This window comes from Tetrahymena thermophila, assembly GCF_000189635.1.
Source record: "Tetrahymena thermophila SB210 genomic scaffold scf_8254555, whole genome shotgun sequence".
Lineage (NCBI taxonomy): Eukaryota > Ciliophora > Oligohymenophorea > Hymenostomatida > Tetrahymenidae > Tetrahymena > Tetrahymena thermophila.
Genome location: NW_002476326.1, coordinates 167 through 576882, shown reverse-complemented (window position 1 = coordinate 576882; position 576716 = coordinate 167). Strand labels below are relative to the sequence as shown.

General features: G+C 22.5%; 146 protein-coding genes across 146 annotated transcripts in view; 70 read left to right on the top strand and 76 right to left on the bottom strand. All coding sequences in view use genetic code 6, as the record gives it.

Moving 5' to 3' along the window:
• Positions 1-680, top strand: part of TTHERM_00412090 (transmembrane protein, putative) — a gene marked incomplete at both ends in the record, with an annotated part of 1923 nt that extends 1243 nt beyond the window's left edge. The window contains one exon of the mRNA XM_001020903.1: positions 1-680. This exon is cut by the window's left edge and continues 1243 nt beyond it. Within this exon, the coding sequence (XP_001020903.1) occupies positions 1-680 (680 nt within the window).
• A 1343-nt stretch (positions 681-2023) lies between these two features.
• On the top strand, positions 2024-6219 carry TTHERM_00412080 (Serine/Threonine kinase domain protein; the record flags this gene model as incomplete). The annotated part of the gene is made up of 7 exons (XM_001020902.2): positions 2024-2419; positions 2712-2876; positions 3115-3234; positions 3290-3332; positions 3386-5713; positions 5777-5857; positions 5915-6219. The coding sequence occupies 7 exons, from the start codon at positions 2024-2026 to the stop codon at positions 6217-6219; spliced, it is 3438 nt and encodes a 1145-aa protein (XP_001020902.2).
• Positions 6220-7767: 1548 nt separating this feature from the next.
• Positions 7768-11295, bottom strand: TTHERM_00412070 (Serine/Threonine kinase domain protein; the record flags this gene model as incomplete). Its single annotated transcript, XM_001020901.3, has 10 exons — positions 7768-8022; positions 8076-8411; positions 8467-8934; positions 9086-9238; positions 9315-9497; positions 9566-9732; positions 9789-9933; positions 10302-10721; positions 10977-11050; positions 11229-11295. 10 exons carry the CDS (start codon positions 11293-11295, stop codon positions 7768-7770), a joined length of 2268 nt encoding a protein of 755 aa, XP_001020901.2.
• Positions 11296-12019: 724 nt separating this feature from the next.
• On the bottom strand, positions 12020-13778 carry TTHERM_00412060 (transmembrane protein, putative; the record flags this gene model as incomplete). Its single annotated transcript, XM_001020900.1, has 2 exons — positions 12020-13055; positions 13378-13778. 2 exons carry the CDS (start codon positions 13776-13778, stop codon positions 12020-12022), a joined length of 1437 nt encoding a protein of 478 aa, XP_001020900.1.
• A 2654-nt stretch (positions 13779-16432) lies between these two features.
• TTHERM_00412050 (MFS transporter) lies at positions 16433-19036 on the bottom strand (the record flags this gene model as incomplete). Its single annotated transcript, XM_001020899.3, has 4 exons — positions 16433-17028; positions 17634-17893; positions 18026-18347; positions 18730-19036. The coding sequence occupies 4 exons, from the start codon at positions 19034-19036 to the stop codon at positions 16433-16435; spliced, it is 1485 nt and encodes a 494-aa protein (XP_001020899.2).
• A 1189-nt stretch (positions 19037-20225) lies between these two features.
• TTHERM_00412040 (AAA family ATPase) lies at positions 20226-21935 on the bottom strand (the record flags this gene model as incomplete). The annotated part of the gene is made up of 6 exons (XM_001020898.2): positions 20226-20366; positions 20422-20560; positions 20614-20994; positions 21160-21278; positions 21333-21501; positions 21556-21935. 6 exons carry the CDS (start codon positions 21933-21935, stop codon positions 20226-20228), a joined length of 1329 nt encoding a protein of 442 aa, XP_001020898.2.
• Positions 21936-22838: 903 nt separating this feature from the next.
• Positions 22839-25715, top strand: TTHERM_00412030 (Serine/Threonine kinase domain protein; the record flags this gene model as incomplete). The annotated part of the gene is made up of 1 exon (XM_001020897.2): positions 22839-25715. One exon carries the CDS (start codon positions 22839-22841, stop codon positions 25713-25715), a length of 2877 nt encoding a protein of 958 aa, XP_001020897.2.
• A 949-nt stretch (positions 25716-26664) lies between these two features.
• On the top strand, positions 26665-27534 carry TTHERM_00412020 (glycosyl hydrolase family 16 laminarinase; the record flags this gene model as incomplete). Its single annotated transcript, XM_001020896.2, has 1 exon — positions 26665-27534. One exon carries the CDS (start codon positions 26665-26667, stop codon positions 27532-27534), a length of 870 nt encoding a protein of 289 aa, XP_001020896.2.
• A 698-nt stretch (positions 27535-28232) lies between these two features.
• Positions 28233-28742, top strand: TTHERM_000412019 (hypothetical protein; the record flags this gene model as incomplete). Its single annotated transcript, XM_012798829.1, has 1 exon — positions 28233-28742. The coding sequence occupies one exon, from the start codon at positions 28233-28235 to the stop codon at positions 28740-28742; it is 510 nt and encodes a 169-aa protein (XP_012654283.1).
• Positions 28743-29362: 620 nt separating this feature from the next.
• Positions 29363-30412, top strand: TTHERM_00412010 (hypothetical protein; the record flags this gene model as incomplete). Its single annotated transcript, XM_001020895.2, has 1 exon — positions 29363-30412. One exon carries the CDS (start codon positions 29363-29365, stop codon positions 30410-30412), a length of 1050 nt encoding a protein of 349 aa, XP_001020895.2.
• A 1343-nt stretch (positions 30413-31755) lies between these two features.
• Positions 31756-32514, top strand: TTHERM_00412000 (hypothetical protein; the record flags this gene model as incomplete). Its single annotated transcript, XM_001020894.2, has 2 exons — positions 31756-31924; positions 31985-32514. 2 exons carry the CDS (start codon positions 31756-31758, stop codon positions 32512-32514), a joined length of 699 nt encoding a protein of 232 aa, XP_001020894.2.
• Positions 32515-34168: 1654 nt separating this feature from the next.
• On the bottom strand, positions 34169-39818 carry TTHERM_00411970 (REJ domain protein; the record flags this gene model as incomplete). Its single annotated transcript, XM_001020891.2, has 5 exons — positions 34169-37318; positions 37377-37584; positions 37749-38250; positions 38303-39434; positions 39600-39818. The coding sequence occupies 5 exons, from the start codon at positions 39816-39818 to the stop codon at positions 34169-34171; spliced, it is 5211 nt and encodes a 1736-aa protein (XP_001020891.2).
• A 4289-nt stretch (positions 39819-44107) lies between these two features.
• Positions 44108-46075, top strand: TTHERM_00411960 (hypothetical protein; the record flags this gene model as incomplete). Its single annotated transcript, XM_001020890.3, has 14 exons — positions 44108-44351; positions 44398-44481; positions 44539-44573; positions 44634-44683; positions 44734-44823; positions 44865-44954; positions 45003-45092; positions 45155-45241; positions 45287-45376; positions 45425-45514; positions 45568-45654; positions 45704-45793; positions 45841-45933; positions 45988-46075. The coding sequence occupies 14 exons, from the start codon at positions 44108-44110 to the stop codon at positions 46073-46075; spliced, it is 1308 nt and encodes a 435-aa protein (XP_001020890.3).
• Positions 46076-46952: 877 nt separating this feature from the next.
• On the top strand, positions 46953-51020 carry TTHERM_00411950 (dual specificity phosphatase domain protein; the record flags this gene model as incomplete). The annotated part of the gene is made up of 8 exons (XM_001020889.2): positions 46953-47027; positions 47142-47270; positions 47535-48227; positions 48566-49214; positions 49546-50315; positions 50368-50507; positions 50589-50782; positions 50857-51020. 8 exons carry the CDS (start codon positions 46953-46955, stop codon positions 51018-51020), a joined length of 2814 nt encoding a protein of 937 aa, XP_001020889.2.
• A 972-nt stretch (positions 51021-51992) lies between these two features.
• On the top strand, positions 51993-55182 carry TTHERM_00411940 (hypothetical protein; the record flags this gene model as incomplete). The annotated part of the gene is made up of 5 exons (XM_001020888.3): positions 51993-52163; positions 52250-52273; positions 52327-52353; positions 52437-52564; positions 53925-55182. The coding sequence occupies 5 exons, from the start codon at positions 51993-51995 to the stop codon at positions 55180-55182; spliced, it is 1608 nt and encodes a 535-aa protein (XP_001020888.2).
• Positions 55183-56862: 1680 nt separating this feature from the next.
• TTHERM_00411920 (SET domain protein) lies at positions 56863-63135 on the bottom strand (the record flags this gene model as incomplete). The annotated part of the gene is made up of 4 exons (XM_001020886.3): positions 56863-58055; positions 59016-59475; positions 61937-62212; positions 62731-63135. The coding sequence occupies 4 exons, from the start codon at positions 63133-63135 to the stop codon at positions 56863-56865; spliced, it is 2334 nt and encodes a 777-aa protein (XP_001020886.3).
• A 3310-nt stretch (positions 63136-66445) lies between these two features.
• Positions 66446-66940, bottom strand: TTHERM_00411910 (hypothetical protein; the record flags this gene model as incomplete). The annotated part of the gene is made up of 1 exon (XM_001020885.1): positions 66446-66940. One exon carries the CDS (start codon positions 66938-66940, stop codon positions 66446-66448), a length of 495 nt encoding a protein of 164 aa, XP_001020885.1.
• Positions 66941-75240: 8300 nt separating this feature from the next.
• On the bottom strand, positions 75241-76477 carry TTHERM_00411890 (transmembrane protein, putative; the record flags this gene model as incomplete). Its single annotated transcript, XM_001020883.1, has 3 exons — positions 75241-75335; positions 75490-75775; positions 76010-76477. 3 exons carry the CDS (start codon positions 76475-76477, stop codon positions 75241-75243), a joined length of 849 nt encoding a protein of 282 aa, XP_001020883.1.
• A 2044-nt stretch (positions 76478-78521) lies between these two features.
• Positions 78522-79193, top strand: TTHERM_00411880 (transmembrane protein, putative; the record flags this gene model as incomplete). The annotated part of the gene is made up of 3 exons (XM_001020882.3): positions 78522-78591; positions 78710-79027; positions 79087-79193. The coding sequence occupies 3 exons, from the start codon at positions 78522-78524 to the stop codon at positions 79191-79193; spliced, it is 495 nt and encodes a 164-aa protein (XP_001020882.1).
• A 1032-nt stretch (positions 79194-80225) lies between these two features.
• On the bottom strand, positions 80226-80699 carry TTHERM_00411870 (ribose 5-phosphate isomerase B; the record flags this gene model as incomplete). Its single annotated transcript, XM_001020881.3, has 1 exon — positions 80226-80699. The coding sequence occupies one exon, from the start codon at positions 80697-80699 to the stop codon at positions 80226-80228; it is 474 nt and encodes a 157-aa protein (XP_001020881.1).
• A 901-nt stretch (positions 80700-81600) lies between these two features.
• Positions 81601-82310, bottom strand: TTHERM_00411860 (hypothetical protein; the record flags this gene model as incomplete). The annotated part of the gene is made up of 2 exons (XM_001020880.2): positions 82047-82310; positions 81601-81987 (listed from the first exon to the last, which is right to left on the bottom strand). Exons 1-2 carry the CDS (start codon positions 82206-82208, stop codon positions 81601-81603), a joined length of 549 nt encoding a protein of 182 aa, XP_001020880.1. The 5' UTR covers positions 82209-82310.
• Positions 82311-82750: 440 nt separating this feature from the next.
• On the bottom strand, positions 82751-83464 carry TTHERM_00411850 (hypothetical protein; the record flags this gene model as incomplete). Its single annotated transcript, XM_001020879.3, has 1 exon — positions 82751-83464. One exon carries the CDS (start codon positions 83462-83464, stop codon positions 82751-82753), a length of 714 nt encoding a protein of 237 aa, XP_001020879.1.
• A 912-nt stretch (positions 83465-84376) lies between these two features.
• On the bottom strand, positions 84377-89203 carry TTHERM_00411840 (transmembrane protein, putative; the record flags this gene model as incomplete). Its single annotated transcript, XM_001020878.3, has 11 exons — positions 84377-84493; positions 84548-84832; positions 84898-85184; positions 85245-85729; positions 85790-86126; positions 86197-86232; positions 86300-86442; positions 86505-86986; positions 87051-87218; positions 87284-87632; positions 87765-89203. 11 exons carry the CDS (start codon positions 89201-89203, stop codon positions 84377-84379), a joined length of 4128 nt encoding a protein of 1375 aa, XP_001020878.3.
• A 1587-nt stretch (positions 89204-90790) lies between these two features.
• Positions 90791-94052, bottom strand: TTHERM_00411830 (hypothetical protein; the record flags this gene model as incomplete). Its single annotated transcript, XM_001020877.2, has 10 exons — positions 90791-90858; positions 90917-91270; positions 91323-91361; positions 91432-91575; positions 91636-92083; positions 92138-92538; positions 92594-92887; positions 92950-93462; positions 93520-93876; positions 93929-94052. 10 exons carry the CDS (start codon positions 94050-94052, stop codon positions 90791-90793), a joined length of 2742 nt encoding a protein of 913 aa, XP_001020877.2.
• A 1387-nt stretch (positions 94053-95439) lies between these two features.
• TTHERM_00411810 (cyclin-dependent kinase-like Serine/Threonine kinase family protein) lies at positions 95440-97206 on the top strand (the record flags this gene model as incomplete). The annotated part of the gene is made up of 3 exons (XM_001020875.3): positions 95440-95657; positions 95922-96057; positions 96604-97206. 3 exons carry the CDS (start codon positions 95440-95442, stop codon positions 97204-97206), a joined length of 957 nt encoding a protein of 318 aa, XP_001020875.2.
• Positions 97207-98433: 1227 nt separating this feature from the next.
• TTHERM_00411800 (histidine phosphatase family (branch protein 1)) lies at positions 98434-99324 on the bottom strand (the record flags this gene model as incomplete). Its single annotated transcript, XM_001020874.1, has 1 exon — positions 98434-99324. The coding sequence occupies one exon, from the start codon at positions 99322-99324 to the stop codon at positions 98434-98436; it is 891 nt and encodes a 296-aa protein (XP_001020874.1).
• A 914-nt stretch (positions 99325-100238) lies between these two features.
• TTHERM_000411799 (hypothetical protein) lies at positions 100239-102886 on the top strand (the record flags this gene model as incomplete). The annotated part of the gene is made up of 3 exons (XM_012798828.1): positions 100239-100271; positions 100566-100807; positions 100921-102886. 3 exons carry the CDS (start codon positions 100239-100241, stop codon positions 102884-102886), a joined length of 2241 nt encoding a protein of 746 aa, XP_012654282.1.
• Positions 102887-103883: 997 nt separating this feature from the next.
• TTHERM_00411790 (hypothetical protein) lies at positions 103884-108691 on the top strand (the record flags this gene model as incomplete). Its single annotated transcript, XM_001020873.2, has 7 exons — positions 103884-104756; positions 104813-105812; positions 106161-106255; positions 106313-106434; positions 106501-106587; positions 106631-106894; positions 106981-108691. The coding sequence occupies 7 exons, from the start codon at positions 103884-103886 to the stop codon at positions 108689-108691; spliced, it is 4152 nt and encodes a 1383-aa protein (XP_001020873.2).
• Positions 108692-109734: 1043 nt separating this feature from the next.
• On the top strand, positions 109735-112742 carry TTHERM_00411780 (ubiquitin interaction motif protein; the record flags this gene model as incomplete). The annotated part of the gene is made up of 6 exons (XM_001020872.3): positions 109735-109900; positions 109971-110119; positions 110172-110389; positions 110660-112184; positions 112418-112493; positions 112549-112742. 6 exons carry the CDS (start codon positions 109735-109737, stop codon positions 112740-112742), a joined length of 2328 nt encoding a protein of 775 aa, XP_001020872.3.
• A 3344-nt stretch (positions 112743-116086) lies between these two features.
• On the top strand, positions 116087-117899 carry TTHERM_00411760 (zinc finger, C3HC4 type (ring finger) protein; the record flags this gene model as incomplete). The annotated part of the gene is made up of 3 exons (XM_001020870.3): positions 116087-116594; positions 116980-117158; positions 117612-117899. 3 exons carry the CDS (start codon positions 116087-116089, stop codon positions 117897-117899), a joined length of 975 nt encoding a protein of 324 aa, XP_001020870.2.
• Positions 117900-121588: 3689 nt separating this feature from the next.
• On the top strand, positions 121589-123620 carry TTHERM_00411750 (hypothetical protein; the record flags this gene model as incomplete). The annotated part of the gene is made up of 2 exons (XM_001020869.2): positions 121589-122944; positions 123012-123620. The coding sequence occupies 2 exons, from the start codon at positions 121589-121591 to the stop codon at positions 123618-123620; spliced, it is 1965 nt and encodes a 654-aa protein (XP_001020869.2).
• Positions 123621-124552: 932 nt separating this feature from the next.
• TTHERM_00411740 (oxidoreductase NAD-binding domain protein) lies at positions 124553-126397 on the bottom strand (the record flags this gene model as incomplete). The annotated part of the gene is made up of 7 exons (XM_001020868.3): positions 124553-124735; positions 124798-124875; positions 124936-125172; positions 125226-125321; positions 125548-125611; positions 125670-125838; positions 126319-126397. The coding sequence occupies 7 exons, from the start codon at positions 126395-126397 to the stop codon at positions 124553-124555; spliced, it is 906 nt and encodes a 301-aa protein (XP_001020868.1).
• Positions 126398-127702: 1305 nt separating this feature from the next.
• On the bottom strand, positions 127703-130114 carry TTHERM_00411730 (transmembrane protein, putative; the record flags this gene model as incomplete). The annotated part of the gene is made up of 1 exon (XM_001020867.2): positions 127703-130114. The coding sequence occupies exon 1, from the start codon at positions 130013-130015 to the stop codon at positions 127703-127705; it is 2313 nt and encodes a 770-aa protein (XP_001020867.2). The 5' UTR covers positions 130016-130114.
• An 823-nt stretch (positions 130115-130937) lies between these two features.
• TTHERM_000411729 (hypothetical protein) lies at positions 130938-131835 on the bottom strand (the record flags this gene model as incomplete). Its single annotated transcript, XM_012798827.1, has 3 exons — positions 131380-131835; positions 131232-131294; positions 130938-131180 (listed from the first exon to the last, which is right to left on the bottom strand). The coding sequence occupies exons 1-3, from the start codon at positions 131533-131535 to the stop codon at positions 130938-130940; spliced, it is 462 nt and encodes a 153-aa protein (XP_012654281.1). The 5' UTR covers positions 131536-131835.
• A 1093-nt stretch (positions 131836-132928) lies between these two features.
• TTHERM_00411720 (hypothetical protein) lies at positions 132929-133721 on the bottom strand (the record flags this gene model as incomplete). The annotated part of the gene is made up of 2 exons (XM_001020866.4): positions 133662-133721; positions 132929-133612 (listed from the first exon to the last, which is right to left on the bottom strand). The coding sequence occupies exon 2, from the start codon at positions 133601-133603 to the stop codon at positions 132929-132931; it is 675 nt and encodes a 224-aa protein (XP_001020866.3). The 5' UTR covers positions 133604-133612; positions 133662-133721.
• Positions 133722-134172: 451 nt separating this feature from the next.
• TTHERM_00411710 (dual specificity protein phosphatase, putative) lies at positions 134173-134490 on the top strand (the record flags this gene model as incomplete). Its single annotated transcript, XM_001020865.3, has 1 exon — positions 134173-134490. One exon carries the CDS (start codon positions 134173-134175, stop codon positions 134488-134490), a length of 318 nt encoding a protein of 105 aa, XP_001020865.1.
• A 6202-nt stretch (positions 134491-140692) lies between these two features.
• On the bottom strand, positions 140693-142372 carry TTHERM_00411680 (hypothetical protein; the record flags this gene model as incomplete). The annotated part of the gene is made up of 1 exon (XM_001020862.3): positions 140693-142372. The coding sequence occupies one exon, from the start codon at positions 142370-142372 to the stop codon at positions 140693-140695; it is 1680 nt and encodes a 559-aa protein (XP_001020862.2).
• A 2540-nt stretch (positions 142373-144912) lies between these two features.
• On the bottom strand, positions 144913-145557 carry TTHERM_000411679 (hypothetical protein; the record flags this gene model as incomplete). The annotated part of the gene is made up of 1 exon (XM_012798826.1): positions 144913-145557. The coding sequence occupies one exon, from the start codon at positions 145555-145557 to the stop codon at positions 144913-144915; it is 645 nt and encodes a 214-aa protein (XP_012654280.1).
• Positions 145558-145980: 423 nt separating this feature from the next.
• On the bottom strand, positions 145981-146360 carry TTHERM_000411678 (transmembrane protein, putative; the record flags this gene model as incomplete). Its single annotated transcript, XM_012798825.1, has 2 exons — positions 145981-146027; positions 146144-146360. The coding sequence occupies 2 exons, from the start codon at positions 146358-146360 to the stop codon at positions 145981-145983; spliced, it is 264 nt and encodes an 87-aa protein (XP_012654279.1).
• A 3233-nt stretch (positions 146361-149593) lies between these two features.
• TTHERM_000411677 (transmembrane protein, putative) lies at positions 149594-150289 on the top strand (the record flags this gene model as incomplete). The annotated part of the gene is made up of 3 exons (XM_012798824.1): positions 149594-149605; positions 149822-150192; positions 150259-150289. The coding sequence occupies 3 exons, from the start codon at positions 149594-149596 to the stop codon at positions 150287-150289; spliced, it is 414 nt and encodes a 137-aa protein (XP_012654278.1).
• Positions 150290-154440: 4151 nt separating this feature from the next.
• On the top strand, positions 154441-156154 carry TTHERM_00411650 (Tim17/tim22/tim23/pmp24 family protein; the record flags this gene model as incomplete). The annotated part of the gene is made up of 3 exons (XM_001020859.3): positions 154441-154558; positions 154767-154973; positions 155847-156154. The coding sequence occupies 3 exons, from the start codon at positions 154441-154443 to the stop codon at positions 156152-156154; spliced, it is 633 nt and encodes a 210-aa protein (XP_001020859.3).
• A 2847-nt stretch (positions 156155-159001) lies between these two features.
• TTHERM_000411649 (transmembrane protein, putative) lies at positions 159002-159910 on the top strand (the record flags this gene model as incomplete). The annotated part of the gene is made up of 1 exon (XM_012798823.1): positions 159002-159910. The coding sequence occupies one exon, from the start codon at positions 159002-159004 to the stop codon at positions 159908-159910; it is 909 nt and encodes a 302-aa protein (XP_012654277.1).
• A 1873-nt stretch (positions 159911-161783) lies between these two features.
• Positions 161784-166619, top strand: TTHERM_00411630 (phospholipid-translocating P-type ATPase, flippase family protein; the record flags this gene model as incomplete). Its single annotated transcript, XM_001020857.2, has 7 exons — positions 161784-162605; positions 163389-164600; positions 164737-165284; positions 165346-165506; positions 165568-165732; positions 165794-166271; positions 166328-166619. The coding sequence occupies 7 exons, from the start codon at positions 161784-161786 to the stop codon at positions 166617-166619; spliced, it is 3678 nt and encodes a 1225-aa protein (XP_001020857.2).
• Positions 166620-167335: 716 nt separating this feature from the next.
• TTHERM_00411620 (WD domain, G-beta repeat protein) lies at positions 167336-173069 on the top strand (the record flags this gene model as incomplete). The annotated part of the gene is made up of 4 exons (XM_001020856.2): positions 167336-168404; positions 168675-169209; positions 169661-172544; positions 172602-173069. The coding sequence occupies exons 1-4, from the start codon at positions 167387-167389 to the stop codon at positions 173067-173069; spliced, it is 4905 nt and encodes a 1634-aa protein (XP_001020856.2). The 5' UTR covers positions 167336-167386.
• A 1419-nt stretch (positions 173070-174488) lies between these two features.
• On the bottom strand, positions 174489-177737 carry TTHERM_00411610 (alpha amylase domain protein; the record flags this gene model as incomplete). The annotated part of the gene is made up of 6 exons (XM_001020855.3): positions 177541-177737; positions 177226-177332; positions 176836-176988; positions 175974-176246; positions 174888-175365; positions 174489-174828 (listed from the first exon to the last, which is right to left on the bottom strand). Exons 1-6 carry the CDS (start codon positions 177648-177650, stop codon positions 174489-174491), a joined length of 1461 nt encoding a protein of 486 aa, XP_001020855.1. The 5' UTR covers positions 177651-177737.
• A 1150-nt stretch (positions 177738-178887) lies between these two features.
• Positions 178888-184733, bottom strand: TTHERM_00411600 (DEAD/DEAH-box helicase; the record flags this gene model as incomplete). Its single annotated transcript, XM_001020854.2, has 9 exons — positions 178888-178969; positions 179029-179258; positions 180107-180296; positions 180626-181491; positions 181581-182954; positions 183009-183428; positions 183907-184262; positions 184379-184601; positions 184689-184733. The coding sequence occupies 9 exons, from the start codon at positions 184731-184733 to the stop codon at positions 178888-178890; spliced, it is 3786 nt and encodes a 1261-aa protein (XP_001020854.2).
• A 3988-nt stretch (positions 184734-188721) lies between these two features.
• TTHERM_00411590 (hypothetical protein) lies at positions 188722-192504 on the bottom strand (the record flags this gene model as incomplete). The annotated part of the gene is made up of 1 exon (XM_001020853.3): positions 188722-192504. One exon carries the CDS (start codon positions 192502-192504, stop codon positions 188722-188724), a length of 3783 nt encoding a protein of 1260 aa, XP_001020853.1.
• A 488-nt stretch (positions 192505-192992) lies between these two features.
• On the bottom strand, positions 192993-193607 carry TTHERM_000411589 (hypothetical protein; the record flags this gene model as incomplete). Its single annotated transcript, XM_012798822.1, has 1 exon — positions 192993-193607. The coding sequence occupies one exon, from the start codon at positions 193605-193607 to the stop codon at positions 192993-192995; it is 615 nt and encodes a 204-aa protein (XP_012654276.1).
• A 4329-nt stretch (positions 193608-197936) lies between these two features.
• Positions 197937-204440, top strand: TTHERM_000411588 (myxococcus cysteine-rich repeat protein; the record flags this gene model as incomplete). Its single annotated transcript, XM_012798821.1, has 13 exons — positions 197937-198201; positions 198257-198373; positions 198423-198702; positions 198751-198809; positions 198883-199089; positions 199153-199473; positions 199585-200043; positions 200136-200387; positions 200442-200625; positions 200690-201357; positions 201577-201915; positions 202001-202589; positions 202643-204440. The coding sequence occupies exons 1-13, from the start codon at positions 198174-198176 to the stop codon at positions 204438-204440; spliced, it is 5301 nt and encodes a 1766-aa protein (XP_012654275.1). The 5' UTR covers positions 197937-198173.
• A 477-nt stretch (positions 204441-204917) lies between these two features.
• TTHERM_00411580 (hypothetical protein) lies at positions 204918-212327 on the top strand (the record flags this gene model as incomplete). The annotated part of the gene is made up of 19 exons (XM_001020852.2): positions 204918-205204; positions 205278-205554; positions 205818-206346; positions 206391-206925; positions 206981-207074; positions 207131-207280; positions 207340-207990; positions 208045-208449; positions 208511-208705; positions 208763-209128; positions 209533-209655; positions 209713-210178; positions 210237-210383; positions 210519-211192; positions 211250-211438; positions 211490-211699; positions 211755-211928; positions 211987-212102; positions 212156-212327. Exons 1-19 carry the CDS (start codon positions 205005-205007, stop codon positions 212325-212327), a joined length of 5673 nt encoding a protein of 1890 aa, XP_001020852.2. The 5' UTR covers positions 204918-205004.
• Positions 212328-213473: 1146 nt separating this feature from the next.
• TTHERM_00411570 (hypothetical protein) lies at positions 213474-217341 on the top strand (the record flags this gene model as incomplete). The annotated part of the gene is made up of 2 exons (XM_001020851.2): positions 213474-214722; positions 214871-217341. 2 exons carry the CDS (start codon positions 213474-213476, stop codon positions 217339-217341), a joined length of 3720 nt encoding a protein of 1239 aa, XP_001020851.2.
• A 406-nt stretch (positions 217342-217747) lies between these two features.
• TTHERM_00411560 (hypothetical protein) lies at positions 217748-225308 on the top strand (the record flags this gene model as incomplete). Its single annotated transcript, XM_001020850.2, has 15 exons — positions 217748-218086; positions 218176-218550; positions 218667-218836; positions 218896-219478; positions 219757-219899; positions 219961-220444; positions 220540-220760; positions 220814-221713; positions 221820-222051; positions 222106-222619; positions 222688-223227; positions 223285-223445; positions 223509-223591; positions 223742-224172; positions 224245-225308. Exons 1-15 carry the CDS (start codon positions 217814-217816, stop codon positions 225306-225308), a joined length of 6174 nt encoding a protein of 2057 aa, XP_001020850.2. The 5' UTR covers positions 217748-217813.
• Positions 225309-225811: 503 nt separating this feature from the next.
• Positions 225812-230002, bottom strand: TTHERM_00411550 (cyclic nucleotide-binding domain protein; the record flags this gene model as incomplete). Its single annotated transcript, XM_001020849.2, has 7 exons — positions 225812-225979; positions 226035-226109; positions 226159-226493; positions 226653-226863; positions 226924-227382; positions 227439-227761; positions 227824-230002. The coding sequence occupies 7 exons, from the start codon at positions 230000-230002 to the stop codon at positions 225812-225814; spliced, it is 3750 nt and encodes a 1249-aa protein (XP_001020849.2).
• Positions 230003-230467: 465 nt separating this feature from the next.
• On the bottom strand, positions 230468-231169 carry TTHERM_00411549 (hypothetical protein; the record flags this gene model as incomplete). Its single annotated transcript, XM_001470871.2, has 2 exons — positions 230468-230937; positions 230995-231169. The coding sequence occupies 2 exons, from the start codon at positions 231167-231169 to the stop codon at positions 230468-230470; spliced, it is 645 nt and encodes a 214-aa protein (XP_001470921.2).
• Positions 231170-232072: 903 nt separating this feature from the next.
• On the bottom strand, positions 232073-232954 carry TTHERM_00411540 (SURF1 family protein; the record flags this gene model as incomplete). The annotated part of the gene is made up of 1 exon (XM_001020848.1): positions 232073-232954. The coding sequence occupies one exon, from the start codon at positions 232952-232954 to the stop codon at positions 232073-232075; it is 882 nt and encodes a 293-aa protein (XP_001020848.1).
• A 443-nt stretch (positions 232955-233397) lies between these two features.
• On the bottom strand, positions 233398-233909 carry TTHERM_00411530 (dolichyl-diphosphooligosaccharide-protein glycosyltransferase subunit DAD1, putative; the record flags this gene model as incomplete). Its single annotated transcript, XM_001020847.1, has 2 exons — positions 233398-233522; positions 233606-233909. The coding sequence occupies 2 exons, from the start codon at positions 233907-233909 to the stop codon at positions 233398-233400; spliced, it is 429 nt and encodes a 142-aa protein (XP_001020847.1).
• A 1891-nt stretch (positions 233910-235800) lies between these two features.
• On the bottom strand, positions 235801-237229 carry TTHERM_00411520 (zinc finger C-x8-C-x5-C-x3-H type protein; the record flags this gene model as incomplete). Its single annotated transcript, XM_001020846.4, has 5 exons — positions 237040-237229; positions 236868-236938; positions 236630-236785; positions 236151-236498; positions 235801-235971 (listed from the first exon to the last, which is right to left on the bottom strand). The coding sequence occupies exons 1-5, from the start codon at positions 237110-237112 to the stop codon at positions 235801-235803; spliced, it is 819 nt and encodes a 272-aa protein (XP_001020846.3). The 5' UTR covers positions 237113-237229.
• Positions 237230-238236: 1007 nt separating this feature from the next.
• On the bottom strand, positions 238237-241211 carry TTHERM_00411510 (NLI interacting factor-like phosphatase; the record flags this gene model as incomplete). Its single annotated transcript, XM_001020845.2, has 9 exons — positions 238237-239343; positions 239587-239706; positions 239765-239911; positions 239962-240081; positions 240203-240289; positions 240488-240572; positions 240631-240738; positions 240886-241116; positions 241201-241211. 9 exons carry the CDS (start codon positions 241209-241211, stop codon positions 238237-238239), a joined length of 2016 nt encoding a protein of 671 aa, XP_001020845.2.
• Positions 241212-242675: 1464 nt separating this feature from the next.
• Positions 242676-245468, bottom strand: TTHERM_00411500 (hypothetical protein; the record flags this gene model as incomplete). The annotated part of the gene is made up of 10 exons (XM_001020844.2): positions 242676-243209; positions 243274-243481; positions 243546-243675; positions 243734-244004; positions 244073-244523; positions 244584-244816; positions 244877-245059; positions 245106-245160; positions 245235-245261; positions 245353-245468. The coding sequence occupies 10 exons, from the start codon at positions 245466-245468 to the stop codon at positions 242676-242678; spliced, it is 2208 nt and encodes a 735-aa protein (XP_001020844.2).
• Positions 245469-248987: 3519 nt separating this feature from the next.
• On the top strand, positions 248988-251278 carry TTHERM_00411490 (hypothetical protein; the record flags this gene model as incomplete). The annotated part of the gene is made up of 16 exons (XM_001020843.2): positions 248988-249038; positions 249095-249144; positions 249274-249363; positions 249426-249509; positions 249566-249655; positions 249715-249804; positions 249862-249951; positions 250013-250102; positions 250157-250252; positions 250311-250418; positions 250474-250563; positions 250622-250711; positions 250764-250853; positions 250904-250993; positions 251056-251145; positions 251197-251278. 16 exons carry the CDS (start codon positions 248988-248990, stop codon positions 251276-251278), a joined length of 1371 nt encoding a protein of 456 aa, XP_001020843.2.
• Positions 251279-251491: 213 nt separating this feature from the next.
• TTHERM_00411480 (histidine phosphatase family (branch 2) protein) lies at positions 251492-252911 on the bottom strand (the record flags this gene model as incomplete). The annotated part of the gene is made up of 2 exons (XM_001020842.2): positions 251492-252109; positions 252258-252911. 2 exons carry the CDS (start codon positions 252909-252911, stop codon positions 251492-251494), a joined length of 1272 nt encoding a protein of 423 aa, XP_001020842.2.
• Positions 252912-254385: 1474 nt separating this feature from the next.
• On the top strand, positions 254386-261088 carry TTHERM_00411470 (hypothetical protein; the record flags this gene model as incomplete). The annotated part of the gene is made up of 2 exons (XM_001020841.2): positions 254386-255145; positions 255456-261088. 2 exons carry the CDS (start codon positions 254386-254388, stop codon positions 261086-261088), a joined length of 6393 nt encoding a protein of 2130 aa, XP_001020841.2.
• A 1067-nt stretch (positions 261089-262155) lies between these two features.
• On the bottom strand, positions 262156-266974 carry TTHERM_000411469 (cyclic nucleotide-binding domain protein, putative; the record flags this gene model as incomplete). Its single annotated transcript, XM_012798820.1, has 16 exons — positions 262156-262240; positions 262458-262547; positions 262750-262839; positions 263114-263203; positions 263513-263602; positions 263767-263856; positions 264150-264239; positions 264292-264381; positions 264653-264742; positions 265055-265144; positions 265433-265522; positions 265809-265898; positions 266198-266287; positions 266491-266580; positions 266820-266875; positions 266936-266974. 16 exons carry the CDS (start codon positions 266972-266974, stop codon positions 262156-262158), a joined length of 1350 nt encoding a protein of 449 aa, XP_012654274.1.
• Positions 266975-267880: 906 nt separating this feature from the next.
• TTHERM_00411450 (transmembrane protein, putative) lies at positions 267881-268806 on the bottom strand. The gene has a single exon (XM_001020839.2). The coding sequence runs from the start codon at positions 268767-268769 to the stop codon at positions 268023-268025; it is 747 nt and encodes a 248-aa protein (XP_001020839.2). The 5' UTR covers positions 268770-268806; the 3' UTR covers positions 267881-268022.
• A 1720-nt stretch (positions 268807-270526) lies between these two features.
• Positions 270527-271105, top strand: TTHERM_00411440 (transmembrane protein, putative; the record flags this gene model as incomplete). The annotated part of the gene is made up of 1 exon (XM_001020838.1): positions 270527-271105. One exon carries the CDS (start codon positions 270527-270529, stop codon positions 271103-271105), a length of 579 nt encoding a protein of 192 aa, XP_001020838.1.
• A 1082-nt stretch (positions 271106-272187) lies between these two features.
• TTHERM_00411430 (BibA) lies at positions 272188-272772 on the bottom strand (the record flags this gene model as incomplete). Its single annotated transcript, XM_001020837.1, has 1 exon — positions 272188-272772. The coding sequence occupies one exon, from the start codon at positions 272770-272772 to the stop codon at positions 272188-272190; it is 585 nt and encodes a 194-aa protein (XP_001020837.1).
• A 1292-nt stretch (positions 272773-274064) lies between these two features.
• TTHERM_00411420 (BibA) lies at positions 274065-274667 on the top strand (the record flags this gene model as incomplete). The annotated part of the gene is made up of 1 exon (XM_001020836.1): positions 274065-274667. The coding sequence occupies one exon, from the start codon at positions 274065-274067 to the stop codon at positions 274665-274667; it is 603 nt and encodes a 200-aa protein (XP_001020836.1).
• Positions 274668-275276: 609 nt separating this feature from the next.
• TTHERM_000411419 (kinase domain protein, putative) lies at positions 275277-276288 on the bottom strand (the record flags this gene model as incomplete). The annotated part of the gene is made up of 8 exons (XM_012798819.1): positions 275277-275373; positions 275427-275516; positions 275570-275659; positions 275708-275797; positions 275850-275942; positions 276002-276091; positions 276141-276181; positions 276238-276288. 8 exons carry the CDS (start codon positions 276286-276288, stop codon positions 275277-275279), a joined length of 642 nt encoding a protein of 213 aa, XP_012654273.1.
• Positions 276289-276858: 570 nt separating this feature from the next.
• Positions 276859-282674, bottom strand: TTHERM_00411410 (transmembrane protein, putative; the record flags this gene model as incomplete). The annotated part of the gene is made up of 5 exons (XM_001020835.2): positions 276859-279905; positions 280117-280861; positions 281276-281946; positions 282007-282258; positions 282314-282674. The coding sequence occupies 5 exons, from the start codon at positions 282672-282674 to the stop codon at positions 276859-276861; spliced, it is 5076 nt and encodes a 1691-aa protein (XP_001020835.2).
• Positions 282675-284914: 2240 nt separating this feature from the next.
• On the bottom strand, positions 284915-285705 carry TTHERM_000411409 (hypothetical protein; the record flags this gene model as incomplete). The annotated part of the gene is made up of 2 exons (XM_012798818.1): positions 284915-285492; positions 285591-285705. 2 exons carry the CDS (start codon positions 285703-285705, stop codon positions 284915-284917), a joined length of 693 nt encoding a protein of 230 aa, XP_012654272.1.
• A 1481-nt stretch (positions 285706-287186) lies between these two features.
• TTHERM_00411390 (transmembrane protein, putative) lies at positions 287187-288392 on the bottom strand (the record flags this gene model as incomplete). The annotated part of the gene is made up of 1 exon (XM_001020833.2): positions 287187-288392. One exon carries the CDS (start codon positions 288390-288392, stop codon positions 287187-287189), a length of 1206 nt encoding a protein of 401 aa, XP_001020833.2.
• A 1367-nt stretch (positions 288393-289759) lies between these two features.
• TTHERM_00411380 (hypothetical protein) lies at positions 289760-290733 on the bottom strand (the record flags this gene model as incomplete). The annotated part of the gene is made up of 2 exons (XM_001020832.2): positions 289760-290053; positions 290194-290733. 2 exons carry the CDS (start codon positions 290731-290733, stop codon positions 289760-289762), a joined length of 834 nt encoding a protein of 277 aa, XP_001020832.2.
• A 4562-nt stretch (positions 290734-295295) lies between these two features.
• TTHERM_00411360 (hypothetical protein) lies at positions 295296-296993 on the bottom strand (the record flags this gene model as incomplete). The annotated part of the gene is made up of 1 exon (XM_001020830.1): positions 295296-296993. One exon carries the CDS (start codon positions 296991-296993, stop codon positions 295296-295298), a length of 1698 nt encoding a protein of 565 aa, XP_001020830.1.
• An 847-nt stretch (positions 296994-297840) lies between these two features.
• TTHERM_00411350 (hypothetical protein) lies at positions 297841-298314 on the bottom strand (the record flags this gene model as incomplete). Its single annotated transcript, XM_001020829.2, has 1 exon — positions 297841-298314. Exon 1 carries the CDS (start codon positions 298237-298239, stop codon positions 297841-297843), a length of 399 nt encoding a protein of 132 aa, XP_001020829.1. The 5' UTR covers positions 298240-298314.
• A 2332-nt stretch (positions 298315-300646) lies between these two features.
• TTHERM_00411330 (transmembrane protein, putative) lies at positions 300647-302211 on the top strand. The gene has a single exon (XM_001020827.2). It carries the CDS (start codon positions 300818-300820, stop codon positions 301508-301510), a length of 693 nt encoding a protein of 230 aa, XP_001020827.2. The 5' UTR covers positions 300647-300817; the 3' UTR covers positions 301511-302211.
• A 916-nt stretch (positions 302212-303127) lies between these two features.
• Positions 303128-304504, top strand: TTHERM_00411320 (hypothetical protein; the record flags this gene model as incomplete). The annotated part of the gene is made up of 1 exon (XM_001020826.1): positions 303128-304504. The coding sequence occupies one exon, from the start codon at positions 303128-303130 to the stop codon at positions 304502-304504; it is 1377 nt and encodes a 458-aa protein (XP_001020826.1).
• An 816-nt stretch (positions 304505-305320) lies between these two features.
• TTHERM_00411310 (hypothetical protein) lies at positions 305321-308372 on the top strand (the record flags this gene model as incomplete). The annotated part of the gene is made up of 7 exons (XM_001020825.2): positions 305321-305567; positions 305641-305802; positions 305879-306153; positions 306354-306751; positions 306915-307483; positions 307541-307893; positions 307947-308372. The coding sequence occupies 7 exons, from the start codon at positions 305321-305323 to the stop codon at positions 308370-308372; spliced, it is 2430 nt and encodes an 809-aa protein (XP_001020825.2).
• A 929-nt stretch (positions 308373-309301) lies between these two features.
• TTHERM_00411300 (transmembrane protein, putative) lies at positions 309302-311104 on the top strand (the record flags this gene model as incomplete). Its single annotated transcript, XM_001020824.1, has 1 exon — positions 309302-311104. One exon carries the CDS (start codon positions 309302-309304, stop codon positions 311102-311104), a length of 1803 nt encoding a protein of 600 aa, XP_001020824.1.
• Positions 311105-313249: 2145 nt separating this feature from the next.
• Positions 313250-315569, top strand: TTHERM_000410301 (hypothetical protein; the record flags this gene model as incomplete). Its single annotated transcript, XM_012798817.1, has 10 exons — positions 313250-313341; positions 313483-313572; positions 313745-313834; positions 313996-314085; positions 314233-314322; positions 314501-314536; positions 314615-314713; positions 314815-314904; positions 315102-315191; positions 315311-315569. 10 exons carry the CDS (start codon positions 313250-313252, stop codon positions 315567-315569), a joined length of 1026 nt encoding a protein of 341 aa, XP_012654271.1.
• A 609-nt stretch (positions 315570-316178) lies between these two features.
• Positions 316179-317882, bottom strand: TTHERM_00410291 (hypothetical protein; the record flags this gene model as incomplete). Its single annotated transcript, XM_001470870.2, has 11 exons — positions 316179-316329; positions 316387-316485; positions 316536-316613; positions 316709-316798; positions 316850-316933; positions 317009-317092; positions 317146-317232; positions 317288-317377; positions 317447-317536; positions 317598-317687; positions 317758-317882. The coding sequence occupies 11 exons, from the start codon at positions 317880-317882 to the stop codon at positions 316179-316181; spliced, it is 1068 nt and encodes a 355-aa protein (XP_001470920.2).
• Positions 317883-318952: 1070 nt separating this feature from the next.
• Positions 318953-320566, bottom strand: TTHERM_00410280 (transmembrane protein, putative; the record flags this gene model as incomplete). The annotated part of the gene is made up of 7 exons (XM_001020821.2): positions 318953-319213; positions 319277-319486; positions 319539-319679; positions 319738-319989; positions 320058-320249; positions 320310-320423; positions 320489-320566. The coding sequence occupies 7 exons, from the start codon at positions 320564-320566 to the stop codon at positions 318953-318955; spliced, it is 1248 nt and encodes a 415-aa protein (XP_001020821.2).
• An 812-nt stretch (positions 320567-321378) lies between these two features.
• TTHERM_00410270 (MaoC-like domain protein) lies at positions 321379-322502 on the top strand (the record flags this gene model as incomplete). Its single annotated transcript, XM_001020820.3, has 3 exons — positions 321379-321487; positions 321569-321894; positions 322026-322502. The coding sequence occupies 3 exons, from the start codon at positions 321379-321381 to the stop codon at positions 322500-322502; spliced, it is 912 nt and encodes a 303-aa protein (XP_001020820.1).
• Positions 322503-323894: 1392 nt separating this feature from the next.
• TTHERM_00410260 (transmembrane protein, putative) lies at positions 323895-324573 on the top strand. Its single transcript, XM_001020819.3, has one exon. It carries the CDS (start codon positions 323969-323971, stop codon positions 324464-324466), a length of 498 nt encoding a protein of 165 aa, XP_001020819.1. The 5' UTR covers positions 323895-323968; the 3' UTR covers positions 324467-324573.
• A 759-nt stretch (positions 324574-325332) lies between these two features.
• TTHERM_00410250 (vacuolar sorting protein, putative) lies at positions 325333-329277 on the bottom strand (the record flags this gene model as incomplete). The annotated part of the gene is made up of 5 exons (XM_001020818.1): positions 325333-327482; positions 327544-327691; positions 327759-328072; positions 328166-328500; positions 328664-329277. 5 exons carry the CDS (start codon positions 329275-329277, stop codon positions 325333-325335), a joined length of 3561 nt encoding a protein of 1186 aa, XP_001020818.1.
• Positions 329278-329896: 619 nt separating this feature from the next.
• On the top strand, positions 329897-331798 carry TTHERM_00410240 (hypothetical protein; the record flags this gene model as incomplete). The annotated part of the gene is made up of 4 exons (XM_001020817.2): positions 329897-330058; positions 330145-330282; positions 330344-331234; positions 331703-331798. The coding sequence occupies exons 1-4, from the start codon at positions 330020-330022 to the stop codon at positions 331796-331798; spliced, it is 1164 nt and encodes a 387-aa protein (XP_001020817.2). The 5' UTR covers positions 329897-330019.
• A 553-nt stretch (positions 331799-332351) lies between these two features.
• On the top strand, positions 332352-335504 carry TTHERM_00410230 (hypothetical protein; the record flags this gene model as incomplete). The annotated part of the gene is made up of 8 exons (XM_001020816.2): positions 332352-332559; positions 332684-333130; positions 333201-333545; positions 333796-334193; positions 334248-334393; positions 334448-334549; positions 334610-335194; positions 335252-335504. The coding sequence occupies exons 1-8, from the start codon at positions 332517-332519 to the stop codon at positions 335502-335504; spliced, it is 2319 nt and encodes a 772-aa protein (XP_001020816.1). The 5' UTR covers positions 332352-332516.
• Positions 335505-336189: 685 nt separating this feature from the next.
• Positions 336190-341125, bottom strand: TTHERM_00410220 (cyclic nucleotide-binding domain protein; the record flags this gene model as incomplete). Its single annotated transcript, XM_001020815.2, has 14 exons — positions 336190-336360; positions 336643-337092; positions 337146-337541; positions 337585-338092; positions 338180-338376; positions 338435-338724; positions 338780-339010; positions 339070-339646; positions 339700-340087; positions 340171-340296; positions 340363-340447; positions 340505-340553; positions 340609-340770; positions 340871-341125. 14 exons carry the CDS (start codon positions 341123-341125, stop codon positions 336190-336192), a joined length of 3885 nt encoding a protein of 1294 aa, XP_001020815.2.
• Positions 341126-342498: 1373 nt separating this feature from the next.
• TTHERM_00410210 (BNR/Asp-box protein) lies at positions 342499-345939 on the bottom strand (the record flags this gene model as incomplete). The annotated part of the gene is made up of 10 exons (XM_001020814.3): positions 342499-343053; positions 343110-343277; positions 343329-343696; positions 343825-344095; positions 344145-344363; positions 344547-344941; positions 345003-345067; positions 345130-345269; positions 345369-345539; positions 345610-345939. The coding sequence occupies 10 exons, from the start codon at positions 345937-345939 to the stop codon at positions 342499-342501; spliced, it is 2682 nt and encodes an 893-aa protein (XP_001020814.3).
• A 785-nt stretch (positions 345940-346724) lies between these two features.
• On the bottom strand, positions 346725-347821 carry TTHERM_00410200 (LITAF-like zinc ribbon domain protein). The gene has a single exon (XM_001020813.2). The coding sequence runs from the start codon at positions 347781-347783 to the stop codon at positions 347205-347207; it is 579 nt and encodes a 192-aa protein (XP_001020813.2). The 5' UTR covers positions 347784-347821; the 3' UTR covers positions 346725-347204.
• Positions 347822-348651: 830 nt separating this feature from the next.
• Positions 348652-349977, bottom strand: TTHERM_00410190 (hypothetical protein; the record flags this gene model as incomplete). Its single annotated transcript, XM_001020812.2, has 1 exon — positions 348652-349977. The coding sequence occupies one exon, from the start codon at positions 349975-349977 to the stop codon at positions 348652-348654; it is 1326 nt and encodes a 441-aa protein (XP_001020812.2).
• Positions 349978-351000: 1023 nt separating this feature from the next.
• Positions 351001-352582, top strand: TTHERM_00410180 (zinc carboxypeptidase family protein; the record flags this gene model as incomplete). The annotated part of the gene is made up of 7 exons (XM_001020811.3): positions 351001-351108; positions 351234-351287; positions 351344-351673; positions 351729-351894; positions 351997-352306; positions 352353-352485; positions 352535-352582. The coding sequence occupies 7 exons, from the start codon at positions 351001-351003 to the stop codon at positions 352580-352582; spliced, it is 1149 nt and encodes a 382-aa protein (XP_001020811.2).
• Positions 352583-353161: 579 nt separating this feature from the next.
• Positions 353162-361165, top strand: TTHERM_00410160 (chromosome condensation regulator RCC1 repeat protein; the record flags this gene model as incomplete). Its single annotated transcript, XM_001020809.2, has 21 exons — positions 353162-353324; positions 353450-353571; positions 353642-354172; positions 354233-354545; positions 354601-354753; positions 354953-356169; positions 356220-356833; positions 356893-357045; positions 357104-357390; positions 357511-357925; positions 357981-358648; positions 358695-358746; positions 358813-358877; positions 359100-359257; positions 359319-359432; positions 359486-359938; positions 359998-360234; positions 360291-360435; positions 360491-360647; positions 360698-360943; positions 361048-361165. The coding sequence occupies 21 exons, from the start codon at positions 353162-353164 to the stop codon at positions 361163-361165; spliced, it is 6381 nt and encodes a 2126-aa protein (XP_001020809.2).
• An 810-nt stretch (positions 361166-361975) lies between these two features.
• TTHERM_000410159 (chromosome condensation regulator RCC1 repeat protein) lies at positions 361976-370224 on the top strand (the record flags this gene model as incomplete). The annotated part of the gene is made up of 21 exons (XM_012798816.1): positions 361976-362135; positions 362244-362341; positions 362494-363117; positions 363237-363552; positions 363633-363785; positions 363835-365087; positions 365230-365819; positions 365897-366061; positions 366111-366598; positions 366659-367088; positions 367139-367806; positions 367860-367917; positions 367992-368059; positions 368113-368270; positions 368319-368432; positions 368487-368921; positions 369112-369348; positions 369399-369543; positions 369616-369763; positions 369821-370048; positions 370113-370224. The coding sequence occupies 21 exons, from the start codon at positions 361976-361978 to the stop codon at positions 370222-370224; spliced, it is 6648 nt and encodes a 2215-aa protein (XP_012654270.1).
• Positions 370225-371036: 812 nt separating this feature from the next.
• On the bottom strand, positions 371037-371552 carry TTHERM_000410158 (RING finger protein; the record flags this gene model as incomplete). Its single annotated transcript, XM_012798815.1, has 1 exon — positions 371037-371552. The coding sequence occupies one exon, from the start codon at positions 371550-371552 to the stop codon at positions 371037-371039; it is 516 nt and encodes a 171-aa protein (XP_012654269.1).
• A 1702-nt stretch (positions 371553-373254) lies between these two features.
• TTHERM_00410150 (transmembrane protein, putative) lies at positions 373255-380246 on the bottom strand (the record flags this gene model as incomplete). The annotated part of the gene is made up of 9 exons (XM_001020808.2): positions 373255-374076; positions 374143-374342; positions 374404-374930; positions 375385-376517; positions 376580-377320; positions 377401-378030; positions 378226-378939; positions 379002-379660; positions 379763-380246. The coding sequence occupies 9 exons, from the start codon at positions 380244-380246 to the stop codon at positions 373255-373257; spliced, it is 5910 nt and encodes a 1969-aa protein (XP_001020808.2).
• Positions 380247-381859: 1613 nt separating this feature from the next.
• On the top strand, positions 381860-385753 carry TTHERM_00410140 (kinesin motor catalytic domain protein; the record flags this gene model as incomplete). The annotated part of the gene is made up of 9 exons (XM_001020807.2): positions 381860-382040; positions 382336-383207; positions 383266-383388; positions 383456-383605; positions 383686-383748; positions 383801-384463; positions 384514-384753; positions 384809-385622; positions 385722-385753. 9 exons carry the CDS (start codon positions 381860-381862, stop codon positions 385751-385753), a joined length of 3138 nt encoding a protein of 1045 aa, XP_001020807.2.
• Positions 385754-386913: 1160 nt separating this feature from the next.
• Positions 386914-387847, bottom strand: TTHERM_00410130 (small ubiquitin-related modifier; the record flags this gene model as incomplete). The annotated part of the gene is made up of 4 exons (XM_001020806.3): positions 386914-386976; positions 387180-387248; positions 387364-387444; positions 387788-387847. The coding sequence occupies 4 exons, from the start codon at positions 387845-387847 to the stop codon at positions 386914-386916; spliced, it is 273 nt and encodes a 90-aa protein (XP_001020806.3).
• Positions 387848-389225: 1378 nt separating this feature from the next.
• On the bottom strand, positions 389226-391714 carry TTHERM_00410120 (cyclic nucleotide-binding domain protein; the record flags this gene model as incomplete). Its single annotated transcript, XM_001020805.3, has 9 exons — positions 389226-389339; positions 389459-389722; positions 389778-390256; positions 390319-390724; positions 390781-390952; positions 391043-391207; positions 391280-391429; positions 391510-391646; positions 391703-391714. The coding sequence occupies 9 exons, from the start codon at positions 391712-391714 to the stop codon at positions 389226-389228; spliced, it is 1899 nt and encodes a 632-aa protein (XP_001020805.3).
• A 1102-nt stretch (positions 391715-392816) lies between these two features.
• On the top strand, positions 392817-393872 carry TTHERM_00409121 (aldo/keto reductase family oxidoreductase; the record flags this gene model as incomplete). Its single annotated transcript, XM_001470869.1, has 1 exon — positions 392817-393872. One exon carries the CDS (start codon positions 392817-392819, stop codon positions 393870-393872), a length of 1056 nt encoding a protein of 351 aa, XP_001470919.1.
• Positions 393873-394835: 963 nt separating this feature from the next.
• On the bottom strand, positions 394836-395126 carry TTHERM_00409110 (hypothetical protein; the record flags this gene model as incomplete). The annotated part of the gene is made up of 1 exon (XM_001020803.1): positions 394836-395126. The coding sequence occupies one exon, from the start codon at positions 395124-395126 to the stop codon at positions 394836-394838; it is 291 nt and encodes a 96-aa protein (XP_001020803.1).
• A 212-nt stretch (positions 395127-395338) lies between these two features.
• TTHERM_00409100 (hypothetical protein) lies at positions 395339-398096 on the top strand (the record flags this gene model as incomplete). The annotated part of the gene is made up of 8 exons (XM_001020802.3): positions 395339-395758; positions 395899-396721; positions 396772-396814; positions 396877-396990; positions 397056-397411; positions 397495-397576; positions 397773-397847; positions 397928-398096. The coding sequence occupies exons 1-8, from the start codon at positions 395492-395494 to the stop codon at positions 398094-398096; spliced, it is 1929 nt and encodes a 642-aa protein (XP_001020802.3). The 5' UTR covers positions 395339-395491.
• A 394-nt stretch (positions 398097-398490) lies between these two features.
• On the top strand, positions 398491-399954 carry TTHERM_00409098 (hypothetical protein; the record flags this gene model as incomplete). Its single annotated transcript, XM_001470868.2, has 1 exon — positions 398491-399954. The coding sequence occupies one exon, from the start codon at positions 398491-398493 to the stop codon at positions 399952-399954; it is 1464 nt and encodes a 487-aa protein (XP_001470918.2).
• Positions 399955-401228: 1274 nt separating this feature from the next.
• Positions 401229-403025, bottom strand: TTHERM_00409090 (ABC transporter family protein; the record flags this gene model as incomplete). Its single annotated transcript, XM_001020801.3, has 1 exon — positions 401229-403025. One exon carries the CDS (start codon positions 403023-403025, stop codon positions 401229-401231), a length of 1797 nt encoding a protein of 598 aa, XP_001020801.3.
• Positions 403026-404588: 1563 nt separating this feature from the next.
• On the bottom strand, positions 404589-409563 carry TTHERM_00409080 (transmembrane protein, putative; the record flags this gene model as incomplete). The annotated part of the gene is made up of 4 exons (XM_001020800.2): positions 404589-405631; positions 405696-408182; positions 408427-409175; positions 409427-409563. The coding sequence occupies 4 exons, from the start codon at positions 409561-409563 to the stop codon at positions 404589-404591; spliced, it is 4416 nt and encodes a 1471-aa protein (XP_001020800.2).
• Positions 409564-410590: 1027 nt separating this feature from the next.
• Positions 410591-413996, bottom strand: TTHERM_00409060 (transmembrane protein, putative; the record flags this gene model as incomplete). The annotated part of the gene is made up of 2 exons (XM_001020798.2): positions 410591-413193; positions 413945-413996. 2 exons carry the CDS (start codon positions 413994-413996, stop codon positions 410591-410593), a joined length of 2655 nt encoding a protein of 884 aa, XP_001020798.2.
• A 1775-nt stretch (positions 413997-415771) lies between these two features.
• Positions 415772-416225, bottom strand: TTHERM_000409059 (transmembrane protein, putative; the record flags this gene model as incomplete). The annotated part of the gene is made up of 2 exons (XM_012798814.1): positions 415772-416111; positions 416173-416225. 2 exons carry the CDS (start codon positions 416223-416225, stop codon positions 415772-415774), a joined length of 393 nt encoding a protein of 130 aa, XP_012654268.1.
• Positions 416226-416917: 692 nt separating this feature from the next.
• On the bottom strand, positions 416918-422357 carry TTHERM_00409040 (tetratricopeptide repeat protein). Its single transcript, XM_001020796.2, has 6 exons — positions 421699-422357; positions 421057-421462; positions 420485-421000; positions 418892-420102; positions 417503-418824; positions 416918-417450 (listed from the first exon to the last, which is right to left on the bottom strand). The coding sequence occupies exons 1-6, from the start codon at positions 422085-422087 to the stop codon at positions 417029-417031; spliced, it is 4266 nt and encodes a 1421-aa protein (XP_001020796.2). The 5' UTR covers positions 422088-422357; the 3' UTR covers positions 416918-417028.
• A 1485-nt stretch (positions 422358-423842) lies between these two features.
• TTHERM_00409030 (LITAF-like zinc ribbon domain protein) lies at positions 423843-424666 on the bottom strand (the record flags this gene model as incomplete). Its single annotated transcript, XM_001020795.4, has 2 exons — positions 424186-424666; positions 423843-424108 (listed from the first exon to the last, which is right to left on the bottom strand). Exons 1-2 carry the CDS (start codon positions 424511-424513, stop codon positions 423843-423845), a joined length of 594 nt encoding a protein of 197 aa, XP_001020795.3. The 5' UTR covers positions 424514-424666.
• A 3517-nt stretch (positions 424667-428183) lies between these two features.
• TTHERM_00409020 (hypothetical protein) lies at positions 428184-429965 on the top strand (the record flags this gene model as incomplete). Its single annotated transcript, XM_001020794.3, has 3 exons — positions 428184-428546; positions 428633-428812; positions 428922-429965. Exons 1-3 carry the CDS (start codon positions 428289-428291, stop codon positions 429963-429965), a joined length of 1482 nt encoding a protein of 493 aa, XP_001020794.2. The 5' UTR covers positions 428184-428288.
• Positions 429966-431632: 1667 nt separating this feature from the next.
• TTHERM_000408989 (transmembrane protein, putative) lies at positions 431633-432184 on the top strand (the record flags this gene model as incomplete). The annotated part of the gene is made up of 1 exon (XM_012798813.1): positions 431633-432184. The coding sequence occupies one exon, from the start codon at positions 431633-431635 to the stop codon at positions 432182-432184; it is 552 nt and encodes a 183-aa protein (XP_012654267.1).
• A 935-nt stretch (positions 432185-433119) lies between these two features.
• Positions 433120-433512, top strand: TTHERM_000408987 (transmembrane protein, putative; the record flags this gene model as incomplete). The annotated part of the gene is made up of 2 exons (XM_012798812.1): positions 433120-433228; positions 433286-433512. The coding sequence occupies 2 exons, from the start codon at positions 433120-433122 to the stop codon at positions 433510-433512; spliced, it is 336 nt and encodes a 111-aa protein (XP_012654266.1).
• A 136-nt stretch (positions 433513-433648) lies between these two features.
• On the top strand, positions 433649-433889 carry TTHERM_000408985 (transmembrane protein, putative; the record flags this gene model as incomplete). The annotated part of the gene is made up of 2 exons (XM_012798811.1): positions 433649-433654; positions 433737-433889. 2 exons carry the CDS (start codon positions 433649-433651, stop codon positions 433887-433889), a joined length of 159 nt encoding a protein of 52 aa, XP_012654265.1.
• Positions 433890-433927: 38 nt separating this feature from the next.
• TTHERM_000408983 (hypothetical protein) lies at positions 433928-434467 on the bottom strand (the record flags this gene model as incomplete). Its single annotated transcript, XM_012798810.1, has 2 exons — positions 433928-434203; positions 434378-434467. The coding sequence occupies 2 exons, from the start codon at positions 434465-434467 to the stop codon at positions 433928-433930; spliced, it is 366 nt and encodes a 121-aa protein (XP_012654264.1).
• Positions 434468-436575: 2108 nt separating this feature from the next.
• On the top strand, positions 436576-436893 carry TTHERM_000408981 (hypothetical protein; the record flags this gene model as incomplete). The annotated part of the gene is made up of 1 exon (XM_012798809.1): positions 436576-436893. One exon carries the CDS (start codon positions 436576-436578, stop codon positions 436891-436893), a length of 318 nt encoding a protein of 105 aa, XP_012654263.1.
• A 3726-nt stretch (positions 436894-440619) lies between these two features.
• TTHERM_00408980 (MSP (major sperm protein) domain protein) lies at positions 440620-442514 on the top strand (the record flags this gene model as incomplete). The annotated part of the gene is made up of 6 exons (XM_001020790.2): positions 440620-440708; positions 440826-440943; positions 441047-441148; positions 441420-441494; positions 441558-441973; positions 442175-442514. 6 exons carry the CDS (start codon positions 440620-440622, stop codon positions 442512-442514), a joined length of 1140 nt encoding a protein of 379 aa, XP_001020790.2.
• Positions 442515-443619: 1105 nt separating this feature from the next.
• On the bottom strand, positions 443620-444329 carry TTHERM_00408970 (YCII-like protein, putative; the record flags this gene model as incomplete). Its single annotated transcript, XM_001020789.1, has 3 exons — positions 443620-443727; positions 443924-444072; positions 444185-444329. The coding sequence occupies 3 exons, from the start codon at positions 444327-444329 to the stop codon at positions 443620-443622; spliced, it is 402 nt and encodes a 133-aa protein (XP_001020789.1).
• A 958-nt stretch (positions 444330-445287) lies between these two features.
• TTHERM_00408960 (Pre-mRNA splicing factor) lies at positions 445288-446601 on the bottom strand (the record flags this gene model as incomplete). Its single annotated transcript, XM_001020788.1, has 1 exon — positions 445288-446601. The coding sequence occupies one exon, from the start codon at positions 446599-446601 to the stop codon at positions 445288-445290; it is 1314 nt and encodes a 437-aa protein (XP_001020788.1).
• Positions 446602-447947: 1346 nt separating this feature from the next.
• TTHERM_00408950 (hypothetical protein) lies at positions 447948-448676 on the top strand (the record flags this gene model as incomplete). Its single annotated transcript, XM_001020787.3, has 1 exon — positions 447948-448676. One exon carries the CDS (start codon positions 447948-447950, stop codon positions 448674-448676), a length of 729 nt encoding a protein of 242 aa, XP_001020787.1.
• Positions 448677-449293: 617 nt separating this feature from the next.
• TTHERM_000408949 (nitrogen permease regulator-like protein) lies at positions 449294-450928 on the top strand (the record flags this gene model as incomplete). Its single annotated transcript, XM_012798808.1, has 5 exons — positions 449294-449403; positions 449483-449563; positions 449624-449684; positions 449742-449873; positions 449942-450928. The coding sequence occupies 5 exons, from the start codon at positions 449294-449296 to the stop codon at positions 450926-450928; spliced, it is 1371 nt and encodes a 456-aa protein (XP_012654262.1).
• Positions 450929-452295: 1367 nt separating this feature from the next.
• TTHERM_00408940 (hypothetical protein) lies at positions 452296-457383 on the top strand (the record flags this gene model as incomplete). The annotated part of the gene is made up of 7 exons (XM_001020786.2): positions 452296-453910; positions 453969-454009; positions 454096-454485; positions 454545-455028; positions 455155-455818; positions 455876-456580; positions 456639-457383. 7 exons carry the CDS (start codon positions 452296-452298, stop codon positions 457381-457383), a joined length of 4644 nt encoding a protein of 1547 aa, XP_001020786.2.
• Positions 457384-457634: 251 nt separating this feature from the next.
• Positions 457635-458756, bottom strand: TTHERM_000408939 (tetratricopeptide repeat protein; the record flags this gene model as incomplete). Its single annotated transcript, XM_012798807.1, has 1 exon — positions 457635-458756. The coding sequence occupies one exon, from the start codon at positions 458754-458756 to the stop codon at positions 457635-457637; it is 1122 nt and encodes a 373-aa protein (XP_012654261.1).
• Positions 458757-459212: 456 nt separating this feature from the next.
• Positions 459213-460544, bottom strand: TTHERM_00408930 (tetratricopeptide repeat protein; the record flags this gene model as incomplete). The annotated part of the gene is made up of 1 exon (XM_001020785.2): positions 459213-460544. One exon carries the CDS (start codon positions 460542-460544, stop codon positions 459213-459215), a length of 1332 nt encoding a protein of 443 aa, XP_001020785.2.
• A 789-nt stretch (positions 460545-461333) lies between these two features.
• Positions 461334-462528, bottom strand: TTHERM_00408920 (tetratricopeptide repeat protein; the record flags this gene model as incomplete). Its single annotated transcript, XM_001020784.2, has 1 exon — positions 461334-462528. The coding sequence occupies exon 1, from the start codon at positions 462456-462458 to the stop codon at positions 461334-461336; it is 1125 nt and encodes a 374-aa protein (XP_001020784.2). The 5' UTR covers positions 462459-462528.
• Positions 462529-463482: 954 nt separating this feature from the next.
• TTHERM_00408910 (tetratricopeptide repeat protein) lies at positions 463483-465341 on the bottom strand. The gene has a single exon (XM_001020783.3). The coding sequence runs from the start codon at positions 465292-465294 to the stop codon at positions 463561-463563; it is 1734 nt and encodes a 577-aa protein (XP_001020783.2). The 5' UTR covers positions 465295-465341; the 3' UTR covers positions 463483-463560.
• Positions 465342-466438: 1097 nt separating this feature from the next.
• Positions 466439-467779, bottom strand: TTHERM_00408900 (tetratricopeptide repeat protein; the record flags this gene model as incomplete). Its single annotated transcript, XM_001020782.1, has 1 exon — positions 466439-467779. One exon carries the CDS (start codon positions 467777-467779, stop codon positions 466439-466441), a length of 1341 nt encoding a protein of 446 aa, XP_001020782.1.
• Positions 467780-469622: 1843 nt separating this feature from the next.
• Positions 469623-470756, bottom strand: TTHERM_00408890 (tetratricopeptide repeat protein; the record flags this gene model as incomplete). The annotated part of the gene is made up of 1 exon (XM_001020781.3): positions 469623-470756. One exon carries the CDS (start codon positions 470754-470756, stop codon positions 469623-469625), a length of 1134 nt encoding a protein of 377 aa, XP_001020781.3.
• Positions 470757-471018: 262 nt separating this feature from the next.
• On the bottom strand, positions 471019-472729 carry TTHERM_00408880 (cytochrome P450 family monooxygenase; the record flags this gene model as incomplete). Its single annotated transcript, XM_001020780.2, has 2 exons — positions 471019-471709; positions 471822-472729. The coding sequence occupies 2 exons, from the start codon at positions 472727-472729 to the stop codon at positions 471019-471021; spliced, it is 1599 nt and encodes a 532-aa protein (XP_001020780.2).
• Positions 472730-473566: 837 nt separating this feature from the next.
• TTHERM_00408870 (selenocysteine-specific elongation factor) lies at positions 473567-475573 on the bottom strand (the record flags this gene model as incomplete). Its single annotated transcript, XM_001020779.3, has 4 exons — positions 473567-474343; positions 474400-474944; positions 475092-475421; positions 475480-475573. 4 exons carry the CDS (start codon positions 475571-475573, stop codon positions 473567-473569), a joined length of 1746 nt encoding a protein of 581 aa, XP_001020779.1.
• Positions 475574-476582: 1009 nt separating this feature from the next.
• TTHERM_00408860 (hypothetical protein) lies at positions 476583-478942 on the bottom strand (the record flags this gene model as incomplete). The annotated part of the gene is made up of 3 exons (XM_001020778.2): positions 476583-476849; positions 476911-477261; positions 477314-478942. The coding sequence occupies 3 exons, from the start codon at positions 478940-478942 to the stop codon at positions 476583-476585; spliced, it is 2247 nt and encodes a 748-aa protein (XP_001020778.2).
• A 1437-nt stretch (positions 478943-480379) lies between these two features.
• Positions 480380-485708, top strand: TTHERM_00408850 (rab-GTPase-TBC domain protein; the record flags this gene model as incomplete). Its single annotated transcript, XM_001020777.1, has 2 exons — positions 480380-483574; positions 483642-485708. 2 exons carry the CDS (start codon positions 480380-480382, stop codon positions 485706-485708), a joined length of 5262 nt encoding a protein of 1753 aa, XP_001020777.1.
• Positions 485709-487396: 1688 nt separating this feature from the next.
• Positions 487397-487879, top strand: TTHERM_00408840 (OsmC family protein; the record flags this gene model as incomplete). The annotated part of the gene is made up of 1 exon (XM_001020776.1): positions 487397-487879. The coding sequence occupies one exon, from the start codon at positions 487397-487399 to the stop codon at positions 487877-487879; it is 483 nt and encodes a 160-aa protein (XP_001020776.1).
• A 1418-nt stretch (positions 487880-489297) lies between these two features.
• TTHERM_00408830 (cation efflux family protein) lies at positions 489298-491965 on the top strand. Its single transcript, XM_001020775.2, has 8 exons — positions 489298-489670; positions 489808-489971; positions 490084-490199; positions 490371-490519; positions 490573-490795; positions 490867-490936; positions 490986-491178; positions 491247-491965. Exons 1-8 carry the CDS (start codon positions 489335-489337, stop codon positions 491829-491831), a joined length of 1836 nt encoding a protein of 611 aa, XP_001020775.2. The 5' UTR covers positions 489298-489334; the 3' UTR covers positions 491832-491965.
• A 1083-nt stretch (positions 491966-493048) lies between these two features.
• Positions 493049-493411, bottom strand: TTHERM_000408795 (transmembrane protein, putative; the record flags this gene model as incomplete). Its single annotated transcript, XM_012798806.1, has 1 exon — positions 493049-493411. The coding sequence occupies one exon, from the start codon at positions 493409-493411 to the stop codon at positions 493049-493051; it is 363 nt and encodes a 120-aa protein (XP_012654260.1).
• A 1329-nt stretch (positions 493412-494740) lies between these two features.
• Positions 494741-495448, top strand: TTHERM_000408792 (hypothetical protein; the record flags this gene model as incomplete). The annotated part of the gene is made up of 1 exon (XM_012798805.1): positions 494741-495448. The coding sequence occupies one exon, from the start codon at positions 494741-494743 to the stop codon at positions 495446-495448; it is 708 nt and encodes a 235-aa protein (XP_012654259.1).
• Positions 495449-501520: 6072 nt separating this feature from the next.
• On the top strand, positions 501521-503926 carry TTHERM_00408790 (transmembrane protein, putative; the record flags this gene model as incomplete). The annotated part of the gene is made up of 2 exons (XM_001020771.2): positions 501521-502212; positions 502330-503926. The coding sequence occupies exons 1-2, from the start codon at positions 501533-501535 to the stop codon at positions 503924-503926; spliced, it is 2277 nt and encodes a 758-aa protein (XP_001020771.2). The 5' UTR covers positions 501521-501532.
• A 749-nt stretch (positions 503927-504675) lies between these two features.
• Positions 504676-509398, top strand: TTHERM_00408780 (tubulin-tyrosine ligase family protein; the record flags this gene model as incomplete). The annotated part of the gene is made up of 13 exons (XM_001020770.2): positions 504676-504859; positions 504956-505216; positions 505442-505576; positions 505869-506276; positions 506338-507361; positions 507412-507709; positions 507764-507919; positions 507978-508254; positions 508319-508495; positions 508555-508793; positions 508848-508919; positions 508977-509265; positions 509331-509398. 13 exons carry the CDS (start codon positions 504676-504678, stop codon positions 509396-509398), a joined length of 3588 nt encoding a protein of 1195 aa, XP_001020770.2.
• A 1132-nt stretch (positions 509399-510530) lies between these two features.
• On the top strand, positions 510531-519447 carry TTHERM_00408770 (transmembrane protein, putative; the record flags this gene model as incomplete). Its single annotated transcript, XM_001020769.2, has 14 exons — positions 510531-510565; positions 510611-510970; positions 511253-512070; positions 512129-512249; positions 512309-514107; positions 514202-514479; positions 514568-515405; positions 515668-517164; positions 517219-517601; positions 517662-517994; positions 518157-518493; positions 518689-518819; positions 518878-519062; positions 519129-519447. The coding sequence occupies 14 exons, from the start codon at positions 510531-510533 to the stop codon at positions 519445-519447; spliced, it is 7434 nt and encodes a 2477-aa protein (XP_001020769.2).
• A 699-nt stretch (positions 519448-520146) lies between these two features.
• Positions 520147-523658, top strand: TTHERM_00408760 (ubiquitin carboxyl-terminal hydrolase; the record flags this gene model as incomplete). Its single annotated transcript, XM_001020768.3, has 10 exons — positions 520147-520248; positions 520363-520638; positions 520700-520835; positions 520886-521065; positions 521264-521391; positions 521451-521659; positions 521825-522795; positions 523012-523145; positions 523210-523342; positions 523501-523658. 10 exons carry the CDS (start codon positions 520147-520149, stop codon positions 523656-523658), a joined length of 2427 nt encoding a protein of 808 aa, XP_001020768.1.
• TTHERM_000408751 (hypothetical protein) lies at positions 523320-523978 on the bottom strand. Its single transcript, XM_012798804.1, has 2 exons — positions 523803-523978; positions 523320-523753 (listed from the first exon to the last, which is right to left on the bottom strand). The coding sequence occupies exons 1-2, from the start codon at positions 523932-523934 to the stop codon at positions 523706-523708; spliced, it is 180 nt and encodes a 59-aa protein (XP_012654258.1). The 5' UTR covers positions 523935-523978; the 3' UTR covers positions 523320-523705.
• Positions 523979-526129: 2151 nt separating this feature from the next.
• TTHERM_00408750 (hypothetical protein) lies at positions 526130-528178 on the top strand (the record flags this gene model as incomplete). Its single annotated transcript, XM_001020767.2, has 1 exon — positions 526130-528178. The coding sequence occupies exon 1, from the start codon at positions 526712-526714 to the stop codon at positions 528176-528178; it is 1467 nt and encodes a 488-aa protein (XP_001020767.2). The 5' UTR covers positions 526130-526711.
• A 1628-nt stretch (positions 528179-529806) lies between these two features.
• On the top strand, positions 529807-532555 carry TTHERM_00408740 (RNA-binding protein; the record flags this gene model as incomplete). Its single annotated transcript, XM_001020766.1, has 8 exons — positions 529807-529948; positions 530011-530144; positions 530383-531180; positions 531245-531349; positions 531414-531674; positions 531728-531805; positions 531858-532378; positions 532438-532555. The coding sequence occupies 8 exons, from the start codon at positions 529807-529809 to the stop codon at positions 532553-532555; spliced, it is 2157 nt and encodes a 718-aa protein (XP_001020766.1).
• Positions 532556-533755: 1200 nt separating this feature from the next.
• On the top strand, positions 533756-535124 carry TTHERM_00408720 (SMP-30/gluconolaconase/LRE-like region protein; the record flags this gene model as incomplete). Its single annotated transcript, XM_001020764.1, has 6 exons — positions 533756-533884; positions 534013-534217; positions 534282-534340; positions 534427-534533; positions 534622-534693; positions 534794-535124. 6 exons carry the CDS (start codon positions 533756-533758, stop codon positions 535122-535124), a joined length of 903 nt encoding a protein of 300 aa, XP_001020764.1.
• Positions 535125-535506: 382 nt separating this feature from the next.
• TTHERM_00408710 (transmembrane protein, putative) lies at positions 535507-536445 on the bottom strand (the record flags this gene model as incomplete). Its single annotated transcript, XM_001020763.1, has 2 exons — positions 535507-535799; positions 535938-536445. 2 exons carry the CDS (start codon positions 536443-536445, stop codon positions 535507-535509), a joined length of 801 nt encoding a protein of 266 aa, XP_001020763.1.
• Positions 536446-537614: 1169 nt separating this feature from the next.
• On the top strand, positions 537615-544091 carry TTHERM_00408700 (two component regulator propeller family protein; the record flags this gene model as incomplete). Its single annotated transcript, XM_001020762.2, has 4 exons — positions 537615-538425; positions 538947-540242; positions 540424-543030; positions 543355-544091. 4 exons carry the CDS (start codon positions 537615-537617, stop codon positions 544089-544091), a joined length of 5451 nt encoding a protein of 1816 aa, XP_001020762.2.
• Positions 544092-544791: 700 nt separating this feature from the next.
• Positions 544792-550866, top strand: TTHERM_00408699 (cation channel family transporter; the record flags this gene model as incomplete). The annotated part of the gene is made up of 6 exons (XM_001470866.2): positions 544792-545515; positions 545572-547231; positions 547496-547663; positions 547718-548117; positions 548171-548311; positions 548362-550866. The coding sequence occupies 6 exons, from the start codon at positions 544792-544794 to the stop codon at positions 550864-550866; spliced, it is 5598 nt and encodes a 1865-aa protein (XP_001470916.2).
• A 1182-nt stretch (positions 550867-552048) lies between these two features.
• TTHERM_000408698 (dynein heavy chain family protein) lies at positions 552049-576045 on the top strand (the record flags this gene model as incomplete). Its single annotated transcript, XM_012798803.1, has 51 exons — positions 552049-552228; positions 552290-552688; positions 552847-553212; positions 553265-553468; positions 553759-553964; positions 554021-554173; positions 554224-554876; positions 554930-555101; positions 555157-555352; positions 555412-555462; positions 555518-555649; positions 555705-555927; positions 555990-556101; positions 556161-556359; positions 556425-556584; positions 556644-556891; positions 556945-557293; positions 557361-557800; positions 557858-558106; positions 558159-558293; positions 558350-558526; positions 558585-559136; positions 559207-559916; positions 559968-560502; positions 560556-561459; positions 561520-561597; positions 561652-561938; positions 561994-562326; positions 562386-562511; positions 562988-564069; positions 564123-564497; positions 564554-565035; positions 565095-565513; positions 565572-567270; positions 567326-567468; positions 567525-567749; positions 567809-568228; positions 568292-568650; positions 568711-569095; positions 569165-569758; positions 569821-570219; positions 570272-570587; positions 570644-571064; positions 571118-571319; positions 571375-571696; positions 572255-573786; positions 573911-574211; positions 574261-574635; positions 574691-574932; positions 574979-575257; positions 575317-576045. The coding sequence occupies 51 exons, from the start codon at positions 552049-552051 to the stop codon at positions 576043-576045; spliced, it is 19830 nt and encodes a 6609-aa protein (XP_012654257.1).
• Positions 576046-576716: the final 671 nt, after the last annotated feature.

Below are 576716 nucleotides of genomic sequence, written 5' to 3'. Positions count from 1 at the left end.
ACCTTAGAAAAATAAAATAATTCTTTGGGTTTGTTTCTTAAAATGTAAAGTAGTAAATGCAAGAAATAGAAAATATGAAAAGCATCAAAACAATTATGAATACTTAAATTTAGTTTATTTTACTCAAAAACCTATTTTATCAAATAGATTTTTCTAATATTAAATAAAATAAAGATTTATCTTAGACTTTTGATAGTAAATCTAAAATATAAGGTGATGGTCGTTAGAGAGAAAATAGTATCTTTAACTCTTTTAATTTTAATAAATTGCAAAAAGACTAATCAATTATAAATTTAAAAGCATTTAACTCAAGTAAATTTAATTTAAATGATTTCACCCCTCAATCTCCTCAATCCCCTTCAAGATTTTAAGATGAAAGCAAATATTTTAGTTAAATAGATTCTCCAAAATTACAAGAAAGCTGTAGCTAGAAAAATGAAGACTAAATTATAAATACATCAAATGACAAAAATATATTATCTCAAAATGAGGAATAAAAATAAGAAAACAGCAAATCAGATATTGAAATTGATAATTAGATTGATTGTGTTAAAAAAATAGATAATTATATACAAAATTTTAATTTAATTTAATCTAAAAATTGTAATTCAGTTGCTTTAAAAAAAAATAGCAGTAATTGTTAAGATGAAAGTTATTAAGATTAAAAATAAGATAATTGAATTAAAATTATTATAATTATTTTAGTAAAAATATATAATTAATTATTTATTGTGACAAGCTAATTTAATACTTTCAAAATTTTTATTATTTGGATTTTATAAATACTTTTTTGAAAAAATTTAATCTATTATATTTAATTTGAAAAAGCAAAATTAAAATTTAGCAGAATTTAAAGTTTATAAATTTAAGATTAAAAAAATACATTTTATAAAAACGATTTTAAACAAAAAATACACTTTAAAAAATTTTAAATGTTGTTATTATTTATTTAACTGTACAAAATCAGAAAATTAAATTTACTAAAATGAAAAATGAATTCATAAAAAAATTCAAGTTATTAGAAACACATTTTATCAAGTTATAATTAATTTGCAAAGTTACCTAAGATGGTAACTAAAAATAATATTTCTAATTTTTGTATGTATTTGAATCAAATAGAACCTATTTAACTAGGTTCAGCATAATGGTTATGAATAGATAAATGAATACATAAAGCTTTTCTTTTTGTTAATTTTTTTTTCTAAAAAATATTAGATATTGCTAATTAAAAACAAACTTTTTAAAAAAGCTTACCAAAAAAAGACAACAACTCTATCTTTATTTTTTAAAGCGCTGTAAGAGGTGATTAGATAAGAATAAAAAGAAACTAATAAAATCAATAGTAGATTTGCCAAAATAAGATCATTTTTGAAGGAAATAAAGCAAATTTAATTATATTAAGGACATTAAGCTAGTTGTCTATAGTGGAAATAAAATAAATAATCATTGTATTTAATACTTAAAGGTAATACAATATTCTTAAAGCACATTTTTGTTGAATATTTTTAGATAATTCAGATTGTATTTATTTTCCAGTATCATTAGCAATTAACAAGAAATAACATATTTCGTAAGCAAATACAGATATCATTCAGCATAATTAAAATAATATAATAGTATTCTAATAAAAAATAAAAATAAATTGTTTGAGATTGTAATACAATTTTTAAAATATTTTACAATTTTAGATAAGGAGTTAAGAGCTATAGTTATTTATGTTTAGGTCTATTATAATCATTAAATTTATCTTTTATTTAATCGTTAGGGAATAAATAGTAAACAAAAAGGGAAGTCTTTAAGAGCAAAAAGTAAAAAGAAGAAAATAAATAGCAGTTTAGTTTTTAAATATATAAAGAAGAAAGTAGATTCTGTTGATTTTTTCATAAAATATCACTGAAAGCATCTTGCATTTTTTATAGTTGTTGTGAATCAGTAAAGTTAAACTGATTAAATCAATTAAGATATATTAGCAAGCCTTAAAATAGCAGTAAAATATAGAAAAATACATATATATTTAGATTAAATGAATACAAACAATCGATAGTAAAGATCTGAATCTGATAAAGAAAAAGCACGTTTGATGAATGGTGTAGATATCAATTCAGAAAAATAGGAGCACGAAGACAATAAGCGATAAATAGGATCATGTGTTTCTGATTTTACTATAGTGAAGGAATTAGGTAGAGGTTCGTATGGTGTAGTGTATAGAGCAATATCTAATATCAACAAAAAAGAGTATGTAGTGAAGAAAATAAATATCAAACACATGAGTAATAAGCATTAAAAAGAAGCTCTTAAGGAGGCGCAAATTCTACGTAAAGTCAGACATGAAAATATTATCAGATACTACACTTCTTTTGTAGAGCATGATTGTCTTTATATAGTGATGGAATACGCAGATGGAGGTGATCTTTAATAAGTTAATACATAAATATTATTTCTATTATTCTATGGTTCAAATACATTTTTAAATATCAATTCAGTAATTCTTAAATCATGCAAGCCATTATATTTATTATCCATTGTTATTAGGATGATACTTTGATCTGAAAATCACCAAAAAAATAATATTTCTAAAAAAAAGTTACAGCATCATCAATTAAATTTATTGTATTTTGGATTACCTATCGCTTGCTAATTAATTTAAATGAATAATTAAAAAATTTTTCACTGAAACTGATTAATAAATGTAAATAATTTTAAAAAAATAGCTTCTTAGATATCGTAGAGAGAGAAAAAAATAGTTTACCGAAACAGAAATATGGGAATTTGCTTATGATTTGATTAAAGCAGTTGATTATTTGCATAAAAATAATATAATACATAGAGATATCAAGACATTAAATATATTTCTCACTAAAGATAGAAAAGTCAAGGTAAAAATTCTATCAATTTGACTGATTTAAATTAAACTAATTGATCGTTTTCAATTATAATACATTGCTAATTTTTATATTTTAATAGGATTTATTTATTTATTTTTCATTTTTGTCAAAAGAAATGAAAAGGAATTTTTTGTAGATTATTTTATCTATATTTAGATTTATAATTTAATTTCACTTTATTCAAAACTCAAACAATTAAATAAGCTATTAAAACTTCTTCTTTTAATAGTTAGGTGACTTAGGTGTCTCTAAAATAGTATCAAGCCAAGCTGCATTGTAAGGAACTAGAGTAGGTACTCCTCTGTATCTTGCTCCTGAGCTTGTTAAATAGTAACCATACGATTTTAAAGTAAATTAATTAATAATTTATAATTAGTTAAAATCAATAATTTTAAAATAATTAGGTAGATATTTGGGCAATTGGAATAGTGCTATATCACATTAGCGGTAATTTATTTATTTTTTTAATAAGTACTTATTTTAAAATGTTAATAAAATAGCTCTTGAGCCACCATTTTAAGGAGAGAATTTAATTGCTTTAGGGTTTAATATAGTCCATAAATTTCCGAAGCCATTGCCAAGTGTTTATTCTCCAAAACTTGTTAGCTTTATTAATAAGCTGCTAGAAAAGAATCCACTTTAGCGTCCAAAGACATCGGAATTAATTGAAACATTTCCTAAAAAGAGTGAAAGACCCATGACGGGATAACCATAAAATTCTAATTCTTGGTAAAATAATGCTCTAAAAAACTCTTCAAGCTAGGTTATCAATGATAAGATTGAAGTATATGATAAGGGGAATTATAATATGCTAAATAGAATTATAGAAGAAGATTAAGAAATGGCTGCAGCATTTCAACACAAGATAGATAATAATAAAAGATCTTTAGAATTAAATGACTTTGATAATAAAATACAGGGTCAACCATCAGTATTACCTTATCATATGAGAAGACCTTAAACAAGTGTTGGTAGAGATAAGGAAAAGCTGTTATATTAGCAAAGAATGTAAGAAAATATTAACAACGAATATAATAATCTAAATGTTAAATCATACAAAAATAATGCAAATTAAATAGATAATTAACAAGACTTAAAAAACCAATTTAATGAGGATTTAACTGATCCTAGAAACAACAAATAAGCGAAGCAAATTGATAGGAGTGATTCTTCTTCTTCTTCCTCATCAAATTATCATAATATCAATAATAATGCTAATCGAGAGGTATTAGTTATGGGTAATAATAATGCTGCTTCAACTTCAAACAATAATAATATAGGGAGATATTTAAGTAAAAACAAAGAGATAATGACTTATAATAAAAAAAAGATGTCGTTGATTACTGACAGCAGTATACTTAATGATGATAAAAAGAAGAGTGGTAGTACACGTTAGTCAACTACTTAACAAGGAATTAATTACTAATCTAACAGCAACAGTCAAGCAACCAACGATGAAAAGAAATAAAATTAAAATGAAGATAAAAAACTGAAATTAGATTTATAAACATAACAGTAACAGTCTTATTTGCCTACCCACAAAGTAAACTCTTAAAGCCAATAAATTTAAAAATCAAATCAAATTTTAAGCTCATAACACTCTCCATTGGAGAATCCTTTAAATTCACATAGAGTTTTAACTTAAGCTACAGAAAAATAAGCAGAAAAAAACTATAGTAGTAATAACAATAATGTTTCAGGCGGAGAGTTTAATCAAAAAGCTAATTAATACCATGTTTAAGGTAAATCTTAAAATAAAAATAAAAATGATGAGTAGGAATTGGAACAAAAAAAGAGGATTTAGAGCTCTCTAGATGAAGGTTTAATGGTATAAGAAAAAATAAAATAGAGCAAAGAAAACACTCCTGGAAATAGTTAAAATAATAAAGATATAAAAGCTTCTCTTGAATAAAAGTAAAAAGATACAATAAACCATCCTCAATAGTAGTAGTAGTAGTAGTAGTAGTAGTAGCAGAAATTGATCTCTTAGCCTAGTAATTTAAAGGACACAAAAGAAACAAAAGAAATTAAAGAATATCTTAAAGATATTAACAGTAATAATAATATAAACAATAATGCTTCTAATAAAAATAATGAGATTAAAGGTCAAAATCCTTTAGTTGCTTATTTCAATATCAGCAAATCAATGAGTGATAATTTACAAAGTAATTTTAAAATTCGTCCTTTTTCAGCATAAACGAAACCTAGATAAAATGAATTAGCTAAAAAACCAGAAGTTAATAATTTTATTAAGAATGAAATGATTTCAAGCTAAACTAAAGATGCTATGAAATTGGAGTAAATAATCAAAGAATTTAAATAGGAAGCTCAAAAAATTAGAGAGGCACCACTAATTATTTACTCAAATGGTTAAAATCAGCCATAAACTACTCCTAAGGATCATAAAAATTCAATCGAAACTAAAAAGAACGATAAAAATACTAATAATGGGCCACATTAGAGTTCTTCAACTCAGTCTAACAAAAAAGAGCCTTCCAACCAGTAGTCACAATAAAATAAAAATGTGAACTAAAATGATATTAAAACAGAAAACAAAAGGAAAGAAGACAATAATTTAGGAAATGAAAATGTAATCAGACCATAGTCAGCTCATCCTTTAGTAGGAAATAGATAGAATAAAGTCTTTAATTAGTTTAATAACAGATATGTATCACCAAATTAATATATAGCAGGATTCAGTAGTCCGTTCTAGAGCAACCCAAATACAAATACATCTCATAAATCTATTGTAAATAATTTTATTAAAAACAGCATAGGCAAAATGAACAATAATGTTATTATAGATCCTGTAACTAAACCATAAAAAGGTAAATTATATTGGAATAATCTAAGCAATTTATTGATTTATTTTTTACTTTTATAATAAACAGATTAAAACTAAAATTAAGAAAATGATAAAAATTACTTCTTTTATAGAATTGACAACGTATAAAGAGATTTTAATGAAGAAAGTAAGTTTTTATTCAAAAATAAATAAAATATTAATTTTTAAAACCAAATAATAAAAGTAAATCCTTAATCTACCAAATCTAGTTCATAAAAAATGGATTTAACTTCAAAGATTAAATCAGCAACTTCTACCAATTTTTATAAGGAATAATCTTAAATGACCGTAAGTGTTAAGGGAGGAAATTCTTAAAATCTTGATAATCCACAATAACAGTAAAATAAAGAAAAGTAAAGTTAAGGAAAAGTTTTAGTATTAAACAATGCTCGCCCATAAACTTCAACAGGTGTAAGAAAAAAGTATACAATTAAAGATTTAGTATCTGATTAACATGTATTTCGCACTAACTAAGTAGTGAGTCAATGATTTTATTTGATATAAATCACTAAAAGATATTATGTTAAGTTTATTTAATGGAAAACTTTACTAAGTTTAACATCAAAAAAACATAATAGATAAATTAAAAAACTAATAAATTATCTAAAATAGTAATGATATTTTATAGTTAAAATAAAGAACAAAATAGATCATACATAGATAGATACATACTTACATACATAATCAAAAAGCTAATATATAAATAAACACATAAATTTTATAAAAATTATATAATAATAAATCAATACTAAATTCTAAAGTAATTTTCTTAATTTAAAAAATAAACTCTTAAAATAATTAATAAAATATGAATAAATCTATCAACTCTTAATTCAATTTTATTATTCTTAAAGCAAAGAAAATAAAAATATGATTGATTTTAGCTCTAAAATTTTAGAACTAAATCGCTTTAAATAAATAAATAAATGAATTTGTTTTACCTGTTTTATATTAAGTAAGATCTACTTTTCTACTTTTCTTTCACCTTTCAAACCCTAATTAATAATTTTATTTTCATTATATTTTACTATCAATTTTCTCTTGATATAAGAAAATCCCTAATTATTTAAAACATTTAGAACATTTGATTTAAAAAATTTTTTTATTTTAATGATTCCTAAAATTTAATTTAAAATTACATAATTAAAAAAATCTTCTTAAAATAATTAATAAAATATGAATAAATCTATCAACTCTTAATTCAATTTTATTATTCTTAAAGCAAAGAAAATAAAAATATGATTGATTTAAGCTCTAAAATTTTAGAACTAAATCGCTTTAAATAAATAAATAAATGAATTTGTTTTACCTGTTTTATATTAAGTAAGATCTACTTTTCTACTTTTCTTTCACCTTTCAAACCCTAATTAATAATTTTATTTTCATTATATTTTACTATCAATTTTCTCTTGATATAAGAAAATCCCTAATTTTTCAAAACATTTAGAAAATTTGATTTAAAAAATTTTTTTATTTTAATGATTCCTAAAATTTAATTTAAAATTACATAATTAAAAAAAATCTTTTTTATGATACTCAAGTAGAATGCATTTAATTTTATTTTAAGATATTTAACTAATATAATTTAATTTATGTTTGAGTTTAGTATTAAGAAAAAAATAAAATAAAATGGTGTGTTATCTCCTAAAAAATTTATTGGAATTAATATTTTTGTTTTATAAAGTAAAAAATTGTACAATATAAAAGACAATAAATATTTCCAATAATTTATTAATTTATTTATGCCTTTCTTATTTTAGAATATTTATTTATAAATAAATATATTAGGAAAGTAAGTTTATTATGAAGTACAAAACAAAAATTTTTAAGGGAATTAAATATTTATTGAGATGATTTATAAACACTAAATTATATATGAAATATATTAATTACTATTTATTATTTATTTAATTAATTTATTTACTTATTTAATTAATTGGTAATAAATTATTAAACTATTTTTATATAAATATATACATATTAAATTATTTATTTATTTATTATTATTTACTTTAATTTTGGAAAAAAATTAAAATTTCAAAAATTATCATCAGATATATCCATTAAATTTTCTTCATTTTGATCATCACTAAATCCTTAATTTATTTCACCATTTGTGTTACTATTTTTGTTGTTGTTTTTAGATTACTATAAATCGTTTAAATAATTATCATCTATACCATCTTCATCATCAGATCCATTTTTAAATTTATTTAATTCTATGTTTAATTGTTTTGAAAGGAGGTTACTTTGTAAAACACCTATTTTAATTGTCATCGATTTAATTTCGGTCTTTTTAAAACAAATAATTTATTAATATAAAACATTTGAAATTTGTAATTTACTTTTATTTTTTATATTGCATCTTTTATTTTATTAGTTTAATCATTTCCTGTAATCAATTTCTCTCTCTCTACTATTTCTTTTTTAACTTTTTCATATTGTTCATTCATGCTATCGAAATTCTAAATTTAGCTTTTTACTTACTCAGACTTTTACTCTAAATCCAAAAGAAATTTCTTTTTACTTTGCACTTTTTCTTTAAGCACATTTATGCTATCAATATTTCCTTAGTTAATCCTTTATTCTCCTTTTTCAATTTAATCTAGCTAGTTTTACCAGTTTGTGATTATCTTATTAACAAAAGGTTCTTACAAAATTTATGCCTGCATATTCATTCCCTTTGATACAATTTTATTTTATTATTCTTTTATAAAAGTAAAAATTAATAAATACTCTCTAAAATTTTTAAAGACGATTCAAGTTGTTGATATAGTCGTTTTCGTTAATCTATGCAGTTATTTCATTTTTCTTAATTTTTAAATCAAAGTTTTATAGCTCTGTAGTGACTCTAAGACATTCTTTTTACCACTCTAGTGGATCAACATTCGAGATAATCATTTCTCTATCTTCATCTATTATTTTTTTATAATCATAAGCCTCTTCTCCATTTTACCGTTTATTATATTACCCATTTAATAAATCTCCTTATTCTTCTTCTCCGACAATAGAATCTTCATCTTATATATCCTCCTCTTCAATCATATACTCATTTAAATCAGGATCTTATAAAACTCCATTTTCTGTTTCTTGCTGTCCATTCTAAACATCAGTGTGCTTAGGATCTTCAAATTTAAAATTTAATCTAATTAATTCTCTATTTAATATATCGTTTAATATGAAACAGACTGTATCACCATATCCCTGTTTTTTTTAAAAATAAATTGTAAAATGAATTAATTTATTGTTTATTTTTAAATAAGCATTTATCATATTTCAAAACTTTTTCGTTTATTTATATTTTTTGATGTAATAATTATTGTTAAAATCTGTTTGAATCCTTTAAAAAAATTACATTTCTAATGTGTTAGACATTTAAAGAGTCTGGAAGTCTGAGCCCCCATTTTTTAAGATCGAATAATAACTATTATGCACACTCATCAACAGATTCCCAGTTTCCAAGAGATTTTAATTTTAATGCTGCTTATATTTTATTTTTTTTATCATACTAAAAAAAAATGAATGAGCATTAACATAATTAATTACAAAATAAAGTAAGTAAATTTTTTTAAATAAGAAGTTACTTTTTATATTGACATTATCCAATAGCATAGCTCTGCAAAATAGAAGAATTTCTTATTATTTTGAGCAGGAGTTTAATCAGATATTGAAAAAAACACTTTTGAAACAGGATCTCTGTGCATAGGTTTGCAAAAAAAATTATGATACTCCAAAAGAGTAAGTTTTTCATATATATCCTCATTAACCTGTTAAATTATTTAAAAGTAATAAATAAATATTTAATTATTATAAAAATATTCAATCATTTATTTACTAAAATACAATCAATCTTTGGGTTTTTCTTTAACTAATTAATTTTTTTTTCGCATCTTTGCAAAACAACTTCTGTATCAATTCTTTTAGTAGGGTCTACCACTATCATATCATCTATAATTTATTATAAATCTTCACTATATCTCTTACTTATTTGCTTATATTCTCCTATTTTTTTTATTTATTGTTTAAATCTTTCATCATTTTTATTATTATTTTTTTACCTTTCGTGATATTCTAAAATAAATCCATTAAACTCATTTTATCATTTTCATTTCTGAAAGGACTTTTAAATTCACTCAACTCATAAACAATACAGCCTAAACTCCAAACATCACTTTTCATGTCATAACCCTCGCCATGTAAAAGCTTTTAATTAAAAATAAGTTAATTACCTTTTACTAAAAATTAAAAAAGACAACTACAAAAATTAAATATTTTTCTTGAAATAGATAATTTATTTTAAAAATATTATAAGCAATTTTAAGTTTAATTATTTTTTATCTTATTCAAGCTAAATTTTTTGTATCATTAAAAGCTAAATAGGTCTGTAGCATTATTTTATCATTTGGTATTATTTTTTATGAACATTTTTAAATTTAAAAACGCTTCAAAAATAAATTTATTTGATATATTTTTATTTAATGAGCTATTTTTTAGCACTATTTCTAATCCTATTCATATTCATTGTCACTATGTTATATGAAATATATTATAATTATTAAATAAATACATACCTCTGGACTCATATACAAAGGTGTACCTACTTTAGAATAAACTTCAATAGTTCCTGAAGAAAATTCTCTACCTAAACCTAAATCTCCTACTTTTAAAGTGTCATCTTGAGCTATAAATATATTGGCAGGCTTTAAATCCCTATGCATGATTCTTTTTTCGTGCATATGATTTAACGCAGAAGCAATCTATTACATATATTCCCATATTTTTAACTCCTCAAAAGGAGTTTCTTCTTGCTATTACATTTTAATTAATCGCTTTAAATCGCCCTTTTCTGCCCATTCTGTAACAATAATCAATTCGTTATTATGTATAAAGGAATCTATATATTTAATTATATTAGGGTGATCTAGTGGCTTCATCAATCCAACTTCTTTTAAACATTTCTCACGCTATTTAGGATCCATCATGTCAAATATCTAATAATTTAATTGTTAAAATCGTTTACTAAATACTTTTTTTAATCTTTGAAAGTTATAATAATTCATATACTAAAATTAAATACAAACAGAATGATGCATAAATTATCTAAAAAAACTAATTTAAAATAAAAAATTATTTCAGCTTTTAAAAAAAAACATTTTTCTAATCTCATTTTAGAATAATAACTAAATATGTTATTTGTTTTTGCTAATAAAAGAGTCACATAAATCATAATGCCAAATTTTGTTTACCTTTATCTTTTTCAATGCAAAAACTTATTTATTTGCAGTTTCAGCTTTATAAACGGTTGAAAATTTGCCTTAACCTATTTTATTATAAAGAAAACGCTAGTATTTAAGTTAATTATCTATTTTTATTCTATGAAATAATGATGAATTTTAACTAAATGCTTATTCCGTAAACAAATTATTTAATATTAATGACAGTAAGTGTAATATTAAATCATTGTTTGAATTATAAATGTATATCATATATTGTTTTACCTATAGGCTTCGATACAGTATATCCTTAAATCTCCTTTCCAGTAAACTCCTGAATGTCTTTACTCATTTTTTAAAGTTTTTAATATTTTACTGGTTATGCTATGACTACTTTTAACTATATTTATACTACTCGATCTGCTTAAAATATTTGTTTGTTTACACAAAATTCTAAAATTTAGATAAAAGCTATTTAAAGATAGTTAATCAATTTGATTTTTATTGTTTTGAATTTTTTAAATTATTAATACTATCCAGCCAAATACTATACAAACTTATTAACTAATTAAGAAAAAGATTTTTCTAAGTTATAAATCTAAATATATAAATTAAAATCTTTATCTAGCACTATTATATGTAATTATAATAATTCAAAATAAAGCCCTTCTAATTTTATATGTAAAATATCAATAAATTTTTTATAAAAAAAAAAAATAAATATTTTATGAATATTATTGGGTATAAATTTCTGAAAAAACAGATTAATTAATAGAAATAAAAATCTAGATTAAATCACATTAAAATAATATTTTATAAATTAAAAATAAATTATTTATTTGTTAAATTTATAATTAAATTAAATTTTATATAAATAATTATATTAAAAACAACGATTATGCACATACTAAAATTTACATAGATCATCTATATTTTTTTTCTAAAAAACATAAAATATTGTTGATATTTTTATAGATCAAATTCAAATTTTTTAAATTTTATGATTACTTATTTATTTTTATATATTTATAATATTTAATTTTTATTAAGTTTGAAAATTAAAATAATAATTTAGATCACTTGTAGTTACTTCTTGATGTAGGAGTGTTAAGATTAGATTAAATTGGTAAAGTTGAATTCATTTCTGCATCAACATCAATATCACCTAAAATATCTTCTTTATAATCAATCTCACCTAGTACAGGTACTGTATTACCAAACTCATCATAAGCGGTAGGACGTGCTCTACTTAATAAACTACTAATTAAAGGAATAGAAAATAATAAGAAAGGAAAGCTGAGGATTGCATACAACCATTTACAAAAGTAAATAGTACCTTTAGCTTCTTAAAAATTTGTTCTGTCTTCCTTTTAGAAGTTATAATAGAAGAATGAAAAAGATAAAGAAAACATAACAATATCCCAAATAATTAAGAATTTCATATGACCACCACGGTCCAACACACAAAATTTCTTCTCTTCTTCTTAACCTTCAAGATCATCATATTATTTCAAATTATATTCTTCAACAAAATCACTGAATTATGCATTTTCACCTTTCTTCTTCTTCTTTTATACTTTTTCTTCAATCTTTTTAACTAGTTTTTCTCTTTCCTTTTTACGCTTTTCCTTTTCCTTACCAATCTTTTCCTTTTCTTTTTGATATTCTTTATCAGCTATACGGAATCTGAGCTAGCCTTTTTACTCAGAGAAGGGGAGGAAAAATAATACAATCCATGTTAGAATCAAATGAATACCAAAAGAGATTAAATCTATTCTCACGTGTATGAGACTACCTGGTCCATTTTCATGGCAATTTTATTATACTGACAAGTTGAAATGCTTAGTTTAATCTACACAGTAGAAATAAAGATAAAACCCAACAAATCCTCCAATTAACCCAAAAGCAAAGAATTAGAATCTCTTAAATGAAAGAATAAAATTAATCAGCTGATATTCATCACTCTTATCAATTATTAAGAATAAAAAAATAAAGTAGAAGCTATTAACTCCATAGAATGGGCAGAGACTTGCTATAGTTTAAATTAACCACAATGGATTTTTGATATTTTAACCTAAAGTTTTATTGTGAGGCATTACTGAGTATTGGATACTATTTTTTTAAATAATATGTATAATTAAAAATATTAACTAATTTAATCATTTAAAATGATTGATTTTAATTTTTAATTACTAGAACAAAAATTTTTATTATAAAAAATAAGATAATTCTTGAATTAGATGAAGAAATATTATTCATTGATAAGTGAAGCAAACAGTAAAAATCATTTAGTTTCCTTAAATTTCTTTAAAACTAAATTATGTAAATTTTTATAAGTACCATTTTTTACTTGTAAACTAGTTTAAAATAATTTTTGCTTTTCACTTTAAGTTGGAAAAATATGAATTTATTAATAATTTAAATTGAAATTTACGTTGATCTTATTTTCCAAGGTATCCATTTATACCAAGGTAAATTTGGTATAACTTAATTGGAATATGGGTAATCTGTTCTAATACGAAGCTAGTACTAAACTTCTTCTTCAAGAACAGGCCAATTTTCCTCAACTACTTCTTCAACAAAATTTTAAACGCATACTGGCATATCCTTATCTCTGAGCTACTCTTTTACTTTTGGTTTCTATTTTGCCAGGAACTCCATAATCTTACTTTCTATTTTTTTTCTAACATAATCATTTAATGATTTTTTAATGCCTCCCATGATTCCTCCTCCCATTGAAGATTTCTTCCTTTTTTCCTAAATCTATTTATTTCTATCTGATTTCTCATCCTCAATTGTATCCATATCTTTTTCCTTTTTGAATAAAGACGACATTTTCTCCTAATAATGAAACAATCTAAACTAATTATTTGTATGTTCTTATTTATTATTTATGATTTTTTGCTATAGCTAAATTACAGCTTTTTTAATCACCTATTTTAATTAAAAAAATTTTGTCAAAAATATAGTTGTTATGTATGATAAATAAATATAAATCAAATAAAAATATATGCAAATCAAATTGAATTACATTTTATATTTCGAGCTTTCCTCATGACAAAATATGATTGATTTGAAATAAAAAGTGCTTTAATTATTTTAAATTTACAAAAAATTGGCTAAATTATGATACTTACATTTAAAAAAATAAAGTGTTTATACTAAACCTCTCATCAAAAATTAAAATTTTATTCAATAAATTTTAAACATAATACCTATTTTATTTACTGTAAGAGAAAGATTTATTAACCTTACACTAAAATAACTATGAAAGAATGAATTTCAATCTTTCTCCATAAAATTTTCAATTAGCTCTACATTACCATAAGTTAAGCTTAAGAAAAAAGAATTTAAAATCAATTAAATCGTTACTTAATCAGGTTATTGGTTATAAATAATTATTTTTTTATTTTCTACTATTAACAAAAACATAAAATCATCCTCATAATTATAATTTTTTTATAATAAAATGATTGAATATTAAAATCAAATTTATAACCTATCTTAAAAATAACTTCCTATAAAAACCTTTTTAAGAAGAATTTTAGATTCGATTGCATTTTTTATCTTATTCTATTGAGAAAAAAAATGAGTGTAAGCTAATTAAAAAAAAATATAATAGCCACTAATTTTTCAATTAAGAACGTATCAATTAAATTTAATAAATTTAAATCAAATACAATTAATTTAAAAAGTATTTTTCTCAAACAGAATATTTATTATTTGATTTTTATTACATATTATTCCTTTAACTTACTTAATTTATCAATATAATTTTTTTAATTGTTAACATTTTTAAAAATTTTTTGAAAAAATCTTCTTAAATCAAAAACTCTAAAAACTTCAATAAAATTATTAATTATAACAAGAAACTGGCTGGACATTTAACCTAAAATAAAATATCATTTTGATAACTCATTCGATTAAAAACTAATTAACTTCATTAATTCTTAAATTTTTAAGAGGTATTTTTTATTTTAGTCTTATATAAAGTAAAAAAACAAACGAAAATATGATTATTTCTAAAATATAAATAAATAATCAGTATTTGTTAATAAATTAATATGTTTTGTTTTTTAGCTAATTTTCTTAGCAAATCATATAATTTGGTATCATGATGATATGGAGAAATAGTTAAAGCATCAAAAATATCTACATAATATTATCAAAAATATATATAAATAAATAATTGATTAAACAACAAATAATATTTTTATCAAAAACTATTTATTATAAATTAATTTTGGAAACAGATTACCTTTGAAATATCTTTAAGAATCTTCATATTTTACTTAATTTAATTAAAATAATTATATTTTAACATAATTTTTTAATATTTAGTAATTAAGCTATGTCAGTAATATAATTACAAAAGCTATATTCAAATTTAATTACCAATATATTACATTTTTGTTTTTGAAAAATGATAAAAATTTTTAGTTATTATAATAGTGTAGTAGAAATATTTTTAATATCTTATTTATTTAAATATTCCAATTTAAACTTTTGGTAAATATAAATCTCTAATATTTCAATTCAAATATATATTAGTAATGTTAGATATGAATTTTTTTATTTAATAAATTTAAGATTAAAAATACCCAAAATAGTTGTTTAAAATTAGTTACATGTAATTGTAAAAAATAAAATAAAAATTTTTTTTACTATTTTTTTTAGGTAAGTTTTAAATTTCATTTTCAAATTAAAAGCTAAAATTTTCTAATTCCCAATAATGAAATAAATATTTCATATAAATATTATTTCATTTATAAATATAATTTGTTGAAAAATGTTCTCTAAAAGCTCTATATTTGTAATCGTATTTAATACGTATTGGAATGTGGGAATAATCTAAATTTGTATGATGTAATTAATAATTTTATTAAAGATATTTCTTTTACTAAATTTAAATTAAATTGTTTGATTACATGAATAAAAGAAATTTGTTACTTTTTTTGGGGAATATTTTTAAATAAAATTTTAATTCAAACGAGGAATAAGGTGAGAAATAAATAAAAATTTTGGCTTCTATATTAAAAATTCACAACAGACTTTACATCTGCAGGAAAATAAAAATTAGATTAATCAACTTTTGCGTTGTATAATCAATTTGAATAATTTAAATTATATAAAAAAAATATTTATAGAAAATTAAAAATATTGCAGAAGAAACTTAATAAAAAAAGACAAATTGATGTGAATTAAAATACATTTTACACAGAAAATGGATAAGTGAAAGTGCTACAATTCTAGTAATTAATTTATATATAATTTATATAGTAGTAAATATATTTCTTTATAGTTCTTTTAATATATAATTTGTATCATATTAGTTTTTAGAAGAATTTGGTCATGAATAACTAATTATAATCGTTATTGTGCTTGGATAAATCATGGTGAGTGATTTATTAAAAATTACGATAATAGTAACTTTAAATTGATTTGAATTAAATGATTAAGTTAGAGCTAAGAGGTATTTATCTTTTTGTTCAAACCATTTCAAATAATTTGGTGTGTAGAGATTCATCAATCAATGATTGTTATTCATCAAAGAGACACTCGACTTGCTTTCTGGTCAAACCTTTTGTTTCTTTGATATAATGGTGAACAAAATAAAAACCTGCAGCGCAATTCATTGCAAAGAAAAAGAATGCAAAACTAAGTCCTAAGCTGTCAATTAAGATAGGGAAGATAAAGCCGACTATTGCTTCAAATCCCCAGTAAAATAAGTATATTAGACTTAAACTCTTTGGACACAAAATATCAGCACTATATGCAAAAGAGTTAGGACCATAAGCTGAAGCTGTATAAGACCTTGAAAAGAAGGTAAAAATGATGATCCAAATGGAGAGGCTATTACTGGCTTATGCCTTATTTTCTTAGACATAAGCAAAGAAACTTAAAATAAAATTTATGCAAACAAGCCCAGCCATGCCATTTTTCAAGAGAGGTTTTCTACCATGCTTTTAAGAAAGTTATCCTGCTATATATGAGCAAATAACTGGAGTAAGACCAATACCAACAGTTAAATATAATGCAATGTTAGTGTTTCCATTAGTTGCTTAAGAGAATATCTTTGTTGCGACTAATAAATAAAGAAAATAATTTAGAAATTCTTACTAAATAGAAAATTATTTATATTTGATAAAAAAATGGGAATGAAAGATAGAAAAATATGGATTTCAAAGTTTGAACTAAATTCTTTGAATGTGCTTTTAATTATTAATGAGAGTTTGACATAATTTGAGTTGAAAACAAATAATTTTGAAAAATTGATTTGAATAGTTTTTTTTTGCTCTGATAATGTACATATACTTCAAAGATTATTTTCCCCAATTGATTTAGATTATTAAAAAATAAAATACCAATTGATGATTTTCAAATTAGCTTTGCAATAATTTAAGGTTGAAAGAATTTATCATTGATTGATAGATTAATCTCAAATTTGTAAAAAATTAAGGTTGAAAGATAAAAGAATTTGTAATTGATTGATTAATCAATTAGTAATTAAAAATCATGGGAAAAAAGTAAGAAAAATTTTTATTTTAGTTTGAGTCATTTAGATTCAATTCATAGATTGCTTATTTAAAAAAATATTTAAAGAAGAACCAAAAAATTATATATCTATCTATCTGATGTGATTGATGTTGATATTATAAAAATTGTTAATCAAAGAAAAAGCAAGCTTACAGAAAATAATTGCATATGTTCCACTCATTTACATAAAGTACATTAGAGTTATGCCTATTTAGAGTTTTTTCATGTTTTTGGTAGAAAAAATATCGTTCGCTGAGTTGCTGTTGCGTTATTTTTCTTCGTAAGAGCCATAATAATCTTGAGAGACTTAGTGCACATATTTTTCTTTGTAAAGGATTTCCAAAACATATTGGAGTTCATCACCCATTCCATTTTCAATATAAAAGAAAGGTGTTTCCATTGTGTATTTATACCTAATGTAAAACAAATAATAAATAAATTTTAATTGGTAAGAGAAATCAGGATATTTAAAATATTGTATTTTCTCCCATCTATTCAGAGAGAATTAGCTAAATATTTAAAAAATTTAAAAATCTGTAAATTACTTCAATAAGATGATTCTGATGATTGGGAATATTACTGGGAAGAGGTATACAAAAAATAAGTAGAAATTGCTATTTTATTGTTATTCAGCTACAGGCTCACTTGAAGAAGAGGCAAATCCTATTCCAAGTAAGTAAGCAACGAAAACACCCATGTTATTTATAAAAATTGGAAGAGTTCCTCCTTGTTGTAACATTTCTACTGGAGTAATTTCTTTCACAATTGTGCAGACTAAAGAAGAGTTAAAGCCTGCATTTAGACCAAGTAAAAAACGACCTATCGAAAAGAGTGTAGTAGAATAGATAAAGATATTGAAGAAACAACCTAATTTTAATGGAAATTAAAAGCTTAACTTTTTAAATATTTATTAAAAAATGTAATAAAGACTTTTTAAAATATTCCTTTTAAAAAACAAATTTTAATAAAAGGCAAAAAAATAATAAATTAATCCTTTTTAAAATATGACACCATGCTTAAGATTTAATTCATTTTGAAGCTAATATGTTTAAATGTTAGAATTTTTTGTAATAATCCTATTAAAATTTTTAGCAGACTAGAATGTTTAAAAAAGTGTAATTACATTTTTAAATTTACCATATAATTTAAGATTAAGCTTTGGTAAAAATAATGTAAAAATGATTTTGGATTATCGTTTTAGAAGTATTTATTTTTGCTATACAAATAAAAGAGTATTTAAGTTAATTACCTATGATACCGAGCAAGTCAATTACTATCATAGAATACCTTCTAGAAAAATACTTAAATATGTACATTGACATTAAAGAGCCGATTAGACCACCAATTGGTAGAAGTGAAGTGATAAAACCATCGAAAGCAGCTTAAATTTCTTCTTATATTTCCAAGGTTTTGTGTATAGGCTCTTATGAAGATGTATAGACACCCAATTAAAATCCCCAAAAAAATTATCCAAGGCAATAAGTGAGAATTATTTTGAGTATGAGTGACCTATCTTTGTACTATGTTTCGTGCTGTTAATCCTTATTTTCAATCATTGCAGTTAATTTTAGTTGTTTGTTATGATTAGCTAATTCCAAGTTTTTGTCAATATTTTACTTTTTTTATTATTATTTAATTATTTTTAAGAAATAAGTCAGTATTCTTTGATTGAATTTAGTAAATAAAAAGCAGATGCATAAAATCCAAATTAATTTCTTCTGGAATCATAAGCAGAAAGAAGACTGTTAATATTTTCTTAAAATTTGTATTGATTTGAGTAATACACGTTAAAATGAGTAGAAGTATTTCATGTTAGCAATTTAATTTAAACTAATACTTACAGTGTATTTTACATTTCTAAAATAAAGAAATCATTTTATCCTTTATTCTGGGGATTATTTTTTTTATTTTGCTTACAAATCATGTTGATTGATAGATCTATATAATAATTTATAAATTATTTATATGATGATATTTAAGGATATTTTTTAAAATATGATGATTTTTTATTTACTATAATTGATGTTAGATTCTATTGTATTCTTAAAAAAGAACAACAAATCAAATAAACTTAAGATGATTTTTCGCTTTTGAAATTTTATGTTTATTATTGGAAGTCGTTAGTTATAAAGTATAATAAAATGGAAAAGTGAATAAATAAAATGCTACATATAATTAATTTTAACGATTAAAAGTTGGTCATTCAATATTTAAATACAACAGTAATTAATTTTTATTTATTGAGCAAATATATATAACATGAATAGAGTTTCTAGAACAACAAAAATGACAAATTTAAAAATTCGATGTTAATATTAAGAATGATTAAAGAAGAAAAGTAATGTATTTATTTATTTATTTATTTATTTATTATTTTTAGAAAGCAACTCATAACTCGCTTTAACTTTATAGATAAAAATTAATCAAAAAATTTAAATATTACAAAACAAACGTCATTTTTGATAAAATATGATTTAATAAATACGTCTAAATCAAAAAATTAACAATTTTTAATTTAAAAAGCAAGAAAGGACTACATTTTTTTAAATAATTTACAAAAATCCCATGAATTTCCTTTTTATTCTTATAGGAGCAAACAAATATTTAACTTTAAATTTTTCTCTTTATTTCTTGAAGTAACTTTAAAAGTTAATTCAATTAAATAGGTAAATTTATTTACAAAAAAAATATTTAAATAAAATAAGTTCTAAAATTAGAATTTAAGATTTTTATTCAAGTGATATTTCAAATTCTTAACATTTCCTCTCTTTTTTGAAATTCTGTTTTATACTTTTCTTTAACAGTTTCTTCATAGCTATCAAAGCTCTATTTATCATATTCTACAAGCTCGCTTTTATTTTTTTAAATATATTCTAGAAAATCATCCTATTTTTTAAGATAAAATTAATAAATGTAAAAATAAATTTGTAATATTTTGAACCTCCTAAGGTTATTCTGAGTTAAAAAGCGAATATCCTTTTTCTTTGTTGTCTTAAATTATTTTTATATTATATTTTGCTCTCTCAGTAGCTTATTGATGCAGATATTCTACCATTCTAATAATTTCTAAGCAAGAGTATCTATATGTATAAACAATCTCGTTTTAAAATTGCTTAAAATAAATAAAAATAACCTTTTAGCTCTAGATGAAATATTTTTGATTTGGCTATCTTACAAAGAAGTAATATTCAAAAGTTTTAATTATTTCTTAATTAAATAAAACTTTTATTCTTTATTTGGCCATTTAATTTTTATGAATTTTTAAAAAAACATTTATAACTTTTAGCTTAATTTCCATGGGCATCTAGAAGAAGCAAATATAAACACTCCCTTTTACTTTTGAATTTCTTGTAACGAAGATAAAATATATTATGAACACTGTTATGATTATATAATCTGATCCTATTCTTAATCAGGAACTTAATGTTTAAATCCAAAAATATCATCAATGTCTTCTATATAAATAAGCACTTTCTTGTATTTTTTTACTTCTCTAAATACTTTTTTAGGATCTCTATTTTAAAATATTAAAAGAAAACAAAATATGTTAAAGAATATTAAAAGTAACAAATTTTATGTATTTAAATGTCATTTTTTAATTTTGTTGGTTAAACTTTATTTATTAAAAAAATTATTTATTTTTAGTTGGCAAATAAATAAATATATTAATTATGTTTACATAAATTCCTCGCCATTTCTTTTGTTAAGCATTAAACTTGCTTTTACATATGTCACTTTGATTTCTTTGAATTAGTTAGCTAAGCATTTCACTATTGAAGCCTTGCCACAATTTTAAGGCTAGTATATATATAAACATTATTTAGCAATAAAAATAAACATAAATTAATTTACTCCATAAATCAACAAAGTATTTGTGGGAGATATTTTTTTAAAAAAATTAGGAAGTCTAAGTGGCATCATAATCATTTAGTATATAACTTTCTTTTATTCGTCAACTCCTATTAAATCATCCCATTTTAATTTGAAACCCTCTAAGAACATCTCATCTTTTTACTCATCGCTAAAAATATATTTGGCATAATTAAATATCTAAAATTAGAATTATATAACTCACTTTAGACTAGATATTGTTGTTTGAGTATTTAATGAAATGACTTCATCAGCTTCATAAATTGTCTGCTAATAGTTTTTTTAATTTTATTGAAGAGGTATCTTTGGCACTATTTGTTTTATTTATCTGTTTGGATTGCTTAATTTGCTTATAAATGACGATTGGACTGAATCCTAGTAAGAACTGTTTTGATTTGTGAGGAAGCCAGAAGCAAAGTCAGCTTCTTCACTCACCTCAGATTGATCCTTAGCTCTGAAATATGGTTAATCAGAAATAAATATCATGGATTTATTATCAATGACTGTAAATGTTGAATTCAATTCATAATCTTAAATGCTTGAAATATCTTCATTATCAAATTATTTATTTCTTTTTACATCCATTTGTTAGATAAAATTTAAATTAGTTTATTAAGTATCAAATATTCAATTTTATACTGGCTTTTTTAACATGTATTACTCTACAGCTAATGAAATTCACTTAAAGTAATTTCTTGAACAGTCAGTACAAATTCATTTTTATTTAATTTCTTGTATAATAATTATATAAAAATCTTTATCTACATTTTAAGTGAATAATATAATAAATAACATGCCGTATTTATAAAACAACAAATTCTATATAATTTATTTATTGTTTGTTTGTTTGTTTGAATAATGTTTTTAAATTTTTAGTCCAACTTTATGAATTTTTTACAAAGAAATTAAGTAAAATAATTTTTATTAAATTTAAAGAAAATAAAGTGAGATTAATAATTATAAATAATTACTTTGAAATTCAAACAATATTTTTGAAAGCTATTTTTTAAACAATCTTTTTTTAAGATAAATTTTTAACACTTACTTTAGCATAAAATTGAGAAGATAGATAAAGATGATAGATTTTTTATAAATAACATAATGAAAAGGAATGAATAATTGTGACTTAATATCCTTTAAATTAAATTTAAAAGAATGAATTTTTGAAAAAATATTTATTAAATCAAGTAAAGATTGATCGCTAACTATTCTCTTCAATGAGTTGTTATAATTATATAATTAAATGAGTGTATTTTTCTTTATATTTATTGTTATGATCTTCTTTAAATAATATAAATTCTAAAAATCAATCAAAAAACTTATCAAAAAATTAATAATTTACAATAACAAAAGATAGTAATTTTTTAAGGTCAAAAGCTTCTAGATAGATAGATAAACAAACATATAAATAAATAAATATATTTATAAAAATATACATTAGTTTTAAAGGTTTAACAAAGATTAACGAATCTTATGCATTTAAATGAAATGAGTGCAGAATCTTCATAATATGGCACTTCAAATGTTAAGAAAAAAAAGATTTTAAATGATGTTATTAATGAGCCAGCGAATTCGAATTCTGAAGAGTCAGAAGAATCTTTTGATTAAAATAATGATTATGTCGTTGAGTATGATGATAAATAATTTTAAGGTCAAGGTTTTGGCAACAAGAATATAAGAAATTTATAAGGGTTAGGAAATTAAAAGATTATTTTTAATAGCTTGTAAGATGAGCATCATTCAAACATAAAACCTGGTATTTAGCAAATAAATTATGGTTAAATAGAATAAAGTAATAAAATTAGAAATTATAGTATTGGTGTTACTAATAGCTCTTAAAATAAACATTATACATCATTTCAAAACAATAAAATAAGCCCATAATTAGTCAGCTAGTAGAATTAATTGAGAGCGCCTGTAGCAGACTTGTTAGGAGGCAGTGCAGATAGAAAGCAAAGAAAATTTTCAGAAAATATTTTACCATTATAAGATAATATGTATGACCAGTAATATAATTAAATGGATAGCTAGTTTATAGAGTGCATATATAACTAGCAAAGATAAAGATTTTAAGTTAAGGAAACGAGTGAGATAAAAGAAGGACGAGACACTATTGGTAAAAAAACAATAAATGAATACAGATTTATCAAAAAGTTGGGACAAGGCACTTTTGCAAAAGTTAAATTAGCTATTTCTTCAACGACTCAAAAGCAGTACGCCATTAAAATATTTTATAGATCATAATTGTTGAAAAAGACTTACACAGTAATTAACAGCGAGGGTAAACAAGTAATAAAGAATGCATTCTAGAATTTAATGAGAGAAATTTCGATTATGAAGTTAATCTGGCATCCTAATGCAATTAAACTTTATGAAATTATTCAAAACAGATAGAATGATAAGATATATTTAGTGATGGAATATGCATCCTAAGGATAACTCATGGACTGGGATTCTAAAATGAATATATTTACACGTAATAATTACCTGTTTGCTACTAATTTAACATCTCCTAGGTCTGAGTTTTCATTACTAAATTCTTAATAATCAAACCATCAAACATATTTACAAAGCCCCTCGCTCATTAGTATTCCTTAGCAACAAAGCATTTCTTAATATCAAAAGGCATGCTTAGATATTAAGAGTAATATTGATGAAGAAGATTCTGTAGATGAAGAATAAATTAGAATGATATTTAGGTAATGCGTAAAAGGTTTGTCTTATCTTCACTCAAATAATATAATTCATAGGGATATTAAACCTTAAAACATACTGATATCTAAGTGTGGAATGGTGAAACTCAGTGATTTTGGTATTTCTACTATTGTAGGAGATGAAGAAGAGAATTTATAAAATTAAGATGGTACATATCATTTCTAACCTCCTGAGTTTTTTGCAAAAGAGGTTAAGACTCAAAATAACTCTAATTATTCTTTTCTCCCTGGAACATTTAATCCTCTGAGAAAAAGTAAAAATGGAAAGGAGCAAGCATAAAAAATAGCTTATCGGATAGAAAGAATTTGTAGGCTTAAATAAGCTGATGTTTGGGCATTAGGTGTAACCCTATACGCTTTAGTTTATAAGAGGTTGCCTTTTTATCACAATAACTTATAACAACTATTTCACCTTATAGAAAAGGGGAATCTTGTTTTTCCAAGTAAACCAAAAATATCACCAGGACTTTAAAACCTAATTCAAGGAATGCTTGAAAAGGATTTTGAGAAGCGACTAACACTTGAGGATATCTAAAAGAATTTTTGGGTAAATTAGAATGAAACGGACTTACAAACAGAAATAAAATAAAGTTAGCGTAGGTAATAAGCTAGCTAATTTTAGCTTTCAAATTCATAAAAATAGTCACCACAATTGATGTCTAGTTTAGCTTCCCTTAGTACATAGAATTCAAACAATTTATAGCTCTCAAACAAAATTAAATTTACATTAAAAAAAATCAAAGCTATCTGCACTTGTAAAGCTTTGTTTGTGCGTTTTAGACATTTACATAGTATTAGCTCTCCGATAATAAAGTCTGATTTAAAAAATATATCTCCAAATAAAATAAAAAAATTTAAGTAAGCATTACTAACAGACGAGAAAGGAGAAAATCAGTCAGCTCTCTCAACTAATTGCTATCCTCCTTCTATTTCTCTTCTAGATTAAGCTAATTTGTAATAAAATTAGAAAAATAGTTAGCTTATGAGATAAGATGAGCAAAAATAACAAAATGGAACAAGGAACAAAGAATACACAAACAACAAAAGTCAAAATTCAATAATTTCTTAATCAAATAATAGTAATTAGCATAATAATAATGGATAAAACTCACAAAATGTATACAATTTTAGAAAAAAAGAATTAGCTTAAAACATGCAAATTTAGACAAATCAACAAATATCATTTAAATAAAAGAATGAATAGAATTAAGAATATTTTTTAAACGATGATGAAAATAAATCTAATAATGAAAATGGTAATACATATCCTTCAAAAATATTACAGTTTTAATCGAAGGCTAGTTTAAATGATGATTCTTTACTTGAAGAAAGTGATGTTATCAACACCCTACCTTCATTCAATCAAAAATAAGTTAAACTTATCACTCAAATAGACTTTGAAAACTCTTTAGAAAAGAATTGTTAATCCCCATTAATCCTTGAAGAACTTCGTTTTAAACACTATCCTAAATCTGAAATAGTTAGTTATTAAAAAAAAATGTTAATCAATTAAGATGTTCATCCCTTTTCAGAAGAAAATCTACAATCAATTGATAATGACACTCAAGTAAATAATTCTCTGTACGAAGCTTCAGAAAAAATTAAAGTCCCACACTTCAACACATCTACACTTATCGAAAAATCTGATTGAATTTTATATTTCTTCAATCAAGATTTTTTTAAAAAAAGAGAAATTCATATTTACCTATTAATAATAGAATGTTGCAAAGTTTAAATTACTATTTTTCTAAAATAAATAAAATAATAAAAAATACTATAATCTTATTTATCACTTTCTCATCGCTTGCTTAAACTTTACTTTTTGTACTATTTAATTGCAAAAATAATATTTTAAAAACATTTAATACTATATAAGCAATAAATAATATTTATCTTATCTTTGATTTCTGTAGTATAAAAGATTTAATATTTCTCAAATTCATATTTCATTCTTTCATAAATCAATTTCAATTAAAAATTTAAAATAGCTAAGTGTAATAAACAAACACAAGTAGATTAGTAGCAACACAATTTGTTTCTTAACCCTTTTGATCCCTCTCTTTAATTCCTACAAATGGTCATTAAAACCTTTCAAATTTAAAAATTTCTTACAGTGGGGCTGAAGGGTTTATTTATTAAAAATATTTGATATTTGTAAAAATTAGAAACAATTAAATGAGAAATTAAAAAAGCCTAAATATAAAAATAAGAAGATTTGCATTTATAAAGTTTGTTGCATTTTTCAATTCTTTAGTTTGATAAATATTTATCATTTCTAATATTAATAAATTAGAGTTATTTAAATTACAAAATAAAAAAGTGCTTAGTGTAAACAAAAGTAGATAGATTCAAAGAGATATATTAAGATCAGCTTTTATAATATTACTTAAATAGTGTGTAAGCAAGGTATATAATTTATGTAGTAAATGTAATCAATTATAAAGGTGAAGATACTATGAAAATCTTACACTCAACATATTTTTCAGAGAAAAATTTGTAAAAGTTTTGAAAAAATACTTAAAGTAAAAAAATATTCTAAGCAAATAATATTTATTTATAAAATAAATAATCTAAAGAAGTAAGAAAACTATATATATAAAATGATAAAAGCTTTAATAATGTCAGTTATTTTGGCTGGAACTATTCTAGCATCTTAATTTTAACACCATAAAATCAAAAATTTGAAAAATGTTACAGACGAGTAATGGGAGCTAATATTTTAAGATGAGTTTGATGGAGACCAAATAGATCAATCTAAATGGAACATTGCTAATAATTTTACTCATACTCAAAAAGAGTAATAAATTTATTTTCCCGAAAACGCATATACAGAAAATGGTAATCTGGTTATCAAAACTGTATTTTAGCCCACATTTTATGCCCCATTTAATCGTACTTATAACTACACTTCAGCCTGGCTTGATAGCTCTAAAAAATTCAACTTTACTTCTGGATCTAAAATAGAGGCAAGAATTTTATTGCCTAAAACATCTAAAGGAGATTAAATATGGCCTGCTTTTTGGACAAAAGGGGAATTAGCTCCTTGGCCATCTGGAGGAGAGATAGATATCATGGAGATGAGCACAAACTGGTATGGAGATAATCTACCTCATTTATATGGAACTTACCATTGGGGATAACCTGGAGAAGATTATTGTGGAGGTTGCGGCACTATATTCCCTGATTTTTAATTGAATTTAGATGAATATATTAACTTTTCAATTATTTGGGATGATAACCAAATTACATGGTATGTTAATGACATTCAATATAGGATCAATTAACAAGGAGTTTTTTACAACAATACAAGTGTTCATGAGCCAATTGATCTTCCTTAATTCCCTTAATATCTAATTATAAATGACGCTATAGATGGCTTCGCAACTCCTAACCAAGCAGAATATCCTAAATATATGAAAATAGATTACGTTAGAGCCTATAAAAAAATAATAACCTCATCAGATCATTGAAAAAATTTATATTTAGTTGTATCTTATTTATTGTCTAGATACAGGTATATTTTGAGTATAAAAATATTTTCTAAGTAATTCTTTTAATATTTTCCTCTTTGTTAATTGAAGTTCATCATTTTAATAAATAATGTAATAAAATAAAAGTATATTCCAAAAATATTTTTTCGAACCTTTTTTCTCATAATTAAGTTAAAAAAGAATTTATTAGAAAATAAGAACAAATAATTATTATATATTCTCTTATTTTTGATAGAAAACAGAATTTTTATTATTTTAATTATTCAAAAAATTAAAAATAACTATAAGAGAAAGTAAATATGTATGTATATAATATGATTAATCAAGAATATGAGATAATATTTAGAAGTTACGATAATATACAATCAAAAATAAGCATTTTAATAATTTGAAAATTTTTAGAGCCAAAATCAGTTAAACAACCTATTTATAAATTTACTTCTTAAATTTATTTTCAAAGAAGTAAATTTTTAGGAGAAAATAAAATTTTATTTAATTTTATATCAAAATTAAAAGTCTTTGAAAAATGTTTTCTTTTTTAAACCATTGTTCAAATTTTAATTAATTAATTAATTAATTACAGGCTGATATTGAAAAATAATATAATAATTTAATTAATTTCTAAATTGTTAATTGATAAAAAACTAAAGTAAGATCTAATTAATAACCCAATCAAAATGACTTTGGAAACCTTTGAGGATAAAGCAAAAGATCTCTTGTAAAAGAGTTCAAGTTAAAGACCTAATAATATGTTTTAGATATAAATTCATTAAAAAAAGCATGATTATGGTGGGGATAATATTAAGCCGTCAAAATAATAAATAATTTAAATCCCTTCTTAGCATTTATATATAAACGATCTTATGACAGATCTAACACCATATAACATTTCATATTTGATATAATAAAAAGCTGACATAGATAAAAACTTTTGCCCAGAGTAGCTAGATGACTATAAATATAAAATCACATAAAGTAAAACTGTAGTAGATTTTGATTATGATGAGGAAACAGACGAATTAATAGAAGTTGAAGTATAATAAAAATCTGAATATTATTTATATATTTTAAAAATATCTAATCTAGAAAATATGTACACAGTTAAATTCTAAAATATAACGAAATAATATGACATAGAATTCCAAAATAATAAAAATGATTTTTAGGAATATTTAAAGAAATTTTGATTCACAACCATTTAATTTAATAGATATTTATAATAACCACCAAATAGTATACTAACTATTATAAAAATTATTACAAAATCTAAAAAGAAGAGCTTTTATCTGATTTAGATTGTATTTAATATTATAATGTTAACAATATTCTATAATAAATAAGCGTAAGCACAATAAATAAAACTTTAGCTGGAATTTATTATATTTAAGATGTTATTGGATTTGCTATAAAAGTTGTATGCTTTTATTCCAACTAACATAAATAGAAACAAATATTTATGTATAAAATCTGTATTAAAAAAAAATAATTTTTTTATTGAAAATTTTTTATGTATTTCCTACAAAAAATTAGTAGTATTTATTTATATTTTTCATGTTTTTACTAAATAATTTTTTCTTATTTATTTTTTGATGACAATTACTCTTTTATTTAATTCTGTTGAAAAATTGAGGCATATCTCACTCTAAATTTATATTAATAGAGGATAAATACACTAAATTTATTCTGAATTTAAAATATTTTTGAGCGAAATATTTTGGCCTATATTCTTATTTGAAAGACTGCAAATATAAACAAAATTTATTCTATCGTTGCCTCAAGCAACAAAAGACTTTTATTCTTAATTTAAATGGATCAGTAGAATTTAAATAACTTAGAGTTTCCTGAAGAAATATTAGAATTTGTAAATAAAATAATTGAGTAAAATAAACTCAATGAAAAAACAACTGAAGTAGATGGTAATTATGACCCTTAATATGATTAAGATGAAGACTCTTTGACTATTAATGATCCAAATTTTTTGAAAAAATTATAAGAATATGATGAAAAATATGAAGAATAAAATCAAGAAGATAATAAAATTGATATTGAAATAGAATAAGTAAGAGAAGAAGCTGGACAAATTAATTCAGTAAATTAATCGTATAAATAAGAGTTAACTTACGAAGAAAAATTGAAATGGATTGACGATGTATTTAATGCTGATTATTTTAAACATGAAGATCATAATCAAGATAGAATTCAAGACGAATAAAGTTAAGATTCTAATGATGAAGACGATATTTATTAAATGGAAAAATAGTTTTTTGAAAAAATAAAATAATAACAAAGAGAAGAAGAGGAAAAGAGATAGGCCTAAGCTGAAAAAAATAGAAAATTGTATGAAGAAATAGTAGGAGAAAAGCATCGTAAAGTTTAAATTATTGTCCTATCTAGCACTTCATCTAGCCAATAGTCGTCTCCTAAAAATAATTCTAGGCTAGATAATGACAAAGAAGAGAATAATACAGAGTATTAAGAGGGCAGTAATATGACAGGAATAGAATAAAATAATAATAAAATAGACTAAAATGCAGCTTTTGACTAATTCTGTGTAAAGGAAGAATACTTTTCTGATGAAGAAAGGGAGTCATTATAGAATGAAAAAATAGACACAATAATGGACTAAGAAAATAAAGAAATAGAAAATAAGGAAAAAGACTATATAGACGAAATTTAAAATTTGTATCAGTAAGATAAAAATGAATTTATGAATGCATATTCAAAAGATGCTAACAGTGATCAATATTCAAATCAAAGATAAGAAAATTTAGAAGCCTTTTCTTACTAAGATTCAAACAATATTAATGACTATGAAAAAGAGCTTGAAGATTTATTTGATAGATTAAACATAAAATGAGAGAGAAAGAAATAAATAAATAAGTATTAATGAATATAAAATTGTTTTTATTTCTAAATAGAAAAGAGAAATATCCATAAAAATACTTTTATGTATTTTGAAATATGTTCATGTGTACAAAATGATGAAATTAATCTCTGTTTTACACAAAATTTTCTCATCTGAAACAAAAAAAAATAAAACACTTTTATTTTTTAATTATGTTTTTTCTACTAAAAGAAAGAAAATTTAATTTAGATATGTAGTTTGTTAAACGGATGAATTAATTAAACAAAAAAAAAATAATACTGAAATAAATTAAAAGCTTAAATCTTTTTGCTTTTTTTATTTAACCTTGTTCTTTATGAATTAAGAATAAAAAATAAATAAAAGAATTATTATTTAAATATATTAATTTTTTTTATTATTTTATTATTTTAAACTTAATAAATTAATTATTAATATAGATATTAATTTCAATTCAATTTTGAATTAAACATTTATTTTATTTTAAAATTAATAATCAAATATTTCTTAATTTTGAAAAGAATTATTCAAATATATTTTAGATTTTATGAGTAATTAATTTATATTTTTTTATTTATTTTTCTCTTTTTATACTTTTAAATCCAAATTAAAAAAAATATTTTTCTGAATATTCAACAAGCTAAGGTAAATTTTAACAAAATCTTTTCAATTAACTTAATGGCAACAGTAACATTTACTAAATCTTTTCCATTAAAAGCTTCTCATATAAATATCTAACAAAAGCATTAAAAATTTAATAAATTCAACAGATTTTTCATTTAATAATAACTTTAAATAATTTATTAAAATAATTTAAAGATAATTTTTAAACAAAAATTTGACTTCGAAAAAATATTATTATGCAATTAAAATATTAATTTTCATTTAAACAAATAAAATAAATGTTGTGTTAGAATAAAAAGTAGTTTTTTATACTTTATCAATAATTAATCAAATTTACTAATTAATATGTAAAATCTTTTAATTTATTTTCAAAACAAAAAATAATTAACTATTTTTCTTCAATTTTAAAAAGAGTTTGAATGAAAAAAGATTTAAAAATTATATTTTGTTTTATAATATTCTTTCAATTATTAAAATTAGTTTCTCACAAATTATTTCTAGCTTTAAACATAAATTATTTGTATTAATTTTAAAAAATTATTTTTTGTAATTGCTAAAAATTTCCTTTCAAAATAGTTTTATTTTTATTTGATCTTTATATTTTATGCAACTAAATATTATAAAAATAAATAAAAAGAATCAAAAAAATTAAAATATGATAAAAGATAATAAAAATGTTATTTACTAAAAAATATGCTTGATTTAAAGTTATTATGGTTTCCCAATATCATTAATTTTAAACGGGTAATTAATTAATCATTTAAAGACATTCAAAATCATTTAAACTTTTATCAAAAATATTCTTTTTATCAGATTTGAAAGTAAAGATATTATAATTTTAAAAATAAATAATGGGAAACGAATGTTGCAGATGTGATTGTGGTAATTTAAATGTTGAATGAATAATATTTTAATTACTCAACTTTTCAATCAATAAATTAGAGTAAGATAAACATCTTCCTTTGGAATATGAGGTTTCAGTAATAACTTAATCTGAAGTAGGAGATGATTATTATTGGAGAGGATATTAACCAGGTTATGAAAAGGCTGGTTAACATCTTTCACAGGAATATGTTAAGAGAGCATGCTATTTGATAGATGCATTTGACAAAATATAAGAATAGCATTAAGCTTAAAAATTCGATATTTTTAATCAAATTCTAGAAACAGGAATGTTAACCACTAAAGGTTCTTAGAAAAAATGCTCTTTCTAAGCAAGTAGAATAAATAAATATGAATCTGACTAAAGTCTAAACAGAAATAATTTTAATAGCAACGAAAATTTAAAAAAAACAAATTTTGATGAAAGTAAAGTAAGCAGTTCTAAAAGGCTTTCAGACTGTAGGTATTGCCCTCCCCAAGATAGCAACAAAAAATAAATGCATAGCTCTTCTCACTCTCATTTATCTTCCTCAAATAAATATTCAAATCTTAGTGATTATTCTAACTCTGTAATAAAATATGGAATATGAATCAACCAATAAATAATAAATATAGATTGAAAATTAATAAATACTCTATTTAATAATCAAAATACTTTAATGAAGCTAGCTTATAAACTTTTAATTTAAAATGTCATTTAAAAATCATATTAACTAATTATATCCAATTCAAATGGTAAAAAATTAAATAACTTAATAAATAAATAAACAAACAAACAAACAAATCTACTTATTATTATGATGTTAGTTAATTACTAATATTTAAAATTAATAATTTAAATGTATTCATTCACTTTATTTGCATATAAAAAATAAATAATTTGGTTTCAAATAATGTTTCTAATTCATTTTCATCATTTAATAAACTCATTATAAATATTTTTGAAATAGAATTTTATCTCACCTTTTACATTTTTTCATTATTAAATCAATGTAAAATGCAAAAAATTGTGTATTATCATATTTTTTTTTAACAAAGCAATAATGATAAAAAATTTGAGAAACTCATTTTATTTTTATAGAAGTTAAAAAAAATAATTTTTTGACAAGCATAATTTTCTTTTCTAATTCAAATTTACTTTTGTCAATCTATTTTTTTTAATTTATATTTTGATATTTTAGTACCTATGAAAATTCAAAGTATTTTTTTAATTATTTCAAAATTTTAGCTTCCTATTTGAAAAGGCTTTTAAAAAATTCATAGTATTTATGGTTTCTACCTAAATTTATCCATTCAAGCTTTGAGATGCTATGTTGGATGAGTAGTTTAATGATATACCCATATTTTAAATAATACAATTGCATTTTTCATTATCAAATTTATAATTTTATTGTTTTTTAATTTCTTTCTTATATTTATTACACAAACACAAGAAAATAAATATTAAAGATCTGATCATTCAAAATGGCTTCTAATAAGGTATGCCATCTTAAAAATATACAACTTTTATTGTTTTATACCAAATAGCCTTAAAAAATAAAATTAAGAAGATAGATACTCAAAAAATTATAAAAAATTTAAATTTTATGTAAATATTACAAATTATGGTATGGAGAGGAATAAGGTATAAAATAAAAAAGAAAATTCTTTATCCTATATTTAAAGTATTTTTTTAAATTAATATTTTGCATATTATAAGTTCATTCTTTCTGAAATTCTTTAACAATATTTATAAAATTCTTCTAGTAAATAAGATCTAATTATGAAAATTATTTAAATTAAAAGTTATTGTCTAGAAAATAAACTTTTAAGAATTTAAAGATAATGCAAATATAAAATATATAGCTTCAAAAAGTGCAAATATGATATAACTTCATTTTTTATCTTTCTAAGTAAATAAGATCAAATTATGAATATTATTTCAATTAAAGATTTTTGTAAAGAAAATGAAATTTTAAGAAATAAACGATGCAAAAAAAATATAAAATGTATAAAAAATTCAAAATAAACAATACCTGATCAAAAAACAATACAAATAAAATTTAATACTATTTTCAAATAGTTAAGCTGGACACAACTTTGCTTAAGCCGAAAATAGCATACAATTTATAGAATATAAAATTCTTTTATATATTTTTTAATATAATGATCTTAAAAAGTGCCAAGATTGACTAAACAAAGATAAAGTCAACTCCTATAACTAGAAAGAATTAAACGTATTTTGAATTAGCATAGCCTGGCTCTTCATTGCTTATAACAGCTAAAATGACATAATAATAAACATACCATAAAAAAGGTAGATAATTTTTGACCTACTCTAGTTATTTTATGAACTATTGTTATTAAGAAAACTCCAACTTCTACGATTATTGAGCTAACTATTGAAATTATTATTTTTTAAATGGCATTATAGCTTTCATCAAATACTGTTGACAGACAAAGAGAGTGGATTACCCTCAAGTAAATAATATTGAATCTAATTGGTCTTGAAAGAGAAGGCTCATATGTATAAATTGTATTAAAATAGGCGTGAAATACTTTAAATTATACTAAAAGAGATAATTTTTTAAGTTATTCTATTGTTTAAATTTCATCTTCCTTTAATTTAACAACTTAATTTACTAAATTACTTTTGCTGCTCTAATCTTAAAATGTGCTTACAGTTATCTTATTTGAATTTATTAATTTGTCTTATTACACTTCTTAAAAAGTTTTTAATTAACCTTAATTTAGCTTTTCATCTTAAATGTTTGGCTACTCTAACTCTTAAAGCTATTCTGATTAGACTTATTCCTAGAGTTAAAGTGGTTAATTATCAAGATTTTTCAACTAGTTTGGCTACTCAGTAGATATTTAATTTTCTAATTTGAAAAATTCGATTTAGTTTGATTCAATTTGTTCATTTTTTAAAATTGTTAAGGTATTTAAAAATTTTTGTCTTTTTGTTTGATTCTTAGAAATTAATAGGTCTTGCTAATCTTAATTATTAGTTTACTATATAACACCATTTAATTCTTAAATACTTTATAATTGCAAGCTTGGTATCTAATTCTTTCCACTAATAGGAGGATTTTCTAATTCCGATGCCATAGGCATAATCTATGAGATAGTAGTTTTGCTAAATTTTTTGTCTAGATTTCTACCATAATAATATAAACCTAATTATAACAAAGTTATAGTACAAAGAGTCCAAACAATAGCATATTAATAAAAATTCTTAAAATTGCTTATGTTATTAAATCCATCTGAGCTAAAAGCTTCTTTTACATTTTTATTTATAAGCAATGATTCTAGATCATCAATCACAGTTGTAGGATTTGTACTTTTACAATAGCAATAGTATTTATTATTCTTTGTTATGTTGGTACATCCATGAGAAGACCAAGCCTATGATTATTGCATTTAGAGGCAAGTTTAATTATTAGGAGAGGGTTAAAGGTCTTAAAATTTAAAAATATAAAAATTTTATTAATTATCCTTTTAATTTTCCTTGATGTTTATTAATTTTCTATTGCTAAGCATATTGTTCCTTTGTTCAAAGTTAGAACCTTATTGATGCAATAATCTATTTGAGCTTGCATTTACTAAGTCTAAATAATATTTAATGACTGGATTCTAAGTAATTGTTATGCTTGAGTTTATTTATTTTAATTTTTAAATATAAATCTAGAATTCTGATGTTAATTCGAAAGGATTTTGAGAGTAAGTAGTCTAACCTAAATAATAGGTATTTGTTGTTTGTGAATCCTAATAGTCTATTATAACTTACTTTAAATTTTTTGAAGTAATTTATTAGCAATCTAGTGATATTAAATTACCTTACAGCTATACTCCTCCCTAATTAGGTAGAGTTGCTTTGCTTAGGTAACTGCATATTTAGTCTGATATATTCATTTATTGAGATATCAAATTACTGGAAAGAATTTTAGTAGTCGAATTTAATACTTTAAATGAGTCTACAATATTTTGAAGAAAAACATTGTTGTTATTCATAAACATATTATCCTAACTAATTAAAGATTATTAATTTTATAAAATTGTATTTAGCTAGCTTAGGACAGCGATGGTCTAGGATTCTTATTAATTAGTTATAGATTATTATAGTTGGGCAATTACTTTATTTGCGTATGTTGATAATAAAGATGAATTAGGTAGAGAATTAACTTAGCTTATTATTAATGATATGAGCTACGATTTTTTCGGATTCATTGATTCAAGGTTATATACTGGATAGTTCTTAGATATTTCTTCTCCTATGACACACAGGTTTAAAATATTTTAGGAAATTGTCTTTCTACTATCAATTTGTAAAGCTTAGTCAATAATTTTGTTGATTTAATTTTCGGTTTGAGCAAATGGTTAAATGTTTACCTATAAGGTTGTATTGTAAACAGCTAAAAAGTTATCAATAGCCTAAGCCATTAATGTTAAATTTCCTGAAGGAAGGATAGTACTTAATTCGTTTTATAAGCTTTAATCCATTATTTACCTTCTTAGGATATAATTTGGAGATATCTATTCTTATTAATAATCAGTATCATTTAGGTAGTAAAAGAATTAATAAGATATTGGTGCATTGGCTGAGGTGCAACCAGACATTTTGATTTAAAAAATTGTTTATAGAGCTTATCCACTAAGACTGTTTACAGATAATACACAATTATTGGGTGGTAAATTTATATTAAAGTTAGTTATACTTAAACTAGGCATTATGAAATAAGGATTGTATGCGCTGAATCTTACTTACACAATAGCATTTTATGGAAGGATATTTACAAAATAATCCCATATTCTAAACCTCACTTTATAATAATCAAATTTTATAGCTCCTACTACTGTATTATTATAAAGTACTGCACCAGCATAGCTTAGCAAGTCAGAAGAAACATTACTTCCATATATGAGAGTTGCATCAATATCTTAATTAATGTTGACTTATATCAATTAAGATATATCTTTAAATTTAACAATTAAAATAGGTATATCAGTTTCAGATAAGATGATCATAGTTGATTATAATTTTTAACGGGAATCTTTGGTTCCTGTAAAAGTAAATAAAAGAGATTAATAAGGACTAAAAGTTGAACCTGGTATCGAAATGCTAGAAACATTTTGTTGCAAAACTACTGGATGGTTATTGTAGTCGTAGCACTGATTATCATTTTGATTAGAGGTAAGGGATACACAATCCCATTTTAAATTAATTTGTTAATCTTAGTTTGGGTCTTCAAGCTCAAAATCTCTTGCTTATCCAGTTAAATTTAAGGGTTGTTTGAAGCCAAATACTCCTTTTTATCCACCTATAATCTAAATAAATAAATTAGATATATTAGGCATAATAGTTTAAGTTTTTAGATTAGCGATTGATGAATTACTGACTAGAGAGGCATTTACCTTTATTAATAATTATAAAAAAGTTAATAAATTTATTAATTTTAAAAATTTAGTCTACGTTTAAATCAAAAATGGTTTAATGAGGAATAGAATATTTTTCGACTAAAACTAATGTTTAATTATATTTAAATTGCGTTAGGTTTTAATTCAGCTTAGGCACACTTTTAGAGTTTATCTGTATGTTAAGAGGTTCATTAGTAATTATTGGTCCACTCTAATCACATATTTACACATAGAAAGAGACATAAATTCGTAAATCCATGAATCTATTTTAAAAATTATTTTTTTATTTAATTATGATTAAATTTATTTTATTTAAAAACTAAATTCTGAATTCATTTTTTTCTAAATTAGTAATTTTTTTGTTTTTTAAACGAAATTAAGTCTTTTAAATGTAAATAGTCTAAGAGTAAAATTAAGTGTTTATTACCTATAAATTGGATAACTTTAGGTTTCTAATTTAATAACTAAGTCTTTTTATCTGGTAAAGAGAGTTGTGTAATACTACTTTTATGAAGAATTAACTTTAAGTAAATATTAGAAAACAGCAGTAATTTTAGTGTTTGCAGGAATTAGTTGCTTTAAAATGACTAAAGAGATACTCTTTTAACTGTTAGCATTCGTGATAATGCTATTAACTGCTTAAAGACTGTTTTAATCTAAGCTTGGCGAAGATTATATACTCCAAGTGAAGCTTTTGAACCCTCTTGAAGCATCGTTTATAATATCTGCTACTGAAAAAACGATGTCATAGCAAGTATTTTGAGTTTTACTGAATTAAATAGTAACTTAAGGCTGTTAAGTATCACTCCTTAACTGCTGAACTTTGGTTAAATAAAATGTGTCTATTAAGAAAGTGTTACTAATTTAATAACTCAGAACATTTGGTATGAATGAGAGATTATCATTTTCCATTATTTAAGCATCTTCATCTATTAATAAGAATATATTTACTTTTTCAAAAGATAATTTTATTAAATTTACTTAATTAAACTTTGATTTAAGTATCTTGTATTGAGCAGTTTGGAAGAGTGCCAAGAAGCTGAAGAGTACTATCTTGAAATATATTATTACACTAAAAGTTTTAAATTTATGTCAAAGCAACACCAAAATCAATAATCAAAGTAGGAGAATCAATAGCCAAAGTAGCATTTAAAACAGCAATTTTATTATAACTACATTAATAGAAAATACCTCTATTATCAATACGATTTTTGCAGATACATGTATTATCTGAGATTTCCATAGAATCATAGCAGTCTAAACACATGCTACTTTACTTGTATTAACAAGATCTACATGTGTTAGCACATGCTTAGCAATCCGATTTTATGTACTCTTAGCATTAAACACATTACCACAAGGTTGAATCTTCTTTGTAATTATTGGGGCACCACTGATAGCAAAATGATCCAAGTTAATACCATCCTTAATAACAGCTCCTGCATTAACTCTAAGCAGGTCCAGTGCATGATTAGCATGATTAATGACAATTTTAACATAAATAATTTTAAGTAGAATCTCTAAATTAATTTTATAAACAAACATGCAAGCATTTATTGACTTACGAAACATACTCATGATCCTATGTACAAGTAGTACAGCTTTATCCATTAGTACAAGATATGCAATTATCAATGCAATCAGCACATAAATAGTTATTTTGGGGGTTTCTATATTAATTATTATTGCAAATAACTAAGCAAGAATTTACTTCGCTAACATACTCGTAATTACTTTAGCACTAACTGCAACTTTAACCATCCACACATTTTTGGCAATTACTTACACAGTTAGTGCAATTATAAAAAGTAGTATCTCTATATTAATTTTGTTAGCATACAATTTTGCATTAAAATACTTATTGAATGTATTCATAATTTGCTGTACAAGTGTCACACTATTTATCTTATGAACATTATGTGCAATTGCTTATACAAGGGTTGCACTACTAGGCCATGGTTTACCAATTAATAAAGGTGAACTATCCTGCTGAGCAAATCATTTTGCAATATTGTTATGAATTATTTTTTGGGTTTGTAGTTTAAATATATCCACTAAAGCATTCAGTACAACTTAAATTTTAATCACAATTAGAGCACCCTTGATAGCATTGCTAATTTAGGGAAAAATAAAATATTTTGTTAAGTAGTAAAATAAATAGAAAATCAAAAATTGTTTAAGATAAAAAAATAATTAATATTTATGATTTTAATCTGAAATACTAAAATATTTCTGAAGTAGTTTGGAAGAGTTATATTGATAAAATATAGGAAATTACTGCGCATTATTGTTTTTGATAATTATATCCATATCCAATCTAGCAGTTACTACAGTCATCAGATTTAGTGCATGTTTGGCAATTATTAATACAAGATCTGCATTCTTATGACATTGTAATATTATTAGTCACAAAATTGTATGATCCCACTGAGCAATTTTTTTAGCAGTACTGTAGGGTGTTATCATTTGGTTTCGCCATCAGAGAGTATCCACTCATGCATTAAGTACAGCTTTATATATTTTAGCTACAATTAGAGCATCCTTCAGTACATTCTCGCTTCTAAGTTAAAGAGTATAATCAATTAAGAAATCAAAATAGGTTTGAAGTTTTTAAATTAGGAAAATAATTTAATTAAAAGCAATAAAAGTTATTTAAAATAAAATTCAATTTCATGATAAAACTAATTCAAGTTGATGTCTTTAATCTAATTTCCAAAAATATTTTCTTCAAACTAATAAAGAATTAAATTCAATAAAAAAAAAAATATTACAACACACAAATTTTATTGAGAATCAAATTAATATCCAGCAATACATTAGCTACATTGATTGTCAGCAGAACAGATTACGCAATTGGCAATACAATTCTAACAACTTTATATCAGATAATTTTATCGGTCAAAACGAACAAATTATCCTTATGGGCAATTTCTATTGCAAATTTATTAACCTTTCATGTAATTGTCAGAAATCATATAAGTGAATCCACTCAAGCAAGAGTTTGGGTCACAGTTATTTTTGTCAATACATTATAACACCCTTCTTGACACTTTTGTTTTAAGTAAAAGTAATTAATTAAAAAAGATTTGAATTTTTAAAATTGCAGAAAATAATTTTATTAAACTAAATTAGAAAGGTGGAAGGGCAGTATGTCTATTTCACTATAAACTTAAAGTAATAATGATTTATATAGATATTCATTTGAAAAAGCAAAAATAAATATCTTTGTATTTTGCCTTCCTCTAAAAACAAGTTAAAAAAGAAAAAAATTTTTAAAGGAGTTTGCAGTAAATGCCAAAACTTACTTTATTATCAATTTTTGATAATTTAAGTAAATAATTATTTAATTAATTTATATATTTAAGTTTTATTTATAAAAAAATATGTTTTGAATATAATTAAGTGTCTATAATACCTCAATCAAGTAAAAGAATATTTTAAACAAATAAATAAAAGAGCTAGCAAGGTTAGTGTCTTAAATAATAATAGTAAATTGATTTTATGGTTTAGCAAAAGAGTAAAAAGTATTTATTTATTTAAATTGATCATATTATGTTCTATCGTTTTGTCTTGCATCGCAATCTTCAGGATTTCCTAAAGCAGGTCCAAAGTAGTCACTAATAACTTGTCCATCGCCACCAGTAACTTAAAGATATGAATTTATTGCAATGTTTGATCTCATATTTGTTTTGATAGCTAATCGTGAAAAACTAGGACTTTTTAATATAATAAATAAAATAGATTTTTTTCAAATAAAAAAAAGAGATACATTTGCTAAAATAGGACTTTAACTTATAATGAATTAGAACTTGGTTTTATATAGTTTTAAGATGAGCAAAATGGGGTTTAGTTTACCAAGAAATCCCTTGTAAATATTATAGGTTGATCATTAAGTACGTCTATCTAGAGCTCTGCTGCAACTAAATTTATCAGCAAAAACAGATCTTATAAATTAAAAAGAAATTTATTAAAAATAAAAATGATATTTCATTTACAAAAAAACTTGTAAAGCAGATTGTATTTTTTGAGTTCTTTCTTTTTATACATCTAGTATTTTTTTATGATTGCCTTTTTTATTTTTTTTAATTAATAAATAATTTATATTTAAAGTTGAATATGTTTCAGATTTATAACTACATCGTTAAGTCACAAAATAAATAAAAAAGTAAATATCTATAAAAAGTAATTAATTATTAAATTCACACTGCTCTAAATATCCTAAATCCTAAAACATACTAACTTTATAATGTCAAAGACTAATTGATTTTTATATATCTTAATTTTATAACCATGTGTCGTTTGCTAAAGACTTTAGTCCTTAGCTGAGGCTTACTAACTATTAAACCATATTTATTTATTCAAATAAATATGAATAAATTAAAAAAGAACTAACTTATTATTCTTAAGATAGAGATAAATTAAACCATAGAAATGATAGCCCTTGATAGTAATTGCTTGATTCTTTAGTAACAATACAAAAAAAAAAAATCATGCATTCATTTTTAAATATTTTTTTTTATTTTTGTTAGAAAGAATCGCAGCTCATTATTGTATTACTCAGTTATTTACTAATGACTTAATTTACTTAATATGTCACAAAATTAAAAGTCTTTATAAATAATTAAAGTTATGAATAGATCTTCTTTTGTTCTTAATTATTTGGTAAGTAACATTGGATGGTTAATAGTAGTTAATTACTTAATTAATTAGGAGAAAATAAAAAATTCTTCTTTTATTTATGTTAATAATAAAGTAAAAAAATTCTTAATAAATATACATTTCCCGTCTCAATAAAAAGTTTTTAATTTTAATCCTCGCTTTTTTTACCTTAAAATTACTTTTCTGAATCAATCAAAAATAAGGTAATTGAGAAAAGAAAATGTTCATTGTTATTTTTGAAAATTATAAAGCTTTCTTTTTATATTTATTTTAAAAATGAGTATGAAATTTATACATCATATTCTACCTTTACTTGGTTTCATTGTATCTATAGTCTCAAATTGATAACCAAGATAACTTTAGAAATATTTTTTGTTAAAATGAATGTATTACCCTTAACCTTTATCAATCCAAATTTTTAAGGGTTAATGTGCTGACTATTTAAAAGACTCTTTTGCAACTAAACATAAATGATGATGTCTGCTAACAATAAAAGACTTTTTTCTTTTTGATTAAAATCTTTAGTATAAATAAAACAAAAATTTTAAAAGTAAAAACAGTTTGGCAACATAAATGGATTATAAGATATATGCAAAAATAGTTTATTTTGTTATTTATCAGCAATGATTAAGAATATGTAAATTAAATTTAATAAATAAATAATTTAATACAAACATACATGGTTTAAAAAAAATAGGAAATACCTAAATTTATCTGCATACCCTTAGTAATAATCTATATACCTAAAAATATAAAATAAGGTAGATTAATAAAATAATTTACTATATATTATGCTACATTAAAAAATTGTTATATACTCAAATAAATTCTTAGAAACTAATATTAGTAAACATTTTAAAAGTTATAATTAAATATCTGATTTATAGATATATATAATAAGTAGAGTTGTGGCGATTAAATAAAATATAAGTGATTATTTAATGCTTATTATATTATATATTTTTCTTGGAGCTCAATAAAGTGATTTAAGAAAAGGTTTTTTTTTTAAGTTTAAAGCCTATTTCTTTTCAAAGTATATACATATATTACCTGATAACCTAAATAATCTTTTTTCTGAAGGAGAAGCAGGTTGTAGGTTTGAGAGTAATTTGGAATTTAGTAATAGTATTCAATAAATTTAGAAATGTTTCTTTTAAAATCTTTTTCTTATTCTATTTAACCATCTTTTTTCATCTCACCATAGTTATTATCATCTTTTTACTATCCATGAACAATATAAAAAGATTCTAAAATATAATTTAAATCAAGAATTATGTCATTACCCTATTTATATTTCTTCTTTCATATAGTTGAAATTTCAATTTTACTAAAATCTTCATTTTCATAGGAATTTGAAATTTATTTTTTCTTTAAAAATCTAAAATATTCTTCTTCTAAAATACTTATACAATCCTTTATTTCGCTTTTACTTCCAGCAAATTTTTATCTAGAGTCAAGGCAAGTAGAAATAATATGAGTCTTACTCTAGTTTAGTAATCGTGTAGAGTATTTTTATTTATTGTAATATCTCAGGAAAAAATTTAATGAAGATAACAAAGAGATCATAAAACAATAATTATAATAAAAAGGATTTATTAAAAAAATGTAAAAAAAAGATATTGGTTTTGTGCATAAATTATGATTAATTCATATAATTTTTTTATTATTTTATAAATATAATCCATTTAGTTTTTAGATATTTTCATTATTTGTTTTCGATACAATTTACAACGACTGACATAATTTATTTATTATTTAATAAAATTATAATTTCAAAAATAAAATAAGACAGCTATTATCCACAGTGTATGAAATCATCAAGCTTTTTGGATAATGAATTATTTTTTCATTTATATTGTTATAATAATGAATCATAAATACAATTCTAGGTACACTATAGCATTATTTAACTACTAAAATATTTTTCATGGCTGCAGATAATTTATTTACATAAATAGACACTTTAAGCTTAATAAATTTTTTAGTGTTTATTCAGATTGTCTGATAATTAATTCTGATTATAGAGATCAGATACAATACTTTGAATTAATTAATATAAATAAAATTTCTGTTATTTTCTTTCTTATAAAAAAATTTAAGATACATAAACAACTTTAACATAAATAAATGGAAAGCTCGATAAATAAAATACTCTTAAACATAACAGAAGATTGCTATATCCAAAGATGTTATTTAGCAAAGCTATTTGAATTTTTGGAGTTAAAAAAATTCTAATTTTAAAATTATGAATATTATGAAAATGGATAATATAGTTTGAGCTTAAAAGCTGAAGATATTTATAATAAAAAAATAATTGCAATAGTTGTAAAATTAACTGGTACTACTTTTACTTAGGATAAAACGTAGTTAGGTAAATAACAATTAGATAGCTACAGTTTTATATTTTTTAAAATTAGATAAAATTTATAGCATAAAATATTATTGTGAGATAGAAGAGTAATACGATAATTTAATCATTTAAATATTTGATTTCGAAAGATGTAAGTAAATTTATTACTTTTAAATTACAATATTTAACTTATTTTAATTGTAAATAGACCTAAATTTAACAAAAGTTTTTCAGTGGTATGAAGTAAATAAGCACTTTACTTTACAATTAGTTAAAAAAATTTAATCAAAATTATTTTAACAGATAAATTCGGATAATTATTAACTTGTTAATAATTTCTAAGTTAAAAAAAGGTACAAATATTAATTATGTAAATTAAAAAATTAACTTTGTTATTAAATAGTAACTTTTAAATTGAATACTAAGATGCTGTTAAATTAGGTTAAAGCATCTCTAATTGTGCAAATTTATCCGCCCTTTAGCTAGATTTGGAGTAAATTAACAATTTTTTTAATTTTGCTAAATATTTTATAGCTAAACTTAGATAAACTGCATTTCAATTCAAACGATCCTAAGTAAAACTAGTTAATGCAAATAGTTAGAATAACTATCTCTCAATCTATTGTAAAATAAATTCAAATATATTTCCTATCTAAAATATAAATAAATTAGTAAAAATCAAATCAGCTTGCATTCGTGCAAGGTAATTGGATCAGAATTGATTAAATTCTAAAATTTAAAAAATCTACACCTTGATTTATAGTAAAATTTATTTTCTAATTAGCATTGAATAAATAGAAAATATTTTAAATTTCAATCAAAAGGAATAATATGATTTCAGAAAATGACTTTTAATGGATTGCAAAAGGTTTATAATCCTTGTAGTTAGAGAGTCTTTCAATATTTATATTGTAAATAAATAAACACTAAAAAATATATTTAAATTGTTTTAATAGTCAAAATAAAGCATATGGTCAGGGAGTATCGCATCTTGGCACTGCCCTTAGTTCCATGAATAAACTTTAAAATCTACTTTTAGTTCTAAGGTAAACTAAATAAAATAATATTAATTTAAAATTAATTAATTAAACAAGAAAATGTGGTATATCTTCTGAAGGATTGAAGGAGTTCTCACAAGGATTAAAAAATTGCGTTAATTTAATTAACTTTCAACTTCATTTGTCGTAACTTAATTTTTAGCTTACCAAATACTAAATATTATTATTTAATTTTTTAGATAAAATGTCCTAAGAAATGGACTCCAATATTTAGGATAGGCTCTTTCAAAGTTAAAAAAATTGCAATATCTTTAATTAACTTTAAGGTAAATTTAATTTTTTTTTAAATTTCTAATTTAAAAAAATAATAAATAGACAAACTTTAAATAATGATGAAGGTTTGAATGTCTTATTTTAAGGGTTATCTAATTGCTCCAACCTTCTTAACTTAGATATAGATTATGGGTAAATTTATTTATGTAAATAAATTTTAATTTTAAAACTGTTTTCAGTAAAAATTTAGTAAGTTAAGGATAAATCGCAATTAAAATAGGAAAATATTTAAGCAAATGCTAAAACCTTCGAACATTTAAATTAAATATAGAGTAAAATTAAATTATTTTATTTTTATTTAACTTAATTTTATATTTTAAATAAAGTTAAAACCAAATAGATGCATAAATAATAAGAAACATATTCAAGCATACAACTAAAGGAAAAAAGTTAACAGAATATTACATTTCTTGAATATAAAATATTAATTTTTATTTATTCAATCATTTATTTGTACTTTTTATATTCATTATTAAGTGAGAGACTTTATAAAATTTTTTTGCTTGGGTTTATTTGTTCTATTTATGGAATTCTAATTAGTTGATACCATTAAAAAATATATGGATTAATCCTATTTTTTTAAATTGTAATTTGATCTTCAAGCAAATTTATATAAATTGTAATAGTCTAAATTCTTTGTCTGTCTATCTGTATGTCTGTTTGTGTGTGTGTGCGATGCTTGATCTAATTTACTTCAAACCAATTAATATATAGTAAATATAGATTTTTTTGATAAGTTAAGAGAACTAAATGTATAAACTGCATAAATAAATAAATCAAGAATGCATGACCATATATTTTTTAAGATAAAAGTTATTATAATTTTATAGCATGAGATAATAAAAAATATAATTAGATTATCAATAAATAACGAGCAAAAATTTATTAATAAAGGTTGAAATATTCTTTGAAAAAAGAAAAAAAATGCATAGAAATATATTATATGATTATTGTTTATTGCAATTTATATTATAATTATTGATATATAACTAAGAAATAATATTTGTAATGATAGTTAGTGATTGAAGTTGATTCATTTGCTATCAATTAATTAATTCATCTCTTAATTAATTTTTGTTCATAACAAAAATAATAATAATAATAAAATAAACAAACAAACAAACAAGCAATCATTAAATATTGAATATTACTTTTTGGTGACAAGTTTTAAGCATAAAGGACACCTTTCATAAATAAAAACAACTAGGTTTTAACCAACACACTTAAAATATAAAAAGTAGATCAGACTAGTTGATAAAAAACTGTACTAAAAATAGCATAGAAAAGTAAAATGATATACGAAGAATTTATAGGTGCTATCAAGATAAAGGATGGTCTTTTTATAGGAGACTAGCAAGCTGTTAAAGTAATAATTAATGAAAATTTTAGATATTCTACTTCGTTTTAATTCTTAAATGACTAAAATAAAAATTATATAAAGCGTATTTTAAATTAGCTCCATTTAATTTTATTAATAAAGGACTTAGAATTCATTTTAACCAATAAAGTAACTCACATTATAAATGCAGCTGGTAAACAGATTGATAATATGTTAGAAAACTTAGGGGTTTAGTATTTAACTTTTTATTGGTAGGAATCAGATAAATAGGTAATAATAAAATTATGTCAAACTAATTATTTTGGTTTTTATTCAATGAAGGGAGATAAAAATTTTAACTAAGCATAAACAATAAAAATATGCAAAAAAACATTTACTATCATTAGATACATCGTTTTTTAGAGCAGACACAATATTGTTAAATGAATAATAATTGTCTCTTTAGATTTTTATATTAAGGCAAATGGAATAAATATTAATTTTAACAAGATTTATATTGCGGAGTAATGAAATATAATTTTATCAAAAAAATAGATTTTGTTTGATAAAAACATAGAAACTGTGAACTAAATTGTAGATTTTATTGAAGAAGCTAATTAAAATGGTGAATCATGTCTAGTCCATAGTGTGAGAGGATAAAGCAGGGCGTGTTGTATTTTAACAGCTTATTTTATGAGAAAGTATTAATGGACCCTTCTTAAGACTCTTGATTATTTAAATTCACGTAGACCAGATCTTGAAATACGTGCTACTTTTTTCGAATAATTGAAAAATCTTGAGTTATATTTATAGTAGACTGGATAAGGCGCTATAAGTTAAGATTGGAATCAATCAGGTGCAGGGCCAGATGCAAAAATATAAGTTGAAAATTCACCTGATGAAATTCTTATAAGAAACACTTATGTGAATTCTAAGTAAGGATAAATTCCAGATTATTACTTAAATATAGGAAAACCTTAAAGATTTGGAGGGTATTCTCCATATAAGAAGCCTGCTCCAACCAAAATTATATGGCTTGATGAAGTATCTAACAATAAGAAAAAACTAGTCCAGGTATTAAATTAATCCTAATCTACAGGAAAGAAAGGGGCTTCTGTACAACACAGAAAACCATCTCCTGCTCCTTTTAAAAGAGCTTAATAACAAGCTCTCAAGTAAATAGAACAGTAATAAACTCAAATACTACCTTAAAACCAAAACCAGGATTACATAGATTCTATTTTAAAGGTAATCAATCATAAAAAAAATAATAAATTTATCAAAAAGGGAAAAAATATTAATTCTATTTTAATGAAAAATATTTGTTAGCTTTTTTATCAATAGAATTTATAAAGAAGATTAATTTTCGTTAGTCAAATTTATTAAATTAGGATTTATTTATATTAAGTAATAAAGAAAGATGTTTCGTTTCAACCACATATTTTTTTTCTAAATTATTTGAAATTTATCTTTTAAAAAAATTAAAACCTAAAAATAAACTGATGTATTCATTCATTTATTTATTTATTATAAATATTTGTTTAATTTAATTTATTTCTAATATCTTTTTAATTTAAAATAAATAGGGGTCAAATAAGATTTTCAAAAAAATTACTGGCGAAGAGCTAAGTGAAGTAGAAATAAATTAGATAAAGTAATAAGCTAATCAACCTTAAATATACAATAATTCTTTTTAATAAAGTGCATAAAAATCAAATGAAAACAGTGCTAATAAACCTCCACAAAATCCTATGAGCAGCAGCTTAAATAAACTAAATAGCAATAGGGTTACTTAACAAGAATCAGATGCAGAAAACGGTGATTCAAGCAATCCTTCAAATAAAAGCATTACAAATAAAGAAAATTCAAGTCGACCTGGTTCAACAAGAGATGAATCTCTTCTGCAAGATAAAAATGCTAACGAAGTTCAGTACTAATAATATTCTAAATTACCATAGAGTGCTAAATAAGAAATTTAGCAAGTAAAAATAGGTAATACTCGTGGTAAGGAAGTTGGTAATTCTCAAAGTTTAAATAATTAAATTTACAACAATACAAATGTCAACATCAATAATTCTTAAATAAGATAAGATAACTCTCAAAATACTCTCAATAGCTAAAATATAAATATCAAAAATAAGTATGGAAATGATGGTAATGCTAAAGTGAATAATATAAATGGAAATATCATAAATCTCACAGTTAATAACTTTGTAAATGCAAATGTTGCTACAGGTAAATAAACTAATGAATTATAATTGGTTTTTTTGCAGCTATTTGATTTAATTTCTTAGATCACTTTATTATCATAATTTTAATTTGTTTTTAATAAAATTTATTTCAAAATGATTCAATAAAAATATTACTTTTTTATTATTTGAGAGCAAGAAAAATTCTCGAGATGAGTTAAAATTTGATTTATTTATTAAATTCAAGAATTATTCTTTCCTTTTTTTGTTCTCTTCTTTATAAATTCCAAAATTATTTTAAGAAGTGATATTTGAAAGAAAATTACCTTCGTTTTATGATTGAGTAAAAATTGTTTTTTAAATTTAAATAAAAATAGGTAATGTAGTTTAACAAGGCTTCCAAATTGCAAACGTAGCCACTAATAGTGTAATTGGAAACTCTCAATAAATACCAGGTAACTATGATATGAATGTTGAAAACTTAGCTTAACAACCTTTTATTGTTTAATACCCTTAAAATGGTATAGACTTTACAAATATGAATAGTAATAGCTATGTTAAAAGTAACAACTCTGGATTAATTAATAACAGCAACAATTCAAGTAATAGTAACTAAAATTCTGCTGGAAAGTAGTATAAGCAATATAGTAGCGATCCTAGTAAATTATAAAATTATTACAAATTTGTTGTCGAGGATAAAGCAAAGAATTAAGGGAGTGATTTTAAGAACAATGGTCAAGGTGCCTAGCTTCCTATGGCTCAATAAATTATATTTTAAAATTAGTAGATGCTCTTGATGTAAAAATAACAGTAATAACAATAGCAGCATTAAGCATTAAACCAAAACATTTAGTTAACTTAACAATAGTAATAAGCTCAATAATTTAATATCTAGCAAATTCCTATTTCGATTTTACAAAATCAGCAGACATCATAAAATTCTGGAGGATAAAATTCAAATTCCTAAATTCTTTCAAAAATGCTCAGTAAGAATAACACTTACCACCATTCTGATATGGTATATTAAAAAGTCATTTCTAAAAGCTTTAACCAAAGCAAAATAAAATAAGAAATGGTATTTGGTTAAAATTAGTATTAATTCCCTAAAGAAATCAACAATTACTCATTGATAAAGAACGATTTATCAGTAAAATATGAATTTTTAAAAGCACGTTAACTAAACCATATAATATTAATAGGATTCAAAAATAACAAAGAACATGATGAAGTAGAAACAAAATATCCAAAATTCTTAGCTGCAATAATAGCCTATAAGTCACAAGTTTCCTATTAAAGCAAATCCTGATTTGTTTGAAAAAAGACCTAATTCAGCAAATACGTAATTTTATTAAATTTTAATATTTCAATTATTTATTTTTGGTAAAAAAAATACTAAATTTTTATGTAATAATTATTTTAGAAGCTTACCTCAAGGAAGACAAGCTTATAATGGATTCGTAGTTATGACAAACAATTTTATGATGGGAACCAATCACATGAACAACAATAATAATTATAATGAGAATGAAAATAATAATTTTGATTCTAGTAACATAAATAAAAGACCTTCTTCTACAGGAGGTGGTATTCGTTCTTTTTCTCCAGGGTCTAAAAGTAACTTAGAAATATATAAATATATATATACTTATTAATACGATAAATAACAAATTTTATTTCATAAATAAAAGATATTAAGCCATAAAACCTTCCTAATTCTATCAAACCTTAACTGATTGTAACTAATCAAAATGGATCTAAAAAAACAGGAATGAGATATCCCTCACCAGCAATAAATTCTTCAAGCCAAAATACATATTAAATGTCAGTATCCTAGAAAAATAAATGGAAATGAGCAAAAAAAATATAAAATTGAACATATTTTATAAAATGAGTTTATAGTGCTAACAAACTAGCTTAGCTATTATAAAATAAATTTCTTTCTTCATAAATAATAAAATTTTTCCTCCCTTTTTCTTTAATTAAATAAAACTAATTAAAGAAAAACCGAAAGAGTAAAACTATCTAAATAGCACACTAAAAAGATTTAAATTAAACTTATACGAAATAACAGAAAACTATTTATAGACAACAATAATTTTACTCTTTCCTACTAATAAACAAACTATTTACCAAATTGTTAATTTATCAATCAATCAATTAATAATTTTTATAATTTATAAAATAATTTATATATAAAATAATAATATGCTACTTATTTATATTTATGAAAATATTTGTATGTATATAGACATTTTATTAATTTACAATCTCTATTAAGAGTATCTAAAAATCATTTGCAAATAATAAGCTTACTTTTTCTAAGCCTTTTAAATTTTAATTGTAAATTAAACATTGTAATTTTAGGTTGCTCATCAGATTTTATCTTTGCTTGAATAAATTTAAACAAAAAGATAAACTTTGGTTTCTAAAAAAAAACATTAATTAAATTAAAATAACTCAGTAATTTTTAATAAAAAGTCTTTTGTTTGATAAATCATTTTAAAGAATAATAAAAAACATATTAAATTTTTGAAATAATATCATAAAGATAAATAAATGTAGAAAATTTATAATCTTGCTTGAATATAAAATCTAATAATAAAAAAAAGTAAAGCTGAAATTTGCGGTGTTTTTTATTTTTATTATTAATTCTTAATAACAAATATCCAAATAATACATTTAGATATTTTTTTACTTACTTTTTCTATTAGTTAAAATAATAAGAAAGCAGAATTCATATAAAAAATTTTATATTACTAAAAAAGTTTAATATCATTAAAATTAACAACTAAAAATCAATCAGAATATTAAAAAGGAACAAGAAATGGATAAGAAGCAAAAGGCTAATTCAGGCAGGAAACCCAATATATTCGGAAGTCTTTCTGGGTTTTTCTGCTAATGCTCTGGCGAAGAAAGAATTACAATAGTAGACGAAAGCGAATATTAGATGAAGGCAAGAGCTTTATCAAGTGATATTTCAACTTCGACTGCTTCAGTAAATAATTAATTATATTAATTGATTGATTGATAATAATAACGAAATTATCATTCTAAAATAATTTTAATTTATTTATATTATAGCAATTATTTAGAGAAATGGAAGAGGTAAAATCACATTTTAATAAGAGTCTTAGAATTAAATATTGTTCTAAATAAAGGAACTTTTGGTGAAGAGGGACCCTTATGTAATTATTAATTTATTATTAAGTGAAAGATGGCTATTAAAAATTTTTTGAACCCAAAAATTACTTAATAATATATAAAACAGGACTATACTCCATGTCTGATAGCTAAACCAAACCATTGGCATCCAGTGAGCGAATACGAAATTTCTCAAGACAAAAAAAACATGAACATTTATAGCTGGGGTAGATACCATGCTTTCCTGGGATAAGGGTAATTAATTAACAATCATAAACTTATATATATGAATATATAAATAAATATTATTACTTTAATAATGAATGAAAACCCACTGATTTGAGTAATATTATTATTTCAATAATTATTTTCAAAAAAGAAAAAGTAATTTTTATCTAGTTTATAAAAAAAATTATTATCACAAATTTTTGTGGTATTTCTTCTGCAAATAGCTTAGTTTTATAACCTAAACATCTACTTTCTTTACTAAAAATACCTTTTGCCTTAAATTTTAGAATAATAATTGATTGAAATCTTCTCTAAAAAGTTAAGTCAATTTTATCCATTCTTTTAAAAAAAGGAAGCATAATTCAAGCACATTGTTTATAAAAAGATAATAAAAAATTAACCTTATATTTTTGATATCATAAAATTTGTAATTAAATGCATCAAAAATAAATAAATTTGAAAACTAAATAAGAGGGTTTTTATTAAAATATTCCAAATTATTTAAGAAATATTTATCTAACAACTGAGTAAGATCAGAAAGAAACTGAGATAGATATTTGCTTTTATTTTAAAATCAATAAATTGAATAAATATTTTTCTAAAAGTTTACATTAAAAAAGTCAAATAATATCTTGAAAACCCCCAAAATAATCAAAAAATTGAGAAAAAAAAAATAATAATAATGAACCAAAATTTAATGTAAATAAATAAATAAAATATCATTCTCAAAGTTTATAAAAATAGAAAATTTATAAATAAAATAAAAGTCAATAGATGTGATAAAAATAGAAAAAAATATATGTATAAATAAAATGTACACATATTTAATTTCATCTAAACATTTTAGAGTTAATCTGTACAGCAAGTTATAAAAATAAAATAATAATAGTTAAAACATATTTTATATTTTATTTTGAAATTTATTAGCTGATTATAATAAATAATTATAAAATTAATGATTTGAAAGTTCATTAAATAGGTTATAATATTTATTAATTAGGTAATCAATTTAATTAAAGTTAAGTAAATTGCAAAATTTGGTTAAAATTGATTTTCTCAATCTATTTATTTTATACTTATTGAATTTTAAGGAAAATCTTTAAATATAAAAAATTCATAACTTATGTCACTTTTTCAAACTAAAAATTTGCTGTTCTTAAATTTATTATTTTAAAAACACACACATTTAAAATTTATAAATATTATCTAAAAATACATAAATGTTTTTAAATTATACTAAATAAATAAAGTGGCATATTTAATTAGAATTTAGTAATTATAATTTAATAAATTAGTTAAATTATAATAATGATTTTAAATATTAAAATTGATAAAAGTATGAAGGATCCATCCTAATATATTCTAAATTTTTTTTTTATACTTAAAGAAAAAACATTGGATAAAAAGCAATAGGCTTTTTTGAACCTTCAATAAATTTAGAATCTGAAAAGCCTATCACTCTTAGCTTTAGATTTAACCAATTCTCTAAAGTTAGTGGAGTAGGAATAAGCTATGAAAGCTTAACTGAAGGTATTAGCTATAATATTGGTACAGTAAATAAAAGAAGGAATTAATGGATTTAAGCTAATATGCTTAACCCAGAAAATGAACATCCTAATTAATAGAAAATCAACAATTTGAACTTAAGACATGGAGGTTTCTATATAATAAATGAAATAGGCTAAGATAAAAGTACTTTCATCTGTAATGATCGTATTGAGTTTGTTCCTATAACATGGAAGGAAAAAGATCATATTATTATGGCATTTAATCCTAAAAAAAATAGCTTAAATATTTAGGTGATAAATCATTAAAATTTTGAATGCAAATCTTTCGATTTATAGGTGGACATCTAATCGATGCTTTAGCAAGAAGAAAAATAAAAAGACCAACCAGTTCATTTTTCTTTTATCTTGGACTAACTGGGAGATGCTTTAGAGCTTCTTGGAGACCCAGAGGCTAATCATGTTAAATAAAAAACCCCTCCATAAACTAAGCCAATAAACTACTACGATTTAAGTCAAAAATACTATCTAGATTAGGGCTGCTGTTCAACAAGGATTAAATTTGAAAATAAGTCAATGGATTGTGTACTACTTTATTCAGATAATTACTACTTATTTAATCACTGCTATGAGGAAGAAAAAAATTGTTATATGTTTGCATATTTTAAGCCTTGTATACCATTTCCTAGTGAAAAATTATATATTAAAAGAGTTGCATTCTTGATTGAAAACCTTGGAGTAGGAGAACTTTTCTTAGGAATAACTCGTGAAGCTTATGCTATACACAACGCTGATATTGACACTCCAAAGCCTGAAGAAGATTGGCTTGGACGTAGAGTGCTATTCAGAAGTTCTGGCAAAGAGCTAGGACCTCCTTAGAATCCTATTATAAAATATAGTAACTCATTTTCAAATGGATAATTAGTTATAATTGAATATAATCCCTTTACTGATTGCTTGACAATGATCAATTAATAAAATGTAAAGAGTGTGATAAATAATCTTTATGCAGATTTTACAGAAAAAGAATTTTAAGATAAGCAAAACAGATACTGCTTTTGTGTTGGAGGAGCTAGCAATTTCAGAGTTTGCCTTTACAATGATTACTTTGATGATATCGAAGAAAGTTTAAAATAATGAAATTAAACTTACTTTTTTCATGCATTTCTTCGCTCATAATAACTGCAAAAATTATTACCAAACAGTATTTTGAATTAATTATTCATCAACTGATAACTATATAAGATTTCTGAGATATTTTAAAAATATTCTGAAACAAAAAAGAATAACATTTAACTTACTTTTACTATTCAAAATTTATAACTTATTTGTTTAATTAACTGTATTAATATATTAATTATTTTATGCTTTAATTTCATTTTAATTTCTTAATATTTTTATATTTTAAAGAAAAAAGCTTAAAATTGAATGAAAACAAATAAAATAATTTGACATTAAAAAAGAGTTAAATTTGGTATTAAATTTATTATGAAAAAAATAAGAATAACATTTAACTTACTTTTACTATTCAAAATTTGTAACTTATTTGTTTAATTACTTTTACTATTCAAAATTTGTAACTTATTTGTTTAATTAATTAATTGTATCAATATATTAATTATTTTATGCTTTAATTTCTTAATATTTTAAAAGTAAAAAGCTTAAAATTGAATGAAAACAAATAAAATAATTTGACATTAAAAAAGAGTTAAATTTGGTATTAAATTTATTATGAAAAAAATAATAATAACATTTAACTTACTTTTACTATTCAAAATTTGTAACTTACTTGTTAATTAATTGTATAAATATATTAATTATTTTATGCTTTAATTTCTTAATATTTTCAAAGTAAAAAGCTTAAAATTGTATTAAGCCAAATAAAATAATTTGACATTAAAAAGAGTTAAATTTAGTTTTAATTTTAAATTTATCTAAATCCAACCTCTAACTTGTTCAAGAAGAAAAAAATTAACTTAACTATTTTTTATGGTATCAAAAAAAAAAAGAAAAAATATTATATTTTTATTGTTTAATGAAAATAAAAAGTATAAATTAATTTATCATTAATTCATTTTATATTGTTTTTCTTAAGAATTCCTTTGTTTACATAAATATAACTGCCAAATAAGTAGATGTGAAAACTTATAACAAAGATACTTTTAATTTGCTATTATTTAAAGTTACACTATATTTTAATATTCTTACTCTTGATTAATTTTTTGTGATCAGATTTAATTAATTTAAAAAATATCATTTAATTTGGTTATATCCACAGAATATTCAATATCTGAAATAGATTGCTTTAGTTGGATATATTAATATGAGATCGAAAAATAGACAGAAACTAAAGTGTATATTTTTTATTATAATAAATTGTAAAATATCACAGATAAAATTATTAATTTGTTAGGCTTATAGGCTAGGTCACTCAATAAACTAAGTAACATTTGTAACTACTACCATGTTTATTTCAAATTGAACATTTTCTAATAATAATTTAAAAATACTAACAACAAATAAACAATTTAAGAATGAATACAATTAATTAAATTAGCTTCTTGAATTAATTAGAAAGAAGTTGAAGAACCAATTTAGTAATTTAAATATTTATTGAAGTTTTTACTTTTCATATTGGTAATAAATATTAAAATTTTTTAATTAATTTCAATTCATTAAAGCATTAACATACATACGTAGTTTTTTATATAAATTACCCATATACCTTACGAATATTTTCAATAGATAAACTACAAATTTACCCTAAAATTTCTTTAAAAAAGATTATTAAAATCAAATCTAACCAAAGACTATGTTCAATCATTTTTATTTTATTTTAGTCACTATACCTTCATTAATTGCCTTTAAATATTTTCTCAAATATTCACGATTGGCTGGGTAATCTTATTCTGTTTCAAATTAGGGGTAGAGTCTCAAATAGATTTATTTAAAGTTTTCTGTTCCTTTAGCAACTTCTTACAGAATTTATTTAGATATATTAAGCAATGCTATTTGCTTCTCTAAAGCTCTAATATGTCCATCGTACAGAATTTTAGAAAACTATTGATGAGCTACCTAAATAGGTATTGAGTTGTTTTTGCCACCTTAAAGAGATCCAGACATATCTTTAACTTAAGATGAGAATTTCAAGTAGCGATTCTTTAATTCTTTTATAACAATTAAAGCAGCTTCAATGCATCTCAATTCGAAATTAATACTTCTTGGTTATGTAAGCATTATAAGATCGCGATCTAACCCATTGTAATGCTACATTTTATTGATTCTCATATAATTAATTAACTCATCACATAGTAAGCCATCCTTCAAACGAAACTCTTTAGAAAGGACATCTGTTGGAACAATTTTTTCACCAATCTTAACTCCATTTTCCCATTCTTCAAACGATATATAGTCGCTATATAAAATTTCTTTAATATTATTTTCATTAATTTCCTCACTCTTTTTATGAAGGAAAAGACGGAAAGAAAGTGAATCGTATTCATTAGGCTAGAAAGTGAATCCGTACCAACAAATTAGGTACCTATTAGTTCTTCTACCATAAAAATTATATATTTACTCACCCTTAACAATAGGTTTATTTGAAGCAAAGATAAAATAAATTTAATTATCTTAGCAGTTGTACCAATCATAATCATCTTCATTTAAGTAATAAATATTTTTTAGTTCTAACTCTTCATCTTATTAAATTTTTCCTTCTTTAGCTTCTAATTCAAGCTTTTTCTTTTACTTTTCCAGTAATTATTGTTAGTAAGATTCATCTGCTTTTCTCCTTTCTTACTTTGCTTTTTCTTCGTCTTCTTGAGTCATTTTCGGTTAATTTCTTAGCTTCTCTTCATATCTCCTTACTCTTTCTAAGGCTTCTCTCATAGAACTGCTTTCTTTTAATTTTAGAGTACTAATTTCCCTCGCCTTTTTCTTTTCCTCTTCATCTTCAGAATCTGTATCATTATCTTCTTCATCTGATGTAGTGAAAAACTATGATGTCCATATTTCTTTAAAATTAAATTATATATTAATTTTAATTCCAATTTGTTTTTATTCTAAATATAGTTTTTAATTTTTGTTACTTCTAAAAAACTTTCACAAAACTAAAGGTATTTAGAGTAATTAAAAGACTTAGTCTCAATCTAAAAAAAAATGAATTTAACTGTAAATAATTTGCTTTTATTAGATGTGTAATCCTTTAAATATTATTAATAATTTGAACAAATAATAAAAAAACGGTAAGCTTTTTATCTAAAAATGTTAAAAACTTTGAATTATTCAAAACTCTTCTTATTTATTTCATTCATCTAAATATAAAATCAAATCTAGCTTTTAGTTCTTAATATGATGTATTTTATTGTAAAATAGGTAAGAGCTTAATTTAACAAACAAACAAACTCTTTTATTTATTAAATTAGTAATGATCTTTTACAAAAATTTTGGATAAATTTTATCTTACTAATGTATAATATATGGTGAATTTATATTTATGAAAAATGTATTCTCGAAATAAATTTTGTAATTATTTATTAATTTATTTTCAACACTCGTGGTTTCTACTTAAATTAACACTTCAGTTGAGTCAATAATAAATAATTGATAACCAGGAATTCTGTTTCTCTTTTGAATTCAATTAGATGAATTTAAAATATTCATAATGGTAATATCTAATTTAAAAAAATGAAATAAAAAGCTGAAAAATTACATTCGAAGTGGTTTTGTAATGCTAATTTAATTTTTATTTTTAGATATATTTGCTATAAAATTTCAATCTAAACAAATTTTTTTATTTTATTTATGGATTAAGCTTGTAGAATATCAACAAACGTTAAAATTTTTAAATCTCAAGCTAAATTTCCTGAAATTATTAAGAAAGATCAAAAAGTTTCTTATTCATATAAAATAATAAAATTCAAAAGAGTTTTCTTTCGAAAATGGTAAATGCAAAAAATCCTCCATAATTTTACCTTGATCTTAGTTTTTTTGAAGCTATTCCATGTTAATTTATCTAACGATTGGAATCATTTGAGAGCGTACCGAAGAATTGTTAAACAAAGCATCCTCTTTATAATTCTTGATAAAGTTAAAGACTTCATTTTTAAATAATGTTGGTGTAACTTTATTTGCAAGCAGAGGATCGATTATACTTAGATCTAATGTCCTTTTTTTAATGATGTACTAAGGATGTTTATTAGCCTAGTTTAACTCAAATTCTTTGTGAATGTAGAAGTATGTTGCATGATATTTATTATGATTAAGACAATCTGCAAAAGGTACTATAGATGTACCTTTTTGAGTGTATCCAAAACATCTTGACATAACAATATTATAGGCCCATAAAAAGAGTTCTTTTGTGGCAGTTGCTTTTTAGAAAAAATTAGGCTAGCTATGAAGCAATTCTTTCAATTCGTCCCATAATTCATCGACCTAAATAAATTACCAATCACATTAAAATATAATATAATACGCTAATTAAAAAAAGTTAATATATGCTTTTAAATAAAAAGTTTGTAAAGAAAAATCTTTTAAATAGCCGAAAATTATAAATATTTAAATCGCAAAAAGAGTTGAATTCATCATGACTAAGTTAAAAATCTATCATAAATTTTATTTTTTAAATTATTTTTGAGCTATGTGTTTGTTTTTTAAGTATTTATTTTTAAGAAAGGTTATTTTGACACTTAAAAGATAGACTTTGATTTTTTTGATAAAATCTTAAGTCTTTACAATACTTTATATGCTTTTTTCTTGTCTTACAATTGATTCTTTAATGATTAACTTATTACATTTTTTGATTAAATTATGACAAAACTAAAAACTAAAGTGTGATCTTACTTACCCCTTAATTGACTAACCAAAAAACTTAATTAATCAAAATAAAAATTTTTAAATATTTGAATAGTAATAATTTTTTATCAGTTATGTTACTTTTTAGGTTTTATAAGACTATAATTCATGAGAAAATTAATTAAACTTAAATTTTTAACTACTTAAACAGTAAAAATAATTTTTTGAAATAACTTAGTTGGAGTAGCTTAGATTATCTAAATGGTCGGTCTATCATAACTATTAAATCTAAGATTATTTATTATCTTTAAATAGACAAAAGTGTGTTAAATTCTATTGTTTGTTAACTTTAATTAACTATTTCAACAAAGATAGTTAATTTTTTCTATTATTCTTTTTGTTTTTGCTACTCTCAGTTATAATTGTGTTTTAACCAGAATTTTTTAACAGGAAGTTATTTTTTATTTTTATTAGGATATTATTATTCTTTATTTCAATTTAATATAAACTCTTATTTTGATCATAATAACAATTTTTTGGATTGTAGATATTGTTTGTTGATGAACTACTAGTATTTTTAATTTTTTTATCTAATGCAGTATGTTTTTAAAGCTAAAGTAGAAGAATACTTTGATGAGAGAAAAATGATAAAAATAGTTTTTGTTTAAATTTGAGCATTAGTAATATGTTGCTTTTCAGATAAAAAATAATCTCTTTATTTACACCTTTTTGAAAAAATTTATATAAGGTAGTAAGTAATCCTTTATTTTTGCATTGTTTTATGCAAATAATCTGAAGATTCAGATATTATAATCTTTCAAAAACAAGAGTAAAATGGTTAATATGTTTTATCTTTTTAAGATTTTATTCATCAAAATTAACATTTAAGCTTTAAGGCGTGATAGCAACTTATTAGCTTCATAGTTTGGGTTTATGCATTATATGTTTCAAAAATTTAATTGCTAAAGGCCTTATTTCTATTTATTATTCTAAATAGCTCTTTGTTATAAAATTAATTATTTTTTGGACATTTAGTAGCTGAGAATCAAATTAAAGGAGTTTTTTTGAGCGTATTTTATACTTTTATTGGATGCAATAAAAGGATTTGCTTAGTAGCTTTAAAAATCTTTCATTTTTAAAATGGCATTCAAATTTTAATTAATGAGTTTTTGATGAAATTTGACAATTAAGTAGCTAAAATCTTAAAAAGTGTATTTAATTAATACGTTCTTATAGCTTTTATTGTATTTAATCCTGAAATCAACAATCGTCATTAGAAAAATTTTAGCTTTCTAAGTGAGTTTTTTTAAGAGAACCAAAGAATAAAAATTTATAAAAATTAGCAGGTAAAATTTTATTAAATGTTTAAATACTTTGAAAAATACTAAAAATAAATTAATGGAGGAAATAAATAGCTAAAATATAATAGTGTTTTATTCATAAAACCTCATAATTTTAAAGCTATTTTTAGCTAAAAATTAATATTTTTAAAATAAAAATTAAACAGTAAAAATAATTTATTTATATTAAAATAAAATAAAAATAATTGGCAGTTAAAATACTAAAAAAATGCATGTTGAACATCAAAGAATAATGATCACGTTTTGATGATTTAAACTAAAAATATCTAATTGAAAACAAAATCTAAATTTTGCAAATAAATTTTTCATAAAATAATTTGCTTTAGCTTATTTGTTAATAAAATAGAATTTATTACTTTAGCAAAAATATTAAAATAAATTTTTTTAATTCCTATTAGGAATTTGGATTTAGATATTCATGTGCAGCTTAATGGACACATAAATGTATTGCATATTACGTGGTAATGAATATTAAAAATATTAAACTTCTATTTGGTCTATAACAATATTCTGATTAAAGGGAAGAGAAATGAAATTATCTTAGGAAAATAAGTGTAATCGTATTTGATATTTTCTTTACTCAGCTAGAAGGATTAATAAGAAAAAAAATCTATAGAATGAAATTATAATAGCTCTACACTTAGTCTGCATTTTTAAGTAAATATTTTTTATATTTGAATTGGTATCTTGCTTACTTAGCAAATTAAAAATTTTAGAAAAATTATAAGCATTTATTTTACCTGTTCCTTGTATTCTCTAGCTTGCTTTTAGATGTAAGGATCAGGAATTCTATTGATTTCCTCTGCAGTCCAAGTTAAAATTGTTTCATTATTTTCTAGAATTTCAAAATATTCATGCCATAAGCTCTTTTTACCTTTAAGTCTTTCGTACATGAAAAAAACTGTTAGGACATTCACACCTGCTTCATCATTTTCTTTTTCACTAAATAAATCTTCACTTTATTTAAAAAAGCTTTTTAATTCACTGAACCTTGCTCTGTCATAAGAAATGATGATCTATTTTTTAATAAATTTAATGCTTTTATGAATAGTAATGATTGAACATAGAATAAAAAATTTTTGGATAGATATAGAAGTAATCTATCTATTAATTATAAAAAATTTAAATTTATAAAACCCTCTCATCAAATTATATTTTTAGGGGCTTGACTGAATTGAAATAATGTGTCTAACTCTCTAACACTATTTATCAGGCAGCAAACATAAAGAAATTCTTATTTAAATTACTCATATTCTAATTGATTTGGAAATAAAATCTTATGTCAAACAAAATTCGAACATTCAATCAATCGTATCATCAAAGATATAATAACCGCAGTATTAAACTGCTCCATTTTTTGTTACTGTTGGATTTGATTTTTAAGATTTACTATTTCATAGAAATTCTATTCAAATACTGTCTTAAAATATTTATTAGTTATTCACTCAAACAAACTAATAGCTGATGGTAAAAAATAAACAAGCAGACAAAAATTCATCCTCAAAATTGTTTTAATATTTTATGGTTTGATTACTTTATTTGGGATTGAAATGAAAGCAGTTAAAGGTGCTATGTCCTTAGTGGCAGCAGCACCTATTAATCCGTATTAACCAAAAGCTACAGGGTATTCAACACCATCATAAACGACTCCATTTGCTTTAAGCCAGTTGTTAAAATTTACATATTTTTCTAACTTTTACAATTTTGCAGTCAACTCTTTGTTGATACTGTTGTTGTCAGTTTGAAGTAAAATATTTTGTTAAAACTAAGTTGAAACGCCCTCCATTTTATTGAAACAATTTTTTGTTTTTTGCTGAAACTTCTTTCCTTTTTTAAAATGCGTGTTTGATCTAGTATTAAGAGAATGGGTGAGAAATTAAGATTGAGTATATATGCTTTATGAATTTATTTTCAAAAGATAATTAATTTGTTCATTCATTCATACATACATAGATAGATACATGCAATTACTTTAAATAGAAGAAAAATCTAAAAAATTGAAATTTTAATTAATTAGTCAGTTTAAAAATCAAATGAAAATGAATGAATGAATTAATTAATTAATTTGTTAATTAATCAATCCTTTAAACAAGTTTAAACAAGGAAATCTTACAAAAGTATCTTTTTGAATTTGTTCATTATGATATTTATAATGATCGATTATAACACTTTTTTTCTTAATTTAATAAATAAATAAGTGGTAATCTCTGCTAAATTAAAAAATAAATTCCAAAAAATTTAAAAGATTAACAATTTTTGAATATTTTGATAGACTATTTGATGATATAGAGAAAAAATAAAATTCGATCCTTTAATATTTATCGTTCAACATATATAAGCATATCCACATCATTTCAAATAAATCTTACGAAATTTACCACACTTTAGCTAATTAATCTACATACAGTAAAAATAAAATGAGAAAATTAATTAATCTATTAATTAAAAAATTATAATCCGAAATAAATTTTGCAAAAAATTTTTCTATTAATTTCATATTTCTTAAAAATTAATTTTAACCACTGAGTGAATGAATGTTTATGTCTTTAGTATGGTTTATGTTACAGCAAGCTAGCCAGGATTTCTTTTAAATCCGCAAATAAAAAGCATCAATTTAAAAAAATTAATATCTCTTAAATATACGTAAATAGTATAACTCTTGTACGAAGCTATTTTAGCAGATACTTTCTCATGAAATTTTCTTAAAAAAGCATAGATTTTAATGATGAAAAGTTATAAATTATGTTATATAAAATATCTTCTTAGCCTCTATTTATACTATTTCTCTTGCATATTTGATGAAAGACCACATTCATTCATCATTTTATATTTTCTATAGACAGTTTTATTAATTAATCTACAAACAAAGTTATTTTCTACTCCTATAAATAAGTGTATAAATCTTTATTGATATTTTATTTCTTTCTATCTCAATCTAACATATTCTTACAAATTTTTACTTTTATTATCTATTATCAACAAAGAGTGAGTGAGTGGGTGGAATGGATGAGTGACTTTTTTGGTGTTAATTCTAAACGCATATTTTATTTAGCTTTATGCTTAATTCAATAAAAATTGAATTTAATTTACTGACAAAGATAATTATTAGCTATTACTAATAGATTGATTAATTTCTTATCTATATAAGCTCGAAGGTAATTTAAAATTAGACAAAAGGGAATTAGCAATAGAGTCATTGCGAAAAATCCTTTGATTTTTCGCCAATAAATCTTTGATTTCTGCTACTTTTAAATTTATTAGCAAGTATAAAAATCATAAATTAAATTCAGTTGTAAAGGATATAGAAAAAAAATAATATAACACAATAAAATACTTTGAAATTAGTGTGCTGTTAAACTTAAAAAATAAATATCTATTATTCTAAATTCTTTCTCTTGTAAGCTGGTATATACCAAATATTTATCATTCTTTTTTTAGCAATTTAGCTTGTTGTTTATAATTCTTATCTTAGTAAAACCCTTTAAAAAATTCTTGCGATTTAAAAAGAAATATCATTTAGGTTGTTTTACTTTTCATAATAACAAATTTATATTTTAAAACTAAAAAACTTTTTAATTAATTTATATGAAATACTTACTTTATTAGCTAGCTTTAAAATTTTGTTTCTATTAACCAAATTTTGTTTAAAATAGAAAATTCAAAGTAATTAATTAATTATTATAAGCAATTTTAAAAGCTTACTTATTTTTTATCAAGATTAGAATTATATTCAATTTCACATAATTCATTTCCTTAGAAGCACAAAGCTTGTTCAGTGAATTGCCACTTTAATTGTTTTATTTTTACTAACTCATTTTTCTATTTCTTTTATTTCACCCTAACTCCAATGTAATTTTAAGTTAGATAAAAACTGATCTATTGCTTAAGAAAAACAAGGAGGAAAAAGGTAACATTGTTCAAGCTTTAACTTTTTAACAAAATAATTTTTTTACAAGAATTTTAAGCATTTCTAATTTATTTTGATGCTTCTAATGAAAAAATAGAAAAAATAGAAAAAATAAATCATAAATAAGAAATATTTATTATAAATATCAAATATGTTCAAATAAAAAAAATATTAAATGAGTTCTTTTAGTATACTGAAGAAAATTATAATTCTAGAACAATTTTAAAAAACCTCATAGAACGCAAAAAGTACAAAATAGTATAGAGTTTAATTCAAATAGTATTAAACAAATTAATAATTAGATAAAAAAATAAAAAGATAGATAGATATACTTATAGATAGATAAATAGTTAAACAAATTGTTTGAGTGATAAATTAATATATTTAGGAATAAATAAGAAATTTGTAATTGATAGAATTTTATTTAACAACTGAAAATATTTATTTGGATTTTTTAAATATATGGATGGAATCTGTTAATTTATGATTATTGAGTAACTTTTAAAATAAGTATGCAATTTTGAAAAGAGAGTATTTACAAAATGCTTAAAATATATAGTTTTACTTCAAAAATATGTATTCATTTATTAAATAATATGTTAAATTATAAGTTAAGAAATAACAGAAGTATAGGTAGGGAAGTAGTATAAGATGCATGCCTTAGTTAGGTAATATTTTATATGATAGAAGTTGCTTATTTATTTATTCGTTCACCATCATATCTGATTAATTAGTTTTCGTGAGATTTGCTTATTTATTTATTTATTTAATTGGTTGGTTGGTTAATTATTTAGAAAGTAGCTAGCTAGCTATTCTAACACCTTACATGCAAGAAAAGTAGTGAAATGAGACAATGAATTGGAGTTGTTGGAAAGAAAGCAGCAATTGAGTGATTAAGTTGTTTTGTTATTTTAAATTATTTAATAGAATTTATATAATAATATATATTGCTTTAAATTTTTTAACATGTTATTCCTTATTTTATATAAATAGTAGATTTATTATTATTTAATATATATTAAAGAAGGTTTCTTTGAAAGTAGAGATGCTTATTTTGCAGTAATTTATTTATTTATTTAATTAATTAATTGATTAATCACTTATTTTCATCTGTACAATCAATATTATTGAAATTGAAATGGGATTTTTTGTAAATTTTATATTATTAATTGTATAATAAAGTTATTTGTTGATTTGTTTAAAAAGAAGTGGTTTCTGGTTGAATGAATAGATGTGTGAACCCTTACTCATAATTTATTAAATCAGAAAATGTGTCATATTAATAAAGTATCAGCAGGTACTTTAAAATAAAGGTCTATCTATCTATGTATCTACAAAATTTTCAATTAGAATTAATCCAGTTTATGTGTTCTATTTCAGAAAAATCATAGGCTAATCCGCAGTTTTATTATGGGTAGCAGTTTAGGCTATCGTCGTATTAGCAAATGTACCTTCCTTCTTCAATTTCTAGTTGAAGTTAGCCTGTACGACAGGTGGGGCACTTTTTTACAATTTTACCGAAAGTACGCCCATGAGCTACTCTGCATACAAGGTCAGATTTTTTAGTACATTCGTTAATTTCGACACGATTTTATTCTAGCTCATTTTCAAGCTATTCTTTAGATTTTTAAGCTGCTAAGAAAAGATTTAATTTCATAGATTCAATTTAGCAAGGCTAGAAAGAGCTAGAGCGAATATAACTTTATAAGGAGCGGCAAAGCTTTTATTGTAATTTAGGAGAAATTTTTTTTATTTTACGATTTCTTCTTTCAATTTTTGCTTAAGCAGCAGCAGCGTTTTATTCTTAGAGTTGTTGTCTAATTTGTTCTTTCTTCATTTTATTTGTATTGATTGATTGATTTTTAATTAGAGAGTGATGATTTTATTTGTTTTTGGGATTTATGTAGGACTTATGAAAATTAGGTAATTATCAAGAAATATCTTGTTGTAGAGATAAGTAAAGACTTTGAGGTAAGAAATATATACCCTTTGGTATTATTTAGCTAGTTTTTTCTTTTTTTTTTTTTGATTTATTAATTTTTTTTTCTTGAAAAATTGAAATAATTAATTTTTTGTAAATTAATAATTATAATGCTGGGAAACTCCAATCTATTGAGTGCTATTTAATATTAGGGCGAAGCATACATAGGTCTAAGGTTACTTAGATTAAGAGAGTTAATTATTTAATTAAAAAAAGAAAGACTGGGTTAATATCACAATTAGCCCTTTTTTAATTTTTGATTTCCCACCCACCCGTTCAGTCCCAACCAAGGAAATTTGGCATAATTTTTGAACATATTCATAAATAATTTAACATATCTTTTTTTGAGAAAAGTATACTAAAATTGTGGATTTTACTCAAATTCCTTTGCAATTACAATTATTCTAAAGACATCTAATGTAATAGAAGGATTAGTCAAAAGTTATATATATAATCTTATCGTAGGCTTTCCTACTTCTAATTAATATTTCTATCCACAATATATTCTAAATACTTTTCTAGCCATTTTTCGTGCAGTAAAATAGTTGTGCTCGAATAAATTAGTTATAAGAACTAACTTTTTATATTTAATCATTAAGTCGAATACTATTTATTCTATAACTACTTACCTATAATTCTGATCAATTCAAGTTACTAAAACTAGAATGCGCAAGTTGATTTAAGTAAATTAAAAAGTAAGATTAAAAGGCCAGCATGTTTCTTATGATTTCAAGTCAGTAATTTTAGTTATTTTATCAACAAATTATATGTTTAAAATATCCGCTTCATTCGAGCAGCCTATACTGATTAATAATTTTTTCGGTAGCTCAGCAGGAGCAAAATAACCTTACTAGAAATGCTTCTTAATAACAGTAATCAATGTATTTTTTTATTTTTGTGCATAATTAGCATTTTGTTATCATATTGCAAATCTAAATTTCTAAATTTAATACTAATCACAAAAAAGTTCTATTGTTATAAAAACTAATTGCTTCTATTACATCTTATTTTTTCAACAAATCTATTATTTTGTCTAGATTTGTACTTATCTCTACAAAATTACACTCGAGAAAAAGAATACATACGGTAACACAGCTATAGTTAGTTCGGTGAGAAGTTTCCTATTTCATAATTTTAGCAGGATTATATTTTACCTGAAAATATTTATTAACTTAAGGTTATTTGAGAGACTTTAATTCTTTACCTCAATAGAGTTTATGTAATATTAAAGGCATTATTTAATTAGAAACAAATTAATAATATTTAAAAGCTCCTCAATTATTTAAAAATAGATTTTATTAAAAAATTTATCTATTTTTATTTTAATTATGGATATAATATAGTTACTTTAATTGGAAATCATATTGCATTTTATTTTTTGATAGATCGAACTAGAAAAAAAAATATACTTCTAGTATTTCATTAACTCTTGTTAGTTAGAGTCTTTTGAAGACTATTTCTTCTTCTAAAAGTTTTAATAAAATTTGTAGAACTAAGTTTATAAACTAGCTACGAAATATTTTAGGAGTTTCAGTTTTTTTAGATTTAGTTTACTTTTGTTTAAATTTTAAGAATCAAGAGAAATAACGCAGGAATAAAATCTAACCATTTTCTATGAAATAATTAAATGGTTTTGTAACTGAAAAATGAAAAACATTTACCAGCTATAAATAAATAAATTTAATATTTTAATAAGTTTTTTATTTTTCATAAATTTTAATGTATGTTATTTTAATTTTTAAAAGATAAATTGATGATATTTCACAATTAAATTTAGTGTGAAAAGCACTGCAGGATACATACATAGACACAAATATATATATTACTTCAGCAAGCGACTAATTTAAACATATTTTATTAATGCCAAAATTATTTTTACCCAAGATTTTAATAATTTTGATTAATCTAATTTTCACTTCCCTTAACAATTTGAAACATCAAATCTATATTTTTTTTTCTTCACAAAAATAATCAGTATCCTTTCACCCTTTATTCTTTAATGATGGCCAGCCTTTATTTTAAGGTATATTAATTATATAACAAGCAAGCAAATAAACAAAAAAATTATTAAGTTCTTTAAATTCAAAGATTAAGATTTAATTCATATTCATGCTAAAATATTAACCAGTTGAAAATATTAAGCTGAGACTACTTGACCAATTTTCAGGTCTTTTCTCGAACTTAGTTAGCGTAAATCCTCAAGTAATATTCACTATTAAGAACGAAATCAAAATGAAATATAATTCGTAATCAATCTTATCCAACAAGTATTCTTAATCAAAAGCCTCTCCATATATAACAAAATACAATACATAAACGCCCTCTGAGTTATTTATGCTAAAACGTACCAATCCCTCAAAATACTTGATAGGGTTGTAAAAAAATCTTCAAAAATGAATGAAATAGAAAGAATTTTATTGTAATTTTTCAGAGAAACATCTTCGAAAATTCTATCTTAATCATATAAAATAAGATAGAAAAAATAAGAAGAGTACTCTCAAATTTACAATTAAGGGGTGTAATATATATATAATTCAAACTAAAAACAAAGAAATAATAAATAATAGTAAATTATATTAATTTAAGATTGAAATAATTATTTAAATTGTGATTAATTTCAAACTAAAATTTAAAATTAACAATATCGTAATTTCTAGCTTCTTTGTTACTCCATTTGACTTTATTTTTTTTCAATTCAAATACTTTTTGTAACTATCATATGGATGGTTTTAAAATATATTACGCTTTTATTGATATTAAAACTATGCGTCCAGAACCCTTAATTAATAATAGAAGCGAAGTGTAAATCGCCAATTTTTTTCCGAGGCAATATTAAATTTAAAAGCCAACTTTTAAATTCTTTTTATGAAGCTTATTTTTATTTGAATATAATTTTTAATGCCCTAAGAATATATTTGACAATACCGCAATGAGCTGTATCTGTTTTTAATATCTCATTAACTATCTTACTTTTGGAATTGTAAATATTTGTGGAAGGCATAGAACAAAAATATTTGCTTAAATTTAGTATAGTATAAAATATATTTAAGTATTAACGCAGTTATTAAGAGTTCTTATCTATTACAAAGAAATAGAAAAAAGCAATAAAGAGGATTTCATTTGATTTGTCAAATTTCGTTTAACTTAAAATATAAAAGCTGAGGCAATTTGTTCTTTTTTACATACTGTTTACAACTTAATTCACTCATTTTGGTATATCTTAGATTCAATAAAAAATACATTTATTTAATAAGATGTAGTAGAAATTCTTGATTAAGATTTGCTATTTTCAAGTATTTTTTTATGGTTTTTTCATTTTTCAGCATGAGGCTGAAAATTATGAAATAACTATTAATTTCAATTTTAGGTTATCTGAGAGTCAACAGAATTTAAATAAATTAAGTAGCAACAGTAAATACAAAGAGTATCATAAAAACTGACAAAAAAGTTTTCAGCTTTAAATTTAATTTATTCTTTTAAATTTATTGATTACTTCATTTAAAATTAAAAGTCAAATAAATCCATATATTCTGCACTTAACTGGAATAAAACAAATTAACAGCTCAAATGTGATGATTCTCTAACTCATTTTATTTTTAAATTCCTCTTAGAAAATATTCTGTAACCATAATCTAAAATTAAATTATGATTTTCATCAGCTGCCAAACTGATCAATAAATCTAAGATAATTGGACATATTTTCTTTATTTTGCAATATTTTTTATAAATCATCTTATAAAATTTAAAAGAAAGCAATTCGTATTTTTTTTAACTCTAAGTCATATAATATAACTTTTTAATCTTACCTAAATAGAAGGCAAAATAAATAAAAAATTTAATTTCTTGATTATTTTAGCATTCTTATTTTTTATATTACATACTCCTCTTACTGAAAACAAATTATACATTTTAGATTCTTTGCAAAAATACAGCGTCAGATAGGTATAAAATAAAAAATATGTATTTATACCTTTATTTTTGATATAAAAACTGTCAGAAAATTTAATTCAATAGGTATTTTATTGTGAGCATATCTCAATTATTTCTTGTAAAAGTTAGTTTGTGGTTTTTGTTAATCAAAAGAAAGTTGACTCTGGAAAATAATTAAAGAATAAGGTATATTATACTAATACATTTTTTCTTTAAATAGTGGTAATAATAACTGTTAAAATGTTTAAAGCTATAAAATATAGTATTTCTCTTTTCTATAACGATTTTAGTAACTAGTTAAAAAAAATCAAATAAATTTAGTTAAATAAACATCCTCCGCAATTCAACTAAGCATGAATTCATTGTTTATCTTCTCTATGTTGCTTATATTTTATTCATTTTATTTCCATTTTTTAGATTAAGTAAAAAGTACACATAAATTAATATATGAAAAATAAATATAACACTTTAATATTTGATTTACTGATTTAAATTTATATCTCAAATATTTGTTAAATTTATTCAAACTAACACACAAATTATTTCTCAAAAATATTTTCATAATTCTAAAAAATAAGGTATATTTTTTGAAAAAGGATATTTATAGTTTTCAGAGAAGCTTTCTTCATTAAAACTTGCATTAAAATTCAACAATTGTTACTATTTTAAGTCTGTATACTTAATAAAATTTAGAGTAATTGACATATTTGGCTGTACTTTTCAAATAAAGTATAGTATTTTTAATGATTTTATAATAAAAAATCATAATATAAATATTTCAAAACTATTTAAGTAGCTTAATAGAAGAAACATTAAACAATTCTGTATATAATAATAAATTAGCAATATAAATTCTATATTATAAAAATATAAAAGACAATAAAAAATTGTAAAAAATTAATAATTATTTATAAAGTAAATTATTGAATGAATCAAAATGAAATAGTTAATTAATTGATGCGTATTTTTATAAATTTAAATAAATGCCATCAGATATTTTAATTATCTAAATATTACATATTTTTACTGTTTTTTTCATATAATTTCATCAAAAGTACATTTCTATAAAAAAACATTCTTAGCCATTTAAATATAATAAAAAAAATATGGATTTATTTAACTTTCTTTTATACATTTATTATTTAGTTAAGAATAAATGAATTATTTTAAATGAGATAATAAACCAAAAGCTATTTTAATCTTTAAAATATTTAAATTTTCATCAAAACTATATATCAAATAACCATCTCATTTATCAATTATCAAATTTATTTCTCTCTCTCTCTTAAAGTAAATCACATCAAAAATTTAAAAGAAAATTAATCTTAATTTCATCTTTTTATGAATTTTATTGAATAAATTTTTCAAATTAAAAAATTAAAATTAAATTACCCTCAAATTAAAATAATAAAATAACTTAAAATAAACCTTAAATTTAAAATAAGAAGCTAAAAAGTAATTTAACTACATAAAATAATATAGTCTTTTTAAAATTAAACTATTATGAATGATTTAATATAAATTAATAAATTCAAATAAATAATAAAAATTAAATAATTTAAAAAATCAAAAATCTTTTTTTATATTTATTATTTTAAAACTAATTTAAGAATCATAAAATACATGATGATTATGATCTTCCCACTGGAAATTTTTAAAAGTATTTTGGTGTCAAATTATATATTAAAATTCCACTCACATATGTTATTATAGTTATTTTCCATTTTAATCTATACATGCTATGAGTCTTTTAAAAAGGTTTCCATATGAATTGAGAATCATTCCTGTAATATTATATCTAAAGTATTATTAATTTTTTTATTAATTAATTTAAATTTATATTTTGGATTTTCATAAAGCAACTATAGAAAATATCCCCATAACCAACAATATTTATTGATAATTCTGGGTTTATAGGAGGCTACTTAGTATGTCATCCCCTCCCAATACATCTATATTTTAATTTAGAATTTAGGATATTTTTTGGGTAGTTTAAATAATGAGGTGATTATATTATTTAGAAAAAACAATTTTTAATACCCTTTTTTGTTAAGTAAGGAATAAATAACACAAAAATTATTTAATATATCACAATATTATATCTCTGAATCTACTGTATTTTGGCTATAAACTTACCTTACTCAACAGTCTTTATAAGGTAACATTGCCCAAAAATTTGAACACGTGATTTCATTAATTAAAATATGGTTTTATAAAGATTTTCTTTAGAATAATAAATAATAGTAATGATGAAGGTTTACATTTCTTTATAAGCCTAATAAAGTTTCTTCACTAAATACTATATTTTGAATAATATTTTGTAACATTTACAATATATCTAATAATATTTAGCAAATCCCTAATTTATTTTCTTCTAAATCCGTAATTACCTTTACTAATTTTAGTTTTTTTGGAAATATAATTTCCATCTTTAATATATAATGAATGGATTCTTATGACACTACGAGTTGCAGCTACTTTTCTTTAAGATTTCATTTAATTAATTCATTAATGCTTCTTCTCTTATGGGATCATTTAATTAGAGTGTTTTCTTATTCTTGAACATGGAATTAATATGATAGTATCTAAAAAAAATAACACCAATTTAGGATGAACTTCTTTTATAAATTGTTCAGTATAGAGCTTTATTGCACCATCAAAATTATCATATGCAATTGCATATAATACTACAGTAATAATTTATCATTTTAAAAGTCTTCATAATTCATTACTCCTCAAATTATATAAAAATATTCATTTTATTTTTTTTTATGTATTTAATCAATTTTCTTTTAAGTATTAACTAGGGATATATATAATATTAATACAAGGTTAAAGAACAATAGAAATAATAGAGTTTCTCAGACAGGCTGTGGTAGATTTAGATCAAATAAGATTAAAAAATTACCAGTGTGAATATGGTAATCACCTTGAATAATACTACCTTTAATTAAAAATTATTATATTATTTAATAAATAAAAACTGAAAAAATTTAAATTAATTTAACTTTATTAAATTAACAAATTAATTTAAACAAAATCAATTAAAATTATTTTTTGCTAATAAAATATGTAGATGCAATTCAAATATTTTACTAGATAAAAATAAATTGTATTTTTCAGTAAAATATTTTTGTTAGACTCAAATTTAACTTTATTACATTTTCTAAATAGGTTTTTGCATATAAATAATTTAAAATATGTTCAACAATATTATTTCTATTAATCAATCAATATTTTTTATTAAAATATTTATCATTTATTTATCTTTATCAATAAGTTAATAGATTAAATATTAATAAAATAAGATTTAAGTTTCACAATTTTATTATCTAGGAGATTTTAGAAATTTTAATTTAAATAAATTTAAGAGATAAAAATTTTAGTAAAGATTAAACTAAAAAAATAATGAAAATTTTCAAATAAATTATATATATATTTGTTTATTAAAAAACAATTTTACTAATTTATAACTTTGCTATTTTATAAAAAACCAGAAACATTCAATTCTTAAAAAGTTAAAACATTTTTAAAGGTTTTATTTAAACCAAAAGATTTAAGGAAGATTATTTTTTTGACAGTAATTCAGAATACTCAGTTATTTTGAATCTATCTTACTCCTTTTTTAGGGTACAATTTAAAATATTGAATATTTTGTGTATTTTTAATACATTATTTATCTTAAGCATTAATGAAGGTTTTTACTTATTTGAATAGTAGTACTTTAATATATTTAGCTTTTAAAAATAATACAATAAACAAATTTTATTAAATCCATTTTATTATCTAAGTTAGTAAATATAGTTTGGTATTTAATTGTTATAAAACAAATAATATTTTTATGTCATTCACAAGTAATTAAAGTAGTTGTTAATAGAGAATAGTTTTAAGAATGAATTTTAATATAATAATATAAATTAATATATGACAAAATAACAAAATTTATAGCTTGTATTATATTTATTATAATATATTTTAATTGATTGATTGATTGTTTTATTGATGTCTATAGTTTTATTGTTCTATAATTTTAAAGAGTAAATTTATTTTTGTTAAACCTCACTCTTTCTTTTTATTCTTTCTATTAATTATTGCAGTTTTTAGTTTATAAAAGTATTTTGTTACATTTTTGCTTTAGCTAGCAAACTACTAAATTAAATGCATTTTATTATAGTGCAAATCAAAAATAAATTGTTTGTATTTTAGATAATATATCTTCAGTAAGTTCAGTAAGAGATGCCTTTGAATAATTTCAAAGCAAGTATGGTCATTAAAGTAATTAGTAAAACATATTCAAAACCTTATTCCAAATAGTAAAATCCTAATTAAAAAAAAGAAATTTAATTTTAAGATTGGATATTTGATTAAAAGGAAAGACTGTAACTTATACATCTATAAAAAATCATCAATCAAAAATCAAACTGAGTAATTAATTTTGATATTAAATTAATTAATTATAATAAATTCATATTTACCTTATTCGAGCTTGCGCTTCTTTTGAATCTAAGGCTCTAAAGCAGAATCTTAATTTTCTGATTCATCTAATTACTTCTCTTCTTTCTTATCTTCAACCTATATGTTCTCATTCTCAAGAGATAAAGACAGTTCTTCTTCTTTTCCTTATTCCTCATCAGAGTTTTATTAGACATTGTATTGCTAGATAACTTCATCGTGAACGTTTTCAATGAGTAAATGACCTCTTCTCTTGCCATTTATTGGTTGATCAACTTTTAATGGAGAGCACTCAATAGAACTTCTGCTCTATTTAATTAAATAAGAGTTAATAAAAGAATAGCATACAATTAATAAAAATATGCTAATATAAATTTATCAAAGGCTTTTTGTAAATAAAATTTAAATTATTGTATTAAAATAATTTTCTTTGTAAAGGGTTTTCAATTTGTAGCTTAATAAATAGGTATATATCAGTAAATTGAGGTGTAATAAGAATTTATGGATAAAAAGATAATATTATTGTGTATAAATAAAGTTTACAGAAAAGCTTGAATTATCAGTAGACAAGTCATTTTATATATGAGTAGTTAATGAATCTAAAATCACTAATTTCTTTAATTTTCTATCAGCAAATATTTTTTTCAAAGCTTCCTACTTATCTTCAATTGTCTCAAAAGTAATATGAGCTTAACCATTAGCTAGCTCTAAAGAATCAATAGGCACCTTGAGCTTTCTTTAGAGGTAGTTTTAAGTGATTTTACTTGTGGAGAGGGAGATAGTCTTGTGAGGGATAGAGACAGTAATTCCATTGACAGCTTTGAGGGATTCGATAGCAGCTTCAGGAGACTTACACTCGAATTCAATAGAATACAAATTATCAGAGATGGAATTCAAGCCATATCCTTCCTTTTAAGATAACTCTTTGAGCTATTCTATCAAATTTCCTTTGTCATTAATATGATTATTGAATTATGCAAACAAAGCACTTTTTTGTTGTTAGAGTTCCATCTTTTGAAATTTAAGTTATCTAAATCTATAAGAGAGCAATAATATATATTTATCTGTCTGTCTATGTATCTACTATGAGCAGAATTGTTTTGTAAATCTTTATTGTTTTTTTTTGTCAAGTGTGTTTGTTTTATAAATCTTTTGTATACTATTTATTTATATCGCTGTAATTTGCTCGTTATTTTTGTTAATAAGTTAAAATCACCCACTAAAACAAATAACCAAGCAAAACACTGACTCTAATTATCGCATTATAATTCGCGCTAAAATAAATAAAGATATTACTAAAATTTATTTTTAATCTAATCCTTGAATTATATTTTCAAATTTTAACAAATTTTATCATATATCTATCTATTTAATTCCTTTTATTAAGAAACAATTTATAAATTAAGATAATACCTCACTTATAGCCAGCCACTCATATCATTAGTTTTTCCCTTAACACGAATTGATTTTTAAATCAATCTTAAATATTCTTTTAGAAAAGCCAATTCTTCTATTAGCAAATTTCTGACATTAAGTACACATTAATTTTTAAATATTTTCAAATCCCTAGCCAAATTAAATAAATTAAGCAAAATATAAAATTATTTTTAATAAATATAAATTATTATGAGTTTTATTTAGAATTCATCTTTATAAATATAAATTAACAATAATGATTGTGAAATGAATGCAACTACAATAGTTGCTTTAAAAGGCATTTCAAAACAAACAAAGAATACAGTTTATAAGGTGGTTATAGAAATTTCATGTGTTTGGTAATTAATTTCTCTCATTATATTATTAAGCGCATTAATATTTAATTTTATTTTTCTATTTTTTTTGAGATTTAAAGAAATTAAATTTCATAAAACTTATGAAATTTCAAAAATAAAGAAGATTAAGAGACTAATTTTTCTAAAATTTAAAAACATATTTTTATTATAAATATATAAAAATGCTATCAAAGCTATTAGAACTATATTCATGCATAGCCTATACTGCCAAAATGATTAATTAGTTTTATAGAACCTATATTTTATTTCTTCTAATAATTTCATCAATACTAAAATTTTATATTAAAAACGTTTTTAAATTTTGTAGCTAATATTAAATTATAGATCAATTTTATTTTAAAAAAGAAGAAAAGAACTTAAAAATAACTTTTTGTTTCATATTACAAAAAATGAATATTATTTTTCTAATAAAATTTATTTTAAAAATAAACTAAAAAATTTCAATTATTTCATTTCTTATTTTTTTAAATTAAAAAAATACACAAAACTAACTCTTAAATTCAAACAAGGATAATACGTTATCGATTTATTGAATGTTTAATCTTAAAAATCAATCAATAATTTAAATAAATATTTATTTATTTGATTAAAATAAGTTTTTTTAACGACTACCAATAAATAAAATAGATACCGTATTTATGCCAATTTTGTCAAATTTTAAATTTTTTATACATATAATTAGGAATTAATAATGTATTTTGATTAATTTTTGTAAACATTTTTAAAATCAAATATTAAGAAAATAACTAAGGTTTAGAAAGAAAAAAAATTCATTAGTAATATAAAAATTATTTGAAATATCACAAATCATGATATCATTAATGATTCGTGATATTTCAAATGCAGGAACAGCTCTATTTAAAAATAAATAATTTTTTTTAAAAATTGATTTACAATAAATTTTCAGAAAATTGTATGTCTTGCTCATGAAATTAAATTTTTATTTTAGTTTCTAAGTTTGAATTTGAAATAAATTTAAAATAAAATGAAATCTCTAGTAGAATTAATTAGCATTTCATCTTAGAAATAACTTAAAACAAATAGACAAGTGTTTATTGAACACGTTTTAAATTAATGTTAATTAATGTGATATGGTATGATGACGATAAATCAACCGAAATAAAAAAAGTTAATAATAATTCAAATGTTCTATTGATAGAAGATTTAGAGGTTTATAAATTCTTTTTAAATTCTGCCAAAACTTTTAAATCTTTATTTTTAAAAATTAAGAAGTTTTAAGCTATAAATCAGTGTTTAAAAAAATGAACGCAAAAACTAAATTACTCTTTATTGGAGTAGTATTTATTATAGGAATCTCTTCTTTAAGGGCAGGTAAGATTTAATAGATCTAAATATAGATTTATTTTTAACGAAATACTTTAACATTTCATAAATAAGCTATTGTTTTTAATTTTTTCATGTCTAATCTATTTTCTTATTTAAATATTAGAAACCTAAATTAGTATGGCTAAAGCATTTGGCTGTTCTATGGATCATAAGATAGAAATAAAAGACATCATTTCTTAATGTAAGTGTCATGATGATTCAAGCTGTGTTTGGACTACAGGTAGAAGACCTGTTATGGGCTGTCCTTGCCCTGTTAGACCTCCTGAGGATACAGATTATGATTCAATTATTACAGCTGAAATCGTAAAATGCAGCGAAAAGAAAATTGAAATTGATAAGAGTTTCGGTTAATGTGAATGTGAAGGAGGTGGCTAATGTATCTTTGCAAAGAGAAAGACTATTGCTGGTTGCCCTTGTCCAGGTAAAAAGATTTAATCAAGAAAAAACAAGTAATTGATATTGGTTAAAAATATAATTTAGGTGGAAGATTGCCAACAGAAAGCGATTTTGTTTAAATAAAGCCAGTTAGTCACTCAAAAAATAAAAAAAATAAAAACAAAAAGAAGAAAGAATAGGAAGAACTTTGAGAAGTTTAATGGAAAGCTGGATTTCTTAATAAAAAGTTTAAATAAATTTATTGGTTTGTTTATAATTAATTAATATAGTTTAAGTTAGTTATATTTTATTTTGCTTAAATAAAGATATTTACTTAATTTCTATTCATTCTTCAAATTTAAATAAACAAATAAATAAATAAAAAACAACAATTTTATTGAATCATTTTTAAAAATTTCAAATTACTAGTTTAAAAATATATTTATAAAACAAATAAATACTCGTTTTAATTTAAATTTAAACGTATTTTACATCGATATTCCCCTTTAAAATTAATACATTTTCCTTTATCAGAATGATTTTTGTTTTAATTTTTTTAACTCAATTTTAAGTTAAAAAATACCTAAATAAAAATGCAATAGATGAGAATTAATTGGGTTTAAAATATACAGATTTTTAATTACTCTTTTAAGAGAACCATAAATCAATAACATATAAAAACTTATTATGTTAATTTTATACTTTTTCCAAATTTTTGCAGTTTTGTTAAAAAAATTTTATAAATACTTTTGATAAATATGAGTAAAATGTAAGTTGATTTTTCGTATTAATATTTTTTTTTAATTTCTTAAATTATTAACTTAGAATAAATGATTGTAATTTGTTAACGAATGATTTATCTTTTCATAAATAAGAGAATATGAGAAAGAAAATTATTTGAAATGTTTGTAATTTATCACTAATAAAGGTATTTAATAGTATTTTTTCAATATTTAAATAATGCTAAAATGATATTTTTAAGCAAAAAATAACATTTCTAATTCACTTTCAAAGAATTTTGTGTAGTAGATTTTTAGAAATTAATCTATGATATTAATTAATTAATAAACCTGAAAATAAAATAAACAATAAGCTAATCTTATAGATAGATTACCAAAGATATAAATTTTTGATAGGTATAACATTTATCAATATTTTGTTCTTAAACAATTTTATCAAAAACTATAAATTAGATTAGATTAAAGATATAAATTATTGTTATATTTCTATTTAAAATTTCTAATTCAATGTAAGTTGAGATTAGCTTCTTCTATTTTTTTCAATTCTTATATGAAGGTATTAGATTCTTCAGTGGGCTTGTATTATGTTTTAATAAAAACGTCAACCATCTATTTTGCTACGTCTAATCCTATGATGCGCTCTCCCATTGACATAATATTACAATTTAATACTTCCTTAGAATATTTAGCAGTGTAGTAATCATGAGATAGACCGCATCTAATACCCTTGACTTTATTACATCCTAATGAAATACCAACACCACTTCCACATACTACGATACCTAAATTTTCTTAAGTATTTTCTAAAACTTTTTAGCAGACCTTGACAGAAAAATCAGGATAATCGCATCTATTAGCGTTTTCAGAGCCACAATCTTCAATTTCCAACTTTAGGTCATTCTTAATGTATTTGATCAATTCTGATTTTAGACCAAAACCGGCATGATCTGATCCGATACAAATTCTTTTTATTTCCATTTAAATAGATTGATTTACTTTTATTACTTAATTATTAGTTAAAAATTGATTTACTTATTAATTCGCTATAACTTTTTATATAGTTTTGTAGAATAAAGTATTGAGCAAAATTTCGAATTAATTACATGATATAATTTTATGACTATAAATAAAACATGATCATAATATAAACTTCACTTTTTAAAAAGGGAACGAAAACATCACAAAAACAATTATTTATATGTATATATTCATAAAAATCTATTAATCAATTTAAAATATTTGGAAATAATACAAATTAAAATCATGAATTTAGACACTATTTGAGATATCTTACCATAAATAAAAACATTTAAAAGTTTAAAGTAAAAATGACTGGTTATTTATAAATAATTAAAATATCATATTTTTATTTGCTGTTATCTATCTATTTATTCTTTATCTAAAAAGCTCTTAAATTACCCATAAAATTGTTTTAGAAAATATATTTTAAAGCATTTAAGAATATTTACCAAAATATATTAATATAAAATCGATCTAATTATAATCTCAAATATTATTAGTAGAAATGTAGATCATAGATAAATTGATATATAAATAGACTAATAGATTTATAAATAGATTGATTGATGGATGACAAATAGATAGATAAATAGGTTAGATAGATATGTCATTTTTGATAAGTAATCTATGTATTTAAAAGTTTACTAGAAAATAAATGATTAATATTTAATAAGATATGTTAAAAACTCAATAAAATATTAAAATTATAATTTTCGAACTAAAACATTTTAGTGAGAAAAAAATTTTCTACTTTATAAATAAAGAATGAAAATTAAACAATATTAATTTTTTGCTATTTTAAAATTTGTAAATATTTGTTTTTTCCTATTTAATTTATTTTATTTAATCAATCACTCAATCAATCATCTGTTTCTTTTTATTTAGTATCTTTGTTTTATTCTTTTTCTGCTTCATTATCATTTGGTTTAACTTTTTTTTATAAATTTGGCTCCTATTCATTTTATTTAATTTATTTTCCTTCATTTTCACTTTGGTCAGAACTGCTATCTTCATCTTGATCGCTTTCATTATCATTTGAGCCCTATTAATCCTTCGTTTTCATAAATTATTCAAGAAATGAACCATCATTAGAAAATTTATTTAATTGTTATGCTTGCTTTTTCAATTTTAGATTTTGCTTGGTTTATTTTTTTTTGAGACGCTTTTATCTTTTCTTATCAGTTATCTATTCTGCTTTATTATCAAGCTCTTATTGCTTTGATTCAAATTTTATCTTTTTCTGTTCCTATTTTATTTATATTCGAGTACATTATTACTTTTTTAATTATTTTTAAGTCAATATACTTATCTATGCTCATATTCCATTGCAGCAAGACGAGCTCTTTCACGCTACTTATGAAGACTATAATTATGAAACTCTCCACTACCTGCACCTGCAGTAGAGCCTGTCATATTATGCACTTTTTCAACTAAAATCTTAGGCCTGTTAGGTTTATCTTCACTCATTTATTTATGAATTTCTACTCCTTTAATATTTGCTTTTTTAATATCTATCTTATAACAAACAATTTATTTTAAGAAAATAATAAACAATAGTCTCTTCTTTGATTTAAAAGTAGGCATAAACTTTACTTTTATAATAAAATTTCTAAGTAGACGTATCTAGAATTAAATCACAAATATTAAAATTCGCAAATATTTTAATAAAATAGCATATAATTTTAATTTAATATTATTTTTTTTGTTAGAAATCATAAAATTTAATCATTATTAAATAAGTCAAAAAACATAAAGCCTGATTTTGATAAATTAGAATTAATTAGAATAAAATTTTTGGCTTTATTTATTTATTTATTTATTTATTTGAATAAATTACATTATTCGTTTTAGAAGTTAGAGAGTAAAGTAATTAGAATAATGTATAAATTTTTGTACTTATAAAATAAATTAATTTAATAACTAAACTAGTAAACAATATTTTTAGGTGGTCATTATAGTATTGATAATTTTGAAAATAATTATTCATCCACTCATCAATCATATTTGATTCAAGCAGATTACTCGTCTTCGTTTTCAGCTAATGAAGCTAACACTTAGAAGAACAAGCCATCATTAGGGTTTTAATCTTTTGCAATTTTAAGTATTTAATTTCTTTTATATGAATTAGTGGGTTCATCTATGTCTGTTATATATTTTCTTTATTTTTTAAGAGTTATTTAGTTTCTGATTTGAAGATTTTATCTTTATTCAATATCAGACTATGCATAAGATTGAGGATAACCTTATTCTTAGTCAAATTATCTGCTATTATATCTGCTTTTTGAACTTTTTAAAAGTGAACTAGTCAAGCTATTTGGGTTGCTTTTTTTAGTTTTTTTATCAAGTTCTTGCATCTGCTTTTTCAAATTCTATTGAATCTATTACATTTTTTAATCTTTCATATTATTTACACCATTATTTTTGTTTTAATTCGTTTATGATGAAGATAAATATCTTTGTTATTATAGATTTTTTTCAATTTCTTCCTAGCTTTCCTCATTATGTTAGTTTTTGTTTTGCTACTTCTATTGTTGATTCTCTTATTTATTTTATCCTTATTAATTATTCTGAGAATTTTTTTTACTTTTCAAATCATCATGATCATCTTTGCCCCTCTAAAATATTATAAGGGCAATAACAGAAGCTGTAGTAATCACCCACCCATACTTTTGGAAGTTAAACTTTTCAATTGCTTTAATTGAAGTTTTGAGTAGCTTTTCCATTTTATAGTTTAAAATTTTTAATGCGAACTGAATTTGATGAGAATTATATGCGTTTGTGCTATTCTATACTCAGTTTTTATTGGATATACCTATTTATTAATTAATTTTGTATTTATTAAAGTATTAATTATTATTTTTTTTACGAAATTTTGTTGGTTTAATATTATGGATTACAATATTCAAAATGTTTAGTTTTTTGTTTTTGATCTTTGTTTATTATTATTAATTTAATTCATTATGAAGTCATTAACATCATTATATATTTATAGTTTTTTTTCAAAAATTTTAAATATAGATAATAGTTAGATTTGATCAAATAAAATCAATCATCTATAACTTGCAGAGAAATAAAACGAAATTTCTATACTATTTCATGTTTGCTTTTAATTCAAATTATAATTAGTTCTTCTAAAATAGAGTAATTAATATTTTTTCAAATTCATTTTATAGAAAATATTATTATTCATTTTGGAGGATATTTAATTATATTAATTTTTTGTTTTAAGATGTACCTATATCAGTTATTACTCGCTATAACATTTTTATAAAGATTATGGCAGATATGCTTTTAACAATGTATCCAGAAGTGTAAAAAAATAAAGAGTTGCTTTATCCAAATGGAATATTCTTGAAAAAAAATTTCTATTAAAGAGCAAAAAAGGATATAAGAATTAATTTTTAAAATAGAAAAACATATTTGTAGATTGAATAATTTTTTGATTTATAAATTAGGTACTAAAGTAAAAAATAACATTGAATTATTAATTGAATATTTAGGTAAAACGCTGCTTTTGGAATACTTAAAGCTAATCAATTGTTTATAAAAAAAAAAAAAAATCAACTTTAAGTAAATTTTTAATTTGAAATTATTTCTTTATTATGAATTAAATATTTTTGAGAATAATAAATAAATCATCTTTTTTCTTTTAATGCCTTTATAAATGGGAGAAGCTTAAGCACTTCCAAAGATCCAACAATTATGTAATCTAAAAGTTAATTGTACTGCTGCTAGTTTTGCTCGCTCTCATACTTTAAAAAAATAGAAATGTTTTAATAAAAGATATTAAATTTAAGTAATTTTACTCCAACAAAAGAAGTTTTTGGAATAGATTAGCTGATACTTTCTTAATCTTTTATTTGTTGTATAAATATTTCTACTTAACTAGGGTCTATTCTTAAATCTACGAGTATATATTTATACACCTAGTCGTCCTTTAACATTTAAATGTATTTACTGAAAGCTTAGTTAACTTTAGTGAATTATAACTCTTTTCCTAGGTCTTTCTTTTGTAGGAAAACTTGTTAAATAAGAGATGAATCGCTTAACTCCGCTGATACTACTAATACAGTATCAGTCTTTTTATAAGCCTATTTGATTAATAACATTGACATATTTAGCACTTAATTGTGAAAAGAAAATCAAAAAATTCTACCTTTTTCCATAAATCTTACAAGATCCATTTCCTGACATGTTTTTTTAATCTTGATTAATGTACTTCAAAAGGTATTATCTCATTCCATGGTAATTATTTCGTCTCTTACTTCTTGTAATTTATATTCAATTAATCTTTACATTCAGAACCTCTTGAATCTCCTCTAAATCTGAAATTGTTTACAACAAGAGGGCTGTTGATTATCATACTAGGAAAATTGGATTTAGATGGTCGAGTGGACATTACAACACTTTTAGGTGTTTCTTCAGTGTTGCTATAGGCCATCCCTATTTTAATTTATTCATATTTTAGTATTGATATTAATACATAAGTTATTAATTAATTACTGCTATTAGATGATTATCCAGTCTTGTTTTGATTCTTGAGATCAGGATTTACGTACCCTGCAAAAGCTGAGTGAACTTATGGAGATGCTTTAAAGCGATTATCATTTCTAAGTCTATTTGAATGGAGCTGAGGAGAACAAAATTAAGCAATATTGCGAGAGGTAACAGGTAAGCTGTCTGTCGAAGATTTATTGATGAATCTTACATCGAATTCTTCTTGCATTTTTGAAGCAGTTAGAATATTTTTTATGATTTTTGAGATATCTCTAACAATGTTAGAATTATATAATTTTAAGTTTGTTTTAATCTCTTTTTTTAAATTTAAATTAAACAAAATAGAACTGTTATCTTCGCTTAAAAAATCATTTATTTCAGGAGGTGAATCTTCATCGGGTTTTTATTTTGCTTATTCAGGTTTTTGGCTGATTAACATTCTATCAATATTTTCTACACTTTCTGATATGTTTTCAAGGTTTTTTTTATAGCTTTTAATTTAAAATGTATTGAAAGCATCAACAAATATTAAAATAAATAACTAATTTTACTTTATGTTTCCTGAGGAGTTAGTTTTAGGAACTAAAATTTAAGGTGCTTAACTCAAATTTTATGATTAATTTACTTCTTTATTATTGGTAGGAGGAGGAGTAGGAACAAATTAAGACTATTGCTAATGAGTTTAGGGTATTTGAATGTTTTATTAAGATGATGGATGATTCACCTATATATTATTCTATGAATTAGAAATCTATTGATTCTTTTATTCTTCTGCTCCACTGCTAACCATCCTTTCTACTTATTACAAAGAAGGTTAAACTCCAATGTTCAAAGTATTAGTAGATGCCTTTCTTGGATTAGGTTTTACTGATATAGGACTTATATCATCTAATTAAATATTTTAGTGAAATAAAAATAAATTTTGAAAATGATTAATTTAAAGTAAATAAAAATTTACTTCTATTTATTGGATTTGGAATATTTTCATCACTGTCTAATTAATATTTTATAACAAAGAACATTAAAAATAATTAATTATTTTTTTTATAAATTAAACTTACCAATACCAAAGTTTTAGATTTTACGAAACTAATTTTTGAGGTCATTAGGTCTTCTTGATGGCAAACCAATTTAAGCAACTTACTTTTTCTCTTCTTCGTTGCATTACTTCCACTGATATTTATCTTTTTATTTTTCTTTGAATCTTACATTTCATTAATTAAAATTAATTTAATTTACTATTTAATTTTTGTACAATTTTTTTACCTTGTGTAGGATAAATTAATTTATGGAGGTTTAGCAAGAGCATGGTGCTTTCTAGCTGTATTTTTTTTATCAACAAGCGGAGACACAGCAGGAGAATCCATAATAGAATTATCTTGCTACCTTTTGACAACTGTGTGCATTTCGGCTTAGTTAAATACTTGTTCTAATACTACTTTTAACTTTTTCACTTAGTTATCTATATTTTCTTTACTATCTTAAGCATTTTGATTATCTTTGTTTCCTTAAACCTCTTATTTTATTAGCTATTGTGATTATGGAGCTGCAATATTCTATTGTGAGGCAGGCTAATTCTAATTATTATTATCATTTTTTTTTGATGGATCAACTATATCAATATGAATGTTTCCCTCATTCTGCTTTATACTATTTAAAGTCATCAGATAAAGAGTTTCTAGAATATCATGTCCCTTTAAGTCGCTCTAAACCAAATATCTCTTGAACTCATCAAACTTTTTAGTGAGCTTATTTTTATAAGTCAAAATAATAAAAATTTATTAAATTGTTCAGTGAGTTTTAACATTTTACCTTTTAGAAGAACTCAATTTGCTCTTAAGTAGCTGAGAATTCGAAGTCAAAACTTAAGATCAAAGAATTATTCTTATCGACAAATGATAAGAATTTACAGCTAAGAGAAAGATCTACTTCGTTATACTCACAATTATAAGTTATCAAATAAATAAGATTGTGAATAATCTAAATTTTAAAAAATTTAATAACATTTAAAAAAAATTGTTTTGTTATTAATGCTTAATATTTACGAAATAAAATGCAGAGGGATCTCCATTTACTTGGGGAGGAAAACTTTCAAAAGTGAGATCTATTCTCTTTAAATAGTTTTAAACCCTTACAGAATGAACTTCTATGGTTTAAATAATCAAATTAGTAATTTAAAAATCCTGAAGCTTCCCCTTCTCATGACCAATATACATTTAATTAAAATACTTGACTAGAGAAGTTAAACTAAAAATATTATGCTACTCAGATATAATAGCTGATAATTCTCTCAAATCGGTTTACTTAATTTAGCTAAGCTAAGCCAAATTTCCCCATTTTTAGTAATCTTCTTCTGTATGACTTAAAACTGAAACTATTCTATCATTTACATTCCTTTTAAAATAGAAAGAATTAAAATTAATTTAATAATCAAATTAATCTCATTTATTTATTTATTTGTCTTTTAAACTTAAAAATTAATTTTTTTTTTGTCAGAATTTATTTTAATCTATGTTAATTAATTACTTCATAAAGAAATTCGTCATTTTTATGAAATCTTATGTGTCTGAAATGTCAACAAAACTTATAAGGAATGAAGTGGTTTCCTTCCAAATATATGGTGAAATACTTAAGTTGAAATATTTGATTGTTTGTGAATCCTGAGTTAAATGCAAATATTCATTTTTAAGCAAATCATCGAATTATTCTTGAAGGAAAGGATAGGGTATCTTTTGCTAAACTATATTTTTTGGTTAAGGGGGAGCCATAGCCATTTATACATTGTGCCTTATTGGAGGCGAAGCAATACTCTACTTTTTATTGCCTAAGCTTGGTAATTGCGGACTTGGCTATACTGAACTTTCATTTGATTTTTTACTAATTCCATTCCTTGTGTTTGAATTGCTGATTGAGCTTTCTCCATTAGGTGCATTACCTCCTAAACTATTTTTTTAATTTTAAACAGTATTATTGGATTTATTATCTTTCTATTGATCTTCATTTCCCCCAAATGAATTAAAATTATCGTTTCCAGATTGAGAAAAGCATTTAATATTTGCTCTAATATTTATTGTTTCTTTTGTAAGTGATGCTTATTCAAATGCTAGCTTAACATTTTCTAACTCCTATTTATTCTAAAATAGCTTAAAAAAGCTACAATTAGCATATGATATTAATCTTTCCCCAAAAATATTTCTGCCAGTTTCGTTTAATTCGAGTATGTTACCTTAGTGGTTAACAACAAATGTTGGTGTTTTTATTTGTTAAAATAAATTAACATAAGCCCTCTCCGAGCGTTTAACTTAGTCAAGAGCTTTCCAATTTAATCTTGTCTTACGTAAAATGTAATAGTAAATGACTGAACTAATAAAAAAGTACTCAACTTCAAGTTCACTTATACTAAATTTATAGCTCTCATAAATTTAATGTTAGAAAGAGAATATATCTCTTTAATTGTTTAGAGAAAAAAGGAAAGGCCATAGAAGCGTTTTAGTTTTTTTTAGGCCTTAGGAAAGGAGTGTAAACATTAATAAAAAAAGTAGTACCATGCTTTTGTAAGATATCACATTATTGATTCCCCAAATACAGAGTAATAAAATATAGAGTTCATAGGGAAGATCAAGCTAAGCAAATCTAAAAAAGAAATAAAACTAAAGGATGAAAGAAAATATCTGAGCCTAATAAACAGACTGCGCCTTTTTAATCCATATTAGATAAATAACTGATAAAACTATATTTAGATAAGTGAAATATGCGTACTGCTTGTTTATGATTAAGTCTAACAATGTTAAAATGAATTAAATTAAGTGCATTTTAATCTAGCTTTAAATATTCGAAATAAAGCAGCCCTTTATAAAACGCTGCTCAATCTTATTATTTAAAAATTTCAACCATTCTCCAAACAAATACCCCTTATTTGCACTATACAAGTTTGAGTATGTTTTTTTACTTAATTAGTACAGCATGCTAACTTTACAAGGAACAACTAATACCTAAACTTGATTCTAGATGATAAAGCTTTCTTTAAAATTATTTGCTTTAAATTAATTTTATTTTATAGAGCTTTTTGTTGCTTTTTGTATTTGTAAATTTCAAAAATGTCTTTTCTATTTTCCTATTTTTTAAATGGAGTGTTATTTGTCTTGCTCTAAACTCCTAAATAAATAGCTTGAATGTGTATTTTATTTGTTTTATTTATAATTTTAATTTATAACTAAAATTTAATAAATACTAAGTTTTAAATGTATATGTACGTACATACATACATATATCAATAAATCAACCAGTCTTTCATTCCAAAAAATACTCAAATCTTAATTTATTAATAATGCATACTCTGCTACTCATTTTATTTTTAACTAATAATAGAAATTAATCAATTTAAACTGTTTTTTAACTATAACAAAACGATTAGTCATTTTTATCTTAAATAAAACGTTTAAACTTAAAGTTTCAAGATTTCAATCTATAAAACAATAAATTATTGAAGATATTTTATTTATACTTTAGATACTTTTTCCTGCTAAAAAAAAATAATTTATCTTTAATTTTGTTAAAATAAATCAAAAATCAATTATTTAAGTTCATAAAAAATATTATATAGTTCAGTATTTCGAATGTAATCATTTAGTTTCATGTGAAACACGGAAATATTATCATCAGGAATTTATTTCATATTTATTTAAAATCACAATACATAGATTTTTAATAAAATTGATTTTGATATAATATATGCACTTATTTATTTTTTACTTTATTTTTATGGGTTTTAAAATTTATCTGTATCTATAATTTAGATAGTAAATAAATAAATAGAAAGACAACTTATTTTTTACATAAATTTATTTATCTATCAAAGTAATTCTTTAAAAAACAAATAAACTATCAATTTTAAATAAAAAAAGTTATAATTGTAAAAAATTTTCTCTATTAAAATATTATTTTATTGTAAAATTAAAAAATACTTTGTTTCACTTATCTGAAATTCAAAAAGAAAAATTTGAATATTTCAAAAGTAAAATAAGATAAAAATAATTTATTAATTTTCTATTCAATAATTTTTTATATTTATTTCAAAAATTCTTTTGCATTTTTATTTTTAATTAAATATTTTTTAAAGTAATTTTAAATATAAATATTTCTAAATGAATTAATCTTCATCTGATATTAAAAGCAAAATGATAATTTGTATCATAAATGGTAAATTTTATATCTGATAAATTAGTTTATTATTGAATTTTAGGGAAAGTAAATGAAGACTTGTTTATCATTTTATTATGAGAAATTTTCAATTTTCAAAATGAATGATTAGATAATATGAATGAAAATTTTTTTAGTTAATACTATTTAAGATTCTCGCTCTGCAAGAAGTTATGAATTATTTATTTTATTTGCTAATGATGTTAAAGTAAAATTATATACAATGCCTTAATTAATATGCTTTGTTTGCTATTTTATGAGAAATGATTAGCAAACTTTACTAACAAAAAAATATTTATATTTATATATCAATAAATTAATTTAATTATAATTATGAAACAATAATGAATGTTTCACATTTTATCTAAATCATCTATGTTAGAGCTTATATCATCAAAATCTTGCTCTTTTCCATTATTATCTATTAATTATTTTAATAAAAATTTTATTTTTATTCATGAAATTAATCTAAAAATTACCTATTTGTGAGTTATTATTTTTTAATATGCCACTTATACTTGAATTGACACTCTATTAACTATCTTTTCTAATTCTGAAATTTATTTGCTCTTTAAGATTTGCTTATTTACTTATTCCACTGATATCAGAACTGATAATACTAAGTTTATCATCTTAATTAGATTTTCCAATAATTGATCCAATATCACTGTTCATCTTTGAGAATTAGATTTGCAGATTTTTGTTACTCTAAATATTTTAAAGAGATTCTTTAGGTAAATTATTGTTGCTTTTAGAATCTTTAGACATATTTTTAGTGCTTTATATTTTTGGTTGAGATACATTTTTAAGACTAAGCTAAGGTTGTTGATAATCTTTTGATAATTAAAAATATTATATTTAAAATTTAAACTAAAATAAATTTACCATTTTTCTTTTAAAATATGTTGTCATTGTTCTTTTATTCTAATTTTTATATAAATAAATAAATAAATAAATAAATAATTTTAGTTAAAGTTATTAAACAATTGATTACTTTTTTGTTTACTAATATTGGAAATTCCAGAACTCATACTATCAAATTCTTCATTCATGTCTCTCTTAGAAATTAATTAGCTTACATCACTATCTAAATCGTTTATGTTCATCTTATTTTGAGGTTTTCCTTTTAAATTGACATCTGAAAAAATATTTAATAAATTAAAATATATATTCTAAATAAGAAGTAAAGATTAATTACAATCTATATCAGAAAGTGATAGCTGTACGTTTGAAGACATATTATCCAATACAGATTTATTAACTTTTTCTTGTGTGCGATTAAGGTCGCTAACATTAGAACTAACTTAACTTAGATTGATTTCCTTAAGCTCGAGCTACATAATTCTTTACTTCAGGGCTTTTATTTCTTTTTAGTAAGATGTTTGCATTTCTTTTAACTTCTTATCATATTAATCATTCTATGCTGAAGATGGTCTCTTGCCTTCTTACTTCTCTTTATTGAAATAATCTATCTATTTTTGCAAATCTTGCTATCTTCTGATCATTTCTTACAATTTTTTCTTTAGTTCTCTATTCTCGCCCTATGTTATTTTTTCTTCAATAACTTTAACGTCTGAAATATTAGAGTTTTCTGACAAATTTTCTTTGTGTCTCTCCAAACTTTTCAAACTTGAAATATCAACTAACTATTTTAAAAAAATTAATTTAGTTTTAGTAAATCGTAATATAAAAATAAATACTTAATCTTCAGCAACTTTGTCTTTTTCTGATTATACTATTAGTGTTCTTATATCAGAAAGCTAATTATTTCTATCTTGTAGCTCTTTGATCCTAAGTCTCAATTATGTTAAGCGAGTCTCGTACTCTTCTCTAACAGTGTTAATTTATTCTTTCTTTATTTTTTCAATTTCAATATTTCCTAATTTTTTGTTAGAGTCCTTTTTATTAAGGATGCTTTGAGCTAACTCTCTTTATTCTCTGAAGCGTTTATCTGCCTTAAGTGTTTCTAATTATTCTTAAAGATCTATTTCTCTAATAGTAAGTTCCCTAATTCTATCTCTTAGCTCTTTAGTTTCAGCAGGAAGATCTTCTCCTCCCCTTCCAAAAGCCCAGTTTTATCCTTAGAAATTAACTCCTTAACCTAATTTTTTTATAATGAAAAAATAGAATACAGTACTAAAAAGACATCTAAATACCACTGATAACTTTTTCTTTATATTCATCAACTTAAATAGTGAGTTAGTTAACTTATTCTTATAGATTTTCATTTTATGTTTATAAAGAGTAAATTTCATCGTTAGCTTTTTTAAGCTTATTCTCAAGTGATTCAATATTCTTGTTAAGCGATTTTGTTTCTGATTAGTACTTAAGCTGCAATTTTTCAAACTCCATAGTGAGAGTAGTGAATTTGCTATTGAGTTCTCTGTTTTTTTGCTCTTCTTTCTTGTGTAATACAGTAAGTGTATCATATTTCTACTTTACATCTTCGTCTATTAAAATGTAAGAATACAATTAAAATTGTAGAAATTTTAATTTCTATAAATTAATATACATTCTCTTTTTGTCTGATCGTGTCTCTGCATTACATCTTCAAGCTTAGCTGACATTGAATCGATCTCTAATTGTAAATTTTACTCTTGCATTTTTAATTTGTCTTGCTAGGTCTTGGCAACTATTTCCATCTCTTCTAATTTTAATTCTTTATCATATGTGTTAATAAACTTTCTATTATTTTCCTCTTTTAACTTCTCAAGTTCTACTTAAAGGGTTTCGTATTTCTTTGAAAGAATTATAAAATCAGTTTTAGCACTTCTCATTTCGTTTAGTTCTTCACTTTTTTATACCAGTTAATCTTCATATCTTTCAACAATTTATTATTCTGCTTTTAAATTTAATCTTAATTCATCGCACTCATGTTTTAATTCCTCCAATCTTCTAATTAAATTATCATTAGAATCAGCAGGTTCGTTTAGTTGGGATACCATAGATTAATTATTCTTTATATCATTCATGCTCATGCTCTCATTAGTAGTTTTATTTAGTTTATCTTAAGGTTCAACAACATCTAACGTATATATTTATTAATACTAAATTTTAATTTCAAAAAAAATAAAAAAATTACTTCCAGCATCTTTCTTTTTTTTTAATCCATCGATAGTTGCTTTATGCTTTTTAATTTCCATCTTTAACTCTTCTCTAGTAGGAGCTCTAATTCTTGGAGGTCCTTTGTTTAGTGCATCTACTATGGCATTATCCAAAACTTCATCTGAAATATTTCTATTTTTGCAAACTTCTCTGATTGTTTCTATGATCACATCCTAATCAGAAACATCTTTTTACAGTTAAGTTATTAACTCACTACGTTTATGTTCTTTTGTAAGTTTTTCTAATTAAGCATTTTCTTTTTTAAGCAACTAAATAGAATTCATTAAAGATCTAATTTTATCTTGGTGTATGCTATTCAAGGCCTTTATTTTTTCTATACATAAAAGAAAATTCAAATAAAATAATGACTCAAATCTAGTAAATACAATCCGCAGCAGATTCATTTGCTTTGTACTAAGTGATAACCTCCTCTATACTCTCTAATTTTAATTCTAAATCCTTATTCCTTTATTTTAAAGCCAAAAATTTCTCTCTATCAAATGCGCTCATAATTGTTATTGTGTGTATTAAATTTTTTTTAAAGTCTTATAATTTATAGTTGGTGCTTATTGACTATAAGCCTAATATGTTAATATATATATTAAATTTTTACAAAAAATATATAATAACTTTAAAACTAGCAAAAAAAAAATTTAGAGTTGCAAAAATATTAATGCAAAATTCTGATAGTATTTGCATGCTAAGAAATTTTTAAATTGTATTCATTAGAATAGTAATTGTAAATTATGCACTTTTGATTTTTCTACTTTAAAAAGAAAATTGTATAGCTGATATAGATAAATTTCTAATATAAACATTTCTATTTAAAATATAAAACTTATTTCGTAAAACATAAAATTATTTTGACTAAATTTAAAAAAAAAATAAATTTTATATCTTTTTAAACCCATAATATTAATTAAAATATCTATTATTTAATATTTTATTTTTTAAAATTTATAAATTTTTAATTATTGCTGCTGTTTTTTTAGGTTAAAATATTGATTAAGCACATGCATGCTTTGAATGTTACTTTTAAGAAATTATAAACGAAAGCATTTTTAAAAGATAAATGCTCTAATAAAAATATTATAAAAACAGTATAATTATTTATGATAATTTGATTAAATGTTTTATTTTTTACATATTTTTATAAATTATTTAAATACTACAAATACTAGTCAGTGTTATTATATAAAATAATACATTTTCAAATTTAGTTTGCCACAATAATAAAATGAATGAATGACTCATATTTACAAAAAATTCAAAATCAATTCAAAATATGTGGTGAATGTTAAAATAAATTCAATACAAAATACGATACACAGCCTAATAAGAGATCAAACAATTAATTACTCCTTTTAACTTATTGAAGATTTGAATGAAACAAATAAGCAAAAATCAGATAACTTCAAACTAAATAAATTTTTCGTGTTTTCAATAATTAACGTTTGATAAAAATCAAAGACAATATTTGAATATAAATTTTGGTATCTTAAAAAGAATGCAATTTCAAATTAATTAATTATGTTGCATTAATAACTACATATTTTTTGACATGAAAATATATCTATCGTATATATTCATTCTTTAAAAGTAGGTATTTGTTAAATTTTTTCTTTGCTATTAATTTTATAGATTTTACCTTGACCTCCTTTTTTATGTTTAATAATATATATTCATATTTAAATTGGTAGAGTGTTAACAACCATGCCAATTTCACAATAAAAAACACACAAAAAAACAAAAAACAAATAATTAATTATAAAGCAAAACAAAAATTTAAATTTAAAGATAAAAGAGTATCAACTCTCATAAGAAAAATTATTGCTATCAAATATTCGAATTTAAGCAAATAAATCAATCAATCAGTCAGTCATACATACATAATAGGATGAACAATAATACATTTGGCTCAGACAGATATGAAAAGCTACTTAAAGTAGGTGAAGGAACATATGGTGAAGTTTACAAGGCTAAAGACATTCAAAGCTCTGAAATTGTTGCTTTGAAGAAGATTAAATTAGAAAATGAAGATGAAGGTGTCCCTTCAACTGCTCTAAGAGAAATTTCAATACTTAAAGAGTTACAACCACATCCCAACATCGTTTGGTAAAATTTTATTTCTCATAACTAAAGCGATTATTTATATTTTGTTCCTGCAATTCTCTTCAATCTTCAATTAGTACCACACTTTGTTTGCTACCAAATTAGTTAGTTAAAAATAATTCAAAATTTTAATGAATCCATTTTGAAAAGATAAACTTTTGAGTTTAACAAAATTGACTGTATTTTTTATAAGATAATAGCAATTTAGAAAAAGAGAAGAATTTATTTATTTGCCATGTTTTAATTATTTTATTTATATAATAATAGCATGCATGAAGTTATTTATCAACCCTAAGAGAAGAAGTTATACCTTGTATTTGAATTTGTTGACTAAGACCTTAAAAAATTCTTAGACTAATACCGCAAAGATAAAAAACTTTAACTTCGTCCTTACCAAATCAAAGTAAACAAATAAACTACATTCAAAAATAGTTTTTTTTTTTAATTTCAAAAATACCTTCTATATAATCTACCATAGAACACATGCATTCAAGCACGCAAATTAATTAGAAATTAGATGATCTTAATTCAATTAGCTTAAAAAAATATTATTTAAATAATTCGAATTCAAATAAACAGATTATCTTATTGTTTGATATTTTTATTCAATTTGAAAAAAAAGCAACAAAAGATTTTCAAATTAATTATCAATATATTTTGAAACATAACAATCCTTCACTCACTCACTCACTTTCTAACATACGCGTTAAATAAATGAATCATAGATCAATCAACTATTAAACTTTCAATACTAAATTGGTGCAATTCTCCATTTTATTTAGTATTAAATTTAAAGTAAATGCCAAAAATAAATAATGAGAATTTATTCTTTGATACTAAAATGAATTTATTACAAAAAAATTAGATAGAAATGATTTTGAAATACTTTGAAATGTTAATAAAATAAAAACTAATTTCGGTTAAAAAATAATATATTTTATAATAATAGCTCATGATGTATCAAATTTTGAATGGATTGAATTTCTGCCACAGCCGTAGAATTATTCATAGAGATTTAAAACCCTAAAACATTTTAATTGATGCTAAGGGAAATATTAAGATTGCTGATTTTGGTTTGGCTAGAGCATTTGGTGTTCCTATCAAGACTCTTACTCATGAAGTTGAAACTCTTTGGTACAGAGCTCCCGAAATTCTTTTAGGCTAAAAGGCTTATAGTCTCGGAGTTGATATTTGGAGTTTGGGTTGCATCTTCCACGAAATGGTTGAAAAGAGAGCTCTCTTCATGGGTGACTCTGAAATTGATTAAATATTTAAAATATTCTAATACCATGGTACTCCTACTGAGTAGACATGGCCTGCTTTGAAGGAATGTCCTTACTTTAAACCTATATATCCTCGTTTCAAAACTGCTGATCCTAAGACTTACTTTAAGAATTTCTGCGATAAAGGATTTGACCTTATTTAATAGATGATTGCTCTTGACCCTGCTAAAAGAATATCAGTAAAGGATGCTCTCAGACATCCCTACTTTGAAGATCTTAGCAGAGAAGATATAGCTAAATTTGAGCCTAATTAAGTTCATATGTACTGAATATGAAAACAAACAACAACTAATTAATTAATTAACAAACAAATTAATTGCAAATAAATTTTTATTTAAGAATTGATAATGAATGAATGAAACAACCATATTATTAATTCAAAAATATAATAATTAATATCCGAATCAAAAATAAATAAATAAAAAAATAAATACCTACATATACAGAATCTCATAAAAATAATTTACTCATCTATTCTTATATTTACTCCCATCATAACCAATATATTTTTTAGCTTAAATTGTTAATGAATTCTTTTTGGGTCTATATATATATATTATAAAATATTGCAAATATTGTAATATATTTTATATTTTAACTTGTAATTATAGATTTTAATTCAAAATCTTCAATTCTACATTCAATCTTCAAAGAATTTTTTTAATTCAAAATTTTCTAATTATTCAAAAAATATAAATCAAAATTGTTAGAATAATCAAAGTTTTTGTTGTTGATTAATAAGAATAGTAAATACCAAATAAAATAATAAATTTAATATTTTCCAAAGTAAACTATTATTCTTAGACTTATCTTGGACGTAAGCAAATTCAATCACAAAAAATAAATGGTTGTTTTTTATATTTATTTTTTTAAATCTACTTTATTTTTTGAATATCCCAATTAAATTTATCAGTTAAAAAAATATTCAAACAGACAGAATATTTTATTATTTATTTATTTGATTTAAAGCTTCTTTAAAAGATAAAGAATTTTTTACTATACTTTTTGGTAATTCAATATTAAAATATTGATAAATTAAATATTTTAATATTATTAAAACTATTTTATCATTTTGTGATCATACAATAAAATAAATCTGAGCCAAACTAATAAATAAATAAATAAATAAATAAATAAATAAATAAATAAATAGTTAATTAAAAAACAAATTTATGTTCTAAAATTTAGATTTATTTTTTTGTAAATTTATAATTTCTCAAACGAATAAAGAAAATATTTTATTTAAATAGTCTAGTTAAAATTTACAAATAGAAATAATTTATGTTCTTAAAACTCTTAATTAATTTTTAGTTATTGAGTAAACTCACAAAAACATTTCACAACATAAATATTATTAATTGTTTTTATAGTTATTTACTTAAATTATATAATTCAAGTTTGTTCAAATATAATTTTAGAGAAATTTAAAATAGAATTCAATATTTTACAATGATACAAAAAATATTTTATTTTGTTTTTTAAATTTTATACTGATTTCATTCAATAAAAACAGGTGCTATTTAGCAATTTTTCAAGACTATACCATCTGCTATTCCATCATGATTAAAGCCTTTTGCTGTCATGCATGTAATAAAATGACTGTGAGTCACTATTCCTAACTTTTTAGTATTATTTACAATGTTAGGGTATTTCTAAATAAATTATGAAATTTCCTTGTTTGCCACTTATGCTCTTTTAAACATTAGCTCCCAATTTTCAAAGAAATGAGGGAAGCTATCAGTCATTTCTTATATTATAAATTGTCTGTATTCTTTTTCATCTTTTATTTTTTATAAACAATCCTTATATTTACCTTGTATTTTTTCATCTTAAATTTGCTCTAATTGCCACATAAAATCGACTTATTTTTAGTCTAGCAAAGAGAAATCAAGGTTTATGTTATACGATTAAGCTAGTTTAGTCATTCTTTCCCTTAATGAAGTGTTTGTTTCGTATGCTAAACAAGATGTTGCACAGACTCCTTCTGACACTAAAGGATAAATGAGAAAATGAATCTTTTAGCGATTAGGATGGTTTTAGAATAAATAAAGACAAGTTTAAAGTGTTCTCTAAAGAGGAGATACTAAGACAACTTCAAAATCTATTTCATTTACTTTTTCTTAGTTGGCTAAACATTAGTGAATACCAACATTATGTAAGGGTGTATCAAAATAAACTTCATCAAGCATAAGCTATCTCCACTCAGGGTCTTACTTAAAAATGCCTCCTCTTTTTATTTCATAAATATGTTAATCTTTATTCTATTAGGTGAAGGCATGTCTTATAACAATAACATTGCTTTTCGAAGGATCATCATACAAATTTGCCTCTAAATGTAAGTGAAAGTCTTTAATTAATTGATTTTCTTCGTTAGTGAGTTTTTCCATTTGTTTATTTATCTTTTGAGCTTATTAATAGGAGTTAACTTTAATAAAAAATTAATTTTGCAAAAAAAAATCAAAATTTATCAGGTTTTAAATCCCTTAAACTAAGTCTAAAAATATAAAAAAATAAATAAATAAATAAATCTTTAATTTTTTACATGACTTGAATAATTGATCAGATATTATCTTAAATAAAAGTGAATCTAAAGTATAAAATTTTCAATTTATTTTTAGTTTGAATATAAAGTCATACATACATTGGTTAATATTCCAAGAAGATTCTCTTCTTTTTCAGTTCAAAAAAGTATTTATTTATTTATCTTTTTTTATTAATTTCTAAAGGAATTAAAAAATATATTTCTTTAATGCAAAATATTTAGTTTATGAATTAATTTTTAGATTATTAAAACTAACTTATATTTTTTGATACGCTTTGGCCTAGATTAATGCAACACCATTCAATATTTAACTAATACCTCATAAATAAATACAAATATTTAATTTCATTTAGAATATCAATGAAAAAAATAGATTTTGAAATAGACTGTATATTGAATCTATTTATATTTATAGAGTATTTTATATAGTTAATTTAAAAATGATCATATTTATAGTCTGTAGAATTATTAATGTATGTATAGTAATAAATAAATAAATAATTTAATGAATATCCTTCAGAAGTGCTTTAATAAAATTATTAATTTAATAATTGGCGATTTTCTAAATAATATACTTATCAAATTAACAAAAAAAGTATTTAGTTAGTTAGAGCTTGAATAACACCAAAACCAAACATATATTTGGAAACAAAAAATTGATACTTTAAGTATTTCTAATTGACTTTAATATCCAAAAGTAACTACATCTAACTAAGAAAATCTGTTGAAATAGACTTACAATAATAACTAAGTATAGATATGAGTATAATTTAAAATCCTGATTAGAATACGGTAAATATCATTATATTTAATACTATTAAAATTCAAAAACATCTATCAAATGGTTTTTTCGACTGCAAAAAGAAGAAGTTTTGGTTAATAGATAAGTTTAAATAAAGCTCAATTCAAAGCAATTTAAAACCTTTTATTACTAAAAAAGATTAATCTTAAAATGTATATTGAAAGATAGATTTATTCACATACATTTATAAACACAACTAAATTTATTTATATACTTGTTAATTATAGAATTGTTATTATTAGTGTAATATTTAATTTATGACCATAAAATATTCTTTTAAACAGGCAATCAAAGTAGAAAAAATACAAATTAGTGCCATATAAAATGACATAGAAAACACTTGTCACCTACCTAAAAGAAGAATAAAAGCAGAAAATAAATCTTATACTAACATATCTTAAGGGTGTTTAACTCCTACTAGTCCATTCTACTAAAAAACGCCTAAAACTAATTAGAACTAAAACTACTCTCATACTATAAAAAGGATATTCAAAACTATTAATTAGAATAAACAAGAAGATTTGAAGTAAAAAATAATTGATTAAAAATTTCTTTCAAACTCATTAATAAATTCCATCCAACACTAACTATTCTTACTTTCATTTCATTTATTTAAAAATTAATAAATAAATAAAATAGATTAGATTCACAATTTACTAGAACATGCACAAATATAAAATCGTTAAGGCGCTTTAATAACTTTTTTTAGAATAAAATAGAAGGATAGATCAGAAGCTCTTCATATAGCAATTTGAATAATTTGTAATAACCAAGCACTCCTTAAACTTTTAAATTTAAAAAAAACAATTAAGACTACTAAGGTTACTATTCTTAAACTATCATAAATAATATGCCTTCATAGTCCTAATCTAATGTAGGTATAAATTCAAAAGATAGCAATACATCTCTAGAATAAAATAAAGAGAAGTAGATTCCCAAAGAAGTAAATAAGGTTTAACTTTTTAAGACATACTAGTAGTAGCTTTATTCAAAAAGAAACTCTGTTGGTGGAGGTAAGATAAATTGGATGAATTTCAAGTACTAAAACTAGCGTAGATCAGTAAACATAAGTATTGAAAATGGAGAATAAATTTAAAGTAAAAATATTGACACTAATAATAGTACTTCAGTCGAAAATTAAACCAATTAAGAATGTATGTCTATTTAAGAATAGAAGCCAAATTAAGTATTATAATCAATAAAAGAACACTAAACTAATTAATAAAACAAAATATATCAATAATAATCAAAATCTAATCAGGAATCTACTTCTAATATCACAACTAACAATAGTTTATCTAAACAAATTATGGTGGATGATATTATCAAAACTCCTAATTCAAAAGATATTCACAGCACTTCTTTGATATTTTCATCAAAAAATAAAGGAAACAATAGAAGTAATAATAAAATATATCATAGTAATAATAATACTTTTTTGGGTAAATATAAATAAATGAATTCAAACAATATTCAAAATAATAAAAAAATTTCTACTTTTAGTGATTTTTCCAAGTTAGTAAACAATTCGAATAAATAATTGGCTGCAGAAAATGCAGAGCAAGAACATTCATAAACCCCTTAAAGTTCAAAAAACTTTAATCTATCAAATAAAATTTAATCTGATAAGACTAATTAATATTTTTATTCTCCCTTAAAGCCTAGCTTGAATAATTTTACTTCTTCACTAATAAATATGTATTCAAATTATGATAATTAAAATAAGAAAAGATAAACTTTAGAATATATTTCTCCTGTTAATTATAACAGAATTTAAGAAGATTCAAAAAGGGTATCTTTAGTAAATGCTATAGAGGCATAGGATTTAACAGCTAAAAATAAAGCTTAATCAATTAAAGAAGAAGGATATGAAAATTAATAATAATATGCAAATATAAACTAACTGACATAGGCTGATGATGATAAATAAAATACTAATCAAGAATAAAACTAAACTATTTCTACTGTCAATAAAACTATTGAGAAATTAAATTTTAAAAAGGCTTAAATATTTCAAATTAAATAGGAAGTTAAGACTAAAGAAATTAAAGTTTATGATGACACTTTTAAATTGTAAAGAAGGTCTTCAAAAGGATCTGATGATTTTGAATTTATATAATTACCTTTTTATAGAAAAAAAATTGTAGTTGTTCCAAATTCTAATCAACAATTCTATAGTATTAAAGCAAATAAAAATGAATTTAATCATAATCAATAGCAACAAGATTATACAAAAAGTAAAAATTTACAACTACAGCACACTCAGATACCTATGGATTAGTTTTATAAATTTGGAGAATATATCTCTTCTCAGTAAATGAATAATTAATAAAATAATGTTTAGTTTAGCTCTCCTATTAATAATAATAAAAATCTTCATAATTTAATCAATTTTTAAAGTAATCTTAATGATACATAAATCGAATAACTTGTTTAAAAATAAAGATAATTCTAATTGCAAAAAGGTGCAAATATACTTAAATTAAAGGAAGCATTAAAATAAAGTTAAAATGAAACAATTATGGGATTGATAAGCCCTGAAAATAGATACTAGACTAACTTGTATTCAAAAAAATACGAATAATATATACAAAAGAAGAGATGAATTAAATGTATCCTTCTTATAATTCTACATATTTTGTATAATAATTAGGCAATCAAGACTTAAAAATTTAATTATTTCAAAAAAGAAAAAAGAAGAAAAAATTATTTATTTCATATTTAAAAGGTATTTCTTATTAAAATTACTTTTGAATGTATATATTTTATATTTTAATCACTATAAATTAAATTTTTGAATTAAATTAATTTATTGTTTATTTATAGATTTTAATTAAATAATTAATTGTATTTAATAAGTAAGTATAATTTAATATAAAAGCACAAATCGACTGAGAAATACCATTTTATTAAAAAATTTATTGGAATATTTTTAAGCTTAAATTATTTTAAAATTTAACTCTTATTTAGAAATATTGTAAAAATTATAATTTCAGTAAACATTACCTAAATAAAATATTACTAAATTTTTGAAAAATACCTACTGTATGTACTTTTAAATAAAATATCTAAACTTTTGATACTTATTTTAGGAAGTTTTTGAACTAAAAAAATTTCAATATTTATTTTTTTCAAAAAAAATGACATGTTATCAGAATGAATACACAGTATATATTATTTCAAATTTTTTATTGGTCAAATTAATGATTTCAGTGAAGTTAATTACCTTAATAATGAGAAAATATTTTTATGATATTTTATTTTATTTTTAAATCTAAATAAAAAATGTTCAACTAAAAATTATTATATAAGTTTTTTTATATTTTTAATTTAGATTTTTTTTAGAAGTTGTTTTATAATTTTCAACCATAATTTGTTTAAAGCTTTATTTAAATATTCTGAATCAAAGATGTTTATTAGATAGTTTAATTATATTAGTAGGATTTATTATTATTAATTTCTTATTTTATAGGTTATTTGTTTTGCAAGTAAATTGCTATTTTATCAATTCAAAAGAATTTAATTTTTTGCATTTTAATAAATTAATTGATAGTAGAAAGTATCAAACTCGCTTTTCATTGAATTAAAATATATTTTAAAATATGCATAAGCTGTACAATCAGGATGCTATCGATTTTGGACCTTGGGAAACATCTAATTAAAACAACCTAAACACCTTCTATTTATAAAATATTTTATAATAAGAAGATTAATATGGAATTAATTAAGAAGCAGATTCTGGCAATAATGAAATTAAATATAAAATTGAACTTAGTAAAAATGACAATCCTCCTGAAGATAATTATAGAGTTTTAAGCAAAACTCTAGTGAAAAATTATTCTGAGCCCAATATTCACAATAAGAACACTATAGTAAGCAGTCTTCAATCAAGTCCTAAGCATTTTCATTAAAATATGCTCTTAAAAAACTAAAATGACTCAACTAAATTCACAACTTATAATAATATTAATAATGAAAAAAAGAGATCCAATTCTTTGAAAAGGGTTGAAAATATCTCAGATTTAAATTACAACCAGCTTAAAGTAATTAAAAATAATTTTCATGAAGAAAATAAATTTGATGTCGATAATCACTAATAAACAACTTAAAGTAATAAAAGTAAAATTAAAATAAAACTTGATACTGATAACTTTGAGCGTGTACCAATTATGGATCTAAAATATCAAGATTTTGAAAAGCTTTGTAAATAAAATATTTCAGGGTTACCAAAAAAAAATGGACACTATAACAGTCAAACAGAGTATAACCAAATTGAAGATTTAAATAACTCTTAAAAATAAAGATAAAAAAATTTAAGCTTTAAGTAGAAGTAGGAGTTTAATAGATAGTTAATTTAATATGGACACTAGGCACTCTAAACAAGCAATTTCTTAGATAGTAACATAAAAGAATTTTAAAAGAATTTAAAAAACAAAATTTAATCTGTGCATTCTCCTGTTCGAGAATCTAATTAAGTAAGTGTTTAAGATATAGATTCTTAATTATATTTGAATTTTTATATAAACAAAAGGTAAAATAGTCCATATCTGACAGTATCAACAATGCATTAAATTAACTTAAGAGTTAGAGCTCAAAGACAAGCTATTAAGATAAAACTTTTAAAAAGTCAGATGAATTATTTCAATAATAAGATTGGAAATAAAAAATTTAGCAAAAAAAAATAGTAGAATAAAATGCATCATTTTTTTCAGCAAATAAAGAAAGCTAAAAATAATCCCAATAATTATTAAACGAAGAAAAAAATAATTTAATACTTTAAAACTTAGATGATAAAGATTCATAAAATGAAACTAAAAAATCATCAGTTTCATTGATGTAGAAGTAAAATTCACCAAGCAATAATTAAAAAAACTGCCTTTTAAGTCTTAAAAAAAGGCCTTCTATAAATACAAACTCTCAATTAAAAAAGCTGTCATTTAATATACCAGCATGCTAAGACTTTAAATACCAACATGTAGAACAATAAATAGAAGGTGTGAATTTTAATACACCAAAGCATAATAGTAATTAAATAGAAAATTCTATCTACTACTAATACATTCAGTAAAAAATCATAAATAAAGGGATAAAAGGATAAAAAGTAAGAAATTACTTTGCAAGCCAAAGAAATTTGTTAAGAAGCTGTCCTAACCATGTTGAATTAAATTCAAATTAAAATGAATAGACTCAAAATTTCAAAACCAATGTTAAATTATATCATGAAAGCAAAAAAAATAAATAAATTTCGAGCTATCTAAACGATAGCATGGTATTTCAAAAGTCTGAAATAAACAGCCCAACTTAATAAATATACAGTTCATCAAACTCTGAAAATATGTAAAAATTAAATGAAAAGTAAAATTATTTAACTTTAAGAAGAAACGAATTAGCACAAAACAGATCTGAATACAGCCAAATAAATCAATAGATTCATTTACTAGAAACTTCAAATAAACTTTGTATAGACTAGAATTTAAACTAATCTTTAATTAAAGTATCACTTCTAAAATATAATTTAAATTCAATTGGAGGTAGAAAATTTTAATTTAAAGATTTGAAAACTCTACCTTCATGAAATAATGTTTTGAAATAAGTGAAAAGAATTAAATAAAAATTATATTAAAAGCTATAAAAAATATTCAACATTTTATAATTAATTTATAATGCTTGCTAAAATATTTTATTTATTTAATAAATTAGTTGTTTGTTGTATAATATATAAAAAAATAAACTGATCAGCAATCAATTAATTTTTTAATCGTTGATTCAAATCAAATCAATATTAATTAATTAAAAAATATCAAATGAAAATTTGAATTTATTATTTATTATTCCTATTAAAAAATTTAACACATTTTCTGAATTTATCAATTTTTTAGAAACAAAATAAATGGAATTTAATAGCTACGAATATTATCAATATGAAGTTGCTTTAGCTAAATTGATTCAGTTAATTATTGATAGAGCTAAAGATGTATTGATTCGATTTTATTTTTATGCTTGACTTATAAATTTTAAACTTTCTTAAAAGATAGAAGCATTTAAATTGACATATATAAATCATGTAAAATTTGATAGTTACTAATTGTTTTGCACAATTGATGAAGATAAGTAAAAATATATATCGTGTCCTGATATTATGAAGCTTTTAAGGTAATAATAAAATCTTAAATTGATCGTTAACTCTTTTTTAAATCAGCTTTTTTAAAAATTTAACAGGAGAAATAGTTTTAGTATTAAGCAAAAAGATATAGAATTTCTAGTAGATAGATATTCTTCGCTAAAGTCACTCTTGTTCTTTAAGGAGTATATAAATTTGTTTATTCAAAAATTTTATCTTTTCTCTCAGTTTTCTAAAATTAGTGCTGCCCTAAGGAGATGAAGATATGATTGACTCAGTTGTAAAATAGAGCTTAGGAGTTGTATTTGATTAAGGGAAAAAAATATCACCTTTGATTGAATAAAAATTATCAGAATTAATTGAGAAGGAGGTTAAATTATTTTCAGATTTGTAGGATTTAAAGATTTCTATTGCTGAAAAATATTCATGGAGCTTCAAGCTAGCAATTTAAGTTTTTATGAAGGGCAATACAGGCCACATCACACCTAAAATGTAAATAATTAATGTGTCGTATTATTTATCTTTATGTTAAAATTAAGAAAGTTGTTTAGATTTGAATGTATTTTTTTAAATGTTAGGATTGATGATTTTATGTAAGTTAATGGAAATGGGAAATATTAATACTAGGATTTCAAGTTCTTAAAGAATAGATTTAGCTAGTCTGAAGGAATACTAGGCTTAACTTAGTAAGAATTTGGGGATATGGTTTATCCGTATGAATTCTTCTATGATCCTAATGATGAGAAATATGATAATTATAAGTCTTAGTAATAAGAAATAGAAGAGGAAAAGTAGGTGTTAAGAAAAATTCAGGAGAAAGAAGAGTTTGATAAGAAGTTTAAAATAATTGGAGATTTCATCAAAGATCCAGAATATTATGAGTAGCATGAAAATATCATTAAATTTTTTGAGGAAAATTAATATCGAAAACTGTACTAAAACTTAAAGAATTTTGACTACTATATAGATTTTGCTAAAGAAAAAATTATTTATAAGCCACCAAAGAAAGAGGAAGAAAAGGAAATTTTAGATTTCTATGAAACAATCAAACAACATCAAAAGGAGCTTAAAAGATAGGCTCTTTAAGAGAAGAAGGCAAAAAAAAAATATAAAAATCCCTATTTAAATGAATATAAAGGGCTAGACGACTAAGAAGATTAAGAGGATTTATTTGATACAAGTAATATGCCCAGATTCAGAGATTATTAAAGGCAATTAAAATATGAAACTCCTAGCAGGCCAATGACTATTAAGCAATTTGTTAAACTAATTAGAGCTGATAGAAATATATTTTTGTACCAAAAACCAGAAATAAAAATATTGAAAAGAATGGAGTTATTCAAAACAATAAAATAAGATTTGAAAAAATAAGAACTAAGAAAGCAAGTTATAGATAATTAGATAGAAGAGATAACTGTTTAGGATAAAAAAGTAGCAGAGATAGAGAGAAAGAAGCTTTTCTCCGCTTTTTCAGAGTATAATATGTTGGAAGATGTTAATACTTAATCTCCTAAATAGAATAGCACATACAATACTTATTTATATAAAAATTCTCTTTAAAAAAGTATGTCGTTTGGAGAGTCTCTTAAAATATAAACTAGCGATAAAAAAAGTGATGCAAAACTGATTAAACCACAGTCAATTTCGCCAGAAAAGAAAGATAAAAGCAACATCTTTTTCTAAAGTCCAATATTAAGTAGTCAAAGCAGCTAGTAAGAAAGTAGTAAATTTATAAAAAAGCCATCTATAATAAAAGATAAATCATAAAAGAGTGTATTATAACTTGAATAAATAGATGAAAATTCATTTTTACAAACAAAGAAAAATGAGCCATAAATTCCATCTTAAAACAATGATTTTTAAACAAAATAATTCACACCAAAAGAAAAAAATGTAAACAAGCAAGGTTCGGCTACTGTTAAAAAGTTATAATTCTATGATTAAGGGGAATTGAAGTCTTCACTTAATAATTCTCAATTATCTTTAGAGTATTTAGATAAAATAAAAGGAGTATATCCTTCTTAGGAAGAAATTTCTCTAACTAAAATATTAGATAGACTTCCCACAAACCCACAAATTGAAGAAATTAAGAATCAAGATAACATGGAGACAAAAAAACTAACAAAGAAACAAACCGAATAAGATATTATAAAACAAGCTTAAAAAGATATAATACAATTTAACCTAATAAATGCAATAAAGAGATAGAAATTTATGTCAAAAATCTTAGATAAAAGTACTTTTGGAGATTATCCAAACAAATAAATATATAAAAAATATTACCAATGAATTAATTCAGGAATTAACCAAATTATTCTTTTTTTATGTTTTATAATGATAATTTTGTATACAATAGTATCCTAGCTTCTTTTAAAAATAAATAAATAAAAATATATTCAAAAAGCTAAAAATAAATAATTATTTTGTACATTTAATTCATAATATTTTGAGGTATTGAGAATTAAAATATTTATTTAAAAAAATTTAATAGATATTTTGAGAATTTTTTGTTTTTAATTATTTAATGGAGTAATTAAAAAATAATTTTTTAATAAGTCTTTGAAAATAGTTAAAATAACTTGGCTAATTTGGTACCTCTTTCTAGGTTATTTTAACACTACTGAGCGAATTTAATGTTTTTTTTAATGATATTTATAAAGGCAATATTTGTAAATATATAAAGATAATATAAAAATATATTTCAGCAAGGTTTTAATAATAATAAATTACCCCAAAAATCATGAATAAACAAACATTTTGAGCAGGAAATCTACCTTATTTAGTGTAATTTAGTATTAATTTATTTAAAGAAATTTATTAAATAATATCACATTTTTTTATTTTTATTTATTATTACAATATTATCAAATAAATTGATTAATTTTAATTTTAGATTTTTCTTTTGTAAGTGTTAGTAAAAAATATCTAAGAATAATAAATTAAGAAATAAATAAATGTTGGCGCCTTTATCTAAAATATTTATTTAATTTCGAAATATACTTTATCAGATCAAAAATTTACTTACTATTCGATATTCAGTTAACTAGCTTCTATAAATTTGTTTGAAAAAACTTTCAAGTGAATTATGAATAAAATATTTTAACTATGCTTACTTTAAAAGAAAAAATAATTCAGAAATAATTCTAGAAAATGAATATTCTAAAAAGATTTAATGATTAAAACAAATTAAATCCGACATAATTTATAGTGTATTTTGCTAACTTTGAAACTTTAAAAAATAATCAATTTTTGAAAATTTCAATAAATAATAATTAGCTAATAGTTATTAAGTTGAATAAAATAATTGACTAAACCAGATAAATAGGGATAAAATGTAAAACATTAAATATAAAATAGTTAATCTAGCCAAAATAGATTGGGTTATAAAAGATCGTATAATGAGTGAACATAACTGTGATTTAGCAAGCTCGGATAGCTAAGAATTTACTATAAAATTAAATTTAGTTTAGTAGGATACAATTCAAAGAATAAGAATAGGTTTTGCATAATTAATAAAATTAAACTCTTAATCTCAAATCATAATTAAACTCTAAAATATTCAAAATAGGAAATTTGAATGTACCGAAAGTAAAAATTTAGCTGTAAGCAGGGACCCCACAGGTAAAAAATGTTTATGAGCGAGTTTTTGATTTGCTTTAAAAAGATGAATTCCTGAAAGAAGATTTAGACCAATTAAGAGAGAAGATATTTGAGATAGTAAGTATTTTATCAATTAAAAAAGATATAATTATTATGATTATTTTATTAGGATTGCGATTAAAAAGTTAATTTTGTAATTTTTACCTTTTCAAACCCTTATTACAAAGAAAAAAGTGACATTCTAAAGTTCTTCTACATACTATTAGAAAAAAAGGGTCATGGTTAATATAACATAAAGTTGCCCGAAAAGACAAAACCTCCTAATAATATATAAAATCAGATTTCATTAAACAACTTCTAACCATAACCGACAACCAAAAAGCAATTGTAATTTATTGTTTAAGTTTTAAATTTTATAATAAGGTCTAGACAAATTCATTTAATTTTATATATTAAATCAAAAAATAAATAGACAATATAAACTTATTTATTCATTTATTGCTATTTTTGATGAATAAGAATTTTTATTATTTTAATGATAATGAATATCAAGTAAAAGATTTTATAACAAAGATATAATCTTGAAATGCAAAATTAAATTAATATTTGTATTATTTTAATGATCAAAATATTTTAATTATTCATATATTTTAATAGATAGCTACTGTAAATTGATAAACCAAGTGAAGCAAATAGAAAAACTCTAAAAGCTCCAGAAGGAGGCGGTGGCTATAATAGTATTATGAATATAAAAAATTCTCCTACATCAAATAAGAAGGAAGGAACATCGTATTATTAATACTCAAATAGCAAATAATAAAGAAATCATATAATATAAGAGAAATCATTTGATAAACTTTTTAAAGAAAATAAATAATAAAAATCTATTTTGGATTATTAACTTACAAATAATAATAATGAAGATGATGATATTCAAAAAGCTATAGAAATGAGCAAGAAAGAATTAGATGAATAAAATAGGAAAAAAGAAGAAGAAAAGAAGCTAATTTAATAGTTAGAAAAGAAAGATGATTCTTATGACTCGATAGAAACTTAAACTATAGAAAATGAAAGTGATAACGATCATACATATTTAAATAAAAAAGATGATTAAGTGGAAATTTAAAATAAGAATAATGTAAATAAAATGAATGTTGAGTTCAAATAATCAGAAAATAAAAATATTGAAAATGAGTCGTTTGAGGCTCAATTATAAAAAGCTATTGAATTAAGTAAACAGGAAGAAGAAAAGAAGAAGAAGCTAGAAGACCAGCAAATGGAAGAGGAAATTAAAAAAATAAAAGAAACAAGTAATTCAACATAATTAATGGAAGAAGAAGAAATTAAAGAAGTCAAATAGAAATAAAAAGATTTAACAGATGAAGAAATTTAATCTTAAAAATAATAAAATTATTAGAAGAGCGAAAAAAAATAAAATTATTTGATGAAATTAAGTGAAAACAAAAAAGTTAATATAAATATATAATATAACGATGACTCCTTAAATGGAAATTAAAGTTTTATCAATTCCAAAGAAGACAAGGAGTCTAATCAAAATAAAGCCTAAAACTAAAAAAACTAAAATCATACTAACTAAAACAACCATAAAAATGTGATGGAAGAAGAGATTGTTAAAGACGATATTGAAAACGATTAAATTGATGATAAATATAAAAAATATCTATAGAATCGAGATTTTGAAGACCCTGAAAATATAGATAGAAAATAAAACAAGCATAATATTGTTGATTCTGTCAAAAAAAACAATTAAAATTAAAATATTTGGAATGAAAACGATACAATGGAAATAGAAAGCTCAAATATTAATCATAAATCAGAAAATATTTAGGAAACTGAAAAATCTAACTATAATAAATACAAACCAAACCCAGAAAAAGGCTTAATATAATCAAAATTGTTTGATAAGAATAAGCTAAATAGATAAGATAATTAAGAATAAGAAAATGGTATTCAAAATAAGTAGAGAGTATCTATAAATATAAATAATAAAAATAATAGCAATCAGTAATAAAGTAACAATAATTCCTAGCTCCATTCTCATTTTTAATTGTAGCCTCATCATCTTTCTGACAGAATTCTAAAATTTTAAAGGCAATAAGAATTATAAAGAAAAATACCAGAAAAATATTTCCTCTTTTAGACAACTTTAAAAGATATTTTGGTAAAATTTATTTTCTGGAATTAAATAAAAATATCTATTTGATAATTTAAATACTTTTCATAAATTAAATTGAATGTTTATCAATTTTATTCAAATTATTTTAAATAATTAAATTATTAATTCAAATATTTTAATTTAAATTGAACAAATTTTAAATTAATATTTTACTTGTTTAACTATTTAATTACTTTTATTTGAATTGTTAAAATAATTTATCATTTATTATCAAAAAGAGAGATAAAATAATAACTATTAGTGGTTTTGAAGGTGAAATCAGAGAAAAAATGAAATAAACAATTAGTGAATTAGGTAAATTATTATTAAAGAGTATATTTATCCTAGTAATTTTTATTAATTTAAATAGGAGGCATATATTAACAACAATTAGATGAATTATGTAGTTACATGATTACAAAAGATACAAAAACAGATAAATACAATCTTTATTTGAAGAACAAAAGCATATTAAAGCATTTAAAAATAGTAGACAAAAATTTTCTAAATATGTGTAAATTCTAAAAAAAGCTATTAAACTACCAAGATTATTAAATTCAATGATTGATAATATTACAATTTATAAATTTCTCAAATTTTAATAAAATTATTATGGTATTATTAATATATTACTTACTGTATATATTTATTTCTATTTTATAAGTGTAGATAGCTACCTAGCTAGCAATCATATAATATTTACAACTTTTAAACTTTTAATTATCTTATTATTTTTATTGATAGACATAATTCAAAAATATTAATATTTTTTTACAATAAAATATTCAAAAAAAATAAAATAAATATGTGTTTTTATTTTTTGTGTTTTAAAAAGTTTTATACTGAATAAAATTATATTTGAAAATTAATGAAAGTATCTTATTGAAAGTAAAAATAATTAAAAGGGAAAATTAAAGTGAATCTTTAATGATTCTCTTATGTCAAAATCAACAAATTTTGAAAAATTTAAAGCCTAAATATATAATTTGATGAATTTTATTAAAAAATGGTACCTTTTTTCATTAATTAATGTAATTAGTTGGCTTTTGTATTTATTTTATTAAGTAAATATTTTAAATATTTATCCTTTTTCTTTTTATTGATGAAAGTTATTGTTTAATGTTAAGTGTTTACACTAATATTTATAAATATGTATTTACTTATTATTTTTTTATAGTCAAAATAAAAATTAATTTTAGTATTATTTTAGCACACAATATTAGTTTGATATTTATGAAATCATATTAGCGTTTTTGATTTTTCTATTATCAAAGCATATTTGAAATTTAATAGATAATTTACTCAAAAATTTAGGTAAATATTAACCTTGAAAGTCTCTTTAAAATAAATAGCATCATATAGAGATTAGAAAAAAATTAAAATTTTAATTAGTGTAAACAAAATATTTCAATATTTTATTTTAGGAATAAAAAAAATACAATTAAATGAATGAAATTGTATTTGTGGGTTTTATGTATGTTGTTAATGATTAGATAAAAGCATAATATTCTTTAATTATAAAATTAGATTTTAATAAATATATGACTAATATTTGATATTATTAAGTCAACATTAATTAGGTTTTTTTCCAAATACCTAATTATTTTATTCTTACTAACTTATTTACAGTCATATTTTATTATTTCTTTTGTGGTTTTTAGTATTATAACAGGTATCTTAAATAAATAAAATGTAAATTTATTTCTATTCAGCTTTTACTGAGTTAATTATTTTTAATATATGAGTCATCTATCAAAGCTTTAAAATATAACTTGATGTATTTATTTATAAAACAAATGTATGGCTTGGATTCCATATTTATTAAAAAAGAAAATATAAAAATAGAATTGGATGAATTTTGGTATTAAATGTAAATTAAAATTTATAATTACAAATTCTGGTGTCTTTCAAATTCTTTGATTATAAATATTTTCTTTCCATAAATAGTAAATTATTGTGAGAAATCATTTATGCATTGGAAAATAATAAAAAAGAAACAGTCTAAATAAATTTTTACATCAAATAACTTTAAATAATTTAAAGCCTAAATTTTAATTAATTAATATAATTATTATTTTAGAAGTAAAATCTTTTCAAATTTTCATTTTTTATTGGATTTGCTGAAAAATTTTTATGATTTTTGTTGCTTTTAATATTTAAAAATTAGGGAATTTATGTGCTATCTTTTTTCATCTTAGTTTCTTAAAATTGCTTCTGATTAATTAAAGATTGGTTTAATAAAATTCGTACATGCTGCTTTAATAGTCTGAAAGAATTCCCTTTTTTAGAGTTAAAATGATGAAACAAATTCAAGATCAAAAAAAAATAATTAAATTCAATCATGATTTTTCTTTTTTTACTTTCTCCTTTATTTCCCCACCAGTTTATTTATAAAATAGAAGTCGATAACAAATGAAAACAGTTCTTAGTCTAAGCATAAACTTGCTTCCTCATTTTTCCTCATATGTAAGCCATCCATAATATAATTATTTTAGTTTTGTATAATTATCTCTCGAATGTAATTTAAATTAACTGAATTAGATAACACTTTTTAATATTTCTTTTGTTTATCTAAAAAAACAGAAAATTTATGCAATTATATTATATTTATAATTTGAAATGCCTTAAATCAAATGATAGAGTAAGATGAGCCAATTCTGATCTTCCTACTTAAGGCTAGTGCTATTCGCTTAGCGAAAATATTTTATTGTTATAAATCATTTACTCTTATGATATATTTGCCTAAAATTCTTTAAAATAGAATATATTTTTACATAAATTCTTATTGAAATTTAGATTGTTTATTTTTAAATAAGTATTACATGAAAATATTTGATAAATTAAAGAGATTACTAAAAAAAATAGTGAATGTTATTTTTAAAAATTAAATATTTTTGATGAAATCAAATACAAATAACAGTTTTTTTCTTAGTTATATTACTTTTTAGCCATTTTTTTTTTCATGATTTTAAAAAGGATAATGAATAGCATTCTATTTCATTCTATCTTACTTATTTAAAATAAAAATTAATTGTAAAAGTTGAATAGTCCCTTTTAATATTCAAAAAAAGTGAGGAAAATTAATATTAAACACTATTTTCATATAAAGAAGAGTGAATGAATATGTGTGTGTGTGTGTGTTTGTTTGTATGTTTATTTTTTGGGAATTATTTATTATCATTTTGATTACTAATTTTCTTTTTAATTTTTGATAGAAAAAGAAGAATTTGTATTTTAATTAAAAGTAAAAATGATGAGAATTGTCAGATTTTATCTTAAAATCACCCAGTTTTATTACAATTAAAAAATCAGTCAAAAAAAAATGTTAACTTGAAACATCAATAAAATCAATCAATCAAAATTTAAAGTTTTAAATGACAATAATTAATTAGTTGTCAAAGGATTTAATTGCTTGTAGATTTTAAAAATAAATATTTATCTTAGCTATTCTATAGATTGATATAAATCTGATTGATTCAAATGATAATATATTTCTTTACTCCCAAGCTAATTTCCTGAGTCTTTAATTTGCTTATTAATTTTTAGTTATTTAATTAAGAGGGAAATTCAATAGGGAGGCTTAGAAAGTATATATATTTGGCAGTCAAAGAAACAAAAAATACGCAATAACAAATAATTAATTAAGAATTTATAAAAGCAGACATAATATTTTCTAAAAAAGAAACAAAAGAAGAAACTAACTAACTAACTAACTAACAAACAAACAAAAACTAAAAAAGCCTTATTAGATAGAAATTAATATAAGTAATTCAAAAAACTCTATTGAAAAAATCCAAGACCATTACCAAGCAAACGCAAAAAAAATACCTAAACCAACCTGACTCATAAAATATTTTACAATAGATATTTAAGAAGAAAAAAATTCTTCAAATTTAGCAAAATTTTATATGAGTATTAACATAGAACCTATTGGAACTCAGCTTATAGATCTGTCTTAATAAGTTTAAGAAATAGCCTAGTAAACAGTAGTAGTTGCACCTAGTCAACTAGAGGGACAAAACATATAAATAAATTAAGCTTTACCTGTTTAATAGAGTACAAATACACGCGTTTCACCATAAAATTAAAACCAGCAAAGAGCTGTTAACCAAGATTGCAATTCTACAACTCCACCCACTATGCGTTTTTTTGTTATAATTGCTACAATCTTCATGGGATTGTATTCACTCATTACATATTTGATCAATGAAACAAAGAAATTTATTCTTTCGCCAATAACAAAGCTATTCGATGGCTAATGTCCAAACCATCAGCCTGATGATTTGTGCTTAGATTGCGTTTACTGTCAGCAAGCAAGACCATTACCTGGACGCAAATATAGCGAAAAAGAGTGTTGTATTTGCTACAACCAAATAAAAAATAAAGTTATTTTTCCATGCTAACACAGTTGTTGTGGTAAATATTATTCTTATTTATTAGCTAAATCCTAAAAATAATAAGCAATCAAAAAACTTTTGTTTGTTGTTTTAAAAAAGTTAATTAATTGTTAATAGTAAAAACAGCAAATTTTTATCAACAAACATGATAAAAAAATCATCAAAAAAAACACTTATTTAATTTAATCATCTTATTTTTTATTTTTTTCAAGCTCTATTTTAAATCTTAAATTCCATCACAACCTTTTGTAAATAGAATTTAATATTCAATATCTAAAAAAGGAATTAAAATATTTATTAAGCTAGCAAAAATAGTTCTATCTAAATCAAATTTTTTTATCATAATTACATTACAATAGCTGGGTATTAATAGTTTATTAATTATTTTTATTGTATTTTTAAAGCTGAATGCGCTATCTAATGTTGGGAAAATGGAAACAACAAAAAAATAAAATGTATGTACTGCAGAAAAAATATAGATATGATATACAGAGATTTTTAAGCTGAAGGAGACAGATATTTAATAGAAATTCGTCAAAAAATAAGATAATATAATTCAACCTTTGCTCCTAAAAACCGTTCTGTAAGATTCATATTCTTTCTTATCTTTCTCTATTCATAATAATATGATAAAATCCATATTCAAGTTACAAAATAAATGTAAATCAAATAAATAAACAAACAAAATTATTTGGTGAATTTTTGAGAGATTTTTTAATTTTTTTGATGAGTTAAGAAATTTGATTTACTCTATCAATCCCCTAATTCCTTCCTTATAAAAAAGTCTATTTTTATAACTTAATATAAACAAGCACATTAACAGCAATAAAACAAGATACCTTTAAGAAGGATCTTTTGATTACATTAGAAAACATTATTTCCTACTCAAATTAAAATTTTTTTAAAAAGTTACTCTTTTAAGTATTTAAACAATATATAAGAATTTATAGACTTAGATATTTTAAGATTAATATGTCTAACTAACTAACAAATAATATCATAATATTTACTTATCATTACTTATCTAAATAAAAAGCTCTACTCTAAAATAAGAGAATCACCCTTCCTTTTCTAAAGAACTATAAATTTTATTTTTACTCGTGAAGGTATAATGTATATGCTAGGACATATGTGCTCATCTCACTTTTTTATTGTTGGCTTACTTTATATATTAAGTCCTTTAGATTTTCTTCCTGAATGCATTTTTGGTATTTTTGGAATCCTTGACGATGTGGTTGTATTAGGCATTCTTTTCGTCCTTCTTACTAATTTTTATTATCGCTATTTACTTCGTTAAGACTAAGAAAACTCTCCTCATGACTGAAAACAATTAAATGAGGACTTAATACTTTTTTGATATCTTATAAATATGAAAAATCATACATAAATCATATCTAATGTAAAAATAATCTTTTTTAAATTTCAAAAAAAATGAATGAATTAAAACTAATATAATTCGACCTAAAACTTTAAAAATATACTATAAACAAACTTGTTTTAAAACAATAAACAACAATCCATTTTATACTAAGAAGGTACTGAAATTTTATCGAATTTTAATTGCTAAATGAATCTAAGACTCTCCATAAAATTGATAAGTGATGTCATTAAATAAGCTTAATAGTGATAATAGATTGAAATAAATCAACTTAAAAAGCACTTCGCTTTTACTATACTTAGAATCGTTTTATTTAGTTAAACTATTCAGTTTATAATAGGAAGTTAAATAAGAGTTCTAAGCTTAAAATATAGCTTAAGATTTCTATTTATATATTAACTTCTGAAAAATTCATTATACATTAAATATACTTTTGAAAATTTATTGTATTGCTACGAAACAAATTGAAAGTAAGAACACTCTAAGCCTTAATTTGAATTAATTAGACTCAGCACTAAGCAAATGATATCAATTATGAACCACTATTTATATAATCGGTATTTTATGGAACTAAAAAAAATTTACAAGTTGACTAATCAAAATAGAAAAAAAAAATAAAGTGAGTTATCCAGAATTAAATTATTTAAAATCAATAACTTATTAAAGTAAATAACTCTTTGAACTTTATTGAAATCTATTGCTTATGGGTAAAAAGTATCTGCCACTGAAAATTGATAAATTAAATTAAATAAAGATACTTTGCAAGCAACAAATTTACATTAATTAAAAATACTTAAACAGTCAATCAGTCAATTGATCAATCTATCTATCTATTCATCTAGCTATCATTTTAGAATAAGATAGAATAATGACACACACAAAAAATAGATTTTTAATTATCGAATACTTTACAGTAGAGCATTTGACTTAAAGAAAAAATCAATTAATTAATTTTTTCACGTTTAGATGACGAAATAATTTTGCAGTAATGATGCCTAAATGTGATTCCAAAGAATAGTAAGATAAATTTACGATTTCATATCACTTCATAATTCAAATTAATTCATCTCTTACCATAAATATCTTAAACCTAATATTCTGACTTAAATAAGAGGTGATAAAATGCTGGCATACGTCATTAAAAATAAAATTAGCTATAGATGTATTTATTTTCAATTTATTGAAAACGAGCCAATTTACTTAAATAAGAATAAGCTGAAATGAACTAAAATTGGAGCAAATTCACTCTTATTTAATTCTGATTAAAATTACAACCTTATTTGTTTGGTGTTCTTTTGGTTACATTAAATATTAAATTTAATAACATTTAGATTCAGAAAGCTTAATCATATTGCTTTTCTATCAATGTAAATTAGTTAGCGATAAACAAGCAATTAAAAACAAATAATATAATAAATTATTTGCATTGACTTATTAAAACTAATTTAAAGTCAATTGTAGTTATCACATATTATAAATTATATAAATAATTAGCAATTAAAATTAATTATTGAGGTCATTCTTTTAATATCTTTCTTAAAATAAATTATATTCTCTTCATATAAACTCATGTCGTATTCTTTCAAAATTAAATTTAGGACATTCCATTAGAGGAGCGTCAACCAGTTTTAAAAAAGCATTTTTTTAGATTTTTCTTTAATTTTTCTATATTTGGATGTAGATTCATTTTCTAAATTAATTAACTAACTAACAGTTATTAATTTACTCATTTTTTCTTTTTATACAAATATATTATTGTATTTAGATAAGATTTTTGGTCATTAAATATAAATGGAAATTATTAATTTTTTTTCATTTATTATTTGAATTCTTATTGTTGATTTGAATGGAAAAAAATTAAAAATTATCATAAAAAATTCACAATTTTTGAGAATTCTTTCACTTTATTAATTGTTGAATTATTTAAAAATTTAAAGATCTGTTTATTTTTTTTTTACAAAAAATTAGTGAAGATAAGATAATAGATTGTAAATTTATCTATAACATACCCTTAATTATTTACTTTTTTATAATAAATATTTAAATTTTACGCAAAAGTCTTCTAGCTTAAAAATAGAATAATACAAATTTATATTTTAAATTAATTATATAGATACATACATGTTGCCTTAATACTCTCTGGTCTTTAGATTGCCTAATAAATTAAAAACTCATTTTATTCTTAAAAATAAATAAACTTAATTTTTCTTTTCAGATGTAGCATTCATTATAAATAAAAAAAATGCTAAAAAATAAATAAAACATTTCCCTAAAGCAAATCTTTGAAAATATTTTTATGTTTGCTAATTGTATTTAAAACTGTATGAAGCTAAATATTTCTTCAACTTTAGACTCTTTTACCCTTACAATTAATTTCATAAATACGTTATACATACTAAAATTATAATTTAAGAGATTAATAAAGCAATAGTAACATAAAATATCATAATATGTATTTGCAATAGTTATAAATAATATAAAAATTTAATAGCAGAGAGATATAGTTCTATTAATAAATTTGCTAATTTTAATATTTTCTGAAAGCTTATTTAAATAAGCTTTAATCTATGTAAGTAAGTTTCTTATTTGGAAATTACAAAAATTTTTTAAATTAAAGGTAGTATTTGCATAAAATATAAGCATTATTTATCATCTCTTAACTTATTTTAAAGCAAAAATTTAAATTAAAAACAAATAATAAATATTTTCTAAAATATTTTTTGACAAAAATTATAAAAAATATTTTTATAAATAAAAATTACAAAATATTATGATTATAATTTCATAATATATCAAGATATGCAAGAAAAAATAATTGTTTATGCTACTTAATCAACTTAAATCTTCGTTTATTGTTTTTGATTATACTTTTTTTATATAATATTCATATAATAATTATTTTATTATTTAATTAAATTGTTTGTTTATTTATGATTTCAGATTTTCAAAATCTATTCACTTTATTTAAGTAATGTTAATATAATAAATATGATTTAAAAAATCTACTGGTTTTATTTAAATGATGTTAATATAATCAACATGATTTAAAAAACCCATACATTTTAGTTAAATGATATTAATACAATGAATATGAGAAATAAAAATAATGTTCATTCATTGATATAATTATTTTTGAAATACAAAAGAAAATTAAAATTTTAAATATTTAATTAATATTTTAACTCTAATTTGTTTATTTTCTAAAATATTTATTCGACTAATGAAATTCTAAATAAATTTTTGTTCAATTTTTATTTTTGAACATATTTCACTCTCTCTTTTATAAAATAAAATAAAATAAAATTAAAATAAATTTTGAGTTTTAATTTTATAAAAAAACGTTTTTTTTGATTATTTGTAATTTGATTAATAAATATACTTATAAATTCATGAAAGAATGCTCCTATCAATATTTATTTATCTATTTATAAATATTTATTATAGATAGTTCTACTATTATTTTAAAAGGAGAAATTTAAATAAATACTGATTTAGTTAATAATTTTCATTTATTGGCTTTTATAAAATCTAAACAAATTATTTTGTTATTTTTCTTTATAACTATTAATCTAGATTTTTCTTCGTTAAATTTCAAAAATTATTGATCAAAAAAAGATATATAAAACTAAAAAAGTATGTTTAGGTAAATAAGTTAATAGTTACTTAAGTTAGGATTAAATGGGGCTAAATCCTAGCAATTTTAGTAGTTAACATTTTTAAATAGATTTAGATGCTCCATAGAAAACTAAAAAAGTTAGTATTATAAATTGCATGAAGTTTAATTTATCAAACTAGGTGATACAAGAGATGAGTGTGATCAATTAGTGCAAAGTCAATATTTTAACGATGCTATTGAAGATAGAATGAAGTTTATGGAAAACAAGCTTGGTCTAAATAAATGTGTTGAATTTAAGTACAAGTTGAATTATATTATGTAACTCAGAGATAAAGAAATGTATCAATAAAAAAAGATTATTGAGTTAATCCAAATAGCAGTCAAATACATGCAGAAGCAAAAAATTAGATTTGAAAAACTAGATGATAAAAATCAATAGCAGTTCATATACTTTTTGAGAAATTTAAATGAATTAATGCTTTATATGAATATTATTAACCCAAATATTTGGAGAGAGTATTTTGAGTGCATAGTAGTTGTTTCCAAAATTAAAGGATATAACTACCATTTCGTTCAATTATTGAATTCAGTAGATGTATTTTGCAAGAAGTTTTACAATGAAAGCAGCGACTTATTCAGGTCAATGGTCGTTTTCAAAGAAGAGGATCTTGTAAATATAATTTCTCCTAAGTTAATTCTATAATTGCTAAGCAATTTAGAAAAATGTCCAATTAAAGATCCCAACCCTAAGTCTTATGTGTTAACTCTCTACCACTTGGCATCAATTATTTGGAAAATCTAAAAATCTCATCAAACATTTTTTTCTGGATACCACCGCAATTAATTCTTTGCTTCTCAATAGCAAAAGACTATAGAAGTTCTTTCTAATATCTAAGAAATAGATTTAGCTATGAGTTTATATTATTCAATAGGAATCACAGGAGCTATAAACGATGTATTGTAATAAAGTTTCAATAATTTCTTCATCTCAAAGAAAGAATAGCTTCAAAAATAAGAAAATGTTGCAGAAAAAATTATTGATTTATGGGTAAAAACAGGAAAGGGGTCTTAAGAGCTTTACGATATTATTGAATCTTTCAGAATTTAAAAGATTCTAAAAAGCAAAGATATTGCTCAAATACTCAGATGGCTATTAATATCTCCCTCTACCAATGTGAAAATAAAACCTTAAATTGTCAAAGAAATATTTATACATTTAACAAAAGAAAGTGATTCCTTTAACAATATTTCTTACTTTTAAATAGATATTTTATTTAATGTTCTATGCTACTACTATTCTTGTATGCCAGAAGCTATTAATTAAGATTTCTTTAACTCTTCCATATTTTAATAAATTCTTGACCACATGAGAGCTGTAATATTTATTTATTATTATTATTATAAATAATTCACATTGAACTGAATAATTAAATATTTTATAGGGTTATTTGATTGAGTAAAAGTAAGGTGAAAGTAGAGAGAGTATTATCAACTTAAAAGGAGTTATTGAAAATATCAAATCTGAGATAAAAAATCAAACAGGCATAAAATTCAATTAAGAATATAATTTAGAATCTAATCAAAAACACTTAAAGCAAGAATTAATTAGTCTGAATAGTTTGATGTATTGGTTAAAATAATAAAATTTAGAAGACGAATTCATAATATTAACAAACTAAAAGATTTATCTATATGAAATTGATATCCTTTTATACTCAAAAAGACTAGATAAGCTTATTGGTATAGAAATCACAGGAAAAAATTATCAAAATGTTGATGGATCCCTAATAGGAAAAAGGAATCTAAAAAACAAAATATTTTAACTCAACGGACTGCCACTTGCTTATTTCGATGTTTCTGAAGAGGAAATCTTTAATAATCACATATCTTTATCAGTATCTAGAAAAAAATCTAAAATTAAAATAGCAGAAGAACTCTTTTAAATTATAGAAAACTTACTCGAGTATTAATATCCTAAGAAGGAGTTATCAGATTAAAAAAAGTTTATTCTAAAATAGGATGTTCAATAAATTAATGTTTAGTAAATATGATTAAAATAAAAGATTATTTAGTTTAATAACAATTTATCATCTTTATAGTCTATTAATCTTAATTAACTCAAATAGTATGATTGCTTTATAATTTATTTTTCCACTTTTTAAATAAAAATCATTCTATTTCCTTTAAATTTATAATTTTTGTTTAAAAATTTATTCTAATTTAAAATTTGGCAACAACTATAATAATGATAATTTTTTTTTTTACAATTAGCTTGCTTCTTTATTGTTTTTAATCTTAATCTTAATCAAATAAAATAATTTTTGTTTTTTATATATTTTTATATTTTAATCATTTTTTTTTACTCAAAATTTTTATTTTTTTGTATAAACTTTATTTGTGTTGAGAAATTTATTCTAACAAATGATTTTAATAAATTTAAGTTAGTGGATATATGATTAATTATATAATATAATTTTTTATTTAACTAAATGATTAAAATATTTTTTATTTTTTTCTAATTACTTAATTCAATATTTAAATCTTTGTTCTTCTTTATTTTCTGTTTCTTAATGCTATGTTTTTTTTTTTTCCCTAAAATTTATTCAAATTTTATCAATAAATACAAAATAATTTAAGAAATTTGATTTACTTTTTTAAAATTGCTGTGCTTAAGAATATTCTATTTTGAAATGATGATAAATTTTTTTGTAGTGGATGAAGAATTATAATGTTGTTAAAAAATATTTAAGAGCTACTCATTCATTCACTTTTTAAATCTGTAAAAATTATTAATTTTTCAATTAAGTAGATTAAGAATTAAAATAATGAATTAGAATATTATAATGAGCCTTTATTTTATCTTTTCTTTAAATGAAATTATAGACTTCCAATATACTATTTATGAGATGTTTTTCTAATAAATTAATGATTTAAAGCATAACATTTATAAGCCAATGCAATACAAATAAATTAATAATTATTTTCAAAATTTATAATAATTTTCTTCCTTAAATCCTAATTCTAAGAAAAGTTTTCTTGCAAGATTAGTCATAGGAACTGGACCACATGAACAGCAAAGTATATTATCATCTCTTTCTGGGAAGCATTGCTTGAGCATATCAGCAGTTACAAAACCACCAAAGTGTTTCCATCCTTCCTAAGGAGGCTATATTTGATATTAAAAAGTTTTTAATATTATGATTCAATTAAATTTATTTATTTATTTACTGTATCGAGAGTGTAGAAAAGCTTGAATCTTTTGTCCTTAGCATATTCTTCAAGTTCTTTTCTAAGCAAAATATCTTCCTGTTTAATTAAAATTGAATTTAAAAATATAAATTAAATTTATATTAATTAATTAATTACTTCAGATTTGTTAGCATAGAGTAAGTAAAGTTCTGTGTTATCGCTAGGGTCGTTGCAGACTTGCTAAATAATCTAATACATAGGAGTAAGTCCAGTACCACCAGCTACCATGTACATTTTTTTAAAAGTTTTCTTTTGGATTTTTCCATTTTCCAACTTTCTATTTATAACACATTTACCATTTCCAAAATATTCTAAATGACCATGAGGGCCAGTAATTTCAACTTCAGATCCAATCTAAATGAAAAAAAGAAAATAAAATTATAAGTTATTTTGAAATAGATATGTACGGGAAGCTTTTCTAAATATGGAGTCAATTAACCACCTTCAGGGAATCTAGGATGAACATTTGGACGATAGATTTTAATGACTTATTCAAAAGTGCCCTTTTAAATAGATAAAGAAATTCATAAATAAAAAAATAAATAATTTAGCTATTTGAAAATATGTTTTAAGCAAATTATAATCAATTTATTTATTTTTAAGCAATTTTTGCTATTCTAATATAATCATTTTCTGCTATAAAAGTATGAAGTAAATTAAAATTATTTTGTTTATTTTATATTTCAATTATTATATTTTTCTTTAATTAAATAAAAACTGCTTATTTACCTTTTGGTTTACTACAGAAGTAGGAGTATACTTTCTGCTAACATCTTCACCATTCACTTTAGCACTATTTTAGAATATTTAATTTTTTACTAAATCTGCTAATATCAAATAATCTATCTTACTGAATAATGTAGTGATTTCCAACGGGAACACCAAAAATCTATTCTTCATTAGGTAACTTAAAGACAAAGTTGAAGGTATCATGAGAAAGAGTTTATCTTTCTTTAAGGATAACTTTCAATTTTCCATTGGGTCCAACTACGCCTAAAGCTGAATTGGAAGGAGCAGTTCCTAAAATAAATAAAAATAAATATGAAATAAAATAATTATTAAAATGAAATTAAAAGGAATTAATTATAAGGATTTCGTTTGCTTTTATTACCAAATAAGTAAATAGGTTTTTATTGCTTGAGGATAAATTAAGCATGAGGTCTAATTTAAAATTTATAAATTATGTTCGTTTCCAAAATTAAAATATATTCACTTCTTAAAAATAAATGAAAGCATTTTAGTTAGATATATGTGCTTTGTTTTCTAGTTGGTGGCTGCTATTTTATTTTAGATGTTTGTATTGCTAATTCAGTACTGCTGAGTCAAGTGGAATAAATTTATGTTTATAGTTTAGTAAACTTTAAAAAATTTTTAGCAGAGTTTCTATGAAACAAAATGGCTAATGAACAAGAAATTCAAAAATAAAATTTTATTTCTTTAATTTTATAATATTCTTTAGATAGCATCGAATTCCTTTTCTTATGAATCAAACTAAGATACCTTTTTTTTTCTTGAGGAATAAAAAGATAGTTGCTAAAACTATTGTTAAAGCAATTAATATACCAGGATTAATAGCCATAATATTTTTTCCCTTTTTTAAACTTTTCAATATTTATCAATTATTATTTTTAATAATTTAATTTTTAACTATCAGAAAGATATTTCCATTTAAATTTCTTTTTCTACATAGTTTCTAAAAGAAGAAAATATAAGATATTAAAATATGTTATGCGTCATTTATATGTGATATTTTATATATTATTATTATTATTTGATTATATCTACATACAATTTTATCTGTTTCATCTCAATCAAATGTAATCATATATTGTGTCATTTATAGTTTGCTTATTTGGTCATAAATAAATATATTCTAAAATTTTATGCATGCTTTAAATTTTTTATATCCATTATCATACTTTAATTGTTGACTTATCTTTTTTATTTCTATTCAACAAGCAATCTTTAAGAATTTAAATAAAGTATATACCCAAAAATAAAAAAAAATATTTTCATTTTAGTCCATTTCCATTTTTGTTTGAAATTTAAAGTGTATGTAACCAAATTTAAAATTTTTAAGGTACTGTAAGCAAATTAATAGTAATTAATAATATAATTATTGATTAATATAATCATATTTAAATCATTAATTGGTTACTTCTAACTTAAAATATAATATATAATTAATTTATAGATTTCAATTTTAGTTTAAATTCATTAAACTTCAATTTAAAAATACAACATCAATAAAACTTTTAAAACTTTTTTAAATTTTGTTAATTTAAAGCAACATTTGAGAGTTAATTAAAAAATTAATATCTCATATTAATTCATCATTTATTCTATTAATTTTCTAATTTTTAAATACATCATCTTTCTATTATTCGATCTCCTGCTTCATTCAATTTGTTCTTTAGAATTTCATAGAAAAATATTGATTTAATTTACTGTTATTTAAAAAAAATTATCATTCACTGTAATTATAAAAATAATTGTTTCTTAAAAAAAAATATATTTAATAACCTTAATTATTCAATTAAAAATGAAAAATTTTTTTATAACTTAATTAGATTAAATGAATTTTATGTTTTAAAGTATATTTTGTATGTGTCGTTAAATTTACAAACATATTGATTTAATTTATGTATTAATTAAATACTTAATTGATTAAGCAGTAATATATATAATATTTTATAGTAAAGTTGATATTTGAATATAAATAATTGTTATTCGGAGAGTTAGTTAAGATAGATAGGTAGTTAGATAGCTAACTAGCTAGTTTATTGATAGGAAAATGTATCACAAAATTTGTTTATATGGTCCAATTATTATTTTTTATATTTTTTTGTTGTAAAATTAATAAATTTTTATATTTTTAATAAAATCAAATGTTTTCGTCATTAGTTTTTAAAATAATATGATTAGGGATTGAAGGGATTTTTTTGAATTCTTACTTTTAAGGAGAAGACTCCAACTCTATTTTTACATCATTTTAATCTGAAAGTCTTTATTTTGTAAATAATATATCTTAATTAGACTTAATACCATTACTTAATATATTTTCTTTTTAAGCATTATTATTTGTGTTAAACATTGTATCTACAAGTTGAGTAGTTTATTAATTGCTTTGAATATTTGAATTGGATGATTTAATTGGTTGGCTCATTTCTAAGTCTACAAAGAACTCCATATCAAGAAGTCTTATCAATCTTTTATCAATCACTGACTAAGATTTCTCTATTTTATAAATTTAATTAAATGCCTCTTCTGCTTCTCTTGCTTTTTACTCTTCATTTTAGGTTGTCGATTTAAGCAAAGAAAATCGTTCAAATTAAGCTCTTTTGTTATTTAGTTTTTCTGTTGCTGTATTTTAAGGCATATTTGGTTATGAATCTTTATCGGTTTTCACTTGGCGTTTCTAATTTTCATTTTCAAAATCTTAGAGATAGAGAGTAGGCTTTGATATAAACTCAAAGAGCTTGATTTAATTTTCATTTAGAAGGAGGTATTTGAGCTTTTCAATTTCAATTAATTTAGCTAATATAAATGAGATATCAAGCTGGTCATACAGTTTTTCAACTCCATAGTTTATCATTTTGGAAAAAGGCTTATTGAAGTTTAAAGAATTTTATAGCTTAGACTTAACTAATCCATAAAACGAAAATTTTATTGAATTGAATGCTTTATAAGCATTAGTAAAAACTTCTTTTACTCTTTAAATTCCAATAACATATTCTGTTTATTAGTAGCTCTTTTCTTGCAGCTGCTGCTGTTAAATTTATGATTGATTTTGATTAAAATTTATATTTGTGTACTGCAACCCACTAATATTAGTATTATTCATGAGAAACTTTTCATGCTAAGAGCTAAAATAAAAATTATTCTGAGTTTGGTTTATGCTTTCAGCAGCGCTATCAAGTTAGTTTTTTCTTTTTACCTCATTTCTGTTGATATATGGCAAATTAGGTTTTTTTTTCCTCTTTGAAATCTCCAAAGCAGGTGTTTGCATAGTATACTCAATGTCTAAATTATTCCAATCTTAGTTAGCCAATTTTGGTTGCATAGTCCCTGAAAATAACTATTGATTTAATGTTTATCTTGAGCTCGGATTTTATTCACTACGAATTTACAGCTAGCATTTACTTTCCTCTCTTTTTTTCTAAAATTGAAAAAAATAACTGACCATCTTATACTCTAAAGATACTTTCTAGATTGGAATGCATAATATAAATCCTAAAAGGAAAAGTACATTAAAAATACCACCAATCAAAGAAAAGCCGCTTTGTAGTTTTAAGTAAGTTCTAAAGTATTCAGATTGTTTATTTTGTTCTAGGCTGATAAACATTTGGTAAAATGTATTGTCCGTTTTTGCTGTTTAAGTTTCTCTGTCATAACTATATATCATACGAATATCATGCGTTAAACTCTCTGTAATAAGTCCATAATCTGAACTAACAGTAGTTTTTCTAAAGTAAGTACTCACATTTTTTAAAACAGAATATTCAGATCTCCACAACGAACTTTATACAATTGGTTGAAAAGGATTATTAGAATCATTAGGTTGAATGATGTAGTTAACATAATACAATCCTAAAGCAACGCTGCTTAATTTTTATTATATCACAGATGTGTCTTTGCAATTAGCTAAACAACTTTTAACCTAAATTTGTAGTCTTTTGTAGTCGATTGCTCCATATTATCCGCCTAATTTAATCTAAAAATTTAACGGAAAGCAATAAAGATTTGTGTATTATAGATTTTAGAACTATTGCTATGTCCCTGATACCTAAAAGTGATTTAAAGTGCATGGCTCCATTTAAATATGTTGGGAATTTGTTACTTGTTCATATTGATTTGTTGATTAATTCAAAACTTAAGAAGTATCTAAAAGTTAAACATCTAAATAATAAATAGATTCATCAATGAAATGGACAAAATTTTAATCCTAAATTCCCAATGCTAAAGTGTATTAATTTTAATCGAATATCATATCATCTGGCGATGTAATAAGATTTTCTTAAAAGACAACATTTGGTTTTTAAAATTAAATGCATTAACTAAGAATAGAGTAGGAGTAAAGAGTTATCAAAAGAATAACTATTAATGTGACTAGTCCGCCAAATATTGTTTTATGAGATTACATTTTGTTAAATCTCAGCTGAATAGGTATTCCAAACATATCTAAAGTTTAAAGCATCTTCGCTTTTACCTATTGCTTTATAACCTATAAAAAATACTTTTAGAGTTTTATGTTACGATGTTTACTATCAAATTATTTATTGTATTCTACAATAAGATTTAATAGTTAATTTTTGCTTTTCTTATTTGTTTTTTTACTCAAAAATTAAGAGATTTTATGAGTTTTTTCTGTTCAAGCAGAAGAGCTTGAAAGCCACCTTTTTTATACACATTCACACATAATTAATTATTTGCCTAACCTAACCTACATTTAGAAATCAAATAAAAATCATACATACATACCTATCTCCACTCAAACAAAAACCAATTAAATTTTCAAGGGTTTTGATATCAAATAAAAGCAATTTGCTTAATATATCAAATAAATTTTAGAGACTTAGCCAATTTAAAACCAAGGAATTATCATTTTAAATGTTTATTATTTAAATCATATAAATTAATAAAGGAAATTATTAATTGATCCTTAAAATAGATTTACAAAATAAAAATTCAGCCAATTAATTAATTAATTAATTAATTTTTGATTTTAAACTAATCAATAAAAGTACTTTCTTTACTCACCATTAAATTTATAAAATTTTACACCAAATAAATAAAATGATTCAAAAATTTAATGAATTAGATAAAATTTAATAAAATAAAAGTTTACTAATAAAAAATAAAACAATTTAAAAATCTTAGCTTTTAAAAGCCCTGAAATTTATTTTGTTACTTCAAACAAACAGATAAAAAAGTATATATTAGAATGCAAATATTCATATAAATAAATTAGTTGATTGGCTTAAATAATTTATTCAAATATAAGAGCGTCAAATGTCAACTAATATAATTAGTAAATAAATAATTTAAAATAAATATTATTTAATTTTATTCTTTGTTTTAATTATGTTGATGTTATTTAAAATGCTTTGGTATTTCTTTCATTGTAATCTATTTATTTGATTCACTGGAGCAAATTCTTTTCTAACTTTTTATTGTTTAATATAATAGCTCTTTTCGTCTCCTTGCAAAATTGGGTTTCTATGAGGATTGGATTATTAGTGGTTTTGTCTTGGTTTACCAGGATAAATGTCGTATGTATTACTACTCTCCTTATTTAAGTAGCTTTTTTAAATTGTAGGTTTCCATTAGTATTCTTTTTTAATTCTATCTTGGCTATTTAACTATAATTAACATTTAATTAATTTTAACTGTCAATACAAAATGTTTTTTACATCAAAAACTACTGACTTTTATAAGTACATGTTTGTTTACTTCAAAGTGGGTCTAAATGGTTTCTATTTTATAAAAAAAGGTAAATAAGAATCAAAAGTATTCAAAATAGAATTTGTGATATTATTAAAACTAACAACATTATCATACCTCATTAACATTATTTTATAAAATCGGATCAGTGAAAGCTAAATGCTAGTTAATTACAGCATGGTGGTTACTTGGTAAATATCCAAAGTGAGACTGTGTAACATCTGATCTTTTTGATGACACAGATTAATTATCGCTAATATAATCGTATTACATATTTGAATCTATTATTTTATTTATTTTCTACCTATTTTTTTTTTTTTTTGCAAAATGAATTAGTTTTTCAACGTTTTTATATTGTCTTTGGCACTTCTATTTAATTATTTATTTCTAAAATATGCCTTACTTTCTTTTAAATTTTTAACAGTAATTTCTTCTTCCTTAATGTTTTTTAAAAAAGTAAATTTTACATAATTCAAAAATAAATAAATGACAAATAAAAATCTCTTTCTCTTGTTTAAATTCTTAAAAATATTTTATCAAAATATTATTAAAATTTTCATATCTTTACTAAACTAATTAACTGCATTTTTAAGCTTAAAGATATTTAAACTAATAAAAGTTTAGTTTTTTAACAATTATTTTAGTATTCAAAGACCAAAAATTTTATTTTTTAACCAAAATCATTTCTATTTTTAAAATGTAAAAGAAAAAATAACATTAATGAGAATTGTAATATTTTGAGTATTTTATTAAGAAAATAATAAATGAATTAAAATAAAATTATCAGAATAGTAATGCTAGGGTATATTCTGGATACAAAATATGAATCAAATATTAAGTTATAATAAAATTTAATCTCATCAGAAAAGAAGACTTTTTAAAAAAAGAAAATAGGTATTGGTGAAATAAGTTAGAAAATACTATTAACTTCTTTCTGATAAATGATAAAAAGGAAAATAATTATTTAAAACTTAAATTAAATAATTTTTAATAATCCTAAGTATATTTTTATAGATTTTTTGGGTAAAATATTCATTTATTACTATAAATTTAAATAATTTTTAAAAGAAATAGTTTTCTCTATAATATTTCTAAAATTGAGAGAAAGAATTTCTTAAAAAGCAAGTGATGTCCATAGTTATTAACTTTTAATATTGTAAATAGAGTAATGACTCCAAAAATATGTATTAAATTAATAAAACCATAGATTAATAGATGTTCAAAAACAGATATATTAGGCATATTTTAAAATAAAATGTTATTTCCTTATTTATAATACAATTATAATTTATTTAATTTAAAAAAAATGTATTTATTTATTTATTTATTTATTTTTGATTGCAATTAATACTAACCAACTTAAAAGTTTAAGTAAATTGAAAATATAAAAGAAACCTTTAAAAAATAAATTTGGTGTTTCTTGATTGTAAAAATTTTTAATATTATGTGAATCAATTTAAAATATTTTATAAAAAAATAATAATTAAAGATTGTTGATTTTTTTTTAATTGATATTAAAAAATAAATTTCTAATTTCTTTTATATGAAAAATCTAGATTAACAAAGCGAAAATTAGTTAATCAATTTATACTGAAGTGATAAAAACATTTATAAAACTTGCTTTAAAAATTTAATATTTTTTTAGTTTTAATATACAAATATAGTATCAAATTGGATTCTGCTATGTTTAAATAATATATTGAGCGAATAAGTCATCTAAACTAGTATTTTATAGTTAATATTCATTCATCTAAAACTTCTAAAGGAGCAATGCTTATTCATGAGGAGTAAATTTTGATTTATCGATAATTTAATCTCCAAAATTAAAATTTTGATTACCGCTATTTTAAGTGTTAAACTGATTAAAATTTTCATAGCCTTAAACGTTTGGCATGTTTTGCTATATTTAAATATTATTTTAGTTTGCTTGATAACCTATGTTTTGATTAGAGCCATTTCTATTTTAATTGTTGTTAACATTATTTTAATAATTATTATTCATCTATTATGGAATCTAGTTTTAATAGTTTTAATTGATTGCCATGCTATTTTGCTTTTTTTAGTTGTAAATCTATTCATAATTTATTCCTTTTACATTCTAATAAATATCTGAATTGCTATAAAACTTTTTTTAATTTTCATTTTCTTCGTCTATTTAATCTAATTGATTAAGATCCACTTCATCTATTTTTATATCAAACTAACTTCCGCTGCTTATTAGGTTAATGAAGTTTGCAACTGCATCATAAAAATTCCCTTATTAAATAGCATTCTCAAATTCTCTCATTGATCGCTCAACATCATTTTATTTATTTAAAACTGGTTAATTATTGGTTTCCATTGCGCTTTTCTATTTTTTTATTTTTAAGATTAAGTTATATTCAATAATTATGATTTACTTATGAAAAAATTTCTTTCTCCTTTACAAATTGTTTAAATATTCTAATATCTAATAAGAAATCAAAGCATAAATTAAAATTTATAATTTTTATTCAAGTGATTCATTTTTATCATTTTATACAAATTGCTGAGGAATATCAAATATTTAAAGTGTAATTTTTAAAAAATAAAAATGATAGTTCATTAAAAAATTTAACTAAAAAATTAAAAATTCAATCAATTTACCATATTAATTTATTTTTATCTAAAGTGGTGATTGAATAGTTTTTTTTGTATTTGATTGTTTTTTATGAAGATTAAATTAAATAAAATCTTTCTAAAGTGTAATTATTCACATTAATTAGAAATTTCGCTCTAACTCTAAAAGAATTTCTACATAGAATTAATCAAAAAGTGTATAATTTAATAGTATTGATAGATAAAAGCAAATATAAAAGATAAAATAGGAGAAGCTGGAAAGAAAAAATAAACTTTAAATTTAGAATTGATCAATTAAAAATAATAAAGGAAATGGATACTTAGTAAAGAAAATTTATTTATAGATGCAAGTAGTGCAGATAGTAATTGTTTAAGAAAGAAGATATTGAACATGAAGCACAAACATAAAAAGATAAATGCACATCGATATATATTTCTGAAGAAGTAGAATGGATTAAAAATAGAGTAGCTGAAGAGTGGGATCATAACTTACTCTGTCCAAAATGTAAAAACAAAGTAGGTGAAATTAAATTAGATGGATTATAATGCAGATGTGGAGAGTGGATTATCCCTGGAATTTAAATGAGTCTTGGTAAAGTAGATAAACTGATAGATTTATCAAGCAAGTGAAGATGATCACAATATTTAACAAATAAACTCTAAGAAATTTTCTTAATATCTTAAAAAATCTTAAAAATATGTATAACTAGCTTATAAACTGAATGTTTATTGTCATTAAATGCTAAAAATAAAAATAGAATTTGTTAAAATTTTAGGATTAAAGCCAAAATTTTATTTTTTAAACAATAATTAGTAATACAGTTCTATATATTTCAAATGCAATCCCATAGCTAACTAACTTTATTTGAGCGTATTTAGTGCTAAATCAGCCATATTAAAACCATAACTCTTAGTTAATTTATTTCATAATATTTTAAGATAAAAATTTCATATAAATGTTAGTTTATGGTAATTATTAATAAAAAATATAGCTTTAAGTCTTATTATTATTAAAAAGATTATCTGATTGATAAAACATAAAGATAATTCATTCTTTTGCTAAGAAAGCTGGTTTATTTCACAAAAAAAACTTAATACTTAAAATAAATAATAAAAAATGATTTTTTCATTTTACATTTTTTTATTTAATAATTTTAATTTATTTTTAAAACAAATTAATAATTTACTTAGTTTTTAAATTTGTTTTTTAGCTCTTTTTATAAGTATTTACTAAATAGTGATCATGTTTTGTATTAATTAATTTAATTTAGCATTTCTAATTAGGGAATAAAGTAAAATAATTTGTAAACATACAAAATTTATTAATCTTATTCTCCCATTTTATTTAGTTAATTTTAAAATATTCTAAAAAAACCTCTATCTTATAACAAATAAATGAAAAGTTAGATAATAGATTTTTTTTTTTACAACTATTTATTATTAGTTAATTAGTTAGTTAGTTACTTTAATTAATATTTATTATTTTTTTGTTTGGCTTTAAAATCGAAATGTTTTTCTTAGAAAAATTAATATATTTCATTAAATATTTAAAATAAGTAAATAAGAAAAAGAAATGAATCTTTTTTTTCAATTTCAAAAAACAAATAAATAAATATTTATTAAAATAATTAAAGATTATCTAAAATTAGAATATAATAAATAATTATTAGATAGATCATTTGTGAAAATATTTAAATAACACTTTAAAAAATTAGATTAGAAAGTATTTAGACATAAAACTAACAAATTAGATGTGAGGTTTTCAAATTTAGATTAATTAAATCTTTTAGCTTTATTTTGTCTAAAAATATATATTAAAGCAATTATTTTTTTGAAAAATAATGAGTGATATTTTTATTTTATAAAAGATTTAAAAATTGTAATTTAACAAGTGTAGGTTTGGTACTTTTGAGTAGGGTGATAAGAAACTTTTGATTATGACGACGTTTCTCTATACTGAAAAAAATACGTGACATTATCAAGCTAGAACTAACCTCTTTTTTGATAATTATCCTGTTTCTAATTTTTTATTCTTAGCATGTAAAATTTATTTTACAAATTAAAAATTTAAACTTGTTAAAAGCATTTATTTCGTATTTAATTGTAAAAAAGTAAATTATTATTTATAGGATGATTATTTTTAGGGAAAAATCAAAAAAAGAATAATTTAATAGAACAAAGTTAGCAAATAAAATAAATTTTTACCACATATATTGTAGGATTTTAATTTTACTGTGCAACGTCTGCAAATCAGTAGCCTAATCTCTATCTATCCACTCATATCATTAAATTTGCATTCAAGCATATCTAGGAATTTTAATGTTTTATTTTATAAAATAAAAAAACAAATATTTAAAATATAAATAATTAATTTCTAATTTAATATCTTCATAAATATTACTTAATTTCTATTTAAACGTATTAAATTTTAATTTAGATAAGAGATAAATAAATAATAAAAATAAATATACACTAACTTCTCAGAAATTAGGAGGATTATCTTCCCAATTTTGAAGGGCTACTTTGTGATTCTTTCCTTCAAACATTTTTTTTTAGACCATTAAAAAAGTGGTACTTAATTATTGAGGAGCTATAGTATTTACTATAGATTCTATCAATAATAAAGTTATTAATTGAGAACTGTTAAATATTTAATTGAGATAGAAAATTTGTGATTAAAAATTTTTGTTAGTTTCTAAAGCTAAAATTTAAAATAGAAAATAAAAAGAATTAAAATAAACGAACTATTTTATAGTTCTAATTAATTATTTCATTATTTTGATTTATTTTTGAACTATTTCTTTAATAAAAAAATAATATATAATTGTTTTATAGCTTTATTCTATTAAGTAATAGATAATAGGGTAGGACATAATATTTCTAAGTTTTAAAATTGATTGGAAACAAATTAATTTTCCTACTTTTTTAATTATTTAATTTTTTGTGAACTTTAATAGTTCTACAAAAAAGCTTACTTATTTATTTCCATTATGATTAGTTGTACTTAGTATTAAATTGATTTGCTATTTACATATTTTTTTCAGTAGATTCATGATAACTCTCTAATTTTATTTAGGTGAATACATTTTTTGTAAGATTGATCAGAAATAAAGTTGTGTTATTTAAAAATTTGATTGAAAATTGTAAAAAAGCTATCAGCAAATAAGAAAAATTTTAACACTTGTTTAAATTTTTTTCTATTGTATCGTAACTTGAATCTTAGAACAAAATATTAGTCCAAAAATAACAAATAATTAATTCAAATAAATCGAAGCTTATACTTTTAGCGGATAGAAAACCTATTAGAATTCTTAATGAGCTATTTTTATTTTTTGCAATTTAAAATTAATTTCTCTTAAACCTAAACTCATAATAAAAACCTATTAAAATTATTTTACAAATTAAAAAGAGAGTATTTATTTTTATAACATAATTCAAGAACTATTTCAAATATTGTTTTTTATCTAATGCTTTAGACATTAAAAAAAAAATCTATAATATTTTACATATTTAACTCAAAAAAATAGACTAAATAGTTTATTTTGATAAATAAATAAAATTATGTAAATCTATTTATTAAATTTAAAAGGCATTGCTTTGTCTGAAATAGCCATAAAAAATTTTAAAAAAGAACTAATTTTAACTAAAGGATAAAGATAAACATAAAAATTAAACAAACTAAAAATAGAATTGAATGGCTAAAATTAGTTTATCTAATTAAAAAATGATAAAATTTTAGTTAAATAAGTCAAAATGTTTGAATTTTTACCAATCTATTTTAAAATTAATTAGCTTTTTTTTAAAAGTTTTTTACTATTAACATTTTAAAGAGTAAAATAAAAGAATTTAATTAATGATGTTTTGGTTTTATAAAGTATTAAAAGTGATTTTTAGTTATCTCTAATCAATTTTATTAAATATTTTTTGAACTATTTTTAGCTCTTAATGAAGAAAAATTATAGATAGATATTAAAAAGTGATATTTTTTTTTACTCATGGATTTTTTGAAAAAGTAAAATTTGATAAATAAGATAAAGCTTTAAAAAGTTAATACTAATTAATTTATGATAGATCTAAGCAAATTGAATCTTATTGATGATATTGCAACACTTATTAGATTTCTAACTCATTAATTTTAGAGACTATCAAATTTGTAATAGTATAACGTATTTATATATAAAAAAGTACTAGCTTATTTGCCGAAATTTAATTAAAAGTGTAATTATTTTTATCAAAAATATTAAATTAGATCTATTATTTTGGTATATTTTTCTTGTATGAATTGGAATTAATTAAAATAGATGCTTTTGGAGTCTTTTTAAATATATCTTTTTAAACACAAAAAAAAATTATATTTTAAAATCTTCTAAAATAAATTTTAAAATATTGTTTTTAACTTTAAATTTTAAATTTACACAATTTATAATTATGTTAAATAATCGTATTATTTTTTTGAAATCAGATACACACAAATTTTTTAAACTTTTTACTGTAGTAAATTTTAAAAAATTCAGATAAATTTAAGTAAATATCTTTTAGTTTTATGGTTTGAAGAGAGATAAATGATTTTTCGTGATTTGTTAGATTTTAATTGTTTTATTTGAGCAAGACAAACTTATATTTTCAATTTTATATTTACTCTCAATTTTAATAAAATTTATTACCATTCTTTGAGCATTCACTTCATTTGCTAAAATACTAGCATCACTTTATAAATTAATACGTAATATTTTAGTTGTTAATAAATATTACATCTTAAAATACTTACTTTCAATTATATTTCTTTGTTGAATATTTTAAAAAATTGCAAATTATAATAACTAGATAATTTTGATAGTTTTTTGTAAGAGTAGAAAAATTAATTTTTAAAATTAATTACTTAATTTTATTAGATTTGATTTCATCAAACATTTATGGTTTTTAAGTTTAAACATAAAATATCCAGGCCAAATTTCAAGCACCTCTTTTTTATTCTAATACCACAAAAAGAAATGGACAAAAATATTTATTTAATTTGACATTTCTAAATTTAGATTGTCCTACAATCGTAAATTTACACTTCATTTTTGCTGTTTTTTATTCTTTTACATTAACTAAATAAAGCTTTGATTTGTTTAGCATGGAAAATTTAATCAAATTTAATTCAAATTTTTAATTGATTATGAAAGAATTATTCCTTTATGGAAGTGCTCACTTTTGCATTAATGCGAGCAATCAGTTAAGGAATTTGTAAATATTTGGGTAATTTAATAAAAGATTATTTTATGAAAGATGAATAAATATGAAAGGAAATGAAATAGTTGTTTAAATCTAGATTTGAATACAAAATTTTATCTAATACTGTTGTAAAAGTAATTTGATTACTTAAACAAAGTTCTCATTTAATGAAAAATTTAAATATCATCTGAAAATTTAATCATCCATCCTCCACAAATTAAGTCTATCATTTCAAATAATTTAGAAGTTAGGATATTAAATTTTACTAATTTAATGAAATATTTAGTATTATTATAACCTTTTAGAGATGATGCTTTCTTATTGATGGATCAAAAATTAACAAAAACTCTATATTGATTATCTATCTATCTATAAATCTTTTAAAATTAATTGTGTTTGATATTTGACTCTAATAACATTAGAAACAAAAATACACTTTTTAAAGATAAATTAATGTGAAGAATTCAATAAGTATTACGGGCAAAAAAAACTAAGCCACAATTGTTTTGAATCTATATGTTATCTATTTATTTTTAATTCCCACCACTACTTACACCTTTTTATTAATTAAGAAATAGCTAATGTAAATTTACTTTAATTAAAAACTAAAAGATGTCTTTAGATTTTACAAAATGTCAAAAACAAAAAACTAAATATTTAATTTATATTAGTGTGAAATTAACATAAATACATAAATAAGGATTTAAACGTTTTTTATTAAAGATTTAAGACCTATGCTAGGTTAGTAAAAAGTGTTATGAGTTTGAAAAGAAAGTGAGTTAAAAAAAAAATGAAATTAGATAAGAAGTGAAATTTTAATATAAGACAAACGAGGATGAGAATATATATATAAATTGAACACGAATGGTGAGAAAGTAAATATGAATGAATTTTGAGGTGTGAAATGAGATATATTTATATATTAATCTATGAAAGTATTATTGAATTTTTTATTAATATTTCTTTCTTTCTTTATTTATTTATGAACTTGATGTACTTAAAGTATTTTTTCTGATTAGCAGCTTCAAAAAGAATGTTTGTTTCTAAAGAATTAGTTAGTTAATTAATTAATTGAAATGTTATGAGATGATTGATTTCACTCACGCATTCATTTAATTATTGTTCATTCTTTTTATTTTCAAAATAAATAAAGTCCGAAATAGTTATTAATAAAGGTTTTTTTACAATAATGGTTATTAATTGAGGTGAGAGGTGAGATATAATGTGATTGATGTATAGGAATTGAATCAAACAGACGAGCGAAATTTTAGGCAGTGAGATAATAATAATAATAAATTGTGGGGAATGAATGATAGGTTATATATGAATTAATGATGAGGTGAGGGAGGGAGGTTGGTTGATAAAGTACTGTGAGAGGTGAAATGAGAGGATTTATATAGGATATTATTATATTCGAAATTAAGTAAGAAGGGTTGTTAGTTGTTTGTTTGACAATGAATGAGATATTATGAATTAATGTTTGATTGATTGTGTGGTTTTTTGTTTGTGCTTAATTTATATGAGAGAGTGTGAGGTATATTTTTTTTTTCATAGAGTTTGAATGAATTTTTGTGTTTTTTCGCTAAAATTTAATCAGCGAATTTATTAACTGTTTTCAGAAACGGTGAATATAAACACCAGAGGACATTTTCTTAATTCCCTTAGCGATACGGTTAACCCATTCAATATAGTGCTTGGCGGTGTCTTCGTTCTACCAGCTCTTAGATTGAATCTTTTATTTAATATTGGCTGAGTCTTCGAAAAATTAAATTGAAATGTAAAGCAATTATTGCTTAATGGAGTTCATGAAATCAAGGTCTTCTTTGGTCCAGTTTCCATTCTTATTGACTTCAGAGAAAATCATCTTGTGCATCTTAATGTCATTGCTGTTTAATTGGGTTATGTTCCAATCATTGAGAGTGAGGAACAAAACACGGAAGTGAGCAAGAGTAAAGATGTCGACTTTTTGTCTCATTTTACCAGATCCCTTAACACGGATGATGTATTTAATGAGGTGGTGGAATTCCTTTGAGTTAGGAAGAATGTCAGTCAAGAAGTTTAAGAGTGAAACCATGCAGAATTTGTTAGCGTTTTTCAATTATGATTATTGTTTATTCGAAGCAAGGGTTGAGCTGCTCTTTGTGGCATCGCTGTCGCTCTCAGAGCTCTTTCTAATGGGAGCATTGTAGGCATTCAAGATGGGGCTAGTATTCTTTGAAGACTTAGAGTATTTTTCACATAATGAATGTTGAGAAGAAATAGATTCTTCATTCTTAGCTTCCAAACTGTCTTTTCTTTCCATACCACTGATTTGGATATCATCCAAAATCAAACCTTCAGCCTAATGCTTGTTATTGTTATTTTCGTTATAGAAGTAGTTAGCAGGAGCTGAAGTTGAGTGAACAAGTTGGTTAAGTTGCAAGAATTATTAAGCATTTTGTTAATTGTTGTTATTAGACTGGGGAGGGCAAGTGCAGTTGGTCATTGATTGGAGATCATGGGTGCTGGAAAAGACAGTATCTATGTCGTTGAGTGTTTGAATACTAGGAATATTTTCATGCATATTCTTGTAGAATTAGCCTTGGTTGATGGTCTTTTAAGTAGAGCATGCGGTAGAGGGATTGCAAGCTGCAGCAACGATAGTTGTAGCAGTTTGGTATTAAGTTGAATGAGTGTTGGGAAGGAAAATGTTTTCTTAATTGGCTATGTCAAAGTTATATTGGTTGTGGCCAAAAGAACTATTAGTAGCCTTTTAAGAGTATTATTACAATCCAGTAAAAATTTACTTATTGTTAGTTTAATTAACTGTGGTGGTATTTGCAGTGTGGTGGTTATTGTTTGAGAAAACAAAATTCGAAGATTAGGTATTAGCATTACCTTAGGTGTTTTGACTGGCCTTAGAAGCACCAGTAATACCGAGAGAGAAAGGAGTAGCAAACTATTATTAACTAGGAGTACTAGTTTGATAATTGTAGTTGTAGTTATAGCTTTGGTAATTGTTGTTGTGGAAGTCGTTGGATGTTCCAGTGGTTTTGGTGTGAGGAAGGAAATAAATTTATTCTTCCTTCAAAGGATTTGAGTGAATAGCAGCAGCTGCAGCAAAGGGATATTAAGCAGCTTGTTATTAAGCTTAGTGGTAATGTTAGTGGTAATTGATAGCGGGTTCTTCGTCGTTGTGGTAAGAAATACACTCAGCTCCTATGTTTTCGAAGAGGTAGTTGTGTTAGTTTTAAGCTTGTTGGAGTTAAGATTATTATTATTAACTCTACATTTTTTCACTGTAATCCAAAGACATTTAATTAGTTTGAGGGGTACTCTTTCTCTCTTTTCAAAGGTTGGTTTTAAATTATGTTGGCAATTCTAAATGAATTTTGAGTATTAAATCTTCGATGTACTATGAAGATTTCTTTTTTTTGCGACAATAAAGTTTTTTTTATTAAATTTTTTTTGATTATTTATTACTAATTTTTTCTTTTCTTTAGAACTCTTTTTAATCTTAATTAAGGTTTTTGGGATATTTCATTATTTTATTAAATTTTTGATAATTAAGACAGACAGACGTCTCATTTTCAAATTATATTGTTTGATTTTCTTCTCTTTTTTGGATGATTTCTTCTCTTATTTTAAATTTTCGCATACCCCATCCATCCCAAAAAATTTGATCATTTATTTTAATTTAACTAATCTTCCCTTTTGAATTAATTGTCTTTTTTCGTAAAATTTAATAAAGTTAATGATATTACTCCTTGCTTATTTTTTGCCTTCTTCAAATATTTTCTTATTAAAAATTAAATAAAAAAAGAAAAAGAAACAGCTCATGCATACATACATAGGCAAGCAAGCAAGCGAACCATATATTATTAGATTTATTCAGAATACATAAAATACCTTTCTTTTATTAATTATTTACACCAATCAGATATTTGTATATACAAAATCACCTTAGTTCCACAAATTGTTTTCAATTTTAATGTAAATGACTTCAAAATTTAATTATTTTTTAATCCAATAAAATCTGAATCTCTTTTTCTAAATAGTCCATTTCTCTCTGTTCAAGTCAATTCAAAAATCACACAATACACTCAATATTTAATCATTTTTTTCTGTCCCCTATAATTCTAATCCACGTTTTTAATATTGCTTATTTTTTGAGATGATTTCGCTTACAAGTCTATTTCACCTTCTCTTCTCCATTAATATTTTTAAATTGCTACTCTTTTTTTCCACAAACTTAAGCTAATTTACCCAACAATTCGCTCCCATATTATGCGTATGAGTCTTTATAATAGCTTACAAAAAATGAAATTAATGAATTTCTAAATGTAAGTTACTTCCAATAATATATTACCCTCCATAAAATACAAAGAACTAAGTATAATAAAAATACTTATGTTGTTTTGTTGAGTCGCTTGAGATATTTAAATATATTTAATTTATTTTTGCATTGATTTACAGCTACAACACTCATTAAATAAATAAAAACTACTCCCCATGTAGTTAGATAGAGTCCATCAATCACTTTCGATAGATAATAGGATATCAAAATATTCTTCTAAAATTTGAATAATTATGCAAAGCTACATCATCATAATCATCATATCTCGATGTCGCAAATCAATTACTCACATAAATTGTCTTATTTACAAAAATCAGTTTTGCACTAAAAGCTTATCAATACAATAACATATTGGTTATTTAAAATTTCTAAAATTTTTCTATTTTTATACTTGCTTAGTTTGTTCTAACAACAAAAAGTTCCTTTAAATTTTTGAAATATTAGCCAATTAATTCTATCTCTGAGTTTAGCAAACAAGACTAATTTTTGGAATTAACTGCTAAATGAACACATTTCAAATATATAATTTTGACGAGCTTATTTTACCTCCTTACAAAATAATATCAATTTATAAACCAACTAATTATATTTAAAATTAACAATCTAAATGGGCATTTACTAATTATTAACATATAAATACATTAATAAAATAAGCAAATATATATTTAATCTCTCATAAAAGGAAGAATATCAATTTATTTATACTTATATGAGATGGTAACTAATAAAATGAAGAATTTGGTATTGAAATTAAGTAAATAAAGATTAATCTTTAATTATCAAGAAGTTTTTTGCTGTCTTTTCATAAGCAAAAATTTAAAATTCCCTTATTCATAAAGTTAAAAGGTCGAACTTTTAATATTAATTAAAACATGCAGCTCTCACTATTACTAAGAAAGACATGTCTCTTTATTTGTATTGTAACTTAAAATTAATTTTAAATAACTCTTTTAAAGCTTATGCAGTGATCTTGGCTAAATTAAAACAGGTAAAAATTTTGATTCTAATAAATAAATTTATAAATTTTCATAAACTAGAATGAAATGCGTTTATTAATTAAAATCTTCATAAATGAAATTGGTTTAGCCAGCTATATATTTGTATATCAATGGACTAAATTTTCAAAGAATTTGATGAGGTTAAAGTTAAAAAGATAGAATTTTGGTCCATTAACAACATTAAAATCCTTTGTTTAGAAGCGATATGTGATTCATCAATTTTGTAGATAGCATTTATTTAATTTGAAAAAAAAACAAATTAAATAATAGTTATAGCTTGTAAGCTAAAGTATTCTTTGAAGGAATATCATTAATGGGATATTACATACTCTATATTTAATGATAAATACAAATGATTCTATGATAATATATTTATAATTTAATATACATACTTTGTAGCTACCAAACGAAAATTATGCTCAGCTTAGCACATGAAAATTAATTCAAAAAAAGGCAATTTTTTACTATAATACTTGAAACAGATTATTATTAATTAATAAATCAATACCATTAAAAAATCTAACCCTTACATATAATATTAGAGTAACACCAAAGGAATAATTGGATATTAATAAAAGAATATTTTTTAATGTAAATAGATTAATTTAATATATAGAAAATTAATAAGATTGGTTTGTTTGTTTTTATCATTTCTCGCCTTGTGAATAAATGTAATAAATAATTCTTGCTATTTTTAGATCTTTATTAATAAAATATTAATTAATTAATTTGATGTTATGGGTGAGCTAGTGCATTTTTCTTTTTTATACCAAGCTATAGCTGCTTCTAATTTATGATAAGAATGTAATAAGTTGATTTTTTATCATTAATACATTCATGAAGATTAATTTTACAATCTTCAAATTTCAAGTTGATATTTTTTAATCTTAGCTTTATTCCACTAGCATTTGTTTGCTATTGATTCATTTATATTGCTGTTAACAAAATACTATAAACGTTAATATAAATATATTATTAAATTAACTGCAGTTGATTTAGTTTTTAAGTTTTGAATAAGTAAATAAAATAATCTTTGGTATTGAAATTTTTTTAATAATTATTTTAGATAAACTAGAATTATTATTAAGATAAATAATAATTATTCTTGTTATAATAAAGATTTTTATGATAGATATTCTTCCACATAAAGATTACCTAATTAATTTGATTCTTATTTTCTAAATCTAAGTATTGAAAAGTCCACTCTATTTGAAATCAATTTAGTAATTGTCGGGATTTATAAATAGAATTTCACTATACCTCTTACATCAATTTTACTCCAAAATGCAATATTATGATTAATTTATAAATTTAAAGAGTCATATTTAATTTTAATATTATTTGATCTTACATTATTTGTCTTTTTTAAAAATTCAGGCATCTATCTCATTTATCTTTCATTTTAAATAAATTTTAAGGAGAAGTTATCAACAACAAAAAATTAGTTGAAATTTCTTTTTAAAAAACCTTAAAAAACTTATCGCAGAATATTTTACTTTAAAACAAAGAGAATATTTTACTTTTTGATGAATGTATTCTTATGAATATTAAGGTATAACCTTTTTGATTTCATCTCAGCATCATTAATTAACAAATAATGCGTTTGAATAATTAGCCTACCCATAAAAAATTATAATTAATTAATTGAAAAAGGAGGAAGAAAGGGAGGAAGAAAAGACAATCAAACAACTTTAAATACATTAAAAAATAAATTTGTAAATAATATATTTACTTTAAACTCTATAAAGTTACCTATTTTCCCCTCCTCTTTCTTATATTTTTTCATTTAATTTTGTTACAACATAATACATTCTTGGCCATGCATATTGTATAATATTCAATATTATTAAATGTAAGTCGCTGCTTAGAAAATTTATTAATAAAATATACTTTATTTTTCCCATACTCTCTAGATTTATGATTATTAAAAATTAGCGCCCTATTTACATATTGATACATTAAATGTAAATTTGATCAAAATTTTAAATCAGACTGCTCTATGTAATTTTGATACCAATAAACCCCCAAAATTTAAAGCGAAATTGAATTAATGGATTTAAAATAACTCAAAAAAACTTTTTATTCAAAGATTAAACTCATTTGGAATTCAAAATTTTAACAGTATTTATCTTTCAGCTTTATCGAAATTAAATAATTTATTGAATTAAACTACCAATAAAACAAAATTATTATCAAAAAGTGTCAAAGATTTTTGAATTAGAGGTCTAAGATAAACAATGTGTTTTTTTTTAAATTGTTATTTGTTATTTTTTCAATTAAGTTTAAGAAAAAAAATTATTGAATTTTATGTTAAGATAGCTGTTCTTAAATTGCTTTAAAATGGTTACTTAAGCAGGGTTAAGCACTTTAATGAAAATTAGAAATCCAGAATATGATAACTTAACATTATTTTTATATAAGTGTACTCCACCTTAAATAAAAATTTAAAAATAGAATGAAGCTTTTTTAAAAAATTAATGATTGATCGATCGATCAGTTTTTAAGTTTTTAATTGTTTAAAAATAAAGATTTTTAAAGATCACATATAATAAGAAATGTCTTTAGAAAGAAAGTATAAGAAACTCAGCATAATTTTTTAAAGAGGTGCTAAATATAAATAGCTGAGAAATTAATTAAAGGACTATTTATTAGAATTATAATTAGACTTAAAAGTTAGTTTGTGTCATGTATTTTGTTGTTAAATATAAGTAAATATGTGTAAATAAATAAAATTCTATCTCACCGATTAGCTATCTATATATCTATTTTACCTTTCTCCAAACTTTTATTGAATATTATTTAAAATTTAAGCTATTTCATCCAGCACTTATAGTAATATTTGGTAAAAAAGTTAAACCAGTTGCAATAGGTCTACCTGTAGATTCTTAAATATATTTTTGTTTTTAAGAGAAGAAGTAAAATCCAAAGTTTTAATACCGTTAATTTATTTGGTATTCACTCGTACTTGTTGTTAATCTTTATTATTCATCCATAACTGCGACAGTAAGAAATAATTTATTTTAAAAGCATCTTTAATAATTAAATTGAAATTTCACAATATTTTAGAAGGAATCTTGTGTTAATTGATATCTTAATTACTATCCCTTTTAATTTGATGATATACTTATACAAATTATGAAAGGAAAAAATTTAAATATCAAGCTATTTTCCATGCAGTTTCTTATGACGATTAATAGTAGTCTTATCATTAAATTTAGATCTGGTAAAGGTAGATGTTGCGCGATATTTTTGGAGCAAGTTTAAAACAATATCAATAATGACGGAATATCTCCTTTTTACTAACTTCTATTTTGAGTCAAGCGATATTCTTTTAGACTGTAAAGCAGCTCTTCCGTTCTACAAATTAATCTTTCTATCACCTGAAATTATAAATCGTAATAGATGAAAAGATTCACTTCAATGAATCAACTTTATTTTCATTTTATAGAAATAGTTGGCTATCAGCTCACCTTGCTATCTCGCATAAAAAAGCAAACATTCCTTATTTTTGTTAAAATACCTTAAATATGATCTAACAATTTAATAAAATCTGCAAATCAAATTATTTTCAAAATTTTGATTATTGCGGTAAGATAAATTACAATTGTTAGTTGTTAAATAATTTGATCAAAAAGAAAAAAACAATTATAATAAAAAAAGAGAGAGTTAGGTACTCATTTTTATTTTTTTAATAGTCAAATCATTTTATATTCCTTCTTACAGTTAATAAATTTGGAGAGTACTAATGTCATCAATTTTTTTATTAATAAAGCTAAATAGTATGCAAGATTCACTAAAATTTGTGATTCTGTTCTGTTGATGAAAATAAATAATCCTTATTAAAAATTATATATGTGCCCTTATAAATTTATTTTTAGCAATCGATATTATTTTTTTAATTAAAAGTATGAGAGTTTTTTGGTAATTAAATAAATTGATTAATATCATCTGTTGGTGTGATAAATTAAATAAATCTTTTAATTGGTTGAGGGGTTTACAAAAAATTGATCGATAGATCATACTTATAATTTTTTTCAAATTCTTTAAATTTTATTCGTTTATTATGTGAATATCATTTTACATACATAAACAAATTATTATCCTTCACAAGACACAAGACTCATTTACAACTTACTAACAATTACACTCCTTTTAATCAGTTTTATTAAAGCATATTAATTTTGAGAAGTGTTAATTATTATTATCTTTACTCAACCCGTAATTAAATAATGGCTCAGTTACACTTCAGATTTAAGGTTTTATAGTATTTAATAAGGAAATTATTTAATTATAATTATTTCTCTTGTAAAATCATCCTTGGGGATCGATTAGCCTTTAATTTATTATTATTATTCAAAATCAATTTATCATATTAATACTTATTTTATTTGATTATGATGGAAGCAGAATTATAAAAAACTAATAATGAATTAATCTTTCAATCATAATTTTTAAGTTAAATATTTATTATAAATTAAACAAACTCTTAGATATTTTAAAAGATAAAATGGTGCAGTCATTTAATTTACTTTGTTAGACTAATTTACTACTAGTAATTTACTCTTAGATTTGATTTATTTTGTTGAGGGGTCCACCATTTTGTAAAAGAGATTTTTTAAATGATTGGTTGCATATGAATTAAAAAGGATTAAATAAATAGGTGGTTTTGTAGATTAATTATTGGGTTTATGATCAAAGCTCGTAAATAAAATTTTTAGATTTTGTTACAAATACTTCAAAATTAAATGTTCTCCTCCTCCTCTATTTCCCAGTTTTTATGATTAGTTTTACTTTTTTACATATAGAATTTTTAATGCTTATAAATTCTCGTGAGAAATGCGAGTCTTACAATTGAAAATATCTTCGAATTAATTAATTGTTTTTAGTTGATTAGTTGTAAAAAAATATGTTTTGCTGAGTCAATGTAAACTCAATTATTATCGCTTGAGAGCAATAATTTTTTCTAATTTACTTTTGATTATAAAAAAATAGTATATAATAAACAAAATAGATTTTGAGTAGTATAGTCTCTTCTTTTACATGCTTAACCCCATAAAATAAATACTACTATGATAATTTTCTATTTTGAAAATAAACGAAAATCTTTTTTTGGAATTTATGCTGCTTCTTATGTTGTAGTCTGGGACATACCCTATCAACGTAGATATATATTTAATTTCTAATGCTAAAGAGTGTAAAAAATACATTTTTATAATAACTTTTTATCGAATTATATTTTTTAAAAAGCGAATATCAAAATTGTTATTAACAGAAGCTTGTTCAAAATTTTTGGATCAGTCCTTTTCAGAGTACTGATTTCTAATCAAATAAAAGCATTTTTACATCAATTAAATTACACTTTTTTCACCTTTTTATTTTAAGAATCATCTTAAAATCATTCTAAATATAGAACAAAACTCACATTTAACAGCAGAGAAAGTAAACAAATTAAACTAGCACAAAGAAAAAAAAAAATAAAGTTTTGAGTTAATCAAAATAAGAATTTAATGAAAATTTTACCATAATTATGAAATTATAATTGCTTATAAGTTCTGAGAAGTATTTATAAAATAAATTATTTATCTTTTATTTTATGAGAGAATGTAATTTAATGTGTACGTTTTAGATATAGAAAAAACAAAGAAAATTAGAAAAAATTGTTTATAATCAATTAAAATTTGACTATAATAGATAAGAGTATTTATTACTCTCCGTATAATATTTATTTATTATTAATGCATCGACAATTTTATTAATTCCTTCTAAAAGCACCTAATTTGCGTAAATTAAAAATTGTAAATTTCTAACTTACAACAAAATAATCACATTTTATGATTTCTTTTCAAGCAAGCAGAAATCAATAAAATTTACAAGATGAATGAGTGATTTTAAGGAGCATAGTGTCAGCTGAATTAATTTTGCTTTTATCATATTTTTAAGAGCATGTTTCAAGTATTCAAAACAAAATAGATCAACCTAAATACAGATTTTAATATAGCTGAAAAAAAATAAATAAATACATGTTTTTATCCCTTTTTTACAATTGAAATTTGTATTATTTCTACATGTTTTTGTTAGTGTTATTTGCATGCCATTTTTACAAAATTAAATTTTTATAAGAAAAAGTTTGAAAGTCTAAGATTTTAACGAAATATTTTGAGGGAAATTTCTAATATAAGCTTAAGATATATTTTTTTGTAAAATTCTTATGAATATTTTAACAACTATTTCGAATATTTACAATTTAATTCAAAAAAGCTAAATATATTGAAAAACTTGAATTTTTTACTCTATAATTTAATTCGGCTTACTTATAAATTAAGTTAAAATAAATACTTATAAAGCATCAAATATTTAGAATCAGATTGTATTATTTTAAAAAAACACTTGTTCAAATAAATAAGTCCTGTTCATATAAATATGCATATAATTGGTGATTTATAACACTTAATATTTAAATAAAAATTTTTTGAAAACTAGGCTAAATATTTACTAGGGCATAATGAATGTATCAATTAATCAATAAATGAGACGCTAACACAGTAATAGAAATTAACTTAGAACAATAAAATCCCCACATAAAGTATAGACTTATTTTTAATATCAGTATTGAGAGAAACATACGATAATGTTTGAAAATAAGAATATGATTTAACAAAATTAGAGCAGTATAAATTTAATCTTAAGTAAAATTAAAAAAAACTTAGTCATGTTATTTATTTTACAATTTTAGTACAGAGGATGGTTTCAATCAAATAAATTTCTTATTCTCCACAAAATTAATAAATTGCTAAATTGTATTTTTAAATATTAGTATTTCGTAATTTGTTAGAAGGTAAATATGTGATTATAAACTTTAGAAAACAAACACGCACTTCTAGCTTTAAATACTTGTTTTCAAATATATTCTTTTTAAAAATAATCTATTGATGATTGTACTACCTCAATTACTTGAATTTTAATCATTTTGCCATTCAATTTTTTTAATGAAATTAATGGATATTAAATACTCCTCAATAAAAACATCCTATAATCTGAATATTTAAATTCAAAACTTCGATTATTGTATGCTTTAATGCTATATAAAAATATCTTACCCATTTTAATACTAAGATATTTAAGTTTCTCAATCTTCATATTATTATTTAAATTCAATTTTTGAGTAATATACTTTGTTAAGTGGTATTTTTTTAAATATATCTCAATTACTGGATACACAATATACTATTTTTCATGGAATTTTCACACCCCTTAATATATTTTTCAAACTCGAATCAGCTAAGCAATCTTACTTTTTAAATAAATATTTCTATTAATTATATATTTAAATCTTTTCATTTTGTTTTACTTAACATAACTATGTAATCAATTAATAATTTATTAGCTGTTAAATTTATTATTGGGAAATACTTTTTATTTTAACAAAGGGTTATAAATTTGAAATCTGTATCTTTGCATTTATATTTGTGTAACTTGTAAGATCTAATTTTATGAAAACTTATTATTATACTAATTTTTATTAATCAATTCATTTTAATACTTTAAAAACTTTTTATGGATTAAAATTGTTTATGATATATTTATTTAATAAAAAATTCTCAATACACTTTTTGTTTAAAAACATAAAAATTTATTCTCATCTTCAAAGCAAAATATTTATTAAAACATAATAAAAATAATTTAAAATCTAATCTTAAATAATTATCAGCTAGCTTATAAATTTTTAATTTTATAATAAACTAAAATATAGACTTTTCTATTCATTTATCAAGATAAATTTAATATTAATAAAATTAAATAGTTTGAATTATTTTACAAATCTTAAATATTAAATTTAAAAATAATTACTTTTTTTAATTTTAAAATAAATTCAAATCCAACACTTCATTGTAAACAAAATAAGTTGATAAATATATTCATAAAATAAATAAAAACTTTTTTTTAAATGCCTTTATAATTGTTAAATTAAATAAAATTTAAGAAAGTAGAGTAAAAATTAAACAAACATTTATTATTTTCTAAAAAAGAAAATGAATAAAATATTGTTTTTTATTCTTTAATAGAAAGAAAATAAAATAGTTTTGTAAGTAATATTTTATTCATAATTAAGAAACCTTATAAATATTGATTTTTAACTTTAAATCTACAGGTTAGGGTTATTACTTTTAATTATTTTATTAGTAATTTATACAAATAAATTTTATATAAAATACTTTTAAAATATTTAAATAATAATTATGAAATAAATTATTATTTTGCTATTTAGATATGAATTAAATGTAAGTTAATTTTGGATATTTAATTTTTTATTTTATAAATGAGAAATTAATTTTAATTAATAAATATGAATAAACTAAAACAATTTTTAATTCTTATCTAATAAAAATAAAAAAATCTTCAAAATAAATTTTATTTTATATTTTTTTAACATTTTTAATTTTTCAAAGAAAATGTAATTTTACTCTAAAATTATTTAAATTTATGAATTAGTTATTTTATTAACTTAATTCAGATTATAAAATTAAGTAAAAAATAAATTTATTCAAATTTGAAATTAATTTTTATTTGTTATTTGTTTGTGATTAAAAAAAATACTTTTAATTTTATAAATATTTATTTTTAATTCGTTATTTACATTTCTATAATTGCTAAAATAACAATTTAGATACTCAAGTACTTATTTGCAGATTTATTATTCATTTTTACTCATTTCTATATATAATAATTGAAATATATTTTCAATAGAACATATGTTATTAATCATTTTAATTTAGATTGTTTTTTTAAATTTTAATCAAAAATTTTAGTAATAAGAAATTAAATTTTTCTTTTGGAAAAATAAAAAATGGAATTTTATTTTTAATAATCTTTATAATTTGGTATCAATCATTTTTGATTATAAATAATTATCTTTTTACTTTTAATTTAATATTTATGTTATGATATTGATGGAAGAAAATAAAAATGTTTTGTACATAAAAACTTAATTAAGATATTTGATTATTGAAAATTTTTATATAAATATTGAATGATATATTTTTTATAAAATTTATTTAAAAAATGTTTTATAATTTTTTTTTCAGTAAAATTAATTGTTTTATAATTTCTAAAAATAATTTGCTCTTTTTAATAAATTTACAAATATAATTATTAACCATTTAATTATAAATTTGGATAAAACTAAATTTGTACTAGATCTATTCTTAAATCTAATTAAAATTTTAGCTAATAATTTATGAGAATTAAAATTATAATTTTATGAACAAAATAATCTAAATTTTTGATTGCTAAATAAATATTTTTATGATCGTGTTTAGACTAAAGATGGTAGAATATATATAATTTGAATGAAAATATAAGAATATACTCAAAAACTCACAATAATCTATGCTTCATAATCATTTTTGATTAGAATATTTGAGAATATATTCAGAGATATCAATTTTTTAGACATGAAAAAAAGTAAATAAATACTTGATATGATGTTTAGTTGGTAAATAAATAGTACCACGTAATAACTTGTAAAATAAAAAAACCTTGCTTAAGATGTACAATAAGAATAAGTATTTTAATTGATATAATTTAAAATAAATTTAATAAAATAATTAATGTAGGTTTTAGATATTATCAGTTTTAAAAGAATGAATTTAATTAAATTATGTAATAATTTATTTGTAAAATTGTCAAAAATATCGTTTCCTGATTAATTATTGTTAGGAAAATAAATTAGAACAATTTAGAAGATCATGGAAATTTATTTTTAGTTATTGACTGATTGTTAAAGTAATTGTTTTAGAAATAAAAATAGTTAGTTAGTTAGTTACCTATCTTTCTTTTCTATCTTTCAATCTATCTATCAAACAATCTATTTTTGATTTTGAAAATAAATTTTTTAGTATTAATATACTGAAGTTTCTGAGTCAAGCGTAAATAAAAGATGACGGCACAGATGATAATATTTAATAAAAAATCAATATAATTAAAGATTAAAAAAATCATCTACTTAAGCAAAAGGTAAATTAACTTGAAATGCTCAATAAATCAAAAGAAGAATAAAAATTTACTGAATTTTAAAAATTTTGTAACAATATTGGATAGTCATTTTTACTTGGTTCGGCAATCGGTATTCCATGTTTCTTTTACCATGGTAACAAATTAATTAATTTATATTCTTTATTTATACTTTAAATTTGCCTTATAAATTTGTTAATTATCTTTAATCGCATGTAAATAACACATAAAATACTCACTTAAATGAGTTCAAAAACCACCTTTAATACTGACTTTATTATTTCGAGATCTCAAAACAATTTTTAGGCTAACGAAGATACTTATTTTTGCAAAATTATTAAAAGGATATAGGTATGCTCCTGTAACTAGTAAGTTTTAGGCAGGATGGTAGCTAGCTAAAACCAGAGGAGTTCTCCTTGGTACTAATTTTTTGGTTTGGAGACTAATCTTTGAATCATCAAATCACTTCTTAAAACAATTCAGAGGAAAAGATGATGTTTTCAACTGGGCAGCTGGCGGAGCATTCGTTGGTTGGATTTTAACAATTAGAGGTAATAACAATTCTACTATAATATAATTTTTAGCAGTTATATAAAATGAAAAGTGCATTATCAACTAGTCTTAGTAAAATTTTGATCAAGAATTTGCTTTTAAAGTGTTTTTAATTGAAAGGAAAATAGAAAAGAGTATTTAGAAGCAACAAGAAAATAATCTATATCAATATTTTTATTTAAGAAAATTTATCATATTTTCTACTTGAATAAATTAGAGAAACTTCAAGAAACAATTGTATATTTGAGTAAAAAAAGACTATTTATTTTATTTTTACTCAATATCATATAAAAAACAACAAAAAAGTTTATATAGATATTATATTTGAATATTAGCCAATCAATAAAATAGCAGCAAGCAAATGGAGTTTCAGATTTTTTCTCACTGCTATTGAAAGAGAACCAATGAAAATACAAGTTTATAAAAAAAATATAATTTGACATTATTATTTTAATAATTTTTATTTTCAATCAAAAGAAATTTTAAAATTATGGTTTGAACTAAGTTTTCTATTTTACAAAATAGAATATTCTTATTACCCTAAAAAAAATGCCCTAAATTTATTACAATTTTAATAATACCAAACCAATTAAAATCCCTTGCAAACACATTTATTAGTAAATAAACTATAGTAGAATTTTCATCTTTCATAACGAAGTTTCTTGAAATAACGAAAGAATAAATAAACAGATTAATTAATTAATAAATAATCTTAATTTAATTTTAAATTTTTTTAAAAATTCTTTGTTGAAAAGATTCATCGATTTTAGATATAATTGGAAAATATTTAAAATAATTTAAAAAGATTAAAGATAATGCAATAATAATTTAACTTTTTATAATAATCTTAATAAATATTTTATTATAAAAAGCTGGTCCTAAACTAGGACTTATTTGGGGAGTTGCTTATTCAGGGTTTTACTAGGGATAATATTACTTTAATAAGGAATTCGAAAATTTTAAATAAAAATGTTAGTTACCTGAAAGTCCATAAATGGAAATGATTTAAAATTTAAATGATTAAGCTTAATAAATTTGGTTGTCACTTAAGTTGTATCATCAAAATATATTCATTTTGAGAAACAATACATTAAATTTCTTGGAAAACTTTAAATACAACATCCTTGAAGGTTTTTCTAATGTTTTAGAGCTTAAAGATAATGCACTTAGCTAAGATTGAGAAATACAGTCTAAAATAATTTGAAATCGATTGGGAAGAAAATTACTATTATATTTTAATTCAGTAACAAACCTAATGAAGTGATACTTTTAAAGTGAATTATATATATGAATACAAATTAGTCAGTCAGTCAAGCATTTAACTTGCAAAAAAAAAACAAAAAAACGCAAAAAAAAAACAAATTAATAAACAATATCCAAACTAAACTAAACACATTATTAAATAGATTTAACTAATTAATACCTACTTGATTATATATATGCAAATTTTTATTCTTACATATACATATTTATTTTATTTGATACTGTTAATATTATTTTTTATATTTCTTGTACATTTTATAAATTTGTAAATACTTTTGATTGATTGATTGATTCTTAAACTCTTAAAAGAGTGATTAGATTCTAAACTAAAAATTAGCTTCATTTTCAAATTTTCATTCATTTTACTCATTTGAAATATCGAGGTTAATTTATATTTTTTGTTGTGAAGCAGTTCTGATGTGTGTGTCAAACATTTGTTCAGAATGCTTGTTTAATTTGAAATTAGATTCTTTGCTCGTTTGCCTGTCTGGGAATATAGAGTTTAAGAAATTCTACGCGAGGGTAATATCTTCTTTTGGAGTGTCAAATTTTTAAAGAACTGATACAAACCCTCTTACCCAGAAGTCGAATTATACTTTAGTAATGTTGTAATAAGTAAAGGCTGCAAACGAATCGTGGTAATTAAATGCACTTATTTCTGGTTCAGAAAACTCTATTATTAACTCTAAAAGTTCAGTATTTTCTAGATTTTTCAAAAGAATCTCTTTTGGTAAAGGCTCGTCTGTTATTTAGGTTTAAACCCATTCTGATAGATTTTTTAGAATAACTTGTAGTGGTTAAGGTAATATTTAAGATATATATTTTTCATAGCCTAACTTTTATCTAAGGATTGTGAACTTGCACTTCAGATCAGATCTATCTTCTACACTTAAATAAGAATAGATTTCAAAGGCTTGTATTGAAACAAACTCTAAGGATTCAATGAGTCGTTAGAAGTTATCTTCTATGGCAATTTATTACAAATATTAAATAAAGACTGTAGCTGATATTTTTGATGTTATGTAATTGATTAATTATTGTGTTAAGTCCATTAACTATTGAGTTGTTACTATTTTAATGAATGAACTACTTACTAAAAAACTCTTTAGTGAGAGGAAAATATGTCTCTCTAGATTCGACGGGTTTCTGATAAACAAAACATCAGTACATATTATTTAACGTAGTTAGTCTAATCTGCTAATAATTTTGAGTATCTGCTATCTTGTGATAACTAAGTTCTACTTTAGCAAGAAATAAAATAATCTCTTCTTCAATATAAAAAAATCTATTGAACTCAACTTTATTCCTAAAGATCTTATCTTATCTTTCAACGTTTCAGCAATTTAGTGATCATTACTAATTTTAAGGAACTCACAAATCATTTAAACATATTTTTCTTAATAAATCGGGTTATATATTTTTTCCAAAATAGCGTTATACTGCTCTTCGTAACAATCTCTAAGAAATTCTTTGCTCTAGATTAGGTCTCCAAAAAAAATGGCAAACATTTTTTCTATAAAAACTCTGCCTCCTATTTCATCTAAAAGATTATCTGGAAGGAGGAATGATCTGTTTTCCTTAAAGACTTATAGCTTGTACTCTATATTTTTTACGTTAGCTTAAATAAAGCTCTATTTCAATAAATCTTCTATTCTTTCCACTCCATATAATGGAAGCTTGATAGATTATGTCAGAATCTACTATTCATTTATGGGTTCAGTATTTATGTTGGTCATACTGCCTTGGGCAAAGGATTGATTATTGTCATTTAAAGTAATCACACGCTATGATGTGATTACATTTTTTTATTGTTAGATTGAATTCTCTTTGTTTCTCATAAGCTAATTCGAGTTCGTTCCTTCTTCTTGGATATTATATATTGAATCTAAGAATACACCAAGAAAGAAGCAGAATTCTTCTACTTCAATGAAACAAAAGGTTTAAATAAAAATCTTCATCTATTCATCTTGAGTAATTAATAGCTTTAGATGTCGAATGGACTCTATCAACTCTTTTTCTATTTCCACCATAGTTTAAGTTCTCTGCAGTTTTCTTTTTACAGGAACATTTTAAGTGTCGTGCTCTTCCTCTTGAATTTCGCTTTAACTATAGTTTGATTTTGAATGGAAGCTTTTATTCTTATGCTTTCTTGATTATTCGTTGATCATATTTACATTTAACAATCCTTAATTTGAACTTAAACTTTCCTGTGAATCTCCATCCAATTGTTTGATTTTAGATTCTGAATAGAATTTTGTGTGAAGTGAATCTACTGTGTACTATCTTTTAATTTATTTCTTCTCAATATTATTGATGCTTTTGACGAATTCTGTTTTTTTCTTAACTTTTGATCTCTCAAAGTTTTATTTCTTTTGAGACATTTATTAATTCTGCTCCTAATTGTTATCTATCAAAACTAAAGAAGGAGATTTTACAATTTTAGGTAATTAAAAATTGGAGTTATCCTCTTCTTTATTTCTATTTGTGATCATGATTATATCTGTCATTGATCTTGTATTTTGCTTTTTACCTTAAAGATTTAAAGAAATTGGAGGCAATTGAATCTAATTATTGGAAGGCAAGGTACTTATTATGTAATTTTAACTTATTTAGCTCTTAACCTCTTTCTTTTTAACCATTGACTAATAGTTTTATTGCTTGTACTTTGTGTCTAAACTCTAATGAACATTTTTGGAATCCAGCTCTCTCTTTTTAACATCACTAGGTTTTAGATTAATTTACTTGTTCAAAGTAAAACGATCATATGCTATTTCATTCAGAGATGATTAAACATTTCTATCTGATTTTATCTCAATAACTCTGTTACTAGATGCATTAGATGGTGTTACCCCTTCTTAAGTTAAATGATGAATAGAGTTAACTTTACTACTCTATATATTATTTAGGTTAAGTAAAAATTTCTTATTATTTTCAATAATTAATGACTTTTAATTTTCTTGCTAACACTCCTACTCATTTTACTATTGTTGTTGCTCACTTAAAATAGATTAATTTATTTTATTCTATTCCTTTTATTTAGCTTATTAATATGCTTAGGTAGCTTTTAAATTACTATCTCGATTATGAAGTTCATTTAGAGTATTTTATATTTGATCTTTAATGGTGCTTTAATAGCCTAATTTTGAATATCTAAACTATGGAGAAGTAACGAGATCAAATTAAGCATCCCCAAAAGGAGAAAAATAATTTTTCTCGATAAATAATTTAGTATCTGGGTTATTTAAATTCTTTACAGAATTGTAAGTACTTACCTTTTAAACGTGATAGTTTTTAAACAATTTAGTTTTTTTATGCGAATTTTAAGGGCTTTAAACCTATTTTGTAACGTCACTATTATTTTTAAGTATTTAAGTGCTAATATTTTGAGCAGGGTATATCAAAGGAAGTGCACTCAAGTGCTAACTCTAAGTATGTGTATTCTAACCAATTAATAGCTTACTAATGTTACCGTGCTCATTTTAGGTTTTAATATAATTCTTTTTTGAAGTAGTTTGACTTTCTTACAAATTTTTCAATAATTTACTACTCTAATTTTTTTAGGCTGTTTGGCTTATTTTATTACCAAATATTTCATCAATCATTTTTTAGCTTTTATTCTTTTTTGCTTGTTTGTATGAATAACTTTACTAAGCTTTCGAACTTGGAGAATTGAAGTATTGTAAAGGAAGTACAAACTTAGTTGTATCTGGTTCGCTCTTCAAGGCTTCTTTATCGCTAGATTATGACAATTGTACTCTAAAAAAATTTGCAAGATTCTATTTATCGCTACCTGGTGATGATTAATCTTATGCTAAATAATTAATTTGATTTATTCCACTCGTTTCTGTATTTATTTACTTTTATTCACTATTAATTGGGCTGTGAGCTTGTAGTTAGTCATACTAAGCGTTAACTTAAAGCTTCTGATTTCCTATATTTGGCAATAACAATTTTTACTCAACTCCATTACTATTATTCACAATTTATTAATTTTTTAAATGACTAAAATGAACTAATTATGTAATAGATTTTTCTTTTCTTGAACTTTTATTATTAAGCAAAGAAACTTTCCTGTTACAGTCCCTAGGAGATTAGAATATTTGCTAATCTTGTTTCTAATCATTTGTTTTTTGTTGAGAATATTTTTATTTAATATAATGAGAAAAGGGATTTTCTTTGCTACAATAAAAATTTGTCGATTACTGATTTAAGCTCATAAAAATCTAAAAACTATGTTTGTTTGCTGCTCTCCCAACTTATTATAAACTATAAACCTTTTTTTATTTAGCTAGCTTTCTATTTTTAAGTACTAAAACAAACAGCAATAATTTTGCAATATAAATATAAAATAAAATTAAAAATATTGTTTCAATAAAAAAATTTCTAATACGTTTAGCTTTCTTCAAATTTATTTGATTCTATAAAAAAATAACAATAACATTACATATAATTTCGATGAGTTATAATAATAATAATTTTAATGGTTATATTTATTTTAGATTTATAAAGTTAAAATATCAAGAAGAAAGAAATAAAGAAAGATAAGAGCAGATGGCAAATATTTATTTTCTATAATAATTTAATTTTAAACATTTACGACTTAAATGTTGATAATATGTTTTCTTATATTAATTTGTTGATTCACAAAATCTTTACTAATATTTAAATTTAATAAAACTAATCATCCATGCTAAAAAAATATATTATGCACTTTTATTTTTAATTATGTCATCATTACAATTCTAAAAAAATGTAATTTTTTTCTATATCACTTAATTTATTATCATATGTTTGCTCTAAATTTTAGTTAACTAAATGTTTTAAATTCTAATTACTAACCTGTTATTTCTCATTAATTAATAATGAAAAAAAAAGATAAAAAATATAATAAAAATGGTAAAAATATATTTTAGTTATCCAAAAATAGTACAAAAATCAAAATTAACAAAATTAGTTTTTGAAATTTTTTTTCTTCATAAAATACAAAATATGAAAATTTCTACAAAAAAAACTGAAAAAAAATAGAGACTTTTCAATAACAATTAGTTTAATAGGCTAAAATGTGATTCATCAAACGAAAAAGTATTTATAATAAAGATACATACAATACCAATTCCAAGGTTTACTTATATGTGTTTTTTTAAATTTAAGAAATAAATAATAAGATTTTAGATAAAGGGCAATTATTTAATTAAATTTTGTAAACCAAAAAAACTAATAACTCTTCAAATAAGTTAATTAAACCAAAAATTATTTATTGCCATAAACATATATTCATAGTATTACTTTAAAAGTAAAATATTCGAGTTTTATAAAAAGGCTAGTTAGTTAGTTATTTAAATAAAGTTTTAAATAGGAGTGATTTTTTCAGGACATAAAAATATCTGCAGCTTTAAAATCATACCTTTTTAAGAAAAACTATCCCTTAGAGATACCAAGTTTATAGCCAGGTTAATTTGAGACTGAACTCATATTATAAATATTTCGAAATATATTTTTGAAAATTAAACTCTATTCAATCATTTTTAAGAGAAAAAAAATCAAAAATGGAAAAGCTTTCTTAATATTTAACTAAGAAGTTTAATAAGAGAGCTGCTAAGTAAGATTTAGTGAATTAGCGTAAAATATAATCAAACTAACCTACTGAATTATATATGGATAATGGGATTTCTACATCGAAATATACTCTTTTAACTTTCTTACCTTTAAACATAATGGAGCAATTTAGCAAGCTAGCTAATGTGTATTTCTTATTTATAGGATTTATGTAGATGATAAATACTATTTCGATCTCAGAAGGGCAACCAGTTATTTACTTCCCTCTATTGGTTGTAATTGCTATTTCTATGGGTAAAGATTGTTTAGAAGACCTTAAGAGGCATAAATCTGACTAGAGTGAAAATAATGAAGAAGTTGAAGTTTATAGAAACGGAAGCTTTATTAAATGCCCTTCAATGTCCATTTAAGTGGGAGAAGTTTTAAGGGTAAGAAGAGGAGAACATTTTCCTGCGGATGTCCTCTGTATTTACTCAACAGGTAAAAAAGGAGAAGCTTTCATAGAAACAAAAAACCTCGATGGAGAAACAAACCTTAAAAAAAAGATAGCACCTAAAATTTCAAACAATTTAACAATACAAGACTTCGCTTAATAATCCTTAACTTTTTAATATGAAGCACCAAATCCTTATTTGTATAAATTCAATGGAACTATTAGGATAAAAGGAAATCCAGAGGAGGTGTCAGTAAATGACAGTAATTTTATTCTTCGTGGTTGTTCATTATAAAATACTGAAATGGTTTATGGATTAGTATCTTACACTGGACATGAAACAAAGATCATGCTTAATTCAGTGAAAGCTCGTCCAAAGGTAATCTTAATTTTGTTGTTAGAATTTTTCATAAGCAATTTATAACAATCATTTTAAAATATAACAGTAAAAATACAATTAATTTTTTAATCATGAGATAGTATTTTACTGTTTTAGCAAGGGTTAAAGGAAATATCTTTTGAAAGTTTTAAATTTTTAGACATTAAATACTCTTTATTTATTTAAAATGATATTGATTACATTTGTGCCAGTAAAATAATCAGATTTTTTAATTATTATCACCAAAAGTTTTAATTAAGATTTATTTTCGAATTTTTTTTTACTGTGCTTATTTATTATTTTTTTTTATAAAAAAATGAATGCTTACAATTTGTGTCATTTTAATTACAATTATTGAATTGGATAAGCACTAAAATTCCATCAAGTTTGTCCAAATATATATTTCTAACCACAAAATTTTCAAAAATTAAACTGTGATGATAATTAATTTATTAATTATTTTAATTTTCTTTCTTTCTATATTTATCTTAATTAATTGTTAATGAAACTAAGTATCCATTTTAAAATCTAGTTTTATTCATTGATTAAAAATAAAAATAATATTTGTAAATCAAACTTAGTGGTTTGGAATTTTTTTGCTAAAAAAGTTTATTTGGTATTTTTTTAACTTGATTTTCTATTAAAGGTTATTTATTGCAGCAAAATGAGTTTTACTCTCTCTCTCTTTTAACTGTTATGTCAAAGATATAAATAATTATTTATATATATAAATTAAATTACAAAAAATATTTTTTAATATAAAATTAATTTCATTTAAAATAGAAATCTAAAGTAGAAGTTTAAATGAATGGCTTTATTGGACTTATATTTTACATATAGATCTTTATTTGTTTCGCTACTGCTATAATATCTGCTATCTTATCTGATTAAATATTTAATAGTGCTGGATATTTATAAATTTCTAATAATGATGCAGACAAAAATTTTATGCTGAATTTTTTAATTAAATGGGGAACTTGGATTTTAATTTTTACAAATTTTGTTCCTATTTCTCTTCTTGTCACTTTGGAAATGGTCAAATTCTTTTAAGGAAAGTTTATAAGCAGTGATAGAAATACTATGGTGATAGACCCTGAAGATCCAACCCACCCACAAGTTGCTAGTGTAATGTCATCTAATCTTAATGAAGAGCTTGGATAAGTGTAGTATATTTTTTCTGATAAAACAGGTACTTTAACTTCAAATGTTATGAAATATAAATGCGTTTCTATTAATGGAATATCCTATGGTGAAAACAGAGATTTAACTGATAATGATATTAAACAATTACCTTAAGTAAAAAATGTTGATTTTAGAGATAGGAGTTTATTCAAGTAGCTTGAAGACCCTAAGTCTTCAAATTATAGTTATATATGTGAGTTTTTAACTATGCTCGCTGTCTGTCATTCAGTTATCACTGAAGTTGATTCTAAAACATAATTAATTGAGTACAACGCTTCATCCCCTGATGAATTAGCTTTACTCTACTTTGCTAAATTTGCGGGAATGGAATTTACTGGAATTGATGAAGAAGAACAAATGAGTGTTAAATTCAAAGGAAAAATAAAAAAGTTTTAACTACTCCATGTTTTAGAATTCAATTCAACCAGAAAGCGTATGAGTGTAATTGTTAGAAATGAGAATAATCAAATAGTGCTATACACCAAGGGTGCTGATTCTATTATATAAAAGAGGATGGCTTAGTGCGATGAAACAATAGTTGAAAAAACATGGGGTAATCTCCAAAGGTATGCTTAGCAAGGTTTGCGTACTTTACTTTGTGCAAAAAGAGTAATCAAATAAAAAGAATACGATGAATGGAATGCATAGTATCAAGTTGCATGTGCAGCTCTTGAAGAAAGAGATAAAAAAATGGAATCATTACAAGAAGTTATTGAATAAAATCTTGAAATGTTAGGAGCAACTGCTATTGAAGACATGCTTTAAGATTAAGTAGGTGAAACAATATCTGTATTAAAAAGTACTGGAATCAAAGTAATCAAAATTTATTTATTCATAAATTCAGCTTTTTGATAAAGGAGAAGAAACTCCTTTCTAGAATTTTTTGTTCTTTTCTATTAATTCAAATATTTGAAAAACATATTTATTAATTTAATATCTAAATATTTAGGTATGGGTTCTTACTGGTGATAAAGTTGAAACAGCTATAAATATTGGATATTCTTGCAAATTATTGACAGATGATTAAGAACAGCTTGTTGTTGACGGGGAAACAGAATAGTAAGTTTGTGATTCTATTGAAGATGTTAGAAAAAAAATATTGGAGATTAGAACAGAAGACGAAGATTAAGCTCCTTACAAAAAAACTCCTATTGCTTTAGTACTTACAGGAGATAGTCTTATACCTTGTATGAAAAATGACAAATTAGTTAGTTAAGTCATGGAAATATCAAATGAATGTGATGTGGTTTTGGCATGTAGAGTTTCTCCTAAATAAAAGCAAGAAATAGTAGCCATGGTAAGGAAAGCTAAACCTAATATAACTACTCTTGCAATAGGAGATGGTGCAAACGATGTAAATATGATCACAGAGGCACATGTAGGAATAGGTATTAGAGGAAAAGAGGGTCATTAAGCTGCTCGTGCTAGTGATTTTGCTATTGGAGAATTTAAAATTTTAAGAAATCTATTACTTTTTCATGGAAGAGAATGCTATAGGTAGAATATTTTTTATGATTAGTTCATTATAAAATTTTAATTGACCTTTTTATTTTTAAAGGAGAAACACTGCACTGATATGCTATAATTTTTATAAAAATATGTTACTAGTCATTCCTCAATTATGGTATGGTATAATAAATGGATTTTCAGGTACTTCTCTTTATGATCCCTATCTATATCAGCTATACAATATGTGTTACACCTCAATCCCTATTGTTTGTAATTAAAAATTTTTTTTCTTTCTTAGATTATAAGTTATCATACATTAAATTTTATTTAGTATATGCCATATTTGATGAGTAATTTTCTTAGTAAGAATTGATTAAAATGCCTAAAGAGTACGGATAAGGCATGAGAAGTTCTTTGTTTAACAAAAGATAATTCATATTATGGCTATTTAATGGATTTTGGCAGGCAGCTGTGTGTTGTTGGGTTAGTTACTTAGGTAAATTGATTTCAAATTAAATATATTTGTTTATTAAGCTGAAATATTTTTTAATTATTAGGGATGGAACTGGTTTCAACCTCAAATGGAAGAATGTTCTTTTTTGCTTCTTCTGGTAATGCATCATTTGGTGGCTCTGTTATAATAGGAAACTTAAAAATACTAACATTTAGCTATACTCATACTATAATGTCGTTATTGTGTATTTTTGGTAGCATCATCTTCTACTTATCTAATCACATTATTGTAAGTGTAGTTAGCGCTTAATCTGAATTATGGCAAACTTTTTTTATATAAATAAAATCTCCTTCTTTCTGGTTATCAAACATGGTAATCATTACCTTAATTATGTCTATTGAATGGGCCATTTCTTACTTTAAATATGGGTAGGTGTATCCAGAAAAATTTTATCTTATAAAATAAAAACAAATTTCAACTCCTGATAAATAAGCTCTAATTGCTCCTACATCTAATTAAAATACCATTCCTATAGAAAATAATATTATTAGTTAAATTGCTACTCCTGCTCTGAATACTCCGTAATTTATTATTTTCTTTTTTTGAAAAAATAGTTAAAATAATTTTATTAAAATAGAGACATAACAACTTTACAAGAAAAAAACATTGACATTAATTTCAAAGAGCAAATAAGCAATTAAAAACACAGCATTATCATTTCAATGAGTGAGAAAATTCCTACGTCAAAAAAAATATCTAAATAAAACAAATAACATGATATATCTAAGAGTCATTATGTGGAGAGCAATAATCCTCCTATAGTTGTTGCCCGTTCTGTTCGTCATTAATTAACCACATAATACACTGGATATGCGTTTTCAGAGAGTGAAAAATTTACAGAAGCCAGAAAAAATAACTATTAAAATTGATTATTTTTTAAAAATGGTTAAAATTAAATAGATTTTCTAAAGTTATGTGAAAATCAAGAAAGATAACTTTAAAATTAATATTTCTAACATTTATTTGAGATACAATACAATTAAAATTTTGATAAAAAATAATAAATAAATTTATAATAAAATATTTTTTTTGCAAACAAATAAATTTGATTAAACTTCATGTCTGTCTATGTTAGTTATTAAGTAAAAAATGTTTGTCTTTTTCTTAATTAAAAAATTATTTTTCCTATTAAAAAGTGAAATTCATTCTTGACTTTTAAATATTTTTTCAAATTAAATAAATACTAAAATTATTTTTTTTAAATAATTTATTTTTTTGTTAATGTTTTTGAAAATATTTTTGTGTGTTTATTTATTTATTGATAAATTTGTTATCTAAGGATTCATTTAAATTTTAGCCAAAATAATTTATTTTGATTAATAATATAGCTCTGCTTTTTTATTAAATAAGAAGTTTGTTGAATTTTCATAACCATTGTTTTTTCAAGACATATAAATAATATATGGTATTATCTTCATAAAATTATTGAAAAATAAATTAAATCAAAAAAATAGTTAAAAATAAACACTTCATTTTGTATAATTTAACAATCACTTTTTGAAAAATTATAAGTCTTAATAAATATCAAGAATTTTTATAGGTAATTATTTAGTTTAACAAATAATAAACAATAAAAATAATTATTAATTTTTGGTTAAATTAAGCAATATTCATAAAAACCAGTATCAAGTATTTTATGCAAGAAGCAGTATAATTAGGCTAAAGGAGAGGTTCATCATCGGACATTAAAACTATTTATTAACCATAAGGGATAAGTTAAGTGTAGTAAATGTACTAAAAATATAATGAAGTTCCTATTGCGGTTGGAAGATCACAAATAATTCCTGAATAACAATAACAGCAATAGATTTATCTTTAGCAATAGTAGGTATAATAAATTAACAGCTAATTATTAGCTAATAATGGTAATCTTATGAGAGGAATAGAAAAAAATTAAGCATAGCCAATAGCAAGTTATAATGATAATAGAAACTTGAGTGAAGCGGGCGATGGCCTATATAAGAACAATTAGTATTATGAAAATTAAGAGATTATTAATGGCCAGTGTTTTTAACAATAATCATAATACCCTTTCTCGTGTATAGGAACTCTAAGGCAAGAAGAAAATCCAAACGATTTATTTGCTGAAGCTCTTTTAGTAGGCCCTTACCATGTAATAGTGCTGGCAAGTCAAATGAAAAAGCTGATAGTAACTTCTGATCAAAATATCACAAAGAGGCTATACTTCTAATATTTTGGCAAAGAAATTAATGTCAAAGATTTTTTTTTAAATAGTTCTAACTAGTACGCTATAGCCCTACTTGAGTAAGATATTGGAGCCGAGTATGGATATTTAGGCATAATTAATGCTAAAATAGACTATTTCATAAATATGATATAAAAGTAAAAAAGTATTGGCGAAAGTTGCATAATTAACATGAATAAGCCTAGCCAAAAATATGAAATAAATGATATTAGCTTTAAGTAGCTTAAAATAAATTCAATAAATAATGTCTAAGAGAGCGATTCTTAGCAATAAAATTATTTATCTTCTTAATAGAATATGACTAAAGGTTGGTACATCATCAAGGATGAACAGTTGGGATATTGTATTATTGGTTATTCTCAAAATAGTACAATACCTTTTATCAACACGATGCAGATAGAAAGATGGATGTCATCGAGTGATGAGACAGTACATGCAGATAATTTTAGTAATATTTTTTATAGTTTATTATAGAATTAAAAGATAGGCAAATAAGGAACAGATAAAATTAGCAAAATATTTTGAGTAAATTAAGGTTTTAACAGCTATATTAATTGATAATTTTATTAATTTATTGATAATTAGATATATAGATATATCTAAATTAATTAATTAATTATCATATAATTTTATTATTAATTTTTTATCTGATATTCTTGTTTCTTTTAGTATGAACGACATTAACATCAATAAACAAACATAATTATTTATTTTATAGGTTTTGTGGCTTCAACTAAAATGGATATTAAAGACTTAAATGATAACGCTATTTCTAAGGCTCACTCTTCTGGAATATATAAAATTTGTAGAATTAATCATGAAATAGTTGTTAGCAGTAGCTGTGATAATTCAATCAAATTCTGGGATCCAATCTCAAAGTCTCTTATAAAAAACTATTAAAATGATCAATGCTGCAGGAATTTTTGCATTTCAGAAGATTAATAGTACTTATTTGGTACATGTGATAATTATATATTTAGAATGAAATGGAAATCAAACTACCAAATAGATAAAGCCTTTTCTTGCTAAGATAAAATATACAGTATTTGTAAAATCAAGATTGATGAAAAGACAGGGCATGATATAATTGCTGCAGGAGATGCTCTTGGAAACATATATATTATTGATGCTACTTAAATGTAACAAATTTAGATTATACCAAATTCTACCACAAATAAAAATGGACATGTGTCAAGTCTTAATTCTATTTGCAAAATCAGCAACAATCAAATAGCTACAGCAGGAGGTGGAGGGTAATATTAAATTTTATTCAGATAATATTTAACCAATAAAGATTTAAAGATAATAGATTTGTTTAATTTCATTAGAATGTTTTACCGTTATAGTTTTAAATTAATTTATTTATTAATCTTTAATTTTCGACCATAGATTTTTTTACAATTTAAATAAATACTATCAAATATCAAAACAAATAAAACCCATAAATCAAACTGTTTTTCTTAATTAATTTACAAAATCAATCATTCATTACTTGTATGAATTTTATGATATTTGAAAGATCCTAATTCTTTCGGATTGCTTATCAACTTCTCATATTCCTTAATTTTAATCAATTTTCGCTAACTACCAAATTAATTAATTGTTAGAAATGTTTATTTACTTACTTACTTAATTAATTAAAATTAAATTCATTTTTTATTTTATTTAAACATTATTTGATTATGAATTTAATTTTTATGATAGCTAACTTAAAATTTGGATGTGGGAAGACGGATTTTTAGTGAAAAATTTAGAAGGCCACAACACTCAAAAGAACATTTATTTCGTAGATAAGCATCCTGAAAAAGAAAATTAATTAATAACTGCAAGCAGCGATCAAACTATAAGGGTTTGGGATATCAGCACTGGATAGCAAGTGAAGAAAATTCTTGTCAATAATTCTATTTATTGCGCTGGTTTTCTGAATGAGTATGAATTAGCTGTAGGTGACTTCAATCTTATAAGAATATTCAATTTAAGGACATGGCAATATAAAAAAATTGATAAACACACATGTAGAATTAACACTATTTGCTCACTAAATGAAAGAAGCTTTGTTAGTGGAGATATAGAAGGAAATATTTTTTTATTTAGCTTTGAAGATGATAATAAAAACCAAGAAATCCTTATCGAAGGTATCTAAGGTGACTCTAAAGTTCAAAATAACTAAAGCTCTTAGTTTAATAAAACATATAAAATAGTTTATCCTAATTACTAAAATTTCGGTGAAGTAAGTAGATTTAGACAACACACTGATGCAATTGAGTTATCTTTTGAAAGACTTGAGAACTAAAGTGTTAAAAACCCAGAGAGTGCTCAAAAACCTGCTAGCGAATAAAAACAACTAATTACCAATAAGCCTTAGTAAGCAAATTAAGATACTCTCAATCAGAAAAACTAAATCCAAAATCACAGCTTTGGTCAATAGCCAGTAAAAATTCAAAAGTAACAAGAAAATCCAGTAACAATGAGTACTCCATTAAAATAAGCAGCTGTGGTGGACAGAACTAGATAAAATTCAGTACATCTTATTTAAATGATTCCTCAGTAGAATAGTGCTGCTTAGTAAATAAGAGAATAGGAAGGGGTCTAAGATTTTTCTGAAAACTAAAATCTTGCTGCTTTATCTGGTAAAAAATAAAGCCTAGATAATAATTAGAAGAATAATTTTTCTTCTATTTAAGATTCACAAAACTTTGCTAAGGGTAATAGCATCTACAACAACGGTAATTTTATTAGTAGCGAGAAAAAAGATTTCTCTTATAATTATAAAAATCCATATTAAGACTCTATTAATAATGGTAGTAATAATAACTCCTTTATAAATGTTCCCAACAATATTTCTCAGAGTGAAAAAAAAATTGAAAGAAAAAATTCTTTTGAAATGGATAATATAAAAAGAGACAATGCACAAGATTCTAATTAAATCAATAGTTTTATTAATGCGTAAGGTATTAAAAACCCAGTAAACATTTCTTCATCTTCCACTGCTAACTTATAAAAAATAGGAAGTCCTGTAAATTTATAATTTTAAAATCAGTAAAATTAGGTTCAAATTCAACAATACAAAGTCTAATAAAATAATATTAATCCTATCAATCCATATGAAAGAAAAAGAAGTAACAGTGTTGTCAAGGTGTCATTAAACTAAAACGTAGATGAATAATTTTTAGCTTGCCAATAATATCTACCTTTGCAGAATAATTCTAACTAAAATTAGATTTACCAACCTCCCTGCAACAGCAACAATAATAATAACAATAATAACTAGTAAATTAATATAAATAATCAATCCCTTAATTAAGTAACAAACCAATATGGAGGAAGAGTTATAGTTGTTCCGAGAAGCTCAAGTGCAGCTAAATTGAGTGCCTAAACTTAGCAATAATAAAATAATCACCTTTCTAATAACATGAGCTCAGCTACAGCTGCTTAGAATCAACTCAGTTCAAATCCTTACAACTCTCCAAATTCAATTTAACAAGTTATGATTAACAATATTATATATTAAAAACTTAACCAAAACAATAGTAATGTTGTTAGCTCACCTTTTAATCAGATGATGCAAAATTAAATGAAGCAAATTTAAACAAATTAAATAAATTACCTTTAATAAGCAGTAACACCCACTCAATAGACTAATTCATCTGCTTAGAAAGACATTTAATCTCCTTAAATATATACTAACCCCAATAATAATAGCAATGAGAACTTACATAAAATTAATTAAAATAACCCAAGAGAATCTTTTGGATCTAAAGTGAGAAGTTTCACTCGTACTCCAGAGAAGACACCAATCTCTTAGTCTTTAGCTCCTTCACCTGTTCCATAAATTTAGCAATAGCCTAACCTAGTTTCTAACCAAGTCAACAGCCAATATAAACCATCCATATTAAGAGAAAGAAATCAAGGAAATAGCATGGATTTAGGAAATCATAACAATAATTAAAGCTTTAAAAATGAAAATGATGATAACAACTTATACTAAAAAGATAGTAAAATGAGATAAACTTACGAAAATCATATTTAACACTTAAAGAGTGAAATTCAAAAATTAGAGTAGAGCTGTGACAGTAAAAATGAGATGATTTCTTTATTAACAAAGGAAAAAACTGAAATGTTTGAAATAATCAACTAACTCAAAAAAGAGCTAGAGCTCACTAAATTAAATCAAGATAAAGAAAATAAGTCTAAATATGAAATTATGTAATGCTCAAATAAGCTATCAGAAATAAGTTTACTAAATGATGAGCTGATTAAAAAAATTACTCACTATTAAGAGCAAGAGAAGAAAAATTAATAAATTCTTTCAGATTTGATCAACTCAAATAGCCTATTAAATGAAAAAAGTGAACAGCAACAGAAAGAGAGTAATGAATTAGAGTCCCTGGCCTTTTAATTAAAATAATAAATTCAAGAAAGAGACTAGCACATCTCCATGCAACAAAATCGCATATAAGATTTAGAAAATCAAAACAATATTTTAAATCAAAAGTTAGAAGTTACTCAGAGATACAATGAAGAAGAAGTTTAAAATTTATAAAAATAACTAGCTGAAAAAGAAAGATATATTTCAACCATATTAAAAGTAAGTTGTTTTAATTTTTAATTTTGAAATTTATATTATTTTTTGAAATAAAAATAGGGCTAGTCAGTTTATGGTTTGCAATCTTTGAATGAATAGTAAAAGTAATCAAAGGCCATCTCGAAATACTTCTCTGAAAAAGAAAGCATATCAGAAATAAATCCATATGAGACTGAAAATAACAGAACAAATACATATCAAGAATAAGATTCGTCGTTGCTTTTTAAAGTTGAAAAAGAAGAAGAAAAATAGTCTGCTAAATTTTAGAGCCACTCAAACAATGACTCTGAGTTCACAAGTAAGGACTTAAAGGATAAGTATAAGAAAATAGAGATAATGGCATCGCTAAGAAGTGCTCAAGATGAATGCATAAACTTGAAATCATAAATACAAAAACTTAGACAAGAATATGGAGATTAAGTAGAGTTAACTGAAAAATATAATTAATTAAATGAAAGCTTTAAGCAAAAATCTAGAGAAGTTGATAACTGGCGTAAAATATACAACGAAATTTATGAAAAGCAGTGAATACAACAATAAGTAGATAAGCAAATCAGTAAATAAGAGTGTGAGTGAGTGAGTTAGTAAGAGTGAAATACTTAGTAATTAATAAATGATAAAATTCATAAAAAGATATTTCCTTGCATTATTTGTAAATAACCAAATTTATATGTTCAGAATTAACATAAAAACTAACACAAAAGTGTAATAATGATTTCTAACTAGTTATTTTCCTTGTTAATTTATATTTTTAATTTAGAATTCATGCAATTTCCAATAAGATTATGTTCAATAATATTTGGTCTTTAGTTTATTTTTTAATTATTAGAATAAAAATGAAGATTAATAATTTAAAATTATATTATCTTTACAAGTATTTTTAAATTTAAAAGTAATGTTTGACTTATTGTTAATAATTTATTGTTCAAAACTCTTTCATATCCTATTTACATTCTTAGTTTAGTAAATTCAAAATATTACCTAAGTAATTTAAATTAAGATATTATTTGATCATAACTCACTTAAAATAACATCTTTATTAATTAAATTAAATAAAAAAATAATTACTTATTATGTGTTAAAAAATGTTTTTTAAAAATTAAAATTTGAAAAAATGAACGAAAAATAAAATTTTCATCTATATATTCAAATAAAATAGTAGAAAATCTACAAAAAAAGAATACTTTATTATAAAAAGTAAAAAGTTTTTCTTTATTTCTTTTATTTTTTTATTAATTTAAAAGTAATTTTAATTAAATTAATTACAATTTAGCTTGCTTAGTAATTTGATTATTGAATCCTTTAATTTGAAAATATTATTTAGTTTAATCTAATTAATTAAGGAATTGCATTTAAAATTTAAAATTAGTATATATTGTAAGATTATAACTTTTTATCTTAATGGTATTTATAATAACTTAAATTTACTGGAGTGAAGATAAAAATGATATTTTTATTTTTTTGTTGAAAGAAATTAGAAGTAAATATACACTTAAAATAATAATACTTTATTTTTAAAATTAGGAAGAAGTTCTTTGATGTCTTTGTAATTTTTATGAATTTAAAAGTAATTTTAATTAAGTTAAACAGTATTTAACTCTCTTCTTAGTAATTTGATTGTTAAACCTTTATTTTGAAAAGTGAAATCCATTTTACATAAATTAATTAAAAAAATACATAAAAATTTAAATAAAGATATTATACAATCAAAATTTGTATTCTATTAAAGAAAATTTTTTTTAATTTTAAATTTGTTAAAAAATAATATTTTCATTTTATTTATTCAAATAAAATAGTAGAATATATATATATAGAATAATACTTTATTCTGAATAAGTAGGAATTATTTTGATACTTTTATTTTTATTATTTATTATATAAAAAAGAAGGTTTTTTATTACCTTTTTAATTATAATTTTTAATAGATAGCTTTTTTAAATAAGTATTTCAACTAGAAGCAGATCTCAAAAATTAACTTGATTTTTAGAGGAGAGATTTAGGAACAAAGATCTTAGCTTCACCACCAATAAGAACAAGGTTGAAGGAGTTATTAGTAATTGTAAGGCAATCTTAAGTAGGATAGAAAATATTGCAAATAACTTCACCATTTGAGAAGGGATGAGTAACAATTTGTCTTGTAACTTAATTAAACTTAGAAGTGACACCAACGAACAATTTACCTCTGAAGAAAGCATATAAATCTTGGTCACAATAAGCTTCAGTTTATCCTTATAATCCAGCATTAGTGATGTTCTTAGCATATAAAATAGATTGGACATATTTGTACCTCATTAAATATAAAAAAAAAAATAAATAAACTAATTTAAATTGAACTTAAAATATTACATATCAGAGTTAGTGTTTAAGCTGTTCCACAAAGGTTCACGGTCATAAGGATCAGTATTACCAGAGAAGTATTATTCAGTACCGTAGTAAAGAATAGGAATACCAATAGATGTAAGAGTGAAAGTTGTGTATCCCTTTAAGAGTTGAATACGAGTGTTTCTGTCTTTACCATTATTGAAGACTTGATCAGATAAGAAACGAGGATTATCGTGATTATCAACGAAAGGAGTAAGGATAGAAAGATCAGCGTGTTAATTAGCCCAATTTTAGTAATAGGTTCTAACTCCCCACATATCCTTTTGGTTAACGAAGATATCTCTCATGTTAAAGTACCAAGGATAGTTCAAGACTGAGCCAACAGAGGGAATGTAGCTGGCAACATATCCAAAATCACCATCAAAAACTTCACCAGTAGCAAAAACACCAGCAGAGGTAGTATATTATTTCCAGAAGTCAGGGTGTACTTCAGGGACAGTGTCTATTTATATAAATATTAATTTATAAATATTTATTTGTACAAACAAGATTATAAATTTCGAATAAATAACTGAATAAATTATCAGTAGTAATTTTTCAAGTTTATTTATATTTAGTTTATATTGGAAGATTGTTATGTTTAGAGTAATTTATAATTAATTATTTGAGTTACTAAATATTAAATTATTAAAAATTAAAAAAATTAAGTTGTAAGTAATTATTTGTTTCTCTTTACAATAATTTGCTTACTTGAATAGATAAAATTAATCTGACTTTTAATTTTAACTCTTTCAAACTATTTTTTTTATTAATTTTGATAGAAGATTGCCATTAAATTATTTATCTCAAATTATCTTTTCTATTTTTAACTTTTTATCTTGAATTAATTTATTAAAAAAACTCAAAAAATTAATATATAATGATAGATAATTAAGATAATAAATCTGATATTCAAGCATATATTTAATTGTATAATGCAATAATTCTTTTTTTTTATATTCTACCATGTTATTAATTGATTAGTTAAATATAGTTTTCATTTCTTTAACAATTCAATCTTCCAATAAAAGTACTATTTTTATTTAAAGTATGTAATTTAAAAAATGTTACCTATTCTAATACCATCAACGTTGTAGGTTTAAACAAGATCCTTAATCCAGTTAACAAGATAGTTGCTAACATAAGAATTTTCTTAGTTAAGGTCGGCAAGCCCAGCAAGTCTGCAGTGTTGAATGTTGTACATATTCTTAGTTGCGAAATCTGAATCAGAAATAATACAGTAAGAGTGATAGTGATCAGGAGAGTTGAAGGGAATATTTTCAGAGTAGTTTTAATCGGTGTTACCCATGTGGTTAGCAACAACATCAATCATAACCCAGATATCTAATTATTAAAATAATTAATGATAATATTAAAAAACTAATAAATGATTATTTTTGATAAAATAAAAAATATTAATTTTGATTAAAATGAAAAATAAAATGATTCAAATATATTCTTTTTTTTTAAATTTATTTTTTGCTTAAGAAATTGATAAATTAATCTGATAGATATTTAATTTTTTTCATTTTTAATTTGTCTTCCTCTAGAAAAAAAAGTTTATTTGTTAGTATAATTGTATGTTGATTATCGAAAAAAACTTTCATTAAATTAGATTGGATTTTATCTTTAAGAAAAATTTTCATGAATTTATCTATTTTTTATTGATAATATGAAGATTTTTCAATTATGCCAACTCATAGAACTAATTTATTTTAAATTGTAATTGCCAACATAATGACGAAAGAAACTTAGTACAAAAAGATTACTCTTTCATTTAAGAAAAAATATTAATTCTTCAATTGTAATTGCAAGAGAAAAAACATTTTTAAGTTTTTTCTGCTATTAAAAATATTTTAAGCAAAGTAAGTTTTTGTTTTTTGACTATTTTAATGGCCATATTTATTTATTAGATAAAAGAATATCTGATTACCTCTCTTGTGGCATGCATCAATAAGAGATTTAAGACCATCAGCACCACCAAAATGGCTGTTTATTTCAGTCATGTTCTTGGCAGCATAACCATGGAATTAGTTGGGGTAGTTATCAGGAACAGGAGAGATCCAAATAGCATTGAAACCCATACCTATATATAAATTAAGACCAATTAATTAAAAATAAATGTTAAGGAAACAAATATTGAATATAAATCATTAATTGGAGTCATATAGCCGTAGCTAGATAGATATTAGAGACAGCATATACAAATTAATTTGTTAATTTACCAAATAACATTTCCCTATTAATCTCTCAATTTAAATCAAATAGCAGCAAGGTATTATTTATTAAATACCCCTAACGAAATAAGATATTAAAAATTTACCTTGAATGTAGTCAAGATTGTTCTCAATACCCTTGAAGTTACCACCACAATAGTAGGGTTATTTATTTAAATCACAGTATGGCTTAGATCCATCACCAAGAGCGAATCTACATATTCAAATAAAATTATTGAGATAAATGTTATAATAATTTTATTGTATTAGCGATAATCATCTCGTTTTATCCTGTATCTCATGAATATTTTGCAGTTTAGGAGTCTGAATTTATCTAGCATAGTGCGAATGGTAATCCAGATAGACAGATGATTAAGGCGTTTTTTTGTGCGCAAAATAAAAAAAGTATAAAAGTTTATTACCTATCAGTGATGATTTGATAAATGTTACGTGTCTTCCATTCCTAAGCGGTTTTAGCAGAGACTGCAACAAGAAGAAGTGCAGCAATTAATACAAATTAGAGTTTGCTCATATAGGAGTGATGAAAATATATTAATTATAGTTCTTCACCTTATTTTTTATCTGAGATATTTTTTCGTATTATTAGAAATTGATTTAATAAAAATCAAATATAATAAGATGAAATCTTAGCTTTATTTGTACTTGAATTTATCACATTAATATCAGTGATGCGCAATAGAAAGTTTTGTAAACAACTAGATTTGCATATTAAATTTAACAAATATACTGGCATCCACTAAATTCGTTTATTAGTCTAATTGAGTCTTTGAAAAAAAATTAAACTAAAAATAAATAAATTCTTCAATTTGATCACATCATATTTACCCTCAAATAAGTAACTACACACATAAAATTTCAAGGTACTGTATTTTTTTTATAGTTACTATTGTTTGTTGCTCTATTTAATCAATAATAATTGATATCCTATTAAAAATTTAAAAAAATTAATATATGCTCACTCATTTATATTTAGGAATTAAATTATAAAAGAAATAGTCAATTTCATTAAATATTCATAAAGATTTTTTTAATATTACGTAAAATCCTAAATGGCACAAAAGAAAGTTCTCACTCATTAATATATATTTATTTCTTTAACAATTTACTGTAAATAAAATTCATTCATTTAAAACTTTAGAAATATATTAACTCTTACAATCAAAATTATTTTTGAATTCATATTTTTTTGATATTTTAACATTTTCTTTAAAATTTAAAGAAGAAAAATAATATCTAATTATTTTTTTAACTGTAAAAATATTAATTTAAATAAATTGCATCATCATATGTCATTTTTTAATTTAGTGTAGTACCTTTAGCATTATGAAAAACAGCAATTATTAATTTATTGTAATTCTTTCAATTTCAAAGAAGCCAAAAAATGAACTATTTCTTATTTAATTTTTAAGTTTCTATTCAGAAATTTATCGGTAAAGTTAAAGTACTCATTATAGCTACATAAATATTTAAAAATCGCATATTAAGCTGCAAATATCATCATTATTAATTAAATTTACAATAAGATATACTTATTCTTTTAAGATATTTAAATATGTTCGTCTCCACAAAATGAATTAAAAAAGGATAAAAATAGGAATGAATTTTAATGCCGATTTGATAATCAATAAATCAATCACAATTTATAAACATGAATTTGAATTATAACGAATAGTAGTTAATCTTGTTAGATTACAATGTTTAGAAAAATTAGTTTTCATTTATTAATATATACATGAAAAAATCTTATTTCAAGAAGTAGGAGGCCATTTCTTCTATATATTAGCTTTATATTAATCTTTTATCCACAAAGCAACTTCAGGAAGTAAGAAACTATTTTATTATAAATTACAATAATATCACAAAATAATAAATTTAATTAAAGATTTTACGATTTATCTGACTCCCACTTTTTAACTAGCTTTTGAGAATTATCAATTTGATTGTTTTTAAGCTTATTAACGATTGCTTAAACTTTAGGTTATAAATTAGATGATTTTATTATCTGAGGATCAAATTAATAGAGGCTCTTGCATGCTTTGAAGAAATCTAAGACCTAACCTTCAAGCAAACATCTAGCAAACCAACAGTATTTTTCAATACTTTCTTCTTAAAATGTTGTCTAATTTAAATTTAATTTACACATAAAAAACAATTAATTAAGAGTTATCTTTGAGTAAGTTATAAACTCTAATAAGAGAAAATAAAATCTTTTTGGATCTTTCTTAATTTACTCATAAATTCTTAAAGATATTATTTTAAAGAGTAAACTAGATTTAAAATGAATTAAATACTAAATACATTGTTTAATATTTGTTTTTTTTTATTCACTTTTTGATCTGTTTTTTCAAAGATTATGTGCGATAATGGTCAAAAAATAAAAAAAAAACGTAATTTTTCCTAAAGAAAGCTTTAATGTAAAAAGACTTTTTCTACAAAAAAATAGATAGATTTATTGTAATTTTATTGTGCATTAGCAAGTTTTATAATTTATTGGAAAATATAAAAGGAGAAGTGTTGTTGATATGAGTAGCATTTATCAATATATAAATGTATGCAGATTTATTTTATTGTATTTATAAAAAATCTTTCCGAAGAAATTCGTTCAGTTTACTTTTTTTTTAAACTGGTGTCGTAATAAATCAACGAATTCTATTAAATAATGATGAAAGTAAAAAATAAATGTAAAATATAATAATAATTAATTTTGATGCAACCATAAGAAAAGGAAATTAAATTATTAAAACCACTCATTATTTTTATTAAAATTTCTGAAAAAAACTTTTTTGTTGGCTAATACCATTTTAAGAGATTCAATAATAGTTATCTTAATTTGAAAATAACATAATCTATTTTCATGTTTCATTAACATCATTTTTAATAAATAAAGTCTTCCAAAAAAAATTTTTTTTTCTTTCACGCATTCATTCATAATATATTATCAAAAATACAAATTTATTTGCTATTTACCTCAAATGTAGGAAGATCCCATTTTCTTTTGCCAAAAGTTGATTTACCTAAAATAACCAATTGATTTTTTTTCTTAGAATAAAATGGCTTAGGCTCATATACATATTACAATTTTCTATTTGTAGTTCTATAATCGTATTTATAAAGCAAAGATACATCTTCAACTATTGTAATATTGTTCATATATTTCCTACATTTTAAAATATTTAATAGATATAATTTATGATTTAATAGATGATTTTTTATTTAATTTAAAACAAGCTCTTAAAAATATTTCTTAAAAGTAAAAAAATATTTTATATAAACTAAATAAACTGCTTTTTAAAAATTATTTAAAATTATATCATTGTAATATTTTAATAGCAAAAATTAATGTTTAAAAGCATTTAATTTATTGAATAGAAATATCCGATTTTTTAAAAAGAATTTTTCTTTTATATTTAGCTTAGTTGTACATAATCTTTTTGAATTGAATAGTAATAATACGGAGTTTCTAAATAATATTAAACATTTATATACTTTTTGGTTTCCATGATGTCAGTATATACGATAAAATCTGGCTAATTTTTTATCAAAAATGATGTAGAATTTATAAACACTCTTTCTGTTGTCTCCAAACATTCATATGCTACTTTTTTACGATTTTCTTCATCCAAATAAAAGACTTTTCTTGCACATTAATCAATAAAGCAACTTATGACTATCTCTTATAATAGTTTTTGTTGAGTGGCATTAGGCTTAACATAAGGTTAGAAACCCTAAGAAATTTATTTTTTTTCTTCAGGGTCATCAATAATGCTCTCTAAAATATCTGATATTTGATTGAGATTATAATAAACTTCTTTCATTCCTTTAGGATGTAAATGACGTTCTTTAGCATATTCATATATGTAATCTTCAATCTTGCTAGTTGAAGGGTTATCCTTGTATATTTTTTCAATAAATTCACCAATTATGTTCATGTGAATGAAAAGGTCACTTTTTCCTATCATAAACTTTTCGAAGTACTCTTTGAATCTGGCAATTTCTTCTCTACGTTTTTCAACCAACTTTTTCTTTAACTCTTTTTGCTCTTAAATCATGTTCAGCTTCTATTTTAAAATATCTTTAGCATTCATTTTTGAATCTTCATCACTTGCATACAACTCATCATTTTCTTTTAAATAATCATCTTTTAATTTGTCAGCAGGATTCTCTTCAATTCTGAAATCTCCTCTGCAAAACAGTTCTTCAATGGTCAAAGCAGTTACTAAAATGAGTGCATATGTAGTTACACCTCCTGCTCTGCCTTAAAGAAGCATTTTTGAAAACCTTGGATTTATAGGTAAGAATGCTAAAATTTTTCCTAACTCAGTGATTTCACTTTTATCAATTCTGTCATCTTCCTAAAATTTCAATGGATAAAAATTTTTTAAAAAATCAATAATTTTAAAAAAAATAAATAAATTGTTTTTTGTTAGAAAGCAAGCTTTACATTTATGTTAGTTTCTTCGATTTCTTGGTCGACGTCCATATTTTTATCTCTGAGAGCTTTTATTTTTACAAGATTTTATAAAGCTCTCTTCATATTCAAGAGGCTTGGAGGAGTAGGATAAGGGAATTTAATAACATCTTAAATGCCAATGGCTTTGAGATGTAAAATAACACTTTCTAATGGCATACTAAGTATTTCAGGATCAGAAAACTTTTCAAAAATATTTGCATAAACAGATGGTGCAAATAGTCTATAACAATAACCAGGACCAGTTCTACCAGCTCTACCTTATCTTTAATCACAAGATGCTTGAGAAATCCACTTAATTACATGCTTTGAAATGGATGCTTTTGTTGAGTAAATTTTTTTCTTTTCTCTACCACAGTCAACTACGTACTTAATATTTGGAATAGTAAGAGATGTTTCAGCAACATTTGTTGATGCTATAATAAGACGAGTATTAGGACTCTTATTTTTAAAAATCTTTTCTTGTTCTTAAAGTGGTAATTTTGAGAACAAAGGAAGGATTTTAAAATGAAGAAAAGTTTTCTTTTAAGCTTTTAAATTTTCAGATTCCATGGGATTGTGTTAAATAATTCCTCTGTTTTTTTCTTCTTCTTCATCTGCTGCTTTTAAAAATTCTTAATTTTCATGATCCTAATCCTCTTCAAAACGTAACTTCTTTTTTTAACTAAAAATAGAATTTTAATTTTTAGATTCTTAATTTTCTAACTCATCTAACTTCTTTTAAACTTCATCTTATTCATCTTGTTCTTCATCCATTTTTTCTTTTCCATCTTCATCATCTGAATCATCAAGCAAGAAATCTTTTTCAGTGTATTCCTTTTATTCGTGTTTACCCAGATCTATTTCCCTCTTTTTCTTGTTCAATTGTTGTTCTAGAGTAATACAAAATTCTTTAATTTCTCTTTCACCAGTCAAGAAAACTAAAACATCACCAGGAGGTAATTCGGAATGAATTTAACAACACTTTTTTACCGCAGCTTATAGATAATCATTAGGGGTTCTTTTAGAAAAATAAGTATTTACAGGGAATTATCTTGCTTCTACGTTTATTACATTAATTTTCTTTGGCAACAAGTATTTATTTTAAGTGAAATCTTCAACACGTAAAGTAGCTGACATAATAATCACTCTTAAAGGATAATATTTAAATTTAGTTTAATCTTAAGGAGCATTCTTTCTTTCTTCTAGAGCAAGTCTAGCTCTGATATTGACAAGACGAGATAGTAATCCCAATAATAAATCAGTATTAATTTTACGTTCGTGAGCTTCATCAATCATAATTACAGAGTACTTAGATAATAAAAAGTCACTACACATTTCATTCATTAATATACCATCTGTCATAAACTAATTTTATAGTAAAAATTTTAAATATTCTAAAAAGATAAAAAAATGCATTACTTTGATTGCAGAATCCTCATTAAAAGTAGAGTGTTCGTGTCTTACTTGATAGACGATCTCTTTACCTAATGTCATATTCATTTCATCTGAAACTCTTTTAGCTAAAGCTATGGCTGCAATTCTTCTTGGTTAAGTAATACCAATCATACCAGGATTAGGTCCTGCTTTATTAGTATATCCTGCTTCATAAAGGAACTAAACAGTTTATGTACTCTTACCACTTCCAGTTTCACCACATAAGATAGTAATTAAATTATTTTCTACTGCATCTAAAATATCTGCTTCTCTCATGAAAATAGGTAATTTTTTTCTTGCTTTGTCTTATTCATCGCTTCTGTTTATTGTATTAAATACTTTTTTTTGACCTTACAATATAGGCTTTAATAATTCGTCTTCAATAAAATCATCATATTCAGGTTCCTAATTTAATAATAAAAATCATATAAAAAGATTTTCAAAAGAAAAAATATGTCAATTCATAATAAATATCAAAAATTATCTTGACAAATTTTATTGTAAATATCAAAGATCATTTAAGTTATTATTTTTAAATGCTAAAATTATCTAACTAAATTTGATTTTCTTTAAATGCAAATGCAATTCCAAAAACAGAATTTTTTAATCCTTTTTATTGAATTTGCAAATTTTTATGAAGTTAAATTATGCTAAAAATGTATTTACATTCAATATTATTTAAATTATAAAATCAATTTAAGTTTAAAATTTCTTCTTTTAAATGATAAAATTAGTTGGATTATTTTGTTTTGCTTTATTCAAAGGCATTTCTTAAATAATCATAAAATACTTTGTGGTAGTTTAATGGAAAGTTTATTCTACTTTTGAATAAAAAGTAGATTTTAAAATGAAATTTACTAAAATAAGTAAAAATGCTATTTACTTTGTAATATTCTTCTTCTAACCTTTGCTTTTCTTTACGCATTTCATCAGTAGTGCTAAGATCTTCTAAAACTCTCTTTGAGGTTTTTGCTCCATCAAAAGTATCAAAATTGAGATCAGGAATAAGTTTTTTAACTTGGTTTTCCAACTAAATCTATGAATTAGCTATTTCCCTTTACTTTTATAATTTTTATTCATATTCTTTTTATAATCTTTCTTCTTCTTCTTCATCTTTGTTTGGATTTATATATTCTGCTTAAGCAAATATATTTACTGAGGGCTACTATGCTTACTTTTACTTATTTTAAGCATCATCCTCTTCTACTTTCTACTTTTTCTCAACATCAGGTTCAAAATCTAATCAATTTTATAATGATCAGTTAAAAAGTGAGTAGACAATGCTTAATAAAATAATAGCATTATAATAATCATAGTTTTAATGATGAATTTTATATTTGAAAATGCATAACTACCTTCTACTTCTTCTTCTTCACTTAATTTAGAATCATCAGTTTCCTTTTTCATCTCTAATGATTTTTTATGCTTTCTTTCTTTTTCAAGTTTTTTTTCTATCTTATTTTAGAGGCCCATGTCTTTTATAGAAGTCATTTTTTCAATGATCTATTTTTAATCTTGGACTCCTTTTTGTAAGCCAAGCAAAATTTCTTTTCTTTCAGCATCCTTTTTTTTCTTTTCCTAATCAAATATTTTATAAGATAAAAATGAAATTTCTGATTTATTTAGGCATGCTTGAAATATTAAGCAAAATAATATTAAGCTTACTTAAAGCTTTTAAAGCTTTTACTATGCTGTTAACTTCTTTCCCATTTCTAATTTCTATTATTTAAGATTTCTAAAATGAATAATAAATATTTTATATATCAAAAAATACAAAGATATTTAATTGATTAATCATAATAAATTAATTTAACAAAATTGCTTTGAATTAATAATTAAACCTCTGGTCAAAATTGATTTTTTTGGTTATTTTTCAAAGTCTCTATCTACTTGAGCATATTTCTAAATATTATTTAAAAAATAATCAAACTATTATTTAACAAAATCAATTAATATAAATAATTTTATTAATTATTAAAAAACAATTTTAATAAAATTAAAATATTTAAAATAAAAAATAAAATAAAAAAATAAATTCTTCCAATTTAAATTTAGCCAATAATAAAAATTAATTTTCAAAGTATAAAAAGAAAATAAATAATTTTTTATTAAAAATTTCAGAATAGGTGAGTATATCAAAGAAAGATATTTAGAGTTTAATCAAGCTATTAAATAAATCAAAAAAAAAAATTATAAGTTAATTTTTAATTTAAAATTATTTATAAAAAGGAATTTTTTTCTTAAAAATATTTTTACAAATTAATATTTTAAATTTTTTTTTAGCTTTCAATTTACTGAAATTTTTAATCAAATACTTTTAAATTTTTAATAATCAATAATTGATAAATATGAAATTAATCTAAATTAGCTAAAAATATTTCTAATTCAATAAAAATTTATTAAATTGTTTTAAAATTATAGGGTAAAAAGAAAATAAAAATTGTAAAAATAATCTAAAACTAAGTTTAACATCAACATAACATATTAGTGTATTTTTGAACATATAAACTATTAAATTATTCATAATTTATTAATTATTTAATTTATTGAGCAATCCTAAAAGTTTTTTTTAGCATAATATGCATAGGCAATTATTTTCTTTAAATTATTTATTACATATTTTTATATTTAATTATAAAAAGAAATAAATTAATTAAATTTTACTCTGGAATAAATTTTATTTTTAAGCGATTCTTGAGATAGATTGTTAAATTAAATTTGTGGGACAATAAAGAAAAAAATTCATTTAGTTATTTAAGTGTGGTAAATTTTTTATTAAACCTTTATAAACATAAATTAATTTATTCTTTCTGTGGTTTTAATTAATTAGATAAGGCACCTGATTAAAAAACGAGTGATAATTTCAAAAACAAATTATAAAAATATGATGAATAATTAAATTTTGAGAGAAGTAGAATCAAATTAATCTTAAAATTTACTTCCTTCTATATCTTTTTATATATTATTTATTATAAATGGTTAATACTTATTTTTTAAAATTAATTATTTATTTATTTTATTTTTTCTTTGATTATGTAACATATTTACATACAACAATAATATTCTTAGCTTTCTAATACAGTTGGATACATTTAGTTTTTCTAAATTTATGGATATCATTTACTTACAAAACTAGATAATAGAGAGTTGAAGAGAAAATAAGATATATTTTTTGATTATGCGTCTAAGCAAACGAAGCAATCTAATCATATTAATTTAATAAATATAATAACAAAAAGAATCAAAGACTTAAAAAATAAAGAAATAAAAACTACAATTAGGAATAAATTATAAAGAATATTACACAAATAATATTCATACTTAAGAAATTTACCTCGAGTTAATGACATATTTGATATAAAATATGAAGCGAGTAGAAGATCATCAATATAATTATAAATAGTGCTGTGTTTGATTGTTAAAGAAGCTAGCGCAGAAGAAGCACAATGGCTTTTACAATTAAGAAATCTGATTATGTAATGGTTTTTTAAATATTCATTTAAAAAATTAAATCAAGAACTTAGCGAAATTTGATGATTGAAAAGGTGTAAAAGACAAAAATTTTACTAAAAATTAGAATACTTTTATATAAATGTGAAAAATAACTTTCAATTATTTGTGAAGGTTATAGTTTTAGACTTTAATATAAAACTAATGACTTTGAAAATGATATTTACCTCTTTATTTTTCAAACTAGCAAAATTAATCAATCTATTAATGACATATATTATAATTAATTATTCTCAAATAAATATCATAAACTATTAATTTGTTGGAAATCTTATAAAACGTTTTTAGATTTTATTCAACATCATAAAATACTCTCCCCATGAAAAAACAAACAAGCTTACTTAATTATATAGGATGTTTACTATCATATAAACAAAAACTAAAGAGATTTTTAAATTAATAATAAATTTTTTAATCGAATTAATAGAAGTATTATTACTATAAACAATAAAACTTTAAATCTCTTTTCTTACTTAAAAGAGTAAATTCTTTTTTAATAGCCCTCTATAGATAATATCAAGAGAATAATAAATAATTTTTAATCTCCCACACGACATTGCTTTCTTTTAATTCCATTTTTCAATTTTGCTTCATTATTATTATTTTTTAAAATCTGTTTTGCACAAAATTTATTGACAAATTCAAATGACTTTGTTTAATTTAACAGCAAGTTTCTTTTTTTTAAATTTAAATGGATTATTTTTAGTAAAAAGCAAAATAGAAAGACATAGAAATAGATATAAGTTTAAAATAACCTTTTAATATAAAGAATAATTATTAAAAATTATAATGCTTAATTCATAATTTTATTATTTAATGATACATGGATTAAAAACATTAATGCAATATATATTTATATTTAATTAAATCTTTTTTTAAATGATGATATTTATATATGAATGAATAATAAAGATATGAGAAGGAATCTAAATCTGAAGTTGTCTAGTCTACATTTTAAATGAAATCATAGTCTATTTATTTCTTTGACTTGCTTTTTAACTTTTTGCTAAGCTGTATATATAAATTTATACTTAGTAGGATGGGTCATCAATTATTTTAATTGTTTCTCAAAGTTTATTCAAAGCAAAAGTAATAATCATTATAACCATATATTTATTCGTTTATCTACTGCTGGATAATTTAAGTCATGGTATATTTGCTAATATTATCTTGAAGAGAAGAGCTTTCTTGAAAGAAAAGAAGAAAGAAAAGAACTCGTTCGAGAATAATATAGCTTTTTTGTCTGTCTACTGAAATGAATCCTATTGTTTTCCTTAAGACTGAAAGTTGGATGGATATATTTCTGCTATTCTCTAAGAAAGAGAGAAGAAGAGAGACATAGGATTGATCTATTTTGGCTAAGGATTTTTAATTTGTTTGTTTGTTTGTTATTATTAATTGACTAAATAGTAAGAAAGATAAAGATAATTTTATATTATTATATAATTTTGTTTATATTTATTTTATATAAGAAATATATATATAAGAAAAGAAGAAGATTTGAGTCATATCATAAAAAAAACAGGAGAGAAGATCCTGAAGAAATTATAAGAATATAAGAAAGGGTTAGAATTATTTCTTCTGATTGGCTTTTAAGTACTTTCTTTTGAATGCTACTATTGGCATAACCTTTTAAATTGCTATTTCAGGTTTTCAATGTTTTAAAATGATGGCTGGTCTCATTTTAGAATCTTTAAAAGATTACTGTTAAAATTATTTATTTATTTTCCTATTGAAATAAACAAAATTAATAAATTTCATGATTTAAAACATTTAATGAAATAAACTTACATTATCAATCAGATTGAAGAGTGTCTGTCTGCATCTTAGATTGCGTTTTAAGAATTAATTATCATCACAAGTATCAATTGATAAATTCAATTAGAATTAACTGGAGTTAAGAAACAAACTCAAAAGATATATTCGTTTATTTTGAATAAGCTTTTTGATGATTAATTGAATCATTGATGATAAAAAGTTTGAAGGATAACCTAGAAATATCTAAGAAGGTAGATAAGAATAAAAAGAATTTTTAAAGATGCATTGGTGCTTTTGTTCTTAAAGATCTTAAAAGGTTATTTACTTGTTATGCTAAAGAAAGCTACTTGCAAAGTTTTTTAGTTGCTCATTTGATTAATATCAAAAGAGTATCAGAAGAAATATATATTAAGAAAGGGATAATTTGGTGTCAGAACTTGTGGGAATACATACCTTAGTTAAGTTTTGAGATACCTTAAACAACACGAAGATAATAGTCTAATCTAAGTTGGATTTATTTAAATTCCTAAGAGTCTTTAGGAATAGGCTGATTTGGGTCATTCGCTATGTTGTTTAATATCTTGGTTTGCTCATCTTCTTTATTAGTGAACGAGAAGTTATTAAAGTGAACAAATATTTTGTAGAAGAGAGACTTCATAGTATTTACAAATTTTATTTTCTCTTGTGGGATGCTCTATGGATCACGGAGATCAATCTTATAAGCAAGCCAGTGAGAGTCTACATCCTTAGGCTACTTTTTAAGGTATTCCATTGAAGATGCATTAAGCTTGAGAAACAATGTGTTATAGTGTGAGTGAGTGTAGTTTTCTACTTTCAAAATTCTGTAGTATTTCTTGAAGTTTTTGATGGGAAAATCTTTATCTTCATCCTCTTCATCTTCTTCTACTTCTACTTCACAGCCTTCGTCTATGTTATATTTTTCTTACACTCTTACATCAGATTCCTTACTATTTTCTTCTTATTAGCAACTTAAAGATGAAGATTCTATTTTCTGTACTTTTTTAAATCTTAATTGCTATTTCTAAGACTTAGTTGCTTGCTGCTCTTTTTGATAAGCATTACTTAAAGTTTATCCAGTATTTTCTTCTACTTCAGAATTAACGTTATCTAAATGACTCAATAAAGATGAGTATTTTTTAGCTGTGACCTGATTTGCGTCGAGTTCATTGTTTGAAGTAGATGTTTTGCTAGCTTCACCTTTCTGACTGAGAGATTTGAAGATGGTGTTTACTGGTGAAGGAGTTTAAGAAATAAGTTCGCTATTTTCACAATGATAGTGACTTAGTTTGGATATTTTTTAATCTGAATCTTTGAAAATGTTCTACTCGCAAATGGTTTTTGAGTACTCACCAGCTGTAGAAGCCCTCTTTCTACTTTAGTTATCTTATGTAGAGATAGAATGAGACTCTTATCTCGTAAAATGTAAAGAAGAATTCAAACTTTAGTTATTCTATTAACTAACTCCATAAGCTTCATAAAAATTAGTAATTATTTGGCTTTTTTATTCATTTTTTTCACTAATTTTTTATTGTTTCTTCAATGAAATTTTCCCCTCTGCTTCAGGAGGTACTGAATGATGATCTCCTGTAGTATCTATTTTCATAATTTTTTTTGCACTATTGTCTAGGTTATCTTCTAACTCTTAATTATCCTTTTATGAATAAGATCTTTTTCTTTTTTCTGTTTTGGTTGTCTGGCTTGCGAGAGGGTTCTGTAAGTTATTAGTAGAGTTATCTGATTGCTTTGATTTTTAAGTTATTAGCTAGAGCTTTGAATGTATTTTAATACAGCTAATAATGTTTCTTAGTTACTCTGAAATATTTGGATCTATCAAAAAGCATGACAATGCTTCATATGAGTACATACTCATAATTTAGTAGAAGAAAAGTCTATTTAAGTTATGGAATCTAGACATGTATTAGGAATCTTTGTTACGCTCTTTAAAACGTTTGCGCTTTTCACCTCTAACAAATTAAATGCACATGTTTTATAAGTTAGAGTAAACTTAGTATTGCCCTGAAGGTATTAAGCTAAGAGATTCTAGGATTTTTTCTTCTTTAAAAAGTAAGGGAATTCTAGAGAGGATAGCAGTTTCAATTGATTCCACTATTTAATTAACTTTTTCAGTTTTTTTATTAAAGCTCGTTAAATTAGTTAATTTGTATTCTAGACTATCATCACTTTCTTCTATCTTCAATTACTAATCTTCTTTTGAATCGTAACGAACAATTTAAAAAGGTTGATTTGAAAACTTAATTTCTACGAATGTTTGATTTAAAAGTTATTTATATTTTTTTATTTCTTAGTATTTTCCTGATTTAAATGAAGGACTATTAAAATCTGAAATTTGATTATTTAAATTTTGCGCGTCAATATTTTCAATCCCTCTGTATTAAATTAAATCTGTAAATTCGTCAATTACCTTCTTGTCTGCCAAAAGATTATAAAGTTGTAGGTATGCTGAATGATCTATTGATGTACTTCTCTTTCTGCTATCTACAAATACTTCGACGTGATTGCGTTACTCATTTTCTTTAGAGATGCTACTCTGAGTATAAGATTTATTTGATTTCTATTCTTAGGTGTATGCATATTACCTGTCTTAATTATTATAAGAAATAGAGGAGGATGATAATGAAGTTAATTATAAATTATCATCTTTTGTACTATTGCAATTTAGTTTTTTCTGGCTTTGATTTTAATTATCTTAATTAAATTTACACTTGTCTTGTTATTGAATCAAGCACTAGTTATTATTATTTTCACTGATATTGTAAGCTTAAATCGAACTTTAGGAAGTAGATTACTAAATATGTTTCTGAGAATTACCACCAACAGATTACTTATTTTGATTTTTATTCTAAGACTACTTTTTTTGTTTTTGCTATTTAGGCTGAATTTATTAAAGTTCTTCTTTTTCTTCTTCTTCTGATTTTTTTATTTGATGCTTCTTAGATTCAAATATCTAAATTTTGTCTTAGTTAATAATTATTTAAGAAGAGAAAGCACTTTCTTAATTAGATAATTTTGCTTGATCCTTCTGGATGTCTCTAACTTTTTCTATAGATAAAAATGCTCTTTTTCTACTTTACTCCTATTGTTCAGCAGGATTAATATATCTGTTTCTGAATTGGTTTACCTCGCTTTGATAGCGCGCTTAGTAATTAATCATTTAAATTTCATTTAATTCATCTTAATAGGATGATGACTATTAAGAGTTAGCGGTTTTTTAAGAAATTTAATTATTATTTAGAGCTAGTTAATTTAAATCGTTGCTTTACTATTTTAATAAAAATTGAGAATCTTGATTGCTTTGCAATATATTTAAATTTTTGCATTAAGATTAAGGCTAAATAAAAGGAGGCACAGCAGTTTGCTCTATGCATTAGTTTAAAGTGCTGCTTTATTGTTCTGGATAATAGTTTGATAGACTATTTGGGGAAAAAGTATTCTGAGATTACAAGAAATTTTGGTGAATCAAATTAGAAGGGTATTATTACTATTGAGCATTTTGTTGAATCTCACCTTAGTTAAAAACTGTTTCAGCCATAAGCTGCTTATTCATTTTTATGGAATCATAGTTTGGCATTGATCTGGGTTGATTCATTTAAAATTGTGTTATGTAACCAGAGCATAAATTTGAAGTTTACTAATCTGGTGCTATTTAAAATATCCCAGATGATTATGATTATTTGAATTCAAATTACTGTTTGTTTGGATGTAATTAAACTAACTATTGCTAGCTATAATGATTTGGTAATCCAACAAGACTCTGATTTACTCCAAAAGCCTTTTCATTCATGTCAAGGAATCCTTAGGGTTAAGCTATGCCAACACTGTGATTGATTAATTAGTTTGCATAAATTTAATTAGTTAAGAAATTATTATTGCTTATATTGCTATTAAAATTATTTAGATATGTGTTTACGCAATAATTGGATGGATATAAACCTTTGAAGTTGCTTTGTTGAGTATAGGGATTGTTAAATGTAGTTGAGTTTGGATTTTAAGTATTAACCAAATTGGCATTCATGTAATCAAATGCATTGTAGGGTGTGCCAGTCATAGATCTTTCAGTTTGTTAGTGGATGGCTATATCTTTAGGCAGTATCTAAACATTATGGATCTATTAATTATTGATTAATAATAAGTTAGATTAAGGCGAAGGCAGTAAATAATTCTAGGGTAACATTTTCTGTATGGAATACAAATAGAGAAAACGACTGTAGTATCAGAATTATTTTAACTTATTATTTCAAATTGTTATTTAAAGAATATGTTTTTTTGTTGTATATGGTAAATGTATTATTATTATCTCTCTCTAGATAAGGTATTTAATCGTGTATTTAATAGATATTATGAATATCAATTAATTAATTTGTTTTTATGCTTTCTTATTGTTTTGTTAGCTTTACTTTACTTAATTTAATTAATAAAATTGAATGAATTATTAAATTACAGAATATACTCGTTATTGATATCAATCAATATTTTTATAGTTCTTTCTTTTTCAATTATTTTTTTTATTTATTATTAGATAGATTATTAATTTTTTCAATACGTCTTCCTTCCTTCCTTCTTTCTCTTCTTTTTCTTACTTTATTCTTTGTTTTTTTTTTCAGTTGATTATTAAGACTTTTTAAATGTTTGCTTTTTTGTTTGTTTTTGATTTTGATAATCTCAATTTTTCTAATTCTGTCCTAAAATCCTTAATAATATGTAATAAAATTAAATTTATTTACTGTTTAGGCGAACGTGATTTTTAAATTTTTTTTTGTTGTTGTTTTTGTTGAATTAATATGCTTAAATTTGAAAATTTTTAAATATTTCTGGTGATAAAAGTTTAGCTTCGAGCAAGATAAGTATTTTAAGTATTTAATATCTCTTAGTTTCTATTTTTTTAATCTAATTACCTAATTATTATTTTATTAATTATTTATCTTGTTTTTTTATTTCTTTAATGGTTAATATCAAAAGTATCACTTTCTTTTTTTGATTTGAGAGTCTATTATTTTTTTACTTTATTGATTAATTTTTTTTAGAGCTGTATTATTGATTGAAATTAATATATTTATGTCTCTTTCTTTTTTGTTTATATTTTTTTCTATTTGTTTTTTGCTTTTTTAATTTCACCTGACTGTGTTTGATATGTATATAAATATATATGATATATTGTATGTGTGTTTAAGATTTTTTTCTTTCTTTCTTCTTTTATATCTTTACACACACCAAAGCAAATTAAAATATTAACATATATTATGATAAACGATATTTTACAATTAACCTTTGTTACATTAAAAGAAGTAAAATTAATATTGTAAATTAAAGCGCATTTACAATAAAACAAAAAATATGGTAACCAAACAACTGCTAAATACACACTCTACTCAAGAAAAAAAGTAATTCTTTGACATTTAACATTAATTCTTTAAAAAAATTAAAAAAAAATACAAGAATAATTTGAGATTATAAAAATATACTATTCTTTATATCTAATTAAATTTTGATATTTTGTCTTAATTTTTTGTTTTACTCTTAATTTTTTTCATTCCTTTCTTTCGATTTTGAAATATATATTAAATAAAATTCATACTATTTTCCTTCAGCGAGCAAATTTGATTATTATTAGCTTTGTTAGCCTTTTATGTTTGTTTAATCATACTCTCATAACAAAAGTTTTAGATTTCGTCAATTTCGAAATAAGCACGAAATCAAAATTGTATTTTCATCAAATCTATTACATTCAACTATTTTATGTTTGAGCCTTACTAATTCAACTCTTCAAGTTAGTTTTTAGTAGAGTATTTTTCCTCGAAAGACATGAATTATATAAATTCATTGTATAAATCTTAGAATAGACAAAAATAAATATTTAAATCTAAGCCATAGAAAACATCAGTCAAAAAAATTTTAATTACTATTAATCTTTAAAAAAGAATGAAATTATTAGTTCATCATGATAATTCAATTATCTAAAGTTTATCTCACAAATCCAATGATAAAATTACAACTCTTTAGAGTAATTAATATGTTTTAATATTAAAATACTTAAAAACTTCCTATTAAAAATACAAATAGTAAGATTTTTAAATATTTGAGATGGAATAAATATTTCTGAACCTCTGATTTATCACACTTTCATAATTTCTTTAGTTTTAAAAAAGCAATTTATCACAAATATTCAACAAATAAGATCGTTTTTCCAATCTTACATAACGATTTAATAAGCAATTTAAATGTTTTATTAGATCAAATTTATTTATTTTATTTTATTTTTTTCATCTAATTAAAAGCTTTGCATTTATTTGACTATTTTGTTACTTTTGTTAGGTCGATAAAAGGAGGTTGAATGGCAGAATAATTAAATTTTACTCTTCCCCTCAGAGTTTGTTAGAAAAAAATTAACTTAAATTTAGAGGAAGTAATATAAAGCAGTATGTTATCCATCAGTAATTTATTTTATTGCTTTAATACATTTAAATTTTGCTTGAATATTTAGATTTGTCATTTGATTTAAAAAATGTACTATTTGATATAAAAAAGTTATTTTTAGGAAATAAATTAAATGAAAGAATAGTACAACAAGATATAAATAAAAAGCAAAATAATACAAAAATTGCATATGTTTAAATATTTATTTTCTGAATATTTTTAATCTAATAAATAATTCTAATTTTATTTTTGTTACTAAGGTGCTGCAAATAAATGATTATTAAATAAACATCTATGTTTATGATTAAAATATTTTATAAATCTATTTATTATTTAAGGTAATTAAAAAGTCTATGAAACTCTTATTGTTTTTCCTAGCTCTTGGAAAGAAAGACTTAAATTACAAATTAAATACATGGTTTATTTTGGTTGATTTGATGGTAAGCTTTAAAAATCCTCAGTAATTTTTCTTGTACTAGACTCATACATTTGTAATCTTTAAATGATTATTAAATTATATCAATACATCTCTTATATTAATGCTTAACTATTACACATTTAATTTATTATTTTTCCTCATATCTAATTAGAATATGATTAAAAATGATCTATTTATTGTTAAATATTAAAAATTTGAATATTTATTTCAGTTGCTTATTCAGCAAATTCAAGTAAAAATTATTTTATTTTTTCTCAGAATTCTGTTGGATGCTGTATATAACCCATTATTTAAAATTAAAGTATTATCTTATTAGCTTTAAAATTAAATTCACAAAATAGCAGTAAAAATAATAACAAATTTTAGCTTACTGCAGTACTAAAAAGAAAAAATTGTTAATTAAAAAAACAAATTAATACTAAATAGTGCTTACCAATGAAAGAAACATTCATACGAATAAAAAAACAAATTTCATTATGTAAATTTTATGGTTTTTAAAACTAATAAATCAAACTTACAACATTATTAAATTTTCGATGGATTTAAGTTTATTGTTTAATTTATTTTTAATATTGCAAAATTTTTATTCATTTATTTCTTTCTTTTGTGTCATTTTTATTTTACTTTCTCATACGGTTATTTTTTTTAGTATTTAAAAAATGTTTTATTTTTGTTTTACTCAAGATACAAAAAACTAGTTGAGCTAGAAAATAAAATTTATCATTTCAAGTAAATGTTAAAAAATGGATAATTGCTTTTTCTATTTTTAGATTTTGCAATCTAATTAAAGTAATCTTACCAGCGAATTATCAAAATGCAATAAAAAAATTGATTAATTTGATAAAAATTTCTAATTTTGGTGATTATTGTTTACAAATTTGAGTACTAAATTTAGATAAATTATTAAGAGTATATTTATATCTTAATTTTTAATACAATAAAGTTATTAAATTTATTGTTAAAATTTATTCTAAATAATTCTTGTGTAATTTTTTATTTTTCAAAATATTTTATTGCCAAAAAAAAAAAATCATATTCAAACTGAAACCAGTTTGACAGCTCATTAAATCAATTCTAAATATTTGTTATCTTTATAAATATTCTTAACTATTTTAATGGATAAATTTATGTAAATTAGAAATAATTAAAATTTTTAGTAGATCCAAAATATTTTGTAAATATGTTAAGAATATTAGCTTTTAAATAATAAATATTATCTTCATACTCATAATTATCACTTAAACACAGAATTGTTAGTTCAAAGTAAATAAACAAACCAAATAATATATAAATCATGTGAAAAAGTTTTAATGTGAATTTTATTGCTATTTAATATATAAAATAATAATAAATTTAAAATATAAATATATTTAAAATCAGTTAGAAGCTCAGTTAATTTGTTTCAGAATGAATTTTTTAATCTTATTAGAGTAAAATTTAAACACTACAGTTAGATGAATTCTAATATCAAAAAATCTGTTAATTATTTAATATTAAATAAGTAGTTGATTATTTTTTTCAAAATTCTTCTAATCTTTAATAACAAGTATATTTTAAATAGTATTTTTCATCCATTTTTATATAAATTAAAATTAATTTTTAACATTATATTTTGGATTATTTGTTATTAATTCAAAATGAAATATTTTGAGTTTTTTTTAAATAAAAATAATTTAACCTAATCTCTAATATTTTTAAATTATGGTATCAAATCTATTAAGAATAACATTAAAAATATTATTAATTTTGAAAAAAATTTATTTTATCCAGCTTTTATGTAAAATATAAAGTTTGCATAAATAATAACTTAATAGTCAATCTATTTATTTAAAAAAATTTTAAATTAAATCTAATTTTATCAAATGGATTTTAAAAACAATTTAAAATTTAGCTAATTAATTAAATAGACCAGAAATAATATTTTAAGTTAATAAATTTGATATTTATTCAATATTCTATACAAATAATTAATACAATACTAACTTCATATTATGAATATCTTAAGATTTTATTTAAAGCTAAAACTAGAAGCAAAATATAAATTTTAAAAAATTCAAACAAAATATTAATGGAATATAATTTAATTAAGTATCTTCTCTTTCTAAAAATAATTTCATTAAACTCAAGTATGGGAAATATTATCAATATATGATGAACACTCAAAAAACTAATATTTCTTTTACAAATTAAAAATATTGAATTTCTTAATCAAAAGTTTTATGTAAAAAAGAAGTTTCGCATAAATAACAACTTAATTAGTATATTTTTGTAATATTTATTTTTTTTAATTTTAATTTAAAAAAAAAATCTAATAAAGTATGATTTTAAAACATATTAAAATATTGCAAATTAGTTTTACAAATAAGAAATTATATTTTAAGTTTAATAAATTTGATTTTAATTTAGCTGCATTAATCATTATTAAATACTCAATTTTATTTCTTAATATATTTCAGATTTTGGTTTTAAAGCTAAAACAAAAAGAAAAGTTTACAAAGAAATAAAAAAAGTTATTAATATTTACTATTATAAAATTTATTTAAGTATTTCATTCTCTCATTAAAAGAAACAATTATTTTCATGTAAGTAAAATATGATGATTATATTGAGAATATCTCCAAAAAGAAATGTTTTCTTAATATTTAAAAATATTCAATCTTATAATGACCAGTTAGTAATAATCAATTTATTTATTGACTTATTATATCAAACTTAGATACTAATATTAAATAAATAAATTATTCGGTTTTTAAAAACAAGGCTCTTAATTCTTGATTAATATTTAAGAAAAAGATTATCTTTATTATTCTCAAATTTCTATTAAAGAGTAGAAGAATATCATAATAAGTAAGTAAGTAAGAAAAAAAATCAAAGCAAGCAAGCTAGCACTAAGCCTTATCATAAGATAGAAAAGTTAAATTATTAAAAAATAAGTATTTGGAATACTAATAGGATAGCTTAAAAATAGATATATAATTACAAACTAAAAAATGAATCTAACTTTGCTAAAAGTTATATGTAAAATTTTAATTGCATTTAACCATGTTATTAATTATGACTATTATAAATAAAGATATATTGATTAAAATAATTCAACATTTAAATTGTCTGCCAAGTAAATATATAACTACTTATTCATATTAGGCTTACAATGGCAATGTAGTAACTAATCCAGTTTCGGCATCTATTTGTAATTTATTTTCACTAATTAATTTATTATTTAATTTTTTTATATTTAGCTTGTGATTCAACTTGTTCCTTTGATGCTTTAGGTAATTATTGCTTAGGTTCAAGTTAGAATTGTAATGCCTGCTAAAGTTAGTATGCCAAAATAGATGCATCAATAACAACTTAATTTAGCATTTATGCTACATGCAATCAAAATAAAAACGCTTTTGGATATTATTTCAACTAAGCAAATAATATTTTATACTAATGTAACCCTTAGTGTTATAGATGTGTAGATGGTGGTACTTGTGAAAGTTGTTAGCAAAATTATGTTTACATCCAGTCAACAAAGTAATTTTTTTAGTTCAACCAAAATACTATTTCTTTATTTTTTTGTAGATCATGCGTATCTTAATGCCCAACAGGTTAATATCCAGATGAAAACCGCCTTTGTTAGTGTAAAATTTATAAAAAAATTAAATAAAAAAAGCTATTATTTCTTTAACTTATATAATTTATATCTAAATAAAGAATGTCCTCAAGGCTGTAGTCGCTGCATTAATTATTTTATATGTGTATAGTGCTAATAAAGTACCTACTACCTTTAATACTTTTACAATTCAACAAGTTAGTAAGGTTAGTACAATTGTACTACTACATTAACTAATTAATTTCCTCAATAAGATAACTTATATCCGATTTCAGATTCTTAACCAAATTAAGTTAGCATCTTCGAATGTAAATATATATTGAAATACAAATATTAGTTAACTATAATTTGTGAATATTTTATTCAAAAAGAGTGTGATCCTTAATGTAATGGATGCTAGAATGCCTCATAAAATTGTATAGCTTGCTAACCAAATTACAGTAGTAATTAGAGTAATCAAGCTACATTTTTTTGTGTTCAGAGCTGCAATGATGGATTTTACTACTAATAATCCAATACTTAAAAATAATGCTAACCTTGTTCAAATAAATGTGTTTCTTGTACCACTAATCCTGGTTGTGATAGATGCTCTTCAGATACTTATAAACAATTAAATGCTATTGGAGCTAATGAATGTGTTAATGTATGTTAAGATGGGTATTATGCAGATTAAATCTTGCTTGAATGTCTTAGTAATTTTTTTAAGTTCAAAAATTAAAACAAATTTAGATAAATAAAATCTTAAATAAACCTTTATTTAATTTTTAATATTTATATCATTTTCTAATATTTAAAAATTCAAGAATGTGACCAAAGCTGTGCAACTTGTTTTGGGCCTAGTTCTTATAACTGTCTTACTTGTAGTACAAATTATTACAAGGCTGGTAGCTATTAATGCATTCAACCAAAATGTGGAGATGGTATATTAACGCAAGAAACAGAATAGTGCGATGATGGTAACAATCTAAACAATGATGGATGCAGTAGTACTTGCTAAATAGAACCAGGTTGGAAATGCTGCATAGCTAATGATCCTGATCCTACCAAATGGATATGCAGCTTCTATGATCAAAGTTAGGGGAATTACAACTAGCTTTTAAATTTGATTTATTACAAATCTAAATGTTTAACAACGTGTGGTGATGGTTTTAGAGTTGGACCTCAACAAGGAGGAACAGAGTAGTGTGATGTTGGCCCTAGTCCTACTCCTACTGCTGGATGTGATTCTAATTGTTAAATTGAGAATGGATATTCTTGCATAGGTATTTATATAATTTATTTTTAAAAAGAATAGTTAATAATAATTGCTTATTTCTAATTTAAAATGTTTTATTTAACATTTTTTAAATTTTAGGAGGATCACCAACAACTTAGGACGTTTGCACTTACTTATGTTCGAAATAATGTATTACTTGTCAAACAAATTATTTGAGTAATTCATAACTTACTGGTACTTGTATTTAGTGTCCGTAAGGAATGTATGCTTACCAAGAATAATGCCTGTAAAAGTGCCCAAATAATTACTTCAATGATAGTACAAGTGGCTTAGGATTTTGTGTTTAATCGTGTCCTTCTAACTCATTCATAAATGGTCAAAATTGTGTTAGTAATTTATATTTTATAAATTATGTTTAAGAATTGTTTTAAAATAAATAAATAGCTTAGTGTGACCCAGGCCAGCTAATAAACAATAATATGTGCTTTGATAAGTGTGATCAAGGTACTTATTCATCTAAAGATCCTATTACAAGTTAAATTACTTGTTCAATTTGCCATTTTTCGTGTTTGGCATGCAGCGATGGCGGTCCAAATTTTTGTACATCATGTTAAATTGGTTATAAGCAGTAAATAAATAAATAAATTAATTAATTAATACTTCAAATACTAATTAAGATTATAATTTTTAAGAATTGATTTAGGTAATAACTAGCTTAAATGTGTACTTTAATGTAAAAATGGATACAAATAAGACCCTCAAAATTCAAATAAATGTATTGTATGCATGTTAAATTGTGATAAGTGCATTTCTCCATATTATCAGTACAATGATGATTGTGTTTAAGCATGTCCAGATGGAACTTTTTAAAATGAAGAGACAAAGACTTGTGATAAATTTTAAAATCCAAAAGTAAGTTTTATCTATGATCCACCTTTGCAGGGCAGTAACGAAATTGGAATCAACTAAGATTATAAAATAACTGCAGTTACTTCTTCTGTTTATCCAATAGTAAGTATGACATGGTCTATAGAAAATCAGAGTCCAACATTTTTATCAGGCCTATAGTTAAATACAAATAGTATAATAGTAAGGAAAATATACTTAGATTATAATATGCTTATTACTCTGAAATTTGTAGCATAAAGCACCATGGGAATAACTACGTCTTTCATCAATCTAGAAACTTTTTCAAAGCCTGTTATTTCAATTAATCTCCTAGTTAATGGAAAATAATAATTTATTATCAACCATTTATCAGACACTTTAACCATTTAAACAAAATATTGGCCTACACCCTAGCAAATAAGCTATTAAATTTAATCTATTGGCTAAAGCACCGGAAAATTATTGAATATTGGTATCCTTCATTATTTAAATAAAATTATTTAAACATAAATTATAAAATTTTGTCTTTAAAATGAATAAAAAATTAATATTTATTAAAATTTTTGATTTAACAATTTTTATTTTTGAATTTGATTTCTTATAAATTTTTTTTAATTTAGACTTATTTAATTGTTTTTAATATTCAAATTTTTATTATTAAATAATATTATACAAATAAAATAAATTTTAGACTCAGGAAGCAGCACTACAGATTTGTCTGTTAAATATATTTTTCCGTTTTTGAAAGCCAGTGAGACTTATACAATTTAGTTATATTTATGGAATTAGAATATTTAACTAAACACTACTGAGAGTTTAACTGTAACAACAAACTCTGTGCCTATAAGACCTTTAGATTAAATATTTGGAAAAGCCTTTAATTTAAATTAGTTAACAGATTATTAGGTTAACACTTTAATTTCTACGATAATTGCTTAATACTAATAGTAGCTCCAACAAAATAATCAGTTTTTAAATAATTTAGAGTTGAATATTTATTACTATCAAAAATTCAGCATACCAATCAAATGTAAATTAAGTTCAATTAAAATTAATTTATATTTCTTTTGGTAAAGTCAATAACTAAATTTATTTATTTGTTATAATAATTAAAGGCAGATAACAATAATTATGTGCTGTGGGAACTTGTAATGATAGCACATAGAATAGCTTATCTTGTGACTGCTAGACAGGATATAGTGGTAGATTTTGTTCATTCACAACAGATTAGTTCAATCAAATTTAAAGTCTTGGTACTATTTTAAATTCTTAGTTGTAAAGTATGGCTTTTTCAGAGTAATAGTATATTTAAATCGCTTTAAATACAACCATGCTAACAGATATTGGATAGAATATATTTACTAACGTTGGAAACTCTCTTTCTCAATATATAAATAAAATAACCCCAGATAGTTTAATTAACAACTATTAATCTTACATTCAAATCATTGGTTAGATTGCTGAAGAATAACTTGTTCTAAGTGGAAGCAATTCTCAATAAACATAATTATTTAATTCAGTTTATTAAAGTTTTCAAACACTAAACAACAAGAGGATAAATGCTCTTAACTAAAATTAGCCATTCTTATCAGTTAATTATTAATAAAATTTGTACTGCTATCTAGTTACATTCTAAGTAGCAAATATAACTAGCCCAACAAAACTTATTGCATCATCATAATGGAATCTAGCTACATAAAACAAGTATTTTTAATTTAATATCTTTTTAGATCATATAAAATTTAATTAATTAATAGTTCCACCAGAAGAAGCCTCTAGGTTATTTAAGATGGTAACAAGATTTTCAATTTGACTGGTATTATTTAAAATGATGTCATAGAAACCGAAGTAACGATTCCAAAAAGCATTATAAAAGCATCATCAGTATAGTAAGTTTAATTGCAGATTCATAGATGGTAAATGAACCCTAGATAAAGTTAAGCATCGAATATGTAAGGTAATCTTACTAATATAGAAACCCACTTTATTGAAGTGTAGTCTAATTTAAATTAAAAATATATTAACAAAAATGATAATACTACATATATTCTGTATATGCTTCCAAGAATTAGGAATTAAATTGACGATCAAACTATCTTATTAATTGAAAATCCATTTTCTTGCTTCTCTTTTGATACAACATAAAATATATGGACTAATTCTACTTGTGTATATATATAATAAACTTATTATCATATTTATTGCAGCTGCCCAACAATAAACACAGTATTCTTTGCTACAAGGAACTTCGATTTATTCTAACCATTGTAGTCTGAGAGTTTAATAGCTTTGATTCAGAAGCTAGTTTCAAACAGTGGACTATGGATGGTCATTTTTGTACTGCTATCTTTTTTAATGTGCTGGTTAGGGACAAAAGACTCTAATGATCCTGATTACATTGACAAAAAAACATTTAGAAGATTAACTCCTCTTCTCTCTGTATTCTTTGTTCGTTATCCCCTCAAACCTGTTCGCTTTAGAATTATATAAGCTTTTTTGACTATATTTACATAAATGTTAATTGAAAGTTTACTTTACTTAGTATATGAAGACAGTTTTACTATTGATGCTGTACCAAACTATGCACTTTATGGTGTTTTAGCAGCAATACCATTTAATTATTTGGTAGGTCTTTTTTCAATTTGGGCTCAGTATTCTGAGTCTGAAGAAAATATCATGCTAGAAATATAAAATGAAAAGATGGAAGGCACTCTTTCATTGTACACTTACCACATTGTCTCTAATTAACAAGAAGCTGATGCAATAAAAAAGCTATATTAAAATAAATAAGATAATAAAGAAATTAAAATTAGTTCTGCCGCTAAGTATTCTAAATATAAATAAATCAACAAGGAAGCATCCATAAATAAAGAACCAGAAGCATTTTCTTCTATTCAAAATAATACTAACCATTTACATTCTAATAGCTCACTTAATAAATCAGAGTAAGAAAGTAAAAGCATTGGCTAGCAGCCTAAAATTTTGATTATGTAGCCTGATCTAATAAAATCAAGAGTAATTACTTTTATAGCTGTATGTATATTATTTTTAGTAGCAGAGGCAGCAGGTGTTTTGTTGCTAATTTAGGTAAACAGTAATTCAAGTGCAACAGGGTATTTTATAGGTTCTGTTTTTGTAGGTTTTGTTATAGATTTTATTTTCTTTGATTTTTCTATAGCTTTAGCTGCTAAGTATATTAAACCTATATTCAAACTTATTACTTATAGAGGAATATGGTTTAAAATGCCTAAAGATATTAGAATGAAAAAAGACTATCTTGCTATTTAAAACGAAAATATGCTCGATAAAAGTTCAATATCTTCAAGATTTCAGAATAGTTAACACCACAACATAAACAAAAGTGGCAATAATCATAATTAGGAAGCTGAAAGTGAAAACAACAATAAAAATTTAGTTTCTAATACTAAAAACATAAATTAACTACTAAATGATAGAGATAATGAAGATTTAGATGTTGAAGAAATAAATAAAAACTAGCTAGATTAATTTAAAGATCATTCTGAAGAAAGTTCTCATTCTAATCACAATTTTTGAAAAAAGTTAATATTAGCTAATTATTAAAAAGAGATAGATGTTTTTTACATATTTTTTCTATTTTTTAAACAATTTAATAGATATTTTAAATATACATATAAGAGCAAAAATAATTAAATCAAATGATTCTCATAATTAGAATATTTTCTCATTTTTAACATAATTTTATAAAAAAATTTAATTATTATTTAGGTAGTCACAAGCAATAGATTTTTTTAAATAATTTATTTTATTAATAAATTTCTTTTTTTAAAATAAAAAAAATTTTTAATTATTGATGAAATAGTATTTGTTTTATAAAAATATTATTAAAGATATATTTGGTTTTATATAAATAATTTAAGGTTTTATATATGTTTAAATTGAATAAATTACTGAAATAAATCTTGAAAAAATTCAGTAAGACAACTATTTAAATATCTTGATAAGATCATTATTAACGAATAGCTTTCTTTTATAATAAAATTATATAATAAAAAAATTTAAGCAAAATCAAAAAAAGATTCAAATTAGCAAGAATAAACAAGAATTTCTAAAGCCAAAGATTAAAATTTTTAAATAGGTATGAACTATTTCTGTGGAAGTACAAGAGATAGTAGCAATATTGAGAGGCTAAGTCAAAAAGAATAATTTTATAGTGGGATTAGTAATAATTAATAGTAAAATTAGACATAATAAAACCAATTAAATGGTTATAATATGAGTTTCTATTAGCAAGATTAAGGACAAAAAAAAGAAAGGTCTTAAAGCGAGATAGTAGTCAGGTAAATGGTTTTTATAAACTAAATATTTGAGCTTTAAATATCAATATCTATTTTATTTTCTTAATTTTATTAGAAATTTTGATACTGCACTTTCTTATGAATATTAAATGAGTTAGAAAGATAAGACAGATGAAGCATATCCAAATAAAATGGCTAACAGAAGTTCAAGCGCTTCGTCTAATTCATTTCTATTTAATTAGCATGGGCATAAATATAGCTTTAATTCAGATTTTATATCAGATGAAAAATATTTTGAAAATTAAGTAAAAAGATCTAGTAATAATTAGGCTTTGACAATATCTAATAATTAGTCTCAAGTTCTCCTTATTTAAACTGAATCAAATATCAAAGTAAATTTAAATATTTTTGTTTTTAGAATACTTTATTAAATAGAATAGAATTCAATTGGATATGTTTTTATTGTAAAAAAGTCATTGAGGTTTATTTTTTTAAATGTTTTTTTGAATTAAAATAAAAACCAGTAAATTTTATTTGAAAAGGAATTAAAAATTTTCTAAAGATATTGGATTTATTAAATATAACATATGGAATTTGAATTAATAAAATTATTGAGTTTTGAAGTGTGTTTAACATTTAAAATATTTTTAAAAAGGATTTTGAGATTAAGAATATAAAAGAGAAAATTTTAGAAGAGAATAATAGCGATAATAATAGTAGCTATGTGCATAAGTACAAAGAGCCCAATTATTCATCTGCAAAAAAATAAATAGAACAGCTAAATGAGCATGTCCGCACACTAGAAAAGTAGAATTAGTTACTTTAGTCAACAAATAGAAATTAAAGTTCGACTTCTTTAGATGTTAAGAATTATTAATTGGAAAGTCATTCAAATTTTATTTCTCCTAATTCTAAATAAGATAGATTTGTTAATGATATTCTCTATGAAAATAAGTAGCTCTCTATATCTATCAAATAGCTTGAAGATAAAATTCAGAACTATAGATATATTGATATTAAATACAACTAGCTTTAAACAAAAGTTGTACTATTAGCCAATCAGCTAGAGTAGACATCTTAGTTTTTAGAATAAAGAGGATTTGAATCTTAGGAACTGAAATAGAAATATTTTAAATTAGAATAAGACTACATAAATTTATAGAAAACGTTATACTCATTAAAAGGTAATTAAAGAATAAATTTTATCATAGTTAATTTTTTTTATCAGGTTAAAATACTTAAGGGAGATCAATTTAGGATGTGTTTGAAGAACAAGTTAAACAGTATCAATCAGTTGAAAAGTAGAATTTATAATATAAAATTCAAATTAGGGAATTAGAAGAATTGTCTTTAAAATAATAAGAATAGCTAACACAATTATAATAAAAATATAACAATTAAGAATAAACATAATAAATAAATTTAAAATTCTTAAAAGATGAAAATTCTAGTTTGAAAGTAAAGCTTTAGGAGGAATAATAACAAAAAGAACTGTTAAGAAATATTTAAGATAATAAGCAGGTCCCTCTTTTAAAATAGCAAGCTTAATAAATGATTGACTAAATAACAAAATTGAGTGATTAGCTTAAGGTGAAAGATCAAGATCTGATTAAAGCAAAAAATAATTTATTAGAGATTCAATATTCATAATAGAATGAAAATATTTAGCTGAAATAAAAATTATAGGAAAGTGAATTAAATCTCTAGTACTGGAAAACTAAATGTGCAGACACAGAAGCAGAGAAGAATATGTGGATATCTTAGTAATTTTGGTTATTGTTTATTTAATTTTTTTTAAATGCTTTTAATAATAAAAAGATATAATTAGTCAGTTCTCAACTAAATCGCTTAGGATAAAAAAATTTAGGATTCTAAAATTGAAATTGATAATTAGCATAAAGAATATTTAAAGGTATTTTAGATATAATTTTTAAAAGAATGGTTTAAATGTAAATGTATTTTAATAAGGTACAAATAGATGAATAGAAAAAAGAAGTTGATTCCCTAAAGATTTTAAACTCAAATTTATAATTAGAGAATAAAATATTAAGTGAACAGATAAACTAACTAAAGGAATCAGTCACTAGCTTCTAATATAAATCTTAATTTAAAGACTAAGTAATTTTTTTTAAGGAAACTATTTTTGATTTTTTAATAAAATTAATTGAAATTTATAGTACTTGGAGTAGAATTAATAGAGTAATTTAGAGGCTTAGATTTAATAATTAAAATCAGATTTATAAACTAAAGAGACTAAAGTAAAATAATTACAATAGTACTTAGGGTCACTAATCAGAGATTTAGAATAACTAAATTAAATTGTGAGATAAGAAAATTAAGAAAAATTGAGTAAAAGTAATATTGAGGAGCAGTTAAATTTAGAATAAGGTAGAAACGAAATATTAAGAAAGCATTGTTAAGAATTAGAATTAAAGATAAAAACTACTTAAAATAATTTGGGTTCGAATTAGAGCATAGAAAGTACTGAAGATACAGAAAAAGTAAAAAGAAATAAAAAATAAAAATAAAACAAGTAAGTAGAGCTTGATAATAATAGTAACACAGTTCGATCTAACTCTAAAAATGAGGAAATCTAAAAATATATTCAATAATAAGATTAAATAAATAATTTAGAAAAATAGATTTTACAACTTTAAATATATGAAAGCTAAGATTAGCAAAATTAAATTAGAATTAAAGAGTTGAATGAGAAAATAAATTAACTATAGCTCTAAAATTTAGAACTCGAAGACAAAATTAAACTAAAAAGTAAAGTTGATACAATGCTATCAGCTAACTAAAATTAAAATCAAGAGGATGAAAAAAAAGTAATTTATTTAATTTAGTTATATTTTTATTTATGATGAATTTTATTGAAAAAGATGATAGATTTGTTAGTTTAAATTGAAGAGTTAAACAAGATAATTAATTCTTAAAATTCCAAGGAGTAATAATTGATTGAAGAAAACAGTTTATTAAAATCATAATTAAAAACACTTTAAGATCTATAAATTCAAAATGAGGAACTTGTAAAATTCTAAAAAAATTATATAAAAGAGAAATAAATAATCGAAGATAGGCTTAAGGATTTAGATTAAGTAATAGAAAAAAACAATTCTTAATATAAAAATAAGATAGAAGAACAGAGAATAACAATTAAAAATTTAGAAAAAAGAATAGATTTATTTAAATCATAAAGTGTGAATAACATCAAAGATAAAACAAATTTCGAATAAGATTTTTACTCAATTTAAAACATAAATGCAGAGTATTCTCAGTAAGTATAAGTAAGTTACTTATTTTAATTAATTTATGAACTAAATAAAAAAAAACACAATCTTTTTTTAGAAATTAAAAAATGAATTAGAAGTTCTTTAAGTCAAGTACAAGCAGTTGTAGGTTGATAACAGCTAATTAAAAGTGCAATCAGAATAACAGAACAAGGTATACAGCTAAAATAAAAAGGAGTTTGGAGAATTATAATTTTAGTTAAATTAGGCAAACTCTAAAGTCCTTCTTTTAGAAAACCAAATAAAGCAAAAAGTTAATTAATTATTTTGAAATAATGATTTAAAATTTATCAATTAATTTAAAAATTAGATTGTTGCTGATAATGATAATGAAAAATAATCTGATACAATTAAAGGAAATGATTACTTTTCAAGTGAATTGATAAAACTGCAAGCTGAATTTAAAAATTAAGATAAAAAACTGGAAATAGAAAAGAACTAAAACTTAATACTACAAAATAACATAATTAACTTACAAAAGATAATAAACTAAAAGCAATAAGAACTTAAGAATGAAAAAGAAGAGAGCAATACAAAATTTAATTTACTTGAGTAGAATGTAAATGGCTTGATACAGTAAAATTAATCTTTAAAATAGCAGATATCTGAAAAAACTCAAAGTCTTCAAGTTTTGCAGAACAATTACGACTAAGCAACAAAAAAATTAAAAGAAAAAGTAACAGTTTATTTTTAATTTAATAAAGTTTACTTTTGGTATATTAAATTTATCAACTTTTAAGTTTGAATTTTCAATTAATTTTTAGATCAGTTTTAGTTTCTTTAGTTAAAACTTTAAACTGTTTTTATAAATTATCTAAAATTTACTAAAATCCAAATATAAAATTACTTAATAAAAATATTAATTAAGAAATTTGATTAATCTAATTCACAATGAGCTTATCTTTTTTCAAAATTTTAGATTATTTTTGTTATTAGTTGTTAATAAAATATATTATGCCAGTTTTTTATTTTATTTACTATTTTTTATCAATTTAAGATAAAATACCACTGACTTTTTAGACTTTTGAATAATTTAGTAAATTACTTATTTAAAATTTAATTTTAAAATTTTGAAAAAAGGAAAAAAATAAAGCCTTGGCTTTATCATTTGGAAACAATGAATTAAGAATGCAATAAATTGAGATTGAGCTTAATGAAAAAAATAACCTTTTATAGAATAAAGACCTTTAAATTAAAAAGCTTGTAAATAAATTAAATTACATTTTATAATTTTAATTATATAAATTGTTTTATATTTAGATGTAAGTTTAGGAACTGTATGAAAAATAATAAAATTAATTGAATCAGCTTATTCAAGATAGTGCTTGTTTACAGTAAGAGCTTTCTAGGTCAAAAGAAGAATTTAATAAAAAAGTATAGGAATAAATAGATTTAGAAAGCTAAATATTTAATTACAAAGAACAAATTTTCAAACTTGAGTTATAATTGAAAAAATATTAAAGTAATTTAAATGTTGATAATATATCAAGTGCTTCAAATACTCTTTAAGATTAAAATGATTAAAGAAGTTAGGATCTGTTAAATTAAATTTAAAGGATAAACAGTTAAAATATGCAGTTAAAATAAAGCTTAGATCTTGTAATTGAACAAAATAATAAACTAGCTGACGAAGTTTTATTATAAAAAAATTAAATGAATTCAATGAATCAATAAATTCTTTAATATTAATAAACTATTTCTCAACTTGAAGATGAGTAAAATGAAAGTAAAAATATTTATTTCATATTTTTTTTATCTAATTTTTTTTAATTTTTTTAAAAAAGAAACCAAAAAATCGAAGAAAATAGATATGCACAGCAACAATTTAGAATTATAAATTAGAGAACTTGAAGATTAAATAAGATCAAAAGATTTATTGGTCAATAGTATCTAACTAGAATTAGATAATTATAGAATTACTTCTAGTTAAAGTAAAAAATATTTTATTAGCTTTTGAGATAAATTTATTTTGATAATCAAACAATTCTATTCACATTTGATCATTTTACTTTATTTAAGTTAAATAATAATCTTATTTTTTTGTTTATTTTGATAAAATTTAATAGAACTAAGTAGCATTTAGAACTAGGTTGATGAAAAAACAAAGAAAGTAGAAAAATTAGAATAAATTTATTAAGAGAGTGAAAAAAACTTTTAAAAACATCTTGTTGAATTAAGCAAGAAAGATTAAGCTATTAAAAATTTATAAATCTAAATGAGTGCTTTAGAAAGTAAAAATCTTCATGTGGTTAATGATCTCAATTTGATTTAATAGAGAGAAGCAACTTTAAACACTTAAGTGAAGTAGTTAGTTCAAGAAAATAGCTAGTTAAGAGCATAAAAAATAATTTCAGATGCAAGTCAAATGAATTTGAGTGCTCTTATTAAAGAAAATTAAATTTTAAAAGAACAGCATTTAACTAAAATTGCTCTAATTAAATATTAAGTTAAAAATTTATTCAATCACGAACTTAAATAATCAATTGAAAAAGTAAAACAAATATCTCTACAAAAAGAATAATAGCTTCATGCGACTATATAAATACTTTAGCAATAACTTTAAGAAGAGAAGAGCAAGTATGAATCTCTTCAAACTACGTATACTTCTCGAAATAAAAAAAGCTAAGAACATATTAATGCTGATGAACTTAAATAAAATTAAATTATAATATCAAATAAATATCAATCTACTGATTTAATTTTAGACCCCTAATAAATTTTTTCTACCCTTTCTTAAGTGGTAATATCTTCTAAATAATTTAAAAATTTATATAAAAATATCTTGTAATTTAATTAGGTAAATGATAATACTTCTCTTAAGAAGTTTATTGAAGAAATGTCAGTAAAGATTTTGCAGATGCAAGAAACTTTGCATAACTCATTAGAGCTTCTATGGAAAGAGTAAAATGTTTTTATGTCATGCAATTTAGACACACAAGAAGAGTAAACTAATTCATCGATTTAGCATCATCAAATTGAAAAATAGGTAATTTTTAAATTATTTTTTATTAAAGTATAATTTAAATCTTTTAAACAGGTTAAGTAAATTATTTAAAACTTAAATTAATTGAAGATGCATAAAGATGAATAAAATGTCTCTTCTGGGAACTTAAATTATCAAGATTCATCTTCTTTACCTATAAGCCTGCAAGCTATTAATAAGTAACAAGAAGATGATGGTAATAATCAAAGCTGCTTACTAAAATAAATAACTCAATTTACTTAATATACTTAATAAGAACTTGAAGTAAATTATAAATATGATATGAAATTTTATTTAAAATATTTTTTAAATTTCTTAGAATGTTGTCCAACAAATTGAATTCTTAGAAAAATAAAATAAATTATTAAAGAATTAATTATAAAATACACAAAAAGAAAACAACAAATTACTTATAGAGTTAAAAGTTGTTAAGGAGCAATATATAAATACCAAATATTCAACCATTTTACATTCATCAATAATGAAACAAGAAGTAGTTTTATTTTTAAATGAATAATTCATTTATTTATTAAATTAATTATTTGTTTTAGGGAGAATAATCATAAGAGCTTAAAGAGTAGAACTAAAATATTCTTTAATAATTAAGTAATACCAACATTTCAGAGGAATAAAAAATAGTTTATTTGATGATGCAAAATAAATAATTGTAAAATTCTTAAAATAATTTAACTTAACCTTTATTTTTAATTATTTATTAAGGATTGAAATGATCAAAACTTTTTAAATAAATGAAGCTAAGAGAAGTGAATAATTAAATTCCAGCAATATTTAATTATATATGGCTTTAAAGGATATAGCAAATTTTAAATCTAAAAACTTTAATTTTGAAACAAAAATACCATTTTTTGAAAGCGAATAATCTATTATTTGAAAAATAAACTTATTTTTTTACTTCTTAATTAAATTGTATTTTATTTATATTTTAAAATAATAACTAATAAGATTTTAGATTTCATCTACTATATAAATCTTATCTTAACATAAAAAAATAATTAATTTAGTTATTTACCCATTTAAAATTTATTACTTAAATAAAATAAAAAAAAATATTTTTTCTTTTAAATTTATTTTTTTTAAAATTGTTTAAGTGCAATAAATAAATTAATAAGAAAATTAAGTATAATTTTTTGAAAACTTGAAATTTAAATAAAAACATATATTCTATTATTAAAAGGTAAGTAATAATCTTTGTTTAGAATCAATAAAACCTAAAAATATTTATTTAATTTTCAAAATAAATTAATAAAATTTATTTAATTTTCAAAATAAATATATAGAATTTATTTTTTAAAAATGAAAAACTTCTGCTAAAAAATAAAATTTCTCACTAATAAACTTAATAACTAACTAACTAAATAAATCTAATTATTATTTAAAATTTTCAACATAATAAAATTTTAATAAAGAAAAATATAATTTTTGTAATTTCTTGGAAAAGCTATCTTTTGTAGCAAGAATAACTGATATTTTTAAAAGGCAGATAAATTGATTTAGAAAAAGTTAAATTTTTACAATGAAATGAAGAATAAAGGTTGATTTATTTTCTCAATAGTATTTAATTTAAGACAATTTGATTTAGACCTTTTTGTGATTGAAAAAGATAATTGAACTAATTTCCATATAAAAAAGATGCTTAATGAGACTTAATTTGTTTAAATTATTTTATGAGAATAAATTGAAAAGTATTTTAGATATTTTATATTTTTTATATAAAATGAGTAAAATAATAAATGAATCAACTTTATAGTTTTATCTTTTAATTTATATGAGTATTTACTATGTAAGGTTTAAGATCAGCTTTTTTACTTTACTTTTGTGTATGAAAGAGTTTATCTGTTAACAGTAAGTATTAATTTATTAAAAAAAAGTAAAGAAGAAAAAAATATATCAAAATATTAAATAATTTGTTTGATAGAAAAATTATCATCATCATCATCCTTTCTTTTTATTAGAATAGTCTCTTAATAATAATACTTATTAGTTATAATAATCACTTTATATTTTAAAATATTATTAAATGCAAACATTTAAACGAAATGGAGTAGAAGAAGGTATAAAAAAAGTCATTGAAAGCTAAGGGTTTGCATGGCAATAGAACGAGATGAGATAATCTCAATAGCAATCACCAAGCTTCCAGTAAACCTTCAATAGAAGTCAGTCTTAATAAGATCATAACTTAAAAATAGATATCTAAGTTGAAGACAAATAAATATAATTGGATAGCAGTAGAAAGGAAGAAAAAAAGTTGGATGAGGGAGAATAACATAATAGAAGGCAAAATAAGTCTTTGTTTTAAACGTTAAATAACAGCATAGATAAGTTATTTTGTAATGATAATTTTTCAAGTGGATAAGACATATCAAAGTATGTTATTTTCAGAGATTTCTAATCTGATAGTAAGTTAAACTCTAAATATGGTAGTAAGAGGGAAAGCAAGTAATAAACTCCTAAATGCACTCCAAGATTTAATTTTTAAGGGCAAGATTGCTAAAATTTATAGTAATAGGTAGCTCAGTTTTTTGATAAGCCAAATAAGAATAGTAGTAATTATTAGAGCCAGGAGAGTTTTTGTTTCAAAGAAGGTAGGAACATTGAAAGCATTATTCCTAACTCCTAAACATGCTCCTCTAATATAAACTAAGTTATTTTTCAAAATAATTTATCTTACTCTTAACAAAATAATGGCATAAACAATAAGGGCGAGAATGAAAACCTTGGGTATAATGAATACTCTCCATATATGATTTACTAAAAAAATAATACCAATGAAATAGAAAACTAGCAATAGCTTAATTCATACCATTTGCCACAAAAGAAGAAAAAAATAAGCACAAACAGTGCACTAAATGCTACAAATATCAAATAAAATAGCAATAACTTTTATCATCAAATAAATAGCGATTTTTAAACTAATGCAAATAAATAAGCATCTATGATGATTATGATGTCATAAGTTTAGACTCATTAAAAGTAGTATAGACTGAATAAGCAGTAAACTACCAAAAACAATGAAGTTTAGGGTTAGATTAATTATAATCAAAGTGGCCGAGTATGCTAAACTGAGCCCTCTTATGATGATTTTTAGGAAGAATCTTCTGATATGACAAGCAATTATAAAAGTGGTCATATAATTCAAGACAGTGGTATCAAGTTCTATTAATAAAATGAAAAGGTATTAGGAAAATCGCCCTTCATTAAAAACGAGAACTAATCTTATAATATAAACAACACTAATAATACTAGAGAATTTAGGAATATTTAATTAAGTAAATTATTACTTTTATTATTTAATTTTTGTTTCAAAACAGTATCTATCTATCTCTCTCTCTTTGAGAATAAATAAAATTATCAAATTTTATTGGTTTTTTTATTATCTATCACAAATTAATTAATTATATTTAAAATATTGTAAAGCTAAGAGACCTATCAACGATATCAAAAATTCTAAACAAATTATTACAGAAGAGAGGAATCATGAGTATGATTAAATGAAAGAAGACTATTTTAACGAAGAAGAATAATCTTATGAAGTTGATTAAGTTAGATAAAATATTATTGAAGATCTTGTGAAATTTCAACAAAACGGCTAACAGTTTGCAAACAATTTGAAGCATAATAATTTTTTAAACTAAAAATTGTATTAGAATTAAATAAGCAGAGTTAAATAATAAGTCATGATTTAATAATAAAATACTTCTAAAAATATACAGAAAATAAACGGAAATGATTAAAAATAAGCAGATTTTTAAAATAGAGCTATCAGACGTAATAATACAAATCCTATTGGAATATCACCTTCATAATAAAACCCTATACGTATTGGTTCTGGAGACTCAAGGAAAGCAAATTAAATTTCTATGATTAAAAACGTTTAGTTGTTTGGGGATTAAAATAAAGTATATTTAAATGGAAAAATTAATGCTGCTAATAATGAAACTACAAACTTCAATCATATTTAGAGAAAGGTTAGGCAGTTTAGTGCACACGCAAGCAGTTCAAGCAACAATTAATTTTCAACAGATAAAAATAACCATATAATAGATGAAGATTATAGTGCTAATAACGAATCGTTTATGAATTTAAATAATATTCCATTATATACAGATGCTTCTTAAGATGAGTTAGGCAAGTAACAAGTACAAAAAAATGCATTTAGTCAATAAGCTTAGCAAAGCAGAAATAAGCAGGAATAATAAATTTTAAACATAACTTAGCAGCAGCAACATTAAATAAAAAAATAATTGAATTTTAAATCTTATTAAGAAGATTAGGTTTAACTGAATATTGAAAAGTAAATTATCAATAAAAAGATATCAGATTTTGAAAAGAAAAGAAATATAAATCTTAATAATTAGCAATAACTTTAGTAGCAATAATAGCAATAACAAGCTTCATCTTCTTCATAATCTTCTGCGAATAGTTCTAAAATAGCTAATTAACAATAAAATATAATGGCAAATACTCCGTCATCAGCACAGGCAATACCTCAAAATTCAGTTTACACAACTTAATAACAAAAAAGAAATCAATCTGCTTAGAAGAAGAAAAAAAGTAAATCTAAATCTCCCGCATAAAAAGAATTAGATAGCATTATAGAAGTCCCATCAAAACTCGAAATAAGTTCTTTCTTGAATACACAAACGATGAAGCAATCTTAAGAGAAAAATAAATAAATATCTATTGAATAAAAAAAGCAGTCTTAAGGATAAGAATTAAATTCTATTAATTTATTAGATTCATCTAATTAAAATGAAGATTAGTAAGAAATTCTTAAAAAAGGAGATATTCAGCAAATTGACTATGGCAAAGTGATATGTAAGACAGAGGGAAATGAATCAGATTCCTCTTTGAAAATAAATTTCGATGAAAGTGATGGTTAGCCAATAAAAACAGAATAAGATTAACAACTGCTCTCTACTAATTAGAGCAGCACTTACAAAATAACAAACTAAGAAAATGCTTTGAATTACATAAGAAGCATAAATTCTAAGTAATTTTAGAAAAACCATAAAAGAATATAATCTGCTAATAAAAATTCAAGCAGCAACAGTACTAATTAAAATAATTTTTTAATGCATCCACAATTAACTTTGACAATTAATAGCAATTAAACATTATAAAATATGCCTTCAAGTTAATACTTTTTGTAAACATAGAATAATATCCATAGAGGTCGTTTTAACTCATATTAAAATAGTAATTCTAATTAGTTAAATTAATAATAAATTTAAAAGAAGCTAAATATTCAATGCCAAACAACAACAAATAATGCAAGTAGTTCTTAATAAAATTCTTTGACAAATACTCTCCTCAAAAATTAATTAAAAAAAAGATCGTTTACTCCTATGGCTACAACTAATCAATAGAATATGAACTAAATTTAGTTTTAAAACTCCACCTTTAAGGATTCATTTTTTAATGAAAATTAAAATTAAAGTGGGAGTCGAAATAATATCAAAAAAATAACTCGAAATCAAAAAAATTTTTCTATTTCTCATTAAGAAAAAGACTAGCTGAACACTACTTAGTAAGGTGTTCTTATGTAATAACTAGCACCATAATATCAATAATTATAAATAAATCCTCAGTAACAATTACAAATTTCATCCCAAATTTTCCCCAATTTGCAAAAGTAGCAAATCAAGAGAAATGAAATAGCTTTACAAAACAATTAATAAAATAACCAGACACAGCAATAAGCTTAACAATTGCCAATTCAAAGGCCCTCTTCAAGATCAGTGCTAAACCAAAATAATGGAGTATAGTAAACAGTTTAAAAATAAAAATAAATAATTAACCTAAATCTAAATAATATTGGTAGTAATTCTAATAATAATTTAAACACTAACTCAGTTAATCTTTATAATAAAGTAAACAAAATTTGAAAACTCATTTTAATATAAATATAACCTAAAATGATTTAAAAGCACTTAGATTAATAAATAAACTATTTACAAAAATTATAAATATTATATAAATTATATAAATACAATTTTCCTTAAAACACAATATATTCATCCATAAATTGCCAAGCTTTGTATTAAATTTATAAAAACTATTTTGTTAAAACTAAAATATTTTGTTATTGAATTTGTTGCATTGAATTAAAAAGAATTAAAATGTTTATTTTGTTTCTTTTACTTGTTAAGTTGTTAAAAATAGTTTAATTCTATCAACTCTTAAATTTGATTTATAAATAAAATGTAATAAAAGATTCGTTTTGTTCATATGCATTAAATATTAATCAAACAAAATTTTTGATTTAAAAATATTTGATTTATTTAATAAATTTTGTTATTATTTTAGTCAAAAGATAGACATTAAACGTCAAACAAATTTTAAATTTCAGAGAGAAAAATGAATAAATTGTATAAAGGCGCTTAAAATATTTTCGTTAAAAAAGTTAATGAGACTATTAAAATTTAGAACTTGTCTAAAAATATAAGAGGGTTTGAAAGAAAATACTAATATTTAGATAGTTTAATCAGATACAGTGAGTTATGTTTAACAGGAGGTACAAGAGCACCCTCTTATGGAACTGACTTAAGTAATTTGTGCTTAGAAATTCTAGGAAAAGATAACCATATTTGGTTTACTGAATTTGGAAGCAATGATGAACTTATAGTGTTAGTAAATATTTAGACATAAAATATGATTTTAATATGAATCCTTTTCATCAAAGATAAAAATATTAAAAACAGCAATTTAAATTATTTTAGGATTAAAAAATAGAATACTTTTTACAGAATTGTCTTCTCATTATTGAAAACAGCAAATAAGTGCAGAAAATTATTCTGATGTCACTTACATAACTTTCATGTATTGACTATCCTAGAGATTAGAGAGTTTAAACACTTGGATACAGATGCATCACTATCTTGAAAAATATATTATCTAAAGGAAATGAGCTTAAAGACTTAGTTGAAAAATCGATTTTAGAAATAATTATCTAAAATATCAAAATTGAAAACTGGTTTATGATCTCAGACATTTAAGTTAGTGGTGTTATATCATTTTTAGAAGTTCCAAATATTGCAAATTTGTTTATTGTTGATGAAGAAATATTTCCTTTGATGCACAAATGGATTTGTTAGGTAGGAATTTTTATTATTTTAGTTTCTTGAACGTTTTTAAATATTAATTCATAGCAAAAATACATTGATTAATTAATAAACAAAAATTAATTAATAAATAAATAAATACAATAAAGATTACCGATTTTATTGGGAACAAAAAATTATGCTATAACGATAATGATGATGAAGACTAAGATGAAAGAGATGATCAAAATTAAAATGATTAAAAAGGAAACCTTTTGTAAAATAATACTTAGTAACTTAAATTTTCTAAAAACTTTCATAAAGCACACTAAATCCTACAGTAAAACATAAAAATTAATTTCAAGTACACTTTAAAAGTATTATATTTTAAATTAAAAGGCTAATTGATATCTGCATGAGTAATAAGCACCTCATAAGCAAATTTATTTAAGACGATACTGATAAGAATTATTTTTTAAAAATGTATTATAATTTTTTGAATGAAGTCAATTTATAATTTTTGAAGCTTGTTTATTAAGGAGAGTAATTCATTACATACTACTAGTTTTAGATTACACTCCTTTCTTTAATTGAAAAATTTAATATTGTAATTGAAGAATAGCTGTTTGAACCATACAGTAGCTCTAAAATTAATTACGAATAATCGCTTTCAAAAATCCAAATAGCTTCTTTAATAAATATGCAAGAAGAAAAAGAAACTCTCAGTATAGTAAAATTGCCTTAAGATGAAATTGAAAAATATACCTTCTTCACAATCAAGCATATTGAATGGTAAATAGGAAGCGAATACGATTCCTTCCAAACCACTAAATTTTAAGAAAGCATGGATTAGCTTGTAAATGCAGTAAAAGATGATTCTAAAATCTTAGAAAAAAATAAAAAAGTCACCATAATGAAACACTTTGCCCAACTAATTAGAACAGCTGGTTCTTTCTAAGGTTAATATTATTAAAAATAGCCTGTAATATATTTATTAATTTATTATATTTAAAAATTCTATCATTTCAATCATATACTGTACTTCTCATTAATTATACTGAACCTCAATAAAAAAATTGAGGAAATGAAATAATATAGGTATTCTTTTTAGTGCTTTTAATATAAAAGTTTAAAACATAAATTAATGAGAAGTTACAATAAAGTAATTATATAAAAAAATAATTGATATGCCATGTTATTGATTTTAAAAATCACATATCTAAACTTTATTTAACTATTCAATTAATTTATTTATAATAGGTTGGATAGAAAATTAAGGGTTAATAAAAAGAGTAGTCGAGTATTTAAAAATTATAAAAAAAATTCTAAAAAGTCTACTCGATGCCTATGCTGGATCCTTTAGTATTATCTGCTTGCTGTAAATTCATCCAATATTATTTTAAGTAATTATTGGAATATAATTTAACATTTGAAGTGATGATATTTTACTATAATTTTTAAAAGATACCATATGTTCTAGCAAGTGGACAGTCTCAAAAAATTCTTATCCCACATTTAAAATTGCACAAATTTGCTTTAGTATTTGGATTTAGATAATAAGCCATTTGAAGAATTGATTTAACTTGGCTAACTTCATTTACCTCATGAAATATTCTTTAAGCATTACAATTAAGACTTACAAGATAATTCTGAAGAAGAATATTATGAAATATAAGTTAATAATCCAGTTGTCATGAGTGCTGTTTACGATATATTAGATCTCTTCAATTTTTTTTATTAGAAAGGAAATAACGACTTTAAGATATCAAGAAAGGCTATAAAACCTATTAAAGATGCAAACTCGATAACAAAGTAAATTAAAAAAGAAGTAAGAGAGTTATTGGATTAAAAGCAGAGAAAAGGGATCCTCTTAAAATTATTAGAATTAAATGATGTCAATATAAGAATTTAAGCTTGTAGATAACTTTTATCATTAAAAACCATAAGGGTAATAAATTGATTAATTTTTTAAGATATTTATAAACTTAAAAAATAATATTAACATTTTATGAAAATATTAAATTTAATAAAATAAATTTAAAGGGAGAAAAGACAGGATAGTTAAATTGGAACTTAAATGATCTTTCACTTCTTTTATCAAGACTTTCTTTCTTATTTAGTAGTTAAAAAGGAGCTAAAAAGGAATAAGACATTTCATTTATTATCTTAATATTTTGTAAATTTTATACTGAAGTGGAGCCATAGTATGTTGAAGAAATAATTTAAGAAATTGGGCAATTTTAATATGACACAATGCTAGATATGTAAGATTGATACATTTTTTTGTTGGTTTAATTTTTAATTTTTTGTTTTTTAGATTAGAAGATGCTTTAGTTTATAGTTTTGCTATGAATGAAGCTTAGTCATAAAATAATTCTGATTTATGCATTTCAACAGTTTTTTTAATGAAAAAACTTATATCTATCAAAGTTATTAGAGAATAAACTTAAAGAGAGTAGAATTTAAAACGCATCAAAAATTGTATTTGCTATGAAGGAGAAACATTTGATGAATCTTTTCCTCCTCTTTAAATCGAAGATTTATGTTAAAATATTGGTATTATCTTAGAATGCTTTGAAAATAAGGGCGTATAAAATGACTCTCTTTTAGCATTTAGGTTAATTAAAAAGCTAGCTGATATTTTGGAAGGTGCTACTTACAAATTACAAGAAAACACCTCTTAATTATAGGAATAAGAAGAATTTTCTAATTTAAATAATTAAATTAGCAAAGCATAGCAACTCTATTAGCTAAACTTAAATAAGAGCTAAAGTGGAGGAGGAGGAAGAAATAAATCATTATCTTTTTAAAAAAATGAACCAAAGGGAGTATAGAAAATTAAAGATAATCTATCAGAAGCTGAAAAAATAGATGGCATGATACATTAATTAAAAAGAATTAGATAGCATTCTATTAGCTTAACTTCTGATTAAGAAAATTCTGTAACAACATTAACTTCTGATATTATTAAAAATTTAGAATCTCAACGCAGAAATGCCATATAAATATTAACTTAAGAAAAAGCAAATGCAACTTTAAAAAAGACTGTTAATTAAATGTTTCCATTGTCAGATAAAAATAGTAAAAACTTTTTTAAGTTAGATGCTAAAAATGAGATAAAGAATTCTTCAGCAGATTTTGATTCTAAGTTGTAAGAAAACAATGAAAACAATTCAAATTTTACATCTATAAAAGATTTCTAAAGCATCAGAAGCTAGTAATTAATTCATTATTAATAAATCAAATTGGCTCCTTCAATAAAATAATTTATATTTATTTTATACAAATTATTCATTTATTTTTTAATTGTTAAAAATAAACAGTACTCGTTTCAATTTAATTTAATTGATTAAAGAAGAATGCACTTTGTGGGATAGAAAATAAAAATTCCAAATTGATCAAAGCTATTTTACTTTATTCTAGATACAACACAATTTATTTTCTTCTCAATAAGGATTGTCAAGAATTTTAACATTCCTTCAGCCAGACCATCGTTATGTTTTATTGATGTCCAAAACAAATTTAATACAAAGAATTCTATACCCAGAATAGTTTGTAAGATATTAAATTATAAACTTCATTAAAATATTGTCTATATATTGAAAAAAGCCATAAAAAGCATAAGATTAAAAAGAGTCTCAAAAGAATCTTGACTTTGCTAAATAAGTAAGTGATATTCTACTTATGGGACAAAAGCACACAAAGTTAACTTAAAATTAGCTAAATCAATATAATTTTGAGCTTTTTGATAGTGAAGATGATAATTTTTCATATAATTAAATGTTTTATAATATCATAACTAATGTCACAGATGTCATTCTCCTTAAAATGTTTATTAAACCAAAACCTATTGATAACTAAACATCAAGTGATATTAAGCACAGAATGTAGATAACTTAAAAAAATAAAAAATCTATTATTCTCTCTGCATTTTTGAGATGCATCTACTTCTCCATTAAAAGCTCCCCGAACGATGAAATCAAAGAATCAGCTATTAATTAAGCAAAAAATATTTAAACTTTCTACAAAATTTCGATTCTTTGCAAAGAAAACGGTTTTATTAAGGCTTCTCTTGGTTGTAAATTTTTAACAATTTGCAGACTCATTTTTAAGCATTACCACAGTAAAATAAATATTAAAATTAATTAGAATTAAATTAAAATAAAATAAAAATTTAATTCTTAAAAATAGAGATGGCAATCACATAGCTATAAGAGAGAGGACCATCAAAATAATCTCACATGAAGCAATATTAATAGCTATCAATTAATGATGATTATTAAGATCAAGATTATTAGGAGGGTTAATTTAAAAATTGGTCACCTTTAGAATAAATAGAATTGTACATAGCAACATTGCAGAGTATTTAAGAAATGGTTGGGCTACTATATTAAGGGATATTTAAATTTAAAGTAATTTAAAAATAAGACATAATGCTGATAAAAGAAATAGTAAAAACTTTGTAAATTATCTTGGAATAAGTTAATTCTTTAGACTCTGTTAACAAAGTATTTACCGAAAACTCTAAGCACATCAAAAATAAATAAGTATAACATCCTAGTTTGAATTTATATCCCCATAAAAGGCATATCTAGTTTATTGTTTAATAGCTTTTTAATACTACTATGATAAACTAATTAAGCTAAATATTTATGTTTCCTTATGACAATTTGGATTAAGAAAACAGAAAAAATTTGAATCTAGCAACCTAAATTTATACTGAGTTTTTTGGTAATTTTGTACATTTCAAAATTTTTATTAAAAATTTCATTTATTCAAATAATTTAGGCAGTTATTTCAGTCTCTCCTAGGGGGATTACCATAAAGAAGTTTGCACATTAAACTATTCATAACTCATTCTTAATTATGAGTAGAAAAGCTAAGTAAACTAAGCTTTTATCTAGAAAATGATGGAGTGCTGCTTGGAGTCTAATCTTTCAATAAATTTAGTATGATATTATTATTGTTATTATTATTAATATAAATTAATAAAACAAAATTTAACTTTAAAGATAGATGAATTTTATGTTAAAGACATACTTATCTCTTAAGAAAGGGAAATTCTGTATTGTTGGAGTTGGGTCTACATTAGAAAGTAAATTCACATTTTCTTTTATTATTTTCTCTAATATTTTCTAGATATTAGCATTTATATTTATGAAGGAAAATTTATTTTAAAATTATTTAACTTTTTAAAATGGTTTTTAGAGCATAAAATAATTTATTTAAATGTTTTTATTAAAAGAGATGAAGAGAAAGATAATCCATATCAAAAGATGTTATTGCTACTTACAAATTATGGTATATACATTGTAGATGTTCAAATTGGGACTAAATGTAATTAGTGCTATCTGGGTTCTCTTTGTACTGATAAGTACAAGGTGGAGTACATTATACTTTTTTCTTTATAAAGCAGCGACAGTAGATAAAGACCAACATAGCCTTTAACTCTTTAGAATTATTTTTCTGGTTTCAGCAACTAATAAATTCGTCTCAGCTGCTCATTTTCTTAACAAACTATGTTTAGCTAGAAACAATAGATTAAATAAAATATGTTAATCATATTTAGATCTTTAGAAAAAGGAAATTAATTCCTTAAAGTTTTAAATAAATTGATTCCATCTAAGCATCAGACCAGCAACAATTTCTTATCATTTATATATTCATGCTTATTTTGTAATTTATTTATTTTTCATTTAATTCTAATTTTAAATTTTAAATCTTATCCTAATTATTTTTTATTAAAAGCAACTGATAATGTTCATAAATATCATTTTAATGACTAAGTAAGCAGCATTGATAGTCCTAATAGCTCTTTTGATTAAGAGTTAAGCATTTAAGATGCTAATTTAGATATGTAAAAACAATAGCATAAACACTAAATTAAAAGCAAGAACAGTTTGTAGTTTTTTGTTGCCGTGCAGTAAAAGGAATAGCACACATCTCATAAGTAAAAAATAATAAGCCATGAAATAACTATTCTAGCTTCAGACCTCAATTTTTAGGATGAAATCTTGGTAATTAAAGAGAAACCTTCTGCTATTTTTAAATTTTAACAAAATTACAATTAAGTACTGCAATATTACTACTTTAAAAATCATATGGAATCAATTAAAGACATCATTTCATAAGATAATATAAATTATAGTTCAGTTGCTCAAGAATTTAGTGTTAATAGTGATAGATTGTATGAAAACGTTATGAAGTGTTTTGATATCAAGAGAGTTAATCTCAAATGTTTTGCTAAATTTGAGTTTCCAAATTAAAGTGACTCAGTAGTTAACATAGCTGTAAGCTAAAACATCTTCACCTTTGATGCTGAAAAGCACACAAAAATCTCAAAAACTAAAGTTTTGATAGTGGATAAAGGCGATGATTATGTTGATATTGAGTTCAGACCTAGATTTTAACATTTGAATTAAACTAATTTAGAATTGGTTCTGACATCTGAATTGAGCAGATAGGAACTCTAAATTATTGTATAGCAGAGTGTTGATTCAAATAAAAAGAACTAAAGTAATCAATAATTAAATGAAGATTTTACTTCTTAATTGAAGCACTTAATGAGATAGCAGCAATTAGATGGTCATCAAAATAAAAAATAAATTAACAAAAAATAATTAGCTACTTCATCTATTAGAAGATTTAGTAAGCTCAAAGAAACAGTCAATAATAAAATAATTCCTAAAATATATAACTCCTAATTAAATTAGTTAGGCTCATTGTAGCACATTAAAGAAGAATAAAATGATTTTGATATATCAATTAACTAACAAATTGAATAAGATAAAAGTTAATAAGATTTATTTTGATTTTTTTTTAGTATCATATTAATTTTTATTTTAATAGTAACTAACTAATTTTTTAATAAATAATTTATTTACATTCCATAATTAAATAAGCACTAAATATTTTTAATTTATTTTTAGAAATTTTAATTAAATATTTTTTTTCTTGTCTTTTTTAACAATAAGATTATATTTTATTTAAAATTTCTATAAGACCTCACGCTAAAAAATTTTCAATTGTATTATTATAATAAGGATATTGAATAAAAGTTTTGAAATTTTTTTTATTAAAAAATTTTTGATATTTGATAGACTAAAATTTAAATTTTCATAAAATCATTGGTAATATTATATCCAATAAATTAAAAATTAAATAAACTTTTAAACTATTTCATAATTCTTTAAGTCAAACAATTAAGAGATACTTTAAATTTAAATTTATTTTACATGTTTTTTAAAATTTATTTTAATAGAATCTTTTGTTACAAATTTGAAATAAATATTTAAATAAAAATTAATTTATAAATTCACCATATTTTAGCTTTTTAAACTTCAATTTATTGCTTTAAATGCTGAGAAGTGATTTCATACATTTATTCTTTAAAATTCTCCCAATTCCTATTTTTTTAAGACTCTGTTTTTTTATCAAGGTCATCAAATTCTTAAGTACATTCTAAACATTAGATTAACCAGTCCTTAAATTTTAATTAAGCATTTTGTAAAAATTATTTACATTAAAGAAATATTTACTTTTATAAATTGTGGTAAATATTGTAGTTGATTTTTTTCAAGAACATATAATTCTACTTCGTTAGTGTCAGCTATCTAAATAAAATGAAAAGTTAATTTATTATATATTAAATTTACTAGATACCACTGCTTTTTGAGCCAGTCCTTGTGGATTATCATCTTTATTTTTGCCTGTTAAGACTCTACCTCCAAAGTAATCTCCTTATGAAAAACTACCATATTCCACAAACTTTTTGTAAAATACTATTTCTTTGTCTGGTTTACCAAACTTTTAGTAATCAAAAACTTTTTCAGTGTTGGCTAACTTTGAATCTCTGAGTAATCTCTCCACATTTTCAATATCATCATCTGAGTCAAAGCTACTAGAATCATAATCTTTTAAAATGGGCTATTCTTCTATCTCTTGTATATGGTTTTTAAGTTTATCTTTTTCTTTCTTTTCTTCTTCATTTTCCTTATCTTATTAAATATATTTTGATAAATTTAAAAAATTCATTGACTAAAAAAAATTTTTTTTTTATAAATTAGTGTTTGGGAATTAATCATCATCATTTTATACTTCAAAAGCTAGACAAAAAATTGTCTTGAAATCAAAATAATATTAATATAAATTAATACATTTCATAATGGAAAAGATCATATTCTTTGGTTTGATTTACTATTTTAATTTCCTAGATGTCTTTTCAATTCGAAGAACTTTCAATCTTCCTTAGGATACTATATAAAAGAATTTTAGAGGCTTGCCTTATTCTACTATTAAGTCATTTACTCCATATTTTCTAGTCTTCAGTAAATTAGCTAAAGGAATAAGAGCAAAAGGCTAAAACATCTATATAATATTAATAATCAAAATATTTAAATAAAAATATTTGGAAATTAAAATGTTTACATCAAATAGATGGATTGTACTTAGCAATTTAATTTTATTATCTAATTCAGCTTGCATTAAATTCATTAAAACAAGCTAAAAATCGCTTTTAGAAATGCTCATCAAGTAGCTTTCTTCAATCATCTAAATAGTTGCAGCACGCTTAGTTCTTTCTAAGATTTCTTTATTTTACTTTTTCATTTGATTATCTTCATCTAATTCATTAAATTATTGATTAGTATTTTCTTCGGTTTCAACCTCATTTTTTTTCTAGTTTCTGTCATACTCAAATTCTAGCCAGCTCCTTGTTTTTTTAATCCCTTTTCTTAAGTAATTTCGTTCAAGTTTTGTTATTCCATCATATCTAATTAGTTTTTTTCTTATATCTTTCAATTATTTTTCTTTTAAGTTAACTTCTGCATCAGTTTATTTTTACTTCTTTGTTGTGGTTTTCATCATCGCTAATTCACCGAATTGTTACTGTTTAAAAAATAAAACATAAATTCAGCTAATTAAAATGTATAAAATTTAATTACCCCATCGTAAAGGGTCGCAACTACTCTTTCTATTTCTACTCCATAATCATTAACGTATTTTACTTACACATTACAGCTTCCAAAAAGTATAATGTACATTTAATCTCCAAAGTCTCCTTGATTAAAAACTATCTCTCCTTTTTCTTTTTTAATGAGCTTACCTAATTTCATCAGTTGCTTTCTCGTCTAAGGATTAAAGTTAGAGAAAAACTTCAACTTAGTAAGTATTTAATCTACAAACATGATATCTATTTAATTTTAAGGTGAGGTGAATTAATCAATTATTAAATTCAGTTCTTGCACAGTTAATCTTTCATCGTTAGCTAGTATTTAAAATTTATGTTTATGATTTAAATTAAAAAAAAATAAGAAATTAAAGAGATACTTTTTAAGAATTCGTCTATTAAATTCTTGTTTTCATACTTTTGTATCTCTTCTAATCTTTAAGAAAATACTGAATTCATTCTATTAATCTGATTATATATTTTTTATATTTCTTCAGCTTAATCGTCAATGACTTTAATTGATTTAGGGTTATTTTTTGATCCGTTGTTATCACCAAAATCTTGAATTTCATCATGCTACTTATAATAACTCCATATTTTATCTACATAATTTTTAACTAAAGGAAATTTTTATTCAATATATTCACTAACTGGAGATTTATCTATCCATTTAGAAGCTCCAGAAAATAAATCTTCAGGTTTGGCTTCATCATCAAGAATTTTTTCAGTTTATGCATCGCTAAAATCGCTAAAATTTAACAAAGCTAACTATCTATTTCTTTCTCTAATTTCAGCTTTCTCCTACTAATCTTTCCTAATAATATCCTAATACTCTTGAAAGCGATCTACTTCGTTTTCTATTTTTTTCTTTTTGATGGTCTTTTTTTAAGTCTTAGTCTTTTAAGGTTATTTTAATTCTAAGTTTCCAACAAACTCAGCTTATTCACAATATTTAAGTTTATTGTTTTACACATTTCTACGATAAATAGGATCTACTTCTTTTTTTGAGAAATGAACTTACATTAAAGGAACGCTAGGGTTTTTATCATACAAAAATATCTTTCTGGCTTTCAAATTCAAATGATTAGACACTGCTTTATTATTAGAGTCAAATTTGTAATCAGGAATTTATTCCAAAATTTACTGCACTTCTGTTTTATGTTCTAATATTCTTTCTTCATCTACTTTATTCTCGGTCTCCATATTTTACTACTTTATTTAATTTGGCTCTTCATATTTTTACTTAATAAAGTTAAATTCTCCTTTAAATTTAATTTTTTAATCTTTTTAAGGAGTTGAATTAATTTCTTAAGTTTTCTAATTGGATGCTGGTGGCCATAATTGAAATTTAGCTAAAGCCGATTAGATGGATTGTTCCTTTGCTATTTTTTAGTAATTAACAGTTGTTTTCTATTTTTATTAAGAACTAAATTTATTCCTGTCTGTGTTACATGTGTTTTTTTAAGTAGAAATATTAGAGCTTCTAGGAGTTTATTCAGTTTAAGCATTTGTAGTATTTAAAATTTAGTTATTTTTCATAAACTTTTAAGTTTAAATCTTATTTAAATCAAAATTCATAATAAAAGAAGGAGATATAGATAAACGTTAATCTATTATTCTCTCTTTGGCTAATTATTATGAATCCTAATTGCCTTATTCTGTAGAAGTATTATCTACTTGATTTTATTAATAACTCTTTGATAAATTAATTATATATTAATTTTTTTTCATCTTTTTAGAGTCAGCCAAAATGGGAACATCTTCTGGACGCTTTTATCCTTATACGTCAAGAACATAATTTATTTAATTAATAGGGTCTTTATTAGGCTGATTATTATTTTTAACAGCTTCAGTGCAGTTTATAGATGTAGATTTCGATAATTCCTTTCTTTAACTTTTATAATTTGCAGTTGGAGATCCTATACATATTGGTTTGCTAAAAAATTTACTTGCACTTATACTTAGCTAGTTGCTTACATTTGAATTAACTCTTTTAATACCTGCATTCTACTCCTTTCTAAAAGCTGAAAAGGCTTCAAAAGGACAAGACTCTTTTTTTTTTTCATTTATTTTTTACTATTTTTAGAGTTAGATGATAGAGTACTGTTTTGAGTAATCTTAATCTAACTCCAAATTGTTGAAATTATTTTCTAATTATGTAATATTTTCTTTGTATATCAGCAAGGGAGATTTCTTGGATTTTTAGCTTGATACAGCAGACATAGCTTTTTTTGGTTTAATTATACAAGACATTTAGTTTAATATTATTGATGATTGTCTTGACGAAGGCCTCGTTTAATTAAGAGTTGAGTTAGTAAGTACCTCATCTTGATATTCAAAAATCCCTAATTTTTTGCTCAGTTCATTAACTTATAATGCACTAGAAGGACGAGTACAATCTGTATGTTGTGGAGATGTATAAAGCACTCTTTATTTACAGCTACTCATTTACACCAAAGTAGGAGTAGATTTTTTTAATTTAGGTGACATAAATTCATTTGATTTAAAAGAAAAAGTAGATTGGCTAGAAGTTGGTCTAGGAGAAAATAAGCTTGCCATGAATGATAATTATTTTTTTAATGTTTAAGATAAATACCTAGAGCTTTCTTTAAAAAATCAAAGTTATATTTTTTATTCTAAAAAAGTAGAAAATATGTTACAAACAGCTATAGTTAAAAATAAATAAACACTATTTATTAATTTATTTATAAGTTTTCTTGAAAATTTTATTTTGTTATCAATCAATCAATTAATTAATTAATATTTTAGCACACATACTTAAATGATTATTTAGTTTAAAAACAAACATAAATTGTCATTCTCTTTATTTTTTTCTCTCTCTCTTTAAATCTCTAAGTGCTAATTATTTAGCATTTTTTTTATAAGTATAAGTATTCCTATTTAATTTATAGTAACCAGAATAAATAACATGCCATACATAATTGCTATAAAATTTTTAATTTTTTATTTAATTTTAATAATTATAAAGCATTTTTTGTTAAATAAAAATAGAATTTCTGATAATCAAAATAAATTTATTTCTTAGAAGAATAATTTACTTTTACAATTTTAAAGTTCTGTAAATTTATATATGCTATGATTTTCTTTAAATATTTGTTTAAAAGTAGGCTAAAAATTATTTTTAAACAACAACTTTTTACTTATATTTGATATTGGCTTATTTATTTATTTAGCTTAAACATTTTTACAAAAATTCATAAGCAAATAAAAATGAAGTTTTAACTAATATTTTTGTAAATTAAATTATTTAAATCCATCCTCATTTTTTTGTATTATCTTCTTAAAGCACTTTTACTTTCTTTTCATTATATTCTTTTTCTAATTTTTTAATTTATTCTTCTTGCAGATACTGCGATCCTCTTTGGGCCTAGAATTATTATTATGGTTAATTTTAAGATAATTAATAATAAAATCTACTCTCAACGCATTTAAAATTTTATTTTAATATAAATCTTTGATTCCTATTTTTTATACTGAAATAAAAAGACATTTAATTTTGAATTTAAACTCAACAAAAGGCAAAATTTTACAAACTTCTGTTTAATCAGTATCTTCTTCTGGGTCAGGAGGATTTAGTTTATTATTATAGTAATTACAAAACAATCCAATTGAAACAACCCCTATACCTGCCAGCATATAGTCCTAGACTAATGCTGATTTCTTTCTCAAATACTTACGTTCGTTTTTTTGAAAAAAGCTTTTCATTTGTAAACTAAAATGATATTTTACTACAATTAAATAAACAATTATGAATTTATTAATATTTATACTAAATATTCTAGAAAAAAACTATATCTACTTTTACTTAATATGAATATATTAATCAGTTTTATATCAAAATAATAATTTAAAATTTAATTTATTCTATTATTTATTTATTTATGAAAAATCCTTTTTTTTTAAATTTTCTAAAATAAAATGCTAAACTCAAATTCATATTTTTAGTTGTATATTTTTCTTAAAATTCTCATTGTTTTCTAAAGGAGTGAAATAAACTTTTTCAGATAACTTCAAAATATTTTTAATTTATGTTTTTGTTTTATTATCAATAAAATTCAACAATAAAAATTTTTTTAAAGAATCTAAAATAAAACTTTCAAAAATTTTATTTAATTTTAATACAAAATGCAAAAAAGATTTTCTAAAGTGGCCACCTTCCAGGCCAAACTTTTTAATCAAACTACAGATGTGCCAACATTATCAAGGTTTTATATTAATATTTTTATATTACTTTTTTAAAAAATATACCAATAACAAAAAGTGAGTGCTTATATTACTAGTTAAAGTAGTCCCAAACTATAACTTGAATGTTTTTATATAAAGAAACTTATTCTAAGTTAATTGAATAAATATTTTTAAAAATGTAATTGCATAATAAATAGCATTATTTAATATTTTTATCAATTTTAGTATAAATATAATCTTGAAAATTAATATTTATTAATATATAAACATACAATAATATTTAACTAATTTATAAGACATTTAGAGATGATATTTAATTAATTATCGTTACTTTAATCCTATCAATAAGCTTATTCATAGATTCATACTTTATACTTATAATATTTAAATAGGTTTTTAAAATATTGAATTGATGTGTTTTATTCATACTCTTAAAGCTCTTATGATAGTTATTATACCGAATGTTGTACAGCAACCCCAAAAAGTGCAATAACTTAAATGTTTATCAGGTGTTAAGTAAGGTTTGGAAAATGTTTAAGGTGATGAGCATACTGGATACAAATCATCATCAGAATCACTTATACTGAGTTAATTATACTGTTTTCTGCTTATAAATTTTTCTAAATATGCATTTGTATCTAAGTTACAATTGAATTCTTTTTTGAGGAATTCAAGATCAATGAAAGAATTGAACCTCGATTATTCTGGAATTATTTTACCACTATCTTAATTTTAAAGATTCTGCTACTTGGAGGTTTACTATTAATTACTTGTAGATTGATTCATTTATTCCATTTTTTTCATAGACTAAATTTACTACTAATTAACATAATCTATTTTTTCTGGGCGTTTAATTAAGGCAGAAAGCTCTATTTCTTCGTCATTATATTTTATATTATCAAACTTTTATTTCATATTGCTTGGTATCCAGCCTAAGTTGACAACTAATGCATTATTAGTGTTTTATGTCGAATCTATAAATGGAGCTACTATTAAATAACCTGGTCTACCATCTTAATGTCTATGGATAAAAAATCTCTATCCTTTAAGGAGTCCTTTAAGTCTAATTAATCTATATTCAAAGTCTTCAATATTGAGTTTATTATTTTTTGCAAGTTATTCCTACCAAGGCAGATTACTAAATTAAATTTGATCAGGTTCTTCTTTTTTGAACTACTCATCTAGCACTTTCCATTTATTGACAGAGTAGTGATATCTATTATACTACCATCTACATGCGGACATAGTCATCAAAGTCATTCCAGATAGAGTAAAAATAAAAACTTTCTTTCTTATAGCAGCCATCTTAATTACTTTTATGTATTTTTTTTTTTTTTGATTTAATAAATAATTTCGTTAAGTTTATTAAAGAATATTAATAAAAAAAAATAAATAAAAGAATCATTTGAATTTTATTGACAATTAATTAATTAATAAATAAATTATTTTTGATGAAGCAGAAAGATTTGCTTGAAATTAAATTATTTATTATAATTAAATCTATGAGAATATCTTTAGATTTGTTGATAGTAAATGAAAATAATAAAAAAATTGAATTATAAATATTCTATTTTATTTATATCAGTAAATAGTATTAAAAAATAATTTAAATTATATTTCAATGCTGATAAGTAAATAAATATTGATTATGATTTCAATAAAGTATTTATTGTTAGATAAAATTCTTTCATATTTCTTACAATTTTATATAAAACATAAAATAAATTTTATTTTTTCTTATAAATTTATCAACCCAAATAGTTAATGCAAGCTAGGAACATTATATACATTGACAAAAAGTATTCCCAGAAGCTCCTATCGCTTGATTAGTTCATATATCTAGTCTTCTAACTGATTTATTATCTTAAGCAAACTATTTATTAACAATAAGTATTAATGTTGATTTTACAAAAATATAATTTTCTTTATTGCTAAAAAGTTAATTTAATGGTTTACCTGTGAAAGTAGCTGATCCAAGGGGTGCAAAAATACCAATAATTAATGAATTTTAAGGGAAGTTACCAACAACAAAATAGTAAAAAAATTAAATGCAGATAATCATAATGCAATAGACCACAAATGCATCCATTAATTTGATTTTGGAAGGAGTATTTTTCTTGTAGCTATTCCAAAAAGTTCTGAATATATCCCTTACGCTTGATAAATTAATTTGCTTCATTTCTAATTGATCATCTTCAGAATCAGAATCGCTACTATTATCAGTTTACTATTTCTTCTTTGTTTAAACTTTTTTGCTCATTTTATAGTTCTGCCTTAAATCTATTTTTAATTGATTTTATTAAGAATTAATTATTTGATATATTAAATTAATGAATATATGAAGATATCAATCATTTCCGGTTTTCTCTGTAGAGTGATAAAAAATTATATAGTAATTTATTAGATTTTGAGTGAAATACAATATATCACTCACTCTTTTAGTATAAATAAATACGCGTGTTTTAAATTAAATCATATCTCAAAAACAAAAATAAATTCTACTTCAAAATTCAAATATTAAATTTAAAAATATAATATTAGAAATAATTGACAATTGTTGATAGAATGAACAAATGATATTATTAAATGAACAGAATTATTTTATTAATATTGATTGATATTTTGTGATCTCATTTATCAAATAAAAAAAGTAAATATTTATTTAAACGCAAAAAATATAATATCAAATAATTATTCTTTAAAATTAAATTTACAAAATTAATTAAATTAATCAATAAAATAAAAAGAAATATTTTTAAAATCTAAATTTTTTTTTGAAGCTCAAAGTTTAATTTCTCATCCTTTTGTTTGATTGTTTGTTTATTTGGTTAAACCACTTAAAACTTATTTTGCATATTTAGATCCTTCCTTCTATATCTAACACACTCTAAGATTGAATCCTAGTTTTTCTCATAAATTGTTTGTTTGATTGATTTAATTGATTGATTGAAGACTGGCTATTTTTGATTTTATTTATAATCAATCTTTTATGCAACATACTAAACAATTTGATTGTTTGTTTGTTTGTGTCTCTTAGTTTTCTAATTATATTTATTTTTTTATTTTAACACCATGAAATATAATATTCGATATATTTATTAATTATTTTTATTTATGATACCACATTATAAATGCATGAATCAGCCAACAAGAAATCGAAGGAAAAGATATAAAAAATCAAAAAGAGTTATTATGATTGATGATGGATGGATGGATTGATTGGTGTTGATTATTAGTAGAGAAAATTTAGTTGATGTTGCTTTCAAGCAGATGAGAAATCGCTGCAGATTCACATCATGAGAAGTATGGATGCTTAAATATATATTTTTTTTAAATTTTATTTTAAAAAAACAATGTTAAAAATAATTTTTTTATATATTAATTTTTTAAAAAGTGCACAAAGAGTAGGCTCTACACTATGTGGTAAATTTACTGACACGAATATTAAGACTGTATCTAAATAATTTTATTTTTTTAAGATAGTATAAAAATATTATAGCAAGAAGAATGATGATATTATATTAATAATTGAATATATTTTTAATAAAAAAACTGAAACAAACTAGGAGTCCAAAGATCAGATAAGATTAGATTAGAAAAGTTCCTTCCTTAACTGCATATTTTCTCTCTTTCAAGAATTGAATTGAATATTCCTTCCTACATTAAACTGTTTGAATTTAATAGAAAGATGTAAACTCTTCATTTCTATTGTTTAAACTGCCGTACATATTTGTCCTTGCAAGACTCTATATATTTATGATTATGTTAATTAGAATGTAAGAGGCTATTTATGTATACAATCAGATTTTATCTATCTATCTATGAATCAATCAACAAATCTATGTATGAGTGTGTGTGCTTTTTTAGTTTTAGTATATAGTGCGATTGTTTCTAAGCTAATTATTTCCAATCTTTCTAATACATTTCTTTCTATAAAGTTTCAGATCCCAAGAAAAATAAGGATATTAATCTTTAATATATTCATGCCTACATTTATGAAGTTTTTTTTTGTATATTTAAATTGCATCTATTCTTTTAAGCTATAATTAATTAATTGCATTAGTTAAAAATTTTTATATATTCGCTATTTATTTATTATTTTATATATTGTTTGTTTTAGAGAAAGTAGATTTTTTTCTTATTCAACTTATTCAAGATTGTTATAATTATTGGCTGAGTTACTTTCTAGCTTCTTCAGCTTCCAATTATGACTACATTTGGAATTGTTACATTAAATTTAAAGCTAGTTACTAAGCATCGTTGATGATAGTTTCAAACTATCTCTTTTCATCAAGAGGACAATCAGGTCTGTTGATAATTTCCTATTTGTTAAGTAATATAAAAAAATATAAATTTTAGCTAATTTTAAATTTGATAATGAATTGAGATTAACATTTATCTTTATCTTTATAATTAATTTTAAGATAATCTCTTTAATTTATTTATAAATTTGAAAAGCGTCGATCAATTTTCTAGAAACTATGAATTTATAATTTTTTACATTTAAAAGTTAAGAGCAACCTGGAATATTTTAAGCTTATAAAATTTCTGAAGCACGATTGACCATAGTGGCGTGTTCAGGTTATAATTTCATTTTATTCATTTCATAAAGCATATGTTAAAGTTAGGCAATAGTAATATTCTTCTTTTATTCAGGGCTCAACTAATAAGATGTGTTTTATTGCATTTATTATTGTTGAACCTAAGAACTTCCTTGTGTGGATGCTGATGCGAAAGATCCCTAGCTAGTAGCAGAAGACCCTCCTTAACTTTGCAACATTTATTGTTATGCAAGTAATTCCTAGTATTGTTGGGCTAAAAGTAATTACTATTATTGAATCTAGCTAGACTATTTTATTAAAATAAATTTAATATTTATAAAACTATTTTTCATAATAATTTAATCAAAATATTTTTTATTTCTGTCTATAAGGTATCTAAACAGCTAAATTATTTTTTAAATATTAAATTAATCCTTACTGAGCTAGGAACTTAAGGTTCACCATGAGAAAAATAGCAAGCTTATCCATATCTGCATGCACCAATATCGTTATATTTGCATCTAATTGATTTGTAGGATTGAATTTGAATAGGATTACTTAAAACATTAGCTATCACTGTAGCATCCTTGATGGGCTAATTTATTTTTATAAATTTAATATTTAAATAAGGAGTTGATTAACTCTAAATATTCTAATTAAACTAATATATTAATTACATCATTTGGATTTCTGAGTTCTTCTTAACCATGAGCAAAGTGACATTTTGCACCAATTTAGCAATTTCCAGCTTTTGATAAATAATAATTTTAATGATTATATATTTTTAGTTATAATATAAATATAAATATAAAGAAATGGCTCTTTATATATAAATAAATGTTTGTTTACATGTTTGCCAATGTCTGCAAAGATTAGTTTTATATTTTTGTGTAAAAGTTGCGTAGGTATATTATTACATCATTTTCTTCTAATTTTTATATTGATATCTAATTAAACTTGTTTATTTCCTTTTTTGATACTCAGAGAAAAATTTTATATGATTTATTGATTTTAATTATTTATTTTTTAAATTCTTTAATTGATATCCTCCTTTTAATTTGATTTGTTTCTAACTTCTGATTCTAAAAGCATTTCTATTTTTCTAAATTATTTACTTGAGCTAAATTCGATTTCAAACTAAAAAACAAACTAAGATATTAATTATATAATATATTTTTCCCGCTAACCTATCTATTGTGTTTGATCTGTTAAAAGATTTTAGTATTAAAAAAATATATAAATATTTGATAGAAGCATTTAATCCCTCAAATTATCTGAGTAGTTACTTAAATTAAGATTTTAGAAATTTAAGAGTAAAATATTTGATGATCAATATTTATTTATGTTTCAACAAAAAATAATTTATTTAAATTGTTATTGATTTCAAAAAAAATATTTATCGAGTAATAAGTGTAAGATTAATTAGTATATTTAGACTCGTTTATTAAATTGGAAAAGAATTATAAATATTAGAATACTTTATAATATCATCTTTAATCAATAATTTTTAAAGAATTAATTAAAATTTTTATATTTAGATTCAATAGAAAGAAAAGAATTTATTTTAAATTTTTTGAAAATCATCTTCATTTATTATTTTGATGATAATTGAAATAAAATATTTGAGTATTTTAGATTTTGATGAGATTAAACAAAATTTATCAAATGATTATATATATGGATGGATATAATTAACATATAAATAATGTAGTTAAATTTTTTTATTTGTCTATTTTTATCTTGAATAGCTTTGATTTTTTTTTATTGGTTTATTTATTTGTTTTTATATTATATAAATTATTATAAATAATATAAGATTTTTTTTTAAAATGTTGATATTGATAAATTAATTATTAAGGAGAAGTAAGTATAAAAAGAAAGTATTTGCTTTCTTTAACTGATTGATTTATGTATTTATTGGTTACTGTTATTAATTATTATCTATTTTAAGATTAATTAATGAATTAATTACTTAGAAGTTTTCAATAGATTTTTATAATTTAATTTCAAATTTTTATTTTTTATGAAACATATTTTTTTTTATATTCAATACTTAATGTTATCATCTGTAAAATCTATGATTTCACATTTTTTATTAGGATTTACTTACTTATCAAATTCATAATCCTTATTATTTGATTAATTGTTGTGGTTTCTGTCCAAAATGATCTAATCTATCTAAATAGAACTAGGATCCACTTCTATTTCTTGTTCTTGTATTTATTAGGTTTACTACATGAGTAATTTAAGTTTAAAATTATCACAATATTTATTTGATGGAGGTGGTTAACTGTTTTTAGAAGCTTAGAAATATTAACTAATTTTATTTAATTTAGGTGAAGTCTAAATTGGCTCTTTCAAAAAATCTATAAAATCTTTTTAAGCAATAGGAGAGTTTAAGTTAAACATACCAATGTCATATCTTTGCTTTTCAAATGATTTATTTAATCTATTAGGATCTTTCACCTGATATTCCTCATCAGGACATGTTTTATGAACAAAATAGTCATCTGTCCTAGGTGTCCCCTTCTCTAACAATTTACGAGTTGATTCTAGTTTATTATTACGAACAGAATTCAAGTTGTTTTATTATTAGCCTATTTTTTGTTCATATTCCTATAGCATTTACTATTATAACTAATCTTCATTTAACTCATTTTATTATTTAATTTTATCTTCTTGTTATGGTACTTAGATTTAAAGATCTTTCTTCTTATATTTCTTTCCAATTCCACTTTATGTACTTCCACTTGCAGTTAAAGTTTTACTGCTGTTATTGTAATTATTTTTTTATAAATTTTCTTCATCGGGAGAATTGCTTTCATCATTTATTACAGATGGCTTTTTACTCTAGTTATTTTATGCTTCAAGATTTAAATTGTTTTCCACTAAAGTATTATTTTTGCTGTTTATATTTGTATTCTTAGTAGATATTTGATTGATCATGACCTAAGAATCATCTCTACTAATACTAGCAGTTTGCTGTTACATTAATGCAACAGTTGAACCTTCGTGCTATAGTAAGCTTCTCTGCTTTTTTAACTATAGTCTTTTATTAAATCTAATGTGCTCTCCTTTCATGCTAATATATTCAATATAATCTTAGTTTAAGTATTTTTCCATCCAACTTTTAGTTGTTCTAACATCTTATACCTTATTAAATATTTTTTTATAAATTTATTAGAATTTAATTAGATTTATTGATTGACTAAATTGTTTCAATATGTAAATAATATTTAAAAATAAATGGTAAAATTTGTTTTGAAATCTTAATTCAATTTTAAAAAATAATAAACACTATCAAAAATTATAAATTAAATAATTATTCCTTTTTTAAAAGTGATTTTACTTAATAAATAAGTTTTTATTATTCTATAATTAAAAAAATTTAATTACCTCAGAAAGAAATTAGAGGAAAGGTAACATTCTAAAGAGTTCTCTATCATTATCATCTTAGAAAAAATTTGATATTTAAATAGCATTTTCTGGCTAGAACAAAAAGGATGTTTCAGAATTCTTAAAATAAAAAAAAATGTTTATAATTTTATTGTAATGCTTTAGTAGAAATATATACATCAACAATCAGAATATCTTTCATATCTCTTCCAATCTTGCTTAAATCCTTAACAAATAATCCTTAATAATTTGTACAGTTTTCTCTAAAGAGTCTATATGACACATATCTTTTTGGGTCAATTAAATCACATACAGGGTCAGCATACTAATAAAAATGTAAAATTATAAATTTTCAAATAAAATTAATTTATTTACTTCTGCTAGACTGGCTGTATAAATTACAACTTCGAAATATTCACTAGCCTTTTCTAAGAAATATTCAACACCAGGTCTCTTTTTGACATGTATAGTAAATGGTATATTTTGTACTTTAATCTATCGAATTTATAATTATAAATTTAATTGTTGATTCTTTAATATTTAAATAAATTCTTTCAAAGCTTTATTATTTATCTATTAATTTAATTATCATTTAAAGATTGATTGATTTAATTACTGAAAGGGTGTAGTCTGAGTTACCCATTGGCTGAAATGAACTGTGCACAAGAGTTTCATCTAAGTCTAAAATTAATGTTTTTTTGCCCTTTTAAAATAAGAAATAATGATTAAAATGTTGTCCGTCTTTCATTAATAGATTAAGTTAGTTAGTTATTCATTAATTCGCTAAATTTATAATTTTCAGTTAAGCGAATTATAATTGCGAAAAATTCATTCATTCATTAATTTATTTATCTATTGAATATATGTGTTTCAGTAAATTTATAATGTAACAAAAGTTTACTTTTGCATGTTCAAACTATGGTCCTAATTGCTTATGCTCTATTTCTTCTTGAGTAGATTTTTCATCATTCTATTATTGCAAACTGCTGTATGTATAATTTTTTTTAAAGCATTTGTTATTTTTATGTATATTTTAATATTTACTTTTGAGAAGATCCCAAAAAACATCTGCAAAGCAATTCTATAAAAGACTATTTCTTTTTTAGTGGCTTTTACTCTTAGATTTTCGTATTTTGAACAGTAGGCTATCCTCTGTTTTTAAATTTATTTAAAAAAATTATTTGATGCTTTTCAAATGAATTTTTCTTTTCTGGCCATTGTTATATGTATACATAACAACACAGTCAGAAAAAAAAGCAATTATAAAATATTAATTATAATAAATTAATTATGCTGCACTTTTGATTAACTTAAGCAATTATAGAGTTTTAGATTGGCTAACTGATTTAAATGGGTTTCATTTCTTGATTGCTTTGCCTAGAGCTTTATTTGCTACTTGATAGTGATTACTATGAATTTCTTTTAGATGAACTCCTGCTCTATGTAATCTTATTTTATCCTTTTTGTTCCTTTTGCTTTTAATTTTCAGATGCTTAATTATACTATTGCTAGCGAGCGATGCTTTATTACCTAAAAAATAAAATAATCATTTAATTGATAACTTTAACAATTGAAAAATGCTATGATTAAACAATAACTTTAGAAAATTTTTACTTAGTAGCCATTCTTGATTGGTATTATTTTTTAAAATTAACTCCACACCTATTTACTGCTTAAAAGTATAGCAAATTTTTATTAACTATTTTTATTAACTATTTGTAAAAACTTTTTATATCGTTATTATCAATTTTTTAATTTATAATTTTAAGTAATTATTAGAGATTTCATCAATCAAAAATTTGGGCTTAAAAAAATTATATGTCAAGTGATCGCTATTATTTATTTGTTTATTTTTTGCTTGAAATAATCTCTAATTTTTTGAGTTCTTTTGATTTATTTTTGATTGTAAAGAAATAAATAGATAGGTACAGGTTATTCCGAAATTTTTGTTTTGTTTTTTTAAATCTTAGAATGAGTCTTCACAAAAAGAAACATATGATCTTAGTCTTTTAATATATTAATTAATTTATTAAATTTTCATTCGTCTTAGTTTTTATCAATTCTTTCTTTTCTTTTTCATTTTTTTTTCTATTTTAAAAAACTTTTATTCTTTATTTATGAGAAAAAAAATAATTTATAAATGTCTGCTTTTTAATTTACAGTAAAATATTTTTATTAATTTGTTTATTTGAAATTAAATTATTTTACAAAAAAGTTTTTAATGTATCTATTTTACATTTTACAAAGATTTTTAGCCTGTTTTAGGATAAGATAAGAATTATTGTAGCTCAGTAAAGAATTATTATTTTCTAAATGTAAACTTTAAAATAAAAAAGCAAATGAAGATGATAGTATAAACACGCATTTGTTATAATGATTTAGTAAAAAAATAATATTTACTATAGAATTATTATGCATTTTTAAAAAAACTTAAATGTTAAAAACAATTAATTATTTGCTGAAATTGATTTTCATTGTTAGTAATAGTATTATAATCTTTTCGATAATATTAGATTAAAAAGATTTATCCAGTAATTCTAGATTGAAATATCTAAAAGAGCTTTGATCTTAAGCAAATTTTAAAATGAATTTAACTCTCAAATAAATACTCAACACCTTCAAAATAAATTTGATAAAATTTCAATCAAAAATTTAACGAACGTTTATAAAACACTAAAAAATAGATATTAAAGTTTATAAAATTAAAAAAGAAAATAAACATTTTTTAAAATTTTTTGGTATTTTTTTTATATATTTACTCAATTAATTCAAAAAAATCTTATTAATCTATTCATATAAAAACTATTTACAATTTTTCTAATGCTTGCTTAAAAATTGTTATAATAAATTTACTTGAAAATTTACTGTTTAAACATAAAAATAAAAAGTAAAGTTTCATTTTAAAAATCGTTTTATTTGTTTGAAAACTTTATTTTAATATTAATAAAATAAATTTGATGCTAATAAGCTTATTATTTGATAATAAGACATTAAAATTAAATAATAAATAGAAACTTTGCAGCTAAAATTTTAATTTGATTTATATCAAATTGATTTAATAGATTTGATAAATTTTTTATTTAATAATTTCATTTTCTTGAAGTGCTAAATGGAGTAATATTAGAAATAGCCTTGCTTCTCTAAGTATTCTAGTCTTCTTATGTTTTAGAATAGAGACTGTTATTATTGCTTTAGTTTTAATTTGTATTTTTTATGGTATTTATAGTTTTATTTTTTTGATTTGTTAAAGTTTAAGTGTTTGAAATTTGTGAGGTATCATCTCCTTCATCAGAATCACTAGAGTAATGCTAAAAATCTAAGTTATATGAAAGTATACCAGGTTTAAAAATTAAAGAATTTTTCGATCTCTCATCCATGTTATTCCAATTTTACGGACTAAATATTTCAAATATCCTCATAAAATTAAGCTTAGTAATATTGTTTGTTTCTTCGAAAAGCCTTATTAACACATAATCTATTATTTTATTATCAAAGTCATTTGATGCATAGTTAAAAGTATCTTTTATTTGTTCCCAACTAACTTAGTAGTTAGTTTCTTAATTTCTTTTAGAAAAATAAATTTCAGCATATTATTTTAAAGCAGCACTATTTTTAGATATTTCCTATTTTAAAATAATTTTTATTATTTATTAACAAAATTGAAAGAAATAAACAATAATTGATTACTTCAACACACTTTTCCCAGACTATTTTTTCATCTTCATCACTTTCATATATTTTTACATTCCCAATAATAAATTTGAAAACACTCCTTGCTACTTTGTAGTGACATTTAGCACCTAAGTTTACTTCTACCATATTATCTTAATTATCTTCAATTAAGAATCTAGAAATTAGTAAGGCATCTTTTTTATCTGGGACATTAAATGGATCCCTTTATTATAAAAAATAATAATTTTAGGATTTATTTATTTGTATATTAATATTTAATTAGTTACCCTCTTAACTTCTTAGTCAGATACTCTAAAGAGGTAAATCCTACTCTTTTTATCTATTGAGTAATCAGTCTTTAAACAGCATTTTCTAAAGGAATTCTTTTTAGTCTTAATCTAAAATTGATTTCTTTTGCTAATTTTTTGTGTTAATTTATTTTGTTTCACTAAAATATAACTAAATAATAATGTACCTATCCTGAGAACTTACTCTGATTCAATTTTAGGCACTTTAACAATTTTCACTGTATCATGCTTTTGTAAGATGTTGTTGGATATAGAAACAATTTAACCTAAACTTTGAGGATAATTTTTAATGTCAAACTATTAAATTTAGTTATCTAGAGCTTCAAGAGTTGCTTGAGATTTTTGATACTTTTTTTGTAAAATCTATAACTGTTTTGTTAAATTTTCTTTCTCATTTTTTAGTCTCTCTTTTTCTAGTACATCATTTTTTTTAAGGGTCTTTATTTATCAAAATATTAATTGAATTAGAGAGTTAAAAATAATTATTAATGAATAAATGGATAAACCTGGAGAATTTCTTAAAGCTCTTTGATTTATTTTCCCTACAATTCAATTTATTCTTTTTAGTGGTTTAAAAGAATTTGGTTCCTTTCGTTGTTATGGAAGTCTTTTATTTGTTCAAGATAACTTTTTGTGTTTTTTTCTTATGGTTATGCTTTTTGCATCTTTTCAAATTCTTCTTTTGCCTTTTTCTATTCCAACTCAAACTATCTGTAGTCTTCAATCTATTAGCTTAGTCTAAACATTTCATCCATTTCCTCTTCTTCTATTTCTTCCAATTCCTCTAGTCTATAGCGCTTTATCTTCCCTTATTTGTTTAATTAGTCTACTTACACTGATAACTTATCATTTGTGTCTTACAAAATAGTAAGATTAGTTTTAAGATTAATGAGGTTCTTTCTCATGCTTCTAGGACTCAGCTATTCAAACTATTCCTAAGGTATTTCATCCTCTGCTCTATTTTTTTATTAAAATTTAAATAAAATACTCTTCTTGCAAATTAATTGATCAACTTACTCAAAATGTAAATTATTTTAATTTTCTTCATTCCTCTTTGTTTCAATATTTAACCTTAATTGCTGTTATTTTATGATTTCTAAATAGTGCTCATATATTTCCATAGTATTCTGAAACTCTCTCCTTTTTAAAAATTTAGGATCTTTCTTATTCCTTTCTACTTGAATTTCTTTTTGATCAATTTCTTCTCTCATATCTTCTAACAGCTTCTTCAAATTTACTATTAACATACTCTTTATTTCATAATCAATTTAACATATTTACATAAAAATTATTCTAATAGTGAAATATACCTACTGTTCATAGATTTTTGGTCCTTTTTTTTTTATCACAAACTATTCTATTTTCAAGATATAATCAACTAATTTCTATGACTCATCTTCAATTTACTTTTGTCTCTCCTTCATCCTAAAATTATCTTCCTTAAGCTTATTCAAATCATTCATCAAATGAACTTATTCTTCAAAAAGACCTTCCTTTAATTAAATTGTAAGAAACTAATGTTAATAAAATTTATTATACTTTATCCTTGGCTGTTTTTACTTATTACCAATTCATCAGTAGTCTTTATGAGACACTAATTATTTTAAAATTATATTATTATAAAATAAATGCAAATACTATTCATATCGCTTGTTTTAATCAACCTACCTTTATTCTAATTTTTGAGATGATGTACTATTATACATTAAAAATAATAATTTTTAAAATATCATTTATTTTGTTTTATAAATTTGAAGATTTAAATTAATGAATGCAATAATATTACTCTTAGTCCAAAGCTGAGAAAGGTCTATTCATATTATACTGCGATTGGGTTTTATTTAATGCTAAGCTTTTAATATTATAAGCACTAAAAGGGCGATTTTCTGATGTTATACTCATTTTAAATGGGAGTATATCTTAAGAGTTAAAATATTAAGCTTTAAAATCTTTTTCGTTGAGTTTTGCTACAATAAAAGATTTATTCTTTAGTGAAATAATTTTAAGATAATTATTATAATGCTTTTATCAGCTTAATGCTTTGTTCACCAACTTAAATTTGTTTAAAATGATAAATTAGAAAAGATTAAGAGTGTATAATTTTGGTATATTTATAACTTTTAATATTTACCTCTACAAACTATCAAATCTTTATAATAAATTTTATGAAACTAAAAGAAGCTTTTTGACTGGAAATTTTTTTAAAAATTTATAATCTTTAATTTCATGTATCTTGCTTTTGAAATATGCTAAAAAATTATTTTAAAAAAGCAATATTTTATTTAAGCAAAATAAGAATAAACAAAAAGTAAAAATTATTTAAAAGAAATCAAATATCTACAATTAAAAATTCAAAAAATTTAAAGTAATACTTTACATTAAAATTTTGGTTATTTTAATATATAATTTTTCTTTATATATTAAATATGATAAATACTATGTTTATTTTTTACTAATTCATTGATGATCTCTCAACTTTTTTAGGCAGATGGATATTTTATTTATTAAAAAATCAAATTAATTTTTTTTTCAAAACAATTTAGTTATTAATTAACTTTATTTATTAAAAAGTAAATAAAATGTATTTAAAAATGAAACATGTTACAGTTAATTGATTTATAAATATAATTTTTTGATTAAAAATATCTTTATTTTATTTTAAAAGTATTGATAAAAGAATTTTTTTCGTGATAAGAAGAGATAAATATTTTAAATCCAAGGAAGAGTAGATTAAGATTATCTATCTAATCTATTATCTTTAGAGTTTTTTGAATTAACAAATTTACTGAAAACTTTTTTTAATAAATTTATCAAATTGTGGATATAAAGTAAATTAACATTTAAAATTCAGACAGGTGAATATTAAAAAACTTACCTGAAATGATAATTAATTTTTCTTCTAATTAATTTTAAGATAAAAGAATTTGTGATTTTATTTTTCTTAGTCACAAAAATCAAATAAGATGAAGAATATGTTTTTGAATATGATTGATTGATTTATTTTTTGGTTAGATAAAAAAGTATTAGAATTATTATAGCTTTATATAATATATTTCTAAATTCTTAGATTAATTACAGAATGATGTGCAAGTTAAAAAATTTTAAGACAAATAATTAATATTGATTTCTTTTTATATTGAAAAAGAATTTTTATACAGATGTAAACTAAATGTCCTGTTATAGTATCTACCTTCTTTTTTTTATTTTTTCATTTCAGAAGTAATTTTTTTCTTTTTGAGAAGAAATTTAGGATAGAGGAAAAAAGAATATTTTTTTTAATTTTAAAAATTATATTTTTCTCCGCTTTCTCATAAAAAAAAGATAATAATTAGTATATATCTTTAATCTTCTTTATTTATATAGACATCTATCAAAAAAACTAATTAAATATTATTTTTTGAAAATGAGTGGATTGTAATTTGTTTCTTTGAAGCTAATTCATTAATTATTTTTCAAGTCAATTTTACAATTACAATTACAAAAATAAAAACAAACAGATCTTTAAATAATTTGATGAGTTTTTTAATGATTTTTTTCAATTTAAAATTTTTTTAAAAATTTATTAGATAAAAAAGAATCATAATACCAAATGATACTCTAGATTTTAACATCAACAAATTAAATTATTTATTTTGCTAAATAGCTAAACTCTATTTACTAAAAAGTAATTTAATTTTTAAAATGATAATATTTAAAGAATTACTTATATTTAATCTTCAAACAAAATATTTTTTTTTATATTTTTTAATATTTGCTTTTAAATTTATCTATGGATATATTTATATCATTGAACTTAGAATATATTCTTATTTATTAACAAGAAAATTATTATTCTTAACTTTAACTAACTAACTAACTAAAAGCATTTTTTTAAAAAGTCAATAAGTACAATCACATTTAAATTAAAGAAAAATATTACAAATAAATTAATGAATAGTTTCCAGTATTTCATAATTAGGATAAGGGAAATAAAAAATAATTTTAATTCTTTGTATAATATTTTAGAGAACAGTAGATATGCTTATCAATTATTAATTATTCATTTACTTAAAGAAAATATAAAATTACTAAACAAACAGGAAATTTTTCTTAAAATTTAATACAATCTTTTGACTTATATTTTTTTACATAGAACCTTCAATATTTATAAATTAAACAAGCACAAATTTATTATTAATATATTGTTTTTTAGTTTTTTACATATTTAATACCAATATTTCTAAATGTAATAATTTGGGGAGGGAATATACTCTAAATTTCAATTTGAAGTAATATTTAATCATTATGTTTTTAATTTACAATTAATCTTTAGAAGAAAAAATATAAAGATCAAAAATACATACCTATAAAAAGGGCACAAAGTATTTGATTGATAAAGCGACTTAAAGAATGTAAATAATTATAATTAAATTAAATCAAAAAAATAAATAAAAAATCTAAAAATTCTAAAAACCTAAAAGGGAACAATTAATTTTAAATAAAAGATTTTATCTAGAGTTAATCAAATAAATATAAATTATCATTCAATTAAAACACTTGTATTAAGTTAATAGATTATCCTCCATAATAAATTACAAGTAAGTTATTTAATTTTAAATTTTATTAACATTAATATCAATTCTTCTTTTTTAATTAGTTAAATCTAAACAGCTTCTTTTATGATAAACTAACTTTCACCTTAAAAATTTTAAGTTTTTTAAAAATAATTTTAAAAATAGAGTATTATAGTTAATCGCTTTTATTGTTCTTTAAATATTTTATTTGAAAATGCAATAGCTTACTTTTTTTATTCATTTTACAGAATCATATAATCAGTAAATAATATTTATTAAGACTAATGTGACTAAAAAAGCTTAACTCAGCTTGTAACAAATATCTTTAAAATTAGCATAACATGCTTAAATCTAAAAATTCAAAGATATCCGAATCATTTTTAGGGTTTACAAATAAAATTTTTAGTTTCTAAATGAATAGAATTTATAATGAGAAGCAAAATAAATTACATTTTCAAAACAAAATTAGGTGAGGCGCCTTAAATTTTTAAAATTAGAAAAATTTTACTTTTGATAAAAATCATTTAAATTAAATTTATAAAATCTATAATTGTTATCCCATAAAGTTACTATTCATCAAATAATTATTTGATTTTTTATTTAAAAATAAATCCACGCATAGTTGTCCCCCATATTCAAAAATAGCAAATTCAATAAATTAAGATTAAAAATAATTCTATCAAATAAAAAACTTACTAAAAAGTATTTCTTCGAAATTATTTATTGTTCTATTTGACAATGTAAATATGTTAGTAAACAATCGGAATTATTTAATTAATTTACATTTTACTTAACTTAATTATTATATAATTAATCAGATAAAAGTTATTATTTCCCATCAATCACAAAAAGAAAATATCTTATCAAAATGAAATCGTTCAATAGATTAAATACTATTGTCTCTATCAAGCTATCAAAGGTAAATTGTATAAAAATTGCGTCATATTAGTTAATAATTCTAATTAATTATAATAGATGTTTTCACTGACATACCAAAAGCTCTCTGTATTGTCTCTTAATCTTTAGTAAGAATTATTTAATTTAGAATTATTAGTTAATAAAAAGATATAATCATTGACATAGAAAATAAATTAAATATAATTTCTATTTCTATTTATCTTAATTATAGAATATAAATCAATTTTTTATATTAGGGAATAGTAAATAGATAATGAGGACATAGAAGAAATTATATCTGTGTTAATATCATCTAATGATTTATCATCTTTGGAAATTCAATTACAGTAAATTATTTTAGCAATAAATAAATTTAATTCGTTTAAGATTTATTTATTTTTATTAATAGATCTATTTATACTATTAATTTGGATGGAAATTTGCTTGATAAAGCTAAATGCTAAGATCTTTGTACATTAGCATTAGATCTATCGTATAAAAATTCAATCGTTGGTTAAATATCTATTTATAGAATTTTAAAATTAAAAGGGATAATAAAATAAATAGTGCGGGGATATAACACTTAGGAACACTGCTTTAATCATGCTTTAATCTTACAGATCTAACATTACTGTTGAAGTAAATTGAGATTCTTTTTTCTATATAATTTAAAAAATAAAATTTAAATTAATCAAAAGCAATAACAATATCTAAGATCAAGGAGCTATTATTTTAGGAAAAGAATTACAACACCTAGACGGAATTAAATATCTCACTATTGAACTATCGTATTTTATTATTATTGAAGAATTATTTTAGGAATAAAATTATTTAAATAAAAACAGATAGACATAATTAGGCAATAGAGGGATTAGCAGTTTAGTGACTTCAATAGCAAGTATTGCTCCACTACTATATTTAGCTTTAAATTTCAAGTAAATATCATTTGAAAACTAGATAATTTATTTCAATTGATTATTATTTTGTTAAAAATAGCTCTAATTTATTTGGAAACTCTGGCTTACATTCAATGATAGACTCAATTAAAAACTTAAGCATGCTTAACACTTTAAGTTTAAGCTTATCGTATAAAAAATATTTTTTATGAGAAAAATCTAAGAAATTATTTTAATTTCAAAGGAATAATAAAATAGCTAACATATCGTCCTGCAATATTATCTCCACTCTAACTAAGAATAATAAATTGATGTCGATTTCTTTAAAATTATCTTCAGTGTAAATCAGTTATTCACTTCAATTTTTTTGTAAGATAAATTAATTTATTTTTAATAAGATTGACAAACTTAATGAGAAAGAGCAGAATTAATAGCAATGACATTTATAGTATTTGCCAAGGGATTTGTAGATTTTTTAATCTGAATAATTTATATCTAAGCTTTAGGTATGATATAAATATAAATTAATAAAAATACGAAATCCTTTTATTTACCTATTAGTTAAAATCAAATTGGAAATTAAGGTTTACAAGAACTATGTTCTTAAATATCTTGTTGTCAGAATCTACAAAATTTGTATTTGAATCTTAGGTAACTAAATAAGATTATAATAAAAGGCAAGTTTTTTATTTATTTATTTTAAATTTAGTTAAAATTAAATAGAAAATAAAGGAATATCAAGTATAGGATAAGGAATAGCTTAAATTATAAATCTCTCTCAATTAAATTTATTATTAAGGTAAAATTCGCTAATTTTTTAAATGTTAAATAAATTACATTTTATTTTTTAGTAATAATAAGATAGAAAGTGATGGAGCCAAAGATTTAGGACAAGGAATTGCATAGTGCAGCAACTTGAAAAAACTCACAATTAACTTAAAGTAACATAGTTTTTCTAAGTCATAATTTTTAATTTAAAAATATTCAAAAGTGATAATTAAATTAAGGACTAAGGACTTTAATCTTTGGGTTAGGGAATTTAATAATGCTAAAATATTGAATTTTTAAGCATCTCTACTATGTAAATAATTGTTATTATTTAAACACTACTAAAAATTAATCTAAAATTTGTAAAAATATAAGAAACAATATAGTAAGTCCTCCTGGTTATTACAATTTTAGTAAGCAAATAATGAATTGCACAAATCTTACATTTCTGATAATGAAAATATTGTAAATTCATTTCATTTTGAATAAGATTAATTTTATAAATTTAAAAAAAAGCTAATTAAAAGCAAATCAAGTTTCATAATAAATTACAGGATTAATATATAAAACATAAAAATTAATATAATTTTATATTTGAGCAACAAATAATAACCATAAATAATATAAAATAAATAAATATTTAACTTACTACACAACTTCATTTATTATATTTCTATTAAAAATAAATAAATAAATAAATATGTATCCTTGAATATATTTTGTAAATAATTTCATATACTTTAATAAATTAGTTAAATTAATTTAAGAAAATACATAATTCCTATAAATAAACTACATATAAATATTTCTATCATATTTATTCTTCGATTTCTTCATCTTCTTGTGGAGCTTGAAGCATTTATTTTTATAAATTTTTAATTTCTTCTTCTCTCTCTAAGATGTGCTTATGATGGTAAAAGCAAAGCTATCTAGCATTTGGGAGTATCCTCGTTTTAAGAAAAGTTTTAAATAACTTACCATCGCATTCCTCTTAATATTAGCATAGTTTTATTTTCAAAGGTTTAAAGTCATACAAAAATTTTATATTTCCGTTATTTAAAAATTCAATTATAACATGAGCTGCAAATGGAAGTAATTTTGTATGAAATGATCTGCCTAACATAGTATTTTATTCATCTCTTGTTAGCATATTCATGAATAAGGAAATGATGTTCACTTCATGCCCAGAAAATATGTGTAGCTTCTTTGGATTTTTACTTTCAATAATTCTTAATAGATCATGAAAGAATTTTTAGCTTGCAAGCTTAACTAAACTTCTATGTCCAAAATAAATTTCATCAATAAAAAATTGTGTTCCCATTTGGATAAAAGAAATGTCGGATTTATCAAAATTAGGAATAGGCAACCCCTCACTTTTATGGCACATGTAAATATCATAAATATCTGCTAAATCTTCGTATCCATGGCCCTAATTAATTAGTGATAGAATATAAAAAATATTATTTATTTCTTAAAAAATAAAGAACAAAATAATTAATTTTGTTAAATAGAAAATATTTTCTCATTTTGCAAAAATCAAAGGGTTTTTATGTATCAAAAGGAATGAAAAATTGTACTTGAATCATTTTAAAGCCTTCTACTTCTCTTATTTTTGCTCTAATCTTTTAGTATTCGTAAGATTAGGTTATTATATCTTGCATGAAATTCATTGGCTTAGATTAGAATACTTTATTTCTAATTTTTTTAATAAGAGGACATTGTTCCTCACCTAGTAAGAAAGTGTAATCTTTCTTGAGCTTATCTTTATTATTTGTTGTTTTTAAATTTCTAATTGGCTTATTTAAATGCTCGTTGTGAGGAGATGCATCTGGATGGAACCAATTTGGAAATGCTCCTAGCAAAAATGACATCAGAGAAGACCTAGTTCTTTCAATGTGAGAATGCTTTACTCTAACATGTTCTTAAGATAAATTATCATGTTAAGATAAAGTCTCTTCATTATGTTATTCATTAACTTCTTGATTTATTTGCAAGAATTAACCATAAATCTCTCTAAAAGTTTATCCTAATCCATGTAGTTCAGTATGACCTTTTTTAGTCAAATCACCTCGCTAGTAGCCTTACCAAAGTTCATTATTATAGTAATGTTTATGATTAGTCGTTCTGCTGCCATGCCTAAAAAATATAACTAAACTTTTAATCTATTTTTTGCTTGCTTAGGCTTGCTAAATCTAAAAATAAACTGCAATCAACAAAATAAAAAATCTCATATTTTTTAATAATTTTATAAATATTAGATTAATAATTGGTATTATTATTTTGGTTTAATTGATCACTAATATTAATTCAATTTATAAATGCTAATCTAATTCATTAATATCATCAAAAAATTATTTCTTTAAAAAATAAAACATAAAATAATTTAATCAAATTAAAAATGATTAATTTTTACTTCTAAAAAATAAGATATCATTTTTAAATCTGGAATAATTTAATCAAACTTTTTAAACACACAACAGTTTCAATAGTAAAAAGATATAATTTCTATTTTGACTCATTATAAATAAACTCAAATATATATTTTAGATATGAATAAAACTATTTTGAAAAATTTATTGAAATTTTATGAATAAAATTAAGAAATTATTGTTTAATATTTGAATTACTTTTTAAATAAATAATCTCTTTACTAAAAGCAGATAGTCTATAAATTGTTTATTAACTTTTAACTTTAAAAGTATTTTTAAACTAAATTCTTCTGTTGTTAGTATTTTCAATAATCCTTTTTGTGTTTATAATGTAATGAAACTAAAATAAATAAATACTTTAATTTTACCATAATTTATTTATTATTTATTACATAAATCTAATATTTTTTTAATGAATTTTACATCACTCACATTTTTAAATAGTTTCTGAGGTTCCATTAAAATAAATGTATTGCTGGATTTTCCTGTTTAATAGATTTAAAATATGTTTCTAACTTATATTTTGAGAAAGTTAATAATTAATATTTATGGTTAAGATGAAATGAAGAAAAATAATAGTTGATATTATAAAAAATGTAAGCGTATTTACGGCTTATCTAAAATGATAATGTAAGTAATTAGTTTAATGGTTAAAATTAATTGTTAAAAATTTTAAGATTTAATTAAAGGAATGAAAACATAAGTAAATTAAAGAAAATAATCGTTAAAAAAGTTGATGAAAGATTTTGAAATGAAATCAAAGTAAATTTAATTGATTTGTGTAATCATAATAAAAAGTTGCGTCCATCCTAACAAATTAACAATAGTACAAAGAAATTTAATTTAATAATTGTTAATTTTGTATTTGGTCTATTAATTCTTTGTGTTTTGTAATTTATGGACTACCTAATATATCTTGATATCAAAAATGTGGTTATTCTAAGGAATTTTTTATGCAGTTTATAGATCTTGTTAAATATTAATTTTATATGAATGTTGTAATGATTTATTTTTCGTATACATCAATTATATATTCAATTACTTAATCACTACTTTATCAAACAATCAATCAATCAAGCAAGCAAATAACAAACAAACAAATAAATTTTGATATTTTAAAAGATAAAAAAAGAAACTATCAAAAAACATATTTTTAACAAGCAAAGCATAACCTACATAAAGGGCAAATAAAAGTCAGTATAGTAGCAAAAATTTATAATTCTATTTCAAAGGATAGACATATATAGTTAGAGAATCACAATTAGATTTAGAAGATATGGATTCAAGTCGAATTATTGGAATCCACTAGACAAGGAACCAATTAGGAATACAATCTATTAACAGCAATAATTTAAATGAATCTATAGGTAGACTTCTTTATTTTTAAGAAAATCAGAAAAGAGAAGGAGCTGCTGTTTTGGTATCACCACAACATATTATTACCCCTATAGTAAATGTGGTCTCTCCTTAAAGTAAGGAGTTTAGTGTTAAAGATTCATTTGTTTTCTAATCATCATTAGGAGAATATGTAGGCGTAAAAGAACTTTTCTTTGAAAAAACATTTTAATACGATGATTGGAACGAGGCATCAATAGCCGATTAGCAGTATTGTTGTTGTGCTATCATGCAACTAGAAAAACCTATTAGAAATGTTAGACATTGTGGTATTGTTAGCATTTAGGATTATAGCGACTTTTTCAAAGTCCACACAAATAAATATCTTTATCTTCCTTCAGGTAAAAATGAATCAACCTATGTCATAGAAAACTTTGAATAAGATAAATACTTTGTTTCATTCGATGTAAATTAGCAAACTCATTTAAATGAGTAAAAAACCTATCAATAATTTAGGATAAATACATAAATACCCGTTTTTGTTAATGACATAGAAAGTTTAGGTGGTTTATGTTTAGTAGGGTTTGCTTAGCAATACTTGTAAACGAGTAAATTTTAGACTTGGATATTGAGCAAAGATAATTTTGAAGACATTCATAAATGGCTTAATGGCCACAACGCTAGTTTTACTGTTGATTATGGTAATTTATGATTTATTAATTTATTCATTTGCTTTGTTTAGCTTTTTATTAATTTAGTTTATGCTTTAAAATATTTTTTTTTAATTAATACGAAAAAGAATGAGTTTTTTTTATTTAACGATTGTAAATAAGTATCTTACTTACTATCATTTGTTTTATATTTATCTATTTTATTAATTATTGTCAATTATCAGTTAAAAATAAATAAATCTAAATTTTGTTTATTACTAATTTTATTTATTTATTTATTATTACAGATAAAATTGATTATTAAAATTTTAATTAAATATTTTTATTCAATTTTTTATAGAAACAACTATCGATAGTAGTAGAAATTTTAAGTCTAAAGAACTTAAAGATAGCAAAAATGCTTAAGCACATAATGGTAAAGTACTATGCCTATTTAAATTAGAAAAGTACTATGCAGCAAGTTGTTCAGAAGATAAACAAATCAAGGTTTGGAATTGGAGAACCGGTAAATTAAAAAAAATTTTTAAGACCGACAGACCTTGTAAATTAGTATTTGGAATTAATGAATTCCTTATTGGCGTGGAAGGGAATATGATGATAGTTATTAATTGGAAGAATAAAAGAGTTGAGAATATTTCTACGCATACTTGTGAAGTCAATATTGTCCGCCCAGTTAAAAACAGAAGTGATAAAATTGATAGGATAATATTAATTGACATTCAAAATTGTATTTACCTCTATAGATTTGATTAAAAAGTTAAGGGCTTTTAACTTGAGAGAGAACTTTTAAGATGGGATATACCAAATGATGTTATTAACAACTGTTTAAATTACTCAGAATCTTAAATTATATTCTCAACAAAAATTAGCGGAAATATTAGCATATTTAATTGGGTGTAAGGTAGGGAAGAAAGAAGATATGAAACCAAAGAAATTAATAAGGGAATTCAAACTGTAAGCTAGAATTAAAATGGAATTGTTTGCATGATGATCCATCCTTAAAAGAGTAATTATATCTTAATAAGTTGTTAAAGCGGTGCTTTTGGAGTTTGGGATACTGAGAGAGCAACTATAGAAAAAAAGATTGCTCAACTATAGAATCCTATTTAAACAATGGATAGATAGTCATTTAATTAAATTGTTATATCAGATGGAAAAGATTATTAGCTTTTATAAATCTCATAAATTCTTAACTTTTAATCAAAAAAGTATACAAGTTACCACTTTAATGATATTAATCATGTCTTACATTTGGATGATGAGTTCTTTTTGACTTCAGATACTTCAGGTAGGCTTAGGATTTGGTAGCTAGAATAACCTTACATACTTCCAGATGGTATGATCGGAACAGCTAATCATCCTGTTTTTAATATTCTTCAATGTCCAGAACTTAGTTCTTTAAATAATTCTATTTCATCATCAGCTATTCATGAAAGTAGTAAGCAATATAATACAATTTAAAATAAGCAAACAGACTATTCATCAAACTAAAATTATTAATAATTTAACTAATAATCTATTTAAAGTAACAATAATAATCAAATTGCTAATAGCTATAGTAATTAAAATTAGTAAAATAATTACATAAATGATCAAACCTACGAATAAGAAGAAGCAAACAATCATATTAATGATTATGAAACTAACTAAAACCAAGAATAATTATCAATGAAGCATTTATAGGCAATGGAGAATGATTAAGAATAAACATTTTCTAATTCTAAATTTGTAAATGATTCATAGGATAATATATAACCTGAATAATAATAAAAGCAGGATTTAATTTTAGATATCTAACAGTAGAAATCAAAATATGATGAACTTGAATATGCTGATTAAACTCCTCAATTTAATCCAAGCTCTTTTGAAAATTTAAACAATGAGAAATCTCAATCTGGAGAAAAAGGATAGAATAAAGTAAAGCTTCTTAATTTGGAAGAGGCTTTCAATATTAAGAGATTAGAGCTTGAAAAATAATAACAATAAAATAATAGTGGAGCAACATTGTAGCCAATTTATAGTTTGTATAGTAAAATACCTACTGCTTAGTATCAATCAAATCACTTGTAAGCCTAAGATCAAGAAGGTAAACTAACTGATATTCAAAACTAGATAATACAAAGCGACAGAAGCATGGCTTCTGAGTTTAGTTTGTATAAGCATAACAGAAATAACTCTAGAGAAGAAGATCATGAGATTCTCTAGCCAGATTTAGGAGAAGATGATGATGAAGGTAGATAATTGAATTAAGATGATTGTGAATAAGAAACTCTATGTTTAAATGATAATATATAAAAAGATTAACAACAAAATACTTTAAAGGTAAACGATAATGATGTCCATAATTACAATTCTGTTGTAAGTAATACAAGTGAATCATATTTAGCTGCTATACACTCTCATCTTGTACAACGTCCAAGCTTATAAGCTGAAAATATTCAATAAAATGTACTTAAATAGCATAATGAATCTAATTAAATAAGTAATAGCTAGCTCAGTAATATGATAAATGTAGTAAATTAAAAACTAATTTAAATAAATTCAGATCCATAATTATAGTAATCAATAAAGAGCAACGAAGCATTTAAGTAAGCTTAACAAAAAGGAAGTCCATTGATAAGCTAAGAAGAGGCTTAATAATTGAGAATGGAATTAGAAAACCTGAGGTTAAAAATTAACGAGTATAAAAAATTAAACGATTCGTTAGACGTTAACCAGTAAATAATAACAAAAAAGTTAAATATGGAAATAGAAAAAAGTGAAAGTGAAAAATTAGAAAAAGAGAAATTGATAACTGAGTTAAATCAGATAAAAGGAGAAAATGATATTTTAAAATCTAATTTATTGAATTTGCAATTAGAAAAAGATCAATTTACAAGTGTTAATAGTAACAAAGAAGAAGAAATAAGATAATTGAGACAGATAAATACCAATTATGAAAAAGAAGTACTCTAATATAAATAATAAAAAGAAATACTTGAAGAGGAAATCAGAGTCATTTAGTAAAACTAAAAAACAGATTCTATGATGAGGGAAAACATTTTTAATGAAAACTAAAATCTCATTAAAATTAATTAAGAGCTGAACTTGAATGTGACTTCTTTGTAGAGTCAAATACAGAATATGACAATTTAGAAGCACTAAGAGAATTAAAAGATTTTAGAAGAAAATTCTAATCTTCTGAAATAAATTTCAACAATGAAGATAGAGAAGTAAAACTTGATAAGTTAAAATGAAAATCTTGTAAATAATAATCAATAGTTGATTAATCAATGCAATAATATTGCTAAAGAGAAAGCAGCTTCAACATAAGAAATCGAAGAGCTTAAAAAATAAAATACAGCAAGCAGAAAAGAAATAACTTTTTACTAATAAGAAAACAGTAAATTGTAACAGTAAAACGAAGCAACCCAGAAAGAGTTAGCTAATTTAAAGCATTAATTTGATAATTCTAAGTTAAATTACTCAAACGAAAGATAAAATTTCATAGATAAAGTTAATTAAATCATTACTGAATAAGCAAATGAGAAAAACCTAATCTAACTTACAGAGTGCATTAAAAATTCTTAAATTTCAGTGAAAGAGTTGGAGTAAATCTAAAAAAATATTTATGAAAAGCAAATAAAAAACCTTTACAGCTAAATTGACGAGTAATAAAGAGAAAACTAGCGCATTTTAAAATAAACATCTTAAATTGAGATTTAAAATAAAAATTTAATACAAGATATTGAAAATACAAGAAAGGAAAATGAAAGACTTAAAAGCGACTTACGTAGAACTAAAGATTCTCTTGAACACTGGGTAAAGTAATATAGTGTTTTGTTAGATAGAGAGAAGCTTTAAATTAAGAACATAGAATCTAAAGAAGAACTTATTCTACTTCTGAAGCAAGAAATAGAAAAATTAAATTCTCTTTATCAGTAGTAGCTTCAAGATTAAATAAACCATAATGCAACGATTAATGGAAATTCAAATAATAATATTTATGAATAATGCAGAAAGGAATTGCTACTGGATGAATGGAATTCTCTTCTCTCTCTTATAGAAAATGAATCTATGGCTTAGTTTAGCAGAATAGAATAAACTAATAGAAAATCAGAAAAGATAGCTGTAATCCCATAGGCAAATATTATTTAAACTCAGCAATTAAAGCACTAATTCTAACCTGTGCAATAAGCAAATTATTTTTCACACTAAAAAGATCCAAGAAATTCTCAAAATTCTAATTAAATTTTCATATAAAAAGATTATTAAATTGCAAGCCAAAGTGATAATAAATCTAATTATCAAAATCCTCTATCATAAATTACCTAAAACATTCCAAGCTAATCTAAATAAAATTCTCAAAGCTAATTATCTAATAGCATATCACCTCTCTACTCAAAAAATTTATTTTAATAATCAATAGACATTAAACAACCTTCAACTCCAAATCAAATAAAATCCTAAATCAACTAATTTGAATAAAATTTATCTTAAAAATAATTCTAAAATAATACTTCACCTAATTTACAGTCAAGCTAAATCACTACTTCTCCATAATCTTCAGTTAAAGCTTAAGTAAGTGTCACACAATAATATAATACAAATATAAAACCAAAACCATAACAAAGTTTTAATGGTTCAGAAACACCTCAAACACCATCTTAGCCTTATTTGAGTGCAGAAAAACAAATTCAAAAACCTGAAAACGAAATTAGTTAGTAAAATAACTCAGCTCATGAGAAAAAAAAGTTTACAAATTATTATTCTTATCAAAATGAAGCAATTAATTAAAAGCTAAATTCTAACTAAGCAATTACTTAAAATGAAAATCAGAAATAATTTAATCACAGCAGTTAAAATAATTTATAGACTAAAAATTTCTTCTCAGCTTAAAAAAGTGAAAAAGATACTAATACTTAAGGCCAATACAACAATCCTAGCATCACCTAATAATACTCTTCTAATCATAATACAAATAACAACAATAGTAACTTGATCCATTACAGAAGCAAATCAGACATTAGTTAATCTAATTAATAAGAAATGATAAACAAATCAAAAGAAAAGGTATAAGTATAAAATTATATCGAAAGTCAGCCTTAAAAAGAAGATATATCTAATGAGCATAGAAGCAAAAGCCCTTAATCTGTGAACATCTCAAATTAAATTTAGCAATAATAAAAAAAGCAGTAACAACAATAATAACAATAATAATAATTATAGTAGTAGCAGTAGTAATACCAATAAAACATTTAAAACTATTAATAAAAAAATGTTACCTATTAAAATAATTATAGCAACAGCAATTAGAATAATTTAGTTTAACCTGAAAAATCAGATAGATCTATTTCTGGACTATAAAACTTGAAAAATATGAAAAAGAATATTTCGCTTACTAACGTTTCTTCACAACCTATTTCAACATTGAACATAGCTACTATTTCTCCAAGTTCTTATAATGATAGACCTTCTGAATTTATCAGAAGATAAATTGAGCATTAGCAATATGTTTAATATATAGACACCAAAAATTATGACTCCCTTAGATCTCTCACTCCCTAACCAGCTAAATCTAATTTTGTTTTCTAATCAAACAACATCAATTAAGAAAAGCAAATAGTTACTGATTAAACTACATAAAATACCTAAAACGAAGAGATCCTACCAAGAAGAGATACATTTGATCCTTAAGCCTTTAAAAAAGAAAAATTAGAAGTATAAACAGATTATCCTAAAACATATAGTAGTTAGAGTCCTTTAGGAAGATTAGCAACTACTCCAGTTACAGGCAACTCAAACATAGGTAGTATGATTTATCCTAGTTATTTAGGTGATACTCGTAAATAAATATCTTTTACACCTACTCCATCTGTCAAAAAATAAAAGATTTAAGAAGCTCTAAAAATGACATACTTAAATAATAAAGATGAATAAACATAATATAATATTTAAAAATTATCTAACCAAGGAGCTGTATCCTAAAATTGATGAGTTATCATAAGACAAACAAAAATAATGTAAAAAAAAAGAAATTCCATTTTAAAATTAATTAATTATTGAGGTAAATCCTAAAAAAATTAGGATATTTATAATAAAAACTATAAAGCTCCTTTCTTTTAAAAAATAAATGATTAAATTCATTATTTAGTTATAAAAATAAATTTTAATTGTTTTTTATATTTATATAAAATCTTTCGATATTTTATTTACGATACTACAAATGATTAATTCCTAATTTTACTTATCGCAATTTGCTATTTTAAAAATACTTCATCACCGTAATTAGCGATCAAGTACATAATTTTTTTTTTCGAAAAAAAAAATTTTCTTATTAATTAATATTTAATAATGAAAAGTAATAATTATAATTATTTTTTCTACATTTAGATTTTAAATAGAATGTAGGTAGATTAAAAAAGTTAATAATAATTATAAAAAATAAGCTGAAATATATTTTTTAATTGTCTTTTTTTCTAATTTTACTAAAATAAATTGATTTAAAACCTCCAAAAATAAATATTAAAGAAATTTAAGCTTGCTATTTATAATTTAAAATTTTATATTATCATTTTCTTAAGTTGGAAAAATGTCTTTAGAAACAATATCTTTATTAATTATAGATTATCCATAATTTAATTTCATTTATTATTTTGTATTAAATATTAATACCCATCTTTTACAATAAAATTAATCATTATGGCCAACATTTTTTTAATAAAATAATTTGTTAATATTTATAGTTAAAACTAAGTGCTGTTTTTCATCATTTTTAATTAGGAATAAATTAAAATTTATTTAATCTTATTTTATTTCATTAACCAAGGTTAATTTAGTAATTACTTTATTTATGTAAATTTAATTCTTAAATTTATACTTTTTAAAACTATTTTTTCATTTACCTAAATACAACATTTATAAAAAAAGTAATAATAACAAATTTATCAAAATTTTAGGTCAATTTATCAAATTATAAAATATTTTAAAATAAAAGAGAGTATATTATAGTATTCAAATATAGTTATATTAATTCGTCCTATTACACTACTTTTTCATCATCAATAATTTATTTTTAAGTCAACTAATCTTTTTAACTTGAAACACTTTAAATTCAATTGCTATGGTTAGTTGATTTCGTTTTCCCTTTTAATACAAATTAGTGTAAATTACTAAAAAATAAAATAAACTTTTTAAATAAAACATTACATTTTAAACCAATAAATAAAAAAAAAGTTAACACATAAAAAATAAAAAGAAATTTAATAAATAAATAAATTATAAGAGTTTGATGTATCGTTTTAAATTCATTTTTATATTCAAAAATATCACAATACAAAAAAAATAAAATATTTATTTTTACTCTAGATAAAGTTTCAAATTTGAGAGATTAGTGAACTTTCCTAAGATATAACCTAAGCCTGAGGCAGCTACATCACCAATTTAATTTCCACTTTTTAAATATCGAAGAAAAAACAAATGTTAATTTGTTTGTTAGAAGGAAAAAATGAAGAAAAAACTATAAATAATAAGAAAGGAACTAATAATAATAAAAGTAAAATTTATAAATTAAAAAATGTGTTATAAAATTAACAGAAAAACAAAGAATAAAAAAATACACCAAAGCTCAATAAAAAAAGATAATTAATTTTTACCTAAGATAAAGTGTCAAATTTGAGAGATTAGTGCACTTTCCTAAGCCTTAAACTAAGTCCAATGTACCTTAATCACCCATATAAATTTCTCTTTTTAAATATCGAAGAAAAAATAAAGAGTAAATTAGAAGGGAAAAATGAAATAATAAGAAATTAATTCATAAAATAAAACAAAAATTGAAAATAAAAAAATAATTTAAATTAAAAAACAAACAAATAAAAAAAGCATACAGATAAAATAAAAAAATACTAAAAATTAATTATTTAAAAAGCTAATAAAAAAATTAAAAGAGTTAATTATATTGTTTTAAATTAATTTTAAATTCAAAAATAACACAATCCAAAACAAATAAACTGTTTTTACGCAAGATCAAGTACCAAATTTGAGAGATGAGTGCACTTTCCTAAACAATAACCTAAGCCCGATGCACCTTGGCCACCAATTTAGCTTCCACTTTTTAAATATTGAAGAAAAAATATAAAGTTAATTAGTTAGAAGTAAAAAACAAAGAAATAATATGAAATAATAAGAAATGAACTAATTAGTTAATTGATAATAAAAGCAAAACTTGAAAATGAAAAATAACTTAAATTAACAAACAAACAAATAAAGAATTAAAAAAAAAGACAAGAAAAATGAAAAAGAATATTAATAAATAAAGTAAAAAGTTAATAAATAAATTAAACAGATTTAGTTTTTTTGTTTTAAATTCATTTTTACATTTAAAAATAGAACAATCTAAAACAAATAAACTATTTTTACCTTAGGTTAAGTGTCAAATTTGAGAGATTAGTGCACTTTTCTAAAACGGAACATAAGTCTGATGTACTAATAACACCAATTTAATTGTAACTTTTTTAATATTGAAAAAAAAAAATAGTAAATCAGTAAGTTTAGAATGAAAAAATGAAAAAAAAATATTAATTAATAAGAAATAAAAACTTTAATAATATTGTTTTAAATTCGTTTTTCAATTCAAAAAAGAGAACAATCCAAATCAAATAAACTGTTTTTACCTTAGATCAAGTGTTAAATTAGAGAAATTAGTGCATTTTCCTAAACCAGAACTTAATATTGATGCACCTATATCACTAATTTAATTTCCGCTTTTGAAAGATTGAAGAAAAAAGATTTAGTTATTTAGTTAGTTAAAAGAAATAAATGAGAAAAAATACGTAATAATAAGAAATAAACTAATTAATAATAAAGTTATAAGTTGAAAATTGAAAAAATGAGCTAAATTAACAAACAGTCAAAAAAATAAATAAATAAATAAATAAAAAACATGCACAATAAAAAAACAAATATAAATCATTTAAAAAGCTAATAAGTTAATTTTTTTAAAAATAGTTTTTATATTAAAAAATAGAGCAATCTAAAACAAATAAACTATTTTTACATTAAACTAAGTGTCAAATTTGAGAGATTAGTGAAATTTTCTAAAACTGAACCTAAGCTTGACACACCTTCGTCACCAATTTAATTTCCACTTTTTAAATTTTCAAAAATATCGCAATCCAAAACAAATAAACTCTTTTTACGTTAAATTAAGTGTCAGATTTTAGAGATTAATGCACTTTCCTAAACCAGAACTTAAGCTTGATCCACCAATTTTACCAATTTAATTTCCACTTTTTAAATATTGAAGAGAAAAATATATAGTTAATTAGTTAGTTAGAAGGAAAAAATGAAGAAAAAATATGAAATGATAAGAAACAAATTAATTAATAATAAAGCAAAAAATTTAAAACGAAGAAATGAGTCAAATCAACAAACAAATAAATAAATAATTCAATACAAAAAATGAAAAATAAATAACTAACTAACAAATAAATTAATAGAATTACTAATAATTTTTTAAATTCAAAAATACACTATACAAAATAAATAAACTGTTTTTACCTTAGGTTAAGTGTCAAATTTGAGAGATTAGTGCACTTTCCTAACCCAGAACCTAAGCTCGATGCACTTACATCACCAAGGTAATTAGACCTTTTTAAATATCAACGAAAAAATATATATTTAATTAGTTATTTAGTAGGATAAAATGAAGAAAAATATGAAATAATAAGTATTGAATTAGAGATAATAAAACAAAAGTTGAAAATAAAAAATGAGTTAAATAATTAACAAACAAATAAAGAAGAAAAAAAAAAAAACAAATAAACAAATAAACAAAATAATAAAAAAGAAAAATATATCAAATAAAGGTGAAAAAATAAATTAAAATAATTAGTTATATTGCTTTAAATTAATTTTTAAATCCAAAAAATATCACAATCCAAAACAAATAAACTGTTTTACCCAAGATAAAGTGTTAAATTTGAGAGATAAGTACATTTTCCAATACCAGAACTTAAGCCTAATATACCTTCATCACCAATTTGATTACACCTTTAAAGAAAAATATATAATTAATTTGTTAGTTAGAAGTAAAAATAAAGAAAGTCAGTATATGAAATAATAAATAATGAACATATTAAGCAGAAGTTTAAAATTAAAAAATGAGTTAATTTAGCAAACATATAAATAAATAAATAAATAAAAATAAGCTAATACTTTAAAAGAAAGAAAAATAAATCAAATAAAAAGCTAATAAATTAATTAAAAGAATTATTTTAATTGTTTTAAATTCATTTTGATATTCAAAAATAACCTATTCAAAACAATAACTGTTTATACCCAAGATCAAGTGTCAAATTTTATAGGTTAAATAACTTTCCTAAGCAAAAACTTAAGCCTGATACACCTTAATCACCAATTTAATTCCCTCTTTTTAAATATTGAAGAAAAATTATATAATAAAAGAAAAAAATGTAGAAAAAGTATGAAATAATAAAAAATGAACTAATTAATAATTAAAGAGTAAGCTGAAAATGAAAAAATGAGTTAAATTTACAAATAAAAAAGAAAAAAAAACATAAGCAAGCACAACAAATAAAAGAAAAAATAAATCATAGAAAAAGCTGTTAATTATTTTTAAAAGAGTTATTAATATTTTTTTTAAATTAATTTTTAATAAAAATAGCACAATCCAAAACAAATAGACTGTTTTTACATTAGATTAAGTGTCAAATTTGAGAGATTAGTACATTTTCCTAAATGAGAACCTAAATCTGAAGCACCAATAGCGCCAATTTAATTAGATCTTTTTAAATATTAAAGAAAAATATATTATCATTTAATGAGTTAAAACAAAAAAATAAAGAAAAAATATGAAATAATAAGAATTGAATTAATTGATAATAAAAGCAAAAGTTGAAAATGAAAAATTGAGTTAAATTAGCAAAAAAGCAAACATATAAATATTAGAAAAACACAAATATAATAAAAATAAGCCAAAAATAAATCAAATAAATAAATAAATTAAAAGAGTTATTTATTTTGTTTTAAATTCACTTTTAAATTAAAAAATAGTGCAATACAAAACAAATAAACTGTTTTTACCCAAGATAAAGTGTCAAATTTTAGAGATTAGTGCACTTTCCTAAACCAAAACCTATGCCTTAAGCACCTTTATCACCAATTTATTTAGAACTTTTTTAATATTGAATAAAAAATATATCGTTAATTAGTTAGTTAGAAGGAAAAAATGAAGAAAAAATATGAAGTAAAAAGAAATTAATTTAAAATAAAAATAAAAGTTGTATATGAAAAAATAAGTTAAATTAACAAGCAAACAAATAAATAAATTAAAAAAAACACAAGCACAATAAAATAAAAATAACAAGTGTTTTTACCCAAGATAAAGTGTCAAATTTGAAAGATTGGTGCACTTTCCTAAACCAGAACTTAAGTCTGATGAATTAATTGCACCAGCTTAATTAGATCTTTTTAAATATTGAATAAAAAATATATAATTAAATTGTTATTTAGAAGGGAAAAATGAAAAAAAATTATAAAATATAAAAGAATAAATTATTAGTAATCAAAATAAAAATTTAATTAAAATAAAATAATTAAAAAATATACGCATGAATAAAGTTAATTTATATAGAAGCTAATTAATTTCAATTTAAAAAATAATATTGTAAACTAGATGAAAATAATAATTTTAAATCAAATTTACTGATTCTCCAGATTAATATGGATAAACTAAAATGATTAAGGTGAAGAGCTTAGAAACTTATTTTTTTAATAAAAATAATTTAAATAATATTTATAAAAAATAAATTAAATATTCACCTCTTCTAGATTGCAAAAATATGTTTTCTGTTATATCATTTTTTTTTATTTAAAAATATTGAATATCAATTAAATTTAATTTAATTAATTATAAGCCTTAATAAAGAACAAATATAATTTAATTATCAAATAGAATTTTATAAATTTACTTTTAGGAAGAGAAATCACAAAAAGTTTGTGTAACTTTAATTATTAAATTTTAATATTTCTTTTAAAAGCTTGTACTTATTAAAATAGCAAGCAAAGATGCTAGTCATATTTTGATAAAAACTTTTATTATTTAATTAAATTTTGAGAAGATAGTTTTAAAATATTCTTTTTTTTTATTTCAGCTTAGTTTAGTAAGGTGAGTTTTCATAAAACATTTAAAACATATTTAAAAGAATATAATATTTATAATATCTCTAATTATTCTCAAATCCTATTAGTTTTTTTTACGAGAACATGTAATTTAGGTATATAAGTTGAATGCATAAAATTCGTGCTTTTTAACCTATTTAAATAAATTTTTAATAAATAGATTATACATGTGAAGAATTATGAAGGTAAGTATTATAAAATTAATTTTTAATGAGTGATATGATTAATGTGCAATAAATGATATCCTCATGAAAAAATTTGATGGATGTTATATTTTCTTACATGTATTTTATTTTGATACTGTTTTATCATGTTTATTTATTATTCTACACCTATACAAAATATAAAAATTATTTCAAAAGTTATTTTCTCTTGATTAGAACTATCTCTTCAATTAGGAGATCTCTTATAATAGAATATTTACAGAATATAACATATTTTAAGTAAAAATATATTTGATTGACATAATGATGAAATTATAAATCATAGAAATTTATAAATTTAAAAAATATTAATTTATTTACAAATAAATCAATAATAAAATCTAAAATAAAATTAAAAAATATTTTTATATTCTAAAACTACAAAGTATAAAAATATATATTTAATTATGAATATTTATTAATATTTTTTAAGATAAGGCTATCAAAATTAAAAAAATCAATCTATTTCGGTATCTTTATTTTAAGCTTCTAAAACTTTCATGTAATTAAGATAAAAATTATTTTCAAAATAGCATAGCGAAGACAATCAAACCAAGAGAGGAAACTAAATATACAGAGCTTAAGCTTGAAGTAGAAGCAGGATTAGCCTTTTCTTCTCTTAAATTACCATTTGGTTTGTTTTCAGTTTATGGCTTGTTATCAGGTTGAGTTTCTGGCTTATTTTCTGGTTTAGTTTCAGGCTTATTTTCAGGTTAAGTATCTGGCTTATTTTCAGGCTAAACATCAGGCTTGGGTGGTAAAGGTGTAACCTCAGGCTTAGGTGGTTAAGGTGTAACCTCAGGCTTGGTATTAGGTTCAGAACCCATAGCTTCTTTATGACATTTAATCTCAATATCAATCTTATCTTAGAGGATTTCACGTTTAGATTTGCATTTAGATTTAAAGCATGAAATTCTATTTGCAAAAGAATCATTATCATCCTTACAATCGCTAATACAATCATTAATTTTGTCTTATTCTTCACTGCATTCTTCATAAGTTTCATCATCAAATTTACAGGTTTCAGGCTTATTATCAGAGCGGCATTTGATATATTTATCAGTGTCGTCTTTAGTCTTTACATAAGAAAGAGCTAATAAAACTAGTAGAGCAAAGGTTATAATCCTCATTTTTTTTCTTATTTCTTTTTTTTTGTTGAATAATGTGATTTAGTTTTTTATGAATAATTTATAAAAATGTTATGATACCGACCAACTGCGCTTATTTAAAGAATTCTTAATTGAAATGTTACTATAAGTTTAATCATACATTTGATAGTAATAGATACAAAAATTAGTATATTAATCTATATAATTAAATTGAGTAACTTATAACTAGTACCTAATAGAAATTATTTAACTATTACTAAGATTTATAAGATAACTGCCAAACAATTAATTAATTTTATCCATATTAAGTAAATATAAAATAATATAGATAATTTAGTGATATAAATTACTAGTATTGGTATGTTGTAAATGTAAAAGGAAAATGAATATTTTTCTATTTAAAATAAATGCATTTTTGCTTTTTTTAAATGCATATCTTAGATTGAATTTATAAGAGTAAAATTAATTAGTTTTAAGTTGATAGATTAGTAAAATTAGAAATAAAAAATTTAATAATGAAATCAAAAAATAAAAGTAATTAAAAAAATTTCTATTAAATAAAAAAATCATTCTGACATTTAGTTAAATTAATGAAATCGTCAATTTCTTATCTTTTTTTATATTACTAAGAATCGCTCACTGATTTCGAGTGTATTAAAAAATTAATAAGAAAAATAACATTTTTGGAACTACGTTAATTAAGTTAGTAGAGTTTTTTAAAAATTAATTAATTAATGTACTACCAATCTTCATTAATAAGGATACAAATTTAATAGTTTCATATTAATGGTTTATATTATTAAAAGAATATTTTTTAATATATGTGATGCCTGTCAACACTATCGTCACTATCGAGGTATTACGATAATTAAATAAATAGCAAAAATAATTATTTCCTATAAAGTAAAGATCATATTATATTAAGTAATACTAAATACCTTACAGTACTTAGTTTGGATAATATTTTTATATCATATCTTCTTTTAAAAAAGGAACAAAATAATATTTAATTTTTTTAAAATTAATCATAAGCCTTCTTTTTTAAAGGAAGTTTGAATCAAAAAATATTTAAATATCTAATTCAATATAAAATAAAAGTACACCGCTGATAAAAAATTCATAGATTTTGACATAATTGTCATAAAAAATATTACAAGACAAATGAAAAAATAATATTTAATTAAAACATGAATATGAAACATTAATCAAAACTATATTTTTTTTGATATATTTATCAAATTTAAATTAAAATTATATTTGATTTATTATCTTTATTTATATTACTAAGAATCACTGATTTAGAGTGTATTTAACAAATTAAACAGAATATTTTTAGTATTAAGTTAATTAAATTAGTGGAATTTTTTAAAGATTAACTAATGTACTACCAATCTTCATTAATTAAGATTTAAATATGACAGTTTTTTATTTGATATTTTATTTACATATGTTAAATAAAATGAACTAACCTTTGTATTTTATGTAATCCATATAGAGGTAATAGAATATGTATATATTTAAAAGCCAAATGCAGTTATATCTAGAGATGATGAAAAATATTCATTTTAATTTTAAAATTTACAATTATCATACCTAGTAGTTTATATAACTAAATTATCTTTTTCAATTTATATTAACTTAGTATAACTAAATATTAATTAATTACTTGTCAGTTATCTTATAATCTAAGTAATAGTTAATTAATTTGTATTTAGTACTAGTATTTAGTTGCTTATTTTAATTATATTACTCTGTATACTGATATTTTTATATATTACAATCCAACCTATGATTTAACTTATAGCTTCATTTTCAACGAACATGCTTTAAATAAGAGCTTTTAAAATTGTAATATTTACATAAATTATTCATAAAAAACAAAATCACATTATTCAACAAAAAAAAGAAATAAGAAAAAAATGAGGATTATAACCTTTGCTCTACTAGTTTTATTAGCTCTTTCTTATGTAAAGACTAAAGACGACACTGATAAATATATCAAATGCCGCACTGATAATAAGCCTAAAACCTGTAAATTTGATGATGAAACTTATGAAGAATGCAGTGAAGAATAAGACAAAATTAATGATTGCATTAGCGATTGTAAGGATGATAATGATTCTTTTGCAAATAGAATTTCATGCTTTAAATCTAAATGCAAATCCAAACGTGAAATCCTCTAAGATAAGATTGATATTGAGATTAAATGTCATAAAGAAGCTATGGGTTCTGAACCTAATACCAAGCCTGAGGTTACACCTTAACCACCCAAGCCTGATGTTAAACCTGAAAATAAGCCAAATACTAAACCAGAAAATAAGCCTATATCTAATCCTGAAAATAAGCCAGAAACTCAACCTGATAACAAGCCATAAACTGAGAATAAACCAAATAGTAATTTAAGAGAAGACAAGACTAATTCTGCTTCTATCTCAAGCTTGAGCTCTGTATATTTAGTTTACTCTCTTGGTTTGATTGTTTTCGCAATTCTGTATTGAAAATAATTATCATCTTAATTACAAAAAGTATTTATAAGCAAATATATAAATAATTATAATGTAATTGCATGTACTAAATTGAATATTTTTGTATTTTTTAATATTTTTGAATATAAAAATATTTTTAGTTTTACTTTTTAAGATTTTATTATTTCTTTATTTATTTATTTATAGTAATATTGTTTAATTTAAAAGATATTTAGGAAATAGATTTATCCTTGACACATAGAATTAATTACAAAATTATTTTACACAAAATTAAATTAAAATGTTATTATCAAATTATCAGTTTAAAAATAATGTAAAGATTAGATTATAAAATTATTTCAAATAAAATAAAAACATTACAATAAAATTTTGAGTTAGTCACAAATACAAATTTTAACACTAAAATCAAAGTTATTTCTTGATAATTCCACCATATAAAACTTCCCTAAATTAAAATTATAACATTAAATCTAATTAAATTCCTGGTATAATGCTTTTCTATAAACTTATTTAGCCCAAACCTAATATTGTAAGAACCGTAATTTCTGCGCATCAAAATTTTCGGGCAGGAGTGTGCGGAAATAAATGAATTAATGATTTTGGTGCACGAAAATAAAATGAATGCATGAGGGTACGCGGAAATTACAGTTCTTACAGTATTTTAATGATGTACTATTTTTCATTTAATATACCAAAATTTATCAGAAAATAAATATTTTATTAATACAATATTCATAATTTGATTATGTTTATGTGATAATTATTTTTTAGTATTGCAAGGTTCTTTAATATTAATTTTATTATTATGATAGATTAATTTATCTAGTATTGATTTTTTTGATATATACATCAAATATATTTAATTGATATAATCATGAAATTATACATTTGAAAAATTGTAAATTTAATAAAAAATAATAATTTATATACAAATCAATAATAAAATCTAAAAGTAAAATAAAAAAATATTTTTATATTCAAAAAAACTACTAAAATGATAACAAATATTTTATATAAGAAGATAAAGATATTAAAACTAAAAAAATCAATCTTTTTAAACATCTTATTTTAAGCTTTTAAGATTATAATTATTTTCAAAATAACATTGCTAAAACAATCAAGCCAAGAGAGTAAACTAAATATGCAGAGCTTAAGCTAGAAGTAGAACTAGCCTTGTCTTCTCTTAAATTACCATTTGGCTTATTCTCAGTTTATGGCTTGTTATCAGGTTGAGTTTCTGGCTTATTTTCAGGTTGATTATCAGGTTTAGCTTCAGGTTGATTATCAGGTTAAGTATCTGGCTTATTTTCAGGTTTAACATCAGGCTTGGGTGGTTAAGGTGTAACCTCAGGCTTGGTATTAGGTTCAGAACCCATAGCTTCTTTATGACATTTAATCTCAATATCAATCTTTTCTTAGAGGATTTCACGTTTGGATTTGCATTTAGATTTAAAGCATGAAATTCTATTTGCAAAAGAATCATTATCATCCTTACAATCGCTAATGCAATCATTAATTTTGTCTTATTCTTCACTGCATTCTTCATAAGTTTCATCATCAAATTTACAGGTTTTAGGCTTATTATCAGTGCGGCATTTGATATATTTATCAGTGTCGTCTTTAGTCTTTACATAAGAAAGAGCTAATAAAACTAGTAGAGCAAAGGTTATAATCCTCATTTTTTTTTTAATTTATTTTATTTTTAATAGTTTTATTTTGTTTTTTATGAATAATTTATAAAAATGTTATGATACCAACTGTGCTTATTTAAAGTATTGTCCATGGAAAATAATGCTATAAATCAAATTATATATTGATTATAAGACATACTAAAATAAATATATTTATCTGTATAGTTAAAATGAGCAATTTTTGCTAGTACTAAATATAAATTAATTAACTATTACTTAGATTTATAAAATAACTGTCAAACATTTAATTAATTTTAGCTGTTAAGCATATATAAAATTCAATAGATAACTTAGTTATATAAATTACTAGTCGTGGTATTATCCAAAATAAAGATCAAAATGAATATTTTTCTATTTGTAAAAAATATTTTTTTGCTTTTTAAAAATTAATTAATATCATTTTATCTAAGATTTAATTTTTTGGAGTAAAATTAATTTAAATTTCATAGATTAGCAAAATTAGAAATAAAAAATTTTATAAAGCAAATTAATAAAAATATTTAAAGAATTTAATATGATTAAAAAAATAATGAAATCAAAAAATAATAAGTCATTAAAAAATTACTATTAAATAAATAAAATTTCTGATTCTATTGTAAAATTAATGAGATCGAAAATTTCTTATCTTTATTTATATTACTGAGGATAACTGATTTAGATTATATTAAAAAAATTAATAAGAATATTTTTGGCACAAAATTAATTAGATCAGTAGAGTTTTTTAAAGATTAATTAATTAATGTACTACCAATCTTCATTAATCGAAGTTCAAATATAACTGTTTATTATTTGATGATTTATGTTACTAAATTTTAAATAAAATTACCTAATCTTTTTATTTTACGTATTCAATATAGAGGCAATAAAATATATTTATGTTTAAAAGCCAAAGTAGTTATATCTAGAGATGATGAAAAATATTCATTTTAATTTTAAAATTTACAATTACCATTCCTAGTAATTTATATAACTAAATTATCTTTTTCATTTTATATTAACTTAGTATAACTCAAAATTAATTAATTACTTACCAGTTAACTTATAAAGTCTAAGTAATAGTTAATTAATTTATATTTAGTAATAGTTTTTAGTTGCTTATTTTAATTATATAACTATTTATTAAAATAATATTTGTATATCTTACAATATATGATTTAACTTATAGCTTCATTTTTAATTAACAATACTTTAAATAAGTGCAGTTGGTATCATAACATTTTTATAAATTATTAATAAAAAACAAAATAAAACTATTAAAAATAAAATAAATTAAAAAAAAAATGAGGATTATAACCTTTGCTCTACTAGTTTTATTAGCTCTTTCTTATGTAAAGACTAAAGACGACACTGATAAATATATCAAATGCCGCACTGATAATAAGCCTAAAACCTGTAAATTTGATGATGAAACTTATGAAGAATGCAGTGAAGAATAAGACAAAATTAATGATTGCATTAGCGATTGTAAGGATGATAATGATTCTTTTGCAAATAGAATTTCATGCTTTAAATCTAAATGCAAATCCAAACGTGAAATCCTCTAAGATAAGATTGATATTGAGATTAAATGTCATAAAGAAGCTATGGGTTCTGAACCTAATACCAAGCCTGAGGTTACACCTTAACCACCAAAGCCTGATGTTAAACCTGAAAATAAGCCAGATACTTAACCTGAAAATAAGCCTGAAACTAAACCAGAAAATAAGCCTGTATCTAATCCTGAAAATAAGCCAGAAACTCAACCTGATAACAAGCCATAAACTGAGAATAAACCAAATGGTAATTTAAGAGAAGACAAGACTAATTCTGCTTCTATCTCAAGCTTGAGCTCTGTATATTTAGTCTACTCTCTTGGTTTGATTGTTTTCGCAATTCTATATTGAAAATAATTAGATTCTTAGATTATATATATAAATAATTATAATGTAACTGCATGTATTAAATGAATATTTTTGAATTTTGTAATTTTTTTGAATATAAAAATATTTTTAATTTTACTTTTTTAGATTTTATTATATCTTTATTTATTCATAGTTATATTATTTTATTTAAAATATATTTAGGAAGTAAATTTATCCCACTATTTATCAGTAGAAAATTGACCCATAGAATTTAATTACAAAATTATTATACACAAAATTAAATTAAAATGTTATTATCAAACTATCATTTAAAAATAATATAAAGAATAAATTATAAAATTATTTTATATAAAATAAAAACATTACAATAAAATTTTGAGTATTTCACAAATTTTAACACAAAAATAAAAGTTATTTTTTGAGCCTTAAAAAAATGAGTGTTAATTAATTTGTGTAAAAATATATTAGAAAGTCCTGTATATAAATAAAATGATATAAAATTAATAATTTATTTTGTTTAGTTTTACAAAAATATAAAAATAATTAAATTAATTCACTAAGACTATTTTCTTAGATAAATATTCACAAATGAGTTAATTTTTAAAGTTAATCAAAATTTGAAAAAGCTAGTCAAATAATTATTTCTGTTGATACAAGTCTTTTGTAAATTCTTTTTTGCTTTTTAGTTATGTTCTTGATTAATGTATTTTTAAAGGTTTCCTTAATCCTATTATATTTTACTAAATTTGATAAAAGTTATAAATTTATTATAAAAATTACCATGTATTTATTTAGAAAACTCGAATATTCTTATTTAAGTATGTACTTTCTATAAAAAATTTAAGGCCTCCAATTCCAATATTGTTTGCTCTTCAATATTTAATCATAAAAATCAATACAAAATATCAATAATAATCTTTTACCTAAAATCAAAGATAATGTAGGATAAACTTTTTTTTTACATTAGTGCGTTAGTTAAATTCCTGAATGAATTATCGTTAATCTTATTTATTCTTTAATAAAAAATAAATATTGCTGTGTTTGTCATAAAATAAATTTACCTCAAATTTAATTTTAGAAATTTTATACTATCACACTTTTTTAAGGTCTCGCATAAAATGTTCATACCTTCATTACCTATACCATTCCTTCTACATAAGTATATATAATTTTTTAATTTTATTTACACTTTAATTAAATTACTCTATTTCTAAAGTTAGTGTTTGAATATTTTTATAGAATTTATCAATTACCCTTGATATAGAAATTAATCCACTATCATCAAGTTGGACTGCACTGTTTATTTTTATTAATAAGTTATTTGTTATTTGTTTTTATTTTAAATTCATGTTTACTTTAAATCTATCTTTAAAGTAATCAAATCTATGCATTAATCTAATTAGTATGTTAATTCTTTTATTCCATAACTAAAAAAATCAGTAGGGCTATTTGTTAACAATTAAAGTTTATATTGGTCTGAACTAAATAAATTACGCAATTTTTAAGCATCTTATATGCTATTTATTTGAATAAATCTATTTATTATTAAAGCTAATAAATTTTAAATTATAAATATTGAAAGTTAAAATACTTCTTTAACACTGTAAATATGTGTTTCGTCTTATTTATTTAAATCCTGCATTTTTAAGTAATTTTTTTTTTTAAATGGATTGATAATATCAGCTACAATCAATAAATTATATTTTTAAGTAAAAAGCTTTTTAAATTAACTCAATAAATTTTTTTCTCATTAGGAAAAATAAAGTTATAGAAACATTATAATTATTCCCAAATAATTATTTCACGAAGGAAATAAATATTTAGTAGAATAATAAATAACCGTTATTTTATAAATTAAATAAAGTTTAAAAATTATAAAAAAATGTAATCAAATAGGTTTCAAACCTAATAAATAAAAAAAGTAAAAAATAAAATCTTAGATTACACATTTTTTACTTATTTTTTTCTTCTATCAGGTTCGAAACCTGCTTCAAAACCTTTTTTTATTTCTTTAAAATTTTTTTTTATTATATTAAATAACATTTGTTATTCAACTATATATATATTCCTTACTCACAAAATAATTAACATAGAATAATTATAAATGATATAAAGTCAAATAATAAATTAATGTTTCAAAACTCACAGGTAAAAATAATTTCACCAAAAAAATATAATAAAATATTTAAGAGTTTATTTTTATTTATCAAATTCAATTTTTAAATGCTTCTATAAGTAGCCCTGTTCCGATAATTTATAAAATAATTGGATTCTCAACTTTGCTAACTAGTTTTTTAGCTGTGTAATACATTAAGCAGCAAATAGGTATCCCTATGAGATACTCGTTAATAAATAGAGTTAAAAAATAAGAGCCTATCCAAATATTAGCTTACTAAGGATTCTATCCTGAAATAACTACTAATATGCTATAATAGCAAAATAGTAAGAATAGAAAAGTAATTATTAAGCCGATGATTTTTAACTTTTTTTTTGAAAGCAAAGCTGTAAGTATTGTAGTTACGATAAGCAGGACTATAGTTGATGTAATACTCAGAATAATTATCTAAACTACACTAATATTTACTCCAAAGACTGAATTTAACGCCAAAAGCCATATCATTTTATTATAGTAAATTATAAATCTTATCGCACGAGAGAATTTTTAGTCGTAAATTATGAAAGTTGAGAGAAATATGTGAAAAGCAAAGATTCCTTTCACCAAGCTTTCTAATTTTAAGTAGTCATCTAGCTTTTCTTTTGCTTTTTATAATTTGAGCTTTTCTTCTTCTTCTTTTTATTATTTTTTTAAATCCTTTTTGCTCATATTTTTTTATTGCATGTTGTCATCCTTTAGTGAGATATTTTATTGAGTTTAGCCATCTAATTGATTTTAAATGGTACTTTATAATTGGTGTTATTCTGATTTACAACAATTATTTGATTATTACTAATTTTGATCATTATCAAGCTATTCTTATATTGAAAATGCTTATTTTGAATTCAAATTTTAATCTGATTTTGAACCTATTTTTAATTCTTTTTAACTTTCAATAAGTATTTGATTATTTTAAGGAGTTTCGTTACTAACTAAATTTTTTAAGCTCACTTACTTTGAACGTACTTCACCTTCACCGCTATTTTCTTACTAACAATCAAATTTAATTGAATCAATATCCAAGTGCTAGTGTGGTTATTTGTCATCTGCTGGTTAGGGGTTTTAAATATATTGTTAACTAGTTGGAGTTATTTGATTTGTTTCACACTGCTGCTACGTTTCTATATTAGCTTAGCTGGTTTTAGAGTTCTATGATTTAGTGTTTCTATCTTACTATTTACTATCGAAATTGTTAATTTTTTCTAATTCATTTAAATTCTAAATCTCACAATCTTGATTTTCTAAACTTGCTGCATGTATGATTTATTCGTTATCAAGTTGAAAATTTGAAAATTGTTATTAAGTTTGAATCATTTAATTGCCATTTTCTTTAACCAACTAATTTTCTTATTTTTCATTTTCCTTAGTCTCTTAGTAAACACTTTGCTTTATCGTTTCTAATTAAGATAATTTTTCTACTATTTTTTCATTATTCTTTACTATAATAAAAAGATTTTAGCTTTTTTTGATATCGTCCTTAAGGTAACTTTTTGATTTTTTTATTTATTAAATTTCTTCAAGCTTTGTTAATTGGTATTTTTTATTTGCAATATTTAATTTATCTCTTTTGTCAAGTTTACATCCAACAATTACTAAAACAATCAAAAATATATTTAAACCTATAATAGTCCAAATTGGTGCATACTTGTACCAATCAGTTAAGTGTATAAGTCTTTCTATTCCATCCCCATCGAAAATATCTTTAAGATTTTCATTATCAAAAAGCTATTCAACATCTGCTATCAATGAAGTTACGTCAGGTTTTTTGCATGAGCAACTTATTTATCTTTGATTATCTATGACTTAAACTGAAGCTTTACAACTGTTTGCTACCCATTTTCCACTTGTTGAACGTTAAATACATGTTAACTTTTCTTCAGCAGTAATTTACCCAAATTAGATCTCCATAGGAACATCTAATTAAGCTGGGTATAAAGTTAAGAATCTTCTTCTTCTTGAAGGTTTTACATCGGTTTTTATGGATGGAATTATTACAGGATATGTTTTATTAAGCAAATTTAATATTTATTAAGAGGAGGTCTTATTTTAATATTATTCATTAATTTATGAAAGTTCATTTCTATAGACATGACTAGAAGTAGGGTATGTTTGCATTTAAACATGATAATTGGCTGTTACTTTATTACCAGATGTTTGACCTGAAATACTGCTACCTTTATAATATTTATTGAGTAAATTCTAGTAATTTAACTTTTCAACTGTTAACACAGATTCTATAGTTTATATGATGATAGGAGCTTAATTGACTGCCATAGTTTGAGAAATCCCATCTAAAGATTTAGATGTTTGATCAATCATATTTTAGCAATCTTAAGCTGTCCAACTGTTTATAGAATTAACACTTTTCACGAAACTCTATAATGTATTGCTTAAAATTTATTAATAATTATTTTTTTGAGAGCTAGTTAAAGTAGATTAATCTGCATTTGATATTTCTTATGATACATCATTAATAGTTTTTTCATTTTAAGCCTTTATAATTTAAGCTAAAGCAGGACTCATTTGAATTTTAGATTGAGAAATTTGTGAAGTAATTTTTTAGGAAAGCAATAATACGTCTTAACTTAGTTTAGACCAAGAGGCATCTTATAATCTTTATATAATGTTATTTTTTAATGTATTAATATTCTCTGGCTATTAATACTATGGTTATTTATTTTCATAATACTGAATAGCAATTGAAATCATTCGATAATTTATTAGTTCTTAATTTTAATCTTGCTATTACTGAGCCTTAGAATATTGGTCTTATATAAAATTTTCATATTCAGATTGATCAAAGTTAATATCTTTAACTTCTAAAATTGAGGTAAAATTTGCTTGAACTGAGTATTAGCCTTGTACAACCACCATTAATGTTAAATTACCTGGAGGGAAATATGTGATGATCTGAGAGCTACTTTAAACTAAGCTTAATTCTTGTCTATTTATTATTTAAGGATTTTCAATTTCTTATTATAGTTGAGTCTTATTTTAGTAATAGAAGTATTGGTATGTGTATGGTTAATATTAAGAATCAAATTAGCAGCTATTAACAAAAACTGTAATTTAATCTTTGAATCCCTTATAATTATTTGAACCACCTAAATAAATTTAACAAAAATAAAAATTAATTATTTTTTAATTCACCATAATAATTGATTTGTTTAATTTTATTATTAAATAAAAAATTTAATTAATTTTAGAAGTATTTATTTGGATAAATATTTTTTTATAAACATTTTTCAATTTCAAAAAATTTAATAATTTAGTAAATTTAAATGTTTTTTAAGAAATAAATTATAAAAGAATTACTGAATCCGAAGCCACATTGTTAGGGTGGATTACGTATTTTAACATCTAGTTGAGTAGGAGAAGCAACTGTAGACTAATAGTATGTATCCATAGCTTAGAATTGCAAAGTTAATTCAGTTAGTGAATTAATTGAAAAGCTTAGATTGGGAAAGTAATCTTAGATACTAAATGAAATAGCACTTGAGTTGGAATACATACTCTTCATTGTGTATTTATCTTTAAATATTCTGACTGTATAGTTAATAAGTGTATTATTCAAAGTATAATCTAGATACACTGAAATTATATCTTGATAAGAAACAGTTATTGAGCTGGGAGATAACTGATTTTAAATAGTATAAGATAACTGAGCAGGTATAGTATATATGCTTATGATAGCCTTTTAAGTATTTGTAAAATCAGAATTTCTTGAAGCGATAGCATAAATATTGTAATTACTATTCAAACTTAATATATTTTTTGGCATATCCAATTCATAACCAGAATTTAAATCAATAAGAGCTCCATTACTTGACTGGCATGGTAGATTATTTGTATCGAAGCAGACCCACTAAATTGAAAACAAATTTGTGTCTGTTGTCGCATAATTTGAATCAATAACTTAAGCATTTAAAGTTAAACTTTAAGATGGATCAAAATTTATGATTGGAGTTTTTTAAAGGAGAGATAATTGAAAATAACTTTGATAGTTAAACCAAAAGTATTAAACAGTTTATACTGTTTATTGAGTGTTGCTTACAGAAACCTATTTAATTAAATAATTCAATTAAAAATTTTATATAGCTTTTTTATTAAAAATTTTAAAATTATTTTTTTTATGTAAATTATTATTTATTATTTTTCACTTTTTAAGCAACAAGCAAATGCAAGCTTATTTTTCTTCAAAAAAAAAATTTAAAGATTAATTTTTATTTAAAAATAAATAAAAAAATAATTTTCTGAATATTTTGTTTGTTGAATGAATTTATTTAGAAAATAGCTATTATGGAAAATTGAAGAATAGATTTTTGAGATTTTAAAGCGTTTTTTATTCTATTTTATTCAGCACAAAAATTTATTCAGTTTTTAATTTCTTTTTTTTTTCTTCATATTTTTACTTAAAAACAAGTTGTAAGTAATATTGCAAAAAAAAAAAAAAATTATGAATTTAAATAAATACCTTTAATTCAACATAAGTGTCTTATGTAACTGAATTTGGAGGAATATCAAATTCATATAGAATGATTTCAGGTTTAACAGAAATAGGAGTAAATATTTAAGGATAAGAATTTATATTAACAGCAAAATCTAACATTGAAGAAGATGGTGTGTGAGTTAATGAAAGTTCGAAAGGAATTTTAGAATTAAAATTATAATTTGAAAGTAATTTACTAATATTAAGAATATTTATTTGATTATCTTTATCAGTAAGAGATATTTAAATTTGGTCGTTTGTTACTATTTAAAAAATATTTGTACAAACTGCTTAGATTGTTATTACTGTCCCTTTAAAGAAATTTTTCAAGTCAAATTTTAACTAAGTTTAAGTACAGGAAAAAGGTAATGTTGGGTTTGCTTGCGTGTTAGAAATCAAACTACATTAAACATTTAAATTACTTTAGTTAACTATGGTAGCAGTTTTACTGCTTGATGGAGTAAATGGTACGCCTATTTCAATTTAATTATTTTGAAAATAGCAAGATTTACTTATTTAATTTAATTAGTTTAGAATCCCTACTTAATTTGTTAATGCAGAATATATTTGTTTGACTTATCCATTTCTGTAATTTAGTATTTAATTTGTAACTAACTTAGGAGTTTGTAAGATACCAACTTTATCATATTGTTAACCTGATAATTATAATTAACAAATATATGATTAAAATAATTTTTATGAAAATAAATATTTACCTACTACAATTATAAACTAATTTTAATGGTTTTAATTTATATAGCAACCAGCGTTTTATTAATTAAATGCTAATCCATAATTAGCAAGAGTTGTTTAATGTAAAATAATGCAATTACTTTAGAGCATTTAAAATTGCTTAGATTCATCAATTCCAGATATTCTAATATTATCACTAAAATTGATTTGTACTGATATTAAATCTCTTCCTATAAATGTATTAAAAGTAAGATTTAATGGATCACTGCATATAGCTATTATTTAAAAAAATAGTTTTGAAAGAGCGTTAGACAAAATAAATAAATCTACTTCCACTTAAGGCATCGTTGCAAGTGCATTACCCATTATTTAATGTATATTATTAGTTACAAGTTGTACATGTAGAGCTGCTTGAACAAGTTTAACAATTATCAGGGCATTTAGTGCAAACTCCATTGACTTCTATAAATCCTTAAGAGCAATTACAATTAGGGAGAACCCTTCCATCAGCACATTTCAAGCAGACCGAAAACTCGCATATTTCACAATTTTAGATACCAGCGCAAGGTGAATAAGTTTTCAAAGATTAAGTTTATCTTAAATAAGAAAAGCCCTTTTGGCTCTATTCTTATTTAGAAAAACAGATTATTTGTGAGAAAAAGAAGAAAATTAGTATTTTTTAAGCAAACATTAAATTAAATATTTTTTTAATTAATTTATTACCTAAAATTTTTGAAAATCAACATTAAGATTTTAAATCAACTAAATAAGCAAATAAAGTGTAAAAATTTGCTCGAACTTAAATTTAGTTTTTAATATTTCACATTACATAGATTCTAATCTTCAGTAAAAATAAGTTCGATGCGTATTTATTAATCGTATTTCAATTATAAATCAAGCAAAATATTCAAATTTATTTTTCAATTTTTCAAATAAAGAATTTCATGTGTGTATTTAATTGATAATAAGCGCATTTTGCAAGACTTTATAAAAATGCAATGTGAATATTAATGCATTTTTAACAACTTTGCATACTTAACACATTTTATAGAGGAATTTAAAGGAATCGATTTTTTTAATAATAAATAAGCTTTTTATTATTTAGCCACAAATAAATATCTAACACTTATCATAGAAAGTGTTGACTCATATTTTTTTAATTCTTATAAATCTAAAATAAGGATGATTCATTTGATAGAGAAAAATGATTAGTAATTAATAATAGAATTCAAAAACATTTATTGAAGTAAATAATTTAGAAATAGCTACTAATTTTCAAGAAATATTTTATTATTTTACAATAAAATTAAAACTAAATAAGTTTGTTTTGATAAATAATATGATAACAATATCCATTTCTGACTATTCAGAGTGTGTTTTTATATAAAAGAATATCAACCTAATTTTTTGGATACAAATAAAAAATCATTAAATTTTATAAAGATACAATTACTAGATAATATTTAATTAATTAGTTTCAAATAAGGTCATAATTAAGTTAAAATGCTAAGAAATTTCTTATTTTTATATTTATAGCTAAGTTAAAAAAGTATGCTGATCTTTAAAATTATTGAATTAAAACATATTCCACTTTTAAATTATATTTATTGGATATTTGAAATTTAATATTTATATGAAAAACAATGGTATTTTTATAATCTAAAAGCATTAAAAATATACTACTAAATTAGTACGAACTGGGTAAAACTTTTACTTTGGTAAAGTACGATAGTTTTATTTTATTTAAATATTTTTTTAAGCATTGCATACTAAAATATGTATATTAAGAAATATTTTCAATAACATTTTTGTGATCAGGTTATTATTTTGCAAAATTCAAAAAGTTTCTATTTACCATTTACGATAATTAGTAAGTAATTAGGTGTAAAAGGCTAATTAACATTCTTTTGAATGTAGATTACAATTAAATTTTTGATTTTTTCTTGTGACGAAAAATTAATTAAATGAGTAAAAAATAACAAAAACACAAACTTTCTATTTTTAATATAAATTAATAAATCTCTTGACTTAAAATATGTGTCTTAAGATTTTACATTACCACTAAATATTTAGCTTAATTTTTACTGGGAAGAAATTTCCCTTTTTAAAAAATGCAAAAGTTAATAAAAAATTTTAATTTTGATACAATTTATATTGTCTCCAAATACATAACTTAATTTTCACTGTAACAAATTTTCTATCTAAAAAATGAATAAATAATTTTAATTTTAATTCAATTAAACAAACAATTATTTCATTATATTTCTTAATCTAAAATTTGCCTATTAATATAATATGTAGAAATTAAATATTTAATATAAAATATATTATGTTGCTTTCTAAATGTAATTGTATTTATTTATTCTTTAAAATTAAAGCTATTATAAATAATATATTTTATACTTTTTGACCCAACTTAAATTAATTATAATAGTTATGAAAATATTTTTAAAGTATTTTGAAAATTTAAAATAGCAAATAAAATACAATTTTAATAGTAAAAATGCATTCTAAAATACTATTTGAAATAGAACAAATAAATAAATACTCTAAATTAAATTACTGTGTTAAAAAAATAATTGATGATATTTTAGAGTAATGTGAGAAAATTAAAAATAGCTTGATTAAATAATTTTACATTTTAAAGCTAAACCAACGCGCTGAAGTATAAATTAAAGGTAATATCTCAATAACAAAATTATTTTCTTAGGATACTAAAATAATAAATGATATTGCTACTATGAAAAGCATTACCCATCAGACCTTAGATAATAAATAAAAATGATATTGAAATATACAAATAGAATATTTAAAATACTTAAATTTTAACATGATTAATAAAAAATTATTTAAAAAAAAATAATATTTTTGAAAGGAAATTATTTTCAACTAAAAATATATATTAATAATAAATAAATTTAAAACAAATAATCAAATAAATAAATAAAAATTACATATTTATATATATATAAAACACTTTAATTCAAATTTTAAACTAAATTGGAGAAATCTTAAGTCATCTAAAACATTTTAGAATTTTTCCCAACTCAATAAGTTATCAATAATCAGAAGAGAGTATTCGCTTTGACTGCTATTTGCTTCATTTATTAATTCTAACACTAGATAAACATTAGCTATAGATTAATTTTTAATTTTTATATCAGTAATTACATTTCGGATTTCAGAAATGTTTTTGGAGATAAATTAAGTAGCAGAATTTTGACAGTAAATCATAATTAATTTTATTAACTAAAAGAATTCAAATTAAATATGTTAGTCACTTTCTTCAAAATTAGCTTTGCAAATATTATAGTTAAGTGATAATCTGGGAAACATAAATCCTGCATCAACTTAAAAAATATTTTTAAATGTATTACTTTAAGAATTTTCTTAATCTTTAGTTGACACTACATACTTTATACTTTGTTTAGTCAACTTGATTCTTTGAAATTACATTTTTAAGAAATTAGTATAGAAATAAGCATCTATTTTGTACTTAGGAGCTTAATCTTTTAAATTATAAAAGATATAAAAGAAGTATTCTAATCTTTAGGAAGAGTTTGAACATTTTTCAAGTAAATAGCGCTAAAGTTAATAGATAAATTACGTAGAAATAGTTCAGGGGTTGATTTAGCTAATTATGATAATGATGAAAATATACTACCACTAAAAGTAGGATCCTTTATCACAATTAGTTTGCTCATTAATCTTTGATATTGCATTTCATAAAATCATCTATCACCATTAATCTTTCTATTAAAGAGAGAAGACTGTATACTATTATATTTGTTTTTCTCTATCACTTTAATCTAAGCTATCACCTATTATATGAAATATGAAAAAGTTGGGATTAATATTTGGCAATCTAAGAAGCTTTCTAAATCGTTTTAGTTGACCTACTCTATTTATAATAGATATTTAATAGCTTCTTTAATCTCGCTTTACTTTATCAATTTTATTACAGAATTAATTATATCTTGCTCTATTTCCATACTATCTTAATTATTTCTTTTTAAAATTATTTTTTTAAAGAGTTTAAAAAATGTCAAGTTATTTATTTACTTTTTTATTTTTTTATGATTTTATTTAGTTAGAAGAATTGCTTATTAATTGTTATACTATATATAGATTTAAAGATTTTTATTCTAATTAAGTTGCTCAAAAAGGTGGTGGGAGTATGCTGACTTTATTAAATATTACCTATTCAAATTCTACTTTCAAAAGTAATATTTAAATTGAATAAGTGTAAATTACTAAAGCAACTTTTTAACTTTACTTTTATTTTAGCTAAATGAAAATATTTTAAAGGGTCGGTTACCATGAAGCTTATTTAAATTTAAAGAATACAAATCATAACTTAAAAGTTTAATTTTAGAAGGAATATTTTTAAAAGTAAGATTGACAAAAAGTTTTTATTAATTTGAAAAAAATAAATAATTTTAGATACACTTTAGCAAATAATTTCTATCAGATATTTATAGTGGATTTCAAAATTATGGAAACCTATCTATTTTCTTATATAAATTAATATATAAATCATAGTTTGAGTTATGCATTCGAAAATTAAGGGAGTTATTCATATATATTTTTTAAAAAGTAATTGTTTACAAAAATGAATGGAAAATTTTATTAAAAATTTACGATCTACTTTTATTATTGTAATTTATTAATAACATCAATGACTAACTAAGGAATAAATAGTATTTTATATATTAAATAAAATTTTTAAATTATAAAAAAATTTATTGAGATAGGTTTCTGACCTAAATAAACAAAGAAATCTAAAATAAAATCTTAGATTAAAAATTTTTTCATTATTTTATCTTCTATCAGTTTGTAAACTTGCTTCAAAATCTTTTATTTATTTAAAAATAATTTTTTTTTTTATTTTATTAAATAAGATCTATTATTCAACTAAATATATAGTCCTTTCTCACAAAATAATTAACAGATGATAGTTATAAATGATATAAAGTCAAAGAATAAATTAATGTTTAAACAACTAACAAGTAATAATAATTTCACCAAAAAATATATCAAAAAATATTAAAGAATTTATTTTTATTTAAAAAATCAATTTTTAAATGCTTCTATAAGTAGTCCTGCTCCGATAATTTAAAAAATAATTGGATTCTAAACTTTGCTAACTATTTTTTTAGCTGCCTAATACATTAAGCAGCAAATAGGGATCCCTATTAGATACTCATTAATAAATAGAGTTAAAAAATAAGAGCCTATCCAAATATTAGCTTACTTAGGATTCAATTCTGAAATAAATAAAAATACTATAATAACAAAATAGTAAAAATAGAAAAGTAATTACTAAGCCGATGATTTTTAACTTTTTTTTTGAAAGCAAAGCTATAAGTATTGTAGTTACAATAAGCAGGACAATAGTTGATGTAATACTCAGAATAATTATTTAAACTAAGCTAATATTTACTCTATAGACTGAATTTAATGCCAAAAGCCATACCATTTTATTATAGTAAATTATAAATCTTATTGCACGAGAAAATTTTTGGTCATAAATAATGAAAGTTGAGAGAAATATGTGAAAAGCAATGATTCCTTTCACCGAACTTTCTAATTTTAAATATTCATCTAGCTTTTCTTTTGCTTTTTACAATTTGAGCTTTTCTTCTTCTTCTTTTTATTGTTTTTTTTAATCCTATTTGCTCTTATTTTTTTATAACATATTTTCATCATTTAGTAAGATATTTTATTGAGTTGAATCCTCTAATTTATTTTAAATGGTACTTTATAATTATTGTTACTATGATTTACAAACTTTATTAGATTATTGCTAATTTTGATAATTATCAAGCTATTTTTATATTAAAAGTGTTTATTTCGAATTCAAATGTTATTCTTTTTAACTTTCAATAAGAATTTTTTGATTATTTAAAGGAGTTTTGTTATTAAATAAATTTTTTAAGCTCACTTATTTTGAATGTACCTCAACTTCGCCGTTATTTTCTTATTAACCATCATATTTAATTGAATAAATATCCAAATATAAGTGAGATTATTTGTCATCTGCTGGCTATGGGTTTTAAATATATTGTTAACTCATTGGAGTCATTTATTTTGTTTCATAGCTGGTTTTAGAGTTCAATGATTTAGTGTTTCTATCTTACTATTTACTACCAAAATTTTTAATTTTTTCTAATTCATTGAAATTCTACATCTCGCAATCTTTATTTTCAAAGCTTGATGCATTTATGATTTATTTCTTTTCAAGTTGAAAATTTGAAAATTTTTTTAAAGTTAGAATCATTTGATTGCTATTTTCTTTAACCAACTAATTTTCTTATTTTTCATTTTACTTAGCCTCTTAGTAAATGTTTTGTTTTATCATTTCTAATTAAGATAACTTATCTATTATTTTTTCATTATTTTTTACCATAATAAAAAAATTTTTAGCTTTTTTTGATGTTTTTTTTAAGGTAAATTTTTAATTTTTTTATTTATTAAATTTCTTCAAGCTTTGTTAATTGGTATTTTTTATTTGCAATATTTAATGTATCTCTTTTATCAAGTTTACACCCAACAATTACTAAAACAATCAACAATATATTTAAACCTATAATAGTCCAAATTGGTGCATACTTGTACCAATCAGTTAAGTGTATAAGTCTTTCTATTCCATCCCCATCGAAAAGATCTTTAAGATTTTCATTATCAAAAAGCTATTCAATATCTGCTATCAATGAAGTTACATCAGGTGTTTTGCATGAGCAACTTATATGTCTTTGATTATCTATTACTTAAACTGATGCACTGCAACTGTTTGATACCCATTTACCACTCGCAGAACGCTAAATACATGTTAACTTTTCTTCAGCAGTAATTTACCCAAATTAGATCTCTATAGGAACATCTGATTGAGTAGGGTATAAAGTTAAGAATCTTCTTCTTCTTGATGGTTTTACATCAGTTTTTATGGATGGAATTTTTACAGGATATGTCTTATTAAGCAAATTTAATATTTATTGTGAGGAGGTTTGATTTTTATATTATTGATTAATTTATGAAAGTTCATCTCTATAGACATGACTAGAAGTAGGGTATGTTTGCATTTAAACATAATAATTAGCATTTACTTTATTATCAGATGGTTGACCTGAAGCACTACTGCCTTTATAATATTTATTGAGTAAATTCGTGTAATCTAATTTTTCAACAGTTATCACAGATTCCATAGTTTATAAGATGATAGGAGCTTAATTTACTGCCATAGTTTGAGAAATTCCATCTAAAGATTTAGATGTTTGATCAATCATATTTTAGCAATCTCAAGCTGTCCAACTGTTTATAGAGTTAACATTTTTCACAAAATTCAAAAAAGTATTGATTAAAATTTATTAGTAATAATTTTTTTGAGAGCTTGTTAAAGTAGATTAATCTGCAATTGATATTTCTTATGATACATCATTTATAATTTTTTAATTTTAAGCCTTTAAAGTTTAAGATAAAGCAGGGCTCATTTGAATTTTAGATTAAGAAATTTGTGAAGTAGTTTTTTATGAAAGTAAAAGTACGTCTTGACTCAGTATAGACCAAGAGGCATCTTATAATCTTTAAATAATGTTATTTTTTAATGTATTAACACTCTATGGCTGTTAATACTAGGGTTATTTAATTTCATAATACTGAATAGCAATCGAAATCATTTGATAATTAATCAGTTCTTAACTTTAATCTTGATATTATAGAGCCTTAGAATATTGGTCTTATATAAAATTTTCATATTCAGATTGACCAAAGCCACTATCATTAACTTATACATATTAAGTAAAATTTGCTTGAACTGAGTATTAGCCTTGCACAACCACCATTATTGTAATATTACCTGGAGGAAATATGTTATGATTTAAGAATTACTTTAAACTAAGCTTAATTCTTGTCTATTTATTATTTAAGGATTTTAAATCTCTTATTATAGTTGAGTATTATTTTAGTAATAGAAGTATTGGTATGTGTATGGTTAATATTAAGAATCAAATTAGCAGTTAATAGTAAAAACTGTAATTAAGTATTTGAATCCATTAAAACTATTTGAACCACCTAAATAAAATTAACAAAATAAAAATTTATTATTTTTTAATTCGTCATAATTAATTTGTTTAATTAATTAGAAGTATTTAAAAAAAAAGATTTTCCAATTTCAAAAAAATTAATAATTTAATAAAATTTAAAAGAATTACTGAATCCCAGACTGCATTACTAGGGTGGATTACGTATTTAACATCTAGTTGAGTAGTAGAAGCAATTGTAGACTAATAGTATGTATCCGTAGCTTAGAATTGCACAGTTAAGTCAGTTATTGAATTAATTGAAAAGCTTAGATTGGGAAAGTAATCTTAGATACTAAATGAAATAGCACTTGAATTGGAATATATACTCCTCATTGTGTATTTATCTTTAAATATTCTGACTGTATAGTTAATAAGTGTATTATTCAAAGTATAACCTAGATACACTGAAATTATATCTTGATAAGAAACAGTTATAGAGCTGGGATATTACTGATTTTAAATAGTATAAAGTAACTGAGCAGATATAGTTTATATGCTTATGCCAGCCTTTTAAGTATTTGTAAAATCAGAATTTCTTGTAGCAATAGCATAAATATTGTAGTTATTATTCAAACTTAATAGATTTTTAGGAAAATCCAACTAGTAACCAGAATTTAAAACAATTAGAGCTCCATTACTTTACTGGCATGGTAGATTATTTGTATCCATGCAGACTCACTGGATTAAAAATTAATTTGCATCTGTTGTTGCATAATTTGAATCAATAAGTTAAGCATTTAAAGTTAAACTTTAAGATGGATTAAAATTTATGATTGGACCTTTTTAAAGAATAGATAATTAAAATTAGCTTTGATAGTAAAACTAAAAGTATTCAACAGTTTATACAGTTTATTGAGTGTTACTTACAGAAACCTATTTAATAAAATAATTAAATTTAAAAATTTAATGAAGATTTTTTATTTAATACTTTAAAATTATATTTTTAATTTAAATTTTTATTATTTTCACTTTTAAGCAAAATGTCATCATTTTTTCTTCACTAAAAAAATTTTTAAATTATTAATTAAATGGAAAAAAAAATAATTTTCTGAATATTTTGTTTATTAAAATTAATAAATTAATAAAATTATATTTTTAAGATATTTATTTGAATCTTTTTTATTCTTTTCTATTCAGCTTTGAAATTTATTTAGATTTTAATTTGCCATATTATTACTTAAAAACAAATTGAAGTATTGCAAAAAATATTATAAAATGATTAATTAATTAAATACCTATAATTAAACATAAGTATCTTATGTTACTGAGTTTGGTGGAATATCAAATTAATATCCCAGATTTTCAGTTTTAACAGAAATAGGAGTAAATAATTAAGGATAAGAATTTATATTAACAATAAACTCTTACTATTAAGAAGATGATGAGTACATCATATTGAAAAAGCTAAAGGAATTTTAGTATTAAAATTGTAATTTTGGAGTATTGATTTGAGATTATTTATATTTATTTGATTATCTTCATCAGTAAGAGATATTTAAATTTGGTCACTTGTTACCATTTAAAAAATATTTATACAAACTACTTGGATTATTATTTTTGTTCCTTTTAAAAAATTTTTCAAATCAAACTATAACTAAGATTTAGTACAGGAAAAAGGTAATTATCTGTCTTATTGTGAGTTAGACACCAAATTACATTAAACATCTACATTATTTTAGTTAACTATAGTAACAATTTTAATACTTGATGGAGTAAAAGGTACGCCTATTTCAATTTTATTATTCTAAAAATAGCAAGATTTACTTATTTAATTTAATTAGTTTAAAACTCCAGCTTAATTTGATAACACAGAATTTACTTGGTTAATTTATCCATTTCTGTAGCTTATTATTAAATTTTGAATTATCTAAGGAGGTTGTAAGATACCAACTTTATCATATTGTTAACCTGATTTTTATAGTTAATTAACAAATATAATGTTAAAATAATTTTATTAAAATAAATATTTACCAATAGCAATTATAAACTAATTTTAATGACTTTAATTTATATAACATCCAGCATTTTGTTAAGAATTAGATGCTAATCTATAAATAGCAATCGTTGTTTTACCTAAAATAATGCAATTACTTAATAGCATTTAAAATTACTTAGATTCATCAATTCCAGATATTCTAATATTATCACTAAAATTGATTTGTACAGATTATAAATCACTTCTTATAAATTTATAATAAGTAAGAATTAACGGATCACTACATACAGCTATTATTTTAAAAAATAATTTTCAAAGAGAGTTTGACAAAATAAATAAATTTACATCCACTTAAGGCATTGTTACAAGTGCATTGCCCGTTATTTAATGTATATTATTAGTTAGAAATGATGCATGTATTGCTGTCTGAACAATTTTAACAACTATCTGGGCATTTTGTGCAATTTCCACTTATTTCTATAAATCCTTAAGGGCAACCTCAAGAAGGAAGAACCCTAATATCAGTACATTTCAAACAGAATTAAAACTCACATATTTCACAATTTTAGACACCACCACAAAGTGAATAACTTTTAAGACCTTAAGTTTATCTCCAATAAGAAAAGCTCTTTTAGCTTTATTCTTAATTAGAAAAACATATTATATGTGAGAAAAAAAAGAAACTTAGTATTTTTTAAGCAAACATTAAATTAAATATTTTGTTAATTAATTTATTCATAAAAAATTTTAAAAACAACATTTAGATTTTAAAGGAACTAAATAACCAAATAAAGAGTAAAGATTCGCTTGGAAGTAAAGTTTTTAATATAGCATATTACACAGAAATATTAATCTTCAGTAAAAATAAGTTTGAATTTTATATTTATCAATCTTATCTCAATTATTTATCAAGCAAAATGTTGAAAAAATAATTATATAAACACATAAAACAAGTTTTGCTCTAAACAGCAAACCTTTTTTTTTTTATAAAAAAAAGTAAAAAATATAATATATTATTATAATTATTATTATTCGTGTATGTAGCCTTGAAAAAGTCAGTAACCTAGGGTACTATAAAAAAATTTTTCAAGTAATGAATTTCATGTGTGCATTTAATAGATAATGTCTATTTTGTAAGACTTTTATTAAAATGTAATGCGTTGACTAAGGATTTTGAAGGAACTTTGTATACTTAGCACATTTTATAGAGGAATTTAAAGGAATCTATTTTTTTAATAAAAAAGTAGCTTTTTATTATTTAGCCATAAATAAATATCTAACTCTTACCAGAAAAATTGTTGACTGATATTTTTTATTTCTTCTTATTAACTAAAAAAATTATAATTTATTCGATAAAGAAAAACTACTATAAATAGAATTCAAAAACATTTATTGAAAGTAAATAATTTAAAAATACTACTGATTTTTAATAAAAAATTTATTATTTTACAACAAAATTGAAACGAAATAAGTTTTGATAAATAATATGATAAGAATACCCTTTTATATAAATTGAAAGGATGTTATTATTTAAAATTATATCAAACTAATTTATTGGTTTCAAATAACAAATCATTAAATTTTATAAAGATTAAACTATTAGCTCATATTTAATTGATTAGTTTCAAATAAGGCTATAACTAAGCAAAAAGGCTAAGATGTTTCTTATTTTAAACTAAATAAAAAAAATACAGACTTTTGGATTATTTGAATTAAATCATATTCCATTCATTTTGAAATCATAATTATCAGATAGTTTTTGAAATTTTATCATTATAAGAAAAACTATTTTTCAAAATTCCCACATTCCCAGATTCCCAGAACACTCGTGCACTCAAATACTAAATAAGTACTAACTGTGTAATATTTTTATTCTGATTTTAGATAACTTTAAGTTTTCTCTAAATAAAATTTTTTAGCTAAAGCATAACTGAAATATATATTTTAACAAAATAATACTTTCAATTGTACTATTGTGGCAAGGTTTATTTTTTGCAAAATTCAATATCTTCCATTTACGATAATTAGTAATAACTTTTTATAAGGTTAATTAACATTTTTCTTAATGTAAAGATTATTAATATAATTTGGATTTTTTCTTGTGGCGAATAATTAGTTAAATATTTAAATAATAACAAAGATAAAACTCTCTATTCTAATATAAATCAATATTTTTCTTGACTAAAAATACTTGTCTTAAGAGTTTACATTACAACCAAACACTTAACTTAATTTTTACTGATGACATTTCCTATCTAACAAATGCAAAAATAAATCATAAATTTTAATTTTGATACAATTAAAAAAATATAATTACATCATTATATATATTTTTTATTTAATTATCTGCCGAAATTAAATCTCCTTGTGTTTTAAAAATGTGATTTTAGATGTTTCATTAAAATTAAAGCAATTTTTAATAATTTATTTTATTCTTATTTATCCAACTTAAAAAAAATAATTTTGAAAATATTTTTAAAAATACAAAATTAAGAAAAAAATTAGCTTGTTTTTAATATTAAATTAAAACTTTGAGGATAGATTGGATTACTAAAAAAGCTTAAATGTTTGTTCTTTAAATTTGCTTTTCCATAAATATATTTTGAAAATTTAAAATAGTTAATAAAATAGAATTTTAATAAGCAAAAATACATTCTAATATACTTTTTAAAATAGAATAAATAAGTAAAATAACCTCAATTAAATTATTATGATAAAAAATAACTAATGATATTGCGGAAAAAGGTGAGAAAACTAAAAATAAAAGATTGATTGGATTATTTTACAATTTAAAGCTAAACTAACATTTAAGAATAAATTAAAACAATAAATAACATAATTATTTTCTAAGGATAGTAAAATAATAGATGATATTTATAAAGAGAATTACTTTTTAATTAATCGATAAAAAGTGTTATTGAAATATACAAATAAAATATTTAAAATATTATGTTTGTTTTTACATTAATTATGAAAAAATATCAATTAAAATTTTTTGAAAATAAATTGTTTACAGATAAAAATATAAATAATAAATAAATAAATAAATTAAAAACAAACAATCAAATATATAAAAATTTCATATTTCTATCATAAATAATTAAAACTTTAATTCAAATTCTAAATTATATTGAAGAATTTCTTACAAAAATAATATGTTTAAAATTTTTTACTCTTAGAATTTTCATCTAATAATTTTATGTTTAAAATTAAAGTATTTAAATATTATTATTGCTAGAAAATTTCATATTTAGAAACAAAAATTGTTGTTTTTTTTTTCTAAAATATTTTTTGGTCACTCTTCATAACTTTCATCTGATTACTTTGTTTGTAAATTAAACTAATCAACTATAATTGCATGAAGATTGTTAATTGCTTCTTAGCTATCTTCTGAAACATCCTCCCATTCGTCTTAGTTTTCTTAAATATTAACTTTCTTAAGTTTTTAATTGTTACTTTAATTATATTAATTTACTTATCCTCTTAGGGATTTAGGTAATTTATCTCCAAATTTCTTATAAAGTTTATTTTTTACTTTGTTTGACAATTTCTGCATTTCGAAATAATATGATGGGATAACTTTATTTGCATCGTAAGGCAATTATGTCATTTCAAACAAATCTGCCAATGAATTTAAAATAATTTTGCCACTTTTGTACTGAGGAAATAAGTAATCTAAATCGCTTTTATCTTAATTTTTTTCTTAATTATTTAAATCAATTATAAATTTTTCTGGTTATTGATGCATTAAGTAAGTGAGTACTTTTACTAATGCCTCTATACCTGTTTGTCTACGTTTGCTATCTAGATAAGTAGACAAATCAACAAGCTATCCGATTAGAAATTCATTTATAAAATAATCTATGATATGTTCCTAACTTTTATTTAGCATATTTACTAAAATGTCACAAATAACTTATTTTATTTTTCTTATTATAAATTCATCTTTTTAATCCTTCTTATTCTAAAATGTTAAGTCGTCTAAAACATTTTAGAATTTTTCCCAACTCAGTAAGTTATCAATAATCAGAAGAGAGTATTCATTTTGACTGCTAATTGCTTCATTTATTAATTCTAACACTAGGCAAACGTTAGCGATTGATTAATTTTTAATTTTTATATCAGTAATTACATTTCGGATTTCAGAAATGTTTTTAGAGATAAATAGAGTAGCAGAGTTTTGACAGTAAATCATAAATAATTTTATTAACTAAAAGAATTCAAATTAAATGTTTTAGTCGCATTCTTCAAAATTAGCATTGCAAATATTATAGTCAAGTGATAATCTGGGAAACATAAATCCTGCAACAACTTCAAAAATATTTTTAAATGTATTACTTTCAGAATTTTCTTATTCTTTGAGTAAGTGCTATAACGTTGACAATACATACTTTATACTTTGTTTAGTCAACTTGATGCTTTGAAATTACATTTTTAAGAAATTAGTATAGAAATAAGCATCTATTTTGTACTTAGGAGATTGATCTTTTAAATTATAAAAGATATAAAAGAAGTATTCTAGTCTTTAGGAAGAGTTTGAACATTTTTCAAGTAAAGAGCGCTAAAGTTAATAGATAAATTATGTAGAAAATAGCTCAGGCGTTTATTTAGCTAATTATGATAATGAAGAAAATACACTAACACTAAAATTAGGATCCTTTATTGCAACTAGTTTGCTCATTAACTCTTTGATATTGCATTTCATAATTATGCGGTTTATTCTCTAATCATCTATCAATATTAATCTATCTATTAAAGAGAGAAGACTGTAATACTATTATATTTGATCTTCTCTATCATGTTTATCTAAGATATCATCCTTTTATATATAATACGAAAAAATTGGGATTAATATTTGGCTATCTAAGAAGCTTTCTAAATCGTTTTAGTTGACCTATTCTATTTATAATAGATATTTTATAGCTTCTTTAATCTCGCTTTACTTTATCAATTTAATAACAGAATTAATTATATTATCTTGCTCTATTTCCATGCGATATTAATTAATTATTTCTTTTTAAAATTATTTTTTAAGAGTTTAAAAAATTTCAAGTTGTATAGTTTGTTACTTGCTTTTTTATGATTTTTTATTTAGTTGAATTGCTTATTAATTTTTATACTACATATAGATTTAAAGATTTTTATTCTAATTAAGTTGCTCAAAAAGGTGGTGGGCGTATGATTACTTTATTAAATATTATCTATGCAAATTCTACTTTCTGAATCTAAAAGTTAAGCATACATACATACAAATCACAACTTAAAAGCTTAATTTTAAAAGTAAGATTTATAAATGTTTTTATTATTTGAATAAAATAAATAATTTTAAACACATAATCTAATAAAAAATTATCATTTATACAATAATATGAATGTTAAAATTAAATAATTCAAAGAAATAAAATGGGTTTCCATATTTTTGATAATCACAATATTTTCTATTTATTTTTGAAGGAATCTATTTATTTTAAAGTTTGAAAATTGGTATAAAAAAAATATACATATTGGTTAAAATAAATATATCGTTTAATGTTACAAAAATGTTTATATAAATTTGAAATGTGCTTTCTTACAGTTAAATTTATTTGTTGTTTACATTTTCCCTTATCTATAATTATTTTATATTATATTATATAATTTGTGGAAATTTCTGAGTAAAATCTCTTTTCTAAAATAGAAATCAAGTAATTGAATTGTATTATTTTAATTTTTTGAACAAATATTTTGAGATATTATTAGATAATTTTGAAAACATTTAATTCATCGGTTCAAAAATGCAATCTGATAATAAATCATCTGCTATAGATTAAATTTAAATACTAAAATGCTATGATAAAATATCAATCAATTTTAATAGTTTTTAACTAATTCTCAATAACTTTAATTGTATCCTTTTCAAATTCATCAGCACACATTTATACTTGTTGATTAAAAGAGAAATTCTTAGGTTGATAAGAAGGAGGTTTTTAAGTGATCTAATATTATAAATTTATGCAGTTATATAACTAATTTTTTCCATTCTCAAGTGCGTGAGAAATATTCAAATCAACTTTTTCATACTTTTTCAAACAATCTAAATATTATTTTTACTAATCATGCTTTAAAGGTTGTAAACATTCATACAATTTCTCATATTTTTTTTAGTAAAATTCGGTAATCTATGGCTAATATTAATTATAGATCTTTTAATCCATCTCCTCTACCTTCTTTTCTATTATATTATATGCTTCTCCAATCATCTTAAACAAATTTTAGTAAAAAACTTAGCTTATTTAATTAGAATTTAGCAATTATCTAGAAATATCTGAAAAAGATATTAAATTATATTAATTTATTTATTTATTACATCAAAATAGTTAAGTTATTTATATTATTATATTTCTAATAAAAGCAAAAAAAAATATATAAAATATATTTAATTTACAGTAAGAAAAAATATTTTATCTGATCAAATCAAAATATTTATTTTTTAAAGATGGCCAGCCATATTTACTTTTAAAGATTCAAATAAGCAAATATATATTATATTTACTTTCATATAATTTTCAAAGTAGAATTTTAAAATATAACTTTTCTTAAAATATATTAAGAAAATATTTAATTTTAGTAATTGAGTAATCAGCAGATAAAAATAGAATATTTAATTTAATAATATTTTCCTTGATATTCCTATAGATCAGTTATTTAATAAATTAATAGTTTTTTTAACTTATTCGAAAATTGATATTGAAGATTTTTAGAATAAATACTGCATAATAAGAAAATAACTTAATTTAAAATCTTTAATTATTTTTTATTTTAGATATTACATTTCTACTAAAATATTAAAAATATAAATTTATATTTCATTATATTTTTATCTGCAAAGCAATTGATCATTAAAAAAATCTATCAAATTTTATTAAAACCAATTCAATTTGACATTATATCTTTACAAAATTTGTATCTTTTAAATATTCAACCCTAAAAAATTTAGTTTTAATCTTCTAATATTAATAGCACAGTAAAGTATAAAAAACAAAATATTGCTTAAATAATAAACTATATTTTATTATTTACAATAAAATTGTTTTTATTTTAGTAATTAAAATGTCTAATTAACATAATATTTTATTTAAAACATGTTTTAACTCATAATTCTGGATAATTCAGGATATTAGAGTGTTTTTTTGTTTGATAATGTTTGATAAAAACTAAAAATTAGATATTTTAAGGAAAGAGATAGTAATTAAATAAATAAATAAATAAAATATATCTAAGTGTACAAAGAAATTAATTATTCATTTATAAAAAATAGTTTTATTTATCACATAACTTGCAAAAAGTTGAAAAAATAATTAAATTTTAATATTTTTTTGGGATTTCGAAATTCGCTAAACTTACTATTTTGCCTTTTATTTGGATGAACTATAATTATGATGAATAATTACGTAATAAATTATATAACGATATATTTACCATAGAATGTATTTTAATTAAGTTGATTAGAATTTGATGATGTTAATTTTATATTAATGATGTATGTATCTATTTATTTGTTAAAAGCTCTGTTATTTAAGTTTTTTAGCCATTAATTTTATTTTTATGAAAAAAACTTTACAAATTTATTTAATACCAACCAAAAAAATAGCAATTCAAAACTGTTTATTGGCAAATATTTATTTAGATAAATATTTAGTTTTAAAACGATGATAGAAATTAATTTATTTATTTATTTGCTTTTAAAGAACACACACAATAAATCAAAACAAATGTGCAAAAATCTTAATACTATTTAGTATGTGCAAAACAAATAAGTAAATTAAATTTTTATCTTACTCTTTAAGTGTAAATTAGTTAAATTATTGATTCTTAAAAATTAATCATAAGATATCTTTATATTTGAAAATTTACAAAATTGTAGAATCCATTAAAAATTATGTAAGAATAGCTGCATATTTCCTAAAATTTATTTTTTTAATGGAAAGAAAAGTTAGAATGAATTAAAAATATGAAATTGGTTTTAAAAAATGATTGCTTAATCTTTAGCTATTTTATTTTAAATTTAAAAATAAGTATCTGAATTTTAAAAAATGGGTTTACTCAATTGATATGTGGTGGAATACTTATAAAATTCAGGATAAATACTAGGTAATGCTGAGTTTATTAATTGAAAATAATGTAATGTATTTTCAATGATAAAATTTCCTTGCTTCAAATTAGTAATTAATAATGTTTAAATTACAACGCGAAAATTAAAGGATCGCATCTAATAGATAGATATTTAGTAAGTTGAGATGATAAATTTCAAAATAAAAAAGGTGGATGAGTAAAAGCAAGAATAGGAAGAACAAAGTCAATAAAATATTGAGTGAAGAGAATAAAATACAAAGAGAAATGATTGAAAATCAAAATAATAAAATAAAGGGCAATCAGATAAAGTTATTGATTGATTGATTATTTAGTTAGTTAATTAAATAATGGTTTGTGTAGAATTTATGGGAGTAATGCTTGCAATTAGTGTAAAAATTGTTTGTCGATATTTTTATATCTAATAAAAAATGAATAAGAAAAATTAAATAAATAATTAAATACCTTTATTTTTCTTTTTAATGTACAAATAGATAAAGTCTATTTTTTTTCTTTTATTATAGATATGAACGGCTAAATATTAATATTAATAATAAAAACTTAAAAAACAAAGCAAATAAACTACTAAAATTTAAACAAATATACTTACTTACTAAATAACTAACTAACTAACTATCTATCTATACTTTACTAACCATAAAATAACAAAAGCCTTTTCAATAACCATTCATTTAGCTTAATTCATTAATGCAGCGAAGTAAATAAAGTTCTAATCATATTGTTTTAGTGGGAGTTTTCGTAATGTTTGTAAACTCCTCTCTTTCGTTTTCTCGATTGATTATTGAAATTCTCTATTATGCAAAAAAATCTGATAGTTGTTCATAATCTTCCTCAACGGGTTCAAGTTCTGGCTGCTCCTCAGACTTATCTAGCCATCTTTTTAAGGAATAAGGATTTAATTATATAATTGCAGTATCTATCCTAGATGCCATAATAGTATTCATGAGTACTATAATTTTATTATAAGTGAGAAAGTAATCAGTAAATAATTGTTTGCAGTATTCTTATTTAATCATTCTCATCACTAGTCTTATCCTGGTTATACTCAGTTACAATTAGCAAGGCTAATATACTGATAGCACTTAAACTAAAGCTCTTTAAACTTAATGCGATTCATCCTCTAACAACCAAGGTTGCGATTTTCTAGGTATATAAAAAAATTATATAAACTGCTTGATACCTTTTCCTATAGTTTAGATTGTACTATCTATTATATTAAAAATTTACATGGAACATGTTAACAAGAATGCAGCTGAAGCTTTATTACAATAAGAAAGAGAGAAAAAAAAAGCAGAAGAGACAACTCTCGATGTTCATTTTTATAACTCTCGTGGAAAACCATTTACAGTTCTTGAATTATATAACATGGGAAAGATTTGAATTATTCTGAGTATAAAATACATCACTCATTCATTCATTCAAGCTACTCTTTTGATAATATTTTAGATAAAATTAATTAAAAATATCTTTTTTTCTCTTGAATCAGGAATTTTAGCACCTTAGAGCGTATAATAAAACTATTTTAAAAACTAATAGCTTAAAATCTCTTCTACATAAGTTATAAATTTAAACCTTAATCGAAAAGCAATAAAAATAAAAAAAAACAATAAATAAATAAGTGACTCAATAAATCTTAAAATTACATCATTTATCTGATAAAATAATAAAAGTAAGTTAAGATAATATCCTTAACTTATATTACAAATTCATAATTCACTTTTTTTAAATTGTAAAATAATTTACTGAATTCTTACAAAGTGAATCAATCTAATCCAATCAATAACTTCTGAAGCAACTATTTGGAAAGGGCTTTTATAACTAAATAACCAGCAAGTAAGCAAAATGATAAATAGAAATTTAATAAAATACTAAATAAATTCAGTTTGATGAACTTAAAAAATATTTATTAAAGATTTAAAGATAAAATTTTAATCAAAGAGAGCTAAAAATAAATTCAAATTTTTCCAATAATGAATTAAATAAGTTGTTATTAATTAGAATAAATTTTGCTTAAATACTAAAATTATATATATAGTTAGAATATTAATTAGCTTTCCAGCTAAATAAAAAACGACGAAAAAATCTTATTAATAAAAATAATAAAAAATACTAATTAGAAATTAATATCAGTATTTTAATAATCTATCTTATCACTTTGATCAAATAAGAAAGAGTTCTTCTAAAATTAGCATTTACTGTATAAATTTCTCATAAATGAATGAATTAAAAAACTATAACTAACGAAACGAACGTCCTTAATCAATAATAAATGTTAATTTATGTATAAAATTATAATTAATAATAACTCATTAATATTATATAACCTTAATCTATTTTAATCTAATTATTTTTTCCTAAATATATATTTACATTAAGCTGTAAAAGTAACTTTTATTTTATTTGAAAACAACAAACAATACTTTGTGAAAAAGAAAAAAAAGCTTCCTCAAATTTTATTTTATGTTTACTTTAATCAATTTATGTTATAAATTAGAATAAATTTCGAACTAATAAATAATTAGATTTCTCATATTAAATATTTAATAATATTGATTACTTTAAATTATTTTGTAAATTTTGATATTTTAAATGTTTCAACTGTTTTTATTTTGCGAATTCTTAGAATTAAATATAAAGTCACTTAATTAGATTCAAATAAGTTTTCATCAATTAGAATTATTAAAAATGAATGAGACATCAATCAATTAGTCTTATAAATGAATGAATCCTAAAAATAAAGACTTAAAATTATGATACAAATTTTGAAAATAATTGAATATTGAAATTATAAAAGTGCTCTGCACTATATTTGGAATTGATCTGCTTTTAGAAGCAAATAAATGGGTTTGCTTATGATAAGAAAAAAATCATAATAATACAGGAATATAAACTTACTTGTTAAATTATTAAATTGAAAATTTATAGATCACATATATTTTAATTATTTGCTATCAAAAAAAAAAAAAAATCAAACAACTAACTTTTATCAAAATAGATATGAATTTGGAAATTGAAGAAAGTGTCTAAAAAATTAGGAGAAACAGTCTTGATAGATCAATATAATAAGCTTCAAATTCAGACTTTCAAACCCAATAAATAGCCACCTTACAACCAAATCCTATTTAGAGAAGCAATAGCTATGATAATATCCGAGATCTGCAAGCCAGTTAAGCAGGAGATAATAAATCTAATTCTAGCTTAACAGAATAGAGTTAAGTGAAAAAGAATATTAGTAGAGAGGACTAAATTTAAAATGAAGGAAAGAATAAATTGACAAACCTTTTTTAGGACACTTAGAAAGTTATTTCTCAAATAGATAAAATATCAGTCTTGATTGAAAGCCAAAAATTGCTAAGAAAACTTCATTAAGAGCTAGAAAACCTAGTTCTGAGAAATAAATCTCTTCGTAAATCTGAGAATAAACCAATAAATTCAAATGCAAGGTTTAATATTTATAAAGTAGCAAGATAATCTTCTAAGTCCAGATCAAGAAGTAGATCAAAAGACAAAAAGAGATAATCTAAAGTTTAATCCACTTTCTGCTATTCTCCTTCACATAGAAGCTAAAAAAAAATATATGGTAGCAGTAATAGCATTAAATACAGTGGAAATATCTTCAAACATAAAATAGAAGATGAGTCCAATAACGACTCATAAAGAAATACTGCATGTTATTCTGGATAAGATTTTGATAAAGAAAATATTTATATCACTAGTAGCAGTGATAGCAACTCTCCTTTGATTACTCGTCACAATACTATCGAAGATGATGAGCAAATTTTAAATAGTAAGCTAGAAAAAATGAACTTTAAAAGCGAATATTCCCCAAAGTTAAGAAGGAGAAGCTAACTTTACGATGATGAATAGAAGAGAAAGAGTCGTAAGGTAATATTCTATCTCAACAACTTAGAAGAAAAGAGTGAAGAAGAGGAAGATTAAGATTTGAATATTTAAAGTAGCTATAAAGATAAGGAAAATTTATTTACGAAAAAAGACTCTGTTAAGAAAAGAGATGATTCGTATGATTAGCATAAAAAAAAACATGAAATAGAATAACTTAATGAGATTTTAAAAAACCTTTCTATTGATATCTAAAATGAAGTTATCAAAGCCTAGTAATAAAAATAGTAATAAATTTAATCTGAGGAAGATTAGCATAGTACTTAAGATTACACTTTAAACTAATCCAATAATTTCAAAGAATAATCTATAAATCAAATTGAAAATAATATAAAATAAAATAATCCCTCTGAATCAATAGGAGTGGCAGCTTAATAGATTTAACCATCTCTGAACTACTCTCCTCAAAAATATAAATTTAAATCAGTAGAAGCAGGTATGGGCTATGTCATAAGAAAGTTATAAAATCTCTGATTAATTACTTCCATCTTATTTTAAAAATAAAAATAATAATTTTAATCTCTGTTAAAATATCAAACAAACAAACAATCAATCAATCACGCCAGCAATAATATTAATTTTATTTGCTATTTCTAGAAAGTATTTTCATAATGAAAAATCCTAAAAAATAAATTTTTTGTTATGAGAGAAAGCAGAAATCTTAAAAAGGGGTTGGTTGGTTGGTGGTTTTAAAAAAGAATACATTACAACCTAAAATAAAAAATGTACAAAAAACAAACAATAATTTGATTGAAAATTGAAATTGTAAATAAATAAATAAATATAAAAATTAATTAATTAATGTTATAAAATGTATCTAAATAAATTATAAAATATTACTATCAATTAATAAGTACTTCTTCAAAATATGTTCATTAAATTATTTTCAAAAATATTCAATCTTTTTAGTAGGCGATTTACTTTCCAAGAAAAGCAAATTAAAATTTTACTGGCTTCTTAAGATTTGAATAATTTCAATAAAAACTGTACAAAAAACAAACAATAATTTGATTGTAAATAAATAAATATAAAAATTAATAAATGTTATCAAATGTATCTAAATAAATTATAAAATAATACTATCAATTAATAAGTACTTCTTCAAAATATGTTCATTAAATTATTTTCAAAAATATTCAATCTTTTTAGTAGGCGATTTACTTTCCAAGAAAAACAAATTAAAATTCTACTGACTTCTTAAGCTTTCAATAATTTCGAAATAAAAATAAACTGAAACATTATTTGAAAATTCAAATAGAATTTATTAAGTAAGTAAGTCTAAACTTTAATATGTTTTTTTGCAAAAATATTTTAAATAAAACGAACATTTTTTATTTGTTTTTTTTTAGAATTTAGCAGTAAGCAAATTTACTGTATCTTAGTTAAAATAAATTATAAAATTATAAAAAATTAGATCTTTTTATTTGCATATTCTTTAATACTTACTATATTCTATCTTAAGTTTAAAGTGCTAAATATAAATAAATGTATCTATAAAGAGTTCTAGCCACTAAAAAAGTTTATTTATTTTTTTAAGGTAAATTGTAAATATTACGAAGATTTCTTGATATTAAGCGTAAGTATCCTTTTTTATTTTATTGAATACATAGAAAGCAGTTAAAATTTAAGAGCGCCAACATGGAGATAGATGAATATGCATGTTACAGAGGAATGTGTTCACTTTTTTCCTCATCTTCACTCCTTTAAAGAAAATGAAGTCAAATAAAATGAAGAAATCATATATAAAACAGATGTTACTCTTATCCCTGAATGTATTTATTTATTAATTAATCCATTATTCTATTTTGAAGAATGCCATAAATTTAAAATTACCATTTATAAATTTAGTAACTTTAAAACTTTGCGAAATTGACATTATCATTAACAAAGATAAAGACACTATTACTTAAATCCTCAAACACTCTTAATTTAGCTAAGATTCAGCATATCCAAACCATTAAAATTTAATGGAAAAAGTTATTGAGTAGAGAAAAAAATAACTTTAGAATAAGTTACAATTAGATAATCAGCAAGAAAAAGAGAATAAGAAACAAAAATAGCCAAACTTAATAGGAGCAGCTATCTATTAGGTAAAACCAACAGAGGAGATAGTATAAGGCTAAGTAAAAATTAATTTTCTTTAAATAATTTTTTTAATAGCATTCAACTTATTTTTAAATTTTAAAGAATTAAAATTGTTTTAAAAGATTCACACATCTTTTTATGAAAAAAAAAAATCAATTTTAATATTTTGTAGCAAATTAGTTTATTAAAAAAAAGACTTTTTTGTTGAAAATTGGATTAAATTAAATTTTTTATGTAGAAAAAAATATTTAATAGAACTTACATAATGTATTTTGAGACTGAAAAGGACATGAATATAATTTATAGTGCTGTTAAAATTGGCAAATAGTGGAGAGATTATTATTATTTTTGTGTTGAAAATTATATGTAACCAGATTATGATTTTCTTAATTGGATTGTAGATAACTCAAATGGAGAAGGATATATACAAAAGCCTTTTATGGTTGAATTATAGTACTTCGAAAAAAATACTTCCTTATAACAACTGTAATCTCTACAAGTATTTACAAATGGTTTCAAATATATATACGGATTATAGTTTACTACTTAAGTTGATATTCAATTACAGAACTATTACTTTGAACCTCTTGAAAGTATGTTTAACTCTTAAAATTTAACAAGACTATCTCTCTCAAAGTATATAAAATTAAAATACTTAAAAAACTACATTTCATTATAAAATAATAAAAAGAAAATTGACTTTATTTGCCAAATAAAAATTTATTTTAATAATGAATAATTTTTTATAATTAAAAAAAAATAAAATCTTTAAATGATAATAAAATTTAAAAATAATTAGATGCACATTGCATGATGGCATATTGAATACAATGTTTCCATATTTGTATAAAAGCTTTAATTTATTATCTCATTTAGACCTGAGTTACAATCTATTGACTGATGCATCTCTTGATTTTTTAATATTATATATCCCTAAAATATAAACACTAGAAGTACTGAATCTATCTCATAATCTATTTGAGGGAGAGGAAAGGAAATTTGCAGAATTTATTCATACAATTAATCTACTTGAATTGATTGATAACCCACAAACAGTTTATGATGGGTTTAAATTGTATATGAGTCATAACTAACTAAAAGATTCAGTTTTAAAAGGCTTAGAGTAATTTATACTGTTTGCAAAATATCATTAATTCTTTTATATCGATATATCACATAATAAACTTTCTTGCTATGCTCTATGGAGACTGTTTAAAGATATTGAGGCAAATAAATATTAAGTATTAAATAATTAATCAGCTAGTAAAGTTGTCATCAATATGTTTCCTCTTCCATTTAACCCTAGTCTTATAGAAAGTTGTGTAGAATATTTTTACTAATTATATGTGTCTAAAAAAAAATATGAACGTAAAATTTGTTTTTAAAATAAAATTATTTTTTTCAAATTAAAAATTTTTTAAATAGATTACAAAAAAGTTAAATATGAAAACATACAACATATTAATCTTATTAGTGAATAATAAGAATTATAAAGTATATAAAACGTTTAAGACTAAGATATTTAATACTAAAGGAAGTAGGCTTTAACTATTTAAATAGTGAGAAAACGCTATTAAAAGAATAAAGATCTTCCAAACAAGAGGAAGTATGTTTAAAAAATAAAGGATATCAGTTAAGAAATTAGAAAAATAGAGTCATACAATTTAAAAGTTGAAGAGTATAAAGTATTCTGCTAGTCTATATATGAGTTAGAATTTGAATTTCCACTTTAAAAACTAGAACCACTTTAGGCTATCATTTGGGATAAGCTTAATGAAGTAATTATCTTTAAGTGATATTATAAAAATAAAATTTTATATTAACTAATAAGGCTATATTAATTAGAGATCACTACTCTATTAGCATATTAATTGAGTGCTGTTACTATATTGGGTTAGAGGTTTAACTTTTCTAAGATTATTTTTATAGAATTAATTAGACAATACATTAAATGAACAGTGAAGAATAAAATACTCCAAATACAGAGCAGAATGGAGAGGAAATTTATTAAAATTATAAGTATGTGTAAAATGACATTACAAATGTAATTTAGAGAAGAGAAAATATTTAGAAATAGATTGAAAAATTTTTGAATTTCGATTAATAAGACGAAACAAAAGTAAACTATCTTCTTGACTATCTAGTGAAAGAGGCTGTAAGATTAGATTTGAGAGGTAATGCAGTCGATTTCTTATTATTAATTAAAGAAAAACGTGATATCTTAATCTAGAGATAGTTGGCTGGAATAATTTAATGACTAAAATTATTTGTCTTAATTAAATTAGTAATATTTTTTTAAAATATCCTATTAAAAAATAAATAGAAAGCATTCAACGCTAACATTTATCATACCAGTTTTATAATATATATAAAAAAATTTATTTATTTGTTTTGGATTGTTTTTTGTGGCGTCATTTATGATATAAAATTCATTTTGTCTTGTATTTTTTAAATTTATCCGAGCATTGTTTGTTTTTTTTAAACAAATCTTAAGATTAAAATTCTGCAAATTCGAAATATATTAATTTTTTTCAAAATAAGCTTATATTGATGCTTCTATTGCAAATATCTTAAAGCAAATATATCAATTCACTAATACCTAAAGCAAGTAGAGGGAAAAGGAAAATTCAAGATTAATGAAAAATTAATTATTTTATTAAACCTGATTGATTTAAAAAATATTATCTGAAAAAGTAAGAGAAACTTTAGCTTGTAAAAAAATGTAAAATAAAATAAATGATAAAATTTTAAATAAAGCCAACTATGATTAAATAAATATCGTAAGTAAATTTAGATGGTTATATGTAGGAATTAAATATAATATTAGCAATAATAAAAGTTTGTGTGGATAATAGCGAGTATTTCGAAGAACACAACAGAAAATAAAAATTAACAAATTTTATTCTAAAAAAATATTGATTAGTTTTATTTATTTTATGTGTGCAAACAAAATTTTTAAATGGTTTCATTTGGATCATATTTATAAGATTAAATAATCCTTTCTAATTAATTAATATATTGGTTGTTTGGTTAAATTTTCTCCTTACCTTTTTTTGCGAAAGTATAATTTGTAAACAAAATACTGTAATTAATTTTATTAATTTCATAGTTCTCGCAATAAAAAAGGAAATACACAATTATAAAGATTAAAGAATAAAATAAATTTCAATAAGCCAGTAGCTAGTTATGAATAATTCATAGCTTAGGTAGCCTCTAAATGGTGTTAACAACAACCCTTCTAACTCTATTTCAGGCATAGATTTTAGTTTAGGAGGTTAAAAACCTAATTCAGATAACAATTTTTAAAATACCCCTAAGCCAGTATCTGGAGCAATTAATGGAAACTTAAATGGTACACCCACTTTGCCAAAGATACCTGCATAGGCTCAAGTTAATAATGTTGCTAATCAAATTATAAAGAATACATAAAATACACAAAATGTATAAAATAATTAGAATAACAATCCTGAAAGTAACCTGCCTAATTAAACTAATTGGTCATTATTTATAATATATTTACTAACTTGCTTATTATCATTAGCAGGGTTTTTATCTTCTATGATTACAATGATACTTGCAGGTGATGTTGCAGATATTTCTTAATTCTTCAAATTTAGTCCATAATTATAATCTGACCTTAATTTTATTATCATCTACAACCCTTTTAGTGGGCTTGTATTTTTTATAAGCATTTATTTGATGTATTTATCCTATAAATACTATGGAAAGAATATAAATTACTCTTAAATGGCCACTCTCTTCTTTTCAGTAATTGCTTTCGTTTTCGGTACTGTAAACTACGTGTAAATTGGTTCAACTCTTACTTCTTGTAGTACAAGTGATAAAGCATGCTAATTTTTAAATGCTTTTAAGGCTTACCAATAAATGGTAATTCCTGTTTCATTAATTCCTATGCTATTTCTAGTAGGCTCACAGTATATATTATACAGACTTAAAACAGCCCCTCCTCCACCTAACCCTCCATAAATTAACACTTAATAGTAATAATAACAATTAGAGTTAGCTTAAAAGAATAATGAAATAAAAAATACTCAGAAATTTGTACAATAGAATATGGATGGTTTAAATAAAAATCCTTTAGGTTAGGGATTCAATGATAGATAAAATGGGTTGAATGGTCAGTGTTATGATCAAACAAATGGCTTGAATGGTGCATTAATTGACAAAACAAATGGACTAAATGGCAAGACAAATGAGTTAACATTTAAACCATAAGTTAATTTGTAAACCGATCCAAAAATGACAGGAGATATTAGATTAAATAGTAGAGGAAGTTAAATCTCAGATAATGGAAATCCTCTTCAATTAAGCCAAAATCTAGCAAATTCAGCTGCTGGATTTTTAAATCCTAACTAAAAGTCAAAGGATTAGTTGACCATAAATGGTCTTCAACAAGCATAATTAGGTTTTGGTGGCAATAATTTAGGAATTTAAATGAATTAATAGTTAAATTCAGCCTAGTTTTAGTTAGATGACAAAGAAGTTTCTACTCCTAAAGAATAAAATTTTAATATAGCATCAGGTTTCAATCAAAATGGGTTAGGTAGCATAGTAAGTATGTATAAATAATCTTCAACTCCAACACCTAATTTAGGATCAAGTTCAAACTAAAAATTAAATTCTTATAATCCTTTTGAAAACTCACCTGACATTCACAATATGAAAACTACAACAAGCTAATTTACAAATACTCCAATGAAGTCACCAAAGAAAGGATTGAGTCCGATTGATAGAGCCCTTTCTAATAATTAAAAAGTAGGCAATGAAAATATCAACGATATTGTCACTAACAATGAATACAATCCTTATGGTAACATTGAATCAGGCGAAATATAGCTTGGAAAGCACCCGTACATACTCGGAGCTAAAGATCCCTATGTGGGATAAATTTTAGATTAAGTCTAAGTGATGGTAAACAATTAAGTCAAATCACTTCTGCTTGATCTTAAAAGATAAAACAAAGTTTGAGAAAGCAAAAGCAGTTGTTCAAATTATTCAAAGCAAGAAAATATTATTTATTTGACTTGTCTAGTCTGAAATCCCTAAAAACTTATGTTTTTACTAAATACTTAATTAAAAATTCTAAATATGAATTTAAGTACTTTATATGCAACACTTCTTGCTATTTATTTTTCCTATTTTACAGAATTTTTACAAAACTCAAAAAAAAAGAATACAGAAATGAATAAAAATGAGAAGTAAAAATAAGTAAACTAACTTAACAATTATAAGTTATAAATAATATATTAAAACAATTGATAAATTATATATATAAATCTTATGTAATTTAATGCACAAATAAAAAATATATTTTGTAAATAATATTTTGATTTACTTTCTTTAATTATTATTTATCTCATATAATCAATTTATCAATTAAATTAGTCAGTATGTCAGCCAGCCAGCCAGTAACTTGAGCTTGCCTCATTATAATTTGGGTTACTTTTTATGAGAATTTTATTATGAGAATAAAATTTGCATCTTTTGTTATTTAACATTTTATACATACTGATCAATTTAAGGGGTTGATTTTCAACCAAACTTACCTTGAAAATGGTAGCAAAATAGTAGTGATGTGCAAATTAGAAAATTTTACTATTCGAATATTATAAAATATTAAGCAAACAAATTGTAGTTAAATATTTACAATTAGAATATGAGACAAGGTAGTATATTAAAATCAATCTATTGTAATTTCTGAAATATAAAAACTAATCTCTATTCATTTTTATTTATTTAAATAATTTTTATTTTCCTAATAATTGATTTATTTATTTATCTGGTAGCTAAGTGGTAGCTAAGGAATAAAATATTTAATCCCAAATATTATTATGATCTATTTTTAGGTTTTTTTTAAATATAAATAACCTTTCTTTTATTTGTTAATTATTCTATTTCAATTCAATTTCTGATCATGATTTAATATAGATAAATTAAATATTTATTGGATCTCAAAATAAATTTTTTAAATTTAAATGAGTTTTTTATTGAATTAATTTTTAATATCTAATTACATCAAAAAAATGTAATTTTATAAAGATTTGATAAAAAAATTATTGATCAAGAAAGCTTTCATTTTCCTAATAATTGATTTATTTATCTATTTGGTAGCTAAGGAATAAAATATTTAATCTCAAATATTATTATGATCTATTTTAGGTTTTTTTTAAGTATAAATAACCTTTCTTTTATTTGTTTATTATTATATTTTAATTCAATTTCTGATCATAATTTAATATAGATAAATTAAATATTTATTGGATCTCAAAATACATTTTTTAAATTTAAATACATTTTTTATTTAATTAATTATAATATCAAATTATATTTTTAATAATAAAATTTTACAAAAAATGGCAATTTAATTGTTTCATAAAAAAATGATTGATCAATAAAGCTTATTTTGAAGATAAAATAGCTTTTATTTTCCTAATAATTGATTTACTTATATATTTGGTAGCTAAGGAATAAAATATTTAATCTCAAGTACTATTATGATTTATTTTTAGGTTTTTTTTAAGTAGAAAGGACCTTCCTTTTATTTACTTATAAGTCTATTTCAATTCAATATCTGATCATGATTAATATTGATTAATTAAATATTTATTTGATCTCAAAATACATTTTTTTAAATTTAAATGCATTTGTTATTAAATTAATTTTTATACCAAATTATATCTATAATTATTTAATTTCCTAAAAAATTGAAATTTAATTGTTTTCATAAAAAAATGATTGATCAAGACAGCTCCTTTTATAGCTTATCTGAAGTAAATCATTTAATAATTTAATATTTCTAATAATATATATTTAAATTAATTTCTTCAAAAAGTTTTAAAACTCATGTCTTTTGTCACACAAAAATCTTTAAATTGAACTTAGGTAAACATATTAATCAATACATTTTGATATTTACTTATATTACCCAAATTTTATTTAATATTATGTCTTTTTTTTAAAATTAAAATTAAAAATTGTGCTAAAAATTAAAAAGTTTTCTTTGATTTTAACCAAATTCTAAATTATCTTATATTTTAATTTTAAATTCAAATATTTATTTTTCTTTTCAACTTTTTCGATTAACAATAAATTTATCATAATATAAATGTTTGAATGGGTAGGTAAAATTATGGTGAGAAAGTTTCCGCTTTATCTCCTGATTTGGCAAAGTGCGCTAATCTATTAACTTTAAATCTTAATTTAATGTAAGAATAATATACTTATTCTTCTTATTTATTAAATCTATTTAATTTCCTTCCTTAATAGATAAAAATCTAAAAATTTATTGATTAAAAATAAATTAATTTTATCAAATAATTATTTTTACTAATTCAAAAATATAAAAGGGAAAATGGAATTGGCAATAAGGGAATAACAACCCTAGGTTTAGCTTTGGAAAAATGCATTCATCTCTTTAATTTAACTCTAGATGTTGGGTAAAAATATTTATTAATTTTGTTTGATTCTGGTTATTTATTCAAAAAATTTAGAAATTGAATATCAAAAATTTTTTATTTTATTTTTGTTTTCTATTTACATAAAGCTTTTTTTTACATATGCTAGCTACCATATTTTCTATTGACTAAAAACTAATCAATATTTTTAAAGCTACAATTAAATTGGTCATCGTGGTGCATCATATTTAGGTATTTCTTTGGCTAATTGTAAATAACTCTCAAGTTTAGTGCTTGGCCTTCGGTAATAATAAATTGTTTTTTATATTAATTTAATTAAAAAGAGTTCATACTATTTGGCTGATTTTTTCTAATTATTTACATTTTTATATTTTTTTACTGATAAATATTCAATTTTTTAAATGGTAATCATCTTGTTTTAAATGTAAATTGTAAAATATAAAGTAAGAATAAATTGGGTAGTAAAGGACTCTCAAATCTTAGTTCAGGTCTGGCAAATTGCACAAATATCACAAAATTAATACTTGATGTTGGGTAAAAAGTCATTGATTTATTTTATAATAGTAAGTATTTTTTAGCGTAAAAAATAAATGGTTCTTAGAGATATTTTATAATTCAACACTTGATTGAAAAAATTAAAGAAATTTAACTATTTTTTATTGAATTATTATATTTTAAAAGTGAGAATAGAATTAAAGCAAAAGGAGCAATAAGTTTAGGGACTGCTTTAGCAAATTTATCTAATCTCTCAACTTTATAACTTTGTTTTGGGTAAAATAGTTTTTTTTTTTGAAAAATGCCTAATTTTTAATATGCAAAAAGAAAAAAGAATCTATTACATTTTTGCATCTCTATAAATACCTTGATAAATAGATTGATTTGCTTTTAACTTTTTTTACAATTTTTTTTTGCTTACTATTAAATTTAATTATATTTTAAAATTTTAAAGGTTTTCAAATATTGTGAATATGCTCTACAACAATTTGTAATAACTTTTGTTTCTGAAAGAAATACAAATCATAGCTTTCTAAATTTCCTATTCTATTTCATATTTTTATTATAGGTCTGAAGTATAAAACAAAATTAGTGATGAAGGTTTGTCATACTTAGTTACTTCATTAGAAAAATGCAATAAACTCTCAACTTTGATATTAGATCTTTCGTATAAAACTATAATTTATTTAATTTTGATATAATATTTTTTTCAGTTTATATTTAATTTTTTGAAATTTTTTAATTCATTCATTAATTTAACTTTAAAAGCTACAATTCCATTCATACCTAGGGTATAATATCTTTAGGCTGTGCTTTAGCAAATTATTCTAATTTGACAGCTTTATAACTAAAATTAGTGTAAAAATTCCTTGTTACTTTTGAATAATTTTTAAATAAGCTTTTTAAGAAAAAAAAAGCAAGTTCTTATTATTCTATTTCAATAATACTTTTTATTTTGATAAATTTTAACCAATAAAATTTTATTTTTCAAAATTTAATATTTTTTATTTTCTTTCTTTTTTAAATGAAATTCACTTTTTTAATTTTATAAAAAGCTTCAATTCTATTTAAAGTGAAGGAGTTTTAAGTTTATTTTCTTCTTTGAAAAATTGCAGCAATCTTTCATTTTTATAAATCGGTTTAGAGTAAATTTAGTTTATTTAATATTTTGATTTATTTTTTTTCATACGATTAAATTAATGTGTACTAATTTTTACAAAATAATAAAGATATTTATTATTATTTTAATCTAATTTATTTTAAGGCAAAATAAGATTAAATCTAAACATAACAGCTCTTTATACTAGAAAATAAATAAAATAAATTAACTAGTAATATATCTGTTGCTATTAGATGATTATCAATATTCTTCGTAAGGAGAAAGTGAAAAAGAAGAAGATTCTAATGAAGAAGATAATAAGATTGAAAGTAATAGCTATGTTTCAGGAAGTGAAAATAACTCTAATGAATATGATAGTGATATTTCTGGTGAAGATGACTTAAGGGTTAATAATGATGATTGAAATGAAAAAATATTAACCACTCATTTATCGTTTTAATATACAATTATTAAATTCATCTCATAATATTAAATTTACTAAATGATAGATGAGGCATTTTTTAAACAATTTACTTTATTTGATATTTTTTTTTTTTAGTAATGTGTGTGTTGGCTACGTTTTATTTATAAATAAATGACTAGTTTAATACTTTTTAAAAATTAAAACGGGTGTACAATTAATCTACTATTTTAAAGTATATTTTTAATATTTAAACAAATTTATTTAAATGACTAATATAATTTTATCAAAAAATGAAAATGAAGGAGGATTATAGAAAAATAAATAAAATTTAAATAAAAAAAATTATTATTTATAAATTAAATGAGCTTGATTGTATTGTCTGACTATCTATCTATTATATAAGAATCTTATTCATACTTTTATTTTTACTTTTTAACAAATTTTTGAAATAGTTAACATAAAAAAATAATTAATGTTTGTTTTATTTTATTAAGAAAATCCTAGACTATTATTATTAGCTTGCCTAAAAAGTAAATTTACTAATTATCTAAATAATGTTTGTTTAGGTAAATTTAGATTACATAAGATAAATTTTTTTAAATCAATAATTCATATAAATATACTTTACCAATCTATTAGTTGTATATTATATTTTTAAAAAATTTTTTTTAGAAGTAAACATCTATAGATATCTATCATTTATTCTAAATTCTTTTTTTTAAGTACTCCTAAAAATTAATCTATATTTATTGATCCAAATCTTATTATTAAAAATAGTTTATTTTTCTTTTAGGTCAATTTATTAATATTTTTTTACTCTTATTGATTTTATAAATCCAGATTGATGCTTGGTATAGCTAAAATTGATTATTTTATAAGGTTGACAGCTATTTCGTGTGGTAAATTTAATTTAAATCTGTTAGTATTAAAATAAGTAAATGAAAGGTCCACTAGAATAAATTATACTTTAAGCTAATTGTAGATAGGCTTCTGCACTCATTCATGTTTAAAATGAATTTCTCAACATCCTCGAATCTAGTAATACTTTGTTAACAAATTTTAAGTTAGACATATTTATACCAATTTATTTGTAAAAATCGAATATATAAATGTTAATAAAATAGAATTAAAATACATACTTAGATTCTATATTCAACTATTCCAAATTTATCAATACTTTGAATTATTCTGCTAAAACTTCAAATATTCTCTCACCTTCATACACACAACTAAGTAATATTTATATAAAAATAAATTTTATGCATAGATAACTTTTTTACGTGAAGATCAAGTTTATTTTCTTAAGCGATGAAGAGAAATTTTGTATTATTTCACAAATTGTTTCGGTTTCTAGTTAGTTTTCTCTATATATTTGATATTTTATTTATTTTAATCAAATAATATTTAACAAAATAAAATTTTATATGTTGAAAAAATACTCCAAATTTATTGTGATTTCTTCTATTTGAGACTTAGAGAGAAACTACATGGAATAGTTTATTTCATCATCAATATCATTATCTCTTTTTTAATATTTAGTAACATTAATATAAATTCAAAAATATTAAAAAAAAACCTAAAATTTAAGTAGAGGTATTTCAAATTTTAGGCAAACTAGCCATTGAAAAGCTTTAAAAAGGTATCACTATTTATTCTGTTTGATCTTTTATAATAAAAATTGCATTTATTTATTGTTGAAATCCGTTTATTAAATTTACTCTAAATCAAGGTAAAGATTTTAAAGTTAAGGCAATTTTTATATTAAACTTCTAAAAGGCTAAGCAAATGAAGATTCAATTTCATTATTTCTATTTATTGATATAATATAATTTATATAACAAAAATTCCATTTTTAAATAGCAGTATGTAATGTATACTTAAGCATCAAAGTTAAACTATTTATTTATGGATAACTTTTAAGCCATTTAATACATTTTATTAAGCCATCTGATTCTATTTCCTAGTTTCTATTTATTTACAAATATTTATTTTTAGTACATTTATAGATGCTAATAAAATTAATCATACTCAATCGCAATAGTAAATTTTTATAATTTATCTATTTTTGGCAGTACTTCTACAAAATCTATTAAATCTTTATTTTTTACCATAGTTTATCTTTATTTTTAAATAAAAAAATGTTATTTATTACAAAAAGCATTGCACATCAGTAGCTCTCAAATTTTACGTATTATGCAAAATAAATATTTCTTAATCTTTTTAAATGACTTTCAATTTTCCATTAAAACTTTTATCAACAACTTAACTATTTATATACTTGGTTTATGCCATTTAGGATTATTAGCATCCCATTTTTTAATGAAATTAAGTTATGTTATAAAATTTTTGACTAGATATATTTTTAATAAACTATTCAGATAGGTTTTTAGTGAAAGCAACAAATTAAAAATATAAATATTATTTGATTTGTAATAAGTAGAATTTATTAATCTATTCAACTCTAATACTTACTTGAGGATGATAAAAATTTAATAATAAACAAATTTCATGGAAAAAATAATTGAAAATTCTTTTCATTTTAATATAATTGTTTTTTCAAATGATTTGACTCTTAAAACTTCAGTTTAAAGATTATTTATTTTTTTTACATTAGCTGATATTGTAAATATTTTGCTAATTCTTACTTGCTTTTTTGCAAACTTATATTATAAAGAAAATAGAAGTCGTTGTTTTATATTAAATAAAAAATTGTATAAGTTATCCATTTAGTGATTTAAACTAGCAAGCTGCTATTTTGTAATTAATTAAAAATAGATTATTAATACCTTATTTATTTTTTAATACATCAATTAGAATAAAAACATTTATTCTTACTTGCTTTTTTGCAAACTTGTATTATAAAGAAAATAGAAAAATGGTTGTTTCATATTAAATAAAAAAATTATATATTTGATTAATTTATTGATTTAAACTGTTTTTATTAGAATTTCTGTTTTAAAAAATAAATAAGGTATGAATAATTTATTTTTAATTAATTACAAAATATCTGCTTTTTAAATTATTGTCTTACAAATAATTAATAAATAATCTTTCAAAAATAACAAATTAATAAAAGTGATAAATTCTATTTTAATAATTACAATTAAAATTGTAGAAATAATTAATTTAAAATAAATAAAAATCAAATTAAAATTTTATTATTTTAAAAATGATAATAGTGTGTTTTTTTTTATTGAATTACAATATTTTTGTTACCTACTATTTTTAAAAATGTATTAATCATTCTTTTAATCATCTATTTTCTATTTGTTTTAACTTTTTTAAGTGAATTTGAATATTTAATTTAATTTATGTTTAAAAAATATTATATAAAATACAAAATTAAATTATTATCAATCTACTTTTTATAAAGTAAATTTTAATCAAATTTTCATGTAAATATAGGCAAGAAGAGCAATAACTAAGGAGAAGACTAAGTAGCTAATTTGTTATTTTCTTTATTCTTATTGCTTTAATAAAACAGAAGGGTCTATTTGTTTTTATTCCTTATTACTTTCTACATTTTTTGTTGCTTCTTATTTAGATTAAGTTTAGCTTCCTTAAACAGATATTTGTAACTAATCTACTTATTTAAATTCTAGTTTTTTACCATTAAATTCCTAATTAAACATTTTTTCTGCTTCCTAATTTTTTATGTAAAATTAATTAATAAATTTTAATTAATTTGCTTTTTATATTTTGCTTACTTATAAAGATGAAAAGATACAGCTACCATAGTCTTATATAGAAGGGTGAGAAGTGTAAATACTTAATGTAATATTTTTAAATTGATTTGATTAGTATTTGGATGGTAATTATATTTCTTCAGTTTCGCTTAAGCTTTTTTAGGCAAACTATTCACCGAAAACTTGGTACATTCTGGTTTCTAATTCTTTTCTCACAGCATTTATAATAATCTAAAAATAAATAATAAAATACTTAATAATTATTTTAATAAATAAATATTACAGTCTTTAAATTTTGAATAGGTAAATCTTTATAAGATTTAAAGCTAATTTCTATTAAACCATTGAATCTGAAGTAATATGGTCTCTAGTAAAATTATTCTTATGCTTATGTTGTGCTGCTTTCAATAAATTATAATTAAACCTACAAAATATTTATATTTTATATTAATATTTAGCTACTCTAAATATAAATAAATTACTTCAGCAGTATTACAAAGTTCACTCAAGCTCTTAGTATCATTAGTTATCAATAAATTATTTAATAAAATAATGCTATTTGTGAGTGAACCTAAGTAACTTTGAGATACATCTGTTATCTGATCAATAATTGTTTTGCTTTATGATTCTTTTTCACTAAAAACCTGCTCTATGTTAAGAGGTATTAAGGAGTTAACCTATGTTAATTCTTTTTCTTCAAATTCTTTGTGATTGACTTTAGTAAAAACTTATCCCTGTTAAGTTAGTTGAATTCATATTTTTTTTATTTTTTAAAGCTATAAATAAATAAATTAATTAATACTTATTTTTTTTCTAAGATTTCAAAGCTGGCTGAGTTAATATAGCAAAGATAAAAGGAACCTTTAATTTTTAATCTTTTTTAAAGAGCTACATAATATTCTTAAGCTTTCATAATTAATGCTTGCTAAGTTATTTGTTCATTTTCTTTTGCAATAAATCCTAATAAACTGTATCCATTAACAGAGTTATGAAGCTGAAATTTAATTAAAATACACTATTATTATATTTTCTTAAATAAATATCAAAAAATTACATCTTCTGCGATATTTAAGATGTCGTTTTTTTTATCTTCATTAAGCTCGTTTGGAAGTTATTAAAATGTTGAAGGTGCTAAAAAACTTATCAAATAGTTTTCATTTCCAGCATTCTATTAGAAATATCAAATTTAAATTATTATTTATTGACTGATAAATTAGATAAAAATTTATTTACATAACCAAAAAGAAGACCATATTTATGATCTTATTGATTAAATTCGCTAACTATTGTTTTAAGGATGCTCACTTCCATTATTATGATTTATATTTATGCTTTTTTAATGCTAAATTGATTTTCAATTATTTAACTTTCCTTTCCCTTTTATTAAAGTAAATCAGCAAATTTTACTTGAATTTTACAAATAAAGATATGCTTTATCAAACACGATTGCTTTCTTAAGAAAAATCATTAGAAAATTATAAAGAGATGATATATAATTGATCAAAATTTATATTTATTTTAAAGATAAATAAATTAATTTATGTGCCATTGAATATGAATCAATTATAAAACATAAACTGTTATTGTATGTCTTTTATTTTGTAAAGTGGAAAGAAAGTGTTTTTTTTAAATTAGAACAATTTAAAAAAAATGATTGATGCTTTTGTTGTAATTTAAAATAAAAATTAATTGATGCTATAAAAAGAATTCTAGATTTAAATGATGACATTTAGTAAATAAATTTTTAAGATTCTATTTGATAATGGAATTTAGACTGTAAATAAAAGGCTTAAGTGCAAGTAAGTACATAATAATTTTTCTAATTTTTATAATTATAAAAATTGTAGAAGAGGATGAATGACAAGAATTACGTAATGAAAATCTTATATCACACTCTTGATGTGCAATTGTCGAAAAAGCTCTTTAATTTCTAAGATATTCTTTTGAAAATCAACTAAGCATAAATTTCTTTTTTTCTAAAAAAGAAGAATTGATGACAGTGTTTTTGATATCAGATTCGTTTAAAAAGAATGTATCACCTACCTACATACCTATTTATAATTTAATTATTAATTTTTAATATTATTAAACGTCAATAAAAACTCTAACAAAAAGCTATTAAAATGTCAGGAGAATCAGCCCCTCAAGTCGATGTATAAAAGATGTTAGCATTCAGAACAGAAGAATGCGTTGACACCTTCAACTCAAGAGACGCCATTATTTACTCTTTGAGTAATTCTTAAATCTGACAGCTATATTAGCTATTCAATTATTTATTAGTCATGAATTAATATCAATTATAAACTAAAATAGGTTTAGGTTATAGCTCTGATCCTATGAATGAATCTGATTTAAAGTACACTTTTGAATTAAATGATGAATTCAAGGCCTTCCCTACTTTCGCTTGTGTTCTTCCTAAGATTGATATTTTCAAGGCTCTTACTAGCTGCCCTGGTCTTCCTAATTTCAACCCCATGATGCTCCTACATGGTGAATAGCGTTTAGAAACTTATAGACCTCTTGTCCCTGATACTAAGTATGTCACCCAAGCTAGAATTGCAGATGTTGCTGACAAGGTTAAGGGTATGCTTTTAAGTTTCGAATTATTGAGTTACGAAGTTGACGAAAATAATAAGAAGGTAATTAATTCACATATTTTCTTTAAAAATTATTTTTAATTGTTGAAAATGGTAAAAAATAAATATCCTTAAACAAACAAATAAAAAAATTTAAATAAAAATAATTAATAATTTTCTTTAATATTATTTAGCATCTTGCCTTCAAGAACATAATGAACGTTTTTATCAGAAAGCTTGGTGGATTCGGTTTCAAGGGTAACAATTCTACTCCTGTACTTCCTAAAAAGCCTACTAGATAACCTGATGCCACTCATCTTGAAAAAACTACTCCTAACTAAGCCATTCTCTATAGATTAAATGGTGACTACAATCCTCTCCATATTGATCCCAGTATGGCTGCTATGGGTGGTTTTGATAAACCCATCTTACACGGTATGTGCTTCTATGGTTTAATGACCAAGGCTGTTGTTGTTAAATTCTTAGACAACGACTCTTCTAGAGTCAGCACTGCCTAAGCCAGATTCACATCTCATGTCTTTCCTGGTGAAACTATCGAATTCTAACTCTGGAAAGATGGCGATAAGGTCTTTGTCAGTGGTGCTACTGTTGAAAGAAAGCTTGAATGCATTGTTGGTGTTGTTGAATTAAAACCCGCTGCTAAGCTTTGATTACCCTATTAATTATTTATTAAATTTAAAATCGTTTTTATATTTATCTACCTACATACATATCTTTTTTTGATTAGAAATAATAATACCATTATTTTGAGAACAATAACTTAAATTTATTTGGTAGATTTTTAATTTGTTTTAATATTCATCATAATATTTAAAAATAGACAGAAACCCAAGCTATAAATAATACCTCTTAATAAAACAATTAATCAGTCAAGCAAATACATAATTAAATAAATAATAATTGTGTTTTGATCTGAGTTAAAATCGAATTAAAATTTCAAACTATTGATTGATTTTTGATATTCAAAATAAATAAAAAGTAAATTAGTTAATTTGATATTCATTTTTAGATATTGATTAGGTTAAATTAAATCTTCAAACTTTTTGTTTGTATTTATAAATTTATTTTTTTAATGAAGCTTTTCAAAAAAAAATAAATAATTTAAATAATAAATGCTTGAAGTATTTTTTAACCTTCCAATTTTATAGAATTTAAATAAAATTTTCAACTATTTTGTTTTTAGTTCATATTTAAATATCCAAAATTTTTACTTTCCTTTAAAAGTTTATTTTTATTCAAAATTATAACAAAGATTAAATAAAATATTTTAAGCTCTGTTGTTAAATATAAAATCTTCAGTTTAAAGGAATATTAATTACTTTTAGATCTAATTTATTTATGTAATCATTTACTTATCTTTTTAAATCAATTTTTAATTAAGATTTTCAAAAATATAAAGATTTGACTATGTACTTAATTAAAATAAATATTTTAATGTTGTTAATTTTTTAGAATCTAAATATTAATACTTAGAATTAAAGACATATTTTAATATTTAAATTTCATTTTCAATAATTTTTATTAAATTTATTTGTTTTTAAAAAGCTCATCAAAAAATAATACATATATTTAAATAGTTATGCTTGCTTCAAATAGTTTAATATTTTTCATTTTCTAAAATAAAATAAAAAATTAATTTAAAAACTTAAATTTTTTTTTAGGCTTTATTTAAATTATAAAGTATTCATTAATTTAATTTTTCTTATTTTATTTTTATCAAAGCAGTTCTAATAAATTAAAAATTTTAAGAATTTCTTCCTTAGAAATATTTCATTAAATGTTGATTACACATAAACAAACATATTTTTTAGCAATTACTATGAAAATTTTAATATTTAATTAATCATTCCATTCATTCCTGATATTTAATTTTTTCTTAACCCTTGAACCAATTAATTTTGAGTAATAGAAAAAGTTTATTTTTTTACTGAATGATTATCAATATAGCTTCATTCTTTGAGAAAAGTTATTTTAAGTGTTTCTTTTAGATTTGATGGTAAAATATTAAAAGTAAAATTTTTACTTAAGAATAATTAATTTTTGAGAAAAACAATACATAAATAAATATATCGATCAATCAACTAAATAATCAATAAATATCTATAAATTGATAAAAATGATAAATTTAACTTTAAAAATAGTACTTTTGGTAGTAACAATTACCTAAATCAATGGCTAAGGCTACATTTAACTATAAAATTGTATCAAATACAAATGTTCTAATATAATTAGCTACAACGAAACATAAGTAATGCCTGGATTTTATTCTGATTCTGATAAATTTAATCAATGTTAAGCAGATAATAAAAATTGCTACATTAATAAATTTAAATACGTTTCTGACGCTTAGGATTAAGGCAGAGCTCAAGATTGCTACAATAATTGCTATTAAAAAGACTCTTATGAAAACGATTACTTCAAATTTTTCTTGGGTTGCTCATGGGATTGCGCAACAGAAGTATACAATATCGAAAACAACTTTAATAAATTCAAAATGAATCCCGGATAAATTGCAAGCATTTGCTTGATAATACTTTCCACCTTAATGATGGTTATAAGAGGGACTTAAGTATATTACTCTAAAAAAGAAGTGAAAATTATTCCAAAAAATTGATTAAAACTGTAATAAAATTTAATAATATTGTTTCATATGTTTGTTTGCATATAAATACCTATCTATTCATTTACTTTACTTACGAAATTAAAAAAAATTCTACTTTTAACAAATAAGTTCATAATATTTTAAATTAAATAAATTTAAAAGATTTTATAGTTGCTTATTTTTTTAAATATTTAAACATTATGGATAGTATTATTTTTTAAATTTCCTTATTTTGGAATAGTAAAATAAGTGTAGACTTCTTTTAAATTACTACTAAGTAATATATAGACTTTCAAAAAATTAATTTCTGGTATATTTTAATTTAAAAAGCTTATTTATTCTTATTAATTGACAATTTCTACTTCTCTTAATAAATCAAAGTAAAATCTGAATACTATTTTTAATCTATTTAGTTTAAATTTATCAAATAATGGTATCTTAAATAATCATAAAGTTCTATTTTATAAAAATGATCTATTGTTTTTTATATAACCTTCTTTTTTTTTAAAAAAATATTTTTAAAACCAACATTTTTTAACTTTTTAAATAATATTTTATAAAAATTTATGAAATTTATTAAGAAATATTTTTTACTAATTTAATTAAAATTTTACTTATTCTTTACCCCTCATTTTATTTTTTAAATTAATCATTTTTTTATTTTATCTTTTCTATTTTATTCTAAAATTCTAAAAAGAAAAGCAAGAGCAATTTTTTTTTATTTGTTTTCTTTTTTTTTAAAATAAAAAATATGAAAAAATTAAATTAAAAGTATGCTTTTTGATAATTTGATTTTAATGATAAAATAGTTAGAAATAAAATTACAAAAAATATAAATAGTTTTTATTTTTAATACTTTTAAAAATTGTTTTAAAATATCAAATCGCCCAATCAATAGAACTCTTAGTATTTTTAGGATAAAATGTATGAATACGATCAACAGAAGAAAGTCCACAAAAATAACACTCTTTTGAGAGAAAGTCATCAACAATTTATACTTGTTTATAATATTCATCCCTTTCTTCTTAACTTAAAAATAATTATAACATATCTTTGAGATTTGCCATAGAACTTAGTTTTTTTTTGAAAGCATTAATATCTATAGTAGCTTATTATTCATCTTCTTTTTTACCTGCTCCACCTATTAAAGCACCTCCAAGTCCTTTAAAGAATTTAGTAATTGAAGAGGATTACTATTATTGATTTTCATCTATTAACATTAATTTCATTTACTTAATTTCTTCTTCTTGTTTATTTTTTAAATCCGATTAGATTTTATTGATGTACTAATTTATTGATATTATTTTATCAAAAACTCTCTTTTGAGAATAAGAAGTTAGTTATTTTTCGCCTTAATCGCTTATCTATTCTTTCTCTTATTCAGCTATTATATCACTTTACATTCTTTAAATGTAGCAATTTCTATGAAAACCATGGAAGCAGCCAAAGAAATAATGATCTTATGAAAGAAGGTTTCTGTGACATATACTGCAATCCTATTCTCCCTTAATCTATAGAGATTTATGAGAATAAGTATTAATTTCACGCTTAAGTGAATCTGACATTTCGTTTAGTTAATCCATTTCTTTCTTCAAATTTTCAATCTCATTGTTATAGTCTTCTAAATTACTGCAAATTTATTCTTTGAGTAGGTCTATTTGATGAACTTCTCCAAAATGTGGAAGAAGATCCTCTACTTTTAAATAACCATTACTGTCATTTGTTAATTATAGAACATTTTGGGATTACTATGTTTAAATTAAATGAACTGCTATTTTGAGCCACAATTTATGTTTTTTATCATCATTATGGTGCTTTGAAGCATATTCTTTAGCAAGGCTAATGTTATTTTTATCTAAAGCTAATTTAACTGCTAAATCATAAAAATTCATCAAAGCATAGGTCTTGACCATCGCATCTGTAATCATTTTTGATTCAAATAAATGAAGTGCAAAATCTAAATCAAATTTCAGAATATAATTTTGTTGCTTTTGAGAATTTCTTGATGATTTTTATGAATACAAACTTATTTCAGAATCATCATTCTATAAACTTCCATAAATTTACTAGTTTTCTTGTTCTTCTGCTTTGTTCAAGTAATCCATAAGTTATTAGTAAGCTTCCTCATCAACTTTTTAAGTTTGGCTGTTTTCATCAGGACGAATTTGGTTTGCCAAGAAAAAAAGATAAAGATTGTGAATGATTTTATCAGAGCTCTTTTATTTATAAACACAATTTTCTAAAAATTAGATTCCAAATTTTCTAAAGGTGCCTGGAATATTCATTAATCCTGATATCAATTTAGAAGGTTGGAAATCTCTGATAGAGTTTAAGACCAAAGAAATGAATTCTTCAGGAACTTTTTAGAGTAAAATGTAAGAAAATTTGTATATGATTTCTATGGCTCTTTTGCTGTCTTTTTTGGCTAAAACTTTTAGATAGCTGACAGCTTCTTTGTAATTTTATTCGTTTACATAATGTGTTATAACATTTTCATAATTATTTTACTCCTTTGCATACTGTAAGCAGTCATCAATTCTTCCATGACTTTGAGTTATTTCATAAACGAATTCTTGATCTATTTAAGAATTAAGATTTTTCAAAAATGAGTTATAATTATCTTTTATTTTTTTAAGCTTGCTTTATATCCTGACAATTCTTTTACTTGTGATAGAATTTTAAGAAGCTTTTCTTTTTTAATCAGCTTAACCATCGTTACTCAATTTATTTGAGGGCTAAGACATTGGTGTTTGATCTTCACCACTTTGCTTTCTCAATCTCATTTCATTTAAATTATCTAAATAAACTACCTGTAGCTAATTGCCTCTATATTCTATTTTAAATTTAAGATGTTAGTCTGATTACTTTTCTAATTCTTTTTATGCCTCCTCTTAAATAAGCACTTCTAAATACTTCTCTAATTCATTAATTTTATAGTTGTAATATTCTAAGCTCAATCCTGAAATTATTTTAAATTAAACCTAATTTTTCTAATTATTGAGTCTTGCAGCTTAAATTTACAGATACTCTTTATTTAAGATAAATTAAAAAATCTTATTTAAGTTAAGTATTTAAGAATATTAATTTACCTATTATGCCTTCAATCTATTCAAGTGATTCGTTTTTTAAGAACTTAATCATAATTTCTTCGAATGTTTTTTATGATGTTGAATAAACTTATGCAGCAGTCACATACTTTCCTTCCTAATACAAATAATCTCCATATAAACCAGAAACCTAATGATAATAAATTAATTAATTACTCAAATTTAGATTAATATTCTCTTAAAATATTTTGTATTACATAAGGAAGACAGTCCAAATTTGTTCTCTTGCATAGCTCGTAAGCACCTTTTATATCTTTTTACTTAATTAAATCATAGCATGCAAATTCTTCTTCCATGTTAATCACAATTTTTAAAATTCTCTTTCTAGAATAAATAAGAAAAGATCTTTAACTGGAAGAATCATCGTAGATCATATCAATCACAGGTCCCTACATATTTCCCAGTTCAAATGTAGTAACTACCTTTTAATCTAATCTACTCATTACTGTTAGACAGTCCTCATGAAGCAAAAAGTAATGAAATTCTGTTAATCCTATTTTGAGGATTCTTTCTATTTATTAAAATCAAATATTTTTTTGAAGAATTTCAATAGTTTTTCATGATAAGCAAATTAAGTTTTTTTGAATGTTTTAATAAATTTTACCTTCAATTAAAAATCTATCTTTCACATCTTTACGAGAATCTTCTTCTGTTTTAGCATACTAAAGAAATTTAAAGTTTTTCAAGAAAGAGTCGTTGGGTAATTCATTAACAGATGATAATTATAGACATATTATAGTAGAACCTGTGGTATAAGCAAAAGAATGAGGTCTATTACAACCAATTTTTTTAGCCATATGTATAATTATATTTCCTGGAGGATTGATTGGTATTTCATCAAGATTTTCACTTCCTTTTTCATACTTTTTAAAAAGATTTGGCAAAGGCTGCTCATCATAGAAGTAATTAAAGGTCTAATCATCACATACAAGTACACATCTTTATTTAAAATATATAAAAATTTATCAATTATATTGTAATATAATATTTTTTAAATTAAGCAATAACAAAAACGTATCTTTCTTATTGAATTAGCTTAAAAAGCGATTTTATTGTTAAAAAAGATAAGATTCTAACTAATGTTGCTTATTAAATATTATACGTGTAATTGGTTTTTTAATAATCTAGCTGATAAATGAAAATCTTTTAAATAGGGCTCTTCGTTACTAGCGAATCAATTTAATAGCAAGTAAACTCTATGTCATTTGTCTTTCTCCTTTGTATTCTACCATAAAAAAATTCTTTGCTTTTTGTTCCAAATAAGAAAGCAACTTCTTGATCAGAGATTGCTGCATCATCAAATGCCAAAGATGTTATATCTTTATTGAATTTAGACAAAACTATCTTAATCTTGTTTTCAGATGCATGCCAATAGTATGTTTACTCATTTTTTCCTTGCAGTAAGCAATGATTTCCAGTCTTATCTAAAAAAAATTTTTCTATAGGCTCATATGATTAGCTTTTTCCAAAAATGTTAGTAACAATATTATAAATAGGCTATGATGATTATGGCAATTCTATTTCTTGCAATTAAATTCTTTCTTCATATAATTATCTAAAAATTTTCCCTGTTTCTGTTAAAATGACTAACTACTTTTCTGTAATTTACAGTTGCTTGATGCTTTCATAATCAGGTAGGCCAAAATCCATTTTCTTTTTTTCAAATGGATCTGGCAAATCAATCCTTTCTTAAAAACCTTCAGAATCCTAATCCATCAGAAAAATTAAAATCTCAATTTGCAAAATTTAATATTAATTTTCTTTATAGATAAATTCAAAATATTTATATATTATTAAAAGATTTTTTTAAAATTAAATTGCATAGATTTTAACAATCTTTAAAATAATATTAAATTAATTCGAATTTTAATAAATCTAAAAGAAGTTAAAAAATATTTTTTAATCCAATTTCTTTAAGCATAAAAAATATTCATTTTACATAATAAAATACATAAATATTATTTTCTAATATCTTCCTTCTCCTTCTGTTCAATTAGAATAATTAAGCTCATAAAAAAATAATTTAAAAAAATATTAATTTATCTTTTTAAAAATATCATAAAGATAGATTTCAATTATTGTGAATATATAAATAAGACAATAAATAATTTTATTAAAATTACTAAGCAATAAAAATATTAAAATATATAAAGTAGAGTTATTTGAGCTTAAAAATAATTATGCTAAGTCATATTAATAAAATTAATCTGATTTTTGTGAGGTAAATAAATAATTGGTTTGACTTTTCAGTTTATTTTAATTAAAATAAAAATCAATTTTTATTTATTAGTTTCAAATTTGCATACTTTTTAATCGCAAAACATATTATTAATAAATAATTTAATTAATTAATCAATTAAACACCATTTGTTTATTCTTTAGTTTAATAAAAAAATAGTCAGACTTATATACAAATATAGCAAGCATTATTTAGAAAAGTTTAACAGAATTCAAGGATATGTCTCAAGCTAGTCTATTATATTAACACTCTCCTATTGTAAGCAGCATTAATGATATTTGCTATTTTTAAAATTATTTATTTGCATTTTTAATTACCTAATTGATATATAATTTATGAATTAGAGAACTAAATTTGAGTATAACAATTTTGGGGAACTTATTTAAAAACAAGGATCACCAAGAGTTGCATTTGCTGAACCTGCACCAAAACCTTAATAATTTCTTATGAATGGATACAACAGCTAAAATAATTAAAATTATGTAAAATTGTGCAACTTATGATGAATATTGAACATTTCCAAAAAGAATTTAATTTAAATAGGATAGATAAAAGTATGTACTAGCAAACTATGAAGATCAATATAATAAAATTAAATAAAAGTAATTTTCTTCTGATAAACCAAATAATATGGCATTTGATCCTAAAAATTATAAAATGTAGTTAGAAAGGTTGTATGGATAATAAAATCCTAGATATTCTAATGCTACTAGCACTTAAAATCCATTCTAAAGAGCTTCTTAGGATATAGTTAATCCAAAAAATGATTTAAGCTAGAATCATTTATCTAATCAAAAAGTATACTAACCAAAAAATTATGGGTTTTAGGATTATCAAGTGAACAAGGACTACGATTAAGTACAAGCTTCTCCAAATACTACAAGATCACCCTAATAAAGAGCAGCAAATATAGCAGATATGTATGGCTCTTAATCATCGTTATTTAAAGATGAGAGGTAGGTTGATTTATCAAATTAAAGAAACGATTAGCACTTATATGTGGGAGATTTATATAAAAGCTTAAGACCTGAATATACAAACTTAAATCTGCGTTCTCATTTAGATAGGGTAATAAAACCCAACGATGTACTAGATATAGGGGATAAAAAACGTTTTTTATCAATAGGTAAACACTAAGAACCTATTCTATCAAATTAATAGGCACTAAAAACTACTATGGATATGCTTAATTCTCCTTAATAATAGTATCAATTAATAAAATCATAATCTGTAAATAAAATTGATCCACTTTATTTACTTGAGAGAGAGAACAGACAATATGCTCTATCAGTAAATGATTCTGTAGATTCAATGTTCAATATATCAAAAAAACTCAGATAATTTAAAGATATGATCAGACATTCTACTAATTAAAGTGAAATGGCTCACTTAAAATCAGCTGTTTAGCGTAGAATCTTTTCAAAAACTAAATAAGTAAAATTCTAAATTTTTTTTATTCAAAAATGTATTCTTAATTTTTTTATCATAATATTTTACTTTACGAGGGTTAATTAATCAATCATCTTTTTTAAAATATTTTTTAAAGTGATTATATAATTAACCAACTCTTACTTGCCATAAAATTTTCCTTAATATCTACTCTCCCAGAAATAATTTTTAATTATTTAATTGTGATATAAAAAATTCTAAAAAATATAAAAATTATGAATTTTAAAATAATTAGTATTTATTTCTCAAAAATGTTATTTAGTAAACTTAGTAGCAAGTTGATTTAATTTAAAATTTAAGTTTTATATCACTAAGATATTCATTTTAATTGCTACTTTTTTCGAATTTCAATTAGTACTCTCTATTTAAAGTTTTAATCTTCTATTACATTTATTTTTCTGAATAACAAATTTTATTTTCTACTATTTGATTTATCTATTTTAATCAATATAGGAAGAAAGATAGTCGAAATTAGTAGCATTACTTGGGTCAGAAATGTATTAATAGCCAAAGCCTTAGTTTATTTATTTATAAAACAGAAATTCTTGAAAAATAAAATAAAATTACTAATATAATTTTATGTTATTTCTATTATTAATTTATTTAAGCTATCAAAAAAGACAATCTTTTTTTACTTGTTAAAATGAAAATAGTTAGACAAAATATTACTAAATTTAAGATAGATAAATAGGATAATTGATTGATTGATTAAAAAATGATAGAAATTAATTAAAATTTTGTATGACTCTTGCAATTTCTTATTATATTATTTAAGAAAAATAAGATTTGGTGGATTATATAAATAACGAACAGAAGAGTTCTCTATATATTAGTCAATCTATTTAATTAGTTAATTAATAATTTATGCTTTTCATAATTTTTCTACATATCAAATACATTTATAAATTAACTAATTAATTTATTATCTATTAGCCATTAGTAACAAACAATAAATAAATAAATAAAAATTTCAAATTTTTTAATGGGAAAATAGGTTGTTCAATATTGATTGTTTGTAAATATGTGTTAAATAGTAATGAATAAAAGAGGTTGTCAAGAAATCTATCTTATAGTTTTAAATTTTTTGAAAAATATAAATTGAACAAAGTTAAAAAATACAAATCAATTAATTAATAATAATAATTAAATTAAAGAAAAAAAGATAGATAATTGGGTAGATTTCTTTGTTAAAAAACTAGATTATAGCATTAGTTTAAAATATTATATCCAACAGCTTATTTTTTTAAAATAAATTCAAATACTGAAAATGACAACTCCAAAAGCTAAGACAAATAGCCTTTTATATGCAAGTAAAGAATTAAATTCAAATTAAATAAGTTCTTTAAGTTATAATTTGCTAAATATTTTATTTTTTTTATGTGATTTTCATTTGAAGAAGAAAGTAACTTTTTTTGAAATCCTAACAATTAATAGAGTTGATAAACAAGAAAAGAAATTAGTCAGCAGTAGATATTGAAAAAGATTTGAATTTGATGGAATAATAGCAGCAAGCATTATAAAATAGCTAAAATTAACAGTAAATTTTGAAGTTAAATAATGAAAACTAGTCCAACAATTGCTCATTCGATTAAAATAAAAGCATAGGCTATTTTTCCAAACAAAGCGATGCCTATTATGGAAATATGGATAAGAAAAGTTAAGATAATTTGGACTATATAAATTCGTTAATGAATAGTCTTAAGTAAAAAGAAATTCGTAATAATTAGAAGAAAATAGCTATGCATAATAGAACTAAAAGCAGTATGGGGTAATATTCTTCAACTCCATCTCAATAAAATCAAGCAAAGCAGTCTTCATAAAATGATTTGAATATGTCAACAAATACCCTCAGACACACAGATGCAGCTAATAGTCATTAAAGTGAGAATTTTTAAATTGGATTTTGTAATAGTTGATAAAGTATAATTTTATTTCTATTAAAATTATATAGCTTCTTTTGAGCTTTAATCAAAGACACACAGAAACAGTAATTTAAGCAGCAATAAATTAGACTCAAAAGAAGAAAATCAAAACCAACCTTCTTCCTAGAATTAAATTTAACAGAAATCTCTTTCTCATCGCAGTTTAAATGAAACATTGCCTATATTTAGTAAATAAAAATAATCTGAAAAGAGCAGTGATGCTTTATAAAAAAGCGCTCATGATACTAGTTAAAGTGATTGTTAGAAGGTTTAAGGATAGCATAATAATCTCAGCTTTAAAATAGACTCGGGAAGAAATTCTATTTAAAAACAATATTAATAACATCAATAACTCAACTAGTTAAATAACTTAGGTAAAATATTGAGATATAATTAATAAAATTCTTAATTAACTACTTTTTAATATTTTTCAATTCATGAAATTGAGTTAAAATTTAGAATTAACTTAAAATAATTAAAAATGGGTGAAGAAAGTCAAAATAGAAAAAAAAATATTGATTAACTTTAAAAAAAATTAATTTTTAAAATAATTTTAGAGATTGATTTTGATAAAAAATTTGTTTTAATCTTTTAATTAATTAATTATTTTTAATTTTAATTTAGAGAGTTTGTCTGCTCACGAAACAAACCAGTCCACCGGAGTTTCAGTATAAAAAACTGATTAGGCCTAATTTTTGTAGTTTTTAGGAAATTATGTGACCTACTTAAGCTAGCCAGATGAATCACCTTCATACACTTCCTCAAAACCTAGCACCTAGGCTTATCAAAACAATTTCTTTAACAGCTAAAATAGCGGCTTAGGTAGTAACAATAATAGATATCTCTAGAATTCGCAAATTTAAAATATCCAGATATAAAACGAATAACTTATAAAGGAGAACATGATATATAAATAAACATGTGAAAAAATCCTTGGAGAGAAAAAGGAGTTATAATATTAAAAAAATTTACAGTAGCTTGAAATATCAAAATTAATGACTTAAAAAACTGAAGATAAAAATGTAATTAGCAAAAAAATTAAAAAAATAAAATTAAAAATTTTTTATAATTAATAGAAAATTGCACAATTAGAAAATGTGATCAAATAAATGCAATAAAAATACAACGAGGTTGTCTTTAAATTAAAACATACATAAGATAATTTGGCTAAATTAACTATTGATCGTGAAAATGATCATTACACTCTTAAATATGCTTTATAGTAATAAATTATTTTGTATGAATGAAGAAAATTAATTTAATTTAATTTTATTAGGTAATTATAATCTCAGTAATAGAAAAGCAGCGAAATGAGTACTTTTAAATCAAATTCTAAAAATTCTTACTCTTCACAGAACTTTAATTATTCATCTAAAGGGTAATCAAATTGAACAAATTAAATTTATTTTTACAAAACAAAAATATACTAAATAAGTAGGAAGGAGAGTATGAATGAGCTTAAGTTTGATGATTTTGAAAATAATAGCCATTTCTTTAGTGTTCACAATTAAAAATATGGCCAATAATAAAAGATGCTCAAACCTAAATCTCACTTAAATTTCTAAAAAGTGCCTTTGAATATGAATAGATCAAACTTCCAATAAGAAGATATATATGAAGGTGAAGGCATACATAACAATACAGGAATCTTTAATTATTCAAATCCCAATATTGTGGCAGAGGTAAATGAAATTGAAAAATAAAACATGAGTATAAAACCTTAAGTAATAAATCAAAATATAATGAATTTCGGATAAATCTAAGATAATGAATAAGAAATTGAATATGTAACTGATGACAATCTATTCAATGAATAATACGAAGCTGAAAATTAATATTAGCAATATGAAATGCAACACCCATAGATTATTGATAAGCAAAAATTTATTAACTATAATAATCTTACTTAAATGCAGTAAAGTAATAAAAAATACCACTCTCTCCATATGAGGAATCCTTCAAACGATGAAAAGGGAAATATCAGTGAATCTTTTTATTAGAACTATTTATAAAACTAAATGATGTAATTATTTTATTTTATTATGTTTATCATATTTATATTTTTTTACTTAATTTATAGACATGAAATAAACAACAAATCTTAATACCAATAAGGCGAATAAATAATAACTAATCCAAAAATGTAGAAATAAGATATTTAATTTAAGTCTAAAGGAAATATACTTAAAAACAGTAGCATTAGCAATTCGCAATAATCAAGCAAAATAAATTTTAACAGCAGTAATTTAATTATACCTAGTGGAGATTACTATCATGATTTAAGCTAAGCTGAACTACAAAATAATTCTTTATCAATCCATTAATTAGAATGAAAAAATGTAAACATACCAATAAAATATTTTGAAAATCTAAGTGTTTATTTATTTGTTGGCAGATACGATAATCTGATACAAAAGAGATCAATAAATTAAACAAATAATCCAACCAACCAATCAATCAACCAAAGATAATAAATTTCAATTTATAAATAACAACAAACAAACTCATTAAAATTTTCCTTGAAATAAAAATATTTAAATATTAAATTTAAGTAATTATATTAAATTATATAGATTAATTAATATTATATAAAGTGTACAAATAAGAAAATAATAAATTAATTATCATATTAAAGGATAAACCATTTTGAAGTAGTCTATTCTATTTATCATACAAGTAAGTAATTAAGTAAATAATTAAATTACCTACGATAAAGGTAACTTAAAAAAAATAAATATATAAAATACAATTCAATTTAAATTAAATCAACTTATGCATTTTATTAAATTTTATAGTTTATATTGAAAAAATTAGTTTTTGATTCCATTTTTGTATTAATTAAACATAATCTACTTTCTTTTAAATAATAAAAGATTTATCCTTCTCTTATTAACTTTTATTAAGTCCTATAAAATAATTTTAAAGCTTAGAGTAGATATTAATCATTAATTAATTAATTAGTTTATTTATTTGCATTTGCAGTTGGTTTTTTTATTATAAAGAGTATACCTTACTTAATCAAATTAATGATTAAATGTAATCTTCATCTGTTTAATCTTAGAGCATTTTTTCTTCTTTTTCTCTTTATCTTTATTTCTTTAATTTCCTGATTTCTGAATACCTATTTGCTTGATATTCAATATTTTTAATTTACTCTCTATTGAGGCAATTACTTTTCATTACTGCTCTCTATAATTTTAGAATTAAATTAAATTAAATTTATTTTTGGAATTTAAATTATCATTAATACTTCATAAAATTTATTAATTAAAAATAAAATAAGTTAAATTCAAAGTTATTTTTTTTAATAAATATAAAATCAAGTATTATTTTTATTATTTTTTATATAAAATAGCTTTTTAAGATTAAAGAAAATAATATATTTAATGATTTATGCAATATTTAAAGTTATTTTTAGTTAAATTGTAAAACTTTTTGATGATAATAATAAATGCAAACAAAATATTTTACATCTAAGGAATTTATTTGATTAAACTTATCTCTAGGTAAAAAGAGGACTTTTACTTTCTCTGTAACAGCTCTAATTCTTCCAAAATTAGAAAGAGATTTGACTTTGAAAATTAAATTTTCACCAAAGAAATCTCCTGGGGTTAAAATATAGCTCCAACCTTAATCATTTTCTAACTCTACTATTCCTTCTACAATTATATAAAAGCCCTTTATGATTTTTGTTTTCCACATTAATTTTTAAATTTTTTATTTGTTTTTTATACAAAATTTTCTAAATTTAGTCATTTTATATAATGCACTTGTATAAGAAGTCATTTTTTATACAATTCTTTTTAGCAAACCAGCTCCTCTCCTTTGGCTGCATTTCTTCATCTCAATATAATTGAAATTCATTGATTCTAAATAAGTTCCATCATTATAAATTATTTCATTCTACTTAAATTCTTCCATCTTTTTATAAAATATTATTAATAAACTTCTTTATATAATGCATAATTATTTACTGAAACAAGTTCATAACTCAATTTTAACATAGATATTTCAGAGATTCCTTTAAACATAGGGCAATTTCTAAGCAACGAAGTTATCTTTTCTCCTTCTAATGAGTATTGTCCTTTCCACAAATCGAAAAACAAATTTTTATTCATTTTTATATATTCAATAGGAGTTTAGGAAATTAGCCACACATTTGGTTTTTTAGATAAATCATTTTCTAATTGATCGCATCCTATAATATCTCCTTCTGTATAATAAGAGACGATGTCAGGTTTCTCATAATTTTTGCTGTGATCGAAAACTTAGACACACCCTGATATAATGATATAAATCTCATCATCAGGTGGATTGATAAGCTTTTCTTTTTCTAAGAGATTATGCTCTAAGTAAGGTAAAGACTTTTTCTATAAAAAAAATTATATTTAAATTTTAAAATAATAAAATTACTAATAAAGAAACAGCAAATCTCTTAAAAAAAGATAAATTTTGCAATTTTTGTAATAATTCATCTTAATTTATCCATCCCAAACTTTCTTTGTAAAATTTAGTTAGCTTCATTTCAAAGTATTCTCCTTAAAGAATTTGCTAAACAGCACTATGGAAGTTACAAAAAGTTCTAGCTGAATATTTTATTTCCATATCTTGATATTTAGCTATTTTGCTTTTATACTTAAAAGAAAATAAAATCATAAAGTGCATGAGCAAATCAAAATTCTTAGGGCTTGTCTTTTTATAAAAAATTTTATAATCATCCTCAGCTTCTTGAATTCTTTTCAATTGCTTTAAGCATAAAGCTCTTAAATAAATATATCTAGATGGAGGGTCATCTTTTTCTTTAATTTATATTATCAAAGAATTTATGTTATTGTATGACTCATCAAAGACCTTCAATTTATATAAACACAAAGCTATTCCATACTTAATTTATTCTAAATTTTCACCAAATTACTAGGATCTTTTAATTTGTTTTAAAAATATAAAAATTATTTAATTAAATTTCAAAATAGAATAAATGAAAAAATTTCAATTAGCAAATTTTTACATTTTCAACCATTTTAAAGCTGTCTTAAACTTTTTAGTTTTCTCATAGAGAGAGCCCATATTAAAAATAGATTTAAAATGGAGTTTATCTTGTATTAATACTTATTTTAAACATTAAGTAGCTACTTCTGTTTATCCCTTTTCAATTAATTTCCAGCTTTTGTAAAACCAAAACTCTGCATTGGACATTTAATTTACCTAATTAATTAATAAATTTTATTTAATAAAAATATTTTTATTTATCTATTTATGTCACATGTTTTTTTTCAGTGATTGTTAGCTCTTCTAGATGCAAAACAAGATTTGCAAAATCATCATTTGGTTAAAGCAGATTATCCTCACTGCCACCATTTAGAAGATCTTCTACTTACTCTGGTAAATCCGATTATTTTTTTGAAGGAGATGTTCCTTGCATGATGCTCGTAGATGTATTTTCTTTTTTAGTTTAAATTTATTCCATTTTTTTGAAATTTATAGACTCGTTTAGGTTCCCATTAAAGCTAGTCTGAAGATTTGATGTATAGTTATTTGTAAAGCTACTGTTATCTATTTTTTAAAATTTTATTATAAAAAAATCATTTAAGTATTTATAAAGTTTTACTATGCATAGATGTGCTTTTTATTCTTTGCTTTTATTAAAACTTATTTAAATTTGATTAGTTAAAAATAGTTGTTCCTTTATTTTAGTCTTAATTGATGTAGTCTTTAGTTAATTCCTTCAATGTGATTCTCTGTCTCATTTAATTTATTTTATTTTATTTATAAGTTCTTAATGACTAATAGTAGAAGCTAGAATTAGTATTTTAGGAGCTATTGTTCTCAAAAAATTTATCTTTATTTTAATAAATGTTTTATGTTAAAACAGATTGATGAAATTATTTAAAAAATTACTGATATTTATTTTATAATCTTAATTAGTTGATATGGGATTTAAGGAGGATTTTATAGGTGATTCATTTTAAACTTTTATGAAGTTATCCTATAGAAAGAAGTCAAAAAAGTTGTTTTGAGTTTTTTTATGAATTTCTTATTCATCTGTTTAAAGATAAAAGCTTTGCTTGGTCTACTAGGCGTTATAATCTATTTTTTCATTATATTAATTGCCATTTATATTACTAAAGTTATTGAGATGAGTTGCTCTTTTTCCTGATTAGGCCGTACTGGGTTTAGATTAAAGTTTTGTTAATATAAAGAATCTTTTTTATGTAGAACTAGATTAAGCTCTACTCGAAGAATGACTTTATGGACGCTTTTCTTTGGTAACTTACTGAGATGTATTGGTTGGTATATGCTAAAATTATCCTAAATCAGGAGGATTTTAGCAGTATGACATAGCATCATTCACAATTCTATTTAGTTCTTTTCTATTTTACTTTTAAAGATCTTTAAAATAATCGATTGATTATTTTTTCTATTCTCTTGTTAACTCTTCAAGCTATTTTCTTTCATTTTATTTATTAATTAAACCCTATTTTATTAATTTAAATTAAATATTTATCAGCAAATTTTTGATGAAATTACTTCAATAAAGCTCAGTTCCTTTTCTGCTATGGACGTCTCTATGTCTTTTTCATTATTTGATTTTCTTAAGAAATTACTAATATTAAGAGTAAACAGTTTATGAGCTGCTGAGTTTAAAGTGCTATCATAGGATGTAGATCTAAAATTATTTTTTGAATCATTTTATTCAGGTTGTTCATCAGCTTGAGTATTGTTAGTTATATATCTTTTTTTTTAATGAGAGGTTATTGAAATCCTAGGGTTGTACCCACTTTATTAACTATAAGGAGTATTTTTATTTGAAGACTATGTTGGAATGTCATATTTTTAAAGAAATTCATTTGATTGACTGTTGTTTGCTTGAGTAGATTTTATTGTTGAAACTTTAATTTAAGTGCCTGGAATTACTCTAATAAAAAATGTTTAAAAAATAAATATTATAAAAATCTGATTGTAAATTTTAAGAAAATGATTTTTTTTTAAATGCAATACTTTGGTTCTAATTTTTTAGGGTCTATGTTCAAATCTATAACTTTTTCTTTGTTCTGTTGTTTTAGAAAGAATGATTCTAGTATTTTTTTGTTTGCTTTTCTCTTAAACTGCTTTTTTTTCTCTTCCCTTCATATTTTTATATAATATATTATTTATTACTCACAATTCTATCAATAAATTATTATTATTTACAAAGTTTTTCTATCAACAATAGTGCTATCCTCTAATAAACCTCTTAAAAACATTTCTTCTTCATCTTCGCAAACTACTTCAACTTCTAATTAAATTATTTGTATAATAATTAATTTAAAAAATCCAATTAGTAATGCCTTACATGGTATTAAATGAGGGTATCTTTCTTTAAGCTTATCTAAATAATTATACTTTAAAATACGATTTACATTTTTAATAGAAATTATATTTTTAAATGTTACTTACAGGCACGTTAAATTTTTTTTTAGGATCAAGCATTTCAGGAATGCTTCTATTCATATTTTAAGCTATCCAATCATCTAATCCTTCTTCTGTAATATCTGCCCTAGCTACACCTTTTTTTCTTTCTTCTTAACTACAAGGAGGATATTACTCAAATTAATGAGCCTAATTTATAAATTTAGTTTTACTATATATGAAATCAATGGCATTTACTAATATAATTTAATCCTATAAATTTTAATTGGAAATTAAATCTTCGGATTACTATGGCTTGATAATTTTCAACTTTTGGATCTATTTATTTCTTGTTTGTTTCATATTTTCTATCTAAATATAATATATCTATTGGCTCTGAAAATTTTTTGAAAAACTTCCTTTTTTAGACTTCATTAAAGCTGTTTTTCACGCCTACTATATGGTCAGGTGTGTGATTTTTTGTCAATAAGCTGTCTTTTAAAGGAGGCTTCAGAGATGTTTGCCTGTTTGGTTATGAAGCATATTTGCTTTGCAAATTATTCATCTATTTTATATATGTCTTAATTAAAAAATAGTAATCACCTTAATAAAAACCAATTTTGTTTACTATATTATTTTTATTTGTATAGCACACATACATATAGCACTTTACATTAAATCAATCTAATTTTCAACAGAAAATATCTAAGTAATACAAATTAATTAATTAATAATTTGAAATTTTGAATGTTAAATAATGTGATCCCAAATTAAACTATCTTATAAAATTAAGAATAAATAATTTCCAATCATTTTTTTTAATTATTTCCATCCATTCTTTATTTATTTGGAATACTCTTTATTTACAATAAATTATATTGAAACATCTTTCTATTTAGTAATAGTAAGAATACATTAAATTTACTAAATTAAATGAATTTTTATTTTTAAAATATTTTTTATAATAAAAATAGACATTCATAAAAAATATTTATGGCTTTAAATATTTACTTTTGTTGTAATTTTTGGGAAAAAGATTATAGAAGTAAAACTTATAAAGAGAGGTTATATTTTAATTATCTTCAATTAATTCAATCAAAACTGTATCCTTTTTAAAACAAACACTTTTAATTGATTTGATTTAAATCTAAATAAATACCTTTCTCATCTTTTATATTTTATTAATTATTATTAATTTGTTGATATTTAAATAAAATTAAACTAGAATATTAATTGCTAAAGTCAAAAATCTCTAATATAAGAAAGAAAATATTGAAATGAGAATTTAATTTAAAATTAAATGATAATGCCTATGAGTTAATTAATTTGATTAAAGAAAGGTATTTGTTTCTTTGAGTTCATATTTAATCACCAGCACTTAAAATATGTTGATATTTGAATTATTTAAATACTTTCTTAAATATTATTACCGTAATAGTGTTTGAAGTTTAAGAAATAATGTACTTTGGTTATAAAACAATTTTTTTACTATTAATAGAAGGGAGTGACTGTATATTTTTCAGCCGAATTATTTTTTTTAAATATTCGAAATTAAAAAATAAAAAGTTTAAAATCATAAAAATTAAATGACATATCACCACCTGTACCTACATAGTTCGTGATATTTTAATTACAGGATTAGCAATATTTATACATATAAAAATATTAAATGCTTTTTTTAAGATTTTAGTTATTTATAAAATATACTTATAAGATAAACAATTTCAATTTATAATAATATATTTAAATTCAATTAAAATCCTCTTTTAAACTTTAATAATTAACAAAACATTTAGCATAATCTGTTTTGATTGTAGATTTTAAAATAGATTAAATTAAATTATTAAGAAATTTTTTAGAAAACTAAAAAATTAATTTACAAAAAATAAAATATTAAACTTACAAATTAATTAAAATGAAGAAATTTGTTATTTTAATTCAATCGTAATCTTCTTAATAATAGTAATCTTCTTGATCTCTTTACAAGACAGGCTTTTCATCTTCTGGATAATGCATGTCTTATTCTTCTAAATCATAATTTCTTTCTTCAGTTTCTTAAATGCGGACATTTTGAGTATTTTTCTATTAAGTGTATGATGATTATTTATTCTAAGATGATTAGAGTTATTAATATTATTTGCGTTCTTTATTATGTCCTATTTCACCAATGCTTTTTACTACTTATTTGATATTCTCTCTAAATATGAAAGCTAAAGCTAAAGCTGTTAAAATTAATCCAGCATAGAAAATTTATGTAAAAATAACACCCCAGTTTATTGAAGATGATGAATCAGTTTTTCCATTTTAACTATTTGATTACTACTATTACTATTAATATTAGCTAATAATCTCTTTTTATGCTTCTTTGAAGCTTTTATATTAATCTGTTTCTTCTTCAGTTCTAGGCACTGATATTTTTGGAGGACATTCTTTATATTCTGGACTTAAATCAACACCTCCTTAACAAAATACTCCTGGTATTTTTCTATATCCCTATTAAATTAAAGAATCCTTATAACAACGTCTAATAAAAAAATTCTAATTTTTACCTTTGAGACTAAGTAAGACCAACTACAATCTGCAGGAGGTTTAGCAAGATTATCAGGAGAATAATGCTCATTCATTGGAATACATTCTAATTCGTTTTCTTTTCTGTAGAAACCGAAGTCACATTCCCAATCTTCTTATGTGCATGGGCATTCTTCAATAACTGTTTTCTATTATTTATTGTTTTTTAATAAACTTTTTATCCTTAAAAAATTAATTACTTAATCTGTTGTGATAGAATTAAAGCATTTTGCATCAGGCTTTCTTCTAACATATTTAACTTTACGACCGAAAATACATTGTTCACCTTTAAAATTAGTAGGAATCCAGATTTCATAATCACTATTAGGTCTATTAGGATGTTCAGCTCCTACACAACCTCTAATGTGCAAATCTTATAAATCTACAGAAACAATCATAGAAGTTTCTGTTCCATTTCTTCCTTTTCCATAAACAACAAATCTCTGTTCCATATTGCTAGGCTCAGTAATTATTTAATCTATTTCAAATGGTAAAGCACTCAATTTATATTCGCTCCATGTTTTTCCTTCATCCCAACTGTATTTGATGATATTTGTTTTATTGGCAACTTTTAAATGTTAAAATATTAATTATTATTTTTTGTTTACATTTTTTTTTAAAATAATTAAATTTAATGATTTGTTTGCTATTTCTACTTTTTAAATAAATAATTTGTTCGATAAAAAATAAAATTACCAGAAGCAGCTACGATGATACCACCATGATCACCAATTTCAAAAATATGAGGACCCTTAAGAATTTCACGCCATTAGTGACCACCATCGTTTGAAAGATATGTGTTAAGAAGATTGAAGTTGTTTTCAAGATGAGTTCCAATGCTTCCTAATGCAACAATTAAACCAGGAGCGTTAGAGGAAGAATACATCTAAGATTTTTTATAATATGTTCTACCAGCTAAATGCAAACTGCATTCTCCACTGCAAACAACAGTCTTTCCATTCCATCTCTAAGTTAAAAATATAGATTAATTTGGAATATTATGCAATTTTATTTACCTATGAAGGAGCTCTAATTGGATGCCAACTAGAACCGCTGTCAAATGAAATGACTGATTTCCTATAATTAGTTAGTTCTTTGTGCAAATTCTTTTTATCTTTTGTTTATAATTTATTCTTTGCAGTGCTGATATCCATTTTTTTAACTTCGTTTCTTAATTTTTCAACTTTTTCAACATCATATGTATTTGCTATATAAACACCTTCATTGCTTTCTATCTATTTTTATTTTTTGTATATTTTATTAAATTTTGATTTAACCTACAAAAATTTTCTAAAAATTGAAAGAATCTATTTTAAGTCAATCACTATTTATTTCTCAATCTATTACTTTTTTGTCATTATATTTTTTTATATATCTAACAATTAATTAAGCTTATTTTATAAATTATTTTTTTTTACCTTTTCAAAGTCGCAATCTCCGTTTGGAGCTCTAACATTGTAAAGTAAAGCTAAAGTCAAATCATAACCTCTCCAATCAGAAACATAGATATTGCTTTACCACATATTTTGAGTTTCGTGGTGTATGGCAAGGAAAACCATGGCACCATCGCTCTTTAGAATTGTAAACGAAAGTTAATCAGTGTTTTCAAAGGGAAGCTTTAAGCTTTTGGGTTCAACATAGTAATTAAAATCGTCAAACATAGTTGCGATTTTCATATCATAGGTTCTTTTACTGTTTTTAGGCTTAACTGTTAAAAAGAGGAAGTACTCTGCTTAAAAGAAATTATCACCACCTTCTTAAACTGTGTGCATAGTTTTACCGAAGTCTTCAGTGTAAACTACATTACTTTATGCTATTTTTATTTGAATAAAGAAAATTATTGAGAGTTCCATTATAAATTTCAAACGTTTTACATTCTTATTGAACGGCCATTAAAATACCAGGACTGTCAACGTTGTAAAAGTTATTCATTCTATTCCTATTTATATTTAAAGTATAATCTATAAAAATACTCTCTATCAAACAAACAATATTTAGTACCATGAAGCTTCTAAAACTTTAGTAGCTAAGAATGTGAAAGTAACACCCGCATCTTAAGAAACGTAAAGATTTCTCATATTAGATTCACAATCTTCATCAAATCTCTTACATTCTATATTAGTGAAAGCTAATACCCAATTCTATTAAATAAAAAAATAAACTTTAGTCAAAGAAAATCCATTTTAAAAAATCAAATAGATCAATAGCTAAGTAGTTTGTTTGTTTGTTTGTTTGTTTACTTTATTTTTACGGTGAAATCTAAAATCAAACAAACCAGCAGGATGGTTTAACTTTTTCCAAGTCTTACCACATTCCTCAGAAACATAGCTGGTATCCTTGTGTCCCCAAATATAGACTGTTTTACCATCAACAGGAGAAATGGAAACTTCAGTAGAGAAAAATGGCTAATTCTTTTTTTAAAATTTGATATTAAATGGTTAATTCAAAATTAAATAATGCTAATTTAAAATGAGGTTTTACATTTGAACCATAAAAGGATTTAGTGACATGGACCCAACTTTTACCATAGTTTGTACTTTTAAAAACTTAACCTTCATCTGTAAGAACAAATATACGAGTATCGAATGATTCTTCAACTTCTTAATCAACAACAACACGGTCAGTTTCATCGTTATAAATTTCATTTGTACCACACCACTCGAATTCTAAAATACCTCCATCTACTTACTTTTAATAACTTTTTATAGCTTACTAAACCTTATCATCTGCAACATCATCTGCTGCCTAAATAGCAGTCAAGATGAAAATAGCAAATATAATTGCAATTTGCTAATTCCTTTTTATTTTCATTAATCCTTTTAATATGTTTTGTGATTATTTAATTTTTTTATTAATTAATTTTTAACTTTTTTTTTCTCACAAAGATATTTCTTAAATTTCTTTTTGTCAGACTTCCTCTGATTTCCTAACAAAGTAATTCTTACTTTTTTGTTAAAACATTTAAAAAAAAACAAAAATTTTTAATAATTTCTAAAACGTGTTTTATTTAATATAAATTCATGCATATGGCTAATATCTTACGACTTTTCTAAATATTTAATTTTATAAATCTAGATTCAACATAAATAGCGATCAACTTTTTTTTATGAGTCTTAAAAATCTCTACATTTAAAAACGAAAAATTATAAGTTCAGTCAACTCCAAGCTATTATAAGATAATCATCCATCTAAAATCAATACAGTCAATTTTTATTTTCTATATTTTCATAGTATAAATTTTTATATTTTAAATTGAAATTTTTTTAATTTTTCATTTTATTATAAAAATAGAATTAGCCAATTTGTAATTTAAGATATTAAAATTTAATATTTAAAATTAAATTTACTTAAAGGAAATAACATAAAAGTAAAACTTACCTTAAAAATTATGATTACCTGTCCAGAACATTTTTTAGCAATATAAAATATATATATCCAAAATTTTAAATAAAATTAAAAAAAACTTTGAATATATTCTGATATAAAAATAGTAAATACACAATACATATAAAAAAAAATTCAAATATTTGGTCAAATTTGATATTATTTAAGTTCATTATTAATTTTAATTAAATAAATAAAATATTTACAATCAATAGTGTAAACTTTTAAATGATAATTTTACTTTTAGATATAAATATAAACAAACAAAATAGAGTTATATAAAATTTATAAATAGTTTTAGAAATAATTCATTTTATTTTATTTTATTTGATGAAATTGTGTTATGATAAAAAGGAATTTACTTATTCTTCAATTAGAATACTCTCTAATTAGAATTTATAAATATTATAGTTTGTTGTATTTTTTTGAGACGTCTATGTCCACCAATAAAACTTAACAAAGTAATTTTTTAATTATTTATTTCAAATTTTAATATTAATTCAAAATGTTATTAAAATAATTTTTCTGAAATAATTGATAATTAAATGCCATGGAGAAGCATTATAAATTTAAATTAAAAAGGGTTTGCCGTTTATTAATTAGTAGGAGTTTTTTTTTCCATATATACACTAGTGAATTAACTAGATTTACTATTGTTATTTAGCTTTACAATATACAAGATTTTTTTTTTTTCAGCATAGTCTACAAAGAAAAACCTTCTTTCCTAAATATGTTTTGCACTCTCCGCAGTTATGTATATAATCTTTGCACTGTTTCTGCATAAAAGGAATAAATGCACAAGGAAAAAACAAAATACATAATCCAAGAGCTACAGAATAGGTACCGCACCCATACTCTTCTTCTACTTATGTGATCACAAGCTTATTACATTTAAAGCAATAAAGAGTTTATGGTAGATCAGAATCAGGAAATTGTTCGAACTTTAACTAATTTAAGCTTTTATTTAATTGCCTACTCAAAGGAGATGTTATTTAAATTTTATTATTTGCTGCTCTCATACTCGTAGGTGTTTAACAATAATTCTAATTTTGACTTATTTATGAATTTAATTAGAGTAAAGGAGTCATTAAAGGCACTCCATCTTGACTGATAGGTTAACCTATTGCAAAAGTTTCCATTTCAATCGGCTGTATTTAATTAAAATTTTATTTACTCTATACTATCTACTAATATGAACCTATACATTAACTGCTAGGAATTCTTATAACATTTATCTAATGGTTTGGAGTGCTCTATAAAGATTTTCTCATAACTAATTACTGACTTATATATTAATTAAAATTTTTGATTTAAATCTTTGTTTTATAAAATATAAACTACAAAATAAGGGAAATTAACATTCATATTGATTGAGGTAAGAATTGTCTAGTTAAATACTTTATTAGTAAAATAATTATGATTTAGATTATTTTAGTAATTAATCTAAAATCAATCAATGAATACTTAACTTTTATCATTTTTCTTTCCTTTCTCAGATTATTAAAAAAAAAGTCATTAATATATTTTCAAACTATTAATTTCTATATATTTTTAGGTAATTACTAGATCCATTCATACACTATATGATAATATCCAAACTTTTTCTTATGAGATTTTACCTTTTTCAAAAAGGATTTTTTTTCCCTCTTAATTTGCTAGAAAAATCTTAATATCCATTACGAGTCTTACATGTAACATCACAGCAAAGTGGGTTTGACTGCAAATTATTTCTTAAAAAATAAATATTATTTTTATTATAACTTATTCATTCTTGATATTTTTGATAAAAAATCTACTTTTTTTCGATTTAATTAATTGTAACAAGCAAAAGAGTAAGAAATAGCTTAGAAAAGTTAAAATAAAGTCTAAAATATATCTTAAATATTTAATGATAAAAAATAAATATTTAAAATCAATGTTATGAACATAGAAAAAATATTTAAAATTAAAGTTATGAACATAGAAAGATTACTAGATTCGTTTAATAAAAATAGAAAAAATATTTCTGAGTAATAAAATTTTATTGAAGTATTTCTTAAATTTATTAAAAAAAAGTATTTTATTTTTTGTTATATAATTAAACCAATAAATAAAAGAATAAATTCATTATAAAAAAATAACTCACAAAATATGCAAATATCATCTAAACTCTACTAGCCTAACACATTTTCTTATCACTTTACTTTTTTGCTTTTTAGACTTTTGCTATTTGAAATCACAAATTAAGTGACTTAATTAAGGGTTTTTGGAAATGGAATCAAAATAAGCTTAAATTATCTAATTTTTCATAAAAATTTCTATTTAAATTATTATTATAACACTTTTTAAGTTTTTTAAACTTTGCATACCATCAGATATTCCTTGAATCCCATCAAAATCGACATATACTTCATCTATTGTAAAAGAAAAATATTTCATATTAATCAAATACTTCAAGCCATATCCCAATATTTAAACTTCCTTATTTCCGATAGAATTGAATTTATCTATAATAAATGATAAATCTATAATATTTTATAAATTTTTAAACGAATTAGCTATTTCTTAAACCCCTAATAATCCTATATTGTTGAAACTTCCAAATTATAAATGCAAAATTTATAAATTTTATAACTTGTTTATTCCTTAAAACAACCCTTTAGTTCCTAAAGAACTGATATTATTTTGTAACCCAATATTTATGCTCAAGCTTTAGAGCTGAGTTAGGTATTAGAGAGCTTTTCCTATACTAGTTGTCCCTTTTTATCCAATACTATTACCTGCTAAAAAACTTATATCAAGCTTTTATAGCTAGTTTAAATTCCTAATACCTTTTGCGATACCTTTTGCACCTTCACTCTGTATGTTATTTAACTGGCATATTTACAAATCAAGTTCTTTTAAATTTTTCAAAAATATAAATGAATTTCCTATAAATTTAGCTCCTTAAGGTCCTATCATATTATTCCATCCAATAATTAAAGTTAATTTCAATAAATATGATAAATTTTAAAAGGATTAGCAGACACCACTGATACCAATTTCTCTAATATTGTTAAAGTCAAATTAAATTTTTAGCTCTTGCAAATTTTGAAAGTTTGATATAGATTAACCTATCTATAAAATTCCTTCTTAACCCAGATTTTCTTAACTTTAAATATGAAGTGCAAATCTTTTAATTTGATAAGAAACTAACAGTAAATTATCACAAAGGAAGCTCACTGATTACTAATCTATATTATCTCCACTAATAATTGTTAAATTTAATTCTTCAACAATGTTATCCTCTGAAAGACTTTCAAATTATTAATTTAAATTATCAATAAAAGAAATAATCTTCTTTTTAATGATAAAAGAACAAGTTTTATCAAATATTATAGATTTAATTGAATCTTAGCTCTAATATTCTTCAATCAAGCTGTTGAAATCAATTAAAAAATTTGTTAATTTGCTTTCCTCCAATTAACAATTTTTTTCATCCTCCATCTTCTTATATTTATTAATTTTAATAAATAATATAAATTTTTTAATTTTTATATTTTTTATCAAATTTGAAATTAAGAAAATTTATTCAAACGAAACAAAATTTGAATACATTCAATTTAATTAAATTGATCAGTTTTTTAATTCTTTTTGCTTTTTCAAATATAATAAATGAACAAAACTATTTTTTATTCTATTTTCATTCCTTAAAATGTAAAATTTATTTAAAATTATAAAAATTAATTTTATTCTAATCTTTAATTACTTATTTAAAATTTATTTCATCAAAAAAATTATTTTTATCTAAAAAAATTAATCAAATATTTTCAGCTGATAAATATTTTAATGGAGATTATTTTTTTGTTTGTAAAATTTTAAACAAAAAAAATGTGGATTTTAAGTCTCAAAAAATGAATGAAACCTAGATATTTAGAATACAAAAAATCCTTATAATTAAATATTTTACAGGGCTTTACAGTATCACAATTGAAAAAATTTGATATTAATTTCTTTCTCTTGTTTTAAATATATATTAATTAAAAGATTAGAGAAAATATTTTATAATTTAAAAAATATTTTATTTCTAAAAAATTTTTAGGAGTAATTATTTTCTCAGTTGAAATGTTATATTCAATTATAAAACAAGGTAATTTATATGTAAATATTTAATTTATTTAAGCTAATTTGTTTTATTTGTTTGAGGTAGGTAGAATTTAAAATATATTAACTATTTAATATATTATAAAATATTTTAAATTTAAAATTCAATTTTAAAAATTAATTTTTTTTTAATTTTAATTTTTAAGTTTTAGTATGCATACAATAGTAAACAAATATTTATCAATTTTTTAGCTTTTTCATATTAGTTTTTTTTATATTCAAATTCGTTTTTATTTTTGATAAAAACGATATCCAATTATATTTGCAATTTCACACAATTAATTAATTTACATTCATTTAACATTTATTAGGTATAACTAAATTTATAAAGATTTAGTTTCATAGAGAATAGCAATTATTACAAAAATGATTAAAATAAACAAATTTACAATAAGTTTAATAGTAATAACAACACTGTTTTTACAAGTCTCTCAATGCTCAAAGATAAATTTTGATATCTACCATACTACCGATGTAAAAAAATAGAAATATTTCATTCTTTTACTGATTTTTATGTAGAGAATGAAGTATAATTTATCAATAACATACATACATAGATAAAGGATATTTACAATCATTTTTTATTTAAAATAAATTAGGAAATAAATCTACTACTTCAACAGCTAGATGGTAATTGTGAAGGCTATAGCTTAGTAATTTTTTTTGACTTCATATAATTGTTTATTTTATTTTACATTTAATTTAATAGAATTTGGCTAATGATGATCCTGATATTTATGAAGTCACTTTAAGCTCACTAGAAAGCGATAAACCACTTAAAGCACTTATAATTTTTGGCGAGCATCCAAGAGAATTAATATCACCTGAAACTGGTTTAAATTTTCTTAAATCTTTATGCGGATAAAGTTAATTTGGAGATTATGAACTAACACAAAAAATAAGGGATAACTATGATCTGAAGCTAATCATTAATTCAAATCCTAATTCTAGAAGATTAGTAGAAGAAGGTGATTATTGCAAGCGTGAAAATCCAAATTTTGTAGATATTAATAGAAATTGGGGTAGTCACTGGGAACATGTAAAATTTCTTAAAAATTGAATGTTTTAATATTTAATACATGAATATTATTTAGGTCTAAGATGAATAAAGGTAAGTTAATTCAGGCGAAGCTCCTTTTAGCGAAATAGAAACTTAGGTTTTAAAAAAAATAGCCACTGATTTTTCACCTAATGTTTTCATTTCAATTCACTCTGGTACTTTAGGTCTCTATACTCCTTATGCTTATACAAACTAAAGAGGTAAATAAATTAATTTTTATATCATTTGATTTTAATGTATTTATATTTTTTTAAATTTAAAATGTTTTATTGAAATAACTATGTTTATTTAAAATTAAATAGCTGAAAGAAATGAAGAACATATGATCAATATTGTGAGTGATATATAAAAAAAATATTGCAAAAATTGTAGTGTTGGAGCTGCTGGAAAAGAAGTAGGTTACCTTTGTCCTGGAACTTGTTTGGACTATATTTATGAAACCCTTGAAGCTGATTATTCTTTTGCATTTGAAATTTATTCAAACGAAAATGAAATTCATTAAGCTCTTGAAGGTAGTAGCTTTTTACAAATGAGATCTAGAAATCAAAGACTTCGTCATACTTTTAGAAGAAGCGAATAATTCCGTCCATCATCGTGTTTCCTTCAATCCAGGTATTCTTTTTTTCAAAAATATTTTGTTAAAATATTTTTTTAATAGTTCTGAATCAAGCAACGATACTGATTCCGATAGTTTATCAGATCTTTTTTCAGATAGTTATTAACAGTGCTTCTTATTTTTTAATCCTGAATCTCATGATGATTATGATTTTGTTATTGATAATTGGACAAAGGTAAATAAATATAATGAAAAACATATTTTAATTTATTTAAAAATATTAGGCTCTTTATGAGACTCTTAACCATGTTACTGATAACAAAACCTTATGAAAACATTTAATTTAAATATATTTAATACATAAATAAATGTTAATTATTTTATTCCTCATTTTATTTTTTCATTTTTTCTATTGTAAAATTTCAATTTTATCCAATTTAATTTTTAAATTTAATTATTAAAAAGTTTAAAATAATTTAATAAAAAATAGAATAAAATGTTAAATCTTTGAAATACATGTTTTAAAATATTTACATTTAATATATTGTCTATGAATAATATGTTAAATAAACTTGGTTAAATATATTTTTTTAAAATATATTATTTAGCAATTTTTTTGAAAAAAATTGTTTAGTATATTATCTTGATCGTTTAAATAAATGTTAATTATTTATTTTACATATTTAGATATTTTATATTGAATTAATAGTTTAATAAAGATATATTTTTTGAAATAAATGTAATATTTTAGATGATAGAAATTAAAAATTAATGTAAAATTTAGTGTATTAAATTAAGAATTATTTATTAGATTGATAAATCTTTTGGTTATTATCAAGTTTTCAAATCATTATTTTAAAAACGTCAGAAAGAATACTATATAAAATTTTACTATATTTATTATTATTTTCATGTCAAAATATAAAATTGATGAAGCAAAAATAAGAAGCTCTGATGCATTTAAAAATTTATAAGAAGCCTACGAAAGCACTCTTCAAATGAAGACTGATTTAATTCATTCCAGAATCTCTGCTGGTTTAAATCATGGACTTGCAATAGGCTATTTGAGTCATTGTATGAATTTATTCAATATTTAAATATTTTAATTTATTTATTTTTAAAGGTTTTTTACTTTCAAAAAATGAGCTATGAATTAAAATGCTATCATTTATATTTTTAATAATTCTATTTGTTAATAGTAGGAGCAAATCCTGATAAAAACCAATATATAGCGCCAACTTTATTGGGAACGGGAAGCAATTAATATGGTTAATTAGGAAAATAAGTGAATACAGTCTATACAAATAATTAAGATAGAGAAGTAAACACTAAACAAATTTTATAATAGAAAGAGTTTTTCTAACTTTTTATTACATTTAAATTCTTAAAAGCGATTTGAAAAGATTTTTTTGGTTCATAATTAAGAAGAATATTATCCTATTTAAGTTTGCTGTGGCTACAGTTTTTCTTTAATTTTGGCTATTGAAGGTAAAAATTTGTAATGGTTGGATAAACTAACATAGGCTAAAGCTGAAAAATATGAAAAATCAGAGTATTAAAACATTAAATAAGAAATGTTTTAGGAATTATTAAGCAAAACTAAAATATTCTTTGCTGGAGAGATCGGCATTCATTAAGAAGACAATCCAGCTATAATTAAAACTGAGAAAAAAAGGAATTTTTTAAGACATCCAACTAAACTCAAAACACGAAATTTTGATAGAAACGTTTTAAGAATAGATTTAGGTCAAAAAAATCATACTATTGTTGATAGTAATTAGTATTCAGAAAATGATGCACTGCTTGCTAACAATCAAGTAATTCTAGACATAGAAGAGAATAATTATTCTGACGATGACGAAGACGATGATAATGACACAAAAACTTTTACAAATAGAGAACAAGAAATAAAGCACGAAGAAGTAGATATATTCATTTCAAATAATATAATTGATAATAAATGATTTAAATAAATATCTTAGAAATATTACAAATACTGTATCAGTGATGTTGTTTAGTTACCTAAAGGAATAGGGGGAAGAAAAACCTTTGTAGTTTAGATCTGTTGTGGACTCAATTTTTGTCTCATTTTAACTTATAATTTCTAAGTCTTAGCATGGGGAGATAACTCCTATGGTAATATAGGCACAGGTGATTTGGATTATTAGGAGAAACCAAAAATCATTTAGTTTGATGAAAACAAAGGAGATGATTCTAGAATTTAATTTATCTCATGTGGTGCAAATCACTGTGCTGCAGTATCACTTTCAGGAAAACTTTATACATGGGGATAAGGTTAAAAATCAATATTCTTATACAGCTACCTAAAATTATTATTATTTATTTAAAGGTATTTAAGGCTAGCTTGGTCACTAAAATGTGATGAACTTAAGTATCCCTACAGCAGTAAAAAGTGAGTTGTAAGAAAAGAAGGTAGTTTACGTTTCTTGTGGCGGAGCTCATACAGTTTGTTTGACAAACGAAGGATATGCCTATTCATTTGGTAATAATAAATTAATCATTTAAATAAACTATTTTTTGTTGTTATTTTTTTAGACTTCAAATGAAATTTTAGCAGACGAAAATCTTAAATAAATCATAAAAAATGGGTTAATTTATCAAATAAATTTTTAAGTTGCCTTATGAAGCTTTACTAGATCAATATCAAACATTCTTAAAAAAATTTATATTATTTTTAATAGGAAATAATAAAAATGGATAGCTAGGATTGGGTGACTAAGAGTAAAGAAATGTTCCTGTGAAGATACAAAAACTGTAGAATTATTTTATAGTAAATGTAGTCTGCGGTATGAATAATACATTTATACTTACTTAGGTGGGTAAAATATTTGCTTGTGGAAGTAATTAGCATAATAAACTAGGTTTGGATCAGCTATTTTATTAAAAAGATAATTTTTTAAACCCTATTGATTTAGATATAAATTTTTTGAAGGGTGTTAACAATCCTAACTTAAAAGACGTTTATATCTACTAAATAGCAGCCTCTCCACACTTTACCTATGCACTAAGCAACTAAGGTTTGCTAACTACTTGGGGATTGTAAGTAAATGATTGTCTTGGAAGAAGCATAGATAACTACATTTCGGAAAAAATGAAAAATTTGAGTAAGAATCGTACAAATATGCTGATTCCTTGCTCTACTAAATTTAGGAATTAAATAGATTCGTATACTACTTATCATAAATTTTATTATCCGATTCAGAACTCTACAATATTTAGGGCAAGTGAAAAGGATTTTATCTCAAACGATATTGTTGATATTGAGTTAGGTGTCTTTCATACTATGGCTCTAACTAATGCAGGAGAAATCTATGTATGGGGAAGCAACCAAATGTGTCAGCATGGATGCATAAGTAATATTATAAGACAGGAATATGATGAATCAAACGAGAAAAACATCAACATTATATAAAATGATATATCAAAAGAAACTCTTCCTTCAGTCGTATCATTCTTTAACATCAAGGAAAATAGACGTATAACTTATATTGCAGCTGGATACGAATATTGCATGGCTATAGAAAATAAACGTTTGGTTTATGCATGGGGACGTAATACTGATGGATAGTTAGGAATAGGAAAAACTCAATATTATGTTGAATCTCCTCAAATGGTACTTGGTTTAGAAGGAAATTTAATGAAAGCTATTGCTTGTGGAGAAAATCATACTCTTTTTTTAACTGATACTGGGTAAGTTTACTCTTGTGGGTCAAGCAAAGATGGAAAATTAGGGTTAGGTAACAGGACAAACACTTAGCTTTAACCACAATTGATTACCAATTTATCAAAAGTAGAGTAAATTTCTTGCGGTTAATCTCATTCTATGGCTTTAGCTTAAGATGATTTCTTTAAATAAGATGATGACGAGGAGCATGCAAGATAGATAAACGTTAAAATGGTAAAATTTTTTAAACACAAGGTATTTATTTAAAAGAATTCTCATTAAAGGTAGTTTATACATGGGGAAATGCATGGGAAAGTAAACTTGGACATGGAGATAGAGAAAATTTATATGAACCAACAAAAATTCAATCAAATTATTTATTTAAATACATATCTGCAGGATCTCACCATAGTGCTGCACTAACTACAGATGATAATCTTGTTGTGTGGGGACCATACAAATATTTTGGTCATACAAAACCTGATGAGAATATAAAAGGAAAAAAAGTTATTACAACCCAGCACGAATATCATGAATTTATGAAGCCCACTCTCCATCCAAAAATAACTGAAAAAGTGAGACATGTATGTCTTGGTGACAAAACTACTTTTATAGTGGCTAAAAAAGACAATAAAATATATCAGTATGGAATATTTGAAACAGATTTCAAAGAGTTGTTAAAAATTCATAAAAATAACAACGAACACATTCTTGAAAAAATATTACCTTTTAGAGGAGGTACAGGAGATCAGGAATACTATGAAGTACCTGTGAATGAAATTAAAAAAATTGCTGTTTCTAAAGATCATGTTGCCGTCATTGGCAAAAACTAAGTTTACACTTGGGGCTATGACAATTTAACTGGAAGATTAGGACATGGATACATGTTTAAAGATACGTAAAAATTTTTATTTTTGCAAAGTTTTGATTTAGTTAGCAATGTTTAATTTATACTAGAAATAAAAATCAAATCGAAAACATTCAAAATGAGGAATAGGCTGAAGCTGATTAGCGCTAGAAACCTTAACATGATTTAACTAAAAAACTGGAAAAGCCTGAATATTGTAATTATATCAACAAATATCTTCAAGAGCAGCTTAAAATATTTCAGTAAAATCATAAAATATCTTCTTATTATTGACTAATTAAAATTGATTTTTTTATAAAGAAAAAAGCAATAGCAAGGAAATGAAGAAGCAGAAGAAGAAGGAGAGAAATCAAGTGATGACGACTCTGACCCAAGAGCAGATGAAGAAAAAGGTTTCGAAGATTAAAATAGAGAAGATAAAAAATCTTCAAAACAATATACTTAGATTAGATCAATGTAAGGAACTAAAGTTAATACTGTAAAATCAGTAACTGTGATCAGCAGCGCAACTCACGATAACAGATAACAAACTTAATTTTTTAACAGAGACAATCAAAATAGATAAAACACAATGAGATCAAAGAAAGGTATTTTTTTTTAAGATTTCATTTTAACCATTTCTATTAAAAAATGAACAAATTTTTAAGAAATAATTTTGTTATTATTGTTAATAAAATAAATTTATTTTGATAATTTAAAATAAATAGCTTTGACCATTGTACAAAATTAGAACATTTTTTTAATAAACAATAAATAAAACAACCAACAATTATACGAATAGTTTTTCTAAAATCCTTTAAATGTGAAATCTACTTATGAAAAATTAACTGCAAGAGATAAACCTGACCTCTACTCAATATTATCAGAATAGTATGGGCTTTTAAATGAAGAACGTATTCTTTATGTATATGATAAAGTTACTGCTCTTTAAGGAGAAATATTTTTGAGATACTAAATTTGCTAGTAGCACTTGAACCATAACAAGGCTTTCAAAAGAGCAGCTTAGTCTTAAGTTTTAAAAAGAATTGCTAGTTAGCCTTTCAATATTTCTTATTCTGAAAAAAATAGTAATATTTTGCTCAAGTAGGACTAATATTAGCCTTTTTTGTCTAATAAATTTTAGTAAAACTTCATTTTTAATGCTAATATAGATTTTATTTTTATATTATTTAATAAGTTATAAAAAGCTATTCACTTTAATGCAACTTCATCCATGCTATTTGATTAAAATATATGAGAAGAAAATGGATAAAGATTAGTTTATCTAATTAGTCAAAGAGACGTTTGGGGAATTAGAAAATAGTGCAAGGAAATAGAGACTGTATACTGAGTTATGTAAAAAAATATTATATATTGACTTAAAGGAGAATAACAGCATAAAGGATTCTCGTAAGCCTCTAGTTTTGAATACAGATAAAAATAGTTCTTTCAGTTATGTGTTTGTTAAATTATTTATTCATTTTTATGAGAGTATGTCTGATTTAATTTAGCTGAATAGAAAGTTTAGATTAAAAGTTGTTAAGACTTTAGAAGATTTAATTCAAACTAATTCTTCAAAATATCAAGTATCTGAAGACTTATTTGTTTTAGATAGAAAGCATATTGCTGAAAGTGGTGATTATTATAAAACTGATGAATAAATAAAAGAACAGCTTGACAGAAACTAATATTCTGTGAAAGAGTATTTGTAGCATTTCTTTAAAGATAGAGATTTCTTATAAGCAGCAAGTAGTTAAAAAGTTATTATGTGTGAAAAGTTAAGAGAGCTTATAGGTTTTGCGATTGAATATATCCAATAGAAAAGACCTTTTGAAATTATTGAAAACATTTAGTACTGTATTTTAGGTAATATTATATTAAAACTGATCAAAAATAATAATTTATATTTAAGGAATTATATTTTAGAGTATGTTAGATAGTTGCTAAAGCTTATACTCCAACTAGTAAATCTATTGATATAACACTGCTAAAAAAGATTTATTAATTATAATCATATAAAAAATATATAGAAATGGAAGCAATTTCGAGTGGATTATCAAAGCTATTAAAATGTATATCTTTCTAGATGAAAAGGGTATTTAAAATTATTAATAATATTTAAAAAGCTTTAATTTAATTCTATGATTAAAAGAATTTTTAATTTTATTCTAGGATTAAAAGAATGTTTTATTTTAAGATTAAAAAATGTTTAATTTTAAAAAGTTAGTGTATCATTCATTATTAAATCTTAATATAATGTTTAATTTTATTTTAAGATTTAAAAAATGTTAAATTTTATTGTAAAAATTTAAAATAGATAAAAAGAATTAGGATATAAATATCTTCATAGAATACATAAAGTAGTAAGATGATGAAAGAAGCAAAATATACGAACTATTAGTTGGAAAGTCTTTGCCTAAAAAATAAATATCATATTATAATTTTATCTAAGATATTTACAGTCATTCTATTGAGGTAAAAAACTTTAGTAAAATGATATGCATATATAAAATAATTCTAAATTGATTATAAAAAGAACTAAGACGATTATGCCTTAATATCACTGAGCACTCTAGAAAAGTTAACAAAATTTGTCTAAAGAGTGAATATTCAATTCAATCCTAAAGAAGAAGAGGATTTCTTTTTCAAAGTATATTAAATTATCTTTTTAAATATTTACTTAATCTTACATTTTTGTAAAAGTGTTGCAAAAGTCTTAAAGATGAGTAACCTAATTTTGTTACGTCAACTGTAGAAAAGTAGCATGAACAATTAAAAGTTAAAATAAAACTAGAAACTAGACAATTATTTTACTCATCTAACCAATTTTTAAAAAAATGCAGTGATTGTGAAACAGTCTTGCAAAGAGATTTCTTAAGAAGTCATGATATGGATGTAAAAGAATAGTTTTAAATGTTTAATCCTTCGAGTTTAGAATCTTGCATAGTGAAATTGGTGCAAGTGATAACCAAGTAAAATTATGATGATTTATTAGCTGGAAAGCAGTAAATTCAGCATTTGTGTGGTAAATTTATTGCTAAGTTATAGAATAAGGCTAATAAAGATGGAAAAAATTTGGTTTAAAATATTTAAATTGTTAAAAATTTTAGTAAAGCATTCGAAAATGCTTACGAATTAGAATATTCTAATGAGAGTGTAACTAACCAACTTTTATTAAAAAAAAATATATAAATTAAATAATTTTTTTTTTATAGCAATCAGAAAAACTGATTATCCCTTCTGATTTAAGCAAGCAAGTTCTTAAAAGTTTAATAAACAGAATTGATAACTAGATTAATCAAGTTGTTAAATATTACAATAAAATGGAAACTCTCTATAGAGTTTATTTTAGCATCAAAACAGTTCTAGATAAATTCATTTCAAATGTAGATATAGCAAAATCTTAGCAATTTAAAATAATCACAAACAGCTACTACGGCATAGCGAATAGAGTAAACATTAGTTGAAAATATTTAATTAAATATTTTTAAATTTTAAATGTCAAAAGGATTTAGAAAAGGTTATTGAGAGAGACCCAATAGCTATTACCAGCAAAATTTCGGCTTCAATTCACGGGATGGATCTAAGTACTTTTCTTTATGAAAACATAGACGTCTTTTCTAATAAAAAGCTTAATAATATCAAGGATGATTGTAATTTTAAAGAAAATATTTAAAAGAAATAATAAACAAATTTTATAAAAATTAGATTAGAAAAATAAAATTAAAGACCATTTCATATAACTAAATATGTTTGGAGAATATTCAATTTATTAGCTTAAGTAAAAGGGAGTTATAAAATCTATAGATGATGAAGTAGTAGATATACTTAAGACTTATTTACCAAATAAAAATAGTCTTAAATCGTAATTTAAAATTAATTTCTATTATTACTAAATTTTTAAAAAATCTTTAGGAAAAAAAAATAAAAGAAAGATATCAAATCAGATATCGAGAAGTGCTTGTTTTATATTTTTAATGACTATGGAAATAAATATGTGAGTGTAGATGTAGTATATAAAGGCGGAGAAATTAGTATTTTGACTATTCTATGTGGATTAAAAGGAAGCAAAGAACTTAGAATAGATCACTTTAGAATTGATAGAGATACTATCCTTTCTCTAAGAAAATAGCGAATCAGAGAAGACATTTCAAAATAAACGTATAAATTTTGAAATTAAAAATTAAAATTAACATTTTTTATGAATAAAAGATAATTTTTAAGTTCAATAAAAATTAATCAATTTTTTCAAACATTAAATAAAGGATTAAATTTGGATTCACTACTTTTTAGAAGAGTTAATTGCTAAAATTATTAGAAAAAATGGAGGATCATTACAGTGTTTATGAATATATTTATTCAAGCAATAATTGTACTGTATGATTAACAAAATATTTATTCTTTGAACAAAATATTATTCATTTTATTAAGTACAGTGATCAAAAATTCCTTTATTTCAAATTCAATTACTGTATATTTACCATTATTTGTAGCTTATTTATTTATTTTTTATGTAAAAATTGAGAGTATTTTTAAATCTAAAGAATATAAAAAATTCAATTATTTATTGTAAAGTTACTATTATTTTTAACTTATTTATTTATTTTTTATGTAAATATTGAGAGTATTTTTTAAATCTTAAGAAAATAAAATAGAGATAGGGAGAGACAATTTAATTTTTTTCTCAGATTTTTTGTATTTACCATTATTGGTAGCTTATTTATTTATTTTTATGTAAAAATAAATTGAGAGTATTTTTTAAATCTCAAGAATATAACAAATAAAATTATAGTATATTTACTATTATTTGTAGTTTATTTATTTATTAATTTATTTATTTTTTATGTAAAAATTGAGAGTATTTTTTAAACTAAAGAATATAAATGAGAGGTAGGGTGAGACAATTAAATTTATTTCTCAGATTTTTTTAAAAAAAAAAGATTTATAATAAAATATGTTATTAACGCCAAATATATAAACCTGTTTTAAAATTTACCTTAGTATTATGCTTAAATTTAAGTAAAACGCAAAAATTTGCATCAATAATTTTATGAACATAAACATATTTATTAATTTATTTATTTATTAACAACTATATAATAAACACACAAATTTTGTTTTGATTAATGTTAAAAAATTTGAAATTATTTAAGATTCGAAGATTTGTTTATTAATTCTGCTTCTTAAGTTAAAATGTAAACAAAGTTAAATGAGAATCAAATACGTTTAAGCGGAGCATATAAGGTTATAGATAGGCTTTATGATAATCCCAATCCAACCTTGATTCCTGATATTTTCCACAAGAGAATTTCAAGTGGACTCAAACATAATTTAGCCATTTTTTATAATAAAAGTAAATCTGTTTTCTTAAAAATTTGTTATTTCAACATTTATTTATAACTTATTGCCATTATTTAAAAATTATTTTTTATTGATCATTAAAATAAATTTTATGAATTAGCTGTTTAAGATTAGATATAACCTTGTCTCTGCGGATGGGGAGACAACTCTTTATAATAATTGGGAATAGATTTAACAGGAAATTCTGAGGCATCATTTGTAAAATGAATATTTTGTTTTTACTACCCTAATTAATTTTGAAGATTGGGATTGATATCATATTTTAAATAATTTTATTTAGAAATAAATTTCAAATGATGTTAAATATGATCAATTATTTTTAAATAAGAAATTAATATGGAAATTATTAGGAAAGCCCGAGACCAATTTTTTTAGAGTATAGAAAAAATCAGTATTATCCTCTTTCTGTAAGCAGTGGTTTAAACCATTCTCTTATTTTAGCTGTAAGAAGTGCACTTGTAGAGGAGCACTAAAAGGCTTTAAATGACATAGAAATTTAAAGCAAAATGGGAATTAACTAGTAAGAAATAATGGATTAATTAAAAAATGATTTTATGGAAGATATAAAATTATTTTATACTGGTAGAATTGAATATTCTGATTTATAAAATTAAGACTTATGCATATATGAATTCAAATAGTAGAAATAAGAAGATTATATTGAAAATTTTGATAATGGTATGAGTATATAAATAAAAAATCCTGATCATGTTAACGTAATTAGTAATTTCAACTCTCCTATGGAAAGTGCTACTAATTTACCATTATTGGAAGATGTTCATTCTGAAAATAAAAAGATTACTATCTAACTAACGCCAAATTAGGAAATATAACAACTCCAAAAATAAAATTATTTAACTTCAAAAATGAAAACAATTAAAAGAGCTCTAAGTAGAGAAGATGATTCAATTTATTTAAATACTCCTAAAAATAATTAAATGTATAGGGATTCTTTTGAAATTAATATTTAATCAGTAAATAAATTATTATTAAAGAATGAATTAATCTTTTATTGATTATTTTTAAACTATAAAATACTAAAATTGTAAGTATTTATTTATTTATTTATTTACCTTTTTTTATTTATTAAAAGAACACAAAAGTTGACTACAGATTTATTATTGATGAAGTTGTTGAAATAACTTAAATAAAAGGTTTTAGTATGTTTTCTGTTATATAAATTGCTTGTGGATGGTCTTTTTGTATGATATTAACTCGCAGTCACTAATTATTCTCTTGGGGAGATAATAGGTCCGGTAATTTAGGATTGGGAGATACCAGATATAGAATTAAACCTTCTCTTGTTTTATTGGAATTCGGCAAACCATTTTAAGTAAGATTTATTGATTGCTAAGCATAACACTCTGCCGCAATTTAATTAGATGGGAAGCTGTATACTTGGGGCTAAGGTAAAATAAATCTTTGAATATTGTTTAAAAAATAAATAATATTTTTAATAAAATATTGAATATTATTTTTATAATGAAAGGATTAAATGGTTAGCTTGGAATAAATGCTTAATCGAATATGCTTTTACCTTAAAGAGTAGGTGGAATACTTGAATAAAAAAATATTACTTAAGTATCTTGCGGAGTATTTCACATGGCATGCATAACAAATGATGGATTCTGTTATACTTGGGGTAAAGTTTATTTAGTTTTAAAATTATTTTCTTAAAAATTACTTTTTAGGATCAAATACGAATGGATAATTAGGACTAGATAAAGATCTGCCTTAGATAAATTATCCTTGTGTTGTCGAAAGGCTTTAGAGCTATTTTATTATATAAGTGACCTGTGGCTATAATAATACATTTTTTTTCTCTCAGAATGGTAGATTATATGGATGTGGAAGTAATCAGCATAATAAAATTGGATTAGATTATAATAACTATTCCAAAAACAGTAAAAATATTTACTTACCTGTAGAATTAAACAACACCTTTTTAAAAGGAGTTTCGTTTTCTAAAATTAATGATTTGTATATTTACTAAATTTAATCATCATTTCATAGTACATTTGCCCTCTCAAATAAAGGCTATTTGACTAGTTGGGGATTGAATGTTTAGGGAATATTAGGAAGAAAAATATCTACTTTTTCATCCTAGGAATTATGTGGTCTAGATATAGACTATGATGATAAAGTTGAAGGCTATATTCCTTAACGATACGAAAACTCTTTTATACCAAATCGTGTATAAATTGACTATTTAGGATTTAATTAGTAGATTTTTGTGCCTATCTATAATCAGTAGTTGTACAGAGCTAAAAAGAGAGACTTCATATCAAGTGAATTTGTAGATGTTTAACTTGGTACTTTTCATTCTATGGCTTTAACAAATGCAGGCGAATTATATATTTGGGGTAGTAATGAGTCTAGTCAGCACGCAGTTGATGACTTATAGATTGAATAGGCTTATGTTGATTAAGCAATAAGCAAAATTAAAATAAATGTTTAAACATTAGTAACCTCATCTTTGCCTAGTTTAGTAAATTTCTTTGATATTAAAGAAAATAGGAGAGTTTCTTTTATAGCTTGTGGAGCAGAGTATTGTATGGCTATAGAAAATAGAAGAAAAGTATATGGGTGGGGGAAAAATGACTAAGGATAACTAGGTATAGGAGCTATATCTACTATAGTGCACAAGCCAACTGAAGTACAAGGATTAGAAGGTTTACTTATGAAATAAGTGGCTTGTGGATAAGTTCACACATTATTTCTTTCCGAAGAAGGCTGCGTGTATTCATGTGGCTCACCGACTGATGGTAAACTCGGATTAGGAAAGAGAGATGCTATATAATTATTCCCAATGAAAATATAGAGTCTAGCCAAAATTGATAAGGTAGCTTGTGGATATACACACTCTCTTGCTCTTGGAGAAGATGTATATGTTGATGAAGATTTTGATGATTTTAACTTATTACAAAATGAATTCAACAAAAAGGTAAAAAGATTTTATTATTCAAATTATTTCATTTTTTCTAATAAAAATATAAAATTCAATAAAAGATCATTTTTTTAAAATTATTCAAAAATCTTTAAAATTCTTTTTTACAAAAAAAATTATTTATTTATTTATTTTTTAGGTAGTTTATAGCTGGGGGAGTGCATATGAAAGCAAGCTGGGTCATGGAGAAAAGGAAAATCTTTTTGAGCCTAATAGAATATAAGCAAACTTTAGCTTCAGAGATATATTTGCTGGTGGTCATCATAGTGCTGCTATAGATAAGGAACATAATTTAATAGTATGGGGACCTTATATATATTTTGGTTATTAAAAGCCCGAAGAAAAGAATAAAAAAAATTATAGGTAAGATGTAAATGAGTTTATCAGACCTACGCTTCATCCTAGATAGTAATTGATACAGCAAGTTTAAAAAGTAGCCTTAGGAGATAAATATAGCATTGTCCTAAATAATATAAACCAAATATTTTAATGGGGTGTCTTTGATAAGACTTATGAAAATAAATGTAAAGAGAACCCAAATTTAACAAGGAATTAAATAAACGAATCTCTTATGATAAATATTTAAAAAATTAATGCTCCTTCTTCGACAATTACTCAAATTGCAGTCGCTAATAACCATGCTGCCTTAATTTCGAAAAATTAGCTTTACACATGGGGATATGATATGAACACTGGCAGACTTAGTTAGGGATATGAATTCTATGATCAGTAAAATATTTATAACATTTTATTGCTTTTGTACAAAATAGAAAGGTATTTTACTAAATATTAATTAATTTAAAAAGATAATTAGAGGAGTAAAAGATGATAGATGATGTTTACTAGGAAGATTAACAAGAAAATTAATAAAAAGAGAAAGCATAAATTACAGATTTGAATAATTTAGTTGAACATCCTTAATCTTGTTAGTATTTAAACAGGTTTATGTTTGACAAGCTGAATATTTTTAAGTAAATTTTGGAAATTAAAATTTTTTAATAACTTTAAATAAAAATAAAGCACTTTATAAAAGCAGAAACATGCTTAACTGAAGAAAAAACAGCACCATAAAATTCAAAATTTTGAATAAAATAAATATAAAGAAAGCTACAATGATCTTCCATAAGATTTTTAGGTAGAAGAAGAAATAGAAGAAGATGATGAAGATGGTATTGGCGTAAAGGATATTGAAGAAGATGTAATGGCTGATTTTAATGACCTAGAAAAGAAAAAAAGAAGGGACTAACTTAGAAAATAGACTGAGATAAGAATAAAGAAATAGGAGCAAAGATAAAAATAGCACCAATTATCAATATAATAGCAACAATAGTAAACATCAATATAAGTTAAGTCTTCTGATATAAGAAAAAGGACATTTATGAAACCCAGTACTTATAAAACCATTCTTTATGAGTCATCTATGGTCGAATAGAGTCAATCTAAAATTTTAGGGTCATTTAATTAAAATACAAAAGAATTTAAAAAATTCAAGACATTAGAAAAAATGTGTAAAATTATATTTTAAGTTTAGGATTAATTTATTTATTTATTTATTATTGGTTTTTTAGATAAAACTAGTAAGAATAACAGCCCAGCTGAAAAAAATAAAATGGATCTCTCATTAAGCCTCCAAAAACACTAGATTGTACAAATAGATATTAATGATTTTTACACTGATCCAATTAGAAATAACACTTTGTACTAAGAAATTATGCTTTAAGGAAAACCTGAGCTAATGGCTTTAATAAAAGATGAAGACGGATATGGAATTTTTGCTTTCAATAATATTATCAACTTGTATGATAAAGTTCTTAATATTTAGAATGAAGTGAAGATGGATTTCAGCAAATACAAGGAGTACATGGAATAGCAAATCAAAATGAAAACAGTCATCTAGTCTAAAATATTTAAAAGAATTTAAGAACCTCCATTCCAAATTTCAGAAAAGAGCAATGAAAAAAATATTATCAGTGAAGCTTATTTGAATCACAAGTTATCGTAATTTAGTTTTTATTTCTTGATTTTAGTCTTATAATATTAAAAAATAGATACTCTTACTTACTAACACAATTGACTACTCATCCTTGCTATCTCATTAAGATTTATGAATCAAAAAAAATGAAGGAAGACGATTTTTTTAATATTGTAAAAGATATTTTTAACGAAATCGAATCTAATACCAGATTACAGAAAGTTTATATCGATATTTGCAAAAAAGTTCTTCACTTAGATATAAGAAAGAAGTCTCTCAAAAATAGCAATTTTTCTTTAGATTTAAATAAAGATACATCTCTCAGCTACACATTTGTGAAACTTTTCTAGTTGCTGTATGAATCATTTACATAAAATATGCTAATAAACAGAAATTTCAGGATATTTTTGAGATAAAAAGTATTAGACTACTGCAGTTCTGATACAGGTTCAAATTCAATAATTTAATAAACTTTGTTTGTTCTCAAAAAGGATATCATTATCAATATTCATGGACATTCCAATGAAGAAATAATAAAATCTGTTTGTATATAAAACGCATACAAAATAACACAATTTTTTGATTAAATTCTTCCATTATTAAATTTTAACGCTAATAAAAATGATACTACCATCAAAGGAGCTCTTCCAGAAAAGATTAGAGAGTTAATATAATTCTCATCAGACATGATTCTCAAAAAGATTGGAGAAGAAAATGAAGATAAGTTAAACTAAAAGTTTTTATGTAAATAATTTGAAATTATTAAAAGGAAAAATTAAATCATTAAAAAAAAACAGATATGATTACATCGAACATCTTTAATTATTGTGAACAAAATATAGATAGATCAAACTTGTAATAAAAATTTTTAATTTATTTTGCAAACCAACCATTTAGATATTTTCTTATTTGTTTCTAACTAAAAATAGGCTTCTTAAGTACAACTTTGATTCAATAATATCAATTTTCAGGCAGTTTATAAATGGAGACTTAGGTGGTAATGATAAAATTAAGAATAATCGATAAAAATTTAAATTTAAATATTAAAAGAATCATAGTCAGAAGAATATTAGGTCATCAACACTTACATCAAGGCTAAAGAGATAGAAAAAGATATAATTTACAAAAAACTAATGGGCAAAAAGAAATAGAGAAAAATAAATAATGGCTATGAAAATATCACAGAAGTATATACCGGCTCTACTAAAGTAAATTTATTTTAGCTGTAGCTATTTATTTTAAGTTTAAATTAATAGTACTAGGATGATAAAATTTTAGTGAATTTATCAACTCTAAGCAAACTAACTAAATTCCTTCACAAAAATCCAATTTATCTCAAATAAAACTCTTCTGAAGACTTTATTTTTTAAGTAAAATAGATAAAATTTTCATTTAAATTAAAAATTAAATAATTTTTTATTTAGCTAATTGAATAACTCTCTAAAGATACAACTAGTTTTATATATCAAGAGTTGGATTAAAAAGATGAAAAAAGAGTGTGTGTTAAGCTAAAAAATAGGTTATTTTATCACTTTGAAACTGAAGGGTTTAAGAGGTGTACAGATTGTGGTATATATCTGCCTTAATCTCACTTAAAAAGCTCTGATCATAATTTAATAGAAAGATTTTTAATATATAATCCTGAAGAAATAGAAAGCTTAGCAATATAGTTTATTAAAAGAATACCTAACAAATCAACCTATGACTAAATATTTGGTGGAAAAATATAGTTTGAACAATTTATTAATAAATAAATATCCAATTTTTATAGAGAAGGATAAATTTTAGATGCAAAGGCTTTATAAAACTTTAAGAAGAAATTTGATAATTATATCCTTCAAAAACAAAATGAGGAATCTGTAAGTATTTATTTCTTGACACATTTTTGAAAAATTAATCAACAATAATTTTTTTGGAAAATAAATTTCTATTATATTTTTTCAATTATTTAAAAAATTACATTAAGCAATAAAAAAAAGCAATATTATAAAATATAATTTTATTTAGATATTTGTGTTGTGATTTTTTATTTTTTAACTAATTAAAAAGTATGACTTTGAATCTGCTTAATAGAAAAACCCTTAATTGGAATATTTATAATCTCTTAAAAGATTGCTAGATAAAAAGACTATGCAAATTTTATCATATTATCAGAAAATGCAGAGTCTTTATAGGGTATTTTTTGAATTAAGGAAAAGTCTATAGGATTAAATAAAATTAATTCCTGTCAAGAAAGGTTAATAGTTTTTGATTTTAAATAATTGCCACTTTGGATTAGCTAATACCGTACTTTAATTTTTATAAAAAAATATATTAAATATTTTATTGTATCTTAGGAATTATAATAATTGTTAGATTCAAATCCTAATTCTGTTATTGAAAAAGTTTAAAGCTAGCTTCATAGTAAAGATATGAGCAAAGACATTTATGCCAACATTGATTTCTTTTCTAAACACAACTTAAATAAAGTTATTTAAAATAGTAAAATAATTATTTAATTTCAATCAAAAAGTTTGTTGCTTTTATTTTAAATTTGACTTTAAAAAACTTTAGTTAAGAATTAAAATATGAGCGGAGATTTTGTAAGCATTTACATGTTTGGTGAATACTCTTACAACTCTTTAAAGCTTAAAAAAGTTGTTAAACAAATAGATGATAAAATTATTACTTACATAAGTGAATATGTTGGCTTTAAAAAAATGTAATTATTTTCTTTAATGAATGTATATAAAATATTAACATTGATTTACCATAAAAGTAAAAGCGTGGAGTAAATTGAAGATTGCTTGTTTTATATAATATCTAATTTCGAGAAAAACAAAATTACAATTGATGCAGTATACAAAGAATAAGGATCAAGTATTCTTAATGCAATATGTGGAGGTAAGAAGTTTAAGCAGTTCAGAATTGATCATTTTACTATTACTCCTGACCAATTAAAAGATATGAGAAAATAAAGTCTCACATAAGAAGGATCAAAGCTAAAGTAAATAAATAAATAAATCAATCTTTAATTTTAGTTTTTAATTGCAATACTATTTTATAAATAGTTTGAAATTAGGGTATACAACATTTTTGTTGAAAGGATTTCTCAAATTGATAGGAAAAATAGAGGACAACAAAACCATTTACCAACAAATTTATATCAGCAATTCACTTTGAAAAAACTATTTAAATCTTTAGAAAAAATATTCATGCACTACCTAACGAAATAATAAACAAAAAAATATAAATCCATCCATCCATCCCTACATTAAAATTTTCCATTACAAATAAACTAACTTACTAATAAAAAAACTACCTACTTAATTACTATAATAAATACTAGTAAATTTCAAAAAATTAATTTTTTTTGAAACAGACCAATAAAACAAAAATTAATAAATGAATTAATTTAGTGTATATTTCTATTCTAATTTTGTATTTTTACTCTGTTTTTATGACCTAATATAAATTTTTTTTAAATATTTACAAATATAATTAAAATTAACCTATTTATAAAATTATTAAGTAAATAATTTATTATTTTGCAAACAGTATTTATAAATATAAATTTTTATTATAGAAAACTAAAAAAAAAGATAATATAAATTTTAAAATATTAATGAAGAAAATAAAATAATTTTTTTAAAGATTTATCTTCTTTAATAATTTTAATTTTTTTTTTCAAATAAAAAAAATAGATATACAAAATAATATATCAACTCAACTCAAACAAATAATTGAGCTAAGATAGAATTCTTTTTAATCTAATTTTTAGAAATAATAATTAAAAAAATAATTATAATAATTTGTTAGGTGTTTATTGATAGACTTATTTAATCAAAACAAAAAATGAATTATATATTTATAGATTCCTATTCTGATTATAATAAATAATTAAGTTAATTAATTTAACTTTATATGGTTTTTACTTTACTTACTAAATATAAAGAAAGATTTGTTTGTTACTTCCTATTTTTATATTTATTATATCATTACTCTTATTCATAATCTTGATTTATAGGGATCAATCTTAGAATTAATTTTTGCTATCCTGCAATAGCATAGTCTTAAACATAATGTGATTTTGCTACATCATAAGAAATTATTTTCCCTACAGGGCTTATGAAATACAATTACTTCTAAAATTTTAATTGATCAAACGATTCTCCTTTTAATATGGAAAGTTATATAATGATGTCTTTGAAGGTTGAATCATTGTTAATCCAAAGAATTATAATTTGTTCGAATAATGGACATTCCAAAAATATTTATTGACTTTTTTCAAATATCTCATAAGGTATTCGTTTTGCGCATGACTTTCTTCTGCAATTAGGACAATTGGCTACTTTACACATTTTATGATTGAGTAAACTATTATAGCAAGAAATATGAAAGATATGATCGCAATTCAATTATAAGGGAAGTTGGTCTCCATTTGAAAATTCATCACTTAGACAAATAGAACAAGTAAAGAAACTCTTATCGTACTTTTTTAAAACACTCATTTATAATTAAAAAAGTAGGCAAAATTTGAAAGAAACTAATTTTTAAAAAGTTTTCTAATCTGATGAATTTAATTAATATTCTAACTCTTTAATTAATTAAAAATTTATAACATTTAAGGTAGATACTTTTTTAAATTTTTGCAAAATAAACTAATTATAATTTAAATTGTTTTATCAAACATTTTCTCATTTTTAAATTTTAAAAGTATTTTCTTTTTTTTTAATTTTAAGCTTCACAATTTTTTGTAAATTTACTTACATATTTAGTTTAATTTTTAAATTTTTTGTAGTATTTCAAATTTTATTCAAATACATTAAAAAGTATTTTCTTCTTGAATAGAATAAAATAATTTTCCTGCGATATCATAGTCTTTAACATAATATGATTCGGCTACATTATAAGAAATTATTTTCTTCGCAGGGTTTATGAAATATGATATAAATTTTCAATTTATCAAATGATTCTCCTTTTATTATGGAAAGTTATTTAATGATGTCTTCGAAAGTTAAATCATGGTTAATCCAAAGGACGATGATTTATTTGGAAAATGGACATTCCAAAAATATTTTTGACTTTTTTCAAATATCTCATAAGGTATTCGCTTTGCACACGACTTTCTTCTGCAGCTAGGGTAACTGGCTTACTTTACACTATTTATAATTGAGTAAAATATTATAGCAAGAAATATAAAAGATATGATCACAATTTAATTATAAGGTAAGTTGCTCTCCATTTCAAAATTCATCACTTTGACAAATAGAGCAAGTAAAGAAAATCTTATCGTACTTTTTTAAAACACTCATTTATAATTAAAAAAGTAGGCAAAATTTGAAAGAAACTAATTTTGAAAAAGTTTTCTAATCTGGTGAATTTAATTAATATTCTAACTCTCTAATTAATTAAAAAATTATAACATTAAAGGTAGATACGTTTTTATATTTTTGCAAATAAACTAATTATAATTTAATTTATTTTATCAAATATTTTCTCTTTTTTAAATCTTAAAAGTATTTTCTTTTTTTTAATTTTAAGCCTCACAATTTTTTGTAAATTTACTTACATATTTAGTTTAATTTAAAAATTTTTCTTAGTATTTCAAATTTTATTCAAATACATTAAAAAGTATTTTCTTCTTTAATGTAATAAAATAATTTTTTTGTTTAAATTTCTTACTTAATTTACCAAATATTATTAAAATTAATTTTAAGATTTAAAAAAATAATACCCAATATTATAGAGAGCTATCATTTTTAAAGTTCTAATAATTATATATTTAAAAATTTATATATTAATATAAAGTTTTTTAATAATGAGTATTAAGAAAATTTCATTGTAAATAAAGTTTAAAAAATTACAAATCTTTAAACAAACAATGTATTTGATCAAAAAATAATATATTAAAATATTTAATTTACATATCAAGAATATATACCGTGTTCCTCATTAATTCTCACCAACCTACTCACAATCTTTTTAAACATAAAATGGAGTTCAAAATTTCGGGAAAAATGGTGAAAATTAAAAGGGGTGAGAATTAATGAGGATTTACGTCATGATTAAATCAATTAATTAAAAATATTTTTCATTTAAAAATAAAATTAAAAAAATTTAACTTAATTAATAACAAACTGAAAAACAGATAATAAATAGATAAATAAAAATATTGATAATTCATATTTATAAAAGCAGTAATTAAAGCTTTCAATTTTCATCTATTAATTAATCATAACCTGCTTTGGTAGATTAGCTAGGAGGAGGGTTTATTTTAATTTATATTCTGTCAAAAGGATTCTCCTATTAAGCTTATGCTTCTTGTTTAGGAGCAGCGTCATTCTTAAAGTGAGAGCTTAAATCATTTTCTGAAGGCAATAAATCAGGGTTTTAGAATGGTTTTCCATCAAAAGAGTCATCTATATTATTGCCTCTACTAGTTACTTCAACTTAGGTAGTATCTTGTACTCCAATAGAAGAGTCGTTAAGCTTTTCCTAAGCACGTTATTTTCTTCTTTCACGTTACATTTCAATGTCTCTCCATTTATGGGAAACTTCTAAACCTTATTACATGCTTTTGTATTTTCTCCAGAAAAGGCAGGTAGTCATGCAGAAGAAAATCATGATTAGTATGCATGCAAACAAGAAAGCATATACACTAGCTTCGCCTTAGACAAATACTTACACTTTTCCAACTTAAGAATTCTCATAGAAGACTTTCATCTCCTTCAAATCTTTATTTGGTATGCTTGAGATAGTTGCAACAACACTAAGGTAATATACTTTGTCATCATCATCAAGATTAATATTGAATTTTATATCTTAAGAGTCTTGCAAATCGAAATAGAGTGTCTTTTGCTTGACATTATCTTCTTATAAAACTAATTTTGGATCAACATTATTCTTAAAGTGAAGTTAGTTCTTAGCGTCGTGCTCATAGTAGTTTTTAGCGCCACATTTGCCCAAAACGTTTAATATTTCGACATCAGTAGAATATATTACATCATATTGCACCTTTGCTTTATTTCTAATCTATTTATTTTTTTTTAAATTGTTAAATAAATTATTAGTTTTTTATTTATTTATTTTTTTTTTTACTTCATCTGAACAAGAAGAGCACATAATAGGTGTAAAGGTAATTTCAGTTTAGCCACCTACTTTTCTCTTATGATAGATCACGCCTTCATTACCTGCAACAATAGTATTATGAGGAATCAATTTTTATTGTGTGAAAAAGTCAGGACGAAGTTTAAAGAAAGACTCTTCTAATGATGTTTTTACTGAGAAGAAAACAGGTCCTTTAAAAATAAATGTTATTAGTTAATTATTCCATTTTTAATAAAAAAATCGTATAAATACCTTTATTCACTTTGAAGCTAAAGACATTTGAAGATCCTGGAACAGATTTAAACTCAGCATTATATTCTTGTTATAAGAAATCATCATAGTCCTAAGTTGTGCCAAGTATGAAATCACCAGTGCAATGAGTAATAGTAAGAGTAATGTAACCGTTCTTAGGAGCAATAACTTCATAATAATTAATAGATTTAGCAGTCATAGCATGTTCTATCTAGTAAGTAAGAGGTACTAAAAGCATATCTCTTGAATTTATTGATAAACTTATGTTTAATGTTTTAGTTTGATGCTCATTAGTAAAAACTATTTCATATGTACCATTTCTTTCAGGGAGACCATAAGAAAGTGAATTATCATGAGAAGATATTAATTCAAGAGGTATAGGATCTCTAGTTATATCCTTGTAATCTTATCTATTCTTCATCAAATCGTGATAACCCATCACAGTCAAGTGGTTTTCCATAGAGAAAAATTTAGAATGAGAGAATACATTTAATCTAGCTGGTGCTTCAAATTCGAAATGATGATATCTATTTTAGATTTTATTAAAAATTTTTGCCCAAAAAATAATCTTTTATTTTTAAATGAAATAAATTTAATGGAATAATAAAAAATATTTTTTTTAATTTTTATTCACAACAATATTTTTTATCTAATTTTCATTTAATAATTATATGAATTTTTAACCAAATTCAATTCATATTTTATTTTTTTTTAAATAATTTAAAATTAAAATTAGAAAAAATATTATCAATAAATAAATAATAAACCGCTTTCATTAGAATATAATTTGCTTTCTTTATATATTTAAAAAATTAATTTATAAATTCAATTAATGGAAACATCTCTTTAAAGTTAAGGTTTTTCTCTTTCAAAAATATTTTTAATAGTTTTATTCAATTTTAAAAATTGTGATGCCTTTTTAAAATGTAATTCAACAGCTTTAAATAAAAAAAGAGAGTTAATTTCAATGAAAATAATTACAAGTAAGTTATCTTTTTTTGAGGGGGAATACTGCTACCCATAATCTAACCATCATAAATGTATCTATATTCGTCTCCAGCACTAAATACCAAAGAATAGTTAGCGGCAATACCTCTCTTGTCAACATTCTTAACACATAAGTAAATTTCTGATTCATAGAAGAATTCACTTAAGTCATCAAATTGGCTATTTTAATCATAATTAAACTTTTTATCTGGGTTTTTATTTGCATTTGGTATTTTAGTGGGCTTATTAAATAAATTAACACTTTTATCATCTTCAAGGTCTTGTCTTGGTCTAATAGTTTTATGTATAAATTTATCACTTGGATTAACTTTCAGAGGACCGATGTAATCTTTAATTATATAAGAATAACGATAGCTGTAGTAAAGTTCTACTTCACCGTTTATTGAATTCAATGTAATCTAAGTCTCTTCATCACTGTCTACAGAGAGTCTATATAAGTTTATACCTTTACTATCGACTGAATCTATAATCTAACGACCTTCTTATAACCATGTAAAGTCTTATTGTAACAAAACACTCAAGAAAGCATGAGTTTCAGCTTTGTTATCTACTTCTAATCCAATAATATACAAGCAGTTTAAGCAGTAAAGCTTAGTGTCATTACGAGATATGTGAATTACAGAAGAAGATTCACCTGCAGTATGCTAGTCATCTATTTAAGGAGTGACTTCTTATAGGCACTTTTGGAAATCTTGGAAACTTGAAGTCTTTGCTTTTTTACAGACACGAAGCTGCATATCAGGGAAACCAATTTCACGAGATAGTTTTATTTAGAAATCTGTATCTGTGAAATGGAAATATTTAAAGTATTTAGTCTAACCATCCTTTAAATATAATTCTTAAGGTATTCCATGCATTACGTCAATTACATTATTATTTCCTTGCATAGCAACCATAATAAATTTACCAGCTGATTCAGATACACAAGTAACTTCAATTATCAAAACAGGATTTCTTTCAGCTGTAATATTTTACTTTTTCATAACCGAAAGTAACTTTTTATTGCTGATTTCCAAATAGTTTGAATATGAAACAACATCAAATGTTTCACCAGCTACACTAGGATACCTGTTGTGGGTGTCGTCTTTAATAATAGCTCCTATAGCCTTTATGATTAAAATATAAAAAATAAATAATTAAATAAAAATAAAAAAATTTTATTAATTACTGCTTTTCCAGAAAGAGTGGTCATAGATATTTAAATTGAGTCATTTTCTGCCAATATGTTTTTAAGATTAAGATAAAAGAATTTGGATTGCTAATTATCAATGGTAAATTCAAGCTATTAGTTAAAATGCAAATCACTGTAAATAGTGCTAACGAGGATAGTATACTTGTCATTAATTCTATCTAAAGAAACTTTATCTGCTGGGTTTTCTTCAATATCGACAGTGTGATCACCACCATCATTAGGAAGTCCCTTATAGTAGCTAAGAGAAATCAATACGACACAATCAGGCCAGCACTTATCCAAAGCTTGAGCTTAGAAAGTTATAGAATGCGAATTATGGATTCCAGAAGTAAAGTGGTATTTAGCTAAATTTTCTGCATCAGATGAATTAGGGAAAGGTAAATTCATGGGAGTTAATTTATCTGAATTCTTAAAGATATAAACATTAAACCCAGTATGTCCATAAATGGACGAAGCAAAGATGTTAAGAGAGTGATCCTTATTTGTGGGGAAAAAGTAAAAGTTAGTATGAGCATCAATAAAATGAATTCCGTCTTAAAATTAAATTCCCTCTTTTAACTCAATAGCAGTACTTCTATTCCAAACAGTCAAAGAAAACGAAATGAACAAATTCATTTTGCTTTAGATCGATATAAAGACATCACAAGAGGTCTTCTATTTGCATAATTTATCTACGTCCTCAGCCTTAAGGAGGTATTGACTGATAGAAAAGTCATACTTTAAAATAAATAAATAAATAAATAAATAAATAAATAAATAAATAATTTATTTGTTTTTAAATTAAAAAGATAACTTACATTAAATTCATAAGATTCGCCTTCTTCAAATGGAGCACTGCCTACCTTCATTAAAACTTTCAAACTTTTGTTAGCGTGGTCATTAGAATGAGTTGAGATAATATAAGACATGCCTGAGTTACTAAGATGGATTTAATATAATTTTTGATCTTCTGGTTCCAGCATATCATTAATCGTATTACCTAGTTCAACTACTTTGGTGTGAGCATCTGAAGTGATATGTAATTAGTACTATATTTCATTAGAGCTTGAAAATCCATCTCTAACAGTAGGGAGAATATCAAAAGCGTGTTCAGTGGCCATTAAGCAGATCTTGTAGACAGCATTTTTTTTAAATTAAAGATCATTCCTAGAAATAAAAAGGACACCATTATTAGAGGACCACATAAACCCATTATCACCTTCATATGGCATACTACCATCGTTGTTAGCCATAATCACTATTTTATCTTTAGCTCCGCGGACATTGATTTCAATATCTTCAAATGGGTAATTTTTCTATTCTTCCTCTGATAAAGAAGAATAAGGATCGAAAATGAAGTATTGCTTGTTCTAATTTTTAGTTAACTATCCATAATAAATAGAACCACTTTAAACCTAAGTTATTAAAGTCTAATCAACTCTGTCAACCTTTATTTTTAATATAAACAAATAAAATTAAAATACTAATTTAATTTTTAATTGAATTTTATTTATTTGTTGTATTTTTTTTTCTTCTTTTATTTAAAATTAGATTGAAGTTGAAATTTAAAACTATTTTTTTTTATAATCTTTAATAGATAAAGCTTAAGTCAAAGTTTGAGTTTTATTTAAATAACAATTTACTTCAACGATAACTGTGTAGATTGTTGCTGTATAACCGTAGATTCCAACATAAACAACTCCTCTTTGAGTATTTTTGTTATTTATGACTATAGGCTTTGTGTTTATTCCTTTGTAAAGTACCTTACCTTTACAATCAGGAGTGGGATGCATGCATTCATTTTCTACTGAAGCATATAACTGGACGTGTGGAGAAGAAGTCTTAACCGAAATAGATTTAATGTCAGATGTTTTATCAATGAAAAGTGCATAAAACTAGTATTCATCAATGTTAATTTGGTTTTCAAAAATTTTATTTTCAGTTAACTTAAATTATTGATCCTTGAATTAGCTAGTGAATACTTCCAATAAATATTCTGTGTCTTATTAACTGTTAGTTGGTATTAAACCAATAATATATTGACATGTTTCTTTATTTTAGTCTGAGCAGTTGGGAATAAACTAAATTGTTTTAGTTTAGTAATCTATTTCCAAGTTAGATGTTTTAGACTCCATTTAATTTTTGTTGTCATTGGTATAGAGCTCAGAAATACAATCAGTAGATTTGCATTCTCTTAAATAGAGATTAGATCCGCCACTAATATTTCTTAAGTCAACCTTGATATACTCATCAGCACTCCTAGGAGAATGTAAGATTATGTTGACTATATCATCTCCTTTCACTTTTCCTCCAATTAATTCGTTTAGCTTAATTTCAGGCAAACTCTTTTTCGAGGACTATTTTATTTTAATATTAAAAAAATTTATGCCTTTTTAACTAATTTATGTCAATTATTTACCTAAATCTCAAATTTAAAGAAGCCTGAATCAACCTTTGATTGTAAACCAAAATAATAAAAAGAATTTTTATCGATATTAACTTTTTATGCTGTCCTTTATGAAACAACCAAAGAGTATTACTTGTTAACTTGGCTATCAGATTCTTTTGATTCGTATTCTATGCTTGGAGAGAAGATTGTATTCCAAAATGATTAAGCCATAGATTAGTTTTGTAAGCAACTTGCAAAAATATTGACTTCTCCTTACTTCAAATCATACCATTTAAATATAAACTTGATATAATCATACTCCTAAAAATTGCTAACGTTAAGTTAATAAGCTAAGTTCTTTGGGAACTATGTTTTTTCAAAGTAATCAGTATATACTTTATTTATTTCAATAGTTTCAAAGTCAGTATAATGCTTATATTTAATCATGATATTATTATTTTTCTTACCAGAATAAATTGCATAATATGCTATTTCACCCTTATTGTTATAATCAACAGTATAACGAATATTTGTAAGAATTATATCTCCTACTATCTTAGTTACTGTGTTTGCAACTTTCTATGGTAAAAAATATTATACCGAAGTATCATTTACCTTATAAGAAAGTCCACTTTGAAGTCTGGTTTCTATTACAGTTCTTGTAGGTAAGAATTCTGATGGGATAATTTCTATTCAATTTAAAAAATAAATATATAAATGATCAATAATAGAATAAGTTAATTTATGAATTTTCTGAATGATAATTGTATATTTTAACAAATAAAGTTTACTGTATCTCACTAATATGATGTCTTATTCGTATGTAATTTCTAATTAATCTTTGTCTGTATCTAATGCAGTTGGCTTGATTTTATAAACTTTTAAGCTAGCAGAGCATGGGGTTTCTACGCATGTAAAGTTTACTGCTTTAACTTAAGAAACATTTTTCAGATATAAGCATTTTTGGTTAGCTTTCTTCATTTGGCAAGAAGAGTGATCAGAGTTTTTAAACTCCATAATTGAGCTTTCGCCTTCTTTCTTTTCTTCTAAAGTACCTAACTGAATCTAGATATTATTGAATGCCTTTTCATTGCTAAATATTTGAAAAACTAGTGCCTAATCTTCATTTGGGCTGGATTCTAATTCAAATACTTAGCTATCATTTTTATCCTTTAAAGATATTTCATTAATTTCGGTTCCTAATTTCAGAATACTTTTTTATGTGTAAATAAGCTAGCTAATAAGTAAGATCAGAAACAACACTTTTATTCTCATCTTACAAAACTTTCAATAAATTCTTAGAAAACTAGTATTATTAATTTACTCCTTTAACTTTTTTGATTTTCTTTTTACTTATTTCAAAGGAAAATATATCTTTTTAAAAATTTTTAATTTTTTAAATTATTAAAAATATTAAATAATTAATTTATTGATTTTCAATTTATGTTTGTTTGTGTTTGTTTTTTTTAAATTTTTCCTTATTAGGTTTAATAAACTAAGATTAGTAATTAGTAAATTTTAAATACTTCTTAGTTGATTCTATTTGTAGATTAATATTTTTTAGATATTTCGTTTTTCATAAGAAAAATATCTATTTATCAATAATTATTATTTTCTATCTTAAACAACATATTAAAAATAAATTTCAATAATAAAAAAATATATAACAAGTTATAAAAATAATTTGATAATCTGTCCTTTCAAATATTATATTAATATATAATAATTTGGCATATACATTAAGTATGTTTATAATTATAAATCTTTCATTAAATATTTATTTTCATCATTAATAATTGAGAAATATTTTCAGATAAACTTATTATTAAATTTTAAATTAATTCATCATTTATTGATCAAATAATAGATTTATCTGTAATTAGTGACAATTTTCTAAAAAAGAATTAAAATTGTCTCATAATTATTGATTAAGGAAATTTATTCAGATAAAATTAATTATTTATTATTATATTTTAAAATAATTGATAGATTGATTAATTATATAATAGATATATCTATGAATATCAAAAAAAATTAATTATCATAAAATTGTTGATTGAGATTTAGATAAAAATATTATTATTTTTAAAATAATTGATATTATTTCAATAAAAATTTTATTATTTTATTAATAGAGTTTTAAATAAATATAAAATAATTTTATCTGAATACAAATTTTAAATCAATAATCCTAATAATATTTGTTAATTTATTATTTTAATTTAAAATTTTTTATTTATTTAATTGAGATATTTTATAAAAATTAATTTTATTTTTTAGTTCAATTAAACAAAATTAAAGAGAAATTTACAAAATAATTTAGAGTTAACCAAAAATGTTTTAAAAGATTTAGTAAATCTAAAAAATTGAATGTAATTTTAATTATATTAGTTTTTTTTATGTCAACATTTAAATTTTGATAATAAGAGTTAAATGTGCGATAAAAATGAATAAATAAATCTATTTGTGCTTATAAATTATCATTTATGAAATTAAAGTAAAAAAAAAATTATGTTAATTTTAAATTATTTGATCAAAAATACCGTTTGAATTATTCAAACATTTTTAAGTTAAAAACTTGATAAATTTGAAAAATGTGTTATGAAATCAACCAATTGATTTGAATAACAATTAAATTAATAAGCTCGCTAGCTTTTTAATCAATTAAAACTTTCAAAAAAACAAACAAAAATACTAGCTTGCAATTAATATTTAGAACAAATAATCAAAAAGAAAACCAATTAATTAATTAATATAAATCTTTAAATAATAGTAAACATTCCAAATTTTAGTTATTTTTAAATAGATACACTAGTCTACTTAATATTTAAAGATTAGCACAAAGTTATTTTATAAAAATATTCAATAAGTGATATTATTTAGAGATTATGGAAAATATTTAAGTAGCTCTTCGTATCAGACCTATTAATTAGCAAGAAGTAGAGAATAATGACTTTGAAGTATGGAGTACATTGGCTAATGATGAAGTCGGAATTTCTGCAGAGAAGTATACAGACTTAATCCGCATGCGTAAAATAGCTCCAGGATAAAAGACATCATATCTATTTAGTAATTTTAAAATTAATACCATCAAATAATTTTGTTTTATTATTTTTTTCATAAACATCTCATTTGTTTGGAGTGTATTGAAGCAAAATGATGTTAATTTAATTTACTAAATTTGAAAAGTAGTGATAATTTTATGAAAATTAATATGATATTTTTATTTATTTAACAAGTTTCTATTTGTTATAGCATGAAATAGTATTTAAAACTTCTTTTTTTTATGAAAAATCTTTGAAAAGAGTTTTAAAAACCAATTGATTTAAGTAATTTGTAATAATTCTACTTTAATATGTAAAAGATAAATGTTTTGATTAGAGGTCTTAAAACACTGAAATTTATGAATAAATTGTTAAAAGAATAGCTCTTTCTTCTCTTAAAGGAATTAATGGAACTGTTTTTATGTATGGACAAACTGGGAGTGGCAAAACCTTTACTATGTTGGGGTAAAATAGAGAAGATATTTTAACTTACAAGAATAGTAATACTTAGCAATAGTAAATTTAGAATGGAAGAAATTCATCAAAATTAATTGGAGATCCCTTAAGCCCTAAAAATATGATCACAAAAGACCCCTCTTCACGTCTATCTCGGTAGTAGTCGTCTTCAAACAATTTGGTTAATTACTAAAAAGGTAATAGTTATCAGTAGTAATAGCATACCTAATAATAATATGGATCTAAAAGCTCTCCTAAATAAAGAGACTCTGCTTCTTTAAATAATAATAATAAAGAAAATTAAGATATTTCTGGGTATTTAAATTAGTTTGGAGTTCAAAATACTCTTCGCTACACTAATTAAATTAACGAAAAAGGAGGCTACTCAAATTACACAGGAATAGGTGCTTTTAGAAATAGCGTTTTTACTTTCTCTCCTATAAACTAGAGAGAAAATATTAATAATAAAAAAAACTCTAACTAATAATCTACTGCAGGTGCATCTTATCGTTCTTAAAATGTAACTCCTGATAAATATCTTACTAATAACTCTTAAAAATCTCAAGCTGTTATTTTAAATTCATAGAATACTCATGAAGTATTTCAAGACTCTCAAGGATTTAACTAAAAATCAAATTTAGATGGAACTAGCTTCTTTTCTTAGACTTTAAGCAGCAGCAATCAATACGGAATTCTCATACTCTCTCTCATTGATATTTTCAAAGAAATATAAAATGTAATTGTTATTTAAAATGATATTCATCTTCTCTTAATATATTTTTATATATTTTTAGTCTCCCAATAATTAATTCTTGTTAAGATGTTCTTACGTTGAAATATATACTGACTTTGTTTATGATCTCTTGAAACCTTTTGATAAACTTACAGAGACTCTGTAAATAGGTGAAGATTACAATGTAAAGAAGACAATTTTATTTTTACACTATATTTATGTTAAAACAAAATTCAAATAAATAAATTTAGAAAGAGTTTTTTATCAAAGGTGCTGTTGAAGAAATAGTTAGCTCTATTGATGAAATCCTTTAACTTTTAAAATATGGAGAATATAACAGACATTATACATCCACCGCTATGAACCATGTTTCTTCTAGGTCACATACTATTTTTAGACTTGTAATCAATCATTTAATTGAAAAAATAAAATTTGATAAGTAAAAGTATAATGAAATTTAAATTTTCTTATTAAAAAATAGTATGTACGAGCAATGCCAAAAGATCTTACTAATGGTAATCAAGGAATAACAGAGTCGATATTAGTAATTATTCAATTTTAACATATTTTTAATATAAAAAAATTATTTTATTTAGAATTTTGTTGACCTTGCTGGAAGCGAAAAAATAAGTATTCATCACACAAATAGTAAAAGTTCAAATAATCTTATAGCTGGGAATAATTCAAATGTAAATAGTTAGCTTAAAGAGCGTTAAATTGAAAGCAAGACAATAAATAAGAGTCTTTTCTTCTTAACTTAAGTTATAAGTCTAAAAAGCCAAGGCAAATAGGAATCTCATATCCCATATAGGAATAGCCCTTTAACTAAAATTTTAAGAAGTTCACTTGGAGGAAATAGTCGAACAGCTATTATTTTGTGTTTAAATCCTTGTTTATCTTAATTAGAATAATCCGCAAGTACGCTAAGATTTGGCCTAAACGCAAAAAAAATAGAAAATTAAGTCAAGCAAAATGTAATCTAACTATAAAATAATGATATTCTTTAAAGCATGATTAAGGAATACGAAACAAGAATTGTTGAGCTAGAATCAGAGAAAAATGTGAGTAAAGTAAATTCTGAAAACCTTGTCAAAATGATTTAAACTCTTATTGAATAAAAAAACAATCTTGAAAAAACAATAAAGGCAAAAGAATTATTTGATAAATAACAAAATGTGTAAATTTAAGGTATTCTTGGTAAGAAAAAAAGGAGCATTCACCAAGATTTTATTCACCTTGACAATGTTGGGTTAATTAAAGTAACAAAAATTATCTTTTTTCATAAATAAAATTGTTTTTTTTTCAAAAGATTGCTTTTGAAGAAATTAACGAAGGCATTTAAGACAAGCCGAATTCATTTAGAGATATTAGCAAAGAAATTCATGGAAATAAATGTGCTATGAGAAAACTGAAGAACTTAACTGAATAAAAAAAAATGTTAGAAGAATAAGTGTAAAGTCTTAAATATTAAGTATAACACAAAACATCCGAATCCAGCTATCTAGTATAAAGACTAGAAAAAAAATTAGCAAGCAAAAAAAGAAAACTTGTAAAAAATAATTAATGATGAATCAAATATAATAATTTATTTTATAAATAATCAGTAAACAATGAAGGCAAATAAAATAACTCTGGGTATCGAAAACTCAAGGTTGAAGTAAGAGCTTGCCCTTTACAGAAACTAAAATATAGAAGGGTTAAAGAAATTAAGTGTTTCTAAGTTAGAAAAATTGGAAAAAAATGTTGAAATTCTTTTGAAAAATGTCAGAAATTAAATGAGTGCTTTGGCTATAAAGCGTGAATTTGAAGGAGATCCCTAGATTTTGCAAAGAATTAATAAGACCCTTTAGTTAAAAGAATTGATGGATTGTGAATTGCTAGAGTTAGCTAATGATTTTTTTGAACCTAATCTTTAGCTAAATACCTCAATTTGTGATGAAGATGATTCTTTTATAAATTTAAATGACAACAATAATTTTTAATATCACAATATTCATTCATCTGCCTTAGTTTAAGACAACAATGATTTTATAGACTAATAAAAGTTTATGAAAACATAAGGATTTGAAGCTAAAAATAAGTATATTTCTGAATCTCCATTTGTCTATGGCATATCCCCTCGAGATACAGTAAGCTGCTAAAGTTATAAAGCAGATGAACAATACCAATTCACAAACTCAACTCAAAATTAATTTAATATATAGAATTAAGCATCTCAAACAAGTCTAAATAATTTTTAAGCAACATAAAAATGTGTAAGTAATAAACTAAGCTCCTTTAATATGCAAGGAGTATCTCAAGATAGTTAAATTTAAAATATATTAGCAAATCAAAATTTTGGTTCTTTCTAAAATTATTTTAACTAAGTAGTAAACTGTTAAAAACAGAGGTAACAAGTATCAAATTATTAACTGGCAAGTAAAATTTTTATTAAATTACTTTTTTTTAAAATTTTAAGATAATTAAAGTATTATAACAAATTTCATATTAATCTTTTGTTTTTTTTAATATAAATAGAAGATATTGCTATAGATTCTAACTACCTTTGATAAATAATACTTAAAAAAAAATAAATAATTAAAGTAAAAATGATATTAAATTATCAACCAGATTAAATAAATATTCAGCTCTACAAATTAAATATTTAAATATTAATTAAAAAATCAATAATTAACATGGTTTAAAAAAAATAAAATGTTTTAAGCATAATCAAAATATTTAAAATTTAAGGTATGTTTATTTATTAAATTATTTGATTTATGTGAAGAACAATAAATTAATACTTGATTTTGAAGAAAAAAGCTTTATTTTTCTGTTTGAGAAAAATTTTCTTTATATTAGTAAAATATCAAAATTAAAAAATTAAATTAATTAAATTTACTTTATTTTAATTTAATTTAATTTTGCTCAATCTGCTAGAAATTAATTATAAATAAAAAATGAGATAAAAGTATTTTACCAAAAAGAAATTTTAATTTTCTTATTTAAATTTTTTTAGAAATTCATTAAAAAGAAATTTTAATTTTCTTATTTAAATTTTTTTAGAAATTCATTAAAAAGAAATATTTTCTTTCAATTTAAAAAATTAAATCTTTCATAAAAAGAAGAGTTTTTGTTTTGCTATTAAGTTTTTGATTTTACCAAAATAATTTGAATGATAATTATTTATTTTAAATAAATTGCTTGATAGTCTATTTATTTATTAAATTTTTAATTTACTTTTAAAAAAATGAATTGAGATAATAGTAATAAATTACTCTTAGAATAGTTAAATTAATGATAACAAAATAAATATTTGTTAAAAATCAATACAAGCTATATATAAATAGAATAATATATTGTTGAATTTTTATTTGCGAGAGTTAATATAGATCTATGTAATAGTATTTAGGAAGCTTAATTCTATAAAATCGATGAATGCAATTAGTTAATCAATCAATTTAGATAATTTTGTATTAAATTTATATCATCTATCCTAATATTCTTTGCAATACTTTTTATTAGTTTATAAGCAAGCACATACCTTTTGTTATTAATATGAAATAATTAGTTAGATACATTTTTAATGAAATACTTAGCTATAATTAAAAAATATTATGGTAGCTAATCAAATCTTTAAGTAAGCTTAATGTTTTACTTAACCTCATATTTTTTTTGTTATCACAATCAACTAAATTTTGAAGATCAATTATAATAATAAAGAATTTATTCAGAAAGAGCCACCAACTTGTTCAACAACAACGTCGATTTCATCTCCACTTTCCATTTTAAGCTATTTTTTATTTAAATAAGTAAGATATTAACATAACTTTTGAATAAATTTTATTGCTTAAAAACAGTAAACAAACAAACAAATTTCAAAGTAGGATAATTAATTTTTTCATAGTCTTATTTATTGAATATTATAAATTTGTAATAAGAATGGCTTTTATTTGAAGTTGTTCACGATTTTTAAATTTTTAAATTAAAAATTACATCAGCGGGGGTGTGAGATTCAAGGATTCTATCACCATCGAAGAGGAATCTTACATTATGGGCGTTAACCTTTAATTGAATTAATAATAACAAATTAGCAAATTTAAATGATATTTCAAAATTTCTGTAATATTTTATTTTATTTATATTTCTAGCATTAAAAACTATCAAAAAAGATTTTTACTTAAGCTCTTTGACAGTAAGCATCCATAAGTTTCTTAAATTGAGTAGTTTTTTTAATTTTAAAGAAAATTTCTTCTCCTTCCTATTATTATTATTATTATTATTAGAATAATTTTATAAAAGATATTTTAGAATGAACTGAGCCGCTTTTAAAATAATTATGAAGCTGATTTATAAATTGAAGTCTACTAATGAGTTAATTTCATTTCGTAAATTCGTATATATCGATAGATTAAATTTCGTAAAATATTTTAATTTATTTTTGTGGGGCTTTGCTACATAGATTGAATATTAAGCAAATATTTATTGGCTATTCCAAGTAGAGGATTGCTTTAGAGAAATTGATATATAAGTAAATAATCTATGCTTCAACTGTTTTGCTAAAGACGGTTGGCTCTAGTTTAAATAAGTATTTTATATTTTACCTAAGATTTAACTTTAAGATTAAGATATTCACTGTTAGCGTTAGCGTTTTAATCAGTCATCTTCTAAATATTTATTGTTCGACTTTTTATCCTTTATTAATTTCTTTTTTGATTGAATTTTATTTATTGAGACAAATTGAATTTATTAAAAATCAGTGGATTTAGTTTTCCCTCTTAAATCGCTTTTTTCTTTCTTTCTTTCTTATTTTTCTTCTTATTTAATTAAATAGAAGGAATGTAGCATCAAACAATCTAAATTGCTACTTAAATAATATAATAAAAAATGATCTCCCTAATAAATAAACAAACACAATACTCTACTAATTAATTTATAAAGTTCATTCTAATAATTTTTAGTTCAATCTCTTTAGTAAAAATTTTAACTAAATTTTTCTTTGAAAATCCAAATAGCATGATTGCAAGCATGTTAAATTTCTTTTTAAAATTTAACTCACGTGCGCGCGTAAAAAATTTGATAAATTTTATAAGACATTCATTCCATAAAAATATATGCCTTAGGACGATTGGCAAAAAGATACCTCTCTAATAATTTATCACTATATTTAAATTTAAATCATTCTAATTAATAGAATTTCTTAAGCAACTCTCTGATCTGAATCACATATTTTTAACACATAAAAATAATTATTTGATCGAAGTTATTAAGTAACTGAAGAATTGATTTTTTTATTTATTTTCTTGCTAAATAAAATAAGGTTTATCAACTTCATCAGAATTTATTGCATTTTTAAATTTATTTGTAAAAGAAATTCAATGAAGCAATGATGAAATAGAAAAAAATAATCTATTTTATCAAATATTATTATGTCTGATCTCTCTTTGTGGCAGTATAATATGTTTTCTTATCAGCATATTTATCATTTTAACTTAATCTGTTAGAATTAATCATCTTGTTACAAAAAAATATTGCTTAATTAGAAGTTTAAAAAATAAATTTCCTGAAAAGTTAAACAGCTATATAATACCTTCCAAATATTCTTATAATTCGTATTTAATGGTTAGCAAAATATGTATTAGCCTATGAAAAAGCTTTACACTCATTAAATTATCAGAGTATGCATGAAAAATTAAATAAAATCAAATTGTAAAAATTTAAAGAAAGTACCATTTGAATATTCGAAACTTATTTTATCTTCAAATTAAAAAAATTATATATATGATAATCAAAAAAACTTTTATTTTTACCATTTTAAATAACCAAGCTCAAATATCTTTAAAAAAATCAAGCTAAGAATAATAAATAAGTCTGATTAAATGGATAAAAGACAAACTGCTAAATTTTAAGGTGATTTATATTTTTATAATTGAATAATTCTTCAAATGGTGATTTTAACTAATTCATTGCCAATTTATGAAAAAAATAAGCTAAAACAAATGAACGAATATTTTTTACAAATAAAGAGAAAATAGATGTTTATCAAAAAACAATCGTTTTCTTTTTTAGTATATTTTTTTTGGTTTGGTTTAGCCATTTATAAGCACATTTAGCCGCCAATTGTTACCCTCTATTTAGACGCAACTACTGATCTAACTAAAATACAAAGATATTTAAATAAAACAAAAATTTTAAAAATCAAAATTATAAAAATTAAAAAAGTTTAAACTAAAAATTAATAAATTTTTTTATTTAAAAAATCAATTATAATTTACCACAGTATGGAAAGAATCCTTAATTGACCTTCCTTATTTTCCAAGAGTAGCGTAGGCACCTTGATTCAATATATCTTTATTTACAAGCTCTCTTTGAACCAAATTCTTATTTACCTTGGCATTTAACAAAATGTTAACCTCATTTAATTTATTAATTTCTAATCTTAATTTTTTATTTTCATCTTTTACTTCTCCCAGCATTCTTTCGAGCTCTTGTTTAGTTTAATCTATTATTGCCATTTCATTCTTAAGCTCTTCGTATTCCTTTTGATTTTAAATATACATGAATAGGATTAAGATCGCTTCATTTATTATTTACTTCATTGTGCTAGGCTATGAGTTCATTGGTAGTAAGTTTTTTGTTTTCAGTTACTCCTTAGTCTCCCATCTTTCTTTACTATCTTTGCTCTTGCTTTAGTCTTTACAAAGCTAAAGACTACTTTTCCAATTTTTCTCTGAAAAGAATGGAGATTCCTTCATGAGGAAGCACTATTCCTCCTTATTAACCACCTTATTGCTTTGCTTAAGCATTTTAAGGTTATTCTATATAATGAACATGTATTTCATGTAAATATAAGGGAGCTATATCGTAACTGACTCTATATGATTCTAAATTTTCTTTATTTTTATCAGAGGTCATACTTATTTAATCTATCTTTTTTTCAACATCTATTTCTAAGAAATTAGAAATCATAAAATCTTCTGCTTTTTCATTCCCTGTAAAAGTTACTTTTTTTTCATCTTTAGGTTTCTTTTTAAAAGTTATTTGATCAGATTCCTTTAATTGTTTTTCCTTTTCTGGTTTTATAATTTGTATAAATCATTATTATTAATATAATTTATATTGCTTGTTTGTTTACCTAGCTCTAAGCTTTTTTCTTAGTTGACTATATTTTTTTATGTTTCAGAGGGCATAAACTTAAATCTAAAATCACTTGAAAATTGGTCTTTAAAATCTTTTTCATATTCTGCTTTGATTTTATCACATTCGTATGAGGCGAAAAGATTGTAAAGATTAATAGCACTTCCACCATTTTCAAGAGCTATATCTTCTAAATGCTCACTTCTAAGCACTAAGTAACAACCTTCAGATTTAGCTATAATATTTGATGTCCAGGAAAGATCTAAATAAAATTCTTTAAGTCCTATAATATCTCCAGGTCTGTAAGAAGTGACACTATCGTCTTCATGATTAAACTCTAATAACTCTCCCTTTAAAAGGAATATCATTTAGTGGCATCTACTTCTTCTTCTGCAAATCAGATCCTATTAAATTTTATTAATTTTTAATTAAATGGTTGTTAAATGATTTTTAAGAATACCTTTGGATTAAATTCGTAAAGTTGAGCAAATTTTAGAAAGTTTGAGCGATCTCTCTTTTCCATTCTCTTGATAAGGCCTTAAAAGGCAGGACTTTTTTCAAACATATCAACTATTCTTTTTGGTGGTAAGATAGAAGGAGTAGGCTAAATATCGTTCAGTAAATGTTCATTTCTATAAATAAAAATATTGAATTTTTAAAGATAAAAGATATATTTTTGATAATAATAAATGGATAAGGCTATTTTCATAATATTTATTTACCTGTATTAAAAGTGGACAGTATCAAAAGCCTTTTTAGTAATTACTTAAGATAGTTTAAATGCTATTTTAGGTGATTTTTTACTCATAGTTTTATAATCCTCTATTCTTATTGCAGCTATAAATCCCTCTTTTTCACCATTAATATCAAAAAAATGTGTTTATGTACTTTTTATAAAACAATAACAATTTAACACTATAAATAAAATAAATGATAAATCATTTATCTAAATATCATACTTCTATATTTTTGCAAAATTTAAATATCCTATCATATCTCCAGTTTCTAAATAACCAAACACTTTTCCCTCTGAAGAAATTAATGCTCTACCAGAAATTATTATACCGAAATAGTCTACTGATTCGTTCTTTTTTGCAAGAGGAGTACTCCTAATTATGTATAAAATAGTTTAAAACTGAAACAATCAAAAGTATTTCTTTATTATATGTTGAATTATATAATATCATACTTTGTAAAACTAATAAAGCGCATATATTCTGATAAATCACTCAACTCTTAGACATTCCAGTTTTGAAATATGCGTGTATTATTTTTCAAAACTTCTAACGCTTTTTTGCCATTCTTAATGTCTAAATCATTCAACAACTAATTAAATTCATTATAGCATAACTTATAGAGAATTCAAATATGATATAAATTACTTTAATCTTCATTTAATTTCTATTTATGACTAAATTTTGATGTAAACTATATTTATAAAGTCAGATAAATAGATAGTAATGCTAAATATTAATTTACAAAAATTTAATAAGTAAATTATTCACAACAATTTTATTATTTACAATAAGAATTTCAAAATTAATTATAAAACTTAAACGTATCTAAACAAAATCTATTAAAGATTCATCATAAAAGAGTTCTATCAGCTACTTTGATTTTTTATCAAATATTTCACAAACTAAACTTTATTTTCAATTTAAAATTATTTTCTTTTAGAAAAGAATTTCTAAAAAATAAGATAGATTTTGATGAGAATTTAAAAATTCTAAATAATTCTGAAAATTTTTTTTTTCACAAACTAAAACAATCAGCTAATAAAAACTAAAATCTCATTTTTATTAATTTATTACTCTTTAAAATAATCAATAATTTTGAAACTACTTTGTTTTCATAAAACAAAATGAACTTATTTATTTATATTAATAAAAAAATAGACTAAAATAAAAATAAAAATAAAATTTTTTTATGTATTACCAAAATAAATACTAGGCTTTTTTAATCCTAAAATTTGTTTAATTGCTGTTATTTTTTTTTAATTTTTAATGATTAAAAAATATTAATTTAATCTAATTGAATGATTTACTTATTATAAATACTTTTTTTCTTCTAGAAGAATGAACTTACTGTATTATTTTTGTTAATTTTATTTTACTTTTGCATTTTTAATCAGATTTATTTTTATTCTGATCAAATATAATATTTTGTTAATTAGTCGTGATATAATAGATAAGGGGAATTATTGCCGGTCAACCCATATTAATAACCATAAAACCAAAAATTTAACTTACGTTAAATTTTTGGTTTTATGGTTATTAATATGGGTTGACCGGCAATAATTCCCCTTATCTATTATATGTCGTGAGTAATTTTTTTAAAAGAAATTTGTAAATTAAGCTTTTTTTTTTATCAACTCACAATTTCTAAAAATATACTTACATTATTTTGCTATTTAAAAAGTTTTAAATAAGCTCTTTTAAACTTTGTAATGAATATAAAGAAATAACAAAAAATAAATAAATAAATAATAAGAAAAAAATGGAATACAGAAGTTTGGGAAATACTGGGTTAAAAGTTTCAGTGATAAGCTTTGGTACTATGGTTGTAACAGATGATCCTCTATAACAAGAGAAAACCAATGAACATGTTAAAAAGGCATGGGATCTAGGTATTAACTATTTTGATACATCGGAATATTATGGATATGGTCTAGGGGAAATTTAATTGGGAGTTGCTCTTAAGTCACTTAAAGTTCCAAGAGAAGATATTGTAGTTTCTACAAAAATATTTTTAGGCAGTAAGATAGGAGACATTAATTGTCAAAAGATTAATTCAATAGGGCTTAGCAGGAAACATATTAAGGAAGGAGTTAAAAATTCTCTTAAAAGACTTTAACTTGATTATGCAGATATAGTCTTTTGCCATAGATTTGATCATGAAACTCCTTTTGAAGAAATAGCAAGAGCTTTCACAGAGCTAATCTAAGCAGGAGTTATTCATTACTGGGGAACATCAGAGTGGAGTGCTGCAAATATATTTGAGATGAGAGAAATATGTGCAGAAAAGAACCTAATAAAACCTTGTGTCGAATAGCCTTAGTATAATATGATAGCCAGAGATAGAATAGAGTCAGAGTATGCTCGTCTATTTGACAAATATAGAATGGGATCTACTGTATGGAGTCCTTTGGCATAGGGAATACTAGCCGGTAAATATAATTAAGGAGGAGTGCCAGAAAGTGTAAGATTTGAAGCTTAAAACAGTTTTATTTTTAAAAGATACTGGAATAATTTCTTTAGCCCAGAAAAAAAAGATCATTTACTTAATGCATTAGGTCAGCTTGCTGACTATGCTAAAGAATTGGACATGACATAAGCTTAACTAGCTATGTGCTGGGTGCTAACAAATAAAGATGTTTCTACAGCAATTACAGGATGCTCAAGAGCAGAATAGTTAGAAGAAACAGTAAAATGTGTATAAATGTATAAAAAGTTAACTCCAGAAGTATTACTGAAGCTAGAAAAAATATTAGGCAATACACCTGATTAAGGAATTAATTATAAAACATTTACTCCTTTACCCACAAGAAGGTGATAATATAATCGCTTGATATAATATAAGAGAATATATAATCGGAGCATTTTAAATCCAATAGGTAAAAAAAAACCTATTACCCCATTTTTTTTTGCCTTTTCAAGTATTTTACATGGAGGGTGATATTTCATAACATTTTAAAAACTTTTTTTTATATTTTTAAAGATTTTAAATATTTGTTTTTATTCTTTAACTAATTATTAATACTTTTCCACTAACAAAATTTTTTTTTTTTCGATAATTATTTTATTAAATATTAATTGCTGATAATATATATATATATATATTTTTTTTTTAAATATTGAATGATAAATTATAGTACATTTAGTTTGAACAACTTTTGAGATTTGAATATTCTAAATAACTAAAAATTTATATTTTATTTCATTTTTTAATCACAAAAATTTATAAATTTATTATTAAATAAATTAACATATTTTATCAACTTTTTAAACATTATTTAAAATTAAATTAATTAAGATGCTTTACTATCTAATATTTCATTTTAATTCTTTTTATAGCGAAAACCATTTAAATTTGAAACTTATTTTTAAAAATCCTTTAATATATTACTTACTAGATTATATTTACATTCTAAATTATACTGTTAAAAATAATAATTTTCATTTTAAATAAATTTATATATGGATAGTTTAAAAATACTTTTATGGTGGTATATTTTATGACCTTTTTATTTTACCAAGAAATAATATATGCTTATCAAAAATTGATAATTAACTCCTAAGATATTTTTGGTTTCTTACTAAAAGATTAATGATATAGAGCTTATAATTTCTATCATTTAAAAGTAAATTTAAAACTATATTATTAGATTTGGGTTTATTCTCTGCATCTATCTTGAAAATTTAATTTGCGAAAATGCACTTTTGAAGTAAATATGTAATTAAGCATTTTTTCTAAGAATATTTACTAAAACAAATTTAATATTACAATAAATATGCTTCAATTATTATTTTATTATTATGTCTATTATTATTACTTACATTCTATTTCTGTTTTCCAGTCTAAAATTTTATTTTTCACAGATGCGTCGAATTCATCATCATCTTAAATGCTCATTTATATCTTTTTCAAAAAAGCAGCTAATTTATCTTCTTATTCATTGTTAAGCTTTGTTTTTAATTCAACAGGACATTTTGGGTCAACTAGATTTTCAACTACATCTATATTAACTTTTTATTCTTCACTATCCCCTTATGTTTACCATGCTTTTTTAATACCTTCAGTGTCCATTTTAATTGATATCTTTTTTTATGTTTTAAGATTTTTGATTTAATTAATTTTTTTTAAAAATAATTCAAACTCTTAACAAACAACCTTAAATCCTAAAGTTAAAGCAAAGCTAACACAACTTTATCTAAAACTGTTTCCAAAAATGTTTATAATAATTAATATTTCTTATATTTACTAATAGAGTAAATAGTTGAAAATTTTATTAATAATAATTTTGCTCAAAATTTAGGATTGAATAATAAACAATATTTGCTGATTAAATACTAAAAATAAATATATATATTCTTATAATTATCTTAGTATTAGAATTTATTATAAAAATCTAACTTTATAAGAGAGTTAAATCATATATCTTTAGCTTATAGATGAAACGATAAACTTAATCTTCATATTCAATATCAAAATATAGTGGTGGACCTAACGCTAAAATGCTAAATTAGCATTCTAATATTGGATAATTAGGAAATGGATTTTCAAGTTTAGAAATTCAATAAAAAGTAGAAAAAATACCCACTACATTTGTATTTGATAGACGTATTCCTCCAAGCGACTATAAAAATTATATCTCAATAGATGACATTTACAATGAGAATTTTGAATATGCAAGAAAACTTTTTGAAGATCCTAGTAGAGTATTTTTTTTTAATATTAAATTAAAATGAAAATAAAACATTAAACCAAGCAAATAAGCATTAAAATTCTTATTAAAAACTTCTCTAAAATAAATTTTATGATTGTAAAATATTGATTTTGTAAATGAATTTTATACTAGGCCTTTGCAGTAGCTGATTATTCTAGTGATCAAAAAATTCCTCGCAGACTAGCTTAAGTAAATTACAAGAGTTTTACTTCATAGGAAAAGAAAAGAGATAAGAAAGTAAACTTTACCAATTAATAAAATTAAATGAATTCAACTGTTGGAGGAGGAGGTTTTAAATTAAATAAAAATGAATCAAGCAAAATGCAGCAGTAGCAGTAAGCTATACCTTCACCAATGTTACCTAAAACAAATTAGCCATCAATATAATTTAAAAACTAATTGATTAATGCAACCTCATTGCAGTCTCCACAATAATCACCTCATAAACAAATGAATGAAGATGTACAGTTTTTTAGAGATTTATCACCAACAAGGTAGCAATCAGCTGTTCCTGATTATATTCATGAGTCTTCAAAAGCAGATAACTAAATTGATTAAAGTTAACTATAAAAAAGTATTCTAGTTTCCTAAAATTAGATTCACACTACTTCTTAACAAAGAATTCCTTCAGCAAATTAAACAGCTATTCAAGGCTAATCAATGATGGAATAAAAAAAAACGACTAACCAATAGTCATAAATACTTTAAAAAAAGAATAGTTTTCCTGTAATTAGTGGCTCTAATAACGTAATACCTCTCGCTGCTGCCAAAAGTACAGCAGGCTTAGTACATTAACCTTAGATTAATAACCTGACATCAACTTAATCAATGAAAAATATGCCCTCGGAAAAGAAAGCTAATGAAGACAGAGTGTAAGGATTAATTGCCTAAACAAGAGAAAAAGTAAAAAAATTGTAATCATATGCTGAAAAATTGAAACGTCGTGTTTTATAAAGTAAATAATTTTAATGGGAAATTAATATTAAATTATTATCTTTATTTTAGATGATTATGGACAAAACTATAAAAGGAGTCAAAAGACAATCAAGTAATATAAAATTTAAAACAATTTTTACTATTTATGAATGTAATTTTATTATTTAAACAAAGAAAGTCATAACTTGTCAAGGAATACATTTTTAACGAAGATGATTTTAACAAAATGTTGGCTTAAGAAGAGGAAGAAGACAAAAAAAACCAAGCTAATAAAAAAGAGAAATTAAAGTATTTATAATTAATTTACTCTATTAAGTTAACTAATAAATATATATCTATCTTAAAAATAAAAGAGGATTTGTAGACAGATAAGATGCATTCGCTTTAAATGAGAATACTAAAATGATTCCAAACTCTTATTAAAGCCAAATAATAGAATAGTATGTTTCAAAAAAAGAATATCAGAAATAGAAGTCAGCTTATTAATATTAAGATGAAGATGATGAATCAGATAAATCAAAAGACGATCTAAAGTAAGAAACGAGTGGGCTTTTTTAAAAATCTGATCAAAAAATGTTTAAATCTTCAAAACATAATTTCCACAAAAAAATGGTTCTTAAAAAGCGTGACTTTGATTAAAAAGCAGTTGTTTAAGAAGCAGAGCAAGAATATGAAAAAGTCATAACAAAGTTAACAAAAAATTAAAAACGTAAAAAAAATATCAATTAATTTTATTTAAAGTATTTTTGTTATCCAAATGTGATTTTTTTCAAATTAAAAATATTTAATTAGATTGGAATCAGCTATCGATCTTACCAGAAAAAACAAATTAATTAAGAGCACATTCTTTGCTCTTCGCAAGATCTGGAAAAATGTAAAATTTGAATATTTTGTTAATCATAGTAAAAACATTAAAATCTGTTAATCAATGAATAATATCAAATCAATCTAATTGAATAAATAAATATTTAATGTTAATTCAATTAAAATTTACAAAAAAAATAAATTCTTTAATTAAAATAAATATTTAATGTTTAGAAAATTAAATTAACAAATATTGTTATAATTAGTTTGAGAAATATTGGAGACAAATACGGAGATATTGATTTGTTCGTACCTCCATAACCATAAAAGCTTTAAATTAAGTAAAAAATAAATAATATTTTGCTTATTAAAAAATTTTGATTGTTATACTGAATCAATAAATATTTTTTAATTTTTCTAGGAATTAGTATGATCTTTTAAATCATTTATAAGCACTTCTAACCAAGCCAGATGTTTCTGGAGATTTCAAGCTTCATAAATAAGTTTAAGTGCATAAAAATAGAATTAAAAATATGCGTCAAAATGATGTAGGAATAACAAATATATCAAACATTAGTATTGAGGTCTGAATAATTAATTTATTTGGCAATTAACAAAATGTATATAATTTAGATAAGTTTAATGGACCAAAATATAGAAATTCTTTTTATTTAAAAAAATTATTTAAACGCTATTTTTATTTAAATATGAAGAATCTAAAAAGTTTATTTGTTTGTTCAATATTTTTTCAAAAAACTCCTTTTTATTTCAAGGTATCTATCTATCTATCTATCTTATTTAAAATAAAAGTTTTTATTTGATTTTATAAAATTTATTAATAATGTGTTGATAAAGGGAAAAATAACAAAGCAAAAAATGTAAAAATATTCAAGTAGAGCTTAGCTCGTTTGTAATCAGAGTGTTTTATTAAATTAAAGAGTTTAGCTTTGAAAAAAAAAAAAAATATTTGAAAGATGATGAAAAATGAAATTTTTTGATAAGAGTTATGATTAAAAATTATTAGGGAGATGTTCTTTTTATGATTACAAATATATAATTGAGTATATGTAGAGTAAATTATTTCATAGTCTGTATTTATATTTATTAATTTGCATAATAAGTAAGTAGCGCAATTAAAAACTTTTTATTAAACATTCATTCTAACAATCATTTTCCAGATTAAATAATTAATTAAAACAAATTTTTATATTTAATAAATTATTATCTAAGTAAAGGTAGAACACCTAAAAAGAGTTAAAAGAGCTAGTTTATTCTTACAATTTTCACTTCAAGATCTAACAGCTTAGCAAATAGAGATTCCAAATAAATTATAAATTAGTTTAAATAGAAATTACCATTTAGATTTAAATGTCTACTCATTTAAGATAATATATGAAAGAAAATTAACAAGGAAATGGATCTCCTGTTGGAAGCAGCAGGAAAAATGAAAACTCTTATGCTAATGAGTATGCAAATACTCTTTAGCCTGCATAAAATCCAATGAATGGAAACGTTTACTCTTAATAGTACTAGGCTTAGCCTTCTAACTCTACTTAAGGGTCATTTGTTAAATAAAATTCCCCTTAATTAGGAGTCAAGCAGAATAGCCATCCAGGACACAGCCAATCTGGCTCTTAAAATATTTATAGCAGTTAAACTAACAATCATATGTAATCTCATTCAGCTGCAAAAAGATAAAATTCTCAGAGCTCTCTCGATGGACCCTAAAATCAATCACGTCGTTTTTCTCTTTTTTCAAAAAGTTCTTTTGCTACTTCAACAAGTTTTCTTTTCCGTACAAGTGGATTTCACTAAAAGAATAATAAAAGTGTGCCTAAAGTTGATATTTGTAACATTTTTAAGAAAAAGGCATATCTTTATCTAGATGAGGCCCTTGCAAATACATTCGATGACTTGTTAGATAAAGGATACACCATAGTAAATGCAAAAAAAGAAGAAAGAGATATTATGAAAGAGCAAGAAGAAGCAATGAAAGAAGAAGCTCAATTGCTAGAAAAAGAAATAGTGCCATTAATTAATGCATCAACCAAAGTTCAAGAACAAATCATATACTAATAGCAGCTTAGTGAAAAATATCAATCTGAAATAGATTCACTTTGTAAAGAACTGGATGAACTCAAAGATCTAATCGAAAAGCGTAGTGAAGAAATTTAAAATAACCATGATGACTTAACAAATGCAATCAAACAAGCTGAACTAATGAATAACGAAATAAGAGCTTAAATAAATATAAACAAAGCTAATCATAGACAGTTAACAAATCAACTAGAAAAGGCTAAAAAATAAAAAGAATAAGAATAATCATAGCTTGTTATTTAACTTAATGAATACAAAAAGTAATATGAAGAAAAGAAGCTTTCTTAAGCAGATAAGTTGCGTAAAATGGAGAATAAATCAAAAATGTACTTAGGTATTCTAAAGCATTGAAATTTAAATTTGATTAGAAGTTATATATAAGAATGTAATATTTGCAATATTTTATTTATTGATTGAATCAGCAAAAAAAAAAAAAAATATTAAATATCTTCAATAAATAATAAATAGAATCAATCTCCTCATTCAGCCTATTAAATTAAAAAAAACATATTAAAAAACATAAACCAATTAACAATAAAAATAAAAATATTAATTATAAGTTAGCAAAATAAATAAGACAAACATATTTCATTCATTCATATAAATATATTATATTCGTATAACACACAGAGTCGGATCTTAACACTAACTGCCTTTCATTTCATTTAAAAACTAATAAATTTATGTATTTTTTGATAAATTGTCTAAAAAAAATGTATGTATATTCTTATAAAATAAATATAAATATAACTATACTTTTTATATGCATTTATAAAATTTCATTCAAATTAATCTTCAAATCAATATTTTATAACAAAAAATTGACATTTAAATATTTATTAATTATAAGATATATTTATCAAGATAATATATATACCTTATTTATTATAATTTAAGAAAAATCTTATTTAATGAGATGAATTTCAAAAGTAGCTATCAATAAATTTTTACATCTCAAAAAATTTATAAAATAAATACAAGCATAAAGGAGGAAATATATGTTATTTTTATTTTTCTTAGATTAATGCTATTTAATTTTTATAAATAAAGGAAATATTTGTTTTTACTTGAAATAAATTAAATCTTAATAGCATTAAATATAAAAAAAAACCTAAATTTCAAAATTTGATTTCTAAAAGTTATTTTCTGTATCCTAACTAACACAAGCTAGCTATAATTATTAAATAATAATAAATTAATTTAATTTTCAAACATCTTTTTCCTTTGTTATTTTTATCTTAATTTAATATATATCTAGTATTCTTGTTACATAAACTCAAAAATACTTCTAATTTTTTTATTTTAATCTTTTTTTAGTAATTTTTTATTAATAAAAACAAAATTTATTATTGATAAAATCTGAAGAAATTAATATAAAAAACTACAATTTTTCAATTAAAAAATGTATATGTGTTAAATAAATGTAAGATATATTCGAAATTATTAAACTAAATGATAATTCAAAAGTCATTTTTTTTCTTAAGTATTTGCTCCTTGCTCTTTAAACAAAACATTTAGATGATATAATATTTACTCTTTCATATTATATACTAATAAGAAAATATTCTTTACACAAAATTATATGGAAATTTTCTTAAAAGAGGAAAATAAAATGTTTTTTTTGTTCATTAAAGGCTTTAATTTTTGGTTTTTAACAATATAAGCGATAATAGAGAAAACGAAAAAAACAGAACAATCAGAAGGAATACGCAATTCCATTTACCAAAATCAAAATTTAGCTATCCTACAACGTCTATTTTAAAAGGGCTGTGAGCATAGTTATTTCTTACAAATGCTTCAAATGAATATCTATAGTTTGAAATCCATTAAATCCATCCATTCCAGTCTGGCATGTCTGCAACATTTTTATAAAGTCCACCAAATAGCATAAATGGTAAAATCATCATAGGTGTTACACTGACAGCAGTCTAAGCATCTCTGAAAGCAGCTCCACAGAACAAACCCTATGCCATTCCTACAGAACTCTGTAATATACTCACTAAAATAAAAAAGCAAAAGCATCCAAAATTCGGAGTTAATCCTATCATATAATAGCTGATACTTACAAATATAACTGGACACAGTATTGCCAAAATACTTTCAACTAACAATTTAGCAATTATATAAGTAGTTGCATTGTACAGTTTGGCATCTTATTCTTTTAAAAAAATTGCTTTCTCTAGTGGAAGAGAGAGTACGATTGGAAAAAGTGTATTCATATGCAAATTTTACGCCAAAAAATATATAGCACCGTTATAATCGTTTACAGCTCTCTAATCATACTGATGAGCCTCGGGATCTGGTAAAGATAAATAAATTATACCTGTAAACAAACCTAGAATTATAGATTGAAGGACTCTTGCTTTAGATTCCATTGGATTACGTTAAACGTTTTTTAAATTGCGCTTTAGTAAAATTTAAAGCTATGTGCCAAAGCTGGCTTCGGACTATTAATTAGATATTAAATTTGTTTTATGGTGCTGCAATTCATTTTCTATCACTGGTTTCAAGTTCAACTCAAATTTTTCAAAATAAGTTTTATAATTTTAACGATTTCTTTCTGACTCTCCATGCATAATACTCATAAGGTAATCAGCTGGATTATTTAATTTAGGGCATTCAAATCCAAAGGAAGCAAAATAATCTATACATTGATCTCGAGGACCTTAATAGATGAACTAACCCTCCACCAAGAGTATCAAACGATCAAATTTCAAAAATATTTCTGATGAAGGTTAATGTATTGTGCAAATAATAGTTTTGTTTTCTTATTTTACATAGCTTTATAATACATCAATAACATGATATGCTGTAAACGAATCAAGTCCACTTGTAGGTTCATCTAAAAAAATTACATCAGGATCGCTTACTAATTCAAATGCAATTGAAGTTCTTTTTTTTTCACCCTTAGTAATTCCCTTTAGTTTAGCACCTCCAATTAAAGAGTTTTAACAATTTTCTAACCTCATGATCCTTAAGACATCTTTCACTTTCCTATATTTTTATTCATCTGTTCCTTTCATTTTTAAATGAGCAGCAAATTGAAGAACTTCAATAACAGTCATACTTTCCATCAAAAGATCTTCTTACATGACATAAGCTGCAAAATTAGAAAATGTTTGAGAGTTAAAGTTTTGACCGTTTGCAGAAATCTCTCCAGTTAATTTTACTTTATCGGTGTTTTATGCTCTACAGCATAAAATGTTTAACAATGTAGTCTTTCCTGCTCCTGAACTACCTATTATTGCTGTCATTTCTCCTGATTTGCAGATTCCAGAAGAGTTTTTTAAAATCTAACGAGTATTTTTTTTAATTCTTGCTGTATAGTTTACATTTTTCCAAACTATATCAACTCCTTTATTAATAGGTAAATCTTCTAAAAACTCATTGCTTGTTGTAGCACACACAATTTTGGCAGACATTTATTTATTTTCTTTAACAAATGAATAAATTTTGGAAAATATTTAATTAAGAATATAAAAATTATTTACTATTTGCTATTTTTAAATGAAAAAATATGATAAATATTTATAATTTGCAATGTAAATGTAACACAAAAAATTTTTCAGGTGTTTTATTGAATTAAATCTAATTGAAAAGATTAATTAATTTTTCTTGAAAAACTTATTATTTTATGATAGGGTTAAAAATCCTAATGTAGCATATATTTTATACTCATAATAGATATACTACATTTCATAAGATTAAAATATAATAAGATTACTTATTGTTGGTTTATAAATTTGTTTTAGTAGGAGAAATTTATTTTAAACAAATATTTTAAATTTGTCAAAACTAATTTTGCAAAATTTTTCATATGTAACAATTAAAAATTATGAATTATAATGTATGATTAAATCTAATTAAGATAAATTGATGACTCAGATTTCATTATATAATTAAATTTTACAACTCAAATCTATAAAAATTCTTTTATAAGCAAATAATAGCAATAATTAAAAAGACATAAATTATAATATCTAGAAAATATGTACTCATAATTTATTTAAATAAAACATATTTGAGACTCATTCATTTTTTCAATTTAAATAAAATTTTCCTTTTAAATTTAAAAAAAAATATTCTACTTCTTTAATCATTCTAATTTTTGATAAAAAAAAGTTTTAAACTTTGAATAATTTTTTCTTCAAAAAATTCATTTTTATAATTACCATCAATCCTTTTTAAAATTTTTTTTCTGCTAATTTTAACTTAATATTAATTTAAAGTAAATTATGTTTCTATTTATTTTTTATTTGTCAAGAATTTCGATAAAAACTTAAAAAATGATAATTATCGATTAAGCTTTTTTTTCATCTTTGAAAGATATAGTATAGTTAAACCAAAAATAATTTCTGGACTGTTTTAGTATGCACATATAAATATATTTTTGTTTCTAAAAAAATTTAATTATCTAAAAGTACATTAATTAATCTTTATTTTCATTAAAATAATAAAATAAAAGTAAAATAATTTTAATTTAATCAAATTTTTCTAAATACATTTTTCACAAATAATAAAATCCAAAATTTTTAGAATTTCATTTGAACAATCAATAATAAAATAAAATATAAAATTTTAAAATTTAAGGTAAAATAAAAAAGCGAGGATAAATCTTCAGTAAATTTTTATTATTATTTTTAATGAATTTGTATTTAATTTACAAATATTTAAAAAATAACTGCATAATAATGATTTACTTATATTGATAATACTGATGCTAAAATAACCATTTTTTTTTAATTTTTTAGTTTATATGAATGAAAATTATTTATTTAATTTGTTGCTATAATTAATTAATTTAACAAGTAAATAATAAATAATTGATTAGAATTCTACCCTTTACCATATAATTAAATAAAAAATATACAAATAAATTTGGGTACATAAATTATTTTTAAACTAAATTGGTGTTTTTATAAATTGAAATCTGATTATATTTTATTTTGTATTTTGTATTTAAATACTTAGATATTATATTTTAATCAAATAGCCTACACATAAGTTGGCTCCTCGAGTTAGTGAGAATTCTCTCTTAAGTTGCAAAAGAAATTAATTAATTAGAAAGGTTAACAGAAGATATGTATAAAATCTAAAAAATTATATTAATTATACAACTCTGGATTAATCAAACTAAGCCCATTGATATCAAATATCACAAGGTGTATTTTATTGCTTAAAAATATATTGTTAATTTCTTAATTATAAATGATTTATATTGGGAATTTCATATCTGAAAATATTATAATTACTTTCGTTTCAAACTGACTTAAACTATCTTCATTTTACTTTACTTCTTTTTCAAAAATCTTCTAGTTAAATAGTAGTTAAGATGTCTAAAAAGAGTCTTCTTCTTATTCTTTTGAAAAAATATTTTTCCTAATCAAGGATGATATTTAATATTCAGCCAGAAGCTTTGTAAGAGGTTTGAACAAATTTACCCTATTATTAGAAGAAGCTTTTGAAAGTCTACTAATTTTTTATGGGAGGCACTTAAAAATGCTATTAATGCTAGATTGAAGAGATAAATATTAATCTTTATAAATTTTAGTGACTAATGTTTCACAATATTCTCTCGCTAAAATAATTTAAAAGGAATCTTTTGGATTTTTCATTTAGTTTTCACATAACTCTTATAAAATTTTACTAACTTTATTCGAGGCATTATTGTTTCCATAATCAATCACAATAGATAGACTAAGAAAGAGGTTTGGATTAAATTTCTTTATTTATTTTGATAAGTCTTCGGATTGCATTTGAAGCTGAGAAAAACAGCTATTTATTAATTACAAACTTTCATATCTGTAAAGTGCAAAATACTAAGTGGGCATTTCCAAGCTATTTGTAGCAATTTATGCAGCTTTCAAAAGCTACCCCTAGCTCTCAAAAAGATTAGCTAAACTTAACATAATTTTTGAAAATACAACATCGTTAGGATAATCTTTTTATTGATTAAATTAGGGCTGATCTATATGAAATGTCTTGTTAAAAGAATTATGGTGCTCAATGTTTTAAAAGCTTTTATCATCTATTTATATAAATAATAATTTTTAAATTAATTTTTGTAAGAGTTAGATTAGAATATTTTTTACTTATATTTTGTTAAATGTTAATCATTGAAAGTTAAGAACCTAAGTAAGGAGAATACATGTCCCCTTTATATTTTTTGATTTCCTATTCAATAAAACTTACATCCTAAATCTATCTTTCTTAGTTGTTAGATTTATTTTTAATTTCGTTTTTTGTCTAAATGTATGAATTTTTTCTGAGTATATTTTCTGAATATTTTTAAAATTGCTCTACATCATAGAAGTCATCCTTGCTAGTAGAGGGAATTAAGTCTTTTTCTAATTAGCTTTTTTTGTATAATTTTTAATCAGAATTCATTTTTATGTTTAATCTGTTTGTTTGTAATTAAAAATTATTATATGAAGGTTCTTTTGTACGCTAAGTTACTGATTTTTCTGGCTCTGTAAGGAAATTATTGTTGATTGTTTAACTTTTTCTTTGATGAATAACATCATAGTTCTACTTAACCTAAGATTTATATTTTAGAGCATTTATTTATTCTCCTGACTGCATCTCATGGACATCAATAGTTTGCATGTAGTTTTAATATGTCTAAATTTCATCATCATTTGAGAAGATATCTTTTTTATCTATTATATTTTAATTAGCTTTAACAAAACTTCTTCCTCTAAATTTCTAATTTTCAATTTTTTTGCTAGATTAAACATATGGCATAAGATAATTTTGATCCCACAAACCAGCTTCTGTTTATTTTGCTTTTGCACCAAAGTTTGAATTTCTTTATTAGCTTTTAAATCTATAAGCTTCTTATGGATCCTTAGAAGAAGTATCAGAAGTCTATCTATAACCAGAATAAATTGTGGTATTCCTTTACTTATTTAAATTAAACTTGTTTAATCCTATGAGCTCTACTGCCTCTTAAATATTATAAACGATTATATCTGTCTACTCTTTGTTAAGTTATGGAGAAGGACATGAACTATAATTCAATCTCTCAGAGTGTTTTCTTTGATTTCTTGAATTAGTTTCTTACTGAATGCTTATCTCATCGAACGCTTATTTGATAAGTGGATTTTACAAGACAGGAGAAATTTACTATAAAACTTTCAGATATTCTTGCTCAGATTCTTCGAATATATTCATTTTTTTTTTCCTCTTCACTGGGTAATCTGGTGAAAATTTGTTTAATAAAATACTCTGCTTTTAATTATCTAATCTATGACTATTTTTTTAATCTTAATCAAGCCAATTTACTTTAGTGTGCTACACTTATCTGATATTTGTGTTTTCATCTTAACATTTTTTTGAAAATTATGTAAATAATGCCAAACAAAGGCTGATCAGAACTTTAGATTTTTCCATTTTCTTTTTCATTAAATAACAAAAACTAAGCTCTAGGAGGATCATAATTGTCCTTGAGTGCTGTTAAGGTTATAGAATTTAATCCAAAATATAAAGTTCTTTAAGCTAATTTATTTATTCTTTCCATAAATTAGTTTATGCTCTTTGAGCAAGAAAATACATTTTTTAAGAGCGTATGTATTAGTATTATCTTTCAAATTTTAAATGCAAAAGGTCTTAAAATTTTTAGTTTTATTTAAAAAAATCTTAATCTTCGTTTGCAACAGATTCTGGCTCAGGACGTAATGGAAGAGAAGATATTTTTTTCTTTACAATCTAAATAATTGATCCAGTGCTATGTGTTTTTCCTTACCTGTTATTATTTACTTATTGATTATTAACAATTTGATAATCCTTAGAGGAATTTTTTCTTTTTCTTATAGGAGTTTCGATTTTATTATCATTTATTTAAAAAAATTGACTGCAATAAGTTTCACCATTTTGAGTCAATTCATTTAACTCATAATTTAAATGTATCAGACTAACACTATAGCATTAGCATGCCTCTAAATAACGATGAGAATTAAAATGAATATTCCCTAAATTATTATAGCTTATACCTAAAAAACTATGATTTCCCATAATATTTTCAAAGAATTAACAGGCAAATACCCAATCCAAGAGTGATTAGCCATCAGATATCTATGAAAACTAAGTCGTTTTATTTCTGAAAGTAATAACATGCATAAGATTTTTAAAGGCTCCGTAAATCAAATTTATTTCAAAGCAAAATATGTCACTTATCTAATCAAATGGGACCAAATTTGATTAAAGTGTAGTTAAATCCATGTTCTCTTAAGGAGAAAACGTCTTTAAAAGATATATTAATATTTCAAGTGATTAGTTTATTGAATTTACTAATATAAGAGAAACGTATACTGAGTACATTATTATAACTAATGAACATGCTATTTAAATAAATAAAAGTAGGAAATAGACATTGTCAATATTCTACTATAATTAGTATTGCTATTAAAACAGACTATCTTAATTTACGACATTAAACATTGTATAATAGCATTTATAAGTTTTTATTTTGCTGTAGAGTCTCTCTTGGTAATTAAAACTTTTATCTTGAGGTGTAGTATCTAAAAGAAATATTTAGTAGGCAACATATAAATATGGTACTCCTTACTAAGTATATTCTCCTAATTCATTTTTTAATTTTCATTAAAACAATTCATTATTAATTTTATTCAATAAATTATATACTATCAATACTCATTAATTAAGACTTGATTTAATTAAAATTAAAAGTCCCATCAAGTCAGAATACCCTAAAAATAAATTTTAAAATGGAGGATGTGGGTGTATTAATTAATGAGGATTGATGGTAATTTTGATTACATTAAAAAATATATTTTAAAATAATAATTATTGGCCAAAAGTTACCTACAAAGTATGTGTCATTATTCTTTCTTATTCCGTCGTGAGATTCAAAAAAATCATAATCATTTTCTCCTTAGTAAAATTTTTTTGGTAGTGCTGATAAAAAATCAGTCTTTTCTTATAACGTAAATTAACTTAATTCTAAGCTATCCCATGTAACATCATTTACAGTTACATTATCAAAGCTAAAATTTGAATGCATAGCTACTAATTAGAGTTATCTATCAAGTATATAAAAATAATCTAATCCATAAGTTACACTTGTAACATAATTATTTAAATCCTTTAGTTTAATTGCATCACAGATTTATCTGTCCATAAAAGCCTCTTCCTCATTGCTGCTATCAAAAAAGCGGCAAAGACCAATTACATATTCACTATCACCGTTAAATCCTGGAAACGAAATATACATTCCATCAAATATACTTCCTACTGTATACCAGGGAATGCATTAAAAATTATAAAAAGGACTATAGGTTTCACACTCTCTCAATTCATTTAAAATGTAATTAATTAAATCAGGGGGATTTTTATAAGCAGCTGAATCTTCAATTCTACCTGAATATTAAAACGGATATCCATACATAAAACACTCTTGTTCATATATTTATATAAATGAATAAGGTCGAATATCTAAAGATGTTAATGAATAATAAATAGATCTAGACAAAACATCTGCATATTAATTTTGTTATAAAACTCTCTAATAAACAGGGCTATAGTCGCTTCTGAATTATTTAAAGCAATGAGTGCTATTTATTTATTTTTAAAAGTTTTTATAATTGTTAAATAAGATTTAATAAAAATATTCTAAGTGTAAATTGGATTTAAATTGATTTTTGACTTAATAAAAATTTAAATGATTAATAATTATTAAATGACAATAGATTTATCTATATAAAATCACTTTTGCTTTCTTGCTAATTTTGTTGATAAAGTAATTTAATTCATTAAGTAAAGTAATTAATATTTTCATGATAAAAAGATTTAAATGTTTATTTACAATTAAGATATTTTATCACCGTTTCTATTCACTAAAAGATTCTCAACGTAAAGAGGATACTAACCTGGAATTGGATAATCTTAGAGATTGACAGCTAAATTACTCATTTTTGGAGAAACTAAAACTTGATTTCTCATAACTTTGTTTTGAAATATAGACATAATCAAGTTATGAAAATAGAGTTAAGATAAAATTAATTCCAGTTTATATTCAATAAAAGAGCTCAAAATAACAATGTTATCTATAGTATCATTTCTAAGCTATTGTTTTGTAGTATTTAATATATCTGAAAGTTATTATTTAGCATAAAACATTGAATAAAAACCTATTGCTATTATAAATACAATAGGTAAAAGTAGAATGAATAGATTTTTGTACAGCATTTAACTAACTTCTATAATAGATTTATAAGATAAATATGAGCTTTCTGCTAAAGTAATAATCTTCACAGCTACCTCGACGAGAGAGTCTTAGAGGTAAGTAAAATAACTTTGAAATTTTAATTGTCTTTATTGTCTTTTGGCTTTTTATCCTTTACTTATTAATGAGCTAAAAAAGAAAAGAAAAAGCTTTATATAAAATACTTAATAGTAAATAAATAAATAGTTAGTTAATTTTTGCACAATTATTAAATTGTACATAAAAGAAAATTTATTAACACATACTGGAATTATTAATTGTATTAAAAAAGAGTACTATCGTATAAATATAGATAGATGATAAATTGATGTAATTAAACTATCCGCTCATACACACATAAATACATACATACATGCCAATTTTACTACCCATATTTTTTTAAATATATTCTTACTTACTCTTAAATATACAATTAAGTGACACTTCTTTTTATGCATAAATTGAAATTCATTTAAAACAAATAAAATATAAAAGCTTCATATTTTTCTTTAATTTGTTTTTAGCAAACCATCAAAAAATTTTAGCTAATGTTTTTTTTTATTTATTTTTACAGAAAATTTAGTAATTATACAATAAATAAAAATATGGTTACATAATAATTAGAATGAAAATTTTATTTTTGATAATAAATAATATTTATTTATTTATTTAATTAATTAATTAAAGTGTATATCTTTCATGAATATATATTTAAATAGATAGGTAGATAGTATGATGAATATAAACGATTATTTGGGAAAGTTTTCATAAGTTTAGGATTAATAGCTTTCTATTTTCTTTCTTCTTATTTTTTTTAATTATATTTATAGGTGAAACAGTAGGAGATGGAATGCTAGAATTTTAATATTTGTTTATCTTTAAATTATCATTTTAACTGCTACTTTAATCTAAAATAATATCATCGTAATTCTCTAATGAAATGTCATTTTAATGAAGTACGAAATCTTCTTAAAAATTATTTTAAGATAGTAGAATTTTTTTGTCATTTTTTTGTTTCTTACCAGACATACTTTTATTACTTAGATTGCTCTTTTTCCTTAAATATTCGTATTGTTTTGAAGATGTCTTACTTGTTTATAATTATTAATGTTACTGCTATTATAACTACTGATCTACTGCAGCTTAAAAGTTTTACTAGTTACCTTAACAATTTTATGAGTTATTATTATTATCAACAAGCAATTCAAAATCTCTTTAAATGTATGGACTGTTGTTAACTTAATTTTCCTCCTCTGATTATTAATTTGCCTCTAAATTATTATTGTTCTTGTTGTTAATCTTTTAATCATATTAATGCTACCTAGGAGTGGTTTCTTTATATATAATACTACTCTAGTTTTATTCAGATATTTGTGAATTTAACAGTAGAATGCTCTGATCATATAAGTTACTTTTATTTCTATTATTAGATTAATTTATCCATAAGCCGCTGCCACTGCATCTATTAATTCTTGTGTTATTACTTATTACACTGTTTTATTCATTTTATTCATTATTTACTTATTCATTCTATTGATAAACTGCAATATTTTAGCTTATTTACATGTTATTAAAATAATCATTTTCATTATTTTCGTTAAAAGAGTTTTGAGTATTTTAATTAAATTGAGTTGCATTTGATTTACTATTTGCTTTACTCCTATTGTTTTTGAAGAATTTATTATTGTAATATATAGAAGAATCATCATCCTCGTTGTTACTTTAAGAATTTTAAGATTTTTAAATATTTTGATTCTAGGAATTGCTTAGTCTGCCATCATTTTAGGTAATGACATTTTACTAATCATTCAAATCTTCTTTAGAGTTCTAAAGCTAGTTACTATATTATGTCAATAGGTTAATTTACCTGTTAGCATAATTTTTTTGATTTGTATAGTAATTAATCTATTAATTTTATTAATATAATTTCATCTTCTAACAATTATTACAATTTAAGCAAACTATTTCGCTATGATCACAGCCATTATTAATAGCTGTGATTAGCTTTTGATTTTTTTGTTTTTTATGTGTTTCGTTTATTTATTATATATATAATAATTATTGTTATTATGTTTATAATTACATATTAATATCATATTTATTACTTCTATTAAAATATTTGAGCTAATTAGGAGGAATGTATTAATCATCTAGCATTTGTTGTTAATATTATCTATTTTAATTCATTAAACTATTTTAGTAAACATCTAAACTTTATTTATTCTTACTTAGCTTTTATGAAGAATTTTAGCTCTCATTTTTTACATTTTCTTCTAAGTAGAATCCAGGTTCTTACGAAGATGTAGGATTCAGCTAATCTTCTAAAGAAGATCTTTAAATCTCAGTATGAAATTCTGGAACAGTGGCTGATGAAGAAGTGTAGGAATTAAGATTGTTTATTTGTGAAAAGTTAGGGATATGGTAAAATATAAGCACTCCTGTAATTATAATTAGAAAACCACCAACAACAACAAAGTCAAAAGGGAATTTTCCTACTATTAGTACATAAATATAAGGAATCAATAAATAGAGCGTGCTTGTGATGTTGCAAGCAATACCTGAATAAGTTTTCATTATGAAAAACTCAAGATACATTTAAACAGCAAAAAAAAGAAATAAAGTTAATGTTGTATACAAGAAAAAGTAGTTAGAAGTTAGCTGCTCCCACCATATATCTACTCTTTCTAAGTAAAAATCATTGCCTACTTAGAATTAGCAAGTCTTGTTACTGCATGGTAGCCATTAAAAGCAGAGAATTAGGATTAATGTTATGAGAGAGTTTACAATTCCTTATGTTCCAACATATTAAAAAGGGTCTATTTTAAAGGCTTTCATAAATCGCTCTTAAAGTAAATAATAGAATGCCATAGGGAATATGCTAATTAATAATAAAGTAATACCTAGAATAATATTTATTTCAACGCTGTTATTTATATCTATAATATCCATATTAGAAGTAAGTACTAAACAATATATTCCCACAGCTGCTTATCCCGTTACAACTAAAATTAATCCTGTAAATTGATTTTTCGTATACGATCTATGTGGATAAAAGCACTTTTCCATGACTACATTCGATATAAGTGATATGCTCTTCATAATTGCATAAAGGCCATTATATAAATATCTTATTGCTATGATGTTTTGAAATACATTAATTAGAAATAACAGTGCTGGAACAAGCAAGTAGCTCCATTTAAAGTTTTTTCTCCTTACTATAAATTTAGGGTTTTTAGTCTTAAAAATATACACAGTAATACATATACTAGAGCTAAGAAATAATATGAAAGGCTACATTAAAGGGTGAAAGCTAGACATTTTATTTGATTCTGTGTAGTCTTAGTAAGTCTCTAGTAATCTGACTAATCCTATTAAATATAGATAATAAAGATTAGATGGTTTTTAATTAATATTACGCATTTTATATTAATTACAAAATATAGATAAATAAATGCCAAGCCATGTTTTGACAAAATAAGTTAAGCTGATAAAAAAATTAACTAACAATCATAAAATAAATTACCGAACCAACGAACGAGCGAACATTTTAATTTTCGTTGGGATACATATTAATTAGCAATTAAAATTGAATGAATTAAAAATTAATTCTTTGAATTATCTTAAAGATCTAAATGTAATTTACATTCAAATGTTTTTCTAAACCTGTAAAAAAAAGTAAGTAACACAAATTAAAAAAGCAAAATATATTTATTTAAATGTATAAAAAATTAATAAATGAATATTTATTTTTCAATGCAGTATTTAAGTTTATTAATTAGTTAATTTTGGAGTAAAATATTTTATATTTTTATTTTTTTATTTTTTTCTATTTAAAATATTCATTTTCACTTACCAAAAAATTTTTGTATTTAAGAATTCCTTATATATATCAACTTAATTTGTTATCATATACAATGATTCTGAAAGAGTAATTTGACTTTATCGATATTTAAAATTATGAGATTTATATGTAAAATATTTATTAACTGCAATTTAATAAGCTTAAAATGCTGATCTAATTTTTGAATTTAGCATTTCCTTAAAAAATTTTGATATGCTTGACTTATTTTGTTCTACATAACATTAAATAATAAATATTTATTTCTTTATATTGATTACCTCCACATAAGGTAGTAGCTAAAATAAATGCGAGAAGAGCTATGGAAGACATTTATTTTTAACTCAGCTATTTGAAATTTCCTGAATTCTTTCTTCAGAAGAAGCTCTTCTCACTTTTATAGATTAATAAATAACTAACTGCGTTGCCTAAGATTGAAAAATGATATATTCTCCTATTAACTTTTTATAGATGATCAGTTTTTTTCTTAGTTTAGCTTTTTTTACTTATAAATAGTAAATCTATAATCCTTGCTTGATTCTATTTATTTTTTTCGCTGAATTAAAAAATAATGTATTTTTTCTTTTATTTTTTCCACTATTATTTTAATCTTCAAAAAGTTTTTGATCTCAATTTTCAACTATTTAGAAGTAAATATACTTTCTTTCTGATACACAAAATTAAATAATAGAAATCACCATTTATTTATTTATATGTCGATTATTTCAAGATACATCTAGTATTAATTATAATATATAAATTAAAATTAAATAATCTTTAAAAATGAAATTTTGAATCTTTCTATGTCTAATATATTTTTATCATAAGGATTTTTAATGAATTTTTATCATTAAATTTATTTACTAATTATAATTTAATAGGAAATATAATCTTTTGATTAATTTACCTGTAATCTTTTTCAAATTAAAAATTAATGTCAAAATTAATTGTATAAGAAGTTGATAATTTAGTATTTTATGGCATTTGTATAGTTTCCTATTCAGACTTTAAATTTAAAATAAAATTAGCCAAACAAAATTCAAAACCTTATTTTAATTATCTAAAAGATTTTCTTTTATTTAAAATATAAATTTGATAAGAGAAGTAAGGTAATTTATTTATTCCAAAAGAAAAATCCACCATGAATTCATCTAATTTAATTAATATAAATTTATATTAATTTTTCACATATTAAGAAATTTGTAATGAATTGGATAAACTAATTTAAAAGCCATTATTAATTAATAGGAGTATGTATATTTAAAAAAGATATTCAGTGAATAAATAACAGACAATATTTTTACTAAACATTTTTAATTATAAAATTTTGATGAAACGAAATAGTTTAGATTTTTTGAATTTTGACCTAAAATTCTACTTATCCTTAAAAAAATTTTATGGTTATTAGAATATTTATGATAAAAAAATCAAAGATCGATTTATATAAAATATTTATGAAAAATAATATTTTTATAAACTAAAAATCAAAAATATAAACTCTAACACAAATTTTTCAATCAATATTAGTTATTTATAACAGAGTAATAATATTCTTTATTTGTAAGAATCTATGTAGTATAAACGCCTTATTGGCCAGGATAAGTACTCTAATTTATAAATTCTATTTAATAATTAAATAAGATAAGCTTTTGTTGCTATTGAGTGATTAAAATCTAAAATTCTATTAAAATATGAATATTTATCAAAATTTTCTTAAGTTTTTAATCACATTTCCAGACAACCTATAAATAAATAAATATGAATAATATAGAAAATATTTTAATTTAAGAATTCATATGAAAGATAATTATTTTTTATCTTATAATTTCAATTATTTTGAACTATCATATCATTATAAAATTAAAATTAATGAAAAAAATTAAATTAATTTAAAATATAGAATATAATTTTAATAAAATTTATTATATGCAAATGTTAAAGGATTTCATTTTTACTATCTTTATATTTTCCCACAAACTGTTCATTAAATAGAATAGGAGAGTTAAAAAAAATTATCAAGTGTAATAAAAAACAGAACCAATAATTAATTGATTACTCATAGTTATGAGGAATTTAATTACAATTAAAATAATTTCTTTTTAATTATATCATTAGAATAAATACAATTTATGCAATAGATTTTAATTAATTTTCTAATAATATAAATAAATTAATTTATAAATATTTAGGTACATATCTGTGAGTTAGATATAAACATAAAAAAATAAATAATTTTGATATAATAATTATAATATATTTTTTTCACTCATAAAGCTATTCTGCTTGCTCTATTTAGTTATTAATTTCATTTTAATGTATTAATTAGTAGGTATGATACTCATTCTTTGCTTCGAATTTACTTATAAATAAGCAACTTAGAAATAAAACGACTGCGCTTATAGCTGCTAATAGCAAAGTTACCCCAATAACGAGTAGGTAATACTTTATCTATTTTAGTTATTCAATATTAAATTGAAAAAAATTGAATTATGTATTTAATAAACTTTACTGTTTGGCTGAGATATCCATGATTAGCAAATTTTTCAGTGAAATAGTATTCATTAAAACTGATTAAAATAAGCAATAAATTTGCTACACAGCAAATGCAATTCCAAATCTAATTTATCAAAACTACAACATTAAATTTTCTCTCATCTTTCTCTTTTGTATACTTCACAAAGAAGTAAATTATTAAAAGGTAAACAAATGAGCTCGTAAAGCTAAAAATAATAATAGATGATGTCCATATCTTTAAATATAAGCAATCTGTATTCAAAAAATAGTATTTATAAAATATATTTCCCCAAACGATGTTCCAAACTATTCCAAATAATATTTCATAGCACAGAAGGTGAAGGGTTTACCCTATGTTAAAATTATTTTCTTTTGTTATTTGTTTTATCCCTTTCATTTTTATTCTTATTTACCTTTTATTACTTCTTTTTCTATTTTTTAATCTTAAAAATTCGTTTTAACAAAAAAATATTGTCAAAAACAGATTATTGACAAAATTATGTATTTGCTTACTGATTTATTAACTAAAATTGTTCAATAATTTAATGATTTTTTTTGTTAAAATTTTTGATAATTAATTTTGAGCCGTTATTAAGAGGAAATATTTTTAGAATTTTAAAAATAAAATATTTAGTTGAAATTAATAAATTTATTTTAAAAATTCAAGACATTTTTCAGTGTTGTTTAAAATATTTAATCGATACATTTAAAGTTTGTTTTTAAAACAATGAAAATAATGAGAGAAATCTTGATTTAAATTAAAAACTTAAATTGAAATGAGATGAAAAATAGATAGATTTATAACTTGTTATATTTGAATTAAACTTTATCCTAATGACCCATGAAAAAGATCACAACCTTTCATACAGTAAGGGAGTTCCTAAACTTTCGATGACTTCCCTCTTGTTTTTTAAATAATTTACAAGCTATAATTTATTTACAAATATTTTAACTTTTAATTATTTTTTTTTGCACAAATAAATTTAAGAAGCTGCTTCATTTTGTTGAAAATCAGTATTTGAGCTATTGTATATTCTTTCTTGCTCTATTTCTTCTAAAGTATTTGTTGTGTTTTTAGACAATTATATTTAATTTTCGCTTGTTCTGTCTTTATTCTAATACTTTGACTTCTAAATCTAATTATATTGATATTTGTTGCTGGTTTATATTGTTTAAGCTGTTTAAGCTAAGTTGTTTTTATTTTAGATATTCATAATGTTAAAGTTATAGTCAAAATCATCAAAAACATCATCGCCCCTAAAATCTAAATTTACTTAATATTAAAATAATTAAATTAAATTTATATTATTATTCAGTTTATTTACAATTATCTTAGTTATTTAAGTATTCTCTTTAATCGTTTTGTTTGCTAATACTTGACATCTTTTCTCTTGTAAAATTGTTATTTAAAACCTTTTTATTGATTTAATTCAGAGACTAATCTTCAAAGTTAGTGTCTAAAATATTGTCATAATTAGTTTTCATATATTAAGTCGAATGCAATTCATTTTAAATATCATTTTCTATTTCTCTCTCTTCATCGTCTGGATCAGCTAAAAGATAAGAATAATTCACTAATTTTAAAACTTAAGAAGTGACAATCATGTTGAAAATGATTATTTTTATTGATGTATCAAAAGGAAAATAGTTTATTATCTGCTATTTTAACTTATCACAGTCCTCTTTAGATAAATTTGTAAAAAGAATGATAAAATTTTAAGTTCTATCAACAAATTCTTTAGGTTTTGCAGAGTTTTAGTTTAAATTCGCTATAGACTTTGAAATTGATTTTAAAATAGTTTCAAACGGTATGTTTCTTCTGGTCTTTGCAAAATACATGGCTCGTAGAGCATATTTATAGTGAAATTTAAGTTGCTTAAGCTAGTAAACAGAGGTAAATGGTATAATTTATTTTGAGTATTTTTCTAATTTAATAACCTCCATGACATCGTATTTTTCTATCAATATGCTGCTGTAAATTTCATCAATAATTTGATTCACTTCTGATATAAATATTTCGTCTTACAAGTCCACTATTACAGAAAGTCGTAGGTATTTGACAGAAAACTTTTTAATAAAATTTATTATTGATGTATTTAATCCCTCAAGAATTTTCTCAACTTTCAAAGCAACTTTTAATTGTTCTTTTAAATTTTATAAATACAACTATACATTTTCAACTCTGTTTTCAAACTTATTTTATTACATGACTTACAACTAAATTAATGGATTCGATATTTCGATATATCTATATTAACTTTAAGTAAATACCATTTCACTTTAGGTCTATGAATATCTTCTTTAAGTGTCATTTAATGCATTGTCTATTTTTTGATTTATCTTTTCTATTTCTTAAGAGTATATTTTTTCAATATTTATAATTTAATAATAAATATATTTAGATGAGTTCATATTTTTTTCTATATTTTTTATTATCTAATTTAGGCATTAGTTAATGAGCAATAAGCAAATTAATCTATCTTCTTAGTAATAAGTTTGCAGATTTTCAAAATTTTAAAGTAAAATCTCAAATGCATTATAGTTTTTGCCCTTAAACATCAAGCATCTAGCCTATTAATTTATGATTTTGCCTTCCATGAGATCTAAAGAATTTTACTAAGTATTGAAAGGATTTATATGTGGATCGCTTTGATTTAATTCATATAAAATTAATTGAAATAATTTTTATTTTCAAAAATAAAAAATTGTTTTACTTCAAAAAGATTTCTGATTCACTTGGAGAAATTATTTTATTAGCATTATTATTTAAATGCTTGATGGAAAAGTTGTCATTCTAAATGTAAGATTGATTTTAGTTTAAAGTTCTTGGACTGATTAGGACATTCTAACTGCTTTATCGATTGAAAAAAACAGATGATTGATAATTAGAAATCGAATTAACTTCAGAGACAAAGGTACTTCTCTTTTTACCTCTTTTTTAAAAGTATTTATTTTCAAAATTGTTCATGCTTTAATTTAGTTTTAGGTTGTTATTTATCTTGTCATTCATCTTCTTTTTTTCTGAAGCAATAATCCTTTAACATTTTTTTAAGTAAATTATAGCACTTCTATATTTATTTTGCTTAAGAAAGCAAAATGAAAGCTCTTGCAACAGATAGTTCAATTTAAAAGGTTAATCTTTAAGTATGTATTTTGTTATAATTAATGTTTGTTCCAATATTTATTAATATTCTTTCCATAAATAATTTTTCGTTTGTAAGTTGTACAATTTAAAAGCCTTTGAAAAGTTTATCATTCTATCGAATTTTAAGCGATAAAGTTCAATTAATCTTTTTTATTTATGCTAAGATAATTTGTTTGTAAAAAAGTTATTATCTTCATCTTCATTATAAGCCATGACTATATCTTGCTCAATACTTTGATTATTATCGCTATCATCAATATCTTCTTCAATAATAGGTATATTTGCTGCAGAGGAATTAGCTATTTCTTCCTCAAAATTGTTTTCTTGCTCGTATTTACCAAGATCGTAATCAATTTAGATTATTGATTAAAGATAATTTTCCATAGCTTCTTAATATCTACTTTCTTTAACCAAAATATTTCCTAAGTTATTATAGCAAATCCCTAAAGCAAATCTGTCACTTCTTTAAGAAAACTTTTTAATAGCCTAATTTAATTCTATAATTGCAGCAGAGTGATTTTTATCATAAATAGTTTATGACACTATTTTCAAAGATGTAAACAAATCCAAAAATGTCTCAAATAGAATTTTTACCTCTTATGTTTCTAATTCTTCTTATAAAGTTAATATACTCTCTAAATTATTAAATTAGCTGTTAACTAATAATCCTAAATCGTTTACAGTCACTTACTAAAGAAAAAAGGTTAGATTCTAAATAGGATTTTCTATTTTTTTTGCAATGCTAATTCCATGTACATAAGATATTATAGAAAATATTCCCTAAATATTTAATAATAAATATTTTTATAACAAATTTATTTGCTTATTTTTAATTTTTTGAAATATTATTAAATAAAAATATACTGTTAATCCACTTTATAAAAATAATTAAGCATCTAATTATTTTAAAAAAACTAGCATTTTTTTATTAAAAACTCAAGGGTAAAATAACACATAATTAATTTAATTTTAATTTATGAGGGTTTATAGTAAATTGATTTTATTTTGAAAGTTAAATACTACCATTTGTTTAATAAATAATTTTGCAAATAATAGATTATTCATAATATAAAATAAAATGAAAATTAAATCTTTAATATTAATAGTTAAAATAAAATTTTGATGGAAATGTAAAATTTAAATAAGTAAAATGTTAATTTACCACAATCATAGCAGAGAAAATAAATATAATTATTTAAATACTCAATATTTAAGACTAAAGTTCTTGGTAGTACTGAAGTATCTTTTCCTTTGAGATAATGGTATAAAAAGTGAAAATATTATATAATTAGAATTATTATGAGTTTATTTTATCTATAATATTTATTGGAGTTGTAATGCTTATGTATGAATTATTCTTAGTCTGAAAATCAAATGTGTAGAATTCATCAGAGTTTCTTTCTAAAAAGGGTAAACCTATTTTAGATTAAATTACTTTATACTGATATTAAGTAAAATTTTAAGGTATTTCGCTTATAAATTATTAAAATAAAGTTTCATTTTTATCAAATAGTAGATCTTGTAAAGTTTTATTGTAGCCATTTTCAATGCCCTGGTAAAAAATAGTCTATTAAGATCTAGCAACTGTTATTATTTGAAATCCATTAGAAAATATACTAGTGCTTGATATTAGCTCAAATTTATCAGGCCTAAAATATCCACATCCCACACTCTGTAGCTTTATATTTTTTTAAAAGTCCTTTATAAAAAGATTTGCAAAAATAATTTACTTACTTCATTTTTGAACATTATTTTTGAACAAAATGCTGTTCCTAAATAAGGAATTAATTCTGTAAAAATTAAGATAGGATCTGTAACATAAATAAGATTATCATCTTATTGACTGATTTAACTAGTTTCAACATACCAAGACCTACATCTGGCATCATAATACTATGTCTAACAATGCTATTCCTTTAAAATTACTTTATCAAGCCTAATCTGCCTATATGGATTAGAAATAGCTAATCCATCATTTTAGAATCCTCTCGCCTAGTCTTCAAAGTAAAAGGATTTTGTAAATTTATTTGCTAAGTAAATTGATCTTATCAGATATTCTATGCTATTTTAATGCTTAATATTTGAAATGGAAGGCTGAGGTAATTTTGAGAAATCACTTGAACTCACATTTTTAAGAAACCTTATTAAATTAAATTAATAAAAATTTCATATTAAAATATTTTAGAATTCTATTTTTATTTTTGATAAGTTTTTCAACACAAAATAATAAACTATCTGAAAAGCAAACAAGATTAATATCATACAAAACAATTAAGTTTTTAACTATTTATAAATTATTAAAAATAAGTTGGTGAGCTAGAAGTTAAATAAACTAACACAAATCATTCAAAAGTATTTTTTTAATTTTAATTTTACCATGAAGAAACCGAAATTCCTCCTTTCAAAACCTAAACAACTCTAGGATCAGTCAAATCTGTTAAATTAAGAGATCCAGCTAAAGCTATAGTGTTATTTATTTCATAAAAAGGATTTATATAAACCTAATCATTTATAGATTTTCTATAAAAGTTATTAACCATTTAGATTTCTCTACCCATCTTAATAAACTATGTATCTAATTTAGCCTTCTGAGCTGAAATAATTATTTTTATCGATTATATTTAATCATTTAAAAGGTTTTATTGAGCTTCTTTAAGAATATCTTTGACATTTTAATAAGTAAAGTAAGTTGATATCAAACCTATAGAAGAAATTATTAGTATTGGAAACAGTAACGTTAGAAGGAGTAGCTTTTGCAGTTCCATCCATAAGTATAATTCAAATTTTTAAGTAGTAATAGAGTTAGTTAGTGAATAAGTAGATTTTTTATTTTGAGAATTAGGAATAATAAAAAATTATAATATTTATATTTCTACTTTCTTTTTTTAGATTAATCTTTCAGGTTATAAAATAATAAAAAACAAATAGTGAATATAAATAATTATATCAATTTATAATAACAAAAGTAAGAAAACTTAAATCTGCTTTTTTATTGTTTGATAATATGAACACAATACAAAAATATTTAGCTTTTTATATAAAATATGAGTAGAATTTTAAATAATTATAATAATATTCTTCATTAGTATATTATATACTAAGTAAATCTACAATAAATAATATTAAATGTTAATGAATCTTTTAAAAAGCAAAATATATTTAATTTTATAATTAATTATCTCAAAATAGATAAATTTAAAATTAGTTTCTACACAAAATTAAGCAAAATTAAATAAAAATTTAATTTAATTTTTTGTATTTTTGAGCATACATTTTGTAAATTCTAATTCTATGTTACATAGTTGTTAAAATAAAAAATTAATACAAAAAATATTATGCAAATAAAAAAAATTTAATAATTATTATTTTGTAAACTTATTTAAGTTTTACTGGTTATAAATGTGGTTTTTTATTTGTGCTTTTATTAAGCTAAAAAAAATTTTAGGCATATCTTGAAGAATATTTAAGGATAAAATGAAACAGTTTTAAAAATACACAAATTAGATAATTAACTTCTAAAAATATATTTTAATTTTTATTTTTCTAAAATAAATATTAAGTGCACCATAATTCTTCTAATTTTATTTGTATGAATTTAAAATGAAAAACATGATTAAAATGCACTTTTAATGATACCTTAAAATATAATTTTACAAGACAAACAGTATTTTTATATAATTTTGTTTATTATGAATTAAATGAAGAAAATCTTCAAAATTTACTTGCATCGATGCCTTAAAATATGCTTTTCTATAACAAACAATATTTTAATAAAATTTTATTAAATATAAAGATTACTAAATAAAAATAGGGTATTTTTATCTCATTTCATAATTTTAATTTTATTTTTATCATGAAAATAGTAGATTTATGATTTAAAATTTTCATTTTTTAAGAAAACAAAAATAATTATTTTATAAAATAAATTAATAAACTTAAATCCATGATGTAAGTTTATGAGTATATTAAAATTCAAAAAAAATATTATAATATTTATAAAATTTTAATCAAAATAATATGAAAAATATTTGGTTTCAAAGCATATTCGTAGTTATTTTGCAAGTTGATATCTAAATCAGCTTTAAACAATTCATTTCAAAAATATTTATTAAATCTTTTAAAAATGTAAATTAACATCTTATTTATATATATCTTAAAGATATTTTTGCTTTTCTCGTATTCAGAGTATTGTTTTGAGTAAAATTATCGAAATTAAACAATCAATCATATATGCATTTTTTATTATTAATTGATTAATAAGTTATTATTTTATATTTTAACATGGAAATAGGAAAATACAGTATGTCCTTAAAAAATATTTATCATAAATATTTAGTTTTTTATTATATTATAAAGTGAATTTAGCTTTTCATAATCCAAATCTTTTTTATTTGATTAGCATTTAGATTCAAATATTTATTGATTGATTGATTGTTTGTTTGATCATATTTTTATTTAATTTATTAATTGAATTTAAAGTCATTTATTATTGTTTAAATGTGTTCAAGTAAATTTGGCTCTCAATCAAACAAGAATCTCTTTGAACCTAGGTTGCTACCGCATCTCGTGCAAAAGTGTACTGAATCTTTACAATCATCAACCATACAAGGAATTAAGCAACAACCTAACCAGAAACCACAAGCTGCAATAACACCACCAGCAATGTAAGCTCCAGATCCGTTTTTAAGAGCAACCTTTGTAGTTGTGTATTACTTGCAATTAGCACAGTATAATTATTGAGGATGTCTAGAAGTAGGATGGTTTACAATAGGTAGCATGGCAAAATCTAATATAAAATTTAAAATTAATTTTAGATCATTAAATAGAATAGTTAATTTAAAAAATAAAATAAAAAATGTTTACTTTATTAAACAGGAGCAACATTTTGTACTTATACCTATGATTAACCCATTTGGGAATAAGGATTCACTGGTGCAGGATTTGAAGCATACATCTAGGGAGGAGAGCTTAATTATCCTTATGGGAGAGGAGGATAGTTGTATTGTTGAGGAATATTTTGAGGATAAGTTTATTAAACTGGAATTTATTATGGAATTGATATTGGTTGTTAAGGAGTTTAAGACATACGAGCCATTTATATGTTTTGGCTTTCAACTGGCTATCCTTGAGGAATATTATCCTCAGTTTCATTTAACCTTCCATAAGGTTGATATTAATAATTTTGATTCATTTTATGTGTATTGTTGATGTTTTTACTAATATATTGATTTTTGATACTTTTTGTTATTTGATAATTATAATTTAGAATAATAACTCGTATTTATAAAATCTCAAAGGTTTTGTCTTTCTTCTCTTTGAATTATTTATTTATCTATCTATTATTGTTTTTTATTAGTGAGATATCATCATTTGATTAGGTGATATTATGTTCACCTTTCATTACAATTAAATGTATTACAAATAACTAATTTTTTTACTCTATTTTACTCATTAATAATATTTCTAAGATGATCCAATCAGGTGCTTGTCCAAAAAAATAGGTCTTAATTTGAGAAATTTATATAAATAGCTTTGAATCTTAACAATAAAAACTAAGTGTATATGATAAATTTCACTTTCATATATCATCATTATTATTATCTTTACAAAATTTAAGTTTTGAAAAGTTAGCGTTTAAGAATTAATAAGATTTTATAGCTAATTTAAAAACACTTAAATAATTTAAATAATATCAGAATTTATTATTTTTCTATGCTTTTTTGAATTGCTTAGTGATTAAAATTTAAATTATTTTAAAATTGATAATCTAGTATTTTAAATAGTAATTTATTAATTCTTCAAATAAGTTTTTTAGAAAATTATTTAATATTTTTTATATTTTAAAACAAATATTTAATTATTTGTCTAAAGAAGAAGCTTTATGTGTATTTTTCTGTTACAAATGTTTATAAAATATACATAATAATCAGAAATTTATATTCTTTATTAATTTATCTTTTTATGTAATTTATTTGTGAAATTAAAATAAATTTTGAATAAATGAAAGATATTAATTAAATAATTTCATAAAAAAATCAATAAAAAATAATTTATTTGAAGATAATATGGCTTAGAAAAATGAATACAAATATTCAAAATATTAAACTAAAAAACTTTAATTTTAATTTAATAAATTCAGTAACTAAGTTTTAATAATCTTTTTGACATTAATTTAGCTATTTATGGACTAATTATTTTTATCATAAAATATTATATATTAACAAATTGCATTTGAAAAGATATAATTTCAGCTCAAACCTTCATTACTCAAAATTTAAAATATTCACAGTAAAAAATTGATAAAATTTTTTTTGACAAATATTAGTTTTTATTTTTAGATTGTATATAAATTAAAAATTAATCAAAATTTCAAGAAGCCTTTATTGTGTTTACTTTACTTTTATTGCCCTATAAATCTAATATATTTTTTAATTATTTTGCAATATTAATTTAGAAACAGTTTATTTTTTTAATTTAATATCAATGTTAGTTTTAACCTCTAATTATAAAAAATAAAGCATTAATACGATTTATATTTATATTGATCCATCCATACTCATCAAAAAATTAAAAATTTTGCTCTAGTATAAATATGGAATGCCAAGTGTTTTGAATACAAATAATAGCTAATACCACTTTATTATTTTGTCTATTTTACAGATTTTTCCGATTGTATCGACATTAATATTATAAAAATTTCATTAAATATAATTATAATACTAGCTATTCTAATAAAAAAGTGTAACTAGTATTTTTTATCAAATAATTGATTAGCCTTAATCTCTTTTTATAAGGATAATAAACTTATATTACTAAGAGTATCTACCACAACAGCATATGTTTCTCCAATAATTTATGCTTTAGTCAAGTTTTGATTTAAATATATATTAGTTATTGCAGTCGTTTTTATCTTAATATGCTAGATCTATTTTATTAAGATTAGCAACTTCTTCACCATGGTTTTCTCAAAATACTCTTTTTATAGCCAATCTTTGTTTTAAATTTTTTATTGACTTATCTTTATCCTTTATAATAATAGTTTCTCCTTAAATTACGAATAAAAAGGACTACTTAAAAATTAAGATATCCTTACATTCTTTTTAATATATTTATCCAGTTCTTAGCAGATTTAGCAGATGAGCGATGTCGGTATTTCATTTACATGGTCCTTAAGCTGTATGTGATTCTTGTTTATCAATCAATTTTACTATATTACTTTTAATCGCTTAATATTAAAACTCATAAATATTCTACATCTTAAATCTCTAATTAGCTTTTATCCATAACTCAAATTCATCCTTTAATACAAACAATGCCCCATATAAACTCAATTTATATTTTTATTAGAAATTATCTTTACTTTTATGACTCTCTATTATTTTGTTTTTAATATCCTTTTAGGTAAAAAAGTTTATTCAAAACTGACTGTTTTCTTCAATCATTTGCAAAAATATATTTTTTTCCTGATAAAGTATTGATATTTAGCTCAATTACTCTCCCTAAAATATGAAAAGTATTGTTTACTAAAGGTATTAAATTAAATAAATAGTTAGATTATTATTTTATTAACTTGTTTGAGTTTGGTTGACCCATAATAGAAGAAATAAGATAGTTTTAAGTTTTTTATTTAGATTAAACTATTTTTGTTGTTAAAAATTAAAAGTAAATAATTCAAAGATTTGATAATTTGAAAAATTAGAAATATTTAATTCTAAATAGAATAAATCAAAATTAATTAATGCTTTTTGATATTTTTGATCCAAAATCAGTAATCAAAAAATAATTTGAAACTATTAGAATATGACCTCTAAATTTTCTTATACTATGAAAAATTTGCAATTAGAAAAAAATTACTATTAATTATTAAAACCAATATTTTTCATTTTATGTTAATTACATTTCAAGTATTGATTAGGAAAATATTTTAATAAATATACATCAGGATGCCATTTGATTATTTTACTTAAAAATAATATTCTTTTTATATTTAGAAAATATTTAATAAATCATATATGAAATTATGATCAGAAAAGAAATTTGAAAAATATATTTTTTTGTTTAATATTATTTATTTTAATTAATTATTTAGACAGACATTATTTACTAAAATAATTTGATATTATAAATAAGCATTTCATTTTTTAAAAATAAAAAAAATTAGGTATTTACTGCAAATTTTTATTATTATTTTGATTCGGCTATTTAATTCAATAAAAATCAATCAAAGCTATTACTTATTTTAAAAAAGTATTTGCAATTATTTAAGGAGTGGAGAATGAAGGAGAGGGGTATTTTTTAAAAATTCATTACAATTCTAAAGGCTTGGTATTTATATTTTAAAAATTGTGATTGACTTACTCGACTAAACCATATAATTTGAATAGTTTATTATATATTCTAAATAAAAATATCTAATTAAATTCTAATCAGTAGCATTTATTTAAGTTTATAAATATGAATAATAATAACAGTATTTATTTTAGAAGCAAACATATAAACATTTAAATTAGAACCAACATAAAAATGTTTATTTTTTATTTTTAAAAGTGAAGAAAAATGATAAAGAGTTTAATAAAAAAAATTTTATTTATCAAAAAATAGAATAATTAATTATATTATTTAATAATCCATATTGAATAATTTAAAGTTTCATATTTGTAGTAAGTATTTCTGATGATTTGACATATAAATAACCAAACTGATATGTTTAAAATATAAAATTTAAAATGCATTAAAGAAAATCAATTTAGTTTTAAAATATTAAAAATATTTTAAATTATAGAATAATTCTTTTAAATGATTTCATGGTTAATGATATTATAAAGCAACAAGTAAAGAAATAAATTAATTTTAGATTTTCTAAAAATTAAAAACAAACTCAATTCTTTTTATTAAATATTACTTTTTAAGCAAAGATAGAACTTAAGTATAACTTTAAAATTATTTTTAGATAAAGATAACTCAAAATGAATAACTTAAATAACCCTAAGTATCCTCCTGGAGTAGCAAGTCACAATAGAAAAAAGAATAATTAAAGAAATTTTAATAATCAGAGCTAGAATTATCATAATCGTGATCATTATTAGCATGATAATAATAATAATTTTATGAATAATTTTTAGATGGGCTAATAGGATATTAGTGATATTATTAGCTCACTGGGAAACCAATTTTCTGTTTAAATAGATCCTCACCATAACTAATAAGAGAGGCTAATAGAAAATGTAAGAATGAATAAATATATTTAATTTAAATCAAGCTTTTTTATATTTATAAACTATAAAATTCATTTATTGTCTATTTGAAAAAGTAAGAAATTTAGTTTGTGAATGTGAATGATTTAGAATAAAAAGCTTTAGTTTAATAGAGTCAACAAAATATAAATGATCAGTAGCCAGAGCAGGAAGAGAGTTAAAAAGTGAAGCAATTTTTAATGGAGTTGAAAGAGTGTCTTAGGAAAAAATGCGATATAATTATTGAAATAGGAAAGGTAAGATAAATACCTATTTATTTAATAAAAAATATAGTTTTTTGCTTTATTACAAATTTATTGATTGCTATCTTTTAATTATGTTTTAGCACAAACTTAATATTTAAAGAGAAAAATAGATGAGATGGAGAAATACATAGAAAATAGAATCAAAGAAAAAATCTGCAGCAAGGTGATGGAGGGTGTGTATGACAAAGAGAAAGCTATTTTTAAGGAAATATTTTAAAATGAACTTTTAAATAAAAATTATTTAAGAGATTAGATTATATCTTGTATGGAACAGCACTTTAAAGAGTATTTCTAAGAAGTATCCAAAGTTTATGAGTTAGGATTAAAGCATTTCAGTGATTATTGCAAAGAGTCTGAAAATGTTTCTAAGCAAAATAAAGAAACATTTTAGTCTATTATATTGGAACTGTAAAATTTGCAAGAGGGAGATAGAAACATATTAGCAAAGCTTTAAGATCAAACTAAAGAAGAACTTGATGAAATAAATAATATGAGATAAATTAATGAAAATATTTCAAAATATGTGCAAGGTATAGCTATAATAAAGGAAAAGAATGCTTAGCTTGAGAACTATTTGTAGAACTTGTAATTGAAAGTCAATGATAGAGTTAAGCAAAATAAGTTGATTGTTGACTACATGGTATCAAAATATATTGAAGAGTACTAGAAGGCACTTGTTGCAAAAAGAAAAAATTTGAATACATAAAAAGATGGCGAAGACTCTGACGATGAAGAAAGTGAGGAAGAGGAATCACCTGCTGTCAACTAGAAACTGTTAAAAGATAATTTGAAGCCTCCAGTTTAAATCATTACCAAGTAGACTCAGCAAATTTAAAACTTATAAGCTCGCTAAAATGATTAATTCTTTTAAGATGAAGAGTCTAACGATGAAGAGGAAGACGAAGAGGAGGAAGAAGAAAATAAGTATGATTAAACATAAGAGAATATAAAAATTTAATACTTGAAGAACGTAATAGAAGACGATTATTAAGAAGACTAGCAAAGAAAAAGTAACTAAAGACAATAGGTTGATAGAAATTAGTACAGGCAAAATTATACAAACAACTTTGATCTCGGATAGCTTAAAAATAATCAGTAAAACCAAGTCGAAACGGATGATGAAGATTCTGTGTCTGATAACTGAGTAATTATAACTGTAGATTAGATTTTTGTTTTTTGTGTGATAGATATTTACTTTTGTAATTATTTACATATTGAGATAGAAAATTATTTAAATTTAGTTATACGTAAAGCTTTCTTTTTTTCAGATTCCGATGAAAGCTAAGCAACTTTAAAATTTTCATAAAGTTTAAAGGAATATGATTTTAGTTATATTTTTAATGACTGAATTAGAATAGAAATGAGTTTAGTGCATGATAAGAAAACATTTAATTCATTTAACTAGGTATTATTTACATGCTGATTATTTAATTTGAAATAAGCATGTCATAAGAATACTATGATCTATTTGAATTTAGCATAATAATCGTAATTACGGCACAAGATTGTCAAATATTAATTTTAAGTTTAAATAATTTTCAAATTCATTACTATAGAAAGCAGAAAGCGCTTTTCTCCCCAGGGTTACTAGTTACTTAAGATTTGTTCTCTCTTTCAAATGAATTCATGTTTAATAAATGTACAAATAATTTATCAGAAGTAGGGACAGCCCTATTTTTTAATTTAAAAAGCAGCGTAGCTTTTAAGTAAATATATCAAAATCCAAAGTGAAAAAAAAAAATAAACCAAAATTATAATTTATAAAACTATTGATTATAGAGGTAAAATTATTTCATTTTGTCTTGTAAATTTCACTTTTTAGATCATATTTTAGCTAATTAGATATTATATTTATGTAATTTGAGGTATTACCATCAAGCTTCGAGAAAAATCGATGGATTTTGTGAAAAGTATATTTAAATTTCAGGGAAAAAAGAATAGAAAAGGTTTACAATTTTCTAAATTAATTCGATAGAAGGAAAAGAAATGAGAAAAAGTTAACTTAGTGAACAGGTTGAGTTGAGTAAATGAATTAATGAATAAATAAATGAATGAATAAATTAATAAATGATTGAATGAATTAATTAATATTGAATGAAAAAATAAATGAATTAGATAAGTATAATTTGAAGGAATTAAAGAAATACATAAATTAATAATATACTAGATAGTGGTAAGACAATTAATGAGATAAATTTTTAATTTAGTTTACTAATTATTTATTTATTTATTTATTTTTATTTTATTTAATTATAATCAAAAATTAATTATTCAAATTTTATATTCTTGTTTTTTAAATACGCATCAAGGAAGCAAAAAGTGAGAATCCTGTTGCATTATTTATTTATTTATGAATTGGATTTATGTATGTATTTTGATATTTTGTAAGAAGTAGTAAAGATAGATAATATTTCAAATGTAAATAGTTTCAAGTTTTTATAATTCCTTGTACAACCAGAAATAAAACTAGATAATTTCTCTGATTTTTATATTTAATTTTTATAAGTAGTATGTATTGCTATTATATTTATTATTTATTGTTTATTGTTAGAAGTGAGATGAGATGAGAACTTTTTAAATAAATATTTGTTAAAGGAAGTCTTGGTTTTTATTGAGTGAATGAGATAAGAACAAGTTATTTCAAGGGTTTTACATTTTGGGAAGTATTAATGGTTGTTTTGAAGAATCAAATCTATTCAATATTATTTATTTGTTTTGGTCTTCTTATTATGAGATCATCTTTTAATTTTTTATGCCTTATTATGATGAGATTTTAGAAATATATTCAGTTAAAAGGTGTGTGTGTAATTTATGTGTGTGAAAATTACTCACTCGCAATTTGTGCACTAATTATTAGTCTTTTAATAATTATAAGGGGGAGAGAGAAGATTAATTCAATCACGCTTAATTACCCTGTAACCGCATGTTTTAGACTGTAATACATGCTAGTTTTAATTTATGAGTTAAATCACCTCTTTGCGGTCTTCTTATAGTTGGTTTCTCTTCACACGACGCACTTTTCTTTTTGCAGATGAGCTGTCTTCGTAGAATTTTTCTATCAAAATCTAGGTTTCCATTGAATAATATTCATCTACGTCAATTTCTTCACTGTTTGGGAGGATGGGGGGGAATGCAGGACCTCCAAATACTGATGTCTATTGGTTAGGAATGAGTGGCTAAGATCCTGGTTAAGTAGATAGAGTGTTGATGATTTAAGAATTTTAGTGGTTTTTAGTAGAATTGTTGCTGTGGTTATTATTATTTTACGAGTGGGGCTACTTGCTTGCTTGTCTTATTGTATAAATCTATTTCATAGTATCTGTATTTACATCAAGAATCACTATAGATAAGAATTCAGAATGAGTAAATAGTATATTGTTTTAGATACCTGAGTCAGTGTTAAAGACTTGCTTAACTATTCCATCAACTTAAAGCTCTAAGTTATCTGAAGTAATGTAGGAGGTTTTGAGACGGACTGAAGAGTCTTGAATGTCGCCAAGCAGTAAGTCAAGGGTCATCTTATTTAATGCTATACGCCCCTTGAAGTTTTACAATTCGATTAAACCCTTACGGACAGCAAGATTTTTGAATTAGTGAATGTTGTACCCCAAGAGTTGGAGAAATTCAGAACTGTAGCCATATTTCTTAATTTCAAAGCCAAAATTTTCTAAGTTAAGCTATCTTAAAGAATAAATAAAAAGCTTATTTGTTTTTTTGAGCTCGCTTAAGATTTGTCTTGCTTTGATTTCGAATTTCTTGTAAGATTCAACCATCATTTCTTAGATTTTCGAAAATCCAATAATTGATTTGCACATCTGGCCTTTTTCTAGCATTCTTTGAGAAATATTTTAATATCTTTGCAATCTTGATCCTAATTCTTGTAAGCTGATTTCTGGGTGATTGCATAGAGCCTGAGTTAAAGATTAAAATTAGTAGACTGGGCTATAATTCGATTATATATTGATTTCTACTAATCCTTTTTCTTCGAAATTTTCGACTGAAATTACTTATTTATATTAATTAATTAAAGAGGGCTAGCCGAAAAGCTGAGAATTAGCATAATCGTAATTCAAGTCAATAAAAATATCGCCATGTAAAGCTTAAAGTGCTAAAGGATTATAAACCTGCTTAAGAATCGTTTCAAAAGAAAAGTCTTTTTTCACGTATTCTTCCTCCCTTTTGCACATTCCTGAGCTATTAAAGTTGGCATTTTCATTTTGTTCGAGGCAGAGGCTCATATTGCTACGACGATGTGAGGTGTGGCTAGATTGATCTGATTCATTTCCTTAGTCAGTTTGATGCTCTACTTTACGGACTAGCATTTGCTTGAGGGAATCGTCTTCATCTTCCTCAGATGTCATGGGACTTTTTTTTATCTGCATTTGTTCCTCTGTAGAAGTTGTGGTGGTAGATTCGTTTAGTTGCTTAAAGTGTTATATTGAATTTTGCTTTTGTTAATTTTAGATAGAGGATTGAGTTTGAAGTAAAGGTGTTAAGTTATTTATATGAACAGAGTCATTGTTAATTAAAAGGTTTGTACCATTAGAAGAATTTCCAAATTGATTCAAGATATTAAACGATTTGAGGTAGGTTTGCTAGAAATCTTCAACGGATTATTATTGCTATTAGTTAAATAAATTCTAATTAGAGTCAACCATCATAGCCTTGAAGATTTCTTCTGTGATATTTGAAAAATCATTTTCTGTAATCATTTATTGTGATTAATTTTGTTATTATTGTTATTACGAATTTTAGTGTTGGAAACAAAGTTGCTAAAGGGTTTGGAATAAGTCGTTGGAAGTTGCAGCTTATTCAATTTCCATTTTTATGTCAGTAATTTCACTCAATTTTTAAAGTTTTCAATTTTATTGTTTCTTTGTTTGTAGAAAATTCCTATGTTTTTTCAAATTAAAAGGTGGTCTTTTTGATTGTTGTTTATCTGCTGACACCTTGCTTAGTTTTTTTTGTTTTTTTGAGATATTATTGGTTAGTTGAAGTTAGTTAAAAGAGTTTTTTTTCTTGGTTTTAAGGTCTTTTCAACTTCTATGTATTTTTACTAAGAATGTGACTTATGAAGGTTTATTTTTTATGATGAAGCAGTGCTTTTCAATTTTATTTGAATGGGATAAGTAAAAACTAAAGTGCTACTTAAAGAGATTCTCCTTTTTAATAGCTTAAGGATGACCTTGATGTTTTAGATGAGTTAGGTTGTCTAATAGCTTTAAGTACTACTATTGAGCCTGTTAGTCTAATTCTCTTCTTTTAGAGTGTTAATGTAAAAGCTCTTGGAGGATGTTTATATGTTTGAGTTTGGATAGATTGGATGGAGCTTAGCCAAAGGTGTTTGCTTTTAATGATTCCTTTGTTTTTGTTTTTCTTAATCTTTTGATTTAGATAAGTATTATATTAAAACAAAATATAAGCTTTTAAATTAGTATGGGGAATTAAATAGAGGAATACGATGAAATAGAGATTATTAAAAGTGCTGTAGATTTTACAGAATATGAATTAGTATGAACATACAAAAACTAATTAATACTGATTATTTATTATTACATATTTTGTTTAATGAAATTTATCCAAAGAAATACAAACTCCATAATGATTTTGTATATTTTTCCATATGGACGCATATTTTAATTTCATTTATGATTTCAATAAGACTGCTAATTTCTTTATTACTCAAAATATCTGTCCCACTAATTATCTATACCATTCTCAGATATGAATTTATCAGCCATGCTTTTAAAATAATCTAGAATAAACATATTTTTTCTTTCAATTTAATAATTTAATCACACGTAAAAATAAAATTATTTTTATAAGGCTAAAATAAAAAACAGGAAATAAATTGTGTTACATAATCAATTTTTTAAATTCATAGAAATATAGATGCATCCATAATTATAAGCTATTATTTTACATTGAATTAAAAAATAATTTAATTTAAAACCTAATCAAAAAATTAATCAAAGAGTTATATTAGTCTTGTAAGCAATTGACAGAACTAAAATTCACCTAAAACTTACACCGTTAGTAATACTAAAACTATGCTTACTACGATTAATTTTTTTAAAAGGTGTCATAAAATTAATTTTGAATTTTCAAAGAAAAAAGTCATTTATCATAGATATAAGCAAATTATTATTTATGAAAACAAATAATTACATTAAACTCCTTCAGCCTCTATCATTGAAAATTTACACTTCTAAAAGAGAAAACACAATCATAAATATTTGACAAATTCAGTTTATAAATATTTAATTTAAATTTATATTTTTATTAAATTTGTTTACTTAGATATTTTTGAACGACAAAGAATAAGCGAATCATGTATTTTATTTATTTCTTTATTGATTGATTTATTGATTGCTTTTGGTGGTAGTGCGAATTAAGGTATTTTTTTTTTAATTTCATTTGCCAAGAAACCAATAAAACAATAATTTAAATTAATGAATCAATCTTTTTTTGATTTTTACAATTTTATTAAATTTATTCTTATATTAATCTGATAACTTTTGGGATCGATCCTCTCCGAATTTTACAGCTAAAATATAGTCATATTCCCATTAAATTGTCTATCATTCTTTGTGACCCATCATTACTAATAAGATTGTAAATAATAAAAACATTGTCTTTAAACGCATGCATATAATGTACATTAATTTGTTAGGATGAGTAATTTAATAAAAGTGTAAAATCAATTACTACAAACATATCTGATGATTTTCTAAAATATTTCGTCATCTATTCAATATGACATTTCATGGGTTATTGGACTAAAATTTGATTCATAATTTATAAAAAAGCCTTATTCGATAATATTTATTAAAATAATCTACATTATTCAAAAAAAATAAATAGAAAATTTTTTAATACAAATTTAATTTATTTATATTTATTTGATCGCAATTAAACGATTTTAGTTGCTATAGAAATAAGTAAAGATCAAAATTATAAGCAAAAATTTCTTTTCATACAAGTACATTTTAATTATGGAAATATATGATTAACATTGAGAGAATATATCTATAATGGAATTCATTTTGTAAACAAAATCGAATATTTATTTATGATATGAAATAGTAAATCAAATGAAAGTTTACAAAGCAAATAATTATTTACAAGATAACAAAATATCACTAGAATTTCAATCAATTATATTTGTTTGGATCAATAAATTTTATCATTATAATCCTTTTCAAACAATGTAAGATTAAACATAATTTATGAAATATTTTCTCATCAAATTTACTCATCTAATTTCTATTTAAAAATCAACCAAATCAGATGATTGATATAAATTAAATTTTCTAGATCTTCAAACAAATCTATTCAAAACTTAAATGTTTTTTAAAAAAATATTTTAAAGAGGATATTTTTAGCATAAATATTTTATTTACTAAAAGCTTTATTTGGTTATATTACCCTATTTAAAAATGTAAAATTTACGTCTAACTATGAGAGTCTAGTTTAATTTTTTAAGATCGGAATCGATTCAATTTTTTTATTACACAACACATAGAAAAAATATAATAATCTTTAATAAGAAACTTTTATTAAAAAGAATCTGGTTATTTGTATCAAAAAAAAAAAAAATAATTAGAGAAGTAAAACAAAACGAAAACCACTCTTTCACTAAATAATACCTACTGAAATATTCTTAGAATTCATTAAGTTGAAATTTATTACTTTTTATAAAATCTATCGAAGTTCTATATTATTTCATCTGTAGTTTTTGTTTACTTAAGCATATGAAAATTTTATAGAACAATTACTTCTGCCAAAATAACAATTTTTCTTCTAAATAGTATTGTAAATACTTTGATAAAAATAACTCTAATGATTAGAGAAGAAAAGATTTCTTAGTTTTGATAGAGATTTTACATAAATCAAAAAAATTAATTCTTTAAGATATTTACTTGTTTAACTTACTTCAAAAAACACTTATGTTTACTTAATTTGCAAAATATAATTTGTCCAAAGCGAATCGAATTCAATTTACAAAAATCAATATTTTCAATGTAATCATCGATTCCTATTCACAAAATTAGGTAATTAAATTGATATGATATATTAAGTAAAATTAAGTAAAACAATACAGCTTAAAACATTAGCAAAATCTAAAATCAGTAAAAGATGTAACCTATCGATATTAGGAGCCTGAAGAACTAAAACATTTGCTTAAGTATGAGGGTCTTCACTAATTTTTAATTTAAGGAGAATTAAATTATTTATGTCAAAATGTTGATTGAGTCCATCATAGAGAAGAGGCTAATTTGCAAAAGGGTTCACCAAAATCGCAATATATGATACTCCCCATAAAAACCCCATTTAAAAATTAGAACCAAAAATGATTAATTTTAAACAATTTCTACAAATATATAAATATGCTGTTAAATTTTTTTAATCGGAGAATATTTACTATTTTATTATTTAAGGGGAACTTCAAAGATGTTTAACAGTATTATTTAAAGATATTTGTTTTCTTTGAATAGCTTGAAAAATTACCTAATTTAAGAAACAAAAAATTCTGCTTAAATTAATATATTTAACCAAATTTATTAAAATAAAAATACTTCGATTAGAAATCTGTTGAATAAATACTTGAATTTATATTTGTTAAAAAGGTAATAAGATAGATATATGTGAATTAAATTTAATATTTTTCCTAGATTTAAATTCTTTGTTTATTTTAAATAACAAAACTCTACAAAAAAATAAAAAAATCTAATTATTTTATACTCGTATCAATTCAAAAATTATTTTTATAAAATTTAAAACTAAATTTTGTTCTTCACTTGAAAAATTAATTAAATTCTATAACTTATCTTACAAATTTACTAAAAAAATATGTAAGCACCTTAACATTTCCTCAGCCTATTACTAGATGTGTAAGAAATATTTAATTAAATTTTAATCAGTATTTATTATTCTTGCTTGATAGATCTACTGTATTTTCAATTTACTAAGTCTAAAGCACCCATTATTTATTTATTTTCATTAATTTAATTTGATTTAGTGTAAAGATGTCTTTTAAAACTTGCCAATAAAATTGTAATAAACAAGTATCTAATATTAGCAGTATTTTACTAAAATTAAAATTTTTGATTTTCATTAAATCAAAACTTGGAAAAAAAAATATAAATATCATTTGAAAAGATTTGTAATTTGTTTATAAAAAATTTATATTTGTAATAAATCAAATTTATTGTTTTATTGGAATCAAAATTATTTTTTGTTTTTAAATATTTCATTTAAATATTAATGAAAAAATAATAAAAATTTCTTAAAAAATTCATAAAAACCTATTTAATTAACAAATGTCTAAATTTCTTTAATATTAAAGTAATCAAATTAAACTTTTTAAATAAAATATTTACTTGAACCATTTATAAAATTTTATGTAAACAATATTTTGTTGATATTTCTCTTTCATTTAAGATGCCAAATAATTGAGCAAGGCCTTGAATCTTTTAATTTACTGTTATATCCTAAAAATTCTATATAAATTAATTCTTTGTTTTAAGGATACTTTTACAAATTAAATTTAACCATGTGAATATATTTAAATGCATGTATTTTAATTTGTATTTATAAGCTAAGTTCAAATTTTTATTTTTTATATTTGTTAATATTTTCAACAAATTAATTGTATATGATTCAATTAAATAAACAAAGTATAAAAATTAATCATGAAATTGATTTAAAAATTAGCTAAATTAAAAAACTTTTCTTGATAAAATTATGGATTTGTGATTTATTGATATATTATCAAATTTTTGTTTGGTTTCAAAGAAAAGATTCATCATATATTTGACATACTTTAATTCATTTGTGTTTATTTTTTATATGTTATTGAGTTGAAAAATATATTATCATTTTTCCTTAAGTTCAGCATTAATTACATTGGCTTTGCTAAAATTAATATCAAACTAGTGATAAGATTTATATTGAACTTTTTAATAAAATCTTTTTAATCAGATTCAAATTAACGAATTCAAAAAACTTAAAAAATAAATTTAGAATTAATCAGTTGTTTAAATTTTTTTTGAATTATTTCAAGATAACTATAAAATATGAAATTCTCTACCTACCTTCTTATTATGAAAGACGAAACTTTTTTGATTTGAAATATTATAAAAAATACACACATTAAAATATTAAGAAATTATCTGATTTATTTTTAAAATAATTTGTAGAATGTAGAAAAATAATGTGAAAAATCTAATTTTGGAATTTAAGCAAAAGTAATTTAATGATTAAGAATATTATTTTTATTATGATAAATGATGCTTTTTTATTATAGAAAAATAGATTTAAAACAAAAATCTTTTATAATTTTAGTAAATAGCTTTTAATAAAATATTCATATATATTTTTTATTTTTTAAATATTGTTTGCAAAAAAAAATTCAAAATTACAAAAAGAATTAAGTTATTTAAAATATTAAGGATATTTCGATAAAACCAAGTTTTTTATGGATTAGTATTCAAAATATTAAGATAATTTTAATTTGATTTGTGCTGATGCTTAATAAAGAATTATAGAAAAATAAAATAAAAATATGTTGAAATTGATGTAAATTACAATGAATTCTATTTTTGTATCATATTTAAATTTTTATTTCTTTTTTAATGAAATAGGAATAATAGATTAATATTTTTGTTTCATTGAAACTATAAAATATTTACTAAAAAAAAAATTATTTGATCAAATCAGCTAGAACTAATTTAAAATACATAAATTGGTAAATATTGTTCATTAATTATAATAAATGGAACAATAAATAATAAAATTATAAATTAAATGAAGCCTGAATCATGAAATAAAATCAATTTCATTATATTCATCGTTAGAAAATATTGCAATTTTTACTTTGAAATTAAATTAAGTGAAAAAAAATGTTTAATTATTTATTTACAATCACAGACTCTTTCTTTACACTATTTTCAAATAATGTAATAAAAGAAATGTGTAATCTTTCTTAAGAAAAATTACTTTTGATTTTAAAAGAGTGAATAGCGCATTGAATTTTTTTAAATATAAATTTTCTAAGTAAAAAAAGAAAAGATTTGATTGATTTTAATTGTATCTATAAATAAGACCAAATTACTTGCTAATAATTTCTCTAGGTGGGAGGTAGCTATAAAAATAATTACATTTGATATTACACCCATGTTAATGAAATAAGATTCACACTCAATTTTAATTATTTGATTTTTTATAAATAGAAAAGCAACAATTTAATTAAACGAGAGGAGTAAATCTTTTAGGATTTTAATGCTAAATTTGTTTTTTCTTTGTCATAATACAACTAAAATATTTTGAGACATAGCAATTTGTGTTGGATTACTTATTTTTTATTGAAATTATACCGTTAAATTTGAATTCTTCTAAAAAGACATTTCAAAGATTTGAGATTTATGTTTATTACATAATTTATTATGTATTTGCGTTACTAACATAAATTTAAAGTAAAATTTTTTACCAGTTATGTTTAAACAAAAATTTTAGCATTCAATCAAATAGAAAGAGAAACTTTGGTAATTAGAAGTTTTAAGGTTTAAAGTAATTATATTGTTTGTTTTATTTGATTTACTTTTGTAATACTACAAGAATATAAATCACTTGTTTTTGCAGCTAAGTTTTGAGACTTAATAATAAATATTTATATAATTAGAAATCAAATCAGTTTTATTGAAAATATTAAATCAATCAATAATTAGCCTTTTAAAAGATTGAATAAATACTAAAGTTTAATTGATTGTTTAATATATAGATAGATAGATTATTAGATGATTTAATAGATGAAATCTTAATACAATTAACCCTTTTTAAATGACAGAGTAAGCTCAGTAAGCTCTATCAGCAGTTAAGAAATGGAGTAAGTCTGTTATTTTAATTAGTTAGTTTCTAAAATATTGGCAAATTCAGTTAAATATATGCGATTTAGTTAAATATTCTACTTAACATCATGCTCATTATGATTTTAAATAAAAAGAAATTGCATAATCATCAGACCGAAGAGAGAAATAGTTTTTAAGTATTTATCAAATAAAGACATAACAGCAGATTTTGAAATAATCAACTAATCGCACACTAAGAGATATTTATACAGAGTAAATTTATATAAGTTTGGATCAAATTTAGCTTTTTAAATAACTCAAATTTCAGCTTTTTAAAAATTATTGAAATACTAAAATAATTCAAAAAATGTAATAGATCTTATGCACATCAAGTAAAAGCTATAAGGTAGAGCCTTACAAAGGAGAAATCAATCCAAACTAAAAAATATAAATCAAATCTATCCTCATATCAAAAGGAGTAAAGCTTTATTTTTTAATATTTATACAATTTATTTCATATTTATCGCATATTATTGTCTTCTTTTTAAACTTGATATGTAAGTAAGTACATTAATAGATAGATAGATACATACATAGAATACACAACTAAATATATTTTACTGATTGTCTATTAATATAAAAATTATTGCTTTTTTTTACAATTTTTAAAGGAAAATACTTAATGATGTACAATACAATCTTCAATAATTGAACCATTTATCATATCTAATCATTTTTTTTATAATAAGGCTGATATTGAAAAAAGAATGAAAGACCAGTTCAAAGTGGAATACATTTGCTTAGAAGAAGATTTAATTGATTAAGTTATATATATTTTATTTAAGGATTCTTTATTAATCATTCTTTATATTTAACTCAAAAAATAGAACATCGCTTGGAGTACATTTCCAAAAAAAGAAATTAGACTTTCAATAAGTGTAATGTTTTAAAAATAAAATGCTAAATCTAATTCACCAAATAGACCTATTGTTAATGGAATAACGAATGGTGTTAATAATGATTACAATTCATATTATAACAAATCTTAAAAAAGTTTTTACTCACCAAATTAAAGTTAAATGTAAAATAACTCTTAGCTCAGCTACACTAAAGTCGTTAATTCTTAAATGAGTCCAAGATCTAATCAGTTTGCGCCTAACGTTAATGGGATGAATAGTAGTAACGAATTTAATTTAGATAATAAATACCCAGAAGAATCTAAATTTACTCCTGACAACTTTGGATTCGAGTAGTCGTCTAAAACGTTAAAACTCACAAATAGTTACAGCCAAAATTCAAGCGAGTAATTTACATTTAATTATATTTATCAAAATATATATTAAAAAAAATTCTTGTGTGTCATCTATTAATTTGTAAACTAAATAATGCGGATATCACACATTAAAAATAATATTTATTTAGATTCTCACTCGAATAAAATTATTAATTTATTTGTTTATGAATCTGTAAATAAATTCAATATTTTTATTAAATTTAACTAAAGTAAGCAGTAAATGGTATTTAACGCAGCAGAGGAAAATTACAAATACTAACAAAAATTTAATATGCTTAGAAAGCGCTAAGACGAGCAAGTTGAATTAATAAAAAGCTATAAAGAAGATATTAAAAAATTTCATAATGAAATAAGTAAATTAAAATTCATTTTCAGAAAAAATGAGTCCTTAACCGACAACTAAAGCGAGTCAAGTAGCCTTTTTTACTTTTATTCATTTATTTAATTATAGCTTTTTAAAAAAATAACTTTATTTCAAATTAATTAATTCATGCAACATGAATTGATTTACTCATAATAGTTAAGCATTTATTATATTCCTAATTTTTGATATATATTTTCTACTTCTTCGTATTTTCTTTTAAGGATTATGAGTAATAAATAAGCTAAATAGACAATCAAAAATTAAAAAATACTTAGATTTAAGTTAATTAACATCTTTCCTATTCTATCTTATACTATAAGCAATATACAAACAAATAATTTTCTTATTATAAACATAGAAAATAGATTCTTACTGCAGCCTTATCAACTTTCAATTCTAATTTTTGCTTTCTTGGTGATTGGTGCTTTAATAAGAATCTGATAAACAAAGATGTATGTGAAAATGTTTTGCTTGACTCTAAATTCTTTTTAAATAGTCTCTATATAATATATAACAACGCATTTTTTATCTCAACTTCTAAGGTTTTTGATTATAATTCAAGTTTAATAAAGTACATAACTCCTTAAAATAATTAAAAGCTTGAATCAAAACTAAAATAAAAACTTTATATCAATTTAATAATTATTTACAAAATCCTAATAAACGAATAATTGACAGATTGATTGACTGAATGACTGACTGACTGACTGACTGATTGACTAACTAACACAAAATTTAGACTTATTCTTTTATCTTAATCTTTATCTAAATACTTCTGCCTTTGAATTGACTAAAAATTTATCTTTAGCAATTTTCTATTATAAATCTATAAATAAATAAATTCTCTAAATATTAAATTTTTTTTTGCTTCAAAACTAAAGTTTTCTTATTTGTTTCTTACCTATCTTGTAATTTTGTTATCATTTTATGTTTATATGTGACTTTTAAATTTTCCTCTTCACTTTTCTTTTTAAATCAAGTATTTTCTATAGTCTATTTTTTTCCATAGCATTTTCTAATATTTTGATTTATAAAATATTGGTATTTTTCAATAATGTATTGATTGAGTGCAGTTTATTTTATAAATTTGAAAAAGTTTACTCTTTTTAGCAAATTAGCTTATGAATTTTATAAAATAAGAGATTTTTAAAATACAAATGCTTTGGCTTTATAATTAAACAAACTGATAAATTACAAATATATATAATTATAATATAAATATATTTAAGGATAACGAAATAATTTTAAAAATGCATTTTATTAAAATAACAAATAAAATATTTATTTTTATTCAATTGTATTTAGCTTATGTTGTTATCTCTTTTTGATCTGACCTTTTTGGAATTTCTACTTCAGTTATAGTATAAGATTATACTAAGCCATTTAAGTAATAAGGATCCTATTTAAAAAATATTTTGATTATATTTTATGGATTTGTTTTTATTTTATAAATTCTACATTTATTTATATCTTTAATTAATTTAAGATATTTATTTATTTGTTTGATTTGTAATTTAGAAAGGTAGAAATCTTTCTTTGATTTTCCAAATTTAAAATAAAAATAAATGATCCATTTTTGAAAATGTTGTAATTACGCTTTTAATAAAATCGTAAGGGAGTCTTTCATCATTGGCATAAAACAAAAAGAAGGCAGAATCATTATTTACTGAATTTCCTCCAAATAAAATATTTCCTTTTTCTTCAAGATCCCTAACTTTTTCTAAATGGTTTGAGTCCTAAGCAACTATTAATTAAATAAAAAATATAAAAATCTATCACAAAATTGAACTTTTATAAAACTATAATAGTCTCTATATTCTAATTTTAACTATTCAAGCTTCAAATATTTATTTTACCTCTTTTATATCCGAAATCTTCAACTAAATTGTACTTTACCATGAAGAATCTAGAATACTAGTCTGGTATATATGAGAAATTTTTAAAAGTAGCAAAATTTAATTTAGAAGCTTTTTAAACTGCTTGTTTAAGAGATGAAATCATTTTATCAACTTTATGGGATTGCTAAGAACTTTTAGTATTTTTTAACTAGGCAAAATTGTCTAACTTAGGCTTAAATAAATATATAGTAAAACTAGCTAACTATAAAAAATAAATATTTATATTTCAGTGATTTTTGTTAATTAAAAAATTATCAAATAAATAAAGCATATTTCCAAGTATAAATAAACATAATTTTAATTAATTTTTAAAGAATTTTTATATAATGATAAATGAATTATTAAATAATTAGCTAAATATTCATCATTCAATAATAATTTCATTTATTTATTTATTAAAATGTCAAACTAAAAATCCATTTTTATTTAATTTAAGAATATTTTTTGTTTTAAAATTAAGCTTATTATATGTTTATTTCAACAAAATTTCTATTCTAATTTTCAATCAATTTTTTATCATAAATCTGATACGAAATCAGTTAACTGATTCACAAAAAAAATTAACTAATCTTTGAAAAAGTCAATTACAAAATTTATTTTTTTTTGTAAAAATCAAGTAAAAATATATTTTAAATACTTTTTAAAAAATTCAAAACATAAAAATTAATTGTATCTGTTTATTTAATTATCTATCTATCTATATTATATAAAAATATATTTTATTAGATGCTTAAATTGCAAAAAAGATTAAAATTTTTAAAACGTAAATCTTTTAAAGCGTCTTAAAAGAAACAAATAAATAATTTTTTATAGTTATTAAACCGTGAATACATTAATATAAAGTATAATTCCTAAATTAGCCTTATCTTAAATAAATATTTTGTATAATTTTATTAAATTACATCTAAGGTTATGTTTAATTATATTATATTATTTAATTAAGTAAGTAAGCAAGAAAATTTTAGACATGATTGATTTTTTTATTAATTGAATAATTATTATTTTTATATGAATTTTGTCTAGAATTGTTTGTTTTTAACAATAAACAAAATTTCTACTTTTCATTTGAAAGTATTTTTTTCTTCCAAGTTTCTAGCAAGTCTATTTTTATTCATACTTATCTTATCAGCAAGAGAGTTTATATCTTTTTTACCAATGTAAATTTCTTTATTGATTTCATGGAGGAATTTAGGATTATTTTGTTTACTATGCAAATCTTTTATGTTAGACTCATCATTATTGTAGTCTTTATCTTAATAGTCATCTTTAAATTCTTTTAACCTTTCTTTGGTCAATTCTTTAGCATTTTCTTACATTTCTTTCAGTCTTTCTTTTTTCTCTTCTTCAGTCATCTATATTTTTTCTTCGGGCCTTAAGTTATTTCTATATTTTCTTTTCATCAACCCAAAATCAGGTCTTAAAATTCCGTCATCTCCTCTAACCAAAATATTTCCAACTTTCTTTTAAAGATACTACTCATATTAAATCTACTTTAATTTTGACTCAGGAGAGAGAGATTTAGCACTACTGCTGCTTCTACTGTTTCTCCTTAATTTGTGGTTCTTTTCAGATATTGATGTCGATTTTTAGCTTTTCTTTTCTTTTGAATTAGAGCGAGATGAAACACTTGAAGAACTAGAAGATGATGATCTAGATTTTCTCCTTTTTTTATCTTTTTTACTATTTGATTTACTTTCTTTCTTGCTTTTACGTTAAGAGCGCGAGCGAGATCTAGACTTATTTTTATTCTTTTTACTCTCTTTCTCATCACTGCTGCGGTGTTTTTTCTTCTTTTTGTCTTTCTTTTCTTTTTTTTCTTTCTTGTCTTTTTTCTTTTTGCCTCCTTCCTCTTTCTATTTTTTAAGCTCTTTCACTTTTCTAATTTCTTCCATAAACTTATTGACATCTAATGGATTATTTAAAAGCTTTTCTCTCATTTTCTATTCTTCTTACATCATTTTAAACAATGGATCTTCATGAATTAAAGTGAAGTTTTCACAAGTGCTGTTTGTAACATCTTCAGTAACTATTGCTTAATACTTATTGCTATTATCTCTAGGATCCTATTGCTTAGTGTTTTAAGGTAAATTATTTAAATCTACCTATTTTCCAAGTAAATATTATTCTGTTTCTTATGGTTATTAACCAAGGATTGGATTATACATCCAATCCATTTTTTCTAGAGCACTTTTAGGGATTAGGCCTGCTTCGACTTATGCAACTTTTAATTCATGTGCATGCTATTCTTCTAAAAGTTTCTTTTTATATTCTTCCTGCTTTTGTATTTAACGTGCAGCTTCTTATTCTTTTTACCATACTCTAGCTATATTTTTTATAGAGCCTGTATGCCATTACTTTTTATTAAGATAATCCATTTTATTTAACTTTTTTCTATCAAAATTTTTTCAAATTAATTTCAAAGAAATTTATCAAATCAAAAAAATTTATATTATCTATTAGTTAATTTCCATAAAGTAAAATACAAAATATTAAAGAGCTAGTAAAGTTATGAATTTATTTATAATTTCATTTGTCCATCCTTCTTTTATTGAATTACTATCTTGTTTACGTAATATTTGGAGTAGATTAAATATTTTATTTTTAAATTTGATATTTTTAGCTTTAAACAAACTTAATATATTTAAAATTTTTTTTGATAATTTAATTATTTAAAATACTTAATTTTTAAAATAACTATTTAGTGAATATCAAATTTAGTTTGCTTTAAGTTAATAATTAGTTATAATTCCATAAATAAAATAAATTTTAAATAATTTACAAATAAATAAGATGAATGTATCTCTTAATCTCTTATAATATTTAATTAATACACTAAATTTAACTTTCTTTAAATTAATAATTAGTTATAATTCCATAAATAAAATATATTTTAAATAATTAGCTAATAAACAAGATGATTGTAACTCTTATCTATTCAAATATTTAATTAACATACTAAATTTAATTTTATTTAAAATAATAATTAATTTTAATTTTATAAATAAAATATATTTTAAATAATTAAAAAATAAACAAGATAGATGAAAGTATCTCTTAATATCTTTGAATATTTAATTAATATACTAAATTTAACTTTCTTTAAATTAATAACTAGTTATAATTCCATAAATAAAAAATATTTTAAATAATTAGCTAATAAACAAGATTATTGTATGTATCTCTTATCTTTTCAAACATTTAATTAATATCCTAAATTTATCTTTCTTTAAATTAATAATTAGTTATAATTCCATAAATAAAATATATTTTAAATAATTAGCTAATAAACAAGATGATTGTAACTCTTATCTATCCGAATATTTAATTAACATACTAAATTTAATTTTATTTCAAATAATAATTAATTATAATTGAGTAAATTAAAACTAATTTAAAGGTTATGCTTTTAAATAAGTTAGTTGTTAGTATCCTATTAATATTTTAGAAGATTAAATACTCCATATTTTAGTGTTGACTTTTTTTTTTTGCTTTTTAAGAGAAATTAAGTTAAGGTAAAATATTGATTGATTCTTTGAATTAGTTAGTATAGGATCTGTATCTAAATTAAATTTAATAAACTTTTAAGATTATTCGAAAAAAGTGAAAATTAAATAAACAAGCAATCTATCAAGCAATCGAATCAAATCAAATCAAAGCTTTGCAAACACAAAGAAGAGAGAAATATAAAGAAATAAATTATTTAGTAAGTAAGTAGAAGAGAATGTTTTTAAGATAATAATTGTAAAAGGGCGTTTTTAATTTTACATAATTAGTAAATCAGTAAAGCAATAGCATAGTTTATAGATATAAGCCTTAGCGTTCTATATTCGATAAGACTAGCTACATTGAGGACTATGTTGAAAGACCTAATAAATATCATAAATCTAGAAAGCCAAAGTAAGTAAAATGGGATGATCCTAATTATACTTGGCCACCTGTCTATCCTCATCCTACTAGATTAGAGGGACGCGCTTTGATTAAGGAAGTTGAATAGCGCGAAAAGTTAGCAATTGACCGTTAAAGAGAGTTCAAAATTCCTGATTTTAGAGCTGGTGATATTATTTAATTCCACTTTTTGAAATCAATTAGTGAAGGTTATGGCAATACTGTCACTGGTATGTGCACTGCAAGATATAAAAACAATTCTTTAATGGCTGGTTTTGATTGTGTATTCAGATTCCACGGTGTTGAAGTTTTTATGCATGTTAAGCAAAACTCTCCCTTGTTGGTTGACTTAAAGGTTGTTGATAAATCATATGGCTCTATTAGATAGAAGCTCAACTACTTCTGGGATGATAGAACTAATACTGAGTAGGAATTAAAGAAAGCAATTGTTAAGGGAGGTCATAAAAAGGGTAAAAGAACCGATATATATATGGAACGTAGACATCTTGAATAATCTAAAAGCAATGTTTTAGATAGATCAGAAGATCCTGTTCTCAATTATTGATTAAATCAAACATGCGATCAGTTAAATAAATACCCATATTTGTTGGAATATTAAAATAAATATAAGGCTGCTGTTTTAAATGCGGATGATTATTAAATTAATTACTATTCATTCAGTCAGTCAATGAATACATCAAGAAAATTCTAAAAAAATCTTGGAAATAAGAAAAGCAGTCAACCTAAAATTGTTTTCTTAAAAATGAATTTATTTTTATTTATATTAAGCTTGTTTTTTTTCTTCTTGGTTGTCATCTTTAAGAATAAATGCATTCATTTTATTTAAAACTAGATGTTTTTTGTTCATAAAAATTATATTTTTGCTTTAAGCTTTGCTTTTTAAATATTTATTTTAGTGTTATAAAATAAATTACTTACTTGTTGATATTTTAATATTTATTTGCTTGCATTATTCTAGTTCATATTTATTTTTAAATTAATTTTAATAATTTGGCATTAATTTTAAATAGTTATTTAAGATAAATATTTTTGTAATAAAAGAGTATCTTTTGAAATACTCTACTTATTTTGTTGATAGTTAAATCATTTGTTATTAAAATATTTATTCATTAAACAAAGCAAATAAAGTATAAATATAATATTTAGATTAATAATATATCCATGGATAATTAAATTCAACAATAAAGCTGCATTAATTTAATTGCAGAAGCTATATTTGTATGCGAATTTCATGATATAGTTGGAAATGCTATTGTTTATTGCTATCCTGAGTAAATTGTTATTAGAGAATTAAATATAAATTTTTAAGAACAATCAACTAAATCTCTAATTTTAAATCTATTTTTTAAGAGATGAGTTGAAGAAGGACTTTGATCAAATATAGGATTTTGTAATTCCAAAAGATGAGCTTTGCGGAAAGTTGATAATTACGTAAAAATAGAATTTTTTTTGTTTTATTACTTTGAAGAAAATTGTATTTATATAATATAGTGAATTTAGATAGCATTATTATGTTCTTGGTTTGCCAATTTTGTTAAGAAACAAAGAAAAAGTAAAATAAAAATGAGATTAAATTTGGTTTTATAATAGGATTAATTTATTAATTTAGGAGAAAATATATTCAAGAGAAAAGTACATCTTCAATATTTGTATTATGGTAAGAAAGGAGCAATATTTATCAAGAAAATTTTGGTACTAAGAAATAACAAGAAAACTAGCTTTCTTTTTTACATCATTAGAAGTAAAAAATAAAATTTTAAAATGAGATAGAATAAATAATATTTTAATAATTAACTAATTGATTATTAGATTGAAACTCACTTCATTTATAAAAATGACAAAAAAATTATCTCTGAAAAGATTCAGAACTTATACTAATCATTAAATTCAGAGAAGGAATGCTTATTAGAATATAATGAAGAGTAATATGTATTTATCAAATACATAGACTCTATTAAGCCTTAAGGAGTAGAGGATAATATTATAGAAATAAAAGACTATCTAGTCCCTCTCCCTTTATTCAGTAATTTATTATATATATATATTTATAATCTATTTAACCAAATAATTTCAATAGCAAGTAAAGCTCTTGATGGAGTATTAGAATAATTTGATTCAGAACTCTATAAAGTTTTTAAGGAAGTAAATGGAGAAAAATGTGTAAAGAAAATATCAAGAGAGTTAAATAAAGATCTTTAAAAGTTAAAAATATGTTTAAAAAACCTTTATTACCATAATATGATTAAATTTGTAGATATATTTAGGTTAAATAACCATTATCAAGTGACTGCTAAAATACATGATTTTATGCAAAATTAGCAGCTCTAATAAACTTGCATTAGATATATTTTAGTAAACCCTGAAAGAAAAATAGATCCTTCTGAAATTATTTACCTATATCTTTAATTTTAGAAGTAAAAATCAGTCTAAGATATTGTTTTAGAAAACAGATTAAGATTTGAAAAAATTAACTTAGTTTAATTTGTTCATTTTGGAATCATTCACGAATTGATAGAAAGAGTTCATTTGTACATTTTAGCAAACAGAGAAATAGATCTATTCAATGAAATTAATATATAAAACTTAATTAATGAAGAAGAATACAAAACTTCCAAAAAACCTAATCACATGAAGCATAACTCAAATTAAAATTTAATTTCTATCAAAAATGCTGAATTTAAAGACTTTGTAAGAAAAAATGCCCCTTTAGATTAAATTTTAGTAGAATTTTAAATATCTGAAGAATTATTTAGGAGTATTTAAGATATAAGTAATATATAACTAATATATCGTTGATCATCATTCTAATTTATTTAAATAGTATTTAAGTTTTTTATTTGTTACATTTTAAATATAATTAAATAAGTTAATAATAAATCAAAAAACTAAATAAAATCTATTAAAATAAAAGTTTCAAATAAATTGATTAGTTTTCATCAAAATATAACTTTGTCATAAAATTATCTTTTTGCTAATTTATTAGAATTTAAAATTATTTAGAAGTGTTTAAGACATAACTAATTTTCAACTTATATTTAGCTGATTATCATCATTTAAATTATTTAAATGTTATTTTTAGCTTTTAAAAAATTCATAATCATACTGAGTAAATGTAAATGAAAAGTATTTTTCTATAAAATATATGAGATTAAGTATTTCATATCTATTAATTCTTAAAAAATATAATTTAGTTAGAAAAAATATTCTTTTAGCTAATTAATTTAAATAAAATTTAGAGTCATTTAAGATTTAAGTAATTTAAAATGAATAAATTGTATAAATATTATATCAATTTATTTTATTTTTATACTTGAACAAATAAAGATAATATAATTATAATTAATTTATTTATTTTTAATGCTATTTAATTTATCAAAGTTATAATAATTCAAGTTAATTTGTTTCTTCACTTTTACTATTTTCTTTAAAAATATTCAAAACCATTAAAAACCTATTTTTAAATTTAATTTTATTAAAGTTTAAACTTGTAAAATGAAAAAATATTTTTCAATAAATTCTAGGAAGTAAAAGTTATTTTCCTATTAATTCTTATAAAAATTTAAGCTAGTTAGAAAAAATGTTTTTTAGATAATTTAAGTATAGTTTAGAATTATTTAAGATTTAATCAACAATTTATTTTGTTTTTTTTTAAACAAATAAAAATCATAAAATAATAATTTATTTATTTATTTTTGGCACTCTTTAATCTATTTTAGTTATTTAAATTCAAGTTAAAATGTTTTTTCTCTTTTGCTGTTTTCTAAAAAAAAATACGAAACTACTAAAAGCCTATCTTTTAAATAAATTAGCATATTAATATAATTTACATTTTATTTTTTTATTTGTAGTATTGATTTCTATTTTTTAAAAAATTTGTATTTCAAATACTAATTTATATGAGATTTAGTTCTTAATTTCAATTTTTCAGAATAAATATATAATATGTAATTTAATTATTTTTACTTTTTTGTATATTTTAATTTTCAAACATTTTTAGTGGTTTATTTAAATTGAAATGATTGCATGAAAAAATTATAATTAATTAATATATAAATAGACATAAATTTTATATCAGAATTTTTGTTTGAAAGATATTAATTATTTAATCCAAAAATTCAAAAAGTTCGCAAATTATTATAAAGTGTAAATAGGCTTAGATAGATATGACATATAGGTTACATGTAGAAAAGCAATCAATATTTTTAGAAATAGATCCTAAAAAGAGAACAGTAAAAGGTCAGACCAAGTTTTTACTCACAATCGTTGAAGGATTCGAAAATAAAGAAAATCAAAATAATAATAAAAATTTTTAAGGAGAGAATTAAAAGAATGTCAAAAAAGATGGATTAGATGGGTTAAATGAGATAGCAAAATAGCAATCAATGATGGGAGATCCTAGAGTTTAGAATTTATAAAGAAATATGAGTGTTTTATCTGATATAGATGATAGAATGATAGAAGAAAAGATGAATATAGAAGGATTAGATAAAGATGTAATAGGTAAAAAGGAAGAAAATGTAATTCCAGAAAGCATGAATATGCATTTATATGCTTAACAAATGAATCTGACAAATATTGTTTACTAAAAAATACAAGGTGATGATATATTAAATTTAAGGGAGTATTATTATATGTCACCTGAAAAGCAAGCATTAATTTTATCTTCAATTCTTCCAACACCTGTTTCAATAGATTAGTACATCGTAACACATCGCAAATGCTTTGAAAATAAAGAAATATCTGGAATATAGTTATTTTTTGATGTCGATAAGGAATTAATGCAAAGTGCAATTGATAATTAGGATGAAAATCCAAATGATGATTAAAATTAAATTTAGGTTGAGGCATTGAATTATTAAGGTTTGTTAACTGTTGATTATGAAATGGAGAATCCTGTAGCAGGAATTCGCTTTTTAGAAAATGAAAGATATGTTAATACACAAGAAAGCGAGTTTAGCGATATTCAAACTGTTAAAATTAATGAAATATTTGTTCTAACTGAGTATTTTGTTAGAAGTGCTCAATATTGGGTACCTAGCTTAGACAGGGAAGTCTTCATAACAGATCTTAATGTAGTTGTTCAAAGTGATAAAACTATATTTTAATAATAAGAATACGATTATTTGGCTCTTTGTTCAGGAGATTTAAAGGAATAATTAATTGACGAAAATGGAAAAATACTATTTAAATATTCAATTCAGAAGAAAATTAAAACCGATCATATTGGTATATGCATTGGCAAATTTAAGACAGAACTCTCTAATTTTAAAACTTAAAAAAATAATTAAGTCTTGATAGCTTCAAGCATCGGTGTTGATAAAAAGAGACTAGATGTTACTCTAATTCTTATCGAATCAATATTGAAATCTATTGCTCAATAGCAGCTTTAAGATCTTTCAGAATACCTTAATATTTACAAAATTATTTTCCTTCCAAATATATTCACGTAAAGTCATATGACTGTTACAGTTTTCGAGGAAAACGATTCAAACTAAACTCCCTTTCAAAGCAATAAATTAATTGCTAACTCAATGTATAACTATTAAGAAAACATAACTAAGCAATTTGACTATACACTAGATTAACTTCCCTAGGGTTTTTACAAGCTTGGATGTATAGATGAATTTTTCTTAGCACCTTTGCTTGCTTAAACTTAAATAGAATAAAATTTTAGATTGCTTTAATATTTTAAATTGATTAACTTTTCAATATGCTAATAAAAAGTATCAGTAGGTACCAGGTACCATGTTGATTATTGGATTCTAATAGGCGTAAATGGTAAATAAATTTAAAGATAATTTATTTTAGATACAAATCTTGTTTTAAAAAAATATAGGATATATGACTGATTTGTATTACAAAACTCTCCTAAGTGATGTAATTAATTTTTAAAACTTAATAAAACTTTTTAATGAAAATGAAAAGCATGGGTTTTGAAAATTGTTTTTTTTATTTTTAAAAAGAAAGAAAATGCATTTGAATTCAGATTACTGATGGCTAAATAATTTGAGAAATTAAATTATTTGGTGGAGCAAGGAGAAGAAGTAGCTCCCTTATCATGTGCTGATGAGCTTACTTTTGGTTTTGAAAAATTTGTAGACGAAGTGTATATACTAAAAGCCAGATTAATATTCCATATTTTAGCTATAAAGTGTAATAGCAAAGGAAGTGAATTTGTAAATTCAATTCTCGATAGTGCAGAAAAAGACTAAAAAATAACTACAGACTATATATTTAAATTTATTCATAAAAACTACTCAATAAAAGATAAAAATTTCAGAAAGTAATTTATAGAATGCACAGGTATCCCTCACTTTGCTTTTGAATATGAAGATTCTCGTAAAGAAAACAAAGTAAAATAACTAACTATTGTTTTATTTCTGTAAAATCAATTTGCTATTTTATTAAAAAGATTTCTGTGCAAGTAACTTAAACTGCTTTATAAGAAGAGTATTTTAGATACCATAACTATTATAGAAATGAGCTCGAAAAGAAAAATTGCATCCATTCACACTAAATGAGAATGCTAGAAAATGAAACAATAGGTGAGTAAGGAGATTCTTCTGATGAAGAAGGAGAGGAATCAAAAAGCCAAGCCCACAAAGATGAAAAACCTAAAATAATTACCAAAGATAATCTTGGTAATGGAAGATTGATAGTACCATTAATATTAAAGTCATCTAGATTTTTCTAAGGAAAGCTTGAATTAATCGTATCAGAAGTTAGGGATAAAGATCAGCAAAATGTTTCCATTTAAAAAGATGATGAAATTAAGATGATCACTCTTGATAAAAACCACAAATTCAAAAGAGATGTCGCCTACAGATCAGAAACTCGTAAAAATAACGGTAAAAAGAAAGAGGATGACGAAGACGACAGCAAAAAAAAGCAATAAGGTATTTTCAAAACTTTCTTAAAGAAACCATTTAAATTCTATTTATTTATCATAAAAATTATTTGTTTTATTTAGAAATTCAATTATTTGTTTATTCATAATTTATTTATCAACTTATGGGTTTTAGGATCAAAGAAGAAATAAGATGAATTAGAGAAAGTATGGATAAAAATAGACCCTTCTAATAAGTACTTACTTTCTTTGGATTTTCCTCAATAGAATCTCCATTCACTCTTGACTTAACTGATGAAGGATAAAAAACATAGATACAAATATATTTCGGTTACTCTCTATCTGCTAAGATAGCTTAGAAATAAAAATTATGACTAGGATTCATATGATATAGTTAAGAACTTAAAACTTATAATCTAAAAAGATGATTTAGAAACTGACCTTTAAGTAGAGATCTTGGATGTAATTATTAGAAATTCATCTAAGGTCAAAAAGGCTAGGTAAGAATGTTTTAATTTGTTAGAAGAGCTTATTAAAAAGAATGTAATTGGTTAGGATAAATCACTTCTGCCTAATAATTTTTAAAGCTACAAGAAATATATGATATTGATGACGATTATCAGAGGTCTTCCTTACTGTTATGACGAAAATATATCAGTTGATGCTGACAAATAATATCCTCCTGAAAATACTATTCGATACCTCCTTAAGCTCATAAAAGAAAATGATAATTCTATTAATAGGTTTGATGACTCTATATACAGAGCCAATTTAATTGGTTCGCTTTTGCTGACTAATCATCCTTACTTTAAAAAGACTATTCTTAAGGAAGTTATAAGGTAAAATAGTTAATTGTACATTATTGATCAAGAATAATTTAAAATATTAATTAATAGGTGCTTAGAGTTAGAATATATTGAATGCTCTTTGAACGATGTTGTATTTAAAGCTATTATTATGAATTATTATTTCTTTTTGATGAAGAATGAATTAATTTGCAAAAATAAATTTGGAGAAGGAGAAGAAGATGAAATAGAAGATATTAAAATTGAATTAAATGATAAAATGATAGAAGAGAATAATGGTGAAGTAAAGTAAGTAAATGGAAATAGTCAACCATATAAAAATGGGAATTCAAACGAAAATGGAATAAATGGTTACTCTAAGGTCAAAGAGTCTAAAGGAGTAGTTATTCAAACAGAAAATCAAGACCTTTAAGTCTTTATTGATTAAATTAATCAATAGATATAGGATTTCAAGGTATAGAAAAATCAAGTTAATATGAAAGGGATATATCTTTATGATAAATTTCTAAGAAAGGAAGACTCAAATTCTTATCTCCCCCACCAAATGTTTATGTACTTAATTAAAAAAATAGAAAAAGCTAGGTTGAATTTTGTCAAATGCCAAGACTACATCAATTATCTTGCCATTCTAAAACAGTATGTGCATGTAAATATTAATAGCTTTGTTGAAGACATGCAATTTAAGTTAGACTATCATTAAAATATGCTCTTTGCATAAGTAATCTGGGAATAGCTTGTATCATCAGCTTCTCTTGTTAATCCATATGTTAGACTTTATTGGGTTAAAATGTACAGGTAAAGATTTCTTATTATTTGTTATTGGATTTACTTACAAATTTTATTATCAATTTAGGGATATCTACTTCCACTGGGCTCCTTTTTGCACGATTTTGAGAAAATAATATGTGCAAGAAGAAGAGGACATTGGATTTTGTGTTGATAAAAATTGGATTAATTGGTCTAAGAGCGATGGAGATAAGAAGGACCAGTCAGACGAACAAAAGTACAGATAAATCTTCAAGTAGAAAAAAAGAAAAAGAATCAATTCTGAAATTAACATTAAAGATTAAATTTTAAGTTTTTGTAAAAAAGATAAAGGAAACATTAATGTTATTAGAATATCTAAGTTTATTCTTGACTTTTTAATAAAATAAACTGATCATCAAAACAAAATGAATCAAGAATTATAATAAAATTAGTCCAACGGAGTGATGGATGCTAACTCCAATAACATTACAATCAATGTAAAACTATAAACATTTAAGTAAGTCAAGAGAAGCTTGAAAAAAGATAAATATAAAACATTCGAAGAGGTTAAAAGACAAACACTTTAAGTTCCAGACGAGTACATGAACCAACAAAAAATAAATTCAAAATAATGCACTTTGCTAAAGGAATTAATCAATCATTGTTTTGACACTGCTTAAGAAATATACAATGGCCATTTAAAAAAATAAAAAAATATTGTCATCGATAACAGCAACTAGATGATCCAATAATAATATAAAAGCCAGATAAAATCACTAGCACCACCTCAAGGATAACCTTAACGTCGTGTAAGTATTTAGGAAGAAAAAAATAGAATACATTTTAATTGAAATTGACAAATAATAAATTATATTAATAAATAAATAAATAATATTTAAAATTTAAATATTAAATATCTTAATAATTAACTAATTAATTTACTTATTTCTTAACTATTAATTAATTAATGATTACTTTTTAATCAATTTTTTTAGTTTAAATTTGTATTTTTATTATTTTTAATTACTTTTATAAATATTTTACAATTACTCAATTGACAATATTAAATTTATTCTTGGATTATAGAAATTTATTAAAAATTTCATTTAAATACAAAGTTCAATATTAGATGAGGGTTATAATAGTAAGGCTCATTTAATTTTAATTATAAATCACAGTTTTTTTATGAAAGACTTTCGAATTCTTCTTTGTCTATTATTTCCTAACCACTTATTTTTAAAAATATAAGTTACTATCTTTTGTTTAAGATAGGAGAATTAGGAAACTTTTTAAGTCCTTTTAACAAATAATAAAATGACATTTCAAATTCTTCTAATTATTCATAATTATATGCAATACTTTTGAATTAATAAGGGCTCTAATAAATATCTAAGTATCTTTTTAAGTACTTTGTACTCTCTTTGAAATTATTCATGTCTTCATATGTATAAGCTATGTTATTTAATGTTGCCAAATTTCTAAAATTTTATTGTAATGATTTTTTACAAAGTTCTATGCATTCAAGATTGTTTTTATGATTAGTTTTCATAAAGTATCCTAAATTATTTAAACACATAAAAGAATTGGGATTTAAATTTAAACCTTACTCTAACAACTATAGAGCTTTTTCATTAAATCCTTCATTCCTTAGAATGTAAGCTAATCTTCTCATCAAATCATAGTCAAGAAAATCAGAATCCAAAAATTCTTAAGCATTTTCTTCTTTTAATTAAGATTTATTTTAATCAGATAATATTTATAGCAGATAAACCTTTAACCATATATTATTTGGGAATTTTATAAGAAATTACTTGAGCACAATAATGAGGAATAGATCTTATGATTGAATCCAATCGTAGTATTTTATATGAATATAATATGTACGCCAATAATTTTAATCTAAGTTATAACATTCATAGATTAAATTTTATATATCTTCTTTGCTTCCTAAATTAAAATCTATCATAATTTCAGCTAAATCAAGCCTTGCGTCTATTTCTAATGTATCTTATATCAATATATCTTTTATCATCTTTAATGCAATTTTGTAATTATTTTAATATTTATAGTAAATTTAAGCTAAGATGGTTTGCAACTATATATCATGAGGATTTTCAGAATATTATTTCTAAATATTTTCTGTTAACTGTTAGATATTTTCATTAAAAACAATAGTTTATTTTTTTGCAAAGAACACGTGAATTACTTTTTCGCTAACTATCATCTGTTAATCCTGTTGTTTATTTAGATTATAAAATTAAATAGAATTTAATTAATGATATAATTAAGTATCAAAAATCAATATTTTTATAAAATTAATTTGACTGTCTAATTCACACTCAAAACAATATCTTATAAATTTTTCTTATAAAATTTTTTAATGATAAATTAGAATATTAAGTTTTGTTTTCTACTAATCAACAATTATTATTTATCTGATTAAATATAAAATTTAATGTTTTTAAATTCAGCAAATTATTATTAAAAGAAAAAATATTTTTTAAATTCTTCAAATGTTTCTAAGCTATTTTAGTAAAATTTAATTTGAAATTAAAATAAATAGAAATAACTTAGTTAATGAACAAAAAATAATAAAAAGTAATTCAATATAATGTTTTAGATTAAATAAAAAACACAAATATATATTTGATCTTATTTTAAAATACTAATATAAGTTTTATCATCCTTCTATTTGTAAATATTCATTTATTTCTTTATTTACTTAAATTTTTGGTCTATTTTTTAAAGCCTATTAGAAATAAGGTTTTACCTTATCTTTAGCATATTATTATCTATTTGAGCTTTCAAACATGTTTTGAAGGAAATCTTTGTTTATTACTGATTGAATTTTATTTAGAAAATCATTGAACTCTTATTAAGTAAGCAAATATTCTTCTTACTAAAGTTTACAAATTAAATTTTATAAAATTTCTGCCATCTCATCTAGATCATCAGGAGTAATTTAATCAAGTACTTTTTTAACGGTAAATTAAGAAATTATTCCTCCTACTATTCCCCCAATTATACCTCCAACAGGTCCTGCTATACAAGTTCCATACACTGCACCAGCAATACCACCTCCAGCGCTACCAAGGTTACTGAAAAAATTTTTAGCAAACTGTTTTCCAGATATTTTTCCTCTTGTTACACCAATTACATCCCAACCTGTTTAAAGGACTAAGATACCTGCAGCAAAGACAGCTTAACCTTTCACCATTTTAGCAACATTTTGTTAAGCAGCAGCGCCATAAATTTTTTTAGCTCCCTCGCCTCTAAAGCTGTTAGCAAATGAGGCAAATTAATCTTTAGTTAAGACCTTTTTCAAAACATTTAGTGTCGATTAATGAGCAAACCCGTTAAAACTAGATCTAGCGAATTATTGAGAAAATACATGTGACACGAGAGACATTCCAAAAATTGATGATGCTGTTTATAAAGATTATTTGACACATTCTTCTGTACTCCCTCCATTCCATTTAGTAAAAGCAAAAGTTAATACAGCACTAATACCAAAAACATTAATACCCATTTTTATACCGGTAACTGTATCATACGTAAGGCCTTCAATAGTTCCAGACTTAGCAATGTTTTTAGCTACTTTATAGCTGACATGTCCCTTTCTTATTGTAACATCTTTTATTCCCTTATCTTGGAACAATTGTATCACCTCGTCATATTATTCTGGAGGTACTTCTATTTATTAGCCATTATATCTAAACTCACCATCTTTAAAGCAGTTTTTAAAAGTAGAATAAGCATTCTTACAATATTTTGTTTGAATTAAATTTCCATTCACAATTCTATCAGGTCCATTTTTAATATATTCATTAAGAACAACAGCTTTATCTCCTTTTAATTCATCAATCAGATTATTCGCTTGTTCAGCTGCATATCCATGACCCTAGCGTGCATTGAATTTCAAAGTATCGTTGTAATATTTACCATCATTTTACAAATTGTAAGGGGGAACTTTCAAATTTTTTGTATATTTGATTTTTTTTTGGTCATCCATTTTATGAAATATTTAATTAATTAATTAATTTAGGACTTTTTTAAGATTTAATATTTTTTCTTTTATTTAATTAAATTATAAAATTTTTCGTGTCAGTCTTTTTAAATAATAAAAATCTTGAATTTTATAAAAGTTTAGCTAACTAAATAAAATACTTTTATTTATCAAATTTATCTAAATACCAATTTAAGCTAAATAAAAGTTTTTATTAATTATTAATATACATTTAAAATATTAAGCGTCATATATCTGATACCTATTTGAACTAATTCTAAATAATTTTTAATTATATTAAATTTTACAAATTATTTCATAAAAAATTTTCTATTTCAAAAAAAGATATTTTCTTTTTTCACACAAATTATTTTATTAGGCTTAAAACTAAATCAAATTATTTATTAAACATGTACAATTGTTTTATTTATCTGTCATTTATTTGAATTAATTCTAAATAATTATTAACTATTTTTATTTTTTACTTTTTAATTCTAACCTATAAAGTTTGTTCCAATCAGATAAATTGTATAGTTTAATAAATTTTATTTTATATCTACTTATGCATTAAATAAAATTTGTAAAATGAGGTTACAAGGGAACATTTTAAGATTTAAAAAGGAGGGTAATTATGTATAAAAAAAAATATATTTTAATGATTTTGTAACTAAAAAACATGAAAATATTTTTATAGTTTAAATTTGTAGTTTTATTATTTTTAATTACTTTTATATATATTTTACAATTAACTAACTTATTATAATTAATTTATTCTTTTAAAATTTATTTAAAATTTCATTAAAATACTAAGTTAAATATTAGATGAGTGTTATAATAGTAAGGCTCATTTAATTTTAATTATAAATCACAGTTTTTTTATGAAAGAAGTTCGAATTCTTCTTTGTCTATTATTCCTTCATCACTTATTTAAAAAAATATGAGTTGTTATTATACATTTAAGATAGCAGAGTTAGGAAATTTTTTCAATCCTTTTAACAAATAATAAAATGACATTTCAAATTCTTCTATTTCTTAATAATTATATGCAATATTTTAGAACTAGCAAGGACTATAAGAATAAACATCTAAGCATTTTTTTAAGTACTTTGTGCTCTCTTTGTAATTATTCATATTTTAATATGTATAAGCTATGTTATTTAATGTTGCCAAACTTCTACAATTTTGTTGTAAAGCTTTTTTACAAAGTTCTATGCATTTAAGATTGTTTTTATGATTAGTTTTCATAAAGTATCCTAAATTATTTAAACAAATAAAAGAATTGGGATTTAACTTTAAACCTTACTCTAACAACTATACAACTTTATCATTAAATCCTACATTCATTAGAAAGTAAGATAATCTTCTCATCAAGTCATAGTCAAGAAACTCAGAATCCAAAATTTCTTTTGCATTTTCTTCTTTTAATTAAGATTTATTTGAATCAGATAATACTTATAACAGATAAACCTTCAGCCATATGTTATCTGGGAATTTTATAAGAAATTTCTAGAGTACATTACTGAGGAATAGATCATTTGAGTCAATCGAATCGTAGTATTTTATATGAGTAAAATATGTACGCCAATAATTTGAATCTAAGTTGTAACATTCATTGATTAAATTTTAGATATCTTCTTTGCTGCCTATATTAAATTCTAGCATAACTTCAGCTAAATCTAGCCTTGCGTCCATTTGTAATTTATCTTATAACAATATATCTTTTATCATCTTTAATGCAATTTTGTAATTATTTTAATATTTATAGTAAATTTAAACTAAGATGGTTTGTAATTGTATATCATGAGGATTTTCAGAATATTATTTCTAAATTTTTTATGTTAATTACTTGATATTTTCATTAAAAACAATAGTTTATTTGTTTGCAAAGAACACATGAATTTCTTTTTATTTAACTATCATTTGTTAGTGTTGTTATTTATTTTGATTATACTATCAAATGGAATTTACTTAATGATTAATTTAAGTATCAAAAATCATTATTTTTTTAAAATTGATTTGTCTAATTCAACTCAAAACAATTTCTTATAAATGTTTCTTAAATACTTTTTTAATGTTAGATTACTGTGTTAAACTTTACTTTCTACTAATCAACAATTAATATTTATCAGAGTAAATAAAAAATTAAATGTTTTTAAATTCAGCAAATTATTAATAATAGAACAAATGCTTTTTTTAAAATTCATGAAATGTTTCTAAGCTATTTCAGTAAAATATTATTTGAAATTAAAATAAATAGAAATAGCTTAGCTAATGGACAAAAAATAATAAAAAATAAGTTGATATAATGTTTTAGATTAATTTTGAACACAAAAATATTTTTAATCATATATCAAAGTATATACTAATATAATTTTTAATTAATGTGTAAGAATATTTATCTCATCCTTATTCTTTTCAATAATTATTTATTTCTTTATTTACTTAAATCATTGATCTATTTTTTAAAACCTATTTGAAATAAGATTTTACCCTTTTTTTAAGATATTATTTTATATCAGATTTTTCAAACATGTTGTGAAGGAAATTATTGTTTATTTGTGATTTAATTTTAATTAGATCTTCATCAAACTCTTATTAAGTAAGTTAATATTCATTCTACTTTCTATAATTTAATTTTATAAAATTTGTTATTTATTTTTAGATTATTAAAACAAACAAATTTACTTAATCATATTTTTAAGTATCAAATGACTATTTTTTAAAATTAATTTGTCTAATTCATACTCAAAACGATATCTTAAAAATGTTTCTTAAATACTTTTTTAATGATAAATCAGAATATTAAGCTTTGATTTCTACTATCAACAATTATTATTTATATGACTATATTAAAAATTTAATGATTTTAAATTCAGCAAACTATTAAGAAATAACTTTTTTAATGAACAAAAAATAATAAAAAATAAATTGAAATAATGTTTTAGATTAATTTTAAACTCAAAAATATACTTGATCATATATATAAATACTAATAGAATTTGTATTTATTTTTACATTTATCTCATAATTTAAATTTTAAATATTTATTTATTTCTTCATTTACTTAAATTTTAGGTCTATTTTTTAAAGCCTGTTAGAAATAAGGTTTTACCTTCTTTTTAGCATATAATTATCTATCTGAGCTTTCAAACATGCTTTTAAAGAAATCTTCTTTTATTTCTAAACTAATTTTATTTAAAATTTCTTCATACTCTTATTATGTAAGCAAATATTCTTCTTGCTAAAGTTAACAAATTTAGCTTTAAAAAATTTCTACCATCTTATCTAGATCAGGAGTAATTTTATCAAGTATTTTTTTAACAATATATTAAGTAACTTATCCTCTAACTATTGTCCCTACTAAACTTCCAACAGGTCCTGTACAAATTACATACACTGAACAAGCAAAAACACCTCCAGCACTTACAAGGTTACAAAAAAAATTTTTTAAATGCTATTCTATATTATTTAAAATTTCTTTATACTCTTATTAAGTAGGCAAATATTTTTCTTGCTAAAGTTTACAAATTTAGCTTTATAAAATTTCTACCATCTTATCTAGATCAGGAGTAATTTTATCAAGTATTTTTTTAATAGCATATTAAGCAACTTATCCTCCTGCTATTCCCCCAATCAACCCTCCAACAGGTCCTCCTAAACAAGTTCCATACAGTGTACCACAAAGAGAACCTCCTGCACTACTGAGGTTACAAATAAAATTTTTTAAAAGCTACTCTTTAGATATTTTTCCTCTAGTTACTTCAATTACATCCCAAAATGTTTAAACGACTAAAATACTTACAGTATTGATAATTTAAATATTCGCCATTTTCGCAACATTTTGTTAAGCATAAATTTTCTTCACACCCTACTTTTTGAATTTGTTAACAAGCGAAGTCAATTAATCTTTACTTAAAAGCTTTTTCAATCGATTTAGTGTCTTTTAATTATTAAACCTGTTAAAACTAGATCTAATGAATTGTTGAGACAATATATGTGAAACTGCAGTCATTCCAGAACTTTATAATGCTGTTAACAAAGATTCTTAGACACATTCTTCTGTACTGCCTCCACTCCATTTAGTACAAGCAAAAGTTAATAAGAAACTAATACCAAAAGTATTAACACCCATTTTTATACCAGTAACTGTATCATACGTAAGGCCTTCAATAGTTCCAGACTTAGCAATGTTTTTAGCTACTTTATAGCTTACATGTCCCTTTCTTATTGTAACATCTTTTATTCCCCTATCTTGAAACAATTTTACCACCTAGTCATATTATTCTGGAGGAACTTCAATTTACTAGCCACTATATCTAAATTTACCATCTTGAAAGCAGCTTTTAAAAGTAGCTTAAGCATTATTGCAATATTTTGTTTGTATATAAACTCCATTTGAAATTCTATCAGGTCCATTTTTCACATTATCATTAAGAACAACAGCTTTTTTTCCTTTAAATTAATCCACCAGATTGTTCAGTCGTTCAGCTGCGTATCCATGACCCTAGGGTCCTTTGAATTTTAAAGTATCGTTGTAACATTTAATATCATTTTACAAATTGTAAGCAGGAATCTTCAATTTGTTTGTATTTAGTTTTTTTTTGTCTTCCATTTGATGAAATAATTAATAAATTTAGTAATTTATTAAGATTTTAGATATTTAATATTGTTTAATTATAATAAAAATATTGTGTGTGAGTCTTTTTAAATAACAAAAATTATTGAATTTCATCAACTAATAAATAAATATAAGCATTTTTTAATCTATTTAAATTTATTTTAATTACAAATTTTAAACTTTTCATGTTTTTATTTCTTAAAAATAAATAAAAATAATTATTATCAAATCCATATAATATTTTATTTATCTATCATTAATTAAAATCTATTCTAAATTTTAGTATTTGATTTTAACTTACAAAATTTGTCACATTTAGATAAATTCTAATCAAAGTGAAGAGTTAAACAAATTTTTAAATTATATTGTATTTTCTAAATTTTTTTAGAAGATTACTTACTATGTTTTTCTTATTCAAAAAATAAATAAATGATTCTATTCAAAAATTATAAAAATTGAAGTCTATCTATCTAGCTTGTAATTAACAAAACACTTTACTAAAAATTAGTTAAAATCTCAATATTAAAGAACTCGAAATATTGTTTTTTCACTAAAAAGTGTAGCTGTCTAGTTTATTATATTAGATATTTATGTACCTCTTCCTTTGGGAAAATTATTAAATATTATTTTATTTACATTTTTAAAAGTAGCTAAGATAGAAAAAATGTATTTTATAGCATTTTTAAGATAATTATAATTTTGTGTAATTTTCTTAATAAATTATAAGGTATAGGTTTATTTATTAAGTCCGCAATATATTAAGGCCGGTTTCTAAAAAATTTTCAATATGGTTTAATTAAAGCCAGATTTTTCTTGAGAAAAGTGTTTTCTATACTGGGCTTATTTAATATATCAATGAACTAAAAATATTTCAATTTTAAAAATTAATAAGGAGAAACAAATAAATAAATACATAATATAAATATCAATAATTCGTAATTTCTTAAATTTATTCAAAATAAATTTCCTTAAATATTAATTAAATCCAAAATATATTTCTATAATTCATAAATATTAATTACAATTTGTAATTTAATTTCAATATCAGATTTAATAAAAAATAGTTAAATTTTAAAAATAAGAATTTATTTGAAATAAATATTGTAATTTAAATAAATAAAATGATTAAATCTTTTATTTTAAGAATCAAATATCTAAAAAGTAATATTTGAAATTTGAATAAATATTAGTTTCATTTTAAACACAAAAATATTTTTGATCATATATATATATAATAAATGCTAATATAATTTTTATTATTATTTGTGTATGAATATTTATCTCATCCTTCATTTTTAAAATAATTATTAATTTCTTCATTTACTTTAACCTTTGGTCTATTTTTTAAAGCCTATTAGAAATAATCTTTTAATTTTTTTTTAGCATATTATTATCTATCTGAGCTTTCAAACATATTTTGAAGGAAATCTTTGTTTATTTATGATTTAATTTTATTTAGAACTTCATTAAACTCTTATTCAGTAAGCAAATATTCTTCTTTCTAAAGTTTTATAATTTAATTATTTAAAATTTCTGCCATCTCATCTAGATCATCAGGAGTAATTTAATCAAGTACTTTTTTAACGGCAAATTAAGAAATTATTCCACCTACTATTCCCCCGATTAAACCTCCAACAGGTCCTGCTATACAAGTTCCATACACTGCACAAGCAAGACCACCTCCAGCGCTACCAAGGTTACTGAAAAAATTTTTAGCAAGCTATTTTCCAGATATTTTCCCTCTTGTTACACTTATTACATCCCAACCTGTTTAAAGGACTAAGATACCAGCAGCAAAGACAGCTTAACCTTTCACCATTTTAGCAACATTTTGTTAAGCAGCAGCACCATAAATTTTCTTAGCACCCTCGTCTCTAAAGCTATTAGCAAATGTAGCAAATTAATCTTTAGTTAAGACCTTTTACAATACATTTAGTGTCGATTAATGAGCAAAACCGTTTAAACTAGATCTAGCGAATTATTGAGAAAATACATGTGACACAACATTCATTCCAAAAATTTATGAAGATGTTTATAAAGCATTTTTAACACATTCTTCTGTACTCCCTCCATTCCATTTAGTAAAAGCAAAACTGAATAAAGCACTAATACCAAAAGCATTAATACCTATATTTATACCAGTAACAACATCATAGGTAAGACCTTCAATAGTACCAAACTTAGCAATATTTTTAGCTACTTTATAGCTGACATGTCCCTTTCTGATTATAGCATTTTTTATTCCCCTTTTTTCAAACAATCGTACCACCTCGTCATATTATTCAGGAGGAACTTCAATTTATTAACCACTATATTTAAATTTACCATCTTTAAAGCAGTTTTAAACAGCAGTTTAAGCATTCTTGCAATATTTAGTTTGTATCTAAACTCCATTTACAATTCTATCAGGTCCGTTTTTCACATTCTCATTAAGTACAACAGCTTTATCTCCTTTATATTAATCAACCAGATTGTTCGCTTGTTCAGCTGCAAACCCATGACCCTAGTGCGCATTGAATTTTAATGTATCGTTGTAATATTTACCATCATTTTACAAATTGTAAGGAGGAACTTTCAAATTTTTTGTATATTTTATTTTTTTTTTGTCTTCAATTTTATCCATTTATGAAATAATTAATAAATTTAGTAATTTTGTATGATTTTTTTTATTTTATATTCATTAAATATTATAAAAAATATTGTGAATCTTTTTCAATAACAAAAATCTTGAATTTAATAAAAAATAAAATATTTTTATTTAACAAATTTATTTGAGCATAAATTTAAGTTAAGTAAAGGTGTCTATTAATTATTTATCTATCTTTAATATATGACATCATCTATTTCATAGCTATTTCATTTAATTCAAGCAATTTTTAATTTTATTAATTTTTTATTTTTAGATTATTACTCAAAAAATTTGTCTCATTCAGATAAATTTAAATCAAATCTTTTAGTTTAATAAATTTTTAAAATATTCTGTATTTTCTAAATTCTTTTAGAATCTTGAGATATTTTTCTGATCCAAAAATAAATGAAAGATTTAATTAATAATAAAAAAAAGTAAGTAAAATATTGCACTTAGCAAATTAAAAAAATTAATATTGCTTTTAAATAGTACATTACCATTAATTTTTAAAATTAAATAAAAAATATCATTTTTTATTATTTATTATGTATGTACTTATGAATCAAATTAAATTTGTAAAAGAAAGGAGGTCATTTAAGTAAATCATAAAATTAAATTTTAGTGATTTTATAATAAAAAATTTTGAATTTTTATTATTTGAAAAAAAAAAAAATTATTATAATATCCTCATATAATAAGTAAGTACGCTTACTCACTCAACTATCTTGATTATATTTAAAAAATCTTGAGACTGTTTTTAATTTTAAGTAAAGTACTTTATTTTTTTTTAATTCATTTTAAGATTTTTTTTAGAAAAACTACCTTAATCATATCCATTTTTTTGTGAAAAATACCTTAATTTAGCAGTACCATACTTAATATATGATGATTTAGGTAAATAATTATTTTCATTTAATTTGATAAAATAGATAATTTAATAATATTGAAATTTTAAGCCAAGATTTTAATAAATTTAAAAGCTGAGTAGATTTGATTTTAATTCTTGTTTTAATGATTTAAAGACTTGATCTTGCTTTTTTAAGTTGTTTAAGTTATATTTTAATTAAATTAAAATGTAAATCTTTTTTTTCAATTAATTTCAAAAATTTCAAACTTATTTTTTCATTCTCATTATACTTAAAGATAAATTTTGTCAAATAAAAACACTCCTATAACAAATGATTTTATTAATCTAATTTACAAACCTAAAATAGGAGCATAATATTTATAAGATCTAACCTTGCATCAAAATAGTCTTATTCACTTTTAAAATATTTAAAATAACTTAGATAGCCTGCTTTTAATAATAATTTATATAAAATTTATACCTTTATAACAAAGAAATTTTCTAATCTATTTCTTTTTCTAAATTCTGAATGCTATTTTTTTAGAATATAAATTCTTACTTATTTAGAAATGATGCAAAGTATTTTTCATTTTTATTAATTTATATTTATTGATAGACAGATTGTATACAAGCATCTTATATTTTGCTAGCCGTTAAATAAAAATTTTATTTTTTGAATATTTTATTGAGAGCCTTTTCTAATCTTTTGGTAAAGTTTTTTATTTCTGCTATCTATTATTCTTTTAATTAATTTAGCATAATCCACTTAAAATTTTTTTTTAATAATTAATTCTTGTTTTTTAAGTTTTTTGCAAAACAAAATAAATGAATAATTAATTAAAGACCACATACACATCCAATTTATTCTTTTAACATTTATCTGTTTAAAATTTAAATATTTATAAGTAACATTCTATTTTATGTGTAATATAAAAAAGATTAATAATTATTTTAGTGTAGTAATTTTAAGAGTTTATTATATTTTTTTTTTCAATCATCCTCGTAAACTTCATTTTATGTTATTGAAGTTTCCACATAGTCTTCTTCTTGTTATAGATTTTCCACTTTAAAATTAAGACATTTTATACCTTATAATTCTTATTCTTCATAATCTAAAATTGTATTACTGAATTATTTTCTGTTTATTTTTTGTAATAGAAAATTGCTTGACTTATCTTATTAGAATTTTTGAACACTTTTATAAGAATAGTATTTAGCTTCATCTATGCTTTGCATTTCATAAAAATCGTACACAAGTTAATGATATGAAAAAGGATTACTCTTTAGCTGCAATGCTTTCTTCTAGCATTTTATGCACTCTTATTATTTGTTTAGAATTTTGAAAGTAGCTGCTAAGTTATTTAAAGTAAAAGTATACCTAGGATTGAGCTTTAAGGAAACTAAGCAATATTCCAAGCAAGTGTAATTATTATTATTAACTGACCTTTCTAAATATCCAAATTCATTATATGCTATGTATGAATTTTAATTAAATTTAATAGCTTGTTTTATGTATTCAATAGCTTCTTTTCCTTATTTTAAGTTTCCATAAGCATAAGAGATTCTTCTTAGCAAATCAAAATCTAACTCTGTGCTATTTTTATAGGGATCAAGCAGGCACTGCACCTACTCTCTTTTATCTGTTTGCTCTGATAAAATTTATGCATTATAAATAATAAAATATTTATTTTAAGGATATAGTTTCATGCATCTGTCAACTTCTTTCATTACTTTTTCATCATCATCTCCAATATTATCTAAAATCCTTATTTTCGTAAAATAAATTCGCCAATACGAAGGATCAATTCGCATGCACTCTTCTAATAATTAAAAACAATCTTCATATGAGCTCAGTTTAAAATCTAGTATTATTTGTATCAAATCTATACGCCCATCTATGCAATCTGCTTAGATTTAGAGAACTTATTTTATAACTTTAATAGCAGCAGTATAATCAAGATGGTATTTAAAGAGAATTTGATCAAATATTATTAAATGCTCTACGTCATTTGGGTTTTCCAAAAGAGCCTATTTCACTTCATCTTCTATTTCTTTTAATGGCTTATGATATATTCTAATTTAAGTGTTGACATAAAATATGTAAGTGTAATTTTCAAAATTCATTAAATATTAGTTGATAAATTTATAAAAAAGTAAGTAAGTAATATTATTAATGTACATACATATATATATTAGTTATAATCACAATTTAATTAATTAAATCACTCATTAATTTAATTTTGATACAAAATGAAAATATTTTTTCTGTCATAGTAATTTCTCTCATTTAATTTATCTAATTTAATGGACTTATAATCATAGATAGCTATGCTAGCACAATAAACAAATAAATCATTTAATTATTTTTTATTTAATATTTAATCAATCACGAAAAATACACTTCGTTATTGCTTTAAATATTTTTTTTTTTAGTAATTAGAAAAGGTATTTAAGTAGAAGGAGTATATTATATTAGGGCAACAAGCTTTAATTTGAAGCTAGGATCAATGTCTATTGAAAAATATTCATTCAGAGTTATATATAGCATTTTCATCACTGGTAGTGCCAACTTATCTCCTATACACTTATGGGAGCCATATGAGAAAGGCATGAAAATTTTCTTCTCCTTCTGTTTTAAGTTTTCGTCAAACCATCTCTCGGGATAAAACTTAAAGGGATTTTCATAATGTTGTGGATCATAATTAAGCTCTTGGATTGCCAAAGAAACAATTGTTCCTTCTTCTAAGAATACTTTATCGTTCATAAAGGAATGTCTTTCCATGACAACTTTAGGTAAAATTGTAGTTGTTGGTCCATAGTGTCTAAGAGTTTCTTTTAAAACAGCTTCTAAATAATTTAAATTTGAAATATTTTAAACAGAATAATCTCCGTTTAGGCTATTTATTTCTTCGTCTATCTTCTTTTTATATTCAGGGTAAATACATAAATAATAAAACATCATTTAAAGAGTATGAGCCATCGTATCTCTTCCAGCGAAGAAAAAGATGATAATATCTTAGCAAATTTAATCAAGGAAATCTTTGTTCCATTAAACTTCTTTGCTATTTAGCAAAAACCTGTTTTTAAATTTCAAAAAAATTATTAGTAAGTAAAATGAATGAATGAATGAATAACTAACTAAAAAAAACATTTATTTTATTGTTTTTAATTAATTTTTAAATTTTATACCATGTGATGTTATTTTAAGGTTTGCTTTAGTAATCAGGATCGCTTTTTATCTAATCAGAAGTGATGTATAGATATTCAAGGAGGACTTCCTTTAAAGGGTCAAGACAGTTTATTATATTTTGGGGCTGTAAAAGGAGTATGGCAGAGCGAGCATTGTTATAAGCTGCTTTTAATTTAGATTGTAAATCATATTAGCTAGCATTATATCCGAAAAATAGATGAAGAGACCATTCTCCTAGAATATCTTCAAAGTGAGATATTAGCTATACAGGCTTTTAAGAATTCATGTCTATTATATAAGAATTTTTTGTAGTTATTTCTCTCACCAACTTCACAAGCTGATGATATTAATAAAAATGGAACATCTATCCATAAACTTTGCGCTTCATTCTCCATATATCTGAAAGATTAAATAGTAAGCTATCTCCGAGAATCCTTGCTACATAAGAAAGTGTTACATCTCTTTCATAATATTTTTCTTTCTCTACCATAAACTCATGAATTAAATCTGCATCACAAATTCCAATATAATTATATGGTACTTTCTGGCTACTATCTGAATAGCAAATAAAACCTTTTGCATTCGGATACCTGCTTTTAAATTGCTTAACAGAGTAAAGCTCATCATCGTATTTGAATAAGTCTTCTTCTTAAAATGGGCGATAGCTTTTAAGTCTAATAAATCCATTATTTTCTAATTATTTCATCATTTATTCACAAGTTTAAACTTCTTTAGGTTGACTGTTATGTTAAATGGGCATTGATTTAGCTTTATTTGCTCGCCTTCTTTTAATAATTAAAGATATTATAGTCACTGTAAGGACTATAACTATCAAAGTAAAGATACCCTATTGAAATATTTTATCTCTTTTAGTAAAATGAATGATTTTATCTAAATTTATCTTCATTTTTTTTTGATATTTATCTATCTTTCTCTTTAATATAATAATAAAAATAATATCTAGCAATCAAAAAAAATAAATATATTATTGAAAAAAAAGACGAAAAATTTGACTTTGAACGAATAAATAAACAAGATTTATTTGTTAGAATTAACCAAATACATCCACAAATTTATTTTTTCTAACAAATTAAATAAATTATGAGTTTTTTAATTAACTAAGTGAATAAAATAATCAGAAAACATGTGAAGAATATCATTGATATGATAACAATTTCTCGAATTTATAAAAAATATGATTGATGAAAAATAAATTGCTTATATTAATTTTACAATGAAATTCATATTTTCATTTGCAAATGTAATTAATATTTGAGCTTTTTAAGTCAGAATCTTCAAGCTGTTAAATTTATTTTGATAATATTTAAAACACTATTTAAATTGACATTCTGATTGATATGTTTTTACATTATTAGATAACAGATTATTTTTGAAGCATATTTTGTGTGCTATTTTCCTTCTAGAAAAATAGGGTTTAAGACATTGATTTTATTTTTTAATCATTAATTATAGTATTAACATTTTCATTTGTAATTAATTATAAATGAATTAAAATACATTTTTCATTTATAATTGTAATAAATATTGAAATACTTAAAATAGAATTTTCAAATAGTTATTAGGATAGTTACTAAAACTAGAAAACAAACATGAATTACTTTACTTAGATTTAAAAAAGTTGGTTGATAATTTTTAAATTTGTTAAATAAAATTTTTTACTATTTTAAGAAAATTCGTGTTTGCAATTTATTTTAAATATTTTTTTTAAAGTATAAAGATAAAATCATTTGTTGAAAAGAATTTTATTGTATTTTAAAATAACAGTTTGTCCAACTAATTTTTCTTCTGTTAGAATATCATCTTAATTTTATTTCTACTCTTCTCCATTAGCATTTACTTGAATAGGTTAGTGTAAGACTCCGTTAGGGAAAACGGCTTTTACTTTACCGCTTTTACCAAAGGCTCCTTATATTTTACCAACATTTTTAGTTAAGGATATCTCAATAGGCTTATTAACATACACTTCAATTTTTGTTTCTTTTTTAAACATGTCTTTTATTATAACAGAGTAGTCATCACTAACTTTTTCGATGATACCTTCTCTAAGTTTCTCTCTAAAAATTTTAAGTTTTTTGTTTTTTAATTCTTCTTATGTTAATTATGTAATTAAATTTCCATAGAATCCTATTCTGCATATATTAGCAGTAATATCAGTATCAAACTTTGAGCAGATAAAAAGAGTTCCATTTGAAGCACAAACTGGCTTCTCAAATTCTAATAAAGCAAAAAGGCACTCATTAGGTTTTTTAACTTTAAGATAGTCATCATAGTTTTCAACATACTCATATTCTTTATTAAAATCAAAGTTGAATGTATCTTTTTTATTTTTATCAGTCTAGAAATTAATATTCTGCTTTGTACTTTCTAAAATCAAAAGCTCTTCTTAAGTAATCTAAACCTTAAATAACTTTATAGAAGCCATTAAAGTTTAATGACCGGTAGTAACATGAAATTTTCCTTTTGACGAGATGGGATATTTGAAATAATTAACTTTGTTTACCTTATTTTTAAAAAATGATGAAATTAACAAGTTATATTTACAATCAAATCTTTTACTGGAATAATTGCATATGAGATGAATTGAATTATGCCAGGAGTGCATGCTATACCTCTTTCAATTAAAGTATTATCCAACTATGTAAATAAAATACCTGCTCTATCTCCTTAAATAATACTTTCTACTGGTTTTTTAAACATTTAAATTTGCTTTGATTTTTTAACTTCTTTTATGAGAGGGAATTCTACTTCATCACCTGCTTTATGCTAGCCTTAAATAACTGTTCCAGTCACAACACTTCCTTTTCCTTTAATAGGAAAGCAGTGATCGATTAAGAAAAAAAATGGTCCATCCTTTTATCTTTAAGGAATCTCTATTTCACCAAGCAAACAATCTATCAAATTCTCTATATGTAATGATTATCCATCAATTGCTCCTTAGGATGCAGCAATTGGAATCATTGGAACACTTGCTCCAAACTTTGTCTTCGAAAATACTTTTCTTAATTATTCCATTTTCTTACTAATAGTTTCAGCTCTTTTATCTTCTGGAATCATATCAATTTTGTTCAATACAACTATCATCTTTTGCATCAGTAGTTCTCCTATATTTATTAATTTAATTTATAAAATTATTTTAACTTTTAAGAATTTAACCAATTTTTATTTGATAACATTAAAAGAAGAGAAGGAAAAACTTTAGTTTACTTAAAGAAATTTAAAATTTATAATAAAAAATAGTAAAGTATTACCTATTACTAGACATTCAGCAGTCTAAGTTTAGATTCCTTTATTTATATCAATAACGAGAAACATAATATCTATAATAGAAGCTCCTCCAATGATTGTTTTAATTAGAGATGCGTGACCAGGGCAATCAACTAAAGTGAATTATAAATAATCTAATTTCAATTATTCTTTTAATCGTTATGGTGTTTTAGTAAAAAATGCAGAAAATCCTAAATCTAATGTTATTCCTCTTTCTTAACTTTAAGGATTTTTATCCATAGATGCTGTTGAAGTAACTACACTTAAAGCCTTAGATAAACTAGTTTTACCACTATCAATATGTCCAAGAACGCCTGAATTTATTATAAATAAATAAGATATGATACTAAACAAATACTAAGAAAATATTACCTATGTTGATATTATAAGCTGTTTTAGGATTTATATTTTTTAATTCATCTTCAGTGAAACTATACTTGCCGCTTGGGCCTACCGAATCTACCATTTAAGCTTAATTATTTTAATACTTTATTCTAATTTATTTAAAGAAAATCAAATTTTATGTAAATATTTAATTTATTAAAGTTTTGTTGAATTAATCCACTTTTTCTGATTTAGATTACTATAATCAAATGATATAGAATAATCCAATTTTTGCGAAGAAAATAGGAATTTTACTTTTTGTATCTTTTACTAATATTGTTCAGTTTAATCTAAATTTTCTCTTTTTACAATATTGAATATGTATGTATGTGCTGCTTTTAAAACTTAAACTCTACTTTACTTTCAATTAAAAAAAATATAAATTAATTTATTTATGTTAATTAAAATTTAAAGTTACTTTAAATTAGTAAAATTAATTTTTCTTTTTGAAATTAATTTATTTTTGATATAAAATTTTAAGATAGTCGTTTCTAAATATTTATTTAATTTTAATCATGTTTTAGATGTTAAAGGATTTGTGGTTATTCGATATTATGCATAAATTGATTACTTTATAAATAATACTAATAAAAACAGATTTCTATTAAATTCTCATACTAATTTAATAAATACTTTTTGGTAAAGTTATTCTGATAAACAAAATGAAAAAAAACAACTTTTTATCAAAAAACTAAAAATTAATTTTCTCTTGATACAAAATAAATAACTTGTAACTATTTATAAATAAATATACATGTTTATAATTTATCTATCAATATTTCAATTTATTTGCATAAAATTAACAAATTAAGTCCTCTTTTTATTTAGATTGATGGACATTATATTTTTTTAATTTATGAGTTAGTTAAATGTTGATTATGAAAATAAATAGCATATTAATGGAAACAAATATTTTTGTAATTTATTTAAAAATTTAATAAAAAAAATAAATTTTCAATAATTTTTTGATGTTATTATAAATTTGAAAGAAAATAATATTTTGAAATATTTTTAAAATATTTTATGGAAATTTGTGGATAATAATAGTATACTTATTTACAATAAAATGTTTGTTTTTTTTAATTGATTTTTCAGCATAGTAAAGCTTTTTTATGTCTTAGATTCAGAATTTTATTAGATTGCTCTGTCAGCATTTAATCTTAATCATGCTTTATACTTTTAAAATGTAATTTACTGAATTATTCAGGATTTAATGCAAGAACATCTTTTAGCTCGTTTAGCACCCCTTCTTATCTAATTTATGTTTATTTAAGATTTTAAATTAAGTTTTCTTCTATTTCTTCAAGCTTTTAAATGTTTTTTTAAATAACTTAATTTCTTTGTTTCTCTCCTATAATCTTTTAATTTAATATTTATTTTTAAATAAATTTTTTTAATTTATTGAATTAAATATTTTACTGATATGTTAAAATTGTTAATGACGTTTTGTTTTTTTTCTTGCAAAGCTCTGTAAATTTGCTCACGAGATTATTGCAGTTAAATTTTTATCCTTTGGCATTTTTATTCTTTCAATTGCTGATCAAACTATTACTTTTTTATATTCTCTTCTAAAATCTGTTTGAGTTCAGTTTTAATTTATGTTGCCCTTTCCTTCTTTTTTTCTTCCTAAAATTTTTACTACTTTTTAATAATTTATCCTAAATTTCTTGTTTCAGCTACACTTTTTGATCTTATTTTTTTTTAAACCACTTAAACATTGTCATTCCATTTTGAATCATCTCTTTTTAGATTTTAATTTAACTGCTCAGCCTTATTTAATTAAAATTTAACATTAATCTTTTAATTTATAAATTAATTTTACTGTTGGTTTATGTAAATTTTGCTAAAACTACTACTAATTAATTTTGTCTTATAAAATTTGAAACACTCTCTTTCTTGTTTCTTCAACTTTCATTAAGTTTTTTGTTTCTTCCTTTTCTAAATGATTAATTCTGTTCATGATTGTCTGCTAATAAGATTAAAGATTTTTTTGTTCCTTAATTACTTATCTATAAATAACATAGTTTTCTTTATCAAACTATTAATCATAGGAGTTTTAGCAACTTTTTCTGTTGCTATAATTTTCACAATGTATTTACTGATTTTCATAACAATTCTTAAAAAAATTATTATGCTGATTTTATTAACTTACTTTAGTATTTTTTTCATCTTAATAAATAAAAGAAGGATCACTCATACAAATCTACTTAGATGTATTTTTATTTACTTAATTAATTTCAATTTTTTATTACTCTAAATATTCATCAACTATTTATTTTTCATTCTTTTAATCTTCTTTTAATTTATTTTACAATTCAATTTACTTTATTTATTGATCTAAGCTAGTCTCTTAATTTTACATTTAAACTTCTTCCAGTACCTCTGTTTTAAGATTGTTCTTCGAATTTGTATTTTCATTTTATGCTTCTTATTAATTATTATTTTACTATTCACAATCTAGTTAGGGATTGCTTTTTTCTTAAGATTTTGATAAATTGTTTTATAAGTGTAAGCTATTAGCTTAAGCAGCTAAATTAGGATAATTAAAAACAGAATTCTATTTTTAATCGCCATTTTATAAAGCTTTTTTTTCGTTTCCTCTGTTACTGCTACTTAGACTTCTTTTTTAATGTAATTATTAATATTAATTGGAATTGTTATCATTTTTATTTTGATCATAAAATTCTTTTTATTTTAAATTGTCTTGTTTATTTATGCTACTGGACCTTTGTACATTTTTTCTTTTTTAAATATATTCACTTACTGAAGATTTTGTATTTTGATTAATATTTTCTCTAAACCGTTAAATGCTAATTAAATTATTTGGTGACTTTATTTTAGGAAAACTAGTATCGATTCTAGATTATTAATTTGGTGTTTACAACTGAAGGATAGCGCTGTTATCATTGATTGAAGTGTTAATTGCACTCTTTTATATCTTGTTATGTTCATAATCATTTTCTGTATTCAAATAATATCTGTTTTTTAAATGTTAATTTTATATTCTTTAAATCTTTTATCCGCTAGATGGAGCAGATTAAAAATATGATAAATTTTTAATCTAGCTCACAATCTGAGATCTTTTTTTATTAATTGGACTTTCTAATTTCTCAATATCATCTAAAAAAGAGTTTATTTCAATATCTTGCGATTTATTTTACTCTTACTTCAATATTCTCAATATTTCTTACTCTTATTCAATTATTTTTAGCTTTTTACTTTTCCATTTAGATGCTAGTCTATTGTTCTCACGATTCTAAGATAATGACATCACTTTTTTGTAATCCAATGCCTATTTAACTGATATTTCTTTTCCACTAAATCCAGATTAAGTATTTTAATTTGATTATACATTGCTAGATCTTTTAGTGCTATCAAAATTCTCGCTTTATCTTAAAATCAGAAAATTCTGATACCTCATTTTAGGTCTATATTCATCTAAATTTGACATTATAAAGCAAGTGTAAATCAATCAAAATATTTATTAAAATTAGTAAAATTAAATTAAATGAATATTTTTATAAGAAATACAAACAAAACTAAGTAAAAAAAACTAATAATAAATTTCCAAAAATTTATGAAAATGTAAAACCTTACAATTCGAAGAATATTTTTTAACTCTTAACATATTTTAATGTAAGCACACTGCATGTTTAATAAAAATATATTTTTAATTTGTAATATTTCTTCAATATTTACAATAAAATATGGTAAAAGAATAAAATACATTCAAGCTATATTATAAATTTACTTAAAAATCATATTTAAAAAAAATATTTTTAAAATTACTTTAATAAATTGATTATATTGTTAATTATTTTATTGTATTAAAAAAAAAAAATATTTATGTTAAAATTATATTTTAACCCTTAAAATATTAAGTATATTTGAAAAAAATGTCTTGAATTTGCTATTTTAAATAAACATCATATAATTGTAAAAATTATCAATTACATTTTAAATTTCAACAATAAAAATGTATTTTTATTTTTACTTTTTTTTTCGTACAAACAATTTTAAATTATCATCCAATATTAAATTAATTTATAAATCAATTGAAATAAATTGGTTTTTAATTTAATACTTTTAAATTAAAAAAGTATTATTTACAAAAATATTAGCATGAATTAGTTAACTATTTTAAGATATTTTGATTTAAAAATATTTGTAGAATTGGAATAGATATTTTAAATTTGAAATGGTGTGGGAAATGTATCAGAAATTAGAAAAACTCAAATTTTATTACAATACCAATAAATAAAAGTTGCTTAAATTTGAGAAAATCATTAAATTAATCTAGCCAACTCAAAACTAAAAAATTAAACAAGATTTGCAATAGCTTAAAAAGTCTATGGATAATTTAAATCCCAAAAGAGTTAAACTAGCTTTTGATTAATTTAATCAAAGATTGATTTTTTTCATGCAAAAAATTTAGAATAAGCTAATAAATGTTAAGATTAAATTTGAGTATTATGTTAACCTAACTCAACTTTAAGATTACATTGAATTTATAATTAAATTCTAAAAATATTTTTTTTAAATAAAGAGATATTGATTGAGTGACTAGATTATTAATTGAATAAAAAATAATTAAATAATAAATCAATCAATTTTTTATTCATTTATTCAGTCAGTCAGTCAGAATTTAATTAATTAATTAATACAATATTAAAAAAGGTTTATATTCTTTATAAACAATAATATCGAAAACCAATTACTTGTATTATTTTAAATTAGATCTATTGTTTTTAAACAAACAAATAAACAAACTTTAGGCTGAAATCTATACATATTTTCCATTTAATAAATAGATAGATAATATTGAAAATAAGATTCAAATTTCAAGAGTAAGGACTAAATATCTTCTTTGAATAGATAGATTTCTTACATGAAAAATACTGCTCATTAAAATGAAAAGTATCCACTTTCTAATATTAGAAAAGTTGAATATAAGTTTGTTGGTAAGAGATATGGATAGATTTAAACTAAACAGATGAAGGAAGAGAGTTAGTTTGAATAACAAAATATAGATATAGATTAGGAGCTAAAGCATTAAATGGATCATTCCTTAATGAAATTCGATGAGGAATCACACATGAATTTATCAGATTCTGAAAAATAAACTTCAATTACGCAAGCTACTGACTATGAAGACTTTTAAAATAAACAGATTAGTGATAGCAAGTCTAGGAACGATGAGAAGTTGGCTTAAAATGATAAAAATTAAAATACAGGGTTAAAAGGATTTGAATTAGGAATTAGCAGGATAAAGCAATACTAGCAAAATTAATTGAAAGAAAGGGAGGAACACTTTTAAAAGTAGTTCTAGATTAATGAAAGCTCACTAAAAAAAGATCTATAAATTAGCTAAAGAAAAAAAGCGAATATTTTTAGTGATTAAAATTAATTGTAAAAATAATAACAAATTTTTAATGAAACTATGTAAAACAATAACAGCAACCTATCTTCTCTCACATAGATACATATGATAGATTAATTTTCAAATAAAAAAATTGATTAAAAAATTATCAAAAGCTAAGGTTCGATTTAAGATTCTTTGTAGTCCAATTAACAATAATTTGATAATCAAATTAAGCCATAATCAAAGTCTTATATTGAGTAATTTAAGCCTATGCAATCTCATAAAAGCTCTATAAACGACCCTTCACCTTAAATTTTACAAAATAAATACAAATATCAACACTAATAAACTAAAGACTCTATTCCATTTAGCAACGCTTCTACAAACTAATCTGTCCAAAATAAATCTAATAGTAAATCATTAAGCTTTTACAATTCTCTGAATAGTACACCAGTAAGTAAAAAAGAAATAACATAATTCGAGGAGTACAGTTTAAATAAATATAACATAGGTTAAAACCAGGTTACTTCAGATAGATAAATAATTATCGAGAGTAATAACAGCGAAGATGCTCAAAACTAGAAAAGCTAATAAAATATTTTTGACTAATCTTCTAATTAGATTTACAGCGAGGATAAAACTTAATTAAAATAAAATTAAAAAGAAAAAATAAAATCAGATATTAATTCTAAATAGGAAACAAATACCCACACAAATGAATAAAATATGGATTTAGAATAATTAATCTTAACTAGTGACATGAGTGATGAATCTCATAAATAAACTGATGAAATAAAAGTAGATTTTAAGAGTGAAAATGATGAAATTATCATAAATGATCTTCATAATTAAGAGTATATTGAAATTGGCATACAAAAAGATGAAATTCATAAAAAATAAAATTTAGAAGAAAATGAGATTGCAGTTGTAATAATTCCATCTCAGACTGTAGAAACTGAAGAATCAGAAGCAAATCTTAATTTACATGAAATAAAAAGAAAATTTGATGAAATAAATTATAAATAAAATTCTAAAAAAGATCATCTTTTGAATGAGTCTAGTTAATTTTAAAATAATGAAGGAAAATAAGCTAATGTAATCATTTCTGATTATACATTAAGCCCAGAGAAGCAGTAAGAGCTAGAAAATTAAAGCAATAAATAAATTAACAATCAGAGTTAAAGCCAATTTGCAAATTTGAGAAAAAGGATATAAAGAAGTACAAAGAATAAGATGCAATAGAACCAAAACAACCCTGATTAATAAAATACAAGATAAATATTCGAAGGTAATATTTAACTAATTTATACTTCACATGATTCTTTGGCAGATTTGTAGATTAAGAGTAACACGTAACAACAATAAGACTCTGATTTTAATTTAGAAATTGACGAAGAAACAAAAAAAAATAAGATCAACATCACTGATTTTTAAAACTCAAATTACAAAAAAATTGCTTTAGATTTAAAAAAGAATTTAAGTGGCTCAAAATAATAGCAATTTGAGTAAATTGAATAAAAAGTTATTTAAGATTAAGCTGTACTTGATAATTCTTTTAGTGATGATTCTCCCCTTTCCTTTCCATAAATCAAATAATAGAATCTTGAAAATAAAAGTGTGCCTACTTTGTTGTTTTAAAATATAAATTCTAAAAAATAATCCAGTAAAAAAATAAGCCTTTAATAATTTCAAACATAAATCATGAGCGATTCCAATGAGTCTGATAGTGAAAGAGAATAAAATTCTTAAGAAGAAAAATAGGAAAATGATGAAATGAAACCTGCTGTTATAGATTAGTAAAATTAAAACTCTGAGGATCAACACAACGATACAGGAGATTTAGGACTAATTTATTTTTCTGCTGTTTCTCAAGATCCTAAATAATAAGAAATTTCTCAACAAAATAATAATAATTTACCAAAACTTGATTTTAATACAATTAAATATCAAAAAGACAGCAATTTAATTATATTTTCAAATCACTAAATAGAATTAAATGATAAAATATAATCTAATGAACAAGTGTAGGATGATTTTAACAATTTTGAGGTTTCTCATAATTTAGTGTTATCAAATTACTAAAATAAAGAAGAAATTTTAACAGAAGCAGTTGGATAAAACTAATAAAAAATAAATTCCTCAAACAAAGATGATAAATAAACAAACATAGATGACAAAAAAATAGCTTCTTTTTCTGGTGCTTAAAAAGGTAAAGTAGAAAAAACACATATTTTATAATTTGAGACTGAAGAAGAATCAGATAATAATAACAGTAGCACAAAAGGAAATAATGAACTTTAATAAACAATAACACCTGATGAAAGTATTCTAAAAGGCTCAGATGGCGAAATAATAACTTAATTTTGTGTTGAAATTCCTTCAAAAAAGATTCGTATGCAACGTATAAAGGCTTTTAGTTAGAACAACACTCCGATTAATAATAAATATAATTAATCTAGTTAAATTAATGAGTAAAGAAATTCTGCAGAACAATTTATTGACAAGTTTAAAGGAAGACCTTCTACTTTTTTAACCAGACTACAGTAATATAAGGAGCATGCATTCAATAAGGAATATAATTAAATTATTGAAGATAAGTAGTAAATTTAAAAAGAAAGTCCTGAAACAGATAAGTTTCCTGAATTTATTATCTCATCTTGGGGATAGCAATAAGCTCAGCAACCAGAAAAATAAACAACTAGCTCCAGTGAAGATAAATTGGTAGAAAATTTTATTTAAATTTATTTTTTAAATTATATTAAAATCCATTTTTAAAAATTAATTAAAGAGCAACGAAAAGTAAAATTCTGAAAACTAGCATGATGTGTTATTTACTTAGAGTGCAGATGAAATTGAAGACTTTTATGAAGAAGAAGATGAAGAAGACGATGAGTTAGATGAAGAAGAGGATGAAGCTGAATAAGACAATAATATTATTGCATTTTAAGAAATGCAAGATAGAGCTTAGTGTTTCTAAAAGTAAGAATTTTAGAACAAGAGATAATTAGAGTAAGGAAAATAAAAAGAATAAAATAAAATCAACTAAAGAGAAATAGGAATAGGTAAATATTTCTATGAAAAGATGTGCAATGTCTACGGTGATACTAAATTATTCTAAAAAAAGAAAAGAAATCTTAAAAAATGGCTAAAAATGATTTAGTAAGCTGAGAATAGTTTAAATAGAAAGTCTCAAGAAAATTATGATTACTTACAACTAAATGAAAAGCTCAAGCTATCTTCAAACTGCTTAGTTTCTATTTAGATAGAGCCATCAAATGACCAAGACTTTCAAAATAACTAAAAAACTACTTAAGTTAAAAATGAAAACATAATTGATGCATAAAATGATGAAAAAATGTAAAAAAATCAAGCTGATTTATTAAAAAGAAAAATATTTTAATAAAAACTATTAGATTAAAATAATTCAAATATTTTTTCTCCTTTTGTTTCAAAAAATAAACAATTTTAAGACTAACAAACAAACACCCATAAAAAAAGTAACTCATAAGAAAATGAATAATTAACAAAACAACTAACAAATCATGATTAATTGACAGCTGAAGAAGAGTTTTAGCTCATATACTAATTCAAAAAAATTCAAAAAAATGAATTCTTAAAAGCTCTTAAAAAAGGACCTCCTATGTGGTATCGTTGGTCAGCATGGAAGGTGGCGTTAGATTTAAATGTAGAAGAATACAGAGAGACATATGAAAAGCTAAAACCTACTGAACCTTTAAACTTTGATCATACTTATACTGACCCAATAGATAAATAAATTAATAAAGACATAACAAGGACTATACCAGATGAGCCATTTTTTTCTGATCCTCAATATTCATAAAAAAGCTTATAATCTTTGAGGAATGTGCTAAAAGCAGTATCTCTCTACTATGATAATGTTGGTTATTGCTAAGGTATGAACTTTTTAGCTGCTTTCCTATTACTTATAAATGGTGGGGATGAATTATAGGCCTTTTCAATGTTTATTCAAATGGAAAAAAAGCTGAATATTATGGGATTATTCGAAGAAGAATTTCCCTTAATTTAATTTATGAATTTTGTTTTCTAAAGAGAGTTTGGACGCAAATTCCCAAAGCTATTCAGACACTTCAACAAACTTAAAATTCCAGAAACCATGTGGGTTGTATAGTGGTTTTAAACAATCTTCTTGAACTCGTTGTCTCTAAATGTTGTTTGTAGATTTTGGGATTACATTTTTTACTAAGGATCAATCATTTCAGCTATCAGTATTAGTTTAAGTTTGATACATGAATATAATGCGCACCTAATAAAAAAAAATGAATTAGATGAGATTTCCTAATTTATATAAAAACTCAAACAGTGTTCAGTTCAAAAAGGTGAATTAAGAAATTCACCATGTAAGCCTAGACCTCTATTAAGTCCTCTAATAAATTTCCTATAAAAAGATACTCTAAATTTAGAGGAAAACATAGTTATCGATCCTGAAAAAATCATCAAAAGAGCCCAGTAGTATGAGCTTAGTAAAAAAGAAATAATTTCTTATATTAATGAATTTAAGCAGCTCAACTTTTTGTACAAAGACAAGCCCTTCCTAAAAAAAATGGAAGAAGCAATTAACACTGAAAATTTAGATGAGAATTAGGTGAAAAATTAATATAATCATCACAACTCTACTCCACACAATGCGAGTAAACAAAAGCAGAGTAAACTTAATACTCAACAAACTTCAAAAAGCCATGCAAATTAAGTAAAATCTCCTGAATTGCAGAGTCTTTTACGCCATGGGCATGCATAATCTTAAATCGAAAATAAAAAAAACCTATTTTCAATTCTAGGATTCAACACATAAAAAAAAACTTAGAATAATATGTGAATATAATATATCAAAAAGCAACATAATAAAGAATATAAAACGTATTTTAACTAATTAAAGAAAAATTTACTAATAACATAAAAATTTTTTATCCATATTTTACTTATAATAAATAACAGACACAATAAATTACATCAATCGACCTAAAAATAAATAATACATAAATAAATCTATCTTTCTATCTATCTATTTATACAACAAGCTTTATTTCTATTATTTATATTTATAATTTACTAATATAATATTTACTAAAATAGTAAACAATCAATTAATTAATTATTTTGTTAATAATTCTTTACTTTTTACTATATTTTTATTTTATTTTATCAAATTAATTTACTTAAAAATAAATTTAATACTTTAAAAAATTTTTGCCTTTAAAATTCTTTTTAATCTTCTAAAATATATTCAAATTTTATTTTATCAAAAAACTTTAATAATTTTTCAAAAGGAAAAAAGTAAATTGGCAAATTCTAGTTAAATAAATTTTATATTAATTTTGACTAACCACTTTTATAAAATTTTATTACCCTCAACAAATAACTTTAAGCAACCATAATTTAATTATCATAAACCTAATGAATACATGCTATTAAATATATTAATATAGTTATCTATTAATAAAAAAAAAGCTTTTAATCTATTTTTTTTTTAAATTTAATTTATTACTAAAATAAATAATAAAATAATATTTCTACTTTTTACTTTTTACTATATTTTTATTTTGTTTTATTTATATATTCAAAAATTAAAACTTTAAAATAACTTTTTTGATAAAATTGGGCCGATGTTTATTTATTTTATAACTGATACTTTTAAAATAATAAATATATTAATTAATTTAAATTCATAGTTAATATTTATTAATAATTCAAAGTCAATTGTTAAAGTTGACCTACAAATATCCCTCCATACTTGTAAAATACAATTAATTGAAAATTTGAGACCTTAAAAATTCTCCACTCCTTTAAATCTAAATACATTAAAAGCTAATAAAGATTTGGGTTATTCATATTATTTAAAGTTTATTTTTTTAAATTAGCCAAAAAACATAATTCAGTATCTAGCTGATATTCGAATTATTTTAAAATTTATTTTATATGTTTGATTTTTTTTAATTTTGTTTAAAATTTATAATTTGCAATTTAATTTTTAACTTATTCTTTAAGAAGGTAAATAAAGTAAGTAAGTAATAAATAAATAAATTCATTTCTGAAATATTTTGAGTATCTTTATTGGATTGACTTATTATTAATAAGTATTAATGGCTTAACTCTTAACTTATTTAGTTATTCTATAAATAAATAAGTAATATTCAAGTTGTGTGTGAATATGTAAAATAAATGGTGTAAATTAAGTAAAAGTTAAGTTTTGAAAAGAAATTTCTAATTTATAGTAATACTATGGTATTTAGTACTAATAGAACAAAAGAATTTTTCTATTTAAGACATTTTTTGAAAAGTTTTATTATTTATATCAGAATATTATCCTGATTGTACGATTATGACTCAATCAATATATTTTTAGAATTCTATCAAAAAAGATTTACTGTAATTAAGCATTTGATATTTGATTTGAAAATACTACTAAACAAACAATAAAATATGTAATTATTTAGTTAAATAAAACTTTCAACTTAAATAATAAAAAAGTAATATAAACAACTAACCAGCTTAATTAAATACTAAATGGCCTCCTCTTAAGATAATTACTAACCCATGATGAAAAACTACAGTTTAAAGGGTAGTGGATAATAATGTCAAGTAAAAATGATGACAGAAGATGGTTATTAAATTTGCTCAGATACTCCTATAAAATAAGGAGGACAAGGAGAATACGCTTAGCCTATTTAACTTTTATTAACTTCTTTAGTTGGATGTGAATTAGCCACTGCTAGATACATAGCTAATTAAATGGGAATAAAAGTATTTTCTATTGACTTTGATATACAAGCTGAAAGAGATGAATTGGCTCCTAGACATATTCCAATAGACGAACCCGGTCCCGCTGTAGCTAGATTGTAAAGAATTTGGGGAACAGCAATTGTTGACACCGATGGTACTGAAGAATAGGTACAAAAATTAAAGAATATTGTAAAAAATAGATGTCCTATTGCTAATATGGTTGTCCTCTCAGGATGTAAATTAGAAGTAGAATGGAAAAAGAAGTGATTTATTATAAAGATAATTGATGCAAATATTATGTAACAAGATAATAATTTAATTTTAATACATATATTAATAAATTAAATAAATACTTATTTTTTATCTATCTATCAATCAATCAATCAAAAATAATTGAATAGTTTATGAAATTATATGTTTAATTGTGTAAATATATAACAAGATTATCTATCTATTTTTTTATTTTAAAAAAATCAAAATTTTTATCAAACATTTTTTTTTACTTTAATTTACAATTTTTTTTGAAAGTCTAAAATCCATCCCAAACATATTTTAGTAAATAATATTTTTTTATATTATTGAAGAATTTATTTTTTTATTTTAAAATAAAATAAATATTTTATTTTTTGAATTAATAATGATTGATATCCTTATTAAAACACCAAAGATCGGATTTTCTTAATAATAGATAGATATAAAATCCAAATTTAATAGTGAATGAAGATTAAAATACTTAAGGTAATTAAAATGTAAAAGAAAATATTAATCATATTAAAATTAATATATTTATTCTATTCTTCAAAATAAAATGATGGTATTTTTATAATATGATTTTTTATAAATAAGGACATGACTCATACCTACATATTCAATATTAAAACAAATGAGCCATCCTTAAAGAATAAATGTTTTACTTTATGATATTCTTATGGCACTTGTAAAGTAAAACTATAAATCCCAAGACAGACAAGAAATATGAATATTAAGTTTTGGTCAAATTTTGCACTAAATTATTAAGTGTTATTTGTACAGATAAATTAATAAATATTACCAAGTAAAAAACTAATCTATTATGACTGTCATTTTGCATAATAAGAACTTATAGGAAAAAAGCAACAACATAAACTTATTATTAAGAAAATAAATATTTTTATTATGAATAAATAAATGACTTCCAGAATTTTAATAAATTTGTATATTATTTACTCTGTATTTAATTGAATTAACTTAAAACAATTTTTATAAATACATTTGTAAATAATATGTATCTAAAAAAATTTATAAAGATAGATTTAATTTTTGTCTATGTAATTAAAAAAAAAATATGGTTTTTTGACTAAATAAACTTAAATGAAAAAAATAGGTTTGAAATAATTTTTAAATTTTAGTTAATTATTATTTAAAAATAATGAATATTAGTTCAAGTGAAACAATTACTTTAACAAAAGAACATTCATGAATATTTATTTATTTTTTAAGTAGGATCATTTGAAAAGTTAAGAACATTGAATAAAAAAGTATCAAGCATTAAAATTATTACATCATAAAATGAAATATTTAGTATTTTTAGAGTAATTAATTTAATTGATTATTTTAATTAGGTTTTTAACTTAGAGAGATATTAACTAATATGTTTATTAAAATTGCTTTTTGATAAACCAAAATTAGATACATTATTACTATTTCAAAAAGATATCTAATTAAAAATTTAGCGAACAGACAATGTTTCGTTTATTTTCGCTAAAAAATATAAATAGATTAGCTATTAATTAGCGGCCTTTAGAATGCATAAGAAGATCTAATTCTTCTTTTCTTAGTAAAGTGATTTCTTAAAATACTTTAATGGCTAGAATGCAGCCCACTTATCCTTTTCATTGTTTTAAATCCTTCTATACATTTTCTGCAGCCAAGCCTTAGCCTCCTAAAGATAATTAATAATAATAGTAGCAGTAATAGTAGTAGAAGTCAAATATATAATAGTAAGGGACAAGTTAAGCAGGATAATCCTTTAAGGAAGATGATCAAAAAGCAAAGGAACTTGAGTTGATATTTTCAAAAGTACTTTAACTAATTTAAATATGTTTAATAGCTTTTAAGCTATGAATTTTAAATAACTCTTTATGAGTTCTTATTTTTTAAATAAATAAATAAATATCAGTAAAAATTGATTTTATTGAACCCAAAATATTTTATAGTAAAAGAGATAAAAACAGGAGGAAAAGTTTGATCCTGAATAGAAATTAGCAGAATTCGAAAAAAAGGTTAAAAATACTAATTTGAATGTAATAAAGAGAGAGCTATTTAATGATTCAATGCAATTGCCAATTAAGTTTTTAGCATATAATTTTGCAGGACACGCGTAAAAAATTTCGTTTTAAATATTAATAAACTATTTATAACATATTACCAAATATGATGTCTATTGGCATTGGTTTATAGCTTCTTTTTTAATTTTATTTATATTTCAAAAGATCTGTTGGTACTTTCCTTGCAGAATTATGCCGTTCATCTATTGATGCAGTGAATCATTTAGTACTTTATTTTGCAAATTATATTGATGTTAAGCCAAGTAAACGCTATCCATAAGGTATATGACTATATAAAATTATATAAAATTGATGTTTTGTCAAAACAAGTTTTAAAAAATGAATCTTTAAATCAAGTAAAAGAAAGATTTAGAAAAAGTTAGAAAAAATAAATAAATAAATAGTAACTTAGTAGAAGTCTAAAATAAATTAATTTAATTTAACAAAATTAGGTTTAGAAAATATAAAGCAGTTAATTGTTTTAATACCTTCATCTCTATTCGTTTCATTTGGAGCTTACACTATTTACTCAGCATTTACAGAATATTTAGCGGCAGGTCCAGCTGTGGCAGCATAATCTGATAATATCTATTCAATTTTAGTAATTAATTAATGAATTACTTATATTTTAAAAAGCAATTAATTTAAATTTAGCTCTATTTAGCAAGTTTTTGTATTGAAATATCCGTTATTGCTTACAATATTAGAGATTCATTGAAAATGTAGAATATAAATTCAACATAATAAACTAATTAAAAATTGTCTTTGTTCTAAATTATGAAAACTTTAGTAGCAAAAAAAGACCCTCTTCTTTAAGCTATTCTATATGAAAATATGATCACACTAATGAGTATGAGCGTTCCTCTTATGGTAGGAAGTAAATAAATAAATAAAATAAAATAATAAGTTCAATATCAACTTAAAAATTTATATATTTTTTTTATTAAGTCAGTAACATGATCATTCCATCAAATCTCCCTGAATTTATTGGGCAAATAGTCATAGGGTCAATTTAATTGTAAGAATTGTTAAATTGTCAATATATCTAACTTTTGATTATGTTAAAGATTGTTAGGATAGCGTTTATTCAAAGAAGTAGCATCAACAATTTTAGGTAAAAGTGTTGATGAAGAGACTATGAATGATATTCATAATGAAATTATGAAGAATCCTTATGTAAAGAGTATTAGAGACGAAAAAGGTATTATGTCTGGATCAGTTAGATTTAAATACTATGCTATTGTTGAATATGATTTTGAAGTAATATATAATAATTTTAATTAATTCTAAGCATTTATAAATTGTTTTGAAAATAAATAAAAAATTAGTAACTTAATGAGGATGCTATGGAAGATTACAGATAAATGAGTGATTATATTATTTACAGCTAGGATTACAAAGATAGATAGGAAGAACTTGAAGAATTAATGGAAAGTTTTCCAATTAGATTGTTAAAGGAAGTTAAAAGATAGGAGTAGTTGATTTTGGAAAGTATCAAAATAAAATATCCATAGTGTGATTATTTGGATTTAAATATTGACACAGATAAGCTCTATTAATTCTTAGATGATGAAGAAAAAATAAAAAACTCATTCCATCAAGAAATATCAAGTGAAGACGAAGAAAAAGAAGAAAGTGAAAATGACAAATTGATTAGAGAGTGGATTATCACAACTAGTTAATAAATGTTGGAAAAGAAATTCACCAAATAAAAGTAAATTATAGTAAAAACCAAAGATTAATAGTTTTATGAAAATCTTCACTTTAAAATTAATCCAAAACATTACTCAAATAATATTCATCGCATCTTCATTCAAGAAAAAGCTCTTGTTCATGAATAACAAAGGGCTTAAATTATAGAGGAAGATTTAAATTACGATGATTGCTACAAAAATAACGAAGACCCCATTTGATTTCATAGATAAAATATATTAAGATAAAAATTCTATTAGCAAAAATGATTTTTTGCATTCTCAACTTTATTATTGAAATTTTATAACTAATTTATATATTGTTTATACTTTTAATTTATTAAAGATATTCTTCTATTAGATTAAACTCTTTATGGTTAAAAAATAAATAAACTAATTAATTAATTATCAAACAAACTTAACAAAAATTTTGTAAAAAATGAAAAACTAATCAATTTAATCCTTTTCAATAATTGTAACAAAATTTTATTGAACTCACTAATTTATATATTTTCAATCATGTACTTTTATTTAAAGGAATTTATGTTATGTTTTTAAGAATAAATATAATCAGTTTTAGTTCTCTGAAATGAGGAGTAAATAATTAATTTTGAAGTATAATTAATAAATTAGAAAAATACATCAACATTCTTAAGATACTTTTTATTAAGATTATTAAATATTATCAATTATGTTTAATGTTTTTTATAATAAAAATAATTAAAGTTTTAAGTGAAATAATTAGAATTATAAATATTTTTTAATTAAATGATTTAAAAACTTATTTCTGAAAATGCTTTTTTCAAAAAAGAAATATTTAAAATAAATCGATAACAAAATTAGACATGATAAATAATTAATTTATTTAATAAATTTTAATATAAATTAACTGCTTTTATGATTAAATTACTAGTAAGTATTTACTATTTATCCTATTTAATTGAGTTGTAAAAATTACATTAATTTATTAAATATTTAAAATTAATAAATAAATAATTTTTTTCTCTATCAAAAAAGAAATAATTCCTTCCAATTAATATAAAAATTTAAACAAACTTTAAAATATTTTTTAAATTGTTTTTATTAATAGAATATTTTCTAAAAAATATAACTAACCATAAATTTGTTAGAAATTATAATTTTATTTACTTTATAAAAATTACTTAAAAATAAATACTTGTATCATTAGATAAATTTAATAATTTTAATTAATTAATTTTTTCATTTTTTAATTAAATTAGAATTGTTTAGTTCAAAGAAATTTTTATAAGCATTTAAGGCAATTTATTTATCTACCATCGGGAAATATTCTTCAATATATCTTAAATACTAATCTTAATTTTTAATTAAATCTTTAACCACTAATTTTTTTGTAGTTGGATCTTCAACTAGAAGTTCATTGTCTCTAAAGCACACAGCACCTGAAGGAGGGAACCTAATCATTCTAAATGAAGTATGGTAAGGCGATTTATTGATATTTGTGTACACATCTCCTTAATAAGCAAGCATATCTTCATAGTCTTTAAAAACCTAAAATGTGAAGCAACAAAAAAAAGTGCTATGTAAATCAATTCTATTTAAGACTTATTTGGTCTCATCCTCCCATTCATAATAATATGAAGCAAATGAATAGCACTGCAGTTCACTTTTTTATTCAAAATCAATTTTTAAAGGCATGTTTTTGTAACCCAAACATACATCTACCAGGTACCTATCTCCATCCTCAAGTAAATTTCTTACTAAGATACTAGAGTGATTTTCAGGTATTCTTCTACAAGATCCATGAATTAGATAAGCTTCATATCCTAAACTTTACAAAAAACCACAGAATACAGGATTCATTACTAAGCAATAACCTCCTTTACCTGTTAAAACAAGCTCTTTTATCTCATTGTAGCTTAAATACCTTCTTTCTTCAAAGGGTGTAGCCAATAAAAATAAATTCTAAAACGGAATGAGCTCCTAAGTCTTTTCCATAGCTTATTTCAAGTAACCAAGCCTACATTGTCCTTCTTAATATTTATTTAGTTAGATTGTTTTTAAAAATTAATCTGTTTCAGGTTCAGATAACTTAAACTGAGTGCTATTTATCATTTGTTTATTTTATTTTGTCTTATCTTTTCTTATTTGGTTCAATTATTATTTAATTAATTTTGAAAAATAAAAATATGACTTTTTTAATGTTCGAAATAATTGAGTGATAATAATACATTTACAATAAGTTTTAATGTGAAATCTCTGATTTAAAATGATCTTTATATGCTTAGATACAGATTGTTCTTTATTTATTCTATAAGATGCAATGGAAATTGTAAAAATTATTTTTATTAGAATAATCTGATAAGAATATCGAAAAACAATAATTAAAATTAATAGTTTACTTAGTATTTTTAATTTAAACACATAAAAATAAATATTCTTATCATAACAAACACAATTAATTTAAATTATTAATTTTTAATAGCTAATTATTTAGTTTTAATAAGGTTAAATTCATTCACATATATTTGAAGAATATAAATCGTATAATATTTATTTAGGGCAATTTTACATATGTGAATATTAATATTTGATAAAACATAAGACCTGGAAATTATATTATTTAAAAGCATAGTTTTTATATCCGTACACATCTTCCAAATAGTTTTCAATAAACTAAGTAACTTTTCCATTGATAAAACCATTTTAGTATCTATTAGTAAGTAGTTATAGAAGTTAATCTTTAGTAAATTTATTTAAAATGTGATTAGCTTAAGAATTTTCAAATATTAATAACCAATTGTATTAATCACAAGCTAATTTAAATGTATAGCACTAGCAAAAGTTATCTAAATCTTGAAGCTATACTTGAAGGTCTTTTGCTTTTATTTTTAACAGTTTCTTTTGATATTTGAATAGTAAATAACATGTTTAATTACAAAATTCATTTATTTTTTGCTATTTTTTATTATCTTCATATATTCTTGAAGTGACTATCGAAAATATTTTTTATTTATTTTAGATTTCTTTTTCTATATTTTTGTAAGATATCTTCATTTCTTGTTCATTTCTTATTGTATAAATCTTAACCTAAGAGACAAAAAAATTAACTCTTCTGAGATAATAAATCATAAAAGTCATAAGAAAAATAAATGAAATAATAGAAAGTAGAATTTTAGAATAATTTTATGGACTTTATTCAACATGCCCAACAATTACACTGTAGCTAAAATCATAGCATGAGTTTAGCAATATAAATAATTTTAAAATCTAATTTAGGTAGCCTAAAAGCATTACTAAAGTAGTGTGGTGAGAAATAGAAAATATTTCATCAACTTCAGTCACATAGTTAGTACAAAAAATTGTACATTATACTAATTATTTAAGAATACTTACTAAATTATCTATTGTACTCTCAAAACCTTAATTAAAAAATACCAAACATGATAAATTAAGTAATACTAATCCTATGTAGTTTATAGCTAGATTAATCTTATCTTAACTTTAATACTATAAAAAAGTAATAAAGGTCACCAGATTAGAACCTATGCTTATAAACAATTCCATCCTACTAATTTCCTTAGCTTCATTTACGTTAGACCATAGAAATAAAGCAAAAAATATACTTGCAAAAAAATTAATGTGTATCAAAGCTAAGACGTAACCTTATATTTAAGAAGAATCCAAAAATTCAGAAATATAAAAAAAGTAAAACTATACTATCCCTAATATTGCGTGAGTAAAAACTTTGCTAATAACTACTTCAAAATAAGAGAACGGGAAGAATTAAGAAGAAAAGATTTATCTTACAAACCCGATTTGAAGTACATCAAAAATCCAATCTAAAATATCAGATTTGATAGTGTGTTAAAGAGCCATTATCAAAATAATAATTTTGTCTGTCAAAAATAAGCACCAAAAGGTGAAAAAATATGCTGAATCACCATATTAATATATTTTATAGCTTAAAAATATGTTGATAAATCCAATTAAGTAATAGATTATCGATTTAATGAGAAGATGCATTTCGATTAAAGGATTAAAGGCTCAACAGTTTTTTTATCAGCTTGTAAGATAAGAAATCTTTTTTGTTTTTAATTTGTAATATTCTTTAATATAAATGTAAAAGAATATTTATTTACAGATATACACTTTTTGATAAAAGATTAATTTTGAATATTTCAATTTTCTCTATTAATTTAAAATTAAGTAATACTTAAAATAAATGTTGAGTGATACTGTAGAATATCACTAAAAAATTTCTTTATTTGTTTTATCCTAAAAAAGTGAAATATTTCTTTCAAAAAATAAATCATACAAATAAACAAAATAAAATTCATGAATGTATATATTTTATTAAATAAAATTTTTTAGTGTTGCAAAGATTATATAAAATATTACTTTAGTAAATACAATTTAATATAATAATCAAAATGCTATTAATAAATATAAAAAGAAAATACTAATCAAAGTAGTAGTTTAATTTTGTTATCCTATTATAACTAAATGTTTCAGATTTAGAAAGTCTACAAATTTTTCAATAAATATTAAAAATGAATGTTTTAGTTATATATATAATCATAAAATTTAAATTACTGCAGTTCCTCCCTCTATCATTTAGGTATTTTTTAGTATTTTATTTCAATTATACTATTATAGCATATACTTTAAATCAATCAATGTAAAGGTCATACAAAATTTAACTAGGAGAATTTACCATGAATATTTTATCTATTTTGTTGAATAAAATAATTTGATACAAAAGGCTTTGTAGTTTTAAAAACAATGTTCGAACAGAGTCTTTTAGCAACTATAGCTGCTCTATTTATTTTGTTTGAGTTGTTTGGCTAAACCCATTAAAATATCTATTGAATAAGATTGTTTCAATTATTTAATTATAAAAGTAAGGATTTTCAATTAAAAAATCAGGAAATACTTTCTAATTAGACATTATTTGTAACGAGCAGCATCTGCATATTTAATTTTTTAAATCATAAATCTATACTATCACTAACTTCTCTTATAAGTAGCAACATTATTTTAGTAGATTATAATACTATAAGCATGTTTAATTGCAATTCTATTCTAATAAATTAAAATATAAACTCTAATATTAAGATTCAATTTAGTTGATAGGAATGCATAAATCAATCTATAATTTTTTATATTTAAATTTTGTTTCTTATAAACTTTTAATAGCTTTTTCTAAACCTCTAAATGTGTAGATTCGAATAAATTTATTTTTTAAAATATTCTAAACTAATTGCTTAAAAAAATAAACAATATAAGCTAGAGTAAGCAAACAAGTTAAAGCTAGTTAAATAAATTTTATCAGATGATCAAGATTATTAATAGACTAAAAAATATCATTAGCAAATATTGCATAAAAAAATATTATTATTAACTAAATTGATTTGTTTAAATAATCGATTATTTAAATGTTTTTTAATCCAGATCTATTGTATTTACTATTTTTAGCTTCCAGAGTGCCAGTAAATAAAAAGCATCCAACAACTTCTTTTAAAGATTTATAAAAGGCTTAAAAGCAAATTTTGTTTTCATACACATTCATTGTTAAGAGTATAAAAACATCAAACCCTATCAAGCAAAGGAAATAATAAATTAAGCTATTTCCATACTAATCGGTAAAGATCAAAAAACTAGAAATCCACATGAAATTGACTCCAAGAGATATAATGCAAATAATGTGATTGCTGATTGAGTAGTAGTTATTATGCTGCAAATCTGTAAAAAGAGCAGTAAAGTAAATTAAAGCTGCTAGAAATAAAATTGAGAGAAGAATAGATTCATAAACAATGTTATTTTAATCAAACATAATCTTAAATCCAAACAAGTAGACAATCTAGAAAATAATTAGCAAAAATGCGTTTACTAAATATTTGAAATTAAAAAAAAATAGCATTTATTCAGCAGTTTCTGAGTGGAAAATAATGTAAACGAATCCTAATTAAAGAAAGTCTAGGATATAGAAATAAATTGATTTTTTATAATTTATTCCTAAAATAATGCTTATCATTTTATCAAAACCATAAATAATTAAGAAGGTATCAAAGTAAGCAATTTTATGTTAGCTACGCTACTGAAAAGCTAAAAATGTCTAAATTATGTTAATAACAGTAAGTAAAAAAGAGTATAAGGTGACTTTATTTATCATATTATCGCTAGATGAATATAAACTAGAAATTATACTATTATTCATAATTTATATTGTTTGCTTTTTCTTTTTTGATTGTTATTTATTAGTAGTAGGCTTTTCAAAGTATTTACTGTCAAATCTTTACTAAATTTAGATTAGAAAAATATCATCTATGTATGTATGCGTTTATGCTTAAATAGTGTAAAACCTTTAAAATTAAAAAAAATCAAAAATATTTACTAGAATTTAAATATCTATAACAAATAGGTAAATTTAAAGCCTACTCAATCTACTTACTTACTTTAGAAATAAATAATAAAGAGCATAGAACTGTAAGTCCTTTGAGTAAATCAATAAGATCCAAAAATTAATTAATTTAATGTAAGAATTGATGATTGAATATTAAAATCTTAAATCTTATTTAAAAATTATGATTTACTTACATAAATATATTTTAATTAAAAAAAACTAATAAAAATATCATTTTAAAATAATTCTATCAAATTATTTATAATTTAAACATTTTCAGATATTCCTTATCAAAAATAAGAATTATTAAAGCTCAAAAACACTAAAAAGTTAAAATTACTGAGAATAAAGCAATATTAATAAAGTATTTATTATTTATTCATCTAAAATAAATATATATATATAGAGAGAGAGAGATTAATTTCATTAATTAAAAAAAAGAATTAAAAGTAAGAAGTTAATATATATTTAAAATAATTTAATCTTTATAAAATATTGTTTTTATTTAAGAAAACATAAAACAAATAAGCATCAATAATTTATTTATTTAATTTAAAAAGAATATTTAATTTAATTAAAAAATATTTTAACAGAAATATTTGAGCGAGCAAATACTTATTTTAAAAAGATATTTCTTTATTATAAGATAGTGTAATGTGTGATTTTTTGTTATTAAAAAATAATCTATTGTAATTTTATAGTTGGTCGCTAATAGTAAACCTGAACAAGATTTTACTTTCAGTTTAAAGCTTTTATTTATCTATCTAATCAATTGTCAAGTAAATCATATTATATAATAAAAGGTGAGAAAACCATTAATTCTTTTAAATATTTTTGGAATGCTATTTATTCTAACATATAAGAGATTAAAATTAGATGTTTGCTTTGTTTTTGCTATTCGAGTAGCAGCTAACTAAATTTACTAAATAAAAAACCTTTTTCAAACCTTTCAAAAACTATTTAATCCAAAGAATAATTATATATGTGAACCATTTTAGCAGCATTTTAACTTATTTAATCAAAGACTATTTCTTGATTGCTTACCATATTTAACAGAAAGCAATTGCATATTTAAAAATTTTCGAGGTTTTAAACTATGTGTACGTTTTGTTTTTTAGCATTTGTCATATTCTACAATAAAGAATAATTAATAGCACATTAACTTGTACAAAAAGCTATTCCATCTTCATTTTTTATTTAGATATCATACGATTTACATTATTTTTCTTTGATAAATTCAATCTAAATAATCTTTGTTTTAAACTAATCATTAAACAGAAAATCCACGACTGTAATTGCTTCATTTTCGTCTGAAACTATAAAGTATTTAGATTTGAATAAGAAAACGAAAGTCCTTTTGAAATAGAAAATAAGATATAAAATAATCAAAGTAAAAGCTAAGAGAGTGTTTATTAGTTTTATATATGCATATTAATCTTAGGTTTATGTATTCTAAAATATTTCATTTATATAACCAAAGGAAAATATCATCAGAATTATTAGTAGAACTAATTAGTTAATATATCCTACAAGAGTAATATTTTTATTTTGGATATTAAAGCTATTTGTGATTGTTAATTATGGATTTCTAGTATTTTAGAAAATTGAAATACAAAATTAAGTAAATATTCGAGAGACATACCCATTTTAAGACGATTTGAAGTACGTCAAAATTTAGAAGAAAAAAAGATTGAACTCTTTCACTACCATAAAATATAGACCTAAATTAGTACCACGATTATCTTTATACTATAAGTAGCAAGAAATAATAATTATGTTTGCTCCTTAGGAAAAAAGGTAGCAGAAAAAAGAATTCATTAATTTAAATTGAAAACAGTCAAACTCACTTTTCAGGTTGCTTAAAGAGAACCAAACCATAAGCAATAATATAGAAAATAGAAAGCAAACATATTGCAAAGTTGGGATATATATAGGCATATATTAGCTTTAATCATTTTTTAATATGAAAAATGAAATTAATTAAATCAAAATAAGAGCAGCTATCCTATTAAACAAATAAGGTAGAGCAGTTTTCTATTACATCAAGTTTAAGCTTTTATTTTTGAAATAGAAGAATCCCACAAAGAACATATCTTGAAATAGGAAGCTGAGATTTATGCGTTTCTTATACACTAAAATTGAAATCATAATTAATGAAAGGATGCTATAAGATACAAGAAGAATAAAATAGATAGCTGACTGCTAATACATTTAAATAGCGAGTAAAAAATTTAGTATAACATTCAAACTATACCCAATCGATAGTTTAAAAAACCAATTTCTAGTTTTTAGATTACAAGTCCTGATAAATTCATTTTAGTCAGCTATATTTTAGTTATTATGTTAGGCTAACATTTCTGATAGTTTATATAGCTTTTTTATGATTGAGTAAATATCTTTATTTATTTTTTTGCAAATCAAAATATTAATTTTTAGATTTTTTAATGAATGATTGAAATTAATTGTTTTTTAATTATTAACTTTCAAAAAGTTAGCAACATGCTTGTATTAAATTCTATTAAATTAATTTATAAATTTGCATCCTATATTTTTATTATCTTTCTTATATATCTTACTCTAGACTTTTACTTTTCTATTTATTATTTTATAAAAAGTAATTAATTTTTTTCTATCATAATAAAATTTATGTAATAATTAATTACAAAATATTTTTATCTAAAATATGTAATGCATTTTGTTATATAAAAGTAAGGTATTTGTTACAATTTTAGATATAAACATTATAAAATAATAAAATAAAATAAATTAGAAAATTAAAACAAATTAAAATTAGAGTTAAAATTCACTAATAGATCTATCATATTGTTTGTTTTTCTAAAGAAATTTCTATTTAAAATGTAATTCATAAAAATTTAAAATGTAAATTTAAAATTCTATTTTTTGGATTTTTAAATAAAACAGTTTAAGAATTTAAAAGATAGATGTAAATAAACTATTAATCAATAAAATCTCATTTTTTTTTATTTTTTTATAAGTAAGTATTTATTTGTAATTAAATTCTCACCCAAATTTGCTTGTTAATTACTTTTTAGAATTCTTTTTGCCTTATATAATATGTGAATTTAAATTTATTTTAAGATTGCCATTTTATAAATCAATAATCTAATTGAAAAAATATAAATTATTTTTTAAAATATTATTAATCTTTAACTTCAATTAAATTTTATTTAAATTTATTATATTTAATGGACCTTAAAATTATAAAGATGAAAATAAAATTATAACAATTTACTTTCATATAAAAATCATTCATCAATTAATTTCGAATATGGTTCAACGTTAATTGATTTTATGAATAATTTAAATATTACTTTTTAATAAATTTTTAGTATTAATTAATTCTACTTAGGAAACAGACAAACAATTAAGAAAAGCTCTATTTAAAAATAAAAAGGTTGATAAATAATAAAAAACAAACAAGGTTTTAAATCATTTTTAAATAAAACACTTTAAAAAAGCAATTAAAAAGTACTGAAATTTAATAGTAAATTGTTTTAAAACAAATTAAAAAGGTAGAATGGTATGGCCTATTATAGAGTTTACAATTTATATTTTTTTATCAATTATAATATTTGTTTTAATGTGTACAAAGTTGTGCAACCAAAGAAATAAATTAAATACTAAGCTCTATGAAAAAAAGCTAGACATTTTACACAAAAAATTTCTTTAATACCATTCGAAATAAAAACAAAGTTAGCAGATTGACCAATCGAAATAAATGGATGAAGAAAATTAGCAGAAAAATCCCAAAAAAAAAAGCAAAGAGTTAGAATGTATTACACATGACATAGGCAATTTTAAAATTATGGATTAGCAATTGCAAAATGTAAATATATTGAAGATTATGAGACTTGTCAAAGTAAATGGAGAATCTTTCAAAAATTCTAAAATGAGTGACATAAAACTATACTAAAAAGTAAGGTGGTTTCAACTAATAGAGTACTAAAACATTATCATAAATAAGCTATTCAGCTAAGTTAAGGTCTATGAGAAATCGAAATTGAGACTAGTTTGGTTTTTAGCACAGTAGCAAATAAAAAGAAAGAGTGTATTTTACTTAATTCTAAAAGATGAAAAAATTGGATACTTGCATAGAATTGCTAGTATTTTTATTTTTAACATAGAAATAGCTGCTATTCTTGTTTTATGCTAATCAATTAGGAGAACTTTTATATTTTCTTGGTATAATTTAGACTCGTAAACTTTAGATACATCTTTATAAATTAAAATGGTAATGATATGCTTTCTGATACAGTTTTTTATAATAACACCACTTTTTTTGCTTTTTTAACATCAAATTGAAAATATCTATAGCGAATACTAGCATATAAAGTAAAAAATAACTGAAATACAATAAATTAAAAGTTCTTGCTTTAAATTGAGCAAGGGAACTACAAATATAATTATTTCTGTCACTATTTTGGTGGTTGCTGTATATTAATCTATATGCATGTCTAGTGAGATAAACTACAATATAGATTACTTAATTGCATTAACTTGGTTAACGATTTGCGTTCTAGAAGTCTTTCTTTTTAGAAACTTTTACATTATAGCTTTTAATTACTTTTTACAATTCATAAATACTGTTTCTTAATTACAATAGAATATTAGAACAATCCTCTTAGTCTACTTTATAATTGAAAAGATATAAAAAAAAGGAAAAGCTAGAGAAACTGATGATATAAGAAGGTCAATAATGTAAAAAATTAACACTTAACAAAAAATCTAGATGTAAAAATAAATGACCAAAGTTAAAACATAGAAAGCAAAATCAGACAAATAGCTTTAAAAGACAGAGAAGTAGTAAACATAAAAACCAATAATCGAAGATAAAGAAGCATAGGATTAAAAGTAAGAATAAAATGAAGTTGATGAAAAGAACTAAAATGAATAATAAAAAGAAGATATTTATGGAGACATTGATGATTTATTCAATTTCAGCAGCAGCTTTTTTGAGGAAGATTTTGATGTTGATGATGATACTCAAAAGTAAGAAAGCTAAAGTAATAATTTAAGAGAATCTGAAAATAATAACAACAACAATATTCTTCCTTAAAGTATTTTGAACAGAAATACAAATTCTATTAACAGCTATAAAGTAGAACAAAATGATGATAATATCCTTGAAGTTAACCAATAGGAAACTACAAAAGAAAACCATTAAGCTCTTGATAAGATAAGCTAAGAAATAGTAGAATGCAACACCGAATAAAATAACAACATAGAGAAAAAACTAAATACTTCACTCGCCTTTCATGATGAATCAGTAATTTAAGAAGAGTAGCATGTTATCATAGATACAAATACAGAATTAAAGCAACCTAAAAATAAAAAAAATTATACTTATTCTCGAATACTGAATTCTTCTTGTGAAATTTATACAGTTAAGTAACTTCCACAAATCGGTTCTAATAATGGAAATACCTCAGATATTAAATCCTTTTAAACATCTGAAGCTTTTAACCAAAATAACTATAATAAAAATAATAGTAATATTTTAACTTTTAATGAATTTAAATAGAATATATGTGAAAATATGTAGAACAAATAGAGCGTTCATAATGATAATTCTTTAACAATTAATAGAGAAATTAGCATTGGGAGAATAAATAATTTATAAGTATGTAATATCATGAAACTGCAAGATTAAAAAAAATACGAAAACGATGTGTCTTTCTTAAAAAATCTAGCAGAGCTCAAAACTATCAAGTAAAACAATATTGTCTCTTTGAATAAAACTAATAACGAAATATCGATATTTGGATAAAAAGAGACTTCATTTCTTGTAAGTGACGAGATAATTTAAAATAACCAATAAAAAAATAATAATAGTGAATCAAACATTCTAAATAAAAGCGAATTGCTGGAAATACTCAAGCCATGTGGTTTGAATTTCTAGCAAAATGCTTGAATAAATAAATAAATATATAAATTATATTTTTATAAATTAAGAATTTTATGAAATATAAATAAATAAATAAAGATTGATGTTGAATTTATTATTTTAATTATAATTTTAGCATTTGCTTATTTATTTTTTTTAAGTTTTTTATTTATCAATCAAAACTTATTAAATAAATTTACAATTAAAAAATATAAACAAATAAACAAAAAAACAAACAAACAAACAAACAAACAAACAAACAAACAAACAAACTATCAAAAAACTTTATCAAAAAATTTCCTTAAAATTGGAGATCAAATGTTTATAATAGCAAGCACAAAAGCTTTAAATGTTTTTTGTTTAAACATACACATACATACTCTTTTCAATAATTAATTATCCTATTATCAAATAAATAATAATAGTATCATATGTATTATTTGAGTAGAAGAAAAAAATAATATATTTGGTTTATTTATGTGATTGGTTGATTAATTGATCATTATAAAATAACTAAATACAAAACCAAAAAGAATATATTAAATAAGTAAAAAAAGTAATCAAAACAAAAAAATAAATAAACAAATTATTCGCTATAAAGAAAGTATTCTAATAAGGAGAAATTGATAATAAAAAAATTAATAATTTATTATTGATTTAGAGGTAAAGAAGCATAATAATAAATCAATATAAATATAGAGTTAGCGCATAATATTATTCGAAAGCTAGAGACACATATAAGTTAACCAAAACAAACTAACAACCAAACATACTAGATGATTAGAAATAACCAAAATTTAGCACCTTAAGCTGGCTAAGTTACAGGTTAAATCAATAGCCCCTTAATTGAAAAGTTATAAAAATTTTAGCAGAAGTATCAACAAATATTAGAACACTAAAATCCTATCACTCAATTAATTTAGAAGTCTAATGCTAATTCATTTACTATCATAAATAAATGTAATACTACTTTACTTTAAAGCTAATGCTTCAATAGATGTTTATATGTTTTATCGCTCCTTATTTTTATATTTATTAGAAATATCTTTTAAATAGAATAGAATTCCGACTTTGAAGATAAATAAATTTATACTAGGCGCTAAGCGAATCCACATTAATCCTACATAGCACAATCAAAAAAAAATATTCTAGAAAAGCAATATAATTAACTCTATTTGTAAAAACTACAGTAAAACCACACTCAGATATAAAATTAGCAATAAATTTAGCTAGAAAATGCTCTTCTTAAATCATAGGTCAATCCAAGTATTACTGAGTATTCAGCACAAAAGTCAAATAACTAACCACACGTTAAAGGTATAACCAAGATAAGTTAATTTATTTTAAGGAGAAAAAAATGCAAATAAATCCAATCAATAACAAGCATAAAGAATTTCTCAGTTTAAATTTTTAAAAAGAGGAAATGCGTTTAAATGGTTAAAATGAATTTATAAGTTTTTTCTTGAACGATTTCGTTTTGTTTTAAGAATTGTGAAAAGTATTTATTTGCAAAATGTTTTGTTATTTTTGACAAAAAAATAGGAAATCAAATATTAGCGGACTACAATACCCTCCACATTTAATAATTTGAAGATAAATTAAATGACTACGTAAATGAGAGAAATCGAATTTATTAGTAGATATACAAGAATTAAAATACTGAAAATAAAGACAGTAGTAATTCTTTCTCATATTTTCCTATTATTTTTTTTTTTCTTACTAAATTCTTGTTGTAACTTAATTTCTAAATTACTTTTCAAATAAGTTACTAGTAACTGAGTGAATGAATGAACAATTAAGTGCAATCAAATATTCATTCTTATTATTTTGCAAATCTTCCATTAAAAGATTCAACAAATTTTTACAAAAAAACAACAGAAGCTTATTTTCCATTTACTTAATTTTACCTACTATGTTTACCTATCTAAATCATCATTTTGTAATAAAAATTTAATGTAAATATTTAAAGCTTCGATAAACAGGCCTAGTGCGAGATAATATAATATTGTTAATCTAAATAAGATTAACTTAAGTAATGAAAGGTACTGCGAAATTGAAGCTTATCTTGAAAATTCATAGACAGTTCCAACTTAATAAAACCACTCTAATGCAAATGCTATCTTACCCATTTAGCAGTAGCAGAAAAACCATTCAGTGATTTAACAAGTGATTAAAAAATAGCTATAAGGTGGTTAAAGAATAGTTAAATTCAATAAGAAGAGAAGAGAAATAAAACCTTCCAATCTTTTAGGTGGTGATTATTTTATGTTTTTGGATGCAAAAAGGTAAGGCCACTTGAAATCTCTTAAAGACTGTGATGAAGATGTTCTCTATAGGATTTGGCAGCTTCAAGAAAAAGGAATTGTTGTTAATGAATGTATCCATTTTTTATTATGTTTTTAATTCAATATATATATATAGAATTTTTTTAATTTAAGCGGAATTAATGGCAGTATCATGTGGAGAGTCTATACAGTTGGTCACTTAAAAATAACATGCCTTCTAGAGATAACCTCATTACAATAAAAGAGTTAACGTTCAGTCATTGATTGGCTAAAATACCATATCTAAGAGTGGTATAGATGAAACTCAAATGAATTTGTCAATATCTCCTTCGAGTAATGTGGTTTCTTACCCAACTTAATAATATTATTCTGCTAACTACTAATATTAAAATTCTAATAATGCTGATTAGATTATGATTGATGATTAGTTATCAAATAAAAAGTAGATTGAACAAAATTTAATGATCTCTAGTCTTAATTATAACTAAAAAGATTTTAAAAATAATAATGAATACAGGCTTGTCAGAGCAAAAGATGATTATGATAAAGAAAGCATATAGCAAATGTTTTAACCTTTTAATTCACCCACTAACAGGCCAATGAGCAGTTCGATACAAAATAAGAGGATTGTAAATGGGCTTCCTCTCGTTTCAGGGAATTAAATTTTGACTAATTATAATCAGCTGAGATACATGAATAACATCTAAAAGACATAAAATTAAAAAAATGAACCTCCAAAGAAAATTTCTTATAATTTAGGAATTATTCAGTAGGCTCTTAATGAAGGTACTTAGCCCTCTGCTACAATAACATAAAAAATGATAATAAAACATACTCCTAGGATAAATTCTCGACCTGTTTCGAATTATGAGCAAACTGCAAGTGGAATCGCAGTTGCTTAAAATACAATCAGCTAAAATAATCAATAAAATGATAAATAATTTAAAAGAAAAAGCATTAAAAACACAAATAATTCTCCGAAAAACTAAGTTGTTTCAACTAAATAGCAGATACTATAATAAAAAATGGAAAATTATAGAGATTTCATAAATATCCTCAATTACTCTAACAACTTAATTATTCCTTACAACTTATCAAATCCTAATCCACCTTTATACAAAGTATATATTGGATTGGGTAATAATGGAATTTTAGTTAGATAGATTTTTAAATCAAGGTATTTTTTTATTTTTAAACAATTTCTAATTAGAATTTTAATTTTGTTAGGTGGTGGTGGTAGCTAGTCGAAAGCCATGATGACTGGCCTGATTGCTAATTTTTGTGGATGTAGTGGAGAAGGAAAGAGTATACAAAGTATATGAAGTCTCTTCCACAGCTCACATATGAAAAATAGCTAATCAAGAATGTTGAAAACAAAGGAGAGGATGAAAGTAAACCTACTTTAAAAAAGAAGATGACAATTGAGCAGTCCAAGAAAAAAGGAGAATCTTATTAAAAACTGGTTTAAAAGCTTATTAATGAATCAGATTTTGATTCTTTGGAGAATTATTTAATGTAAAATAAGGTAAAATATTTATTTAAATGATTAAATTTTTATCAATTTTAATTAATATTTAAGAAAATATTTGCACCTCCATTCATATCTAAAGATTTTTGTAGCGAGAAATACTGTGAAGAGCAAAGTAAAAATAGAACTTTTACAAAATTAAAAGATCCCATAAATTATAAGCTTCATAATCATGTTTAAAATAACTTTCACATTTGCAATAAAAAAGTATGATAAAATTTTGTATTTTTCATTAACCATCAAATTTTCACTTTATTAATTCTAGGCATTATTCTATAATATGAGATAATATTATGAATGTATATAAAAAAATCCATTTGATTACATTCCTCTAACATTTCATATTAAGGAGGGTACGAGTGATCAAGAATGGGAGAAGTTTTTAACTTTCTATAATTAAATTGAAGGATAAATGCAAGAAAATGAGAAGCTTAGGTAGAAAATAGATGCTGAGAAGCTCAATATTGAAAAGCCTAAATAAATTAAGAATGTTTGGATAATCAAGCCAGGTGAGGCTACAAACAGGGGAAATGGAATCCAAGGTAAAATTAATATTTTGAAAAATAATAATCAGTATCAATCAATTATTTTAATTAAAATAAATAGTTGCATCAGATTTGTAGTCTATATAAAATATAGTTAACACTAAAGAAATGCATAATAATGGCAAGAAAAAAACATTTATCATACAGAAATACCTTGAAAAACCTCTGCTATACAACAAGAGAAAGTTTGATATTAGATGCTATATGCTCATAACAACCTATAACGGTATCATAAAAGGTAGAGATATATTAGTTTATTAAATGTGAATGATAGTTTTTTTTAATTTATCTATTTAGGATATTGGTATCAAGAAGGATATATAAGAACTAGTTCAAAAGAATTTACTTTAAGAAATCTAGATAACAAATTTATTCATTTGACTAACGACGCAATTCAAAAAAAAGGGGAAGAATTCGGAAAATTTGAAATTGGAAATAAACTTTCTTTTAATGAATTTTAGAGGTATATGGATACTATAAACAGTTCTAGTTAAGTTAAATATAACTTTATGGAGAAAACCTATCAAGATATGAAAGTAAATTAATTAATTAATATTTTTCACTCTAAATATTTTAATTAAATAACATAGGGTGTTGCAACAGATTGTGTCAAAGCAATTTTCAAGAAGCTTGAGCCTTAAAAAAAATAATTCAGTTTTGAAGTAAATTAAATTGAGAATATTTATAGATATATAAATCCTTTAATTTTATAAATTTAGCTATTTGGTTTAGATTTTATGATTGACGATAGCTATAAGACATGGCTGATTGAAGTAAATACAAATCCTTGTTTAGAAACCAGCTGCCCACTTCTAGCTAGAATCATATCCACTCTTGTTGAAAATGTATTTAAAGTTGCAGTTGATCCAATCTTCCCCCCTCCTAATTTCCCTAAGAGTAAAAAGCACTTAATCCCAGAAAATATTTTTGAGTCTAATAAATTTGAATTAATATTCGATGAACTTCAAGACGCTTAATAACTCTCTACCCTTCCTTCTAAAAGTGATTGTAATAAAATTATCATTTTTTTACTTTACATGCAAATAATTAAATATCAATTAATAAATAAAAAGATGATGACTTTTTAGAAGAAGACTGTGAAGAAGAAGAACAGCTACTAGCAGAAGAAGAAAGTGAGTGAAAGGATTTTCAATTATCTGTAAAAATGTTCTATTTAACAAAATAAATTGAGAAAAATTAAAAATAAACTTATTCAAAAAATATAATTTATTTTACTAATATAAAATTTAAAAACAATATTTAAAATGTTATCATTTTAATAATACTTACTATACAAATTATATAAAAAACTGCCATTATTCTACTAGAGTAACTTTATACCTATATCTATTTAATTAAGAAATTAATACTGTTTCTTACAATCTGTTTAAACGAATTTAATAATTGTCTTTTTACCTTAAAATGAATTATAAAATTTACTTGAATAATAAAAATAATAAATATAATAATCTAAAAGAAATTTAATTTATTCTATGTTTAAAAATTAATTTATATTTTCTTGTTTAATGAAAAATACATTTTCTTATTAATAAATTATAATATTACATACAGATTATTTTGCTTGCTTAATTTGTTAATTATGACTAAATTTATTATAATTACACTTAAAATTCATAAAATTTAATGGTACTATAAACGCTCATTAAATTTTCTTTTTATTAAAAATCTTTAAAAAATAAATTTTAAGACCTTTAATTAATTTCGACGCAATTATTTATTTAATAAATAACTTTATTTTCTTAAAATTGTTAGAATAAAAATATACAAAATAAGAGCAAATTAACATCATATAAAAAAAAGTAAAAAAAAACTCATAAAAAACTAGAAATATTAAGTGCAAAAAGTAACTGAGAATATAATTATTTAAATGAGATATTACTAGCTAATATTTATACTAACTCAGCTATTCCTCATAAGGTCAGATGAGTATGGAATTATTTTGAAGAGGTATTTAAAATTTAACAAAACTAAAAAGTTATTCAGATAAATGATTAATATCTAGTTTGACAATAAACGGCTAATAAATTCCTAATGAGATAAAAATACACAATTGCAGTAACTATAAGGAAGGAGTAGGTTGTTAGGAATGTGATTTCAATTATTTTTTATACAAAGAGAAGGATAGTTAAATATGTATACCATGGTAAATCTACTTATAATCAATATTTATATATTAATTTATTTACTTGTTTTTTTTAATTCAAAATAGTCCAGTAATTCAAGAATAAAATAACCTACAAACCAAAAACTATATGTGTCTCGATTGTGTTAATGATTAGCAATTATGGTAATTAATAACATTAATGATTTTAATAATATAATTCTAATAAAGGTAAAATTCTTTAAGATGCACATAAATTTATTCTTAAGACGATCAACAGCAACTTATAATAAAATCCTCTAACTTTAACTTTGAAATTGATCCAGATAAAAAAATATTAAGACTAGCTTAAGTAGCCTAACAATAATGCTAAAACTCCTTTTATTTATCTTCATAAGAAAGTTTAATTTGTAAAAATTGTCCTGAAGGATGTAAATCCTGCTAAGTTCAAAGTTCATAATTTGTATGTACAGAATGTGATTAAGGATTTCTATTGCAAGATAATAAATGCTTGCTGTGCTCCACTTTCATATCAAATTGTGTATCTTGTGGTTAAAAGAATAATGTTATTTATTGCTAAAGTTGTTAAAAGTAATTTAAACTAATTTTATCATTTTTTATTATTTTTATTTAAATATTTTACTTTTTGAATGTGTTTGTTTTATTTTCTGAATTTATTTTTTAGAAGAGTAAATAAATTTAGGTTAAATCATTATGATTTTGCTAACTTTATTTAAAGAAGAACAGATTGATAAGAATAAATAATTATTTGATTTATTGACTGTATAAATATGTCATATATTTGAAAAAATATATTTTTAAAAATTTTTATTTAATTTAAAATAAATAAATTTTTATTTGGATTTTATAAAGCTCTTAATAAGGAATATAACTTATACCATCAGTAGATTTAAAGAGCTGTATTTCTTGTGATCAAACAGAGTCTGGTAATTCTCAGTCTTCATTTTGTAATAAATGCTCTTTTAGAAATTCTGAAGGAACTTAGATAAATTATTTGAACTAATCAAAAGCTCTTTACAGTTCATAAAGTGATAATAATTAAATTTAAGAAAATACTTAATATTAATTGTATTGCGACTAGTGTTAATAGGATTATTTTTTAAATAGCTATTACCAATGTTCTAAATGTATTTAAAATTGTGAAATTTGTTATTAAGGGGATATAACAGAAGATATTTAAAACCCATAAAGTTATTATACTCTTCAATATAAATATAAAAAATATAAAAATGATTCTTTTATAACAAAATGCCTAAAATGTAAAGATGGCTTCTTTTTACAGAAAAGCTCTTCTTTGCAAGATGAATAATGCTTACCAAATAATTAGTTATAACCTTAACAAAATATATAAAATTGTGCGCACATTGTAATTTATAATAATGTTTCTTCTTGTAGATATTGCATTAACTCGGGATAAAAAGTCGGATCAAATAAATGTAATATTTCTTTAGACTAATATTTAAAAGATACTAAATGCATTAGCTTTTATTAAAGTAATGATAACTTAAATTATTGTGATTTATGTTTGGAAGGGTACACTCCAACTCCACTAGGATGCTTACCTTGCAATAAAGAATCTCGTTTTTGTTCTCAGATTTCACTTTAAAGTGGATAAAATAATCTATTTTCAATTATTTATTTGTAGTTATTTAAAAAAATGTTCACACAATGTAAAAATTAATTTAATTAAATGAAATTTATTTCAAAATTTATTGTTTAAATATTTAGATGAAGAACAAAATTATGTGGCTTTTTTTTAATTAAAAGAAGGCTTAGTTGATATTACTTGCTTAAATGGTATGAATCCAGTTGATAAAAAATGCTATGTTTCAGAATGCTCACAATCAAGGTAAAATTAGGTTAAATTAAAGAGATGTATATTTTAATTATTCTTTGATAATATTTTAGCTGCTTTAAATGCAATTTTGATTAATTTGGCAAAGAATTCTGTGAGAAATGCAGAGATATAGATCCTTTAAGAAATGAATAGTAGGATTTAATATTTAAACCTTCTTCAGTATCAAGAAAACAAGTTAAATCTGACCTATTTGATTGTACCACGTGTGATAGGTATTGCAATTAATGTATTAAAAGATCATAATCAGAAATATCATAGATTAATCCTTACTTTACTCTAAACTATCCTAGTACCTAGCTTTAAGGATATTATTAAACTTTCACTTAAAAGTGCCTTCAGTATAGGCCTTTAGATTAACAATGCTCTCAGATAAGCTAAGAGAATTAGCTGTAAGTTACATAAAGTGTAAAATGCTCTAAAGAAATAAACGATTAAGGAATTTATTATAACCCTAAATTTAATAGATTTACTGTTTGCAAAAATGATTAAATTTCATGTAAGAAGTCAATCAAGTTTGCTAAAGTAATTGATTGTTCAAATAACCCTAAGCTTCTAAAATTATCTGATGCCTATAATAAAGAAGAGTTTTTGGCAGATCCTAATATTTACAAGATATCAAGCAAAAGCTCTTTAGATTTTAGCAGCAAAATAGTATTGGATTTTTCTGAATATGAAAATATTCCTTACTTAACCACTGTATTGAATGAAGAATTGATAACTAATTTTGAATACATCATTTATGTCATACCTGATTCTGATAATACTTGCTACATTAAGAATGACTTCACAGTAAAATCATAATTAGCAGGTAAGGTTTTTGCTGTAGAAGAAATATCTTTAAAACTAGTTCCTTTAGTCAATGGATAAGTTGAAGAGGATTTTATTTTAAATTTATAAATGTCTGAAAGTGTAAATATCGAGGGATTCTCAAAAATTATAGTTAAAAATTTAGTTATGACTGATTCATAAATAAATGAAAATTAGATAAATACCTTCTTTGGTATAAATTTGAGTAAAAACTTGTTTAAATCAGAAGTTGAGTTCAATAATGTAAAATTTTTAAAAAATAAATAAACCACTCAAGTATAAGGAGCTCCTGCTATATTTCCTTAAAATATATTACATAATATAAAAAAATTAACAATCAATGATGTTATTTTAGAAGATTGGGAATATAGCAAAGACAATAATCCTTTTTTATTTGATGATTATAACCAAGAATTATTTTAATTTGAAGCAGATATTTCGTTTTTATAAATTATCAATGTAAAATTTACAGGAAAGACAGTATTTCCAATAGTCAATCCATTATCTGAAATTAATTTTAATGATATTACTCTTGATAATGTTAAATTTATAAATTCAACATTAAGCAGTGATTAAGCCATTCCTTTAAGCAATTTAGACTCAATAATAGAAGTTAAAGTATAAAATCTAAATATTGTTTCAAGTTTATTGGATGGGTCAAGCTTATTTTAATATCAAAATGACTTTCTAAACTTAGTTTTGAATACAATTAAAATTGATTAAACCAATAAATTTGCTAATGGAAAAGGCATATCTCTAATCTAAACAAGAAAATTATAAGCTTTTAATATTAATCTAGGCTGTAGTGACTGCGAAGATGAGTAATTAGATTTTAATTGGTATAGATTAATATAAATTCCAGATTTACAAGATGTATAAAAACAAAAATAAACATAATCCTAGTCAATATTTTCAGTTTAATCTGTATTTATCAACCAAACCATATTTAGATAAAAATCTTTTCTCATTAATGTACCTTTTATCCCATTAAAGACATCTCACTTGATCCATATTGTCACTTTAAATAACATTATTTTCTCATGTAAATTTTAAAAATTAATTAATTATTATAATAAATTTATTTCATTTCTTAAAATTTATTTACATTATTTAGTAAATGTTTCTATAATTATTAGATATTTAATGTAAGGGAACGAACTGTATGGATGGACTTAATGCTATTCTAGTTAGTGGAGTATAAGAAGCAAGAATCAATAATATTTAAATTTAAGATAGTATTGGCTTTTAATTACTAAAGGTTTCAAATTCCAAAATTATGGAAATTTCTTCAGTGACTTGCTCAAATTAAAATTTGGAAATTTACATAATTTCTACATGTTTAATTGTATAAAATTACTTTATTTATGCCAAAATTACAAGTGTTAATGTTTACTATGTAGAAACACAATCACAGGTAAAATTATTTGATTCTATTTAGAAAGAAAACATTTTTAGTAAATTTTTTTTGATAATTTATAATGTTTCTCTAGCCATTTATTTAGATAAATCAAGAAGATCCATCTCTTTTTTCTGCATAAGAAATAAAGTAATACTTTGATTCTTAAGCAGATTTGTAAAAGATAATTGCTGAACACTTTGAAAACTAACTATAAAATAGTTCAATCCTATTTATTGAAGATTTAATATTATAAGATGTAAGCATAACTCTGAAGCCAAATTTTTTAGGACCTACTATTGGTGGATTAATGATTTAAAATGTTATACCAAATAGATCCCTAATTAAATAATTAAATATTACAAATGTATAGGCTATTAAAGAAGAAAAAGAAATCTAGGATATTGTAATTGGAATTTATTATACATCTACTAATGATGTAGTAGTTTTGGATTAGTGTAAAATTTTAGGTATAATTACGGGAAATTACAAAATTGTTAATTACATCGATTCTAAAACAATAAGAATCAAAAGTAGCGACTTTAGAGAATCTAAGAATAACGATGATAATACATATACGTTAATTAAAGGAGGATTTTTTAATATTTTAACATAAGATCTGCTTGTAAAATCTACCAATTTTATCATATCTGAAGCAAATTATGGAGGTGCTTTGTATATTTCTAATAACTAAAAAGCTGTGATTAATATATAAGGACCTAAAACAAATTTTTTTGTAAACAGTGCAATATAGCAAGGAGGAGCTATTTTTATAGACTCATAAAATGACATTAATATAAACATAAGCGAGATTATAGTAGATGGTATAATCGCTAATAATGCAGGAGGATTTTTTTATATGAAAGCTGACGGGGAAACTTTTATCACTATTGAAAATTCTTATTTTAAAAATTGTTTTTGCGAATAAGGAAGCATTATCAACGGTAATTAATTAATTAATTATTCATTTTTTATTATTTCAATAACTTATTTTTATGATAAAATAAAACTGATTAAACAGAAATTTTTAGTGCTCTAAAACAAATACTTCTTTTATGTATACTCTAAATCCTCCTTTATTGAAAATTCAAATAACCAACTAATTATTATTTAAAATTAGCTTAACAAATTTAATTTATCTACCAATTATTTGTATTTTTATTCAATAAAATAAATGTTTAAATTTATTTTTAATTAATTAATTAGCAAATACTGAATTAATATCAGGCTCAATAAATGTGGTATATAATAACAATAATTTTACAAGTCCTAAAAAATATGAATCACATATTTTTTTTGATAATGATATAAAGCAAGGAGCTATGTTTTATCTTTTAAGGGCTAAACTAACAATTTCAAATAGTTTATTTAAAAGTATTTATTTTAACAGTCCTATTGTTTATCTTTATGGCGGAAAGTATGTAGAAATAAATAACACTTATACAGATATAGAACTGAATAATCCACCTTTATTTTTTCTATAATATTCCTCTGTCAAAATTAATAATCGTGGAAACCAGAGTTAAATAAATACTTATAAAGATATTAGATTAATGTGTTTAAAAGAAAATAAATGTTAAGTAATTGGAATACAAAGTATAGCATCCCTATACTCAATCGATTAACCTGCAAGATCTCCTGAAATACATAATTTGGTTTTCTAAGATATCAAATGTAATTAATGTGGTTTAATATTTAACACTATATACCTAAAAGCTAGCAGGATGATAATAACAAATAGCACATTCATAGGAAATCAACTATTTTATTCCCCCATTTAAGTTATTTCTGCTCAATCAAAAGCACTTAGAATTCTAAAAAAATAACAAGAATAAAATACTTTTAAAATATCAAAATTTTCAATGAATGCTTTAAATAATTTGAATCAAAGAAATCTTTAAGAGAATAAATGGTTTATAGATGATGATTTGATTGAGTTTGATTTAAAGATAGATAAATGTACGTTTTAATCAAATAAAGTAGAATTTAATGGAGGTGCTATTACTGCAAAGGAAATTAACATTCTAATTACTAATGTAAAATGTATAGGAAACGAATCTAAATCTGAAGGTGGATGTATCAATTACAGTACTGAAAACAAATTTTAGAAAAACAAATTTCTTTTAGTAAATACTTAAATTGCAAAAAATATAGCTTATGCTGGAGGAGGTGTAAGAGTAATTGGCACTGAGGCAATTTAGAAAAATTTTACTGAAATTAAGAATAATGTAGCTAAAAGGTATGGTTAAGATTATTTGTCCTATCCTATGGGTATTTCTATTAGTCTCAATAAAAATGGAGTTGAAAAAGAACTTGGTAGAAGCTTTGGTAAAACTGTTATTGATGTTGATAATTGGGTAACAGGTTAGGATGAAAAAGTAAATGGATACTTTGTAATTTAATTTTTGGATATTAACTCAATATAAATGATTGTTCCAGATGCCTAAGTAGAAGTATCTTTAGACGATAGTGAATTAAGCGATCCTGCATCCAAAATTGATGGAATAAAATCTTTTTCTTCAAACAATTAAGGATCTTAAGTTGTGTTAAATGATATCGTATTTAAAAAGCAACCCTTAAAAAATTTATCAGTGAAAGTGAAGTCTAATACAATCAAATATCCAGTTTACGATTAACTAACAGGATTTTTAGATAGCTATGATACGAATTTTTATTTTATCTTGAATATTAAAATGAGAGAATGTAAAAATTTTTTTGATTTTATTTTATTAAATTTACTTAAAATTTAAAATAAAGGTCTAGTAGGTGAAGCATTCTTTGATATCTCTGGAGAATGTAGATTGTGTGATAAGGATTATTATTCTTTACACAATTCATCAACTCAGTGCTTGGAATGTCCTAAAGTAGGAGTAGATTCTTGCGATGGAGGTAATAAGCTTAATTTACAATCCGGCTATTGGAGATTAATGGATGACTCAGACTTAATTGAGAAATGCGATGAATACTCTTCTGGGTGTCTTGGAGGATATCTCTCTGGAAATTAATCCTGTAAAAAAGGATATATTGGAGCTTTATGCTAGAGCTGTGATATATATGGAAATGTTTGGGGGGAGAGATACTCAAAAAACAGTTCATATACATGTAAAAGTTGTAAAGAATTTGCAAATAATTTAATCAAAGTAATTTATAAAATTATTATTTAAAGTTAAAAAATAAATATTTTTATTAATTAATTAAAGCTACTTGCTCTAGGAATTTTCGTTTTTCTAAGTTTATTTTTATCAATAAGAGGCTAGATCAACTCTATGGAAGCTTTCAAGCACATATACTACTTGATAAAATTAGGATTTTTAAAACCTGGTAAAACTACTATGCAAGAAAGTTAAGTTGCTATTGTAGTAAAAATATTGACAACTTATGTTTAAATTATTGGCCATCTATAAAAGTTTTAAATTAAATTACCAACCGGATTAGATGAGTTTGTTAATGTTATAGGAAACCCTGTTAGGCAAGTTAGTCACAGTTTAGACTGCTAGATTGTTTTGACTTCTGATAATATTCCGATAGTTTATGTTAGAATAATATGGAAACTATTTTAACCTGTTATTTTGATGATAATAAGTTTTCTTTTTTATTGCATTTGCAGTTTATTAGGTAAAAATAAACTGAAAAAAACAGCAGTTTACACCATTATATTATATACATTTATATACTTTTAACCTTCTATTGTTTAGGAACTGATATCAACTATGGCATGCACTTATATTTCTGGATTGTATTTCATTAAAGCTGATTATAATTACATGTGCTATGATGATACTTATTATAATTGGACTCTAACTTTAGTCTTGCCATTTTTTATCTTCTGGTGTTTACTTTGTCCTCTTATTCTTTTTGTCAAGTTGTATATAAATAGAAACAACTTATAAAATCCTCTATTTAAAGAAAAATTTGGCTATCTTTATAATGAATACAGGGTAGGCGCATTTTACTGGGAACTCTTTAAAACTTTGATTAAAATTCTTATCGTAGTAGTAATAGAGTTCTATTCATCATTTATATACATAAAAGGTATTCTAGCTATACTGATTTGCTTCATTTATGGAATATTGCTCAAAAAGTGTAAACCTTACTAAGATATAAATATGAATCAGCTTGATAAATAATCATTTAATGCTTGCCTATTATCATTAATTTTAGTTCTGTTTTACTACAAAAACTCCTTTATATATTTTGAATACATAACTTTTATCCTTCTTGTAATAGTTAATGGTAGTTTTATTTTAAAAATTTTAATCAATTTGATGAGAGAATTTACCATTAAATTCTATTAAAATGTGGATAGATATAGATAAAAGCTCCATCAATATTTCCCAAGACTTTCAAAGGTTTTAAAAGTAATTCATCATTTAAAAAATTGACACATTTAATTCAAAATTCAATATTTTAATTTAGATAAGCAAAGTTACTTTAGCTAGAAAGCAGCAATTATGGGAAATTTTAAGATCTCATGTATACATCTTTAAGAAGAACAAGAAAATAATTAAGCTATAGCAGCAATCTTTTGATAACTTAAACTTATTCAATAAATTTTAACCACTTAACATAGACACATTTAAAAGTTCAACTCCTTCGACTTTGTAAAGCTTATTTTATCAATAAACAAAAATTTATTTATTCTGTATAAATATTTAAAAAAATAATAGAAACAGATATCCACCCCTTAAACAAAAATCAGCAAACACTTAAAATTAAGAAATTAAAACGAGTATCTTTAATTAACAAAATACTTTAACATAAAAAAAAGATCAGGAAATTGAAATCTTGTAAACATCATGCCTAGAAATACCTAACGAAAATCCATAATTTTCAGATAAGTCTTCAAAAAGAGATTTTATTAAGTTTAGTTAATTTCCAAGCAATTAATAAATAACAACAACTTAGAGATTTAATGAATTAATGAACTCAGAAATAAATATTGAGTTTTAAAAATTACAACATTAATAAAGCTAAAATAACAAATGAATTAAGAATATTTTATCTAAAATCCTTTTTAATTTGTTTAATTTCTTTTTGAATATATATATATATATATCTACTCAAACAAATATAATAATTAAACTTTTTTATTGTATTTGCTAAAAGTTTGTAAAAATATTTATCTAAATATTATGTTTTAATAAAAATTTGTTTGTAGCTTCTCGTTTCATATATATAATATTTTTCTAATACTGAACCAAATTAATCCTATAAAAATAAATTAAATTATTAAAGTTTTAGTAAATTTCAAATTTCATTTAATAAATTAATTTTAATTTAAGAATTAAGACAATTGATTTTAAAAAATTTAATTTAACATTTCGTTAAGTTTATTTTGTATAATATTTGATAGTCTATTTATCTGATGTTAAATGAATAGAATATATCATTTTAAAAAAATATTAGTATGCTAGAAACACAAGATACGAATTCTGATCAACAAATTGAAATAGAGAAGGAAATATCAGAATGAAAAAACAAACAGTTTAGTTTGCTTCAAAGATATTTACATCTTGTTTCTCTCTTAATGAATTATATTGATTTATTAAAGGTGTATACTACTATTAATAAGTTGTAATCAGACAAAGAGACAGATAGCAAATATTTATTAGATATAAGAAAATAAATAAAATAATTCAATTTAATAAATAAAAACCTAACCAAACTTAGAATATTTTTTAAGATATGTCAGCTACTTGCCCTCATTTAAATAAAGAAAATTACTTATAAAGTTTATAAGGAAAGCTTATCTACAAAGATTAATGTACTAAGTGTTTCCATGACCCAGTAAAATATATTTTTTAAGGAAAAATAGAAATAGATTAGCAATATCATTGCATTTTTATTTTAGTTATTCGATTTTATTTTTTTATTAAAAAATAAAATTGTTTTAATTATTAGAGAGATGTAAATGGGTTAGATCTTTGCTTGAAATGCTTAAATGGTTCATGCGTAAGTGGATAAAACCATAGTTTGTTACACTTCCAATAGCACAATCATCCAATAGTTCTTAACATTAAATTAATAGAAAGACCTGTTCAATAGTAAGAAGAGCAATAGGATTTAACTAAATTAGCTATTGGAAAGCCAGGTGGAGCTATTGCAAACTAAATCGAATATGATGAGATATATACTTTGCGCTGCTTAGCTTGCAATAAAAATTTAGATAACCAATTAGTAAAAATAAAGAAACTAGATTATTTGATTTAAAATAGATTTTTAAAATATATTATATTAGCTTGATGGAGTAATTAAAAGCATTCAATAAGAGAATTCTGCATTTAAGAAGTAAGATATTTGTGAGTGGGAACTCGATATTTAGCCTTGTGAGCACACCCTGACAATAGAGTAGATTCCTAAAGATATGACATAAGGTAAATATTATGAAAATACACTAGGTAAAAAGCCAAATATAATAAAACAGGTTTAAATCATTGTCATAGTTGCGATTTATCAACAAATTTGTGGTTGTGTTTGGTTTGCGGAAATGTTGGATGTGGAAGAAAAAATTATGATGGTACAGGAGGTAATGGCCATGCTTCTGAGCATTTTTAAAAATCAGGTCATAGCTTAGTTGTTAAACTCGGTACAATCACATAAGAAGGTATATATATATACTATAGTTATTGCTAGATATTTATTTCTATTTGAGTCATCAACAGATATATTTTAAATTAAATTTTAATTAAATTAATTAATTAATGTCTAAAACTCTTAGACACGATAAAATTTCAAAGAAGATAATTATATTTTAAAACTAGTGTTTTAAGGCTAAATACTAAATTTTTGTTTAATTTTAAAGGCAACGCTTCTCTTTACTGCTATTCATGCGATAATGATGTTTCCGATGCATATTTGTCATAGCATTTAGCTGTTTTTGGCATAAATGTTTCTGAACAAAAAAAGACTGAGAAAACCATAGCTGAAATGGTAAAATAAATTGTATAAAATAATTATATTTATGTAAATTATTCGTGTTCTATTAATAGAATTTGGATGCAAACAGAAATCTAACATTAAGTAGTATTATTGAAGCTGGAAAAAAGCTTAAGCCTCTCTTTGGTTCTAAATTGACTGGAATGTAAAACTTAGGTAATTCGTGCTATATAAATTCTGTCTTTTAGACACTATTTTCTGTTCCCGAGTTTGAAGATAGATATTATGTTCATGGGCTAGAGCATTTGAAGGAATGCAGGAAGTATGTTTTTATATGAATAAGAACTTTATCAATTTTTTAACTTTTGAATCTTTTGGATTTATTGCAAATCCATATTGGACTTCATATGTTATCTAGATTTTTTTTATAGAAAGAAATTATATTTTTAGGTGTTTTAATAATTTATGTTTGGTAAATTAAAAATAGATTCCCTGTAGACTGTCTAACTTGTTAATTAAGCAAACTCGGAGTTGGGTTAGTAAGTGGTGAATACTCCAAGAAGAAGGAAATTAGATTTTTGAGCAGTGTTGACACATCTGTATTATCAGAGTACGAAAAATATGAATAGGATGGTGTTTCTATTAATGATTTAAGAGCTATGATTGGCAAAAACCACCCAGAATTTAAAACAAAGTAAATGCAAGATGCTTTAGAATATTTACAACATGTGTTCGACTTAATTGAAAAAGAAGAAAAAAACACTAAATAAAGCCATATTGGAAAAAATTTTGAATTTAAGACTGTTAACAAATTAAAATGTATGAGCTGCGGAGGAGTAAAGTTAATAGAAAATAAAACAAATGAATTAAAACTTCCTGTACTACCTCCTACAAAGGAATAATTATAACAAGCTTTGAAGGATTAAGAAGAAAGATAGCAAAAATTAAAAAAAGAAGCCACAAATAACGAATCCCCTAAGGAAGATGCAAAATTACTTGAAGAACCTGAATACAATATTACTTTTGAGTAATGCATTCAAGTTTTATAAGCAGGAGATGTAGTAGAACTAAATTGCTCAAAATGTGGAGTGAAAAGCAACTTTACTAGCAATCACTATTTGAAAACTTTGCCTAAGTATTTAGTTTTACCAACAAACAGATTGCATTTAGAAAACTGGGTTCCTAAAAAATTGAATGCAATTATTTAGATGCCTAGCGAATATAATTTAAAAGATTTAGTTTTTAAAGGATTAGAGGGAGATGAGTTTTTATTGGAGAATTAAGAAGGCAATAATAATAATTAGGACTTATAAAATCAACCCTAAGTCGATGAAATCGCTTTACTTTAATTATTAGAAATGGGATTTGGTGAAAATAGAGCAAAAAGAGCTTTAATCAAATATCAAAACAATACTGAGCTGGCAACAAATTATTTGTTTGAAAGTATGGAAGACGCAAGTAAAACTTTTAATTAAATTGTTTGATTTATACAAAATTTAAATTTATTTGAAGGACTTCAATTAAATCAAAATTTTTTATTGTTATTTTAAACTGAGATTAGATTAAATAAAATTCAAATATCATTCTCATATGCATTCATTATGAAATTTTTATTTAATATTTGTTAACTCCTTATTAAAAACATAAAATAAAATTTTTGTTAAAAAAAATAAGGTCTCGACCTGCCATTAGAGCCTATCAAAGCATAATAGAAAAAGAGTGGATTTGTAGTTAATGAAGAAAATTTGATGCTACTTTAATAAATGGGTTTTGAAGTCGAGCAATGCAAAAGAGCTTTGAAGAAATTTGTAAAATAAAATTATAAATTTAATGAGTTGTTTTTAAATAACGGTAAAATTTTTATTAATGCAGAACAACAATGTAGAATTAGCTTTGGATGGATTGTCTTAGGGAGAATACTACGAAGAAGAAAATGAAGAGAATAAGGACTAGGGAATGGAGGAAGAAGATGCACCTATCACAGGAACAAGCTTTGAATTGCAAGGTATTTTGAATGATAAAATATTTGAATTTATATTTATATAATTAAATAAATTTCATGCCTATCTGATCATCAATCGATCTAAGAATATTAAATAAAAATCAATATTTATATATGTATATATGTGTATTAATTTTTTTTTTATTTATCGGATTTATTAGCTGCAATAGTTCATATCGGTAAAAGCGTACATTCAGGTCATTATGTGGCGTATGTTAAGAGAAATTAAGAGTGGGTTTATTACAACGATGCTAAGGTTGCAGAAGCTGAAGACCCAGCCCTAGGAAAAGGATACATTTACTTGTTTAAATTAAAGTGATAAAAATAGACACAGCTCTAATTTGCTAGGACTAGCAAATAAATTTTTCATTTTTTATTTATGTAGTCGTCAATACTATTTTAATCAAAATAATACTATTTTTTTACAAATATATTGTTAAAAAATAAAATGTAATGTACTAACTTGTTCTTGTTAATATATTTCTATTGTGTTTGACTGAATTAATGATTTCATCCATAAATTCATTTCTTTTTTGTTGGTTTTGTTAATTTTATTGGTATATCTTTAAAAGTAAAAGTATAAATTTACCTTCATTTTATAACGTGCATATCATCAATAAATTTGAATGAATTTCTACCTTTAATTTATTATTTTTAAATTTACATTCTATTAATTAGTTGTTTTGGTATTATTGATAAACTATGCTTATGAATACTGATAATGAATAAAAATAAATAGAAAAATATTATAAGTCAAGATATTAGAATTATTATTTTAAAGGGGATTAAATATTTTAAAAATGGGCAATTTTATTATTTTAATCTTTCACAAATTACTTAATTAAATTAAACTGGGCTGTCTCTATTTAAGAATGTTGCTGAGCTCAAAAATAATCAAATGAATAGATGCTATTTCTGTCTGATCCTTTTAAAATTTGATTTAAATAGAAAATAAGCAAGCTATAGACGAGAGATGTTGGTAGGCGTAATATAATATATAAATTCTAAATAAGGAAGAAAAATAAGAGATATATTTTCTTTTTATAAATGGAGATGGTGGATGCCAATAGGATTTGATAAAAATCTTTGCTTATAGATTGACAGGAAATCAAAGCAGGTATAAAACAAAAATATTATCCTTTCAAAATTTTATTTTGATTTGAATTCATAATCTGTAACAAGATAGCTTTATTAAATGATGGAGAAAAATTTTCCATACAAATCAACAAAAATTATTTTTGCTATTTGGCTTAAATATTTATCATTTTAAGGTTTATTCTGGTTGAATTTTAATGTATGTAGGATTAGTTTTAAGACTAGCATACTTTCAAGGCATAGTCTATAATAATTTTGGGATAGCTTTAAAATAATATTTTAAAAATTGTTCATTTATATGTAGCTATAACTCGTCAGAATTAAATGCACCTTAGGGGATTTATATTTGAAAAGATTGATTTTCTCTTTTACATAGAAATAGTAGTCTACAGTAGCATATAACTTACTAAATAATGAGGAAATTTGAATTTTTCTGCCTTTGTTTTTAAGGAAAAATATTTTTAACTCCTTCAAGCATAAATGAAATTTTTTTAATACTAAAATTTAATATGTCAAAATGAGAAAAGATAATTGAAAATAAGAAGTTTTAAAAATTTTTAACATATTTATTAGCTTTTACTTTTAAGTATTTAATGATATTTTAATTGGATGATCATTTAAGCTAGCTCTCCTTTTTATTAATTTCAGTAATTATGAAGTTTTTTAAAGATTAAGAATAAAGTATAAAGTAATTTCTCAATAAATGTGGCAACTTACCTATACTATTCGAAAAATGGGAAATAAATTAATAATAAAAATGTAGGAGTGTTCACAAATTTGTCAGATTTATTCAATAACCAAATAAATATTCACATTTATTTTAAATAAGAAAAATAAATTTTATTGGATGGACTTTGAATAAATTGATAAGGTCTAAAAAGCAAAACGAAAAGCAAATGCAATGAATAAAAATCTTTAATTAAAGTTTGTTGTAGAGTAGAAAATTTTGTAGCTCTGTAAGTCATGACCGATTGCAATTGATAGAATTAAAAACATATCGATTATAAATAATGATATAGAGTAATCTCTAATATTCTCTAAAATTTCCATTATATTTATAAATTTATAATTAAGCTTTGTGCAAGTATTTTGTTTAAAATTATATATATCATCTTAATCTTGATTCTCAATTAATATTTGGATATAGAAAACTATACTCATATACTCAGAACTCACGGGTAGTAAATTTATTAAATTCACTGAGTAAAAGATTAACAGAACTTAGGGGTTAAGTAAATAATTATTAACAACACAGAAACAAACATAATTGCATTTACTACTATTATGATCAAAATTATGTGGAGAGTGGTTTTTTATGCAAGATAGGTACTAAAGTCACTAAACGAGTTGGAGAAGGTGACTTTGGCCAATTTGATTAACATAATTTTATCTTTCAAATATCGGTAAATTATTTTTTGCAAAAAGGAACATTAATTTACTATTTCGGTGATAATGAAAGAAAGAAAGAAGCCAAAATAAATAAAGCAAGTAAAGAAAAATAGAAAATTAGTAATCTTTATAATCGTAAATTAAAAGAATGCATATCAAATCTTATATTTGTTTGCTATTTATGAATGAACAAAAAAAACTTTAATTATAAAGAAGATCAATTGATTAGATTAACGTTCGTAGAAAAATCAATTAAAAGAGAGATTATAAGCCATGAATGAAAATCATAATAATTTTATTAAAGATAAAAACACTAAAATAAAGAAAAAGAGTTAATTAATTAATTAATTATCAATTGCTTTTTGTAGGAATATCTATCTTCCTTAATTTAAAAAATAAATATACATTTATTTGTATATATCATATCATATCAAATCAATTAATTATTTAGCAATTGTAAAATTGAGTAATTAACTTTCGCAAGGTCTATTAACCACAAATACTATTAATCCTCTGCTTTTTCAAAAAATTTAAGCAGATTAAATATTTAACCCTTCCCTTGCAAAATCAAACATAAAAAAATTTAACATTTTGAACGACTCTATCTTTGAATCAATCGATAAGTCTTATCCTTCTTCCTTCAAAAGGACTTTGTTCAAATCAAAGGATAGAAGAAAAGATAAGAATTCCCATAATTTGATTAAGGAATATATTAATTAAAATAAATAAAAACAACTAAAACTTAAAGAAGAAGCTTATCGCTTGTAAAAAGCAGGCGAAGTTAATTAAGAAAAAATATAATAACAATAATATTAAGACGATTTAATTTTAATTGAAGAAGGATAAGAAACTAAAAATAAAGTCAAGTTGAAATTCCCATCTCAGCAAATGTATAGGAGCATGCTTGAAGCTGCGAACGAAATTTATGCAGAATACATCTCCTCAGGGGAAAATATTATGGAAGTTGCGAAAAAGCCTACTCTTCTCAAGCTCAAAGATGTTATAGAGTCAGTCAAAAAAGAGCATTTTGGCATTACGAGTAATTAATAAGCTAATGCCATTCTCTTTAGTGATAAAGATACCATATCCTATGCGAACATACATTCTGAGGATGACGAGCGATTCTCGTTTGGTCTTTTTTTTATTCCAAAAGGGGGTTTTCTTCCTCTCCATGACCACCCTAACATGTTTGTTTTTTCCAAAATCTTGATGGGCAAAGTCAAGAGACTAAGTTTTACACTCACGAACAGAAATATTTAGTTTGACTATCCTCAAAATTTAATTTTATAAAAACTCTTTTTTTAGCAATAGCAATAGTAGCTTTTATTATAATAGAGATAATTATTGGCTTAGAAGTAGTAATAAACTTAAATGTAGCAGCAAAATGGCTAATATGTTTCCATCAATTAATTTAACGATAAAACTAATATTAATTATCCTAATATGATTAATTAGAGTGGATTCAATCCAACGCCTGCTTAAATAAATAGTAATCAGAAAAAAAATCAAACTTCCCAACCAGCAAAGGCATAAATTAATGACCTAAATGGATAACGTATAACACCAGCTTAGAACGAAGCTAGCGCTAAAAACAACTACATCAATTAAAATCTTATTTTATAGTAGCAGTAATAATAATAGTAGTAGCAGAGTTAAATGCAAAATATGAATTATTAAAACAATGGGATTTAAAAAATTTTAAATAACATAGCAAATAGTTAAAAGGGAGGAAATAATAATTCTTCATTCGATATTAACGGATTTAATGGATACTCAACTGATACTAAAACATAGAGTGGATAGTTTTACTCATCTCCTAATTTAAGTGAGTCATAAGAAAGAATTAGTTCATCAGGAAATATACAAATAAATACAAATTTAAATGGTAATATCAGTAATTCGAATGTAAACTAAAAGAATAGCAGTGCTGTATCAAACGCAAATGGTTAATCTTATACTAATGCTTAATAGCAATTGAATCATTAACAATAATAGCAACAATAACAAGCCAGATCAGATAAAAAGATTCCAGATTACATGAATTTAATGTAGCAATAGTAAATTGTAGAAGCTGTATTAGATTCTGAGGAAATCTTATCTGAAGGTTTCATAGATGATTTGGATCCTTTGCACAAAAACTTGCATTATATTGAAGCAGTTGAAGACTGCGTTTTCTTTGATGTACTGCTACCTCATTATGATTTAAAGAAGAGATATTGTAATTATTATAATATATTAAAGACTCCAGATCCATAAACTGGTAAAACTCTACTTTCTATATCAAATCAGCCTTCTAATTAAAATAAAGTCTAATACTTTACAATCGAAAAATCAACATGTGATTACTTCAATTGAAAAACCAGACAATCCAACAAAATTCTTCATTCTAACATATCTTAAACTCAAGCCTACATTTTTCTCTTTCGCCCTAGCTATTTAATTCCAACTAGATCTAAAATATTTTGAACTATATTATCAATCTCAAAATTAACTTTCAATACATTTTAATAATAAATGATCAAACCAAACAAACAAAAAAACAAACAACTAAACAAAAAAACTAACATAAATAAATGATTACTATATCAAATTTGTTAAAAATTTAAAAACTTAATTAAAATATAAAATTAAAAATAAACAATTAAATAAATAAATAGATTTTTAACTCACTAATTAATTTAAACTCAACAAAAACAAACAAAAAAATCATCATGGGTTCTTTCTAATTAATTTTAAATTTTAATTTTCATCCTTTGCTCATCAATAATAATTATTAAGAAACGATTCTAAAAATTTGATTGATTGACTGAGGAAATAATAAATAGCTTTAGTTAATTAAAACTAAACAAACAAACAAATTTTTATTCTGATCGATTGGGAGTCAGCCTATCTCCCTCTCTCCTGATTTTAATTAATTAATTAAATAAATAGTTCATTCATTAATACTTTTTTGTTAAAAATAAAAAATAAGTGCCCCCTCTCATCTAAATTACAACCTGTTTTTATTGTATATTAAATATTACTAAAGTGATACCTTCTATTTATTATAAAACCAATTTACTAACTGTATAATTTTCTGTATTTAAATAAGTAATATTTATTGACTTCGATCAAAAACTCTTACAATTTAAGATAAACTATTGAATTTTAACATTCTTTTAAACATTTAAATATCTATTTATAAAATTATATACTTTATCTTTTAAATAACCTTCCTTTTATTCATGTAATTTCTCATAAACTTCAGAAAAAATCACTTGTATTTTATTTTTGTAATTTAAGAGTTTATCTTTCTCAAATAAAATTTTCAAAAGTTTTTATCAAAATTAAACATTTAAATATAGAAGAAAAAAAAAGTGTCTTTATCTTTATTCTTTTTTCTAATTACTAATAAATAAATAATTAATTTCTCATTTTTTAGAAGAAAATGGTTGAGAGCAGCCAGCTAGTTAGTAAATTAATTATATAATTTTTTTTTAATAAATTTAAATTATTGATTTAATTTAAACCATAAAATAACATACGCTAATACAAATAATTTTTTATGTTATTTGACTACTACTAAAAAGCAATCATAACAAAATAATGAATGAATGTATAATTATTTGTATAGCTGTATAAGTAGAAATAAAAATTTTTTGGTTAGCAAATATCTATGATGAATATAAATTTAATATTAACCTTACAAATAAATTCACAGTATTTAAAATCAGGAAATTAGAAAGAAAGAATTATTATTTCATTCGAAGTAATAGCAAATACTGAAGAATTATATATTTAGAATAATAATAAACAGAATAATAGATACAAAAGGATGAATTTAAAATTAATTAAAAATAATTTATAAGTTCTATCATATATAAATAAAATAAAAAAAACACTGTCATATTAGACTAAAATTTATAAAAGATATTTATAATCGAAATTTCAAATTATATTTTAAGTAAAAATTATAAACACATACTCTATTAATTTACAAATAAATGTCTAGCAGACTCATAGTTAAAAATATTCCAACTAATGTTGATGAAAAAAAGCTGAAAGAAATATTTTCTAAATTTGGAAGCGTTACTGATGCCAAGGTTTGTTTAAAAGGACAGAAGCATAGACGTTTTTGCTTTATCGGTAAATCTAATATTATAATAGCTTTAAGAAGAGTCTCTTACTTGTTTTATTATTAAATGTAGGATATAAATCTGAAGCAGACGCTACTAAAGCAAAGGAATATTTCAATAATACCTACATATAAATGAATAAAATATAAGTTGATTTTGCTAAAACATCAGATGACCCTAATATTGTAAACTAAAAAAACCTAAAGGTAATTCAAAAAAACCTATATTTAATAGCTCTATTTTAAAGCACAATATATAAAATAAAAAGCCTATTAAAGCTTATTTTCAAAATCATTTTAAAACGCTTATAATTTAAATATTATCTCTGATTGGCTATTAATAATTTACATTTAGTAAAATGCATAAAATTTATTGAAGATAGCTAATTTATTAATTGAATTGAATGCTTTCTATTGAATAAATTTAAATAAAATTATTTTTTAGTTTAAAAAAAGAGAAGGTCAATAACAGGATTAAAAACTCTAAAAGAAAGTTAAGAAAAATGAAGAATAGCCAAGCGAAGTACCTACTAATAGCTCAGAGCTAACAGCTGAATAAAAGTTTGAAGAGTTTAAAAAGTTGATGAAGGCAGGATCTAAAGGAACAATGAGTTGGAATGATGTTTTAACAACAATTAAATCAAAACCCACAAAGAAAGAACTTAAAAACCAAGCCAAAAATGATAAAAAGAAAGGTAACAATTAAGATGATGATGAAGAAGGAGAAAATGTAAACTTTGCTCAAACAGCTTTAGATGATTTAGATAAGCAATTTGATAAGATTAAGAGCAAAAAAAGCAAAGGAAATAACGAAAATGACAATACAAATTAGGATGAGTAAGAAGAAAATTAAGAAGTATCTTAAGATGCCAAATAAAAAAATAGTAGTAGCAATAATGACCCTATGATTGATGATTGCAGACTTTATGTTTTAAATTTACCTTATGACATCACTGAAGAAGAAGTCAAAGATGTCTTCCGTAAATATGGTAAATTACTTGAAATAAAAATGCCAAAAGGAAAAGGAGGTTAGTTTAGAGGTTTTGCATACATCACTTACTCTATGGCAGGTGAAGCCATGAGAGCTTTTGCTGAGTTAGATAATAAGATTTAATTCGGTAGAATTCTACATATTAGACCAGCTTTTAAAGAAAATAAATCAGAAGAATAAAAGAAAATAGAGGAAGAAAAAGCTCAGAAAGACATTGAATTTGAAAAATCATCTTTTAAAAAATAAAAGAAGGTAATAAATTATAAATTTAATAAATAATAAGAATACTTAATATTCCTTATTATATTTTTAATAGTCTGAATTAAAGAAATCATTAAATGATGACACTAATTGGAATACTCTTTTCTTAAATCCTAACACAATCTTAGAAACAGTCGCCTCAAGATACAACATTAAAAAGGTAATTAATTATTTATATTAAGTAGGATTTTATTTAATTAAACTAAATATATTTTTATATAAAGAGTGATATATTGTCACCTGATGCTGAAAATGCAGCTGTTAGAATTGCTCATGCTGAAACTTAAATTATAGCTGAAACTAAAGAGTGGATGCTTAAATAAGGTCTAAACTTAGATTTCCTCAATACAGACAGAAAGAACTGTGAAAGATCAAACAATACTATCCTTGTTAAGAATATTTCTTCTAAAGTAGAACAAGATAGTTTTAAAGATTTGTTCAGTAGATATGGCTACGTTTCTAAATTCTTGCTTGCACCTAACAAGGTAAAAAACATGTTTAAAATAATTAATATTAAAACTTTTGATTAAAATAAAAGGCTATTGGTGTAGTTCAATTTGAAGATTAAAGTCATGCTTTGAATGCTTTTGAAAAGCTCTCCTATTTCTCTGTTAAAGTAATAATAATAAAGTTAATATTTATTTGTTTAAATATCTATTTAAATATAGAATAATCCTTTATATCTTGAATGGGCTCCTCTTGGTATGATTGACGTTGAATAGGCAGAAGAAGAAAAAGAAAAAGAAATTGAAATAGAAGATGAGTTATCTAAGATTCTTTATATTAAGAACTTAAGTTTTAATACAACTGAATCTACACTATAAAGCTTATTTGAAAAAGCTAAAGTTGGCACAATTAGATCAGTCAAAATAGTAAAAAATAAAGGCTAATCTTAAGGTTATGGCTTTGTTGAATTCTCTGATCATGAAGCTGTTATTAAATCTATTAAAAAACTTTAAAATTCTCTATTAGATGGTCATTCAATATAATTAAGTGTTTCCAAAAAAGAAAAGAACGATCCCAAGAAAAAGGAGCGTAAACAAAAATAAGTTGACATCCCTATTTCAACTAAATTAGTCATAAGAAATCTTGCTTTTGAATGTACTAAAAAAGAAGTAAGAGATCTCCTTAAAGTGTATGGAGAAGTAAAATCTGTTCGTTTACCAAAGAAGATGAATGGTTAACATAGGTAAATAATTAATACTTCATTAAATAACAAAATTAATAATATAAATTTAAAATAATTAGAGGTTTTGCTTTCGCAGAATTTTCAAGTGCAGAAGAAGCAAAGAATGCATTTACAGCTTTGGAAAATACTCACTTGTATGGTAGAAAGCTTGCCATAGAATGGGCCAAAACAGAATGAAATTGAATAGATTTCAAATAATTTTAAAACAAAAATGTTATAAAACATAATAAAAAATATATATATAAATAAATAAATTAAAAATAATTATTTTATTCTATTTTGTTTGTACATAATTCACTATATTTCTTTATATTTTCTAAGAGAATTTAAAATTTATTAGCTTAAATCAAATTTATTTCTTATCTTAAAATTTCTTAATAATTTCTTCTTATCTTTTTTAAATATTCAATTTGATTGAAAAATATTTGCTTAGAAAAAATTTTTAAAAAAGGATGAAAAAAATAGTTTGATAGTAATGAATTTAAATAGTTAAAAAATGAATTTAGCTTTATTTCTTTTATTATTTTATATTTGTCTTTGGATTTAATTTTTCTTTATTTTTATCTCATTAATTTTTATTTTTATTTATTTTTATTTTTATTAATATTTATTTTTAAATTTATTTATTTATTTTCTTTTAATTTTTTTAAATTTATTTATTTATTTTTAATTTTTCTTGCTGATTTTTAAGTAATCTTCTTATAGTTCTCAATCAATTAACCTCATTCTGTATGCCTGTCTCCTGCTCTTCATTTATCTCAGTATAATATATGCTTTCTTGAATTAAAAATACATAAATAATAGGAATAAGACATGGTAATAGAAGAAGTTCTAAGATATTTTGGACCGATTTGATGAAAAACTTGAGAAAATATCTTAGATGAAGAGAGAATTCCGAAAAGATAAAAAGCAAATATTTTTGTAGGTTTTAAATGAAAACTAACAAGAGGGGGTTAAAAACTTGCAATCCGCACCAACTACCCATTTATATTCAATAAATTATTGTTAAAAACTTAAAAAGTGTTAGCTTTCATTTTTTAAATTCCTTTTTATTATTTGCTTTTCCATTATTTCGTATTGGAAAAAAAAAATTGATAATTTCCTCTTTGCCTTTTTTGTTTTAAAATTTGTAATTAATTTAAATTAATTATTAGAAAAAAATAAATAACAAAATCAGTTGTACAAAAAGTAATTGATTTTTAAAACCACAAAGAAGAATTAAATTGCAAACTATTTGAGATAATAATAAAAATTATAACTCTGATAATTTGAAATATAATTAATTTATTAATTGTATAGGAAAGAAAGATACAAAACCGACTTTAATAAAAAGTTTGATTAATTATAAAAAGTAAATTTAAGCATATTTTATTTAGAATGAGTCATCCATAAGAAAGAATTTGTGAGTTTTCAGCTAATTTAACTTCTCCTTTTGAAGTTGAAGGATCTCTTTATATTGTTTCATAAAATGGTGAAATATTGAGCTTTAAAGACAACTAGTTAAAAGTAATTTTTAAAAATGAGATGCTTTTATTAACATCAAAAATAATAAAATTAATACAAATAGCAACTAATTAGCTAAACACCAATCAAATACAAATAACAGTAATTTATTTTAATTATTTATAAAAAAGAATGAATTCCATTTTGCTGGTTAACCATCATCTTTAGTTATTGATTCATCTGGAAAAATGTTTTACTTAGCAGATATGGCCCATTAATCTATTTTTGCTCGTATCGTTAACGAAAATGGATAAGAAGATATTCATGAATTAATAAAAGAATATGAAGGTTAACCTCTATTAGGACCTCATTCTTTAGCAATTTCTGAGCAATTAAGTAAGTTTTTAAAATGCAGCTTATTAAAATATTTCGCTACAATTTGTATTAAACAAAAAAATAGATAGTTTAATATTTACTGATTCTGGTCCTTTTGGTGAAACCTCTATTGAAAATCCAAAGGTATGTATATATTTACAAATATATATTTATGTTTAAGTTATTAAAATATAATTGTTTAAAGTATTTTATTTATTTTCACAATTTAGGGTAGTGTATTTATGATAGATTTAGAAGATAAGTTTGTTCGTCCTCTAGCATTAAACTGTTTAGCATATCCTAGTGGTCTTGCTCTTTCTACTGATGAGAAAATACTGTAAATAGCTATTTTCATTAACTAAAAAAGATATTTAATAATATATATAAATGGATTTTTATTAATTTTACTATCAAATATAATATAGTTATGTCTGTGAAACATGCAAGAATAGAGTACTCAGATTTGTTTTAACTCCATAAGGTATTTTCTACTTCAGGTAAATAAATAAATAAAAAATATGAAACGTCTTCAAAATAAAAATTTTTAGCTGTGATATTTAAAATTAAATAAATTAAATATTTTATATTTATAAAAAGCGTTTTTGCTACTTTCTAAGGTAGATTCGGTCCTATTGCATGTACTGTCAGTCCTTCTGATTTATTATATGTTGGTAGATATGAGTTTTCTTAACTTTCTGATGAAGGTTTAATTAGCGTAATCAATACTTAAAATGGCTAAGTAGTTGAAAATATAACTCTTTTAGGTTCTCCTGAAATATCAGGTTTAGCTTTCTCTACATAAAAGAGCAATATTCTTTATGTTACTGAAAATTCATCTTAAAAATCTTGTATTAGAGTTTTAATTTAAACTGAGGAAAAGGAAGATAAAAAGGGAATAAAAGGAGAGTTAAATGCATCTTTCAAGTGAATGAGCAATTAATTTATGAAAGAATATATTTGTTTGCATTTTTTTTATGAGTATTAACAGTAATTAATTAATTAATTATGATAATAATTTCTAAATGACTTTGAGATTTAATTCAAATCTTATATATTCATAAATATATATATATAAATAAACATATAAGTAGTGAATAAATAAATAGAGAGAAGTAAATCAGTATAATAGTAGAATTTTGATAATTAATAAAATTTAGTATAAAGTAATTCTTTATAATTTTGTTTGTTATTTATTTCTATTTATTTTCTTAAATTTATTAATATTCTTTTTGCATATTTCAGCAAGCAAGCAGCACAATAAATTAGCAAACTCTTTTTTATTTAAAAGTGAAATTTTTAAATAAATGAACTCAGTAGAACTTTAAGACAAAAAGAAATGAAAAGCCTTCAATAGTTAAAATTGATAGGAATTCTTCGATTTAAATAAAGCATAGAATAACTGAAAGAATAGCAATCCATGTGAATATAAGTCTCGGGAGAGTGAACAAAACAGAATAGTTATCAAAAGTTATAGCAAGTAGAGGTATTGGAATGTGGTATATAGAATATCTAAAGACAAAATCTATTGTTTTTTGCATAAAGTCTTACATGCCTTCAATTTAGAATATTTGCATGGCTTAGTTTTTCAACATTTAGTGTATGCCTATAAAATAAAGAATAATCAATATTGGTATTGTTTATATAAATGTTGTTCCTAATGTCCATATAAAGCAGTATTTAAATTAATGATTTTCTTGCGACTGCTTGCAATTCCAGCAGAATCTAAAACTACAGCTTTTACAGTTCATCTAAGGACAACCTCCAGCTTTCAAGATATGTGCATGGCACTAGGGACAGCTAGATGTGCTCCATAGCTTTTGAATTGAGGTCTTTACTTCAGTAAAAAAATATTTCTCTCTAGATTATAAGCTCCATTTGTTATTACATTTTTAGCAGACAAAGTCCTCATCGCAAAGAGATTGTTTAGAATTTTCATAATATCCTTTGTAATCACAATTAGGGCAATATGAAATATCTTTAGATATTTAGCAATAGTTGATTAACATTTAATCATTAGCTTTTTGAAACCTTATCAAATCCTCATACGCATACTCTTTTTATCTGGGACAATGCTAATTAGGGCACTTCACTCTATGATCATACTTTCTTTCTTTTATTTTAGTAGCAAACCACGAGTCTGCACATTCAAAGCAAATACAACAAGAGCAATCTAAAACCTAATTCTCAATATGTTCTTCTTTGTAGCAAACTAAACAATAACAAATAGAATTTTGAGTTTAACTATTCATTTTGGCTATCTATTTCTTAACTTTAATTACAATAATTGTTTAGTAATTACTTACAACTTAATTTAAATTTTTTGAGTTTGTTGGTTTCTAAATTTAATTAATAAGTAAATAATTGATAAAAGAATTATTTTTAGAACGTTTTCCAGCAAAAATAAAAAAAATTAGTTTTTTTCTTTGGAATTTTTTCATAAAATTCATATTCCTAAAAAAGACATCAATTGTATTCCACATTTTTTTTTAAATTACATATTTACAAACCTCAAATGAATTTCTCTCATTAATTAAAAAATATACAATAAAGTAATAAAATTTTATTGAATGTTATTTAACTTGTTACAATAAGAAATAATAAAATTCACCAAAAAATAAAAGTCCATTTAATATTTTAAAACAAATATTTAAATAAAATTTTAAAGTTACTCTAAATAATAAAACAATACAAAATACTGTGCATTTATTTTATTTTTTTTGAACATTTTTTGTATTAAATTTGATTTAAATTTATTTTTTTTTGATGCTTGTCTATTAATTAAAATAAATAAATTAGTATCCATATTAATTCAATATATATTTTTATCACTTAATTATTTAAAGCTAAATAAATATAATATTTAATTTTTATAAATTTACCTTTTACTCTCTATTAAAATGGTACCATTCTAAAATTTTAGCTTTAGAGATTATGAAATTTTTATTTTGAACAAAAATTCAAAAAAAAGTCTAATATTAAAAAGTAATTTAATATAAAAATCATAGAGATTGATATAAATTAAAATTATAAATATTATTAATTAAATTCTATTATAAAATTATTTATTTTTAATAAATAATATTTAAACGCATCAGCCATTCAAAAAAATAGTGATCTCAATTGACTAAATTTTTGAATGGCATTTATTTGGCTATAATATATATTTATTAAAAATAATTCAATTAAAATAAAAATAACAAACTCAATTTTCACATGAAAAACTTGAGAAAAAAGAAAAATGTTTTTTATCTACTTTAATAAAGTTGATTTAAATACTTAAACTACGAAAAAATAATAGGCAATTACTTGAAGAGATGTTAAAATTAAAAAATTATTGAAAAACTTGCTTTTTATTTGAATTGTATTTTTACTTAATATTAATAAAAAAAACATATGATTAATTAAATTAAAAAAAAGCATGAGAATTAAAATTTTTTACTATCTTATTTTTTTATAGTCCTACATTTAAGCCATTACTAGTTAAACACAAATAGACTTTGTATTCAACTCCATTCCTTACTAAACATTTGATGTTTAAAGTAAAAATGGGACTTCTAACACTATCAAAGTAGCTTAAAACTCTGGAATAGCTGTAGCTGCTGTTGGTTATGCTGGAATTATGATTATTGACCAAAAATTCAAAACTTAGATATTCCCCTCTCCAGACAAAAGTTACATTTAATGCATACAAATATCTAAAAATTCTGACTACATTCTTTTAGGAATGATTAATTAAGTTGGCATTTTTAAATTAAACTAAATTGATTTTAGCATTTCTATGATAAACTCTATTAGCATGCCAAATACAGTAATAGTAGGAATAGAGTTTAATTTATAAGAAGATGTTTTGTTTATTTTAGGTTACTATGGCTTGATAGAATGGTATGATGCTAGAAATATAACAACTTTAAATAAGCTTGGAGAGCTAATATACCCATAAATGGTATTTGCTAGAGGAATAATATCGCCAGATAATAAATTTTTTTATGTTATTGCTTATTAAGATGGGTTGCTTTGCTTTAAAATAGATGAAATTTAAATAAAAAGCAATTTAACAGTAAATTTAACTAGAATTTTATACAAACCAGCTATTTCTAGCTTTACAGAATTAGCAGTAACGAGTAAGAACTAATACATATTTGCTATTGATAAGTGGGATGGCGTTTACTTGCTTTACGATTTAAGCTAGTTGCTTACAGAAGGAGATAATTTAGAAAACAAAAATAACAGTAATATTACTAATTTTATAAAAAAACTTAAAACTGAAAAAGAAAGAATATTAGCGAATTAATATTTTATGAAGACTAAATATTTATTTAAATCTAATTCATATAAATTTAAACTAAAATAAATAGTTCATTTTAAAAGCACTAAAAATATGCTTTTTAAAATGTGGTTTAATTTTGATAATTATTAATTAGTTTACTTTTTTGTTAGTATGTAAACTAAATTCAAGATAAAAATTATTAAAGTAAGACGTTCTTTCAAGCTTAATAAAATTAGCTTACTATTTAATTAATAATATGCCCCTCCACAATTTCACATTAAAGCATGAAGATATAAAATTATTTAAATAAAAAAGAAAAAATGTTAGAACATTTACTTTATTAAAAAATATTTTAACATTCTTATTTAAGTTCATAAATTTTGAAAGAGATTAATTTTAATTTATTTTTAAAATATTATCCAAAATAATTTATTTATTTATTTATTTATTTATTTATTTATTTATTTATTTAATAATTAAAAGATAAAATATAGTTGGTATAAGCTAATCTCGGTAGTAGTGCAGGATATACATCTTCAATAGGAATGAGCTCAGATGATTAATTTTTATTTATTGGAGCAAGATCAATTGGAATACTCATTTATAATATAGCAGATCCTTTAAATCCTATATTTTTTTAATAGCTAAAGTTAAGTGGGTAGTCTTTTTCATTATGCTTATCTCCTAAACTAAATAAGAATTTATAAGGATAATTTGATAATTAGTATATTTACTATTCAAACTCTCTATCTGTATCAGTTTACTAAAAATAGAAACCTTCTCTTTATAATTATATTCCTAATCTGTTTAATCTTTAATAGTCTTAATTTTTCGTTGAAAGCGATGCAGCTTCCAAGTGGAGGTGCAAAGTATCTGCAAACAGTAAGTATTTGCTTGCCGCTTTTGATACTATTAGTCTAAGTATATTTAAAATTAGCCTTAATTCTTACACCAAATCTTCTCCTTCTAAACTTACACTTTAGTATTAATTTTCAGATAGCCTTTAGTAACTAGTGAGTACTGACTCATTCAGAGTATTTGGACCAAATGAATCCATCCCTATGGGATTTTATATTGATGACATTCAATTTACTAAAGATGAATAATATATTATTTTTCCTTCTCAGTAGGTGGATATTAACATAATAGCTTATAAATTCAAAGTTATTAAATCTGATAATGGTGATTATTCTTTTTAATATGTTTAAGGATTGAAGTTTGACAACGTTTATTATTGTGAAGAAATAAATTTAAGCGAAGATGAATAGCATGCGGTAATGGCTTTTACTGTAGGAATAGTTTTAGTAGACGTATAAAAATTTGAAGTAATTTCTATGTACACTAACCCAGATACAGGTACTTGTTGTGGTGCTGTTTTTTCTCATGATACAAAATATGCATTGTCTGTTGTAAGAAATATAGGTTTATATATTTATGACACATCTGATATGAAAAATCCTAAAATGGTCAATCAGTGGAGAACAAATGGTGGAGAAACTTTACTACGCTCAAAAAATGATAAGATAATATATTTTGTAGACGGATTTAATGGTTTAGTATTGTTAGACTCTACATAGCTCCCTAAAATAGTTGTTGTAGGAAAATTTCCTACTTCAGGCTGGGCAAATTACATCTCCTTTACATTAAATGAGATTTATGGAATTATTTCAACAATGGACACTGGTACTTTAACACTTATTGATCTAAGTGATAAACATAATCCAAGAGTTATTATGACATCCACTGTTTAATCTCAAGATTCTATTACTAGCTGTATAGGTAATTAATTTCAATCAAATATTTTAACTAAATGAAATAATTAATTTTTTTCTAAACTTTAAATTTACTTTTTTAATTTTACAAATTTCATTAAAATTTTTGAGTGAAACAAAATTTTACTTCATTCCTAAAAACTTCTTGTATATTTTTTAATGAAAAATAAAATAATCAATTAAATTAGATCCAACTGGTCTGAATTTCATTTTTTCTGCAGATGCTGCAGGTGTGCGTCTTTATAATTTGTAAAGCTCAGTATCAATTCATGTTGAAAGAGAAGTCCAGTCTATTTAAACAAACGAGTTTATTGAAATGTCTAATGAAGATCCCTTCTAAATAGGTTTAAAATATCGTGCTAGATTTGTGTAGCTTTATAGAAAACCAAACCAAATTATTAATTAAATTTATTATTATTAAAATCTTGAGTTAAAAACATTACCTTCATGGATGTTAATTGATAACTCAGATTAAAGTAATAGAAATTTATAAACTTTGATATAAATTGATGTTCCTAAAGAATGTTTAGATTCTCAAGGAAGCAATATTAGCTTTTTAACTATAGTAATTCAGACATGTTTTTAATTAGATAATACTTCCTTTATATTCGACACAAGTGATGTAACAACAACTTCTGATGAAAGTGATTTAATATTTACATACTTGAAGTAAAATGGCTATCTTGATGGATCTAATTGTGCTACTAATTTTTTCGATCCTATAGCTTATTAATATTTCAATCTCTCTAACCTCTTTAAATCCATAGATTCTAATAGATTAGCTAACATTTAGTCTTACGTTACTGAGACTTATAAAAGAACAATAGTTTATAACTAATTTGTGTTTGATGTAGTTAGTTCTTTACAATTCAACTAAAACAACTCTTAGTAAATGATATCTGCAATTTAAAATGATATTTCAGTTAGTTTTTCTTTTCCTGATGGCTCTTAGTATGTTTTCATTCAGAAAATATATCCAAATCTAATCATGTATTTTAACGATTAATAAACTGTAATTAAAATTGAAGGAGACTTGAAGTACGTAAATTAAGCTTTGAGTAATGGAATATTATATTTTGATAAAACAAAGTAGAATAACCAAACTTTCAGTGGTTCATAAATAATTTCTATTCAAATAGTTGACAAGTTTAATTATGATTTAAACTTTGATTTACAGGTCGGGAATGAGGTTAAATTTTTAAAACTTAAGTAGAATATCCTTAAGCAGAAAGGGCTGTAATAATAAGTTAACGATGAATATCAAGGAGCAGACTTGACAATAAACGAGTCATTTTTAATATAATTTGATGTGAAGTCTTTTATAGATCCAGATTAAATATCTCTAACTTATGAATTTCTTTAGGAAATAAATGGATAATACGTACCACTATCATCAGATTCGTTCATAAAATGTGATAATATAAATCTCCGATTAGTGGGCACACCACCTTCTTCCTATCTATTTAAAACAATTTATTTGAGATTGCAGATAACAAATGGTTATGATACCATTCATGAAGACTTTTACTTTAATATCAGTATAATGCCATTTAGTTATGTTTTGAATATATTAATTTAAATTCTTGGTCCATTGGCTTTTGCTTTTGGTTTTTATAAAAAAAGAATGGCTTTTATGAATTTTTATTTTAGGGATCAAACTATGTACTCAACGGAAACTGTTTATGTAAATTAAATCTACACAAAAAAAATATCTATTTTAGATTAGGATTATGAAGTAGCCAATTAGTTTTTCCATAAATATGTTAAATAAGCATATAAGGTTTAAAAGAAAAGCTCAACATAATTATAACGATCAATTGTTAATAAATCGAAATAACTTGTTCCAAATATAATCTAATTACAAAATAAAGATTAAACTTAAGAGTTAGATTAGCAATTTTAATAACAATCTCCTTCTAAAAGAAATGATGTCAAAGTGTTAAATATTGCAAAATCTGAGTATTTATCTTTTGGCCAAAGAAAAAATTCTTAATTAGAATAAAATGCAGATCAAAAAGAAAGTTAAATGGATAATATTAGAACTAATAGACCAGAAAATGACACTTTCATGCAAAATAATGAAGATAATGATTAATATTAAACAGAAAGAAATTCAGTTCTAAATAATCAAAAAAATGTAAATTAAGATTTAATAAAAAGACTAAAAGACTAAACCCCTCTTGACTATGACAAATTAGCAAATAATCTTTAAACTTCAAATATTTAGCTTTAAACGAATAAAGATAACAGTAACTAATTAGATCAAGTATCCTAGAGTGGTAATTTAAAAAATGTCGAAAATAAGAATTACATTTGCGTTAAACTTTTAACTTAAAATCAAGATGGAACATTCCATATGGATAATTTGTTTAAATAAATTATTAAATAAAAGCTTACTGTTTAATATAACATGCTTGATTATAAAATAGAAAGGTATGCCAAAGATTTAAAAGATAAGGGTAGCAAGTTTTATTATTGTTTGAAAGCAAATGTTTTAAGATATCTAATAGATAATGATAAAATTACACTCAATGCGTATTAAACGATTAAAAAATATGCTTTAGAATAAGGAAAATACCTATAAAATGATTGGTATAAAATGTATGTTGAGATAATACCAACAAACCAATCAAATAACCATGGAGTGCCTACTTCTTTTCCATTGACAAATTTAAAAGAAGATTAATTATTTGACATTTTTAAAATAGTAAAATTAATACCTGAAAATATTAGTTTTAGTTAATTTTAAAGCTGTTTGAATTAGCTCGGTATTGATTTTAACTTGATAAAAGAAGGTAAATTAATTTGTTTATTTTGGTGTAATTTATTTAATATAATTTTGACTAAATTTATTTTATTTTAATTAACATTATATTTAATTTAGTATTAAAGCATTAACTTATTAAGAAAATAATTAAATTATAATAACTTAATGAGTAATATACTTCTTTTTTTATATAAGCAAAGTAAATAGTTTGGATTTCCAAAATCATAAATTTTAAAATTTCTTATTAAATGAGAAACAAATTTTGTGTATCTTTCTTGATTGATTTAAAATCAATAAATTTTTAATTAAATTTGATAAATATTAAATATTTTTTATAAATTAATTAAATAAGTTTTATTTGCAGATACACTGGGATTAAATTTTATAAGTGCAAAAAAAATATTGAGATGCTGTGGTGAGTCTTTACACTTATAGAAAAATTAAATTTTATCAGTTGAAGCTTATGAAAAAATTGAAGAAGGCCTTTGCTTAGGTTTGAGGAAAATTTTTAATTTGTAATATAAAAGTCTTCCTATGTCAAAGTACAACTCTTTACCTAATTGGATGTCTTACGATTGTAAAAGTGGTGTTATATTTTTAGAAGGGATTCCTATTAAATCTGATATAAACAGCTATCTCATTAGAGTATATGACTAGTCTCACTTTATTTGTTATCAATATCATTTAGATATTTAAGAAGATCCTAACCTTTATGATGTAAATTAGTCTTACTTAAACAGCTCATAGCCAAATTAAATAACAGAAAGTCAAGCTAAATAAAGATAAAATTTATAATTTTCAAGGTAGTAATCACTTTTAATTGCAAGATAATCTAGTTAAAAACAGGATATTTAAATGTCACAATATTTTAAAAAATAGAAAAATGTTCAAGAATTTAATACACCTCTCAATTCTTTAAGTTAAAGCTTATCAAATTAAATTAATTTTGATATAACAGAAGATAATAATGATACAATCTAAGACAAAATTTATTTAGGAATAAAATCTTTGGAAGAGCATAAAAATGAACTAGGTTTAATTCCAATTTTTACTCACTCTCCAAGTGGTGTTAAGACTTTACCAAAATGAAGCATTACATATACAAATATTTTTATTTATTTTAGCAAATAAACTACATATTTATTTAGTGTAAATTATTGTGCTATAATATTTAAAAATATTTATAATATTAATATTTGAAAAATTAATCTATTTTTTCCTCAACTTTAAAATTATTTTTTACTTCAATAGTTGTAAAAAAAAAAATTTAAAGTGGTTAATAATTAAAATTAAAATAAATTCATTTATTAATTTTAAATTTATTATAAATTTTTATATAATTTTTAAGATATGCCAATTAAATTAATTATCGTGATATCAAAATCATTAGATTTTTTATTGACATATTGATATTTTATTGTTTGATTAATTTTAAATGTATATTTTTCTTTAAAATAATAAAAACAAAAATTTAATTTTATCTAATAATTATAAATTTTTATTAGAATATATCAATTAAATGTATCATCAAAATATAGTTAAATAAAAGTTATTTCTCATGATTTTTTATTATGGTATTAATTGATATAATAAGATTTTGAAAAATGTAAAATATTTTTATAAAAATTAGAGTTAGATCTGCAAAGAGAGAAATTAACAATTATAATTTGTTACTAATTACAAAAATAATGTGAATTACATTTCTCCTTCTATAATCAATTTAGTTATTATAATTTATTTTAGTTTATCTATACTTTTATTTGTTGCGTTACTTCTAAAAACAAAGGATATGAAAACTAGGTTTTATGATATTATTTATTTCAATAGAAATATTAATTTTAAATATAAATTTAATTATTAATCATGCTATACCACACAATAAATCAATCTAAAGTATCTTCATAAATTTTCTTTCTTACTTGCTATTTAAATTTTTACACTATTTGTTTTGTTTTATAAAGTATTTTTAAAGTTATAATTTTTATATATTTTTATTAGTCCAGTAAACATATAATTGAGCTTGTATGTATAGTTTCAAAAACTAAGTATAAAAAATATTTAATTAATTAAATTAATTATGAAGCTATTGTAAAAGAGTGAAAAAGTGTTGAAAGCTATTATTAAAACTGTTTGTATAAAACACATTTTAATTAAAGATTGCTAACTAAGAAATTGGAATTCTAATTTTTAATGTATCAAAGTAAATAAAAAATAAAATAATTAGATTGATTAATAATAATGTCAGCTTATATAACTATTATCTTAGTTATAGAGAATACTTCTGAAATGTTCAAAACTAAACATTTTGTCAAAAAGTTTTAGGTAAATATTAAGAACATAAATATATAATTTAAGTTAATAATCGAATTCAATTTATCAAGTTTAATGTGAAAACAGAAGCCAATTAATTAATTACTTTTAATTGAAAACAAAAAGTTTAATTAATTTATTAAAGATTTATAGAAATTTTGAATAATACTAGAAGTATATAAAAATAGCAAGCAGACAATATTGTAAGTTAAGACTTACGTTTAACATTTTAGCATTTAGTTATTTTTAATACTTATAGAAATGGATTTAAAAATGAATAGCGAGATATTATTTACATCTCCTAAGAACGTTACTTAGATTTTCCCTGAGGAAACAATTGGAGATAATGATGAAAAAGATATGCTTAAACCCAAATAGAATAAAAAGTTTTTAAAACTACCTTCCAAGAAGGAAAATTAGTATTTTAAATCCAACAAATTTTTAAATTCATCCAAAGATCAAAAGAGACTTTCAGGGACTATATTATAAGATTAAATAAGCCAATAAACAAATTCTGTCAAAGAAAAGAAGTTTGTAAAGCAAAACACATCAATTGTGCCTCAAGAATAATTTGCATCAGAAAATAATAAAAATGATAAAATTGAAACACTTGAAGATTTAGATAAAGATCTAATTTCACCTACCCCTGATACTAATCAAAAAATAATAATAGGGAATGCCTTAAGAAGATAAAAATAAGATTAAAAAAAGGATTCTCCTATGCATTTAGATCCCTTTATGATTAATTCTCCTAAGCCAAGGAACTCAGTAGCAAGTATGAATAGTGGCGAAAGAACAAGGAGAAGAATTAGTAATTTCTAAAAAAGTTTATTTTAAAAAAGAGTAAAGCATGAAGATGAGTTTGGAGGTGGACCTAATGGATTAAACGACAAAAATTATGAAGAAGATAAGTTATTTACAACTTAAATAGCAGCTACAGAGTTGAATAATAAAGTATCTTAAAATATTCCCCCTTAAATAAGTGGAGAAATTGAAATGGATAGCCATATATCTAGTGTACTTCAAAAGGGTAGAATATTTAGCAACTAAAGAAGAACTACTGAGATAATGAATTCAAATTATGTTAGCCAATCTAAAAAGTCTTCTTCTTCAACAAAAAGGAAGTGGAACTTTGTAAAAAAGCTTGGTTTAGTTAGGAAATTTGTTGAAAAATTATAAGCATAAAGCAGTGTTTATTTGTTCTCCAGATTAACTAAATAGCATATAACTATGGTTAGTGATAAAGCATATATTTTGAAAGATGAAGAAAATGTAAGCTTTTTCTCTCTGTTTATAAGAGCCTTTGCTTCTTATTTTAAAAATTAATCATGGCTAGAACCATTGTCTTAAGAAAGCGGGATACTTATTTATTTGAATTTATTCTTTTTATGCGCCTATACTTTCTTAATTTATTGTACGCCCCTCTATGTAGTTTTTGAGTTTGATAATGAATAAGAAGAACTACTGCTGGGTAGAGTTATCCCTTTATCAGTGCATTTTTTTGATATATTTATAAAATGCAATACATCCTATTATAAGCAAGGTAATGTAGTTACTGATAGAAAAAGAATCTTAAAAAATTACTTCAAAAAAAACTCCATTTATGACATCCTAATAATAATAGCATTTAGTTATACATAAAAGCCTAGTGTATTACATTTACTCATTCTTCTTAAACTGAGAGAGCTCTTTGTTATAGAAGAAGTTATCCATTAGAAATTTTTTATCTCCTAAAACATACAACCATCATATACCCTCATTAAATTAATTTATATAGATTTATTCTTAGCTCATTTATTTAGCTGTGGATTTCTTTATGTCGCCTTTAATGGGCCGAGTGGCTCGTAAGATTGGATTACCTAAAATCAGCTTGATTAATCAAACTGGATTGTATAATATATTAATTCCCTCTATTTTAGGTAATAAATAGTATATTTTTTTTAAAAAGATGTTATTAATAATGCTTATTGCAATATTGAATACTACACTTTAAATCCTTATTAATTAAGATCCATCCTATTTAATGAAGACCTAATTAATTTTATTGATAAAAAAATAAGACCCATTTAAAAAAATGAATAGAGTTAAATTTTATATTTAGATTTACAGTATTTTATATTTATCTCAACAATTTTATGATCAAAGTTTCAATATTTTTAAAAAATATTTTTTTACTATTAAAGTATAATAACGATGACAACAGTAGGATTTGGAGATATTCATCCATATAACTATTTAGAGAAGGTATATGTTTCTATTGTTACTATGATATCAAGTGGTATATTTGGGTATACATTAAGTGTTATAGGAGGTATTATGCATGAGAAATTCTAAAAAGAAGCTGAGTTTAAGTAAAATAAATATTTTAAAAAAATTGTTTTAATAAAATTATAAAATACTTAAAGGAGGAAGAGATATGATTTGAATCACTATATGTCAATGAGATCTATAACAAAATCTTTATAAATGAAGGCTTTGAAATATCTAGATTATGTTAAAAACAAAGAAGATTAATAACCTCTTAGAGGTTAAGATATTGTATACAATTTATCAGAAGAATTGTAGAGATAAATCAAGAGGGATTTTTATGGGACTATACTGAATTAGTATAAAATATTGAACTTCAATTTTACTCCTTAATGCTTAGCAGATTTAGCTCTTAGAATGTAAGAATGTTACTACGGGCCCGGAGAAATAATTTATTCTCAAAATAATTTGGATGATAGAATATTTTTTGTAGCGAAGGGGAGAGTTGAGCTTTTCATAGAAACAAGCCAGAAATAATATATTTATGAAATTATTTAAGTAAATAAATTGATATTAAAATTTAAATTTAAAAAAGTATTTTTTTATTAAAGAAAGGACAAGCATTCGGGAAAGATTAGTTTTTTGGCTAACCTTTACTGACATAGTCTGCAAAAAGCGTTTCTTTCACGTTGATTGTATTTTGCTCTCAAATTGACTTTAAGGAAGTTTTAATGAACTACCCTGAAGATTATGTAAGAAAAATAATTTAGAAAAAAGAAACTTTAATTTATTTTTGAATTAGGAAAAATTTTGCATGATGAGAGATAATCTAACAATAAATTCTAAAGCATTTTAAACTTCTTGTACAGTTTGTAATAAATTATATCATACAATATCAACATGCCCATTAATGCATCACATAAGAAAGAAAGAATTTATTGTGCATAGATACATACACTCAGAGCCCGTGGAAAGGGCTTTTAAGGAAAGGAGAAAGTATGATAAATTTAATTCTTTGAAAGAAATCAAATTAGTGAGAAGAGATTTAAAAAAAATCAGGCATTTCATGATTAAATAAGCTAAAGAAAAAAAATTAAACCATAAAATAAACAATTAAGGTTCTTCTACTTCATCTTCATCTTCTTCTTTACTTTCATCTTATGATTCTGAAGAAGATAAATTTAAAAAACCTAGAAATATGGGTAATTCTTACGAAAAAGATGATAGATAATTTTACTTGAAAACTGCAAAAATTAAACTTGTAGATGGTTCAGTTTAATTAGATTCTGCCTACTCTGATTTTCTTTCTGATAGCATATCACTTTCTGAGTACAATAATTATTTTTTGAATCTAGAGCCAAATGATCAAATCATTAAAATAAATGGTGTAGAAACTATTTAAGAAGAAAAATCTTAATAGTATAATGATGATGAGTAGTCATATTACAATATTAATAGAAGGAGAAGTAATATAAATTTTTTGCAATTGCCTTAAAGCTATCGAGAAAATAATTTTTACTCTGATATAAATACTTAAGTTTTAAATTTAGATGAAAAAATAAAAATCCCGTTAGTGAAAATAGGTAGTAATGAAAATGTAGAAAACAACAATAATAATAAGATAAATGAAAATACTTAAATAGGATCTAATAAAGCTGCAATTGGAACTAATCCGAATTTCGATACTCCAATGAATCAAGATAAAGTAGAATTATAGGAATAGCAATTCAAAGAATTTTCAAAGAAAGATACTCTTGCTCACCTACAAAACTAGGAAGAAGAGGATAAAAAAATATTTAGATAAGAAACTCATAAAGAACCTTTGTAAAATAACAATAATGATGATGGAGAAAGCATAAAACAAATGAAGCACTTCAACAAATAATTGAGTGTTAAAAATGTGAATAACCCATCAAAATTTTATAGGAAAGAGTTTAGCTTAAGATAGTTAAATGGACAATAAGTGCCTTTTTCAACTTTGTAATAAAATAGCATTTAATAGTCTTCCTAATTTTCTCTACCTTCTATAAATGATGTTCAATCTAGTCCTAAGCAAATTAACAATGCAGATAGTTCAAAAACTTTTTCGCCTCAGAGCAAGTTAAACAATACTAAAAGTTTCTTTACTAGTAGGCCAATCACTTCTAAACAACAAATACCTTATAATAGTAGCAACAATTAAATTGCTCAGGTTCCATCGATTCCTATTTTAGGTACAGGAGGAAGTGGAAGCGGAAGTGGAGAGACTTTTAATTAAATATAGTCTAGTAAAAACCCTACATTTTACTCAAATTAAACAACAAATACAGGACCAATGTCTCAATAGCAAAGTTTTAATCCTAGTGTTAATGGATCAACTCTTTTTGGACCTTACAATTTCCGCAAACCTTTTCTTGATAAGCCAGCAAGAGTTTAAATGAAAAAAGCTTCTATAATGAATGATTTTTATTCTAGCTATTAATCTGAATTTGAAAATTAAACTTAACCATCAAACAAATTTCCAATAAATACCCTTATAAACCCATAGATTGCTCAAATTTAGGCCTAGCAACAAAGAAGAGATTCATACTTAAGTAATAATTTTAATAACACAACTTACTTAAACTCTTCAAGAAGGGGTACTGTTGGAATCTTTTCAATGAATCCAAATATAACTCTACATATGAATAAGATATAGTCTGATATTCCAAACGCCAACAATAATGTAATTGATCCTTCACCAAATAGTTAAGTATAAAAAATTAAAAACATACCAATTTACAGTCCTAAAAATAGTGGAAGTGGGTAATTTTTAGGAAATACTCTATTGATACCAGGGACTCCTATTTCGTAAATACATCGATAATCCTTAAAGTAAGATATATCTTTACTAATTAAAAACATATCTCCAACACATGCTCAAAGCAGTCCACAGCAATCTAACATCCCGAGAGTAGGTTCTTATTCTTATGAAAATAATATAATCAACTCAGATATCATATTTATACCATTAGAATTGGATGCTTTAAGGGAGTATAAAAAGTATTTCCCTGAGGGAAACTTTAGTATTATATTTAAAGAAAAAATAAAGATTATGAAACTGCTAAGTAGGAAATTTTCTAATCAAACTAAAGATAATCCAAACCTGAAAAAAATGATTTAAAAAAAGCTTTCTAAACTTAATTCTATTTCTCAAAAAAGATCATTTTTAAAACAAAATTCTAAATTTTCTGGACAGAGCTTTCAGCATAATTTAAATGTCCCAGAAATTCCAAGGATGAGAAGTGTAAATTTAACTCCTAATGTAAGTATAAATGGACATAAATGATTTCAATAATTTATTTCACTAAATATAATAAATCAAACATTTACATCAAAAATTTTAAATAATTTATTTTACTAAAAACAAACAAACAAAAGAAAGAATAAAATAGATAAATAAACTATTCAATTTTGCAGATAAACAAACAATTAATTAATTAATAAACCTTATCTCATTTAAAAAATTATTAAATTAAAATATCAAATAAAAATCTTAACTCCTAAATAAATTTTAAATATTTATATGTATTCTACAATGAAAACTAAAGAAAATAATATTTCATTAATGTTAATTAAATAAGTTTAATAATAAAAAACTATTTTGTTTATTAATTTATTAGTTAAATTATCATTTTCTTTTTTAAAAAACAAATTATCAAAATTATTGATAAACTTTTGCATTAATATTAAATATTTTAAGTACATTTCTCAATGTGTTATTAATTTTTTTATTAAAAATATGTTTTAAAAATATTAATAGTAATTAATCTTCAAGCTTTTTCGTATTGATAATTTTTTTATTAAATTCTTAATTATTATATTATTTTTCATTTTATAGTTTATTAAATTTATTAAAGAAGCTAGTATTTTTGCTTCATTTTAATGAATAAAAAAATTTTATTTTTAAACCTAAATTTTTTATTTTTAAATTGATTAAGCATATATTTATAAATAATAATTTTAGATACAAATAAATCAAATAATTTTCATAATAAAGTATAAAGGCTCTACCTTTTTTAAATTATTTTTTATACTATTGAATACTCTTTGTTTAATAATAGAAAAGTAAAAAAATAAAAAATTTAATTGAACTTTTTGAGTTTTTTTTAAATTAAGTTATTTGATGGCTTTGTATCAAATATTTAAGCCTTGCTTATATCTTATGCTAAATAGGAATAATATTTGTGAATAAAACAACTTAATTTGTTAAAAATATATCTCATGAAACTTTTACTTGTCAAATTTTATTATTTATACTGAATCAGATCAATATTTAAGAAATTAATTAGCATTAAAAGAAAAAAAGATTTAATTATTAATATTAGTAAGATATATAGATCAGCCTACATACATAAATACATTCATTAAATTAATTGGTCAAGAAACATTTTAAAAAGGCTGAAATTTAAATAAACTTAGCTTTCAAGATTAGGGTATTAAAAGTAAAAGTTAGTTTATAGGGAATTAAATGAAAAAGTTAAATCATTAATTTGGATCTTTGGGAGACTTAAGAAGCCCATAAGATTCAGCTAATTAGACCTCTATTGATAATAATTATTTTCTTTCAATACCAATCCAAGCATATGAATAAATAGAAAAAATGAAAATACTAAAAGCAAAATATCCAGCAGCTCGCTAGTCTTATCAGGTATAAAAAATAAAATAAATTCAAGAAACCGAATCTAATTTTATAAAAATATATTAAACAGATTTAAAAAAAGAAAAAGACATTTAATACAAGTTCTTTGAGTGGAAGTTCTGTTTAATTAAATAATGTAAGTAGTTAGCCTAGTTTTTAAAAAGATAGGGATAGCCATAGATATAGGGAAGAATAAGATGAGATAAAAGCAACCGTGGGAGATGCTTCATCATTTTCATAGACTTAATTAAACATAAAAACTCCAAACAAAAGAACATCAATAGAAATCCCACAATCAGTTTAGTCTCTATCAAATTTAAATTCATATCGTAAGAGTGCTATTAATTTTAATGCGATTTACAAAATTGAAAAGGGAAAATTACTGCCAGAAATATTAGAGGCAAGACAGTAATACTCGTTCAACAAAATAAATACAGATGAGTTTCAGATAAGAACATCGAGATTAAATGTAATTAAGTTATCTATTTTTAAATATAGTAGAATTTATATTTTATGTTTCAAAAATTAAAATTGAATTTATTTATTTATTTGCTTTCTTTCTTGCTTTTAAGCATGTAAAATTCACTTAAAATTCAACAAAGCCATGTATATAATATTTATTAAAAGATTGAAGACAGCATTTAAGAAAAGACTCCTTTCAAAAACATAAAGACTTAAAATCCATAGAACAGCTCAGTTTTAAGCAGTTTACCTAGAAAATTGAACACAACATATAGGATTGATAAGCTACTTGAAAGCAGTGAAAAGATTGAAAACGAAAGCAGTTTTATAAGATAGCAATATCTATCAAATAGCAAATTAGGGAAAAAGGATGATAGATTTTTTAGAAATTAAAGTACGATATTAAGAAAGCACCCTCTTAGTAAATAGTAAATTCAAGATATAAATTAGTACAATTTAAGAAATAAGTTAGATTACTTTTCACAGGATAATATGATTTATATTAAAATACCTCATATTACTAATTTCAATGTAATTAAAATTTGCAAAATGATTTTTTTAAACATTCTCATTAATATTTAAGATTGAGCCTTTAGAAAAATATGATGAAGAATAGTTATACGATTAAGATTTTTTATAAGTGATTCAGAAAGCTCCTATTAGAGGATACTCAAAGTGGTCAGATAATTATGGAAATATTTAATGGAAAGATTGTATTATAGAATCTTATAATCCAGAGAGAAGAACATTCGGGATTTAATGGATTTCCAATAACAGAAGAAAAGAGGTATTCAATTAAATTAGTTTCTAGAATAAATCTAAGTTTTAAACAAATTTATTTAGAACAAAAGAATTATTATACTTATATGAAATTAATTATTTCTTAATGAAAAAAGTTTCACTTTTAAAATACCAACTTATAAATATATATGAAAATCTTTATTTAATTAATTAAATAAATAAATACATAAAAACTTCTACTAATTAATTAATGGAATTAAATACTAAATTAAAATTTATTTAATTTTAGTAAGTTTTTTTTGTTGATTAAATATTTAATTTTAATTAATTGTTAAGGTAACTAGAATAAATCTATTATTTGATTATGAGTCCTAAGAAAAAGGAGATTAAAGATATTAAATTGCTAAGGAAAGGCGTGAATAAATGCTTTTCTTCTTGAGCATGAAAAATACCATTATAAATTCAGATATGAAAGAAAGCAGTCAAACAAATATAAATTTGATCACTTTTCCTATGGATAGACTATAACGAATTCTGGATTAGTATTAAATCTCTTAGTTAAATTCAAAAATAATTAATTTTTTAATTTCATATTTAGGAGTTTAAAATGGAGGATGTTTACTAGTGAAGAAGAAATAAAATAAACTAGAGATTTAGTTATAGAAGGAACTTTAGAACTATATAAGTATAATGTAATCAAATTTAACTATTAGTTTCACACAGTAACATCTATGCATCATTTCTACGAAAAGTAATCTAATTTAATTCTAAATATGAGCTTTAATTTCAAAAATTTGTTAGGTATCTATAAGATTTTGCTGAAAAAAAGGGACTCATTGTATTTAATAAGTCTGAATGGGTAATTTAAGAATTTTTTGCTGAGTAAGAATAAAATTAAATGTAAAAATCTGATTCGGAAAGCGAAGACGAATAAAACAAAATTGGTGATGATAACTTAAAAAATAAATCATAACTTAGTATTTAGCTAAATTAAAGCTCGTTTGATAACAATAAGAAAAACCCCAACATATAAAAAGTGCTCCTATACTAAGTTAAAGCAATTAGAAAGACTTATTCTGCAGTCGAAAGGAAAAAGAAGTTTGATCAAGCTTTAAATAATTTACAATAGAGAAGGACAATTAGATTTGAAAATGATTTAGATTAAGGCTAATTAGTTAAATTGTTAGATGATGATATCTAGATAGATGAATAAATGAACATAAAAATTTATAATAAAGAAGTTGTATTAAAAAACAAGTCTTACATAAAATATAATTGTAATAAACTAGGAAAAAAATCTATCATATACTCAAAAGATAAAAAATTTGAATTGTTTAGCATAGTCGTTCCTATGTTAGCTCAGTTTGTGACATGCTTAAAAGAAATAAAGATATTTAAGGGAATTTAAAATGTTTAATTATTATTTTAGTTAGATGCTTTGAGTGCAATAAAAAGTAATTCACTTATTTTATTATACAATTAAATAAAAAATACAAATTAAAATTAGGTTTAAGCAAAGATTTTTCAAGATAGTCTTTTAAACTTCAAAGGGTTATTGACAAAATTGAGAGCGCATTAGATGAATTAAATAAAGAATTTTTAAAAAATTTATAAAATTATCATATTGAAATCGAAGGTAACGAATGGAGAATAAGTGTCTAGGCATAAATAACTAAAATGTATTTTTTAAGATCAATTGTAAAATTTAATTTCTCAATAAAAAATAAAAAATAGGACAAACAGTCTTGTTTAGAGCTATTTAATATCTACTGTAAATGATTCCATTTAAGATGCTATAAAATCATTAGATAAATACTATTCAGTCCTTCCTATGTAATACCTTGTATCTACAACTATTAAAGATGTAGCTCCTAACTTAATTAAAAAGAGGCAAGAATAGAGATTAATTACTATGCTTGATAGAGCTCAAGTAATATATCACAAATATTTAATATTCTAATATATTTATCTTTTATTTATTTACAATAGGAGGATTATGCTGATAAAGTTAGTATTCTGGACGAGTAGCATGAAGTTAATGTAAATATTTTAAGTTAATAATGCCAAATCAAATATAAATATTGCTAAAAAATAGTGGTTAAATTCGAGTTATAAGATATCTGTTAAATAAAGTCCTTTTGTTTAAAATAACACAGTAAAGACTGAATCATCTGACAATAAAAACTTCAAATTTAAAGCTTTGGCAAGAGATTCAAATATTTATTTGGTAATTAATTACAAAGAAAATAGCCTAAAATAAAAATATTTTTTTGATATTAAAGACATAACCCTAATTGAATAAAGCCTTAAATTATTAGTAGTAAAAAAATAAAATTTCAACTTTAGAAGAAATTTCTCCTAATAATGCTGGAAACCAAACAACTAAACGTGATTCTATCAAAGAATTTTAATAAAAAATTGATCATATTCTTGAATGGTAGTGCTTTAAGGACGGATAGATAATTTATGATATTTATCAGCAGATATGCGATATTCTTATTCATGGTTTACATTTATTTTAATTTAATTTGAAATATTTAGCTTAAAATTAAATATTTATTAAATAGAATAAGCAGACTTTTAGTACCACCAAATAAAACATTTAAAGCTTACTAATATACCAATTTAACCTATATTTTAAATTAAAATGAATGTCCTGAATGATAAAACTGAGGAAGGGTATGTTTGTTTAATTAATTTAAAATAAATTTTTTTAAAAGATAAAAAAATTTTAAAAGTAAAAAGTAAATGAAGCTTGTTACCAAATTCAGCCACTTTAAGCATATCGATAGCAATCCTGAAATATTCTTAAAAGCTTTGGAAAGCAGAGATAAATTCTATTATTATGAACAAGTTACTTTGATGGATATGTACTTTGATATTGCAAGGAGAAATCATTCTGAATTTGACCTGACAAAATAATTTAACATTGAAAATGTACATTTTTTATTAAATATCTAAAAATGTTTTACTTACTTTTTTTTAATAAATAAATATTTTAGTTAAAGAAAAACATTGTAAATCATCAGTTAGCTTGGTTTAATTTAAATTCATTTATGATAAGAATTGAACCACCTCTCGATGTTATAGAATAAGAAATAAAAAATGTTTTTATGAATCCTATTGAAAGTTTAGAGCAAATGCAAAAAATATTTTTTGGAAGTATTTATTTTATTTATTTAAAAATTAATAATTAATTTTAAAAAAATAATTAATAATAGCAATTGAGGATAAAATGAATGAAATGAATGCTCACTTTTTTAACTCAGAAAGCAAATTTTTGTATAAACAAGAATTTAACTAAAAAACTATTGAGAATTTGCAATAAAATTTGCAAGAATTCATAATTAATTCTTACTTTGCAATTTATGGTCTTTTAAAAGTGTTGCTAAGTTTTGAATTCTATTTCTTATATTCTAAATAATATGAAAAATTTTTAATTGCGGAAATTGAGAGTAATCAATTAGAGGTAATTTAAACAATTTTAATAATTTGAATGAAGCTGATCATTATTTTTTTTAGAGATTAGAAGAAGTATTTAAGGAAATGGACAGACTTTATAGAGACATGCATGTTATAAAAAGTATAATGCCAGATAAGTTTAATCTTGGTGTTTTCTTGGTTGATGTAACAGATTTTAAAGCTGCTATGATTAACGAAATTATGTAAAAAGATGCCTTGATTAAAAATAAACTTAAAATCAGTTGTATTGAAACTCTTAAAAAAAATGAAGATTTGGAACAGGAGATACAAGAATAGCTATCAATAAAACCTTAAACTATTGATTAATATATTAAAATAAATTAATATCTGCAAGGAGAAGAAATAAATCAGCAAATTTAATAAATTTCAATGTACATTTTGCTTTCATGTAAAATATTTTTCATATCTTTAATTTTACATTATATTTTCAATTTTTTGTGATGATTTATATATAGAAAGGCTATTTGAGTAAATAGAACTCTTCTAGATGTCTTTAGATGAATAAAATTATAGAGATTTCCTATTACAAAATTCTATGCTAAGAAATTTATATGAACTCAAAGAAGAAAAAGAAAAAAAGCAAGAGGAAAATAAACCTAAATTTAGAAAGATGCACATGGATAAAAAGAATCTACTTTTAAAAGATATAGAAGTACTAAAAAAAGATATTGAAGATTTTTCAAATATGAGAGATCTTGAAGAAGCGCATACAAACTAAACAATAGCAGAAAATTTAAAATAAAAGTTAACTTTACTCAATGAAAAGATTAAAGAGATTAGATATGAGGAAATTCATTTAAATACTGGGTATGATGGTAGACTTGATTATGATGAATATTCATCTAAATTTGAATATTACAATCAATTTTGGAAATTCGCCAGTGATTGGAAATACGTAAAATATTTTAAAATAGTTGTAAGAAAAATTATTAATTTATTTAACATAATAAAGAAAAAAGAAACTTGGCTTTCAAAGTCAGTGATTAACAATATACTTAGTAATTCAGACTTAAAAGATATTGAACAAACATTAGAGGTAGGCAATAAAATGATAAGGTAGGTAGAAACATACTTTCTTTAAAATGACTATGAATTTTCTATTCTGGTAAATCAAATAAATAATGAAATAAATGAGTATGAATAAATCTATGACTTTTTAGTCTTAGTTTCACATGAAAGTTTCAAATAAGAACATTGGAATGTAAGTTTTTTTATCATTTTTTAATGAAATTTTAATTTTAAATTTTAAATAGCTTGTCCTTGAAACATTATATACTGATGATCCTGATAAAAAGAAGCAGATTCTAGCTTCATAGAATATAACTTTATAGAAGCTATTAGAAGACAAAATATTATCAATCATAGTTTACATAAAAAGTATAGCAGGGGTAAATAAATCAATTTTTTAAATTTATTTATGTTTGAATTTATTTATATTTTATAGCAAGCAGAAAACGAATTTAAGGTTCATGAGAGTATCAAGAGCTTAGAAAATGAATTAAAGAAAATTGGGTTCTAAACAATTAATTACTTTGGTATTCCTATGTTTTAAAGCACTTCTGAGTTATCTTCATACTTAAAGCTTCAATAGTAAATAATTGGTAACATGGTTAGAAATAAGGTAAAAATTATTAGATCTCTTGGCTAATTCAATTTATAAAAATATTAATATTAAATAGATCTACAGTAGAAATGACTTTGCTCACAAGCTTTCAGAATTACAGCAATAAGTTGCAAACTCGAAAAAAGTTTTAAAATATATTGGTTTGATTTAGAATTTGTTTATTAAAATAGTTCCTGTAATTAATTTTACAAGGTATCTATCTTATTTGAAAGATGGCATCAAAGATTTTAATCGTTGCAGAGAATATCATGAATAAATTGCTAAAGATCTTAAATAAAGAGGTTTGCTCTTTTTGCTAGATCTATTCATGAACAAAGAGTATGAAAATCATGCAGGAGATAAAACAAATAGAAATAGTGGAAGCAATAATAATAATTTTTTTTCTAATGCTCTTTCCCAACATCACAATAATCATAATCAAGGAGTTTAGCTCACTGCTTAGGCTCAAAGTATGCTTAAAAATCTGACTGAAAACTTTTAAAGTTTGTCTAATTTAGAATCCAGTATACAAACTGTCATAAAATTTATTAGGCAGCAAAATTCTCGTTTTACTTTCTTTTCTGATTTCTAAATTATGAATCTTTGTGAATCAGTTTACAATACAAAAGTAATTTATTTTTTATAATTGGGAATAATGTATTTATTTTTAAATATTTAATTATTAAATAAATAAATAGGAGTTTTCTGATACAATTAGATAAGCATTCCTTGGTATTTAGTCGTTCAATATAATTACTATTCAATAAGCAAATAGAGGAAGTGAGAATTCTAGTTCAAATACCCCTGCTAGTAGCCCAAAAGAGTAAAAAAAACACAATTTTGCCTAAGATGAAATAATTGAAGAAGTCGAAGATACCTAAGATAAGCAGAAATCACTGATTAATAATGTTTTTACAGGACATTTCAAGCTATTTTAAATATGGAGCATCAGAAATTGGTACAACGAATAGATTAACTTTAATGAGCCTATTTAATATAGTCTTTAATAATATGACGATCCTCCTACTTTTACTATGATTCGAGATATTGAAAGCAGTTCAAGATCATACATAAAACAATAAATTTTATAATAATTAAATCCAATGTCCAAAAACTCTTATAAATACTAAGAGTTGTGGAACATTGTACAAAAAAAATAAACAATATTTCAAATTCTTTATTTAATTAATGACATTATTTTTTATCATGACCTAACCATTATTCTTGCCACGAAAGACATACCCTATATTGAAAAGCTTACCCAACTTAGAGATTACATGAATACCAACTTGAAAAGTTTTATTTAGAGCATGCAGATAGGAGGAAAAACATATGGAGTTCAGAGAATGAATTACATTTAATCCACATAATTTTTCCTCTAGATATTATAGCACATAGAAATTTTGAAGTAAATAGAATATTTAATGATTTTATATTAAAAATTTTTTATTTCAAAAAGTGAATTTATAGATTCAAAATAATAATTTGTTGAGGGGTTAGGAAGCTATGAATATTTAGTTCTTCCTAAATTTAGTTTACATATGAACTCAAAATTAATAGATAACGTATTGGAGGTATAAAAGAACGCGAAAGACTATGGTGCTTCTATTTTAAATGAGGTTAAAGACACTGAAGAAACAACAGAACCTGATGAACCATTTTTCCCTAACTTAACAGCTGAATCGCCTTTACTCTCTGCTTTTAAAGGAAAGGATTTTGATATTTGTTTAATTTCAATGAACTACAAGAAATCTTATACGTATGAAATTAATCCTCAATTGAGAGGTTTTGTTATAACTTAAGGATGTAGAAGAATTTTCCATCAGCTTTTACAAGCTTTATCTACTAATTCTGGTGGTATACTAAAAGGTCCACAGGCAACAGGAAAATCATCCACTTTTGAAACATTGTGCATACTTTTAGCTAAGCCTCACTTTGTTTGGAAATTTGAGCACGACTAAAACTACAACACGATCTAAAATATTATTACAGGAGTAATAAATATTTTATAAAAATATTTTACAATTAAATAAAAATATAAATATAGGTTGCTGCAGGAGGATTTTGGTTATATATAAAGAGTTTAGAGACATGTGATTTAGGTATTATTTCAACATTGGCTTAGGCTGTATTTTTGATTAGGAAATCACTCATGAACGACTAAAAAATATTTTAATTTGCTGGAAAGAGCTATCCTGTCCATTCATCATATGGAATCGTAAGCGGTTTCACTGACAGATTAAATGTGCTTGATCATAAATTTGCTCAGTTGCCAAAAAGTTTGTTAGAAAACTTTAGAGTAATTAATGTGGTTGAGCCTGATTTAGCTGAAATAGTCAAAAACTATTTTATTTTATATGGCTGTTAGGAAAAAAGTCAAGAGTACTCAAATAAATTTATTAGCTTTTTAAGATTCATTTCATCATCATATGAAAATACTCGCTTGATGAAATTTTACAGTTACGATGAAAAATCTGTTAATCATTTTAAAGAATCTATTGTTTCAGATAAGTTTTCCTTAGGAAATTTGATATCTTTAAAAGCAATATTAAAAATACTTCGTTTGACTTTAGTTTTTCACACAGAAAAATAATTAGACTTATAGGATTAAATTAAAGTAGTTCAGGCTAGTGTTTAGAGTTATTTCTCCTGTTTACTAACTTAAAGCTAATGTGACTATGTAATGAAAGCCTTCTGTAGTTATTTTGGTACTAAAGATTAGGAAACTAACTATAGTGAAATATTTGACAGAGACTACATGTCAATATAAAGCGATTTGTCTTATTACTTAACTTAAAATAATCTAATTAACACTGATTATGTTTAAAAGCTTACCAACAATATATTCCCATTAGTCATGAACAAAAACACACTTATATTTTCAGGAAGGAGTGGAAAAAATAAGTCATTCTTTATAAAGTTGCTTGGGTATTTATATTTCCGACAAAAAAGTAACAAAAAAAAAAAAAAAAGCTCAATAGATATTTTTTAATTTTATATTAATTTATTAGAAAAAGAATTTTATTTGAACTGGCTCAAGATTGATGCTATAGCACCTGAAAGACTGCTTGGTTGCTTTAATTCAAAAGGTATTTAATTTTTTAAAATGTTTATTATCAAAAATACTAAATTTAAATAAATAGGGGAATGGGAGGAAGGAGTTGTTAATTAAATTATTGCCTCTATGGAATCAAACAATCACTAAAAGAATATGATCAATAAAATTAAATATTATGGGCATAAAAACTTTTGTTCTTATCCTGCAAGCCAAGTGGTAAGAGATGAATAAAGTATCGAAAAATTGAAATTCTCTTCTCAAAATACAGCAACAGCCAACTAAGTAGTTCAGCTATTTTTACAGTCTAAAGCACATGATTGTGTTACTGAAGAAGATTGGATAATTATCGATGCCTCGTCTTAAGCAAATAAGGTAAATTAAAATCTAAATAATTAAAAATACTATTTAAGATTTCTAATTTTAAAAGTACCCTCATAATCTAAATTTGGATAGACTTCTTGTTGGATTCTATTAAAGATCATTCAATTTGATTAATTAAGACATTTTAAAGGTTCCTTAGGATGCCTTTTGTATTTTTGAAATGGAAAGCTTAGATAACATGAGTCCAAATCACTTAGCCAACCATATACTTATTCATATGAATCAAGAGCCTTTTAGCCTTAAAGAAGAGTTTAGTGCTTGGCTTTCTAAAATGAAATAAAAAAATATTTTCTTTGGCTAATTTGATTTCGCTGCCAAAATATGTTTTACCTTCTTTTTCGAAGAACTTCTAGAGCTTTTTGATAAAATACCTGAGAACGTAAAAAATATTTATCAACTAAGATTTCTAAAAACTTAATTTTTTTAAAACACGCATAGTCATTTAGATATATAATCTCAAAGAAAGCACATTTGAATAACTTTTTAAATTACCTTGAGATATTTATAAATGAAATTAGAAAGTTAGAAATAGCATCAGGTGAATGGGAAGATGAAAACAACAAAGTAATTAACTAATAATTGCAATTAAAACTAAATTAGTTGTTTGAAATGCCACAATCAATCAAAAAATTTTTACAGATTTTGAAATTTTTTTTGAATTTTATTTTTAATTAATTTTCTTTTAATAAAAAAAATTAAAATTTTTAATAACAAAATTAATTAAATATTTTTTATAACTGCCTTTTAAGTAAAACTTTAACAAATTCTCTTACTTAATATTCGCAAAATAATACCCAAATTGTTTTAAATAAGTAAATTAAAAATAATATTTTAGTAATAAAATAATTAAAATTTTAATTAATATCCTTAGAGCCTAATAAAATATCAAGTTAATTATTCTTAAAAAAATCTAAACTTTTAAATAAATAATCTTTTTATCAAATTCAAGTTTCAACAATTAATTAATTTAATGAAATATTATATTGAAATTATTTTAATAAAAATAAATAACAAATTTAAATAATAATTTTAATAAAAAGGGACCAAATATTCCAAGAATGAATCTGAAAAAAATAAAAAATTAATAATAAATTATAATATCTGGTGAAGAACTTATTTCAGAGATGGCATTTTCTCCAAGTAAAATTCCTCCAAAAAAAGGAGATAAATTCAAGTTTTAATTTTCTGAGATTTCTGCTGATGAAGTTGTTGAGAGTGCAACTTAAAATAGTTAGTAAGATAGAAAAAGTATATAAGGGAAATTTTTAAATACAGAAAATGAAAATTTAAATGAAAATGCATAATAAAAGCAGTAAGATGTAAAATACATACTTAGAGGAGAAAGTGATGTCAGGCTAGCCAGCTATCTAGAAAGTGTTTTCGTTTTTGCTTTAACTTGGAGTGTTGGAAATATTTTAAAGAATGAATACAGAAGTGTTTATAATAAATTCCTTTAAAAATCAATTGAAGCTTACTTAGATTTTAGGTTTTAACATACTAGAGTTCGCTTTTAGAGAGAAAACTATCCTTTCGCTATAAATTTAAAAAACTTATTTGAAAACTCAATCAGCAATCATCAGTAAAATAACTAACTCAACCAAACTATTTTCGATTTCTGCTATGATATAGTAAGGGCTGAATGGGTTCCATGGTAATAGCTTTCAATTGAAGAATTTGGTGTTATAAGTGGAAATTTGATTTCTAATAATATTGACACTAAAGAAATAATACGTTTGAATCCATATGCTATTGATATTATTGAAAATAAGATATCTAAAGAAGTGCAAAGTATATCTTTACCTGATAAAACTCTTTTTGTCGAAACAAAATCTACAAAAATTACCAAACATTTCTTGCAGTATTTTGTTGCCTACTAGAAACCTTTGCTACTTATATCGAGAGGCTAAAACGGACTGACTACACTCGTAAACCAAAGAACCTAATGCTTAATTGAATAATTCAATTACTCTCCCATATTTATTTCATGTACTCAAAATTTAAGTGTCAAACAATTTTAAAAGAAAATAGAGTCTAATTTAATATCTTCTTAACCATTTGTCTTAACTTCACCTAACAAGACTAATGGAATTATAATTGTGGATGATTTGAACCTCGCTCCTTAGTAAATCATTTATTTTTATAATTATTATATTTATATTTATAATAAAAAAACAGAGGAATATCGCCTGTTGGTGCTATGAGATCATTTATTGAAGGAAATTCGTGGTTTAGCAACAGCAAAAACAGATTCTATTAGTTTTAAAATATAGTTTTACTTGGATTGTATTCCCACTCTGGCTAGTAATCAACAAATATATTTGACCAAAGGTACTGCAACCTCCCTCTCTCTATGGTTGAAAAATCAATGATTTTTAAGATGCCTAATCAAGATTAGTAAGACTTGATATCTATATTCACAGAATATAACAGTTTAGCTTCGACTGGCTAAGCAATACTTTTGAATAAGAACTAAATAAGTGAAGCCAAAGGTGTTAATTTATAGCTGTTTTCATCAGCTTCTGCGCTAGCATTAGTTTTTATGAAGCACAGGTACTCTTTTTATTCTTAATATATTATTGAAATAAAAAAATATTTTTAAATAAAAGATTCTAATTGGCTGAAATATCTTGTAATATGAAAGTGAATATGGCTATACAAAAAGCTCTTGAAGTTATAAGAAATTTGAATTACTTTGATTTCTCTGATAGCAAAAATAGTTACAACATAGAATAGTTTGTTAAATCTTTAATCTTTCTCATGAATTAATTTTATGCATAAGAGTTTATTCATAGCTCATGCGAGACAGAAGAAAGATTTTCAATTCACAAAGCTCAAGATTAATAAGTCTCATATGCTCCAAGTATTACTAAAGCTTATACTCTATCTGATGAATCAAACGAACGAAACGAAGACGAAGAAATAGGTATTATACACAATACTGAAAGCGGCTAGCTGAATGAAGATACTCAAACAGTTGAATTTATAAAATAAGGTCTTGTTTAGAATTTAAACGAAATCGAAAGCCTTTAATCTCAATATGTTGAAATGAGTTGCTTTGAAAAACTTTACTTTTTCACTAATATTTTAGGTATGTATTTGCTGCTTTTATAAATTTATATAATTTAATTTATTTATTTAAATTTATAGATGATGAATAAGATACTGAGCAAGATTAGAAGCAGTAAAATAATGACTTGTTGTAAAGTAATCCAAAACTCAAAACTTTAAACAATTTAAAACCTTCTTAGTAAAAGATTAAATCTACTGATGTTGTAACAGCTTCTAATTTAGCTCTAGCTATCCAAAGGGAAGTTTCAATTGAAATGAAGACTAAGATGAATCAATAGAATGATGATATTATATCTTAATCAGAAATAGTTGAGGAACTTTATTAAAAGAGAGTTATCTAAGTATGGCATACACCTTCAAGACATGCTTCACTTGCTTTCAAAAGCACCTTTATGTAAAAAGCTTCTAAATTTAAAACTTAAGAAAAAAACGTTCAAGAAAATACCTAAAATCAAGAAACAGCCTATAAATTATTCTTGTAATAATGTGCTGATAAAGTAATTTACCATTAAATTTTTTTTATATTTTTAAATATTTATAATATTTATATAACAGGTAGAGAGCATGAAAATAAACAACAATAAAATAGAAATATTACCAGATTAATTAGTGGCTAATTTAATACAGCTTATGATAAGTTAAAACTAAGATAAAATAAATAGTTAAAGTTGGATCAACTTAATATCAAAAAGAAATGATACTTTATTCTTTAACGAAGAGCTATTTGATGAAAATTATGGATAGTCCAATAGCAAAACGATATTAATAAGCACAACAAAAGATTTTGGGTTACCTAATTTTAGAATAAATGAAGAGAAATCAGAAGAATTGATAGAAGATAATGTAAAAGAGACAATGAGGTCTGATTAATTCATGAAAAATATTAAAACAAATTTAAGCATAGAATTTAACCCTCAAACACCTTAAACACGCTTGCAGTAAATTGGTAGTAAAATAAATTTAATGACTCCAAAATAAATAGATACTAATCGAGTTATTACTAGTGGAAGTGGAGATCTTAAAAAGTAGAATAGCATGAGCAACAAAAGTATAAATAACAATAACTAAGTATTTAAAGATGAGTAGAAGTAGCTTTTTACTTTTGTTGGCAGGAAGTAACAAAAGAGGGTTGTTTCCTTCTTAATAGAAAAAATAAAGTCTTATGAAGACAAGTAAAAGTTAATTTACTTATTCTAAATTAAAGAGAATACATTCTACTCATTGTATTTCCATTCACTTAAATTAATGCATCTTCTCTAGATGGCACAACAAAATATTTTACTTTAATCTATTATTTCTTTAGAATCTGCTGTTTAGCTAACTAAATTTGCTTCATTTACTTTGAAATATAAGTTCATCTACTTTAATCCATCTCAAATATAGATTGATTCTATGAGTGCTTTGAAAGATTAATTCCGTTTGCATCTTGAATAAGCAATAGATAGTGTATTTACTACAGATTTCCCTTGTGTCTTTTTCATAAATATGTCTGAATTCAAAAATAAAGACTACAAATATCAGACTTATATCTTGGAAACTGTCAATAATATAACAAAGGGTTGTGAAATTACTAGTTTGTTCTCAAGAAAAAAATGGGAAAGCTACTTAGCACAGTGGAAAATGCATAAAAGATTTATAGGATTAAGCAATCATATCCTTTACTATTTGATTTCTTGCAGATTAACAAAGAAGCTTAAGATTGTACTCTATTATGAACCAAAGCCAACTAAATATGACTACAGCATGGAACTTATACATAGTTATTAAAAGTTATTATCACATTTCTCCAAATACACTATTTACATAGCAATAGATCCTTAAAAGAAGTCAAAAAAATTTTTGAATAATAGAAATTCAATAACTGAGCTATTTTAAGAACTTTCGTGTGCAGCAATAGACAACTTTGAAGAAGAGAAAATAAAGAAAATTTATTACAAAGATTTTGAAATATAGAAAATATATTAAAAGAATATGTTTAATTTTAATTATACTTCCTATTAATAAGCTAAATTTGAGTTCTTCTACACTTTTAATTTAATTAAAAAAACTCTCTAAGAAAATATATACCGCTGCGAAAACTAAACCACTTCTTATCAACTTAAAGAACTTTGTGCAAAAAAAATAGTTAAGTATGAAAAGGAAATTTAACAAGCTTAACAAAAATTAGAACAAACTAATCAAATTTTAGACACATATAAATCAAATTTAAAGAACGCACAGAATTTGATTGTAGAATATGAAGCTCAAATTTCAGGTAAATTTACCTTGTTTTTTTTGCAGAATTTTTATCTTTTTAATGCTAAAAATAGATCTTCATGAAGAGGAAAAGCAGTAAACTGAAATCTTCTAAAGAGCTTACCAAAATGAAAGTATTTGTAAAGCTGCAGAAAGAGAATTTTATGAGCCAATCAATAAACTTATAAAAATGGATTAAAATTTATTCAATGAAGATGTAAATCAATCATTTTTGTATGTTTTTTAATTTTTAAAATTTAAAAATACTTTTAGATATAAGTTAAAAAGATGACCTAAGTTAAGTAGATGAACTAATATATTATTGTTTTCTTTGTTTTATTTGGTACTCAAGTGGAGCATCCTTAATTTTCAGTCGATAAAATTATTTAAGACATCAAAGAGTCTTCCAAAAAATAACAAAATTACAACCCTGTTAATGACACTCAAAATATGGAAACATACAGAGAAATATTTGAACTAATTTTCTCTTCTCATCAAGTATCTTTTAAATTAAATATAAAAAACATTAATTAATTTAAATATTTATTTAAAATTAGACATTAAAGAAAGTAATTTCAGGAATAAAAGAATCTCAGTTTAAGAAAGAACATTATGATATATTAAGCTTAATTGGTAAAGTAGATGGAAAAATAGAGAATGCATATCTTTTCTCGCTTTCTAATAACTTTAATTTAATTTAAAGAGACGTCGTTAATGCTATAGAATTAGCTGTGAAATTCACTAAGTCAATCATTGAAAAGAGAAAAGTTACTCAAACTTCTTAAGAATTAGATTCGAAAATTAAAGACCTCAGATTTAGAAGAAGCGAAATAGAGCATTCACTTAAAGAGCCTAAAAGAGTTGCAAATGATTTACCTCCAAAAATAGCAAGTCTCATTTTAGAAAAAGCAACATTCGAATAAAAAATTGCTCTTAAGTAAAAAGGCATCCAGAGCTTTTTACTATCTAAGAAAAAGGTAAAATATTTTTTGTTTTTTTATTGGTTAAAATTTTTTATTTATTTATTTATTTATTTATAGATTGAGGATTATTATTATGAAAAATTATCAAATGATACTAACGACTTAAATAGTTTAAATAAGTTGAATGATATAGTTTTAGATTTTACAGTTATGTTACTCTTTTTGTACAAGTATCCAAATTATATCAAAGAAAATGTTATCAATGAATATTGCCAGATTAATGGAATAAAACTAACATTCTTTGATTAAAAGATTCCTATCTTATTGGAAAATGAGGAATATTATTACCAATTGTTGAAAATGAATTTCCCTCAGAATACATAAATTATTGATAGAATTTCATTGATTTAGTTTATGTAAAAGAAAGATGCTTACTATCCACCATTAATAATTGATTAAACTGGAGTATTCTACACGTAATTTAACTTAAAAAATTTTATTTTTTAATTTAATAATTATTTCTTTTTTGTATTTAGATATTTAAGGTAACACTGCATGAGTAAAAACATTCAAATTATTTTAGAAAATACGACTGTTGGTAAGGATAGCAAATCGAATATACTTTAAGCAATAAAGCAAGGTTAGGTTTTGATTTTAAGTAACTTTGATGACAAGTTAATTTAGCTCATATAACCAATCTTAGATTGGAAAACTAAAATTATAGAAAATGTTATGAATCATTTCCTTTACTACAACAATGAATATGATTAAAATATTGTTGAAAGCTTTGAAGTTCTAAAAAAATATCGTGGAACGATGAACTTCCATGATTAGATGAATTTAAAAGTGCATGAAAACTTTAGAATTTACTTTATTTATGAAAAAACTTCTTATTCCTTTTCATCATCCTTTTTAAAACAAGTAAAATTATATTTATAAATAACTAAATGAATCACTTCTTTAAAATTATTTTTTATTTCATTTTTCTAGGTTTACTCAGTAACGATAGATATGGAAGATGAGACAAGCTGGAAACAGAGCATGAATGATCTTCTTATTTAGCAATTTCATAAGGAAAAAAAAGATTAGGTCTTGGATAAATATATTAATGTAATACAAAACAGAGAAAAAGACTTAGAGAATATGCTACAATCAATTTTGGAAAGATTAAATAATAATATCACATGTGAAGATGTTGCTTTGATGAAACAAATAGAAGATGATTTGAATTCTATTTCCTCTTTAATCTATCTAAAAGGTTAAGAACCAAACGAAATTTTTGAATAACCAATTACTACAACAGTCTATAACAAATCAAGCAGTCTGAAAGTCAATTCTAATTCAAACTCAGTTTCAAAGCATAAATTACATATTCCTGAGGCTGAAATTGATGAAGAAGAATCTCCTTAACCTCCTATTTAGTTCTAGAGTAGAAGTGTTAGATTAATTCATTATGGTAGTGAAAATTAAGGGAATCCGCAGATAGTGGAAAATTCTGAAAGTAAAGATAAATATGCAATGTCCATAGAAAAGGGAGTAAGATCTCAAAGAAACTCTCTCTCCAACTTTTCTTCTTAAATAAAAGTAAATCGTCTTTATTAATTGACAATTAACTTAAACTATTATTTTATCTTTTATTTATAAAGATAAGAGAAAGAAAAGAGTCAATCTCAAGTTAAGTTTCAGGAACTTCTATGATATCAGCAGTCAGTTATTCTTAAAAAAAGAGATAATTAGTTCTGCCAAAGTTTAATAAAAAAACAAGTCTTTAGCTTCAATTAGATGATAATGAGTAGGATGCTATAGCTAACGATGATATTAGCTGCTATAATGACCTAGATGAAGAGCTAAATAAGTATTGCAAACTTTATATTTCTATTATTGATTTTCTACATGGAGTCAAAATGAACTGGATTAATTTGGGTAAAACATTGGGAAGCATCTATGCATTTAGTGAAGTTTACATGATTCTCTTGGTAAAGTAGACGACAGAGAGATGCATCAAAGAAAAAAGTTTAGTAAACCTTCTTTCAGAAAGCAAAGAAGTAAATTTAATTTTATTATTTAATAAAAAAAATATTAAAAAATGAATAATAGATGAATAATTTCAGTAACAGATTTTGTGATAATATCCTTTATATTATGAGTAGTATATTTAGAGAAGACCATTTAACTCTCTTTAACTTTTAGCTTGCCATTATGTATTAAAGAGGTTTACCTTCCTCTGAATCGGATAGCTTTAATGAACTAGAATGGAAGTTTTTCCTAAATTAAAGAATAGAAAACTTAAATAAAGCAGACATTTTTGGAGATCAGGTCTATGAATATAAATGGGTCAACATTCTAGAAAAACTTATAAATCATTTTAACCTTTCCGACGATATACTGGCTCCTATCTTAAATAAATACTAAAGTAACAATTATGAAAAGTTTAAATATTTAACTCAAATGTTTTAACTTATAAAAAAGTTGATTTATATGGTTAACAAAGCGAATCAAATTCCCCTTCAATATCTGTTGAAGACATTGATACTAAAAGTAAACTATATTCTGAGTCTAAGAAAAACCAGCAACACACGACTAAAGCTATGTCTAAATTTAAAAACTTAATCAACAAAGACACTAAAGAAAAAAGCTCTTCGCCATCTTCAAATACTTATATTCCTATTATTTAAATTAAATAAGTTATGAATGACTCACCTGTTTAAGAAAAGCTATCAGAAAATACATAAGGATTGAAAATACAAGTGAATCCTACCATAATAGTGGGTACTCCAAGCTCTGATAAAGGTTCTCAGCCACCTTCTGTAATTGTATCAGATAAAAATGAAGATAAATCTTCTCTCCCTCAAACTTCTTTAAATATTGCCTTAGAACAGTACAATTAGAAGTAAATAAGTCAATAATTTTTAAAAATATAAATATTTAAATTATAATATTAAGCTTGGCTAATGCTCTAGGTGTAAAGATAATTGATGAAAAATCAAATGTAGCTAAAAGAAAAAGCTACATTTTATCATCAAACACAGCATAATCAAATTATGAAGAAAGAGATAAGGAAAAAGAAAAAGATTTAAATGAATAAACTTTTTCAAATCAGGTGAAAAAGTTCTCAAGCTAATCTAATTTCATTCCATAACTAAGAGTAAACATTTATTTTAAATAAATTAATTTGAAATTAAAATTATCTATCAATAAAGGAATTACCATAATAAAAATAAATATAATTTGGTATCACTTCCTATAAATCGTTTTTCAGCATCCTTCCTTTCCTTGGAGATTAATCAAAACTTAGAATAGTCTTAAATAGTATTTCTGATCATGCAAAAGAATGGATCAACTATCTATATAGCTCTGTTAAAATTCAAAAAAGAAATGAAGATAAAATTATATTATTTAAAGAGTATCCTAATAATATTCTTAGCAAGATTACTGCTTAAGAAGCAATGCTAGTTTCTAAGTATTTCAGACCTGATTGTTTGCTCAGATTTGCAGAGTATTTCATTAGAAAGTGCTTTAAAAGTAAAAATTTAAATTAATTTTATTTATTTTTAATTTAATCATATTAGAACATCAATAAAACTTATTCGATAAAGAAAAAATTGTAAAATAACTTCTAAGAAAAAGACTTTGCTATAATTTTGATGATTAAATTTTATAAATTTTAAGAATATTTTGAAAAATTAAAATAATTTGACAAAAGTTTTTTATAAATATTTAAAAACACAGATTTTCATTTTTTGATAAATAAATAAATGAATTTATTAACACAAAAAGAATTTTTGCATCATTTTTATAAATATTTTTAATACTTTTTTTATGTTGAATTAAGTGCATAAAAAAAAAATATTTATGAAGAAATTCCCAAATAATAAAAATATTTTATAAATTTTATGTTGCTCAAATATCATGAAAGAAAAAAGCTTTTTATTCATTCACTCTAATGATTTTTTACTTAACTTTTCATTAAATTTATTAATTAGTTAATTATTCAAGTGAAAATATTAAAATTTTTGAAATTTTTACTATATTTATTTATTATTATAATTATTTTATATTAATTAAATTTTATTTAAATAGGCTTAATTAAGAGCACACATAAAACTAGTATGGATGTTCATGTAAGCAGCTAATGGTATAAAAGACCAACTATTTTGTTCTTTAACTAAATGGATAAAAGTATAGCTGAGTCTTTAGAATTAAAGGCAGCTAAAAATCATTTGGACTCATTTTTAGTTAGACTGAATTGTGGTTTTATACCAGTAGAAGAACTCTGCATAGAATTAGAAAATGCTGCAGGAGCTGGAAGCTGGGTAATTATTGAAAACATGGAAAATCTTTAAGAGAGGGAAATGGCTTATTTGATAAGGAAAATAAATTAGGAGTTAGAAAACCAAAGCACAACTTAGACATTTAAAGTGTGGATATCAATATCTTTAACTTCTAATTCCATGTTTAAGAACTAAGACTTTGTCTGTAAGAGTGAAGAATGCTGCAGCATGATGAAAAATTTGGCACAAACTTCTTGGAAAATATTTTTAAATAAATCTTCAAATATCAAATAAATAATGGAAAGGTTATTTAACATTGAGGCATAAGAATATAAAGCTTATCGTGATTAAAAACAATCATAATACAAATTAAATAGTTAAAAGTAGAACATGGGTTCTGGTTTATAGTCAAATATTAGTGGAACAACTGCAAACACTTTATTTGTTGGAGGTAAAAGAAATTAATAAGAAAAAATTTTAATCTCAAAGTCAAATATCTTTTGTGGGGTTCACAAAAATCTTAAATCACGTTTAAATCGCTTGAATAGGCAAGGCATATTTAACTTTTTGTCTATTTTGAATGTGGAGCATCATTCTACTTAATATCCTGAGCAATAGGAATTGATAACTAAATTTTCTTAAAAATATCGCTTTGGTTTAGCATTTGTATTTAGTATTGTCAAGTACCGTGAGAACTATGGCATGAATAATATTTTTTACTAGACAGATTTTGATTTATACTACATTCTCGATGACATACTGTAGTTTTTAGAGTGTTTCCCAACAAATCCAAAGGTGTTTTTGGAAAAATATTTGTCATTTTTATTCCCTTTTTAGAGAAATCTTGTATCAAATTATGTGAAGAAATATGTCACATCATCTATGGATTAGTTGATAACTCTTAAAGTAAAAGAAGATCAATTTTAATATTAGCTCTACAATTTCTAAGGAAACTTTAACAACGTTGAAGAAGCTATAATTAAAACTTTGAATTAATTCCCAATAGAAGATCCCCTATAAGTTGTTGATTTATCTTAAAATTCTGAATTCATTATAGAATATCAATAATCTAAATACTTCTTAGATAAAGTCATTGAAATAGAAAAGAGATGGGATATAAGTAAAATCTCTACAATTCTTGGTGAAATTTAAGAATTAATTGAATCTACCCAATAAAGACAAAAATCTATGCAATAAAAGTACTTTATACACTAATAGCAGTAGTAGCAGTTAGCTGAAAATATGCCTAACGTTTTATAAAAAATCCCATTATTCAATAAAAGGAGCAAATCTTAAGAGTCTTTTTATATCTAAGAAGAAGATTTAGCTACCTAGTAAAAGGTAAAAATTATTTTTGATAAATTTTTCAAATAAAGATTAAATGAATATATTTTTTTTTAATTAAAATTAAATGAAAAATTAAAAAATTAATTGAAATTTATGTTTTTATTTAATAAAAATAAAGAACTACCCACTAGTTTACTTATAAAATCTTAAAAGATCTAAGCAAGAAAATGAAAATTTATTGAGCTTGATAGACTCAATTTTAGAAGTGATAAAGCTTGATATAAATATAGATTAGCTTGATTTATTTATATTCTAAAATAAGCATCAATAATAAATAGAAAAACCAATATTCTACTCTGTTAGAGATTATATCCTCTTACAAAATCCTTCAGATGATGAAGTAGTCAAATTCAAGAGAAAAGACCCTATTTTCTAAATTAATTCAGATTAGTTTGTTTATCCTTCGAACTCTTCTTAGTGTAAGCAATTTTTATTTTGTATTTATTATATATCTAAAAGTTTTTCAAGTAAAAGAATCAGGTGTGAGCAGCCTACAAAATAGAAAACTAGAATCAAACTTACCAAATTTAGCCCTTAATATACCTTAAAAATCAAAATTCACCTTTTAATAAGACTAAGTATAATAATTACAAAACGAGAAAGATGAAAATGGCTCACCTTCTTCTGCATCATTATCAAATAAATATCAATCATTTAGTATAGATGCTGCTGAACATATTAATCCTCCTTAAATGAGAAAGAGACATGATTCTATATATTCTCCTACTTCTACTACACCTATAAGAACTCCATTGCTTAAGACAAAACAACGAGATGATTCAGGCTCATCATCAATACGTAGAAGAAAGGATTCTAATCCTTACCTTAAACTAAATATATCTAGTAAAAACTGATTTAAGAATTATGAATTAACCATTTTTTTTATTTGTTTAAACAGATAGTTTTGAGAAAGATACCACAGCTTAGGAAGAGTTCCAAGAAGAAACTGAGGTATAAAAGCACCCAGAATTAATTCAATTCCAAGAAAAACCTATTTTTGGAAAAAAAGATGTCTAATTGATAACAAAAACCAAAGTACCAGAGAAACTTTTGTTTAGCAACGAATTTTTAATAGCCTCAAGACTAGTGTACGTAATTAGATATGATCTACTCCGAATTAAAGAATACATCAAATTGAAAGTAATTAATTAAATAATTTAATTATAAACTAATATTTTATATTTAGAATGACGGCTAATCAAGTGAAGGCTTACTAGATGTCATCAAGTCATTACAGCAAAATAAAATACCTTATGCTTGGTGGAAAGTGGGTTTCTTAACAGAAGAAAACTAAAACATCTCTCTTATTAACTTTATTAAGCTTCTACTCTGCAAGTTAGAGTATATTCATACTATATTTAAAAATAACTAGTGTCAGCTCACACCTGTAATTTCTCTTTCAAAATTATTTGACCCTCTAGGATATATCCAATCTATGGTCCTCAAATACGCTGTTAAAGAAAGGGTAAAATTTAAAAAAAATAAAGTAAATGAAATGTAATGTAAATATTTTTAATATAATAGCAAAATATTCTCGGAATTAAGATTGTACTTACTAAGATAACTACTATGGCTGAGGAAACATAACATGTTGAAGATTAAGTTAATATAAGTGGGTTAACAGTAAGAAATGGTAAAATAAATAAAGAAAATTTCTTTTTAGAAGACGACAATCCAAGAGAATTTGAGTAGTCACTTTAATAAATGAAGCTAATAGTAACTTCTAAGCCTTAGAAACTAAAAGCTTATGTATTTGAAAAATATTACGATCCTATAATTGCAGTAGAATTATATGATCTTAAAATGAATTCTTCATACAATCAACATGATATGGAAAGTGAATTCTACAATTAGTTACTATATCCTCCTAAATTGTATGATTATAATGATCCGATTCACCAGTAAAAAGAAAGAGAAGGTACTGATCAATTCAGATTCTCTCAAACATATGCAAATACTCCTTCAATGCATGCAAACTCTGGATTGCTCAATGTAAATCATTCAAGAAACTAATCAAATCAATAATCTCAAATGAAAATACTATCTTCAAATAAAAAACCTCTTGATATCGAATTAACAGATTAAGGAAGTACTCAAATTAACTATGCTGTAAGAATTCCAATAATCAATCCTAACACAGATACTCTCTTTTGCCAATTCCCTACTTAATATTATTTATATATTTATTCTAAAAAACCACAAGATTACTGGGAAAGGAGAGGAACAAAAATTTTAATAAATAATTTACTTTGAAAAAAATTTAGTATTAAAATAATACTTGAATAAATTATCAAATAAATGAATAAATAAATAATTTGATTTAAATTATTCTGTATTTATGTTTAAATAAAACAACTTATTTTATTTTAATAAAAATTTTATTGTTTTATTAATTTTATTTTTAAAAAAAATCTATTTATGTTTTTAAAGCAATTATAATTTTAAATTATTTATGAATTAATTTTTCATTTTTAGAATTTATATTATTTTAAGTTTCAACCAATAAAATTATTTTAGTGATTAAAAAAAATATTTGTAAAACTAATAATTCAACACTTCTTTCTGCTTTTAAATAAGGCTTTATTGAATTTTTTGTTTGTTTAAAAAAATGATGTTTTATATTAAAAACTTTTTATGAATTTTGCTATTTTAATTGTCAAAGAAAAAAAGGGGTTGGGGTTGGGGTTGGGGTTGGGGTTGGGGTTGGGGTTGGGGTTGGGGTTGGGGTTGGGGTTGGGGTTGGGGTTGGGGTTGGGGTTGGGGTTGGGGTTGGGGGTTGGGGTTGGGGTTGGGGTTGGGGTTGGGGTTGGGGTTGGGGTTGGGGTTGGGGTTGGGGTTGGGGTTGGGGTTGGGGTTGGGGTTGGGGTTGGGGTTGGGGTTGGGGTTGGGGTTGGGGTTGGGGTTGGGGTTGGGGTTGGGGTTGG